We start from the raw sequence: 550,849 nt of genomic DNA, 5'->3' as shown, positions 1-550,849 counted from the left end.
ATAGCACCTTTGTAATGTAACTAGTTTCGTTGCTCCCGTTTTATTAAGATTCAAAAATCGAGTTTGTAAAACATTACAAGAGTCATTCATATTATATACAAGTTCTGTCACACATTTTCTTTTTCTTGAAGAAAAAGTTATAAATATATTTCATTCATAATTTAAGTTGAAGATATAAGTTTTAAAGAACGAAATAAATGTCGTCATTTTTGGTGCCAAAACCTCGCCCTAACACTTCCTTTTTTAAGCAGTATTTCAATCATATTTTATGAAAACTTTACTCCAGTTTCTGAAGCACCGATGAATTTATTATCTGACTAAATGCTTAAGGCTCATTGGTTGTCTATTGCATCATCAGCTGCAATCTCATCAAATCATCAAAACGTCCAATCACAAACCAGATTAAAGTAAAATAATTAATTATACTTTGAACAACATTTTTAGAGTTTTGGTTAGTAATTCCATTCGATAGAGATCTATATTGTATAAAATGCTCGAGTTAACGTTTCCGTTTGTTATTCACACTTTTTAATATAAAAGTAATTTTCATTACCGGAAAAAGATAGGTGCATTTTTGTGTATATTTTTTAAAGAGCTACAAATCTTTCACATAAAGTTTTGCTGCATCCTTTTTGTTCGCCAGGATTAATCTGAAAAGCGGCCAGTTTGACGATTTGCCTTCGTTGAAATGATAAGACTCATTCACATCAGAAACTATCTCATATATAAAAATTACACAAACAACATAATCTATGTTCGTTCTGAAACTATTAATTATCAATCATAGTCAGATTAGAATTTTTTACGTGCATATGAAAAAAAACAGCAATTAATTATATATTTACAGCTTTGTTTTAATATAGAAGAAATAGTATGGTACGATCGTTTATGTATAAATTGTATTTGTCTTCAAAACATTTAAAACAAATAATATTCTATAACTCGTATGGGTGTTAGTACGCTCAGACTACAATCACCTAAGTGAAAAGTAAACTAGCAACCAGAGGAAAAATGTCTATAGATTCGTATGTTGGAGACAAAGCAATGGACAAAAACAGCGCTTTATCCAACAAACTACACTGCTTTTGTATAAAGTTTCACATACAGTGTAAATTTTTGCTTCAATCGTTAAATAATAATTAAAATATTTATAAGCATCCTCATTTTTTCCAATCCTCAGTTAAGGATCATATCGTTAACAGAAGCGTTATTCTCATTTAATGCTCACGAAAACACAAACAAACCGATACATTTCGATTCATAATAAAATAACACGTATTAAAAATATTGGAATAAGCCTTACTTAATCATAGTAACGCAATTATTCCTGGTACATTTCACAACGCTATCGGTCCACGTTTCGGTTAATTAAAACACGTCTGAATTCAGAGCTGTAAATTTAACGTTCGCGAGTTTTTTACGAAACTTTTCGACAGAGCAACCAGTTTTCTGTTTATTTACGAGCTTTTGGTAGCGGCGGACGGACGGTCCGCTTAACCGACAATATTTTCACATTAATGTTTGCTTTTTTTGCAATAACGCTTTTGAGGCATAGAATAAATATGTAAATACACGTCCTTTGCTTATCTTATTTTAAATTGTATTTATGTAAAATGAGCGTTTTAACACTTCACGATAAACAGATTCAGAATTTAAATTTTACGCCTTGCTTAATGAAAAAATATATCAACTGTGAATATAAAATAAATAAAAGATTGCTCTAAAAGTATCAACGCTATTATATATTGAAACATATTAATAAATAGAATAAACGACGACCTATAAGAAAACAATACTTCTAGACATAGAGGCAGTAACGAGAAAATAATCAATCCCCAAGTCCACTTGGAAGCAATCAACGGTCTGTTATTGCGTCCGTTCAATCCGATAAAAGAACCGATTTATCAAAGACGTCCGCGGTTCAATTACTACCAATGTGCTATCTCTTAGACACAGTAATCGAAAATGAACATATCGTGTGCGGGCCCACGACACAGCGGATGATGTTCATGTCAACAACATTCCGGGCGACAACGGAATGTGATCGAGACTTGACTATACGTTATCGAGACAAGTTAAAACTACATGCTTTTTTCAATCAAAAACATATTATAATTCTTTATTCAAGCAGGCTGTTATAAATACTCTTCAATTGTCATGATACATTCTGTATATTTATGTATATTAAATTACCGCTTTATTTATTTATTTCATGTCCTTCACCCAAAGGTTGTCTGGAAGAGATCGCTCTTTTAGCGACAACACCGCCTTTTGTACAAAATAGTTTTCGTTTTTTTTTTGTGTTTGTGTTTAAAATGGTTCTGTAACTCTTTTTGTGTACAATAAAACATATTTTATTCTATTCTATTTTATTCTATTCTATATTAAGTAATACTGACTGACATAATATCAACGCACAGCCTGAACTACTGAGAAGAGTGAAAACTACGGTTGTTCCTTTAACACGGATATTTGGAAATTTAACTCCTTAGATAATAACCCTTTATCATTCCTTAAACAAAATACACTTTACAAAAGTAATTTATAAAAAATATTATATTGTGTTATAGTGTGTTAAATGTACTTAATTTAATCAAAACGCTCTATCTAATTAGTTTTTTTTTCTAAATTTGTCTTTTTTTGACTTAAAGTTATTAACTGTTGTTAGTTATTTTAAGTAAGCGAATAATAATAAAGTTTAATTAAACAAGTAAATTTCAAGTTTATCTATTCAATAAAATGTCATGAAATAAAACCATTCCATGTTAAGCACATGGAGTTTGGAGTAACATTGAAAAAATCTAAGAGGCCCAACACCCCGTCTTATTGTCACCCGGGGCTGGTACACTTATCGCCAACATAATCAAAATTGTAATTCAACAGGAAAATGCTGCTAATATTTTGCTGTCATTCCACGCTTTCATAATTATTTTAATTTTGATCTTAAAATTGACTCGATAATTAGGTTACGCTATTCTGTTCCGACTTTATTTTGGGAAACTTTATGCATAAAAAAAAATATATGGAACGAATGAAATAAAAAAAAAAAAAAACACAATTTACTTGTATTTATATTTTTTATTTTATGTAGATTAATATGTAGTTTGTATTAGAGTTAAATATTTTGTAAGTTTACCAATTATTATTGGGGGAGCTTTTATAATCATCTGGCACATGCACTACTGAGTATTTTTTTCGATTCTACTCACTATCTACTAATGGAAAAGGTAATAGCTTAACTATTCCAAGTTTAGTGGTTACCACTACCTTTAAACATTTATGCTGTAAAAAATAAAAATTAACTCTTATATGGCGAATGCCTCGGCAACCTTTCGAACTAAGATGTTATCCCGTAGTAGCATTGGCTCACTCACCCTTCAAATTGGAACACCACAATACTACACAAGTATTATAATATGGCGTTAGAATATGTGACAAGACGATAGAACTGGCGCGATTACAAAAAGCCCTACCACCAAGTGAATTTCAATGAAGATTATTTTCATATAAGAGTTAGAAGTATAAGAATGAATCTCACAGGTCGCTTTCCTTGTTTCAGTTTGTTAGCCACAAGCTTTCTTACGAATCCATGCAACATGCAAATTGATGCGTGGAAGATTTTCTCTTATCTTGATGAAATTCCCTTGAACATTTTCACTTACCGTAATTCATATAAGACGGGTAAACGTTACACCTACACACGTACATGATAACCGCTTTCAATGCCGAGAAAATTGGAAAGTTAATAAGATTTATTCAAAAATTAAACGTCGTAAGTACCTATTTTCTCCCATTCACGAGTAACCTTTTAATACGGTTCACGCTTTAATAAATCGTTTTAGTACGTAACGGACGACATGAATAGGTTTTACCTAATTCACGTGTATTGCAAGAAATTAGGTAATTCGTTTCACACGATTTTTATGGAGTCTTTGTGTAAGAATATTAATTGAACATTGGAGATAATTTATTATCTTAATGTAGGATGGATCGGTACGATTCTCATCTCACATTGTGTTACTAATTCATCTCATCCAGCATCCATCCTTATCAAATTGGTACTTTTACGTATCTAATATGTATTATTTTATTGTGATATTATTGTAACCAGAATTATTTTTATTACTGGTGGTAGTGCTTTGTGCAAGCTCGTCTGGGTAGGTACCACCCACTCATCAGATATTCTACCACAAAACAGCAGTACTTGATATTGTTGTGTTCCGGTTTGAAGGGTGAGTGAGCCAGTGTAATTACAGGCACAAGGGACATAAAACCTTAGTTCCCAAGGTTGGTGGCGCATTGGATATGTAAGCGATGGTTGACATCCAACATGCCAATGTCTAAGGGCGTTTGATGACCACTTACCATCAGGTGGCCCATATGCTCGTCCGCCTTCCTATTCTATATAAAAAAAAAATTTAACGCACTAATATCAGGAATTGTCCTGTTTGAAACAATATTTTAATATAAGATTATTGATAGATGTTACAGTTGCTAAATACGTTAATCTTGTCGAAGATTCAACCCCAGATATACGCTACTGACTCATCGTGCCTTAGCTTGTTTTTAAAATTTAGCTTTTGCTCTGATGTCGATAGAAAACATCGTGAGGAAACCTACATTTGTATCAACCAATCTGCATTGGAGCAGCGTGCTGGAGCGTTCATACGCAGGACTAACGTAACCTTATGTGCTTTCTGAGGCACGGGAATGTACACACTTCCAACTTCCAAACCCCGAGCTACTGCGGTCGATTAACCAATACAAAAATCCAATAACTTTTTATCTACTATGAATAAATAAATTTTTGGCCCGACTCGAAGTTTGAACCAAGGATCTAGGGATCTCCGACTTTATAAGCTGGCAACTAAACCATCGAGGCAGTCAGATAATTAAGTATATACTCGTATTATGTATAATGCCTGCTAATGAGATACGGATTTAACGTCTGTTATTCGATTTGAATTATCGTATTAATTCGTCTTATGTAAATTATAATACCACATATATCATGTAATACATAAACCATTACAGCATAATAGTCTAGTACATATTGTGGTATTTTGAGGAGCGTCTGAATTCTTACAAACATTGGTGTTATTCACGTACCTTTACTTTGGAATATATACTTCCATAGTTTTTATATTACGTATGTATTTTACTTATAAAATAAGTTTGAGCCATATATAAAAAAAAAAACTTAAAAGTTTTTATATATACTGAATAGTTCTAAATCGGAATATATTCTGTTTAAGTTCTTCAAGAGTCCAAAATTAGTGGAACTTATAAATATCAATTTTTAAAACATATATATAAATTTAATTCATTAAATGTATGTATTAATTATAGAGCCAGTTTTTTGATCCGTAGTCAAACACCGTACCCATAGTCAACTGGGCGACTAATAGTTAAAGTACTATTACGTTTTCCAATGTATATTTTAACTAATATTCATTCTAAATAATTACAAAGAATATATAAGAAAAACGACATTGACAACAAGAAAACTGTCGTCAGCTGTCGTGGCTGTGAGTTAACCATCTGCCATAATGTTAACTCTCCAAAATGGGCTTTAATGACAGTAAAATTAAAAATAACCACCAATACAAAGTTTAACGACTTTATATAAGTAAGTAACATAACTAATAATAATCGAATATACATTCTAAAAATAATATAATATAATCAAAAATATCGAAGTAACAATTATTCAAGCGTTTAAATTTACGAAAATGATCCAGCAAGTTGGTAACAACTCCGTAGTTAGAGCAATACCATTCAGTGTAACGAAATTCAACCGTTCTCAAGGCGAATGCACCAATTCATCGGATTTGAACTAATGTGAGAAACACAGCGGTTCTAGTTCCGTCCCAAACGAGCACCACGACTGTTTGCCTAAATCTGACAGCTGTACCTAATTCGAAACGATCTAAATACTCGGTTCAATCCTACGGATAGGCATTAACGCTCGGCATACCTAATGCAACTAAATCTAGTACTTGAGTTCCTACGGATAAGTAGTTTCGTTTGGAATAATACAATTCGAATAGTTTCAAATTAACGGTAATTTGAAGCTGTTCGAACTATAAATTTTCCCAAGTAAATTTTATTTTGAAAATGGAATTCGTTTTTTTTTTGGGAATAAATATTTTATTTATATTATTATAATAGAAGTTTTTGAAAGAATATTCTATAATATTTCAAATGTTAAGTCTCTAAATCTATTAAAAAAAATAAGATTATTCTAATGATCTATAAGTTTAGAGCACGGTAGGGGTTTAAATTAAAATATTTTAAGCTAAAACAAAAATGTAATATAACAATATTAAGCTATTGGAGTATTAAAGCTTTTCAATATAACCTTTCAATCAAGTAACATGGACAAAGTAAAAGCAATACTAAAACACAATCGGCGTCTGCCATGTCGGAACGTGACAAAAAGCCAAACTGAGCGCATCCATCGCTGCGCCCTAAGTCTGCGCTGACAATATTTTATACAGCTGCGAAAATTGCAACCGCATTTCTAACTTTACCAATTTACGCCGTCTCGCCGAACCGTCGCCTACTTTTGCAGCCATTATTCACACAATCTCCCATCGGATGAACCTTTACATAACATTTCTTGAAAGAGTTTTTGTCTATTTAGAAATTTACATATTATCTATTATATAGTAATAATTACAGCAATATATTTACAAGTTTTTTATATTAGTTTTAATCGACTCCAAGAAAGTGAGAAAGTTCTCAATTCGCCTTTATATTGTACTGTTAAGGGATTTCTTTATCACTAAAAAAGAGTTGTAAAAAAACCGCGCACTAATTTCAAACCGCCATTATTTTGGTGGACAGAAAGGTAGTCTTTAATATATTATTGGCACGACTTGTGATTAGTTCAATTTGTTCAAATGTGTTATTACAATTTTTAAAAGTAAATGAGTGATTAATTTACATCAATATGTATGATTTGCTGTATAGAATCAATTTTAAATAAAGACCAATTCGATATTTTTAGACAAAAAAATCACTAGTTAAAGTTTGTGTAATTTTTTTAACAAAATGAATTCATGACAACATTTCATTTTCTTGATGTTTATATATATTATATATTTATAAATATACGAAATTTATTTAACGCACTGACAACTTTAATCGTCAGCTTTTTCAGACAGATATATGCCTCGAAACAAAGTCAAATAAATTTTTATTTGTCGTCCATTCACATACAAACAGGGGGCCATTTTTCTGTTAAACCACTAATCCGCCGGCGTCACAACCACACGTATCTACGTTATTAGCATGCGAGGAACAAATCCAATCTGCCAAACATGCTATGGTAACAAGACACGAGAACTTTACGGGAGTTGTCACGTACATACATTTATACGAAATTCGAAAGTGTAGGATATTAAATGACAAAGGATATAATACAACCTCGTGATCCTTATTCCTCATTAATAGATGTCATTATTGCTTATTTTTTTCGTAAAACAGCTAGTTTCACACGAGACGGTACGTCACTTAACTATTTCTATTCTGTGCAAACATGAATCACTTACGCAAAGCAATACAACGTCGATGCAGTTGTTGCCTAATCAATTTATTTGTTCGTGCTTCAAATATCACTGAGCATTGTTTGTGAAGCGCTTTAAGTTCGATTAGTTTGTACCAAGATTAATTTAATTACGTACTAGTGTTATCTACGTGATTTTGGTTATTTATATATACTATATACATAAATATTATGCACTCTTGTGGGTTATTGCATATGTGGCTAGCTTATAAGGCTACACGCATTAACTGCCTCGTTGGTCCAGTGGCTAAATGAAAGGCTGCAAATTCGGAGGTCCTGGGCTCAATTCACAGGTCGGGCCAATAAAAAGTTATTGGGATTTTCTATCAGAAAATTCTCAGTAGCAGCCCGGAGTCTGGAAGTGTGTACACTTCTGTGCCTCGGAAAGCACGTAAAGCCGTTGGCCCTCCCCTGAACTCTTTCCGATCGTGTCGAATTGCCGTCTCATCGGATTATGAGAGCTAGGGAATAGAGAGGGCACCTGTTTGCGCACACACTTGCGTACTATAATATCTCCTGCGCAGTTAGCTAATCTCTCTAGACATTGGCTGCCGTGGCCGAAATCGGTCTGGAGGACATTATTTTTATCATTATTATAAGGCTACAAATTCAAAGGTCCTAGAATAGCATTTGCCTATAGACATTAACTTTGTAAGAAATATTAACCAACCCTGAAATTGCCAACACGCTACCACTCTTTGAACTAAGATATTAAATCCCTTGTGCTTGTAGTATCACTGGCTCACTCACCCTTCAAACCGGAACAGAACAATACTCAGTACAGGTATAATAAATGGGTACCCAGATGGGCTTGAATAAGGCGTACCAACAAGTAAAATTTAAATTAATTATGTATTTATAGGATAGTCTAATACCAACAAAGATTATTCGATAACTTTCACGAAGTAATCTTAATTGATGATTAATGCGTTAGTATTCGTTAACTTTAATGCGGAATAAATAATAATTTAATTGAATTTAACCAAAAAAAATATATTATTTAATTGGTAGAAGGGAGCTGACAAAAAACCTACTGAATTTCTGAGGTTTTTCTTTTTGCGAATTGCGATTCAAAATGTTTCTAAGATCCTTCTTGAATAATATTTTGATTTATTAACGTAAATGTACAACATACAAAAAAACTATGGAATCTAATTTAGCTGAATGAGTTAATTCATAAAATACTAACATTATTTTACAGGAAAATGTTCAAAAATTATATTAAAAAAATACTGCCATCTTTGTAAAAATAATATTACCCTGTACATCAGTCGACATAAGTTCCAACATGTAGTCACAGGAAACTTCATACCCTCAGCGCCATCTAGTGAATATTTTCCGTACTTTAATGTGTCGAGCTTTCCAAGCTTATTATTTTCCTTCTTCGTATTGTCTGCTTAGGTTTACATAACCGTTTTAGTGTATTCAGTAAGATGGCGCTTTTTTTTTTCAGGTCAATTTTACACTTTGAATACAATCGTTTTTTAAATACAACAAACTTATAAAATATTGCGTCTTGTTTTAGATACCACTAAAAGTGTTCTGTTGATTAAGGTTGCTTTAGAATATCTAGAGAAATTTTAATTCAGGTAATTTTAAGTCAGGAAAAAAATGAAACCATAATTATTAATTAAATCATTTGTAAATTACAAATATTTGTGTGGTTTGTGCACGATGAGGTTATTTCAATATAGTAAAATCAACTACGACATTTAAATTGTAACGTTTCTGATGCAAAAAGAAATTAATTGCTGTTGCTTGTTGCACACTCATATGTTATTTAAGGATCTTTGAAGTGAAACTTTTTAGGCGACGATTCGATAATTGAAAGGTGGACGTGATTCGAGAGTAAAGTTTTAAGGATATATTAAGACACGTTCGTTTCGTGGGGGAAAAGAAAGATATGACGTAGAAAGAAAAAAGGTATATAAATAGTATATATATATATAATAGTATATAAGTTTCATATCTGTCACGTGTACGGGGCTGCATGTGCATTATTTTTTATTTTATAAAGGCAAATGAGCCTTCTTAATGGGAAATGATCACCCCTTGTATAGCCTATTCCAATCGAAAAACGAGTACAGATAAACAATCCTTAGATTCCATGCGATTTGCTTAAAGCTTTGCTTTATTATTACACTACGAACATTACTTTATTAACACATCTTTATTTATACTACAAAACTATTCCACTTATTTTAAGATAGCAACATTTACGACATTCAAATAATTAAACAAAAAAAAAAAAACAATTCTTACATATAACCCAACGTATTACAGACTAAAAAAAGTTTTTATTATTTTAACATTCCGTTACACGCGCCTGTAATTTTCACAGCGATACTCGAGCGAGGTATGAGCGTCGCTTGAGGTATTTGAAGATTTTTTCTGTTGTTATCTTATAAACTTATAAATATATTTAATTTGTAATTGTTATTTATTGTAAAGCCTACAACAGAAAAAAATAGTATTTCTTTAATGAAATTTAAAAAATAACTCATGTCATAATTTATCATTATATTTGAGATTTTAGTCTTTATAAGGCAGCTGGTATTCGAGATCTTTGACCATTGAATTCTTAAATATATTTATTATATTATTTATATTTAAAGTCATAACAGATGCTAATGATATTTGGTCGACCGACCTTTTTATTATTTCACAGTTATGGCATTTAACCCTCATTGAATTATCTTTCTTTGTCTTTTTAGGTGTCATATATCACGCTTTGTCCCTTCTAGGTCTATACGTCATAAATAGATCAAAACAAAATGTTGAAGTTTTACAAGCTATTGCTTATTTTTTTTATTTTGGAACATGAATTAAAAGTCTAAAAAAAACCTAAATCATATGGACTTAATCTTTTATTTGCCTTTTTGAATATTAGATGTAGTTATTATTTTAAGTAAAGATGCCCGTCTGAACCCCCCGAGGGTATGACGAGGCAAAACGACAGTTTGTTTATAAAGACGAAGAATTTGGGTGCTCTAAATTTTTCGTTTCTGGGATATATAAAATTATATATATTAAGATTACAATTTTTAAATATTAATTTAACATAAGATATATCAGTACATATATATATATATGCAAATTAGATAGATAAAAACATATTTTCCGTTTTTTGGAGTTGCACCGACTGTGTATTTTATGATATTGTCTGACACTAGCTTTACATGGAAATGCTATTTCTAGTAATTTGGTTTCCCACCTCTAGAAGGGCTGCGAAAGCGCAAAGAACTTTTAACCAGGACTAGGGCATTATGTGGGTCAGTATAGCCATGACGGGGTCGCTCATCGGCTATTCCGCAAAACATCAATAAATTGGAAAAATCCTAAGGATGTCGGCGTATTTACGGTCAAATGGTTTATATCTCTTGCAACCAATACCTTACCTTACCTTGTGTAAAACCAACAACCTACGGTCAGAAGGTTCATTAGCAAGATTGTTTCTAAAAAAATAAATAAATAGAAAACGAGTGCAATGATAAAGTAAATTATATATTGCTTTAAAGCAGTATTTTTAATTTAATAACGCGATTCAGGAATGCAAATATTTCATATTTCTCAATTGAAATTAATTTTAAAAACAGACTTTCTTTATAAAGAATGAGATATTGTAAAAAAGCAGCACGGTATGCCGGACGAATCTCAATAATATAAATTCACGCTGAGACACAGTACTATAATGCAATGAAACTCACAAATTTAATAATGCAATCATGAGCCGGATTTATAGCGGCGACTCGAATACGCTATCCAAATGTGTTTTGCTTGTTTAATATTTAATTTGTAAAACAAATTGTATGTTTTATTTTTTCGTTTTTTTTTTTTAAATCAAATTAGTAGTTTTTATGTTTTATGTGAATCTGGAAAAACGACTTTACTAAATTACAGTATTTCCTTCTGACTGATTTTGGACACTTCGGCCATTCTTTAAGAAGGCTAGTTAAATCCGTAGATGACATTACTATAGTGGATGATTGTGTGCACAAACACAGGCGCAATTTAAATTCTCTAAATCTTATAATCGGATATGTGACCAAAAGGAAGGTCCGGTCAGAACCATACATTTCATTTTCACAGAAGTGTAACCAATACCATCTTCCAAATCCCGGTTTGCTAATGAAAAATTCGTCATCGAAAAACCCAACGTTTACAGGCCCGATCGACGATTCGAGTCTAGGACTTGCGTGTTTGTTGACTTATAAGCTAGACTAGACAAACGAAAAAATACTTTGAATATATATACTTGGTAAAATACATGGAATTTAAGTTGACTGGAGAAGCGAACCATTATACGTCAATGTCTGTTTAAAAAGTTCCTTTTTATCTAAAAAGCACAAATGAAGCTATATTATTTTCACATAGAAGTGACAGCACAAGTTTTCAAAATGATACATGCCAATTGCAAAATATATTATATTTGAATTTAGAATTAATCGTAAAATAACAGACGCCAACACCTACAATGCATCACCAACCACGTAAATGAATGTATTATATCCCATTTTCCTGTAATTACTCAATTATTTGAAACCAGAATTATGCAAAACATGTTATTGATGTTAGACGCAAGAATTGATAATTATAACTGATGAGTGTGTGATCCATCTAGGTAGACCTGAATATAGCCCGACCACTTGTATGCATATTATGGATACTTTGTCAATAATAAATAATAATATCTTGGGGCCACTTCACACACGGCCATCTGATCCCAAATTAAGCAGAACTTGTGCTATGAAAACCAGACAACTGATATACTACATATACTAGTTTTGACCAATACGTATTCCGTGACGGCAAACGGCATCATTATCCCGTTTTATTCCGTCATGCGCCACCCCCTCCCCGCCGCTACTCTCTACTCCTTTAGACAAGGGAGTAGGGAGCAACGTGGTGCATTTACTGTATTCTTCGTTACTTTATCGTATGAGTGGATATACTATGCACTGCACACGACAAAAAATGTATTTCATTAACTCTTATGTTGTTTTCAATTTCCTCTACGTTTATGTTTTTTAAGCTACAGGTAGGCGGACGAGCAAATGAGTCACCTGATGGTAAGTGGTCACCACCACCTATAAACATTATCGAAGTAAGAAATAACAACCATTCCTTACATCGCCAATGCATCACCAACCTTGGGAACTGAGATGTTATATAATTTCGGTCAACATAAAATAAATACATATAGTATGACACATTTTACTATTAATAATACAGGTGATAAAAAAAAAACAATATTGTTGTGTTGTAATTTTTTGTTTTTCAACAATGTTTTGTTTTTCATTTAAAAATTTATCTCACTATTTCTATATTTCGAAGGTCAAAGGCAAGACGTAATTCACGTACCACTTTAGCTACACACGACTTCTCGTGCCTTTTAAAACCTACACTTTTTTCTAAGAGCATTTGACAAGTCGAATACAAAATATGGTCTGAGAGGTAAACCTTTGATGTGTACCACTTTGTCTGCCTTTTAAAACTCTGACGTTTGGATCATTATGTATTACTATTTTCATATAAAAGACGAAATTATCGAATAATCGATTTTTAGAGCGTCAATTGCGTAACGGCTTACATAATAGGCTAGTGATGTAAAAGTAGCCGATTCGATCCTGACGCCTTGGTCTATTATCATATTCACTCGTAGCACCAGCTTGATGATTAATCGGAGGTATAAATGGGGAGTAATGTATGTAATTCCTCAATACGTGTTCCTTTTTATTTCCCTCTAGCTTTAATTGATTAATATATTAAAGTTATTTAAGTTAAATTAAATTAGGTGTACCTACTCTTATATAATATATAAAAATGCTGTACTTTCCTTTAAAACGATATATAAATAATATAATAAAATAGCTTGCATGTAAAGTTAAGAGCAGGTATAAAGCAATAAATATCCTGACTTCATTTCGCGGGGTAAATCTAGATCTTAGTAAAAATGAATTATTGTATACTAATACATACAATAATTCATTTTTAACTAAGAACTAGATTAATAATTTCAAGCGTTGACTTTGATCAAACACATTAACGGCCTTAGTGATAAGCGTTGCTTAGCAGCTTCAGTTAAACACTATTTTGCTCTTTCTGTCATTATTGATTTGACATTCGAAAGAAGACAAGATATTGTTTAAACTAATCATCCGCTACACAATATTTATGCGCACACACTACCACATACAAATATTTCATTTAAATACAATTTTTTCTTGAATCACAATTCAGTTAATAAAACTTGCATTTCATACAAAACTTTAATCATTTTCAACATTTAATATCGTAAACCATGCTAATATTGATAATTGAAACTGTCCACAACGTTTAGAACAAATAAATGGAGCCGATATATCAAATGTTGTCGTATGTTGTAATAAATAACGCTAACAATTTGTACATGAATGACCATACCTATTTTAAATCAAAGGCTTTATGTCGGCTTTTAAATACAATTTGATATCTTTGTATTCGTGTATATACAATTTCTAACACACAGCTGATACTTATAAACACATCTCTTGTAATAAGATAAAGCATTGCCTTTCGAAGCAACTGAAGTAGTTCGACAATGATGTAAGTGTAGTTAATATGAAAGATTATATTATGGAACCGAAAAAATATACGCAAATTTCATTTAGTGTTCCAACCGCTCAATGATACTACAGTTCCAGTCGTGATCTTCTGTTAAGAGTCACGTGATCTCCATAAATTCTAGGCTTGTTTTTAAGCTTGTAAATGAAAATTACATATTCTAGTATCCACTTAGTAAGGATTCGTTGATGGATGAAACTGAGTCGTATACTCTTATATCATTTTTTAATCTAATTTGTTCTTCGAAAGTATTTATGAAGTATGTATATAAGAATCAAGTCCCATTTCGTGCTCATTCGTCTCGTAATTCTGTTTGCGAGTAAAATTGCGCTTTGTTACACATATTAAGTTTACCAAAGAAATACTCGTTGGATATGGAATATTTAAACATGATACGGTTAGTAATTCGTATACACGTACTGAATATTAAGTAGATCTCACGTAGAAGTTGGTAATTAGCTGATAGAAATGTTTCAACGACAACAGATCGATTAAATAGTAAATTAGGTACAAAAAAATACTATACTAATATTCACACTGTTGAATTTTTATGCTCCCAAAAATGTGTAACATTTTTATTTCAACTATTATAGATATTAGTTTTTTAGGTAGAAAACCACGTCGCGGTTTTGCACATGAATCATTCGGTTCAATAAATATCAAATCAATATGAACTAAAGCTCCAACCAGCGAATATTAGGACAGCGACGAGTATGTCTCGACAAGACAGATAAATATTATGTGACAAATAAACATGACCGTAATCGGTCAATACAATAATAAATAACAATAAAGATATTTTATATATGACTATTATTTTACCTTATTCATATACTTTATTTAGCACGTGATTAGGTGAACAATGCTGCTGCTGTCTTCTTCTTTCGAATGTCAAATCAATAATGACAGAAAAAGATAAATCAATGTCTATCTAAATAACCGCTAAGCAACGTTTATAAATAAGGCCGTTATTAAAGATGACATTTTAAAATTCGTATTTATTATTACCATGAAATAAAAATAAAACTGGGTTCATGTGAAATGACTTTATGACGCTTTCTACTCCCTAGGGTGTATGAGACACGTACATACACTATTAACTTCGTTGCTATATATTATTCTAATAATAAGAAAAATATATTTTAATTTTATTAACAATATGATGTTTTTATTTATTTTATTATATATTTATTTTTATTGGTTTTATTTAATTATAAATTATTTCAATAACAATAAAATTACAAAATACCACATCTATACACCACACCATGCTTTCGTGGTAAATATATCTTTGTATCATTTTACAAATATATGATTCTTTATGAATAATCTTACGGCGAGATAATTTATTGGTCAATTAGCACCGCAGAATTCGTGCTTAGGATTCTGTTTTTGTGTAAAGTCACTCCACAGAGTGAACATAGATTGTATCTAAGTTTTGAGAGATGTGAACAAGTTCAAGGAGGACCTCGTTTTTGTTCTGAGCCTCGCACTAGTTACATTATTAGTTTTCAACTTCACAAGTTAGGATTTCAGCTGAGTTTGGCGCGTTCAAATTAGATGTTTGGACCGATTTTGTTACCATTTTTATAAAACTTTTGTTGTTAAGCAATACAAGATAATATTAGAGTAAAAACTTAAGCGTCTATTAGATATTATGCTACACACAGACATTTTTATTTTTTGGACTATGTGAATCATTTCGATTAGTATGACCTCAGCTGCCCGCAAAAGCTTTGGCCCTGTGTATCACCATGGTTCTCTTAATGTCCGTTATGACTCATAACGGAAAGGAAGTCACAGCATCAATTTCTGCTACTTTCGAACCAAACGGTAAGAATGATGGAAAAAGGATAGTGCAACAATCGTGCCATGGTTGATTGGACGTGTCCTTGTACAAGTTACGTAGACACACTACGTACCTCACATCCAGAGTACGTCTCGTAAAGCCAGTGCGGCCGCTAAAGCTGTTCAAATACTCAAACGCCGCAACTACTGAGTTTTATCCACCGTGTATAGATTAGCGGGGCTGGCTTTTCGAAATATTAGGTTCGTGGTTATCATATACTAGTGGTAGGGCTTTGTGCAAGCTCGTCTGGGTAGGTACCACCCACTCATCAGATATTCTGCCGCAAAACAACAGTACTTGATATTGTTGTGTTCCGGTTTGAAGGGTGAGTGAGCCAGTGTAATTACAGGCACAAGGGACATAAAATCTTAGTTCCCAAGGTTGTTGGCGCATTGGATATGTAAGCGATGGTTGGCATTTCTTACAATGCCAATGTCTAAGGGCGTTGGTGACCACTTACTATCAGGTGGCCCATATGCTCGTCCGCTTTCCTATTCTATATAAAAAAATACTAAAACACTAACAAAAGATCTTTCAAAAAAGGTATTCCACACTTCTGGTAACCCAAGAGCTGGGTACTTATCTCAGAGCTTGAGTCTAGCGGTTCAGAGACGAAATAGTGCCGGCATCCTTGGTATGATTCCACAGGACAATCTTTTGGGCGGTGTGTTTTTTCTATTATAATGTATTATAATGTTTTCATTGTTTGTTTTAATTTTTTTTTATTGTCTTTAAATAATTCTTATGTAAATATACTTATAGCTAAATTCTATATAGATATAACCTTAAGAATTAAAACCTTAGTATGAATGAATTATGATGATTTGGTAATTGCATTTTATGGTACTTTACGAATAAAATGCTAAGTGTATCCGAAAATAAATAAAGAGACTTAATTTTATAGACATACCAATACATCTTTAGGATAGATCGGTTCCGGAAAGGAACAGTAAATGTAGTCTATCGAAAACTGTAGTGGAAAGCTGCTGGTTCATACAAGGAGGTGCTCCGACGCAATTAACTTGATTTATACCAGGCATTTACTTATTCAGTTCTACGGTTACTACGCCGCGAACACGCAATGCCTTTTCTGTTTAAAAATATCCACTCAAGTTTACAATACAATTAAGCAATTTTAAACTTTAAATTGTTCAATATAAAGCTCATTATAACAAATGTGAAAACTGTTTTTTACATCATATTTGTAAGAATTTCGATAGATAACCCACAGTGCATCTTTACATTTAGGAACATTTTGCTAAATTTACTTCCATCGTAACAAAGCTCTATTGCTTTATAGACTGACTTCAAAATTACACAACAAGTATGAATATGCTAATATCTTGTATTGGACCTACCTGCTATCGAGATTGCTTCGGAGTCAGAACTAGTATCTATAGCTCGAGTAATAAAGCAATTAAGTTTCATAACATATTTCCCATCTAGTATGTTCATCTTTCTTTATTTAACAAAAGCTTTCAAAATGCTTTGGCGGCACCACAAAGGAAATAAATCATACGTGGATGAAGCCTGATACATATATTTTACACTAGGGATTTTGTTTATTGCCACGATATTTTTGCGCTACTAAAAATGTATTGTTACTATCAGAATCAACTGAGCTCCCAAGCAATTTAAATTCAATTCAGCTAGATGAAGTATATAATGGGAAATGAAATGCGAATATGAAGCAGTAAAATTAACGGTTATTTTATTCTGTCTAGAAACAGTCTGCTATAAAGTTGACTAGTGAGCGATGACTATTATAACGTAATTCAGAAAAGGAAAAGCCAAGTGAGTGGTACTTATAGAGCCATTAAAACCGTATGAACGCTTGCACTTGTAGCCCCTGGCGAATTTGTCAGACGTTCTGAAATTAACACGGGGCGAATGTAAGTTAGAGATGAACCCGTGGGACTATTTTATCGGTGACGCAGATACTGAAATTGAACTGTATTTGGCATATAAATATATGTCAAACCATAATAAATAAAGGTTATTAGTCAATATAAGAACATATTGATGATAAAAAAGCGTAGATTTGTGTGGAAGATAAATAATAATTTCAATTGTATTTAATTAACATACATGTTATGTAAATTGGTTAAAAAGAGTAATTAATGAATTTTTGCCTGATTTTCTCGATAGGATTTATTCCTAACCGTTAATAGCTTTACATTTAATTCAATACGTTATGTTATAACAAATCAAAAATGCTTTTATGAGCCGCCTTGAATAAACATGATTTAGATGTATAATGAAGAATTTAAAAAACGCAATAATTATATTTTCAATTTATTTTAATACAATTAATCCTTAAATAAATACAAATAAAAATTAAAAATAGTTACTGTACCGCGTAAATCGTAACCGCGTGGAATGGTGGCAAGAATACTAGCAGATAATTGTATTAATGAAAATCATATAATTATCTTTTTGTAATTAAGAAACCTCTTCACTTAAGTTATTCGTAGTCATAATTACTGTTTACAACCAAACAAAATATAAACTAACATTTCAAAAACAATTCTTTTTCGTTAATAAAATAAACATAGGGCAAAACCAAAATACTTATTCATTGAACGCTGAATATTTTCATGTGTAAAACGGCAGCTTAAATAAAATAGTTGATATGAATAAAACATTTAAGATGTCGCATAGTAAGCATTTGTGATGTAGCAATATTATCAGCAACGTCGCGTTGTCTGCGGTGTTATTAAGTTGAACAGGCGTTACAGCTATGCAACTTACTTCGTTATCTGTGGAACTTCAAGAAATTCAATAGTAAAAGGAATAAACTGATATTTAAATTTTCTTGCTGCATCCTGTATTTTCATTTTTTTTAAATAATTCTATAGATTGACTAAAGAGGTTGAATCTATGAATGGACTTTTTTTTATTCAAAAATACATTCTTAAAAAACACAAGTTTATAGTTTATATAAAACGGATCTACTTTTAATAATACTAGAACACTCGCTATGTATTTGAAATTTTATTTATTTAAATGAATTATAAACTTTAATTTCGATTTTTTGTGAATGTATTGATAATATATGAATTCTAGATAAAATCATCAATTTAGAATAATATTGTTTTTTTATTTGATAAGTTTACCTATTTCAATAAAAAAATCTAAGAATGGAATCGCTTGCACTATTTATATCACTTCGCATATTCGCTGACTGCGAACCGAGTTTTATGATTTTATTTTCATAAATAGATTAAACTAAAGAGTAAGTAGATTAAACTTAGAGTAATTTGATGTAAATAAAAAGAAAATAAATCCACCATTAAGTGTGGAATAATACTAGGCTACTGATTATAAATGAAATTATATTATTTTAGGAGTCTATGCATAATGAAATAAACTTATTAAACATGGATAGTTGAAACAAAAGTAGAACAAAACTATAAACCGACTATACAAATTTCTTTACGAAAGCTTAGTTAACTTATAATCTTAAAAATTAAATTTATTTTATTCGAATACTATTCATCTAAACTCGATATAAATTAAAGCAAGGTAAATCTTATGTGCTTAGATTTGAGCACTGACACCAAAAGTAATCCATTAAGTAAATGTAAACAAAATTTGCCATGAAAATGAATCCCTCCAAAATAACAAACAGCTTAAAGCCATTATTTAGCAACTACTTTGCAAATAGTTGCTAAAATTTTTAATTGAATGTAATTTCTGAAGGAGACAATCGTACCAATTTAACTTTTTTTTATTTTGATATTGACCTTGGAGATTAAAGGCTTAAGTATAAATATTGTATCATCATCATCATCATCATCATATCAGCCGAAAGACGTCCACTGCTGGAAAAAGGCCTCCCCCAAGGAAAATATATTCATATGAAAAAAAATATTGTATTGGGGTTGATTATTTAAACGATGCTTTGTCTTCTACTTTCGCATATCAAATCATTTATAACAAAAAGGGAGAAGGCTATTAGTACAACACAACAGTTAAGTCTTTTACAAAATTCACAGATTAACAACATGTTTTATTGCCTCTACTGCTGACAGGAAAGCTGGGTCATTTTTCGCCCAGGGAATCGGAATTGCGATCCAACCGGGAAATGCTGCAAGCATTCATGCCTTCATTTCACACGGTCATGATTTGTACAGTTTATTTTTTATTATATTATATTTACAAATAAGCTAGTACCTACCCAGTACTACTACATTGTGGCTAATGTAAAATATAGTCAATATTTCTTGCAGCGCCAATGCATTATAGGGTGGTGCCCACTAAATAAAAAAGGGATGACATTATCTATACATATATTGGTAAAGACCAGGCAGATGCTGCGCTGCGCATCTTTTCATAAAAACAATCCACATGCGCTTGTTAACGGCAGAATATCAGAATAGTGTATTTTAATATCCTTGGGTATAAAAAAACTGTATTTAGTCATTATAGTTTTAGAATGTGGTAAGGGAATAGTTTATAACAGATATAGCAGATCGAAACAGTGTGTCATAATTAGTCAGTTACTTTATAATTATTCTTATAAGATATCTATTAGAGATATAATATAAATCTAATTAATTATCAAGGCTAAAAATTTACCTATTGCAGGCCCTTCGAATTCGAATTAAATTATTATTTTTCAAATTATACAGTCTTTATGTTTACACACAAAAGTTATAAAAGCTATACAAAATTCTATATACCATAAACTTCAATAAAATTAGCTCTATGAAACCACGGGACAAAGCTAGCTAATATATGTATACACTAATTGGTGCTAATTTTAATTATTTATCATTAAAATAATTTTAATCAAACTAAATAAACATTTGACTATGAACTTGTCGCTTTTAACATCGCCCCAAAACTAATTTTCAATTAAGCAAACAGCTAATCCAAAAAATTAAATTATCATTCGAATCTAGCAATAGGAATGCATTAATATTTTAATTCATGCAAGATAATTAGTGCAAATCAAACTCAACAACATTAATTATCGCAAAACGGCAAACAATTGTTTAATTACCTACCGGCATGGAAACCACCAAATTAAGCGGGAACAATCTCGTGGCTGTTGAATTTACACATTTTCGAGGTTTTGGTTTAATTTATTTGTTTTTTTTTTTGTTTCTCTCATAAAAAAAAAGTATTATGTAGTATAATATAAACCTTTAATAAAAACTACAAAATAATCGATAAACGCTTGCAACATAATACACGTGTGAGAAATTAAACATATTTTTGCATCAGAAACTTTAAAGTAAAACTTTACAAATACAAACGTTGTACTTTTTCATCTTGAAATGTCACTTTGCGTCCAAAGAATTTTAACTATAAAAAAGGTACATAAATAAAATGCAGTAGGCAATTGTTTCAATAACCACATGAAACTTGAGCGTTTATGTAAATAGTTTAAATGAATCCACGATGCTCAAATGTCTGGAGTCAAGGTAAACTTTTATCGTTATTACCCAAATTCCCCTGCACGTTCACAAAATTATTCTACTCGTTTGAACTAGCAACAACTTTCACTATATTATAGAAGTGAATATGCATACTTTCATTATATCCTAATGAATCGCCCGAAACGCTTTTCCACGAAAATAATTGTTTAAGTAGCATGCTTGCAAATAAAACGTTCAAACTTGCTGTAGAGCATATCTTTCTACATCTATGCGTTACATATTTTGCTAGATAGCACAGACAATAGACGAGGAAAAAATTAAGTAGCATGCTTTTTAATAAGAATCTCTTTTCTGGAATACGATTGTTATAAAATTGATTGTATATGAAATAGTCTATGGTAATTTTTTATAGATATATTAGTTTAATTTTATAAAGTTAATACATATATTTTTTTTATCACATATAGGCCAGAGATTGACCGTTGACTTGCCTGATGTAAAGCATCACAGTCTAGGATGTAGCACGCTTGCCTAGCAGAAACCTGTTTACTCTGGAAGACACCAACGTTGTATCTATCAGGAAATACAGAATCAGGCAAAGTATTCCACAGTTTTGCAGCGCGAATAATATATATATATATATATATATATATTTGGTGAGTAAAAAAGATCAACTACTGAGTCTCAATGCTGGTTTCACACTGTAGAAGCTCAATAGAAACGTCTGTCGCCCACAGATGGTCACCTAATGGTAAATGGTCACCAACGCCCATAGACATTGGCATTGTAAGAAATGTTAACCATCGCTTACATCACCAATGCGCCACCAACCTTGGGAACTAAGATGATATGTCTCTTGTGCCTGTAATTATACTGGCTCACTCACTCTTCAAACCGGAACACAACAACACCAAGTACTGCTGTTTTGCGGTAGATCTGATGAGTGGGTGGTACCTACCCAAACGAACTTGCACAAAGCTCTACCACCAGTGTATTAAAAATTAATTAGTTTGCGTATTTTAAACCAAAATACGCAAACTAATTAATTTTAATGAAATTATAGTATAAATATAATTACATCTCTCTTCATTTTCGTCTATTTTCATTTCGAGTTACTTGCTTGTCATGTTTTAGTAATTTTTGTAAGATTAAATAATATATATTTTCTTTATTATACAGAATTTAAAACAACAAAACAGAAAGAAATGGTACAAACGAGGTCTTATTACCACATATTACTAAAACAGCTTCTCTTCCAAGTAGGACTTATATAGGTCCTTAAGTGGTAGTGATTTAAAAGTTAATAAAACAAAAGATAAAATCCACTTTTTATTATAAGTACATATAAATAAATTTCATTTTAGTAATTTGGGCTTCATTAATTAAATGTATTTAATATTTGATTGATAATAATCAATTAACTATATAAAATAATAACAACTTAAAATTGTTAGAGTTAACGATAGAGAAAATAATTAAATAATTGAGTTTAAGTATTATAATCCTTTGAAAGTTGCCTTCTATCTTTGCTTTATATTTATTGTGCAATCAATTTCTTCGGACTCCGCTAAAATCACGAGCGAGTTAACGTCGCCAGTGCCTTCGAATCCCGCAAGAGTTGACTTAATCATAAGAACGGGACGCGAAAATCGCTTCGAGTAAAACGAGCCCCTTGGGAGGAGTCGCGATCGGCCTCCTTTTGCTTTCTTTACATCCAACTCGATCTACTGTTGCCAACTTATCCGGATTACAGTGGACTTACGATCTTATAGCCGTAAGAAAAACTTTACCCGTTAAAGTGCTCTTGTGTTTTTTTATGTTATTTAAAACGTTAGTGTAAAGAGGCGATCTACTTTAAAAGAATCTCTTATCCGCCCTGTAGTCGAGAATTTAATAGACCATCATTTCAAAGGTGTCGTATAATTTTATATTCTCAGTATCATCTATGACGAAACGTTTTAGTGTTAACATGATCTTACGTTAGATAATTCATGAACGTCAACTGCCATTAGGACCTTGTTAAATACGACACTAAACAAATAGGTGAACATTTAATAATAATCATTAAAAATTTGTGTAATGTCTAACACGCCTAGCTGTTTTTATTTAACTGTGATTCTTCTTACTGATGAAAATAAGGTTTCAAATGCATTGAACAAAAATACAAAATTTGATACGGTAAAATAGGTGTCTTGAGGGCGTAAGGGTATTACGCTAGCTTATGGCACTGTATTAATTTTGAACCGTAGTAACTTTGGCGGTGACAGAACTAAGACACCGACACATAATTCACTTTGTAACGCAAATGAAACTAGCGCTTAATTTACTGTTATAATTTAGTGAATTCCTTTACAACACTCACCGTGTACCTACACCGTTGCTACTGTGGCTACGGGCTGCGGGTTTTTGGGTAGGATTTATTGGTGCTTTGTTATGTACGCAATACATAACTTATGACTGAAACAATATATTAGGCGATATATAAAAAATACATGTGACCTCAAAAAGTTATATATGTATATATAAAAAAAAGTTTCAACAATATTAGATTTTTATCGAAATCAATTTAAAGTTCAACAAAAATATTTGTTGTATAAAAACCATTTATTCTGAGTTCCAAGTACTTCCAAATTACCATACTAGATATGAGCAACCGCACGTGAAATTGGCAAAAAAAGGAAAGTGGAAATCACACGGTGTAGTAACGCGGGCCGACCCGGTTCTCGAACTACATTACACTTTACATAAAAACATTGTGTTGAACGACAACGGGGCATCAACTTTCCCAGCCAAGACATAAGCGAAATTGAATTACACATATTGAAAAAGAAATGTGTAGCTCCTTGGTAGGCGTGGTTTTGTTCAAGACTCCTCCTACCCAGTCATCCGCGCATGAATCGCGGCTGCATCGCTTGAGAATCGCTCGCGTGCCGCGTGTCACAGACGATGGCCAGTGCGAGCTGAGATACGCACGAGGTCTGTGTCGCATCTGCACGATACTTCAGAACTCTACTCGTGATACATTTTACGCGAAGTAACTTTAAGTGTTTACATTTAAAAATTATATTGAATTAAATTGATAATTTATACTTAATGTGTCAATTGCATTGGATGATTAAAATTTAATAAAAGTTTTATTGTGAAACTATGAGTGCAGTGCCAAGAACATGTGTTGTATCATTAAAAAAGTAATGATTATAAACTGATTTTAAAATGATAGTCAACAATTATACTATAATTGGGTAGGTATCTTATATATAAAATTATTACATTAAAAGTATATAAAGCATAGCAGTTGTAGTATAAATTATTATATTTTAAAACAAAATTTACTTTTGTATTTATGTGCAGTCGCTTTTGTTATTTATAAAATAATTAACTTTAATTAATCTATATAATAATATTCACATTAATTTCAAACTAAAAGAAAGTTTAATTTAAATTTTGTTAAGGATAATTAATTTGATTTGTCGAAATGTTTGTTTAGCTTGGTACAAGATAAATGCTTAAGTCGTAAGATTACTTTAAATGGAAATTACGTTAGTCTGGGATAAAATTAATTGAACGCGTAGTCAAAGGCGTTGAGAAACTAGAAAACATTTAATTTAATTTTTAATTATCGGAATAAGTTTTAATTAAACAAGAGTCGATTTTAAGGTATAAATTTTATATCTGAAAGATAAATAGTACGAGATTAATTTTAATATTTTAATTTAGATAAAGACTGTGACTGATGGAAAATTGTCGCTGTTAATTACTCATACTTATCGCTGATCTCAAAGTTGGTGATTCCGAGACCAGAAATGTCCCTTTGACTATATTTAAACATAAAGCTCCAAGTCCCTGCGAATGATATATCAAGCACTGCTTGTAAATAAAAAATATATATTTAAAAAGAAATGTAACATTTCTTTAAGCATTTTTTAAAAAAAATTATAAATATAAGTTTTTTCAAATGTATTTTTTTAGTTTACACTACACATCTATCAAACTATGTATGTACATAATATATTTAATTTCACCGGAAACAGCCGGTAAATACTTCCATTATTACTATTTTATCTATTATATATAAAATTAATTAATATAATATGCCTAGTTTCCTTAATATAATCTTAGATAAAAACAGTATGTTTTATCCATTAATTTACTGGTGATAGGGCTTTGTGCAAGCTCGTCTGGGTAGGTTACCACCATCCACTCATCAGATATTCTACCGCAAAACAGCATTACTTGGTAATGTTATATTTCGGTTTGAAGGGTGTGCGAGCCAGTGTAATTACAGGTACAAGAGACATGACATCTTAGTTCCTAAGGATTTAGGCGTATTGGCGATGTAAGTGGTGGTTAACATTTCTTACAATTCCAATATCTATGGGCGTCGATGACCACTCACCATTAGGTGACCCATATATGCTCGCCTGTCGTCATTCCATAAAATATAAAAAAAAAGTTTTTATAAGCCCCACTGCAATGCTCATTAATATCATAAATGCGAAAGTGACTTTATTTGTTACGCTTTAACTCAACTACTTAACCGATCGTCATGAAAACAAAGGGTACAAGAAAAGACAGGAACCTTAAATAAGCCAGCGGAAACTGGTATCTTATAATTTTAACGCCACGTAAAAGAAACATTTTATACGTTGCAAATTCATTAGTAAACTACAATAAAACTTCGTTAGATAATTATTCTAAGCAAAGAAGTATTAAGGACTTCGTTCAACATTGAACTTTCGCTCGGTTTCAAATAGTAAAACTTTAAATTTACGTACTCTGTAAATTATACTGGTTAAAATATTAAATCTTCGTAAGGCTACAGACGCACTGCAGAATCACTACGGGCGATTTTTTCTCGCGGTTTCAATCCGCACCGCATCGCGTCAAAGGAGTTGGTTGAAAATTTATACAGTTTTCAACAACTAGTATTAGTTAATTATTTAATTTAATTAGCATTATTTATGTTCAATTACTGTCCTATCTGAGTAAGGGATAATACATGTGCATACATGTGGTTTTGCACTATGTTTATATTTGTTTTGCACTATTTTTTTATATTTGTAAACTATAAAATCTCCTGTACAGTTAACTAATCTCTCTCTAAAATCGTTCACGGGACTAATTCACATTTTCATTACGTTATAATATTTTTATCATTATAAATTTATCGATTCTCAAATTGTGCAAACTAATCATAGTCCAAAATAACATCACAAGTCAATGGTGTTTAATAAGTAACAATATGTAAAATTTTAATATACTTATGAAACCTGTAACTCAAGCCGAGTAATACTTGAATCAAGTCCTAGTCGACAGAGAATTATATATTATCTTTAAATGCTTTTTTAATAAATGTTTTGTTATTTAACACGATATTTTGCTAAAAACTCAGTTACTTAAATAAATCAGATTAGTGATACACCTCCATGCCTCGTAGAGTACGCTGCCTAGAGGCAGGCATATGCACGTAGATATTTATTAATAGAAAACTTAAAAGAAAATTGTTTGACAAGCCAAGTTAACCAAGTAATTGTTTGAGAAAAGTATGATTTATTAAAGTTAATAATTCATTTGATTAACTATTAATGACTACAGTTAATTCCAATTATTTCGCTCCTAGCGTCAAAATGTGAATAAAATTTTATATAATAAAATAGAAATAGCTTCTGTTACATTACGCTAAACCTTTTACGAATATTCTCTTGTCACCACAAAGAGCAACCTACTTTGCCACGCGAATTTCAAATCGTGAGCGTGTACACACACACTTTGACAAGTGTTACAGGAATACAAAAATAAAACCACGCGGTTTTTCGTCAAAGTGCGAGATAGCCCTAACATTTATTTTTGTATTTAGATTCACACGTAATATAAGGGCTTAATAATAATAATTATCACCGTCGTGTATAAAAATGTTATATATAATTTTGTATCAAAATAAACATTTCAAAATTACCAAATGTTGATATTTTAAACGGAAGTTTTCGAGCTGACAATTATACCTGCTGTCATATGCTAATCGACACCTTCCATTAGAGTTTCCTTGCAAATTTTAAAAATATAGCAGGGAATTGTCATTGAATTGTCATGATGATGATGATGAACAAGTGTTTTATTATTTTCCTTTATTTATTATTTCTTTATTTTATTTTTAGTAATACTGAATTCGTATTTACATTTTACAATTCCATTCCAAAAAAAATTTTGTTCATTTTTAACACCGGAAAATAGATTATTATTTTTTTAAAACATTCCGAATAAAAAGCTCCTTTCAAATAAATGCATTCTGCTTTGACAATCTACTAACTTATACAGCGAATAATTTTTAAACATTGAAACTTGTCAAATTTAAAATGTCCTTCCATCGTTGCGATAAAAACATCGTCTAAAAATATTTCATTAGTTTTTAATACCTGGTACCATCGATAAGGTTAATGTCATGTGCAAAGTAAACTAGGGTTTTTACTTTAAATCTAAAAGTAATTTTAGATACTTAAATTTTTCAGAATATTTTCCTTTGTGTTATACTAATGTAATTGTAGCTCAAGGATAGACTTTTGGTGTATATAAATATATTATCATGGTCATATATGTCGGACACACATTCTTTAACACCCGACAGTGACAAAAAAGAAATTATGCGTTATTTCCACACACTAGGAATAAAATATATTAATATAAATATTCTTAACAATCTTCGACCGAATGTATTAGTTGCTTGTGACGGAATATATTTAAAAAAAAGAAAAGTGCGTCATCGCTCGTCATGGACGAAGAATATCACTTTTGGTGCGAAGTTTGGGTGCTTCGAGCATACAATTACTTGAATTGTCATTTTTAGTCGGTTTTGTTAGAATTTAAAGTAATTAATGATTAATTTTGTTGTTATTTATGTATTTCTTATTCTAAAGTCAAATACTTATTTATGTATTCTTTTTTAAGAAGTAATTTTCACTTCTGGTTTGTAAAAATATAATTATAAAATCATGCTTAATTATACTATGGTTTATATTACACAAATTAGGAATTTTATATAATAATATTTATAAATCCAGAAATGATTATGTATTAATAATAAACAAGGCTATAGGAAGTATATATTGTCTGTATGCTGTATGGTAGCATTATTGATAACATTGTTATTTTTATATAATAATTTGACTTGATGACAGTTTTTTAAATCTACTGAAATAAAGACTGTCGTTTTAATATTTCAGGTTTAAATTAACAACAGGAAATAAGAAATGCTCGTTGCTTCAACTTGATTACAAAATAAATTTTAAAAGAAAATTTACACGACAACCTACTTCTTACTATAAATACTCATTAAATAATCCTTCATAAAATAATCTTAAGTAAAAAAAAATATTTATATATTTTATACTTAGATTAAAAATAAATCTCAAGCAATTTTAATAACCGAAGAAATTTTGAAAAAATATAATTTTTTTTATTACTTTAACTGTATTACATTTATATAAATGTATATATTATTCTTAAAGACATCTTAAGTTAATTTGCATAAAACATCTGTGTATATCATAGTCAATAGATTTTTTACTTATTCATTAACTTAAAAGCATCTTGAAAGCCCAACAAGAAGCTTCGTCAGTTTTATACAAAATGAGGATCAACATAATTTAATATTCCATTCATTTTCCGTATGAATATCTGTGTACGAAAAAATTTAAGAGCTTTTGAAAAACTGAGGTCATTGCGTCTTGCGTTAATCCGATCATCTCAACTCCACACAAATTAATACTTGTTTTTATTACATATGGTTAAATATGCACACCAAATTTTTTTTTTACTTTAGATCGAATTTTTAACGATTTATTGTGCAAATTTCTGACGCAGTAAGTTTCAAATAATACCGGTTACATTCCTCCGCTTTTACAAAAAAATGTATTTTATGATATGACATATTATAAGTTCATTATATACAAATATTTATACCAAACAGTTAAGACTTATTTTTCTAATTAGTGATATCTGTATGATTTTCATTTTATTATAAACATTATTTTTAAATAAAGCAAAAAATAAAATTTACACTGAATGGTAAAAAATGTATTTGTTAATTTTAATTATCGCAATGAAACGCTAAATTTTTGGTCGCTAGTTTTTCGTCAGAGATATAAAATATAAGCATCTCAGTACACAAAGTTCATTTAAATTATTTTACTTGTAACGTAAGATTATTTTTTCATGCTCTTCGATTATAAGTTTATTTTAATGAAACAAAATACCCCCAAGATTTCATAACACTTGAAAGTCAGAAAAAACCTGATAATTGAATTATAAGATTCTATTAAATAGACGTCAAGTTGATAAAAGCGTGTTAAGTACACGTCGTAGACAAAAACCCAAAGACACGAAGTTACTTCGCAATATTAAAAAACAGTTTCGCCCATGCAATTTCGACCATGTTTAGGGGGGGGGGGGGGGTAGTCTTAGGTTTTTCGGTACCACAAACAATGTGTATGCAAAATCACACGAATCAATATCAAAATAATTGGTATTAATGCGTCGCTTTATTAATTCGTGTAACAAATATTTGTTACCGTTATTTAGAATATAATTAATAATTAATGTTTCATAAAGCAGTAGTACGTTTAATTGATTATTATTTTATCGGAGAACATCCGTCGCATTGATGTTTTCCAACGAGGGTAAGCGAGATAGTTTAATGTGGTCATTAATTTAATCCGATACCAAATACGATATATTTATCTACTCGTACATATTTCAAAAAGGAACATTTTTTTACGTTAAATGTAAAACTACGTTAGACCAATTTTTAACCGATAAGGGTGCAGATCCCGAAGTTAGGATTCAAATCCCAACATGTTGCTCAACATTGTATAAAGATTTTTAGGTTTTTCTATCAGCAATTTCTCAGTATGAGCTCTGAGTTTGGAGGAAACAGTGCATGCCGAGATGATCCAGCCGAGATGGTCCAGTGGTAAGAACGCGTGAATCTTAACCGAGGATCGTGGGTTCAAACCCGGGCAAACACCACTGAATTTTCATGTGCTTAATTTGTGATTATAGTTCATCTCGTCCTTTACGGTGAAGGAAAACATCATGAGGAAACCTGCATGTATCCAATTTCACTGAAACTCTGCCACATGTGTATTCTACCAACCCGCACTGGAGCAGCGTGGTGGAATAAGCTCCAAACCTTCTCTTCAAAAAAGGGAGAAGCCTTTAGCCCAGCAGTGGGACATTCACAGGCTGTTACGATTACGGTTAGTAGGGCTGGTCTTTAAAAATGGGCCAAATGACCGAAACTCGCTCAAATTTCGATTAGATTTATAATTGAAATATTTTACCAAAATCTCGAATGGTTTTATTTAAATTCCACATTAAATTAAAAGTTTCATGAATAACCTTTTATGTGCTTGCTAATATTAGTAATTTTGTAAAAATGTACGATTTATATCTAGTATTTTCCTAATAAGATTTGTCCTTATCCAGGGCTAAGACTAGATCAATGTCTCTAAGTTCACTAACTTAAGGGTTAAATTTTCAAAAATCCTACATAAATAAAGGGGATGAAAGTTTATACGGGAATCCTTCACTTTGAAGAATGACCTGGAAATTAATATAATAGCAAATATGAATTGTGAGGCGAGCGAAGCCTAGTAAGATATAAAATAGTTTTTAATTTTAAATTTGGACCATACAATGTAAATAATTTCCATATATTTTTTTATTTATGAAATATATCAAGATAATGAATTTGGACACGCTATTTATAACAAAATAAATCTTTGACCTAAACAGGATGTAATAAATATCTATTACGTCTTACGCGATAGAGGTTTTAAGTCCCTTATCTTAATAGTGTGTGAAATACAGCTTAGTGGATTTGCAGTCACGAGTAACGCTACATTTCCTGAACGGTGAGTAATTTAAAGACGGCAACCACTGATATCTAAAGGCACAGACATCCATTACCCCAACAATAGGGTAGAGGTGTGTTATAAATTATAAAAAGCTATACTTATTCGTTTATATGGACCTACCAAATGTCTGTTTTGTCGGCGATTAAATAAAACTGTTTTTAAGAATCATTTTCTAGTTACTAATTAAAAAAATAAAATTATTTACTAGCTGCTCCACGCGGTTTCATCTGCATTAATCGTTCGTGTTCCGTTCTTGTTACTGCACGTAGCGTGATGTTTGAAAGGCTATTTGCCTTTAACCTTCCTCGACAATTGGGCTTTTTTTACGCTGGAAAAACGCATTACACGTGGGGGAACCACGGAAACAGTGGGGGATATGTGGGGCTCGCCGATGTCCGAGGTGCCGAGTACCAGCGGTACCCTTTCCGTCTTAACGAGGAGCGCCACGGGGTCGCTTGCGCATGCTACCGCGACGCTCTGACGGACGGCCTGCCTATGCAGACCTCCATTCTCCAGGGGGATTACTAGGGTACTGGGAACCACCCTAGTCACGGCGACGCCTATTGCGGCGGAGGGAGAAAGTGCGCATAGCGCCTCTTTCTTCTCCCCGGTCTTCTTCGGCGAAGCAGGTCTGCAGCGGCGTTCTCTTCCCGCTTCCTCTCCGCGGCCTCCTTCTGCGACATCACACTTTCACAGAACAAGACCATTTCCGACTAGCACTCCTCGCTTCCGAGCATAGTGTTGAGATGATGCTCGGCATGGAGAGGTCTCCGCCGACAACTGCCGCCAAGGGATTCCTCTGGGGGACCCACGCGGCACACTCCGTCGTGTCGATAGGCGCACGATACTCGTGGCAGGAAGGTGACACTTCCCGCCGCGCCATCTTGTACCTTTTTTTTAACGCTAAAAAAACGCGAAACGCGTTTCCCACAAGAGAACAATGGGGCTCGCCGGTTTCCAAGGCGCCGAGTGCGCTCCGAACAACGGAATACCCACTAAAAAACCAGCGGTATCCTTTCCGTCTTAACAAGGAGGGCCACGGGATCGCTTTCGCATGCTACCGTGAGTCCGGTAAGTACCTGCGTCAATCTGAACAAGAGCGTGCCTCCTTTTCTTTTGACCCAGCGACTCAAGTGGGGACGTACTGCCTCTACTGTCGCCAGGCCCGCTGTGGGGGACCCTAGGTCCTCCTCCCATTGGGCTATCAGGACTTGCTGGGCTAGAAGCCCTGATCTACCCGACTTCTGCCGATCTTGGACGGTCGCCTTGGTCTCTCGCCTCGACCCGGAAGCGGTACACCTCTGCGAGCACCTCCACCTGGAGTTCCCAGGGCGGGTCGCCCGTGAGGAGCGTCGCCGCTGCCCAAGACACTAAACGATACCCTCTTATCGCTCTCACCACTATGACCCTCTGCGGCTTCCGTAAAAGGGCCCAGTTGTGAGAAATTAGCGCGTCGACCCATATCGGGGCACCGTACAGTGCCATCGACCTCACTACGCCAGCATAGAGGCGCCGACATAGTGATCCCGGTCCTCCTACGTGGCTCCCAAGGTGGCAGCAGCGTTGCCGAGGTTTGGGCCGAGTTGCAAGACGTGCTGCCTGAAGCTCCATCGTCCGTCCAGGTCAGGCCCAGATACTTCATCTGGCCTGCCTGTAAATTGATCACCGTCCCGTGGACGGTGATACTCGCCCCTAGAGGGGGGCCTCTCCGTGGACCAAGGAAGAGGAGAGCCTCCATTTTGGATATGGATACCCTCAGGCCCAGCATTTCCATTCGGTCCACGGTCAAAGTTGTTCCAACTTCGTCCAGGCGGGACGCCTCTCGAAAGTCCCGCCCTGTCGCGGTAATGAGGTACGGTAATGACGGGTGCCCTCAAGAACCAATCAAAGCCGACGTTCCACAGAATTGAGCCGAGAACCGACGCCTGTGGAACGCCGCAGCCTACCCGACGCCGGACCTCTCGGTCCTGGAGGTACGCCTCCAAGAGTCTTCTCAGATAGATCGGCACCCCTTGGTATCGGAGTGCCTCCCTGATCATCTCGAATGGGAGACTGTTAAAGGCGTTTGCAATGTCTAATGACACCGCCAGGACCACTTACCCCTAGGCCACCGCTTCCGTGGTCCGAGTCTTCAGGACGTTCAGGGCGTCGACCGTTGGACGACCCGCCCTGAACCCGAACTGAGCCTCCGAGAGACCCGGACCGACCTCATCGAGGTGTTAAACCAGGCGGGCTGCGAGAATCTTCTCAAACAATTTGCCCATCTCGTTCAGCAGCACTATCCTGATGCCGAGGAGGAGCCTGGTGGCCGCCCCACCTTCGGCAAGAGCATCAAATTCCCTTGCTTCCAAGGCTTAGGAAACTGCCCGCTGCGCAGACATTCGTTGAACAGCTCCCGAAACTTGGAATACCTAGGTATAAGGATACCTAGGTATTCCAGGGCATCGCACAGCCCACGCCTTGGAGTCGACAATTGGACTAATAAATGCAACAAAAAGCTAAATCCATCTAGTATTCTAGATAATCCGCGTTCCGCCAAAAAAACTTTCAGCTATAAGCTATTCAATATAAGCATAAATATAAATTTACCATAAATGTATAAAAAACTAGCGGTTCAGCCGCGGCTTCGCCCACGTCATAATAAAAAATCCAGTTAAACGGGATGAAAAGGACAAAATATATTAATTATGTCAAGTTCTTTAGCCTGTGAATTCCCCATCAGTGGGCTTCAAAGGCTATAACAGTATGTTCCATATAAAGTGAACTTTTATATTTTGACCAATATCAGATTTCATTCAATTAAGTATTATTATGTAGTAAATCATGTATTTACTTTAATTTAATACGACAAATTTAGAAAGGAACTTTAGAAAATCTATTTATATCATACATAATCTTCACAAATTAGATAAACCCACTCGAAATGTATTCTATCTAAGAGGTTAATATTTTTCTTGGAGTAGTGCCAATTTCAACACACTCACACAAAGTAAACTTAAATATAATTAACTTTCATAACACTTTGTACAATTACCTTGGACTATGGAAGTTGTGTGAGATTGTTAATAGTTCTTTCGAGCAGGTTATTTTTAATTATTTTGCTGCCTTCCCAGCGGTCGTGTCATACGAGCTAAAATATAAAAGTTAATTATACAGTACGACTTCAAAATAAAAAAAAAACAAACGACATTTTTTATTTAAAGTCCAACTCGAGCTTCATCATTTGTGTAAAATTTATTTTTCATCAAGTTTCTCAAACTAACCGTGTATCATTTTCTAGAATACATGTTAATATCCCATTGCTGGGCTAAGGCTTCCTATCTTTTTGAAAAGAAGGTTTAGGGCTTATTCCAACACACTTGTCCAATGCGGGTTGGTGGATACAAATGTCACAGAATTTCAGTGAAATTAGACACATGAAGCTTAAGAATATTAGGCACATGAAAATTCAGCGGTGCTCGCTTGGGTTTCAACCCGCGATCATCTTCTACGATTCATGTGTTCTACCCATTTGTCATTGAGCCATCTCGGTATATTAAGAAGTATTATAATTTAATTGAATGATAAAACAATCAATCCATAAAAGCAATAAAATAACTCTCGTCAAAAATGAAATGGTAGACAACTAAAATAAATTCGCAGCGTCAGACAACGTCCGGCGAAAATCAATAGCCGACCAATATGTGCCTATCATTTTGACATCTAGCGTTTCGTACGCGGTTTATAGCGGAGCTGTAAAGCTAACCGTTGATATTCGTGCGTGTTGTATGACGGGCCACTTTTTGTCCGACACGTTACACCGCCCATTCATTAGGCCTCGCCGGCTATGATATTAATTAAGGGATGCCTTTGGCAAAAGCCTCGTGTGAAACTGTAAGTAAACATATAGAAATACTTATTGTTAGAGTTGTTTGAACAGACAAATAATTAAATTGATAGCGATTATTTCAAAGATTGTCATTTTCCATGCATTAATTTATATAGATTATATTATCGGTAACTTTTAAGAAATTTTAATTCACATGTGTTTATGTTATTATACATAATATATTAACTCGATATTTATATAAAACTTTAATTAATAGTATGAATAGACCAAAAGTAACAGCCTACAATTGACTTACTGCTAAGCTAAGGCTTTTTTTCCTTGAAGCTTATTTTACCGCATTTCTCCAAATCGGGTTGAGCAAGCAATTTTGCGTCACCGCGTGTATGGGATGAATTATGAAAACAAAGACAATTAAAATTCAACGGGCCTTTTTTTATAGATTAGGAAAGCGGACGAATATATGGACCACCTGATGGTAAGTAGTCAACCATCACCATTGTAAGAAATGTCAACCATCGCTTACATAGCCAATGCGCGACCAACCTTGGGAACTAAGATTTTATGTCCCTTGTGCCTGTAATTACACTGGCTCACTCACCCTTCAAACCGGAACACAACAATATCAAGTATTGCTGTTTTGCGGTAGAATATCTGATGATTGGGTGGTACCTACCCAGACGAGCTTGAACAAAGCCCTACCACCAGCTTACCAGATTTGAAGCCGTTGTCTTGAATTTAATTAGGTACTTGTAGAATAAACTCACCAGCAATCTCAAAGATTTAGGCAGTCTACCCATTATATTCTGCCAATTTTCTTTCATCCAGTGATCAAAATATGATAAAAAAGACACATAACAATTCTTTGAAAATAAAAATAGTAACCTCCGATAATAGTTACTGAAAACATTATAATTTACGCATAATATTTACTTTTGTAATACTATAAAATTGCATTGATTGATAAACTTGAAGACAACCTTAGAGATTCATATTTAGAGCGCTATCCCTACCGGCACTGGACCGCATGTTCGTGTTATGTGCATAGAGACCGCAAACTCGCCGCGTCGACGCTGCTATCATATTGTATAGATTAGTGCCTAAACAGCTGTTCAAATAGACATTGCATGTTATTTGTTTTATAATCTCTAGGAGTAGAACATAAAAAAGAATGCTACGTAAATGGAAGGATGAGGGAGTTGAGTCGGGTAATGCGAAAAGGGGGGCCTAAGGATGACATTACGACGAAGGACGGTAGACACAATATTAATGAGCTTAGTTTTAAATTGATTCAGCAGATTTAATAAGTTATTGAGTTCGTAGAATTTCTCTCCAAATTTATTTGAAGATATATGAAAAACTATTTATGATAACTTACTTCTTCAATGAGAACATAACATAACAACCTGTCTGATGTGAAAATACTTAATAGGATTATATTTTATTTGGCTTATAATATGTTAAGCATTGACATTTTTACTATATACATTTATGCTATAGATGTAATATGATATAGAATCGACAGTGCTAGAAATATTTTTAACAATATTTGATTTCACGTCCCGGTTTCGGTATAAAAAAAACAATAGTGGATAAGACTGTGACATTTTTTAACAGTACATTTAACAAACATAAGAAGAAAAAAACCACATTTAACAGCTTCACCTACAGTGATACAGAATACACCAGAATTACATGACCCCAGAAAACAGAATAAAGTCATCTTTTGTCGTCTTGTTATCTTGTCTTTTATAGGAAATGTATTATTAATACATGAACACCTGATTTTTATGAAAAAAAAAATATTGATTATAATTTTTGTACAAACAATGCTTTATCTAAATGCATAAGAAGCAACTGATACTGGTCTGAACTCTAGGGAACTAATTCCTTTATAGAGTTCAAACGAACGAGCTGTGATAATATATTAATGTGTACAGACCAACTTTAAAGCTACAGAATACAATAATGAGCTTAAACCACATTACAATCTAAACGAAATTGAACTCTATGCCAATTATTTTAAGTTAGTAATTGATCTATAATTCTCAATATTTAAATTCTTATTAAGCTTTGTTACCAGTACAGGGGGTAGGTTTTTTATTGGAGAAATATGCTACGTGCACCACATAATTTTTATTGTAATCGAAAGTTTAATTATGACTGATCAACATAGTGCTGGCTTTGAAAAATTTTACAACTTGCAAACAATCACATTCGAACCATATTTGCAATTATTCAATTAATAATAATTATAATAATAATAAAAAATAACTGGTCGGCTTCGTAATGGTTTTCACCACCTCAGTGATTTAAGATTAAACTTAAAATTATTGTTATATAATAGTATAATTATTAATCGATGGAATTTACACTTTTAAAAATGTTAAAGATAATAACCAGCTATACATTACATAGTTACAAATGAAGTACAATTGTCAACAAAACAAATGTCTTGTATCTTTACAAACCAAAGATTTAAAAAATAAGTGAATATCTAAAGATCGCGAGCTCTAATCAAACTAGCACTAAGTTTTTATAAATCATCTCTTACTCGTTAAATATATTCAGACTTGCTTTTAAGCACACTTTCTTTCACCCGTCACACACATTGTACTAGCTATGAAAAAATAGCGTGCGATTAAATAATGTACTTTTTAACAAGCATACTCTTTTTTAAATCTGCTATTTGCATGCTACTAAGTAACATCACTTTGTATGACTTTGTTCTATTTTATAGCATGTGTATTCCTTACTTAAGGGAAAAGGTTAAATAAAAGCATCGATATTAAACAAATAGTAATTTTGTTGACATTCAATATTTAGACATACGAGAACTATTTTCCATATTCATACTAATCACTTTATTGCGCCAAAGCATCAGGGATCACGACCACATGCCCGGCCTGATTACACTGGTTTATAATTGCTCTTACAAATGAGTTGAAATTGCCAACGCCGATACTGTAATGTTTTCAGTTGATCGTTCATTAATTTGTGTATATTGTGTCAATTTTAACATTTGTCTGATCAATGCGGTAGGCTTTGTGACTGATTTTGTATTGTTATTTAGAATATTACTTTTCGATGCGTATTTTAGAGGCAAATGGGGCTGATAAAGCTTTTGATGTAGGATGATTTAATGTATTTTCAATGATTTTGTTTTAACACTTGGTAATGTTTCAACAATGTTATAAGCCGATTCATTATGCTAATTGAAATATGATATAAAATGGAGATTGAAAAAACTAAAAAAACGCGATTTATTCAATGTACAGTAAGCAAAAACTTAAGATTTATTAGTAGCCGTTTAAAAGTTATATCATTTAACCTCCTGGTTTCATTATCAAATCGGGATATAATACAAAATACATATATTATATACTTGCAAAGTCACATACATACTATTTTATTATGTATAAGTGAAGCAGAATAATATAAATCACTTGACAAAACAACGTGACATTTCGGTCGCAATCGATAAAGATTAATAATAAACTATTACAAGTAACTTAATAATGTTTTTAAAATGTTAGGTAGCTTGAAAGACGACCCAAGTTGAGATAAGATTTGAAATCTTAATCATCTTTATGCGCCAACAAAAACGAGTCATGCGAAACAACCCCTAAAAACTTTATTACTTTGAAACTATTCCTCGCAAATTGAAATAATTCACCCAGTCCGAGCGCATAACTTTAAAGTAACTTATGAACGAGCATGAAGAGGCTTTACACAATACGATAATGTCGTGCGATGCACGCAGCCCGGAAGGGAAACGCGTTATGGCACTCTCGTTAATTACGACTTCCTATGGTTATAGTCTACGGCGGGAACACATTGATTTAATATCTATTATTGGCTTAGATAGTATCTAGAATTACTAACATAATTTATGTAATAAAATAAAAATAGTCTTATAATTAAAAAATGCGTTCTCAGTTTTTCCCAATTTTGTCGATGCGTGTTTTTTTTTTAAATATGCGCGATTTTTATGATTCTTCTACGGAGTAATCATGCATATTTTTAAAGCAGTCTAGTTATAGTTATATACAGATTTACAGATTTTTTTCGACTTAAAAAAATACTTAACAGCATCATAACATTATATTATTAATTACAACTATTGTTATTGTTAAATTAATTTAGGGTTATTCTTATTTGAACAGTTTATAAATGTCCCACCTAAGGCTTTCATTTAAGGAAATGATTTGTAGCTTATTCCACCACGCTGCTCTTATGACGGTTGATAGGTACACGTGTGACAAAACGAAAAAAGCAAGTTTCCTCATCTACACCGATTCGAACTCGCTATACGTGGTAAAAATTTACACGTTCTAACCACTGGTTATCACAATATTATCGTTTGCGACATTGTATGTTATTCATAAATACGGTTTTTATTTGTAGTAGTGCAGTCAGCAGAAAAATAAAAAATTATATATATGTACATTTAAGCACGTGGTATGTAGTGCAAACAGGTTTATTTCGGTTTTTTCATCACATCACTGTGTATATCACAGCAAAACACAAAAACGTCTGCAAGCTGATTTATCTGTACATCTTACTTTCATTTAATTTAAGAAAAGTTTTTTCAAAGTTGCCATTCCTTGTTTCTTCAAGACTTTTGCCTTTAATTCGTAAATATTTTTGTTCGAAGAAAAAGTTTATCGACGTTGAACCTTTGTGTTTGTTATAATCAAGTTCATAACTCGGAAAATTTAATATAATTAACGTTGAATATTAAAACAATACCTTAATTATAATGTTTTCATAAATTTATTAAAACTTTTCTAGAGACTGAGTTATAGGGATGCCAACCTAAGATCACAGATTTGAATCCCGGATTGTTTCCATAACAATTATATTTAGTTATTCTGGTAAGGAATTCTCAGAAGCAGAACTGAACTAAGAAGTTGGTAGTGTTACACATCCCTACTGGTGGTAGGACTGTGTGCAAGCTCGTCTTGGTAGGTACCACCCACTCATCAGATATTCAAGCGCAAAACAGCAGTACTTGGTATTAACATTTCTCACAATGCCAATGTCTAGCATCAGGTGGCTTTGTTCGCCTACTTATTTTATAAAAAATACCTATTTAATAAAAAAAAAACGTCTCGGAAAGCATGTAAAGCCATTGGGCTTACGCATGATATCTCAACGTTCCTGTAATTTTTCTATCCCATTTACTAAAATACTCTACTAATTCTTATCTGTTATGCAACAGCTCGCCATTCTGAATTCACCATCAACTACACAACTTTGTTTGTTTATCCACACTTTGAGGTAATTACAGAAACTTCTGTCGCGAGCTGACAATACAAAAGTGAACAATTTTAGTTTCTTGGAGAAACTTTATATGATAGAATAACGAATGTTGTAAATACTGTAAATACATTTAAAAAAAACATATGTACATGTGTATGTATGTTCTACAGGCACAAGGATCATAACATCTCAGCTACCTAGGTTGGTGGTGAATTGGCGATGTAAGCAAATCGATCGCCACAAATCGAAAAATCAAATCTTATATATATAAATCAATTGTGGAAATACTGCTAAATTTCAAGTCTCGTTGTAAAAATACAGTCGAGCAATACCAGTGGCTTTAAAAGCTTACACGTTGAAGTTGTTGGTAGTAAGTATTTTATTGAAAACTATCTCAAGTTTTGTTTTCTTTAAAAATACTTTTATTTATTTTCTTAAGAAATGGAATTTATTATATTTAATTGAACTTTGAGTAACTATGAAACAATTTATTTTGATAGCGTCTAGCTCACTTGTATTCCGGCGTGAAAGCTGTAAGCCATTGCAATAACAACCAACAAAGGACATCTTAAGTCCCATGATTAGCAGCATATTGACAATAGAGTTAACGCGTATCAATACCACATGGGCGACTTCGTTGGTCTAGTTGCTAGTTGATACATTTGTATAGGCCAATATAAACTTTTAAAGTTTTTCTGTAGAGAAATTCTTTAGCCCGAAGGAAGTCGGTAGTGTTACACTCGTGTGTTTCGGATAACCGTTGGTACTGCGCCTGATATCTGTCCGATCATGTCGGATATCGAATAAGTCAAAAGTGCACCTGTATTCATATACACACTTGTACACTATACAATCTCCTGCACAGTTGGCTAGTTCTTAATCGTAGTGATTTGTGATCGAAGTTCGATTTTCAAATATTTTGATATAAAGTCACGTAATTTTCTCTCGTACCTCATGATGTCAATAAGATAACAGGCTTAAGACATGACAAACTTTATATTTTAATAAAAAAATATTAAGTGAATTTTAATAAACGTAACTTCAGGCGAAACATGATTTAATTTTATCTCTCTACGTTACGAGGCCGCGAGCGAATCTTTGATATCAAATTCCTTTAGAACAGACCGCACGTACTCGCAGCTCCCATGCCGCATTTACTCATATATTAGATAACGTTCGACTGTTTTCTCGCAGTCCGTATATGAATAAAAATAAATTACCATAACTATATCGTAAGAATATTTTAGTTAGAATTCATGACGTTACTACACAATATACACACATACGACGCGCCGCATTTATTCAAATTATGCTAAGTAATATTATTATTTAATTAAGATGTGCTGTTCATGTTGATAACATGGCTCGTTTATAAGTGTGCAAAGTAATATGCGTCAAATGTTCCACTACTGGGTAAAGGCCCTGATTATTTATGAACGCATGTTTTCTTACAATTTTTTTTCTTCAACGCCTATCACGAGGTCGATTCTAAATACAACTTGCTCCAGGTTGCGTCCTACCCAGTAAACTATTGCGGTTATTGCAAATAACGATATAATAAACATAAATCACATGATTGGTAGAACTTAAAGGAAATGTAAAAAATGTTGGAATTCGTTTATATATTAAGTTAAGAACATTTTAATAGAAAATGTTTAGGAACGCTAAAAATTTAAAACAATAATCATATATTGAATTTCATTTTTGCAGGAGAACATGAATCATGGACTTAAATAGAAGCTATAGTGTATGCAGTACAATGGAAAGTTTAAGGTGCCAAGAACTGATGGTCGGTGGTAGATGGCAGCGAAGGACGGTAGCCCGCTGAAGCAACATGGCAGCGGGCGCACGTGCGCGAGGCGGAGGACCTCTTGCGCGTCTACTTGTGCTGGCAGTACTACAAGTCAATTTTATAGGTAAAATATTTATTGTCTAATTAATTCACTAAATTTAAAACACTTGTATTACTTCAAAAGTTTTTTCCTCACAAACACACGAAGGAGAGTCGAAAACGATAAATTTAGGCATTTAGAATTTGCTTATGAATTGACTGGCTTTAAAATTTTGGTATTCTACCAGTGAGCGTTCCCGTATTCGTATAAATTCATTCACCGTGGCCATCTGTCTGTCCATCTGCCAAGACAAATGGCCAAATGCCAACTTCTAGTGAAATACAAATATTTTATAAGATTGGAACAAATTCCAATTCCAATCAATTTAGCCAACTAGAACGGTTTTAACTACAATTTTAATAAAACAAAACATCTTTAATAGAGAACAATAAAAAATGAGTTTTTAAATTAATTCGACACTCTTTGAGCAATTACAAAAATTTAGCATATATATTTGTTTGTTACGAGTGAAGTGTTTATATCATCCAATACGTTGTATATCACCGCTAGATGGCGTTGTATCGAATTATATACCGATTCGTATTATTATACGAATAAGTATATAATAAATAAATTTAAAACATTTAACGCTTCATAAAGCGACATACCACGTTTTTGTGATAGCACTTTGCCCGCACTAAATGTAAATGCAACAGCGAGATTGCCAAATAATACAGTACCGTACATTTACGACATTTGTGTAGTCCATCCAGAGTTTTGCAGTTTTCATCTAACAAAGTGCAAGCTTTCGCAGCGTTTGCGTGAATTTCTACTTTATGACAATACACGGCCCGTTTGCGCGGTTATAAAAACATTAACACAAAAGATTATGGCGGCAGCAGTTTATATGATATGAGGCGGCAAACCGTCAGTTGTCAAGTTAAATTAAAAATATTTACTTTAATGGAAGCGTAGTTGTTTTGTTACTAAGAGTCGTGTAAATATATAACTCATTCACTTACACATTCATTTATATTTTGAATTCAATGTATTTTTTAGCTGATTCAAAAAAAAATTAATGTAACTGATTAGTTTTTATTAGTGTTCCAAATACGACCCTAAACTTTATTCAACATATTAAATCGTTTTTCATCTTTTGAACATCTATTTTTCTACTCTTATTACCAATTCTTTTATTCATAATACAAAAGCTTAGCAATAGCTACTAAACGAAAAAAAAAGAGTTTGACAAACAGAAAATAAATGTACTGAACTGTTTTGTCTTTGCCTGTTTATATTATATTTAACATTTAAATTTAAAAAAGGAATACGAATATTTACCAATAACACCCCCCCCCCCCCCTGTTTTAAAACTGACCAATATGATATTTATTAACTGAGTAAATACTGCACGCTCATTAGTCAGCTTTTGCGTTATCGGCTTCTATCGACCAATAGCCATGATTAATGTAGCATTGGTCAGCGTTTCAGAAACTAGAGGTGAGAGTGAAATAAGTCCGCAAAAATGTTTATTCGTCGCTATTGTTGCCACATTTATTTTATTTTAAAACTAACTATAACATTAAATCAAAACGAAATGCCTTTCAAAATTTTCCTGTACGCACAAATATATAGAAAAATTTAATAAACTAACTGAATCTTTAATTATTAAATTAGTATATTTAATTACGTTGCAAAGATACTTTAACAATATGTAATATTGTTTTTATTAAAATATTTAAATTACCTGAATGTTTGCTAAAGCAAGTCAAGGAAAATTAATTAACAAAAGTACCTAATTAGGTCCGCGTAGCCAGAGAGAAAAACGTTACTTTTCGAGCTTGAAACATTAATAACAGATATATGTCGCTTTATTATAAGATTTGAAATTTCATATATTTTATTAAGGTACGCTTGCATTATACATTATCCTTATAAGTAAACAAATAATAATCGTATTTTTTCACAGTATTTGACTTGAATTAAGTTGCTTACCAACAATTACATAATTTCAACTTCTTTTCAAATAGATTCTGACAAAATAAACTTTTACGGACAGATAGAGAGGCACGGGAGTGATGTCATAAACGAACCAGTGTTTTTTTGTCGGATTTACGAAATCTAAAACAAAATATTAATATTCCAAGCAAACCAACTTCAGTTAAATAACCTTAGGCAGGGATTGGAGGAGAAGAGCTGACGATCGAGCTCAGTGGCGTGCCATTGGAGAGGCCTACATCCTGCAGTGGACTGACCAGGACAGTTGACGACGATGGATCGTGTTAATTGAATAATAATAATATACTACGTTAAAAACATATAAAAAAAACTGAGACCAGTGGCTAGAACATATAAATCTTCATCGAATATTGCGGTTCACCTCCGGATAAGCAATACTGAGTATTGTTGCAATGTACATAACTTATGTTTATGATTGATCTCGTGCTTGGTGCTTAAGGAAAAAATCGGAAAACTCAATGGTGAAAAAATCCTTTACATCTCTTTTGCCCAGCTGTGACACATAGATTTCTTTCGTTACCTCAATTTTATAATAATCAACTGTTGAATGGGCTATATGGGCTATATGGGCTGAGGCCTCCTCTCCCTTTTCGAGGAGAAGGTTTGGAGCAACTTCCACCACGCTGCCCCAATGCGAGTTGATGGAATACACATGAGGCAGAATTTCAGTGAAAACATGCAGGTATCCTCACGATGTTTTCATTCACCGTCGAGCACGAGATGAATTATAATAACAAATTAAGCACATGAAAATTCAGTGGTACTTGTCCGGGTTTGAATCCACGATCATCGGTTAAGATTCACGCGTTCTTACCACTGGGCCATCTCGGCTACTTACTACTACTATAATTACTAAATTACAACATTTTTCCAAAAAGATTAAAAAAATAGGCTATTACAGACAGATAGGCAGACAATACCATCTAGTCGACCCCAAACGCCAACCTCGCCTGCCCGTGGTGCCCCCTGCTAGATAACTGACGAGGCTCTGGCGACCGAGCTGTGGCGGTATAACCACTAAGACCTGGCTGGGTAACCTGACAGAAGAGGCTTCAACAGCCTGGGGATACAAATAATCTCCAAAAGGTTTGGTGCAGAAGGCAAGGGGAAACCACTGCAACTATCCTTCCCAAGAAAGTCAACATGAAACTACGAACAGAGAGAATACGATTGCCATGCGACCCGCGTAGGAACCAGCGCCGTTCTGCGTCCGGGGCAGGCAGTGTGAAATATGTTACCGGCCACGGGGTAGCTGGGAACCAGGCTCCCCATGGAAATTCAGCAACTGGAACATATTACAAGCTACGCCAAATCCAAACAATAGGGACATGGAATGTGCGCGGACTACTCAGCCCTGGGAAATTTACTATCTTGGAAAAGGAGATAATCAGATGCGGTCTTAACATCTGTGGACTCAGTGAAACCCACTGGAAAGGCAACGGCTATTTCGTCACTGATTCCCACGCCGTATACTTTTCTGGAAATTACACCAGCCAGCCAGAATGGAGTAGCTCTATTAGTACCTGTCCACAAGAGGAGCTGGAGTGTGATTGGCTTTGAAGCAGTGAATGACAGAATATTAAGTGTCAAACTTAAAGCATCACCAGTGAATCTGAACATCATGCAGATATATGCCCTTACTAGCACTGCAAGTGAAGTGAAGTGAAGAGGACATTGAGAGATTCTATTCTGAAATAGAAACTTCCTTCGCTAAAGTACCTAATAGAGAAACTCTAATAATACTGGGCGACTTCAATGCCAAAATTGGAGAAAATTTTCACCAGCCTGGACATTGTGTGGGCAAATTTGGACTTGGAACACGCAACGAAAGAGGAGAACGTCTCATACAGTTTGCAAATGAAAATGACCTGGTGATAGCCAATAGCCATTTCCAGCACCATCCTCACAGGCTATACACATGGACATCGCCAGATGGTAAATATCACAATCAAATAGATTATATCCTAATTAGATCGCGATGGAAAACATCAATTAGAAATGCCCATACATTACCCGGGGCAGATTGTGGATCTGACCACCAACTTCTAATTTCAAAGTTTAAATTAAAGTTAAAAGCGGCTCGAAGTCACCAAAAACAGAGAAGAATTGAAGTTCAGGACAACTCAAAGTTTTACGCTGCTGCAAAACAGAAGTGGGTAGAATGGGCGAATGCAGACTTTACAGAGGAGACGCCTGAGAGGTTGTGGGACCGAACCAAAAAACTAATAATAGAGTCTGCTTCGGTCTCGGGATCATCAGCTGCAACATGCAAGCGACAACACTGGATGTCAGATAATACCTTAGAACTAGTTGAACGGAGACGCACGCTAAAGTCAACAGGTGCAGGCATTGGCGACTTAAACAAACTGTCAGCACAAATTCAGGCAGGTTGCACTGGCAGCACAGGCAGGATGCTCATGCAAATAGACATGAGTCCAGAGATCTCTATCATAAAATTCGATCCATCACAAAGAAACTTCCTTCCAAGACCTGGGTCATTGAAGATAGTGATGGTAGAGTGGTCAATGAGCTAAACCATATAACTGACGTTTGGAAGCGATACTGCCAGTCCTTGTTCCAGGACAACCAGTCGAAAAACTTCCTGATACAGAGCCCGGAAATGAAAACCAGACATTCTTCGATCAAAAGTAAAAGCCGCCATTATGCTTCTAAAGAAGGGGAAAGCCACAGGAAGAGATGCTATACCGATCGAAACTACAAGAGCCTTAGGCGACATAGGTGTCAATATCTTCCACAACATATGCAACAAGATATGGCATTCAGGAACATGGCCTACAGAATGGTCTCACACGGTTTTCATTCCTTTGCACAAGAAGGGTTCAACTAAGAAGTGTAGCAACTACCACCTTATAGCCCTCATACCTCATGCTAGTAAAATTTTACTACACATACTTAATGAACGACTGAAGAACTTTCTGTCCAAGGAAATTGCACCAGAACAAGCCAGTTTTGTAAAAGGAAGGGGTACACGTGAACAGATCCTCATTGTTCGATAATAGAGAAGGCACGAGAGTTTAACAAGCCTACTTATATTTGCTTTGTTGACTTCTCAAAGGCATTTGACTCAGTAAAATGGCCCAGACTATGGAGGGTGTTACTGGATATGGATACACCGAAACACTTAGTTCATCTTCTTAGACGTCTTTACGAAGATGGGACTGCATCCGTGCGGACGGATGATGTTTTATCTAAAGACTTTCATCCCAGCGCCGGAGTTCGCCAAGGATGCATAATATCACCGTTCTTGTTCAATGCTTACACAGAACTGGTAATGCGCATTGCGCTTGAGGACTGGAGTGACTGTGTTGCAGTTGGTGGGCGCAAGATTACGATTTTGCGCTATGCCGACGACACGATCCTGTTTGCGTCTGACGCGGTTCTTATGGAAGAATTGCTTCTTAAAATGGAGTGCGTATGCCAAGAATTCGGATTAAAGCTTAACCGCAGTAAAACGAAGATGATTATTGTAGACCGGGCGAAAAACAACTCGCCCGAGATCACTCACTCACTCACACAGATTGTAAACTGTGAGGTCGTCCAATCCTGTATATATCTGGGAGCTTTAATATCGAATAATGGCGGATGCGTAGATGAGGTCAAGCGACGTATGGCAATTACAAGAACTGCAATGGAGAGGCTGAAGAAAATATGGAGGAACAGAAACATTACCAAAGCAAATAAGATCCGGCTCGTACAAACGCTTGTTTTCCCCATATTTCTATACGCTGCGGAGACGTGGACTTTGCGGCAGGTCGAAAAAAAGGAAGATCTATGCTCTGGAGATGTGGTGCTGGAGACGAATGTTAAGAGTTTCGTGGACCGAATTTCGCACCAATATCTCCATTCTTCAAGAACTCGGCATTAAACAGCGTCTTTCGGCGCTGGTTCGAAAGCGCATACTAACATTTATTGGGCACGTCTCCCGGCAAGGAAATGACTCCATTGAGCACCTTGTTATTCAAGGCAAGGTGGATGGCATCAAACCACGTGGAAGGACGCCCATGCGATGGACCGACCAAATAAAAACAACTGTTGGCGGTCCTTTGCATGAACGCACGAGGCTTACCACTGACAGGGACATATGGCGCAGGCTCGTGAGGCGAATAACATCTGCGCCGAATAATTTATAATACTTCAAGGCGATCACGACCACTCTGACAAGAGTGTCACGACGAAGAAGAAGATGAAGGCAGACATGAAAGTGATCCTATATACGATCTAGTATTTCTACGGATTAACGAAATCTAAAAATATAAATATATTTTAAATAAACATTAGTCAAATAACATGAAAGAAATCTTGTCTATACAATATTAAGTATTTAATTTAATTATTTATTACACAAACGATATTGGTTATAGTTATATTCAACGCAACAATAACCTTATTCGGTTTTACATGAGCGCTGTTATATAATAATCAGAAAAGAACATAAAAAATTTAAGTGTCAGGATATTTATTGTGTTAAATATATTTAGAGTAAATAATTTAAATTAAGAACTAAAAACAACTTTTGAAAACATTCAACATTTTTGTAGAAAGATTTTATGAAAAACGTTTGTATTGTTTACTTTAAGTAAAAAATAAAAATATCTGAATAGATACAATACGTTGAACGAGACATTTGCAAATGAATATTTAGCCATTTTTAAAGCGATTCATTCGACGTTGATAAAAATATAAAAGCGGCAGAGTAACATGGATGAACCCTTTCAGAACTCAAAGCGCTGGCTGCTTGAAGTTCTCATTGAAAAACAGTCCACGGTCAAAACATCAGATCGCTTAAAACACGCATGTTAGCTTCGTCCTTACAAAAATCGTTTTTTATTCTAACCCCGAAAAGTTATTTATGGTAATAAGATGGATGGATATGATATGGATTTTTTTAACTAATTTGAATTTTTGATTTACCATTTTTTTACATTGATTTCACAGGATTTAGGGAATATATTCATTGAAAAAGTTGCCTAGCTCTGCAGAGTGTACAACGCGCCTGGCGGAATTAAATTAATCTCGCTGTAAAATTTTCACTTGCCACCTTATCTCGCGTCGTATTGTCGTTTTATTGTGCCTACCCCTGAAACCATTAGCGAAAATGTCACAGCGCTGGCATTGTAATCGCGCGCCCGCGGCTGGTCCGCACAATGATGCGGCCATTCGACCCCGCCCGTGTACGGCCGCCCTTACCTTTACGCTATGATACAAATTTGACTCTCTATAATAAGCCTCGTATAATTTCGAGAATTCATACATCACCCTCACTCAATTTGAATTACGAGCGAAGTAACATCATAAACAAAGGTATACGACAAATGCTTTTAGAACGTACGCATGTATACTTGCGAATTCGTTTAATATGGCTCCGAAGGTATTCCTCGTATGCGAGTCAAGAAATCTCGCGCCGACTCGTGAAGATTCCGCTCACGTTGTAAGCAAGTGGCCGACAAAGGAAAAAGGGCTTGCATACCTTATTACCACCTTTTTACAAAATCCCTACTTACGCCTATGTGAAACACGACACACTCGGGTAATTTAAATAAATAACCAAGCAAGTATCTACGTGATACCACTGATAATACATTCCATGATACATTGTACAGATTCCTTATGCAAATGTTGTAATTAACTTGCTTTTGTCGAATTTTTATATAACTGCGTAACAAAAATTCAAAATATTTTCTTTATTCTTTGACGAAACCAATTAGAAAACTCCTGCATATTTTTCTTCGTCAGAATGTCACTGCGGCTTTACTCGCAATTAATCAGAAAGTCAATGAGCCGTTTTGTTTGGACATATCTGATGAACCATCCTTCCCTAGCGGATAACGCAGGAACATTGCGTCGAATTAAAGTTATACTTGCTATAAAATATTTCAGAATTTTTAACATAAAACGCTGTATTGTGAAAATAGTGAGTTCGATGAACTCATGAAACGATTCAAAAGGAAACTGAAAGAAGGAAAATGTAGAAACAATGCGAATATTTATCGTTGTTATCTTATTTGCATGCAATTCAAAATATTGCTCCAACATACATATACCATGAGTCGTATTGCCTCCCGACTTGTTTATAGAATATTTACTCATAAACATGCAGATTGCTGGTGGGACGCGTTTTTATGTAAAAGAGGAAAAGGGGAGCTATTTTATTTATTGCCCTCTTGACATGGTGCGGCGACAGAATGAGAGATTTCTACGAATGCATTTCAGAATTAAATCTCTTTAAGCCATCTCGGTCTAGTGGCAAAAGTGTAAATCCATACTTTTATCAAAAAGGGGCTTAATTGTTATTATTATTATTATTATTATTAAACAACTTTATTGCACACTCACAAGGAAAAAAGATAAGACAAACACAAGTTAAAACAAAAGAAAAAGAAAAACAAAAGTTCAAGAGAAGCCATGCTATATAAAAAAATTGTTAAATTTTTTATAAAATTTAACAATTAAAATTGGTTTTATTACAATACCATGGCGCATGTTTTTTATGTTTGTAAAAATTCTATATTTAATATTTATTTAACATCTTAGTATTAATAAATACGTGTTCGTAATAATATTGTTATTACCAAAATCATAATTTTTTTTGTTCAAACCCGGGCAATTTAATATTTAATTTCAATCAATAATCATTATCATTACCAAGAATTATTAAATAAATTAATACATTAAATAAAACAGTTGATTACGAAACTATATATATATAGACATTGGAATTATGGACATTGGATGTAATATTGCTTATCAACACTGAATATATGTATTTTGCGATACGTTAAAAACCGTTCCACGTATTAGCATATAAAAAGTCGAAAGCGTAAAGAGTACCTATCCACATTAAATAGAGAATCCTTCACAAAATAGATGATTCATGCATTCAATATTTATACGTCAAATGTTTGAATATGAAAATACTTTCATCATTGATATCTGATTTATATAAAGTAAAATTACTAGTTTACACACTGATATGGATATAATAGATAAAACTCGTGATATTTGAAAAATAAAACCTTGACGGCGTTATCTAGTGGTCTAAGCAATAATGCTGCAGATTCCAGGGTTCAAACCCCGAGCCTAACAAAAGTTATTGGTTTTTATGTTAATAAATCTATTTCCGTTCGTATCTTAATTTGAGAGTGAGTGAATAAACCTGTGCGCACATACTTGTGCATTATAATAATATGTCTTATTCAGTCTCGCTTGGGATTGATCAGTACTTTTTTATATAAATATATATAATTGAATAATATATAAAAAAATATCTAATGCCTGTCCAAGTCACGGCGTATCGCTAGTCTAATATAATTAGGTACTTTTCATAAACATAACATTTTAAAATGCTTTCTCATTTCTAGTCGAAGGATCGTACAAGTTTGATTATCGTGAACGTAAATAAATAAAATAAGAATCGTTTTCCAGTTCGTGATTCATTTCAAAAACAAAGGATATAAGTCTCCTTCTGAAATTGTAAATAATATTTTTATACTCGGAGACATAAATGTTTTTGAAAATATTTGTAAAGCGCATTTCGTGATTTGATGGTTTAATAAGGAATGAGAAGGTAAATTTAATATATTTAAAATGTTTTACTGTATTTTGCAGTTTTGCTTTGATGTTTTTGTATTTGTTTAATTTAATGAAGATGTCATAAGCCATTTTAATTTTTCTTATTAATATATTAACTCAGTTACTGCTCATAATATAATATAATGAGGGATGGAGTTAAGTGTTATATTATTTTATGTATTGAAAATTTGTATTCAAACATCATGATGAGTATTTAAGACGTGAAAACGTTACAAGCAAACTCACTTTCGTATTTATAATATTAGTTAAGTTTACTAACATAGCGACTATTCGCTCTCCGGATTAGCTCTATCATTTTTTCAAAATATATTCTTATAAAGTTTTTCACTTATATTTTTGTACGAGAACAAAAAAAAGTTTACATATTAAAGTCTTTATTATGCTAAAAATTATTTATATACTTTTTAAGAATCGATTGAAGTGTAAACATCTTAGCGATCAGTTCACTGTATCTTGTTGATGAACAAAGATGGCATTTTTATTAATGTCTCTACTATTGTCTTGCATCTCCACTTTATGTGTTAATTGATTTATTGCATAAGCAATAACTTGAAAGTTTTTATAAAAATGTTCACCTTAATCTTAGATTATATATTGCATTTTTCTGTAGCAAAGTATTTAAGATGTAACTACTGTATCTGAGTGGAATGAGCGACTTTTAAAATTTCAAGCTGCGATTATTTTTCTTCACAACTTCGAGGAAAGCCTCGGAGTTACACAAATAATCCGGAAAATAGTTTTGCGCCTCGGCGCTTCATAACAACATATTTTGCGTTAGTCTGTTGCTTTTAATGCCTTATTCCCGCTTAAAGTCTGCCTCTAAAGTGAGAGGTCGATTTAAAGCTTTCCCCTCGAGCTATAAGCTATTATAAGAAGGATAGTGGTTAATAAAACAATATGATTCATGTTAGTGAGAGCAATTTGTTTCATAAAGACAATATGGTTACTTTTTTTAAATTCTTCTTAAATAATCTGGAATGTTAATTTTATAATAAAAATATGAAAATATTTTATTATAAAGTTGGCAATTTTTATTACATTGTTGCAACATAACAAAATTAATTTTGAGCTTTATTTAAAAAAAAATAGGACTTCCGATAAAAGTTAAACCTTGAAAATGTTAAATATATTTGTCCAATTTCCACATCTACTGGCACTCCAAGTAGTAGGTACAAAATATTGTAATAATACACTTTAATTTAAATAAGTAATAGTTAAAATACACTTAAATTATTTGTACTTTCAACGATTTCATTATATTAATATTAATGTCCTCCAGACCGATTTCTGACACGGCGGCCAATATCAAGAGAAATTAGCCTACTACGCAGGAGATATTATAGTGCACAAGCGTGTGCGCAAACAAGTTTTCACTTCAAAAATATTAATTAAAAAAAAATATTTTTCCAAATGTCATTCAATAATTTTGAAACTTGATGTTTTCAGGTCGGAATCGAACTCGGTCCAATCGAATAATCGTAGTATTTCAGACCTTTAGGCCGATTAATCGTTACACGAACCAATGAATGAATTCAATCTTTCATTATGTTTACATTAGCATGTCGGTGACGCGAAGCCATGAGTTTATCCCCTACGATAAGCCTGCGCAACGCGCCTAAAGAAATTTTCACTTCAAAAAGGCTTATCTTTATATAACTCTAACGATCAAACAACTACAGTTAATTTCGTAGATGGTCCCGAGAGGTTGCTGAATTCTCTTTCCATTCAGCGAGTCGATAATCACCTCTCTAATGTCGCTTGGCGGTGTTGATGCAAATAAATTAACAATGCCGTAGTAATTTATAAAATTAATTTCGAATTGGTAAAACTTCAGTCTTTTATTAAGGTCAATACACAAAATCATTTGCACGATATATATTATTTATGTACACTAATATGATAACTGCAAAAGTAAGATAGTTGCTTACGCTTCACGGCTTAACCACTCAATCGATTTTAATGAGAATTGGTATGAAGCAAGCTTGAACCCTAAGGGCGAACGTAAGCTACTTTTTTACACATTCCCTAAGACGAGGGTAGAATCTTCGGGAGAAGACTAGTACTTTATGTAATTACATCATTTATAAATAAACATAATTTAACAGATCAATAGTTCTAATTATAACAGTAATTGGATATAAACAAAATTTCGTTTTTTGAGTAATAATTAATGTCGTTGAAAATATAAATTCAATATTCAGTTGTAATTATAATATTATACACGAAATTGTTGACGAGACGGTAACTCTTAATTAAGAAAATTATAATTAATATGTTAATTATTTTAATAAAACAGAAAGATACATTTTTAAGGTAATAATACTTTTTCGTGTCACGTGCTTTTGAACGAAATTAAGTACATTCGTGATTTGTTATTATAATACATTTTAAATCCTCCCATACTAATCTGATTATAACACATTGTTATCATAATATCTGATTTAGTTTGACACAATACTTAGTTCATTTTTAAAGTACAAGTATGTCCACGATAATATTTCTTTCATAATTGACTGGCTGGAGTCGCTGTTTCGTGGGTTTCATGATGATGTTACATCACCACTTCCTTTAAACATTGACACTGTAAGTTTATACTACCAAATTTATATATTATACCAAAGTTATCTTTGGGAACAAAGATGTTATTGTCCCTTGTGTACAACACAGCAACAATACATACTGTTGTTGGCGGTAGAATATCTGATGAGTTGATCGTACCTATCCAGATGGGCTTGCACAAAGTAGTAACACCTAAATTTATCTCCGCTAATAGGAATAATAATAGTTTTATTTACAAGATATATTTCGGAGAGTGTGCTCAGGAACTATTTAATTTGGTTCAACCGTCACCTTTTCACCACAGAACTGCTAGGCATCGATAAGATCTGCACCCGTACGTAATTGACGTATTTAAGACACGTACGACACGATACAATATGGATACCTTCAAGTCTAGAGTCTCGTAAGGACTACCCAAGTATTTGTTTTAATTCTTCATCTTCAGCTTTTAAAGAGTTATTATGATATAAAGCAGTAAGCTAAATATCATTGCTGAGCAAGCTTATCGATCCATGTCCACTATTATTATAATTTAGTGTTGCGGTTTCAGTAGCGTTTGCTATCGAGTCGATGACGTGATTTCGACGCTTCCATTCCACGATAATAGCAACTTCTAGTTTTGTCTATGCTTAAACATAGCGAGGATACTCGATAAATAAAATAAGTTAAGCCGGAACTTACGGCTTACTCAGTAGAAAAATAGCATATTACTATAAATTATTATTTATATAATAATCCTTTCGAAATTCTAAACGAAGCGAAAAAGTTTGTTTTGAAACGAGTGGTGTGCAAAGAAGATAAAACCCTACGGTTGTCCACGACAAGTGACGACGGTCACGTTTTTAATTACCTCCGTTCTATCCGTAACGTGTCACTAGACTATTTTGTCTGTACGTGGATAAAACTTAGACAGATTTAGCTTAGTTCCAACATATGTATATAAATTATATATATATATAAAAGATATTTTGTTTTGCTTTTCATTGCTTTCGTAATATATTTTAATTGGAAATGAAAAGATCATTTTTGTGAATTTTTGTAGCGCTAATTACTTCATAGAACAGAGGCTATTCGTTCATATAGCGAATTTATTATATTGTTTATTATAATATTAACGTCCGATTTCGGCCACGGCGGTCAATCTCAAGAGAGATTTGCCTACTACGCAGGAGATATTATAGTGCTCAGGCGTGTGCACAAAGATAGGTGCACTTTCTCTTCCCTCACTCTCATAATCCGATGGCAACCTAGGAATTGAACTCAGGACCTCCTTATATTCCTTATTAGCTGCTCCGCGTAGTTGCTCTGCTTCTGCTAGGCTTCAGCGGGCTATCTAACACTGAGATCTGAGATTAGCGAGCTAAAAACAAAACAAACACTATTCCGCTTAACAATACCAGTATATATAAGAACATCGTATTATGTATTGTAATACATAAGTTAAATACCTCCTTTCAAAAGGAGGATTTTTTTTTCTGTAAATAAAACGATGATATTGTAATAATTGTATATTTACCATGAATATGTAACTTTATGTATATATATGTGTACAGATAATATAAAACCATGAAAAAAAATCTGCCTTGTCATGTTTTTTGTATTATCTGCTCACTTATGTTTATAGCGTTAATAAACTGCGAATTGTGAAAACCTGGTTTTATGTGATGTAAACCCGTTGTAGAATTGACAAACGTAAGCAAAATTAAAAAAAAATACAAACATACGATTGATAGAAAAAAATTGGTAAATTTAAATCATATCGAAATATACATCAAATAAACTAACAAAAAAATAAACGTAAAGCAACAAACGATTTGGAATCTACTAAGAAACCCAGCAAGAAACTTAGTAATTACTTGTTTTTGAAGAATAAATTACAAATATCTAACAATATATACGATAACGATTTCTATTTTACTATCGCTACTCCTGTTGTATTTTTTTAGCGACAGTTCATAAGTTATGAAAAAAATTAGAAAATATTTTTCACTTCTAATTTGAAATGTATATATATCCCCACTAATATTTTCGATTGGCAACATACAAATGTTTGTTATAAACACTATTGCTGAAATCCATCCAATATTGCTGAAATGACGAGCCGGTTGGCGTGGTTGGTAGATACCTGCCTTTCACGCCGAAGGTCGTGGGTTCGATTCCCACCCAGGACAGACATTTTTGTGCATGAACATGTCTGTTTGTCCTGAGCCTGGGTGTAATTATCTACATAAGTATGTATTTACATAAGAAAAGTAGTATATGTTGTATATCAGTCTAGTCTCCATAGCACAAGCTTTGTATAAGCTTAATTTGGGATCAGATGGCCGTGTGTGAAAAAAAAAATCCTTTGTAAACTTCATTCTATTTCGAGGTTTAATATTTTACTGTTCACTACATATCAAACGAAGTCCCCCGCTGCGTCTGTCGATTTGAACGCGATAAACTCAAAAAGTACCGAACGGATTTTCATACGGTTTTTATCAATGGACGGATTGATTCATGAGCTTTAGATGTATAATCATGCTGATTGGAAGTTATTTAGAGTTATATTTATACGATATAAAGGTTTTATGTTGGACCTTTATTCTACGCGTACGAAGCCGAGACTAGGTAGCTAGCTAGTATATTTATTTTTTCACAAAGTTTTTTTTTTTATTTTTTATTTTACAATATTTATTTATTAGTTTATTTAATTATAAATTCTATCAATAACTATCAATTTTAATGAAGATTACAGACACCCGGTAAATGTACCAGTACCGGGTGTCTCTTGACGGATAAGTTTTTCAATTTATCATATATTTTCTTTTATAAAAATTATGGAATAAAAAATGCAAGAATTGAAATTAACTAAAAGCGAAGAGGAGCTCATAAATGTTTATTTAAGCTTTGTCTAAGTTGCCACCGCTATTTCACGCACCGAACTTTTCGTTGACGAAATTTATTCATGAAGTGATCCCTTGTAAATACATTTGGGAGTTTATTGTCGTAATGAATGCGATGGATGAATGATATGGCTTATGAAAACAGGCTTATCTTTACATGTAAATTATATTTTTATATATTATTTTCTATTCACAAAACATACGCTATATAGCATCAGTACTATATTCTTCGGTAATAGAATTGCCTTTTAGGCATAATTCAGAAGATAACATTAGGTTGCTTTACGAATCAGAAGACTACTAAGGATAGTAGAGAAAATGAATCATAATGACGCATACTAGTGTACTAGTTCATATTTTCAATAATAATGATGAATGATTGATGAAGCATGACCGAAAAATATGAAAAAACGCATTTATTGTGAATGAAGATATATCATACTTTATTCAAGTAAAATCTTACTTTTAAATCATTGTACAAGATTAAATAAATATCAAATACGATATTATCACATAGTCTTGTAAATTTTTTGTATTATGTGTACTGAATATCTCATTCGTGTGAAAGAGATTTAACTATTAAGCTTGACCTTTACACAAAATATCTGTTCCAAATTGAATTCTTACCCATTTCGTGGCTTGTTCCCAAATGCAGATCTCAGCCTTTCCTTCGGTGTGGTCGCATACCGTGATCAAATTGAAAATTCCACAGGACTCTCCTTAAAGACATAACTGTACACTCGATACGAAGTCAATATATTAAAATTCAAGAATTTTTCCCTCGACTGAGCTTTAAAAAGGATTTCTCTATAACATTTTAAATTTAGAAATGTGTAGAAAATCAAACTAAATTACTCACATTTAAGCAAATTATAATTGATTATTTTCGAAATCTTGTATCAATCACTTACGAAAATTACACATGAAAATTACAATGTAATGTAATATGCATGTTTAAAACACAATACTTTGTATTGTTGTGTTCTGGTTTGAACACTGGCCGTGTTACATATATAAGTGACAGCATTGTTGGTACATTGGCGATGTAAAGGATGGTTGGTTTCCATTTGTAACTCAACTTTTATTTTTCACGCAGTGGAAACCTTCAGAAAGGTACCCAACTCCCATGGGAGGGGGGACCGGGTTATGTGGGATTGTTACCCACTAAAACCACTGCGATGGCCGATGGCCGTACTCAGCACGGATCGGAGAGGCTGCGGGATCTCCCGTGCTTACTAACTTAAATATTATAATAAAAACAATCGCCGCGCATTTGAAACCACGGCTTATTACCGTTTCGTTTAATAAACTACGATAAACGATTAATCACCGTTTTCGTTAACAAGCCCCCTGAGTAGTTCGTACAACACTCGAATACGTGCGTACGATTAGTCGTAAAACCAGTAATCGAATCATAATAAATTTTATTCAAGTTTTCTCTAACAAGCACTTATATTCCCTACAGTTACCATTACTTCGGAATGCATATAGTGACATCAGTAGTTACTTTTTCTACAAATTAAAAACATCATCGTCATCGTAATCGTATATTATTATGTGTTTTTAATTTGTAGAAAAAGTAAATTTAAGTAAAAATTAAATTTATAAATCCCAAATAATCGGATAATCTCTCTATATATTTTAACATATGTATAATCTCCTTTTGAGTTTTATTAATTAAAAGAGCTTTATTAATGCTTATTTCATATTACATTGATAATTATTTATTGGAAATATAATAATGATATAAAATTATACAATATAAATAAATTGACATAAATTTGTGTTTGATTTTTAAGGACAATGATAAAAAAGAAAAAAAAAATGTTATGTTGGTAACAATTAAATCATTAAAAACTAGCTGCCCTGTTCTAGGCTTGGACCCGTGTTACTGTCTCATCCACCAAGATCTTAAATATTATTACAAATCACACACGAATTTTCAATGATTTGGAATAAGATTTATGATTTTATATACCAACTTTTTTAATTAAATTAATAAAAAAAAGAAATTTTTATTACAATTTATGTCAAGCGATGTTTTTCATTGTAACAAAAATTTTCAAATTACCTATTAATACATCAAATTGACTTACAAATATAAATCAATCAGTCTTAGCATTTGATATGGAATGTACTTTAACGAGTAGTGCCTACTTACAGTTATTAAGGTTCTCCCTTAACTCGTATTAAACAAAACCGTTTAAAACTTTTAATATGTTAAAAGAGATTTATTCACGGAGAACATGTCCTATCAAAATATCTCGGGCCACACGTTATGTCGGCACATTCTTCTCCTAAATTGAAATTCTCGAACGCTCTGCCTTCGTAAACGGGACGGGGTCATGAGCCAAAAGACAAATAGAATGTTCGATTAATACGATCGAGTATTATATTTTATTCAAAATTAAGAAAAAAAATTTGACTGGCCCGGTTTGCGCAGTTGGCAGTGCAGCCTTCCGCTCCGTAAGTCGATTTCCGTCCCAAGTAGATGTATTACGTATTTATACATTTACTTGAAAACATATACGTAAATATGTATATCCGGCAGCTGTTACCTATGACAAAGACAATAAATTGCCTACCTTAGGAATATATAACAGTGCGATAGTTGTAAGAATTCAATAAATATATATATTATATATAATAATAATAAATCAGCGCAAGCGAATATCTTAGAAATTCTTGTCGGTACGCTACGGTACGGTAAATTTAGAATGTCGATTCAATTGTGATTTTAGGATAAAGAATACAATTCTGACGGAATGAAACAATTTAATTTAAATAATTAATTAAATACGTTGTTTTATAATTGAAATTATAAATTAATTATAATACAAAACTAACATATATAATACAGCGGTATTTTAGCAAGTTACAAATGTATCATGACGTATGACAGCAACGCTTGCCCTGTACTTTTTTATAAGTTTGTAATTGCTATTAGCGTTTACTACGTCACTAGGTGAAGAGCACTAAAATTTGTCCCGAAATTTGTGCTATCGTGGGATCAAAATAACGCCCGCCTTGAGGGTGTCTTATATTAACTGGTGGTAGGGCACAAAGCAAGCTCGTCTGGGTAGGTACCACCCACTCCTCAGATATTCTATCACAAAACAGCAGTACTTGATATTGTTGTGTTCCGGTTTGAAGGGTGAGCCAGTGTAATTACAGGCACAAGGGACAAAAAATCTTAGTTCCCAAGGTTGGTGGCGCATTGGCTATGTAAGCGACGGTTGAGATTTCTTACAATGCCAATGTCTAAGGGCGTTGGTGACCACTTACCATCAGGTGGCCATATGCTCGTCCACCTATTCTATAATATATATATATATATATATATATATATATTATATATATATACATATATATATATAAATATGGCTAAAAACGTGGACGTTAGGAGTACGCATATATATTCACAGCGCCCACGCTTTTCGTCATGCCCGCTGTAACGTCGTCGTGGCGAAAAATTGTATGCGTTTGTAGTGTGAAATGTTATCAGGGGCTTTCAATAATATACACGATTTTTATATGTATGGTTTGTAGAACTTTTAACTAGGATTATAAATTGCTAATATTACTCCACATATGGGTAAATCCAGTTCAAAGGTAAAAATAAAACATTTTATGTAAACTGCATTAGTGTTTGATTAAAAACAAACAGCATAAAATTTTCTCAATAGAAAAAAAAATCACGAGAAAGTCCTCGAACTTACCACCTTCAGCACTTAACCAGCAATATGAACCAGCCAAAACACCAACGAGGCTGTGAGCTCGTATTATGCATATTACAATTATGTTTTTAATTTAATCAAACGTAGCCTTTGCGGTTATTTTACACCTGTTGTGGTGCCGTAACGCTGCATTACGTTGCTGTTTACATTACTCTTACGTAATACATGAAACTTTTCATGACAGCTATTGCATTATTCCATAATTTTTAATAATTGAACGTAAATAGCGCAATGGTAAACGGGTTTACAAGCGATGTTAAAGTCATAAGTTCTATCTTAAACACTTAGCTTATTGTCGTCTACATACCTAAACCAATTTGTACTGAAGAACTGGAAAAAGGTACACTTATAAAAAAATATTGAAAAATATTTGCCATATTTTTTATTGTAACAAATTTTAGAAGTATTATTAAAATAAGTTATTAATTATATGTGGATGTTATTTAAATAGATGCCTTTTAAAGGACACGTTTCAAGATATCCAGAGCATTGAACTTTGATTTTATTTGCATGTCGTTATATGTTTTTTTTTCTGTTCGTGTAAATAATAAATCATTGACTAGTGTTGGACCAAAAGCGAAATGAGAACAATTCTTGGCTTTGAAAATTCATTTGGATTTGGAAAAGATTAATCCCATCAAAAACATAAATGTAAAATGAGAGTCAAAAGCCAAAGCTCAATATTATGATATATGCCTTGGTTGTTGACTTCAACGACAAAAGAAGTGAGATGGGTACCAATTTCCATGGTCAGTCCTGAAATTTCTTTATAACAAAATAAAATATTTTATAACAACTTAAAATATCATTTCTTCTCATAACTTAGGATGATATATTAAAGCCTAAGGCCTGACTTGGCTAGTTCTCTTATACGAATGATATTATAGCCTTCGCAAGTACTAAAGCTGTTAGTTCTTAGCCTGGCAATAAATATATAATATATTTACTAATGTAAATATCATTATTATTATTTTTTTAAATATGTATCATTTTTTGTCATTTTTTTTTATTTAGTACAGTAACAGCCTGTTAATGTCCCACTGCTGGGCAAAGGCCTCCTCTCCCTTTTTGGGGAAAAGGTTTAGAGCTTATTCCACCACGCTGGTCCAATGCGGGTTGGTAGAATACACATGTGACATAATTTCAATAAAATTAGACGCATGCAGGTTTCCTCATGATGTTTTCCTTCACCGTCAAGCACGAGATGAATTATAATTACTTAGATGAATTATTATTAAGCACATGAAAATTCAGTGGTGCTTGCCCGGGTTTGAACCCGGTTAAGCACCGGATAAGCTAAGATTCACGCGTTCTAATTACTAGGCCATCTCGGCTTTTTTTTTATTTAGACTGATACTGATATTTGATTTGTAACTAAGGGGTAACTCATGGTCAATGCTTAACGATAATCTCGTACTCCTTTATAATACTTTAAACCTTACATACATTAAAATGAAATAGATAACATAATAATAGATCACAATCTTGTCACAAACGAACAATAATTCGTTCTATACAAAGGAAAACGCTTACACAGCTCGCAAATATCTCGCCTTCATATTCATATTTATATTATATATATTTATTTCTTGTACGGATTTGTTTTAAATACATTTATGCGGTTGTAAAGATTTGAGAAGAGAATGACCAAACATAGCGCAATTTTTATTAGACAACGTAATCATCAAAAATTGTTATTGTACGAACCAAATATCAAATACCGTCCTCTAGATCGATTGTAGATACGGCGGCCAATTTGAAGAAAAATTAGCCAACTGCACAGGACATATTATAGTGCACAAGTGTGTGCGCAAACACAGATGAACTCATTATTTCCTAACTCTCATAACCCGATGGGACGTATATACACGTGCTTTCCGAGGCACGGGAGCTGCGGCCTTACATGTACAACTAGACCAACGAAGCAGTCATTAAAAGAAATATATACTATTTCATACACAAAGCGCCTCCAAACTTGGAAACTAAGATCTTATTCCTAAGATACTAAGTCCATTGTGGGTGGAATCTGCCCGGGCTAACCTTAAGGCGCAAGTCATGTTGGTAATCCTAAATAAATAAATATTTCCTCAATATACTAGCCATAACAATAAATGAGACAGTCTCAACAAAATTCCAATACGACGCATTGATATCAAGATACTTGAATTTCTTAACAAAATTACATGACCAACAAAAGATATAAAGGAATATATAATAGTAAAGTCTATTCAGAATATTTGAAATCGATAGCACTATCAAAATGCGCCTGCACTAGTCAAAGGCCGGCCGCCCGACCGCTTCAAAAGCCTTCGTACGAAACAACCCTTACGTTCTCAGATTAATGCTGGACGTGGGAGTCCCAACTCTTATTTTAAATTTATCTTATATTTGTACTGTGACAGAACCTCAAAGGCGAATAATAGCTGTGGATGTTTCGTTTGAAGATATTTGTTTAAAGAAAACAGACAATATAAAACGTGCTCATCGTTTCGTATTATATTGATTACATGATACTCAACTTTAAATCCAAGAGTATAATTATTGCCACTAACAATTATGTTAACTATTTTTAAATTAATATATAATACGCGGTAATTTTGATGATCGGTAATGAACTTTTTTTTTAAATTAAAACTAAAAAAATGGCGGAATGGACGTCAACTCATAATAAATGTGATGTTGAAAATTTCGTTTTTTTTTTATGAAACAGGTAGGTCGATGATATCCATCGACCATCACTTACCATCATACCATTGCCATCATACGATGGTAAGTGATCACCACCGACTATAGTCATTAGCGGTGTACAAATATTTACCATTACATCGTCAATGCCAGACAAACCTTGGGAAAGATGTTATGTCCTTTGTGCCTTTAGTTACACTGACTCACTGACCCTTCAAACCGAAACACACCAATACTAAATTCGACGGTAGAATGTGTGACGAGTGGATTATTATATTCAAAAATAGTATAGTCAAAAAATATTTGTATTCTGTGTGTAAATCTGTACAGTAACAAGTCATATCACGGTAGCTTATTTGACGAGACGGTTGGCGTGGTTGGTAGAACACTTGCCTTTCACGCCGAAGGTTGTGGGTTCGATTCCCACCCAGGACAGACATTTGTGTACATGAACATGTCTGTTTATCCTGAGTCTGGTTGTAATTATCTATATAAGAACTAAATTTAACAGTTACTAAATTTTTTTCAAGAAGCACTCATTGTTAAGAACGTAAGGTATTGTGTTTCGTTAATCTTCATAAACAAAATCAAAATCACCTTTTATAAGTTTCTTACTCAGAATTAATTTACACAGCAACTTTCCGCATTCTTTTTTTTTTCTTTTGATACATAGTCATATTTTAATTTTAAAATGAAAAAGTAACAATCTCGCTGGAATTTACATTAAAATAATCAAAGTGAAATGTTCAATACAAGAACTTCATGTAGTACAAATAAGTTAAAATGCAAAATGAATTTTCAAGTACTAAGACATATTTTTTATCAGTAAAGAAATATAAAGTAATTCGATAGGTTTTTAACAGAAAATCTTTATTGACCAATGAAGCAATTACTTAGCTTAGTCATGCATTATATTTCCGCTCATTAGATGTATATTTATTTAATTTACAACGGCTGGATGCCGACGATAAGCTGAGGGGCGTGCGCGCCTTAGACTCCGTCGACTGAATAACAATGCATACGGGTAGCTAAAATGTTACCCTTATTTAAGAAAATTATTCATACAACTCTACAGGGACTTTGTACATTTCTCTTTCGTCGCAACATTTTATATACTTTAAGTAAATCGACTCGCAATACTTTGACGCTTGACGCGTAACAAAATTAAGTTAAAAGAATTCACTTACAATAAAAGTCGCTTCTATTTTACAGGGAATAAAATACAGGAGATAAGATAAGCTTAAGCCGCCGAGCTGTAAATGTAATTTGCTTCCTAATTGAGAGTACATCTTTATTACCTATAATTCTAAAGCAATATTATATATTTAATTTAAACTTAACTTGTTAGAGATAGTCTTATGATGCAAAAATATGAAATGACTTTAACAATTTAATTTTATTGTAATCCCTGAACTCGTTCACTGATTCAGTGATTACTTAATGAAAAATCGGAGAATCTATTCCGGACATGCACCCAAAATTTTATGTATTTATTTGCTTTTATAATTCATCACATGTTCGGAGATGGACAAATACATCTCCAGGAAATAACATAAGGTTTTTTTTTTATTATTTGAAAAGATCATATAGCTACAATTTGATAATTAACATGAAGGCACATTTTGGTAATATATATTTGGCTATATATGATACCAACTTTATATTACTGATATATATATATATATATCAAAAACACTTATGTTTTTTACAATTTGCATAGCGGTCACCACCGCCACCACTACCGCAAGTAAGCGCGATGTAAGAAATATTAACCATTCCTTACAGCGGCAATTCGCAACCAAACCTGGAAACTATGATGTTATGTCCTTATGATTTATAATTATACTGACTCATATACCCATTATTCAAACCAGGACGCAAATACTAAGTATTTCTAACCACGAGGTGAATAATAAACACAAATTAAGCTTGTGCATACAAGCCAAGTGCTTGAACGAGTTTTCACAATTACAACCCGCAATCTTCTGCTATAATTTACTTATTCTAACAACTTAGTCATCTCCTTATCATTATTTAAAACTTTAATATAAATCGGATTATGTAAGCCCAGTAAAAATAACAAACGAACTATATATTACGTGAAAAGAAAACATTGCAACCCTTTTAAGAATATTGCGCGCATGAAGATGTGTGAGATTGGTATAGTTAAAGATTTTATAGAGAAGGGGCGCAGAAAAAAAATTATGTAAAAATGTTTGTTACAAATACATTATATTAAATAAGACATTAAGAAAAACATTCATAATTTACGTTCGTAGTGCCAAAACACATTTCAAACTTAAAAACCAAAAACGTGTTTTTTTATATTTCCCTGTGTTTTTTATTCTAATAAATAGAAGGTTTCGTCCAGCTAAGTGTTTTCTTAAATGATTTATTATATAGAAAAGTATTTAAAATATCATAAAATTTCCATTATATATATTATCATAATTTAAGCTATTATTGAATGAATTTATATGAATTTCATCATTGGACCACCACCTCTAAAAATAACTAGCTGACATATTCATTTTTGCTGTAATTTATGTACCTAAGAATTTATCACCAGTTCCTAAGCTACCAGGTACCTACCTACTTATTTAAACATTTGACTTAAGTCTAGATGAGGTAATAATCAGACATATGGTACTTTAACATTTATAATTTTAGTGTGATCTTATAACGCCACATTTAAAGCACAAAAAGTGTGATCTATAGGTATACAAAAGAACAACAAATATATATTTAAGCCCAAAAAGCCTAGGCCTTAATAAACACGATATATAACAATACTAATCGGCTTATGTATATTTATTCTTTTTATAATATGATATTTTCTCTGAAAGTGATTTCAGGTTAACCTTTTGGGAATATAAATGTTTTAAGCCGTTAATAGATAAAATAAAAAAATGAACAGCCAATAAAATACAATACCTAAGTCAAAGTATATTTACGGGAACCTTTACACGCGTATAACATGGTGTAAGTTGACCCCCGTCAGAGGCGCAAAGTGCTTCGATAACCGGCGAAACCGCGGCCTATCGCTTTTTGATAGCATCACTTTCGAAACTTGCCATCTGGTGGCCATTAGGTCCGGGATCGGGATATTGAAAAAGTGATACGCCAGACATGCTTAGGCCGCCCACACATGTAGGTAATTGTACGGATTCATTTTTTTACACCTCAACTGTTCTCTGATTATTATTTATTATATATATATTAATGTTCTAAATGGTAAAACCTGAACTCTGCCCTCTTCCACATCTCCATTCCACATCTCGATTGGAACACTAAACTAAAATAATACATCTTTTGAATATTATAAAAATAACTGTATATAGTTTCCATAGTATACATTTTTTTTTTCATTCAATATACATTGATTTATTAATTCATAGATAATCATAATCGTAATTACTAACTAAAAATTATTTAATATTACATTGAAACATAAATATTATATCCAAGTTAAAATAGTTTACACGTTAATACAGAAATATAACAATGTCAATTTTTTTTTTATAATTACTTGAGTCAAATTTTAAATAGTTCCTACCGATACCCACCCGACGCAAAGCTACCAATAATGCAGGCCGCATTTCCGCGCTGTACGATAATTAATAAATCTATTGAATTAGTACTAATATTGTAAATATGAATTAACTCTATCTATTACGCTTTCAAGGCTAATCCATTGACCCCAAAGACAGATATAGACTACTTATTTTACCTAATCTGAGCATCTCCACATCACAAGCAGGCAAATTCTAGTAGCATACAAATAACAGATGAAAAAACTACCTACTCCGTATATGTTGCAGATATCCATCGTAAACGGTGACTACCATAAATTAGAATACATGTTCCTTTGTCAAGCTTTTATTTAAAAAAATACAATATAAATGAACTAAACGTAGGTAGTCAAAGTTTACTTATAAATGATTCATTACGAATTTCACTCGCTATTTCTCTTCGGTATATCAATAGAAGAAAATAAAGAAAACGGGAGTCGAACTAAATTATTTTACCTTTTAATTGGTATTCGGTTTATCCGTAGCGTAGTTCTTTTATTTATCTTACACGAGTAATTCGTTTTCCCGTGAGAATAGTTTCAACACGTGCCTTGTCTAGACCAATTGACTATAATGGACACTCACGGCTTTTTCGATTTATTTACTAAGGAAAGTCAGTTTTACTATAATTGTTTATATTTCATTATAACTCGATGTTGTGTTCTACAAACAAGAAGCAACAACCAATCAGATTTATAAACCCTTCTACTTATTATAGTAAAAACATACTGATTACAATACAGAGATAAGTTTCTTTTGATATTTTTTTCAATTTCACGCAACAACTGCTAATCCGATTAATGTGGAACTTTTATAATACTTTATAGTTTTAAGACTAGGCATAAATATAAGTAGGAATAAAATCCATATGTAACCCTAACACGAGACAGGCAGCTATTTTTAAATAAAATTAAATCAAATATCTTTGAAGCACTTGTTTATGTTCGCAATATATTGAATAACATGCCTGGTCTATCAGTGATCAACTTAGATCCTATATTTATATCTTATTTATTTATTTAAGGTACACACTTCTGCAGTGCCGTTCTGTAAAAAGTCACTTCATTTCTCACCCGTAAATGTTGACAACCGACTTATGGTGATATAATATTTTGACGCGTGTATTCTTGAAATATTATAATTATTATGATCAATGTCGCATATCACTTTCTGATATTTCACGACCTATTTTTGCGGTGAATCTCGAGTTTATTTTTACAGAATAGCCCAAATTAATTAAACATAATATATATATATATGATTACATTATATTTTATAGGGTTTTGTTTGATTAAAAATATAAAAGAATTAAAATGTTATACTTTATCGATAAAAAAATCTCGAATTGTCTTTACCTTTTTCACTTTTTTTATGTATTCTCGTAATGCTATAGGTGATTGAAACAAAAACTGGATAATTAATTATATAAACAAATAATCTAGGGCTGACCTTAAGTGTATTTGTCTAAAACGCTTTCGTTTTATTACTATAACTATAAAAATCATTTTGCTTGCTACATTTTCTTTCCGTGAAAACCACACCGTCGTAAGTTACCCATACTTCAAATATATATTTGTTTGTTAAATTAGCCGCTGCGGCGCTGTTGAAACGAAACTTCGTAAAAAATGTTGAAAACGCTTTGTATTGTCATATTATAGTTGAAATAATCATTAGTAAAGTATATACAACAAGAAAATAAATTTAAATAAAATACTACCGGCCGTTGTAGATAGAAAAATCATAGAAATGGGATCTCGTACCAAGAAGAGCGAGTAAGGGACGCGCGGGTGTAATCTGAAATTTTACTGGCTTTAGGCGCACAGTTAACTAAAGGGCGAAATATAATATTAATAAAGCTAACAGTAACTTTTTTGAAAATATTGCTAGCAAACTTTACCTTTAAATGGAAAAAGTAATAATAATATTATTATATTTTAAAGTTGAAAAGGTATTAAATAATAATATAAAACATATAACTTATCATAGAAATATGCATTGATTCATCATTAATATTGTAGATTAAATCTCTTCTAGCGTTGAAATTCAAAAGCGAAATAAGTAATTGATCAACTGTTCAATCGAATCAGTCCACATTTCAAAACCGAGTAGACTAAGGCCTTAGCAATTAAGTCGCTCGAAATATTTAATGAACAGTGCTAGTTCCGCGGCGGAAATGACACTTAATCGGCTTAACTTTGCCTCAAAACTTACCCCAAGCGACCCCTTCCCCGCACCCCCCGCGCCCTGCGCTCCCTCGGACAATATGCTGCATCAAAGAAGTTGGAGAATGTGCAATTATGAGATTGTTTTAATTTAGAAACAATGTTGTTGAAGAATTTCCCTACTTCGAGTGCGCTCTGCAAACCAGAACCAAAATTCTTGGTTTTGTATAACATTGTTTTAGGTTTATTGCCTGCCTTCTGATCTTACAATTTATTTTTGCGCAGCGCTCCCCCGCGGGAGTCTTTAACACGATCATGTTTGTAAACTCGAATGTGGTTTGCTTTTTTCAGTAAATAACGTAACTTGGATGCTTCGTTGTTTACGATTTCAGCGAACAAATTTAAGATTTGTTTATGTAATAATATTTATAATATATAAAGTTCTTATCTGAATTTGCTAAATTAAAATTACCTATTCTCAATAATTTGTAGTGAAAATCAACTGTACTTATAATTCTAAATTTTTATTGTTTTTTGTTTGTTATTACGACATTTAAAAAAAAAAGAAAACAGTTGTTTGTACCTAGTATATAATAATTTATTCACAAACTTATATTATACGAACGGTACTGTACCAGAATTTGCAAAAAACGCTGGAGACGTACTAGAATATATATTTTTATAAACAATATATAATATACTCTAAATGTTCATATAATTTCATTACGAACGTAAACAATTTGCCATCTTTTAAAAAATCTGGATGAAATCATGTTGACGATAAGATGATAATAAATGAACTGGTTTTTTGGGAATGGCCCCCGCATAAATATGATCGATGAAAATGACTAAACGTGAAAGTGCAAATACTAGTCCTTAGCTACAAATATATTTGTAATCTTGTAGTAATAGCGCATAAAATCAAAAATATATAATAACCCGTATATTTATTTGCACTGAAGACAAGGGTTCTAGTTAATTTTCAAAAAATCGGAACACTGATTAAATGGAGGAAGACTTTCTTAGGAACATTCAAAGCGATTTTGTACTTTAGATATTTTTAATTCTAATTCTTACAGATGTTCCAGTATTGCAATTTTTTGTTGCATGTCTAATTCTTTTCTTATACTGGGGCGCGTCTATTTGTTTTAAATTTATGATAAATTAATTAGACTATATGAGGACTCCGTGGATGCTGCTACGCCTGGCTCAGGCGTAGCAGCATCCACGGAGAGGACACTTCGCTCACCTGTCTTGCAGGTGGAAAACAACTCGGAGAGTGGCAGTCACCGGTTATAAGTCAGCACGAATAGGCGTAAGTGCGGACGCCAGGGGCCACTCTTGACAGTAGGAGGATCCATCGTAGATCCATTGATCAGTTACCGCCTGCTTTAAGTCGGGCAGCCCCCGATCAATAAGGTACTGATCCGCCTCAGCGTTAACTTGTTCCGCCTGGGTGAACGGAACACAAGCCTTACAGCTGGACGTTGACGCTGTGACATTAACCACCTGCTCAAAGAAACAAAAATCTCAAAACCCACAACAACGCTGCTTACATGCGCTTTGCGACATGGAATGTCCGAACGATGAGGACAGGCTTCCCGAACACCTACGGAAGCTCCGATTGCGCCCAAAAACTGCGCAAAACTTACAGTATCGACGTGGAGCTTAAAAGGCTCAATATCGATATCGTAGCCTTACAAGAGACCAGAACTGAAGACGAAGGGTCTTTGCGCGAAGCTAACTACACTTTTTACTGGAAGAGCAAGAGTTCCTTGGAAACACGAGAGCATGGTGTAGGTTTCGCGGTTCGAAACCATCTCATCAACGCCATAGAGACACCTGTAGGCGTTTCCGAGCGGATTATGGTCTTGCGTCTAAATACAAAAAGCGGCTTTGTCACGCTAATTTCCGCTTACGCACCGACGCTTAGTTCAAAACCTGAGACCAAGGATCAATTCTACGGCCAGCTCGATGAGACAGTGCGCAGGGTGAATCCAACTGACAGACTGCATATTTTGGGTGACTTTAATGCCCGCGTCGGTCAGGGTACATCAGCCTGGCCTGAATGCCTCGGTGCACACGGCATAGGCAAGCTTAACGACAACGGACAACGACTGTTGGAGTTTTGCTCAAGGCACCAGCTGTGTGTTACCAACACCTTTTTTAAAGGCAAAATGATGCGGAAAGTCTCGTGGATGCACCCTCGATCTAAACACTGGCACCAATTAGACCTTGCTCTAACAAGAAGGAGGGATCTACGGGAGACGCTCCACACGCGGGCGTTTCACAGTGCCGATTGCGACACCGATCACAGCCTCGTCGCTACTAAAGTCCGACTTGTCCCTAGAAGAGTCCATTCTTCCAAGCCACTCGGTCGAAAAAAGATAAATCTTTTCAAGACTCGTGACATGGAAGTAGTGGAGTCATTTGGGGAACTCGTCCGAGAAGAAGTTGCAACTTGGGATAGTACGGCATCAGCGCGAGTCGAATGGGAAAAAGTCAAGTCTCTTCTCACTGACACTGCAGGCAAGATTTTTGGCTATCAAAAGGCAAAATCTTACGACTGGTTTCAAGAAAACGAGAAGCACTTACTTCCCTTGATTGACTCGAAACGCCAAGCCGCTTTAAATTTTCGCCTTAACCCTTGCGATGCGACGCGTAAAGATCTCACGAAGGCAAAAGCCTCACTCCAGCGTAGCACGCGCTTCTTTGTAAATGCGTATTGGACAGAGCTTTGCCAAAGCATCCAAGCGTGCGCAAACGCGGGGGATATTGGCGGGGTGTACGCGGGCATCAAAAGAGCTCTTGGACCTACTCCAAAAAAGACGGCACCTCTCAAGGAAACCGACGGTTCTGTTATAACAGACAGCACCCGTCAGATGGCAAGATGGGTAGAATACTACAAGGGGCTCTACTCGTGCCCAGTGGATATTCAGCCAGAAGCAATGGAGCTTGTCCCGAATCTGGCAACTTGGCACGAGCTAGACGTTGCACCCACAGTAGAGGAACTTTATCTGGCCGTCAAGAAGCTCAAATGTGGAAAGAGCCCCGGAAAAGACGATGTTGTCACCGAAGTCGTCAAGCTTGAGTGCCTCTTGCCCATCCTTCATAACCACCTGGCTAAGTGCTGGGAAGAAAACTACGTCCCTCAGGATATGCGAGATGCTAACATCGTCACTCTTTATAAAGGCAAAGGCGATCGTGGCGACTGCAACTGTTACCGCGGAATATCTCTTCTTAGCATCGTCGGTAAAGCCTTTGCCAGGGCCATTTTAGGCAAACTACAAAGGCTCGCCGACCGCGTATACCCTGAGGCACAATGTGGTTTTAGGTCCCAACGGTCAACTGTCGACATGATATTTTCACTCAGACAGCTACAAGAAAAGTGTAGGGAGCAACATACTCCCCTAGTCATTGCATTTGTAGACCTAAATAAGGCTTTTGACTCCGTGAGCAGAGAGGGGTTGTACTCGGTTCTTGTCAGAATTGGATGCCCCCCAAAACTCCTAAGGATAGTGCAATCGTTCCACGAAGGTATGGAAGTTACCGTCCTGCACAATGGCAACGCATCCACGCCATTCGACGTACGCCGTGGTGTTCGTCAAGGTTGTGCACTGGCCCCCACCTTGTTCGGAATATTCTTCTCAGTGCTTCTGAAGGTTGCTTTTGGAGATGAACAGCAAGGCGTCCACTTACACACGCGAACCGATGGTAGGCTGTACAACATCTCAATGCTCAAGTCCAAACGCTACAGGGAGGACCTATTTGTAGATAGTCTCCTCTTCGCTGACGACGCTGCCTTCGTTGCTCATGACCAAGCTCAACTCCAGAGTCTAATGGACAAATTTGCCAGAGCGTGCGACCTCTTTTCAATGTCCATAAACTGCAAGAAGACCGTTATTTTAGCGCAAGGATGTTTAGAGCAACCAGTCATCTTGCTTAACGGCGCACCTTTACAGGTGGTTAACAAATTTTGCTACCTCGGGTCGCATTTGTCGAGCAATCTCTCGCTTGATGCAGAGATCGACTTCCGCATCGGCAAAGCAGCCTCTACGTTCGGGAGGCTCTGTTCAAGGGCTTGGGATAACAGACACCTTACGGTAAAAACGAAAATGCTTGTTTACCAATCATGTGTCCTAAGCACACTCTTGTATGGAGCAGAAACGTGGACAACGTACGCAAAACAAGAACGCCGACTAAACACATTTCACTTGCGCTGTCTTCGGAGCATTCTGGGCATCACATGGCAGGATCGCGTGACAAACGAGTCTGTTCTAGGCGAGGCACAGCTGCCTAGCATCATGGCCATTCTCAAAAAAAAACGGTTACGGTGGCTGGGACACGTGCATCGAATGGAGCAGACCCGTCTTCCAAGGCAAATACTACTGGGAGAGGTTGTGGATGCAAAGAGGTCTGTTGGGCGGCCTATGCTCCGTTACAAAGATTGCGCTAAGCGTGATATGGTTGCGTTTAACATCCCTAGCAATCGATGGGAGGAACTGGTAGAGGACCGTGCCAAGTGGCGACGCCTTATTCACGAAGGTCAATCAAAGCATGACAATGACTGGTTTAAACTACTAAAAGAAAAACGCACTAGGCGTCATGAGCGGGCTTCAAACCCCCGCCCATCTGGGGGCGCATACACTTGTCGGAAGTGCGGCCGGAGGATCCTCTCTCGCATTGGTCTATTCAGTCATGAACGCAAGTGCCTTCGCGATGCCGCTTAAATCATCTGTCAAAGATGCAGAGGCCTATATATATATGAGGACGCAGTTATATCTTTACACGAACTATTTTTCAATCTCTAGAATCTATCGTGTAAATAATTCGAATGTAAATAAGTGATTCTATTTCTATCACGAGATATGGGTAGAAGGACATAACAAAAGACGATAAATAAACTTCTCCCTGTAGCCTCTCAAAATGGACTTCACAACAATAACTAGACTACGACATCTCTTATACTTCGGTATCCTAAATAAAGTTTCACCGAACATTTAACTAGTTGTGGCAAACAAATCCAAGTGTGACTCTAGTGGCACAAACTGCAGCCTTGCTCTCCTTCAAATAGCGTAACGACTTCAAAAAGTTTTTATAAATTCATGTCGTTTGAAAGTTACCCTTTGTATAATCCTAAAAAGTCAACTTTCAGCTAAGTTAAATACTTACTCATATTTTTTTACTTTTGTTACACGATACACGCGTATAAATGTTAAAAATTTAAGAGCGCACGCCTTAACAAAAGATAAAATGATCTGAACAACTGCTTAGTGTAAACCTCGTTGACGTCATTATATTACCTCGTTGGCCAATTACATAGTTTATAAGGCTGCGAGTCATGAGCTATCATGAATCGGGTCGGGCGAATGTCGAATCTAGTCGGGCTGTAACAGTTATTAGATTTTTTTTGTTGAGAACTTCTTAAGATGCAACCATAAGCTAGGCAAAGTTTAAGATGTTACATATACATATAATTTAAATTAATTACAATGTAAATATAATTTGAGGGTTCTCTAAATTCTTCAATAGAAACGAACCTTGTCCAAAGAAAAATGTATTCGTATTGCCTTTGCACAAATTATCCGATAGGCTTTGCCACTTAATATACAACTGCGTGTCATTAGAACGGTTCAACTCAATTCAACAAATTAACTGTATAAGATTTCACTTCAAACGGATGAACAATACGACAAAAAGGGCACTACTTTTTATACATAATGCTTATGTCTAAGACACGTAATCATTTTTCTTTAAAATTCTAAAAAAACCCTCTCCGTATTAGTCCCGTAGCTCAATGCGCTTACGTCATTAAGCGAGGTCTGAGCCAAGTGTAGTGTCGATTCGTAAAAGGTATTGACGATGCTAATTAAACAAAATTTCTTCTGTAACACATAATACTATTAACAGAAATAATCGAACAGTATTTTGTTATTTATTATAGTACGAGAATTGAATATAAATTCGTAGCAAACTTTTCACAATAACGTTGCTTAATTTCCGTTATATGATTTATAGCCTGGAATCGACATATAAGTGTCGAAAACTATTGAACCTCATTTTTTCGTACTATTCTAATATGTAAATGCATATTGCCACGGGAATAATTAGTATCGTATCGCATTGACACTCATATTGTTTGAGTAATTGAATGTTACTTTTAAAGTCATTCGTTTTAATTCTTCTTTCCAAAAACTCCCTTAAATTTTATAAAACAATGTATACTACAAGGATTTATATTTTTTAATAATATTTATTAGTTAACTTGGTGATAAGGCTTTGTGCAAGTCCGCCTGGGTAATATAGTACCCAGTAAAAAACAATAATGTAGTTTCGGTTTGAAGGGATAGATGTAACTACAAGTACAAGCGACATATCATTTTATATCCCGAGATTGGTGACGTATTGACGACGTAAAGGTTAATATTCATTACAGTTCAAATGTCTGTGGGTGATGTTCATCACGTGCCACCAAAAGCCCATTTGATAGTATAGTATATCAACATATTTCAAATAAAAAAAAAAGTTTATTTATTATTTTAAATCACATACATCTTGGATTACGATATAAGTGCTCAAGATTTTAAACTTAAATTCTAAAACGTGAAATATAACTTAAATTAAAAGTCTAACAAAATATTTTCTCTAGTCGTAAAACGCTTTCCTAGTCGTAACTTCATGATGTACAGTAGGCCATCGTTTACTGGTAACAACAATAGGGCATAATTCACTACGCTCCCGTCGAGAGACTGAACGGATTCACTGAACCAAATTGCAAATGAAACAGTATTCATCCCCGTATCGGATCTTCAAGTCTGCATGTATTTTACTTCATTACTTCAAAGTACATTATTATTTTTTTATTTTTTATTATTTTATATTTATTATTTTTTTAAAAAGAAATATTTATTTAAAAAAGAACCTTTATTTTTTATTAAATACGTTTTATATTTTCTAACGCGATTATATTAATATTCCTTTAAAAATTGGTGTTTTGTCATATTTTCGTTACATACACATTAAAAAAGAAAAATAAATCAAACAATTTATAGGTTGAACTTTTCAATCAAACCTCCACTTACAAACCTAAACATAAAACCTACACATTACACTTCCACGTCGAAACCTAACACCCTGATCCGGTATTTACAAAGACCGTCGGCAAGGCTCGGACACTTACTATTCACCCTGGACTCCGGAATCATTTCGTTCGATAGAAATGTGTTCAGGGAACGTAAAGCAACACTTGCAATAACGATCCAACTCAAACAGACTTATTTTTATCTTCTATTTTCAGTAGTATGTTCGACTTAACTGTGCTCCACATAACCCTGATAAGCTTTAAGTAACACTATTCTACATTAAGTATATTTATTCTAGGTATTTAAAGTTGATAAAAAGTAGTTATCACATAAGGAGAAGAGGCCTTTGCTCAATATATCCCACTATTGTTATATAGGCTAAATTTGGAACATAGAATGAAAAAAAATATTAACCACTGTCTATATCATTATTTATGTTAAAAATATTTTATACATATTTTGTTTGTGTTCAGTATTCAAAATAACCGGATTTACTTTCATTACAATTTTTTTTTTCATATACAATATGTTTACAAAATTACGTGTACAAACAGAAAACCAATAATAAAAATTACCTTTCCCTTTGTGGAAACAAAAATAATTTCACGTACAATAAAGGCCCGTACCCATTTAACGTACGTATATAACAGTTTTATGTATTAACACCATCGCATTTCAATTATCAAAACAATATAAGGTAATTAAAGAATAAACTGTAGAAAAAAATATTTTAAAATATTTTAAGTAAATTATTTGTCTTAAATGTATTCAAAAATAAATAAGTTCAAAAATGGAACGTTTAAACTTATTTTTTATTTATTATTTGCCCTCCCGGCGAATATACAAAAAAAAAAAAAATTATTCAAGTAAAAAAAATTATTAATTATATGAGGAGTACATAAGTAAATAAGAGTTATAAATATTTCGTTAGTATAATTTTTAATAATTATCGCAACGTTCTACGAAAACTCATTAAAGATAACAATATTCATAAGGCCCAAATGAGAATTTGTCCGATCCCAATATAGAACATGGCTTACGCACTCGTAGGTATGTGCTGGCATTTGAACGTGGCAACATTTGCACCGAAGCCTCAATTGACCCATTTGGGCTCACCACGTGCTTCCAACGGCAATATATCGAGTTGCTTTTAAGTTTCTTTTGTATAAAAAACACAGTATTAAATAAAAACAACTATTTTAACTTTGTCGGTTAAAATTTTTAAATCTTTATTAAAAAGCGTTTGTAAATACGGCATATCACTTAATACGTTATTGCTTAGTTGATAAAAAAGCATAGAGTTTGTATTTGTTGATTTTTAGGCTGTATATGTGAATTCAATTGTTTTGTTTTAATATACCTATGTTATTTAATTCGTGAAAAAGTCTAACTACTAATACTTAAGTTTCTTGCCGGTTTTGTTTGGTAGAATCTACATTCATAACCGGTGGTTGCTTTAAATTTAAATAATCGTAATCAACGTTGTAAAAGATGAGAGTTTACCATTAGTTTAATAAAATATATTTTATTTTTGTTTTTATTTTATTTAATAATAATTCATAAACGCAGAATGCGTATAAAAGAGTAACTAATGATTTTTTTCTTTGATTGAATCTACATGCCGAAACAGCGGTAGCTTATACATAATTCAGTAACAGTAACAGCCTTGTAATGTCCCACTGCTGGGCTAAGACCTCCTCTCCCTTTTGAGGATAAGGTTTTGGAGCATATTCCACCACGCTGAGCCAATGCGGGTTGGTAGAATATACATGTGACAAAATTTAGACAGATGCAGGTTTCCTCACGATGTTTTCCTTCAATGTCAAGCACGAGATGAATTATAAATACAAATTAAGCTCATGAAAATTCAGTGGTGCTTGCGCGAGCTTGAACCCACAATCATCGGTTAAGATTCACGCGTTCTTACCACTAGGCCATTTCGGCAAACCTATATATAATTAACCTTGTACAATTACCAATCCAACAGTGCTTCCACGATAATTCTTCTTGAATAAAGTATTCTTATTTATATTTTTGCTTACGTCCCAACAATGTGGAAAAAAATAGGAATTTATTAATATTATCTATGGATTTCAACGAATGTTGGAATAGTGGTAATTTATACCATATATTAACGGACATAAGGTTTTGTCTTTTTTCTGACTGAGCTTACTCATCCTCTGTACTTCTTTGACCAACTGTACTTCTTTATGACTGCGTGACTGACTCTGTATGACTGTACTACTTTTACCAAAGGTTGTCTGTAAGATATAACTGTAAACAATAATTGTAAACAATATTTTTGTTACTTTATTGTCACCTATTCGTTGTATTTATGCAATAAAGTATAAATAATAAAAAAATAACGATCAAAATATTTTTTATCTATTTTTATCCTTTATCAAATTCAAGAAAATACGAGTAAATCTCGTGAAATTAAAAATTAGTAACTTTATATTTGTATGATGTTTACAATTTTATAAATATAAGTAGATCGCGATATTGTCATATTAAGTAACAATTATAATTAAAATAAAATGATTTGGACGATTTCCAAATTAAATTAAAATTAACGATCTAAACTAATATTATAAATGCGAAAGTAACCGTGTGTGTATGTTATGCCTTCATAGCTATACCACCTAACTGGTTTTAACACCACACCACACACCAATAAACCACCACCATTACACCACAACACCAATAAAGGACAGCTAATTTTTTAAATATATTTTTTTATTAATTTTTGCCCAAAAAAAGATGACTTACATAATTTGTTAGAATTTACAAAAATAATAAGTTATTTTAAAGTTAAATCAATTTTATCGACAACAAAGAGCAATGCAAGTCAGAGCAGCATCCAACTCAATGAATGTAGAGCCAATCTTCCGCTGGATGTGTCTACAAATAATTCAACCATCGCTATTCTGTGAGCAAATAGATAGTCCTCACTTCCGACACATGTTTCCTCGGACAGGACACGAGGCACTGGTCACGTAGAATATTGACGCCTCGAGCTATCCATTTGCCGGGCAAAATACGGTATCTCAGCCAAGATATATTATTTTTAGGTTTTAAAAAGAGAAGTGTTTGTATTCCAAACACAAAAATCGTGGAAATATATATAGTCAAAAAAATAACGATTGATATTTAGACCTGGGATATAATAAACATATTTTATTTAAAAATACAATATATAATAATAAACATATTTTATTTAAAAATAAAATATGTTTATTATATCCCGGCTTCGCACGGGTCTAGTAAGGATATGTTTTATTTATATCGTAATAATTAATAAAAATATTGATTTCCGGGGTGCACGCCGGTAAAACTCCCAGTCGTCAAGATTTTTTCCAACATCTTCAACAATCATCGTCATATTTCAGTCATTTTGAATTATACATCTAAACTCTCCTAATTAATCACTGGGTCCATTGGTGCAAAACCATATGATATTTTCATATGGTCCTCCGCTCCGTAGTTTTAGCGTTTATCGCGTTCAGATATACAGACTGACTGACAAACAGACGCGGCGAGAGGACTTTGTTTCATAATATGTAATGACATACAACATGATAGATTACCCGATAGTTTGTTTATATTTTGAATCTATTATGTTTGCATTTACAAATTATTCTTCAAATTCAAATTATAACTTTTTTTTAGAGCGGTACTAAAACAATATTTTATTCGAGAAGATTATCCTCTAGATGGTTAGTTAGAAGTTTAAAAATATTGTGTTTCTATTCACAAATTATTCCTTAAATATAGATACATACAAATGCTCTTTGATCTATTTGCACTGCCCTTGTATGACATGATTTATAATACGTCAGTCGTTAATCATTCACGCATGTTAGTGCTAAGACCATACAGGCTATCAGCATCAATGTTTCAACAATGCTTTAAGGACTCACTTCGTATCTCACTTGTGAAATGTAGACAACCGACACACGGTGTCACGCTATTTTTATGATTGTATCCTTTAAATGTTACGTATATTTTTTATTGTCGATTTCGTATATCTTTGACATTTCACGAGCGTGGTCTATGGTCTGTTGGGCTATTCCGTAATAAGCGCGAGACTCACCGCACAAAAAGGGTCGTGAAGTCTATAGTCAAATGTCAGAATGTGATATGCGATATTGATCATAATAATTATAACAATTTAAGAATATACGCATCAAAATAGTATATCAACATATGTCGGTTATCAACATTTCAGAGGTGAGTAATGAATTTAGTTCTTACAGACAAGAACTGCAGTTTCACTGATACCAGTTTATCATTTTCAATAAAATATTTCAATAAATTACATACAAGAGTAAAACGTAATTTATTGCAATAACAAAATATATTCATGTCGCTGGGTTATTATGAAAAATCATGATATATATATCACAGTTTTATTAGTAAGTTTATTTTATTCATTATCTGGTATGTTCATGAAGTTTCGTGAGCATTGCTTTCGGGCCTCCAGTGTGGGCACCAACTCCATACCAGCTCCATAAATATCCTCCAAGTTGACATAACAGGCTAGATTGTCTGTTTATATCACACTGTTGAGGTAAATAATGAATACTCCTTAGAACTTATGCTTAATGTAGCATTAAAAAGTATCTAGTTTAAGTCTTTTATCATTTAAAAACATAACAACGAAAATTTATATAAAATTTATATCACTATTTGTTATACTTAAATCATTAAAATTATTATATTATAATTGCATAATGTCAACCGTTTTATCTTTCACGTGCCAATTTATGTTAATAATAAATTTCTTAATCAACTAGATGATTAACTATAACAATTTTGTGAGTTTTCTTTTTAATTTTAAGCGTTTCATTCTCAATATTTCGTCACTTACTACCTATATACGATGATACGGTATCTTTAACACATATAAAACTACATTAATTACGAATAATCGTCTTTGTGCGGGATTGAACAAAGCGGTTTTAATATTATAGTCTCGAAACCGATTTGCATTGTTCAAAATATCTGCTTGTATCGCTTACTGAGTCCTATTATAGATTTGGGATATTCAATCGTTAAGTTATATAGTAACAGCATGTGTATTATGTGTTACAACCCGATAGCGATAGATGGCGCTTATTCAATATGTCAATTTTCTGAATCGCGCTGTCTAAATATTCGCTATTAGTTATATATAGTATGGAACAATAATTGTAAAATGATCAGATCAAAAAATTATAGTGTGAACAGTGGAAAGCTTTTCCTTAGGTTTATTTACCGTTTAATCCCCGAAATTAGTTCGGCGTAAACAGCCTGTGAATACCCTACTGCTGGGTTAAGGCCTCCTTTAGTTACTAGAGGTTTGGTTCACACTGCTTCAATGCTTCAGCACAAAGCTGGAGATGAATTATAGACACATGAAGCTTATGAAATCTCAGTGGTGCTTATGACTTGGATTCAAGTCTGTATAAGCAGCAGCGCAAGCGATGCCGTGACATCCCGAAGAGATGAAGAAGGTACCGCTGGTTGTTAGTGGTGCTATTTCGGAGCATAGTCAACGCCAGCGAATCCCATTCCCCCCCCCCCACTTCACTTCACTTGGGAGAAACGAGAAAATGCATTTTTCCAGCGAGAATAAAGAAAAGACGAACTTGAACCCACAATTTTCGGTCGAGATTCACGTGTTTTAACCACTGGTCAATATAAGCTGTTTTACATTTATGTAATTTATTACTCTTACTTAACACAACTCACGCGAATGTAAACAAATTACGCTTAGAAGAATTATGAATAGTTTTCATAATATCGGACTATGGTTTTAAAAATGTGAATCGAATTTCACAAATATATAAATAAAAACAACATTATTTACACATATCCATATGATAATCCCTTTTTTATTTCATAGAGAGGCTGATTTTAAAGATATAAAGCAATAACAATAAATTAACAGATGGACAGTGCGATACGGAAGCGATTGCGTTCATTTCGATTTACTTTAATGCGGAGATACACCTATTTAAAAACAGACACGTACAGATTACGTCGATTAAAAACATTGTTTTTCATTTGCGTTTCACTGCAAAGATGTGAACGTAGCTTAATGATAATGCAATTTCAAATAATCGATTAGTAATATATATTTCTACTGGTGGTAGGGTTTTGTGCAAGCTCGTCTGGGTAGGTACCACCCACTCATCAGATATTCTACCGCAAAACAGCAATACTTGATATTGTTGTGTTCCGGTTTGAAGGGTGAGTGAGCCAGTGTAATAACAGGCACAAGGGACATAAAATCTTAGTTCCCAAGGTTGGTGGCGCATTGGCTATAAGCGATGGTTGACATTTCTTAGAATGCCAATGTCTAAGGGCGTTTGGTGACCACTTACCATCAGGTGGCCCATATGCTCGTCCACCTTCCTATTCTATAAAAAAAAAATTATCAATAATACGTTATAACATTTCGATTATAAGTCTAAAGATATTTTTTTTATTATATTTTCTTCCAATAACAAACAATAATATTATGTGTTTTCAGCTCTAGGTCTGGAACCGGATTTCCTGTACCCCCTGGAGAACGTGACGATAGCGCAGGGGAGGGACGCAACCTTCACCTGCGTGGTCAATAACCTGGGTGGTTATAGGGTGAGTGGCGACTCCGCCACCGCCAGGGTGTGTATCAAACCTACTCAATACAGCTAGATCGAATAGACGAGCACCCTCACTCAGCACTTGATATTGAGGTCTATAGTTGTACGCCTGGAAGTCTCTTAACATGATTTATTCAGAAGCCAAATTGATTTTCAGCGAGGTCTCGATTGCATAGAATGAACTGAATAGTAATGAAGGTTTAAGGGTTATAACAAGACGGTAAATCAAAGGTTTTGCCAGTAGTGAAATTATTAAAGTTTTGTAAAAATCCTCTTTGTAAAAATATAAAAAAAGCTTTATTGTACACCCAAACTGTTTACAATATACGGAAAAAAATTTATTAAATTAGTTCTTTATACGACGTTCAAGATGTAAATAAAAATAAAATAATTCATACAATTATAGGACATGACAGGCAAAAATATATTGCTTGAACTATTTTAAATTAGATTTTATTAAAAGAAAGTATGAAATCAAATGTAAAACTAACACCATTTCAGGATGTTCGATCTCATTAAAATATATTTTATTTTTATTGTATTAATTATACTGAATATGAAGGATATTAACATAGTCTACTCAATCGCGTTTTTACCATACATATAATTTGATATACTATGTATATATTTTTATTTACTCTACTCAATCCATAAGAATTATTTGAAGAATAAAATGAATATAAGAGAATAAAACCAAATTAAAAACAAACCCTACAGACATGATTGATGAGTCCAAAAGATTGTACTGTGGCATTGTAACCAGGACGCTGACACTATTCTCTTTCGTAAACGCAAGCTATATATACTTAATATGATTTATTTATCAATGCCTATTTAACATGAGGTTTTATATAAATTGGCAAAATTAAAAATGTTCGACATTCGCGGAAAATCAATTAAGGCTTTAATTATAGACCTCAACAGAATAGTCTTCTGCACTTACTTCCACACTTCTTAGCACACAATCTTCAGTGCACCTCTATAACTCACCTAATAGAAACTGTCTCTATCTAGCATAGAGTAACACTTGAAATGGATTGCACAGTTATTTCACTGTAGCATAGCTAGTAATACAAAGCACATTTTGCACAGACACCTACACCTGCACATAGAATAAAAACTCAAGAATATTAAAGGACTCGAATGACATATACGTATTCTTGGGTTCCATAATTATGCACAAACTTTGCTAAGTCGATAACATGCGAGTTTTGAAGCATGCATATTCAAATTCGATAGCACTGTCCCCTTCCTCGTAAAAAATTTCATTTAAATATGCCCTATACATCCAATTAATTATTATCATTTAAATATTTGGATAATATTTATATAAAAATCAAAGTAATAAATAATTTATAATAAAATAAAAAAGCAAAACATCGAGCGAACTATAAATGAATAAACGCTAAATGTAATACGCTTCGAAAGCCATCAAACAAGCGGAAATGTAGTATGCATTCAGGTATCAATTAATTTGCAAAGCGAAACCGCTAATCCACTACGAGGCTATTCCATTTAGGCAAGGAGACCTTGCAAAACAGTCACTTTACGAAATTAAAATAAAGCCAGGACAAACCCCCTTAGTCCCCGTTCAATCATTTCGAGAGGCAGTGCTCTCAACTGTCCCCACAGTTAATCTACAGTTGTTATCTTATTGTTGAATTACTCGAATTAATATTTATCTATTTTAACGAGACCTTTACAAAGGTAAAAAGTTTAATGAAATGATTGTTTTCAATTACGCAAATTACTTCCACGACAAACTATAATCTAAACTGCATCATCGTGGCCAGTAAGCGTATCTAAGCCTAATTAAAAAAAAAAGTAACTGTAACTCGAAAATGTGCTTTTTTTATAAATTAATTATTAATTTTACAAATAAAACACATCAAGTCAGTGTTAATCTTTTGAATGAATATGCGAACAAGGTCTCATTTAGATCGACTCCCAAGTGACTTCTTGAGACCGAGTAAGTACGAGTATCTAAGGAACAGGTCAGATATCCGAAGTCTTATAGACATCGATACATTCGTTTGCTCAGCGATACTGTAATTACAATCACAGGTAATACGAGGGATTCCCCAAAGACAAAAACTGTACTGATAATCAAACATTAATATCGATGTTGGATAAGAAAGTAAGTGATCTTCTTCAGAATTAAGAAATATATTATCTATATTATTAATATTAAAAAAAAATTATTAGAAATATGGACATAATCTTTATATAACTATTTAAATAATCAAAGCTATAGGAAAGGGTTAAATAAACAGGAACATACATATATTACAGTTCGTAAATGGTTTATTTCCATACAAAAACACACATTTCAAAATAAAAAAAACAAACGACATGACTTCGATATGCACCGCTGGTATGGATGAGTTTGGAAGCCGGTAAATACTAAAAAATATATTCAATGTTTTTTTTTTTTAATATTTTATTTATTTTGTTAAATGGTTGATGCAATTTTCCAAAACAAATATTATCATATTGATTTTATAACTTAATCCATTACGACATAAAATGTGAAAAAATATTACGTTAGGTTATATATAGATTTTTTTTTTTTTATTCATGTTTAACGCGATTCTTTCTTTATATTTGTCTTAAAATATAACTGTCGGCGAAATAATTTAATTTTACTTTAAATGTTTTCAAAAATTGCATCAAAATATTCTCGTCTTTCCAACCTTTTGAAGTTAAATTAAGTCAGTTATATAATTTAATAATTCTTATAAAAGGGTTGAAAGACTTCCCATTAATTTTTATTTAGTTCAGCATAAAATGTATTTTTAAGTTACCTTTTTCTTTTAGCACTATTGATAAGTTAAGAAGTAGCCACAACCTTAGTGAAGTGCACAGATTAGTGATTGATGAAATGCACTCAGTGTTTTAAGATTGTGTAGTCAACTTTCTATATAGCACCTATTGTAGAGCACTCTTCCTTGCACTTTAATATATAAAATATCATAGAATATCAAATAAACACGACTCCCATTACAGTTAAACCAGTCCTTTCAAAGAGTTTCTATATCAAACAAAATAGTTCTATGACGAACATTTCTTAAATAATATAAAATTGAGCTCCACGTCCAACAAAATGTATCTGTAACGCCATATTTTCGTGGACATTTATTTCTTTTTTGTTACGCGCTATGCAGGAAATTAGCTTCTATTGCGATGTCGACGCTTTCGGTAAAGCGGGCGAAACGAGGGCGTTTTCACAGTACGCCCGCAGTACGCCTCATAGCGGCGACCAGACGAAAATGTAATTAAAAATTCCGAGAGCATTTTGCGAGGCGCTCGCAACAAGATAGTGTTGCCGGCGCTCGAGGATCGTTGTCATGACTGCCTCTTGGGAAGTATTCGCTTGTAATTAGACTTGTTCGCTATAAAAGTCTTCATCGCTTACGTTTTTTACAACCGCTAACGTTCTTCATCAGAGATAATCGGGACGGGTTATATTTTTTTTTCTCTATCCCTGAAACGATGGTTAGATAAAATGACTGCGGAAGTATTTCATTCATATCTGAAGAGTAGCTTTGTAACTCCTCGAGACAGGTTGCATGGATCAAAGCGGATACAAAGGCGATTTTGGCAATACACGAACATGTGATCACGAACAATGCACGTCTGAGTGTAACACACAACGACTACAATACGTGGACTTTGATCATTCGCGGTGTGAAGAGAGAGGACAGAGGGCAGTACATGTGTCAAGTAAACACAGACCCAATGAAAATGCAGGTAACAATATATCAGTTATTATATATTCAATAACTTTCATTATCAATAAATTCATAAACTATATGAAAAAAATATCGTGTACGTATTTATAACACTATATAAATCTGTGTTTTTATTTATACAAGTTTTATAAATATTAGAATTTATGGTAATTACAAAAATAATATACTGTTAATTATTCGTTGACACTATATATTTTTCTTGTTGCAACACGAAAACAAAAGCATATCTTGCTTTTGTTTTTTTGTAGTGTTAATCGTTCTCTTTTGTCAAAATTAACGTAATTAATTAATAAAATATTTTTTTTTATTAATACAAAGATTTGATTAATAAAAAGTTAAGTTTTGAATAGATGCTATTTTCGATGTGGAAATAAAACACATTATCTATCAATTTTTTAGCTATTATTTAAATTAAAAAAAAATATTTATTATATTAAAAACAAAAATCCTGACAATCATCGTCAACTGCACGGACCCCTGTCCGAAATACAACTATCCAAACTTCCCCAATCTCGCAACCCTTAGCTCAGAAACCAATTACAGTAACCGCTGCGCCATAAATCAATAAAAAAATCATCTCTAAGTCACTAATTTTATATCTTTGGATTAATGCAATTTTTGCTATATATTATCCATGTAATTTATATTATATAACATTATTATAAATGTAAAAATAACTGTCAGTATGTTTGTTACACCATCACTCATCGATTAAACCGGAATCTGGATGAGGACAGAAGCTTATATACTTATGTCCAAATCCACCATATTTCGCTATTTAAAAAAAAATCATGAGTGAGTGTCACGAAGACAAACTAGTGACAAATAAATTAATTAAACGTTAATAATAAAATAATAATTGAAGAACTCATCTTACTAAAGCAATCAAAACTTTCAAGATTATATTTATACTAATATATATTATATTGAATGTGTTACCTAATTCCCTAGCTAATACACAAAATGCTTTGAGGACACGCTTGTCGGCATCCGGTGACGAGTATCGTACATAGTTTTGACCGCACTATTAGTCTGAGAAGACTTGAAGTCATAGACGATGAATGATATTATGGTTTATTTACCGATAATTATTTTACAGACAGCATTTTTAGAAGTGGTGATTCCACCAGACATAATATACGAAGAGACGTCTGGAGATATGATGGTACCAGAAGGGGGCTCAGCTAAACTTGTGTGCAAAGCACGAGGATATCCACCCCCTAAAATTGTTTGGAGGCGAGAAGATGGCGGGGATTTAATATCAAGAGGCGGTCCACAAGGCAAAACCAAAGGTAGCGTATAATTTACAAGTACATTGCTTTGAACTTTACATGTAGAGTGCTTGTCAGTATATAGTACACGTTGTTAAGTTTTTACAGAATATCTCAATATATCCAACCAAATAGGAAGTTGTTGATAGTATTTTTTTATAGAATACGTAGGCGGACGAGCAAATTGGCTACCTGGTGGTAATTGGTTACCACCGCCCATAGACATTGGCATTGAAAGAAACATTAACCATCATTGCCAACCTTGGGAACAAAGATGTTATGCCCCTTGTACCTGTAATTACACTGGCTCATTCGCCCTTCAAAACGGAACACAACAATACCAAGTACTGCTATTTTGCGGTAGAATATGATGAGTGGGTGCAAGCTCGTTTGGGTAGGCCAAACGAGCTTGCACAAAGCCCTACCACCAGTGAAAAGAAATCAATTCCACCCATTTGAAGCGTTTTGATTCCCCATTTCACACGCAAAGGTAAGATGTGGAACAATCACTTTTTCCACATCCCATAGCGTAAAAATGCGGATAGCTGTTAAAATCTGCCTGATGTACAAAAAGATAACACACTACCATTAATAAACTACACTTAAATGGGATAGGGCAATGACGATGATGACTAAATTATTTTAATCACCTTTTATTACATATAATCGTTACTCAATAAATTTCCAATAGAAAAATATAATGAAAACAGGAAATAAACTCGGTCTATTTAAAATAAATCATAAAATAACATAAAATTTATAGGTCTTGAATATCATGCAAATTTTATGACTAAACGTTTGCGTGTTTCGCCATTATTAATAAGGTACCCAAAGGAAATATATATTTATAAAGATCGTTATCAATAGTTTAGTGGTTGTATTTGTTTATGTTTTAATGTTTTATGTGTATATAAAAAAATCATGTACCTCTCTTTTTAAGCTTCTGCTATTAATAGACTAACTAACTACTAAAATTAACTTTCAAGGGCAAGGTTGAGATCAAACCGGACACTGTCACTTAATATGTTGTAGAATATAATAAATGTTATACAGAAATCGATATCATATCTTTAAATCTATTTTTATATACTTTACTGTACAGACAACTATTTCTATTTATTCTTACTTACCCGAGTAGCAAACTTAAAAAAAATATGTCATTTTATTTACTTATATAAATTATATTCTTAACAAACTAAATAAATTTGAATGTAGTCAATTTAATCGCTTACGACCTTCTTATAACGTTGCTTAAGGTTGTTTAAAGCTACACTGATTTATCTCTATCTGTCATTATTGATTTGACATTCGAACGAAGAAAACACGTTACTGTTTAACTCGCTAAATAATGTTTATAAGTAAGGTTGTTCCGTTCAAAAAGCAATTGGTTATACATATGTGGATATGTTGATCTTCAGACACTTTTGTAGTACATAATATAAAACCTATTTGTTGTCTTTTAGTCCTTTTTATGATATTATTGAAAACTGAGTCATTTTTTTTATGTTTAACGTAACAATGGTTACTGTAACTTTATCTATAAAATATAAAAATATACGACAAGAAGAACAATTCCATAGTCATTTCAAAAAGCTACAAATTTCAATACAAAGTTTGCATATATTCGTTCCTGTCATAGTTTTGGCAACGTTCGCTTGGAACGACGGAATTGAGCGATAATTCTCTCTTCGCTGACTTAATAAACTATTACTCAAAAAATATGCCACAAATAAACATACTACTCTTAAGGCCTTGCTGAAATTATAAGCCCTTACAATATGATAGTTCTATTTAAATCAAAGAAATACCTTTTTCGTGAAGCCGGAAGAAAAAAACATAACTTATCTCCTAAAAACATCAGTAGAGTAATAATTTAATATTAACAGCTGATCAAAGGCCCTTTTCTCTATAAAGGAAATGTTTGGAGCTTATATTGAGGTTCTTAAGAAATAAATAAATATGAATAAAAAATGTCATATTGATCGACGATCCATAAGTATTGCTTAATTAAAACATGAAAATGCGTGGATTATAGTCTAGAGTCTACTATCCTACAACTAACATGAGAGAGCTTGACCCTCAACACACGAGTCTCTATGCATATATTAAGTTGGTTAATCCGGATAAGGAATTCTGTTTTATTATTTCAGACTCCCTTTGTTATAATATCAAGCTTATTATGTTTAAGTTTCTAGAGTATCCAGAAGAGATAAAAAAGCTGCACACGGATTTAGTAACAAGGACATACTAAGAAGACATATTTAATTGATACTTACTTGTGACAATTCAAGTTGAACTAAGAACCATTCATGTTTACACTTATAACTCTAACATCCGGCTTCGTAAAGTCATTACAGGATTGCTTCAGGATGGAGGAAGTAGAGTATATATTGAAGTTTACCAAATAACTTAATTTCTTGACGGTTTTCATGGTAGAATATTATCCGAATCAGTGATAGCTTTAAATTTATTTAATGACCTTTAAGAGTATGTGCCTGTAAGAACCTACTTGGGTAGAGTTAATTCTAATTATTCTATATTTATGATAATATTTAGAACTCAATCATACATTCTCTTGCACCTTTACTTAGCATTTGTTATCATACATTGTTATAGAAAACCAAATATAAAAACTACTGACGTATATAAAACGGAGAACTTATTATTAAACAGTGAAGAAGTTTAAGAAATGAGCCTCGAATAAATCAACTCATAAAATATTCACTATTGAATCTTAGCAGTAAATCAGACCACAGCACCTCGGGGAGCTCCTATTACCATTCACACCGCCCTTTCTAATGCCGTTGGATTACAATCTCTTACCGCCTGGGAATAATTACTCACCTACTCATCTCTGCACTTGGCCAAATAAGGATCTGCCGAAACAAATAGTAATTTATATACCGTTTTAATTTGATTACTTAAAAATGTATTTATATTTGATATGACTTTTGTAGATATTAAAATGGCAATGTTCTGATTGGTGGAAATAATATCCAAGGTCTAACAAAATAGGGATGGACTAGAATGATTCAAAGTCCTTGGTCAGATCCAGATCAGTACAGAAGAGCTACATTCTTGTTTTATAGACTAGGTAGGCGGACGAGCAAATTGGCTACCTGATGTTAAAGGGTCACCAACGCACATAGACATTGGCATTGTAAGAAATGTTAACCATCGCTTACATCGCCAATATGCCACCAGCCTTGGGAACTAAGATGTTATGTCCCATGTGCCTGTAATGACACTTGCTCACTCACCCTTCAAACCGGAACATAACAATACCAAGTACTGCTGTTTTGTTGTAGAATATCTGATGAGTGGGTGGTACCTACCCAGGCGAGCTTGCACAAAGCTCTACAACCTGTAAAATAAAATTCGTCTAAACAAATTTACAAGAATTGGAAATAGTTGTTTAGAAATTGATGTTGTAGAAAAACAATTTACGTTAAAATAATGGAACATGTAAGAAATGATAAAATGCACAAAGAATCAATTTTATGTAACATAGTCTAACTTGAGGTATTAATAGTAACTTAACTTACCTTTATCCAATACTGCTTAGTAAAGAACTTAATGGATCTAAAATGTAGGACGTTTTCAACCAACCGTTAAAATAAATTCCTGTACATTTTTAAAAATATACATACATTTTACTTAATAAACAAAAATAAAGATTACATTAATGTACATGTCGCAATAAGTACTATTTTTATTATATTAAATCAAGCTGATTCTATTACGAAAATAACTTACAAGTATTATTTTATACATTACAAACACCAGTCTTTATCAACTTCGTTCCCAGATTACAAAATTTATCGAATAAATCACATGGAAATCAATATTATCTATACAAGAAGTTTCTTAATTATACCATACTACTGAGGGGAATTCGTGACGAGTGGCAATTGGAAACTGTACCGACAGGGTGATTAATCGCCAGCTCCTACTTAACCCCACCACTGTTCAGACCTCCTTCTGCCATCAGTCAATTCATTAAGCTAACAAAGTACCACCGGTAATGACTTCTACAGAGCAATGAGCACGGCTATACAACTGCTTAGGTTAGAGAATTCTAATTCGTTCCTATAAGAAATGTTTCTACATCAAAACGTTGTATTATGATGTAATTTCAATGTTAATATATCTTTAATATAGTCGCTTTCAAACAAATTATAATTTGTGTATCTCGAAGATACTTCATAATGGCGGATCAGTGCAAACTTTCTCGAACGGTTTTAAATTAACTAACGTCAGCAACAATCATCAATTTGAGTGAAGAAGTCTAATTAAAGAAGCCGTTACAAGTTACCTCCATAAATCTGAGCAGAAAACAATACTGGCTATCCATTACGTGGGCCAACGTTATTTTACAGAATATTCCAATGAGGAAACTTCGAGGGGTGTCCGACACGACAAATATAGTTTTTCAACGATGCCGAGCGGCACTTTCGAATTTGTTATGCTATAAAGTTACGGAGAAAGTATGGCTGTATAAATCACTTATAACTTGTTATAGATTTAAAATACATTATTTGTACTTCGGAGTTATGATACAAAGCCAACTGGCTTGACATATTTAAGGTCCTTATTTATTACGATGTACCTCTCTATTTAAATTTACAAACATTAGGCGGTAGGTAATAATTGTAATGACAATGACTTTGTCTGCCAACAATGGAATATAATTCAAAATTTGTCCCTTATTGTTTCACATAAAACATGTTCTGGTGACAACGGCGTGTCGCGTGCCTATTCGTTTCATGTTCTACAACAAATTATGCAGATAAGCGAATGAATGGTGGAAACTTAGTCTGAGACTGATTCAAATGAACTTCTTCATCTTTGCATTTAACGCTTTCATCTACGTCTAAAAGTTATGAACGAATGATATGTGACTAATTATATATTCAATCTTGATATTAAGAACACGTAACACATGAAATAGCCATACAATAGGTTAAGTCGAATATTAGGTCCTTACATATGAAATTGGTGTTTTGTACGGGAGGAATATGAAGTCATTTTTTTTTTTTGTACAATATATTTAATTAATCAAAGTATGCACCTTTGTTATCTATGCACTTTTGCCATCTCACATGTAGTTCATTGGTCCCTTTACTAAAAAAAACATGGGGGCGAGAATCAATAAACTCTTTGAAGGCGGTTTGGACTGCCGCATCGGAGTTGAATTTTTTTGTAAGAAGTTGTCCAAATTCCGGAAAAAATGGTAATCTGTTGGAGCAAGGTTTGGGGAGTACGGTGGATGTCACAGACATTCCAATTGTAGCTCATCTAACTTAGTGGTTGTTTGTTGTGCAGTGTGTGGTCTTGCGTTGTCGTGAAGCATCAGTGGCCTAGAGCGATTGACCAATCTCGGTTGTTTAACAGCTAGTTCTTCCTTCATGGTTTGCAGTTGCTGACAATAGATATGTGCCGTAATCGTTTGGCCAGATTTTATAAAGCTGTAGTGAATGACACCGGCGCTAGTCCACAAAACACTCACAAGTAACTTTTTCTGAGTCAATTTTCGTTTAGGGCAGGAATTGCCTGCGTCTCCAGGGTTCAGCCATTGCGACTATCGAGTGCTTCCGATTATCGTACAGTATCCACTTTTCATCACAAGTAATGATTCGATTTAAAATCCCTTCATTATTGTGTCGGTTGTGCAAAGTAACACAGCAGTCGACGCGTCTTTGCAAGTTCGATTCACTCAATTCATGAGATAACCATCGTTCGAGTTTTTTTACTTTCCCGATTTGCTTCAAGTGGATTAGTACAGTTTTGTCACTTATCCCGAAACCTGTAGCTATCTCTAAAGTGCTTTGTGATGGATCCGCTTCCACAATAGCCTTTAATTCTTCATTTTCCACTTTAGTCTCCGGCCGTCCACGGGGTTGGTTCTGAAGGTCGAAATTTCCAGAACGAAAACTTTGAAACCAAAAACGTACCGTGCTTTCTTTTGCGACACAGCGCCGTATACATCATTAATCCTTCAAGCTGTTTCTGCAGCACTGGTGCCACGGTAGAACTCGTACTCGTAAATAAACCGATATTTCATGTTTTCCATTTTGCGGTAATAAGCGACGCCAAAGAAAAATATTATGAGGAAAAAATGAATGATTGTTTTCAAAACTCAAATGTACCAGCTAAATGAATTTATAAATTTGAATTTGGAATTCTTAACCAAAGAGGAGATATTTCAGATCAAAGTGGTCAGTACGACATAACGCTAATTTCATATGTAAGGACCTAATATTACATTTAACATTTAGTAATAATATATAATGTTGTAATAAATTGAACGGAACGTTACTGAACCAAAACTTGTTAAGATTATATAATGTGATCGTGAACGATTTCTGGGCAAGCCAACTGCGTAGGAAATATGTGTACAAGTACGTTACGCAAATGCAAGTACTGTCTATGCCATCGCTCATGCGACGCTAATTCTACACTAAACCAACAGCTTTAGGCAGACACTGCCAACTTGTTGATTCCTGAAGTTGTTTGAAGTTATTGACATTAAAACCCCATCCTTCTTCTTTGTCAGTTCCGGATTTTCATTACTTCGAGATCCTGACTATAAGATAGCATTATAAGAAACTAGTTTCCACCCGCGTGTGAAGGAGAGGGGAAGTGCTGGGTATCCTTTGTCCTTTTCTGTTACCCTGACAACGTGTATGCAATTTCATGATCGGTTGTGTAGTTAAGACGTGAATGAGTAACAAACAAACTCACTTTTACATTTATTATATTAATAACCATTGTAAAATAATTAAATTTACTTAATCAAGAAGGCTTGTAAGCCATTTTAAATAGCCATGTTACAGTACATGTACAGTTACATAGAGCTATTTTGTAAGAACAAACTCGAAACTCACCGCATAAAAATGTCGTGAAATGTCAGGAACAGACATTCGACATTGACCATTATAACATTTCAAAATTCTTGCATCGACATATTATATGGACCATAATCAGGTCGGTTCGAGTTCTTACAAAATACCACTTCAGTTTGTAAAGTAAGAAAATAAATGAATATTAGGATTTATATATACGTATAGATATCATTCTTTATATCATGCGTAGTGTACAAACTTATTTTTTTAATTTGCTTGCAATTCTACGTAATAATAAATATATAATAATAAATATATCCACTTGTAGGTATGACTTAACTTATTGTAATTTGCATCATTTACTTGACTTTTTTCAAATATAAAAGTAAAAGAAGTAAATATTTCATTGTTGGGCAAAAGGCTCTGTTCATAGCTTCAAATGCGTATTGATGGAAACACATATGGCAAAATTTCATTAAAACATGCAAGTTTCCTCGCGATGTTTTCTTTCAAAGCCGAGCAAGAATTGAATTTTAAACAAATCAATTTGAACCCGCTATCTTCGGTTAAGATTAATGTTTTCTAACCACTAAGCCATCTCAGCTCATATATACTACTTACGTTTTTATATCTTAACAATAATTAAATGCAACATAATATATGTAATTTCAAATTAAACTTCCAAGGTTGGATGAATCGGTGAATGTTGCTTTTCCATTTTCCTTGTAGATTTAAATTATTTATTCCATCGGCGTATAATTAATAATTAAGTAATAGGAAAGTTTAATGTAAGAAAAATTCCTAACATTAAAGATCAAATTTATAATTTGTAAACATAATGTTATGGCTGTAAATATCGTTTAATATTAAGTGAAAAGTTTCATTCAAGTTGATAAGAATGTCGTAAGAATCGTGTTGTCTAAAGAAACACTCCGCACTTCGTGTCCGAAGGGTTTGAGCGTCACTTGACTTGTGACACATCGACAGGCCAAGTTTATTTAACGACCCGTCTCGAAGACAGAACAAGAATTTCATGGAGCAGCAAACTTTTTATATTTTTTATCCCAGACTGATTCCAAAAAATAATTATTATATCAGTGGTCAAATTTGTCAAATAATAATTACAAATGTGTCATGTTACATCAAAAGAATAACCTCGAAGTATATTACTTAAATTCAAAGTTGTCATGCGGGGCTTCGTAACAAATAATAGTTTTCAAAACTAAAGTCTGATTACATGCTAAGTACACAGACGAAAACGAGAATATTGTAAATATATATGTTTATATATAGAAATGAATAACTGACTGATATAACAACAAACTACTGGGGCTAGCTATATTATAATTTTCACACGAATTTCTTTCACATAGAAGGTTAGCAGTAATGAAAGATTTTTTGAAATTTTATGAAGAAAAATCAATGAAAATGAGTATTTAGCAATTCCGAAATATGACGCCAGCGAAGCCTATATAGCGCTAGTGATGATATTTGAATGACATTTTTAATAATAAATCACACAAATAAAAAAAAAACTTGAATCATTAACGACTCCATGTGAGCATTGGACTACTATTGTTTGCTAACGAAGCATGGCACGCCGGTCGACCGAGAGCTCTACACTTTAAACCATCACTCCCTTCAGCTCCTTCGAAAAATATTGCCCCTCTTTTTATCCTCTTGTTTGAATAATGCCTGTAAACGTACTTCGTTGCCATTTGAGCAAGGTGTCAGGAAAACAGCTTGAGTACAAACCACTAACCGCACTTGTTTATCAAAGCCTGTCTACTTTGGCGTTTGGAAGTGTTTTCAGGGACTTTTTGGTGAAATGTAAAGTAAGCACTACACGACGATGTACAAATATTTGTTTTGTATTTTGGAATTAATATGCATATTATTCCAGCTAGTGATTATTTACATAATGTTTTCGATTTTTTTTGTTTTTTTTTTTACCGAATTCATCCAAAACTAACTAGCTATTTAGTATATTTACATATTGCATAGTGTTTAAGTTGTGGCCTATTATATCAAGGCATTCGAAGAGAAAATTGTCGAACTAGAAGATGAATATTTTAAATTTTAACAATAATGTAATTCTTAATCTTTAAACACTGATTTCTCTCTTTCTGTGTTTATTGCACAGCATTGCTTAACTAATCACTCGCTAAGCAACGTTTATAAGTCGATATATGTATGTAAATAGATTAAATTTTACATTCGCACTTTCCCATTGAAACTTTTTACACCTCGTGATTAGGACGAAAACTATTTGACATATTTTAATAACCGCATGAGTAAAAATACGGCGAGGGGAGAAGTAGTGTTCGAGCTCAGTACAAGCGGAAATATCGTTTGGCTCGATAATTATTGTATTATAATATTTATTTATATATAACAATTTAAAAAAAAAAACAATAAAAGCTTTTAAAAAATACCCGAACGAAGTCAAAACAATTCAAATTAGTTTGATTAAGAATAAAGCTTCTTGCCAGTTTCTCAAGATAGAATCTAAATTCCGAATCGGTAACCATTTAATTTTAATTTACATTAAAAATGAAATCTTGAAAAATAACGCTTTAAAAGAGACTGTAAGAAAAATTGAATAAAGTATATTGGTTTATTGATATACACAAATTACTATAATTTAGTACCAATATATATTTTTATACAATAATTCGGTGTGGTTCTTTTGTGTATGTCTACACGCTGGTCCAATGCGGGACGGTGGGTACATGTGTGCCAGAATTGCAGTGAAATTAAACAAATCCAGGCTTCCATACGATGTTTTCATTTATCACTGCGTATGAGATGAATTATAAACACATAATTATAAACACATTAAGCGTATGCATAGCATAGCACATATAAATCAAGTGGTGCGCCTGGGCTTGAACCCGTTATCACGACAAACAATGCAATAGTTATTGCCAAAGAATATGAAAATAAAAACAATATATATATAATATACAATTATAGTAACATTCCTTCTAAATTTTTCCCATATTCCAATAATTTTTCCAATTTTTATATCATCATCATTATTTTAATTGAAAAGAAATAGTCATTTGTCGAGCAGGAATAGGTTGGTCTTTGAATAATAGGAATTATTTTTTTTAGTCCAGTAAGCGTTACTTTGTTGTGTTTAATATTGTATTGCTACCATCACAGAAAATATGTACAACATTTTAGTCCAATTAGTTAAATGGAACTGGTTTAGAATTCGGGTACAAGATTTGACCCACACATACAAACGTACCAATACATTGCTTGTAAAGTGGAAATTATAATACAAACACTGCTAAAACTATTCTACTAAAAATGATAGCATGAAATAATATCTTAAATTTTCTTTTCTGAAAAGTTCTTTCTTAAATCAGAATTGCAAAATTAAATTTATATAACATATATAAATTTAATTTTCGTTATGTTTAATTTAGCTCTAAATGAGTAGGTGGTAAGTGGTCACCCTGCCCATAGACATTGGTAGTGCATGAAATATTAACCGTCCCTTACATCTGCAATACAACAATACTAAGTACTGCTACTGTGAGGCAGATTATCTGATGAGTGGATGGTACCTACCCAAACGTACAAAGGCCTACCCTACCACTAAGTAATATTTTAACTTAAATCTGATAAACCTTTTTAATTCTTTTTTCTTTCAACAGTGATGTCACTAGAGGGTGAGATAGTTAATCTAACTAAAGTGACAAGGTCAGAAATGGGAGCTTATTTGTGCATCGCAGCCAACGGCGTTCCGCCTTCAGTTAGCAAGAGAATCATGCTACACGTGCATTGTAAGTATCATAATATATAAAAATTATTAGCGTATAAATGACCCACTGTTGGGCTAAGACCAGTTTTTCTTTTCGAGGAGAAGGTTTGGAGCTTACTCCACCATAATGCGGGCTTGTGATTACACGTGGCAGATTTTCATCAGCTACATATATGCAGGTTCCCTCACAATGTTTTACTTAACTGAGGAACAGCAGATTAATTATAAATTGAGCACATGAAATATCAACGATAATCGCCCGGGTTGGAACTCGGAAACATCGGTTTAGATTCTCGTATTCTAACCAATTCTCGTATTCATTATAAAATAAGGCGCCTAGTAAGTGAGAAGAATTATAGGATGCTTTGAATAAAACTCATCTTTAGTTTATTATAGAAATATGTTATACGAGCAAACAGACGTGCGATGATGACTACTTACCATCATGTTGGTCATTTATCAATCACTTCTTATATCGTGGCTTTTTAAGCAGTCTAATTTAAATTAAAAAAAAAATAGTTGCACCGTTAATATAATTATGCTTATACCACAGCCAGAGTCACACCTACTATTGAAGCCGAAACACATTTATTCAAAAATTTACATTACTTTAAACCAACTTTGACAAATATAAACGATTATTTCTTTTATTTTTTGTTACTAACAATATATTCAAAAGCTGTCGTCCTCATAAACTCAACGCTACTTCTAATATAATATTTGTAAGAAAAAACGAATCAGAAGACATTAAGAATTCCGAACATGAATCAATTCATCCAACGATAAAATCCACTCACCTGCCTCTAGTACCAATGAGCAAAAAGCTACGTCGCGAACTCACTTATCAGACTACCTCGAAGGCTAATTTATAACAGAGTTATTCAATGCTCGGTTGGTCGGGATGTCGGGAACTGCTGGGCCCGGCGTCTCAAACACGTAAGCAATTGGGTGATTTTCGTGTTATCACGTAACATCTTCGATGCGTGCCTCGCATCTGAAACGGATCAGGCTCGTTCCTAGCCGACGTGTTTAGTACTGCTATTGAATATCACTTTGTTGAATATTCTTTATGACGAGAGATAACGCAGGATTGAATACAGTTTACATAAATTGTAATAAAATTTATATTGACGTTTATTATATTATATTGTGGGTAGAATCAGCTGCCTCAGACGAATGGTTTATATAACAACCAAAGGTTACTTTTATATTGTTCTGATAGATCCTGAAATAAGCGCATTCAAACAAACAAATTTGTATCTATTAAAATAGATCTTTATAATTAATATTTGAACATTGAAAACTATATATTATTTTAGTATTTTTTTAAAAAATGAGTTGAATGTAATTAATGACAAACTATGTCACTAGATCTTCAAATATCTAGACATATCTCTAAAAGAATGAGCGAATGTCGACTGAAAATCTATTTGGAGACAGTCATAGCCATCGTATAGATGGCACTTTCGCCAAACTAAAATAGACGCATATTTTATTGTTTTAAATCAAACAACCTAAAATTTTCGTTAAAGCTAAAGTTAAAATATCAGTTCTGTGTGAGATTGTTTTTAACTCAAGACTGAGCTGTTATATTATGTGAGTTATATTTAAAACTGATAAAGTGCATGAATAATTTGTGGTTGATTTACATGAACGGTTGAAAGTGTTTTTATATTATGAATAATTAAAATATTTATTCGAAATTTAAGTGAAATTTAATAGAGTAATTATTATACAAAAACAACAAAACCTTATTTAACGTATTATATAATTAAGGTTACTATGCTAGCTTATTTCTGATAATGTTAGTATTAATTTAAAAAAATCGATGTCCTTTACGTTTAAAAATCAGTCGCAAATATACCATCAAATCATCAACATCTATTCTCGTTTTACTGAGCCATATAAGTAAAATATACTAAGTACCTCAAAACCGTCGTACATAAAATTAACAAATCTGCCTATTCAGGAAGAATAAATAATAACAAAAGTCTCACTCAAATATTTTAAAAGATATGTATAAAATAGCAGCATTTATACTGGTTGGTGGTAGGTAGTATTCTTTTGTTTCGGTTTGAAGGGCGTGAGCCAGCATAACAGGCACAAGGGACTTATATTAGTTTCCAAAGTCGATGGCGCATTGGCGATGCTATTTTTACGAATCCATAAATAACTACAAGTTATCTATATATTACATATCGATCTCGACCAATTAAAAGTAATGTCAATTCAAGGTCAAAGTTGTTTACGTATATTTACTCCTTCGCTTAAAATCGTCTACAAAATCAAAATACTTTATTTTAATATTAACTACTTACTTATAAAGCCGAGATGGCCCAGTGGTAAGAACGCGTGAATCTTAACCGATGATCGTGGGTTCAAACCCGGGCAAGCACCACTGAATTTTTACGTTCTTAATTTGTGATAATAATTCATCTCGTGCTTGACGGTGAAGGAAAACATCGTGAGGAAACCTGCTTGTGTCTAATTTCACTGAAATTCTGCCACATGTGTATTCCACCAACCCGCATTGGAGTAGCGTGGTGGAATAAGCTCCAAACCTTCTCCTCAAAAAGGGAGAGGAGGCCTTAGCCCAGCAGTGGGACATTCACAGGCTGTTACTGTTTTACTGTACTGTACTTACTTATTGATAGTCAAACTAGAGACTACCACCGGTTCAGAAAAGATACATAATTTACCTATTATTTTCACTTGTGTCGGCCGTTATTTAAATAAATATTATGTAGCGCAATGAAATAATTTAATGTATAAGAAATTTAAAACGATAAGTATTGAGAAATTACCTAGTCATAAAAGTCATTCAAATCATACTTGTTTTAAATCGAATAAACACATTAACAATGATTTCAACGACAATTGAAATAATTATTTTAAGCCTCTCATAAAGTAACAAAAATTTCAGTCGTATGAAAACAAATGATAAATGCATTCTCTTCGGGTAGTTGAGCACTAAAATAAATTAATATTTCGTCCCTACATAACTTTTCATTCATTGAACCACTGTGAAAATGAAATAATATACAATTGCACGCTTTTAATTTGCAGTTAAAAAGTTAATCAAATGCACATTTCGCAATGAGAAACTTCGTTAATTTCAACGGATAACAACTCAACTCGACTTCACACGGGTATCATTGAGGTTTAATCTCTATTTCCAAAGTATTCACATAAAACACACACACGCACTCAAAAATACATACATAAACGTACACATACGCGCGCGCAGTACACTGAATGTCCATTGAATATATTTGGTTAAATTGTATCTTGTATCTAAATTTTTGTATTGTTCTCATCTCACTCATTTTGGTAAATAGTGAGATGAGAACAATACAAAAAATAGGACAAATATGACCTTACCCTATTTTTCTATTAGTAATTCAATATAAAAATACAATTGCCCGCTACTAATTATCTCGGACGTCCTACGCTTTTGTTATTTCAAATACAACTATTTCAGAGCACGCTTACTATTTCTTTATTATTTATTTTGAAGTATTTTTATTTAACTAATACTGTATTTTCAGTCTTTGACAAGAAGTTTCCCGAATCAATGATGTTTTTGAGTGCGTAATTTTTTTTTTATTTTGATACTTTTCCAAAATATTTTTTTATAATATACCAAAGCAACTATTAAACATTATTTAAGTTAGATGCTACATAAAAAAATAATTAACGGCTTTTACAATTTTAACAATATATGTTTTGATTGTTTGAAAAAAAACTACCAATTTTCGTGTACATCTAGTTCATCATACTTTGATTCATCTCATTTTATAATAAACACTAAAAAATGGCGTGTAAGTATAACAATTCGGTGGTGGCATAACAATTCGGTGGTGTTCAAAGCAGCAGCAGGAATGACTAAGCAGATTTTCTAGGCAATCGCACTTAATCCTAGACTGCATAAGTACTCACCGTCAAAATATTATAAATGCAAAAATGAGTCTGTTTATTAGTTTGCTTGTAACACTTTTATGATATTTTACATACAAGTTATTAAGGGTATCAAAAAATACATAATGTACCTCACTTCGCCCCTCTCTTACGCAAGCAAAGCAGCGGACAAAAGCTAGTATGTCATAATATTTATTTCTAGCTTAAAATAATTTTTCATAAAACTAATCTTAAGCTACTCAAATATTTCATAATGAATGCGTCCAGTAGATTTTAATATTCTCGCTGAGAGTTAAGAAAATAGACTGTTTAGTATTTTTAATTCTAAGCGTTTTATAAAAATTATTTTGCTTAAGCAAACATGAGAACGATTCTTTATTGTAAATGCAGATATTAAAAAGAATAATATTAAAATATATATTTTTATTAATTAAATCGTACGACAGAAGGGTAACTTCTTCGCACAGAGGATTGGATTTGCGATTCAAAGGGGAAATACTGCTAGCATTGATGCCAGAGTTCGTATATTATAAAAAATATATAATTCAATCAAAGGATATCCCTTAAAAATATTATCAGAAGCGTCCAGTACAGCGATCCATCATTGTTTATGAAATTCATGAATTTCTTATATTAATTTCAACAAAGCGTTCGATCATACATGCATTGAAGTCTCACGAGTGCGTCAACAGCGAGACAATTTGAATTATTAAGATACCCAATAAGTTTTGGGACAGAAATATAACGCGAAACGACAATATATATTGCTTGAAATGGAACCATGCCGGCTTAATTATAAACGTATTTTGTATTCTAAATCAAACACATTTTGTTATCAATTGTTTTACATTGTTCGTTTTACAAAATAAACAAAGGTATGTAACAGCTTTTTTTATTCCATTTTCAAAACCGTTATATAAAATTCAAACACATGCTGAACTTGTAATTGAAACCAAAAATCTAAACTTTGGTCATTCATTTAATTCAATTAACCGCTGGCATACTTTTCACCGTTAATTAACTGTTCTAAATTCATGAATTGGTTCTGTCCACTTTCGGTTTTAGTTCAATATGTGTAAAAGTTTTTCGAGGCTTTAGCTACTGCGGACGAGCGTTGTCCGGTAGGTATTTGCATTCAGTTATTGGCAGTACCGATGTAAACACTCGACTGATTGGACTGCCGTGTGTACATACTTGTTTATTAGCATACATATGTTAAAAATATATCGTATTCATTTATTGAATATAAAAATGAATACACTATGTTAGCTGCAATCATTTTCAATTATTTTTATAATTCATGATTTAACTAAACAATGATCCATGTACGACTTTAAAATCTTGTCACTCAATATATGATTACATCTTTGTTGCAAATTTTTTTCAAAAATCGTCAATCATAGTTAAAAGAATACAAGTTTCTAAGTTAAATATTTTTTACTTAATATGTAGAAATTGGCTATACTATTTCATTAATAAATAAAACGCAAATTATGTCCAAAATTATTAGAAGTAATATTTATTTTTAATAAAACAATTCTCACTTTCATTTTCCAAACTACAAAACATTTTAACCGATTACAAAAGCATCATTAAAACATAATTAGTAAATTAAATCTTAAAATAGTACGAACAAAACTCGCACAAAGACAATGCAAGTATCATTAACAAAACAACGTTTAGTGGTATGGCACTTTAAACTCGTATCTATAAAACAAATAAAAGCGTGCTTCTCTTAGTGACAACTAAGAGAAATTCACTTCATAGGAAACGCAATTTCAGCCGAACAAACAAACTACAGCCAGGAACCCTTTCACTCAGTTTAATTACTTCGCAAAGAATGCGTCGTGTTCGCTCGATGAGGAGACAAAATTAACGCTCTCAAATATTTAATTTAAATTTCCTTCCCCGAAAACGAATGATAACGGCCTATCGCGGACCTGCGGCCGCCCTACGGGAACATAAAAAACACTTTTTGGACCGGTAGGAGTGAAGCAATTCATTTGTAACAGTAAGTGCCTCGTAACGCGGTGAGTTTCTTTTAGTTGATTCACTGGAGCCTTCAAGACGGCAGGTAAATGAGTTTAGAGAAAAGAAACGCTCCAGCGAAGTGAACAAATTGTAATCAATTACCACGAGTCTCTTGGTTTAATCTAAAACAAACGTTTTCTTGAAGATTATAAGCTCTGCAGTATTCTCCGTTATTTATGTGGATTTATAACGATGTTTACAGACGACGATATTATCCTCAAGATTTTTTATACTAATATATCAAAACGATTGTTTGTTTTACAATTGCAAAAGCGTAGATGTTTTATGTTTTCGATAAAATAAGAACAATGCGCTTTGTAACTGTAAATTTCAGTAAGGAAATGCGCTCAAACCAACAAATACGTTTTCGTTAACCTAGCAAGAAATCTCGATAAAATCTCAACCTAGTGCTGACTACAAAACACCGAGATCCGAAAATGGCTTAGCGTGTGCGCCGCTCTGTTAATCAAACTGTCACTTCAAGAATTCCGCGCGGAATCCTTCTCGAGAAAACTCCCGTAACTTTTGATTGCTGCGGAGAATCCTAAGCTACTTATACGTTCGAAAATTTCTTAATCAACTCTGTTAAAACTTGTTTTGAATTTTTATATAAAACCTATATCGAAAATTCGAATCTATAACCATCGCGTTGAAATTACATTTCTCAATTCAATATTTCGATTTATTTAACAAGCAAAAGGCATCCTTATCGGCCCTTCGAGTTATTAATTAGAACAAAAATAATCGTTCAGATTTTGTTCGCTAAATTGGCCACTTGAAGTCGTAAAAACCGTCCAAAGGATCATAACGACGGTCAAAGAGAATAACCGCAAATAAGCTGCAATGTAAAGCGGATAGGGAAAATTCTTTCCTTAATTCACTCTTAAGAGATTTAAAGAAATATCGAAAGGTTTATAAACATTTTTATTATTATATTATTCAAATAAGGTAACTATTACGTGAGTATTATATTTAATTAACATAAGTTTTATTATGTCAATTGGTGGAGTAAACCTTCTTACCGATTCTTCTTGAATTAAAAAACTACATCTTTATTCCGAACTATCAATTCAAAATAACTTTATGAGCCTAATAGTTTTAAATAGAGAATATTTTGATTTTGACACAACAATATTTATTTATTTATTATTTATAAAATAACTATATCTTTGAGTATAGAAAAGTAAACGTGACAAAAAAATCGTGGCGATAATTATCCTAATATAAACACGCCGAAACAGTCCAGTAGATATAACACGTGCTCTATCACTATGTGCTCAATTTATGGTAATAATTAATCTCGTGCTAAGTACTAAAGAAAAACATCGTAAGGAAACCTGCAATTATCAGAGGAAACTGCTATATTTACATGTATCAAACCTGGTACACGAACTCCAAGCCTTTCCAGTCTTATACTATTCCTGTTGATAAAAACAAAATCCCTATTATCCTTAATAATATTATAAATGCCAGTGTTTTTGTTTGTTTGTTAGGCTTTCACGTCTTAACATATCCACCGATCATCATCAATTTTTGCATACATGTTGTCTGGAATACAGAGGACATTTGGTACCTAAAACCCCCCAAGCCGCAAAGAACGGAAAAAGCTGTGGGCGGAAAATAGTTGAACATCACATTATTTTGCTAAAAGTATTACTATAATATAATTGTTTTTAAGATATGAATATAAATTTTGATTTTGATTGTAACGTGAGCTCGTTACCAAGTAAAGTTGAAAACTTATGTTTCAAAATAACTTCCAAGTTTTGAGAAAATATCTTATTCTATTTTTGACTCGTAAATTATATGAAAACAATTTTCTCATTACCTTACTAATTCACATTATTATATTCGAAGTAATTTATAAGATGTAAAAACAACGAGAACACCAGTTTAATTTGCGAACAAACGGTTAGTCCGACGAAAACACAATCCAGGAAGCCGGTCCTGGGCTAATACTATGAGCAAACACCTGACAAACGCAATGAAAATTTACCGCGAAGTGGCGAAGCGACGACGGAAAACAGACCGAGTAACATTTGAAAACTATATTACTCTAATTAAAATGTCCATTGTCATATTTGACACTGACTCTGCTTCACAGCTTTTCCCGCGTTTTTGTTTTATACGTGGAATAATAAGAAATCCTGAGAACAGTTTTAGTTATTATATTAATCTATTTATAATATGCTTAACTAACAAAACCCGTCAGACTGTTTATATACAAAATAATTTCCGAACGCTTTTAGTCACTCTTTGTCCTTTCAGTACCTCTGACAACGTGTATGCAATATTTCATAATGAGCGTAACAAACTAACTTACTTTTGCATTTCTTATATTTAGATCTCTTTCTGTCATTATTGATTTGACATTCAAAAAATTAAGAAACATAATTGTTTGACTAAGCACTCGTTAAGTTTATAAGTAAGGCCGTAATGTAATGTAATGTAAATTTTACGTACAAACTTCTGATTAACTATATTAGTAAGTCATAAAATATCCATTGAATATTTTTTTATACATTATAAGTTTATGAAAATCGAAGGTTTAAGCAAGAAATGGCAATGTTAGGATCAAATGCATCGGATTTCAGTTGAATAATATACTTAAAGCGTTTAAATTATTTTTAGTATAAAGTTTTTTAAATAAAAGGGAATACCGATACTAGGTAAGGTTCTGGAATAAACACCTGACAACTGCAGAATTTTGCCCCGAAGTGGCGAAGCGAGGCGTACTGAGCAAATATGCTGGGGGCAGGAATGCACTATTGCATTGTCGTCTTTTAATAAATGAAAAAAACTCTTTTTTATATATATTTTTCAAATTGTTTAAATGTTAGATTCTAAATACAAAAATATGCCGTTTAATTTATAATCATTATTAGTACAATATAATAGTTCACGAAAGAAGTTTAAGAAACATATAGAAGATTCTTTATTTATTGTCTTGGCTCCTAGTCTTATCTGAGTGAGGCACTGCATATGCAAATCTGTGTCCATAGTATACAAGTATTACTAATAACAAAGTAATTTATTTAAATTAATATAAATATATATTCATAACTATTTTAGCATACTATGAGTTATATTTTCAATACTATAAAATAAACACTTTTTTTTCATACCCCAAATAACTATAAATTCTTGTATTAAAAATGTAATATGCGAAATTAAATAAATACTAAGTCTATAAACACAGATTATTTCAACTGTGAAATGCAAAAAGCTGTATCTAGCCAGCAACACAAACACTGATGCAAATAAATGAAAAGTTGTGTAAACATAAATGTAGGTTAAACTGCAATATACGTATGTGTATTTACAACACTGCACTACGCATGCAATCTGTCAATTCCCTTCATTGCATAACAAACCTTAATATACACCATTTAAATATGAAAATTGTACGCGCGAAAACGTTGAATGTGTGTTGCGGTAAGTATACATCATCGCAAACCGCTAGTCGGCTACTGTAAAATAGCTATTTCATATACTCAAAATTGAAATAGCAGAAAGCGTTTGTGGTATGAAAGTTTTTTAATTTATATTCTTTATTGTATTTTACTAAAGTGTTAAGCTGTGTCTCTTTTGTAAATTAAAAATGATTTGCGAAAAAAATTTATACAACATGAATTGACAGCAACTAACAATAATTTTCTCGCCTTTGTATTAACATGATATTTTAGTTACATGATTTTCCTTATGAATTGTCATGAAACATCATCATCTAATAATGTACTAAAGTAACAGCTGGTTTTTGCAACGCTAATCAACAAGCCGATCACATCTTATCGTTTTACTAATTGGTCTAGTGGCTAGCTTACAATGCCTTGTCTGGCTAACAAATTATTGGCTGTCAATAAATTTTCAGTAGCATCATGGAGTTTAAGTTGGGATGATTAATTCTTACAACGTCAACATTGCTGATCATTTACCATCAAGTGGCCCGTTTGCCAGCCCACCTATTTATTATAAATATTAAATAAAAATAAAGAAAGATAAATTATATTCGACGCGTTTGAAATAGTCAACGACGTGTCAGGTTTGTCTTGTATGCTTCACGTTACGTTCATACACTAATTTTTGTAATATCCACCGTAACAGCCTGTGAATATCCCACTGCTGGGCTAAAGGCCTCCTCTCCCCTTTTTGAGGAGAAGGTTGGGAGCTTATTCCACCACGCTGCTCCAATGCGGGTTGGTAGAATTCACATGTGGCAGAACTTCAGTGAAATTAGACACATGCAGGTTTCCTCACGATGTTTTCCTTCACCGTAAAGCACGAGATGAATTATAATCATTATAATCTTTGTAATATCAAAAAGTTATAATATAAATTACATAGAAGATATATATTTATACTAGCAAATCTGTTGCTTCGCTATCGTAATTAGCGCCTTGGAATTCGCCTTATAATAATTCATTTATTATTATTTTGTATTAGTAATATTTAGACGTTTTGTAGATTACTCCGAACGACCAGACAAAAATAAAAAAAATGATTGTTTCGGTTTTTGTAACTCGCAAATAGCCATATTAAGTTAAACACAGAGGCAGTTATTTTGAAATCGCAGAAGACACTTCAATTTAATTTATTTATATATTTCGATCAATTATATAAATATTTATAATATCTTTTTTTTTGTATTCATCTGGCATGAACATTGGGCACAAGATATTAGATAAGCTAACTAACCTAACGCAGATTGAACATGGTTACTTACTATATTAAAAAAATATAATTAGAATTATTATTTGCAGTCCACCCTCTAGTGCAAGTGCCGAACCAGCTGGTAGGCGCACCAACCGGCACCGATGTCACTTTACAGTGCCACGTGGAGGCTTCACCCAAAGCCATCAATTACTGGACGAGAGAAAATGGTAAGTAAAACACTATCTAAATATGCCATAGATTTTATTAAAACTTTCTCCATTAAAAAATAAATATCACATATATTTATTTTATTATATTTTATATTATATTTATTATTCCAACTTTTACAATGATTTATGACAATGAGACGAAGTCAGAGAACATACCCATAATATCCATTTTTATATGTAAGATTGTATAATGTTATATATAATCCAAACGAAGAAGGAGTAAATACAAAAGGACCTAAGGTTTACGTATTCCATGCGATTTGCTAATAAATGCACTATTACGCATTACCAACAGCTCTCGATTAATATATCTTTTTTTATAATACAACACTATTTAAATACTATACATTTTAATTTTACTTCCAAAGTTTCGACATTCAAGACGACAATTTTTCACGAATCCATAATGAAAATCATAGATAATTCAAGAATCTTGACCAATTATATCACGTCAATTAAATATGAAAGTTGTCTTTTTTGACTTTACACTTGTGTTAGAATAGGGTTTGCACACATAGATATAAAAAAATATATATTTTACACAATTATTTTTTAAGATTAAATGTAAAATTATTACCACTTTGAAATGCAGATATACAAACTATATTTTACTTAAATATTTATTTAATGTCAGCAATTAACAGTATGGCTATACGTTCATACAGAGCAACAGTACTTTTAACCATTTATATTTAGGATAGTATATTGTGGAGTTAAATAAATTAGGTGGATAATTATCATTTCTCATCATAATTCTCAATAATCAATATCATCTCATCAGGATTCATCTTGCTGATTTACAGAATGATAGATCGCTATAATAATTTAAAGCCGAGATGGCAAAGTGGTAAGAACGCGTGAATCTTAACCGATGATCGTGAGTTCAAGCCCGGGCAAGCACCGCTGAATTTTTATGAGCTTAATTTGTGATTAGTGATTATAATTCATCTCGTGCTTTACGGTGAATGAAAAAATGACAATGTCTCGTGCTTTACGGTGAATGAAAAAACGGGCCTTAGCCCAGCAGTGGGACATTCACAGGCAGGTATTACAGTACAGGTATTACGAGTAAATTAAAGTCGTAAAAACCTAATATCAACTTTGAACAAAATGTTTGCCAATTATACTATTCAACAAAAAAAACCCAGAAAATACACTAAAATTAAAAATAAGCTATTGAAATATAAAAACTAAAATTACCCTCCATTAAACGATTAAAATTTAATACGTCATCGTCCTTAACAAACACTTCATTGCTAGGAAATGAAAAGCTTAATTTATTTTCTCGACGGACATCACAGGAACGCGAGTACATACGGACACGCAGAAAAAAACAGAACAAAACATTTAATATACTTTGATAACGGTAAATATAAAGACAAGTCCGATATTTAACGAGCTACCTCGTAATTCATAAAGCTTATTAAGTCTCAGGCACGAAACTCAAGAACGGAATAAGCAACTAATTTCATTATTCATAAAGAACATTGAAAGCGTTAAAGTAGTCATTAAAGAGATCGTTATTCATATTTCTACTATCTCCCCTGACAGGCCTCGTGGGCTAGTAGCTTGCTTACTAGATAGTACATTTTTATAAAAAAAAAACTGTTAAGTCTCGTAAATGTTCAAAAGCAAGATTGTTATTTTTATAAGAGAATGATTCAGAGCTTTAGGTTTTAGATATCCAAACGATATTTTTACATTGCAAACACTGACATGTGTGTGTATAGTAGTTTTCGTTCGCATATTAGGGCGAGGACAAGTGTTCAATATAAAAAGTATGTATAAGTAAGTATAACCTATGTCGTTCCTTAGGATTCAAGCTTCTTTCATACCAAATTTTATATAAAGTTTAGTGGTTAAGAAGGGAACGCATCACAGATGAACAGACAAAGAGAGTTGTTTTTGCTTTTATTATATTAATATAGATTAATTTAAAAAAAAACAGTAAATTTTTATTAGATTTGACTAAACGACCTCTGTTCATTTTGTTAATTGTTTTTATTTTAATAACCAACAGCCTTACAAACGTTAAAGTAAAACAATGCTGTCTTCTTCTTTCTAATGTGAAATCAATATTGACAGAACGAGCAAAATCATTTTAAATAGTCACTAAGCAACTTTTATAAGTAACATCGATGTTTATTGCTTTCCCAGTGAATTATATAGACTCAAAATAAACTAAGTGAGCCGAAACTTTAGACGTTTCGACGAAGACTTTGTATTGTAGTTGTAGGTATTATACACATCATGGGTTATCATTCAATCAATTCAATGCTACCAAATTGCAAAGTTTTTAGACTTTAACACAATTAGAAGTCTTGAAGCGACAAAACCACAACGGTTAAGGAGTAACTGGCTATGAAAAAGTCGCAGGTTCATTCTTGGAGCTTGGGCGAGTATGTCCTAGCATAAGCTCTCAGCTTAAAAACAAGAATATATAAAAATCATAATAATTCTTAAAAAACAATGCTTTTTTTTGAAAAAATAAGTATATTAAAATCACTTTCTTTAATATAATGTATATATATTTGTTTATATAATAACTTTACTAGTAACTGAAGATATTATTTAGCGCGTATAAAAAAATGTAACAAGCTTTTATGCCGGTTTTTCATTTCGTAACGATTTATTTTGACTTTGATTACATAGCGTCAATGTTACAACTTATTAACGGCCCCGTAATTATACGAAGGGATGACAACGTAAAATATTGCTGAAGCGGGAAAAATTAATAACCAGAAAGAAATTCTAATATTAAATAAACTTTATTACATTTTTTAGAAGCATTTTGTATATATACTTTTTCATGTGTAATTTTTTTTTATCATTATACAATTACAGATAAAAAAGTCTATGATAATTATCGTCTAAAAACGCTAAAATCTTTTTTAGCTATAAATTAAGGTTAAGCTCAAAAATAATATACGGAGTACTTTCTTTGTAATTAACAAAACGAATGGAAGTAAGGAAATTATATAAAAACACGTTCTAACTAATATAAATAAGTCTCTTAGCCTAAGAAAACGTAGAGGGTCGGCAACTTCATTACTTCTCATTATTACGACACCCTGAGAATGAAAGTTGCTTATTTAGTACCCAGGTGACAGATGGTCAAAAATGCTACTGGGTGAAATGATTATATAAAAGTATTTAAATGAGAGGTTTATTTTAGGAGATAAAAACAAACGAAGTGTCGAAAACTAACTTTATTAAAGTAAAAAATTGCATATAGCGTTTTTAGTTTATTGTTTATAGTTCTATAAAAGACAAAACGAATGAATTGATAGAAGATGAACATATTACAAAATTTTTTTTCTATATTTCTACTTTAAATAAACCTTTACATGTAATTGAATAAAGCTGTTTATGGTAAATGACAAATATATGAGTAAAAAATAAAGATTATATTACATACTTTTTACTGCGCCTGTATAAGCTATTAACAAAATGCACAGCTCTACGTAAATAGGACAAAGAGATGCATTCCAAATTCGAAAGTGAAACAATTTTCGAATACGGCTAATGCAAACAGAGAAACATTCCAGAGGCGCCAATATCCCCGGATAGTGCGTTTTGCAGCACGCGACAACGACCGGCCACTAAAGTCGAGTTAGGAATGGATTTACGTTGCTCGCTAGTGCACCCACGGCATGTGTGGCCGAAAAGCAGCTGCCCCTAACCGACAAAACGTACAAAAGTTGTTCGCAATGCGGTCCTTAAATTGTTTTTAAACCGATGACTTTCGGGCCGTTTGCATAAGTGCTATCCCAAGATTTGTTTAATTTTATTACCCTCAATGTTTTTCAGCTCTTAATGGTCTATTTTAACGTAAATTTTATTTGTTTATTTCTTTAACGAAAAATTTATTTAAAACATCGCTATTTGCTTTTTTCGAACTCGAGGCTGAACCCACATATTTATAGCCGTTTTTTTTGTTCATATGCTCTATAGACAACGAATAAAACACATCATAATCGTATTTCGCGACTAGACTTGTAGTGGGGGCAGATTTAGATGCAGTTACAAAGGCAACCGAGCCCGCCATTACGCGGCCGGAGCGACTGACCGCGCAAAAAGCGAACCAAATTCTATTACCGCCCGATATGCAACAAAGACCGCTGGCCGCCCGCTTCAAATTGCTTTAGGCTACAGTCGCGATATTTACTCACACATATCACAATATCCACACAAATAAAATTCAATTTTATATTCACTTTTCAATATCTGAAAACATTGTTAAAATATGTTGCATTTTGTTGTACATTTATTTAAGTACGCTGATTTGTTTATGGCCTGTTTACAATAGTCACAAATATAGGTGATGGACGGTCAGACGGCTCTGTAGGCCATAAATTGCGAGGAGTACAAATTAAATTAGGTAATACACAGGCGTGACGAGCAGGGACAAGCGGCAGGGCGGCCACAGCTGACATGGAATGGGTGTGTCCGATGTCGCAAGCGAGCGAAACAGCCTCTGCAGTTTTTGCCATAATTTTGTTGACAAACCTAATTAAAATTCCAGACTTATCGATTTTCGCTCAAACACCGAATATTAATATGATAATTTATGTCATCAACCTTCTTTACTTTTACAAAAACATTAGAAACTAAAATAATGATCTCGTAGTACAGGTACAATAAAGTATTTAAATAAAACGAGAATATTATTTATTCAACCGGTATATATACAAGTATTGTTGGGTTATGTAAAACTACAATGAAATCATTAGTTTGGCTATTGACACTTATCGTTAATTAATAAACTTGTTGGGTAATAAACAAAAGAGGGCGTGTCCTTCGCAGACCAACGTCAAGCAAGGTGTCAGTTGCAACGGGCGGGCCGCAGATTTGTGGTCAATTCATACGGACTCAAGCCCACAGCCGGCTGTCCAGTCAACGTTCTTGCCTTATAAATAACCTTTCTAATATAAATATATCCTACCATTAACTACGAATAATAAAAACAGAAAAAAATAAACAAAAACTTTCTAGCGAGTATATTTTTTTCAAATATTAATTGCTAAGAACGTAAAATTCACGCTTGTCACATCAATAGGCTAAATTTAACCAACCAATTAAAGAAACGACTACATATATAATAATTATTAAATACTAAAACCTTCTTTGAAACGCGCTACATTTTGATTGATTTATGTTTATTGTTTTTTTTTGACTGTTAGGTGTTATAAAAAAAACGTCTCCCCATTTTTAAGATAATCAACCGTTATACTATTTCAATATAAACGAGACAATAAAATTGCTGTATTATTACAGTACATAAAATACATCGTATTTTTTAATTGATTTACAACTGCTGCTGTCGTTTCATATTATAATATTAATATAAAAGATAATAAAAGTTACAAAGATGCCTCCGTTGGAATGCAAAAACTCCGCAATAAAACGATTTAAATACATTAATAAAACCAAAACGTTGAAATTGAAATGAAGGAAATAAAAAAACACGGGAAAAATAAACAATATACGAAGAATTCAAGCAATTTTTAATATAGGACAAGTAGAAAGCAACCTGACCCTCGACCGCAGTAATAATGTAGCTAACAACGAAAATCCAGCGAAATCGGTGGACCGACTCGCTCTTTACACATTTTAAACGTTCTCAGCGGATAAAGTAACGAGGTACTTACAATATCTCGGATAAAGATGATCTACTGAAGCTTTCCAGTTATGATATTTATGAGGATAAAAATATCGAGTAATCTGTTTTATAAGCTCGTATTAAAAATATGAATTATTATATAATGCAATCTATTGCGCTTTAAACAGGAATACTTCAAATTGCAATGTTTAAGAGGTGATCTTTATTTACTCTCTTTTAGCCCATTGGATATTATAATACGTGAGTTTTAACCGAAGATGGTGAGTTCATCACATTTAAATATTCACCTTATGCGAACCGTAAACAACACGATTGGCGATCGGTCTTTTTTATGGGTCTCTATAGAGAAAAACCTTTGTGACAGTCAGTTAGAAATTAACGCGATTTTAATTTATTTCTATGCTCAACATGCCATAACTCTTCTTAAAACGTATTGTAATCTACATATTTTCTACCAAATATGTCCGTCGCCGTTCAAATGATTTAATTATTTTATAAAATTGCTAAACTAAGTTTTTTTTTATAATAAATTTTTAAATGATTGATAGTTAACCAAATACATAAATAAATAAACATTAATATAAATACCCTAGAGCTTACATAATATAAAATATGTAAATGATTATCGCATTAAGTAATATTTTTAATTTTTTAAGTTGGTTTACCCAACCAACCAACAAAACAATTGTATATACATAAATATTGAAAGCAATTTAACTTGACTCTCATTCAAATATTAGCAACAAAAATCGATTTAATAAAAGTTTTCCACCTTTCGAATTTTATTGTTTCAATTCGAATTCAAATATTTTATAACTTTTTATTTCAAATACAACAGTTTTTACTTCAGCTTGCTTATACTCGAATCCTAAATTTTTTTTTAAAACATTGTTATCTATAGTTTTATTCTAATGTTATAAAGAGAAAAGATTTGTTTTTTTGCATGTTTGTTTGTAATAGATAAACTCAAAATCTATAACTCAAACTCAAAGTCTATAGAAAGCAACATTATCAGCGAGTAACATAACACAAAAATAGGTATGTATATAATATAAGAAAGTTCCCTTATAAGGGGAGTAAATATAAACCGTGGGAATAAATGAAAGTTTTTTTTCGTTTCATAGTCTATGAAGTCTCGAGTTACAAGTTGTTATACATACAATGTGTGGTCACATGTAATATTACTCGCATAACATGTCGAAACAACATATTTCACGTCGGTATCGGGCGGACAATGGTCGGAAGTGGCAGAATATAAATGATCGGAAACGCTCGTGCCTATCGAATAAAGGGAAAGCCAATAATAGCGTCAATGAAATTTATATAATACGCAGAATACATTAGATATAAGTTTTGAACGAACTATTTAATAGGAAAGATTTTTTTTGATTTCTAAACATCTTAGCGCTCGGTACATGCACCTACACGGTAGGGACTAACAGAGTTCAAGCATCAGATGACGTCAGCGTAACATTTGATATTGTAATTGCGTTAATGTGTGCGTGAGATCGGTAAATGAGCTCACATGTTTACACATCGATTCTCGTGAGTACCTTGGGATTCACACCATTTTTTTGTATTGATAGACCTGTTACTGAATTACTTCTGGTCATTGGTATTGTAAGCTATATTATTTAAACCATTACGTTTATTGTCAAAACAATCCCCGTAGCGTTTATTTGGAAAGAGACGGATGATAATTACTTTTCAAACTATATCAGCTGTTTAGGAGGTTATATAAAGCAAAATTTCTGATTATTTATTTGATTTTGGTTGTGTAAATCCAGTACTAAGTTAAAAATAAAATATTGGATATATAACTATTGTATTTTCAAGGGTTGTGTGACTATTAGTATAGGTATGTCACATAATTGTAATTAAATCAATAAAATTTCTCAGTATAATTATAGTAATTTAATTAGTGACATTATAATACAAATATAATAATGTAAGGAATGTCAATCGTTTCAGTCTCATAGAATATCACGAGCTAATTTTAGTGATTGTCTGTTAATTATCGTGTATCGGACGTGAAGCCATGTATCGGATTCTATCATAACTAATGAGCCGTCTCCTTGTGAGTATAAATATATTCCGGTTCCGAAGTTCACGATACAGTACAGTACAGTAACAGTAACAGCCTGTTAATGTCCCACTGCTGGGCTAAGGCCTCCTCTCCCTTTTTGAGGAGAAGATTTGGAGCTTATTCCACCACGCTGCTGTAATGCGGGTTAGTAGAATACACATGTGGCAGAATTTCAATGAAATTAGACACATGCAGGTTTCCTCGCGATGTTTCCTTCACCGTTAAGCACGAGATGAATTTAAATAAAAATAAGCACATGAAAATTAAGTGGTGCTTACCCGGGCTTGAAACCACGATCATCGGCTAAGATTCATGCGTTCTAACCACTACGCCATCTCGGCTATCTATCATTGAATAAAGGGTAATTTTTTTTATGAAATCTTTAAAACAGGTGAAATGATAATATCAAACGACAAGTACCACATGAGCGAGATCAACAGTTCAGCGTACAGCGTGCAAATGCGACTTGTGATCAGGAACATACAGGGCACAGATCTCGGTGGTTACAAGTGCATCTCGAAGAACTCTATTGGGGATGCTGAGGGCAATATTAGATTGTATGGTAAGTTATCTTAGGTTAAGATCAATCAATACCAATCGCTTAACAGTATTGACGGCTAGTGTTAACAAACGCTTCGATCCTGATTCTTCGATCTATTGTCGTCACCAATATTATCACCTATTTCGAAAATATTAGCCTTTTAATAATTATTGCTATTCTAATTATTATTATCAAAAAAACTTATCGTCATCATCATCAGTGTCAGTTCACTGCTGGACATAGGCCTCTTAATAGCCTCTGAACTCGATCTTCAGAACTCCTCCAATCCTTGCCAGCTCTCTTACGAATATCATGGCCTAGCTACAATTGGCCTAAAGCTACGTTTGCCGACCCACTATAAGAAAAACCTCAATTATTTGGTCAAAATAAACCAATCAACTGCCAATCTTAGTCCACTGAACATAGGCCTCTCCCACGGTGCGCCAAAGCTCCCGGTCCAACCAACCAAATTAGCTAATAATCGAGAAGTAAATGCAACTTATAAATAACAATTCAGGAGCTCTAACATTCACCTCCCCTCTCCAGTATCCTGTCGACGGTACTATACTATTGTACTTTCATACGTGCGACATATTATACTTGCAAAGTTTCAAATCCATACGCCAAGATGAAAAGCGACTTCCTAGATTTGCACACTGACTTATAAAGTTATAAATAAAGCTCTTAAATAAACATACAAAAAGTTATATATAAAATATAATATTAAGTAAACAGACTAAATATTGAGCTAACTAATGAATCAGAAATATGTTTCTATAAATTAAACGCCGCAAAGTAATAAATGTTGTTAATCCGATTATCAAATTACTTTGGAAATTTGAGTTTACAGGCTATACAATATTATAAATTAGATTACCGTAATGACAAAACAAAATATATAACTAGGTATATATTCCATATTTCGTAACTTTTATAAGTATAAATAAAAGAATTACAATAATAAATACACAGTAAAATTACTAAATACGTTTAATGATATTTTAATATGTAACGGTACATTTAAACTATTTATTCTTTAGTGGCTTTGTGCAAGTTTGTCTGAGTAGGTACCATCAAACTGCGATACTTGGTATTACTGTGTTAATTTGAATTGTATTCTGTATTCTGGTTTGAATGATGAGTGAACCAGACAGGACTTATTGACTAACTTTATTGATGTAAATAAATTAAATTATTCAAATAACGTCGTTAACTTATATGTAATTGTGACCAAAATTTTAATTCGAAACTCATTCGCAACAGAAATGGAATTGCCCTATCGCAAGAACCGACCAGATGATGATCGCGATTCAGATCTTGAAGAGACCAACGACGTCCGATCCAGTCTTCAAGGATCACTCCGAGAGGGCGGGCGAGCGGAGGACGCAGGCTTCCTTGGTGGAGGAGGGCCGCCCTCCGCTGCCGCGACCCGGACCACGCCGTACGCAATCTTTTTAATATCAGCCTTAGTCTACGCTATGGGCTAAACTTTCTCCTTAGTAGGATATCCACGAGAAACGGATTACGTACAAGGTACAGGTAGCGACGAATTAGAATTATTGTAAAAAAATACAGGTTATATAATACAGCAATCCTAGATAAAAGTTTACGAAGTAACAAGTTTAAACCACGAATTTCAATGGCAGTGTCCGGAAAAAAAACAGAAAACATGGCTAGACTACCAAAGTCACATGCAAGAGTACCTCGCGGTATATCATGAATCTATTGTTCTTCCAAGTTTTAAACATGATTTTATCGTTACCGCGTCTTCCTACTCTATACGATTAAATATGAAATCGCCATTGTAAATTGTTTCTTATATCTGAGGAATTTCATTTTTAATGAGTCAGTGGCAACTTGTTAGGATTTAATTGTATAACATATTGAAAATAAGGACCAGATAGATCGAGATTACCTCACAGATGTACGTCAGTGTTGCTATGTTTTATATAAACTTATAGTGACAATTAAAATGTGGATATGTGAATGTGACTGTGTATAGAGATCCCAGCTAAATAATAATCGTTGTGTATGCTTAGATATGTCACCGGATAAATATAAATATCGTTAGTTTGTATTAAATATAGCGAGAGTGTAAACCGCCAAAAAAAAAATGCTCACGTAACGTTCAATTTCGGATAAAGGCAATTTCGATGCTTTAAAAGTGTTTATATATTTTTTCTGTTTTAACTTAATCTATATACAGTTGTTTGTTACATATATAAGCACTGTATATTATTCAAAGCTTGCTGATATTAATACAGATATTTAATGATATATAAGGTTTATCTTTCTGATATCAATGTGATGAAATTATCAACAGATTTATGTTCATAATTTTTTGACAGCTTATATTTTCGCTAGATTTATTGTAAAATTATCTGTGCTTACAATTATCCGGAAACAGATGCATGTGATATTGTCAAGCGATAATAACATGAGCTGCATGTAAAATATATAAAAAATATATCACTTAGCTCCTCCATATACTTACTACTTTGTTTTTATGTAACGACTTTATACTACTTCATATATCATATTATAATAATACGCAATTTGATAATTTATCTTATTTTAGCTGTTCTAATAGATTCTTTTGACTTAAAATAAATACCACGAATATACATGTATATACGTTATGTTATAGTTATAAATGAGTAGCTTTCTATGGAATTATATATAGCTTTTTTTGTAAAATGTATATGTATAAAATATTTATAGTCCTCAAATTATCATAGCTATAGTATTAATGTATATTGAAAAGCTATAAAATATAGGATATACAATAATAATTGTTAAACATAATATTGTTGAATTTATAAACCATCATTTGTAAGCTATTGTAAATTAAAGTAAAAAATAGCCATTAGTTAAGCTTAGAAAATTGGTTAAATTCAGAAGAATGAATATTGATTTGTTAATGAATAAATTATTGTACCGTTTAGTTACGTAACCACATGTACTTTTGCTGCCAGTGTCTACGTACAGTCTTATAATGAATGTATAATGTTGCCTACAAACCATTATAAACATACATACCTACAAAACGTTGTTTTATTTATATATATTTAAGTAACTTATAAAAAGAAAATGTTTTTTGAGACATGACGTAATAAGACAGATAATTAAAAAATTATTTTACAATTAATAGAATATCAATCAATCAATCAATCAACAGCCAATCATTGTCCACTGCTGAACATAGGCCTCTCCCAAGGTGCGCCAAAGCTCCTTGTTCTCCACATTCCGCATCCAGTTGGTGCCCGCCACCTTTTTAAGGTCATCGGTCCACCTGGCTGGAGGGCGCCCTACGCTGCGCTTGCCGATTCGCGGTCTCCACTCTAGGACTCGTCTGCTCCAACGGCCATCGGTCTTACGACATACGTGACCAGCCCAAGTCCCACCCAGTCCGGTTCTTTTCCGGATAATCTCATTTCTGATCTTATCCTTCAAAGATACTCCGAGCATAGCTCGCCCCATAGCACGCTGAGCGACTTTGAATTTGTGGACTAGTCCCGCAGTTAGTGTCCACGTTTCGGCACCGTATGCATGGCAGGTAAGACGCATTGGTTGTAAAATGTATATGTATAAAACGATTGATGACTTTCGTCTTCAAACATTGCGGTATAGTCGACTTGAGGACTTGACGAAGGTTGCCAAATTAATAGAATAAGTGACAAAATTTTACTTTTTAATGTTTTTTTTTTTATATGCGCCGGGTTGGCAAATGACTCTACTCCACCTGATGGTAAGTGGTAGTAGAGTACAAACGCGACGACGGCCAGTACAGTCGGGAAGAATGTTCTGCACTAGCCGTCCCCGCCTTGCCGGCCCGCAAGATGCCTCTTCACGCCTCGTTTGAAGGAACCCGGGTTGTAAGAGGAGGGGAACACGTGAGCTGGTAAGGAATTCCATTTTTAGGTAGTGCGACAAAGAAAGAAGTTGCCAAATTTCTTTGTGCGCGATGGAATTGATGTCACAGTTAGGCGGTGACATCGAGAACCAGCTCGCGTGGACTTAAGAAGGAAGGGGGAAGCAGGAATTAGAGAGAATAATTCCTCAGAGCACTCGCCGTGATACAGTCGATAGAAAGCGCTCAGTGCTGCTATCTCGCGATGCAATTGTAAAGGTTCAAGGGTGTTTGTGACCTTTACGTCACCAATAATGCGTACTGCACGTCGCTGCAACCGGTCCAAGGCCTCCAGTAGGTACTTAGCGGAGCCATCCCAAAGGTGCGAGCAATATTCAACGCAAGACCGTACTTGTGTTTTGTATAACAAGCACAGTTGTTGTGGCGTGAAAAAATGCCGCACCTTGTTCAGAACTCCGAGTTTCCGTGAAGCTGTTTTTATAATAGCCTCGATGTAATCCCTTGGACTAAGGTCGCAGCGAACGTCTATCCCCAGCATGGCGATTTTGCTTTGTATCATCAGCGGTGTGCCACAGAGGGAGGGATGAGGGTAAAATGGTGACTTTTTCGCTGTGAGAGCGCATACCTGTGTTTTCTTGGCATTAAGCTCAACAAGATTATCAGAACCCCATTTGGCGATGAGCTCTAACGTCCTATCGAGTTCAATGACAAGATTCTCCCGCCTCTCCTCAGTTTCCGCCCGCCCAGCCACTGCGCGTCCGTGGTATCCACCATGCACTGTACTATCATCTGCATAGCAATGTATGTTCCCAAGAGAGAGCATATCATTGATATGCAAAAGAAAGAGTGTGGGAGATAGCACAGATCCCTGGGGGACCCCAGCATTCACTACATAGAATTGTGAAGCGCAACCATCTACTAAAACACGAAGGCTACGCTTGTGTAGGAAGCTGGCAATCCAGGTACATAGCTGAGCACGCAGACCATAGGTCAGTCAAGCTACTGAGCTTGGAGAGAACTTCTGTGCCAGACCCTGTCGAAAGCCTTGGAGATATCGAGGCTGACAGCCAACGATTCTCCATGCTTGTCGATAGCTTCACCCCAGAGGTGTGTTACGTACGCTAAAAGATCACCTGTGGACCGTTTTGGTCGACACCCGTACTGACGATCATTAATAGGCAGACATAGACATTAGTAGACAGATATAGATCATTAATAGATAGACAGTGATCTTCTAGGTTGGTGGCGCTTGGGCGTTGGAGATCAAGGATCGGTTAATATATCTTATAGTGCCAGTCCTATGGGCGGTGGTGACCATTCGTCATCAGGTGGCCTATTTGCCAGTCTGTCTAACTTTAGAAAAATAAATTTTCAATATAATCATGTAACACAAAAATTATCTCCCTAGTATGTCATTGCCCACACACCTTCCAGAGCGGAAATCGGCAATGAAAATTGACGTTTGACAGCAAAATTATTGTATTAAGGTATAGACGGTATTCACTGTGATGGGTCTATACAAATCTCCAGCTAATGATTCATAAGTTTTTGGGCTAGCTCAAGCTCGTAATTAACTTTTACAGATTTAGGAATGGACACAAGTTGTATTTTTGAAAATAAGTTAATACAGAAATGTTAAGTAGTTTATCCTCAAACACGAAGTTAAGATAAATCTATGATAAATAGAAATAATAAAGCCGAGATGGCCCAGTGGTAAGAACGCGTGAATCTTAACCGATGATTGTGGGTTCAAAACCCGGACAAGCACCACGGAATTTTCATGTGCTTAATTTGTTTGACGTTGAAGGAAAACATCGTAAGGAAACCTGCATGTGTCTAATTTCACTGAAATTCTGCCACATATGTATTCCATCAACCCGAAAAAAAAAGGGAGAGGAGGCTGCAATTTTTTATTTCTATTTACAGTACAGTAACAGCCTGTAAATGTCCCACAGCTGGGCTAAGGCCTCCTCTCACTTTTTGAGGAAAAGGTTGTGGAGCTTATACCACCACGCTGCTCCAATGCAGATTGGTGGAATAGAAATAAAACTAACTACATAACACTATTTATTCAGTAACAATTTTATCAACTTTATTATGGTTGTCGAGCCCAGTGGTTAGAACTTCAAAGTTACGATAACAACTTACAAACATCATCGAATTTTCATGTGCAGCACAACGGTGAAGGAAAACATCGAAAGAAAACCGTGCCGGATGAAAATCTTCTGCATGGATACACATCCATTACACCCACATTGGGGTACAGAATCGCAGTGTGGTTAACTAAACTCCTAAACTTCTCAAAAAAGGAGGAGACCTTAGTCCAGCAATGGTACATCGATAGTTACTTTACTATCATTAAAGTAAATTTAAACTTTAAAAAAAAAACAAGCTTTTTATGTAACCATTTACTAAAATGAAGAAAAGTTTCCAATTAAGACGAAGTTATGTTAAGTCGTAAAAGTATCTGTAGTCAGTTTTCAGATTCGACTTATAACATATGTCGGTTACACCCATTTACAATAATATATTAATTAGTATTTTATAATATAAATATACAACATATATACCAAAATATATGAAAATATGTAAATTCATCTTAATAACTGAATGAGAGTGCCCCTTAACAGGAAGGTATATATTATGTAATTCGATTACAAGACCTTTAGTAAATTCGTTATAGAATATCGAATAGGCAGTACCTTATGTAAATTAATAATAATACAATCAATAACACTGTGCCACCAACTAATGAGATGTAATAAGGCTTATATACATAATTATTTATTTTTAACCTTGCTTATTTAATTAATCTCACGTTAAACAAAAAAAAACGCCATTACATTAATACCATATATAAAATAAAAAACAAGAAGTTACTCGTAGTATTTGTTGATTTTCAAGCAGAATAAAATATAATATAAATGTAATTAGCGAAAAATTTGAATTGAAGAGATTCGTACCGGTTCTTCTCTGTAGAATCAACATTCCGATCTGGTGGTAGATTTAACTTAATAATAAACTTTGAAACAAGCGAGCTATTGATATGCATACATACAAAAAAACACACACACACGCACTGTATCAATAAAATACATAAGAGATGTAAAAAAAATTGCAAATATAGATCACAATCATATATTAACAATTTACAATATCGATAAAAATTTAATCGATACTATTTAAATCGATTTGATGTGATTACCTTACGTACAACACTTACGTCAACGGTTTCATTATACATATCACTAAGCGCCCCTCTTAATTGGTACCTTCGAGTAGAAAGGTGTATGTAAGTGTGATCTAGATAGGGCGAAACCGCTTGCATTAGCGAAATTACTCGAGGCTTTATTATTTTCATTGCGACATCCCTAGCTAAGAGTTTTGGGTAATAAAGGGGTTCCTAACTAAATATTTCTAGCTATACCATTTACATTTACGTGTTTTATTATTTGTTGTATATAGTTGTTAAATTTAAGCAATTACGTATATTCAATAAGAAATAAATAGTATCATTTTATTTTTGTTCTTTCTTTCGTTTGTTTTTTCTTCGTTTTGTTGTTATTTCTTTTGTTTTATAATGGACTATTATAAAATTAATTTACGTCGATTTATTTTGCATTTAAATATAAATAAGGAAGTTTTTTATATTACAACTAAACTAATCTTTATTATTAATATAAATTAACGCAATCATATTAAATGATCTTTTCATTTGACTTATTAATATTTAAAACTGGATGATTCGGGCTACTCCTTCTGCGTCTATGATTTTCTTCCTTTATTTTTATGCTCCTCGTTATCCAGGTCACGCCACTATTTTAAATTTCATAATCTATTCAATTGTCTAATCGTAATGAAGTAACAAACAGACATACAGAGGTTGTTTCTCATTTATAATATGGATATAGTATAGAGGATTTTTTTAAACAAATGAAAAGCATTTGATTATACGTAATAATTCTGTAAACAAACAGCAGAAATCCTAGATCTAAACGTATTATGTACGCGTGGATTCAACCGTTTTTAATATCACTACTTCACTCTATCTAAAAAAATGAGCTAATTTTTTTTCAGATCGGACTTATAGATCTGGAGTTTAACTCGTTCAAACAAACAAATCACCTTTCAGCTATCATATTAGTATATATAAATATCATAACAACTTACCTAAAGATTATTATTAGATTATTATCTTTAATACACTTACCTAAAGTGTCAACAAAGCGATACAATGAGAAACAACTAAGGAAGACATACAATTATCGTCATCACTGGGACCTGAGTCACGATAACCCAATATAGGCGTACACTTCCGAGTGTCCCCGGAGTACGGCTTGCCAGCCGCAGTTTGCATCCGACTCACCGGTTCACTTTACTATACAAATACTCAAAGGATCGCCGAGCGGAGAATTAGACGGAAGGTAATTTTCTCAAAGCGTATTGATAGCCGAATAGACGGAAATTCCAGTTATAGTTGGAGTGTTTAGTTCTTAGGAATATATATTGTATTTACTTGGATTGTAATTTTATTTCATTGAATATTATATTTACTATAATATTTATTTTAACTTTATTTAGAATATGATTTGAATATATATTATTAAAAAAAACGTAACCTTATATAAAAAAAATCTATTACTACCTGTTTAAGAGAATCTTTTAATCTTTAACAAATGCAGAACATCATTTTTAAAAATAATTTTTTACTCAATTCACGAACTAATTTCATTAAAAACCATATACTACAAATTGCACTTGCAATATTCGACTATTAAATTCTCACAAAATTTAAATAAAATCTTATTAACAATCGAGGCAAGATTGCTCAGTACCCTTGTACTTAACACGCATTGGTGTTCTTATCAAGAATAGCAAGTCCTTCGCAGCAGTGAAAAGGATTCCAATATTAGATACTATATATTTAATTCAGTTCACCGCCTATCCAATGCATTGTCAATTGCATTTCCTATTACAATATTCACAGGACATAGTGATAGCCATTGACGTGTATTTGTTTACAAGCGCGTCGTCCCGGGAATAACCTTACCGGGACGTCCGGCTGCAATCTGCATAACAATATAACCTATCGTTACCCGCCCTCCAGATGTATAGCAATGTTCTGTTCGTAATTCATATATTAATGAAGTCGGAAATGTAAATAGGCATGTTGTTTTATTGATATTGCCCTATCGATTAATATATTTGCGGTCATTTGAAAGTTATAAACTAAATACTGTATTTTAATTAACAATATTATGCAACAAATACAAATTGATTGTGGAACAAGACGTGTGCCTGTGATAGGTAAACTAACTCACTATGAAGCAGTTTTTATGGGAAAAAGCATTTAATTTTCGAATTGTAAGTCATTTGAATGGAATATCTTCAATGTAGCGTTTAACTATTTAAAATTTCATTTCATTTCATTTCATTTCATCGACACTTTGTAAGTGTAAGTACTATGAACAATGTGTCGTTTCTTTCACTAAGCTTTACATATTTAATTTAACAATCAAATATTTGATCGTTCCTAATATATATTTATAAATATCTCCATTTATATATTATGAATTCTCAGCCTTATATTTTATTACGCCACGTACAGGACCTCTCGTATATCATAGTGTGAGTTATAGTTATACATACCCTTTCAGGCGTAACTACAAACGTATATTTCGGCATTTATATTATTAGTAAGGTACTCGTAGCTAGAGCTAGGTCAACATATTCGAGATAATCGTCGGTCCGGGCGCTCTCTAGCGAACAATAACCTATAATAGACATACCGAAACTTTATTGGCTTAATATTATTTAATATAAAAACCATTGTACTAAAAAGAAATATTCTAGTGTAAAAATCGATTTATTTGTATTACTTAGTAGTTTTGATATATAATGACGAAATAAATAAAGCCTTTTTAACAGGTCCTATTTGGGAATCATTTTCTAAGGTATTAAAGGTTTAAGATCGCCTTTCCTCTTGAGGAGTTAGAACCTATTCCAGTACACTGTTTCAATGTGGGTTTATAGACACACAAATTATAGCGTAATTCCATACAATAAATAAAAAGTTCCTCGAGATGTTCGAATTACATACAATAAATACACATATCCAATGTTCTTCACGATGTTTTTTCACCAACAAACATGAGATGTTTTTTTTTTTTTTTTATAGAAAAGGAAGGCGGACGAGCATATGGGCCACCTGATGGTAAGTGGTCACCAACGCTCTTAGACATTGGCATTGTAAGAAATGTCAACCATCGCTTACATATCCAATGCGCCACCAACCTTGGGAACTAAGATTTTATGTCCCTTGTGCCTGTAATTACACTGGCTCACTCACCCTTCAAACCGGAACACAACAATATCAAGTATTGCTGTTTTGCGGTAGAATATCTGATGAGTGGGTGGTACCTACCCAGACGAGCTTGCACAAAGCCCTACCACCAGTAAAATGTACAAATTAATCAATGGACCACATCTATATACTGGGTCATCGGCTGTTTCCATGTATTTCAGTAAAATAACAGTTTCAAGTAATTGCAAAATAACTATTACTCCGTTACGAATTGAGATCATCGCTTATATATAATAAAATATAAAATGCATCATCATTACCTTCAATCATTAACTCCTTATTATACCGATGTGTGTTTTAAAAATAATTTTCTAAACAAAATAAACCGATAAATAAAATATTTATTTTTCGTCTCATTGAAGGTTAATTCCATTGTCTATTATTTTTTAGCTGAATATATACTTTTCATTGGAAAAGTGGTTTATTGTGTTCTTAAACAAAGTTATTCAGTTCACTTTGTGGGAGCATTGAATAGCGCTATTGTGAGCGACTCGGGCCCAGGTGCGGCCCTTACCCATTCACCTAAAATAACCCTATGAATGTCAAAAATACTCACCTTTTTTTTACTTCTTTTATCGCTTTGAAGCCAACGTGTAAATAAAATATTGAAAAAACAATTACCATTGCGTTTCAGTTGAAAATAATGTGTAGTGGATGGAAGACTATGTCACTTATTTCGACACTAACGCTAGTGAAGATTGACACTGTTAGACATATTTATTACCTATTCCAAAAACGCGTTCATGCGATTCAATAACTCATCGAAAACGATAAGAACCGTCTGAACATATTGTGACTTAATTTAAACCAATGAACGCTACGAAACGAAAACGTAAAAAGTACGTAATACTTTCAATAGTTGATAGCTTTTTTAATTACATCATGTAATTCCATTCACAAGAAGTATCATTCATATTATTTATAAAGATATTATGATATATATTAAGCTGTTATTTTAGGTATGACGATTATAGTTTAGAATAGTTTTCGTCATTTCAAACCGAATTCAAACCAGTCGACGATAATTACACGCCCTAGTAGTCTAGTGGAACGGCAGTCCGACACGACCAGATAGAGCCCAGACCATGGAGTGTTGCTCCATGGTCTGGTTGCGCTGAACATCACGAGAGCGCAACATCGCCAAATTCCTAGTTTTCACCCTGAATTTTTTGACAAAAAAAAAATAAACTTATCATAGATAATAATATAACCCTAGATTCAAAACTGAGACATCATCTGCCTCCAAATAGACTAGACCATAAAGGCAACAAACTATAGACAATATAAGATTAGTAATGCATTACTTGATTTTTTTTTAAATGCTCATAGAATACTACGTCCGACATTACACATAAATACAGACTTTCAGTTCAATATTCTATTGTGAATAGAATTGTCAGTTACAATTATTTATCACGCTACGGTTACGTCAAGCGAGTTCTGGTAATTATAGTTTTTCAATAAAGGCTAAACTGTTATCCTCATATTACAAGTTGTCATTTTTAATCTAGCCTTTTATATAGATTGGCTATAGGCGGCAGTCTGATTTAATTGAGTAGCACTCTCGTGCACGTATAAACCCTCGCATTTTAATGACTGATCAATTAGGTATCTGATGAAACTTTAAAAGCATAGTTACTGACGTCACAACCGATTGACCGCAGCCTACATTATACGTAATTAACTAGATATAATTAACTTGTTATAGTGTAAATATATTTATAATAATATTATGATAAAAGCGTACTTCGGTACATCGTACGTGGTAGATAACTAATCAGATATTCAACCGCAAAACAGCAATATTTAGTATTGTTCTGTTCCAGTTTGAAGGATGAGTGAATGAATGAGGCAGTGTAACTACAAGCACGGATATAACAATTTAGTTTCCTAGATTGGTGGCGCATTAACGATGTAAAGAATGGTTAATATTTCTTACGATGCCAATGACAATATTAGGCGGTATTTACATAGCCAATATGCCACCGACCCTGGTAACTACCATGTTATGTACCTTGTGCCTGTAATAATACTGACTCACTCACCCTTCAAACCGAAAAAAAACTAAGAATTGCTGCTTGGCGGTAGAATATACGAGTGGTTATACCTTCCTAGACGGGCTTACACAAAGCCCAATAAACAAGTGTAAGTACAAACACTACATAGACCAAAAGAAATTTTATTTTATAATATATATTTTTTTTATCTATAAATTAAAATAAACTTTATTCAAGTAGCTCTAACGAGCTCACTTGAATCTTTCATTCCACGGAAATATATTAAATGTAAAGACAGCATCAGTTCGGAATCTAGTTTCTATCGAGAATAAGCCGCAAGAAATTCAGACGTAACACATTTTAAGAAATTAAATTATATCATTAACTTTATCGAAACTATTTGTTTGAATGTTGATATTTTGTTCATTTTGTATTTTTTTTTTCTATGTAAGGATTAACAAATCAACAAACTTTATCTAATAATGCATAAGGGTCTAAACTTAATAAAACAGTATTTGTTTTATTTAATTTATTTAATAGGACGCCAACATTGCATATAATATTAACTTAGTTGAATAGGTAACCTATATGTAAAACAAATAACAACATATTGTGTGCTCCACTTAAAGGCTTACTCAGCATGTACAATCTTATAGATATTATTTGTTACACATATTCTAATTATATTATACCCACAAAAATACAACTATTGAATACTAAAAACATTAATTTAGAAAAAAACGTTGATGGCCGGAACTGGAATTTTAAGATTTAAACATTACAAGATTGATCATTTTAAGCAGAACATTACAAGTAAGTAAATTATGATATCTAAACAAGCATTAAAAAATATTCATTTAATTTAATATCGTAAATAAATAAAAAACTCAAATTGAAATTTTAAATAGTTGTTATTACAAGCATCTACACCTGGACTTGAAGATCGTTCACGGAAGTCACGACGCTTTACACTCATAGCATCACTTGAAAAAAATCCATGCACTTAGCACTGAAATAAGCGCGCCTTTCGACCGCATTCACTTTTAGCGATGTAGTTTTTCTCCTTTTACACCCTCCACACCCATTCTCCCATCAGTATTCACCATCTCTCTCCGACAACGCATCTCTACCGCTCTACTTTGTTCGCTTTAACGTTTCGTGACACAAAGCAATATGTGAGTTAAGTTCACTGTAACGGTTCTTGTTTGAGTTGCGATTTAATGCCTCCTTAAACTGAGATGGTTTACGGGTTAACCCGGCTGAAAAGGTTGAAAGTATCAGCAGTTATTTACTTTTTGGATCCGTTCAATATAAACTTTAAATCCTTTGAAGAAACTCGCGCCATTAGACATCAAGATGAATAAACTTTTTCTGTAGGCATTTCAACATTAAGAGATCGTTTTATCTAAAACGTTATTTTAGATAAAAATCTGTGGCAGGCTATTACCTATATCACCCGGTTGAAATGAAGTTTCTTTCGCTTTACATAATATATTATTTAAGAGCCACAATTAAATAAATTATCAAAATTTCAAAGTAACTAAATTAAATAAATGAAAGAATGAAACATATAAATAAACAAATATCTATAATAGTAAAACTGTCGTGACAATTGACGGCTTACACTTAATTCGTTATGGCTCAAATATCTGAAGTGTAACATGCAAAACTGACTATGAAAATTATTTGTTTCTTACATTGTAAAATATTAGATCAAAATATTAACTACATAAAAATAATCAAAAACAGATAACTATTCAGTTAAAATAAAGCGAATCCACTGAAACCAACGAATCCCCGTCTGATTAAAACTTCCTCGCTCATCTGAAAACAATTTGGTTGGGAAAAGTGCTGAGATTAAGAGCTAATCTATATTTACCAATGGAACAACCATCGGGGAGACCACAACTTGTCCAATTTACATGACGAAGGTGGCGATATCGCAAAAGAAAGTTTCCGACAACTTTTATCAGATCCGCCCACTGCGGTTGATGAGTACAGAACTTTATTAACCGGCCTTAAACGGTGATCAAAACTCATGGAGAGAGAACTCCTATATTGATTGTTAAATAATATTGAAAATAGAGAAATTAAATATTGTAATACAATAAATTTCATTTTCATTAGAAATGAAATAGCACAATTCGCTCGAGTTTTAATTAAATAACCCCTTAAGTTAAATTTTATCGGAGTTCTTCCTGAGAGGTTTTAAATTTCCATACCTTGTTATGAAGCCAGACAAACATAGCGTATTTATAATCGTAGAAGAATCTATAAATTATTAATGTTTTTTATAGCTAGAATTAATTACTTTTTTAAACTAGTAATCAATCAGTTAGCTTTACATTCAACTGAATCCTTCATCATCAATATCATCATTATCTTAATTTGAGGATACAAAAGTTCAGAAAGAACCTACTCGAATAAATATAATTAATCTAAGATAAGTACTAACATTATAAGTTACCTACAATTTTTAATATCTTTATAAAACTTTAATTTTTTTTTAAATATTCTTCATAAAATGTACACACTAAGGTTTTTCTTATTATACTGCCTGAAATATTATAGTAACCATCAATGCGATTTCTATTTATCAATAACACAACAAACAAAATAAATCGTCAACAACATTTCGATGAAAATTGAAAAACAATTTATTTACATTGAATAAAACCCGTCTCCATATTATGTTCACTGTAGCTTACAAACTCTCGAACTGACTCCGAGGGACTAGGATTAGGCAATTCCTCCAGCCGACTACGTATTACACGAAGAGATTTAAACTGAATTAACCGTTCGATCGGAAAATTGGAATGCCACACAGATAATTACCTGACACTCACAGAAAAGGAAGCCTTTTAAAGGAGATTCAAATAAGCGTGGTCGAAGGACCAACTGAGGCGACTAGCTCGCGCGGCCTTTCTTCTAATTCTAGGCGACTATAAAGATATGGATTCAGATATAATCATTAATAATGTATACACTGTTACATAAAAGAAATAAACTCTAAAAGCAATCAACGATCAAAATTTATAAATAGATTTTTTTAACGAGTTATTTTTATGATAAAATTGAACATACCATGCCGTAAAAAGTAAATTCAATGTTATATATTGTGCCATGTTAATATTTACATTTGTGTTTTTTTATCTAATATATATGCATGAAACAAGTGGTGAGAGGCAAAAGTTAATCCCTATCACTTTTGTATAGTTTCATATATTTTTTAAAATATTAATTTTATCTATTGCCCGCGATCTATAAATTGTCTTTTTCGAATAATTTATTAAAATATTTCAACAGCACAAAAATTTCGAATGGATTATATGTGGGCGCACTCCTACAAAACCTTCTATAGATTGCATGACTTGGCCACCAATTGGCAAGAAGCCCGACAAATGTGCGAAGCGGAAGGCACAACATTACTCATCCCCGATACACTGGACGAAATGGAAAACTTAAAACTACTGATGAGTAACATGAAAGCACACTATACAGCCATATTCGTCGGAATTCACGATAAATTTTCTTTTGGCAATTACGTCACTGTTAGGGGTAATATATAACATCATCAAATATCTATGTCTTACTCAGGTCGTTTTCCACTTTAAATCTTATGTATTTATAATTTAAAGGAGAACCAATAGCTGGCACGATCTTGGAGTTACTTTGGGCTGAAGGACGACCAGATAATGTCAACGGTACAGAGCATTGCGTTGTTATGACAAGGGAAGGTTTATTTGATGATCGTCCATGTTCCGACATATATCCTTTTGTTTGCAAAATATTAGGAAATGAGACAAAATATAATGACGTATGCGATAATTTTGATACAGGTAGATCTTAGAAATATTACTTATTTATAATTACTAATACCCGGTGTATACTGCATTCCTTTTTTTGTTATTATATATATTTGTTCGGAATCGTTTATGACGTGCACAGAACAACACAAGTGGGTTTCACCACTATCGGATAGAGGATACGAATATGGGTTAGACCAAGAAAAAATATTTTACACATAAAAATGACTTTCATGCTCCTATTTTACATTGTTTTGTGATTCATTTTAATAAACAGGAGAGCTTTTCTATAAGGTCCACCACTTGAAAACCGATTTACGATGATATGCTATTTTGATGCGTCTATTCTTTAAATACTATAATGGTTATAACGAATGTACTATGACATTCTGACAATCCTACGATTAGATTTGAATTTGTTCTTAAAGTATAGCTCTACAACTAATTTTCTGAAGTTTTATTAGCTCACCTGTGAGGTGCTAAACTACTAAAGCTGAACTTTCTTTTGTATTAATTACGGTCTTACTTACAAACGTTACTTCGTGAGTCTTTTGTTAAACACTAACTTCGCTCTTTCTATCATCGCTGATTCGTTATTCAAAAGAAGAAAACATCATTAATTAACTAAAACTTAACTTTAAGTAAATAAAAACGCATATAGGTTAAATATTTAATGTTTACAACACTATTTTTACAGGATACGCTCCTCATCAAGCGATAAATGGTAAATGTTACAAGTTTCACTACGAACCATTGTCTTGGCATGACGCCTATTTGGCCTGTAAATTGGAAGAAGGACGTCTAGCTATAATCAACTCACCTAAAGAAGCGAATATAATCGTCGGCTTTCTAGGCGAACATTTAAACAGTAACATTCCAGATCCAAACATTTTGTACATTGGTTTCAGTGATCTAATGTTCCCATATCAATATAGAACTATTGCAGGTAATAATAAACTTTTATTTATCTATTCTATTTATTTATAAAAAAAGGTCGGATACGAGTTTTTTTTTATTAAAACAGATATTAAATCAAAATAAAATAAAACAATAAATAGATTATTCTAAATAAATGCGTTAAATGAAATTGGCATAGATTCGATTTACGTTTTTATTCGCATCAGGCGATTTGAAAGAAATCCACAAAAAATCCTTATTTTTTTCGCATGAGTTCTAGCAATTCCCTTACCGAGAAACGCAAAGTTTGTGTCAGAAGTGGAGACGACATAGCCCGAGTCAATTACCAAACGTACAAGTTTCACACTGTCAAGCATTCTGTATACGATTAAGCTATAATGCGTTAAATATTAATCACAATATTTGTTATTCTCTCATTTAAAAAAAAAAACACAATTAGTATATTTTTGTATAATAAGTTTCTTAAATCTTTATCATTAAATTTTGAAGGCTATAGGCGCCAATAATAAATCCAAATTCATGTAACTTTTATAAACACATATCGTCAAGGAAATATCTTAAACCCGTGCTTGATAGATACATGATCATTTTTGTTCTTTTCTCATACTATGTGTCTCATTTCCGTTATGTTATATTGTAGGTCAAACCCTTGACGACGCTGGCTACGCATCATGGAGTCCTATGAAAGAGGACTACAAGAAAACAAAACTAAAACGTTGTGGAGCAATTTCTAGAACTGGTTTCCTTAAAATTACATATTGTGATAGCCCGGCAATGTTCCTTTGTGAAAAAATTCTTAACACAACTGCGAATTTGTTATAAAATCAAAGTCCATCAGGCATTAAAGTGAAGTATGTCAATAAAGACAAGACAAGTACGTAAATTTAAAAAAAGGGGAAAAAAATGGTAAGCCCGTCAAGATAGGTATCAACTACTTGCCCCTATTCTACCACTTTGGAGCACTACATAGTACAGTTGTGTTCTGTTTTAAACTGTGAGTGAGCCAGTGTGCCTAATTAAAGGCACAAGGGACATACTTCTTAGTTCCACGATGACAATATAAGGATTGGTTAATATATCTCTTAAAGCACATCCGAATCCCACATAACCCTGTTCCTCCCCCCCATGGGAGCTAGGTACCTTTCGGAAGGTTTCCACTGCGTGAAAAAAAAATGGTTAATATATCTCTTAAAGCACTAATCTCTGTCAGTGGTGGTGACCACTTATCACCAGGGGGCCCATTTTCCAGACCACCTGTATATTATATTTTTTTATAAAAATAATGTTAAGTATACTTAAGGTAAAATTAAAAAATAGCATTTAATTTATAAAAAAGCAACCAAGGAGCATTAATCGAGTGAGCATCCGTTAATTGAGATTAAAATGTGTTTGTGTGCGTACGTATTTGTGTGTTGTGTAATAAGTACAAATCTATTTATGTAATAATGACATATAATATAAATTGATATGGACGCTGTGACATAAGAGCCTACATTAGTGGTACTTAATGTCACTCGTCATGACCTCTCATTGAATGCAGTGTACACGACAGGCATCTGACGTTTGACGATAATATGCCTGCACTATACATTTAAAAGCAGTGGTGCGCGCGACTCGATGAATTGCGACTTTGTGGATTACAACCACTGTTTGAAAGGAGTTAATAAGCGTGAAATTCTCGTATTGTTTGATTTTACGTTTTAATTTAAAAAACCAATTATTAATATTTGTTGATTTTATTGATGTGAAACATCTATTGGCGCGCCTGGACGTAAAACACATGACGCCAAACGGTATGACGAATTTGTCTTCCATCATGACTTCACTCCGTGGTCGTTTTCTACACAATTGTGTGTACTATATAACTCGGTACAATATATTAATATTATAATAAAAAATATATACATTTTAGTAACGAAGTTTTTTATTTTCATTTATCTTACTCCATATGTATTTATTGTTTTTTTTAATTATAAAATATTCCCTCGGAACGGTCATTTTTCTTTTTACCTTCTTATTTACTTATCTTCTTTAACCTAAAATAATTCATTTAAAAAGGCATTTAGTAGTCAATTTGTATCGATACTTGTGTTTTTCAAAATACATAAAAGAAAAATAACATTTTATTTCGATAACCCAACAAAGGAAATGAATGACAAACAATATACCTAAAGGCTTTACCTCATAATTCGACCAATCTATTTCCTACGCCCTCATCGCATTCTCTCATCTCAAATTCAACAATTGATATTCGTTACTCAAATTATAATATCAAAGCAAAAACAATTACCCACTCGCACATAACTTAAATGTTCGGAGCCGAAAAGTTTACATATGAACTTGATCAATTAAGCTAGTTTGAACGAGGTAGTTCATGATTAGAAGGATGTCCGTTATCCTTGCTTGCGGCGACTGTCGAAGTCGGATACATACATAAAGGAATTTCGAACATTGTTTCAAACAAATCTGTTTTGAGTTATTAATATATATTATTATCAACGTTTATATGCAGATAAACTTCGAACCCACTTGTTTAAAATAGGAGAATGATTGCCTCGTTGGCCCAGGGAGCGAGAGCCTAGGTTCTCATCCCGGATCGATGTGATTTGTCAAGAAATTGTCAGCACCAGCCAAGAGTGGCTAGAGCATGAGTCGTCGGAGTGCCGTCCAACCAGACTATGGGTGTAAAGAGAAAAGAAAGTGCACCTATGTGTACCTATGTGTACCACTTGTGCACCATGATATCTCCGGTGCAGTTGGCTAATCTCAACTTAGAGAAGCCGTTACACAAGATGATAAATTAATTGTGAAATTATATATACAGACTGTTAAAAAAATAGTATACAAAAAAGAACATATGCTAATACCATGTATACTTAAGTAACTACCCAGTTAATGTATCATGTCTAACGGGAAACAAATTTATCTATGTGAATTAAAAATCAATCCAGACAAACGAGATCCGAAAATTGAAATTAGAATCCACTTGTTTTATGCAACAATAATAAAGCTAATACTATTTGTAAAACAACTAGTAATACTTCTACCGTTTATTAAATTATATACTTATGTACCAGACATAAGTATATAAGGAAAATTAAATGTCAATTGCAAACATAAAATAATGGCACATTGTTACCGATGTTGCTTACTAACGAAATTACTCGTTACTCACAAGAGCCATTAGGCCTCGATCCCACCGGATGAATAAACTACTGTCGTATTGGCTTACGGAAATATTAATAATTAGCAAATGCATCGAGCGACGATGATTTCATTTCAAAAGATACACGAGTATATGAGTAACAAAATCGTAACAGGACCTTCTTATGAATGATGATATATTTTTACAAAATTATGTACGAGCTGTGGATTCTAAAAGGCTCAATACATCATTTCGGATGATACGTTAATTTTTACCGTCGACAGAAGGAAGTTATTGTTTTGTATGCGCTGACGATATTATATGCCCATGTATAGTATACAGAATTATTTTTGTCCCGGAAATTGAAAGAGGCTCCCACGGGATAGTCGTGTAATAAGTATCCGAATCCGAACGATGACAAAACAAATTTTTACATTATAGTAAGAATATATTAAATTTTTTTTGTAAAATATTTTACATATATTTATACAACATTTACAAATATATAGTAAAAAATAAATTAACAGCCTTAAATGTCCCACCGCTGTTCAAAGATCTCTCTTATAAGATGATAAGAGCTTAACCCATCACTCTTTTTTTTTAGATTTTGTTTAGATTTCCATTCGACAACCAAATGAAATTAGCAACATTCAGCTTAGATTCACAAGTTCTAGCCACTAAACCTGATTCATATAAAAGTAGACTTGTTTAAACATGTAGGTTATAAATATATGTTACTATTTTGTTTTAATTAATGGTCTTCATTATTATATAATCGTATCAGAGTACGTACTGATATGCATCAATATTGATATTAATATCTATATTAAAAATGGATGGAACCACCTGCATTAAACAGCTTTTGCGAGCGCTTGACGGTTGGTTTTGACTTAAATTTTATTTGATTGCGAGCCCGTCACTACAACAGGCTGATTGATGTATTGCCGTCGCGCAACCCGTTGTCAAAGATGGCGGCAGTTCATGTACAGAAATGGATACATGAATATTTTATTATGTATAATAAAATTTTCATGTTCATTTAATATTGGAGGTCTCAAATCATATTAAATAACACAATCAATCTTCGACAAAATTTAATATCAATGATAATGAATTGCTTTAAATCTATTGGTTATAAATCGACTCACGATTTAAAATTAATAACAAAATGAACTTAATATATTACTAAAGATGCTCTTAATAACATTTTTGAAAGTTCATTTTAAATTTTCTATGGTTCGGAATGTAGATTATACTCCTTGCGAATGTCTTCAAGGGCCGAAAAAAACCTTATAAATTACTGAAATAATTTGACTATAAATATTGAAACAATACTATTACAACGTTAACTTATATAAAAAATCTTTACTATCCCAATGATATATTTCTAATGAGGTTAACGTATAAAACTACACAGATGTACTAATTCATAGACGACACATGAAAAGTCGCGATGTCGATAAAACATCCCTTTTCATACGACATTAACTGCATTAGTAACGGCACATTTCGTAACAATCTGTAAGGTGACTCAGTGACGTGTGAATCCGAAGATACAGCGATTCATTTCCTCAAACCGAGTTACTAGTTTAATATTAAGCGTCTAATAAACTTAGCCTACGATTATTTCAACGTTCAAGCGAAACAGCACATACAAATTGAACGATTTAATTTTATTTACCATACAAGGTATAGCTTCTATATCTCATTGCGGGACTATCCAGCATAACATAACATATCTCATATTTTTTGAGGAATATAGTTGCTTCCGCCACGCCGATCCAACGTGGGTTGGTGAATACCCATGTGGCAGATTTTCAACCGATAACTCAAGTTGCTCCACAATATTTTACTTCAACACAAATAAATCACATGGAAATTGGTGCTTTCCCGATTTGTACCCGCAATCGTTGATTAAGATTCATGTGTTCCAACCGCTGGGTTATATATATATATATATCCGTAACAGCCTGTGAATGTCCCACTACTGGGCTAAAGGCCTCCTCTCCTCTTTTTGAGGAGAAGGTTTGGAGCTTATTCCACCACGCTGCTCCAATGCGGGTTGGTAGAATTCACATGTGGCAGAACTTCAGTGAAATTAGACACATGCAGGTTTCCTCACGATGTTTTCCTTCACCGTTAAGCACGAGATGAATTATAATCACAAATTAAGCACATAAAAATTCAGTGGTGCTTGCCCGGGTTTGAACCCACGATCATCGGTTAAGATTCACGCGTTCTTACCACAGGGCCATCTCGGCTCAATATATAATATATATATATATATATTATAATATATATATATATATATATATTATATATACATTAAATACACTTTTTGTATTGCCTTGTTGTTTAAATGCTTCAATTGAATGTTTTCATAGAAATGTATGCCACATGCAATCAAATCATATTTTCGTTTCATCAAACAATAACGTATCGATCGTGTTGTGTAAACATTATGTCACTGTTGCCATAAATAATCCATTTTTATTTTATCTTAATTTGATTGGAAACATTTTAGAGATTTTTATAAAATACCATTCAATTTACTCTGTCAGGCAGTAGTGGCAGGGTGTTGGCAGCTGGTGCTTACCGGCTGTTTCGGTAAGTACCTGCACGAGATAGCGCGGCGTGAGGTGTCACCCTCCTGCCATGAGTGTGGTGCGTCATTCGACACGGTGCATCGCTCCCTGACGGAGTGTGTGCGTGGGGGTCACAGAGGCATTCCCTGGCGGCGGTTGTTGGAGGAGACCTCTCCTTGCCGAGCATCATCGACGCTATGCTCGGAAGCGAGGGGTGCTGGTCAGATGGTCTCCTTCTGCGATAGTGTGATGTCACAGAAGGAGGCTGCGGAGCGGGCGCGGGAAGAAGATGGCGCTGCAGACCCGCTCCGCCGGAAAAGACCGGGGAAAAGAAAAAAGCGCTATGCGCACCTTCTCTCCCCGCCACAATAGGCGCCGGGGACTAGGGGGGGTTCACAGTACCCTGGGAACCCTCCATAGAGAATGGAGGCCCGCATAGGCGGACCGGCCCTCAGAGCGCCACGGTAGCAGGCGAAAGTAATCCCGTGGCGTTCCTCGTTAAGACGGAAAGGGTACCGCTGGTTTTTAGTGGGTATTCCGATGTTCGGGGCGCACTCGGCGCCTTGGACACCGGCGAGCCCCACATACCCCCCCCCCCACTTCCTGTGGGGGAAACGCGTAATGCGTTTTTCCAGAGTTAAAAAAGGGCTACTGTTGGCATCTGGGAGGGGACTACCCGGTCTTTTACTATTCTACCGCCAGACTTCAATACTTTTATTGCTTCATTCCAATATCAAGGTTGAGTGAGAAAGTGTAATCACAAAACATAAGGATCCTAATATTAACTAGCCATTAACGTCTACTTTGGACTTCCTGCAGTGTGGGCGATAACGACTGATTGTATCAGGGAGCTCATTTGCTTGTTTGAAAATATTATGTAAATATAAGTATATGAATATGCAGCACTCTCATAGTCATCTGCCTCGTTGGTCTAGTGGCTTGATGTAAGGCCGCAAACCCGGATCCTGGGTTCAATTTCCAAGTCGGGCCAATAAAAGTTATTGGGTTTTTTCGCAGAAAATTCTCAGTAGCAGCCCAGAGTCTGGAAGTGTGTACATTCCCGTGCCTCGAAAAGCACGTAAAGCCGTTGGTCCTGCGCCTGAACTCTGCCCGGTCGTGTCAGATTGCTGTCCCATCGGATTATGAGCGTTAGGGAATACAGGGTGCACTTGTGTTTGCGCTCACACTTGTGCACTATAATATCTCCGGCGTAGTTGGCTAATCTCTCTTGAGTTTGGCCGCCGTAGCCGAAATCGATGTGGAGGACATTATAGTCATCTTATATTTGAAAATTAAAATATTTCGATTAATTCAATTTTTATATTTAGACTTCAAAAGTTTCTCCACGAGTCCGTGAACTTTTAGGCATTAACAAAAATCTGTGTGTAATTAATGGTACCCAAATTTGATTACAGTTTCATTTTTTATAATGTAATTGTGTTGTGTTACTAATTTTAATTATAATAATTTTAATATTTATATTAAAAGTATTTATTTTTCCTGTACAATATACAATCCAGCCACGATTCAGTGGTATAAGAACCTTCATAAATTTTCATTTTTTAGGTTTTGTGTTTTGAACATTTATTATATTATAATTTATAAGCGAGTACATTAATTACGCAAACCTGCTTCAGGAAGATAGCTGACGTAGATTTCCCCCGAACCAAACAATAATGTGCATTTATCGGGAATGCGAAATTGCAATTTAGAAATAAGTCTATTTATTATAAGTTGCTCACCATTATTATATTATAAAGCTTACATCGAGTAGGTTGTACATTAAGTTTAAATGTAAAATTAATTTTAATTAATTAAATTAGGTTTAAAATAGTTTTTGGTTTTTTTTCGGCCTTCCGACTGTAGCTAACGTAACTCATTACAAAACAACTTAACTAAAACAATATTCACGATTGCCAAGAAAAACCAAGTAAATCATCGATATTAACCTCCACTTAAATCTAAATGTTATAGAAATATTATAGCTCAAATCATAGTCGCAAGTTGACGAAAATAATTAAACGATAATGACCACAATCGTTATGTTATTTCAAGAAACGCGCATCAAAATAGCGTCTCGCATAGTCTATGCTAAACAAGGCATTATTCATAGCGTTCGTTATGTCCAGCCTTTTCAAGTCTTTCATTCACAAGAAATACTCAAGTTATCTTTCAGTACACAAACGCGTTGCATTGCATACTATTCTACGATTGGTCAATTTGCATTGCTAAGTTCGTTATTTGTTTAACAGATGTATATATATTAAGTAAATATGAACTAATTCCTATAGTGAATGTGTATGATTCTGAAAAGGGTTTAATTCTTGTAAATTTGCTTAATTAATACATATAATAAATGCATTAGCAATATAATTATGAAACTCCTCTTCGCTGCTATAATCTATCTCGTTATTAAAAAAAACTAGCGGCTCGTTTACACTTCGTAGGGGTGACATAAGAATTTTACTTATATAAAAAATATTCTAAATATCGCTCCGCACCTACATGGTCCGATATAAATCATCCACCCACTTAAAGATACAGAAAACATTCATCAAAATCGGTCCAGCCCCTTATGGGAATTCATTAACATAAACATGTATAGAATAAATATATATAAAGATAATCACTTCGATGACATTACTGACACTATGCGTTTCATAAATCAACCATCAAGTTCGTAGCCCCCCTTTAATTAATAGATAGCATAACCCATCACTCAATATGTTTATGAATTGAAATTGCGTATGCCGTGCATTACAGCGCGCCGTGAGTCCCCTAGTATTGTATGTATTGTATTGTGAATTATATTTTTTTAATATATAAAAGCTAGTCTATTCATTAAGGTTACATTATAAAACCAACTCTAGTATAGAGAACGATATTTTGTAAAGTAAGTTAAAGATACATGGAACGGAGTACGTTGAAAATTTAAGAAAAGCAATAAAATTTCATAACTTTACCGAAGCGGAATGACAATAAACTGCATCTCGATTCTGATCACACTCGTTTCGATATTCAAATGCGGGCCAACACCTGAGACATCGCACTTCAGTTTGAAAAATGCTTATTATATTGCTTGCTCGTAAATGAAACACAATTTTATTCATATATAAACAAAACGTAACGACTCTATCAATTTATAACAAAAATAATGGTCCACGATGTATGGGAAAATTAAAAATGATTCATTCTTTATTCAAAAAATATTTAAATTGGTGTTTGTATTTTTGATAATTATGTTATCAATATTTATAATCTATGGTTTTTCGATTCTAAACTTCAATAATTTTTTATTATACCTAAACTACGACGAACAATCACTAACACAGAACCGTAGATCAGTATTGTGATAAGATGATCAGAACTATTAATAAATAATTTGAATAATTGTCAATAGAATTACAGATACTAACTGAACAACCAATCAACATTGTATGTTTTTTTACTGACAATCCATTTTTGAATTTAAATATTCAAAAAGTACAGAATTGGAAATCGAACGTGATCGATTTGCAACAGTATATTTAATAGTAAATGAATAAATAAGAATTGAAATCTTTACGTATATAGTAAATAAAAACATTTTAAGTGCGCACAAAATCTGATGTTGTCCTTACTAAATCTTTCAATAGTGGTTGCCTCGACGAGATGCGATAAGGCTGCCTTTGCATGCTTTATAGTTTCTCTTGCAGCATATACAAAAAATACATTATTTGTAAAAATACTAAACAAATAAATAAAGAATATCATTATGTGAACGAGGATTCGAAGATTCAACAAAACATATAAGCTTACTCGTAAATCTATTTATAAAAATACGAAGTCAGACAAAATAGTTGCTTTATCTTCGAACGTGGATGATATAAATAGTTTTACTTTAAAGGCTAAAAAGGACAAAGGTGTGGTGAGATCGAAATACGAAACATGCACTCAAAGTAATGGCTTCTAGAACGGGATCGGTTACTTTGCACCAATTTTCGGCAGATAGATTAAAAATTCATGTGATCAAATGTCCAGGACTTCCGTGTGCCGTTCGACGTGTAGCCTGGTGTGATGTTATTCTTGAACTTGCTATATTCGATTTAAATTTAATCCTAACATTGCTGAAAGTATCGGTTTGATTTGTTACAATTTACTTGCTATGATTTTATTTATTGAATCGTGGGTTATTGTCCAAATGACAGATGTCTGTCAGAATAAAAAAAACATATATGTAGTTTAGTCATATAGAATTTAACAAGTACTTTTGAAATCAACGGATTTGGAATGTAAATTTCGAGAAGACTGAAGACAAAAAGTAAAAACGGTCAAAAATTGGCAAATGTTAACACATTTTGTTTTGATCTTGATAAACTTTATTAAGAACCTTTAAATGTTCCACTGCTATGCAAAGGCCTCTACCCCTTGAGAAGGTTTGGAGCTCATTCACACATTACCACACATGTAGCAGAATTTTATTAAATTACCAGTTAAGCAATATCTTTCAATTGTGATATTTACCATAGATATTTAAAAAAGGCATCCATCAATCAAAAGCTGCCAGAGCAAGCTATCTAGCTTTGACAATTTTTTGTAGTTTTTAATCTTCTTATTATGCATTCCATACACGCCTACTCCTTGTAAGGCTTCGGCATCCCTTCCACTCCACCCGACTCGCGTAAGCTGAAAGCAAAGCAAAACTTTCCACGCAAAAGAAAGTTTTAGATTTTTATTGCTTTTAGAGAACGTGAGATGCAATAATATTAATATTTTACTGAGTATGTGCATGAATATTACAACGGAGATCTAAAGTAATAAGGAGAATACAAGTTCTTGCTTTTATTTAAATTAAAATTCATTAAAATATTTCAGGCCAATGTCTTTAATAGCTACAAACATATAGTCTAAAGTATAAGATAAGGATACTTCTGGAAGAAACATTAATGTGGACGGGAACTAAGAAAATATTTTAAGATCAGTTTTAAGGGAAACGTTCCGTCCCGTATACTTTAACTTTATCCAATCAACCCGTTTAAAGTGTCCTTGGTTTTTATCACATTAAGAGAAATCAATATACTTAAGATTTTGAGTGTGTCACAGAATCATATTTTTATTTAATTTCCATTAGATCCAATTAATTAATCAAACATATTCCTTTCTTCATAAATGTTTTTTTTTCAATTCGTCTGTAAACAGTATTTATTAAACTGATATAAACCCTTTGTTCGTTATAATAATAAATAATCGATGGATATTACATCAATATGTTCGAGTTAAAGAATCTCTCTCGCACTCAAAACAAATCGTTTCACTTGAAAAAATGTAAAGCAATGTCGTCGATGTTCGCAGCATCATTCGTCTCGAGCACAATCTGTCTGCTGGCGACGTGCGTCTTGGTACTTACGCTAAAAATGCAAATTTCTCGAACTGCTACCACGCCCTCGACGATTCGACGCTACGCCAACAGTTGACAGAAGACTGGGAAGAAAGGATAATTTTTCACCGAAGCAAATGAACAAGCGACGCCCCCAAAAGTCATGTCATTAACATTATTTTAGTTTTTGAAACGAATTTTCTTATCACATGTTAGGCAGAGACGGCGACTCAGTCAGCCGAAATAAGTGCAAGTTTTCGATGGTCACGACACTTTTGGTATGGTATATTTTTTACTTTTACAATAATTAGTATGAAATGATTTATTTATTAAAAAAATATACAAACAATTCTAAACAACTCCTTCATTAATCTTTTTTTTTCCATTTAATTACTTCTCTAACAAATATACAGATAAATGAACCTTCGATTCAACTGGGTATCCCAGTCGTACTATACCTACATCGCGTTTTTTTTTATTTAATTTAAATTAATATAATTTTATAAACAATTCGAAAAGATACATATCATCCAATAATTCAAATTAATATATCATTTACAAAAGCAATTACTCCGAACGTTTTCTAACTTATTTCGTTGATTAATGTTCCTAAGAATTAATTTTATAATTCGAGAGTTAATTATCAAGGCTATTAACACATTAGGAGTGTAGAATGGACGGTATCGTAAATCAGGAGTGCAAACAGTGTATTAATTACAAATGCAAACAGCGAGTGTGGTCGGCCGCAGCCGTCTCTATCCAGCTAATGATTTGCAGTGCAGCTATACAAACCAGCGGACAGAAATATCCTAAACTAAACTAATATATGCGTTGTATAAGTCAATTATACAATTACATAAAACGTCTAAAATTTATGAAACATTCTCTTTTTATTATCAAGCACGACTTCAAACAAATTATTCTTATAATATGACTCTAAAATAAGACTTAATATTTCCAAAGTTTCAATAACGCGATATAACATTTTACAAACTTAATTAAAATTAAAGTTACTGTATACATTTCTTAAAGACAAATGTTAAAAAATGATGTTGTTTAATATATGAATGAAGTCACCCCGTTCGAAAAAAAAACTATGTAATACCACTAAAATATAAAATAATTTTTAGTACTGTTTTACTTGTAAGTCATCGCGATGAAGGAAACAATACCCCTGACTAAAAGCCCGTTTTAATTTCATTTCCATTACTCGAGCGTATAAAGATACGGTTTTGCATAGAAGCCGGGATAAAAAGGAATACGTACAGCAACGTCGAAACAATAATGTGCGATTGTAGTTGCTTCCACAATAGGAGTCGGCGCCGAGACATGCGGGCGGGGGGACCAGAAACGTGAAGTAGAATCGGTTCTTTGAAAACATTTAACTATACTTCCATAATCAACTTGTCTACGTCATAACGTCAATTTTGATCACTAAAACTATTATATAAGAAAAAAAAATAACATTCGACATTTCAATCCAGTATAAAAAGTTGAAAACCGACATATTGATGCGCTATTGTAGTCAGTATCGCATATCACTTTCTGACATATCACGGACGAGCTCTGCATCGAATTTCTTCTAAAAGAATAAATCTACAGCAAACCGAATGTAACTAATTCGAACATATAAAACACAATCAATAAAAATCCATAACAATTAACAAACAAATAAAAAAATACGATATAAAACTTAATCTCAACAAACTCAAATAAGGCATCTGCGTCTAAGCTAGACAAATAAGATTTCAGTTATCAGAGTACAGACATTTAATTTAGAAGGTTTTTCTTAAACTAAACATTAAGGAAATTATGTTATATAAACAAACAATTAATTAATAAATAGTACTATCCAATTCCCTATTAAAGAAACAAGTCAGTGTGGTCTAAATAAATGTAGGTATAGAATAAGTAAAGAATATTCGATTCAATTCTAATTCGACCTTACCTTGCTTTAAGTGCGAGAGAACTATTTTTGTTATCGTTCACACGGGGCACACTGGTCGCCCGATAATGTTGGCTGTATTGAAACAAATTGACAAAGCGAAAGTCAAAATTCCACACTGAAGATTATAAACAATATTAAGTTTCTATGCAGATGATAGTACAGTGCATGGTGGATACCAGGGACGCGCAGTGGCTGGGCGGGCGGAAACTGAGGAGAAGCGGGAGAATCTTGTTATTGAACTCGATAGGACGTTAGAGCTCATCGCCAAATGGGGTTCTGATAATTTTGTTGAGTTTAATGCCAAGAAAACACAGGTATGCGCTCTCACAGCGAAAAAGTCACCATTTTACCCTCATCCCTCCCTCTGTGGCACACCGCTGATGATACAAAGCAAAATCGCCATGCTAGGGATGGACGTTCGCTGCGACTTTAGTCCAAGAGATTACATCGAGGCTATTATAAAAACAGCTTCACGGAAGCTCGGAGTTCTGAACAAGGTGCGGCGTTTTTTCACGCCACAACAACTGTGCCTGTTATACAAAACACAGGTACGGTCTTACGTTGAATATTGCTCGCACCTTTGGGATGGCTCCGCTAAGTACCTACTGGAGGCCTTGGACCGGTTGCAGCGACGTGCAGTACGCACTATTGGCGACGTAAAGGTCACAAACACCCTTGAACCTTTAAAATTGCATCGCGAGATAGCAGCACTGAGCGCTTTCTATCGACTGTATCACGGAGAGTGCTCTGAGGAATTATTCTCTCTAATTCCTGCTTCCCCCTTCCTTCTTAAGTCCACGCGAGCTGGTTCTCGATGTCACCGCCTAACTGTGACATCAATTCCATCGCGCACAAAGAAACTCCTTTCTTTGGCAACTCCTTTCTTTGTCGCACTACCAAAAAATGGAATTCCTTACCAGCTCACGTGTTCCCCTCCTCTTACAACCCGGGTTCCTTCAAACGAGGCGTGAAGAGGCATCTTGCGGGCCGGCAAGGCGGGGACGGCTAGTACAGAACATTCTTCCCGACTGTACTGGCCGTCGTCGCGTTTGGACTCTACTACCACTTACCATCAGGTGGAGTAGTCATTTGCCATCCCGGCGCATATAAAAAAAATATAAGTATGAATTAGTTTATTTACACATTTTTATCTAACTTTAATTAAGAATATAATATATATATGAAAAAAATTTTGAAGAGCAGTTATTGAAAAAAAAAAACAAATATCTTTACTTATATTATAAATGCAGTAAGTAACTCTGTCGGTCCATCTGTCTGTTACGCTTTCATAACCTAAACCAGATTACTGATTTGCACAGAGCTCCAAGGTCCATCAAGAGGGTGTGGGGTAGCCTAGGAAGGCTAGGCTTGCCATAGGCTACTTTTATCTAACACCTGACCCCTTCTTACACGCGTAAAGAATCTAATTTTACTTTTTTATAAATTTAATCTTTATGTTAACAATTAATGTAGAAAAAGATATATCTTTAAATGCTTAGAATACAATTATATAGATTATGGAAAAGCGAGGAGCATAGGCATATTTTGGTTTTCAATAGGACATATAAATGTTATTGTGATGAGTGCGAACTCACTCCCTTAATCTGATGGGACGGCAATCAAACACGACCGGAAAAAGTTCAGGGGTAGTGATCAACGGTTTCCGAGGCACTGGAATGTACACAGTTCCATCTTTCAGAGTCCGGGCTGCTACTGAGAATCTTTGACAGAAAAACCCAATATAACTTTCGGTCCGACCTGGGGTTTGAACCCCCCGACCTTTCGCTGCCGAGCGTGATAAATGCCATGCTTGGTAGCGAAAGGTGCTGGATGGAGATGGTCTCCTTCTGCGAAAATGTCATGTCGCAGAAGGATTCCGCGGAGCGGGAGCGCGAGGAGAGTGCCTCCGCTGACCCGCTTCGCCGTAGAAGACCGGGGAGAGACGCCGGCGCTATGCGCATCTTCTCCTCCCGCCGTGAGTGTCGCCGGGGCCAGGGGGTCTCTGTACCCCGAGTACCCACTAGGGTTTGGAAGCCCGCAGAAGCAGGCCAACCGTCGGGACGGCACGGTAGTATGCGCAAGCGATCCCGTGACGTCCCCCGACAAGACGGAATGGGTACCGCTGGTTGTTTAGTGGGTATTCCGGCGCCTTCAGCGCCGGCGAGTCCCACATACCCCCCCACCTCATGTGGGGGAAAAACATAAATGTTTTTCCAGCGAGGAAAAAAAAATGGGGTTTGAACCCAGCACCTCGGGGTCTGCTGCTTTTTATCTACTAGACCAACGAGGCAGTCAAATATAAGTCAAATTGTCTATTTTGAATATGATGAAAAAGAGTGCCCAGCTACTAAATTTCTTATTATTCTGGGTAGAATCTACGATTACATAACACATCGATGCTAACTTTACACTGAATATAATCTTGTAAAAAGACGTTTCAATTTTTTTTTAAAAACATTTGCATAAAGTATATTTAGATTTAACTAAAATATTTTGTAAGCCAAAACACGCACTCATGCACAGATTGATTGCATTTCCACAAACGTCATGGTATAGAAAATATTGCGAATGCGTAATTGGATACGCTATGCGTCCCTCGCACTCGACGGCCGGCGGCGCCTGCCGATGACGGGCCGTTGACAAATAATATGACGGATGATGAATACTTACACCTATTGGCTTGACTGCAATTTCATTTCAAGTACGTTTATATTTTGTCAGATAATATTTACGAAAACCAAATCCGTAAACAAGTTAATATCGACCAGATTTATTTTAATGAAAATGTAATAACGTAAAATAAAATAAATATTAATCATTTTCAGCATTATTGCTATAAAGTAGCAGGGCAACAAAGAAAGTATTAGCTTTATAATACTCAAGTTCTTGAACAGATCATTAGCACCTTTGAGGTAGCTGCCTTCAGGGCTTTTGATGGCGTTGCACATCCGTTCAATTTTAAATGATAATAGACACCGCACAATAAGCAACCTGCTGGAAACTGAAAACTGAAGCAAACTGAAGCAATATTAAAGCTATTGTGAAACAGTACATCATAATAGCCTTCACTATAAAGGCATTTAACTTACCAATTTGTTGAACCGAAGAAGTTATTTAACTTTAGACAAAACTTTGCTAAGGTAAAATTAAAAATATATTTCTTTCCAAAAAAATTACAAAAGCCATTTATTAATTCTGCCTGAATGTATGCTACAAATAAAAACTTTTACAACGTACAATACCAATAAAATCGAGATGTGACGTCTTTGGAGATATACTGAATCAAACGGAAATAGAATCCCCATTTAATCGACTTATAAATAAATATTTATTTACAGACGTATTGAGAAAATCATCCCTATTTGAAGTTGGTTAAAAAGGGATATTGTTTTAAATAGAAAAAGCCCCGTGTCGTATTTTCCTGTTCCACACTACAACCTACTTAACCCATTTATCACCATAGCCATCCTCTTAAGTCGGAACAACGTAGGTTCTTATGAATCGCACCATTTCAAGTAAGCACCTATTTACTGTGCCTTGGACATAAAGGCTCCCCAACTAGCGATAAAAAGTATGAGGCTTCACGTTAGAAGGCGCGACATTTATTGGCATATATGCTTGTTCGTTTACATTATGTACGCCCACCAAATAATATGTTCAATATTTGTAAATTATCATTTATGTATTGTATTTATGTAACAAAATTAAGCCGTCATTAAAAAAACGTGTACATGTACGGACGAATCTTCGGAACACGCTAACAGATTATGATAAAAGTTCTAAGACAGATAGGATTATGCGAAAAGTCATAGGTTACTTTTCGGTAAAAGTTTTTGAAAGTAAAAAAAACTACCGCTACTATGTTAAAATTAATAGTGTACTTGTAATGATATAGTACTTAATAGTACTTTTTTTTTTTTTTTATAGAATAGGAAGGTGGACGAGCATATGGGCCACCTGATGGTAAGTGGTTACCAAACGCCCTTAGACATTGGCATTGTAAGAAATGTCAACCATCGCTTATAGCCAATGCGCCACCAACCTTGGGAACTAAGATTTTATGTCCCTTGTGCCTGTAATTACACTGGCTCACTCACCCTTCAAGCCGGAACACAACAATATCAAGTATTGCTGTTTTGCGGTAGAATATCTGATGAGTGGGTGGTACCTACCCAGACGAGCTTGCACAAAGCCCTACCACCAGTAAACACTACATGATAGAATACTTGAATTTATATATATAACGGGCAATAGTTATTATACAATAATAAACATAACAGTGATACTAATTTTCTGTTTTAAATATCCTTTATTTTGAAGACACATTCGGCTACTGCTTACCACGATTGCGGGAAATGGATTGCTTCCTTGGTGTGACACTGATAATAAAATACATACATGTTATGTCATAAGTAAAAAAAATACGAATTCAAACACTTTTATTCTTTATTAGCCTTACACTTAAAATTTTTATTTCTTGGGTTAATATTTTAGTGAAAATATATGTCCAGGTAACAAATAGAAAAATAAGTGATTGTGCAAAGTGCACAATACAGAGCCGTTATGCGGAGTTCATGAATGGCCGGTAATCTTGACGTCGCAATGAATTTTATTTTATAACGAAATTAATTAATTATAAAAAACATTAATTGTTTTTTATAATGCACATGAATTCAGTAGTGCTTGCCGGGTTTGAATTTTGAATCATCGGGTAAGAATCACATTTTCTAGAACCATCTCGGCTCTTATTTTGTTACGATTTAATAAATAGGCGAAGGTATTCACAATTAAACATAAACTATTTGCAATTGTTTACACTTATAATACAATAAAAATAATATAAAGAATCATTCTTACTTGTTGCCAAGACTAATGCTATTATTTCCTTGGAAACTATCCAAAATAAGCTAAACAACAAAAATCAATATTTATGTTATGACTGTATTTCATCACGGTTATAAATCTATACATTAACGTCCATTGTCACAGCCTAGGACTTGGCAAAATCCTTTTTTTTTGTAATATTATTAATAAAATATATAAGTAATGTAGTAAATATTAATATTGTTATAAAAAAAAAACATTGTAGTAATAATATTTTTCATACACGGTCGTTATAAAGAAATGTATAAATAAACAATGTACATATATATAAAACTAGACTCGGGGCGGAAATCGCTGCCATATACCCCAACGGTCTATTCAACTTTTCTTTCGAGATCCTTGGTTCAAACCCTGGGTAAATTAATTGTATTTTTCTAGCAGAAAATACTTGGTAGCAGCCCGAAGCTTAAAAGTTGACATTTTGGATTGCACGTAAAGCCTGATCCTTTGTCCGAACGCATTCCCTTCGTGTCGGATTTGCTATCCCATCGGAATAGAAAATAGAAAGTGGTTTTTTCTGCAAAATCGTGCACTATTAGAAAGGCCGCCGTGAACATCGGTCTGGAGGACATATCGTTATATTTTTTAAGAAAAACAACATACATATATCGGCTTTTGTTAACCCTTGTACGTCATACATACATATGCATTCAATAGATGTTAGTTCGTATTGTTTCTGTCTCGTCGAGTTGCACGCAACTAATGAAATCGTAAATCAACAGCGCAAAACACATATCGACAGATTTTCAACGGGGAAATATTTCGCTTTCGAACAATTCTCTCAGCTTATCGGAACTATTTATTAATAAAAATGTTTGATTATTCAATTCATTTATTTTCATATTTTGAAAAAAGAATACGGATATCATTTGTTTACAACAAAACTACTAATAAATAATCCACTCAAAGCTTCGCCCGCATGTGTGGTGGCGCAGGCAACATGTTAATCGAAATTTGACGTGAATTTGGCGTAACAAGCAAACACACTTACTACGATGTATTCATTAAAAAAATAATATAGTAAACTGAACTACTTTAATAAAGGAAAATGTTCATATAAAAGTAACTTTGCTAAAAATTAATCACATATTGTTTGTGAGAGACAATACGATTACAGCGACTAGAATATTAACTTGAACAGCATAATTATTATCTTCTTAGTATTCTTTAATACAAAAGATTGTATTATATAACTAATACCAGTTTCATTATAAAGTATGTTTTGCAGTTTATGAATACATTTATAGTTTATTTAATGCATGTAAAACTATAATATATTTACTTGACGCTACCGGATACAAGAATCGGAAAGCCATCACTTGTTCGATTACCAAGTAATACTTTACACTACTATAACTAAAAACAGATATAAGAAGCAGCATCTTAGTACTCTGCTTTTTTAATAGAATAGGTAGGCGGACGAGCCAACTGGCTACCTTTGGGAAGGGGTCACCACTGCCCAAAGACATTGGCATTGAAAGAAATGTTAACCATCGCTTACATCACCAATGTGCCACCACCCTTGGGAACTAAGATGTTATGTCCCTTGTGCCTGTAATTACATTGGCTCACTCACCCTTAAAGCCGAAACACAAGAGTAACTGTTGCTTTGCGCTAGATTATCTGATATAGTTAAAAAGTACTGCTGCTTTACCGTAGATTATCTGATGAGTGAGCGGTACCTACCCAGACGAGCTAGCACATAGCCCTACCACCAGTAAAAATGGTGGTAAAAATGGCGCGATGAATATTAACCATTACTATAGTCGCAATTATAGTACTGGTTAATATTTCTGACGGTGTCTACGTGCTTGGGAGATGGTGACAGCACTTTCGGATCACCCAGCCTATCTGCCTCATTTATTTTCATTTTTTAACGAAAAATAATAAAACCTTTTATTTAATTTTATATAAAAGCAGTTATGAAAATTCTCTTATCAATAGTTAATTATATGCAATTATTAAAAAAAGTAAACGTGTTAATAAAATATTTAGTATGTATAGATTCGGTTTCAATTCGCTTTACTGTCGGCGCTCGTTACTACATCAAAAACGGTGCACTCCAGCTAATTGCGTTTAGTATAGATGCCGACCTATAGATGACTGCAATGAAAGCCGGATCCGACGAATGCCTACATACATTAGTAAATTATTAGCGTAATAAGAGTTTTAGCCTGAAGCACTACATAGTTCCTGATATAAATATTACGTACAATCTCGATCGAACATGCTAATGTCAGTTCGTCTCATTGGATCTTTTTTAAAAACATCACGTTCAAATTGCTGAACGAATTCTGTTCAAAGTTTGACGTAAAAATATATATCGTTTATTGGAACACGCCATACGATACATTATTAATTAAACATAAAAAAAACTGTGAGTCGAGTTGCTCCAGTGATTAGAATACTTCGATCTTAACCGGAGATCGCGGGTTTAATCTGGATAAGACCACTGAGTCACGTGCTTAATTTGTTTACATAATTCGTCAAATGTGGTTTTAAAAACCACATGGTAAAACACACCATGAAAAAACCTTTAATGTATCGGATTATAGTATTCTATAACATGTGTCTACTTACCCGCGTGTAAATAAGAGTTCATCTTAAGAGGAATCCTAGCAGTGGCAAATTTACTCCAAGAACAATTGGGGAAAAATTAAGCGTTTTTTTTTCATATAATTAGGCGGACGGGTAAAAGAGCCACCTGGTGATTTAAATAATTTTTAACTCTTACAATTATAAATAGACCTTTAAAACAGTATAATAAAAATCAAATATCTTTTTTATTTATAATCACCATATGAATATTAACATTTTGTAACAAATTCATTATATTATGAGATAATTAGTAACATGTGTTTAAATAACAATGGTTGCATATTTATGCAATAATCTAAACGCACAACACAAGAACAACAAAAAAAATTCATATTTCATGAACCGTTTTGGCAATTATCAACATAATGTACAAATGTGTAAAAATAAATTCTCTCTCTATTCCCTCACTCTCACAATCCTATGAAACGCCAGTCCGACGAGAGTTCAGGCACACGACCGTAAAGCATATTTACGTGCTTTTATGGCACAGATGTGCAAACTCTCTCTAGTTCCAAACTCCAGGCTTGTACTAGGAATTTCTAAGCCTGACCCGCAATTTGATCTCAAGAGTATTTAGTCTTATAAACAAGCCACTAAACCAACGATCTATTTAGAAATAAAGCGTGTTCAAAGTTATATACCATTTATACCTGCCCTCGAATTACTCAGTTAACACTTTGTTGTTCAACGACCTATAAAAACAAAGACGGCCGCGACACAAGGGTCAGATATGCTATTTTATATTAATGTAATGTTAGCAATGCCATTCTCCCGCTAGTTTTGGCAAAGATGCAATTTCATTTGAATATTGTGCAAGTCGACTGTTATCCCGCGTTATCGCCCTAACTGAAGCACTTTAAATACAAAGTGCTCATAAAAGTACTATCTTCAGCGGCATTAGCGTGTGAATAGCGTTAATTGATATTGGAAATAACGATACAAATAGAGACTGTATTAGAGTGTACGGCAGTGTCGTATATTCGAGGGAACAATTAAAAGGAAATTTAGCAGAGACGGCTCACATTGAGAGCAGATATCTCTCATTCTGTGTGTAAGCGCCTCCTCCCGTCACCGTGTCTCCAGGATTTATATCCGAGTATTACACGTCATTCGACACGTTACCGTGTTCCTTACAAAGATGTGCGAAATATGCGAATAATTAATCATTTAAAGTTTATTAGAAAAGTTAGAGAGAAAAAGAATGTTGCTGTTTAAAATATATCATTAGTGAACTTGACATTTGACGGGCGTGTTTTGTTATTAATCTAAGATTCAATCAATCAATCAACAGCCAATCGTTGTCCACTGCTGAACATAGGCCTCTCCCAAGGTGCGCCAAAGCTCCCTGTCCTCCGCCGTCCGCATCCAGTTGATGCCCGCCACCTTCTTAAGGTCGTCGGTCCACCTGGCTGGAGGGCGCCCTACGCTGCGCTTGCCGATTCGCGGTCTCCACTCTAGGACTCGTCTGCTCCAACGGCCATCGGTCCTACGACATACGTGACCAGCCCACTGCCACTTCAGCCTGCTAATTTTGCAAGCTTTGTCGGTGACTCCGGTTCTTTTCCGGATAATCTCATTTCTGATCTTATCCTTCAAAGATACTCCGAGATAATCTAAGCTTGTAGTACTCATAATATTTATTGAACGAGCCGTCTAGCAAAGTGAAAGTCTCAGGTTCAGGTTTAAACAAGAATTTTTAGTATTCTTTATAAACAAACAAATTAAAATAAATTCTTGCAAATTGTATAGTTACTAAATTAACGTGGTCGATGAACTGGCAAAAGTACTTTTTAAACTTACAGGATTATGGAATATTATGTATATATATAAATAAGACTAGCAATTAGTTTTGTTGCAGTTGATTATTAAAAAAAATAATACATTTTTTTCGTTGTACAGGTAGGCGGAGCATATGGGCCACCTGTTGGTAAGTGGTCACCAACGCCCATATACATAGGCACATGGCATTGTAAGAAATGTTAACCATCGCTTACAGTACACTTGATCGCATGGCGTGGTTATTTAATTTGCAAATAATCTTCATTTATTATATACCACATCTACTCGTAAACTTTATTCCGACATTCAAATAAAACTGTATGAGTATTCCCGTGTCTAATTGTTTCTTGCAACGCGGGGTATATTAAATAGCGAGACACTCCGAGTTTACGACTTCTCGAATGAGTCCTTAAGTTGTCGAATCGATTCTTCTTGAGCCCCGAAATAACTCGAATGGAATTGTGTCAGGGGGAATAACAGCGAACAAGTGTTCCGTCATTGTGAAAATATACTAGTTTAATGTAATAAAATATGTTTCTTAATAAGAGAATAAATTTATTTAGGAAGTTAAGAGCAACTTTAATTAAAAATCGACAATTTTAAGTCAACTGGCATAGTTTTAAGACACATATTTTTTAAACATTTCACAACGCAAATTTTAAACTTTATCGGCTTAATAACGCGTACTTTAATTCATCTCGTGCTAGACGGAAGAAAACATCAAACATCGTGAAGAAACCTGCAAGTGTCTAATTTCACTGAAATTCTGCCCCATGTGTAAACCACCAACCCGCATTGACACAGCGTCGGGGAATAAGCTTTAAAACCTTCTCTTCATGAAAAGTAGAGTTACTGTTACTGTACAATAAACAGACATGACTCCAACACAGGTTTGTAATATGAATTATAATGAAAAGAACCGACAAGAATCTAGCAGTTACTTGTCCCTTTTTGTTAAACAATTCTTGAATTTGTTTTTCTTGAAAAGTAATTGCACTTTTTAATGATAGAAATAGATGCAGTATCCGAAAATAAAATGCCTTAGTCCAAAAAAAATAAACCAAAATAAATAGAAGCCACAACTTTCATACGTCACATGAATAGACTGGACGCTGTGTTTTTGAAATACAGAAAAAACTAATCAGAGCTTGACAATCCGTATATAGATTCAAATAAAAACGGGTAGAGTTTTTCAATCAACCAAATTTAGGTTCAGTTTTTTTTAAAACACGAAAATTCCGATTAAATTTGGATAACGGATTAGACTTTTATTACAAACAGCGGTTTTACTTGCGTTATTTATATATTTCATACATATCGCCGTATCGTTAGAATCTACTTCACTCCTTCCGCAATAAAGTGACAATCATTGATAACCAAGACAAGTTTTTTTCATATAACCAGTACTATCACAGATGAACGCGATACAGACATTTTATAATTGAAACTAACTTACGGCGGTTTCACCGGTGTGTGTGTTTGTGTGTGTGTGTGTGAGCTGTAGTATATATAGTTGTATATAATGGTAAATAATCTATAACCTTTCTTATATAATACCATGCGTTTTTTAATCGAATTGATAGATAAAAATAAACAAACAAATTTCAGTTTAATACTCGTATACTAAATAATTTTTTTTCGTTCCACGTAACAATTATATTTCAAAAATAATAATAAATCCGCTTATACATGTATATGTAATTTCTTTGGTAGCAAGCACATATTCGTCTTCGAAGTCGTTTGAAACGTGTAAACATTGTTCCCCGCTTTTATTTCTGGGGAAAAGGAATTAATAAAAAACAAGGCGGGGAAGTTCATAAAGAAAAATGTCACTGCAATGTAAAGTAATGCTTTCTTGTTCCGGAAACAGGTCGCCGGCACCGCAAGTTTTTATGAACTAATATAATACTAAAAACAGTCTGAAATAAGGACTTCATTACTTGCTCTTTCCGAAATTTCAATTTTCATTACACGAATGTTTTAGCAATTTAATTATTATCTTGATAGGGTTAAGATAATTTATATTTGTTTGTTTGTACCAGTTTATATAATAATATCAGTTAATCAGATAAATGTAGTTATTCATTCAGAAGTAAATATTATAAAACCGAATTCAAAATGATCCTTAGTGTTTTAAAAGTTAATAGGCTGAGAGTCGTAGGTTTAGGAGCAAAAATTCCAGGTTGGTCTACTGAGCAGTTATTGAGTTTTAGGTCACGAAACTGCTATGGTAGTCTGAAGTTGGCAGTGACAGTGCTTTGCCTCGAAGAACACGTAAAGCCGTTGTTTCAGCTCCCAGCATCTGATGTTGGATTGCCGTCCTATCATACTATGAAAGTGGTAGACAATGCATTAACATATCTCCTGCATAGTTAATCGTAGACAACTCGCTCATTATAAAAAAAACTCATACCAATTTATATAAGGTAATTTTTAAAAGTTGTTTTCCTTTTTATGGTATTGACTGACAAGCGGGACACCTGATGGTAGTGGTCACCACCGCCAATGCGCCACCTATCTTGGGAACTAAGATTCCATTGTGCCTAGAGTTACACTGGCTCACACTGGAACACAACAATACTAAGTATTGTTGCTTAGCGGTAAAATATATGATGAGTGGGTGGCACCTACCTGGACGGACTTGCACAAGACCCTACTACCGTGTAAATAAGTATTAAAACTTTACTTCTTATCCCATACTCCTTGAAAAAATGTTTGATAAGAAAATAGCGCATAACGTTTTTCATAACGTAACTGTAACCGTACTTGACGCAAAGAATATTTAATGAGTATTAATTATGAGTGGTAGAATTACATTAGAATAATCGAATAAAATGACAATTCAAAAGTCTACTTTAAAAAGGCATATTTTGACGGCTTTTGATAGTTTTTTTACTTGCATCAAATGTACTGATCGCAATTTAATTCAACAACCACCAATAAAACAGTAGCATTCCAAGAATTGAAATTAAATTTAATGAATACGCAAACTTAAACAGCGAGAAGTGGAACGCATAGTTTTTTTCATAAATAAATTAAAACGAACAATACGTGCCTAGCGTTAAATGTCAGTTTTCTGTTAATATATGAATGCATAATAATGAGTTCAAGGAAACAGTTTCGCGCTAAATTAAAATCTCTCACAGGCGAATTAAAACCGAGAAGTTTTAAAGCGTACTTTAGGCGCAGCCGCTTAATGATATTAAACTGTTGATTTATGTACAGAAAGGTTCCGAGGAGTGAAATTCGTTAGTTCTCAATGCAGTTCGTTTGAATTATAAACCAAGATATTGTAGTAACGTATCTTTTGTTAAGATTGAAATAATAAAAAATATATACCAAGTTGTTTGATCTTTTTTTTTCGCTGGAGAAACGCGTTTACGCGTTTCCTCCACTTGAAGTGGTAGGGGGGTATGTGGCACTCGCCGGCGCCGAGTATGCGCCGGAATACCCACTAAAAAACCAGCGGTACCCACACCGCCTTTTCGAGGGGCGTCACGGGATCGCTTGCGCATACTACCGTGACGCCCCGACGGTTGGCCCGCATCTGCAGGCCTCCAAATTCTAGGGGGTTCTCCCCGGTCTTCTTCGGCGAAGCGAGTCAGCGGAGGTCCTCTCCTCACGCTCCCGCTCCGGTGCCTCCTTCTGCGACATGACATTTTCGCAGAAGGAGACCATCTCCAACCAGCACCTCTCGCTACCAAGCATGGCGTTTATCACACTCGGCAGCGAGAGGTTTTCACCGACTAAGGCCGCCAGAAACAGGCGCCGAGGTCCCCAAGCGGCACACTCCATCAGACTGTGGCACGCTGTGTCCGAAGGCGCACCACACTCATGGCAGGAGTGTGTCACCTCCCGCCTCGCTATCCGGTGCAGGTACTTAACGAAACAACCGTGACCGGTCAGCCTGAATGTGAGTGTGCCGTGACTCCGTTCCACCCAGCGACTCAAGTGGGGGCGGACCGCCTCCACTGTCACTAGGCCTGCTGAGGGGGACCTCAGGTCCTCCTCCCACCTACGAATCAAGGCTCGCTGGGCTAGGGCCCTGACTCGCACAACCTCCGTCGATCCTGGACGGACGCCGCTTGACCTCGTTTCCACCCGGAACCGGTGCACTTCCGCAAGCACCTCTGCCTGGAGTTCCCAGGGCGGATCGCTCGCGAGAAGTGTCGCTGCCGTCCATGACACCGTACGGTACCCACGTATCGCTCTCACCGCTATGACTCTTTGCGGCCTCCGCAGAAAAGCTCTGTTACGAGCGGTGAGAGCATCCACCCAAATGGGTGCACCGTACAACGCCATGGAGCGTACCACGCCAGCGTATAAGCGCCGAAATGGTGTTTCCGGCCCTCCTACATTGGGTAGGAGGCGGCCCAGGGCAGCAGCAGGGCTTATGAGCTTCGGGCCGAGTTGGACAAAATGCTGCTTGAAGCTCCATCTTCCGTCCAGGATTAGGCCCAGATACCTCATCTGGACTTGCACCTTAATCACCGTCCCCTGGATGGTGATAGTCGCCCCTCGAGGGGGACCCCGACGTGGACCGTGGAATAGGAGGGCCTCTGTTTTTGTGACAGAGACCCTCAAGCCCAGCATCCCAATCCGGTCCATCGTGAGCGATACTCCGACCTCGGCCAGGCGGGCCGCCTCCTGAAAGGTCCGCCCCGTCGCCTTGATGAGGGTGTCATCGCTGTGGGCGGTGGCGCTGTGGTTCTGGCCCTCAATCAATCGAGGGCCATCTCCATCTCTCGCTCCAAAACGTGTGGTGGAGCCGCACTGTCATCTGTTACAGAGCGAGGGGGTGACTTACTTGGTATGGTATGGTGGTATACTTGGTGGGACGTGTTCGCCTGGTTGGGGAAATAATTCACCAACCAGTCGCAGGAGGAGATCCGGCGGCAACGTTTCCGTCGCAGGGGCGCCGTGTGTGCGGAACTTTCCACGCACACCACGGTACGGGCGTCCCCACTGTTCAGGCCCACCAGAAACTCCTCCCTTGCACTCTCCTTAACTTGACTTATCACCTGCTGCAGCTCCTTTTTCAGCTGGCGATAAGTGGCCCACAGCCGTCCCTCCAAATTCGCGTCGAAGCCGTGGTGCCTGCGACAGCGGACGTATGCCCTCCGCGCCCGGTTACATGTCGCCCGAAGCTCCGCTATTTCGGGCGACCACCAGTATACCTGGCGGCGCGGTAGCCTGCGCCGAGTCCTCGGCATGGCCGCATCGCACACCTCCTTTAGAGCGCTGCGCATGCCGTCCACCAGCTCGTCGACACTGGCACCCTCCCTCCTTTCCGCGGAACCCCACCGCTGCACGATAGCAGCTTCCCTGACCAGCTCACGATCCAGCTGGCCAAGGGACCACCTGGGGAGCATGGTTGGCATCCTCAGAGGTTCCGCTGGCCTGTAAGAGGTGGAGATCTCAAATCGGATGTATCTATGATCCGACAGAGTCTCCACCTCCTCCTCCACTCTCCAATTTCTCACTCTTCGCGCCGTGACAGGTGTAGCGAACGATAAGTCCACCACGGACCCTCCCTGCTGCCTCACGCAGGTGTGCACCTGCCCCTTGTTAAGTAGGGACAGGCTGGAGAGTAGGGCCCACACCTGGACAGCCCTCCCTCGCGGGTTTGTTGTAGGATTTCCCCAGGCACGTGATTTCGCGTTGAAGTCAACGAGAACCACTATCCGTTTCGGCGACTGCCTGGACACCGCAGCTCTGACAGAACCGAGGTAGCTCTCGAACTCCGCCAAGCCGCGGTTGGGGGAGAAGTACGTTCCTACTACTACGTACTCCCCCATCCCGCTACTACGTAGCCCGAGCCCCTCTCAAGGAGTGAGAGGGAAGGACCCGTACCGCTCCGAGTGAGGACTGCCACGGTGCCGTCCAAGTCCCCTATCCAGTGAGATAAGGGAGGGACGAAATAGGGCTCGCAAGCCACAGCCAGGTCGATTTGCCACTCCGCCATAGACTGCAGTAGCAGGTCCTGAGCCCCGGCGCAGTGGTTGAAGTTGTTTGATCTATATTATACATCTATTTTATGAAGCCACTTATAAAAAGGTGTTATAAGTATAAAGTGTATATCTGTGTGTTTGTCTGTAACTCCTAACCGAATTTACCGGATTTATTTTTTTTTTGTTTAAGAGGTGACTTGATCGAGACTACTCTCAGCTTTGATTTAAGTCTGTTTAGCTGTTTGAAGATCACCAGCTATGATGTCAGTAACTTTAAACATCAGATATGTTGAAGCGTAATAAAGAAATCATATTTATTTTTTTTTTGTTTAAAAATTGTAATTTTTAGTTTTAAGTTTGGGTGCAATAAAGTGTCAATAAATAAAATAAATAAATAAAATATGGTAAACTAGACATCACCACGAATGAACTTTAATGATGAACTTTACATGGCAATCCTGACCTGATGACCTCAAAGTTTTAAATTAAGCTATATAGTTTTTAGACAAATTAATTATTTAATATAATTATTTTATAAATACGAATAAATAGATAGGATGGGATATTTATCGCAACGTCAATTTACATTATGAACGATACATTATTTTTGAGTTTCAATTAAGGAAACTGTCAAGTGGTTCCTTAATTGAAATTAAAATAAGTTCAGTCACATACGAACTAAACTTACAAAATGTTTTTTATTGATACGCTTTTGAATAATACTTCTTACACTTCTACCATCCGTACGCAAAATGAATCGTTTGTTGAATATATTAATCAGATATAATTTACACTTCAGTTCACTATAAGTTACTTTACACAATAAGTTTTTTTGGTTACGTTGATTTGTAATGATCACTTCTATGATGACATAGTATGTCTATATATATGTATGCATATATGTATGAACACACATGAACTTTTATAATGTCATAATTGTCATAGTTGTGATAATACAGTATTTATTTTATTTTATTGAATTTTCTCAGTATTTATAGTTTTAACAAATAATAACATAAAATTGCTCTCTATTATAAAGGCGAAATAAAATCTTATTGTAAATAAAAAACATAAACAGACATATAACATAAAAAAAAGAAAATGCACTAAAATATATGACAAGTGTTTTTAATTAAAAGGTTTAATATTATAGATATCTGTTTATATTGTAAATATAATTTATATTTATAAAGAATTTATATTATAATATTTTCAAGAAACAAACAATTAACAAACCGCTATCTTAAATATTAATTAAAAAAATTTACTTTAAAATACATTAAAAAAACACGAGAAAGAATCGATTCATGTAATTTCTAAAATGTATGCAGTACAGTAACAGCCTGTTAATGTCCCACTGCTGGACCAAGGCCTCCCCCTTTTTGAGGAGAAGATTTTAGAGCTTATTCCACCACGCTCCTCCAACGCGGACTGGTAGAAAACACATATAGCAGAATTTTAATGAAATTAGACACATGCAGGTTTCCTCATGATGTTTTCCTTTACCGTCCGTTTAAATTAAACACATGAAAATTCAGTGGTGCTTGTCTGAGTTTGAACCCAAGATCATCGGTTAAGATTCACGCGTTCTAACCACTAGGCCATCTCGGCTTCTCAAAAAATAAACATTCAGGAAAATGTATGCAATCGTATGCAAATAATAAGTCAAACATCGCATTTAAAATATTTCTGGTTGTCTAGTTTCGCTGGCGCTAGTTTATAAGAACGAAAGCGGCTGGCGTGTTCTATCTGTCATCTCTGGGGCGTCAAAGCAAACACGCCGTAACCGCGACGCGTTTTATTAGGGGTCCACTCTAACCACTAACACGATATGCTAATAAAATGGAATCAGGGTTCTCTCTAAGGGCTTACGTGTATTAGTAAGTTCTGTGAACTTCATATTATAGTTTGGTAACATTTAAATACGAATAATATGGAATTTATTAAAAGTTTAATTAAATTTTAAGAATAACTTGCTAACTTGTGTTTGTTATTGAGCCTTCTACGTCGCTTAATGATTTTTATATGAATCAAAAATATTTTCCTGTGAGTAGGCTCTATATTAGCATTTTTGACATAACACCCTATTCATTACTGGCCCGACCCGGACCTCGGGTACGATCTCAGGATCTTGGGATCGACGACCTTATAAACTAGCCACTAGACCAACACGCTAATTATTATAATATAAAAACGACGAATATATACGAAACGTGCACACAATATTTTTTTTAATAAAAATATCTCAATAATGATAAATATTGGCATTGCAATAATATTTGCATTTATTTTTAAGTCAAACATTGGAAGTCACTCTAACGGTCACTCTAACTCTATTTATCAGAACTATTAAAAATATACATTTCACTTTTAAAAAAAGGTTTTTAATATAGTGTATTTAGTTATTTAATTCATGAAAACAAAATATTTGTTTTGATACATGGGCGGATTGCATAATCACAAACACTATAAATGTGTGCAAAATTTCAGTTCAATACGTTTATTGGAATTGGTTTAAAATACAGTTCGAAGACTCGACTCGACCTACACATACTAACAGGTAAGGTTGAATAAAAGTTTGATATAATATGAACAAATTGAAAAGTCGTTTTGTCAAAACTGTCATTGTTAATTCCCTTGTTTGTGTGTGTTTTAAACTTATCGCGGTATGCTTTATAATTGTGACGTATATTTCCCCCGAGTTAATACATTTTCTATTATCTTAATTTTATGGTTGAACATTTATAAATGTAGTTATTGAAATAGATAATTAATTATTAATAATTTAAACATTTGTTTTATCTATAAATGTCGTTTAGAGATAAAGAAATGCTCTGATGCGGGTTGGTGGATACACGTAGCAGATTTTCACCCGCGACATGTAGGTTTCTTTACGATGTTTTCCTTCACCGCCGAGCACGAGCAGATTTTCACCCGCGACATGTAGGTTTCTTTACGATGTTTTCCTTCACCGCCGAGCACGAGGTAAATTATAAAAACAAATTAAGCAAATGAAAAAGCACTGGTGCTTGCCTGGACTTGAACTCGGAATCACCGGTTAAGAATTTAAGATTCGCGTCTTGTAAATGGGACCTCACGGCTCCTAACACCCGTTAACAAACGTTGATAAGGTCGTTAAGTACCATTGTTATTTAAAATTACGGAGAGCGTTCGATCATATCTCCCATTTAAAATGTATTAAATTAAGATGTACCAAAATTGAAACCAAGTAATAGAAATTCACTATCATCCGCAGAATCGATTTACCCATCTCGGTAAAGCGATAACCGGCAGGTGTATCGCAAGATCAGCAATTATCCAGCGGTTCAACCCTACCGCGATTACGATCAAAAACGACTTCGTGGAAATGAGAACGAGCCGAGGAGTACTGTGAAGATAAAACTTTCGCTTTTTCCGCCAACTCTCCGCGGCGTCATTTGCCTCAGCAATAAGGTCAGATATTTTTTATTGTGTTATTATTTACCTAATTATGCATCTGAAACTTTAAATTAAATGTTTTCGTAAAAATCAAATTCAAAGTACTTCAACATATTAGGATTACACTTACTTAGTGATAGTCAAATTAGAAACTACCAACGGGTCAGAAAAGTATATATTAAATATATAATAAACATTGTACAAAAATTACACAAAGCTTTGTCTTCTTCCTTCGAATGTAAAATTACTCATGAAAGAATGAGATAGATTGTTTTGTTATTCCAAGCCATCCAACTCCAATAAAATCGTATCAAAATAAACTTTACTTTAGTAGGCATTAAGTTTTGAATTATCATTTTTCAAGGTTAAATTTAACGTAAGACTATGTACACTTATAATTAATATACATATCAGAAATTGTTTATATATGTATGTGTGTGTATAATTGTGTTATATGCATATTGTTAGTGTGCTAACTAAATACATAAATAAACAAAACGTTAAAAATTGTTTAGTCAGTAGCAACATGCAACTTGACAATAACAATATTTCGTAGCGAACTCTTAAATTGATAAGCGGAATGAGTTTCAGCGTTTTACTGAACCGCACGGTGGCAGCTTTATTTACGATCCGGTCCAATATCTGAAGAAAGCAGCTTCGGGTATACTAATATCAGTCGTGTGGGCGCAGCCGATAGCCGTTCGATAGAATAATATGACGGGAGCGCGACCGGGCCGGCACGTAGGCAATAAGCCGCCGGCAGCGAGCCAGCGAGCCGCCCTGAAAAATAAGATTGCACTAGAACCCGCGCGTGCTCTCACATACCCACTGGACTGCTCAGAGTTTATATACTATATTAGCATTAGTAATTATGTATTATTTACTTAAGGACATTTTTAGTTTCCTTTCCACAATATTAATAAACAGCTTTATTTAGCTTTATGAGAATTTAATTTCATAAACGCTAGCAAGGATTACTTTTAAATTGTTTTTATCAAACCGCTTTACTGCAGTAAAATCCTTGTAATATTCAATGTATATTTTATTTTTTTATTACGTACATAATTAAATATATATGTAATTATTATGTTCTGAAGTAAATTATTACCCAACGCGTAATAATTATGCAAAATAACAAAAAACTTGCACCTACCATCTAAAAATCAAACGTTCAATTCAATTTGGTTGTATTTCTTCAACCAAAACACAAAAGACAATAATGTAAACGAATACATTGTCCTAAAACAAATACCGCAACCAAATATTAAAGTAAAATATTTATATTTTAAGTGTACTTGGTTAACTTACTCTGTAACGTATTCAAGAGAACGTCCCGTGGAGGCACGCCTTGTTTCATTTTACGATCTTATCGAAATAATCCGATCTTTCTTGTTATTTACTGCCACCTTCCCTCAATTCCGACTCTTACTAGCCAACAAAGCGACCCCTACAACAAATTATATACCCTATCGATATTCCACTTAAGGTTCAAAATTGTATAAGTTATCTAACAGTTGTAGCTTCTTACATCCTAAAAGTCACGTTCAAAGCGCACAACTGAAGTAGCTTCGAGAAACCACGAGACATGAAATGTATGAAGATGAGTATATGATTCAATTTTGTACAATGGAAGTAAACAATTATGACGTTTTAACGTGTGTAATTGACTAAACGTAATTCGGAAGATTGAGAAGAAAAATCTAGGTGTTTTATTTCATATGAGAAGGCGGTTGCGATGTTAAATGAAGCTTGCTATGACAATAAACGCCTATGACGCTATCTTATATTTATAAACCAGTGAAAAAAACGCACAAGAATTTAAATAGACAACTGGGAATGATAATATACATATATTATACTTTTTTAAATAAATAACTTTAATATATAGACTACCGCGCTGCTCACACCGGCCTGCCCGTAAATATTTTAAATTAAGACGGATTTCTTATTAATATTGTGTCCATTTTGTGGCCTTCATAAGTTTTTTTAGACACCTTGGCGTGATATAAGCATAGATTTTTTCATGTTATTATAAAACCAGCGTCACCTTATACCACCTTATATCACCTTATGGTGGTGACGGCCCCTAGACATTGGTGAGGTAAGAAATAATAACCATTCCTTACATCGCCAATGCGCCACCAACCTTGGAAACTGAGATGTTTTGTCCCTTGTGCGTGTAATTACACTGGCTCACTCGCCCTAATTAGATAGATTTTAAGTTAAGTTAAGTAGTTCGGTTAAGTAGTTTTTACTGAAAACTGAACTCGAAATAACGGAGATTGTATAGACAAATAAAAGTACACATTCGTTATCAGTAATATTATTCCATATAATTACAAATATCCCAACAGTGTAAATTGTTTTATCTTAAGATGACTGCTTGTAATTGGACTGCATACATTCAGTACGTTTTACGACAGAATCATAGAAAAAGTGCTCATTGCCTCTGTTGTGAAATTAGCAAAATAGATGCTGCTGCAGGAGGGTTACTAACTTTGCTAGAGATGTGATGAGACTGGACCAGTTATGGGACTGAACTGAACGGCAATCCGACACGATCGGGTCTCAGTATTTCAGTGTAAACTGTAATTAAAATTTCTGTTATTACTATACTAAGATGTTATAAGGTATTTGAACAAATGAATACGAACAGGATAAGAAAACACGTGGGGAATGTTTGAAGGTGGTTTGGCACAGCACGGGTTGGTCCCTTGGTTCGAAGCTGGTTTTATTATATTTTTTAGTCAGGTCGAGTAATAATAAAATTATATTGCATAATCACTAAGTTCAAGGATCATGTTCGCTTTACACCCAAAATTCACCTTGTCAGTCATTATTGATATTAAATCTGAAATCGCCTCGAACATATTTTTTATCGTGAGGAAAAATCATCATGGATACCACCTTCGATGGTGGTGATAGGTGTTATCTCGGATTCTTATTTACTAAAACCACCTCGGTCAGTCTTCATTCCTTACTGGTGGTAGGGCTTTGTGCAAGCTCGTCTGGGTAGGTACCACCCACTCATCAGATATTCTACCGCAAAACAGCAGTACTTGGTATTGTTGTGTTCCGGTTTGAAGGGTGAGTGAGCCAGTGTAATTACAGGCACAAGGGACATAAAATCTTAGTTCCCAAGGTTGGTGGCACATTATATATGTAAGCGATGGTTGACATTTCTTACAATGCCAATGTCTAAGGGCGTTGGTGACCACTTACCATCAGGTGGTCCATATGCTCGTCCGCCTTCCTATTCTATAAAAAAAATCCACAGGTAGTGAAGTTACGGAAACACATACGTCTTCATCCACGACTCCGCCAGTGGCTGTTCATTAAAAAACAAAGACAATAACTGACAAACCATTAACAACAGTGTTATTGTTAAATATATTAAAGTTATAAGCTAATAAACAAAATGTCCAAAGAAAAACCCGCTGAGTTTCTTTTGCTGGCAGAATGACGTAAGTGATTCGAATTAATGGCTTCAAAATTGAATAAATGAATATGAATTTAGAATCACCTGTATGGAAGACACAACTCACATTATTATATACGCCAAGTGATAAAAATTCTAGGTTGACATTGTAAGCGTTTGACATAAAAATTTTACTCACGGCGGCAGTCCTTAACAATTAACCCGTTTAATTCTCTGCCATAAAAGAGGATTGAATTTTAAGATTTATTAAAACCATTTGAAGACTCGTTAACACATTACCAAGATAAACATTTTAAATAAAAAATATTTCCACATTGTCAATGTTTTTAAAAATCCATTAGTTTTTCGTCAAATAATCTAAGTTTTATAAAGATAGATCTAGGAGCTTGAAAATCACTACGGACAATTTTTGTAAATATTAGGTTATATGTGGATTTTTTTATTAAATTTATCAAAATATAGACATCATTTTTTAAATATTCTCCTCATCATTATCCATCATTGTTTAATCCTTTTAAGTGTGTTTCTTATACTGCATATAGTATATATTCATGTATCACTCGTTCGTTTGCCCTTATTCCATTATTTTGGGGTGATTTGCAGTCATAGGACACTTCCTTGACGTCAACCTTACTTGAAAACGTATCTCAAGGTAGGAAGTTTGACTGCTACCATCATGTATGGTTGAGACACTTATATAATTAATTCAAGGATGCCTAAAAATATACCTTAATCGTCTCGTCAGCCACGTGTTGTGTTTATTTATGTTGCCGAAACCAGACGACAACATACAATAATTTTCTAATGAAATTTCATACTTTTATACTATATAAGTTAACTTAGAAATTTTCACTTTTATAAAATACAAGATTTTTCAGGTGGTTTCACCTGCAACAAACGTTACTGTTGTTCGGACATAAAATCGAATCAAATCGGTTAATATTAGTACAGATAAATAGCATCTACAAAAACTTTCAAAATCGTATCTGATGGATGACATATTTGTGTTTCTAATTATCATCTTTATACAAAATCACCCAAAAAATAAAATAACTTTAAAAAAAATCAAAGTCATTGCTATTCAACACGGGCTCAATTTTAATAAGTAATATGTGACGCATAAGACTAACATAATTAGAACTTTTTTGTTTTCAATGTTTGCGGCATGATTACCAATAGCGATGAGAAAGAACTGAACTCCGATTGGTATGTAAGTTACGGGACGTAACAGCGAACTTAGCTCATTACCACCGCTACGCTCCCCGAATGACAATGGAAGAAATTTTTACTTCATTCGCGTCTACACTTATTAGCTGGTGTCGGACGTGTAGAAGCAAGAATTGAAAGCGGTTTGTTATTTTCGTATTGAATTTTCCGACTTCACAAGATGCCAGCTCTTTGTTCTTTAACGATTTTCAGCTTTCAATAATAATAGAGTGAACAATTCCATTATAAAATATGAGATTATTTAATTTTAGCAAACGTTGTTTTAATGAAGTTACTATTTGTTCAATTTTATACATTAAAAAGATGTACATGTTATACTCTACATTTATCTTTAAGATTAAGAGCTGGGATAGCCCAGTGGCATGATATGGAATCTTAACCAAAGATTGCGGCTTCAAATCCGAAAATCCACCACTTAGTTATCATATGATTATCCTTTCCTGTCCGGCGATGAAGGAAACCTGCATGTGTCTGATGAAATTCAGCCACAGTCCATAGACAATAGCGCTGTAACAAATATTAACAATTCTTTCATAGCCAATTTGCCACCAATCTTGGAAACTACGAAATTATGTCCCTTGTTCTTATTATTACACTGGTTCACTCACCCTTCAAACAGCACAACAATGGTATGTAATGCTGTTTAGCGGTAGTATAAGTGATGAGTAGGTGGTACCTAACCAGCCGAGCTTGCTCAAAGCCCTACTACCAAGTAACCAATATGGAGCACCACCACCACCACCCCCCACATTGGAGCATTGTGACGCAAGTTCCAAGTTCCTGAAGAGACCAGGTTTTTGCCCAATAGTGGGACGTTTATAGGCTGTTATTTTAATTCTAACACTACATCAAATTTAATTGGCGTAACTTTAAATATGTTAATAATTATGAACTGTACAGTAACTTTATAATTTGGAAGAAATCTATATAACTAGTAATTTTATTTTAAAATTTAAGTTTAAAGCTAAATTAAATCGCCTAATTTTGCTAGTTGTATTTGGGTGTAACAACTATGTATTATATGATCCTTCAAACAGGATCGCATACTTGATGTTTACAAGACTACTACTAATTATATGTGTTCATTATTATGTTTTACAATAAACTAATATAAGCGATGTGTACTAAGACAAACATGCACGAAGTCTGTTAAAAAACTATTGCTTAAAAAAGAGTAAGCTCTTTGAAATTATTTGTAAATGTTTCAACGAAATAGAACGTATTAGGAGTGCGAGCTGTAGAATGGGTTTGTGTGGATAAACATTTTTGATGATCTCATGGGAGCCTTTTATTTCTTGGAACAATATACAATATGTCATTCCTGGTTATAAATTGTCAACACGCTTTTTAAAACATACATGTAAATATATATATGTATATAGATAAAAACATATTTTAAGCACCAGTTGTTCCAAATATAAATACATAGATTTTTTTCGTCAGTTCTTCTCAAGTCTGAGGTGTTTTTCTATTTAATCCGGTTATAGATTTTTGACTATCTATAAATAAGTGTAAAGCTTCTACAGTGAATAAAAATTTGGTCTTTGACTTTTGGTTTTGATGTATAAATATTTTATTTATTTTAATTAAATGATCAAATTAAATATATTACTGTTTGTGTCTTACAGTTATCGTATATTATAACTAACTTTAATTTAATATTGTTTTTTATGTATCTTCTAAGTATTATATATTTATTCGGTTTACAATAATCCAGTTGATCATGTTGTAACGGTTGCAAATGAATGTTTTTTTTTTAAATATTAATGTATCATTTTAAAGTTTTAAAATAAAATAGTAGTAAGTAGTAACAGCCTGTTAATGTCCCACTGCTGGGCTAAGGCCTCCTCTCCCTTTTGAGGAGAAGGTTTGGAGCTTATTCTACCACGCTGCTCCAATGCGGGTTGGTAGAATAAAATAATGATAAATAATTATTATTGAATATGGATTTATAATTTATGTTTACCGACTAAAATGTGGTCAATTAAAAGGTAAAAATAGTTTTTCAGTAATATTTTATTGATAACAAAAATGCAGATGAGTTGATCGTGATCACATCTGCCCGTCAATATAAGAGTTACCATTAAAATATGGCAATCTACAGGGAACCGTAAAATCAAAACTGTTGTTTTATTGCCAATGCGCTACCTGGGATTGTCACTAATAATTGATGTCCCATTTGCCTTGACACATTTGAGTTCTCCTTGTATCTGTAAATAACATAGACTCATTCTATTTTTAAGCCTCAACACATACATTGTTGGTGGAAGTAGCACTTATGTGTGAGTTGTACATATCGCGACAGGTCTGAACTGAACCAAGTTTGAAAACTCTCAATAAGCTGAATGATTTAAAAGGTGACAACTTTCTGCAACAAGCGAAAGTCATCTAGGCCAATGAAAGAGGCGGAGCTCTACCTACATAATTTATTGACATATTGTTATCTCACTGAATACGATGGCCATTGATATTTGTATTAAGCGATTTGTGGTTTTACTCGTGGAATATTCTTGAAATTTGTTTACCTCAAAAATGTATACGACCATTTTTGCTATTACTCTTTATTTATTGCATTAATGCTAAAAAACTGCACATTTAACAACTTTAGATGAAGTTAAAAATGAAATGTATCGCTCCCATGAAATCAAAATTTTACAGAAATCTTACTAGGTAATCTTACACGAAACGAGCCTTCATAAAATTTCAATTATAGTTTTTAAAATATGATTGAACAGAGTTTTAACTCTGCCTCAATGGTCAGTTAGTCAGGATTTTTTTATTTATTTAGATCATCCAAATAAAATTAATTATAAAAGCATATTTAAAAAGAAGAAATTGGGAGAATTAGCACAAATCATAGAGTAACGAGCAGCGAAGTCACCAGTTTCTTTTGACGTCGCCTAGCCGAGTTCGTAAATGGAATTTGCAAGTAATTTTGCCGCCTCCGACCTTCCCTCCCTCGCCTTGCTCTCTTGTCTCCGCGTGTCGCTTCCATTACAAATTGTGTTGGAATAAAAATATGCTCTGAACTGCATGGAGTTGCTAATGCAGATTTATTATATCCGCGCTTCTTTATGTAACTTTTAAATTTTAAATAGACTTCCAACAAAGAAAAAGTAGAACGAAGCTTTTTATAATGCTATAGAAAGTTTTTAATCCTTGGGTAGCAAATATCGTAAACTTAGACATTAAATGCTTAGAAATTAATAACATGGGTGATTAACTGTCCTCCATGACTACACAATAGCGAAGATAATAATACTGTACATATCTGAGTGCAAGCTCTGAGTTCGCAACCCTTGATGGATTCGTATCGTATCGGCAATCCGATACCACTAGATACAGAGCAGACGTCTCGTCTCGGACAATAACGCGTGGAACTGTTACTACCAACTCCCTCTTGCTCCGGCTTGCTACTGAAATATTATCAGTAGAGAAATCTAATAATTTTAAGCAGAACCTAGTACTCGATTTTTCAATAGACAGATATAGTGTCAAAACCAGGTACAATTTACTAGTATATATATGCATAAATTAATAATAAATAGATACGTAATAAATTCTGATTGTCTTTATATACAAGCCATATGTTAAATATATCTAATAAATGACGTACTAAAACAACGTTATAACCACTCCGTGTTTATCCATCGGTTCAGGAGAAGAAGTGGGCGTGTAATAGGAAATGTTCCGCATATTGACTCCAGCGACGTTCCCCAGATCTCTAAACAATGACACACAGACACGAGCTCCCTGCACCAAATTTAGATTTCCCTGCATAGCATGTTGACATTGCAAATAACAGTTCTAAGTAGATTTTTTAACTAACATGATATTATTAATTGTAATTACGAGCAATATTTGTAATTTATATCAAACGATGATGTCGAAATGTTTGGTATTTAATTTTTCTAATTTATCTTAAGTGTTAGAAAATTAAAAAAATATAGCTAAACGAGAACGTTTTAGTATAATATAATGAATTGCTATTTCGTAGGAGCTCACTTCGAATCCCACTCACACTAAAAACTAACTTATGGTGATACTAATTTAGATAAGTCTTTTTTTTTTTTTTATAGAAAAGGAAGGCGGACGAGCATATGGGCCACCTGATGGTAAGTGGTCACCAACGCTCTTAGACATTGGCATTGTAAGAAATGTCAACCATCGCTTACATATCCAATGCGCCACCAACCTTGGGAACTAAGATTTTATGTCCCTTGTGCCTGTAATTACACTGGCTCACTCACCCTTCAAACCGGAACACAACAATATCAAGTATTGCTGTTTTGCGGTAGAATATCTGATGAGTGGGTGGTACCTACCCAGACGAGCTTGCACAAAGCCCTACCACCAGTAAATCCTTTATACGTACAAACACTTATTAAAATCAATTCGTGCAGTAGCAATTTTTTTTAATTTATATATATTTAAGACTAGTGTAAATAATAATAAGAATACACATATTATAACTTTGCATTTCTGCCGAAAATGTTATTTAACCAACAAAACAGTTATTTACACACGCGAATCAATTTTTATATTATCAAGATAAGATAAAAATAACCCAAAAATTAAAATGAACCATTTAACTTATATAAGCCTTTCTCAAATCTTTGAATAGAACATCTGATCGACTTACGCGAAATTCAAAAGGCCTTTGAAAGATCAACAAAATTTACGAAACCATCAAAGCAAAAACTGCTCTAAAATTGCCACCGTCGCCTAGAAAAGTTAAAATTGGACTATAGATTGACGTTCTAAGACATACCTCGAGGCCAGCTTTACCTTTTGCCTTTGAAAAGTGAAAAGATCTCGTAGGTTGCCGGCTCTGTTATTGTTTCCCCTTGTATCCATCAGTAACTGAGCGTAACTAACTCAGACGATCTTAAAAAATCGTAAAGGTTGTGATGATAACCATATTAAAAATATCAAATAACTATTTGAAGCTGCAAATTAAAAAATATTTTTTCACTTACATATATATCTTATATTTTATATCTACTTGGTGAAAGGGCTTTGTGCAACCCTGTCTGGGTAGGAACCACACACTTACCACATATTCTACCGCCAAACAGCAATACTTAGTTTTGTTGTATTCCGGTTTGATCCAGTGTAACAACAGGCACACGGTACATAACATATTTTTTTCCTAAGGTTTGTGGAGCATTTGCGATATAAGTTGTTACTTACCATCAGATTGCCTGTTTACCAGTCTACTTGCCTATTTTTAATGAAAAGTATATAACTTGATTTAATATATGTAAAATGGCTCAAAAATTAGATGAATGTTAAATTAAACGTATGGAATGGAATTTCCATGTGTCTACTCCATAATAGTGGGAACAGTAGTCTTCTTGAAACATGTCGCTCACTTTCCAATAAACAACGCTAGTGACGTTTAATAACTCTGCAAAATTTTCATAATAATCGGTTGACTAGTTAAGGTGTGAAGGCGTAACAAAGAAATAAACTCACTTTCGCCTTTATAAAAAATAAAGATTTAAGCCTTATTTTATCTCTATTCTATCTGAATATAAAATGTACTAAACATAATTTTCATCATAATTCTTTGAAATAAAAGACACTAGTCTGGCAATGTACATGTATGCAAAATTTTATGATGATCGTTGAGTAGTTGAGACGTGAAAGCGTAACAAACAAATAAAAAAACAAACTCACTTTCACATTTATAATATTAGTTAGGATCTATCTCAGCCTGTCATATACAGAGCTGTTAAAAAGTTTTTTTGTTAAATGTTATAATTGAGTTATACTTGTAATTTTTAAATTCTATTAACATTCTTTGGTAATGTTTTGTGAAATAATTGTGTTTGCCTGCAGGCAAAAGTGTTTATATAAATTTAATATTAAATAACAAAATCAATATATTCATTTTATATAAATTAAAAAAGTCAATTTCAATTCAATGATCAATTATTATTAAGTAACAGCCTATGAATGTCCCACTTCTGGGCTAAAGCATCCTCTCCTTATTTCGGGAAGGCTTGGAACTTATTCCACCACACTGCTCCAATGCGGGTTAGTGGAATACACATGTGGCAGAATTTCCTTCACCAGCAAGCACGAAATAAATCTTAAACACAAATTAAACACATGAAAATTCAGTGGTGTTTGCCCGTATTTGAACTGATTATCATCTGGCATCATGAGGCCATCTCAGCTTTTGTTTATTACTAACACACGTCTTATTACTAGTATTTTTATGTATAATAAAATTTCTAATATAAAAATACCAACGAACAAGTAGTTGTTACGTTTAATATTATAACTGAATTTGCGTCGTTTGCATTGAGTTTTTTTTCTTTTGTTTGTTACAATTTTTACTTCTTAACTAATTTAATGATAATCGTGAATTTTAGCATACACAGAAAAGGACATAGGCTAACCTGACACCTGTCGTCCACGCCAGCAAACCCACGGGTTTGTCAGAAATAAATTAAACTACGATCCGAATGTTTCTTAAACAATATAATGAAATATTAATTCAGAAAACATAATCATACTTTAGTTAATTTAATCTGAAGCGGTCTTTATAATAAAATCAGATTTACTATACTGTATCTTGTGCTTCGGAACTCCTTTCAAAAAGGACTTTTAGGATAAAAGTTTAAACAAGTTTAGGGTAAAGTTTCCGATCCCCTTTACGATTGCTAAAGGGCTAAGAAACAAATGTTTATTCAAAAGGTTCATAGATTTTATAGCGACTCTGTATTGAGAAAAAGTAAGCATGACGTTATTATTTCAAAAGAGCAATAAATAATATGTAATCAATTAAAAAAAATGCAGCAAGTTGCCTTTTCTTTTAATTTCAATTTTTTATTTGAAATAAATATATATATATAATAACAAATGTAATAAATTAAATCAAAATCACTCTGTAACATTTACCTATCTACTTAACTACAAATCCTCTCTTCGTTGTTTTAGTACATATTTATCCTTAATAAATACGTGATTTATACATTTTTGTCTGGCCGGAAATATGATAATGATAAATACGACTCATTTAAAGATAAATGTAATCTATGTAAATATACCGAAAAACACAATAACATCATCACATCAACCTTATTAGGCTATTTTTTACAAAAAAACTTTATTTTTATTTTATTTTATTTATTTATTATTATTAGTGATAGCACACAGTTTATAAAATAAAAAATAGAAGTGGTACCTCAATTACAGGTGATAACTGCATGAATAATAAGGGAACATATATATATTTTTTATAGAATAAGAAGGCGGACGAGCATTTGGGCCACCTAATGGTAAGTGATCACCAACGCCCATAGACATTGGCATTGTAAGAAATGTTAACCATCGCTTACATCACCAATGCACCACCGACCTTGGAAACTATAATGTTAATTCCATTGTGCATGTAATTACACTGGCTCACACACCCTTCAAACCGAAACACAACAATACCAAGTACTGCTGTTTTGCGGTAGAATATCTGATGAGTGGGTGGCACCTACACAGACGAGCTTGCAAAAAACTCTACCACCAGTATATTATAGCACAAAAAAATAATGCAACCAACATAACATCAATATTTTTTTTTGGAATGTTTTGAAAGAAAAATATTTTTTTCTGGTTTGAATCTGCGATCTCATATCGCTAGACGGCCGAGATACCATTGAGCTTTTAGAACAGAACGCATATATTCATAAAATTTATTGCCTACTTTGCATTCATTACGGTTCTTAGCTGAATAATAATACCAAAATCCACGGGTTACAATGTATAATATCATTGCAAATTTTCGAACCATTTAAAATACTCGAGAATATTTATGCCATTTACATACATTTTACGAGTGATAGAACTCAATTTAATATCGTGATCCATATCCGAAGTTTCTTAAAACTAATTACGTCGTAGTAATTTAATCCTCACCAACTCCAGTAATTTTATTTTTCCTTTGAATTAATTTAAAAAATTCCTGCTGAGATCCGGGCAGTTATCGAACTCGGAACGTCGAAAACTTTTAGTGCCGTAGTAATATTAGCGAAGACATTTCAAGAAATTCTGACACTACGTAGATGTTAATTCAATAGAAAAATTGATTTTTATTTCTATATTATTTTTATTCAATTTAAGCTACGAACGTTTTATATGTGTAGAAAGCTTAATTCGGAGTCCCGTGCTTCGTACGTATCAATGTCGTAAACGCTTCGTGTACTTGAGAATCAAAGCTATAAAGTGTAGATCGGTAGCAAATCGACGAACGTGTAGCGAAGCGGGAGACTGCAAGAAGGCTTTAGGACAAGCGACGTGCGACAAAGTTTTTATTTCCCAAGGGATACACCGATCGTAGTGCCGCCCAGGTGCTCCCCGCACGATGGATACCTACATTATTTGTTTGAACGAAACTTTCTGGTCTCGCGTGAGATAAGTAAATTATGTTTTGTGACCCGAACGCCATCTTCAATTCAATATAACCTACTTTTACTAGAACGTGACGCAATTTATAATATTTTCAATTTATGCCATATTATTTAAAAAATAATGAATTTTAAATGTAACTATCATTTCTATTTCAAACATCATTTATTTTTCGTAATAAAACAGCCACATGTAAAGAAATGCGTACTTATAGAATAATGATGTAACATCCGGTTGACTGGTTCGGGCCAATGTCGACATTCTCAAACGAGACAAAGGCATCTGCGTAGGACATTTGAAACGGAATTATTTCAAGCGCAGGACCAATAGTTTGGCAGGACCCTGCCAACTTCCAGACATCAGACTGCTACTCAGATTTTTGAATAGAAAACCCCAATTTTTTATTATTATCTTGCCCCATTGATTTATTCCAGGACCTCGAGTGCTGCGGTCTTTTAAGCTAGCCATTAAACAAACACGCGAACAAAACTTTTAACTTCAATGAATTATATTATTTTCCAATAACATACAAAAAAGTTAAGCAACATGTTCACGTAATACAAAGCGAAGATTGAAAAAATATTCCAACATAAGAACGAGAACTTTTATGATTACAAATTTCTCATAACATCGCCGAGCGGATTACGCGGTTATGGTATAATTTTCAAATCAATTACACTTTCTTCTTACTATTAATCACCTAACTAATTCGTTTATATTAACAGTAAGTACGAGTTTTATTATAATTTAAATCGTTAAATAAACATTTATAAAAAGTTAGGCCTTATTCCACAATACAAGAATATACATAGGTGATGTTGATTTCGATACAGGACATTATAAATTTAATTGATACTATTTAATTTAAGAAATAATGTAGCGAATAAATTTCTTCTCAGAAGAGTTTATCAGAAAACCAGTAGTGTCTTTACATTATTTTAATTCTGGATATTGACGATTCATGAGACTTTAAGAATGATGATGAATGAGATTTTAATTTTAAATCTTAGTTTGAATCTTAAAACTAAATTTTTAATTAGTTTCTTTTTCATAATACATGTAAGCGGACAGGCTAATGGACCATCTAATGGTAAGTGGTCACTGCCGCGCATAAACTTTCTGACACAACAACGTAATACAAACTAGTATAATAAATTGTATTCGCTTTAATATAAATATTAGACACAGTTTTTAATAGGAAAGCTTTTTAGCGATAACTTATTGCTATATTTAAACGTAGATGTAAAATATTTAACGTAAGAGCTACGTAGACGTTGGTACCGTATTGTTCACGTACTCGTTATAGATTCGAATCGAATTAGAATGCGAATGTTTCGAACAAATGTGCCAGCGAGGCTGATGAATCTAATTTTTGCGCCGGAAAGCAGCAGCGCGCTCTTATGAAAATTATACCCCATTGGATCGTGTTGTCGAAGTTGAGGAGTTGAAATAAACTGGCTTGCCGTGACTAGCACACTGATCAGAGAACGAAGGCTGAATGTGGTTTACATGCGTAAATGTACATTTTACGAAGTTTGTTTGATAACATTTTTAAATTACAATTTTATATTCTAACGCTATTTACACACGTACAAATATTTAAAGTGTGTGTCACGAACTATTATATATAAAAAAGTTATAAATATGCTAATCGAATTCTGCTTGTAATATTCGGACACATAATTACAATAATGAATTGTTTGATTTTTTTTATTAATATGGACGATCTAGCTTTTATATAAATACAATATAATACGATTTACGATTCGTCTTATAACGATAATATTATTTATTTATTTATTTTTATTCCCGACCGATTTTTAAGACCTAATATATATATATATATATATATATATATATATTATAAGAGAATTAAAAAAAAGCATAGGTTATGACTTTTTAAATAGTTACATCAAAAGGCCTATTGCTTGCTTTACAAATTCCAAACTTATTGAATCGACCGCAAAGCTAACGTGGGAAGAGCACATTTATTATGTCGAGTCACGGTACTCATTTGGGTATTAGAGATAAAATTAAAATTTACGCTATGCCCAAAGCAATTTGTAACCGCCCGTTCTACTTCACGCGGAAAATAGGCTTTGGTTTATCCACGCTTTACACTCATTTTCATAAGTGGCTTACATTCAACATTGTCACAGGCACTGCCGGGACATGATCAAGCAAACTTTCGGCATATAATTTAACACGATTGCACATTTCTGTAATAAAATATTATAATGTAAATAGTAGCTATAAATGTCCCTCAGCTGGGCCTTTTCTCTTGTCGAAGAGAAAGCTTGAAGTTTCCATAAGACTAACAGTTAATACGTTACGTGAGGCAAAATATTAGCCGGAAGCACCAGATTAATTTAAAACAAAATTAAGCACGTGAAATTTTCGCTTTAGGTCTACGTTTTACTTCCCCTGGGACATACTAACTAAATATATTACCATGTAAAAATGTTCCCTATTTAAAGTAATTGATATTCCATTAAGAAAACCATATAAAAATTGCAACTCTATTTGAAGAATAATCAAGGTACCACCAATGAAAGGGAAATCGTATATAGAGCATTTTTAACAAATCATTAAGATTCTATAGCTTCTAGTGAAGCGCGGTAGATATACTATGTAAATACTTTTACTTAGCGTTCGGTGTCTATTGTATGCCTGAGTAATTTTGTTCGGAACACCTTTTGAAAATCATTTGAAAAAAAAACACAGTTGCAGGAATACTTTGTTCGCATTATAACAGAAATATTTGACAAAACAACAATAGCGTGATAGCATGCCAGATGGCACCCATTGTGAACTTTAAAAGACATGGTTTTACACGCCTAAAACTGGGTAACATCGTTTCTATGTTTCTAATAAAGTCAGTGTGTATAGAATCTTGAAAGCCGATTTGAGCCTACTTCTAACTGTCGTAGTGATTTAATACTTTGCAAGAATATATATTTTTTGAATGACAATACTATAATTTAATTTCAGAAATGGAACTCTATAATGGTTATAGAGTTCCATTTCTAAAATAAGATTGATCTTACTAATTCCCTTCCTTTGGGCCCTTCATTTGGGCTCTTATTATTTATTCTGACCAAGCGTTACAAAGAGCACCTTTTAGTTTCTGTATACGAAACAGCCGGTGCGCCTTGGGGACCATCTCGTGACAACAAGTGGTGTCGGCAAACGGCGTGACGCTCTCTGCTACGATTCTGTACTCCCTTAAAAGAAGGTGGCGCGTTTACTATGTAAGTATTGCTATATTATATAATAAGAAAAATAACAAAAGTATGTATTTAAATTACTACATATATATGACGTATTAGGGTTAGGCCGTCTCCGAATCAGTTGGCACGTTATCCATAATGCAGCGCAGAAATGAAAACGCAGATAGGTTTCTTAATATTAAATTTGAATGGAAGCGATAATAAAATTATGATAATTTGCAATAACCGGCGCAATTAAAACGGATTGAAATGCGATGAACTTGATACGTGCAAATGGCACCGTGTTCTATCCAAAACTGCCGTTGCAGACTTAACATTCGCAACTTACATTAGCCTCTCGGTGTTGCCATTTTTAGCATCGATTCCACCTAAGTATCGACTTGAAATTTCAATCCATTTCGTAAACTAGCAACACTAATGAAACGAATTTCTCCTCTCGCTAATAGATATCGTTGCTAACTCTGCGAGATATATTTATTTCCTTTAATTGTAAATTTATTCTATAAACAACAATGTCAATGTTTCACGACCGGGCTACGCATGACCGACACATTTTTTTTAAATTTAATTTTATAATATGTTTTGTTATATTGGTAAGACAAATGATGCGTGTATGGTTATTGACTTGCTCTTGACGCTTGACATGCTCTTGTTTAATTCATGATAGTAATTGCGATCGTCGTCATTTTGTAAACCCATTTCTTTTAAGTATAAACGCTAGAACCATTACAGTTGTTATAACTATTTAGAAATACATTTAAGCTTAAAAAAATCCACTTACATAAGTTTAATTTATTTTCTTTTATCGTTTGATGTTCGTCTAATCATATTAATATTACTCTAATAAATCATCATAAATGATTAATGTAATTTGATATGTAACTTATAGTAAAAGACTGAGAACTTCCTTCCATTGGGTTAAAGCCACCTCTTGAGGTACTCCACAAAAAGAGGCTAGCTTACTCCACCAAGCTATTCCAAAATGAAGCACATAAAATATAATAATTAATAAAATAAATAAAATTCAGTGGTGCTTGCCTAGGTTTGATCTCGCAACCACCGGTTAAGATTCACGCGTTCTAACCTTTTCGCCATCTGGATTCAATATTATTATATTTATAATTTAAAATAAGAATATTTAATATAATATAATTAGTCAAAAGATGGCGAATGAGAAATGTAGAGATAATTTGTCAATGAGGATTCATTGTTGTTTGGTTTAGTGTAACCCGCTAGTGAGTCTGATAAATGTCCTTTCAGAGTGCGCCGTCAGTCAAATCGCGGTTGCCTGCCCACAAGATATATAGTGGACCCCAGACTCGTCCTTGAGAAACCCCTCGTCCGAATTACTTTAAAATTAACCGCTTAATGCCCATCGTGGCTACGTTTCATTTGTTAAACATTCATTTCAAATTAATTATAATAATTAATTTTAATTATTAATTTGCTTTACTAAGAAAAACTACTGTTAAAATTTTCATAGTTAAACTGAAAAAATTAAGAATTGAAACGTAAAATATAATAATATAATGTACAATATATTTGGTTTATGTTTTGAGCATTTGTTTTTTTTTTTTTTTGTTTGTTTAAATAATACTAAGACTAATACTAAGCTTAGTCAGTAGTGCTAGTATGATTAAAGGCGCAACAGGACAGCCTGTTGCATCTTTACACGTCCGTGAGCGTAGACGCTACAAATAGAGAAACTCATAAGTATAAGCTAAAATAGAAACAAAGTTTGAGTTGAATAAGTAAAATACAATTACTAAGATGAACCAATTGGAATAGAAATTTAATGTTATGTTAAGCTTGTTTCATTATATTCAGCCCACATTAATCCACTGCTGGACATAGGCCTCCTCACAGGCGCGCCAGTTCTCCCGGTCCTGTGCTAGTCGCATCCATTGAGCACCCGCCATCTTCCTAAAATCGTCTGACCATCGGGCGGGTGGTCTGCCCACAAACTAGTTTCATGACTATAAAATTAACGGCTTTATGCGCATCGTTCTTAACACTAGAGATTAAATATTCCTACACCTAGTGCATGGGTGACTGAGTTTCGCTCCACTAACAGCCCGTGAACGTCCCACTGCTGGGCTAAAGGCCTCCTCTCCCTATTTTTGAGAAGATGGTTTGGAGCTTATTCCGCCACGCTGCTCCAGTGCGGGTTGGAGAAATACACATGTGGCAGAATTTCAGTGAAATTAGACACATGCAGGTTTCCTCACGATGTTTTCCTTCACCGCAAAGCACGAGATAAATTATAATCACAAATTAAGCGCATAAAAATACAGTAGTGCTTGCCCGGGTTTGAACCCACGAGCATCGGTTAAGATTTACGCGTTCTTACCACTGGGCCATCTGGGTTTCGCTCGGTTGTAATAATTATTTACATTTTTTTGCTAAATTGCATTTTTTCAGAAAAGAATAAGATATAGATAAACTTAAATTCCAAATCGTTAGAGCCGTTTCCGAGATACAGGTAAAATATTTATTGCTCATGCAATATTATAAGATTTAAAAATAATAAAAGCTATATTATAATAAAAAAAGATTAAAAAAAATATAAAATGCTTATATGATAATACTCAAAAAAATATATATGTAAACGATATAAAGTTTTTTTTAATTTATACATATATATATTCAAATAACACATAATTATAACTATAACTTTGTGTTTAATTAGTGTTATAATGATTTTGAAAATATCATCATGTTGTTTCGTTTAAGCGCATTGATAAGATAATTAAATTCGAGTGAAATAGCTTAACGTCCTTTAACGGATTTCGTACACGTTCAAGCTCAAGAACTAGTCAACTAGACATATAGTGCGAAAGTGTGCGAAACTCTCTATTCCCGCAGTATGATAATCCGATACGACCGGACAGAGACTACTTACAAGCCATGGGAGTGTAACACTGCATACTCCCATCACGGTATGCTATAGATATAAATTTCTTGACACAATTTTTATGACTGGACTGGACAATCTACATCCACAGCCTTATAAGCTAGCCACTGTTTCAGAATAATACATTAAAACAATCGAAGTCGGAACGTAATATTAATTCGTATCCAACAACATAGCGAATATTTCATTTAACCTCTTCAATACTGGTTTAATTATTTCGTTTTCAGTATAAAACTATGCGCTGAGTTTGACGTGGGTTACATTTAATGGAATACTAACAGTTTTGGAAGCGTTTTCGACTTGGAGTGACCACAGCAAGCATCACGGTGAACAAGAACAAACAAAGTAATTAAACACATCAAACGGGCGAAATTGAAGCAGCGATTCAAAGTCTAAACCGTTTGAAGTCTGTACGACACGACTCGGACCACTCTCCTTAAGCAAATAATTCATACTCATAAAATTATTTTTAGAATATATGTAAATAAATAATTTCTTTATTTTAATTTATCATATTGGAATAAATAGCAATGTTATGTTATGAGCATTAAATAGAATAAAAAATTAGCTACAGCATGTATTTATAGATACGCAGTCCAAGCAAAAATTCGGTTGAACCTACTAAAAAATTCATGAAGGCAATCGTGATAAAATATCAAACCTTTGCTGTGAAGTGAGTTAGGGGTCGCAAACACTCAATTTCATTTTATTTGCTTCCGCTATAAAATATCTCCAACGATCTCCATGCCGTCATATCAAAGATAAGGACAGCCATTTCAAAAAAGGTTGGTTATGAGTTACGGTCAAGTGGAATAACTTAAAAAGAAGCAAATTTATCATGCCTTTTTTATTCGATACAAATTCATTTAATTGCATTTATCATTTATATTCATGTGAAACATCTATCGGTGTGCCTCAGGGAGAAGAACGACTCATATGCCACGACGTTGATTGACTCGTTTGTCTATTAGCTAGATGAAAGGCCGCAGCGAACGAGGTTCTGGGTTCAGACCCAAAGTCGGGCTGATAAAAAAGTTTTTTTTCTGTCCCATCGGATTATGAGAGTGAAGGAATAGAGAAAGCACCTATGTTTGCACACACGATTGTGCACTATAATATGCAGTTGGCTAGTCGCCCTTGAGATCAGCTACCGTAGCCGAAATTGGTCAGGAGGACATTATCATTACGTGACGATAAACGACAAGACGCTCTCTTATGACCATTCTTCGTCGCCGCTATCCAATAAAAAATATTTTATATTATACTCATACCATCTTATCTTATCCTGGATCATCTTATCTTATCCGGGTCTTATTCTGGATGGAAGATGGAGCTTCGAGCAGCATTTTGTCTAACTCAGCCCGAAGCTCATCAACGCCGCTGCCTCCTTGGATCGCCTCCTTGAAACACCTTACCGGCGTTTATACACTATTGTAGTGCGTTCCATAGCTCTGTACGGTGCAACCATTTGGGTAAACGCTTTCATCGCTCCTAACAAGGCTCTTCTGCGGAAACCGCAGAGAGTCATAGCGGGAGATCGACACGTGGTTACCGTACGATGACGTGGACGGCGGTGACACTTCTCGCGAGCGATCCACCCTGGGAACTCCAGGCGAAGGTGCGGTAGTCTACCGGTTCCGGGTGGAAGCGAGGTCCAGCGGCGACCATCCAGGATTGGTGGAGGTGGAGCTAGTCAGGGCTCTAATCCAGCGAGCCTTGATTCGCAGGTGGAAAGAGGACCTAGGGTCCCCCCTCGGCATGTCTGGCAACAGTAGAGGAAGTCCGTCCCCACTTGAGTCGCTGGGTGAAACGGAGTCACGGCACACTCACATTCAAGCTGACGCAGGTACTTACAAGGCACGGTTGCTTCGGTAGGTATCTGCATCGGATAGCGAGGCGGGAGGTGGTACCCTCCTGCCGCGAGCGCGGCGAGTCTTCGGACACAGCGCGTCACACTCTGATTGATTGTGCCGCATGGGGGTCTCAGCGCCGTTCCCATTGTAGGCGGAAACTTATCGCTGTCGAGGGTGATAAGCGCCATGATCGGTAGCGAGAGGTGTTCGAAGGAGATGGTCTCATACTCACTAACCTCATGTGGGGGAAACGCGTAAATGCATTTTTCCAGCGGAAAAAAAAGTTTACATTCTACGATCGGTCAATAAGTCAAAATATAGGTCGTTTCGTTATTGTCTAAGAATATATATTAATGTTTTATTCATCGCATTGTCTTTTCGGTCACAAGAATATAAAAGAATTACGCCGGTCTTGTCCTACGATTCCTCTTTGTTGAATGAATACTTTTGTTCCTTTTTAATATCTACACTGTTCAGGGCGGATGTTTGAAAAGCTGAGTTCCGACACGCTAAGCGATGTTGATCGTAGCAAGTTATTCAAAGTTCATCTAATAACAAAGTTCGGAAATTCAACTTTTGAAGAATTATATTAAAACTATTTTTTTATTATAAATAATATATAACATATTTAACACTAGAAATTATGTAATCAAAAATACTGCAATAGATTAATTTTATTATAAAAAAAACACATTCGAGCCATCTTATTGAGAGAAAGAGATTAGAGATTTTTTTATAGAGTAGGCTTAAAGGATACTACACCTGACCAAAAGAACGAAATTCGGCCGCATTTATTGTAACCAAGGCCAAATCAGCGTGGTGAAATAAGCTATAAGCCATCTCCTCAATATTTGAGGACGTTTTTTTCCAGCAATAATATATTAATGGGCTTTAATTAATCAATATAGTGTTGGTACATGCAGGTTTCTTTGAGATGTTTATACGTTTGTATCAATTTTTAACATAAGAAGCAACGCATAAATCAATCATCTATATCGTAGACAAATTTATTTTTTATATTTAAAAAAAGAATTCGAAAATGTCGACACATTGTCTCTGTACATTTTAACTTTTATTGTGCCATCCGAAGCGGATCTCTAAAAACGAGAAGTAATTACAAATAACGAGCAGCGCGGGAGGCAATAGGTGCGTATATTTTATCGGATTACATGAACGTTATCAACGCTAGCCGTACACGTTCGGACCCGAGCTTGTCGATGGTTAATTAACTAGTAACATAAAGCTAGCGAAATAATTTTATCATAATCATAAGTCTATTTATTGTATTATATAAAAAAAGCCTTAAATAATGTTTTCCTTGGTTATTTATAGGATATTTTATTTAGTATTCCCCAAAAACTATTAATTATCTACTAATTAAAAATATAAGACTGACTGATATACAACGCACAACCTGAGATCAGACTAGCATACAACTTTATACAGGAGTTAACTTTCGTGACCTTTAAGAAAATGTTTAGGAACATTCCCTAAAAGAGTAAGATGGAAGATAAACCTCAAAAATACAACACCAACAGAACAGGATAGCTTTTGAAGAATATTTACCACCATTGACTATATCCACACGGTAAAGCGACAATATGGAGAAGGCATGCAGCCTTACTCTGCCAAACATAGACGCTTACACTGGAGATTATGCATAAAATGACAATTGCTTAGAGAAGCGTGAAGCGAACCACGCTCGGCATTAAGCTTCTAAACCTAACGTTGAGACCTGATTTCAGACAAAAGTTAAGGACTTTGGGAACTGTATAACGGGAAGAAAATGGAGGTAAGTAGATGACATCCTACATAAGAATACAGAGAAGTCAGTCATCCAGCATGGAGATGTGCAAATGACATAGTAAAACGAAAAAAAGAGATGATATCGCGAGCGAAACTAGGCTAACGCAGGTACGTAAAGAGAACCAGATGGAGCACATTAGGTAAAGCCTGATCCTGATGATATTTCTCCAAAGTAGTATTGTCTACGAAGCGTAATGCAAGTTTCCCAACAAAAAACCGTAAGTTTAGAAGTCGCATGTATGTGACGTATACAAACAATTGTAAACCGTTACTTGTAACTCAAAAACGATCGGTAACTGACGTTCTATAACGATTCGTTAAACAAAGAAACTGAACATACATAAAAATGTTTTATACAAGAGGACATAAGGCCCAAAATTTAGAAAATCGTGTGGGGACTTTTATTGAACACCATTACCACTTAATTTTTAAAGTGAAAACTTCTTTAGGCGCGTTGAGTTGGTTTATCGTAGAGGATAGAATCGTATGGGTTCGCGTCACCGACATGATAATGTTAATATATAGAAATCGTTGAAAGTACAAATAATTTAAGTATTGTGGAAATTAATGAGGAAAATAATTACTAAAGTTTGTATAAATACTAAGAGTATATACAAATAATATAAGTTTTTTTTAACTATTGTTTATTTAAATTAAGCTGTATTATTATTTTGAATCAAGTTTGCGACACACTGTGTATTTTGATGAATAAAAACTTATATAATAAAAAGGGACAGAAATAATAATTGGGGTGCCAATAGATGTAGAAATTGGACAAATATATTTTTTACTTCTATCGGCAATCCCTATGACTGCCTGTTTTTTTATAGATACCTTACTTTTAATAAAAACGCATTTTTTTCTCAATGCACAACTTCGGATGTTATGAAAGTGCCTGCAGCAACGCTTTATAGAAACAGTATATCCTATAAGCAAGTTAAATTAACGTCAAACATTATTACAAGCGCTTGAGTTGTGTTTGATAATATTTTATAAAGAATTACTTTTTCACTATAAAATATTATCATCGCGGTTGCATTATCGATATTTTGAGTATAAAATTTAAACACCCTAAGCGGTCCGAGCCGCTGACACAGCCCGCTCTGACTAATGCCTCACATTAATATCCCTCGTAATTAATTGTTTGCATGTCCGCGAAAGATCTGCCGTCGGAAATATCCCACTTTAAAATAAATTAACGAACCAACAACATTCCATGCATTTGGCCAGGAATGTTTTAATAGCTTCAATTTGGTTTTAAGGAATTCTTTTGTCTTTACACATTTAAATTCAGAAAACTAGAGATAGTTTTTAATATATAACTCGACAAAAAATCGCTTTAGCGCTTTAAGCTACATAAAATTAATCTACCGTTTTCACGGAGATGTTTAGTCTTAAAGCCAATTTTTCTCGTTTAATTTAACGTAAATCATATCTAACCTTAATAGTATTGACATAACTATGTCAATTTAATATATCTTTTACTTCAGACGTTAACCTTAAAATATGGTATAACCTTAACTTCATAAAGAGAATTATGGAGCGGCTTAAAACAAAAATAATCCAGTTTGTAAAACACGAGCAAGGTAATTTTGTCCACTCGATGTTGATGCTCGCCCTCTGGAAGTGCCCTCGAGCGGGATGGATCGTAAAATATACGACACTCCAATATATATGGGTGAAAGCACCCCGTTTATGCCCACTTAGAAAAAATGTTGGCTTAATTCAGCACGTCGTTACCCTCCTATCCTCATAAATATAAGCGAGCGATTCATGCGGTTTTTCTCGCAGGATATTCAGCAAAATAAAGATTACGGTGCTTATGTTGTAATTAGCTATTTTATCTTAGTATTTAATATTTTAAATTTTAAAGGATGAATTTTTCTGACTTTATCTCTAATTGAATTGACGAAGTGGTTTTGATTCAAGGATATAAAATGTATTCTATTCATCCGAATACGATGAAATCGAAATTCTGTGGGTTGTTGGAGCACCAGTTTCCTGAATCAATACCACCATTTCCAAAATATGTATCGAGCGAATTAAAAGTCCCGCGAAAGAAGTTACGGGCGACAGCGTAGCTTTTATATACATTTTGTTTATTGTTTAAGAACAAATAAATGCTGAGGGTATAAATCTTAAATTTTGTCTGCAATTGTAAATTCAATACACGTCATCGATTTTCTACCACAAACAATCTGAACAATGAAAGAAGAAAAAACTGGATTGAGACTACACAAAGTTATCATGAATAGACGTGAATCACAACTGACTTGATCATACAATTTGATATGTAAGTAATAACTATATCGAAGATAATAGCTCTATTTTATCGAAAACAAAACAAAAAATAAAAGGTATAAATAGATTGATATATATATACATATACAGCAAGTGACTTCTTGCTTGCAATATATTTTAAAATAACATCGGAACAATTAGACTTTACTTCGGTCAATTAAACAACAATAAATAGTCTATTTAAGTTTATACATAATATCATAAATTTTCAACGTAAGATAAATACTGTATAGAGAATTAAAACCAATATTAACTAACGAACAACAAAATAAAATTAATTAAAATTAAATAAGTATTGGGCCGAACAACGAATCCGCAAAACTCGACCTCATACAAGTACTTATGAATTAATTTTAGCGGAAATTCTAAACAACGGTATCCCGAGTTCCCATTGGCATTTCAACAAAGCCTGAAGTTGTAGAGGTATTCGAAATTGTTTACAAAATTCAATCCTAAAGCTACGAGCCAGATTAAATCTAATTTCAACTTGAAGGTAAGTCTGAAATAAGTCTTCATAAAACCGGAACCCTTTGATTTAACTCCCCCAAAAGTTAAGCATGCTGATTGCCAGAAAGTTAGTCGCACTTGTTTTTCGTGCTGTCTTTTTCCGTCCCAAAAAAAAACAAATCGAAAACAAGCGAGAAAGTAATGGCTTAAAAGTGATTTCAGGGATCAGGCGAGATCCCGAGAAGTTGTCGCGAAGCGAACTACTAAGGACGCATTCGATTAGGAATAAAGTTTTCTCATTTCGCTTTATTCACTTTAATGTACTTCTTAACAGGTATGAGCTTAAAACAATAATTGCTTCTAGAAAGTCATGATATTATCCGACATTAAAAATTAATATCAAGTTTATATGAATTTAAAAGGGTTATCCTTAACAATATTATTTAATAGGCTTAAAAATCATTTTTATGAAGCCAATAGTGATATAAAAAGGAATTTATAATCTAAATTTAACGGTGAAACCACGCGCTTGCATATATAATAAAGCTGAAGAGCTTATGGTTAAATGCGCTGATCTCAGGAACTAGCAGTTCGATTTGAAAAATTCTTTTAGCGATAAATAGCTTGTTCATTGAGGAACATTATGGTTATATACATACGTCAAGGTAAAACTTTTAGCAAAAAAAATATCATAAATATAAACCAATTTGACAAACCGTACGGAAGTATTTATGATGTGGCTAAAGCGAGTGAAAAGGATGAAATAGCAATTTAATAAATAAACAAAGATGTATTTTTTTTAAAAATCGCAATATATAAGAAGTAGTCACTCGATAATTTAACGAACGAAACTAGCTATTATACAGTAGGGCAGTTCTAAATAGGAGTCAGGGAGCGTTCATTTTTGTAACGCTTCATTTGCAACAGAACTTTTAACTTGTTCAAGCAACGCTCCAACTTGGAATTTCCTCAAAACGAATACTTAGTAAGCAGACCCTGTTCAAAGTTTCAAAAATACTGGCGGATTGTTTTTGAAACTCTATTTCTTATTAGGTATCATTTATTTCTAAAGCTTTTTTATAATATTTTATTATTTCTTTTGCAGATTTAAATAATACTTTAAAAAAATAAAATATAAAAATATCTCAGTACATTTGTTTGTACAAAATATGAGCCGGTCATTGTTATTTTAACTTCTTTTATAAGGATTATATTTCTTTTTGTAAAATATCCTGTTTTATTATTAAATTATATCTCGAACGAAATTTTAGTCAATATTTGCTTAATACTTACAGGTAAAGATTACAGTTTAAGCTTAATATGTAACTTAAAAACTATAAAATACAATACAGTGAAAATCATACGTCGATAACAATTAATTACAACTTTAATCTAAAACGATTTTCTAAGCGTAATCTAACACGAGAGAAATAAAAAAATATATGATATTGCGTATTGCATTATTTTAGATGTTAAAGTGAAAAATAACTCAATTGAGTTCTTGAGATACTGAGGCATATAATATTGAGAGACGGATCTAGGTATGAGGCTAGCCAATACTCAAAGACCGCAGGAATAATATATATTCATTTACGACACGTCACAATTGTTTGAGTACCCTGTACTGACTGATTGATTAATGTATTATAATAATCTAATAATAAATTGCTATGATTTCGTCATGCCAAATATGGAGTACAACTAAAAAGGCGATGTGCTGACGGCACAGAGTTTTGCATTAAATGTTTATATACGAACGTACCACAAGGCTGTCTGAAGTCGGTGGTTAAATTTTATTTTCTTGGCACGTGTAGCATAGCCGTACACTCTTTGTACAGTAAATTACAGTGATTATGTATAATCACTTGAATTAGTATTTGTATTAGTTGACCTTAAATATAAAAAAAATAAATCAAACTAAACTATATAAAACATTAAAAAATCAAATCTTAAAAGCGAAATTTAAACAAAGCAAATTGAAAAACAAAAATAATAATGTAATTAAAAAACAAATTAAATATTTTACTTACACGCTTTTTATGACATCGATTCAATATGATAAAAAGTTTACCAACATTTTTTTTTGTATTATATATTTAAATGTCGATATTGCCGTGAGATGACAAGTCATCAATATTTATATGTATAATATTTTAATTTAATATGTTAATAATGAGTAATAATTTCTATCAAATTGACGTCCTGTATGTTAACGTTAGTAAGCATTACTTTAATATATTATAATTTAAATATTACTGAACGGATTTCAATAAAAAATTATTCACGCAGTTAAAATTCTTGCTAATGTTTGATTTTTTTTATAATTTAACCTGATTTTTAAAAATTTAAATTAATTGAGTAACTTGTACTATAAATAAATAAATAGAACTAAAATAGTTACAATAGTTGCAAGTATTTTTATATAACAGACATAGGTTACTAGGTACACATAATTTCACTAACAGTCACATGCAAAATTAATAAAATGCATGCAATAACTTAATAATTATAGTAATATAAAATAATTTTGAATATAAACCTATTATAATTATGTAGATATAAGTAAATACAATAACAATAAATACTATATTTCTTCCATCAAATCTTTAAGCATTTCTAAAACTTTATCTTTTAATTTTTTTATTATGATAATTTTAATTGATCTATATTATATTTATAATGTCGCGTTATAAAATTTTGTGTATACAATTTTATTTCTGACATACATTTTTTATAGAAATTTTGACAAGATAAGTAGAAAGAAAGAATATATAGTAAATTGTAAACGGAAACGGAAAGAACTCTGCAATATATGCGGATGTATGACGACGATCGTCTAACGCCTGCTGTTTTAAGAACGGAAAACATTAAAACTGCTACCTATCGAGAATAAAATGATATGAATAGATTTCCCCTCGCTATGCAGCAAGCGGGTTTAAATAAATATTTAATAACATTCTGATTTGGTTGGTTATATCAACAAATGTCATTTTCACTTATCAGTTATAATTAATTATTTACAAAAGCCTTAAACAAATACAAAAAAATAAAAATTAATTATTAATATTAATATGCTCAATATGTTTACAGCAATAGCAACATTAAGAATCGGCTACCGAAATTGATTGTAAGTTGTCTATTGTAGACAATTTAAAAAACATACCATCGTTTATGTTCAGCGTCGCATTAGATCATCGTTGTAAAATTAGCTTCACCAATAGGCTCACCAGTAAACCTTTGGCTAGCAATGGTATATTAACAGGCTGTTTCCCCTTACAATATTAAACTCGACTTTTATGTATTAAACTATAACTTACCTAAGACATTACAATGCTTAGCTTCTTATCTTTACTATTTCACTAAGTTTCGCCCAAGTTTGCAAAATCCATTCGAGCTAGAGCTCTACATTCCACCTAGTTTAATATTCAATATATAATGCAGACTCCATTCAAGTTTACAATATTATTACTACTGATAATACATTGAATGTTAAGCCAATATTTGGGAAGACACGAGTCTTTGCCCGATTTTTTTTGTTTTTTTCAATCTTAATTTATTTTGGATAATCATATGTTATTATGTCCTTCTGACCATAGCGGTAGTTCTCAACGGAGAATAGCCAATTACACAGGGGATTTAGTATACAAGTGTTTGCACAAACATAGATACAGTCTGTTCTCACTTTCTTGTAATCTGATGGAATAGCAAATCGACATGACCAGAAAGATTTTAGGTGCAAGACCTAAAGATTATCTTGTTTATTTAGACATGGGAATGTGAACACTACCAAATTCCGAACTCCAGGCTGAAAAGCCAATTAGTTTATATTGACCTGAAGCCACTGTGCTATCGCGATAGCATTATAGTTTACTAATGCAGTTTATTAATTAATAAGAATTATTGACTGTTCATGCATAAACGGCTTGACAGTTTTGGTATAAATTAAAGTTACATTTGAGTAATAAAGAAAATTTTATTACTATATCCAGAGTAAAGGCTCATTCTATACAAGAAAAGGTTTTGTAATTAATTCAGCCATTTAATCCGTAACAGCCTGTGAATGTCCCACTGCTGGCTCTCCTCTTTTTGAGGAGAAGGTTTGGAGCTTATTCCACCATGCTGCTCCAATGCGGGTTGGTAGAATTCACATATGGCAGAATTTCAGTGAAATTAGACACATGCAGGTTTCCTCACGATGTTTTCCTTCACCGTAAAGCACGAGATGAATCATAATCACAAATTAAGCACATGAAAATTCAGTGGTGCTTGCCCGGGTTTGAACCCACGATCATCGGTTAAGATTCACGCGTTCTTACCACAGGGCCATCTCGGCTTAATAGCCATTTAATAAACAGATTAAACAAATGTGAATGTTTTCTCATGATGAGTAATGATACTGCCGAACAAGAGATTGATGAAAAATATTACGTTGTGAAATAAAATGAACAGTACTGCTCGCCTATGGTATGTATGTATGAGTATGGCTCGCCTGGTCATAGCATATGACCTTCACTTTTTGGTTAAGTCCACGTCCTATAAAAAACCCATCCAGCTCTTAATAAATTATATTATTTAGAATAATTTTATAATTTAGAATAATCTAATATTTATTTAAGTTAAGTTGATTATAAATTTTGGTTTCAATGTTATTTAATTTGGTGATATGATTTTTACAACTACCAACATTAAAATGATTTGACTTTTGTATAAATAGCGATAGCCTGTGTAACAAATATTGTTTTTAACAACACAACACTTCTTTCGCTATACTGACCCACCTTTGGTTTCAATTAAAACCATTAAATTAAATTCGATTCAAATAAAGATAAACGCATATTCATCATACTATATTTTTAAGTTAATATAAGTAACATAAATGTACAAGGCGTTAAAAAACAATCAATCCGAGTACCAACAATACATCTATATGCACGCGGGGGCTATAAAATTACCCATTGTCGTTGCACTCACACGTAAAGCAGACATTAAACTGAAAGCGATTTTCAAAAGCCCAAGCGACGTAAGAGGTATCGCAATAGAAACCTACCCCTCGTTCAGATTTATGCTCGCATTCATGCCCGCCTATAAATGCTTGTGTTTAAAACCACCGTCTGGCATTGAAATGAGAAGATCTGTTTTTACAAAGTACTTCGAACTGTTATCCCGATATAACGACAGCACTAAGCAGTGGAATTTGTGAATTGTAGCGAAAGAGGTCGAGGTTCTATGTCTTTATAGATGAAAAAATTTGAATATAAGTAACAAATAGGGAATGTTATCAGCAGTATTTTTTAAATGACTATGATAGAGTATTTGCAGTATTAGCATTTCTGAAGAACAATATTTATTTTAGATTTATAAAATACATTTAATATAATTTTAAACTATATACATACTACTAAACAAATATTTACTATAACACAAAATACTAATAACTATTCTGTAGTATTCTGATAGTTATAATAGTATACATGTAAACAAATGTTTATTTAAATTGAAACATCAATAAGCAGTTAAATTTATAATATATAGCAAACCATAGTGAGATGTTAAATCTTATGATGTTAACAAAATTTAAATAAATATCGCTACTTTACAGTCTTAGCTGATCTCAAAAACAACATGAAAATACAACGAGTACGTTTATTAAAAAATACTTATTAGAATGATAAAAACATTAAATTTTCTTTTCAAATGAACAGTTTCAAGATATTTAAATTATTATGTATTTTTAAACTGAATTAATAAAAGATAAATTAAATTCTAATTACAAAATTGTTCAAAGCAAAGTTGAATTGTTTTTGTCTAGAACCTTTAAATTAAATAATACGTAAAACAATGTAGCTATAATTAATTAATTTAGCTTAAGAGAAACTTATTTAAAATATTCTTTATACAAGCATAACTTCAATAATAATAATATTTGTAATAATATAGTACTGACAAAAATAATATAAAAAAAAATTAGAATTGAATACGGTGAAGCCTTTGCCCCACAGCTGGGGTTAGGCCTCCTCTAAGTTTAGAGGTTTGGAGTGTGGTGCTTAGGTTCTAACAACTGGGCAATTTAAGTTCTTAAAACACAATATATAGTTTTTATTATTTATCCTTAAAAATAATATATTCTAGATATTTCATTCAGTTTACAACATCCTAAATATATATAATTAAGTAACAATTCGTAGATCAACATATATTACATTTAATGCGATCGTTAATTTTAAATAATGTATACAATAAAAAGAACAAAGTATAACTACGTTTATTTCATATTACAGAATTCAATTTACAAAAAAATATAAAATTCCACACTTAATCGTCAACGTTTTACTAACTTTCTCATATTTCTCATCTTTCTCATGTTTGTTGATTTGAATTAACTTGATATATGTAAAATATTTTAATTACAATTTAATGGACACATATGTATGTTCAGTTAAATAGTAAAAAAAGAGAATAGGTTTTTTTAATAAAGAGACATCAACCCACCTTTACAAGATAATCCATAGCGATTATAGCGTGTTATTTTATACGCAATCCCTCGACCCTGCAGATAGATGGAGCAATCATTCGGACCCTGTCGGGACCCATGCTGACGTAGATTTTGCAGAGTCCCTTCGAAGACAATTTATATATCACACGTTGTAAATCCACTCGCTCTGTTTACGAAATACGTCTTGATAATTCATGATATTAGTTCAACTGATTTATTTTATTAAATAATCTTTGCGATTTAAAAACAAAAAACATTGCCAGTATCAATAAGGCAAGGTTAAAATAGGAAGGAGTCTAAATGAAAGGAGGATTAACGTTGAACGTGAAGGGGATGACGATTGCCTCACCTGTCTCCGTGAAGCTAATTTAAAGCCACGCTGATAATAAAATAAGCTGCCTAATAAGAGACCCAGAGTAAACGTAGAGATGTTTCGCGTTCGATAATAAATAACATTAACAAGATAATAAATTTTAGAAAAGTAACGACAATTATTTTAATTGCAAAATACTTATATTTTATAATTTGTCTACAGGTTTAAACCGTGATTATAAGTTTTTATTACTATTATACCTAATTTATCAAAATAAAAAGAAATGGTTAGAATTCATAGTAAAGTAGGTCGTAAGTTAAAATGTAACAAATTATGATTTATTGTAAAAAAATAAATCTCGTATAACTTTTTAAGATTGTGGTCCATTACAAAATGTAAAAAACTTACAATAAAAATGCAATCAATAAAATGAACGAATAAAGTTCAATCAGTAAAATAACGTCGACATAATCCGTTAATTCACTTCACTATTCCCGTACCCGAGATCAAGCGTGTCGACAGTTTTCACCCCGTTTGGGGTGCGTTTTTACGGGATCCACTCATTCTACCGACCCTTCAACGACAACAAACATTAGGTTGGCTAAAACATGCTCGCTGGCGTGTTGTGTTCACTGCGATTTCGGTCTTGTTTAAACATCCGTCATATCTATCTATCTGGGGATAGTGTGTCCGGAAACGACGTACTTTTTTAGATTTTCTGAGCCGTTATAATTTTTTAAATTATAATATAGTAAAATTAAATTTTAGCATTCAGTAGACGATTTGTCCAGTGAATTGTCATGTAAAAGTAATGCCAAATAATAAAGCTATGTATATTTATATTATACTATAATATTGAATTTGCTTGTACCCAAATACATTTTTTTATCGTATTGATTAGTTTGCCGAGATGGCCTAGTGATAAGAATCTTAACCGATGATCTTGAGTTCAAACCTGGGCAGGCACCATTGAATTTTCATATACTTAATTTGTGATTATAATTCATCTCGTGCTTGACGGTGAAGGAAAACATCATGAGGAAACTTCACTATCTAATTTCACTGAAATTCTGCCACATGTGTATTCCACTAACCCGCATTGCAGCAGCGTGGTGAAATAAACTCCAAATCTACTCCTCAAAAAGGGAGAGGAGGCCTTAGCCCAGCAGTGGGGCATTCACTGGCTGTTAAGTAACTAACTGATCAGTTTTTTTTATATGCGCCGGGATGGCAAATGACTCTATTCCACCTAATGGTAAGTGGTAGTAGAGTCCAAACGCGACGACGGCCAGTACAGTCGGGAAGAATGTTCTGTACTAGCCGTGCCCGCCTTGCCGGCCCGCAAGATGCCTCTTCACGCCTCGTTTGAAGGAACCCGGGTTTAACGACATATAACCTTAGATTTACATATTTGTTAATAACTCTTCTATATAATACACTCAAACAGTTCTTGATTATTATATCTTTAATTATAATACGACAGTGTTCTACTTATATATTATATCCACTTTAATTTTACTCCCAAAATTCCGACAAGAGCTACTCCATATCCATAATGAATACCATTGAACCGAGATGTCGACCAATGATATCATTGCAAATAATGGCAAGCTGTTTATTACTCCTCCTATGATCAGGCTTAGAAGGTTTAGGCTACAGAAGTTGATTTGCTGCAACGACATCTAGCAAGAGTTTTTCGAGTTACAACGAAGTAGGTAATATATATAAATGTGGATGGATCTATGAAAAAGTACATATGTATGACAATTTGTATAATAATCGGTCACCGAAATCAATTAATCTTAAACTGATTTAACATTAATTTTAATATATACGCTTACACCATTATTATAAATGCAAAATAAACACTAAGTACGATTCGTAAACACAAAAATGTTCTTTAAATTATATTGTAATTTGTATCTGAATCAGCAAATGGAAACGAAAGAATATCGTGAAATATCGTCGCTCCGGTAAATGCCGTCGTTGCTACGTTATTTATACGGCGCTTTTGAAACGGCGCCGCTTTTAACGGCACTTTTAAGTGCTACCCGTGGCCGGCCAGGATTGTTGATCGTAACACACGTTTTCATTTATGAGCTGATAGCGGTTTTTTCTAATAACTATTTTCCATCTGTAAATTCGACTAGATTAACTATACTACGCTTCTGATTGATTGTAACTTTGACGGAAATGTGAAACTAAAATTAATTATTTCCCGTATCAAAATGAGCCTTAACCGATATTCGTGATTTCAAAAATAGTTTTTTCGTTTATCGCGTTCAGATAGACAGAAAGAAGCGGCGCTGGCCCTTTTTTCCATAACACGTAGTGAATGAAAAAAAATAATGCATGTCTATTTTCGTATCCTATGTTTTCCCAATTCATCCGATTGAGTTAAAACTTTTTACAGTTGTTATTGAAACGTGCTCAAAGGTCTCTGGCATTGCGTCTGTAACGGCAATCCATCGGATTATTGTTTACAAAAATCTTAAAGAGACATTGCAACATGTGTCGTGTAATAACGTGTTGTGTAATTTGCTTGTACACACTAATCTCAAAACGAAGTTACTGCGTTATAATTATATAATACATACAGAAATAAATTAAATAATACATTGTTGATAAAGATTATACTATAATAAATTTCTAACAGAGACGTTTAACGCAAATGGAGCAGCTAATACGTAATTTTGCTTACATTATTTTGTACTTTATTTTAAAAATTCAAACTAATATTATACTTTTAATATTAATTAAAAAAATAAAATTCGGCCAAAAAAGGCACCCTTATTTTTGGAAATACTTGAATGCATGTTTTTTGGGTCAAAATATAAATTATATAATTGCGAAAGAGCATATATATAAGTACAGTTACCTAGTTACTTAAAAATTTATAAAATTAAAGATAATATTTACTAAAATATGTTAAGTTACACCAACTTTAAATTTACTAAAGCGGCATAGGGCGCACTTCGGGGGTAACTACGGGAGTAACGGGGGCCTAGTCGTATGCCTTGACGGCAAACGATCTGAACTGCTCCACACGTCGGTCTATTGGCAACTTTTAAAGCTACAAATAACACCGTTCTTTGTTTACAGCCTTGGTCGGCTCAATAAAAGATTTTTCCTTTTTTGTCAAAAAAACAGGAAGATAAAAACCTGAGCTTCAAAAAACATTCCAACCCGTTGGGCTGCGCCTGATCTCTCACCAATCGTTGCGGAATACCGTCACGTCGGACGGTGAGAGGGAGATGATAATGATAGTGCACATGTATCTCCTCACGCACTCTTTGACTACTAAGTGTAGTGCGAAGTTGGCTCCTTGACTTTAACCACAGTGGCCAAAATTCGGTCAAGAAGACTTGAGAATATAGTTAGGAGCTTATATTACCAAGCTACTTCAACACGTGTTCCGAATTTCATCTGAAATATGCACGAGATGAATTTAAACAAAAATTAAGAACACGAAAACTCAGTCGGCAATTGAGCCCGCACTGTTTAATCAAGATTCACTTGTTTTTGCTACTGCGTCATACCGGTCATCACACTGCTTATAAACCATTATTAATTTTATGACTCAATTATCAATAAACAATTAAATAGAAACACAAATAAAGAACAAACAAATTAACTTAAAACGAAAATATAAACGAAAAACAAAGGAAACATTGAAGACTAATAAAGTTAACGGAGAGGTCTCATATTTCTACAAGATCTTATACGAATGTGTGTAACATATGTGCAGCAAAAGACGACGACGTCGGACGTCGGCACTTCGGGCCTCACTTCTGCCCGTGTCCAACAAACTCGTTAAAAGTTGGCGAAACAACAGAAGCACCGTTACTCGGAGACACTTGCGACTCCAGACGTTAAGTAGAAAAGTATAACATGACAATAATATGGAACACTTTGTTGCCAGACAAAAACTAACTTCTTGATATTTAAGCTGGGTTCGTACATACGACTCGGAAACTTCAAATTTTCAATATTCTTCGTTGAATATGTATTGAATATGTCATTATAGTGAAAGGGATAGGACAGGTCTTCAGGTACGAGTAACCTCGAATTGGCTTAGATTGTTGTTCTTTTATTGTTTTTAATTTGTAATTCTTTGATTAGTATATAATATGTTAAATATCAAACCGGGATACAGCAATTGAACTTGCCATCAAATAAAAATTATTTGGTATGAATGTAAATAGTTTAAAGTATGTACATTAGTTTTATTACATAGCTTATTTTATTAAATAAAAAAAGAAAAGAGTATTTTAGAGAACAATAGCGGTCTAGTGGAGGAGGCGAAAAAATTATAAATATCCGGGGGCTCGCTAACTGCCCCAGTATTTCGTTAAGAGGATTCCCGAAGCGGTAAATTGCGTGCGCGAAATATTTACGAGACAAGCTTTCGCAGCATTACAACGACTATGTGCATATATTTAATTGTTCTGTGCGATTGTTGAAAAAATTCAAACCGACGTTGAACTCTTGCATACACTGACAACAATGCAATTAATTACCAACTATTAAAAAAACACATGCATATTCTTGAAACACATTTAACTGTTTGCATTACTATCCTATAAATTACGATAACAATAACAATTATTATTAATTTAAGGAAAAAAGTATTTATATTTTATTTTCTCATTATAATACAAATATGATATATTTCATTATGAGTTAACATCCAATATATGTGTATTTTTAGTTGGTGGTAGGGCTTTATGAAAGCTGGTCTTAGGTACCATCGGATATTTTAACACCATATTCCGGTTGTGTTCTGGTTTGGAGAGTGAGTGAGCATATAGCATATTCAAACAACACAAGAGGAATAAACCAAAATAAACAACTTTGACATCAATATCATTGGTCACCGATATCAATTGACGCGATATCATTGGTCGAGATCTTGAATAATCTATGATATTAACTATGGATTCGCGAAAAAGGGCGTTTTCAATGTCCGCGAATTTTGAATCGAAACTTCGGAAGTTAAATTAATGTGGTTATAACTAGTTAAGTGGAATAGTATTATATTATAAATAAAGGTAAATTAATCAAAAACTGTTTATAGTGCGTAATACAGCAGAAAAATTAGAAAATGATTTGGAATTTTTAAATTTTCGGTTTGTTTACCTTTATTCATACTCCGATAGGCATAACATCATAGTTCCGAAGGTTAGTGGCGCATTGCCGATGTTAGGATATTAATATTTCTTACAGCGTCAATGTTTATGTGGGATGTTGAACACTTACCTTCTGGTGGTCCATATATACTTATTTATTTATTTTTTATAAACTAAAAAAAATATAATTTTGTTACTATTTAGTTATTTTCTAAATTTGATACTACCCTATTTCTTTTATTCTTATACTTTCTTATTTACTCACAAAGGTTGCCTGGAAGAGAGCGCTATAGCGATAAAGCCGCCTTTGCCCGCTTTTAACCTTTTGTGTAACTAGCTGTGTATGTGTTGTTTGTATGCAGTAAATATTACTAAAAAAAAGTTTTTTTATTATATTATATGGGACTAGAGAAAATATTCCTAATAAACCGAAATAGGTTTATGTAGCAGTTCTAGAGTTTTGCTTTCGACCTTCCTAGCTATATAGTCAGATCAACTGGATAGTTTTTAAATTATTGTACTATCCGAACTACAAATACCAGCAAATTAAAGTCAGTATGACTACATGATTTAGGTTTTTCACATTCTGACTTAAATACAAGTGCAAATAATTTAATTATAAAGCGTTTAAAATTCTGCACTATTTACTATATCCATTTAATTTACAATAAATTTTAAAGCCGAGAAAAAAGCCGAGATGGCCTAGTGGATAGAACGTTCCCTGAGGAGAGCTCCGCCGAGCCACGAGAGGAGCACGGGAGAGGCTGCGGATGCGTTATATCAACACGATCCCGCAGCCTCTCCGATCCGTGCCGAGGACGGCCATCGCATTGGTTTTAGTGGGTAAGAATCCCACATAACCCAATTCCCCCCCATGGGAGCTGGGTACTTTCCTGAAGGTTTCCACAGGGTGAAAAAAAAAAGTTAGAACGCGTGAATCTTAACCGATGGGTTCAAACCCGGGCAAGCACCACTGAATTTTCATGTGGTTAATTTGTGATTATACTTCATCTCGTGCTTGACGGTGACGGAAAACATCGTGAGGAAACCTGCTTGTGTCTAATTTCACTGAAATTCTGCCACCACCAACCCGCACTGGAACAGCGTGGTGGAATAAGCTCCAAACCTTCTCCAAAAAAGGGTCAAAAAAGGGAGAGGAAGCCTTTAGCCCAGCAGTGGGATATTCACAGACTGTTACAGTTAACTTTAAAATCGCCTACGCTTATCATCACAATATATACATGCTATAATTATATGTATATCCAAAGTAATATTGATTATTTTAATAGAAACAATGTCAAACATTGTATAAAAATATATATAGAAAAGATAAAGAAGTAAAGTAAAACTTGTAGCGCCAAGTTTCCGTCTCCGCAAAATCAATTCATACTTCCTTGAGCAAGGTGTTCCCTTATATTATATAATGTCGCATAAACATTTAGTTTTGCGAATTAATAAATTAAAATCACATCTTTAAAATAAAAATAAAACATTATTTAATAAGTGTTACTTCTTAAAAGATTATCCAGATGATATAAAAGGGTGGAGTTCGTTATTGTTCGTTATAGATATCCTGTACAGTTTAATTGGTAGAAACGATTGCTGAATTTATTTTCAATCGAATTATTCCAGACTTTGGTAGCTTAAAATTTGTTTTAATTTTGCAAAATTACGATTCAAAAGTGCTTGAGCTTATATAACTCATACATTTTTAAATAAAATATATTTGATTGATTCTCATGTTACATTTGGGTATTTTTATATTGGGTCAAAATTCAATTGATATAAAATAATTTACATACAATATCAATGTCTAAGGGAGAACAATTTTTCTTCATTTGTTTTTTTTTGTGATTACAAAACAAAACTGTGGGCTAACCGCCAAGCGTGAATAAATTGTTCGAATTTGTGGTGTGGGAAAACCATGGAAAACGCAGCCACTGTCCAACGCAAGCGTAGCACCAACATTTTAAAAAGTTACAAGCAACTACTCTTTTATCAAGCGATTTTAATCCTCATTCATTCGTCTAATATTTCGTTATGTATTCAAGATTATCTCCTCTAAAAATAAAATAATAAAAGTATTTTATCTACTGTTCTATAGCTTATAGGTATATGTTACAATCCCGGGTATCTTGTAATGTTGACACTATCCACTATCCTCTGCTGGTAATCCTTCTGAGATCTGTTTATATTTCTTATGACGTCACTATGTCCAACAGAGGATAGCTTAAATAACACTTCTTCTATCGACACAAATATATTAATTACTAATACTTAATATTTTGGGAAAAATGTAGCCCTTAATAATTTTAAGGGTGCCATTAATGGTGCAATAAGTCTCCATCAAACTTGTTTCAACTCGATTTAAGTTTTTTGGAACCTTCATTCAAATCAAAAATGTATTTTTTTTATTTGACGAATAAGATAAATTGATTGATATTCCTGAGTCTTGAAGGTTTATGGATATACTCCATGAAGTCTATTATTATTATTAAAAAAAATACATATTAGTATCGATGCTTTCACTTTGTTATTGTAATTATTTTGACGAGAAAACACGAGAAAACATGAGAAAAAAATATCCAATCCGATTGAATTATATTTGTACCTCATGCAATTCAGACAGCAGACAAAGAAGTGAATAATGAGTAATATCGAGAAATCGTTTGAACTACCTATCTGATTTCCATAAACGGATAAAAACCAGACGTCTACTCCGAGCTTTAAAGTTTAGCGCAGTGAAACTTTAATGAGACCTGTCAATTTAGTGTTTTAAGATGTGATTTACGACAGAATTTACCTAACTACTTAGCTTGTCTTGGCAGTGATGGAACGAAAGACATGCTTGACTTACGATTTGTGTTTAATATTTACCTAGTAAAATTATTTAACACACATTTTATATCGGCGTTTCTTGTACGTAACTAAGAAAGTTTATAAGTAGCCAAAAATTCAAAAGAAATTGTGTGTATAATGAATTTTACGACTATATATAACACTGAAAAGTAAATGTAGCAAACTGTTAATGTCCCACTACTTGGCGAAGGATTCCTCTCCGTTCGAGAAGGTTTGGATTATTCCACCACGCTGCTATAATGCGAGTTGATGGATACTCATGTGGCAGTGCCGTCTGCGTGTAGTCTATTTTATCCCATTAAGAAAATGAATTTGAAGGACTCCTTGTAAATGCTTACATGGGCGGCGTTTTCGCCACCATATAGTTCGTTAAGGTATGAAGTCCAAATAGTATACTAGTAGCTACACACCCGTGGGTTGCGATGAGCTATATACGACCATATATCTAACTCTCCATATTTTGGCATTGTCTACAATAATTTGTTTTACTAAGTTTCGGTACCATTATATAAAAATCTTAACCTACACCTACAGATGAGACTTTGGTTAACATTCGTGGTATGTACATATGTATGATATGTCAAGAATTGTAGTCAATATCGTTTTGAAAGTATTATAAATTGGCAACTTGCGAGTATACACTAGAGAAAAAGTTGAAATTTATGATTTACAATAATATAACATGAACTGGTATATTTTACAACCCATATTATTATTTATTATCTACCCTACCGTAAGGAGGATAAAAAATGTACTATCAAATTGAAGTACAATATAAATTGATTTCATTCTTTTATTTCATTAACGAGTCTGCAAATAAAATTTAAGTTCTCAAACCCCCAAGGCTTCCTACCTCATTGCTATCACTTTTTTTTTTACTTTGATTGCGATAACTGAGCTCAACCTTTTTCCGAAAATACTTAGTAAAAAATTCTTAGGTACCGTAGACTAATCTGAATAATTAACGAAATCTATTTCAATGCAGATAATATACCTCTCTCTTCATCTTCTACTATGGCCTGAATCATTACAATATGTTTAAGCAGTACTTCGAAGTGTTGTGTTCCAGTTTGAAAGGGGAGTGAGCCAGTGTAGATAGAGGAACAACATTACAATCTTAGTTAACAAGGTTGGTGTGATGGATAGTTAATATTTTTAACAATGCCAATGTCTATACGCGCCGTGACCACTTACCATCAGGTGGCCTATTTGACAGACAGACTTGAACTTTACATATTTTCTTATATTAATATAAATAACCATCATATAAAATCAACATATTCGGAGAGATAATGGTCTGCAGAGTGTCCATGTGAAAAGTTAGCGTCGATTACACGATTACATTTTAAAAAAAGAAGCATGTTGAGCTAATGTTTCATTTTTCGCTACTATAGCACTGACTTGTATCTTATTTAATTCACTTTACTAACGCTTACTACTCTAGAGCTTAGCTTAGGTACTAATCCAGACCGAGACCGTCAGGCATAAATAGAAACCAGGACCGTAGCTGGATAGACGCACGGCTAATCACAAAAAACATTGTGTTATAAGGATATACTGCAGATTAACATTTCATTATTTCCGCCAATCGAATTGATTCAGCTGTAATGTTAGTAATTAAAAATCTATCAGAACGCTAATAAACTATAACTAATACTTGTCTACTTGAAATGTCAATAGACAAGACCGAAAATAAGTCATAACTTTGTGTGTATGGACATTTAAATTTAACTTGAAATAATTATAAGTATAAATATATATAATAACGTTTAATAAAGCCGAGGATAATATGAGAATATAAAATTATTGTCATTTAATTATTTAATATGTATAAGCAGTTCTTAATAGGTTGCTCGTATAATAGCGCCGTATGTATAAAGCGCCGTATCACAAGCGATTAATTCCCTGGTTCCGGCCTATGGGTTTGTTTTTTTTCGGTTGTATTACTGTTGGCCTTACTGGCCTCTACAGCGTCACCGGGCGGGATGGGCGAGTTGAACTCAGCCGGATGTTGGGAGCCACACAGGGCTCAAGAGAGACGGACGTCCTAAGGGTGCCTCCTGTGAGGCCGGACCTCGGCTTAGGACTCCGTTGAAATCGGGAGTACTTTTTTTTTTTTATTTACATGAAAGCAACAACAATCAAAATAATATTAAAAGAAATATTAAAGAACACACAAAAAATAATCTCGAAATTCCTTGATTGTGCGATGATATATTATATATAGGTTATATGTATTTTTAGCTTATATCTAATTTATTCCAAAAATGCAATAGGTATAAAACCTGTCAATCTATATATATATATATATATATATATATATATATATATATATATATATATATATATATATATATATATAGACTTATCAATGCCCATCTTTTTACACAGTAGGTTAGCACTAAGAAATAATTTTTGAAGAAATACGAATTACGACGCGAGCGAATCCGCGAGTAAAGCACTACTAAATAATAAAATAAACATGCCACTGTTTGTACTTGTGATGTATAACAAAAAATATATACTAGTACTCCAATCTCTGATTTGTTGGATGGGTATGAACAAATCAAATTAATTGGTTATGCATCCTGTGGGAATGTATTCATTTATCGAGATAAAAAATATTCATGCTCCATACGTTATTAATAACTGGTGACACTATGACTTTAACGAAAACAGTTACAATATTTGAAGCGTCCAAATGAATCAAATAAATAAACAATTTTATTTGTAATATCGTTTTGAGTGGTTACGAAATGCTTTTATCCGATTTTATACATTAATATCAATAAGCCGTTAACCCACTTTCATCTCCAAAGTATTCATTTATAAAAACAAATATAATTGTTACGTACAATACGGAGTCTAAGCACCTACCTTCAACAGCACCAACCAGCTTACGTAGACTGGGCCCAGTACACGTCTTCGGTCCTCCTATTTATACGTCTTCAATAGGTTCTCAAGTTGTTTGTGTTTATAGTTTGTTTAAGGAACTAGGGCATGTCATCCACACATATATAAGATGATAGAACTCACAGAGAACACAGATCACAGTTTTTTAAGAGAGCGCGTAAAATATCGACTGGTCAATTCGGATATCGATTAGAACAGAATAATTCAACGATCAATGCATTCATGCAAGCATGTGGCGCTGTAGTCGCGCGTACAACCAATAGGAACGTTTCTATTCGGTTTCCTTTATTACGAATGAAGAAAGTACTCAAACTCATTCCCAAAAAAAACTAGATAAATTTTCGTTAAAACTATTATGTGAACTCGACAATCTTGAAAATTATAACCTCAATATAAACAGACTAATAATTAAATAAGTATACTTAATTAAGCCGTAATTTGTAATTGATGTTAAAGAGAAATACTTAGGGCATTTAGTAGGCGCCCAGTGTACGTTTTTTTTTTTAATTTTTCTTTGTTATTTTTTTTAATTTAAATCGAAGTAGCATGCAACTGAAAAAGCATTCCATTTTCAATTTCAACCTAACCTAGCAAAAACTCGCATAACTTAACATCACAACGCCAACATCGCACTTACAAGCGCCGTGTAGATCAATGAACGCGCGTCAGGCTTTTTTTCAGTTGATCAAAATATTTATTAAGGACAGAACCCACTAGTGATTGAATATTCATACAGAATGTTCTTAACTATCTTAGTAAGGTTAACCTGAAATTAGTTTCTATTTACGCCATTAAACTTCATATTTAATCATATTATTAAAGATCACGACAGCGAATTATCAAAGTTCAGGACAAACATTTATCAAACTTTAAGCTGTAAATGTCCCACAGCTGGACAAAAGCATCCACTTTTATTCAAGCGGTTTCGAACATTCTACAACGGTGTTCCGATGCGATTTGTGGAATATACATTAGTTGTGGACGTTATGGCATTTATGGACATACACATCGCAGAATTTCATGTAGATTTCCTCAAAATGTTTTCTCCCGAACATGAGATAAATTATAAAGAAAAATTAAGCACATGAAAATTCAGTAATTCTTGGATTCGAATCCGCGATCTACGGTTAAGATGAACGTGCTCTATCCATTAGGTCGTATTGGTTTTGAAAATAGTCACCTACTAATCTTTGATGCGGTCTGCGTTATCTTATAATATTTCATTATTTATATTATGAAACTAAAATGCTTTAGAAATAGAACTTGCGACTTACTAACAAATTGTACGGATATTTTTTTCTTTTTAAGCCCCGAGGTAAATGATTGTTATAAGTATGACGCGTGTATCTGTGGCATCGTAGTTCCCAAATGAATGGGCCAATTTTAATGCGTTTTTTTCTGTTTGAAATCTGATACGATCAAGATGGCTCTTCGCTATAAATTATGAAGATCTATTAAGGCGTTTGAAGATCATCAGCTCAATTCCTACTCGATAAAAGGGTCTTACTAACTTTCATCGGTCCGAATGACCGGACCCTCGACGCAACGACGCTTGTTTAATTTGTTAACTTATACCATTTATACTTATAATAAAATTAAAGGGCAACAAAAACCTTTACTTAATGGAGGATTTCTTTTCTATCGGGGATTTTGTATTTTTTATTTTTATTAGGGTAACTGGATATTTATTCTATTACATACAAAAAAAAAAGAAGTGAAAATATTTAATGTAGGTATTTAGCAAAATCAACATGTTACTGCAATTTTTTTTAATGTAATCATGATCAGGCTTCAGCGACAAGCAAAGGTTTATTCTTAAGCATATGATAAGTACGTAATGAATTATGTTAGCAAATTAGCTAATATGTATATTATAATAGGTCCTTACATATGAGATTGGCGTTTTGTACGGGAGGAATATAGTCATTTTTTTTTGTTAAATATATTTAATTAATCAAAGTATGCGCCGTTGTTATCTAAGCACTTTTGCAATTTCATAGGTAGTTCATTGATCCCTTTACTAAAAAAACCATGGGGGCGAGAATCAATAAACTCTTTGAAGGCGGTTTGGACTGCCTCATCGGAGTTGAATTTGTTTCCTTATAAGAAGTTGTCCAAATTCCGGGAAAAATGGTTATCTGTTGGAGCAAGGTCCGGGGAGTACGGTGGATCTCGCAGACATTCCAATTGTAGCTCATCTAACTTAGTGGTTGTTTGTTGTGCAGTGTTTGGTATTGTGTTATGGTGAAGCAGCAGTAGCCTAGAGCGATTGACCAATCTCGGTTGGTTAGCAGCTAGTTCTTCCTTCATGGTTTGCAATTGCTGACAATAGATATCTGCCGGAATCGTCTGGCAAGATTTTAGAAAGCTATATTGAACGACACCGGCGCTAGTCCACCAAATACTCACAAGTAACTTTTTCTGAGTCAATTTTCATTTAGGGCAGGATTTGGCTGGGTCTCCAGGGTTCAGCCATTGCGACGAGCGCTTCCGATTATCGTACAGTATCCAATTTTCATCACAAATAATGATTCGATTTAAAATCCCTTAATTATTGTGTCGGTTGAGCAAAGTAACAAAGCAGTCGACGCGTGTTTGCAAGTTTGATTCACGCAATTCATGAGGCACCCATCGTTCAAGTTTTTTACTTTCCCGATTTGCTTGAAGTGGATTAATACAGTTTTATCACTTACCCCCGAAGTCTGCAGCTATCTCTGAAGTACTTTGTGATGGATAAGCTTCCACAATAGCCTTTAATTCTTTATTTTCCACTTTGGTCTCCGGCAGTCCACGGGGTTGGTTCTGAAGGTCGAAAACGTTGAAACCAAAAACGTACCGTGCGTTCTTTTGCGACACCAGCGCCGTACACATCATTAATCCTTCGAGCTGTTTCTGCAATACTGGTGCACGGTAGAACTCGTACTCGTAAAGATACCGATATTTCATGTTTTCCATTATGCGGGAATAAGTGACGCCAAAGAAAAAAATAATGAGGAAAAAACAAATGAATGACTGTTTTCAAAACTCAAATGTACCAGCTAAATGAATTTATAAATTTGAATTTGGAATTCTTAACCAAAGTCAGACTGTCGTACTGACCACTTTGATCTGAAACATCTCCTACATTTCAAATCAAAGTGGTCAGTACGACAAAACGCTAATTTCATATGTAAGGACCTAATATATATTATAGTTTCTGTTTGTTAGATGATATGGATAGAAACAACATTTTGAAATCAATGAATATTCGGTAACTTTATAACAAAACGATTACTTTTGCTTACGGATGATAGAACCGTTAATGATTTTTTTTTCTGACTTGCTGTTCGCCCTAGCGGCTTCTACAGCATCATCGGGCGGGACGGGCGAGTTGAACTCAAGCCGGATGTTGGGAGCCACACAAGGGACTCAAGAGAATAGGACCTCGGCTTAGGACGCCGTTGAAGTCGGGGGGAAGTGAATCGTCAATGAGGCTTTATAAAAAAAGCGCCCCAATGAAAGTTTTATACGTGACTTAAAAACATATAGTAATGATTTTAACTACCCGTTATTCGTATGAATATAGAAATCTAGGTTTACGTTATCATTTTAATTTAAAATATTTGTTTCGTTATTTAGTTACCTACCTTCTTCATATTTACTGGTAGTAAGCAAAGTCTAAATCATTTATGAAGTAGCACATCTTAAGAAATTTGTTAAAAAAGTAATGCAAAGATGATAACGAATTCTTTTGAATACGAATTTAATCGAGGAAGCAGACATTCAACGCTCTGATATTTCTAAGGCAGACCATTTCTGAAAAACAAACTCACTCGTGCAATGCATCAAGCATTAATTATTTATTTAGGTAAATGAATAATCATTAAAAAAACATTGAATGAAATCCATTTATTATTACAAACATTTTATTTTCAACAAGTTACAGGATAATAAATCTAATCACAGGTTCATCAAATTACATTATTAAAAATATCTATCTAAACAATTAAAACTTGGCTTACATTATTCAGAGTCAAATATTGTCAATGTTTTGGTCCATTGTCACTAAATAATATTTATAGAATATTTTTATTCTAAGCTGTTCCAAATATTCAAGCAATGAACTTTAAATATACAGCATTGAAATAAATTTGAACTTTGAATAAAACTTATTCATGTTTCAGTGTTAAACTGAGATTTATAAAACCTCGTCCGAAATTCGCAATACAACAAATATAATACAAATAAATTAATCTAAAATATATTATATATTGGGCTCACATATGCTCACTGCACAATTATATATAATAAATATAGATCATTGATGTCGATAAAGAAAACAGGTATATTACTTTAAAATTATATAGGTATATAAAGTGCATTTTTTCTACAACTTTTTGCGAGCCTACCAAAATGCCTGTTAATTTTTAAACTTTAAATAAACATGTCTCAAATGTGATATTTTTATAATGCATATATAAATAAAAATTGTCAATAACTTTCAAAGAAATCTCACAGTCGTAAAACTACATCTAAAAGTTTAAAATTAATCCTAATCAAACAAACAGGTACCTATAAGAAACCTTACATCAAAAACTCAGTCCATGGTTACTGATTATAAATAACTAATACCACATTAAAGACACACAACTAACAATGTCCAAAAATGTGCCATTAACATGAAGTGATTTTTGTTAACTCGTATATCGCGTCTCCTTTCAACTGAGGCAGGCTGGACACTTTCGCGACGGTCGTATCTGAATACATGTTGTACACTGCTTTATGTTTCGAATTTTCAACATTTATTACAATTTTAGCTATCTTCACCATAATCGGAACAATGTGCTCTAAACTATAACCAGAATAATACGATAATGTCGGTGTCCAGACATCTGATAGTTTTTTACTAGAAAGCAGGTACAGTGAGAGACAAATCGCGGAAGCAGCTAGTTCTGACGGCCTGTAATGAGCCATGGAATACTCGACGAGACTGAGATCAACGAAGTATTTTGCTAAATGGTGGTTTTTAGACGTTCCATGTGCAGCTTTGACGAATCTGAAATTACACCAAAATATTAGACATTGAACATTCTATATCTACAAGCAAAGTTAACACCAAAAAAAATCTTAAAACTACACAAATATGATTGTATTATATACAAATTTACTTGACGAAAGAAATCGAATTTATGACCGTTAGCACCAAATGCGAGATTCTATTATAATTGATCTTAAATAAGCAATGAAAACATAATATATTGCATTATAATTTTCCTTGAACAATACAGATGGAAACCAGACAACTGATATACTACACATACTACTTTTCTTTTGTAAATACATACTTATATAGATAATTACACCCAGACTCTAAGACAAACAGACATGTTCATGCACACAAATGTCTGTCCTGGGTGGGAATCGAACCCACAACCTTCGGCGTGAAAGGTAAGTGTCTACCAACTACGCCAACCGGCTCGTCAAAAGTCAAATGTAAATACAATTTTACTAACCTTCTTAAAAAGCTTAAAGGTATAGGTCTTGCAAGACAGAAGCCAAGCTTCGACATAATTTCCCTCTCACACTGGAATACATCAGATTTTGAATATGCATTGTCCGTCACATAGACAAAATCACTTACATCCGGTACGTGGATCTCTTCATATTTACTAGCAATAAACATTGCTGTTACACCAACAAGTTGCAACTGATTCCTTTGTACATTGGGAACCACCTTTATTAAAAAAAAAAAACACTATTATTTATATGATTTATTAACACCCAATTATTATGAATCATATGTTTGTTCATAATAATTGGAGCTTGAGATATTTAATTTTAATCCAAAAATTCAAATAGCGCCATCTATTAACATTTAAGGAAACTAAATGTGTTCTGTATTTAGTTCAGTTACTTGAAATAAATGTTAAATCATCTATTCATCTGAATATGTTATATTACTAGTATAATATATATATAAAGCCACATTAATTTGTACATATTTATTAGCTTTTATATAAAACATAATATAACACTATTTAATAGATTATTCTGCATTACATACACTAAAAAGGAAAAAAATAAATGGTATTAAATCTATAAATAAAATATTATGATCATTTGTTACCTGTAAATAACGATCAATAATTCCAACAGTCAAATGGAATGTTTCTAGAACAAACGAGAATTGTCTCTGAACCTCAGCCAGCCAGTCTATCAAAGTAGCCCTCATTTTACCGGTGATCACAGTCTAAAAGGAAAATAAAATTATTGCAACTCATGTGCGTTTGGTTTCATCACTCTAACAACCCAACTCAACAGCAATATCTATCACAGTGAGAAATTAAGTTGACCAAGCAATACCTAAGCTCGGAGGCTTGGATAGAGCAAAAGTGCCAGCTAACTAAAATTTTCTAGTATATAAAATACTATAGTTTTAATTAACACAACCCAGAATTTAAACTAGGACTTTCAAATCTATAGCCTTTTAAAGCTAACTTAGATCACATTTTAACATTACGTGATATATAAAAGCCTAATAGCAATACAGTATTTCACTAACCTCGACATATTTATAAAGGTAATTAATTTTAATATAAATTATACAAACCTGCTTTTTTAGGTGATCTTCTTCAATTGGATATTTTTCTTCAAGCTGTGTTAAGTACTTATAAATATCTTTTATGTAAATTGACATAAGTAAGGGGCTGTTTTTGTCGCTGGCATCAATGTCTTCAATGTCCTCAGGTAATTTTGGTGGAGAAAGAATTTTAGCAGCAATATTTTCTTGCTTTCCTACTGATAAATTGTCATCATTTTCAACTAATTTAAGCTTGCCCAATGACTCTGTTGGCTCCTTGGGTATTGATTTTAGCAAGCCTTTATTTTCTTTATTATTAGCATTATCTTTAAGAGAAATCAACTTAGACGGCTTCTTGACATCTTGAGTGACTTTCTTAGCTTGTAGAGTGTTTGTTTCTTTAACATAATGAGGCTTATTTTGAACATCTTTCAGAGCTGCCTGTAACCAATACCAAGGAAATCTTACATTCACGAACCCCAATATATCTAACTACTAAACTCAATCAAAATAATAGAAAGATACACCAATAGCACTGACTAAATATCTGAGGGAATTTAGTAAACTAAAAAAAAATGGTACATAAGTTGAAATAAAATACAGTAATGTAGCTAGCCCTTGATGGGCCCTGCATCAAAATTTGATGGGGGTTTTGAAGGGCATCTTAACTGTGGCGATGACTTTTTTTTCAAGTGAATTTAGCAGCTTGATCATCAACTAAACTTAAAAAGTTAAACTAATGTGTATATTTTCATTTTATAGCATACAGCCTCAGACTACTAACAGTACCTAGGGGGCCACATATCTTTGATAAGGCTGTTACGGCTGTAGCTACGCCACTGATGAAATAGTTTGTGAACTGATCACCAAAATTTAAATAGCTGTGCCATCTTCTCTATGTTGTACACAATCTTTTTATTGTTATTCATACCCATTTTTGACCAAAGTATAAAAAAATTGTAAATGACAAACTTGTATTCCAAATTAAATTTATTTCATTACTTTAAAATGAATTTAATATGAAAAAGAAATTAATAATAAATATTATGTTTTTTTCATGTAAAATTATAAAATCCTTACCCTGGTTCTTACAACAGCACGGGCTGCCAATGCTGCAGTACTTTCTTCACGTCTCAATGGTGGTCTTGAAGAGGGCTGAATAACAGTTTTAACAGCCAAACCAGTGTTCACTTTTGATTGCACGTGACTGTAGTTACTGCAAAGTATATTTAAAATAACATGCAACACGAGAAAATAGATACTTATACATAGATTTTAAAAAGGGAAATTAAAGAATTCAAAAATATTCACTACTAATTGAAGTAGTTGCACGACATTATTCATTAACTTGAATATAGTGTTATTCCGTAAGTTTAAAAGGAATCGTAAACAAGTTGTGGGTAGATGTTTAATAATCAATATTATTTACCTTCGGACAATACCACGATTAACAGTAGCTTTCTTCTCAAATTCGGCGGCAGCAACAGCTACTTTGCCAACATTTACATCACGTTGAACTTGTACATTTGTATTCAGTTCTCCTAGAGCACCCCGAACAGACAAACCTTGCCGTTTCGTTGGCATAACAACATTAATTTTTTTGGAATACACATTTTCTTGATCCTGAATCTGCGCCTATTTAATAAACATAATTAAGCAAACTACTTGCATTATTTATTAATTATTTAAGACTAAAGTAATTTAAACTTACCATTCGTTGCCGTCTGACCTGAATCTCCATTTCACAATTTATTCTATATGGCTGAAAAGCCACAGTCAATTACTGATTTACGATAAGTCTGTATCAAACAATATTAAAAAAAGCAATAGTAACTGTTTAACTAGCTGCCTTTAATAAAATTCGTCGAAACTTGCTAAGAGTTACACAATTGATGGTTGCTGAATGATCAGTTATTTCTTGCATGCTCAGATTGAAAATAACGGACGAATTTTAACTATGTCAAAGGAAGTTTATCCTGTAATGCCTGTGATTGGTTCTTACAATATAACCGGAATCAGTATACAAATTGTTAAATTATAAAAAAAAAAGTAAAATAGATTATGGAAATATATTTACAAAATAAATATTTTATAATTGTTATTTACTATTTTTATATGCAATTTACTAAATAAAAATAAACAACAAGTAATATGAATAAATAGTACTATCACTGACTTTTCCGTTAAACAGCTGGAAATATACCATAGATATTTGTGTATTAAAAATATTTTCAATTTATTATTATAAAAAAATAAATAAGTGTAAAATATGTTTTATAATAAGTTGCAATTAAATATAAAAATAGTGAAGTTAAAACTCAGCAATAGATGATACAATTTATTTATATAATATTTTTTTTATTATTATATAATTAAATTTATTTGTTATATAAAAAAATTTCATCGAATGCTGAGTGGTATTGAGGAAGACATTTTTTGAGTTTTATTTATTAGTTACTTAATTTTAAATTTTCATCACTTAGGTGTTTCCCATATTTCGAATTATTTTTACTAGATTATTTTTTCTTAATAATATGTACTTAATACTAACCAAGAACTGGCATTAATGAATACATATTGATCTTGAATATTGTGATCACTGATAGCATTAATTTTAAAACAATATAAAAACAAAGTATTTAATGTTATTGATACAAGAAATTTACAAAAATTAAAACAAAATGATAATGCATAATTAATTTTTTTTTATTGTCTCACTTTTAAATACATGATTTTACGACGATTTGTGACGAATTCCACATTCGTTTTCGTTTTCGTTTATTTTTTTGATATCCGTGTGTAATTTTATTTCAAAAAATAAAAAGTCTATAACTTTGGTTGATGATAATTCAGATAGATTATCTAGGTGAAGTGAAAACTCACTGTGAAAATGAGATATAGATTTAAAATCTTTTGTCTATGGTCAAATGAAAAATAAAAAAAATCCGCAGTGCCGAGTGCGCGAAGTTTTGCGTGTAACATAAAAGTGTAAATGTTATAAGCATTACTGTAACAAATAACCGATATAATATACATTATAGTAATACAAATACTTAAAAAAAAGGGTTGCCACGATTTTAACCACGTACTTCTTAAAATGTAACAATATTTTTCTCATAATAAATAATGTTAACCTGTAGTCGGCACGCATTAAAGAAATTTAATTATAATTTCAGTATTTAACATAATGGTGCAAAAAGGCATTCGTCCTTTAGTTTTTTGCGGCCCGTCGGGATCAGGAAAAAGCACATTGCTAAAACGCCTTCTCAAAGAATTTCCCGACAAGTTTGGATTTAGCGTGTCGCATACAACGAGAAAACCTCGACCTGGTGAAAAAGACGGTGTTCATTATCATTTCACAGCCAAAGATGAGATGATTGCTGCCGTTGAGAGAGGTGAATTTATAGAAACTACTACATTCAGCGGAAATATGTATGGAACAAGGTGAGTAAATCAATTGTTTTTAATTCACAACTATAAGCCATGTGCTTGTTTTGTAAAATGTAAAATTTAGGCAAAGGGCCAACAATGTCATTGTCCAAAATCAAGACAAGTCATTGTTTATAGGAATTTTGTTTACATGATTTATTCATATACCATGCCTTATTTCAATTTATACCAAAATAATTTCCTTTTAGAAGTTGTAGTTTAAATTAATAGTTATTAATAAAAGCATACATATTTAGTTTAATTACAATCAATTGGCAGTATAAACTTACAGTTGTAGTGCATAATTGAAATCTATTTATAATTTGTTTGTTGTTTATTTAGAATTAAAATTATTGATGTTTACAAACTTAAGGTTCTTCTATATTAAAAATTAGGTGACCATATAAAAATGCCTAGGGATCTAGTAAGCATTTTGGTATATGACTTGCTCAAGTTTCATATAAATAACAATTAAAGTTAAAATCAATTAAAACTAAATTGATGTCTGCCTCTAAGTGTTTGGGAAGTCAAGATGGATCTAATGGAGGCAACTAGAGAACCATGAGCAAATGACTGAGTAGAGCTTATTTTTATTAATTTTCAAAACTACTTTCCTTCGTAATTTAAAGCTCATAATGTCTGCCTCATTGATTTTCATTGTTTATAAGTAATGTGAACATCCCTTCTACAGGCGGGCCGACATATGCACATTATATAGAATTTATTTTTTTTTGTCAATTTCGACATGTATTTTAAATTATTTTATAAACTTGAAAATCATCACATTTTATAATGTTTCAAATTCTAGTAAACGAGCAATAGAAGATGTTCATCGCACTGGAAAAACTTGCATACTTGATATTGATATTGAAGGCGTAAAACAAATAAAAGCCACTGACTTGGAACCTTTGCTGGTTTTTGTGATGCCACCATCTATTGAAGAACTGGAACGGCGTTTACGAGCCCGTAACACGGAGCAAGAGGATGCTTTGAAAAAGAGATTGGAAGTTGCCCGTAAAGAAATTGAATTTGGTGCGTTATAAATTTGTTTTATATAATTTATTATTTAGTTCAATTTTCTGTTGGTTCGGTTCGTTATCTAGCTTCTATGACTGCAGAACATGAAGTCCTGACAAGACAAATAAAAGTTTTTGGGATATTCTTCTCATCAAATTGAAGTAACAGTGTCAGCAGGAGTGTGGGACTGTTAATTTGTTAACACAGTTATCATGAATCTGAATTAGCTAGTTGGCAGTCCTACCTTTCTGCATCTCAACAACCATCGGATAGTAAGGGTGAGACAATAGAATACAATAATTATAATAAAAGTAAGTTCTAGATGATTTTTTAGTTATATAAAAACGAATTATTAATATAATGTCAGATTTTACCATTTTTAAGTAGGTCAAAGATTGAAAGTAATATGAACTGTTATCTAAAGACTATAAAATAATTATTTTTTGTATATGTAAGATATAATTTGTATATATATAATATGTTTTGTATATATAAAACATTTAAGTTTAACTACATGTTCAATGCTTAATGTGAAGCATTTTTTTTTAAATATTTTGTGACAATCCAATTTTGATTTGATAAAAAATAGTACAAAAAGTACATGTAGCCATTGTAAATAAATGTTTGAAGAATGTGTTAAGGTAATTCCACCATGTTCTAATGTAACTCACATGTGGATACACTGGATATGTATCAGTAACATCCATGTGGATGTGGCAGTATTTCATCCGACTGGGTTTCTTCAAAAATTTTGCCTTGTATGTTTTGCTAGTATTTGATAAATTACATTTATATGTTTAAGTGTCTTTAGTTTAATTAACTATTAAAGGGATTAATGAAAGGTATTTTAAATAAAGTAATTCTTTTATTATCTACCCTTATAAGCAATAACTATGAATTTATACATGTTTATTTACTTACTAATATTACATATTAATGTGAAAGTGAGTTTGTTTATTTGATTGTTATGCTTACATTTTGAACTATGAATCATCATACTATCCCCCTACATGTGCAAAGCCTCATGCGAAAACTATTTGTATAATGCAAACTAAAACTATAAACTCCACTAAAGTCATAAAAAAATATTACTAGACAAAATTAAATAAGAGTCTTAATCAAGCATTAGATGTTATTGAATCATATAGAAAAGTTTACTTGTTAATATATTTCTTTTGAATGGGTTTTAGTTGTGTCTGATATAGAATACAAATCAGTGCTACCAACGAAATAGCAAAAATCATATTTTAAAACAAAAAAATAGTGTAGACAATTTATTTTATCTGTTGAAATTATATTATATAAAGCTAAGAATGCATATTTACATATATACATAATATATATTTATTATTTGAGTCGATACTATTTAATTTTATGATTCAATATAATAAAATCATTTTATATTTAAGGGAACTTTAGAAGGAAGAATGCCATAGATTAGGATATTTTAAAACATCTTATATTTAAATAAAACCATAATTTATTGTCAATTTCAGGACAAGACCCGAGAAACTGTCACATTATTATTGTCAATGATAATCTGATTAAGGCTTATGCAGAGCTGCGGGAATTCGTCGTGAAGAATGTGAAGGATAACAAACCAGGTATGTAAGGAGTTTGTAAAGTTTTGTTTTAAATTTGCTATCCCAATGTTTGTTAAAATAATTCTAAAATAGTTTTAATTAATGTTGTAACTAATATATATACACAAGTCGAACATGAAATAAGAAATAAGTTGAAGTGATGTTGACACAAAAAGGACATTTTTAAAAGTAAAGAATTCAGATAAAAATTCTTTGGCGGTAATTCTTTATTGAAACATTTTCATTGTTTTTATATAAATGTTTGTTTGTTAATTATATATTAAATAATATTTAGATAGATGCTCTTTTTAAAAACAAGCTTTTATTTGATACTAGATTTCATTATCACCAGCATAAAATATGTATGTGAAATATCGGCTTGATCAGTTAGATGGTGTTTTTTTTCATACAAATAATAAGCAGATATTCTACTAGACTGCCTCGTTGGTCTAATAGGCAGATATAAGGCCACTGACCCGAAGGTCCTGGGTTCAATTCCCAGGTCGGGTCAATAAAAAAGTTATCGGGGTTTTTCTCAGTAAATCAAAATTCTCAGTAGCAGCCCGGGGCCCGGCAGCCCTTTCAATTTCCAGACCCCGGGCTGCCGGGGTCTGGAAATTGAAAGTGTATACATTCCCGTGCCTCAGAAAGCACGTAAAGCCGTTGGTCCTGCGCCTGTTTTCTTTCCGATCGTATCGACTTGCCGTCACATCGGATTATGAGAGCTAGAGAATAGAGAGTGCATCAGTGTTTGTGCACACACTCATGCACTATAATATGTCCTGCGCAAATGGCTAATCTATCTTGAAATTGGCCGCCGTGGCCGAAATTGGTCTGGAGGACTTTATTCTAACAGACATAGATCTACAGAAACAGCCTTACTAATAAACGTTGTTTAGCGGCTATTTAGTTAAACACTGATTGCGCTCTTTCTGTCATTATTGATTTGACTTTAGAAAGAAGATGACCACCGCATTTAGACAACAAACACATTGTTACAATATCACGAGATGGCCTAGTATTTAGAACGGGTGAATCTTAACCGATAATCGTGGGTTCAAACCCAGGCAAGTACCACTGAATTTTCATGTGCCTAATTTGTGTTTATTATAATTCATCTCGTGCTTGACGGTGAAGGAAAACATCGTGAGGAAACCTGCATATGTCTGATCTCATTGAAATTCTGCCACATGTATATTCTACCAACCCGCATTGGGGCAGTGTGTTGGAATAAGCTCCAAACCTTCTCCTAAAAGGGAGAGCAGGCCTTAGCCCAGCTGTGGGACATTAACAGGCTGTTACTGTACTGTACAATATCATACAAAAAGGGACGGTTTTAGATATAATAGGTAAAGTTGTGGAAAAAGCAGTTTCTCAATCTCAAAAAGCAGTCTCATCATTTGTTCATTCAATCATACAAACTTGCTGGTGGGGCGGGAGCAATTATCTTAAAATTTATTCGAAAGGTTAGATCCACTCATATTAAGATGTGAAATTAAATAAAAGCTTGTACAAATTAAAAAAGAGAGATGTTTGCTTTTTTGCGGTTTGTCTTTTGTGATTAATATAATCTAACCCTTCTATTTCAGAAACAAATCCATCACAGGAGTGAGCAAGCATGCTTGAAAATTACAAAAAAAATAACAAATATTATATTTGTTACCTTGCCATTACTAAGAGTTTAATCGATGTTGACATATGTGTGGTTTGAATATTTTTTGTTAACATAGAAAATGATATAAATTCTATTTATCCAACTTATGAACACACTGCCTCATTAATATAACAAAGCAATAATGGGTCTTATATATACATTTATCAAAAGCTAAAAATTGTATCATGCATATAGTGCATCTGTAATTTATTTATATATATTATATAATATATATTGTGTGTCCATACTCGAAGAAGAGATTTATGAGTGGCGAAAAATAATTATTAGTATGATCAAATAAAAGCAAACATTTTTTTCTAATTAAGTTATTTTGAATGAATAAATTATATGACCCGAATTTATTATTTAATTTTTACGTTGTTAATATACCTTAAGTAAGCCAAATCACTTGGATAGGGCACGAGATCGGACGCCATTTATAAATCTTTTCTATATTGACAAGCTATGTACTAAATCTAGATCTGATAATACTTATAATATAGGACCCATTGAATTGTATTTATGAAAACAAAGTTTCACATTTACGGCTTTGACTATGCACATTAAATGTGTAAGTATTAATTAAAACAGTGAATGATAATGGAAATTGTTTTCCGAAATATTTTAGCATAATAATTATAATACTTCTAAGAAGTTTATAGCAATTTTTTTCTTTTTTAATGACTTTAAATTTTGACAGTTGTTAAGTAAAGTTTACTGAAACAGATAATTAATAAATGACATGTGTATATAAAAGCTGACTATAGAATATTGAAAATATATTTGAATTTGCATAATTAAAAGCCCTGATTTTTTATATTGTAAAAAAGTATTACATAGTACAAATGAGTGACATAAACTGAATGCCTTAAACTGTGAAATAATGACTTTAAGTCATACACAATATTTTTTATTTTTTCAAGAATTCTTTATTTTTTTGATGTGCATTTAATTTTATTTTTATTTTAAGGAATTATAATTTAGTAAAAGAAATAATTTAAAATTCAGTTATCACAACTAATTCCAATTGCAATTTGAGTAGTGTTGTGTGAGAATATCTCTGTTATAAAAAGGGTTTTGTGAAATTTAAGAATTATTCATGAAAGATATACTTATGGTTTTTAAAAACTTTAAACTAGTACTAGTAGCCACGTAGTTAGAAAATTTGTTTTATTATTGTGTTGTTTTATTACAAACTATTGGTTTGAATTACTGGTTGTAATAACCATACTTTTCAAAGATACTATTTGAAAGTATAATTCGAAAAAAGCGTCGCAGCATAAAAACCTATTAATAATTAAGAGTAGTACGACACGTAGACCTCTCAACTAACTAACATTTTACGATAGTGACGATAAAACGATTGTTAATAACTCTTAGACAATAGCCAATGACAAGGAGAGGGAGTGGGAGCTGGTGAGGGCCCTTATTAGCTTCGACGTTTAGGTATAATATGACAGAGTAATACGTAGAGCGGAACAAGTTCTAAGACGATGACGATCTTTAAAATAAAATTACATGGCCAAAAGATAACTGAAAATGTGTCTTGTGTCTAAATAAAGGACGCATAATAAATGATGAAGAATCTAGGTCTGTAAACCCAACAACATAGAAAATCCGAAATACCTTATACATATATATACTTATTAGCCGTGAATAGGCTTAATAAACATTTCCTATGGACTTGATTTCATGGACTTCATTTCCATGGACATAATTTTGATTGATTGCATCCACATTAAAAATCAAAATTTCACAAAACCCTTTTTTTATTATACCTCTCAAAATCTAGGTATCCTACAAAATGTAAAGCATTTCTCTTATAATTTTAAGTCTTGACTACCTTATTATTCTATAAATTAATATGATTAAAGATTTTTTTAATTAACGTATGTGCGAAAATATATTGTTAATTGCGAGCAGACAGACATTATACTTCAGCATGAACTACTTGCAACTAAAAATACCTTAAGAACTACAGGGAAAATATAATATTCTAACAAAATATTTTTAAATAAAATTGGTTATTAAAAGATTTCTGAGAGCATTTCTCTTAGTTAGCCTTTAATAAATATGTAACTTTATTAAAACACTAAGTTCAAATACAGCATAATTATTGGACACTTTTCTTTGTCTCCATTTAAGAAAATAAAGATTTATGAAAATTAGTAATATATAGTGATGTCCTATTTTTTTAATAATAAATAAAAAAGCTTTTGAATGTTCATTAGAAGATTTAACATTGTCTTGAATATATTTAGAGTGCAATATCGCGCATAATAAATATATTTATTATGAAATATAAGTTACCATTTCATGTTGTTCTCGCTAGACATGTTTTTTTTTAATAATTCACTATAAAATAATGTTGTATAATATATTATAAAATAATGTTGTGATCGGAATAAACACAACCGTTTATTCCGATCACAACTCAATACTGCCTCTTGATGTCACACACAGTTATGCTTTTACAGATTGACTTTACACAGACATGCTTTGAAATTACAACATTTTTAATACATAAGAATTTGATTCTAATCGCTATTATATACTTGATTATGATTATGTAGTGATCATATATTGTTCAAGTAGATTTAGCAAGCGTAGATTTGTGTCAGATAAAATTAATTCATAAAATGAATCGCTACAGTAAATGTTGTATGTGATTGTGTATGTTAGTAAATAGTATTTAGATTCACCATTATATGTTTATGATGGCTTAAAACTATTCAAATTTTAGATTGCTTGTAAATATATTATTATATATCTTTCAAAGGCATTTTTAACTTCTAAATGTTATGCATTTTTTATAATTAATAAAATTTACTTAGTACCTTTTAATTATTGTAATGTTGTCTCAATAGTATGTCTTAATACTAGTTGTTTATATAATCTTATATTTATGACATGCCCATGTAATGATTATTTTAACATAAAACTATATACTTATTCATTAATTAAAATAAACAAATGCTATAACATTCCTTACAAAACTATTTTCATTTGTATAATCAGTGCCAAATTATATTATATTAGATATTAAGGTAAAAAACTGAAACAATTTATATTACACTATTAATATTTATTATAAAAATACTATAAATAAAATTTTATTTTATGTTAGGTGTTACAATACTATAAAAAAAAAAAGTTTTTAAATTTTGAAATAATGTATTTTTTCTATACTTAAATAGTTGCGGCACGTCACTTTGCCTAGCGTGCTCGCGTTTGTGGCGTTGCTTAACCACATTTGACGTTGATCAAATTTTACATCACAATTTCACAAAATGGCATAAGCTACAAATAACTCAATCATGTCAAAATATGTACTTATTTAAAATTTACAATGAATTCAAAAGCTATTGAATAGATCAGATGTAATTTCCCCCACCGGCCACGTGAGATCTCATAGCATAGCAGGCACTGGGGTTGTTCGTTCTAACACGATATGGCACGATATTCAAGTTTCAAGGAAGTGCGTAGTACATGTCATAGGTTAGTAGGGTTAATTGCATTTACACAATCGAAAAAAAGGACCGCGTGTGATCATTGCAAATATTTCTCTTCTTTGACTCTCTTTGTAGCTAAAAACACAAAATCAAATGAATTGTCATATTCGGAAAATTAATGTTAATACGCGAACACGCTATGCTAAGTAAAAATTGCTCATAAAACATTAATACATATGTGTTTTTTTTATGTGAAGATAACGTAGGTAGACTAGTGACTAATAGTTCATTTTTATGTATGTAACATAAATTTATTATACTATAAATATTATTATATTTATAAAATTATTTGATCCATTTTTTAGATCGGAGGTGTTTGTACTACTGCTCTGGTGAAAATAGAAAAGAAAGTTTGTTGGTTCCTAAATATAATTGACTTTTTGGCTATAACATTTCACCAATGAAAGAATATTTTATTTCATAATAGTACTGTTAATTTATCTCATTATCAGTCTTGGCTTATAATTTTTGTGATTTTACAATATTCAATTTCCTTATTATTATTATTATTTTCTTTGTTGATTCTAAACCATTCCATCAATTATTGCAAAATTGTGATTATTTGCTTTATTTGTTATTACTGGTAAATAGAATTGAAAGTACCTATAATTATTGATTGTATTTGTTTACTTAATCTGTGTGCAATAAATGTTGTAGAAAAGTGGACTTTTATTTATATATTTTAATGGCAATAATTCTTAAAATAAATTTGTATTATATGAGTATCACAAACGGAAATAGTTTTTTCTTGACATTTTTTGTACAAACTTAATTCTAAATCGTTACGCCTTCACATTCTCAACGCTATCTAGAATAGCAACACAATATTTTTAAGTCCGTAAAAGATTTTTATTTTTGTTTCCTTCAAAGGTTTTTAAATTCATTTAAATATCCTAACAGTAATGATTGTATTTTGTTTAATTTAATGCCAACATTTGATAACTTTTTTTTTAGTTCGTAATTTGTTGGTTAGATGTTTGAATCGTTTGAAAAACATTTTAGTAGGATATAGCTTTTTCTATAGCCAAGTCTATATTCATTTAACAAACATTTCAGTAATAACATCAAGATATAACAGGAATACTCACTGGTGGTAGCTCGTCTGGGTAGGTACCACCCACTCATCAGATATTCTACCGCAAAACAGCAATACTTGATATTGTTGTGTTCCGGTTTGAAGGGTGAGTGAGCCAGTGTAATTACAGGCACAAGGGACATAAAATCTTAGTTCCCAAGGTTGGTGGCGCATTGGCTATAAGCGCTGGTTGACATTTTTTACAATGCCAATGTCTAAGGGCGTTTGGTGACCACTTACCATCAGGTGGCCCATATGCTCGTCCACCTTCCTATTCTATAAAAAAAAAAAAAAGGAAATTAATTCTATAGTAATTATTCACTAAGATTTTTAATTGCTGAAAAAATAGTTAATGGTAAAATGAAAAAAATAAGTATTGGCGGAAATATTTATTATCAATACAATTATAACTACAACAATGTTTAATGTCACGATTTTGATATTACTCACCACTTAGAATTTACCTAACATATCACACAATTTCAAATGATCATGAATCATATGGATGATAATTAACATTAAAACAATTTAATATAGAAACATAAAATGCTGGTATAAATATCTAACAAATATGCAACTGTTAGATGAACTATTAAATATTATAATATGATAAAGCATATTAGAAACTTACAGAACAATACTATTATCTTTATCCCATCTATCACGATGCGAGTGAGGAGGTGTGTTTTCACAACCACCACTAATAGCTGTTGTCTTTGAAATAGTTTTCAATGAAAGGCTACTATCTGAACCAATGTAAGAAGACTGCTTTGTCAAAGATTTAAGTCGTGGAATGTGTGAAATTCTTTTCTGTGACTTAGTTACTTTTTTGTTTATAGAGTCATAAAGTGTATTAGTTGATTTAGATCTAGCATGTGTCGAGTCAGCTTTGTTTTTCATGCAAGATAAAGGTGTTCTAGATCCACCGTTGCTAGCTGACTTAGATTTTTTTGGTGTCTTATCAAGTGTGTTGGATTCATCTTCATATATTAAAATTCCATCTTGATCCTCCTTTTGATGAGGCTCTGATTTTGTGGTCGCCAATACTTTTAGGAGAGAGTCATCTGACATTTCTTCAACATTTTCTTCACTTACATCCTCTTCAATTTTAGAGACTACTATTGGAGTTCGTTCAATACCAATACTCGGGGATCTAGGATCTTCTTGGAGAATCTTAAAGAGTGGAACATTTTTGATGTCAAAATCTTTGTTTTCAATTTCAATATGTTCTTCACTGTCTTCAAATGTTTCAGTTCCAGTATCTATGTATTCAAAGTTTGTTTCTAATAGTTGTGCTGGCTCAGGACATTCCTTAGATATATTATTCTGAATGACTTCATTGGAAGCAGTAGAGGATCCTAATGGCTCTTCAGTTTCATTTAGTGTTCCATTTAATGTCATGTCATAAAAACCATCACATAAGTTTTTGGGTAATACTACACCCGATTTGACGTCATTAATGTCAAAGGAGGAGTCAAAATTACTATTATCCATGGTATCATTATTGAGGCAAGGACTCCCAAAGTTATTATTTTCTTTAAAGAGTTTTTGATCATCGTCAATTTTAGATGAAATAACTATTGGTGTTCTTTCAAAATCTTGAGTTGGAGAACGTGGGTCATAAGATTGTAAGTGATTTTTTATAACGGCTGATAAAATGGGATTGTTGTGTATAAGTTTTTCTTCTGTTTTACCATTTTCAAAAGTCTTCCGCAAATCAACATTCTTTGTTATATTATGCTTAGCTCCATTCTTATTCTGTAAAAAGATTTTAAATTATATTTCCAACAGATAAAATTAACTAAAGGTATTTTTAAAATATATAGTTTTTATTTAAAATTAAATATTAGTATATATAAAACAATTACAAGTATAGGCACCTGTGTTTAAAATAATGAGCGGCGAAAACGCTAAAAATAGTGACATTTTGAAAAGGTGCGTGCATGCCTTAGAATTCGGTTATTAGACTAGAAATTTTATCAATGTAATTTAATTACTTGAATATGATTCATTATGTATAAATCGACGTCAAAATAATCCATTAAATAAAACAACAACATTAAAACGGTTTCTTGGTAGTTATTTTAGCGCTTCCTGTATGCATACGTATAATTTCAAACCTGTAAAGGAGTCCGAGTTATTTCAGGCGTTGGAGATCGAGGATCGGAGTTATTACTGGTGTCCTTGTCCAAGTCGTTTTTTTGCGTGAGTGCAGCCGTCTCCGTACTTGATTTACTTATGTTCCCTCCCATTTTGTATTAAACAATAAATACAGTGGTTTTGTAACAATTCAATAGAATTAAAGTTCCATATTCTACCTCAATATTAACTACAAAACACTTTGTTTTAATATATTCAAATATATTGATGCACCAAACTCAAAACATTTAACGGCTACAACTGTCACATTCAGTTTCTAAATTTAAACTCAAACGTGTTGCAATCATGAATTATTATTTTCGAGTGCCACTTTCCGTAGTTAATATTGAAATCTGTGTTGCCAACCTTGGCAAAACTAAAAGCAGCAAATCCAACTTAAAAAACAGCAGAAAACAGTAAAATGGTAACTACTTAAAAATATTTCAAAGAATAATCGAATTATTTAGTAAAAGCAATTATCTACCGTTTTGATTAACTTGAATTATTTATAGCTAAATAATTACGACATTATTAGAAAAAACAAAAACTAGAATTATTTTTTATTATTTCAAATAATATACAAAAAATCAGTCACTTAAACACTTTTCATTCTTTGCGTTCACTGAATGTTCAATAAAAAAATATTTTATTATTTTTGAAATGAGAATAATAAATGTGGTTACAAAAGCAGAAAAAAGCCGTATTTTAGGTAGGTATGTTTTATTTATTGAAAAACATTAATAAAATACTGTAGATAACACTTACTTAAATTAATAAATTTTTTAATTTCATCTAAGGAATATAAAAAATAGGAATAAGAAACTTCTCTAAGTATAAGGATTTATTTTGACTTTTCTTTTTTAGGTGTGCACTTTAATATATTTGTCCAAGTTCCCCGTCGACAGACAGAAACAGCTTTGTCGTGCCATCGCCAGCCAGATGGACAGCGTATTCGACATCGGGATCCCTCCACAAGGCCTGAATTTAGCCCTGCTGTGTCACCTCTACAACTAATTTGTCCACGATCTGGTGGCGGCAGAGGCTTACACCAGTTACGAGCTAAAATTTGACATAATAAAAATTATAATAGCGGTTTTTTTTTAATTTGGTGACGCCCTTTAGGACCGATTTCGCTCATGGCGTTCATTCTCAACGGGACAAAGCGTACGTGATATTATAATGTATAAGTACTTTAGCATTGTCAACTGACAAACTCGTTACTTTCGAAAAGTGTCAATAACTGCAACCTCGGAGCATAGCGGTATTTTAAGCTATGGCACGCCGGTAGCAAAAAAAATCCGATCCTTAAATTTAAGGAAAAAATATATTATAATTATAAAACTAAACATGAGTTTTAAAGTACTTGTGTAATTTCGATTATGTGGGTTTTATAAGTCATAGTCAAATCAAGAATCAAAGTCAAGTCAAAAAGTACAAAAAATGGATAATGATTCTGAACGGCGCCTATGTTGCCGCTCTAAAAATGGATGTTGCGCAATTAAACCGTCCAGTTCAAAGTGTCATTTTTCTAAGATATAGTAACAAATAAATATAGAGATTAGAGATATACGTTTTTGGGATAAGACGAACATCTCGCTAATTAGTAGCTAGTGTCTAATCTATTTCTTATGCCTTAGTCCTATAGTATTATTTAGTTTACCTCTACATTGCGGAAGAAAGCCTTCCCATTTCATATCTTCACCGCAAAATAATGCAGACTCTCCTAGTAATTCCAACGTTTTGTCGCGACATGTAAAATTGCATGGTTTGTATTCGCCTTCGCAATGTGATATCAAATATTTAGGTGTTGGACAAGTCTGAACGATAACGTGCACCTGCATCTTGCAAACTTGGAGACTCTGAAATAAAAATAATTATATTATATCACTGTTAGTGTACCTACTGTACTGTACTTAATATTTATTGAAAAATTTATGTACGTACATTTTTATTAATTAATGAAAGCTTTTAATATTTAATTTAATCCTAAACAAACATTATCAACGTTATTCTAATAAACAACCAAAGTAGTAGTGCGAAGATCTAGCCCAATTAGTCAAATATTCGCACAAATATATGTGTGTAAAGGTATATACGTGTGTCAGGTAATTTAAATAGAAGCTTGTATCTCACTTGATTCTTGTACATAAGTCTGCCGAGTACCACATGGGAACCCTGTTCAAGTAATGTTCCAAATTTAGCTCCGTACATGTGAACAAATCGAACATTTGTTGGTGCTTTTCGTCCTGAACATGTTTTCAGTGAAGGACTTTGAAGGAAAACTCGATCGGCTCCTACTTTTGCTATTAATGTTCTATCGTGAGGACACTGTATGCATTTTTTTTGTGCTGAAATGTCACAAATACCTAATTATGATAGTTATTTAAATTATTATCGTTCGATATTCAAATAAACCTACAATTAACAATTGATATGCACTATTTTTACTATAAAAATAGAATATTTAATTACAAAAGTTTAGACGTCGGTTAGCAATACCTATACATATTAATTCATGATTTGAAAAAAAAAAATTACTCAGTAAGATAAAAAAATTTTAATTATAGAAATATGTAACTAGTTTTAATCAAAATTTAGGTAACAAAATAAAAGTAACAATGAATGAATCTCGGAAATATTCGTATATACGTAATAATATAAATAAAATTATCATTACACGTGTATTATTATGGCCGATTTGTTACAACAAGGTAATAGAAAAACGACGACACCTGAAACATGAAGATTACCGAAAGCCATCAATAGAATAGTAGCAGTAACCATATAGATATTGTTTAGTACCAAAGTAGGTATAAGTATATAAGTTAGGCTACAGCTATATTTTGTTACATACTTGGAACATGAGAACGATTCTCATCATAGCTTCGTAGCATATGTTTCGGCACGCGATATTTCTCGTCAGCTCGAATGTATTGCCTCCCAGGGTAAATCGATGCTACTTCTTGATTAATATTACGGCCATCAATTTCTTTAAGATATATATCAGATTGATAGAAAAGTTTTGGATCTTCCCTTGGTTCGTGAACCTTCAGCGGGATTTTTTCATCATATTCGGTGATCTTCGGTGTATATACAAATTGCAAAGGTGCTTGTAGTTTGGCGAACCTGCTGCTATTATCATTGTAATCATTTGTTCGGTAAATTTGATTCGTTTCCAGAGATAGGCTGTTATGCGAAAAATATGGGTGACTTACACGTGACGACGTGTGTTGAATACTGTAAAAAAATAACAATTGTTATTTTTATGGCTATAACATTTAACACCTTAAGAATTTGTAGCCAGACTTTTAAACGGGTAATAAAATACATTATAATGATAAATAATAAACTTTGCTTATAAACTATAACAACGATTATATCGATTATGTTGATAGTAAAAAACATTGTATAAATACAAGAAGTAAAGAAAAACAAACACGAAGTTTCAATCTTCGCAGAGTCAATTAATCCTTTCTAAGATTGTTCGCTTCTATAATGGAACACGAATACTTACTATTACTTTTATTTTACCATTAATAAACTTAAAACTCATACTAATACAACAAATAATTAATAAATGAGACATATTACTCAATAAAATATCATATACATGATAAAAGTACGTAGAGTTAGTTTATAAAATGATTTTCATGCAAGATAACAAGTAATTAATAATAATGGAATTGTATTTAAATGCACTGAAATTCTGCCACATGTGTCCATCCCGCATTGGAGCAGCGTGGTGGAATAAGCTTCATAAACTTCTCCTCAAAAAAAAAAGGGAGGCCTTAGCCCAGCAGTGAGACATTCATAGGCTGTTACTAACTGAATTTATAATGAAATGAAAAAAATAATTAGTGTCTTTCTCGCCGTTCTGCTCGGTAGAATTTACATCCCGTCCGGTAATTTTAAAATTATTATAATATTGTAAAGTTTTGTATATGTACTTACATATATATTTAAAATATAAATTAATCAAAACTTTAATTAACGTAGAAGCAACCTGTTAATGGCCCACTTCTGGACGATGGCCTCGCCGCCCGCTTATGAGAAGCTATTTAAGGTCAATATTATGGATTTTATACGATACTTGCAGTTTCTCTCGTGATATTTTCGTTCACCACCGAACGAGAGATGAATTACGAGTATAAATACAAATTAATCTCATGAAACTCAGTTACACTTGTCCGGATTAATATCTGCACATAATATTCGGCATGACTTATAAATGTTGACTAACGAGTGATTGGTTACACAGTGTCGTGTATTCTTCTTTCGAATGTCAAATCAATAATGACAGAAAGGGAGAAATTGGTGTTCAACTAATCAGTCGGTAAGGAACGTTTATAATTAAGGCCATTAATAAATAATATCCAACTATGTACTGTTAATTGTAAAAATTTGAATTATTGAGTATCATCGCTGGTTTTCTGGTGTCCATTTCGAACCAATATCCTAATATATTTATTAATTAAATAAATATTATCATATTAATTTTCTTTTTCAAGTTAAAACTATAAATCACAGAGATATTCAAGCTTTAGGAGATAATCGGTTCGTAATTTAGAGGCGCTCAACTTTCCACTTAATTCAATTGTCACGTCTTTTCAGGAAATTAAGACAAACTAAGGACGATTGGGATTGGACAAACGTCATGAAGCGTAAAGCGCAGAAAAATTTTTTAACTTCCGCGTATGAGATCGAGGCGGTCTGCTAGTCTTTTATAATGTTGAATCAAAATCCCTTATAACGCGAATAAATAATTCATATTGAAAAAAAAGGTACATCACGCTTTCCTTACTGTATATTTTCGGAAAGTCCAATATTTGTAAACCGTTGATAATATTGTGATTTCATACACGTTGTATAAAGTGCTTTGTGAAATGCAATGACGCAGATACTGCTATTTTCGAGGGTATTTGTGATAGTATTTATAAATGCCTATTCTGGTGCATACCAATAAAACGACTGTATCGTAACTACAAAAACATGCGGAAATTATGATAGAGCATAAATGAATTTCTAGAATAAAGTATTTAGTCCGTTAGACACGTCTGTTATTACAGTAATATAATGTAAAATGGGTTTTATTGGATTAAAATAATGTTAACGTCGCTATTCCAGTTTCTAAATGGTGTTAATAATTTTTATAAAATGTATAAACATAACATGTCGTGCGTCATCGCTAACCTGCCGATGTCTATGCCCGCTTGGCTCGGCGCACCGATGCTTCCTAAAACAATTTTTAAATCATTATACAATTTTTATATCATTTTATATCAGTGCACGTTATGGTAATATAATAAATCGTATTAATATGATTCTTAATTTAGATTTCTTCTTCTTTTCCTTTTTTGATTCAACAATTATAAGCCTTCACCCATTCTGTAAGAACTGTTTCGAAGCTTACCGCGTTCCAAGATCATGAAATATCTGAAAGTGACATGTGAAATTTCACATTTTCATCCAATGAAATACCACTGTTCCTATTGTCGCAAGTCTTTGCTTAAGTATGTATGCAAGAGAAAGAGCAATAAAAGAGAAACTAAGTACAGTATCGTTTATCCTTTCATATACTATTTGAGACTGGCGGGTGATAAATTGGAATGTCTTTCTTTTTAAAATATTTTCATTTTAAAAATTGTAACAATCACAACTATAAAACAGCTAAAAAAACACCGTAAGTGCCCATTCTCTTGTGTAAAAAAGTGTAAAACTTCTGCATTGAAATTTAAGTTTGACAATAGAGTATATAAGTAGAAGTAAGCCGAAATTCGACAAATCAAAGGAAAAATTTGTTCTTTTTGTTCCGTTCCTTTCTCATTCATTCACAAATTCAAGAATTCGAATTAATCAGTATTTACCTATGAATTATTTCAGTACATACCTATTTCAGTCTTTAACTCGAAGAAAATATATTTGACCTCACTATTTAGTTATTACCGCTGCTATTAAATTTTAAATAATGAATGACCTCGGTAGCTCGAATAAACAATAATAAAACAATCGAATCTAAGAATATAATATACACAGTTTACTTTCAGAGAAGTGAATATTACAAATATGCAATAAATAAGAGCAATTCAAGGATAGGATGAGCGATTTTATAGATTTTTTATTTATTTGTAACTAGAAATTAGGTAAGATTGCATCTAAATCAATATTTAAAAATCTTTCTCAGTCAAAACCTATATAACTCGAGTTTTATCCCGTTTCCCTTTAAGTTCAACATACCAAGGTTATATTTTTTTTTATCCAAAACGCATACTCACCTGTATAAGCTATATACATACTACGGTTACAAAGAAATAAGGTAACAAATATTCACAAATATTTTGACATTAATAATAAGGTATGGTAAACAACGTTTCATACCAGCCAGCAATTTATAACTGTCGAGAAACAGATAGTCACAAAACGCCTGACACAAATAAAATGGCACACTTTCAAACAATGAAACTTACTCAAATTGGTACCCAATGACTATCTCAATCTGAGTTCTGATAGCTTCCACGACATTATCTGCTATTGAGTAACGTAGCTATCATGGGGCAAGGCGCTGCGGCGCACCAGGCTTCCCTAAGGTGAGGCGGCCACTAGTGCAACATAATATGAATAAGTTTATATGTCTACTAGCAATATCAATTTTATATATTTTTGCGAACCAATTTTCTCTCTTCTATTCCAACTTCATTATAATTATATTTTATATTACAAGTTGATCGAACATTTCAATACTTTGGAGCTTGGTGACATCTGTACTAATCAATGCAAAGCTTCACTGGGGTTATCCGCCTACGCCTACGCTACTGCTACTGATTGATGTTTTTTGAGCATCTGTAGGTATAATCAGTTATATTCAAAAATACACACAAAAATCGCTCATAACCGCTACTGCCCGAATACATAACAAAGTACCCTTTTTTCACGCTGGAAAAACGCAGTACGCGTTTCCCCCACGGGAACAGTGGGGAGGTATGTGGGGTTCACCGATGTCCGAGGCACCGACTGCACCCCGAACATCGGAATACCCACTAAATAACCAGCGGTACCTTTTCCGTTTTAACGAGGAGCGCCACGGGACCACTTACGCATACTACTGCGACGACATGACAAAGTCCCTGGTTCACAAATAACGGTTGACAATCGCACGAATTCTGCGTTTTGAAACGAGTGTATAATATTTATTATCGATGATTTAATTATACAATTACGAACACACTTGTAATGATACTGCAGTTTGTAGCGAGCAGATTATTAAGAAATACTCTTAGTTACTTACATTTGCAAATAATGTCGATAAAATGTGAATAATCTTAATGCATAACTTGTTTTAGTGATGCGCAATTATGATATCATCGTGTTTGAAATAACATTGATATTTAATTTAATTAAAAAAACTTGCTTAAGGACTTTGTGAAGTATGTATGAGTCATGTCTATTTACTTCGTGTAAAACTGTTATTTTAAGCAAAGATAGTTTGCCATTCGATCAGGGTCGAATCAAGCCATTAAGAGAGAGCTCCAAGTGGTATAAGTGGTCCGCCCGCTGCTTTTAGGTAGGTAGATAGGAAGGAAACCTTTAAGCCGTATACCAATAACGAATTTGAATATCTCAGCTCTAATTAAGAAATAAATAATTGTTCAAAATATTTGTTTCCTGAATATGTCTCTCCTTTTAAAAAATAAATTTAACATTTAAAACAAAAAAGCACCAACTATCGTACTTTATTTTTCTTATAGGGCGCGTGGCACCAGGCCGTTGCATATAAGCAGTTGGGTTTATTGTCTTTAGGTTTATCTATAGACTATTATATTATGTATATGCCATAAGTAGACAATTTAATACATATAGAGATGTTAGAGGATAATCTAGGTATGTGACCTCGCCATTATGCCAACAAGACTTAATAATAAACATTAAAATGAATTCTTAAATAACCAATATTATGTAAAATTAACTGTGATATTGTTGTTACTATAGTATTTATTTATATACATTTATTTTTGAGTAAAATATTAAAAGTAAATAAACGTGTGGTCGCGTGGTACTTAGTTGTTATTAACCCGAACAAAGCGTGTTCGTGGTTTTTTTTTAAATAGAATAGTTAGGCGGACGAGCATATGGGCCTGATGGTAACTGGTCACCAACGCCCATAGTCATTGGCATTGTAAGAAATGTTAACCATCGCTTATACCGCCAATGCGCCACCAATCTTGAGAAAGTGTTATGTCCCTTGCGCCTCTAGTTACACTGGCTCACTCAGCCGGAAACAACAATACTTAGTATTTTTTTATCTATGATTTGCTGAAATAATGAAAATAATGTGCCGTCAAAAGTTGATTACAATCAATTTGATAATTAAGGTCATGAAAACACCTGCAAATTGGTATTAAGATTATAACTGATTTTGTCTAACTTTACCTTGTTTTATCTGTATAAATTATTTTTTATTTCTTTGGCGAGCTTGACGAAATCTCCGAGCGGATGAGCGTGCTTTTTAAACTTACTTATCTTTTTTTTCATTTTAATTTATAATAAATTGTTAAATAAATAATCGTAATATAGTATTGTATATTATATTTATACGCAATAAATAAATGCTTCTATAGTATAGAAGAGTATGTTATGCGATATATTTAGGATTTGAATTAGTTGGTTTTGATAAAGTACAACATTTTGCTCGCAAAAACTACACAAGTGGGTGGACTGTCTCGTGTCTCAGACCTAAACACTATTTTAATTAGATATCAATACCACGGAACTAATAACAATAAGCAACATTACTTACAATGATAACAACCTACAGACAAACAGTAATTTATCTAGACGAAGGTTCTTATTTGACGAATAATATAATTGATAGTGATTAATGAGCTTTCACTACTTTAAATTTTATCTGTTTATCATAAGTATAAGCTGAGTCTAAATGTACATTTTGATTTAGTCATAATAAACACAAAAAAAAAAAAACTTAAGTCTTACCACAAAAACAAAATGATAGAAATAAAAAACAACAAAGCATTATGCTTCACCAGACATTCGCGATTCGATTCAAAAACGATTACTGCTTGATCGGTAATGTTTATTTTAATACACAATACGCGTAACTGATTGCACAAATACGAACGCAGCCAAAACGGATAAAGCCAACTGATCTCAAAAAGCGCTCTTAAACAACTGCTCACCGCTGGGGGAACAGTATGTAGGCGGAAAGTGCTGCCAGAATAGCAATAACATTACTTACAACACAATACCCCCCCGACTTCGCACGAGGGATTTAAAATCATATTTTCTTTTCGAAAAAGAAAATTATCTTTTTTTTTAATATTGTTCCATAAGGTCAAGGCGTTGTCAGTGGATAGATGTGCATTAATCAAAGATCACGGGTTCATATATCATTTAGTTCTCTTAAGTCTAAAGGTAAAGGGAACAAACGCAAGGAATCGTGCATGTGTCAGATGAATTTGATGTGGCAACAACCACCAACCCTTACTGAAGAAGCGTGGTTGAATAAAATGGAAGAAAACCTTTGTCCAGCCGATTGATGTCGATGGGTCGCTATCGTAACTAATGTTTTAAGCAACCCACTAGTTTAAATACCATTTTATAATTAATTCCTTATGCAATAGACTACCTGCAAAAGCATAATGTTAATATTGTGTGTTCTAAAAAATTCAACTAGCTACCTAAAATTTTTATATAATCTCAAAAATAATATCACATCACGGATCACAATATAGCCAGCCATAGCCAACCATGATATACGCCAATCATTTATAGTCATGTCAGGGTTCCCCAAAAATGTACCAGAAACGACGAGATGTTCTCACCGACTAAATACGGTAATTTAATAAATTAACAAAATAAATGGTACGTATATATCTCGAAGCTATATGCTACGATTATGTGACTTTCGATCCGATTTATTGTTTCGATTTTATTTATGTGATTTCATTTTCATATAATAAATAATATTAATAAGTGTTCTGCTTGCCTATTTTTAATTAAAAAAGTAAATATAAAAAGGATTGTCCGATCCATGATGATGGTAACCGTAGCCTTGCAGAAGATGTAGAGCATTTGTCGATAAAGAACTAAAATAACGTAAGTAGTGAACATTAAATAAAATTTATAATAATGTTTGAAGAAGTTAACGGGATCCGATTTGATGCGGAAATGCTCAAAAAAGCTCACAAGGTTCCGTTCGTTTACGCTAACTCATTTAGTTTGTTACATAATAATTCTTGCATTGTACTAAATCTAAAGAATTTAATTCGTTCCGCATTTCAAATTATTGAAACAACGGACTGAAAATAATTGTTCAATTTATTTTTAAAACAATTAGGAGGTTCCAATTCTTTTTTTGGCCATCTATATTGGGTCCTTATTGATAGGAAATGTAATGTACTGATTTCGTTTATATACAGCGTATTAAACCCAGCGCAATATTAGACTACCGAATTTGAAGGTCAATATTTCTTCACTCCATCGGTTCCAGGAAAGATAAGACCAAGCAGTTAATACGAACGATCAAGAATAAATCCCAATGATTATTATTTGATACTTTTACACTTGGAATATGTTACAACGTATGTATAGGCTTATTTTCATGCCGAAAGAAACCATTTTTGCTTATTACAAAATGTTAAACAGTAAATATTATTGTAATTGTATTTAAGACATGGCAATTCGTGTGACCCATTTAATAAATATTTTATTATGAATAGGACCTTGTCACATCAAGGCATTAATCAAACAAAAAATATCTTAAATCAATTGGCGACATTTATTACAACACTGTTTACAAATCACATTGAAACATGAAACTTATAAGGACGATATTTATAGTAAATAAATAAGCGGTTAATATCTTAGCATTTAGATTGCATTCCATTTTTAAACAAGCTTATTGACAGTAGACACACAGCAAGGGTGATATGGTGGATTAGGGCAGGTGAAAGCTTGGCAAGGTGGCACCACCGGACAACACTCGCCTGGATACCAGACTGTCCTCGCGTATCTGCCGCTCGGTCTGGTGACTGCTCCATGATTAAAACAATGCGCCTTGCATGGATAATCGTAGCAACAGGGCCTGTATACAAAATTTGAAATAAATATAGCAAGTTTAGCAAGTAAGGGCAAATTCTAGGCCTCATTTCTAAATAGGATGTAGGAGGGTAATTTTTTTAAAATTTAAAATGTAATCTGACTATTGTCATTCAGAATATATTTATACTTATGAGGTATAGAGTAACATTGAACATACTTGGTCAAGCGACTAGTTTATAAGGCTGCAGATCTCGAGGATCTGATTCCATATTTCAGGTCTAATCATTAAAAAATTATTATTGTCATGAATTTTTCAGTAGCAGCCCGAAGTTAGGAAGTTGGCAGTGTTATGACTCGTGACCACAAGAAATCGTTAGATTACCTAAACTCTCTCCGTGTTTTTGCCGAATTGCCGTCCTATCGGAATAAGAAACACTAGAGGCATGTGTATTTACGATACACTTGTGCACTATGTTTTACGTAGTTGAGTTACCGTTGAAATTGACCACCGTGGCAAAAATAGTTCGAAAGATATTATATATATGAGGCAATATTTAAAATCATTATGTATTTTTATTTACCTGTCTCTAGGTACATTACTAGGCCCTCCACAGTACGGCGCCGTTTCTCTTTGAAACGGTTGCGGCCTAGGTTGGCCGTAACGTGGTCTCTTGTAGTAGATGCTATATTCTCCTTTTACATATCCGTATCTTGGTGCTGGTCGCTGGCATTCATAACCACGAGGTAATACAGACATCGTTAGCCTGAAAAATAAAATAGGAGATAGAAAATTAGTTTTACTTAAGAGTTATTTTAATTTGTTTTTTACGATGGAAATCAAAATGGACGAATCGTATTTTGTTCCCTTTTGAATTATGTACGTCATAAAAATATATCTATAATATTTAATACAAATTATTTACCCTTAATCTTTTTCTAATGTATTTTGCAATTTTTATTTATATCTTTATTTATTTTATACTTTTTTACAACTCATCGTACGTTTTTTTAACAAAAAATTTTGATTAATGTATATATTTTTTTCTTTTAATTATTTTAATTTTTAGACAGCCATTTAAAACTGGCCAATGTTTCCACAAAGCTTTATATCTGCAAGTTTTTTTTTGAGTCAACTATAATTACCAAGGTGATAGTGATAAATATATTTTTGGGTATAAAATTTCGTTTAAAATACAACTAACAATTATTATTTTTTAACAATGGTAGAATATTTTGCGTATAAATAGCGCACTGGCTATTATTAAAAATATATTAATGCCATCTTGGTTGAACCTTTATATAAAGCACCTATTTATGAAGACGCAAAATATCTGTTAGACTGTATATTAAAATAAAAAACTGAAACATTTCTTTGTTTGTTCGTTTGATTGAACGCGGTAATTTTAGGAACAGTTCAATTTGAAAAAAATGCGTTTAGTTGAGAAACGTTATATATTTGTATATAAATTATATAAAATTACGTAAATGGAATGGTTCATATTTCTTATATTGCCAATGTTTATGTGCAGTGGTGACCACTTAACATCAGATGGCCCATTTGTCCGTCCACCTACCTATAAAATAAATAATAATAATATACGTCTAATGTTAACCTGTCTATAATCTTATAGTTAGGCTTTAGTATATTAATATCTAATCCTATTAAATATAAATATACGTAAATATTACCAAGCAAATAATATTAAAATCAAATCGCTGAATTAACTTCGAAAAATTAATTTAAATGCCAAAAGCAAATAATCAAACGGAAATTGGGTATTTATAAGCTTATTATATTAATCTAAATTAATGTATTATGTATTTTTTATACTATTTACAAATCAGATTAATTCAGTTATCACTGTTATCTATATAGCATTTATTTTTAGACAATAGACAATATTATTACTATTACAGGCTATTAAAGTCGTATTTCGTTGGTAGAATGGCCAAAATTATCTGCCTTTTGGCTCTTTGTCTTACTCTTGGCGGAGCAATAAATTATTAAGCAAATACATTAAGCAATTAAAATATTGACATGCTTGAAAATATATTTCAAACTTATAATTAATTACCGATTGTAAGAGCTAAGTTAGAGCGTGTAGATTATTTAATAATAAATTTGATTACGTCACTTTTTCAGGTTCGTCGATTGAATCAAGGATAGTTGGCGGTTTAACGGCAGATATTACCCGTTATCAGTTTTTAATCGAGGTTTTTTAAGCCGAGATCGTTTGACTTCTTATCAAAGTGGGGGAACAATAATTAACAATAGATCAGTTCTTAAGGCTGCCCATTGCCATATACATCAGTACTATTAAATTGGTCTTAAGAATGATTGATCCATATTCGAATAATCCAACGTTCAGCACAAGCGATTCTCGCTAGCCTTTCAGCCCTGGGCATTAATATGTAAACGTTTTTACTAAAATAATCAAATGTTGTTAGGAAAAATTGTATAATAATTTATTAATTTGTAAAAACAAAAAAAACCCAGTAAATATGTACTTATTAATTAACAGTAATGCAATTTTTTTTTTTTTTTTAAAAAGCCGAGATGGCCCAGTGGTAAAAACGCGTGAATCTTAACCGATGATCGTGGGTTCAAACCCGGGCAAGCACCACTGAATTTTCATGTGCTTAATTTGTGTTTATAATTCATCTCGTGCTTAACGGTGAAGGAAAACATCGTGAGGAAACCTGCATGTGTCTAATTTCATTGAAATTGTGCCACATGTGTATTCTACCAACCCGCATTGGAGCAGCGTGGTGGAATAAGCTCCAAACCTTCTCCTCAAAAGGGAGAGGAGGCCTTAGCCCAGCAGTGGGACATTAACAGGCTGTTACTGTACTGTGTACTGTAATGCAATCTAATTAAGAACATCAATAGGCTTACAAACTTTCACAAAATTATTAGGATAAAACAATCAGCCAGTTCTATATTTTTCGTAAGCGGTCCTCGTCCCTTGCACTTGAAATATATAGATTTCAAAGCCGAAAATAAAATCTGCATTCCTATATATAATATTCCTCATATATAATTCAACGAGTTTGTCGAATTGTCGGAAAGTTTCAAATTGTATTTTAGAATAATTGATTGCGTGATAGCAAGTACTATGATATATATATTTGCCGGTTTTATCAACAGATTTCATATGCTGATAAAATCGGCAATTTGTTAATATTCTGTACAAATGGCTAAACTATGACGTGGCTATGCTATTACAAAAAACTGTTTTAGTATTTAAGCCACATGGCCAATGGCGTAGCTAGATGGACAAGGGCAACGGTGCATAAGGCAAGAATCAGGCCCTTATCCCCCTCTTTCCGCGTAGCTTGAATTTATATTGGCCTTCAAAATTATAGATAGGAACAAGAATAGGAAACAGTGAGTTCAAGCTATCCCTAGTAGGCTAAATCCATACGTCGTCTCTATGAGGGGTAGAATCTCTAAGTGTGTAATAAAAGAAAATGGGATTAAATAAACAACGACGCACATGACAATAAAGGATATTTATTATACAGATTTTTCTTCTTTTATGCTCCTCTCTTTTCAAAGCTGAGGTTAGAGGGCCCCCTGAGCTCCGGGGCCCTGGTGCACTGAACCACCTGGCCCTACGATAGCTACGCCACTGCACATGGCTAACGTTGGCTAAACCTTAGGAGTAGGGATTTTGTCCTCGGAAGTCTCGAAGCTTGTCCAGATTTAAAAGTCTCGTGACATGAGATCTTGTATAAATAATCTCTTGTATAAATAATATCTTGTATAAATAATCGTTTTTTACAAAATATCCTATTTTTTTATTTTATATGAGTATTTTATTCCTGCTACTGAGGCGGAAAGCTTAAGATCTAAACTTTTTAATTGCTGAGGCGAAAGCAATATTTGAGTTTTTTTTGCTTCGAGTGTGAATAAAACTGTACCCCTTGTTATTGCGAACTCTTATAAATGATACTGTAACAAAAAAAAACCAATGCTCACTGCGCTTAAACGTTTACGTAGATTTACTCATCTAATGTTCTACTAGTGAACTTGCATGTAATTAAAGAACGCGCCAATGTGATGCTTAAGCCCGGCCAAAATTTCGGTTCAAATTTTAAATATTTACATATAAAAGAGATTGTTACTTATATATGCAATATCTGTATTATGGTAAAAGTCAGTAATATTATCTGTATATTTTAAAGCATGTTTATTTTTTCTCGTCATAAACTAATTATTTAGAAGCATAACGCCTTTTTTTGATATGTCAACAATTTGGTTACTGTATATTGTTTTGCTATATTTTTCTAACAGGATTAGCATTGGTTGGATTTCGAATACACACATACGCAACGGCGAAGAAACACGACGGAAACACACAGATAGAGGTCCAAGTTAACAGATTTTTTTTTTATTCTATAAGATAATTATAAAATAGTAAACATAACGCATTAGCCGAAAGTTCGTGCAATTCGTACAACGTCGTGTGATAGGTAGAAATAAACTCATTATAAATGTTTTATTTTAATGTTATTAATGATGATTTAACACAATGTCCCAAAAGCTTTGCAATTACTTAATATTAAAAACCTAAGGCGTTAATGATGATGTTTAGGTTAAGTTATTTTTAAATAGTATTAGGTCAGATGTATTGTTTGCAATATATTGTAATGCCGTGTATTGTTATAATGCGGATAGGATGAAGGGATTCCACAATAAAAGTAAATAATATTTTACATAGTTGCATATACTTTTGCAACGCTTTTCGCAAGAAGAGCTTGCATTGTAGGTCGCAACGAAGACACAACATGTCTTAGCATTATAATCTTAGCATATTATAGTTACATCTTGTTGCAATTGTTTTAATATGTTCATACGTGATATATACATTGTGTTGTGATCTAGGAGCACTGTTCGTTCAATTGTACACTCAGCGACCTTAAATTTATGAACTTGTGTCGCAATTAGTGTCAATGTTTTGGAGAACGCTTAATGCAGAGACGCATTCGTGTCAAACTTTTGTCTTCAAAAATTTTTTTTTGGCGACGTCCTTACCTATTTGGCAGAATGCTGACCATCCTAAACAAAGCTTTCTTCCCCATGTCTCACGTCACTGCACAGTAGATTCGCCTTCGTCTTATGATCGACAATTTTAGCTCCATATTCCTTGAGTTCTTTGAAAATAAATAAATACAAACCCCATCGGTTAATATTTGTTACGGTAATACCTATTTTAATGAGTGATAAATATTATAATCATTGAGTCAGTGTCACATGACTTTCTTTTATTTTTCGAATGGTGTGTTTCGTATATTATAGTCTTGTTAGCCAAAATAGCTCAATAGGTGTTAGTATGTATTTTGTTTTTTAAAATACTTTTTAACTTGATTTAATTTTTGTGTGGCTCCAGCTGTGTGGTAATTAGGTATTTGTTGTTGTGTATCCGATAACAGTGATCGCTATCTGTGACATTGTGTTCTTTGATTTAAAACGGTCAGAATGACCGAATTTTAAGTTGTTTTTTTATTGAGCTCTTTTACGATTGTCCACAGATGATGAGATAAACTATTTACCCAAGGACGTGTGAAGATGCTGGACGTCCGTAACGGCGCGTGACATTATTAAATAATAAAAATCAGTTAATTTTGAGTTTGTTGACAATTTATTATGTTATTTTTTTAATATTTAGTTTACTTTATTAGAGCGGATAACTCCGAATGGAGTTGCGTCTGTCACTGCGGGCGAACGTCATGTCAATCATGGACTGGTTGACAGCGGCTGTACGCGGTTTTTTTTATAGCATAGGAAGGTGGACGAGTATATGGGCCACCTAATGGTAAGTGATCACCAAACGCCCTTAGACATTGGCATTGTAAGAAATGTCAACCATCGCTTATAGCCAATGCGCCACCAACCTTGGGAACTAAGATTTTATGTCCCTTGTGCCTGTAATTACACTGGCTCACTCACCCTTCAAACCGGAACACAACAATATCAAGTACTGCTGTTTTGCGGTAGAATATCTGATGAGTGGGTGGTACCTACCCAGACGAGCTTGCACAAAGCCCTACCACCAGTAAACCATCATCGGTGATCATTTGCAAACCCATTGGCTCTAAATCGCTGATTATTAGTGTAATCTCTAATTGTATTAGTAATTTAAGTGTCAGTATAATTAAATAGTAACAAAAGTCAACGTTGCAGTCCACTTATTTTAACGTTTCCTGAAGTATAAAGCCCACCATGGATTCCCGTGCTAACGAGTTCACGAATCAGCAATTAGATGCGACAGCCCGGCTTTACGATGTTCCCGTTACCTATAAAAGTCAATTTGATTATTATTGATAATTCAACAAAACCAAAATTAATCTCAAAATTACACAATAATATATTAATTCAAAGTACCACCGACTCTATCTGAGAAATACATAACAATACCTACATTAAAAGGGAAAACCCAGAAAAACATAATCAGATCATGTGTAATTTAAATATTTATGATATCTATCCATCCATCTACAATGATTGATTTCAAATTAACTTTATTCAATTACAATTTGCACCAACAATGTACTCGTTATTAGGTAGATAAACCTTTTAAAAATAATTTGTTTTTAATTTCTTGAAAGGCAATTGCTGGTATACTCATCTGTCAATTGTTGAGCTGTACGAATGTACTTTAATTTAATACATTTTTCTCCTTATGCACGCTGGAAAAATTAAATTGTATGTTGTATTTGTTTTGATCTCTTAAAACTGGTTGGGTTATTTGAAATGTTTATACAACCATTATTATCTTCACTTCTTTTGATGGCCTACTTGGTCTAGTGTATATTAGGCCGATGAGGTCCTGGGTTCAATTCCCAGGTCGGCCTATAAAACGTTTTATCATAACCTTACAAAGTTTAACCCGATTTAAAATTGTGTTTTTAATCACATATTTTAAATCGGTTATACCTTTGAAATATTTGAGCACTCTTTTAAGACATTGCAACTATTTTCTATTATTTTTACTCCTGTACCTACTAAAAACATTATAATATAAATGAAATAGCCTATAACGTTTCGACTAGGCGATGTATATTTTGCTTCGGAGTTTTAAACTCCGAAATTCAGTTTTCTCTGTAAAGATGTATTAATAGGTTTACATGCGTACATGTTTAATTTTGTTAGAAAAGTTATTTTGTTTGATTGTAAACTTTGACCCAAAGATTATACATAGCCACTTTTACACTGAAAAAAAAAAAATTAATATCATTAATTTATATTTTAATTCTAAGATTTTGGTATTAGTGTCCACGTTTCATTTTATAACAAATAATTCAACTCATCTTAATAACATTGTGCCACTGAAGAAGAGTTCATGATTAAAAATAGAGAAACTAATACAAGAGAATAACACTTTTAGCGATCCTATTGTTTATTTCGCTCGTTATTTTTTATGATTGGTTTTTCGTCGATCGCTTTTTATTTTATTTTAATTCTAGAGAACTATTATAACATTTATTCTCATTTGTTCTATTCTCTATGGAAATAGTACGAAACCTTCTACATTTAGTCAAACTCGAACATGACCGGCTTTTAATAGAATGATTACGTCATTTTTTTTGTAAAGCACCGGAACGAGATATATTGATTTTAATCACTTATCAATGAAATATTTATCAGCGATTTTAAATAAATATTTATCAAATAATTGATTTTTTGGTAGTATAAAAAGACATGACAAATTCAAAACATCGTATTCCTCTTTTAGAATGGCTAAATTTATTTACCTTTTTGCACTTTGTATCACTGCCGTTGTGGGTAAGTTGTTCAACACCATTATAAATTTACTATGTATTTTTAATTTAATGTCTTAGTAGTAACAAGCTTAGTTTTATTAACTACATGAACCAGAAAATTGAAACTATATAATAGATTCAGGATATTGATCCGCAGTGCTACTCTGTAAAAATTCAGATCATTACTCACTTGTGAAATGTTGACAACCAACTTATGGTCAATATACTATTTTGTTGCGCCTATTCTTGAAATGTTATAATTATTATTGTCAATGTCACATGTCACTTTCTAACATTCCACGACCGATGATTCTGCGGTGAGTTTCGAGTTTGCACTTACAGAATTTACAGCCCTACTTACTTAATGTTGTAACACAAGTTTTATACCTTTGTAAAAAAATGCAATTAAGAAAATCAAGATAATTAAATTAGTGGTTTCAGATATTTCACTATTTTCATGGTAATATTTTCAGTCATTAACTATAAAAAAATCGCATTTCTTGAAATAAAAATATCTTCCTCCTATAGCGTGTTCGACTCGTAATATTTCGGCTTGAAGAATAATTAAAACTGATCGGTTTGATATGTGAAATTGACTACTATATAGGGTTATACCAAGGCTACAACATCTTCACTTGATTTCCCGGTAAACAATGATAAATAAAACCTTTGTGCAGTAAAAATGAATATTAGGTTGTTGTTTCACCGTCTAGGATGAATCACTCGATGGTGACATAAAAGTGACATAATAAAAAAAAAGTAGAATAGAACTTTAATAAAGCGGCTTACCATTCCAGGTCTGCCGCACTCACAAAGAATAGTTGGCGGCTCAACGGTCAATATTAGTCGTTACCCGTTTCTAGTTGCGCTTTTAGTTGCACGAGATGGTGTGAATTATCGTCAAACTTGTGGAGCGTCAATCATTAGCAGAAGAGCAGTTGTAACAGCTGCCCATTGTATGACGTAAGTTATAAATACTTTTAAAAGATCATCTATCTCTCTTCTAAAAGAAACGTCTATTGGACCGCCTCTCGAAAATAAGACTCGTATGCTGTGACGGCAAACGGCATGACGCTCTGTACTCCCTTCTCTGATCGTTTCACACATGTTTTTTGAACTTCGTTTATTGTATTATATATTTGTATTATAATTAAAAATTAACTTATATCATACATAAATGACGTACCAGTCGGTTTTACCACCGATGTGCAGAGATAGATGTTTAATGATTAAATAAATAATATTTCCACGAACTGGGAAATATAAATATATTCGTTAATAATAATAACACTTGCGCATAACCGTGGCTTCACTCGCGTCATAATTCAGTAATTGCTAAATACCAATTTCCATAGCTCTTTCTAAAAAAAGAAGGATTTTCATATAAATTTTAATCCCCTTTACACCTTAGGGGTTACACCCACTGTGCAAATTTTCATGGTGCTAGCCGCAGTATTTGGGCTATGCGTTGCTATGTCAGTCAGTCAGTTATTCTTTTATATATATTGATGGAATTGTCGAGGAAATGCGATCTATATTTTAATATACTTAATTTAATTTGTTAGAGGTGCAGCCAGGCAGTTTCGTATTAGGGCTGGGTCGAGTACTGCAAGCAGCGGTGGTACAGTTTACAACGTGAATAACCTTATTATTCATCCCAATTACAACCAACTCACTATAAATAATGACATCGGAGTTGTGAGACTGTCAACATCATTGTCTCTTGGAGGCAACGTGAGAGTCGGACGCTTTGCTCATGCGAATTACAATGCTGGCGATAACCAAGCTGTTTGGGCTGCAGGGTGGGGTTTCACATCAGTAAGTGGCTATTCTAATTCAAGTTTTCTTATTTTTTTAAATTCATTCACTGTACTGGATCTGTATTCTTATTTTATTTATTTTGCACACTTCTTAAATATATTAGTATTATTAAATAATCATGATAAGATTATTTAAGTAACGCGCATCATAATATTATTCTATGTATAAGCAACTTTTAACTTTTGCTTGCGGGCTCTGTGCAAGTCCGCCTGGAGTAGCACCCCATCCCATACTCTAGTAGTAGTAACAGCCTGTGAATGTCCCACTGCTGGGCTAAGACCTCCTCTCCTTTTTTGAAGGTTTGGAGCTTATTCCACCACGCTGCTCCACTGTGGCTTGATGGAATACACATCTGGCAGAATTTCAGTGAAATTAGACACATGCAGGTTTTCCTTTACCTTCAAGCACGAGATCAATTATAAACATAAATTAAGCACGTGACAATTCAGTGGTGCTTGCCCAGATTTGAACCCAAGAACATTAGTTAAGATTCACGTGTTCTAACCACTAGGCCATCTCGGCTCACATACTCTATCGCCAAGCAGCAATACCAGTGTTGTTGTGTTTCAGTTTGAAGCTTGACTGGACCAGTGTAACTACAGGCACAAGGGAAATAACATATTAGTTTCCAAGATTGGGGGTGAATCATATGACATCTTACATTACTAGGCAGCAATACAATAATGATTTTAGGATGTTATTTATATATTATTTAACCGCATCTTTTTTTTAAATTTCAGTTCAATGGGCGACCATCTGAAAATCTTCGCCACGTTCAGCTTTGGACAGTGAACCAGAATACTTGTCGAAATGCTTACGGTTCAATTCTTACACAAAATATGTTATGTGCTGCACCGAGAGCTGCAGGTAATGGTGTTTGCACACAGGACTCTGGTGGGCCACTTCTTCACAATAATTTCATCATAGGGGTCGTCTCGTTTAGCGGCAATTGTGGACTGCCACAATCCCCTGGAGTATTCGCGCGAGTTTCAAGATATAGTAATTGGATTCAGTCGAATTCTTAATATGCTTTAAAAGAAGAAGAAACTATTATGATTATATATTAACAAAGAAGTTGCAATTAAAATATATTCAAAAAACCATGTTGTGTGACTTTACTACCTTTTACGTAATATACGGGCCGTTGGCGTGGTTGGTAGATACTTGCCTTTTACGCCGTATATATAAGTATGTATTTACAAAAGAAAAGTAATATATGTAGTATATCATTTGTCTGGCTTCCATCGTACAAGCTCTGCTTAGTTTGGGATCAGATGGCCATGTGTGAATAATGTCCCAGGAGTGGAGTACCGGCTTAGAATAGTACTCCCCCAATCTCATCCCGTGGGTATCGTAAGAGGTGACAAAGGGACGAGGAAAAGGGGGGATGGGCAGCGGCGTCCCCCCCCATAAACATCTCACCCCCCTACTGCGCTCGCCAATACGCCTGCCCAGCGCGGCGAGTATGGGCAAACCCTACTAAATGGCAGATGCGCCCAAAAAAAGGCCCCCAGTTACCGGCAAGCCCGCTAGACCCGACCAAGGTAGCGGTCGCGGCATCGGCAGGGCAGGGGGTGCTAAGAATCACCGGTTCACGGCAGGCTACCATATAAGACGACTTCACATGACAACGTACAATGGACGCTCGATGAGGCTGGACCATCACCTCGCCGAATTAGAAGTAGAGTTAAGTCATATAAACTGGCATATACTGGGGTTATCTGAAGTCCGAAGACAGGGGGCGGACACGATAACTCTAGAGTCCGGTAACTTACTCTACTTCCGCGAAGGTAACCTCTCCCAGGGTAGTGTCGGTTTTCTAGTCAAAAAGGATCTCATTAGCAGCATTCTGGAAATCAGTAGTGTGTCGAACCGGGTAGCGTACCTTGTCCTAAAACTTTCCGACAGGTACTCCTTGAAGGTCGTACAGGTATATGCGCCAACTTCGACATACTCTGATGATGTTGTCGAAGCGATGTACGAGGACATCGCAATATGCGCCATTTCTCCGAGGAGCCCCCGATCGTTGACCAAGGCGAGATTAGGGCGGCTCTAGAACAGCTTAAAAACAACAAAGCCCCGGGAGATGACGGAATCACAACAGAGTTGCTTAAGGCAGGCGGGACTCCGGTCCTGAAAGAGCTAGCAAGCCTCTTTAATTCCGTCATCCAACATGGCAAGACCCCGGAAACGTGGAACGGGAGTGAGATGGTACTGTTTTTCAAGAAAGGCGATAAAACCCTCTTGAAAAACTACAGACCAATCTCCCTCCTATGTCACGTGTATAAGCTGTTCTCAAGAGTCGTCACGAACCGTCTCGCCAGACGACTTCACGAGTTCCAGCCCCCAGAGCAAGCCGGCTTTCGATCAGGCTACAGCACCGTGGACCACATCCATACTGTTCGGCAGATTGTGCAGAAGACAGAAGAGTACAATCAGCCGCTGTGTATAGCATTTGTAGACTACGAGAAAGCCTTCGACTCCATCGAAACCTGGGCAGTGCTCGACTCATTGCAGAGATGTCATATCGACTGGAGATATATCGAGGTACTGAGATGTCTGTACAACGCCGCTACAATGACTGTCCACATCCAGGACTGTAAGACGAAGGCGATCCAACTGCGCAGAGGGGTGAGACAGGGGGATGTAATATTCCCGAAACTGTTCACCAACGCGTTGGAAGACGTTTTCAAGACGCTGGATTGGACTGAGTATGGAGTCAATGTAAACGGCGAGTATATCTCACAATTTAGATTTGCCGACAATATCGTCATCATAGCAGAGTCGCTGGAACAACTCACCGAAATGCCTCGTGCCTAGGCGAGTTTTCCCGGTGTGTCGGTCTCGGTATAAACTTGGACAAGACCAAGGTCATGTTCAATAGGCATGTCGTGCCGGGACCGATATACGTCAAGGGGAAACCTCTCGAAGTTGTTAGTGAATATACCTACCTAGGACAGATAATACAAGTTGGTACAACAAAACAACTTCGAGAAGAATTCGCTTGGGATGGGGAGCATTTGGCAACCTTCGTCAAGTCCTCCAGTCGTCTATACCGCAATGTTTGAAGACGAAAGTCTTCAACCAATGCGTCTTACCTGCCATGACATACGGTGCCGAAACGTGGACACTAACTGCGGGACTAGTCCACAAATTCAAAGTCGCTCAGCGTTCAATGGAGCGAGCTATGCTCGGAGTATCTTTGAAGGATAAGATCAGAAATAAGATTATCCGGAAAAGAACCGGAGTCACCGACATAGCTTGCAAAATTAGCAGGCTGAAGTGGCAGTGGGCTGGTCACGTATGTCGTAGGACCGATGGCCGTTAGAGCAGACGAGTCCTAGAGTGGAGACCGCGAATCGGCAAGCACAGCGTAGGGCGCCCTCCAGCCAGGTGGACCGATGACCTTAAAAAGGTGGCGGGCACCAACTGGATGCAGAAGGCGGAGGACAGGGAGCTTTTGCGCACCTTGGGAGAGGCCTATGTTCAGCAGTGGACAACGATTGGCTGTTGATTGATTGATTGATATTATATATATATATATATATATATTTCGAGTAACTCGCAAACGGCTTTAATAATTTGGTTAAATTTTTTTATTTAGATTTTGATTTTAAGTGTGCATGACTTTCTTGAAAAAACACAATTTATAACAAAAAAAGTACGTATAATTAATTATTACTATATCGCCCACGTACTATATATTATTGAAGGATAACAAACAAAACTTTACAATTTAGTAGCGGAAGCAAAACTGTTGATAATTAGATATGGACGCTAAACACATTTAAGTACACACGTGATCGTTATGCGCATGCGCAGTAAATATTCAAACAGTGTTCGATTAGTTTTACATATCATAGTATATACATATAAAGAATAGTTTTATGTGTTGTAAATATGGAGGGATATAATCAATAGCTGCCGAGCTGGATATATTTTTTTTATTTATAAACAGTATCGACCACGCGCCGACCGCATCTACCATAATAATAGGTAGGCGGACGTGCAGTCGGACGTGCAGGTGCCCCACCTCATGGATATTGGTACTGTAAAAAATATTAACCATTCCTTGCATCACCAATGCGCTACCAACCTTGGAAAGTAAGACATTATATCCCTTGTGCCTGTAGTTACGCTGGCTCACTAACCCTTCCAACTACACAACAATACTACGAATTGTTGTTTGGCGATGGAATATGTTATAAGTAGGTCGTACCAACATAGACGGGCTTGCACTTAGCCCTACTAACAAGTAAAAATTCTGTAAATGTTATGGAGAAATTAGTCAAGATATTAAGAAAAACGTGAAAATATTATCTAAAAATTTATTCACTTACACTTTTATAAAATATTAAATTATAAACAGCCTTTTTAAAATATATCTACTTCAGTTTTTAAAGTTGATTAATTTGTAAAAAAAATTGTAAATAAATGGTTTAGGTAACAATAAAAGTGTCTACGTTTTGTTTGATAAATATAAAAAAATCTAATAATAATTACCCAATTTTTTCTTCTACTGAATTTAGATAGCAAGCAATATTCACTATCCATGTATTTTATTTAATAATAATAATTATTTTACAATTCAATTTGTTATAAGTACCAGTAATTTCTTAAAATGGTTTTATAATGTACAGAATATCAGAATTTTTGTACACAAGTAGCACCGTGATGGCCGACTGCAATTGTTGCTTTGTCGAATGCCGCTATCGGTTGCGGAGGCTGGCCTACAGCGAGTATTGCATCTGTATAGACAAAATAACATATTATAACATGAGTTATAGAAATATGCCTAATTATTTAATAAAAGTAGTAGAATAATCTATGGGATTATGTAGGGTTTATGTTTATGGGTATCACTGCGCGGCAAAGCCCATTCCTCAACGCTGATTAGTAAAAATTGGGTTGATGAATTCGGCACAATTTCATCAACCTCTATAATCATAAGATGACATGTCATTTTTATGTAAATAAAATAAAATGCATTAACCACAAAAAAAGCTTGCTCCGATTCGAACCCGCGTTCGGTTCGATTGAATTCTATCCAACTCGTTATCTCTGAAACTTAAGGTTTGGCTTACTATGTACTTTTGGATAACTATTATATGCCCCATACAAACGTGTATGAATCTATTGTCACTGGATATGTGCTACTTGACTGTAAACTGTGACTAATGATCCGCTTCCGTTGCAGCACGAGGGTGCACATTTGGGGGCACAGCAAGGGGCAGAATAGCCACTGCAATTACATCTGAAAATAATAAAACTATGAATATAGATTCAAATATATTTTTATAATTAAAACCTACCTAAGGAAAACTGGCAACATGCCACCGATCGATTTTAACTATCAGAAATATCAACCATCCCTTTCATTGCTGAGGCGCCACCAAACATTGATACTAAGATGTTATGTCCCTTGTGCCGGTACTCACTGGCTCACTCACGCATCGAACCGGCACACAACAATACTTAGTATAGCTGTTTGGCGGTAGAATATCTGGTGATTTAGTGGTATATATCCAGACAGGCTCACATAAAGTCGGTTATAACGATAGACATCCACCAATATACCAAAATGAATGAAAAAACGCATGACACGACCATAGATAAAACTGAAGCAAAGCTATAATATGTGATTATTGAGTGAGCTGTTAACTCTATAATATTAATACCTCTGGTTTACTGATGTAAATAACTTTTATTAGATTTATAACTAGATAATGTTTACAAATATTTCATTTATAACTAGATAATGAAATTCATTTTATATTTAATACCTCACAGACACATACGTGTCAGTGGCATTCGTCATTCGCCTTGCCACTCGAGATCGAGTCGAGAGCAGTTTTTTGGACAAGAGTCAAAGGGAAATGATTAAGACGAACTATTACGAATGTGTAATAGTCACTCGTGTCAGCAAGAAACCCTTAAATGTTTCGCCGAATGGCTAGGAGAATCACGAGAATGAATGTGTATTATACGAAAAACATAACTTACTGAATTGTTGACATAATAGATTGTAATTGATTGATTATACCCATACGGTCACACATTATGAAATTTATTTGAACTTGGTTTTTGTATTAAAATTACTTGCCACAATTTTGATTACGATGCTTGGTTTAAATGTCGTTATGACATATGTTTCATATTTCAAATTTCTTTATTTGAAAATAATTTTGACGTATTATAATTTTGTCGCTTGTTAAATACTCTTTGGTATTTTTGCGATGAATATCACCAGTAACAAATATTTTGGGACCGAGTTTAGCATTAAAAGAGCGTATATAAAAGTAACATCAACAATAACTTTTGTTCTTTTTATAGCCATGACAATTATAGCAATCGCTTCGTTTCATAATATTATAGCAATACTAGAAATTATTCTCATTATCAAAAATGTAATTATGCTCTAAATATTTTTTCAAAGCTCCGAAGATTACTTAAAGTTAAGCATACAAGGTATTTTACAAGCTAAACTTTTTTGCGAACTTTGAACTAGTGTCCTTTGCGTACATAAAATTTTATGAAACCTTAAGCACATAGGTATCATAGAATATCAAAACAAGCTTAAAACTTGATTGTCTTTCTTTAAATAAAGCATTTTATTGGTCGGTGATTATTAATTTTTACATTTATAATGTTTTTTGTAAATTTATCTTTAAATATGAGTTACGGCGTACATTATATTAGGCAGTCATGGTGAGTATATTATAAGTAGTGTGCTGATCAAATAAGAAATAAGAAAATAATTAACGGCCTCACTTATAAAAGACATTTAAACGCTGTATAGCTAAGCACTGATTTCGCTATTTTCTGCCATATTGATTTGACATTTGAAAGAAGAAGACAGAGCATTGTTTAACTACTAACCCGCAAAACGAGTTTTGGATTTTTTGTGAATTTAAATGAAGCCTTAATGATGCGTGCATCATGACTGTACAAAGTGACAGATCGAGCTTATAATACTACCAATATTTAGTACCTATTTGGTAGCTAAACATATATTAGATCACTAACTCAAAAATCAAAGATTATATTAGCCAAATCAAAAAAATATAGAGGTGCTTACAGACCGCTCTTACGCACTCCTTAATAGGGCACTTCCAAGGCCTTTTTAATAATCATGAGTCATAAAATCCCTGTAAAATGATGAATGACTAAAGGAAAATAAGACGTTATATTATATATTCTATAATTAATTATTTATATGATATTAATTTCATAAAAAGAACTTCCTTATGAACCCCTTATGCACTTTATGGAAACCTATTAAAATTTATTTTTTAAGTATTTAGTTAAAGTAGTGTAGTGTTTTGAGATATATTTCTATTAAAATAAATATCTTTTAAATTGACTTTTTTCTATTAAATACGTAGATACATATAAGTCTTAATATCACTATTTTGAAGAACAAGTATTTCCTTATGACTATACAATTTGTGTTAGCAGTAGAAAGAATAACGATAAAATATATTATTATACGATAAAAATATTTTATTTACTTAACTGATTACAGATATTATACAGATATATAATATTAAATTTATGTTATCCATTAAAAGAATTATTCAATTAGCCGACGGCGCACATGACGGATAGTGAGGTCGAACCTGTTGACAAAACACAAAGAATTATGAAATAAAAGTGGAGATAGAGATCAGACCAACTCGGGACAGGCCCGGACTTCGAGATTTATTTTATTTAATATTTTTCAAACAATTAATACATAACACAAACAATATATACGATAGTAACTACAGTAGTGTTAAACTGTGTCTAGCTCTAGATCCAAGGCGTATAGGAAGGATAGGATCCTAGGCGTTTTGACAGTAAATACTTCCCATTCCAATGCACTCAAAGACTCGATACATTTACATTTTCCGAATTATTTTGTACTAACCGGACGTTCATAATTAATTAGTTGGTATCGGACTTTTTTATCTTGATTGTTGAGCACCATCCCGGGCCAACTTGTAGGTCGATAGTCGAAAGTACTGTCTCCAACAATCAGCGGCCTTCTTAGAGTCACAGAGTCCATTCCGCAAGGGAGACATGGAGGACCCTTAAATAATAAGGAAATATATATTTTATATACAAATAAGCGTTTGTAAGTATCTTTGCTTTATTCAATCTAAAAATTCTTATATATAGTATTTTAATACATATTTAGTTGGTTGAAGGTCTCATTGAATCTAGTTCCTAGTTACATTCAAATGCTGGGTCGGATCAATATGTTATTAAGTTTTATTGTCAAACAAATTTCGCCCGGAATATCGAAGCGTTTCTCTCCTCAGAGAAAAAAATGCACGGAAGGTTGTATAGTACAAACGAATCATCCCATTATGAGAGTGAAGGAATAGCGAATGCACATGTGTTGCGCACACACTAGTGTACTATATACGACAGTAGTCCCATCCTATTAAGGATTTGTATGTATGTGTGTGTCTGAGATAAACATTCATTCACGTGTAAGGTAATAAAAAAATTACGTGTATGGGATAACATGGAATAAATTCTGGTGGTTCCTTGTTACTCGGCAGATGAAGTACAGGACTACACATTTTTAATTATTTAGTATAAACTAAACACTAAACTATATTTACATTTAATAAACTTGTTAATTTTGTATGAATGTAATTTTTAGACAGGCCTAAACTTTTAATTTAAACGATGACATTCAAAATCATCATCATTAATAAGAAAAGTTTTAAGCGTGTTTCTAGCCAGAATTATTATTCTGTTAAATAAGTATCATTAGAAATAATATACAAATAAATATAACAGAAACAGTAACAGCCTGTTAATGTACCTCTGCTGGGCTAAGGCCTTCTCTCCCTTTTGAGGAGAAGGTTTGGAGCTCATTCCACCACGCTGCTCCAATGCGGGTTGGTAGAATACACACGTGGCATAATTTCAATGAAATTAGACACATGCAGCTTTCTTCACGATGTTTTCCTTCACCGTCAAGTACGAGATGAATTATAAACACAAATTAAGCACATGAAAATTGAGTGGTGCTTGCCCGGGTTTGAACCCACGATCATCGTTTAAGATTCACGCGTTCTAACCACTAGGCCATCTCGGCCATATAAATAAATATAAAATATTGAATATAAACAACTAGTTTTGGAGTGGTAGGCATAAAAAGTACATCCATACAGAATTTCATCAAAATCGCTTCAGTCTTTGAGACTCACGTCTCAAACGCGTAAAAATACAGACGGTTACTTTCGCATTTATAATATTAATATTTATTAGTATAGATAATATAATTCTCGGGAATATGTCTAACTTTTAAAAAAATCATTGTTTATGGTATCATCATATTGTCTTCGATTAGTTGATTTGATTGATTGAAGATGACTGCTGTGATAATACAATAATTTCTATGAATAATAATTTATTTATTCTTTATCGCAAACAGTATATAAAAATGTCAGTAGTCAGGGTTACAAAGAGAAAAAGCAGATTAAACATAACACATAACAAAATGTAAATAACACATATATACAAATACTGATGAACTCATAGATGACATTTTTAAGGGCTAATCGGTCAACTTTCAATTTTTTTTGTACTATTACTACATTACAAGCTATTTAACTATCACTAGATAGTTCTGGATTTATCTTTACTAAATAGCTTGGACTGTGATCGAATTTTGAAAATCATTTTCTATCCAAAACACATTTTTTTGTGTACATTTATGGCATACGAGTAGTATCGTTCAAATGATATAAATTCTCTTTTCTCTTTTTATAGTTAAATATAACTAACCTACCGATATTTACGTATATTGTAATAAAGTCATTTTCTTTAGAAGCTCAGTCTGGAACTTTGACTTGTTTGTTGTTTTTCGAAATTATGACCGTGCCTCAGAAAGCACGTAAAGCCGTTGGTCCTGAGCTTAAACTCGCTTCGGTCGTCGATTGTGGGAGCCTTCAAATTATACTAAAATAATAAACATAGCCTAATAGAATCAATTTATTTAAATTGTTAATAAGTAGGTTATGCATAAGTCAAAATCGAGTAGGCCTACGCTTACTTATAAATAGGCTTGACCAACGTTTTGTCTTCCATTTGTTAAATACCATTTCATATCAAAATTTCATACAAAAGTGAAAATAAAATACTGCAATATGTCTGGATGTGTACCTAATTCCATTTGCCCTCAACCAATTTGTACACCTGTTCCCAGCGCTTGCAACCCCGGTTATAGTAAGTGTCAAAACAATATACCAGCGACACCGCGATGCTATCCAGTGAATCCTTGCATCAATATTTACAGCTGTTACACTCAAATAATGTAAGGCAATAAAAAAATTGAACATGAAGAAGCAATATTAGTAAAACTGGAAAATAAAACAATATAGTATCGTGATAACCTGATGGATACAATTAACGACAACAAAACAACTATGTTTCAACTCCTGCAAAGAAACGCCAGAAATGGAAAAGTATTACATGGGACGCGGTAAGATCCAGAACCGATAGCAACTGACTTTGTGTACCTTAAATCAAAAACGCAGTCTCGACCTCTCTGTTAAGATCGTTCGACTAAGAACATGATTATATATGAAAAACAAACCAGTGATTTATACATTATACTTTACATTCTGAAAATGTGACGATGATATAATCACAGAATAAATAAAAACTTTAATTATTGTATGTTTCCCATTCATTAAATAAAGGTGTTTTGGAAGAGATTATTTACTTGTTGTGTTATTTTTAGTCCTAATTACAGCTTAGAAAATATAAGAACACGAAATTCATAGTTTTCACATCAATAGTATTGAAAACTACAATATTGGCGGGGTACTTGAAATATGGCGGGATTCCAGGCCAAGAGTAAGTACTTAAGAATTAAAAGAACTCGTAGTTAAACTGAGAAGCGCAGATTCTTATATAATAATATTATGTACTGAACCTTTTTTCGAAATGCAGCATCTTCCGTTATAGAAGTTTTTTCAGTTAGGTATTACAAAAAACGTCTCATCATTTATTAACAAAGATATTGTATATTATGTCCGTAAATTATAAGGATGTTTATTATTTCACAACCTTATTTGTTTGTTGGCTAGCTTCTAGTACTCAAATCCACTTATGGAGTTTGAGTTTCTATTTCGATTGGAGCAATAAATATGGTTTCCATCAAAAAAAATTCAGTAGCAGTTTCTGAGGTTAAAGAAGATGTAGGAGGATTATTTTTATTATTATTGTGAAAACGGAGGAACTCCGGTTTTTAATTTATAGTTAACAGCAAATTATAAATTATAATAGATTTAAAAATATAATTGGTTCGATGGAAACATATTTTCCATAACGATGTTTTCCTTTTCCCTTGCAACCCGCTACGAAATATCTGTAGTTGACAAATTAATGATTAAAAATTACATCTAATATATGGAAAGTATAATTATGTTATAATATTAAGTATGTATAAAAATAAAAGGTATTTGTTTATTTATTTATCTGCTGATGGTGCTAAAACGCAAAAACATCTCCATGCTGTCTTGTTTTTAATTCAGATAGATTAAGAATTAGATTTAAGTATAGAGCATGCGCTAAACTGTTTTTTGGCACAGGGTAACATTGCCTGGTATTTATAATTTTGTTCGTTTAGTTTTACTTAATTGTATAAAATGCAGTAGTAAAAACAAAGTATACTAAAACATATAAAAACGCATTTATTCCACTTTACTACTACTTTTGTATTTCACGAACAAAATAACAAAACTAAACATTAACTAATAAACTGTTAATGAAGAGGCACATCGACATGATAGCAGCAGCCAGATTGAGGACCCTGAAAGTAAAAACAATTATGCTTTTGTAATTATAATGCAGGCAAAAAATATACATTGATACTTTAAACTATAAATAAATTATCGTTTTTTTGTTTACAGTATTTAGTAGACGAACCGAGTAATAGGAGCAAAGTATTAGAAGTCTTAGTCTGTCGGTATTCTGAGAGCCAACTATGTTTATTGTTAATAAGCACACATCAATCAATACCGACGAGCATTTAAGTGCTGCAAGCCTTGTATGATGATGGGCAACCCCAGCAAAAACTTTCTCAAGAAGACTTGGAGTCAAGAATACGGCCAGTCGATAGTTTGCTTTATCCATGTACATGTAAAATTATAGCACACTGTGCCGACCCCGAAATCAGGACAAGGAAATCATAATTAATATATTTAGAAATAGTTAAGATACTGACCTGCCTCACGTAATTACAAGCAAAGTATCGTACGTTGGGATTTCGTCTTGTAAATGATTCCGCGGGAAATCCTGAAGGTCTATTTGCAAATACACTATCATGTACTATCAAAGGTCGTCTTCGGGTTACAGGATCCAGTTCGCAATACGGGCAGCAACTACGAGAAATTGGAAGACAAGGGTCGGAACACGGCGGTGCTCTTGGACAAATCGGACGTTGTTTTGGAAGAGTGGGCGGTGGACATTGAGGGTTGTAACACGGAAGGACTGGTTGGTAGCAAGGAGATGGTTCTGGACACGGACACACCTGCAACAGAGATTGGTCACGTTTTTATCATGCTCCAATTTTATACAAATAATAATTTACTCAATAATTACGTACTGGCGGTGGATCACAAGGCTCTGGAGGTGGACAGCAAGGTAATACCGGTGGGCAGCATACTGGTTGTGGTGGCGGTGGAGGACAAGGTTCGCATGGTGGTTGCCTGCGAGGTTTACAAGGAGGTAACAAAGGAACTATAGGTGGTACAATATCTGGTATGACTGGTGCTGGGCACGGTCTAAACACTGGTGTACAGTTGCAATGGGGACATGGAGTACAAGGAACTGGCGGAGGACAACACGGTTGACAACAAGGTGGTGGAGGCAAACAGGAACATGAACATGGTCCAGTTCCACATGGAATAATTGCTGGACATGTTGGCCAAAAGTCCATAGAACACATAACAATTTAAATTGTCGATGCTTGTAATGTCAATATTTTTAAGATTTTTTAATTTATATTACGTTATTACTTAAAATTTTATTTTTGTATATTTGCCGACTTTTTTTTTATTATATTCTTATTTATATAAATTGTCAATGTCTCAGTTACATTTTTTATATTATAATTAGGAGATTCTGCCATCCATATATGATTAAAGGAGATCGTAATGGACAGGGAAAAAAATACTGAAAAGTATCTCAAATTTAATATAATGCTTGAATGTAGTCCAAAAAACACGAGTAAATGTAGTCTAAAAATATTTTTTTCGATTTATGTGATTCATCTCTACGCGAACACGTTCCTACTACACATATAACTTCCTTTCTTAACAATTAATCGCATTTTTAACGGTAAAACGGTTCACTTGTTGTAGAGCTCTGTGCAAGCCATGCTACCGCCAACCAGTAATGTTTAGTTATTTGTTGTGTTCTAAAGAGAGGCATAGAGGACATACCATCTTAGTTGTGAAAATTTTATGGCTTATTGGCGAAGTAAGGGTGAACACATTCCATTAAAATAAAAATTTTTTATTGAAAGAATTAGAAATAATTATAAATGTAATAAAGTAGTAAATATTTATATATATATATATGGACATGGAGGTAAACAGGGTAGGACAGGTGGGGGCAAGCATGGCGCAGGACATGGGCGAACTGGTGCTGGGCAAGGAGAACATCCACCACCAGGGCATACAGAGCACGGCCGTATGTCGTTACATGACGCCGCACAAGGTTTAGTCGAGTAAGGGTAGCACGCTCCACATGGCATGCCAGTACACACACAAGGGTCGTAACTGTAAAATGGAGCACTCATGATGCTTTTATTTTAATTTATATTTTTTTTATTTTAAGATTTTACTATAATTTTATTGACAAAAACGAATATATGGTATATAATATATATATATATGGTATATATATAATATATAAATATATAATATATATATATAATATATAAATATATATATATATATATATATATATATATATGGTATATATATATATATATATATACCATACTTTGATGTTATGCGTTCAGCACGAATCATTTTAACATGATGTGTTGTATTATTGTTATGAAAAAGATAGGTTAGTGGAGTAATATGTTTGCGTATACTTTTTCAGATGCAGCGAGAGCATATACACTGTCAAGTGGCAAGTCCATAAACTTGGGAGACTGGGTTTGAAGAAACAATAAATAAAGTATGTTAGTTGCTGATAAGTGTGTCATTTTAGTTTCGGAATGATAAAGCTCTTAATGCATTGAAAAAACAGCATTAAAGCATTTTTAATGAACAAGCGGTGCTTGGTGGCTTACAATCCCAATCTAATAAGTAATCTAAGGGATAAACAGTGAATTAATAACTTATCTATGGAATTTATGACGTGTTCAAGAAATATTCCACTGGAAACGTGTAAAAGTTTATAGGAGTAATGCATCATCGTTGTAGATCCATAGTTGCAGAGATAGATAAATTTCAAGTATAAAGATTCTATTCGTACAGCATAATTGTTACCTTTGTAAATAATCCAATATTGAGTTATATAAGAACATGAACATTAAAACATAATACGTGACATGCGTAAATGTAATATACATAGTATTTTTAATATAATAGTTTTAATAGCACAACTCTTATTTAATAATATTATATACTGTTCAAGCATTCTCTGAATAAACTATAAACTAAGTTTACTTTTTCGGTTAGGCATAATGACTAACTGAAAAAGTTAGACGTTATCGTCTTTTCATTTATTTGTATAGATATTGTCATTAAAGCGTTGAAGAAACAATTTATAATTTTGATATTTTAAAATATGATATTTTAATGTGAATTGAAACAAACTGTAGTAAACTTTAGATTTTTATATTAGTGTTCTCTTTATTTGTATTTATTCACTGAAAACATTTTATTCCGACATAGACAAAATAAATTATTTTTCTGTTTCACATCATTCTTCATCACCAAACAGGCATGCATGGTCCGCAGCAGCCTCCACAGACGGGAACTCCCGGATAACTACACCGTTTAGGTGAACACACTGCTGGTTCTGTGCAGCAATAACAGGGACAAGGCTTACAACGGTTCGGTCTACAGCAAGGAATGGCAACCGAATCGCAGAGTCTTGTAGGTAGTAGGACAGGATTGGCAGGCTGCAATATAAGTCATTTTATATAAAAAAAAATATGTTATTCAAGAAAAATTAAAACCTTTGAAAATTTGGCTGTATGCGTGCTTTAAAGTAAAACTTAATAATGTCCAATACCAAGGATATTAAGATGGCTAAGTTATCTCATACCTTTATTGAAGAACGCAAAGCAATAATAATTATTAAATTTTCTCGAGATTCAAACAAACTTTAGCTTTGTAATAAGTATAGTACAGATGATCGCTGGTTTTTTGTTACTATATATTAAGTAAAAATTTTACTTTTTATGTATATAAAAATATCGGAATCTATTCGTGCTCGTGCAAAGTTGGGGCATGTAACTTAATAAAATAAAAGTAATGATTAACAGACCTTATCACACGGGGGACATGGAGGTAAACAGGGTAGGACAGGTGGGGGCAAGCATGGCGCAGGACATGGGCGAACTGGTGCTGGGCAAGGAGAACATCCACCACCAGGGCATACAGAGCACGGCCGTATGTCGTTACATGACGCCGCACAAGGTTTAGTCGAGTAAGGGTAGCACGCTCCACATGGCATGCCAGTACACACACAAGGGTCGTAACTGTAAAATGGAGCACTCATGATGCTTTTATTTTAATTTATATTTTTTTTATTTTAAGATTTTACTATAATTTTATTGACAAAAACGAAAAAATATTTTTGACTTTTTTATGATAGACAATAACACTGACACAAACTTAAAGAACAATTTTGAATTTTTACTAAGATCTTAATATAATATTTAATATGCTAGAAGAAAAATTTAATAAAAGAGTATATATTTGAAAAATAATAGGAAAACGGCAAGCGTAATGTCTCTGTAGTTTTTTTTTTTTTAATTTAAAATATGATGTTTTTACTTTGAGTTTGAAGTATGCCCAACGTATTCAAATACCTGTAAGAAAAGATAAGAATGCACTTAAGTATTTACTGTTACGCCCATACGCAATCACACGTACACACATATACAAGTACTGTTGTTTTTTTCGTATTTGTTATCCTACAAGTTATAGATTAATAGCTCTTCATTATCACTTGATAATAATTTAACCGGCTTAAGGCCACAAATATAAAACCACTCTAGTAGGAAAATTGTATCTTACAATAGTATCCTTTATTGTTATTTATATAAATACCATTTTATCGACTAATTATTAAAATATATATTTCATTCTGTAATCGCTTAACGTATCTTGATATACTTGATATATAAAAAAATATACCTAATGTTAATATGTATTATGAATAGTAACGGTTTATTAAGCAGTCAAATTCGAATACTAACTAATATTATAAATGCGAAAGTAAGTTTGCTCGTTGTTATACTTTCACGTCTAAATCTGACAACCGATTATTATATAATAATTTTGCATTGATGAACCCTGGGGGTACAGAAATGGACATAGGGTCAAACCTAACACTTCGGTGGAAATTAGTAGTATAATAAAATAACATATATAAAAAATAATAACAATTTTTTTATTTAGCTTATTCAACTAACGTCAATTTTAATCAATTGATTTAAGCATTGTTATTGATCCAGTTGATGTATACTGGTATACGGGAATAAACGGCCGGGTATCCACGGTAGCCACATCCACTGCCCCATGAGGAAATACCCACAATAATACCATTGTGAATTAGGGGACCACCGAAGTCACCAATGCAAGGGTCACGACCCCCGTTATCCAAAATGCCGGCACACATCATGGAATTAGTGACAGTCATAGCGATAACATTGTAGTTACTTCTACATGTGTTTTGATTCACTGTTCGGACTTGAACATGTCTCAGCTGGCTTGACTTGGGACCATTGATCTGAAAACAAGAGGATTTATATGAAATATTTATAAATTATTGAATCTAACTGTAATCTATATATATTCGACTGGCTGTTGGCGTGGTTGGTAAATTTCATGTCAAAGGTTGTGGGTTCGATTTCCACCCAAGGACGAATAGGACACTTTGACTGGGTGTAATATATATATATATATAAGTTACAAAAGAAAATTAGTATGTAGTACTGATATACTATCAGTTATCTCTGGTTAGTTTGGGATCAAATAACCGTGTGTGAATAATGTCCCAGGATATTATTATTATTACATTATTTGCTTGGTCGTATGGCTTTGTGTAAGCCCGTCTAGCTAGGTAAAATAACATATTCAACCCCCAAACAGCAATACTTACTAGTATTTTTATTTTTTTGGCCCGGTTTAAAGAGCGAGCTCGTGTAACTACAGACACAAGGGACATTGCATCTTAGTTCCAAAGTTAGTGGTGCATTGACGATGTGAGGAATGGTTAATATTTCTTATAGCGCCCATACCTCTGGGCAACGGTGACCATTTACCATCAGGTGGCCCATCTGCTCGTCTACCTTTCTATCTTATAAATATACCTAGTATCAGTAATTATATTTTGATTCACGTAGCATTAAGACCATGCTTTCGTTTCCTATGTAGTCTATAAAACCAAGAGTTTTATTTTAATGCCCTTAGATAATGTATGATGACAAATATGACATTATCTAAGGGCATTAAAATAATAAATTACAAATACGCTTACGGAAGTTGCTCCCCATCCAATAGTCCATACAGCTTGATTGTCAGCTATATTATAGTTGGAACTTGCGAATCTTCCACGCTGTACGTTTCCTCCTATGTTGAAACTTGATGATACTCTGAATATGCCAACATCATTTTGTTTCATAGCGTGGTAGTAGTTGGGGTGGGCGATCAGCCTACCAACATTGTGAGTCGACCCTCCGCTGTTTGCATATGAAGATCCAACTCTTATGCGCCAAACGTTAGATGAAGTGCCGCTGTAAAATAAAAATTGTTATATCATTTTAATATAAGCTTAATTTAGTAATTTATTAAATTTAATTAATTATTATATACGCAACTGACTGTATTCATATTATTTTTATGAGCATGCCGAAGTACACATGTTTAGGAGTATAATCTTTTTTAAAATTGTATAAATTCGAATTTTAATGTGTGTGTGATTATATTCTGTTTGTTTACCTAAAATAATTAATAAAATAGGCGTGCGGTTGAATATTTTTAGCATCAGAAATATCTATGCTAACGAACGAACAGAAAAAGCTGGCAGAGCTGCGAGATGGATCATAATTGGGGGTTCGCAGTTCCCAACCACACGCGAAAATGTGTATCTCTGATTGTGTATTTATTCGTTACGTTTAGCTAAGCCACTGAACTGATTTTTAATAAAATTTAGTAAGTTTGAACCCCAAGGAAGAACATATGTTACTTTATACCTCGTTAGGTATAGGTATAGGTACTTCCTTAACACGCGAGCGAAAAATAGTTTAAATATGCAAATTGCAGATTCTTTAAAATGATGACTATTATCGCACAAAATTATTACATTGCAAAATTAAGATATCACTAAAAATCTCTTGTACAAATTAATTATAATATATGTTATTGATTAATGATTTTAAATTAAAATTACCTTATATGAACAAGTAAAATAGGATAGTATATTTTAATCATATTTTACATTAATCGTAAGTTGAATGTTTAATGTTTAAAAACAATACTATGGAATTGCTATTTGCTGGTTCGCTTAGACGGAGAAATTAATTTTATTTATTACTGCATGTTTTTTTTTACTAGCGAATGAAATAGGAAATCTGAAGGCCAATTCTACTAACAAATTGTCAAATTATCGCAATCGAATAGAAGCGTGATCGTTGCTGTTTATCCGATTTCTTATTTTTTAATTTAATTATCGACTATTGGCATGAACTTTGACAATTAAGTTTGTTTTTGACATAACGGAATACGTGAAAATCATATCGGTTCTTTTCCGATTAGAATAAATATAGAATAGCCAAAGTTGGATCGGAATTGAATCGGGAAAGTATCATAATCGTTAAGCGTGTTAGTGGTCATTATATGTTATTACACTGGCTCATTCATCCTTGAAACCGAAAAACGCTTATGTTTTGAAGGGTACGGTAGAATTATGATTGGTTTGTTACTAACCCACTCATCATTCTACCTAGGAAAACGTTATCTAATGGAAATTGGAATACAGATTCATTTGATTTACTTACAAAAAGCAATGAGCAGCTGAAAGGACGGATCTATGGTTCAGAATCACGCCACCGCAGGTTTGTACATAGCCTTGGTTAGTGTTCCTTAGCACCACTGCGGCGAAGGGGTAATTTTGTATGGTGGTCTGTGAGCCACCAATGATTCTTTGCTGAGAGTTTACACCTGAAAATTAATTAAAATTATTTATGAATTAAACTCTAAATTCTATGAATAGTGGATTAAATTTTATTATATGAATTCGTTAGTTTTTTTAATGTAAGACTGTTCAAGGGTTCGAGTAAACAAAGGTTTGTATTTTAAAGTTTTGTATTGTAAAGACTGTAAGACTGTTAAGCAATTCTTAGTAGCAGTCTGGGGTTTGGAAGAGCTTTCCCTATCAAAGAATGCGAGATTGTCGGCTCTGCGCCTGAACTTATTATCATTTTTACTTTGAGTAAAAATGTTACTATTCAATGAGTGCTTATTTATTGTTTGTAAAAGACCGAGTAGGCTCTATAAACATACAGGGTTTACGATATTTATGATACGATTTTTAGGTTTCGGCAAGCGGTATTGTATTTTTAGATATTTATTAAATTATTTATTATTAATTTTGTGCTAACCAAAGCAACTTGTATATTTCAGAATAACATAACATATAATAATACCGAATCTTTTTCATTAAAAAGAGGGGAGGTCGTTGTTACTTTACGTTTGTTGACAATTTCATTATTAGGTAGAAATGTCTATTATGTGAACACTGTATATATTTAATTTCTAAATTATTTTTAGATTTATAATGAAAAATGAAAATATTATTTAAAAATGCTCACCCACAACAGCCGTTAAGCACAAGGCGAAAAGAAAAAATAAAGAACGCATTGTTATAACTGCGTTACTAAAACTTTGCACTAAAGGCAATTATAAGTTGTCCGTATATATACTCAATCAATATCAATTAAACACTACATAATCAGATATACGTTAACACACTGACTCATATCTGTAATTAATAACCCTAATAAAAGTATTATGGAAGTAATATTGACTTGGCAACTAATTTTGTTACATTCACCGCGTCATATTTGTCTCTTCTCCCGTTAATTTTTTTGACAAGACATCCATAAGATTAGACTTTTTCGGAAAGCGCTGTGAAAATTGTTTTTTTTTTTAAGATATATTCCTAAAAAGAAAATACAGTCACTTACATGAGAAATGTTTACAATAAAATTTTAAAGAAAACGTTATGCAGGTAGTTCGTCGTTCTTGTAATATTAATAATCTTGTGAAAGTTATATAATGTAATTATAAAACAAGTAAAGTAAACTGGTATTCAATGACGATAATAAAATTAGAAGACAGAAGTGGCTGTGGGTGAAGGTAGGTAGAAAAATATATTTATCATAATCAACGGGTGAGTGTTCCTAACGAATAAGGGTGCAATCAAACATTATGGTACCGTGGTGTTAAATAAGCCGAGATGGACCAGTGGTAAGAACGCGTGAATCTTAACCGATGATCGTAGGTTCAAACCCGGGCAAGCACCACTTAATATTCATGTGCTTAATTTGTGTTTATAATTCATCTCGTGCTTGACGGTGAAGGAAAACATCGTGAGGAAACCTGCATGTGTCTAATTTCATTGAAATTCTGCCACATGTGTATTCTACCAAACCGCATTGGAGCAGCGTGGTGGAATAAGCTCCAAACCTTCTCCTCAAAATGGAGAGGAGGCCTTAGCCCAGCAGTGAGACATTAACAGGCTGTTACTGTTACTGTACTGTTCCGTCTAAATGGCAAATATATATTTTAGTTTACATCAATACTCCTGTTCATTTAATTTAAAAAAAATAGTTCGACTAGTAAATGCGGGTTATATGAAAGTTAAGTTCATCATTATATCATTTTTCTCGTAAACTTGAAGTTTTTTATACGGGCTTACTTATAAACGTAGTTAAACAATGCTGTCTTTTTCTTTCGCATGTTAAATCAATAATGATAGAAAGAGATAAATCAGCGTTTAGCTAAACTGAAATTCGCTTACTCTCCATATACTAAATATTTTATTTAATATATAACTAAAATAAAAACAAAATCCGCATTATAAATTTATAGAAAAAAACACGCCGACTAAGAGATTGTCCTGTGGCATTGTACCCAAGACACCGGCAATATTGACTCTGACTGACTGACGCAAGGAGGAGTTTAAGAGTGTTTTTAATTTTTTTAAGATTTTGTTATAGAATATATGAATAAAAATTATTTTAAAATGGTAAAATAATGAAATTTAAAATTTAATCTATCGTTTACGATAGATTAATAAAATAGTTAATATAATAGTTAATACGATAGATTAGTTTTTAAAATAATTAATATTAAATTAACTAATAAGACTTATACGTATATAATTTATTTTATGTTATATTCCAGTAATCTTGGATGGATTAAAATTTCATTTTGTCATATTTATCATTATCACGTTGTTTAGATAACTACTCTTGTGGGTTATTATATATACACATATACAACATAAGACTCACAAATTTCAAACCGATTAATCTCTTACGTATCTTCTCTATCTGAACCCCGAAAAGACTCATTATATTTTTGGTCGGATTAATTTTTGATCTTTAAAGAGCGCTAATAACCGTTATATATATATTTAATTATATATAATTATGTTTATATTCCACCAACCCGCACTGAAGCATTCCACCAACCCGCACTGGAGCAGCGTGGTGGAATAAGCTCCAAGCCTTCTCCTCAAAAAAGGGAGAGGAGGCCTTAGCCCAGCAGTGGGACATTTACAGGCTGTTCCTGTTACTGTTATGTTTATATTTACGGGTTATTCTTTTAAATCCAGCAGCAGGAGTAATATGGAAATGGAAAACTAATCTCCGAGAATTGTGTAAGAAAAGCGGATGCCGATGCTAAAAAGCTATTCTGTTAAGTATTTCCGGTGACATAAGATAAAAAAAAATATTAAATTGTAATTAAAATAAATATCACAATGTCAATACGAAATCAATGTTTCAATAACAAGAAGCTAAGGAAAGTTGATAAATACGATACTATATGACATAGAAATCTACAAGAAAAGAATCTACTCATTACTTAAAGTCCGGTAACGCACCTGCAAGCTTTTCGGAGTTGCAGGTGCATTTGAGTTGAGTTTGAGTGTCCATGGGCGGTGGTAGTAACTTTCCATCAGGTGATACTCCTGCCCGTTTGTCATCTCTTACATAAAAAAATAAGTATACGCTGAAACTAACTGACTGTAATTACTGATTCAAAATACTTATAACCTTTTGAAGGTTTTTTTATTTTACGGAGGCAATATTTTATTAAACAAATCAATTATCTCTGACATACATAAAAAAACAGGGTTTAAAAAAATAAAAAATATTGTAATTAGTTCTCGAATTTTACATAATGAAGTTGATAACCAAATATTCGATAAGATAATGGAGTTGAAATATAATATAATACCTCGTAATAAATTAAGGTATTATATTTGCGATTGCATGTTCATTTGTGTTATATATATAAATTATATTATATTTATAATTAGGATTCCAAAAATTCGGTTATCAGTTATTTTTGTTTTTTTTTTTTAACTGTTTGATAAAGCTGAATTTAAAGTTGGTGCAATACCAATCGTTTCTATTTCCAGCCATCGTATTGGTGGTCGAGACGAGAGAGACATTAATTATATCATGTTATTGATAAAATATAAAATAATTTGTATTAAATATAATACAGTTTACTGGTGGTAGGGCTTTGTGCAAGCTCGTCTGGGTAGGTACCACCCACTCATCAGATATTCTACCGCAAAACAGCAATACTTGATATTGTTGTGTTCCGGTTTGAAGGATGAGTGAGCCAGTGTAATTACAGGCACAAGGGACATAAAATCTTAGTTTCCAAGGTTGGTGGCGCATTGGCTATGTAAGCGATGGTTGACATTTCTTACAATGCCAATGTCTAAGGGCGTTTGGTGACCACTTACCATCAGGTGGCCTATATGCTCGTCCACCTTCCTATTCTATAAAAAAAAAAAAGTTACATATGTACGTAATAGAAATGTTTACACTTTTCGTCTTTCTGTACACTATTCATATTAGAAATATTTACATATTATGTATATGACTAGCGAACCTATCATGGCACATGTCACGTATATTGAAGGCACAAGGGACATATTCGCAACATCGTAGTTCTCTTCGTTGGTGGTGCATTGTCGATGTGTTCTAAAATTTTTACATTGGCGATGTCTATGAGAATTTACCTATTACTCAGTAACAGCCTGTGAACGTCCCACTGCTGAGCTAAGGCCTCCTCTCCCTTTTTGAGGAGAAGGTTTTGGCGCTTATTCCACCACACTCCAATGTGGGTTGGTGGAATACACATGTGGCAGAATTTCAGTGAAATTAGACACATGCAGGTTTCCTCACGATGTTTTCCTTCACCGCCAAGCTCAATGAATAATCACAAACTAAGCACATGAAGATTCAGCACTGCTTGCCTGGGTTTAAACCGACGATCATCGGTTAAGATTCACGCGTTCTTATCATTGGGCCATCGGCTTCATTGCCTATTACTCGTTACAATTAAAATAATATAAAACATTTAATTTGTCATGGATACTTTGTTTCTTATATATCATACATTTTATCTTTTCGGTATTAAATTAATCATCTGATATGTTTTCAAAATAAAAACATGTCTATATACTGCCGGTTCTACATTTGATAACAATTAATAACCATTATAGTCTTGTATTAAAAGGGTTAAACATAATAAAGAAGTTGATATGTATATAGAAATACGTCATAATAATATATATCTTTTTTCTTTTTTTTTTGTCAAAGGACAAAATCAACAGTCTAACCCTATCCTCATGCATCGAGGAGTGAGACAAGGGGATGTCATTTCCCCGAAATTGTTCACTAATGCATTAGTGGATATGTTCAAGGCGCTGTACTGGGAAGGGCGGGGCATAAACATAAACGGCGAGTACCTTTCACAATTGAGATTTGTAGATGATATCTTCATCATGGCAGAAACCGTGCAAGACATGCAGTGCAGTATGCTGAGCAGCCTGGCTGATTCTTCTGCTCGAATTGGTCTCCGAATTAACTTGGACAAATCCAAGACAATGTTCTATGAACACGTCGATCCGGAACCGATAACTCTTAACGGAGTTCCCCTCGAAGTTGTTCAGGAGTATGTATACCTTGGGCAAACTTTGTAGTTGGGTCGAAACAACTTTGAGAAGGAAGCCCGTAGAAGAATACAGCTGGGCTGGGCAGCGTATAGGAAACTTAGTCGAGTCTTTTCGTCACGAATACCGCAATGCTCGAAAACTAGTCTTCAACGAGTGCGTCTTACCGGTTGTGACCTACGGAGCCGAGACGTGGACACTGACAGTGCGTTTAGTCCACTATTTTAATGTCGCTCAGCGAGCTACAGAGAGGGCTATGCTCGGAGTTTCTTTGAAGGACCGAATCCCAATTGTGGTGATCCGAAAGAGAACCAAAGTTATCGACACAGCCCAAAGGATTAGTTAACTGAAGTGGCAGCAGGCTGAATACATATGTCGCAGAACCGACAACCGTTGGACTAGACGTGTTCTGGAGCGGACCCCACGCCTTGGCAAACGTAGCGTAGGACGCCCTCCGGCTAGAAGGAGTGACGATATTCGCAAAGTGGCTGGCAACGGATGGATATTGAGAGCTGAGGATCGAGGCTCAGAGGCGTGCCATTGGAGAGGCCTATGTCCAGCAGTGGACGACGAAGGGTTGATGATGAAGATGATGATGAATATATGAGCATGTTAATAAACTATTGATATACTATATATTATATAAAAGGCTTAATGAATGAGTAATTAATATCATATAATATTTTTATTGCAGATAAAAAGCAATGTTCATAAAATGCTGTTCCCGGTTTTTGTCAAATTTCCACTTAATCTGTCTTTACGGTAGCAGCAGCTTAATGTTTAATTGGTATGTTAGAATTATGAAAGGACGATATAAAAGTGCTTGTCAGCATCCATTCGAATGAAGTGTTTTCATTAAACGAGTTTTCAGGCTAAAACAAAACAGAAACTCAAGTATACAGTCACGTTATATAATGTTACGTAATAAGCTGGGGCTTCTGCTTCTGCTTTTAGTACCTGGTGTGTTCCTCATCGCGTACCAGTAGATCGTTTTTCGTTAATGTTTTATGGTACAGTTACTCCATTTCTCGTTATTCATATGACCATGTTCTTATTTAGGTATGACGATACGTTTATGTGAAAATTAAATGTATCGATTACATCAGATCAGCTATTTTTTTTTTTATAGAATAGGAAGGTGGACGAGCATATGGGCCACCTGATGGTAAGTGGTCACCAAACGCCCTTAGACATTGGCATTGTAAGAAATGTCAACCATCGCTTATAGCCAATGCGCCACCAACCCTGGGAACCAAAATTTTATGTTCCTTTTTTGATTTTATTTTGTCGTGATGAGGTAATTAATAGACATAGTTAGTTTCGCATTTGTATTAGTCTGATAGTATTATATGCGTCTGCTATTTACAAATGATATTATGATAAATTTAGATTCATGACCCTTTTGTTTTGTTGCAAAAGAAGGCACACCAATCTAATCTAATAAGCTTACGTTTAGTTTTAAAATATTACCGTTAAATGGAATTACATAAAATTTTGATAATACATAGTGCAGAGCTTGATTTAATTTGATAATTTCTAAAAATGATAATTGTTTCGATAATTTATAGTAATAATAAACCACATTTTACTATTATCATACTGATATTCTAAAGAGGTAATTTAAGTTTTTTTCGAATGGACGTAACGACTATTAAAAAAATCGATACGGAACTTTCAAACTGTAATAAGTTTTAGTTATAAGTCGAACAGGTAATATGATATTTTGTCAAGTTTTTCAGCGAACGGTGCCTAGATTATAATAGATATAAGAAAAATGTATGAAAGATTTGTAGATCTCTTAATTACAATTACTTTACTTACCGTCTTCTGGTTGGTACAATCTATGTTTAAATTAATTATGTAATTCCATTTCGCTTTTAGTTACATGTCATATAATACTTAATATGATAATGTTATATGTTAACTGATGGATTACATAAATGTATATATAACACGACTATAGAGAACCAAAGTTAAAGATTTATAATGATTATAGTGAACGTGAACTAACAGATATAAAAAGCATTGTAAATTAGCTGGCGGAGATAACAAAATGTGAAATTGATACTGATTGTATTAAAAAATTAGTTTAAGACTTTAAAAAAATCCATAGGTATAAATAATAATCTTATCCTTGTAAAGTTAGAATGGGTAAAATAGGTAGTTGACTCCAAAAATATAATAGAGATTTTAGTGGAAGATTAATACCTACAAATTTTCGATAGTAACTTTTGTATTATAAAAGTTACCTCAAAATAATTTTGAGAAAAAATAACAAGATGATAAGCTGATTCTATTGTCGCTATTTGTATGTAACAATATTTGTGCTGTAATTTCATTTTATATTGCGCATAAGCCCAATACAATATCATAGCATAGGATAAACAGCAGGTTAAAAGCGTGCAAAGGCCTTTTAGGGATTACTTCTAGGTAACATTTTTAAAGAAATGCCTACTGGTATCACTAGTAATGGTAGACCCAGTGAGACGATAACAAAAAAAAGTAACAATATTTCATATTTGTAAAATAAAACACACTCAACATAACTTATGTATTGAAGCGTAACTCTACAAATTACTTATTTTATTTTACTTTGTTTTACTCACTACTACTATAATTACGTGTTTATTATATAATATTTTGTATTCTGTTTATATACAAGTAAGTGAAGTCGAGATGGCCCAGTGGTAAGAACGCGTGAATACCGAATACTTAAACCGATAAAATACTTAACCAATGAACGTGGGTTCAAACCCGGGCAAGCACCTCTGAATTTACATCTGCTTAATTTCTGTTTATAATTCATCTCGTGCTTTTCGGTGAAGGAAAACATCGTGAGGAAACCTGCATGTGTCTAATTTCATCGAAATTCTGCCACATGTGTATTCCACCAACCCGCACTGGAGCAGCGTGGTGGAATAAGCTCCAAACCTTCTCCTCATAAAGGGAGAGGAGGCCTTAGCCCAGCAGTGGGACATTTAGAGGCTGTTTAAAAAAATACTAGTAATAGTTGTCATAACTGTATTATATTGTCATTCACAGAACACAGGCTTATGCTTTACATTGAATAACAAAGTGGCACTTTTTGCATTTAATATTTCAAAAGGCCTCTTGAAGAACACGCTAATGCGGTAATTCAAAAACAACCTATATTTTTTAAAACTTTACTCAGCATTCAACAAAAATAAAACATAGTAAGGCCAGCCGTACACGGACTGCTTCAAGCAGTTATGACCGACTGCTTGAAGCAGCGACCGCGCGGTGAACTATAACCATTCATTCGCTGCCGTACACACGACTGCTCGAGCAGTCGCGTCCGCTTCAAGCCGTCAACTACATGATGAAATTCCATCGTGCTGTCGACAGCTCGCGAGCAGTCGCGAGGCATACACTGACTGCTCGAGCCGTCGGTGGCTCTACGACCTCCCCCTCCCTTCTCTTCTGGCCTCGCGGCATCTAGTGTCTCTCTGTCTTGTCTCATTTGTCGACTGATCTTTGAAAATGGAGGATGTGTGCAATAGTGATGCGCTTATAAGTGCAATTAAAACACATGAAATTATTTGGAACTATAAGCTTAAGGAGCACAGCGACAAAATAAAGAAGAACAATGCATGGGCAATTATTTGCGCCCAAGTTATTGAGAACTTTGATGAAAAAACAAATCAAGAAAAAAATAAAATCGGTAAGTAAAAAAGTCAGTCATTTTATTACACACACATTTATTAAGTTTATGTCATATTATAAAGTCACACACATATTTATTGATTTATATCATATTCCATTGCCAATCTAGTTTGCCTTCTTCGCTCACAAAGTAATTAGCAAATTCTTCACGGATTGTTTTTAACATAGGCCCACCTGGACAAACTTGCTGGGTTGAATGTATAGAGTGAGGAAGACCCTCAAACGTATCCTCAAATTTATTTCCAACTCGTTGTTTTACGTAGTTGTGGAGAACACATGATGCTTTTACTATATCCACGAAAATCGATGCGAAATCAACACTGACGTTAAGTGGTCTATGGAAGATCCGCCATTTATTAGCTAATATGCCAAACGTGCATTCAATATATCGCCTAGCACGTGATAACCGATAGTTAAATTTTTTTTTTCTCTGGTAAATTCTTGCCACCATATGGACGCATTAAATTTTCCTGCAAGCTGAATGCTTCATCTCCAATAAACACATTCGGTAATAAAGATCCATTATGCGATATTGCAGAAGTATATTTAACTTTCTTTCTTGTAACAATTTATATAGACAACTCTCTTCGAAAATAGTCGAGTCAGCGTGCCTACCATACGAGCCTATATCCACGAAAGTGAACATATAATTACTATCACATACTGCTAGAAGTATTATCGAAAAATAATTTTTATAGTTATAATATGACGATCCACTTTGCGCGGGTTGTATTATTCTAATATGTTTGCCGTCAACGGCGCCAAGGCAGTTCGGAAATTTAGAAGTTTTTGAAATCATTTATTATGTCTTTCCATTTATCTTCAGTTAGTTGTTCCATACACATATCCTTCATATGTATCCATATATTTCTGCAAACATCCCTCACTATCTTACCAATTGTTGTTGATGCTATTCTAAAACTATATTGCAAATCCATAAATGTACATCCAGTTGCCAAATACCTGTAAAAACATATTTTTTAATCAATAAATTGTACCAATAAATTTTTTTTTTGCTGTTACAGCCATGTTAATACAGAAAAAATGAAAGACATTAAGAGATGAGTTCACCAGATATGCTAAAAAAATAAAACCAAAGAGTGGTTCAGCAGCCCTAAACATTCGGCCAGATGCATATTATCAGCAGATGTCTTTTTTAAAGGTAATAATAGAAGATAGACCCGATAAAACAAACAGTTTAGAAGAAAGTGAGCACGCTGAAATTACGTCTGAAGAAAGTGAAAATCGTCAAAATAAAATAAACAAAGAAAGAAACAAAAGAAAATTAAATACTACAATCGCAGATGAGAACGTCTTAATTGAAAAATTAGCTAAACGCTTCTATGAAAAATCACAGAATTCGAGCATTGTTAATGAAGATGAAGATAAATTGTTCTTTCTGTCATTAGTTGGCGAGTTTAAAAAAATTAATGAGCAGTATAAATTAGATGCTAAGACAGAAATACTTAACGTAATTAAACACTTTAAAGCGATCACAAATCACACATATCCTGCGAGTTACGGTGACATATATTAGATATATAGATATTCATCACAGTATTCACCTTTTAATGATTACCGTGGACAATATGGTTATAATACTGGCCCCTCTACCTCTGCATCAGCGACTGGCCCCTCTAAATCAGCGACTGGCCCCTCTACATCAGCGGCTGATGACCAAAACTCTCAATTTGAAGACCTTTCATCATCTTCAGTAATGTCTGATGATTTAATTTCCAATTTTTTTAATGAATAAAAATTTAAATAATTGTTATTTATTTTTCGAACCTCAATGTTACTGCTAGTCTTTCTTCTGCTTGGATACTTCTCCTCATGATTGTGTCTTCACGTTTAATTTTAGACCTTAGTATATTATTCATTTCATCAAACGAAGACACTGACACCCTAAAATAGTTGAAAAATTTTTCTTCATCACTTCTAAGTTCCATAAACAAATAATGGAATTGTCCATGTTGTTCTCTTAATTCCAAAATTGGATGAACCCAAAATTTTCTCTTTTGACGTCGCCGCCGTCGTCTCCGCTTGAGCAGAAGCAGCAAATGCAGTGCTACCTCGTCAGAATCCATGACTAGACTGCGGTAGAAATTCAACTGCTTGAGCGGTTAGTAGCGACAGCTCGAGCAGTCAACAACCGATTGCTCAAGCAGTCAACGCCGACCGCTCGAGCGGTCCGTGTACGTCGCTCAGTCGTTAACTGCTCGAGCAGTCCGTGTACACCCGGTCTTCTTTGTCGACAGCACGATGGAATTTCATCATGTAGTTCGACGGCTTGAAGCGGACGCGACTGCTCGAGCAGTCGTGTGTACGGCAGCGAATGAATGGTTATAGTTCACCGCGCGGTCGCTGCTTCAAGCAGTCGGTCATAACTGCTTGAAGCAGTCCGTGTACGGCTGGCCTTAATCGTGTGCAATAAACACATAAAAGTCAAGTCAGACATCAACATATAAATAGTCAACCATTTTTTTAACACGTGACAACTAAGCAACATCAAAACATTGCGGTGTACCGTACACGGCGCCGTGTCGTTATACAGTGGCCAGAGCCACACCGTAGACATGGGTCCATTCCCTAAATGCTGGTAATATTTTAAAGCCGATCTGTCACGTATAGTGAGTCCTGGTGAACGCCTGCATCGACGTAACGGCGCGTCAACAGCACGCGTCGGCATACAATTTTATGAACGTGTGAAAATGAATCGGTAAATGGCTACAGTGTTGATTCTTGCGTTTTTGGTAGCGCAAGTGGTGGTAAAGTTATTAGTAAGTGAGAGCCAAATAGCTCTATGTTAATGGTTGTGCCACCGGCAGGTAATTCGGTTGCCAGTAATTGGTTGCACAACCAAGCTGATACCAGGTGAGGTAGACTCCATACATACTGTAAACATTAATTGGCGCGAGCTTAGGCACCACCATGGTATTCCTAATGAGATGTGGCCCTATGCATAGTTAGAATACCCCAGAAGTCTTAATTTTTGTTTATCATATTGGGTGAGAGAACGCGTATTGTCGCAAATGGAAAATTTGTGATGCTGTGAAGTTTGTATGAAGGACGAGGAGAGCTGAGGAAAAGATGCTTTTTCTTTTAAAAACTTTATTTTCACATAATGCACGAAACAGGTATGCTTAACACCCTATACAGTTGCCGCAGACTTGGGACGAAAAATTAACAGATCTTCGTACAACACGTGTAAATAGTGATGCAAGGACAGCATGGGCCACAGCCTCCGCAGCAACCTCCTCCACAGGGTCCACACCTGAAAAAGATTTAATAACAGATGTTAGTAATATTCAAAAAATATTTCATTATAAAGACTTATTGTTGAGTATGATCTTACATTTTGTTTAGGGTATTATTGACACTGGATTACGAAGAAGAAAGAAATAGATGATGATTGCTGGATAATATAATTATATTAACTGAATAGTATAAGGAGTATATTTTCTAAATTTTTTTGAGCTTTTTATATATGTATATACAACTCGAATGATTTTATTTAACTGACCTCCTAATGCATTTTACTTCTACAAATCGCCTCTGTTTCTTCACAAATCATTTTGAACGAAGAATTTTTTAGGAAATGATCATTTATATTTTTTATTACCTTTTTTTCGGCCAGTAAATATTTTGTTTGACAGAATGATTACTGGCCGTATTACTAAAATAAGGACGGTGCTATACAAAGCAACTAAAGTCACTAGCTTTTGACGTAGCAATAATTGAATGATTATAGCTATAATAAAAAAATACTCTTAATTTAAAATAGTAAATGTACCATTGTACTCTTTTTATATATATTTTTTATACAGTAAATGTTTATATTCCAACATCATATATTTTAAAATAAAAGTATATTTCAGGCCGTATGTAATATTATTGGCGGCCTTATTAGGTTAATTTCTTGTTTTTAATCTATCTTTGAAGGATATTCAAACCAATTACATATTAATACAGGCATAATAATGCGTATTTTTGTCAAATAATAGCTTATTCTTTAAAAAAAATATATTAAAGCGTAACCCTCTTGAATTAAATCATTTTTATCACAATGAACTGTATGAAATGAAAGTAAATTATTTGTGTAAAATAATATAATAAAATTATTAGTAAACAATTTAATCATTTCATGACATAATCAGTTTTTTATATATTCGTAAATTATTATTATTACTTTAAACATGGGTCGTAGCAAGCCTTGTGCTCCTTTGAAGAATTGCCAAAGTCGTGAGTTACGTGGTGGTATACTTTACACAGACTGTAATTGTCTCCGTCGAAATGGGTTGCAGTATGATTGTCGTAGAAGCGGCTGTCAAACCTCGCCGCTATGCCAAGTATTACCAAAGCCATTGTGTGGTCCAGCAACTATGGCATGCATCAAGCACTGCGGTAATCCCCATGCTGAAGCATTATATAGCATTTGTAAAATAAAAAATAAATATTAAAGATAATTATAAAGATTTAGGTGATAAGAATACTGGCGAGAAATAATATAAAACTGAAATTTCAAACGTTTTGAAAATACTGGTACGTTTTTTGATAAATAATGTGCATGGAATATTTTTAAATTTTTGTACCGTTTCAAAATGAGAACAGATAAGCAGAATAGATATTGATATCGTCATGAGTAGACATAAATAGCACACGAAAAATTATCAAGTAAATTAAATAAATTTAAAAAAATTCTAGTGTTGATATATTCAGAAAATAATTATTTAAAATAGTGTAAATAAATTAAAAATCAGTAAAAATATATAAAAACCGCATCGTTTCGATTTAACTGCGGTATAAAAGGATTTTAATATGTAAGTATATTTTTATATTAAGTATATCATTTATTTAATTTTTCCATTGGCTAAAATTTATAATAATCTTATTGTTCTAGGTGTTCCCCGTGTGGTCCTATGGTTTGTTACAAGTATGAAGACTGCGGACCGCCGGTAAGTTTAAATTAGATCATTTAAATATTTACGTTAAAAAAAAAATAACGTCTTTAACAGTCGTTATAATATTAGTTGCAGTGTTTGCCGCGGTCTGCATTTAAGCGTAATGGACTGCAGGATTGTCAGTTCTTTCAGCAGGGGTCAATCCGATATTTATGTCGGGCGGGCCCTTGCTGTTCAAAGCCGTGTCCACCGCCCTGTCCGCCGTGTGTACGCTGCCCACCTCCTGGCAAGACCTACGTGACACGCTTCAGTGATTTCGACCTTATTTCGCAATGGTAGCAACTGCATCGTTTGATTGGCCAAAAACTTTTGGGTAATACAAAACTTTTTTCACGGCGGACATTGATGAATATTTTGAAGCTAATGTACTTTTAATTTGCAGAAAGGTAGAGCAGCCGAAAGGGGTGCTCCCACCGCGGAAGAAAACGATGCAGAAAAAACAGGATCTAAAGAAAACCAGCTAAAGAGAACAAAAAGCCGTGAGCTCCGTGGCGGAATTATGTATTATAGCTGTCATTGTATAAAAAGAAATGGTCTTCAACATGATTGTCGGCGCACTGGTTGTGGCGGAGAGCCGGCATGTTTAGTTTTACCCGACCCTTTATGTGCGCCAAGTCAACTAGCACGTGCGCGAGGACTTGCAGATCCGGCACCGCTTGCAGCTCATCTCCGGGCTCAAGCGGGCACTTCAGGAAATTTAGCAGAATCAAATTTTGGATCTAGTGGTGGTAAACGGTTCATAGTTTGTGAACTTAAAGGCGTGATACCCGACGGTTCAACTGCTAAAAAGGAACAGTGTTGTAAGTTGCCTACATCTCTTTCTACTCAAGTAAATAAAGATTACTCTAAAGACAAGAGCCAGGATCAGCCATCTGAAAGTATTTTTGTTCTAGACGAACAAAAAATGAAAGCAATTATCAACAATATACAAAATAAACAATTATTAACCACAGAGTCTAAAAAACCGAATCCTCGGTCTCAACGAATAGAAACAGTTAAAGAAGTGTGTACTAGACCTGGCTGTGTACACTGGAAACCGCCGTCACCTTGTTTATGGGATTTACCTTGTAAAGCAGATTGTTTCGAGGCACCTCCTAATATTCAATCTGGTCGTAATCCATTAAGTGGTAGCGGCGGTTCCAGAATACCAAGCTTGCCACATCGAGAAGCAAAATCCGGTCAACGCATGATAATACTTAATCCTATAGAATGAATTTTACACAGGTTGCTGTTCAAAGAGTGGTGGTGCGGATACTGCTATGACTGCTGGAACATCTGCGGCAGGATTGCCAGTTTTAGTGATGAAACTTTGCTAAAACTGGTACAAATTATGATAAAAATTGCAATATATTAAATGTTTTGATGTAGCTACATTTTCTTTTCTTTTTATTCCACGAATCGCTTAAAAGTAAATTTTAATTTCACAAGTTATAGAACTGAAGCATTATAGCATAGCAAAGTAAAAAGTCCATGTATATGTGGCGGTTTCTATACAATTTTATAAAAAATAAGACAGTAACTCAAATATCTAAGTAGAAATATTCCAATTGAATTTTAACTACTTCCACACAGCCGATGGAACTGAATTTTCGCGCAGTGATTACAATTATTTTATGTGAATTGCGGTTTTACTGCCCGAGGTGATATTTTCTGGGCGTTGTGACATCCCTTTTGTCCTTGCATTCCTTTCACTTATATATTATTTCTCACCACCATATATATAAACCTCCGTAGTTAATGCGCTAAGGTACGTACTCGATTTATAGACTATAATCCGCGTAAATAGTACCAGTAGTAAAAAGTGGAGTAACGGCTTTATTGTATACAGTCTGTTTTTATAAAAACAAATATTCAGCTCGGCAGCCATTTAATATCCCCTATATCCCTATATTTACCTACAACTCTTTGCCGAGTAATCTTTATAAAAATATTAAAAAGACAATTACTACTTACGTAATATTACGTCATACTTATTAATAAATTATAACAAAATGAAATATGGGAAAACAAAATAACATAAATTAAATATACTATTAATAAGAATTTTATCAATCTCCTTAATCACTATATTGTAGGTAGTTTAGATAGGTTTGTTACCTTTAAAATTAATGTTAGTGTATTGTATTTTGATTATTAGACTTCGACACTGGACCGACCATGAAAGTTAGCACAAATGTAGATATAATATGTAATATTCATGAAAGAGAGAGAGCTGGTTCTTCCTGATTAGCCCTAAAGCCAGTCTGAGTACGGGGCTCGGGGTTGCTCCCTTTACCCGGGCTGTTCCTCTCCGAAAAGTTATCTTGTCGTGTCTTTAATTTTTGGCACGAAGGGCCAGAGGCTCAATGACCTAGTGGCTGTTGTCATAATCGGTGTAAAAATGTGGAACGGTTCACGATTTTGCGTGTCATCCTTGCGCAGGGGCCATGCTAATCTTCTCTGTATCGTGTATTCATGAAAGATATTGTTATGCTATATCTTTTGTTGTAAATCGTTGCTTTTTACTGAGTATTTTACCCGAATTGGTGGTAATTTACAACGTAGATTAAAAAGCCTTTGTGCCTTGAATAATTATAGTATAAAATTTGATTTCATATAATATTTAACAGTGCCATCTTTGATCATTTTGATAAACTAATTCAATTAATCCAGTGTTATACATATTCTAACATTGAAATGGGACATCTATTGACTTAAATTGAAACTATCTTCTGGCTATAGTAACTTATAAAAAAGTGTTCGGTAATTCGGAATTTATATCTTACAATAAAATTGTACAAAATAATTATTATTTACCCAAAAAAAATTTATGACTTTAACGTCAATTATGTTAAGTGTCCTTTAGCAACAACACTATATTGTACAAACAAACAGTATAAATTTTCTCTCACTTTAGTATATTGTAGTAGTTTTTTTTGTTATTAATTGTGTTTTTTCAGAAAACGAACCTACATGGATACATTTGAAAAGTAAAACCATGTCTAAATACAAAATTTGAGCCAAATCGCTAGAGCCCTTTACGGGATACACAAAACATACATAGAATTGCTTATTTAATCTTATCAGTATACAAAATAGTTTAGGTGTAGTTAAGTATATGTGATTATTTTTATTATTAACTTTATCAGGCAAGGCGAGTTAAGGTAAGGTATCTTACCTAAGAACGGTACGCGCAAACGCGTCGTTGGAGCGATCCTGCCAGCCTTCGAAGCCTGGATGAGACGAAAGCGACGAGTCACCTTCCGACTTACGCAGGTAATGACCGGTCACGGTTGTTTTGGAGAACACCTGTGTAAGATCGGACGCGAATCGTCGGCGATGTGCCACCACCGGGACACCGCTCACCAAACGCTGGAAGCGTGCCCCGCGTGGAATGCGGAGAGGGAGACCCTGGTCCGCGAAGTCGGACAAGACCTGTCTCTCAAGGCCTCTGTGAGACCGTCATGGTCCAGACGGACCGTCCCCTTGAAGTTTCGTCGACCGTGAAGGAGCGAGAACGGGAAAGGGCCGATCCTGCTCGGCGGAGACGACGTCGGCGTCGTCTCGGTAAGTGTAAGGTTTTTCGTGTAAGGTTTTTCTATCAAAGAATCTCAGTATCTCAGTATCTCAGAAGCTTATGATCATATAACATAAATATCTATATATATATATTAATATGTTATTAAGATAAAGCTATGTAATTAATAAAAAATAACAGAACATATTATGCCGTATATAAACTATATACATATCTATAGAATAAAATCTTATCTTAAACATATATAAAAAATGTGTATGAAAAAATGCTTAATGAAGTAACGATAAGTTAAAAAATGTCAAACCCTAACAGGGTTTTATATTTTTTAATAATATTTTTTAATAATACACGTGTGTTCGTTGGTTCGAAAAATAAATATTAACATCGATTGTAAGTATTGGCTATTAGGAGCAATGAAGATTAGGATCAAAACACAAAACTGCGAATCGGCACGATGCGAATTCGCAGCATAGATAGACGTGACGCGAATTACTGTGATGCATTTCGTGCGGCAAGGTGGCACTACCGTGGTATGTTTCGGGTAAACATATTTACATCACCGGCGAACTAATTCGCAACTTCTTACGATGTGTCGTGTGACTTCGCACATTTCTGCATTTCGACATTTTTGTTTCCAAAATTAAAAGGTTTTTCCTATATGTAATAAAGACTATTACTAATATTATTAATATTACATTACATTGTAATATTATTAATATTACAACAAAAACATATGATACATTTTTGTAAATGTTCTTTTTTACCAACTTTTAATATATCTTTAATATCTCTGGTCAATAAGTACAGTCAATTGGTTTTGCACCTGATCTTTAGTTGAGTTGGATGACCGTTTCATCAGACTATGAGATGAGAGTGCCTAGTACTCGTTAATTGATATGCTCCGTTGGAAAATGCCCTCGTCTCTGATATCAGAATTATATCTTGGGTAAGCCCCGGTTTGTGTTTATCCATCTATGCTAATCAATAAATAATAATTTTGTTTATTTATTAATCATTACAGCGCAGCACAAATTTTCGCTACTAATAATAAAAATAATGAGGGCTATATAATCTCAGAACTATGTCGATAATATTATCGAATACATTTTTTAATCTTCTTATCGCACAATAAAAATTAATTAATAAAAAATGTATAAGTATATTTATACTAATATTATTAAAGAAAAGTTTTATTGTATGTTTGTTAGTAATGAATAAGGTCAAAACAACTTAAGAGATTAAAAAAAACTTTTGTCATAGGAAGCTACATTATACATACATACTACATATTATCGAGTAACATAAGCTATATTTTATTGAAAAAAAATTATCCCTACAAAAATTGCAATAATAAGTATATCCCAGTGTATATATTTATTATCTATGAAGATTTTGGCGTGCGTTGCGAAAACTTATGATGTGGACTAAGATATTAATACTATTACAATCCAAATTAATATCTTAGGAGTTATCGCAAAATTAAAAGTCAGGCAACAAAAATAATAACGATGGTAGTCAACGGTGTCGGTCAAAGTCGGTGGTGGTAGTGTTTTAAGCAAGCCCACCTGGGTAGATACTACCCGCTCATTACATATTCTATCGCCAAACGTAGTAATGTTGTGTTCCGGTCTGAAGGGTCAGGTCACCCATTTGGCAGTTTGCCTTCCTATTATAATAAAAAAAAAACGAATCAAGGAACTAACTGATTTAAGAGGTCTATCTCACTCTCGCATTCCGAACCGGTGCAGCAGTTCTATACTTTAAGAAAATTACTCAACCGTGAAATGTTGACATTCTACTTTTTTTCATATAATAATTTGACGCGTGTATTCTTGAAATGTTGTAATTATTATGGTCTATGTCGCATATCACTTTCTTAAATTTCACAACTATTTTCTGCGGTGAGTTTTGAGTATATTTTTATAGAATAGATATACGTTAAAATTAACCTCGTAAAATGATAAAATTATATACCTAACAGGTACTTAACAGGTATATAATGTTATACTGTGTTCTAAGATTGATCGTTCACTACGGATCTCTAAAAAGCACATGTGCTATTTATTAAGATATTAGGGTTTTATCTTATTAGAATGTGTAGATAAATTAATTATGTTTTCAATCAATCAGATTACGACATTAATATAAATAGACGCTTGACTTTTTAATACATTTGTTGGTCTCTGCGTAGGCACTTGACGATAATGATAAAAACTGTCTGCCTGTTGGCTTTATGCCTCACTGCTGTTTTGGGTAAGTTACAAAATTGCTTTTCTTATATAAGAATATATATACAAAGTCTTGGAGATGATGATTTTTGATGCAGAGGGCAGAACAGTTTTTATTTGATTTAGAGGATGGAAGACAGGCCATTGGAACACTTGACGGTAAATGGTCACCACTATCCATAGACATAGACAATGTAAGAAATATTAAAATAATACATATGCGCGTCATGTATGATAAAGATACTATAATATTTTATTTTAAGATAAAATATCGCTCTCCATACAATCCAATGGAACAATACTCACGGTAAAGAAAATATATGTATTTCACAAAAATATATAGAGATACCTAGTATTTATTTAAAAAATAGTTATTTTTTAAACGATATTAATCCTGCTTGATACATTATTGTATCATGCAGGATAATAGAATAGAATAATAGCTTGAAAAGCTATTATTTGTCCATTTACAAGTAAGGTATGTATGTATGTATGAAATAGTATGTGGTTTATAATTTATCTATATATAATTTTATACTCTATAATTATATATAATATGTATATGCTATATAATAATTATATATATATTTGTATGTATGTATATGTGTATGTATGTATGTATTATTGTATGTGGTTAGTGGGATGTAGATATGTGTAGCTTATTAAATATTTAGTATTTATATGTAAATGCACTTACCTGTTCTCTTACAAAATTCTTTCACCAAAGGTTGTCTGTTAGAGATCGCTATAAGCGATAAGACCGCCTTTGCGCACCATTTTTTTTTATTTTCTTTTTCTTTTTCTTTGATTGTTTCCTAATTCTCTCATTTTATGTATATGTTGTGCAAAAAGTGTTAAATAAATAAATAAATAAATGGTCCATTGCAGCTTTGATTCAAACAATCAATGTGGTGTATTTTGTTAGTACGCAATGTAAGCACACAACGCCATTGATATTGTCATATAAACGCGCGGTACAGAGGATTTTACCATTGCTGCTTCAATCTGTGCTGTGTGATTTACTGTGCACTATTTGATTATCTTAAATCTAAGAGAAATTGATGTTGGAACAGAAATTATTTAATAAAGGAATGATATGATCAATAAATAATTTTTAAATGTAAATAACGTTATTGGTGAAGGGTAGGACCCTTATACATTCATATTGCTGAGTATTCGTCTACTAGGGTATATGTGACTACTTTTTTGTTTTTTTTGTAGCGGTACCCTCACAACAAAGGATAGTGGGTGGCTCATTGACTACTATCAATCAATACCCATTTGCAGCTGCGGTTTTAAAGTTATTCGGTGCAAATTTCCGCCAAGTATGTGGAGGTACAATCATCAACAACAGATCTGTACTCTCCGCTGCTCACTGCTTTTTGTAAGTAAACATGTATGCTCTAAAATATTCTAGTGACTACAAACAACACACATTAAAAATATATTGTACCGCTAAACAGCAATATTTAGTATTGTTGCGTTCCGTCTTGAAGGATGAATGAGCCATTGGAACTACAGTCACAAGGGACATAACATCTTCGCATTGGCTATGTAAGGAATCGTTAATATTTCATACATTGCCAATGTCTAATGGGCGGTGGTGGTCCATTTTTCCCTCCTCCGACCTGTTACATAATATGTGTATATACATATATATGTGTACAATATCTTAATGGCTCATTTGCTTAGTTTCTAGTTTAAACGGTCCTGGGGCAGGGAGAATAAATTGATAAAACTTAAATGCAAGGCATTGATTAGTCTTTGAGACTGGACATCAAAGCCCAATTTTGTTCATTTATTTCCAAATTACATTTTGCCGTATCATATTATTCTTTAACAATTGACAGAGTCAATTATTGTTAACAATTTATAATTATATCACATATGTAGATCGGTCTTACTTATACACTTTGCTTAGCAGCTGTAAAATTAAACACTGATTTCGCTCTTTCCTAATTTATATTTATAAAAATATATTTATTTAACCTATATTTATTGTTAATATCACACCATCAAAAAACTGAAATAAAGCAGCTTTCAGCTCATCACCGGTATGTGTATAATTAAGGTTAATAATGTACGTTTTGTTTTTATTTCAGCCGTGAACCAACTAATGCATTCCGAGTACGAGTCGGCTCCTCCTTTGCCAGTAGCGGCGGTTCTATTCATTCTGTATCTCGAATCATCAATCATCCCAATTATAATGATCTAACTAAAAACAATGATATTAGCCTTTTGAGAGTTTCCCAAGCCTTCCCTATTGGAAACATTGTAAAAGTCGGGCGGATACCTAGTAGCAATTCTGGAGTAGCCGATGGCCAAGCCGTATGGGCTATAGGATGGGGGATGACATCTGTAAGTATATAAGTGCCCTACTATTTAATTACTGACCATTTTTATAAAATGTTTTTACAATTTAAAACTGTAAAAAACAATTAACGCCTTAGTCAATGCATACATTGACTAAATAAAAGTATAAATTTTTTAAGAATTTAAATTATTTAAAACTGCAAGAAAATCCGTAGTAGTTTTGGAGATTACGTACATACAGACAGAAAAAATATTCTCGTGTTCTATTCCTGTTTTGCATCGTCCACATTCGTTATTGGATAAATTTATTCAATGTACAGACACAAGATTTTTATTTTCTATTTTAAAATATTTCTTTTTTTTAAGTTTGGTGGTTCACCTTCTGAGCAACTTCGCCATGTCCAAATCTGGACAGTCAATCAAAATACTTGCAGAAGTGCATACGGTTCTATGGTCAACGATAATATGTTGTGTGCTGGATATCTGAACGTGGGAGGGCGGGACACTTGCACTCAAGACTCAGGTGGCCCTCTTCTCCATAACGGTGTAGTGGTCGGTGTTGTCTCCTTCGGCAATGGTTGTGGAAACGGTCGTTTCCCTGGTGTTTACGCTAGAGTTTCAAGATACACAAGCTGGATACAATCTAATGCGTAAATGTAAATAAAGTCTGAAAGCTCTCTATCTGTATCTATATACTCTTTAATTTTTAATAAATATTTATTTAATAGTTTGCAGCTTTTCCCTTTCCTTATCCCTTGATTAATCCTTTTTTTTTAAACATATAACATGTCAATTACATATTTTTATTGTTGTAAGTTGCTCTCTACATATACACAAACACGTATCCTCCTTTTTGAAAAAAAATTTTTTTTCAACTTATCGCCATCCACTGATGGACTAAAGCCTTCCCTATAGAACACCAACCATCCCATCTTGGGCAGCCCGCATCTATCCCGTACATGCCACATTTTTCAAATCGTCGGTCCACCTTGCCGCAGGGCATCCTACACTACGTTTGCCTAAGCGTGATTTCCACTCTAACACGTGTCGGCTCCATCGGCCATCGATGCGCCTGGAGACATGTCCAGCCCACTTCCATTTCAGCATAATAAACCTACGCGCGATGTCGGTGACTTTAGTCTTCTGATGAATATCCTCATTTCGGATTTCATCTGCCAGAGAAACCCCAAGAATCGCGCGTTCCATAGCTCACTGAGTGACCTTAAATTTGTGGACCAGTCCTACAGTGAGTGTCCACGTTTCGGCACCGTAAGTCATTAGGCACAGGTAGGTCACAATAATTAAAGACCCTTAAGCTACTGTGGGATCGACGATTGTTGATTGATCGTGATGCAACCTACTGAATGCCGCCCAATCCAAATGTATTCTTCTTTTGGCCTCCTTCTCAAAGTTGTGCCGGCCAAGTTGTATAGTTTGAACCAAGTAGATGTTCTCCTGCATTTCAAGTGGAGAGCCGTTTACGACCACCGACCTCCAAATTCTGCAGAGTTTCCGTCATGATGACAATGTCGTGGGCAAATCGCAGATGTATTGGCCATTCATATTACTGCCGCGTCCGTTCCGTTGAAGACGTCATCCCATGCGTTTGTAAAAGTTTCGGGGAGTTAATATCTCCCTGTCTTACCTGACGATGCAATTGGATTGGTCTTATGCTCTGATCTTGTACTTGGACGTTCAAAGTTGCGGCTTTGTAGAAACATTTTAAAACCTGGACCATTTAGGGAGGTCTTAGTAACCGTGTTTGTCAGGCGGGTTGGTGACCGCAGTAGCTGGAAATCTTTCGCTGATGGTGCTGCTGTGGTTATACCGTTACGATTTCGGTCGCCAGAGCGTCGTTCGTTGTTCTGCAGGATGCACCACGGGCAGGTGAGGTTGACCATAGGGAGCCTAAGGTCGTTAACGGCTCCCCTTATATCCCTATCCTTCTATAACCCCAAAGTATTCGACTCTATGTTTCTTAAAAGGTAGAGATAAAAACAATATAATTAAAGACTATATTATATTATTATACTTTTTGGTTGTAAGGCTTTGTGCTAGCCAATGTGGGTAGTCTTAGTTCCCAAGATTGGTGGAACTCCTCTTGTCCTATCTTTGTCATCTTTTTTCTTTTTTGCTCTTAAAAGGGCCGTAGACATCTAAAGGTAGTAAATTATGGGAGCAATGAGGAGGAGACAATAACATAATAACATTGTTTTCTTTGGATTTGTGTTTCCTGGACTTTTTTTATATACTCTCATTCTAAAAGAAAAGAAAACAAAATAACATCTTAACAACTGGTGTCGTCAAAACTAGTGGGCAAGTTGTAGCATGTTACAACAAGCCCGAAGATTTTGTTCAACTAACCCCTATAACCTATAACATTGATCATTATAACTGTTACAAAATATCAGAGGTAGATAAATTCAAATATAAATAGAAAGTAAAGCCAACCAAATCTTTACGAAAGTATAATATTACCTTACCTGGTAAAAAAGAAACGCGTACACACATCCGCTCCCTTTACTGTCCACCAGGACACATTGAGTAAGAGAAATAGGTTAATAAAGTTAAACTCCCTGTTGAAATCAGGCTGTTAGTACTTACCCTCGTTACAACAAGCCCCTCGCTCCCTTATATTCAATTCAAATTCAATTTACTTTGATTTTATAAAAGAAAATATCTTAACCCGAGAAGGAAAAAGACAAAATTTGAACATTTCAAGAACACTCGCATCAAAATAGTAGACAATACTTTTATTAACATCATCGATTTAGTATTTACATTAGATCATATAACTATAACACACTTTTTTATAATATTCTATATTTGTCACTTTTTTTTTAATATTTTTTATTATCTTTCATTGTTACTTATTAGTCAACCACATTAATGTTTTTATGAAACTGTAATCGGCGCAAGAACACTATGTATGTAATTTTTTTTTTACAAATTGGGTATACAAAATTTTTTTCTAGTTTTATTGTATGATATATTAAGATATTGTGTAGGTAACAACCGCTAACTCTTAATAAATAAATAAACTCTAAAGTTTTCGACTTTACAAAGTTAATATATCCGTCCTGGTAGAGTATTCGTTTCTATAACAAAGTTGAGACCATTTTACATATCTCAATAAACAAAATTTTGTTTATTGGTATATAAAACAAAGTTGTAATTAAAACCCATATAAAAAGTATAAAGATTAATTGGATGATTTTAATGGTGGTAGGTAGGGCTTTGTGCAAGCTCGTTTAGTTACCATCCACTCATCAGATATTCTACCACAAAACAGTAGTACTTTTTATTTTTGTATTCCGGTTTGAAGAGTGAGTGAGCCAGTGTATTTACAGGCACAAGGAACATAACATCTTGGTTCCCAAGGTTGTTGGATGAAAGCGATGGTTAACATTTCTTACAATGCCAATGTCTGTGGGCGTATACGATATAAGAGCCTTGGGTTAGTGTTCGTTTTGTTTCAGGATATAAGCATTATATTGTTTTAAAATATTACACGTATATTTTTAATTGATGAAAAAGACTAACTACTGAGTTTCTTGTCAGTTCTTCGTGGATAATTCTACATTCCGAACCGACGGTAGGTTTTTATTAATTATTAAATCACTTGTTTAACTTATTGACTTTTGGTATTTGTATTATTTAATTTACCAATTAAAAATTTAGAACTGTTCAAGAAGTCATTTCGAAAATATAAATTATCGTAATTTTTTAGTTATTAATAAATGTAAAGCAAATGTTTGTAAATGTCCCAGAAATGAAAGAAAATGTAAATGAAGAAATGTTTCAGAATAAGATTATTAATAACCTTTATCGTTAGTAAAAACATAATTTTGCTCATGTCAATTGTAATAAAATAATATCGCTATATTTGTGTCTATTAAAAAAGAATTTGTTGAATGCACATATATCACCAAAGCATTGATACTTATTTATTTAGAAATAAAGAATAGTACATTATAATCAGTTTTTTGTTTTGCTTTTTCTTTCATTTACGCATTGGCTTGTATCCAGCTTGAGTATGTTGAAACTCTAGCGTAAACACCAGGGAAGCGACCGTCTCCACAACCAATACCAAAGGAGACAACACCGACCGCTATACCGTTATGGAGAAGAGGGCCGCCTGAATCTTGAGCGCAACTGTCCCGCCCTCCCACGTTAAGATATCCAGCACACAACATATTATCGGTGATACCACCCCCGTAATTATTTCTGCATATGTCTTGATTGATCGTCCAGATCTGGACATGACGTAGTTGCTCGGAAGGCGTACTAGCCAACTTAAAAAAGTAAACATTTTTGGTTAGAAAACAAAATAATTCGGTTTCAGTTTTAGTTGTAAAAGCATTAAAAAGTTTCGATCAATAAAAATTGTACATATACACTTACAGATGTTTGGCCCCAACCTATAGCCCATACGACTTGGTTATCAGCTAGTCCATAATTGCTACCAGGGATACGCCCGGCTTGTATAGTATTTCCAAAAGCAAAGGCTTGGGTAACTCTCAGTACGCTGATATCATTATTTAGAGTGTCCTCATTATATTCGGGGTGATTGATAATTTGTGATACAAGATGGACGTAACCGCCGCTGCTGGCAAAAGAGGAGCCGACTCGTATTTGAAATAGATTGGGTGGTCCACTGCTGGAATTGAAATAGCACCATTATTAACATTGATCGTATTTATAAACTTTTCTCGGCCTTTCTCTCGGTCTCTCCGACCTCTCTTTCTGGAACACGACGGTTTCATAAAGAAGGCTACGGCCCTACACGCGATATGCTAGCAACTAAATTAGGAAACCATTAAAATATTGTGAACAGTTTATTTAATGGTGCTGTTACATACAGCAAAATGATTTAATATTACATTTTTACTTACAAGAAGCAGTGAGCAGCGGATAGAATCGATCTGTTGTTTATAATAGTACCTCCACATACTTGGCGGAAATTTGAATCGAATAACATCAAAACCACAGCCCCAAATGGATACTGGTCGATAGTAGTCAATGAACCACCCACTATTCTCTGCCGTGGGGGTAAAGCTACAAGAAAACAAAAACAAAATAATATTCATCTTAAATACCTAAACAGCCCAGCGATGTGAATGTCTGCTCATGCTGGTTGCAAAGTAGGTGTTATCGTAGTATTTATTATATACATCTGAAAAACATACATATTTTCTTCAACGAGTTTTGAATTGTATAGTGTATTATAATTTTTTCATATTATATAATATGGCTGGTATCTTTATCATCTGTGCAGTTCTTCTGAATATTTTTTGCAGTGTCATATCTACAGGCGGTAGTAACCATTCACTAACAAAATATTAATTTATACAGACATATAAAACATTTTTTGTCATCTATATCATCTTTATCATCTGTGTATATTTTATAAGCATAAATAGCTATGTAACTTACCCACAACAGCTGTGAGGCACAACGCCAAGAGACAGACAATTTTTAGCATTATTGTCAAATGCTAAAGCCAAAATACTGAGTTTGAAAAATGAGACGTCTATTCTATCTTAATCATGTTATTGATAGAAAAAATATAATTTAATTATCTATACAGTTTAATAAGATAACGCTTTTATCTTAATGTTTAATCAGTACATGTGATTTTTAGAGATCCGTTGTCAATTATTAAGAAATTAAAATATTAGATCAATCCATGGTTGTAAGGTATGTTATTATCACAACCTAACGGTAATCGGTTTTTTACGACAAACTCAGTGGCAATATTGTGATAACTTTAACAGTCAATCACAATACTGCGACTGCTATCTTTCTGTCAGTCTTAATACTATGCTATTTATATATATAATATGCAGTAATATTATTTACTTACCTTATTATTTATTGCATTTGATATAATTGCTTTAAATCTAAGTCAAAGAACTCAACATGCTTTTATAAATGGGATGAATTCTTCTAAGTTTGTAAAAATGGACGTTTCTTAGGGATAAATACTCTAGGTTATTTCCTGTTTCTGCTAGACATAAATGTTGAAATGACATTCTATATTAATGGTATGTATGATATTGCATTGTTTGCTGACGATACGTCTCATTACTCCTTAACGTTGACAGAAAAATTAACTATGATTTATTGTTAATAATAATATCATTAAAAATAGAAATCTTTTCTACTTTTGTTTTCGAAAGCTCATGACAGTAAGAATCACTGTGTAATATTATTTATATGACAATTAAAATCAAAGAACTGTTCAAAAAGTCAATTCGATAATAATCTTAAATTTCCAGTTATATATAACGATCTTATTTTTATTATAATTTTGCTTAAATATATTTATTCTAATAAAATAAGGTCGCCATATTTGATGTCTGTTGTGTCTATCTAAAAGAAAGTTTCGGGTGATTGCAAAAATATCACCAAAGCATTGTTTAGTATTTATTTAAAAATTAAGAAGACTGTTTTTTTACATTTAGGTATTGGATTATATCCAGCTTGAGTATCTCGAAATTCTAGCGTAAACAACTGGTAAGCGACCGTTTCCGCAACTATTGCCGAAGGGGAAAACACTGACCACCATACCTTTATGGATGAGGGCCGCCCGAGTCTTGAGAGCAAGCGTCCCGCCCTCGTATCCGTTAGGTTCAGATATCTAGCACGATTAAAAGTTTAGATAAGTTTATATAGACTTACATATGTCATTGGGGGATGTCCTATAACCCATACTATATATGGCTTGGTTATCAGCTAGTCCATAATTGCTACCAGGTATACGCCCGATTCGTACAGACTCACACTCCGAGTACACTCGTATTTGGAATGCATTGGTTGGTTCACGGCTGAAATTAAAATAACACCATTATTAAAATTGTTTTTATAACCTTACTTTTATAAACGAAATTTGTTGAGTTTACTGAAACAAATAATAATGTAATGAGTTACTTGTTCTACTGCTACACAGCACTATTTAGTTTGGTTGTGTTACAGTTTGAAGGGTGAGTGTGCCAGTTACGAGTTTGGGAACGCTCGAAGTCGGGAAGTCCCTGGACACGAGACAGCTTTGAATCTCTTATATTTATTCAAAGTTTCGACGAACAAAATTGACATACCTTAACTAAAAGCCATTCTTATTCACGTATTGTTTTTACACTTATTATCCCATTTAGAGTAACCATTAGTGGTCGAAATAACCTCTAGTGCTTTTGTGAAGTTATTATATATAGTAATGCCTATAAGCTGTGGAAACACGATTACTAAAAATATTATCTAGAAAAAAATATCACAAGCTTATTTCAAAATGATAAAAGACACCTTTATTTTATGAATGAAAAATTTTATGTATGTATACGGGGCGGGTATTACATAAAAAAAATTAGCTTAAAAAATTTAGTCCATCCTTGGTGTTCAAGCTTACGTCATACCAAATTCGGTTTATCAAAATCGGTTAGGTGGCTTGGCCGTGAAAGCATAACAGACAGGACAGGAGTTTATTTCGCATTTATACATTTGTACAGATTAGTATATTATATTTGATTTACATTTTTAATAAAATATTTTAATTAATTTTTAGTTATTAAATTCGAGGCCATATAAGCCAGCAACTAGAAAGGAATATGATAGATGATATAAAAAATATTATATTGAATTTTATAGTAACCGATATCTATAGTTATAATGTTATGGTATCTTCACCTTGTGTTCAGGATCTATGGGCGATGCGACTACCAAGCACCGTGTTGTCGTTTTAAATGAAATATCTCTATGATATATATATTTCAAATATAAATAGGAACTATGTAACTTACCTACAGCGGCAGAGAGGCACAAGGCAAACAGTTTTAAGCATTCTTGTCAAATGTGAGGCTAACAAAGTGTTCTGTGTGATTGATAGAAAATATTTAATAAATGTATTTATCCAATTAAATAAGATAATGCCTCTGTCTTATTATTATTAATATTTATAGTATAGATAGACGGACGAGCATGTAGGCCACTTGATGGTAAGTAGTCATCAGCCTATGGACATAATCATTGTAAGAAATGTTAACCATCGCTTTCATCGCCAATGCGTCACCGACCTTGGAAACCAAGATGTTATGTCCCTTGTGCTTGTAATTACACTTGCTCACTCACCCTACAAACCGGAACACAACAATACCAAGTATTGCTGTTTTGCGGTAAAAGCACCACCAGTAGAGCATAGGTACTTTTTAGTTCCGTTGTAAACAATGAATACCATAGTTAAGTCCAAAATTTAAGAAAAATAAACGTTTAAAAAAGTTATAACATATTCAATATATCATTAGTGCTGTAGAGCTATTCTGTCAGAACTCACTTCATTATTCACCTGTAAAATGTTGACAACCGACTTATAGTGATATACTAAAGAAAGTCTCAAATATATAACCAGGTCTAAAACCAACATCAGCTTCGTACATGGTCGAGCATGCTCCAAGTATACAACGCTAACAAAAAAAAAACTACAACGTGAGTAAGAATATTTTTTTATTTACATCCGTCAAATCCCGAATTATTATCAAACGTTTCAATTATTCATATTAGAATACTCGACGACGAAGTGTAAAGTAGTAAGTTCTCTGTCTATGCCTTATCCTGTTCGAAGATTATAATTGGCATTAAAAAAGAAATACTCATGTCATAAGACAAAAAGCTGTGTCATAAACTATCAAAAATGAAAATGTTTTCTACGTTTATTTTTATTAAAAGTTTATCTTGAAAATATACAAAAAATGTTAAAAAGCCGATCTTGTTTGTCGGTTTTTTCTGATTATTGTCGTATCGCAAAATATTTTAATCGATTCGAAAGTGAAATTTGCGATAATGATCTAAATAAAGATCGTTCCGCGACTAAATCCAAAAATAGTGAAGATACAACATGCAAAACATGTCCTTCGAACCCTCGCGAATGTAACCCATCAGCTCCTTCGATGTATGATGTAAGACATATATATCTAACAAGTTAATACAATTCATACATTCATAAGAAGGTATGGTTGAAAGTGATTATCTTAATTATTACCAGACCAGTGTCAGAATTGCCTGGGATAGCTCTTGTAGGAATTTGGGCAGTATCAGTGTCTTATTTCTGTGCTTTGGATAGCACGTAAAGCCTACAGGCTTATCACAAGGAGAACCGTTAAATTAAATGAATTGAATTACTTAAATAAAAGCTATCTCGTTATCCAATAGAATACATTTCCTTTACACAGTTGACGTATTTGTTATTGACTATGTATTATATGCTTTCTAAAAAATGGTTGTACTTCTATAATAAAATATAATATATAATAACAAATTGAACTATTGTTTACGAATATCTTGTGATTTGACGCTCATATATCATTCAAGAAAATTTTGTAGTTTATAATAAATTAAGGAGAATTAAATTTAATGTTAGACCAATTTATAATTTATAATCAAACAGCAATACTTAGTATTGTTGTGTTGCGGTTTCAAAGGCGATTCAGCCAGTGTAACTACAGGGACAAGGGACATAGTATCTTAGTTTCCAAGGGTGGTGGCGCATTAACGTTGTAAGTAATGTTTAATAATTCATACAATGTCAATGTCTATGGGCAGAGGTACCAACTTATCATCAGGTGGCGCATTTACCCGTCCCTATAAGTCCCTACATTAATAAAGAATAATTTTTTACTCGTTAAATACTTACCTTGCCATAGATATGCACAAAAAGTAATAGAATTACGACCACATGCGATACTAGTATATAAAATTCCGACACAAGTATGATTTGTGTGTTTTTCTTTAGAACAGAAAATATGGTCACAATTTACCGTGTGATAATGTAACACCACAATTCGAAACTCTACCACGGCTGCCGACGGGTATATTCCGCTCCACTACCGGAGAGGTACATATGTTTTTCTTCTTTGAAATGGCCCTTAAATTTTTTTGTATGTAATGTTTTGTATTTTCAGTATTCAATATAATATGCTTACAAAATATAAGTGAAACTTGAAAATTACTCAAGTAAATCACAGAAACCGTTCTATCTGAACGGTTGTCATTTTTTATTAATATTATAGAAAATAAGATCATTTAAAATATTAACAAAAAAAGGACTTGAAATTGGTCCCTGCGGAGCACCCACTCTAACAGTAGATCCGTATAATATATTTGTTATTGTTTTTTTTTTAATTGGCATATTATGGGCTAAGGTCTACGATTAATACATTTACTTACAACTTAGCCAAAATATTTATTTTTGTTATATTTATTAAATTATAATAATATGCTGTTATACTCAGGAAGGATCAATAATGGAAGAAAGATTAAAGAACAAGCCGACATTATAAATCGGATAATTTTATATTTTAGTATTTAAAGAGCTATTTTTGGTTTTTGGTATGCAATAATTTTTTTTTTGTTCAACTTTTATAGATCCTTGGTCGCGGAGCAGAAAAAGGTTCTTTTTACCAAAACCCTGAGTACTTTTCATATCATCATATGACCTTTTATGATATGCATATGCTTTTAAGAAGCTATCGCAACCCGAGTCCTGCGTCTGGAAGGAAATTGTGAAATTTTAACCAAAATGTATGACGGATAGCTTTTCTTTTGTTTTTTTTTTTAAATAAAGATACAATTATTATATTTTTATATGTATAATATAGTTTTTTTTACAGTTTGTCTATGTGCGCTATAAGATTATTTAGCCCACGAAATTTATATTTATAACTTATTTAAAAAATATCATTTTAATATTTTCTAATTTTTTAAAGTATTTCTTAATTATTTTGCTACATTTCTAATAAAATTCATATAGATCACACGTTACTACTCAGAGGTCGCTTATTTTTAGACAATATTTAGGAAGTTAGAAAGGTCGGATAAAGTGAAATATCCATGTGATCTTTGCCAACGGCTAAAATTATTCGGTAGTGCTCATACAAATATATATATATTATATATATGTGTGTGATTCCTTTAATTTCTGCGCAGATTTAATGTCATTTACCTAATTAATAATTTTACTTTGTTCATACATATTTCTGGATGGTTTAGATTGGATCCGGGAAGTAACGTGGCGGTCGGTTTACAGGATATTTGTTTTTTACTTTACAAAAAATAAAAATAAAAATTTCAGCCGAGACGGGCAGCTAGTTTATTATATAACAGATAATATTATCTATCTTGGTAGATGAAGTTAACAATAATACTAAATATCTACATACAGTACAGTACAGTAACAGCCTGTTAATGTCCCACTGCTGGGCTAAGGCCTCCTCTCCCTTTTGAGGAGAAGGTTGTGGAGCTTATTCCACCACGCTGCTTCAATGCGGGTTGGTAGAATACACATGTGGCAGAATTTAAATGAAATTAGACACATGCAGGTTTCCTCGCGATGTTTTCCTTCACCGTTAAGCACGAGATGAATTATAATCACAAATTAAGCACATGAAAATACAGTGGTGCTTGCCCGGTTTGAACCCACGATCATCGGATAAGATTCACGCGTTCTAACCACTGGGCCATCTCGGCTTCAAATATCTACATGCGTTCATTAATTAGATAGCACTTATTATATATATGTAAAATGACTGTTTGCATTGAAGCAAAAAGTGACCAATCGAATTGAAATAAAAAACATTCTCGTCATACAAGAAAACGGTTCTAAGATAATTATTAAATATACCTTTTATATATTGGTGATTGTTGAGAAGTTGATTTTAAAAGTCACAAACACACATGGCATTATTTTTTTATGTATATTGTATAGATGATAAAAAAATGTATTTAGTATTGATGGATTTTTAAAGAGGATATGGCAACTTATATGTATATGGCAACTTTTGATGAAATTGATAAATTGACGTCTTCTTGATTGCCACTCAACAGAGATTAGCCAACTACGCAGGACATATTATAGTGAACGAGTGTGTACGCAAGCACAGATTCACTGTCTATTCCCTCTCTTTTGTAATCCGATACGATCCGGACGGTAAATCCGACACGAATGGCAAATCACACACTTTTTACTTTCTGACTCCAGGCTGTTACTGAGAATTGACACCAGAAAAACCTAATAACTTTTATACAAAATATGGAATACTATGAAGGAATATACATAAATACTAATTTATCCTTTTATAATTATTGATACGAACGGTATTTTAAATGATTTTTATAATTGCACTCTTTAATATTAATGACAATCCACGAGAGTGCACAAAAACAAGTGCACTGTTTTTTCCTTTACACATATAATCCGACGGGATAACACAACAGGCACAGCCGTTACATTTCAGGACTGTTTTAAATAAATAATGTAAGGAACACAGAGCCATCTAGTTACATAGCTGCAAGTTAATTTATTGTTTGCTCTGTGGTACGTTGTTTTTTTTTTGTAATTACTTAATTACTTATTAAAACACTTTAATTTAACTATTGTGGGTTCATTTATTTACTATAAGGAAATTAATTATTACCTGCTTCGGCTTTACGTGCATTTTGATCCGGGATGCTATTGTGGGTTTCGAAGATTTCCCAGGATTGGTGGCGCATTGTCGATATAAGGGATGATATTTCTTAGTGTCAGTGTCTATAGGCACTTACCATCAGATTAGATATTTGCCAGTCCAGTCCAGTTTATAAATATTCAAAATTATTACTACATAAATACAAATGTAACTTAATTTTAAGCTAGTCAAAGGAAAGCAAATTCATGTCTTATATTTGTAAGTAATTTTCCTTGTTTTACCATTGGTGATTGCATGAACAGCGCCTGATTACGTTAGCTATAAAGTTACTTAAACTGAATTAGTTATAATTATTAAGCAGGCGTTGAACATGTCTAGTTAATAATATGGAAGTTTCATTGTACATGTTTCATTACACATTTCGTTTTTAATTGTAAACCAATATGGTACTTTTGATATTAAATTATTTACTTCGTCATAGTTTTTAGTATACCTAATATGTACATATAAACCTTAAAAATTAAATCTACGAATATTACAGAAGATCGTTTAAATATTAATTTAAGAAAAGGACTCAAAATCAAGCCCTGCGGCACGCTCACTCTAATAATAGATACGGAAAACATCACACCATAAATACAAACTTTTTGATTTCTATCACTAACATAAGACCTATAATCATTCTAATAATATGCATATAACTTAATTTATTATGCAGAATATCATATTCAATACAATTGAAGACCGAAAATTGACGTCATAAGTAATAAAAAATAATCTGTATTTAACAGGCATCCGCATCGAGTTAGTATTCATACGTCGTACATACATAACATCTGTACCTAGATTCCTAAGATTTACAGCAGTGAAAGTAACATAAGAATTCTCTTTACTCTTTCCCTATAAAACTATGCGTGATAAGAATACAGTTAGATCAACAAAGATAAAAACAAAATCCTAACTTATCCTAAGACATGACCCGACTGCTATTAGTTGCTAACATTGAACATAAGAAAGCCGGCGATAAGTGTGTTCAGAAACAGATATTTAGTTAAAACTTTTATTATTTCATTATAAGACAATTTTGAATTTCTCTGCCATAATTTACATTTTCTATGTAGAGCAACTAAGTACAGCTATTAAAGTGAAATTTTCTTATGGCTGTTCCGATCGGGATAGACGTGCATGACAAATAATAGTGATTCATTTCTGATTTAAATCAAAACGAAATATATGGCTTTAAAACCAGCAATTTTACGATAGTCAATGTCATTAAATTATACATACGTTAAATTTAAAAACACTGTGATTATGAAAAAATGTTTTAGTAAGCTAAGCTTTATATTGGATTAAATGACTTGAGCTCAAAATTAATTAAATTCAAGATGTTTAAATCATCCCATGACTATTAATTTGTGAAGGAAACAACATTCTGCGCAATAGAGAAATGAGAACTTCGAATGTTAAGCACCTTCGTGCTCTATTGACTCTGAAAGAAAACATTCAACACGCGAAACCATCGCACCCGTCATTATACATTCAATTATATCTACGATCACTCTTGATTAACGACTTTTAACACTAATTTAACTTGGTTGCTTCTGCTCCATCTGCGTTAACGTTATTGATAATGTTAGTATCGTACTACTTCGTTATTATAGCCTAACTCGAATGTATGAACGTAGCCGTAATCGTTTATATTTAATCCGTCAATTATTATATACCAGTTTCCTTGCCTGCGGTTTCAGCGCGAGGAAAGTGGGGAGATATTAGGTACTCTATGTCCTTTTACGACTGTGACCTCTGACAACGAGTAAGCAAAATTTGTTATTATTTTGGCAGTAATGTCCATAACAGTAACAGCCTGTGAATGTCCCACTGCTGGGCTAATGCTTCGTCTCCCTTTTGGGGAGAAGGTTGTGTCTATAACGTTTGTCCATAACGTTTATAATTATTTCAGGTGTTAATATAATTTTTTGAGGCGGTATGGGAAAAGGCGGAAAACAAACGGCAGTTTATCTGTTCAGTTGCAATCTCACAATCGTTTCTCCGTTTCGTGACGTCATTGTCTATAATTTTCTGTCATATCAATATTTCTAAATTCAAACGTCTTCTATTAATTTAACTTAAATTCATTACTGCGTTCCTTGTCGTTCTAACTATATAGGTCGGTCGTCGAAACCACAACAAAGTAGTCTGAAGCGCTCTTTATATTTGAGTCTCGTCTTTAAACGATATCGCTTTGTCAGCCCTTAAAAGGTAGTGAATCTATAATTTAACGACAAGTTCGTGAGCTTTCATATTTACAAGCAGATGTATTAAATCATGTACAAATTGAGATGAAGGGTCATGATTCTGTCTAACCAATTTTATACATGTACATGGGCGATACTTAAAAAAATACATGATATTATTTCGGAGAATAAACAACGCTAGATACATAACACAGAAACTCGAAAACGATATTTTAAATAACAGTGTACATGTAGCTATAAAGCTACATGTAGCTATAAAGCTACATGTAGCTATAAAGCTACATGTACGCGAAATAATTCGCTTCACTTCCTCTCACTAAGCTTCACTACCGAGAGTTTTATTTTTATTTTCAAAATTTAATGTCGGATTTATTACAAAATAAGTTTTGCAGTGTTCAGTAATAAAGTCAATTGATCGATTTTGCCCACAGCGGATAATCTAAAAGGATACTAACCAACTGTGCTGGACGTTTTTAATGCATAAGCGTGTGCGCAAACACAGATCCACTCTCCTTACCCTCACTCTCATAATCTGATGGGACGGCAATCTGACACGACCGGAGAGAGTTCAAGCACAAGAGCAACGGCTTAACGTGCTAATGAAAACATGTTGAATGTGTAGTTAGTAATCTAAATTAATATTTTATATGTAAGTAAAATTGGCAAAGTTTTTATTGACAAAAGTGTTCGAATTGTTATTGGTGTCTTTTTGTATAAAAGCACAGAAATTCGTTAATATTTCAATGGAAACACACCGTAGCGTGTTGAAATTGTAATTAAACCTTTATTGTACTTGCACCTAGACAGAGTTGTGTCCGCAAGAAATTTACTTTTACTTCACTTTAAGCAACTAACTTAGGGCTTGCTCGTATTGCGCAAAAAAACGTGATTCTATTTTCGCATTTCTGTAAACCTTGCAATCAAAGTAAGTACGCACATAAAACGCCATTAAAATTTTCTTGTGAATATATCTCTTGTTTAATTAAATTTTAACGTGCAGATTGAAGCCACAAAAATTAAAATCGTGAGCTGGGAATTCACAGTGTGACCTTCGCCTTAGCCTTGTTCCTATATTTAGTAAATCCACTTCAACTTCGTTAATTAAACACCGGCTGTTTAAGGTTCCGCGACACGCAATCGATTATATTAATCTATTTTAAATCTACCTTGTTGGTCTAATGCTTAACTTGTTTGGCTAAGGATTTCGAAGTATTGTGTTCAAATCTCAGGTCGGCCTAATAAAATTACTTTCATCATTTTAGTTAACTGTGCTTAAACTTTTGTGCCCGGAAAGCACGTAAAGTACTGCGTGTGATCTCTTTTCGGTCTTCGGTTGGATTTGCCATCCCAAGAGATTATGGGACTGAGAATAGAGAGTACACTTGGATCCGCGTATACATTTGAGCACTATGATATATGCGCAGTTAGTCTAGCATTAGAATGTCTGCTGTAATTGTAATTAAGATCAGCAATTTTGACTGATCATACTATTATTATATTTACCTATATCCTAGGATAATAATACATGATTTAAATATCAAGTATAGATAGTGATATCTTATTACGTTGAGCCGAAATGGCCTAGTGATTAGAACGCGTGAATTTTAACCGATGATCGTGGGTTCAAACCCACGCAAGCACCATTGAATTTTCATGTGCTTAATTTGTGTTTATAATTTATCTCGTGCTTGACGATGAAGGAAAACATCGTGAGGAAACCTGCATGTGTCTAATTTCATTGAAATTCTGCCACATGTGTATTCTAACTACCCGCATTTGAGCAGCGTGGTGGAATAAGCTCTAAACCTTCTCCTCAAAAGGGAGAGGAGGCCTTAGCCCAGCAGTGGGACATTACCAGGCTGTTACTATTATATATATATATTACTCCAAGTTAAATAACAAAATATAAATTTAGAAAAAAAGTATCATTAAAAACTAAACGTGTTTAAATTGAAATTAAATAAATGAATAGATAAAAAAATTCACACCCATTCTAGAAATCTGAAATTAAAACCTGTTCATTTTATTAATTACTTTCACTCATTAATTATACGTTGGTAGGTATTATAGGTTATATATTATAGTTCAGTCTTCTTTTTTTAACTATTGTAATTAGATCTAAAAGCATTGAGCTTATAATATGTAATATTTTATAGGAAATAATGTAGGACGTGCTTGCTTAAACATTTGTAAAAATTGTTCTCACGGCGATGTAAAATCTAAAGGTCACCTTAAGCCGTGGTGCATCGTAGTAATAAGCACTGACTCATTAGTGACGTATATCTCTCGCCATTTAACCGAGACGACCAGGAAGATAGCGTACGTGGATCCTAACCGAATGTCGCGGCTTCGAATCTTGATAAATTACTGAATTTTTATGTGCTTAATTCTTGGTTATAATTTATTGGGTGAAAGAATATAATGTCAGAAAATTTGACAAACATTGTCAAGTGAAATTTTGTCTTTTATAACCACCAAACCGCTTCGGCAGCGCTGTGGAATAAGCTCTAAACATAGCAGTTGTATATTAACAGATTGTTACTAAACATCATATTATTCCATCGCAAATTAAATTATGAATAAAAAAACGATAGTAGCCATATTTTCACTTATTTGTCCAATGCTTAACAAAGGTGACGGTCTAAGGTCATGTTCGGTGTCGCTCGTAAAGATCAAGGTGACTGGCCATTACGTTGCTAGCGAGTTGAAGCATACAGTCTAGGTTAAATAGACAAAATAAATACTACGATAAGACAAAAATATAATATATATATATAATTATTTTTTTAATCTTTATTTTGTTGAGACTTGTCCATTTGGACAAATTATACCTTAACATACCCTAACATATACAATACATAGATCATTAATTTAACTATAAAGAGTCACTAACGAGCAGAAGATACCAAATCGTATATACAACCTTTGGGCACTACGTATATTCATACAATTAACACGAAAATATAATAAAACACGCTGTTGTCAGTATTAGAAAAAGGGTTTACTACTTAACCTTTGAAAATATCTCTAAACCTCAGTCACAATATAAGCTCGATACTTTCAACTTATAACATTGTCATGTAAATTTGAATGCATATATGAATTTGCAAAATTGTGCAAAATCGATTTCATTGGCTTACTCTCTTCGTTAGTCACATACAAGTGAAGCTCTTAAAGGAATTTTAAGCTTCAAGTTTTTATTCAAACACACAATAGGGTTCACCATTGTCGCTTTATAGCAATTGATCCGGAACGTAATCGTATATCCGTTTTTCTATTATTTAATTTTATTATACAATACTGTCATAAAACATTACTTATAACGTTTACCGAATGTTTAGTTAAACACTGATTTCTGTCATTATTGATTTGACATTTGCAACAAAACATAGTATTGTTTACTTATCACCCGCTAAACTACCTTTATAAGTAAGTATTTTGACATAACCGTATATGGTAACATCGTATCGGTGTGGTTCCGATCCGAATAGAAATAGAATAGTCAAAGTTGGATCGGAATTCAATCGGGAACGTATTGTAACGGTTATAATTTAAAAGAACTGGAGAACTGAACTGAACTGAAGAAGAACCTCCTCGTTGAATTTTTTTCTTGTATTATTTTAAATCTAATCTATAAAATTATATTTAGATTTTTTATATTTTTTTTTCGGCTTATCGCAATCCACTGCTGGACGAAAGCCTTCGAAAGAAAAAAAAACCTATAAAATTACATTTAGATGAATACTTGAAAAATTACAAACATTTATTACCTTAGCTCTCACAATTTTATTAGTTGTTTTGCTTACAAATTGTAGACTTTGAATGCTTAACTTTCTAGTCGTATTTGAAAAGAGGGGATTATAGCAAATTCATAGATTTGTTAACAAAGACAAAATTTTGTACGTCCTAACTACAGCTATTTCAATTTGTATGAGTATGTTTTTCAATTTCGTGAGATATATAAACGATTAGCACGAAATTTGCTTAATCATTTTATTTGAAATCCATGAAATAAAAAAATAATATAATCAATTAAACGTAGCATCGATTTGAAACGACAAATTATGTTAGTCGTATATATGACACCTTTCAATTCAAATTCGACGTTTGATTCGTGCTTAATAAATAAAAAAATAGCTCTATATAAATACGCCACTTCATTGCGGTTTAGTGATACTTATAGCCTGCAAAATTGCGTGTACAGTCGATTCCAACCGCAGGATGAGTGGTAAATAAACAACATTGACATTGAGCGACATTGCGCGAGATCTTTTTTATTCTGCGGTATTGTTCATTATTGATTCGCAAAAAAATGTTTTGAATGTCGGAATGTTGGTATCGGAATTAAAATTGTAAGTAATATTGAAATGGATAATATTCGTAAGTATAATTCTCAGGCGTCTTCTATTTAGGTCCGTAGGTGTTCTAAATACGTCCTCAACGCCCAACGTTAAAATTAAATCTACCAACGCTAACTTGTTACGTTACAGAGTAAGCACACACCGAACCCGTCGGCGAGTCAAGGGAACGGGGGGTTCATTACCTGTCCGCGCTTAAGCGTATGACGGGGTACAATGCTTACTTTGTTCTTCCTTCCAACATCGGTAGCTTCCTAAGTTGAGATTTGGCATCCCTTTGAGTTGGTTCGTAACATCCGGCTGACCAATTTAAGACAGCCCCCGCCAGGTTTATCATTCTCCCAGACTCCTTCTTCTATTGAAATAAGGTAAGGTTATAAACACAAATCGTAAATATATGAAGGCACATTAAAATTGCTTGCCCGTATTTGAACCTGTGACATTTCAGTTAAGGTACACGAATTCTATCCACGATCTCGACTTGATATATATTAAAATAACTATAAGCCTTGAGATTTTGATTAAATTACAAATTGTTATAAATAGTGATGTAATATCTAATAATAAGTATCTAAGTCATAGTAATTACATATATAGTATATAAAATAAAATAATGCGAAATTCTTTTTAGATAAATTATTAGATAAATATTTATGATATTTGTTATAATTATTCAAAGACCAAACAGTTCAGTGCCTTTGTTTGTGAACCGCTTTTCTTTTTTTTGTGATGAAGTTTAGTATTACCAATAAAAAAATATGTTTATTTTAGTAACGGCTGACAATTTTAAACCGTTTTATTCGCGACACAATCAAGTCTTTATTATAATATAAAGTTCCCTTCAACCACTTAAGGAGTGGGCAACGAATGAGTCACACTGTTTGCATTTTTTATGCATGACACAGAAAATGTGGTTTTGGTTTTGTCTACTTTTACTTTACTATCCACAAAAGATCACAAGATTTGATATTTTTAGTTTTTTTATGGATATTTTATAAAATATATAATATATTAATGTCATAAAAACCTGGCGTATCACAAATTAATATCATCTTTTCCGATTTATAGCCGAGATGTCCTAGTTACACGTAAATCTTTATCAAAGATTGTGGGTTCAAATCCAATGAGTTTTTATATGCTTAATTTGTGGTGATTCATGTTATGCTTGCATGTGTTGAATGATATTCCATCACATATGTATCCATCAACCTGTATTAAAGAGGCGATGGTATAAGCTTTTCTTCAAGAGGACAATAGGCTTTTGCCAAGCAGTGGGACATTAACAGCTTGTAATTTATGGTATTAGCAATTATAATCGACTACTATTAAAAACTATTATTACAATGATGTCAATACAAAATTACAACAACAAAATAACAATACATGCAAATAATTATAAATATTCTAATATGTCACTTATCATACATACGGTTACAGTACGGTTGAATTAAAAAAAATGCTTACACTACAAAAATATACATTACTTTTAAAATGTGGAATTGTGCGCGCTCTGTGTATATAACCAATTGAATTAAAGTATTTAGGCTCAAAATTAAAGCAGTAATTAGTTGGTTAAGAGAAATTTAAATATAAATATTTTTTAAATATATATACTATGCATATTAATTATATTTTATATATATATATATATATATGTATATTTTATAAAGTAAAAGTAATATATATATATATATATATATATATATATATATATATATTCTTTACATTGCCAATGCGTCACGAAACTTTCGAACTGGGATATTTTGTCTCTTGTGCCTGTTGTACTAGTTTTATTTCTAATAATAGAAAAATATATTGCATATACTATTGTATAAATATCCCTCAAATTGGATAGGAAAGGCCTTTTGTTACCCTTGAGGAGAGCTTCGCCGAGCCACAAGCGGAGCACAGCTCAGGAGGGCTCGCGGATGCGTTATATCATTACGATCCCACAGTTTCTCCGATCTGTGCCGAGGACGGGCATCGCAGTGGTTGTAATGGTTACGAATCCCACATAACCCGGTCCCACCCCCTCAAGAGAGTCGGGTACCTTTTTTGAAGGTTTCCACTGCGTGAAAAAATTCCGATCCACTCCGATATTTATTCTTTCTTAAAACTTACTTATCTCGGTAAATTTTTAATGTAATGCGTCTAACATGAACTACGTTATTATTCTACAATATAAATAACTACCAAAATAATATCTTATGAAATCCACTCACGGTTGATAAAATGATAAAATGTTCGTACATGGCTTAGGTACTATGAAATATGAGATACGTAATCGATATGTATAAAAATTTTCTTCTCTCGTAATATTATTTATGATTTCAAAACAAAGTCACGATTGTGTTTCAACGTTGAGTAAGTTATAATTACCACTTACAGTCTACCTACATGAATATTTTATGTCTATTCTTTTTCTAAAGCGGCTATTTCCCACGAATTGCATATTGGTGTTTTGTATTACAGGTTTATCCGTAAATAAAATAGAATTATCTTATCTGCTATGCGGCAGGCCGGCTGGTGTGGAGGGGCAGGGGGGTGTGACGTTCCGTTAGCCGCAGCCACAGCTGATTTCACATGTCTGTGATCGTTTCGTCGCGCGCTCGCTCTGTGCTCTGAGCGAAAATGCGGAGTTCGTAAATTTATTATTTGCTTGTAAATAGTGAATGGTGTTTTTATTTATTGTGATAATAAGTAATTTAACCGTTGGAAGCCGAAAAACTTTATATTTTGGTATCGGTAAGTGTTCGTTTTATATACTTAATACAGTTTAGGTATTATTTTAATGTATTTTCTCACGTCATCGTTAAATAAGGATAATTGTTTTAATATTTATTGTTTTTGTTTAACAGTTAATTATTATTATTTATATTAATAATAAAATAGTTTCTTCACAGTCATTTGAATAATTTTTAATTACAGCAACTTCGGTTTTTGTATTTAATAACTTTTCTATACGAAGGTATAATCAATTATTTATATTATTTACTAATAATATTAGTCGGTATAATAAAAATACCATAATAGAATAAATATCTGGTTTTATATTTGCATATTATAATATGCTTTTAGAAATAAAATGAGAAAGTAAGTAATTTTTTAATTATTTTTGTTCCGTTTAAAAGTAAATAAAATCATAAATCACCCGCTCCCGCAAAAATATTAATAATAATAATACAGATATAATTATTGACCTAAAATTCCTGAAATCCTTGTGGACTTACTTCTACCTCAAAGTTTAATCAAAATCAGTCCAATGAAAAAGATAGCCATATAAAAATACTCCTAAAAATTAGACACAATCGCTGATATTCTAAAGAAGTAGATAATAAGATAAATAAATCGAATTTCTGATAGTGAGTGTCTGTCCCTTGTTTTGTATATACTGAGATAATGTACCCTATAATACTAAAGCAATTTAAGGACCCTTCGGTGTCGACAAAATTAAGTTATACTTGGAAAAATAAACAATTTTATATAAGATACCTATCTTATACCTTCTCATATTGAGATGTTTTCGTCCTCAGGTCATGGCTTCTCACATGGTCTTGCGCCTTTGTAATTGGTCATCCTCGTAATACTATTGAGTTATCAACTAAGTAATCAAAGTTGTTTAATCGCTTGACACGCTTTAAATTATATTTACTTAAAATTACACCGAGACTGGTCCAGTCCATCCAGTGTTTAGAACATGTGAAACTTAAAAGAAGATTGTGAGTTCAAATCCTGACAAGTAACACTTTATCATATGCTTTAATTTATTTTTATTTTTTTAAAAGAATACGAGCAATGCTCATTTTTAAAGAATTATTAATACTCCTATTTATCCATCAAATGAAGGTTATAGCTTGTGCTTGGAGTGGGAACGACAATAGCTAAAGGATCAGGTTTGAACCTGCGACTTTTACATCACTAGGCTGGCCGTAAACTATTGCAATTGGAAACCAGGGTATCAATTGGGTAAAATACTAACAAACTGTCACTTTATCGCAATCGAATCGAAACATAATCGTCGCTGTTTAACCGTTTCTATTAATTCTTCTACAAAATACTAACTTATTTATTCTACTAACACAACGATCCAGTTTTGCGGTCGAAGTTGGATCGTGAACGTAGCGTAACCGTTCTGAACTGACTGTATGTGTCGGGTAATATCTGCTACATAAGTATCCATATCTGCTCCAATAGCAGCGTGATGGAATGAGCTTCAAAACCTTCTCCTCGAGAAATGTCTGATAGCTGATCAGATATTTACGAGCATCTACTAATTTCACTTCTTAGTCTATACTAATATTATAAATGCGAAAGTAACTCTGTCTGTCTGTTACGCTTTATGGATTAGAACACTGAACCGATTTTGATTAAATTTATTATGAAGGCTGCTTTTTTATAACAAACCCTTCCCCAACATCTCCCTTACCTAAAACGCGAAGCCGCAGGCGAGCACTACTAAAATAATAACTATTAAAACCAGGCCTGCACTGAGATCTACCGTAAAAAAACAGTCATTAAAAACGAAGTTATTTGGTATAATATAATGTTCACCTTAGTAGAAATAATAACTCTTTAACTCTTAAATAATAAGTCTCCACGTTCGTTTCGTGGCACGTATTGCGTTAAGATATACATATTTTCCGTTATAGTTATAAGCGCCGCGTCGAAGTGCATTGCCACTTAATATTTAATTATTAATGAGTATACTGATGCGTATTTTATAATTGATACGTTGATAACTTAGTTTCTATCTGTAAATCATTTAATAAATATTTATAATTAAATATGACAATAGATTTAAATATACTGTCATAATAAAACATTAAAAAAAATTTTTACTCTGAACATGGTCGTTTGATTTATTATGTATTATTTCACTATATATTACAAGATAACGTCCCGCGCCGCGTATGTCCTGTATGTCTGTCTGAACGGGATACTTACTGGTGGTAGAGCTTTGTGCAAGCTCGTCTGGGTAGGTACCACCCACTCATCAGATATTCTACCGCAAAACAGCAGTACTTGGTATTGTTGTGTTCCGTTTTAAAGGATGAGTGAGCCAGTGTAATTATAGGCACAAGGGACGTAACATCTTAGTACCCAAGGTTGGTGGCGCATTGGTGATGTAAGCGGTGGTTAACATTTCTTACGATGCCAATGTCTATGGGCTTTGGTGATCACTTAGCATCAGGTGGCCTATACGCTCGTCCGCCTTCCTATTCTATATAAAAAGAAATATCCTCAAAAGCTACCACACATATTTCCACCAATAGACGGAGTTATTCACGGGGAAGATTTAGGTGTATAATTTACGGTTCTGTGAAAATTGACTGATATGTGACGATAAATGTTGAAGATGTCGGAAAAGATCATTTCGACTACCTTAGAGTTATATGAATTACGATATATAAGTGTGATTTTAATATTTGTTGATTTTTAAACAGAACAAATAAATGTTATTATTTGTAAATAATCTCATAATATTAAATGAACAATTCTTGTTTATATATTTTGTGTATCTTGACTTAGCGATTTGGCTCATATTTTGTGATCCGATAAGGTTTTGTTTTTGTATATCTATAATAAACTTAAAAAATGAAACCTTCTCTTAGTTGTCTTTATTAAAAAAAAAACACAATCATTCAGTAATAAAACATCCATTTAAGATCTACGTCTTCTATCCACTAGTCATCTAAGCTCGTAAAATTTATAAACAAGTATGTAATGAAACAAGAATCAAAGTCAAAATGCCATTATAAAAGATCATTAAGAACTCCTTTAAAAGTAAGTTTCTTCCGACTATCCCGTTTCGATTAATTAAAAACTCCAACTGTAAAATAGCTTTGAAATATATAGAATGCAATCGGTAACACACTAGTCAATAATCATAGACCATACGTTGATACCGGCGCACGCGCACGCGGCTGTGGTCACGTGTGCGATTAGTCTCGAATGAGCCGTTACGTTTCAATGATCATTCCGTTTTTTCATAGATCTTGTTCTCATTAACCTAACATTTGAATTGAACAAACCGAGTATTGTATCGAATTTTTCACATAATAATTTTCTAACAAATTCACACCATTGTTCATTGAATAAATTAAAAAAAAATGTTCCATAAAAGGTCATATTAAAATAGCTAATATACCAATAATATCAAACAAAAAATATACAGTGTGAGGTGTAACAGGTTATTGTAAATATAAAACAGGCAAGAAGAGGGGCAAATGGGCCACTTGATGGTAAATGATCACCATTGCCCATAGATATTGGAACTGTGAATATTAACCGTTCCTTACATCGGCAATACGCCACAGCACTGGGAACTTAGATGTTATGTCGCTTGTACCTGTAGTTACAATGGCTCACTCGCCTTTCGAACCGAAACACAACAATACCTACAAAGTATTGCTTCTTAGCGATAGCATATTTGATGAGAGGGTGGTACTCGCCCTGGTGGGCTTGCACAAATCCTAACAAGTACAATAAAAAAAGGTTTTAATATCAATAATCACTTTTTTTTTTTTTTTATAGAATAGGAAGGTGGACGAGCGTATGGGCAACCTGATGGTAAGTGGTCACCAAACGCCCTTAGACATTGGCATTCTAAGAAATGTCAACCATCGCTTATAGCCAATGCGCCACCAACCTTGGGAACTAAGATTTTATGTCCCTTGTGCCTGTAATTACACTGGCTCACTCACCCTTCAAACCGGAACACAACAATATCAAGTATTGCTGTTTTGCGGTAGAATATCTGATGAGTGGGTGGTACCTACCCAGACGAGCTTGCACAAAGCCCTACCACCAGTGATAGGCTTACATATATAGGCAGGATAGGACTTACGGCTATGCTTACTACTTCTAATGTTTTTTGTTACAGTACATCATTTTTGGAATAGAATATATATAAGTGTAAACGAATAAAATATATTAAAAATATATTGCAAATAATATTTGGTAGTTTTTTCGTAAAACCGGAAATAAGCAAGCAATCATCGAGCAACAAAACATCGCCCGGTCCGACAATATTCTCCTCAATTACGGCGGTAATTAAGCTATATGTTAAAACGTATAGTGATAGTTTTAACGTGAATGTGAAAAAAACGACCAAACAAAAGATGCATCTTTATATATTAGTATGATTTTGTAAACAAACAACATTCAACATTGCGGAAAAGTCGGATTCGGTTAGCGGCTCGCAAGAGTGTTCCGGATCTAATTGTCAAAGTGCGACGTCACAGAAACGCGTTCTATGATCATACTGCGTGACTAAACGTCAAAAGGCCATGACGATTGTAATACCGCAACGAAATGCGAAAAAACGCCGATTAATTATCTAGGATGGTTTTTAATTACGTTTTTATTACATATATATTCGCAAACATTAAAAATGCATACATTTATTGTGAGAATTAATAATTTTTTTTGTATTTTATTATAGATACGTAAATGATCGAATGAGCCGTTAGATGGTAATTTGTCACCTTCACCCCCAGACTGGCACCGGTAGAAGTATAATCCATTACTTACAAAGTTTCGCCAACCATGAAACTAAGATATATCATCGTCCCTGTCTGTAATCTGGCTCACTCACCATTCAAACCGTAACAAATAATTATAAATTATTGACATTTAACGGTAGCATAGATGATGAATACCCATTCATTCAGTAGTAATTACTCTTCCAGAGGAACCTGTACAAAGTTCTAACCATCGATTAAAATTATTTCCATAAATTTATAACGTTACTAGACTTCTCCGTCCACCTGAGTCCATCAATTTTTTTTTTTAATGTATTTTCCCGTTAATACTTAATATGACTAGTCGGTAGCATGCAAACCATTTAAATAAGTTAATATTAAATTTCTGTGACGTCAAAATAAAATGCCGTAATGGATATACATATGTTCTTCTCCAAGTCTGTATCACTTTTCTTTAATATGATTTAGTCTTGATAAGGTATATTTCGCGCTTATAATATTTTATCACTTAACTTCACATGTCTCAGTTCCTCGGCCGTATGTCGCAGCCCTTACAGATACTTCGTTCGATATTCCTTCAGGGTTTGTCTTAATTCCAACATCCGATGCGGTCACGTTGAGTGGCCCATCAATACGTCGATACGTCACGGCAGTTGTCAATCAGAGCGAGAGACCGATATTGATGCGCCTATACAATTGCACGATACCGACCTCGATTCTGATGAGATTTCTCTTAGCCGAGACAATCGTTCAGCTTTGCATAATCCTCTTTTTGAAATTTAATCCAAATTATGAAATTACATGAGAAAATGTCTAGTTTTTAAATTATTCTGTCTGTAGTGCGGATAGGATTCGATCACAGATGACTGTAAAGTATTAGGAATATTTATTTTATGTATTAAATGTATAATTATGTAAAATTTTATTATTGTAATACGAATCACGATGATAAAAAAACTTTTGTGGTTGCGACATTTTAATTTTCTTTTTTTTATTAATTACAATACGTAAAGATAGTTTTTTTTTAAATAAACTTCTTTTTTTATTTATATTGACCGCTACTTCTAATTTTAAATAAGAGAAATAGTCTCTATGTATAAGACCGTAATTTAATAACGTAACAAACACAAAGTAAATAATGTACTTTAATATTTTAATTAACTATGTGTAATCATTTTCACTCATTTACTCGTAATGATATATGCCTCCTTTCTTACATTTCAATTCATGATGTAAAACGTCTAAATATTTACGTTTTGCGAAAAACTTCCAAACATGGACTTTACCATTTTCGTGTAGAAAATAATTTATCACGAACCATATGTTTGTTTTTATATTTTACTTTCAACAATAAAGTATTTTTCGATATTTTATGCAGATTAAACATTAACTATCCGTGACAATAGTTTTTACTTTATTTATGACGTCGTAACATAATCGCACTGTGATCGCACTAATCACCATATAATAGACAGATGGTAGTTAACAAACAGCTCGTAAATGTTCCACTGAATATATTCGTAGCGAGATGAGGATTTGTGGTTAAGATATTAGAATATTCTTTATATCAATCGAAATAACGGACTAAGCGAATTTCTGAAGGTCATTCACCAATCGACCACATAAGCGCTTAAAAAAAACATAATGGGTTACCAGTAAGGGGTCAAATTCAGGCAAAACATTTGAATGCGGCTTACACATTGCGCGGACTACAAATAAATAAGATAAGATAATATGATCACATTGAGAAAGATAAGGAAATTTGGAAATTAATTTCCATTAATATTTTTGGATAGGATCATTAGTTAATTATTTTATATAACGTCTAATAATTTAAAAAATCTTTCGATTTTAGAACCCGATCTTTCTGAATTTTCGTCTGTACCTACCAATTAATTTATTTTTAATTTTTATATAGGTTAGTTTGTTGTATATTATTTTTTGTTTTTTACGGTAAATGATGTCTACACCTTTAAAGACGTATTCTTCGTAGGATTATCTGTTTAAATTGTTAAATTTTTGAAGTGTTTAATGATAAGTTGATGGAACTATTTTAATATATAAATAAATACTAACATCAAACATATAATATGTAATAAATATTTGGGTTTATTTTACTATACAAATCAAAGGGATTCCTGATTTTCAGATTTCTGAGGGATATTATTTTATATTAATTACATTTTGTATATTTTGTGAGATGTAATGTTAGTATATAAAATGTTATTAAAAATGTGCGTAAATTCCTCATACTACGTGACATTATCGAAATAACTTCCTACCATTTAACATAAATAAAAGTCATGCTTGCAAAAAATTTTTAGTCAAAGCGCATTTTTGAAAAGAGAATTATAGAGAAATAAAGAATATACCGTATATGCCGTACTACATCTGTACAAAATCTCAAACATTTTATATATAAGTTCAGTTATTAATTTTTTTTTTATTTATATAAACAGACGAGTAAAAAGGCGCGATGGAAAGTGTCCATTCGTAGACATTTTCGCTGTAATAAATATAAAGCGTCCTTACATCACCAAAACGCCACCGACCTTGGGAACTAAGATTAACAATTAAAAACTCCTTTTAAAAACAGTCCTTTTTGGGGTCCATTTTGAATTTATTACAATATTCATTAATCTAATCTAGACTCGTATTGTAACCTAGATTAGTATTGTAACCATCATGAAATAGGGTTTGCGAAATCTTAACATAATTAACGTAAAATTTGTTCCACACGTACTACAATTTCGATATATGCTAAGCAGGTCGAGTAAAATTACAATATGACGAGTCGATTCTGTGTGACCATTGATACTTATTAACGTAAATGATATTGTAATTTGTAAACATTTAACTAAGCGTTAACTTGCTGATCGATTACAATAAGTGGAGATAGTAAATAAAATGTTTTCCAATAATAACATTCATTTCTTTATTCATTTTTTTTATTCTGTCATTTGTTTTATAAGTTGCTCTCACCTTAATTACAACATAGTAAGTTTTTGATTTTACAAATGTCTTTTAAATTTGTTAATATTATTTATTTGACAAATAAAATATTTTACTTGCTTAAAAACACTAATTTGACAACACATTATTTGAATATAAATATAAATAAAATTCGTTGGTTCATGTTGAATGAAATTGGTTTAGTTGGTTTTGTTTAAGGAAATATGATTCGTATAATCCGAAATTTATGTTACCCTTTTACCTGTACGAATTCGTAATGTGTCTCTAGTTGTATAATAATGGGTAAAAAAAATCTTGCGTATAAAAATAGTCGTATAATACTTTTACTAACAGTCATGTTTAGCATTAGTTATTTTGCAATTCGCTAGCATTAAAATGCAATTATTTTTATTAATTCATATGCGAAAGTATTTTTTTTACTCAACAAAAAAATTGCGTAATTTTTATTACATAAATCTTTGAATCTACAATTTTAGTCTCTTTTCAATTTATGTATCTTTACAATATGATTCAACAAAGCCACACACTCAATATTTTTAAAGATCAATTAAATAATAAATTATCAATTTTTAAATCTTTGTAAACGTAAATGTCGATATCGAAGCTAAATAGATAAATGTAAGAAAATACCTAAATGAAAATAGAAAGAACCTAGCGGGTAAAACCTCGTGTACCTTAAAAACAGAGAGCTTAAATCCGGTCCAAGACTAATGAATGCGCGTGAGGTGCAATTAGCAATTCAGTTAAAATATTCCTTATCATGATTATGCGTGTTAATTAGTTCGTGTTTTATATGTAGTAATTAATTTTTTGACAGCTGTCAAATCTATTTAATAAATATGTGGAGTGAAAATCGGTAGCGACAATGTTCATTATAGTATTAGTATATTTTAAATTAATTAAAATATTCATTTAAAAACAGATACTATAACACGATTCAGCATTCAAAATGGTATGAAATTGCATAATGTATAAAATAAATATATATATATTGATTGTTGATTTAAAATATTGTGTACCTATAAATGTAATTATAATTATAATTTGCATTAAATAGTTATAACCTAAGCTGTAAATCTTAAAAGCAGACTGTTAAAAAAATATAGGTTCGATTATTAGTTATCGTTCCAAAAGTATAGTAAGGTTATAAAAAAGGAACAGATTTTATGTAGTGTTTAATAATTATAAATTAAGAAATATACAACTCATGCTATGATATTTAAAACTCATTAACTTTACGTTACAGTTCTTATACATGAGTACGCTTGTACAAAAAATGCGTCATGAAAATGTAACTGTCAAAAAGTATTTCGTGAATATGTTACACGATAAACAGATTCTTTATTTATTTCGGTATAAGAACTAACGGACTACACTGACTTACAAAGCCGTGCGTATGATTACGAAAAAGTATTTCGTTGATATTAAGGCTAATGTTCGTTCCCGCTTGAGAAATATGATGAGCTATTTTTTATAGCGTCTTTCATCTAAAACTGAAGTGAAATATGAAGCTTAGTATGTTGCTCGAGAGGGGATAATTTAGTGAGGTGTCTGAAAAGCTACTTAGCTATAGCTTTCGGCAACAAGACACAAGCCTTGAGATACATAATACCTTTAGTCAAACAGTTTGTTATTAAATAAGTATCTAAGTAACTACTTAAATATGTTTACATCGAACCTTGGTAAAATATTTAAATTAATGTAACACGCCAAACAAGCATGTAGTCAAATATTAATTTTATAATTGACACGTTGTAAGCATTTTAGCCAAATATTTAGTTTAGTTAAATCATAGTTACTTAAGATAATTAAAATCAATTTAAATTTTCAACGTAAGTTACGTAATAAAAACTCAAATTCGATTTTTAAATTATTGACTAACGAATTTTTATTGGAGCAATAATCTACTATCATCTATCATTATAAATGGTGTATGGCGCAAACATCTTAGACACGTCATCGTTTCTAATTCACGGAAACAACCTATAACCTCTTTGGTCGAAACTAGCGCAGGCATTCGAACGAGCACTAATGACGCGTCTTTAAATTGATGTCTATGTTTGGGTTAGTTTTACCATTATTGATATTATATTTAATTCAATTAAAGCACACATTAACAGCCTTACTTATCAACGTTGTTTAGCTGTTAAGTTAAAGACTGATTTCACTCTTCCAGTTATTATTGATCTGACATTCGAAAGAAGAAGCATTGTTCACAAATCACCCGCTAAATAACTTTTATAAGTAAGGCCGCCATTGTTTTAATATTATTAAATTGAAATTAAAAAAAAGTTTAAGTTTTGTTTTATTTTCTACTAAAATTATAAATGAATGTTGTCTGTAATACTTCATCACAATTAAAACTCTAAGGCCTCTGCCTCGAATTTTGCGGGCAGCGGGGCGGCGGCGGCGGCGGCGCGGCAGCGGAGCGGGCAACGCATACCTGTTCTCCAAACTAGCGGGCAGATCGCGCGGCACTATAGCGGTGTAGTGTTGTGTTCGTGGTTGTGTTGTCGAGATATTTGTTTTTATTCGCGAACGAAATGTCTGAAAAACGGCGACATCTTTTTGATTCAAATTTATTCCTAACGCTCGATTTATTGTGGGCAAAAGAAGAAGTGGATCCCTACTATAGGGCAAGGAAAATAAATGGCGAGTTTTATCGAAATTATGAAGAACAGAGACAAAATCCCGACAAATTCTACGACTAATAATTGGTTAATTATTCTTCTATTTTTATGGTTCACATCTTTGCTGTTCCATATGGGTGTCCTCTCAAAGATTGCCGAAATAATTAGCTCTTGCACGTCCGAAGACATTTTGATACGTCACAAAAAAAATGTACAACACTATACCTACAATGCAGACGCGCAACGCGGGCGGTCACCGCTTGACTGGAGTGCACCGCTCGTTGCCCGCCCCCGCGCCGCTCCTGCACCGCTGTATTCGAGGGTCGGTCCATTTGATTATACGCGTAAGATCCTGCCGCTCCCGCGCCGCCGCCGCCGCCGCCCCGCTGCCCGCGAGATTCGAGGCAGAGGCCTTAAACAATCGAAATTGAATTTGACAAAGAAGCAGTGGGATCTATAAAGACATAAGTGAAGGATGAATACTTTGGGAATATGTAGCCTTTATTGTGTAAGCCTTGGTGCGTCTGTTAGCGGTCGTGTAACTTGTACTCTTAAGCGATTGAGGTCATATGAACACAATAGCAAGTCGATTGTCGAGACGATGGTTTGGAACTATACTAGTACCGATATAGACTACTTCGTTGGTCTAGATATAAGGCCGCAGATCCCGAGTCGGGCCAATAAAAAGTTATTGTGTTTTCTTTGGAAAAATTTTCAGTAGCAGCCCGGAGTCTAGAAATTGTAAGCGAACACTCCTGTGCTTCGGAAAGCACGTAAAGCCGTTGGTCCGTTGAAGAACGGGAGTATACACTTTCAAATTTCGAATAGATCAACGAGGCACTCAAAAAGTAAATTTTAATAATAATATGTATTTTTTAAGTTTTATTATTATTTTCGTTATTTTAAATTTTTATTATTTATATAAAGTTTATATTTTGTTTGTAATATGTACTTAAACTCATATTGGCACAACATAGTTTAATAACCATTGTTTACTTTTTTGTAGTTCCTATGTCAATTTATTGAGTACCACTATACAACATTTCTTTTTAATTCTGTTTAGTCATTATTTTATGTGCCTGATGTGGTGTCCCATAATTGAAGGAGCACACATATTTTAAAATATTATTCCACGATGTAATGTACTCGTAATTGTGTATTCTTTGTTTGAGATCCTTCATAAATAAAATTTATTTATTTAAATTAAAATTAAATTAAATCTTAATACATAATAATGAACGTTTCTTTGTATGTTTGTCCTTTATAAGTTCCCATACTATTCATTCGATTGTGATGCAACTTAAGTCAGTTGTTCTGCGAACGCCCACGAACGTATTCGGATCAAAAAGAATTTTTCTATCTATGTTTATTCATCAATATAAACGTTTTACATAGCTCCTAATTCTACCAAGTAAGCTCGTAAATAATACTTAAATATTTATAAGGTGTATCATCGTACTTGGTCGAAGTGAAATCACCTTCGTGGGTTCAAACCCGGGCAAGCACCACTGAATTTTCATGTGCTTAATTTGTGATTATAATTCATCTCGTGCTTTACGGTGAAGGAAAACATCGTGAGGAAACCTGTATGTGTCTAATTTCACTGAAATTCTGCCACATGTGTATTCCACCAACCCGCATTGGAGCAGCGTGGTGGAATAAGCTCCAAACCTTCTCAAAAAGAGGAGAGGAGGCCTTTAGCCCAGCAGTGGGACATTCACAGGCTGTTACGGTTAAGGTGACGGTATCATCGTAGCGGATAAACAATATAGACATACAAGCGGACATATAATTTTTACGAGACATTAAATTTTTTTATATATATTTTAAATTAATAAATTATTATTATTATATTAACCTTATTAATTGAAATTAACAAATGATTAAAATATTAATATCATTTTTGAATGATATTAATTATCATTTTTGACTAAAAATCCTTTATTTTAATGTTTAGAAAGTATTTGTTTAGCCTACATCTTTTTAAATGTTTTAATTTTATTATAATATTCAGCTTATTTTGTAACTTCTTAAATTCAAGTCCAGGCTTAGCTAATTTATTAAGTAATATAATATTAAAATTACATACATAATATCACGACTATATTATTGTATAATAGTTCAGGTTTTTAAGATATTTTTTTATATTTCGGTTACTATAATGTTTTCTATTTTACCTTAAAATTATTATATAAAAATATTTTAAAAATATTCGTTTGAATATTGTTGTAAATTCATTATATTAAGATACAGATATAAAAATTTAATTAAGAAATCGAAATTACTCTGAATTCAAGTCGACTCTTTTGAAACTTTAAACGAACATTTATAAAGTTAGTCTTCTAGTTACTAGTTCATTATCTGTTTAAGGTAATTACGTAATCATATTTTAGCTTTAGTTAAAATAAATAAGTTAGAAAATAATAAGGTAAAATGTAAACAATCGGTTCGGAGTGTATATTCTACAGATAATAACCGGCCATATTTGTAAATAATGTACAATATTTATTTATCTCGTATTAAAATCAACGATTACTAACTCCAACTTCGTTTAACACCTATATAATAAGTATACATTTATGGGATAATTATTCATACATACATATATATTTTTTTCAAAATTTGCATACACAGATCCGTGATAAAGCAAAGTGCTGATATAATTGTATATGGGTTTTGAAACACTGTATGGTTGAGTGGTATACATGCACTGAATACCATGTACCGAACAATATCTAAGTATATTAAGAGTACATACACACAAACGAATAATGCGAATTGTCATTGACGCGTTTTCCCCGCGTTTGTGTGAAGTGGAACCAACAATGGAGACGTTTTTCATTGTTAAGTGATTTAGCTAATGACTTGCAACACTGCAGTTAATTCTTAGTTCGAACTTCTATTCGAAACACTAATATTATGTTAGATAAAATACAATTCAAAATCGCAGCGATATTTTAACATAATTAACTAATGTAGACGAATTATGGAAACGATATGTATACATAATTCATGATCAAATAAATGAAATGATATATTTCAAGTATGGAGAACTGTTTCGATTTTTGAAAAAATGTATGCAGCGTCTGTATGAGATTAGATAAAAAATTGTAATTTTGTCGTCCGCCAGTTACAATCACGGCAGTTAGTGTCACGTACCCAACTACGCTTGGTTATATGTGCGTGTTTCAATTTGAATAACATTTTTTAGTTTTTAATTATTATTCACATGAAACTTCTTTGAATGCAATGTGTATAAAATTTCAGTAGATAAAGGGTATATAACGTGTCAATAAAAAAAATATGAATTGTTATTAAATACTATATAATCAGTATTACTTACTTTCAAGAGAAGTGATTGTTTCTGTTGTTGTATTTTGATTGGATTAAGCAAGCAAGCGTATAAAAAAGCTTAATAATATTTTAGTACACATGTGTAGTGGCGTACCTATTTGGAGTGTATGGAATATTATTTCTAACAAGATCAATAATGTCTATGACGGTGTTGACTACTTACATTCAGTTGGCATATGTGCATGCCAACCTTCCTATCATTATTTAAAAAAAAAACAATTATTAGTATAAATTAAACATTTTATAAAGCAAATCTTACGAACAGATAATTTATATTATGTTACAATAAAAAATGCTGGCACGTTATAGACTAAAAAATTCTCATCGTTTAAATTAGGTCTTGGGAACGAAATAGTTTCAAACAGCATTGAAATTGAACAGATTATATATTTAAAAAAAAAACAATATGTATTTATGACATCAAGGTTAACGTATCAAGTTGTAATGCTGTCCCAACTTGCGGCATATAGGTTATATTTCCTCAAGAAACCTTGTAACTGTCAACTTGTGTTTTAAATATGATTTGTGGTAACATTGTTAAGTAATTGAGACTACTTTTAGTATTGTTTGCGAAGGACAAAAAGGTTAATAATATATTAAAGTCTTAAGAAGAAAATAATGACGTATGACGTAGATCAACAAAGTTATAAAGAACTATCATTGTTCCATTTAGAGTATTAGAAAACTATTATTATTAAACGTCAACTATTTTTAAATAAATAAAATAAATAGACATTGGCAGAATAGGCATACATCATCGTTCTATTGTCCATAAGTGGTCCATATTATAATAACAATAGTCGAATTTTTAATAATAATAAAAATATGTTACAGTTAACATAATGGATTATTTAATGTGTACAGTTTTTGTTTTCAAAATAAAACATCTTCATATCAAGTATAGCTCGTAACATTAAATACTAACGTCATGATATAAGAGAAAGCAGAACTTAAGCCCTAAAGGATAAGTTAGTGAAAGTTGTTTGTTGCGAATTGATGTTATTTGTTGTAAGTATCAATGTTATTAATAAAGACTGGCTGTAAAATATTTTAGACGCTTTAAGGTTTTGAATTTCGAATACATATTTTTTAATGTCACAGTCACACATTACGTGACATTCGCGTGATTTAATTGCCACGAATGCTTGTGATGGTGTTTGACTTTAAAGATTACATATGTTTGAGTTTGAATAAAACGGTTTTTGATACAAAAGTTCAATAACTTCAGTAACAGAGCTTAGTAACAGAGTTACAAGCGTTTTTTTTTTTGTGAAATTCTTGTTTCGGTGGATTCAAATTATCCTATAAAATCACACGCATACCGTACAAATAAAATAAGGTTGCTGTTTTTGTGATGTCACGTACAGATAAAATATGTTTAAATAACCAGACTAAAATGTTTCGTGTTTTAAAAAAAGTATATTTTCTGAACAGCCAGGATATCAATTGTATTATATTATTTTCAAAATATAATCGATTTTGTAATCGATCGATCAATCTCCTTCGTGCCTTTACTATCCAACGTGAAATTGGCGAATAAAACTCCACCCGGCTGGCACAACTAAAGCCATTATACTAAGAATAGAATTGAAGTTATAACGTATATAATTTATTATTGTATATTTCTATAGCAAACAAATATACAAAATTATTGCTATGAAAAGCGAATGAGCTAAGAAAGCCCAGTGAGGCATCTTTCATTATCATCTCATGTACCTAATTTGCTTTTGTAATTCTGACGAAGATTGCATGCATCGGATTAAATTATTCTGCCATACATATCTACCAACCAGAGTCTACCTATCAGTGGAGCAGCGTGGCGGGATATTTTTTTCCATAAGGGGAGAGAAAACCTTTTTTTTTTATAAAATAGAAAGACGGACGAGCATATGGGCCACCTGATGGTAAGTGGTCACCAAACGCCCTTAGACATTGGCATTGTAAGAAATGTCAACCATCGCTTACATAGCCAATGCGCCACCAACCTTGGGAACTAAGATTTTATGTCCCTTGTGCCTGTAATTACACTGGCTCACTCACCCTTCAAACCGGAACACAACAATAATAAGTACTGCTGTTTTGCGGTAGAATATCTGATGAGTGGGTGGTACCTACCCAGACGAGCTTACACAAAGCTCTACCACCAGTATATTTAACCTTTTCATTATTGACATTGTTTGACTCTTACTCTTTTATTTGTCGCTGTTATTCTTACTCTTTCTCCGACGAAACTAAACTTTCTTCGTTGTAATAATAAAATAAACAGTAATTTTTTTAAGGTTAATATTCTTAATTCAAATGTATTTTACTATCTATGTAAATTGATTGTCAAAAAAGAGTAACCACTCAATTTCATGCCGGTTATGTTGTTCTTACTCGCAAAAGCCTACTTGAATAAAGTATATTTTGATTTGATTTTGATTTAAAGCACATGGATGACTTAAGAGTACATGAATGGAGTCAATAATACAGGTCACATAATTAAAGAACACATCAGTTCCATATTTATTAAATTGAAACGTAAATATTTCCCAATCGATCTATTCCCCTTACTAATGTACCGCACAACACGCTCTCATATATTTTAAGTAGTTATGATGTTATCTTATAAATATAAGCAGACAAAACAGGTAACTAAGTTTTTCTCCTTTATTTGTCAACCGATATATATTTTTTATTTGATAGCTATTATTTATTTGATTTAGATTAAAGATTGTTATTTAACATCTGTTGAAATAAAAAATAAAAAAATATATTTGTGTAACCGGAACGTGATAAATTTTTATCGTATATTTTATTTCAACAACACATTATTAACAAATAATCTTAAAATCTGTGTCAAAATTGAAATTATTATTATTATTACTGGATGGCGATGCTAGAATTACCTATAAATACACTGGCTGATTCAACCTATACATTGAACGATGAAATTTCGTATGAAGCTCCTTGAACCCCATGAAGTCCTTCCGGCCTTACCAAATTACTGACCCCTCCCCTTAACACGCGGGTGACGCAGCGGGCGCGAACTAGTAAATTATATACCTTAACCTTTTTTTAAATATAAATAAAAAACAAAAATGAAAATCTCCACGGTAGCTTCTGTGAATATCTCCAAAATATATACAGATTGACGATTAGTGATGACTAATCATTTTAATCATCGAAGTCATTCAGAATTATGGGGAAGTGAAAGATTATAAGCAGACGCAGCTATCAGTGCCAACTGTTGAATAATTAATGAGCGCTCACAGTTTATCGTTCACCTAATTTGTTTTTTATTCAAATCGATTATTCTAATTATTGAATTTTATGCACGTAACGCTGTATTAGCAGCGTAATACGGAAACGAAAACATAAACGGTAACCTGACAAATGTACTCAATTTTACATATTAAAAATAATTGTTCAAAAAGCAAACAATTATCTTGTATATTATTTGTAAATGTATAAAAAGAAACATAAATCAACCACTTAAGTTTCCACTAATTAGTAATAAAATTAAACACGCATAAAAAATAATAATAATTTCATTATTTGTTACATAAAGAAATGATCAAAACTAGTTTAAAATGAATCTAAAAAGTATATTTTAAGATATATTCAAATGTGAAGAAGATTATCAATTTAGCTATTTTTATTTAGTTTGTTCTTGTACTTAATATATTCATAAATTGTGTGCGTGTGTGTGAGTACCTATGAGTGTATGTATATTGTGTGTATATTTATCATGAAGTGTGCCGAAAGAACCGAGATGACTCATGATAGGAGACATGGAAAATCTTCGAAACAAATACTGCTGCTTCAAATCCGGTCAATCGCTTTGTTTTTTATGTGCATAAAAAACTGCACGTCTAACATGAATTTCTGACGCATGTATACACGTATAACACGCAATGTGTGCAACACGAAGCTTCGAATATAAACATTAGATATCCTAAGCATAGAGAAGGTCTGTAGATTTACGTAAGGTTAATATTATTTCCAAACCAATGTCGAAACGTGACAAAAGTTTAGAAATATGATCCAAGACTCGTTTAGCGAAACATAATCTTATAATATAACAATAGAACAGTCAAGGTTTCCTGATCGAGTCACATGTTTTCAAGGTAACGGTCAGGGATTAAGCCAGATGCAGGCGACACGGCTTAAGCCAACCGTGGACACGTGAATCCTTTTAAAGTACGCAGTTAAGAAACCGTTTTAGTGCCCCGACACATGAGCGCTAAAAATAGCCTTATCGCCTTAAACTATTAGGTTTTCATTGCGAATCGATAGCGACTTTGTCGTGAATAACGCTCACGCAATGTCAAGTTATATCGCATTATGGCACGGTGTCAGTGAGTACACTTCGTTACATTATAATAATATAATGTCCTCCAGACCGATTTCGGCCACGGCGGCCAATCTCAAGAGAGATTAGCCAACTACGCAGGAGATATTATAGTGCACAAGTGTGTGCACAAACACAGGTGCACTCTCTATTCCTTAACTCTCATAATCCGATGGGACGGCAATCCGACACGACCGGAAAGAGTTCAGGCGCAGGACCAACGGCTTTACGTGCTTTCCGAGGCACGGGAGTGTTCACACTTCCAACTTCCAGACTCCGGGCTGCTACTGAGAATTTTTCTAACAGAAAAACCTAATAACTTTTTAATGTCCCGACCTGGGAATTGAACCCAGGACCTCCGGGTCTGCGGCCTTATATCAAGCCACCAGACCAACGAGGCACTCATATATATAATAATATATTATAGAAAGATAGATGAAAATATATACTATGTTAAAAATTATATACTAACGTGCGTGCGTGTATGTATGTATGTCCACGCTAATCGCGGCAACTACTGAACAGATAGATTGATTCAAAGCTTAATTAATATATTGAGAAAATTAATATTAGGAAGAACATCAGTTACACTTATATATAATACCTTTAGTAAGAAATATAATAATAAATGAATATATATATCATTGATAATGCATATAAAACCGTAAGTGACTCATAGTCGAATATTAAAGTAAAATATATAATTTTAAACCATATACTTAGCTCGCAATCAAATGACTCAATATGGTGTTGAACGTAATATTATTAATTAAATTATCACAACAAGAACCATTATGAATCACAAAAAAAAAAACTCCCACACTTTTTTACCGGGCAGGTTTTTTAGTGGGTAACACTACGAAAACTTGGATGTCTGGATTATTTTTAAGGCGCTGTAACGCAAAAACGCAGTGATATTTGATTGTAATTAACTAAATCAAATAGATTTGAATTAATACTAAGTTTGATCCCTATCATTAAAATTCAAAATTATATGGCGAGTGTGTAATTACATAAGAGTGTCGAATTATGTAATCAGTTGGATAAATAAATATATACCTATAATCAATAATATTATAAATATGTAAATATCCTTTTTTTTATAAATTTTACTTGCCTATCTATAAAATGTGTTATGTATTTATGTAAATAATACAGAATTTGCATTAATTAGAAATTTATACCTTATTATTTCATAAGGAGCTTAAATTTATTATTTTAAATGTTTATCAATTGTGAATAAATTACATACTATGATTTCAACTGAAAAGGCTTTCACGTTATTCTTTTAAGGTGCTATACATTAAATAATAAACAATTCTAGAACAGAATTATTAACGGAGGAGCGCTTTTTTTTATAGTCTAACGGTTTTGAAGCTCACCCTCGTACAGAGAGACAAACCACTTTTGGGAACTTGCAAATATCCATTTAAAAACAAAACCCACAATCAATTTTATTAATTTGTATACTGTTTTAATCTCTATTTAAAAAAATATTTGAGTAGACTCGATTTACTTTCAAGTGTCACCATGTATATACATTTCAACTGGACAAATACACCTATGGCGGTCTATAGACGGTAAAAATATTGTCGCACCCATTAATACCCATTCATTACGCAATCGGGATTTTGTATAGCCATAAATTGCTACTCATTGTGTGCAAAGGAAGTATGGCCGAATGGATGTTTTTGTCCCATTGTTTATGATATAATAAATTGTGATGGATCATTAAACTTTATAAAATTTTATCATTCTAATCTATTAAGCAATAAAAACCCACCTCTAAATACATATCATTGTTTGCAGTAGCGTAATTTACTATTATCGACAATTTTAATAATAATTAATAACATTATTAGCAACAATATTAAAACACTGACAGTGTATTTAATACGGTTTTGAAGTTTAATTTCTATGACTTTATATTATTTTGATCTCAGAAAGTGATATGCTACATTGACCATTATAATCATCATTTTATTCATTTTAAACACGCATCAAATAGTATATCAACACAAGTCAATTGTCAACATTTCACACGTGAGTAATGAAGTAAGTTCTTGCAGAATAGCACTGCTGTCCTATTCATTACATTTGATTAAAAAAATACTCTGATTATATTTAATATTTACAATTAAAAAAAAATGAAAACGATTGAACGAATTAAAAATGGAGTCAGGGAGCGTGAAGCCAAATATGAAATAAGAATTTTAAGCAATTGTCTTCTATTGTATTTGGGTTATTAAGGTCTTTTTTTTAATCTTTTCTATTAAATACCAATTCCATAGTTCATTGCCGATGTCGTAACAAACACAGATATCAAACACTGATCACCAAACAGCCTAAGTTTGCATTCGCTTTGGTGGAACGAAAGTAAGGCCATTCGATACCCGCGTTATCCAACCTTGGAGTCATCAGAAAGACCATTATTTGTCTAAAAACAATCGTTCGTATCGTAAAAAATATATATATTATTACTAAGTTAATAGCTATTACATGAACACACGCTGTTTTATAAGATTTCTAATTACATAAGAATGCCGATTTAAAAAAAATATACACTTGACGGTCACAGGCCCGGTATATCTAAAAAATCGAAATTAATGATTATTGAAATAATATATTTAAGAAACCCAATAAATAGTTATGAAGGAAAATAAGTACAGAGCGGTGATGGAGGAGACGATGTCAAAATAAAACGTCATGCCGTTAGGCGTCACGGCATACGAGTCGGTCTTACTCTCAAAGCGCGCCAGTAGATGTTTCACATTAAAAACCAATGAGCGAATCGTCCAGGCACATTTTAATGCGATTTTCGATAACAGGAAGTGATAAGGCTAATGCTACGTCGCGTGCATCTATCTTCATTATTATATTATTAAATCAAATACAGTATATAACGTGCTGTAACTTATACTTAGGTGTGTGGTAGTAATTTGCTTGATTTTATATAAAAAAATCTCGTTTGTAACGTTATAAATATTTTAGGTAGATGGACGGGCAAATGGACCACCTGATGGTCACTAGCGCCCATACATATTGGAAATATTAACTATGCCTTACATCAAGCCACCAATGAGCTAACCAACCTTGGAAACTAAGGTGCTATGACTATAATGGTTATATATACTACTTATTTTATACTTAGTATTGCTATTTAACAGTAGTATGATGAGTGGGTGGTGTCTAATCAGGCGGGGTTTTTCAGGACTGGCCTGTCTATAATAGACAAAAATGTAAATAAAAAAAGTTTTGTTATGATACATATATCTAAGTTAATTTTCGATTAAAGATACTTTGTTCAAGTTATTCATGAATGTTGTTATTTATTTTTACGACTGTAAGCATTAAGTTGCAACGTAGTTTGCTAATGTCATTAAAATTTCTTAGTGCGTAATTATGAGAAATCAATCAAAATGAATCTGAAATTTATTGAAGTTACTGTCCTCTGGATACTTTCTAATTCATTGTTGTATAACAATATTTATAGTATATATATTAAAATGATATCCCCAAATACAAGCGACAGATATAGCTATTATATTGCTTAAATGATAATTAAATGGTGCTCACAACCTATTAGGCATAATGTTTTTACATATCAAGTTTTTAATTAATACTTCTTGATTTTTTATGACTTCGTGAATAGTATTAAAAGTTTGGCATCTAGGCTAAGCTAGGCTGGTTTTCTTAATACAGAGACAATATTATATAATTTTCCATTTGATTCGCAATTTAAATTATTTACACATAATTACGATTCAACTAGGGAATGCTGCTAGCAATGTTGCCACCATTCAGTGCCACACCGATTTTAATTTTAATTTTTATATATTTAAGGTTTTTGGTGATGTAAGCGATGATTAAAATTTCTTACAATGCCATTGTCTATGGGCGTTGGTGACCGCTTACCATCAGGTGCCCCATATGCTCGTCCGCCATCCTATTTTATAAAAAAAAAAAAAACATTATATTGATATGCTAGACAAAAAGAATTACACAAGAAGTGTGTGTATGTCATTATGTATTTCATTTATAACGTAATATACCTACTTATTTTATTCCGAAAAAAATACATGTACGTATAATTTAGCAGATGCAATTAGTCTTCACGAATTAACTTTCTTAATTTTTTTTAAATAAATTGAAATTAAATTTAAAAAAATCTTGACTCTCATTACGTTCTAAGAACTCGAAATTCATGTCAGAAAGTGATATGCGACATTGACTTTAATAATTATAGCATTTAAATGACATACACATCAAAATAGCGTATCACCTTTGTAATATTTCTCGAGTGAGATACGAAGTGAGCTGAACGCACTGCAGATAAGTTCAATTTTCTTAAGAGAAAAAAATCGTTACGTGACTATAAAAGATCATACCTAACGAAAGACGAATCGATTTTTTCTGCTCTAACACCATAGTTATTCATAATTGAAAACTATTATTTACCCTATATAGTAAAAAAGAAAGTGTTGCTTTCTCGACTTGACGGTATCGATATTTCAAACAATGTTGCCATTTTGAAATCATTTTATAATCCGTCAATAGCATCTGTTTTGTAATCGATTTGAATTATCAACCATTCATAATCGAATTTTCATGATTGAAGTCTGATTTAATGTAAAAGCGGAATATTTATTAATACGCCATCGAAAACATTAAAAATAAATAAAATTTTCAAAGAAAACAAAATATGTGTTAGCAATTCTTTGTATGATGTGCGTTTTCGTATCGCTATATACTTTATAATATATACATTATAATATATGTAAGTTGAATTTATGTTCAGGCAGCTTTCAACACATGTCTATTATCATAGTAATGTTATAAAATTGTAGTTTATTTATTTGTATTTTATATATATTCTGATTCACGCCAAGTATAAATATTTTACAAGATAGGTTATATTTTTAATATATATTTTTGTTGTGATAAATTTGAAGTTTTTTTTTATGTCAACATTGTCAAAGAGAGAGAAGTAAACATTGCCAAAACTATAACAGACCTAAAAAAACTCTGTAGGCAAGGTTTGTAGATGTCCGAAATTTAAACAATATTTCATACATAAGTCCAGTCAACATTATGCTTAAAAATGTATACTAAGTCCATGCTCAATACGAATTAATTGTTTTTATAACTCATCTCGTGCTCGACGGTAAAGAAAACGTAACGAAACTTGCTCGTTTTGGATGAAAATCTGCCACATGTTTATTTATACCAATGTATTGGAGCTGTGTGATGGAATCAGCTCCAAACATTGTCTTCAAAATGAGAGGAGGTGTAATGTTCACCCTTTAACCGTGCTTTAACTCAAGTCGTAATATCGGTGTAAAGTACAGTAACAGTAACAGCCTGTTAATGTCCCACTGCTGAGCTAAGGCCTCCTCTCCCTTTTGAGGAGAAGGTTTGGAGCTTATTCCACCACGCTGCTCCAATGCGGGTTGGTAGAATACACATGTGGCAGAATTTCAATGAAATTAGACACATGCAGGTTTCCTCACGATGTTTTCCTTCACCGTTAATCACGAGATGAATTATAAACACAAATTAAGCACATGAAAATTCAGTGGTGTTTGCCCGGGTTTGAACCCACGATCATCGGTTAAGATTCACGCGTTCTTACCACTAGGCCATCTCGGCTTTTTTTAATATCGGTATTACAAATAAAATAATACATATTATATTTTATTTATCAGCTATGCACACCGTCTTCACTTCGCGCCAATACCAATATGTATATTCTATTTTCCCGCGCTCCGCGATGTGTGTCATCCGAGATGATAGATGGATAGATACACAGATAATATACATTCATATTATAAAATACTAATTAATACATTATTGTAGATGTGTGTACACTACGGGAGGCATTAGCTTTGCTTTTAAAATCTTGTCTAGTAAAATTTATTACATATATAGATGCCACAATATATACCTTAACATCCTTAGTATATATTTAATTTTCGTATGATTTTATAATTATTGATATTCCGTTAAACACAAGTATTAAGGTGATGAATGAATTCAAGAAATAAATCTAATGGTCATATAAATATTACGTCTACTGGAAGAAAGATTTTTATAATATTCTAACAATGCTGTCTTCTTCATTCGAATGTTATTTTAATATCAATAATGTTAGAAAGAGTGAAATCAGTGTTTAACTAAACAGCCGCTAAGCAATGTTTTTAAGAAAGCCCGTAAATGTTTTTGTAAGCAATTATTTCATACCACTCAAGCGTCAGTTATTGTATTTTGATGGTACTATGTCAGAACCTTCACACACATGACAACAACAACTGTACAAAGTGTCAATTTAATCGGATGAATATATAGGAACGCTTACGAGACAAATAAAAAATATTCCATTTTTAAAACATTGATTCATCAAAAAATATATGGTTTTATTCATTTCTTTTGTCTTAAAAAATATTCTAATATTTTATTTCAATTATTTTAAATATTAAGATTATTTCTTTTTTAAATGTTCATTAGTATCCGACCAAACAGTACGAATAACAACTTTCAAGGCTACGGCTTCAATTGCAATTTGCATGCGAACACGTCTGCAGTAAATTCTTGAAAGGACCGAAACAGGTTCGAATGACCGATGTTCTTTTTTATTTGTTTCATTTTAACGTTCTTTTGTCCTTTGTTTTTAATAAATTCAAAGGTGGAATTAAGTGTGGATAGAACAATGGTTAAATTGTTTGTACAGAATTACGTTCCAAAATCAAAGGAACGATACAGAAAATTTTATTTGTAAATTTAACACATTCAAGTTATTACGTTTATTACCATACCGAATGTATTGCTTACATACTTATAAAATATAAGGAAATATCCACTGAGCATATGTGATTCTAATAGATAATATTTATATACAACCTTTTGCACTAACTCTTATGATATCTCGTGCTAAGCTGCGATTATCCATGTGCTCGATTTAGTTGTGCTATATGTAATAAATAAAAAAAAAACTCTCCACAACCTCTCTTTTGACGGGAAGTTTTTGCCCGGTGGGATGGGTAATATAGTTTCAACTACAACATCATTGAGAGTCAAACATTTCCATATCCATCATAATTCGTTAAATAATAGTAATTAAATATCAAAGATCCCATTGTTAATAACTGTTGATAATTTTGTAGGTAAATTCGGGGAGTTAGGTAATTATCACTCACGCTATTCTGTCGTCAATCCGCAATGCTTTCTTTGTTCTGATTTGTAGGGCTGTGTTGGTCGAGCAGCTTTACTGTAAATACAATTCACAAGGGTCGTTTAATATTTTATACGCACACATACACACAATTGCATACAAATACGTGCACACACAAATAAATACAATTTTGACAGAACTGAAAACATCGCTACCTCTTTCTCATATGAGTGGTTAGTAGAGATAGCAAGTATTCTTGACCTGTATAATTAGTTCATATATTTTTAACAACTTATCGTTTATTGTAAATCAATTACATTAGTCTCTAAGCCTATTTATAACAATTTTAATAATATGGTTAGTTTGTAAACTATACAATAAATTAGCGCATTGAAAGTAAATAACAAATAACTAAACTACCAAAAATAAAATATTAATAAAAAACGATACCCCAACTGGGTTTTGTGTTTGTTTTGAAGTTTTTTTATAAAATAAACAAAAACTTCAGAGACTCCGGCCCTCGGGCTAGGACAAGTTGATACATAAACGGTACATCGACCCTAATCGGTTGTTCCGGCTGCGTTCAGTCCGAAGGAGTTCTTAGACCTTAAATCTAGCCTTTATTTAAATGTTACAAGTTTTTATATATATTTATGCACGCTATTAATAAAATATTTAAAGCTGCCACCGGTTCGGGTTGTAGATTCTAACGACACGCACTGACATGAGAAGCAATAATTACTCTTTTTTTTATCAATCATTTATATATCATACAGAGTAGGCAATTTCAATATAAGTATATACTTGGTTAATTTAAATTGTTTATGTATATCTGATAAAATTATTTTGTTATTAATAAATAATATGAAAAGTCAATTAAAATTAGTCCACAATTTAAATTTTTTTTTTAAAAAAATGTACGTTTATATTTTTGCGCACCTGCAGCTTATAAATAAATATGAAAGAAAGTTAAAACAAATTACATATTTTTTACTCGTTTATCAGAAAATTACTGTAGCCGTGGAATTTACTTAGATACTATAATTTTTTTAACTATAATAAAAATTATAGCTTACATCAATGAAAGTACCAGCGACAGCCATTTTCTGTAACTATAACAGTTGTTTACAAAACTCTATTACATATAATCACACTGAAGTATTAAATTATATGTTAACGCTTGGTGCATATTGGCACCAACAACGTCCAATTTTATGTCGACCAATAGCAGCAAAGTATTTAAAACAAGAACAGTCGAATGAAGATCTTTAGTTACTAATGCATTAATATTCTTTAGTAGTTCGACGCAATGCTATTATCAACTAAAATAGTACACAAATGAAATTCTTATAAAAATTAAACTTTTAAGGTTGAAAAGTACTACCGATTCTATAATAGAGTCATAGCTTATACATTTTTTATGATGTTAATACAAATTTATTTCAATAAAAATATTTTCAACACAAAGAAAAACGTAACCGTTCCTATTATTTACATTGTCTATGGTTACTTGCTTTCTTTTAAAACATACACAATTTACAGACAATTGAAATGTATTTAACTTAATGTTTTATTTGTTAGAACTTTTCAAACGTCTAAAAGTTTGTTTGTGTATAATTTTTTGTTACGAAATATAAACAATTATTCGGTCTGGTTAGTAATTGCCGAGCGAGTGCCTGTCAAATGCAAAGACTGTGGACGATTAAACATTTGCATTTCAAACAAAGACAACTAATATTGAATGAAATTCACTTACTGAGTAAATATTTGAAATTATCGTCTATATCTTAAGAATTCCAAGCATAATTATCTTAGGCATAAATTATATAATATATATTATACTCGTGTAATATTAAAATTGATTTTGGTACAGGTTTGAGGTTAATAGAGTTTTCTATTGCGTGCGGTTTGATCGATCACCATGAAAACTAGCACATATGATATATTTTTTTCAAAGGCTTTCAAGGGTTTTATACTTTATACTAGTAATGTCTTAGACAAATTGATCAGGTGGAAGTTATTTATTCAATATTATGTTTATAAATAATTAATAGTATCTTGCGTAATTGTTAGTTATCTATATATAAAATGGCAATACAGTTCAGAAAAAAAATCTCTGTTTGTTTATGTGATAGCCACATATTGAAATATTTAATGACGAGGAAAGAATTTCATCAAGATCACTTCAGGGCTATTTTGTAAGAAAAAACTCGAAACTCATTGTAGAAAACGATCGTGAAATGTCACAAAGTGATATGCGACAATTTTTTTATAGTATATAGTATAGGTAGGCGGACGAGCATATGGGCCACCTGATGGTAAGTGGTCACCAACGCCCATAGACATTGGCATTGTAAGAAATGTTAACCATCGCTTATATCGCCAACGCCCCACCAATCTTGGGAACTAAGATGTTATGTCCTGTAATTACACTGGCTCACTCACCTTTCAAACCGGAACACAACAATACCAAGTATTGCTGTTTTGCGGTAGAATATCTGATGAGTGGGTGGTACCTACCCAGACGAGCTTGCACAAAGCCCTACCATCAGTAAACAAGGCGCCGAGTGCGCCCTGATCACCCGGAATACCCGCTAAAAAACCAGCGGTACCCTTTCCGTCTTAACGAGGAGCGCCACTGGATCGCTTGCGCATGCTACCGTGTTCACAAATATACCTTATTCAAGTAGTTATCAAGCATCATTCAATCCTCATTATATGTATTTCTTGAAATTTCAATATAAAGTTATCACTAATATGGAATGTGAATTGAACGTCTCGTTTAAATTAATTTCTTTTTATGTATTTATTCATGTATATAAAACGAATCGAGATGGCGTAGTGAATAGAATACTAAATCTAAACCGAACATCGCAGATTCAATATCAGGAAACGAAACACTGAGCCTGTAAATGTTCAACTGGCCTAAGGTCTACATTAATTTTTTGAGGATAATTTTTGGAGTTTTATCCACAACACTGCTTCAATGCGGCTTGGTGAATAACACGTGGCAAAATTTTTACCCAACATGTGTAGGCTTACTCACGAATTATAAAGAAAAATTAAGATCGGGTTTGAACCCGCACTTCGATTCATATGCGCGTGTTCTAACCACTAAGCCATTTCGACTCTAGTAACAGTAAACACGAATAATCTCTTAATTGAAACGTTATTCAATTTCATGGAAACTTCTATAGAAAATCATTTTATAATTATACCAAATAAGTACACAATACGAACCAATCGTGGGAGTCTTATATCATTAACATAAAATGAGGTGCTTGTGAAATACATTGACCCCTTAAGCTATGATATATATCTACAAAGCCATTCTGAATTCCTTCATATAAATAACATGTACTCGTCGATCTAGATGAGATTGAGAATATTGTGTTATTATGTGAGAACAATAGAGTTATGTCGTCGGTTAAATCGTAGTTGCGGAGGTAATGAGACACCGTGTATAGTATTATATCGCTAATTTCATATTATTGAATCGAGTACGCGTTTATATGTATGTTATTAATATCTAGGAAACGAATTCAATGATATTGCCGCTCGAGTAAGCTTAGCGAGTTCCTGAAATCGTTGGAGGTTGAATTTGTTGTGTGACCGACTTGATTAGTTAAATCGTTTAGCATTTTACTTTTGTATGTTTTTTTAATTTATCACTTATTCAAGGAATCAAGACGTATATACTTATACGTCTTGATTCCTTGTGCACTACTGTGCAGGCGGACCAAGTTGACTAATTAGATTGCTTTAAGTTAAAAAAAATATTTAGAAAATGTTAAGTACATGTTTATCAATTAAACAATGATTTGACACAATTTTAATGTTAGTTTAGTATTCCTAATAATGTACGGATTTCTAGTATCGCGGAAAAACTACAAGCACGTATCGATCTCTCCCCTTGGCTTTCTACATAAAAAAATGTTTTTTTTTTCTCGTATAAAAATTATTTATGTGCGCGTCAGACATTATAAATAACATTATGAACTCAGGTTCTATAATGAAAGAATTAATAATTGATTTAGTTTTATAGTTAACTTGACAAATCATTCAATAGTTCATCGTTCATGTTAATAAATTAATTTTTATTCGTTCATCAATCATCACAATCTAACACATCGATTTTACAGCACCTGTGTAGTTTAATTTAAAAAATATAAAGTTGTGATATAAAATTTCAATCTATTTGTATTATATTAAAGCATAAATTTGAATAAACAATTATGACAAATAATGAAGGTACATATGTATGACCTTCTTATTCAAAGATGAGTCAAAAATTATTTAAAGAATTTTAATATTTTGTACGATTCGCATCAAACGCGCCGCAATGAATCGCGTCACAGCATACTTCAACATAGTAAAGGAAATAAAAGGGTCTGTACAATATTTAAGGTACATATTTCTATAGAGCGCGCATACCAAGGAACGCTCGCATGCAGCATACGGCTGTAGCCGAATGTGTTTCTATACCCAAATATGGACTAATTTCCTTTACCGCATGTGAGTTGCAACATGTAATATTGAATTAAATTATTTAAATATTGATTGAATCGTCTTTAAATTTGCAGGTCATAATATTTTTTTTAATTCGATATGAATCGAGTCCTTATCGAGTCGCAAATACGTAAAGTTCATTTTATAATGAATTTTCTTAAGTCTTTCTCGTGAAATATGATAAATAAAACCACAATCAACAGTTATATATATTAGTAAATAACAAATAAAAATTTACTTAATTACAATAGAAATATATTATTAGTAATTACTGAAACAAATGTTTTATTATACTGTTAGTTATAAGTTTAATATATTAAATTAAGGAATAAAAAAGTGACAGCCGGAATCGCTTCGTCAGATGCCTAGCAATACAATAACTTTAGCGGGGCGGGAGGGTTTAGCGGTGAGGATTGTTATTATTTTCATGGAGGTCCTTTCTTGTAATCCAAATTCGAATTTATTTTCTGTTTTGAAAAAAATACGTCACTCTATTTCCCAGACGGCCTAAATACCAAACGCTCAATGCTTGAACTTTAAACGTTCAAAATCGCTTAGCTAAGTTATTCACAAAATTGACATTTAATATTGAACATTGATAGACAAAGGTCATTTAAAGTGTATAGGTCAGGTTTTTTTCAATAATAGACTCACGCTATCGCGGAGAATTATGATTGTACGTAAAAATTAAATAGGTACGTTTCATGAACATGAGCTGTCCTAACGAAGTGGTCGTTGAACTTTAAGATATATATTTTGTTTTTGCTTATACCCCCGTATCTTTGCATGAAATATTTTGTCGCCAGAGAACTTGTGCGACGTGCGTCGTGTTAATCTGTTGAGTTATTTAAGAATGATGATGGTGGATTTGCTCTTCTGAAACAGTCGTTACTTGAAGTATGCGAAATTTTAAATGTACATCGACTAAGTCGCGAGTGCGTTATCAAGATGCAGACCTTAATTAAATTATATGTATTGTTTGTGTTTATATTTTTAAGGTTTTTTTAAGACTCGCGTATTTTAACTCTTATCTTTTCATTACATCTTCGTGTCGTTACCACGATAATTAACAAAAGCTTTTATATTCTTCCCTATTGTTATATTATTTTGCCTCTACTCTTGAGACATTAATTTCATTGTAGCTTATTACACCACTCTGCCCCAATGCGGGTTGGTGGATACACATCTCACAAAGTGACACATGCGATCTTTCCCGTCACCACCGAGACACGAATCACAAACACAAATAACACATACAAATTTAGTAGTGCTTATCCGGTTTGAACCGGTAATCTTTAGTTAAAATTCACCTATTCTAACCGCGAGGCGACCTCGGCTTAAAATATAAACCATTTTACCAAAACATTAAACACTCATCTCTAAATGTTCTAGCAAGTTCTCGGGGTATGTCATGTTAAAAGGCAATTCGACTAATTTGTCAGCGTTGTTGCTGTTTCGTGTTAAAGACATTAGTGAAAGTGTCGCCTTCGTCCATCCATCCGTCCGTCGGCGAGTGTCGCATGAAAATATTTTAATGCCGTCATTACGTTGTATTATTCGCTAATTGCAGCTAGTGTCGTGTTTTGATATTATACGTAACCTTACGTTATTATATATAACTCAACTTTTATACAGCAATATTTATATCCTTCTTCTTAATAAATAAAAAATTACTTAACATATGTAGCATAATGTTTTTCCAATAGTAATGCTTTTTTGGGAGTTGTTCTGCGTAAAAATACAAAGGCTGGCCCAAAATTGGTGTTTTTTTTGGTATGATTGTCCTAAACATTCTATGTAGTCCCTTATTCTACTTTTTAGAAGTTTGTGGGACGGGTAGCTAGCTTAAAATAAATAAGAAATTTCATATTTACTAAATTAATAAAATTAAAGTAAGTAACAGTCTATAAGTAACCCACCGCTGGGCTATGACATCCTTTTGAGGAGGTTCGTTGCTTATTACACCACGCTGCCCCAATGCGGAATGGCGGATGCACATGTGGCCGATATTCAGACGATACATTTAGGTTTCCTTACGAAGATTTTTTTCAACGCTATGCAAAAGATGACTTATTTAAACCGATTTTAAGCATGTAAATTTGGCATTGGTGACTTAGCATTAGCATTTATAATCTAATGTAGAACAGATTGCTAATTTTTTGTAAATTTATCTTCAATTAAATCGAAACGGCTGCTTATTAAATATTAATCAATAGAAATTATTCAAGCAACTGTCGAAGTATACTAATGGTCGTTTTTTAAGTATACTAATGAGTTTTTTTATACACATACAGTTGAGCACATACTTAACATATTGCAAATATGGATACAGAAAACATTTTATGAAATTATATTTTTTCGGAGTAAAATTACAAGATGCACCGTTTCAATATGTAACGTTTTTAAAATAAAACGATACTAAAGTAAAAGTAGCCTTGTTTAAAATAATATCATTATAAAAATAAAAACAAAGTATAAATTATGCTGTGGTTTACTAAAGTGTCCTATTTTTAAATTAAAATTCTTTACCTATCTCACTAATAGCCACAATAAATTATAAATAAAACGGTTATATTTAAAACCAATTAGGTACTATTAAATTGTACTTTATATTAACTAAATAAAGCTTATATTTCCTTAACTTTCTAATTACCTTATAATAATATTAAAAAATCATTTTTATGACTTAAATCACATTAGACAAATACGATCACGTAATTGAATACATATTGTTACATGTATGTTACTGTTTACAAAAGTCCAAATACGCCGATTCATGTTCCTATTACGCCATACAAATGGTTCCAACTAAGTTGACACCAATTTGACACCTGTGCCGTTTATTCTGTAACAACAAACTCGATCGTGATATGGCAGAAAGTGTTATGCGATAATGTCAATCATTTTTATATTTATGACGTTGTCTGTTTAATATTAACTTTTCATACAACTTTAATATAAAGCATTATACAAACATAATAGAAGACATATATAAAGCATTCATATATATCTCTTACCGTTAAGGCAGCACCTGTAAGAAACGCATTCGCTTGACCGTCTTTTCATCGAATTACAATGCAAAATTGATCTCAATAAAAAACTCTTTATTTTAACGAAATAATATATACCCAGCCCCGGATATATGACTAGGCCTACAAAGTATCAGCCCAGGGCCCCACCAGCTGAGGAGCCTAACTCAAAAAAAAAAAAAAAATTACAACAACTGCCTCGGAATGGGGGCTCAAATGTCAATAGTGCCTTAGAGTTAAATCAGAGACATATATATAGCATGTCTCAATTCTATAGGTTTATTTTAAATATAGGTGAAACAATTTTGGAAATCGGTCGAATAACTTGTGAGATTATCTCCTACATCCAAACTCACAAATGTTAGTTCTTTATTATATAGAGTTTTTGTTTCCTCAAGCGGTATGATTGTGTGAGATGGAGGTATCCAATGTCCTTTTCTGTACACCTAACATTGTGTATGCAAAATTTCATGATGATATATTGAGTAGGTAAAACGTGAAAGCGTAGCAAACAAACAAACTCACTTCCGCGTTAAAAATAAGTAAGGATTTACACTTCAAAATAGATCATCATAAGTCAGTATCCAATGTTTTTACGATCGCGTCGTGCATTGGATTGTTTCTTACGGAACAGCTTTTGTTGTATAAAAATTATCAATAAGAGCCGTCGGTTACGTCACCAGTGTAACCATACTATTTACCAATAGGTATATAATATTCTCGTTCGAGTTATACGTTCACTTGTTCTCGATTTCAGTATGTGTAATGTGTGTCATATGACGGAAAAAAATGTCTATACTGTTTTATGACTATTTGGCTATAATATTTTATTTCATTTATAATTGAATATTTTTGTATTAAATATTTGTTCGTAAAATGTTGGATGTGAATATTATGTGAGCGTGATTAGAGTTAATTTTCAAGGCCGAATTTGAATTTAACTTTTTTTTTTTTAATATCGAATGCAAAGATTCGAAATAAAATCGTTTGTGACCAATTTAAAAAATAATAATTTGCTTAATATTGATACTACCCGTGTTTTTATAGAATAATTTGAACAAAAAACAGCTTTTGTGATTTAACTTTTTTTTTGGTAATAATGAGTACTATAAACATATAATACATTATTTTAAGTATATTCAATAGTTTATGCAGCGCACGCCAAATAATGAAAAAAAATTATACCTTGGGTTGCATTATTCCAATTTTTTAAGGAATCCCTAATCAATTTGAAAATAAAATATAGTCTATGTTACTCACTGATAAGGTAGCTTTCTGTACGTAATTTTTTTTTTAAATCAGATTAGTATGTTATTCATTCCCAACAAACATATAAAAAATCAAAATGTACCTCTTTATAATATTAGTATAGATGTGTTTTTATATCTTACAATAACAGTCTGTGAATGTCCCACTGCTAGGTTAAGGCCTCCTCTCCCTTTTTGAGGAGAAGGTATGGAGCTTATTCCACGCTGCTCCAATGCGGGTTAGTGGAATACAGTGAAATTAGGCACATGGAGGTTTCTTCACGATGTTTTCCTTCACAGTAGAGCACGAGATGTATTATAATCACAAATTAAGCACATGAAAATTCAGTGGTTCAATTCAATCACGTGTTCTTATCACTGGGCCATCTCGGTTTTTGTATGTTAAATATTTATTTTCTATATTTATTTATATTCATATATGCGTTATGTTGATATTAAATTGTAGTCATATGGTATTTTGTTCGCTTTAAACAAATAATTAAGTAATAATAAGAATAAGTACACTAATATATTTATAAATACAAAAATAATTGTTAATTTAATATAACCGTAACGTGCATATATTATATACAAAAGACCGTTTGAAGATTTTTATTTAAAATTAAACGAGTCATAACGATTTAAATTATATTAACATATTTTCGCCAAAATAATTTATTTAAAATAGAATTCATTTTTAAATAAAGTATTAAAATTTATAACTCGACCAAATAAAAAATATATACATTTGCATATGATTAATCTGTTGATAGCTATCTATGTCATTTGCTGAGATTAAAATGGACTTATATACATCCAGAAGCTATATAATACTCGTTAGAATTATAATTGTATTCATATAATATATGTATATTCTTTTCATCGAAATATGTTTTTGAGGTTTTACCGCTTAGGCTTTTTCCTCATATTCACTATCGCAACTTATTTTACATATATTATATATATATATATATATATATATACGCTTATTATATTATATATATTATATATATATATAATATATGTAAAATAAGTTGCGATAGTGAATATGAGGAAAAAGCCTAAGCGGTAAAACCTCAAAAACATATTTCGATGAAAAGAAAAAAAGTTATATGAATACAATTATAATTCTAACGAGTATTATATAGCTTCTGGATGTATATAAGTCCATTTTAATCTCAGCAATATAATAAGCGTATTTAACATTCCAATATCCACTTGTGTGAGTCGCAGGTTCGATCTTGTTATCTAGGGATATTGTGTTAATATAATACAAGATTTACACTTACAGTACAATACAGTAACAGCCTGTTAATCTCCCGCTGCTGGGCTAAGGCCTCCTCTCCCTTTTGAGGAGAAGGTTTGGAGCTTATTCTACCACGCTGCTCCAATGCCGGTTGGTAGAATACACATTTGGCAGAATTTCAACGAAATTAGACACATGCAGTTTCCTCACGATGTTTTCCTTCACTGTCAAGCACGAGATGATTATAAACACAAATTAAGCACATGAAAATTTAGTGGTGCTTGCCCGGGTTTGAACGATCATCGGTTAAGATTCACGCGTTCTAATATCTCATCATCTCGGCTTTTTTATATACACTTAAATGGAGGTAACATTACTGATTCTCGGAAATACGACGTTGTAAATATTCTTAATAATTATAATTTAATATCTACTTCAAGTTCCTTATTTGTTTTATATTAATAGGAAGTAAACTGATCGGACAATTAGCTTCCTAATTTGATAGTAATGGACAAATTATACGTTAATCTATTTATTAAGCGCTCATCGACAGCTAATGACAAGATCTACATTTTAATGATTCTTCAATATAGACTCAATAACACTATTTACCGCTACATAAATTGATGATGCGAAAACAAACAGCAGTCTGCTGCCCGTCAATGAATGTTTATTGGTGCTTGACCGACATTGTAAAACGTTGAAAAAGTTTCATATTTAATAGTTTCATATAGCATAGTTGGTGTTAGAAAGCAAATGGACTTGATGGTAAGTGGTCACCACCGCCCCTAGACATTGGTCCTGTAAGACATAACGATTCCTTACATCGCGAATGCGCCATGGAAACTAAGATTTTATCTCGCTTGTGCCTGTAGGTGCACTGGCCCCTTTAAAACCGGAACACAACAATACTAAGTACTGCTGTTTTATGTATATTGTAGAATATGAGAGTAGGTGGTACCTACCCGGATGGGCTTGCACAAAGCCCTACCACCAAGTAAAGATCGCTATTTTTTTATAAATTTGTTAAAGAATTCAATCATTATGTATTTACTAATTTATTTTATGTACATACTCCTAGATTGATAGATTGATTGGAAATTAATAATGTTTATTTTAATAAGGATTTAGTATTATCTTCATGAACTATTTTATGTATACTTACTAGTCAGTCAGTAACCAGGTTTTCAATTATTTTATTATAAATCATGATATTATAACTAAAATATATCTGTTAGAGCGATAACGTTATAATGCTTGTTTGTCATCCACTTAACCGACTTTTTTTGCCACTTCAATTCCAGATAATTCAGCTTATAACTTTGTTGTGACTTGCGAATGTCAGTTGCAGTCTGGCAATATTATCATAAATAAAATAAAATTATTTTAGTCTCAGATAAAATTAAATATACCTTCATTAAATATGTAGATTTGTAATGAGCTTTCCTGTTAAACTTCAAGTAACCGATCGACCGAGCTTCGTTCGAGCCTAATAGTTTTTTTCAAGATAGATTTAGATAAACTTAAAAACAAAACCTTTTCTAAATACGAAATTTAAATAAAATCATTAAAGCCGTTTCCGCATTATGTATATGTATATATATGAGATCATAACGATTTGCCGATGCCACGTAACATACGCGAAGGCCTAAGCAGTACGATGATATTTTAGCTAGACAAGAACCCCGTACGGTTTTTTAAATGTAATGTCAAATTAACATTTTACCATTTAACTGTGTAATAAAACATTGAAACATAAATACATAAAATCTTTTCCTGCGTAAGCTGTAAAAAAAAATTAAAAGTAAATTTTATTTAAATATTGTCGAGGATGACAACTTCGACGAAATTTAGGTAAAAATCTAATTTGTGGGTAGGATACCATTATCATTAATCCTATTAATTTTGAACAATACGATTTTATCTGTGAAACGACTTTGTGCAATCATCTGTGTACCGCTGAACATCTTTTTTGTGTTGCTGTGTTCTGATTTATAGTGAGTGAGACAGTGTAATTATAGACAAAAAGGACATACGATGTCAAATTCCAAGATTGGCAGCGAATAGACCTTGTTAGGAGTCGTTTTTATTCTTTGCAATTCCATTGTACATGTACAATAGCCAATAGCGAACATTTAACATCAGATAATCTATAAAAAACACTGTTTTACGTTTACTTTACCAAACTATAAAACCTCTCCTCATCTGTAAATAAATTAATTTTTATAAAAAAACATACAATACATAACACTGGCAATGTTCAAATCTCTAGAGGAACAAAACTGTGTAAGTTTAAAAAAAATATAAAGCTAAATAAACTTTTTTATTTAATTGTAAATTACATAGAATCTGCTGCTACTGAGAATAGTGTCACTAAAACAAAATAACTTTTTAATTTGAAAATAACACTGTTTGACCCAGAACACCGACATATTTTTTTTATTATTTATATTTTTATAGTGTAAGTAGTCACCAAAGCCCATAGACATTGGCATTGTAAGAAATGTTAACCATCGCTTACATCGCCTATGCGCTACTAAACTTGGGAACTAAGATGTTATGTCCCTTGTACCTATAATTACACTGGCTCACTCGCCAGACTACCCATTATACTAACGAACTAATCTACTAATATAAATAATGATATTTATTATTGAACTATAGCAAGAACACAGTTCTACCATATTTGATAAGACCATTAATTACTTTCATTTATTACAATACAAATTTTACGTATGCAGAGTAAATAAATGGATGTGGCAATCAACCTGACTTTTATGTCTTCGTTTAAAGCAAGGCACGTAAAGCCAACACGCCACGGACTCGGAAAGGGCTTCATATTCCACAATGTAATTTATCTCTTATTTTTCAAGTCACGATATGACACTTGAATACTTTTTTAAAATAGGAAGTATGCGTATACATATATATGTTTCAATGTTTGCTCTTTTAAAGTTTTCTTTAAATTAAATGATTAACTTCCAGTAATACCGGTGGGTATACGTTTTGTTTTTTTGTAAAAATAATACTAGCATTAAAAAAAATTAAGGGATTACTAATATTCCTATTTACGCCTCCAATTCAGCGATAATATAACGACATATATAAAATTCAATGTCTTAACTGGCTAACTATAAGACATAGAGAATTGAAATTTAGAACTACAAACTAAAAATATTTGTATTTAAGGGGCATTTCAATCTATTTCAATCTTCAATTTCATAAATCGACCCAATGAAATTAACGTATACTATACCAAGATACAAAACAAATGTCTATGTACATATTTGAGATTATACAAATGATTCATATATTTACTAATTGCCTAACGTAATTTTACGCGATCGTTCGAAGTTTAGTTAATTATAAAGACAAAATTTAATCTGAATAGAAGCTTAATTAACGAACGATGTAATAGAATATTATATTTTATGGCTATATTTGAAATATTTGTGATTATTTAATTCGCATTTAGTATGTTTTATTCATAGTATAGAATACAAACTAAATAGATACCATATACCTCTTTCGCTTAATGAATTCGTATAAAAGTACCGGACGTTGAACGGACATGCTAATTAGCTACTTATCTTAATATGCATTTATTAAATAGGAACAAGTTATGACTTATTTATAGTTGTTTTATCGTCAACACTTAATAAAGAATTGAATTTCTATTTCTTGACCAAAGCGGTACAACAAAACGAAAACAGTTAGTCGTTTTATTTATATAGTTTTTTTTTTGGTTTAAGTACCTCATTCGTCTAGTAGCTCGTTTATATGGCTGTATATAGTAAAATATTACTCTGTTAAAGTCCTGTGCCTCCAAAAGCACGTAAAGCCGTTGGTCCTGATTTTGATTAAAATCATTGGCGGATTAGTTTTGTTAAAACAAAGTTCAGGAATATATTATTAAGTAACTATGATATGACTTTCTGGTGCTTGCTCAGGATCGAAACCGCATCTTCGGCTAAGATTTTTTCGTTAAACATATTTTCCTCTACTTTATTAAAATATCTATGTTTTTTTTATATATGCTTCATTTATATATAACAAATTTTATTAAGTACAAAAAATATATATATAACGCAATATGGAAATTAAAATATTTTGTCAACTAAAAATAAATTCCTAATTCTCTATTATTGTATTGAAAATTTTAATATAATATTACAGGTGCAGCAATCAATGTGAACCATGCGCAGCGACATGGCATATCGGGGGCTCTCGCAGCACGTGGAACTGGACCGTGCCGCGGACCCTCAGGACAGATTTACTCTACAGGAGCTCATAGGGGAAGGAACCTATGGCGAAGTGTTCTGTGCAAAGGACAAGAAAACTGGAAAACGAGTTGCTGTGAAGGTTTATTCTATTTCAAATTTATATAAGGCTGACGAGCAAATAGATGGTGAGAGGCCACCTGTACCCTTAGAGGCTGTTTCTATAAGTGATTCTAGTGGAAACATTTATCAATGGTTTTATATTGTTCAATATATCATATTCAACAGAGTTCAATTGTATCCGAGTCGAGCAATCTAGGCGTTGCAGGTTAAATCCTGTCGTTTTAGGCTTTAAAAAAAACATTTATACATGCAATGATTGAAAAAAAACATCTTCAAAAGCTATTAATAAGCTTAATATTTCACTTATATGTTTTTCTCTCCGCTTTTGACAATTTTCTGTTATCCATTTATTTTAAAATTATTATAGCTTTTATATTTATTACCAGTATATGTGGATGTTTTCAAACAGATTGCTTCTTATATACAATTAAATATTATTGTATAAAATGTAGTGGCAATTGTATTTTCAAATATTCTAAGCATAATAACAGCTATGACCATTGACATAAAAGGCTGCGTTCATCATGATCCAAATGGTAAAGCGCCCTTGACATCATTAAACACTTCTGAGATAATATCTACGCAATCCATTACAAACAACTCACTAACAATACGTTCCAAAAACATAATTGTCTGCACTAAAACTAATGTCAATTGTTTGCATTGTTTTTTATGCAGTGTATTTTTCTAGTGGTTTCGAGAATTTAATTATCCTTTATGCACTTAGATCTTCATTTTAAATTGAGAGTCTATATTCATTAGTGTCCTGTAAACGTGTATTACTCTATATTATTTTAAACTTTGAAACTAATGTATAATAACGGGTAATATTAAGGTATACCTACGTTTCATGGCGTTGTCAAAATTATAGTATATGTTAAACAAAAACAAATTTATTTTCATTTTATGTTCAAACATATTAATTAATATAATTGAGTTATATTCCAATTGTGTGTATTCCATACTAAAAATTATAATAATATATGATAAAAATGTTTTTTTTTTATTTCTTTGCAGATTTTAGAAAATATTGCTGAGAATATAGAAGAGATAGAGGAAGAATTCCTCGTATTCCGTGATCTTTCAAGTCATCCAAATATTCCAGAATTTTTCGGATTATTTTTGAAGCGAGGTATATCTTCTGAAGATGACCAAATTTGGTTTGTTATGGAGGTAAATATAATCTTATTCTATTGAGTCAAGGAATAGTTGGCGATGTCTGTGTTTGTAATGATTGTGAAAGTCACTAACTATATTGAAAACGCATAAGTTGTCATTTTTGCTTATATGGAAAAGCAGCTTATTCGAAGCAAATTTTAAGATTATTCGAATCCTTATATTAAATAAAAATATTATATCAGTGTTTGGTTTTTTCAGCTTTGTACAGGAGGTTCAGTGACAGATCTAGGCGCAGGTATGCGAGCTCGAGGAAACAATTTGACAGAGCCACAACTAGCGTATGTCATTCGTGGAACAGTCCGCGCCTTAACTTACCTTCATTCACATCGATGTATGCATCGAGATGTGAAGGGCCATAATATTTTATTGACTGAAGATGCTGAAGTAAAACTTGTGGACTTCGGAGTATCATCACATTTAGCTGCAACTGTTGCAAGGCGAAACACATCTGTCGGCACACCCTATTGGATGGCACCAGAGGTATATTATAATAAATAAAATTAACAAAATATATAGTGTCTACGGTTTTTTTGACATTTAACATGTAACCTTCGAATTCTTAGAAACTAGAATCCTGAAACAGAACGCGAAAATGAATAGCTAACTAATATAACATTGATGAATGATAATGGTGAATTACTTTAAATAAAAAATTAAATATTTTTATTTGCTTGCAGGTGATAGCATGTGAACAGCAATTAGACCAATCATACGATAGTAGGTGTGACGTGTGGTCTGTTGGTATCACAGCTATTGAATTAGCAGAAGGAGAACCACCGTTATCTGGTTTACATCCAATGCGAGCGTTGTTTCAAATACCTCGAAATCCGCCACCAACTTTATCACATCCAGAGCTGTTCACGCCACAACTTGCAGATTTTATATCCGAATGTTTAGTCAAAGACATGAATCAAAGACCTTTTGCAAGAGAACTTCTAGAACACCCATTATTGTTGGCTGTTAATAGCTTTGAAGATAAAGTAAGTTATTTAAAATTTAATTATTTTCTACTAATATTTGAAACCATTAACTGACATTATAATTCATCTCTTAGATTCGAAGAGAACTACGGGCAGAAATTAAAAGACAAAGAGCTGAAGGACGAAGTAGCCGTGCACCGGAAGCTACCACCAAACGAGGAAAATTAAAATCTCATAGAAAGGCAAGACCAGAGAAAATGTACACAGATGATTTAGCTACCTTAGAAACTTTGACAGAAGATGCCATTGTCGAACAATTGCAAAAGAGATACACACAAAATCAAATTTATACCTACATCGGGGACATTCTAGTCGCAGTAAATCCTTTTGCTGATATAGGCATGTATACCTCAAAGGTAAATTTAATTTAATATTTTATTAAAACAAAATAAAATGACATAGCCAATAATTTAAATTAAATAAACCCTTTGATATTGTTATGTAAAATTTTAATATAACATATATAACTGGCAGTAATTTAGAGATCATCTAAAATATAAAATTTCATGTTAAAAGTACCACAAAACAATATTTTACTGGTGGTAGAGCTTTGTGCAAGCTCGTCTGGGTAGGTACCACCCACTCATCAGATATTCTACCGCAAAACAGCAGTACTTGGTATTGTTGTGTTCCGGTTTGAAGGGTGAGTGAGCCAGTGTAATTACAGGCACAAGGGACATAACATCTTAGTTCCCAAGGTTGGTGGCGCATTGGTGATGTAAGCGATGGTTAACATTTCTTACAATGCCAATGTCTATGGGCGTTGGTGACCACTTACCATCAGATGGCCCATATGCTCGTCCGCCTTCCTATTCTATAAAAAAAAAAAAAAATTACTTATCATAAAGTATTGAATTAAATAGAAACTATTATTATTTCACAGACTCAACACTTGTACCAAGGTCGATGTCGTTCCGACAATCCTCCTCATATCTATGCAGTAGCAGACGCTGCTCACCAAGCGTTAATGCACCAAAAACAAAATCAAGCTATCGTTATATCGGGTGAAAGTGGAGCTGGAAAAACGGAATCAGCTAATCTTCTTTTAAAACAACTTGTATATTTATCTAAAGTACGTACAATTTAAATTATTTCTTATTTTTATATATTATAAAACCAATGCTTATACCTACATATTTCATTTATTTCTTTCCTTAGACACAATATAGTAATTTAGAAGATAAAATTCTACAAGTAAATCCAATCATGGAAGCTTTTGGAAATGCGCGTACTGGAATAAATGCTAATAGCTCGCGATTTGGAAAATATCTGGATCTATCTATAATGAGAGTGGGAAGAATATCAGGAGCTCGAATATCTGTATATCTATTAGAACAATCGAGGGTAGTTCATCAAGCATTGTAAGTTTAAGATATTTTTGCAAATTATTAATAAAATTATAGATATAATTATTCTAAGCCGATCCTGTTTTTATTTATAGAGGAGAAAGCAACTTCCATGTCTTTTATTATCTCTACGATGGTCTAGAGAGCGAAGGGCGGTGGAGAAAATATTACCTCGATGAACAGTTAAAATCTAGGCATCGCTATTTACAACCGCTTTCTGTGAGTCATCGTGAACATAACGTGCATCGGTGGCGTCAGCTTAACCAAGCTTTTAAGGTATTATTGTAGGTAGCAATTAGAAATAGACTATAATAAATAGAAATACAGTTGATGATTGTATAATAATTTACGATCTTAGGTGGTAGGTTTCCACGAAGAGGAGGTACAAATTATTTATAAAATGTTAGCTGCCATCTTACATCTGGGCGATATAGAATTTGCAGAAACTGCTGGTGATCACAATACTGATAATAGAGCTACCATAATTGACACGGCACCGCTGCATCGAGGTAATTTTTGCTAAATCTATTGTATAGATATTAAAAAAATTCTTACTGTGGAAAAGATTGTATGAAACATTATATTTCCTGTGTTTTATAACATAACAGCCTGTTAATGTCCCACTGCTGGGCTAAGGCCTCCTCTCCCTTTTGAGGAGAAGGTTGTGGAGCTTATTCCACCACGCTGCTCCAATGCGGGTTGGTAGAATACACATGTGGCAGAATTTCAATGAAATTAGACACATGCAGGTTTCCTCACGATGTTTTCCTTCACCGTTAAGCACGAGATGAATTATAATCACAAATTAAGCACATGAAAATACAGTGGTGCTTGCCCGGGCTTGAACCCACGATCATCGGATAAGATTCACGCGTTCTAACCACTGGGCCATCTCGGCATTTTATAATATACATATTTGCAAGTTTTTAAAATTTCACATCATTATCTTTTTACAGCTTCTTGTCTTTTGGGCGTGGAGACAAGTGATCTCCGAGAATGTCTAACAAGTAGCAGTGTTGTTACAAAAGGTGAAACAATTGCAAGGTACAGTTCACCAACAGAGGCTGCCGTAGCGAGAGATGCGACCGCTAGAGGAATATATGCAAGAGCTTTTGATAGAATCGTTGAAAGAATTAATGCTCTTCTATCCCTCAATAGACCGCAAAGGTAGTTCTATATCTAAATTACAAACGATTATTAAGCCTCATAAAAATAAAACTATGAATAAATTTTTATACTTAGTCGCCACAAATGATTTTTTTTCTTTCCGTAGTGACCAGCTATCCATAGGAATTCTGGATATTTTTGGATTTGAAAACTTTACTAGAAACTCATTCGAACAGCTTTGCATAAACATCGCCAATGAACAGATTCAGTACTATTTTAATCAACATATATTTACTTGGGAACAGCAGGAATACATGGCTGAGGGTGTGCCAGTTGACCTAGTAGAATTTTCAGATAATAGACCAGTCTTAGACATGCTCTTATCAAGACCGATGGGATTGTTAGCATTACTTGACGAGGAAAGCCGCTTTCCACGTTCAACGGATAAAACCCTTATAGGTAATTAATAAAGAAAAGACTAAAATTCATAATATAAAAATAAAATTGTCTCTTAAGGAATAGAAAAAGCACTTGTATTTTATTTTTTTCTAGAAAAATTTCATCGAAATATTAAAAGCAAATATTATGTGCGACCTAAATCTGACGCGGTCTGTTTTGCGATTCACCACTTTGCTGGACGCGTTGTTTACCAAGCTGATGGTTTCTTAGAGAAAAATCGCAACTTTTTACCTCCTGAAGTAGTTCAATTAATGAGGCAAAGTCAATATGATGTAATAAGATTTCTCTTCCAATGCCCAATGACTAAAACTGGCAACTTATTCTCTGCTGCACATGGAGAAATGGACGTCAGCAGTTTGGAAGGCCCAATATCGGGCGATGTTCGGGTAACTCTCTTACTTTAAGAGTGAAATTTACATAATTATTTAATTAAGTTTTATGCGATAAAATTAAATATTATTCTAATTTAACAGGATCGCTACAACAGTCGAGGACTCGCCTCTCAATCACGAGCGCAACAAACTGTATCGACATATTTCCGATATTCTCTAATGGAACTTCTCCAAAAGATGGTTAGTGGCACTCCTCAGTTTGTGAGATGTCTTAAACCAAATGATTCACGATCACCTAATAATTTCGATTCAACAAAAATATTAAAGCAACTGAGATACACTGGAGTTCTAGAAACTATAAGAATAAGACAGAACGGATTTTCCCATCGTCTTACCTTTGACGAATTTTTGAAAAGGTACTCAAATGGATAATTTGTAACTAAAAATACAAAGACACTTTTCATATTTTTAATTTATTTTATTACGATTGTAGGTATGGTTTCTTAGCATACAGTTACGATGAAGAAATTAAGCCAAATCGTGACTCCTGCCGTCTTCTATTGCTGCGGTTGAAAATGGACGGATGGGCACTTGGCAAATCCAAAGTATTTTTGAAATATTATCACGTCGAAGTTCTCTCACGAATATACGAAGAACAGGTAACATATATATCTAAATTTTTTAATCCGAAATAAATATAGGAAAGCGCCAATAAGCAGCATTTATTAGGTATTTTTTCTCTAGACAAGAAAAATTGTCCTGGTACAATCTTGTGTACGCGCCTGGTTGGCTAGACGCAACTACATCAGACTTAAGGCCCAAATGGCGATTTCTGTTCTCACATTGCAAAGACATGTGCGGGGTTGGTTAACAAGAAAGCGACTTCAAGAGAGACAAAAACAATTAGCCAGAGAATTTAAAAAAGGACAAATTGAACAAGAAAATCAAAGGAAACAACAAAGAGCAGGTAATGTTAATATTATATATCTAAGTATAATCAAAGGGGATGCTCCTAGCATTATTGCCACCATTCCATGCGGTTACAATTTGTACAGTAGTATTTTTTTTTATATTAAGGCTTTAATGTAAATAATTCTGTATTAAACAAAACATAATAATCATATGTAAGGAGTTAATTTTAAATAATGTGCAATTGTTTATAGGTGTTCCAGTTAAGAATAATGTTATAATGCCCAAAGTATTAAGACGAATGAGCACAGACGACAGTGACAGCAATGATACGAATTCAAGCAATAAAGAAAATGTCAATTCTACCAAAGCCGCTGTAGTATTACAGAGTCGTAAGTAACTTTTTTTCTAATAACAGTTAGGATGCTTAGAGATAAATGAGCCACCTTATGATAAATAGTTACAATTCTGACGTTAGCATTGTTATAAAAAAATATGAGCTAATTTGTCATTATGAACCAAGAATTTCTAGTTTGCACAGCAATACAAATTATAGATGTTTGTTCGTTTAGTACCCACGACTTGCTATAATCATACCTTTTTTTAATATGTTTTCTTTGCATTTAATATATACGAAATACCATCTTCTAGTTAAATTTGATAAAAAAACAGCTCATTTAGATTATATTACAGATTTCCGGGGTTACACAGCGAGGCGGAAACTAATGAAGAACCGGGCTCCAGCGCCGCCACCGCCACAGCACCCTGCGCCGGCCCCTCCCACGCATCAACAAATAATGCAAAAATATTCAGTGCAGGAACGAGCTGCACAATTGCAAACATTTGCTGATCAAGTAAGATAAAAAATAGGTTTTTTTTTGTAATTTAATAAATCCACTAACTAGGATAATAATATCGTAGGAAATGTGACAGTTTATCGACAAGCAAATAAATAATCATATATCCACAGATTATAAGTCATATTATTTAGGTATAATGGAAGGATCTTGTCATTGAACTCGATAGGACATTAGAACTCATCGCCAAATGGGGCTCTGATAATCTTGTTGAGTTTAATGCCAAGAAAACACAGGTATGCGCTCTCACTGCGAAAAAGTCAACATTTTTCCTTCTTCTCTCCCTCTGTGGTACTCCGCTAGTGATACAAAGCAAGATCGCCATGCTGGGGATTGACGTTCGCTTCAACCTTAGTCCAAGGGAATTGAGGCTGTTATAAAAACAGCTTCACGGAAACTCGGAGTTCTGAACAAGGTGCGGCGTTTTTTCACGCCACAAAAACTGTGACTGTTATATAAAACACAGGTACGGTCATGCGTGGAATATTGCTCGCACCTTTGGGATGGCTCCGCTAAGTACCTACTGGAGGCCATGGATCGGTTGCAGCGACTTAAAGATTGGCGACGTAAAGGTCACAAACACCCTTGAACCTTTACAATTGCGTCGAGAGATAGCAGCGCTGAGCGCTTTCTATCGACTGTATCACGGCGAGTGCTCTAAGGAATTATTCTCACTAATTCCTGCTTCCCCCTTCCTTCATAAATCTACGCGAGCTGGCTCTCGATGTCACCGCTTAACTGTGACATCAATTCCATCGCGCACAAAGAAATTTGGCAACTCCTTTCTTTGTCGCACTTCCAAAAAATGGAATTTCTTACCAGCTCACGTGTTCCCCTCCTTCTACAACCCGGGTTCCTTCAAACGAGGCGTGAAGAGGCATCTTGCGGGCCGGCAAGGCGAAGGCGGCTAGTGCAGAACATTCTTCCCGTCTGTACTGGCCGTCGTCGCGTTTGGACTCTACTACCACTTACCATCAGGTGGAGTATAGTCATTTGCCCTCTCGGCGAATATAAAAAAAAGTCAGTCTTCTTGTATTATATTGTATTTTAATTTTGAGGATAAAATAGTTTAATTTCAGGATGTAGTTGTGTTACGAAAACATAGGATAATGTAGCAACACAATGTTTAAATATTTTCAGGTACATAACAAGAATCAAGACGTCCATAAGAATATCCGCCGAAATAAGCCAGGAATCCGCCTAAAGGATGTAAAGAAACCACCTGACGAATACCAGCTGCCGCCAGGATTTCGTGTCGTACCAGCCATAACAAGGAACCAACCATCACAAGCCGAACAAGAAGCCAGTAGACTTTCAAGGTAATTGAGCCCTTAACAAAAGATAGATAATTTAGCAGTTTTTATTAAGCAATAAGCTGTTGTTTATAAGAGACTAATTTACTTATTATTTCTTTATATTTTTGCTTATCTTTGGAAACTTCAAGTCCATCGCCTGAGTTTTATGAAAGCGATACAATGCCATGGGATCAAATATTTCAAATAAAGGATATTTCTATAAGAAATATGAGGTTTGTATACAATGAGAGTAATAGGAACGGAAAAAAGAATGAGAAAACTAAAGTATTGCAAATAGCCACGTTGCCATCATTTTTTTTATTGTATAGGTTCATCATCATATTATCATCATATATTGGTTCATCATAGGCGGGCCATCTGATGTTATGCGGTCACCACTGCCCATAGACATTGGCGATGTAAGAAATATTTCTTACATCGCCAATGCGCCAACCTTAGGAATGAAGATGTTATGTTTCTTGTGATATATTCTGTCTTTGTGTTTATATCGTGTCTCGTGTTCGGCAGTGAAGGAAAAAATAATGAAAAATAAAATACGGTGAAAAAATAATGCATGGGTCGGATAAAATTCTGCCACATGTCTGAATAATATTCAAAGCTTCAACAACAGAGCTTTAGCCCAGCTGTGGGACATTTACTATTTACTTTATTTTATTAAAAAGTATTTTTATATGAATGACTACAGGACTCAAGCTAATATAACAATGTTGTTTCAAATTGTTTAAGAAAGTTATTCGTTAATTTTGGAACGTTCATAATAGCAACGATATGAAATGACCATAAAAAACAGCGAAACCGCGGGGAACAATTCGGTGCGAGGAGCTGACTAATGATTGCGACTTTAATTCATCTTCCTTTACGCAAGCATCATTTTTTGCATATTAATACGCAAACGTATTAAAAATTTAAAGTAAATTAATTTAAAGATATTAGATACATCACGAATGCAAATGACTGCAGCGAAAAAAAATAGTAAAATAAGTTCATGATAATGAAAATGATACTTTTTCAGACATCAACAACGCGGTAACGATAAAACCTACAATGAAGAAAAATCTTTATACTCAAGTCAAAACCGTCAGAATTTACCTTGCAGTCGGCAGTGCGGTGGACTAGTCAGGTATGATATTGAAAATAACCTAATGACATATTGGCCCTAAGAATAATTTATATTTTAAACAATGTCGCATGCTGTACGAAGTGGACAACAATCAAAGGGGTAAAGAAATTATTTTACATTTGCAAATATTTAGTCATGTTGATCATCACGTTTGCTTTTATAAAAATATACAGCCGACTTCAAATATAACGAGAAAGTGTAAAATAACTTAATTACGTTTTTTATTTTTAAAAGAAGTTTTTGAATGTACAAGAAAAAAGTCAGGTGTGGGTACAAATCCAAGAAAAAACAACTATGTTTCCCTTAACAATACAACGAACTTTAACGGGTTAACCTGACATGTCCTTAAATAAAGAACTACGTCAACAGAATAAAAAATTAAATCATCCTTATCATATACAAAAATACATCGACATATAACCTCATCGTTATTTTGAAGTCGGTTAAAAGACGATTAGATGCTATTACGCATACTTGACTTAAGCTTATATCGTTTTAAGATTAGATAACTTTAGACTTACTTATTTATACATTAAACAATTCTCATTTTTCTTTCACTTTTAACCTTTACTTTCTATTGAATCACATTTTACGTAATATATCTTTCATTATGCTATTTTCTATATGCTATACTCTACTTATTGACACATTGCTAAATCGATGTCAAATAATGATTCATAATCATGACAACTAAATGTACTAAACTAAACATACGAATAGCAGTTTCATTTTTTAATATTTTTTTTAATTTATTACAGTAACAAAATAATAGAACTAGTAAAACAAACACAAAAAGCTGATCCGCCGCCGCGACCTGTTTATAGTACAGCCTACGATCCAGAATCAGATCTTCGCAAGATACTGCGAAATTCCCCACAAATCCTCGCGACGCCTGTCTTCAGTTCGGATGACGATTACAACGATGGACCATTTAGATTTAAACAATTATTAAGACCAACGTTAGGACCAACTGAAAGTCTTCGAAAACGGAAAGTACGGAATTCTTCCGGACAAAGTCCTTGGCTGTCGGATAGCTCCCAAGACAGTAATAGCTCTAAGGAAGCCTTATATAATAAGCGACGTCCACAGATTAGTATGGGGGTGTATTATAATTAAATGTGATCGAGAAAATACAGCTGTTTATATACTCGCATGATAATTATCACATTATATACATTAAAAATGTAATTGTTGTTTCCTTAAAAAATGTTAACGATATATTTAATTTATGCACGTATTCTGTTTTGCGTTGTATGATATGAAATTTATACTTACTGTATCATCACTAAAATAGTAAAGTGTATTTTAATTTAATTTACACGTAATTATACCACCTAATGTAAACGTACATAAATTTATTTTAGATATTATAATATTTTACGTTATAAAACCAATTACCAAAGTTCTTTATATACATTATTATAGTTTAAGTTTCCGCACGGGTTCCAAATTCAAAAACCAATTGCATTTCGGCCTTTGAAAATTTACTACTCATAAATTAGAAAAGGAGAAGATTAAAATTGTATAATATCTCATTATTTTTGCTATTACAACAGTACTGTTCAGTAAAAACTCACTTCATTACTCACCCGTGAAATGTTGACAAACGACTTGTGGAGATATACTATTTTGATGCTTTTATTCTTGAAATGTTATGATTATTATGGTCAATGTCGCATATCGCTTTCACGACCGAATTCTGCTGTGAGTTTCGAGTTTGTTAGAACAAAGTCGGGCTATTCACTACTGGACTGAATTAAAATAATAATATTAAATATTCTTAAAAAAAGTCATGCCGTATATTAATTTCATGTTATTATGTTCATTAATAAATGCGTTATATATAAACTATTATTTTTTAACACGTAAGTATAAATCATTGACAAATTGTGTGATAATGTGCCAATGATTATTAGTAAGTGAAACTTTGTTTTGTTAATATTTAAGTGAATAAAACATTCCGTGAATTCTTGTTTTATTTATAACTTAGTTTTAAATAAATTTAATTTAGTTAAATTTTTTTATTAATCGCTGAAGCACCGTAAAATATAACTTAAATAGTTCCTGGGTCATCCGTTTATAATTGGATTTGAAATCAAAACAAAATGAAATACGTAAAGCAGTAGTTTTATATTCCCGCAAGAGTACGTGTAAATATACAATCTCACGTTTACGGCGTACGAGCGGTGGCGCGGCGAGCGGCGCCACGTGACGAGGGCGGCCAATGGAGCGCACGCGCCCGCGCAGTCGCGCCCGCGCTAGCCATGGCGGCCGCCGGCCTGCCCGATGGCGATGTCCACAATTATCAAATTAAAACGCGCTCCATAGAAAAAACTCTACTCCCACTCATCAAGCAGGTATGCTACGCATGAATTTCTACATCCACCAAAACGTAATCAAACGCGAAGTCATTGTAATGCACCGCGCTCGTGACGCTTTACGATAATACCGATGTACTGGAGTAACCCTCTGACGTAGCACCAATATTCTGACGATATTCTCTGTTTTTACGTATTGTCTAAAGCTGTAAATCTATTTTCGGACCGCACAATCGTCAGCTCGCGACGTTGCCGAGAGCGCTTTACGTCAGATTTTCCCGCCTAGACGACATCTGTTGCATATAATTTTGCGCCGTCGCAGTACTCATATGTATAAAAGCGGCTGATTTAAACAAACGGGTCGTATTATCAATGACATAAGAGCAGTGCTTCTACGTCATACATCTGAATGCAAGCGTAACCTTTGTCTAGCTAAAAGGAAAAGTTAGAATTAAAAAGGGAAAACGTTATGTTACGTCCAATTAAAATAAAATGTAAGGGCGGGCGGCCACGTGGACTCGTAGAGGGAGGGTGCGTGCGGGGTGACTGAGGCCGCGGATCGATGCTCCCGGTCCGTCAGTGCCGCGACAGACTCGGGCAGAGCGGCTCGGTGCCGCAAAGACAAGCCAGCGCCACGGAGCACGTGCGCGCGCCCGCGTTAGCGCGCCGCCGAGGGCGCGCTCTACCTCTACACACACATCGACGACATGGACGCTCTCTCCGATGACGACGAATATTTGTGCCGAGAGCCCCAGGTATGTAAGTTGTGACGGGGCATAACGCGCGTAATATTATTTATTTTAAAATGTTATGTGCTCGATCATTTAATAAAGTCACTAAATTACAAAGCAACAAGTAGTTTCGAATAATAAGGTTGCGTAAATACGACCTTGAACGAAACTCCCAAAAAAATGTTCTTCCCCATACTTGGCTTAAAAAGACGCGACGTTCTATGCGTCTTAAGTTTCTTATGTCTTAACTCTAATTATAATATATATAGTAGCTATTACTATTAAAAGGTTTACTAAATAATATTTTTATTGTACTAAATATACAATTATAACGGGTGTGGCAAACATACGTTATGTTAATCTTATCAACACAATAATATAATTTTACAAACCTTATAAAAATAAAATCCTTACAAAGTTAATATAATAATTTACACACGGGAACTAATTAGACCCGCAAGAACAGCGAGATTCTTTATTTGAAATAAAGAGTTTTTTTATTGGTCGCTTTGTTTGGGTGAGGTTACTATTATATTCATTGTATGTTCGCTGAACCAGTTTTATTTTAACATGATGGCTAGGAAAATCAAATAAAATATAAACAGTTATAAAACTTTTGAAAACAACATTTTCATGAAAACGTTTAGTTAGTGATTATAAATAAATGAAACGTAAATTTTACATGTAAGAAAAAAAATTGAATTTCGAACTCAAATTTAACATCTTCTATAATGATCAAAACACTTTCTCCAAAAATATTATAATGCATAATATAAATAAAAAGTGACTTAAAATATATATTTAAATAAATTATATATGTAACCATTTGGCATCGACGAGGATGGATGCTATTAAATTCCTCCAAGTATCTGCAGAAATGTTGTTCCAAGCCACTTGGAACTTGTCGTAGAACTGGTGTATTGTTCCGGAATGTTGAGTTGCAACATTCTTCTTTACTTCAAACCACATGTGCTCTATGGGGTTTAAATCTGGGCTATTTGCTGGCCAGTCAAGAACCGTCACAGACTTCTTTATAAGGAATGCTCTGACGGACTATGCTGTATGTTTGGGGTCCCGTAACAGGAAGACTCTCTTCAGCATAAGGCAGCATAGTTTCTTCTACTATTTTTCGGTATTGGTGTTGATCTAGAGTGCCTTAAATTTTTACTATTCCCACTCCGAGCCCCAAAAAGCCTAACCTACATGCCTTACCTGTTTTTTTTGTGTATTTAGAGTTCATCGCTGCTTTTCACGGACGCCGTACGTGCTGCTTACCATCCAAAGAAATTATTAGTATCTTTGTCTCGTCAGAAAATACCACCAATTTATATTGGTCATAGGTCCAATGTCCAAATTTCTTAGCAAACGTTAACCGCACCGCTCTGTGTTCATTTGTTAGCAAATCTTTTCGAGCAATCCTTGAAAAGAGGAGACGTCGACGTATAGTTCTAGCTGAAATGCTATTACCTGGATCTGTCCCAAAAACTTCGCTTTTTATCAGAACGGAACCCTTAAACGGTTATTTCTTGGTCTTTAAGACTTACGATCTTCTTAAGGTGTTTTTTTTCTTAGCCTTTTCTTTCTAGGAAAACTTTGAGCCGTATTATGCGTATTAATTGCATTATAAGTCATAGTCTTTGAACAATAAAGATGTTATAATTATTATTAAAGAAATTAATAATAATTTTTCGCATAGTAGCATCGCAGCTTTTGTCTACCTATTTTGAGTCAAGAAATAATTGAATACTATTAGTTTCAAGACACCAAAATTCAAAAATGGCGCCAAAAGCATCACGAGAAGAAAATGTTTTTTTTTTAATTTTGAATTTATAATGCAAATGTTATAATGTCCTTAATTAGATGGCCAGGGAATAAAACGCTTAAATAGGATAACTAGAAATTATTTTGTAAAAAGTTTCTATTACTAGAAGGGAACTTAATAATAACCATTAAAATGGAGTAAGCATGTTCAAAGCTCTACTACGGATATACTTGAAATATAAACTTAAAGAAAATATTTACTCATATAGAACTATTGTCCCTAATTAGTTGGCCATAACTGTATATATATATATGTATATAGATGAGCTATGAAACAGATTTTAATTTTTTTTATTTAGGAAAAGTACTACTATTCCTGAATAATAAAATATAAATTTTATTATTGCACACTATTACGATATTCTCTCACCAACAACTCACCGCAGACACAATTGTGAAATGTCAGTAAGTGATATGCAATATTGACTATAATAAATATAACATTTAAAGGATTTACGAATCAAAATAGCGTATCATCGTAAATCGGTTTTCTATATTTAACGAGTGTGATACGCAGTAAGTTCTTACAAAATAACAAGCTGAACGGTTGAAATGCCAGCTAAAATGTTAAGCGCCATATATTGATTATATGTATTTGTCAATTAATAAATTAAGAAGAATCGACAAAAAATAAGGCATTTTATTTAATACAAGATTAAACAGAAGATAAAAATCTTTGACTTGTAGTTAATAATAGTTGCTTAATTTACATCGCTATATTTTATTATAAATAAAAATGTTTTCTTATACCAATCATCCGATTGTGATGCGTTTGATTGTCTTACGCAGAAAAACTTACCAAAGTTTCATTTCGAAGTTTTCAATCGATTTTTGTGTATTATTTATATATGACTTAGTTAAGATTGAATAACTACGAAGTTTCTTTTTCGTCAATGATTATCTGTAGAATCTACAGGCATTACTTATAAACGGTGCTTAGCAGCTATTTAGTTAAATACTGATTTCTCTCATTCTGTCATTATTGATATAATATTCGAAAGAATAAGGTACAGCATTGTTTAAAACAATAAGGAAAGGCGTATTTTTCCCGTAGAATCTGTCAGAAAACAAAGCTGTCTCGATTGTCAAATCAATAATGACGAAACAGCGACATCAGTATTCAATGAAACAAATAAAGATTTTGACATTGACTTAGTTATTCAAAAGTTTTTGTAAAACTTCCTACTATATAAAAGTATATTTTAATTTTGTATTAATTAAATGAACATGTTAAACATTTTAATTTATAAATTAAAATTATAATAATTAAATGACAGGTATTTATCGATAAAAAGCTAAAATAACTCATGTGATAGATCTAAAGAAACTTTTTATTCGCGAAATAAATACACTTAGATATAATATACCCAATACATTATCTTACATAATTCTTTGTAATATATTCGAGTATTTATTCAAAAAATATCTGAACTAAATAAACAAACTCTGGGTCCATTCGCTGAAATACATATTTTAAAACATCTACTCATTACTACGCCTACGGCGGTAAAATGCTCCGAAAAGGCAGCATTTTTAGTACACGAAAATTCTTTTTTAAAGCAGAATTACATGGTTGAATGACACGAGGGAATTAGAGTTATAGAGCATGAAGGACCTTCGGTTAAATTGCAAGAGTTTAAGAACCACAATAGTCCAGTGGCTTTAAAACATGATCTTAACTTAAGCAAGCGCCACTGCATTTTCATGTGCTTAATTTGTGTTAATAAGAATGTGTAATAAGCTATAAACCTACTCCGTTTAATGCTACGTATTTTAACGAAACGAAGTCCCCGCCGCGTCTGTCTGTCTGTTTTTCAACTCAAAAAGTTCCGATTTTTTTATGGCGTTCAATAATTAACTGGCCGATTCACGAGAAAGGTTTAAGTGTATAATCATTTAAGTTTTGTGTAAATTGGCTGAAATATGACGATTATTGAAGACATCGAACAAAATCATGCCAACTGGAAGCTTTACTGGCGTGCGCTGCTTAGACTATTAGAGTTGTATGTATTACAATATAAGCGTATTATAAAGACCCGTATTCTACCCGTGGAAAGCTGGGAGGGGTAACTAGTAAATAATAAAAACGAGGAAATAGCATTAACCCTTTAATTGCTATCATACCAATTGTAATAGATTTCTCTAGTAATTATTATCTTTAATCTGTGCATTCAGTACATTAATATATTTATATTAAGGCTGATCATAAAATTAAGATTTAAGATGTTAAAAGAACAATCGTGGCAAAAAACTGTAAACCTAAGAAAAAACATAGCACTTTCTCGTTGAATGAAAAAGAACCACCTTGAACTACTCGGTTGATAAGGTTGAAGGTGCAGCGCGACCCTTAAAACTAAAACATCGCAAATGTCGGAAAAAAAACGTAGATGTCTTAAATTTTCCTAATCTCTATACATAGCTGTACTTTTTCAATCAGAGTAATTGTTTTATATACGAAGATAGATAAAATTAAAAAATGTAGCTAGATCTTAAGCTAGACCTCTTTCGTTAAATAGACACATTCTCTTAACATTATGTTAATTTGGATCAGGATTTTACATGATAAAATATATAAAGGATTCACAATTAATGGAACAAATTTTGACATCCTGAATCGGGGTTATAAATAGACACACAGAATAAACACCGAAACCACTCTGATCAGAAACGTCGTTTCTGTGACCTTTACAAATAAAGGTCACGAACGGAACCCGAACCTGCGATCGTTAGCATTAAAGCGAATAACCGCTGGAGTATATAATCTTCAATCGTCGACAATATTAATATTGTTTGAATTAATACAAATGAAAATGCGAAGTGTTTTTGGTAAATGTTACATAAAAACTTGCGAAGAGATCGAAAAAAATATTTCTTAACATATACCGTTTGTATCGTAATAGATATAGCTCTATTGGTTTACGTAGCGCACACCAGTAAAAATCCCAGTCGATATGTTTTTTACCGCTATCTTCAACGTTCATCGTCATATTTCAACAAAGAAAAATACTTTAATTAAACACCTAAGCCTCCTCGTTAATCACTCTGTTTATTGGTGATAACCGTATGAAAATCCGTTCGGAAGTATTGAGTTTATAGACGCGGCGGGAGGGGGCTTCGTTTTATATAAATGTAGTGATAAACGATATGTAATATCTCGCTTTTGTCGTTGTAATTGAAATCCATTGAATCATTTTCCCCATTCATCCTTCATTCTCTCAATCCAGCTCGATTGTACCAAATTGTATTCGAGTCCAAATACTTGCAACGTTTCAAATTGATGCAGTTGGAAGTAGGTTAAAGTCGATTTCCTACTATTTAAATTTGTTTACGTACTGAATTTTATATTACATATAAACAAGCCATCGCAAATTAATTATTTGCTACTTTAGTTGAATTCACAACAACAATTTAATATATTCTTTTCTAAGAGATCATCAAGCCGATATGGCCCAGTGGTAAGAGCGCGTGAATCTTAATCGATGATCGTGGGTTCAAACTTGGGCAAGCACCACTGAATATTCATTTGATTAGTTTGTTATTATAATTCATCTCGTGCTTGACGGTCAAGGAAAACATCGTGAGAAAAGCTGCATGTGTCCAATTTCATTGAAATTCTGCCAACCGCAGCGTGGTGGAATAAGCTCCAAAAACCTTTTCTTAAAAAGGGAGAGGAGGCCTTAGCCCAGCAGTGGGACATTCACAGCCTGTTACTGTAATGAGATCATAACTTTTAGGCTTTTTTAACTATTTTTTTTAGCAAAAAAAAAAATGTTTTCGTCGTAATTCGACTAGAATCACTTACATAACAAATACATTTGTACAATCATCAAATGAAAAAAACATACTCGTAAAAACAAGTCGTTACGTAGTTGTCTGGATTAATGAACAGAACTAATGTTTGAACATAAAAAATAAAAACTCCATACAAAAAATACTAATTGATTATGAAATAAACTGTTATATTTGTTTAGACTCTGTTAAATAGCCCATTTAGATTAGCTAACTATTAAGAGTTCTTGAAAGATTTCGGAAAGACTACGGTCTTCATAATGTATTACGAAATACGTTGGCGATGTGTGTTCATTTGATTGTAAAATATATTATTTATTTATTTGGTAAAAAAGTAATTGCAGTTTGTTAAATTATTATTATACAAAAATAAAGAGAGACTTATATATTTAACAATGCGTGTGCACGCATTGTTAAAGCAAAATGCAAGGTAAGTTATACAGTATTAGAGAGTTGGTTAAGCACAATTAAGCTAAATTAAACTATATTCGTAATTATTTAGTAAAAAAATAATTATAATCGTTACATTCGGAAAATATGACAGAACCTAAATGTAATATTTTTTGTATCCTTATTATTATTAGTCAATCAAAAACAACGAAAATTGTTGTAGTATTATGATTATCATTAAATATTTGATAGGACAATATGATAATATAATAATATTAAATAGTATTGAAGCTCTGTAATTGTATGATATATATTTTTAGCAAATATCTGTGGACAATGGCACTGGCAGCATACTACTTTTGTTTATTATTACTCTTTTAGGCGGGTAATTGTTATCTGTCAGTGCAAGGTATCGATATAATCTGTAAATGATTTTTATCGCATAATTAGCTTAATTTAATTGTTCCTTTTGCGTATTGATAAAATTTTATTAAATTCGTAATTTTGTGATTGACTACTTCTTTTTAATTGATATTTCACTTCTGTCCTAAAAATATCCGTAAAATCCGTAACAGCCTGTGAACGTCCCACTTCTGGGCTAAAGGCCTCCTCTCCTCTTTTTGAGGAGAAGGTTTGGAGCTTATTCTACCACGCTGCTCCAATGCGGGTTGGTAGAATTCACATGTGGCAGAACTTCAGTGAAATTAGACACATGCAGGTTTCCTCACGATGTTTTCCTTCACCGTAAAGCACGAGATGAATTATAATCACAAATTAAGCACATGAAAATTCAGTGGTGCTTGCCCGGGTTTGAACCCACGATCATCGGTAAAGATTCACGCGTTCTTACCACAGGGTCATCTCGGCTCAAAATATATCATATATATATTTTGTAAAAAACGAGGACAATTGTATATGAATAAATGCTATCCGTACTTTTTCACTCGAAATATACTTTTATTAGTGTCAACAAAATAAAACCAGGCAGAGATTAGATATGATATAATGAAATACTATCATAAAAATTATCATTTTTGGGTAGATTAGCAGCCTGGTGGCGACTCGGGGCGAAGCGGCGGCGGGCGGCGCGGCGGTGCAGCGTGTAGGCGCCGCCGTGTGCTGTGCCGTGGAGCGCTTCGTGGCCGTCGGAGAGACCATCGCGGATGACAATCCAGATGTACGACACAGCATGGTGCTAGCGTGCAAGGAAGCTCGGGCTGCAGGTAATCCATTCATTTTAAAGACAACAATCAATAAGTTCATCGCTGTCTAAATCAGAATCCATTTATTTATTATATTACTATCATTCTTAAGTCGATACCAATTTTCAATAAAATAATAAAAAAGTCGTGGCGATTATTTTCAGAGGAAACTATCTAAATGTGTCGGGCATATTGGGCAAGTGTGTGTGCTCTTTCATGTGCTTTTCAATACCAATTTCCATCACTACTAATTTATTGATCCGACCCGGATTTTAATCCAGGATTTCGGGATCTACAACTATATAAATACACTATTTATATGGGTGCAGATATACTTTACAGAGGTATTTAGATTATCTATTAGTTTAATTATATAATTACGTTTTAAGTATCAAATGTCACATACAATAGTAATATACCTACCGTTTAGCTTACTACCGCTCGCATTGGAATAATCCAGCACTTAACAAAGCGGACCGCAAATACCATGTTATGAATCTCGGAATAAGCGTTGCAAGCGTTTCTTACGCCATATTAAATCACACAATTCTTACAAACGAACCGTACTTACGAGTAAAGGTAATTTCACATTAGTATACGATTAACAGCCTGTGAATGTCCCACTGCTGGGCTAAGGCCTCCTCTCCCTTTTTGAGGAGAAGGTATGGAGCTTATTCCACCATGCTGCTCCAGTGCGGGTTGGTGGAATACACATGTGGCAGAATTTCAGTGAAATTAGACACATGCAGGTTTCCTCACGATGTTTACCTTCACCGTAAAGCACGAGATAAATTATAATTACAAATTAAGCACATGAAAATTCAGTGGCGCTTGCCCAGGTTTGAACCCACGATCATCGGTTAAGATTCACGCGTTCTTACCACTGGGCCATTACTAGTAATATATATTCCATATCTGCAGTCTACTGCAAGACAAAACAGAATATTTTTCTTTATAGAAAAGGTAACCGGACGGGTAACTTGGCTAATTAATGTATGAAATATTAACCTTCCCTTACAACGCCAATGCGCAACCTTGGGGACTAAGATGTTAAGTCCCTTGTGCCTGTAGTTACACTAACTTACTTATCCTTCAAACCTGCATACAACAATACCAAATGGTACCTACCCAGACGAGCTTGCACAAATCCCTACCAAGTAAAAGTTTGTTGAATAGTTTTAACTTGTTTTAAATCCAACAATTTGTAGGCTTATCTTTTGTAAATGTGTTTGTTGTTTTTTACCAATTGCTTTCATTTTAATTTACATCCGTAGGATTTTTAACTGGGTATCGTTGCCACAAACATACCGGACGCCAGTATGTATACAAACATACTCGTAATATAATGTTCTATCCAAAGGTTATCTGGATGAGATTGGTGTTTTAACAAAAATACCGCCTGGTGTGACATTATTTATTTATTCTGTTTTCCTAATTTTTTCATCCCTTGTTGGTATATGATAAACTATATTTGTATTGTGTTGATTACTCTTCAATGTTTTACTTCAAATTTATATAAATATTATCAACTAGTGCGCCCGCGGTTTTACTCGCGTGTAACTTAAAGAAATCACTATGAGCAGACTTATAATATTTCGGTATACACAACATTTTAGTTTTATTTTCGTGGGATATTAGTATTTATTGATTTTCGCCGCATCCGGATCTGGGTTGGGCAACATACAATAAATACGTATGTATGTATATGTATTTTCAAACAACTTACTCAACTACCCGTTATAATAATATGTCAAAACTGTAAAAAGTACTAAAAACTGCCAATATGCAAATATATATATATACGTCGATATCTCGACATCTTTCATAAGAATCAATATTTTATAAAAACAACCTTGCAAATAATGCATTATTTTAGAATAAATTTGATTATCATACAAAAGTTTATAGTCAACCTTAAAAGATAGACATGATATCTACGCATGCGCGAGTTAACCGACTTATACAAGCATAAGCTGAACCCCAAGTCAGATCTATATGATTGATCATATAGATCTGAGTTCAACATAAATTGAAAGCATCTAAATCTATGAAAGTGACCTTTTTTAACTTTATTTTGTTCGTGTAAACTTTCTATCATCATCATTTTACAGACTGTTATTTATAAGTAGCTAAAGTTTCAGCCAATTCAATTGAACAGTTTTTTATAGCAATTTTATCGAATAAATGTTCGACGTGATTCATTAAATTGACATAACTTTATTATTTATGAACCGATTGAAATAAAACAAACACTAAATTTTAAGTGAAGTTAGCCACAATATATTAGGAAAAATCTCACTCAAATCTGTCAAGCCGTTTCTAAGATTAGCGTGCACAAACGCACAGACAAACAGACAAAAATTCTAACAATCATTGTTTTGGGTTCTATTGCGTTCATAAAGGCCCCCGGTAATAGTTTTACTCATATATATTCCATATACAGACAGCGATCAGTTACAGATTTATTATATGTATAGATAAATTACAAATATTTTACTGAGAACGGTGATGAAACTATTAAATAGGCCTTTTATGAAAATTGAAACATGAGTTCAATGTGCTTTGCTTGGAAAATTAAAAAAGCTTTTCAACTCTTGTTTACTCTGAACTTTAATTCCTGTTTTTAATAATAATAATTTAAGCCGAGAATTTACATAAATTTGCATGGAAATCGTCAGAGTTATGGGGTAGTTCGTAATTTTGTCGCTTTCGAAGTTTGTTACATTTGATTAAGCATTAACAACTTTTACATATATGTTTTATATATTACATCAATATTAAGTTATTTTTTATGATGATTTTGATTGAAACAAACATTGTATAAGATTGTTGCATGTATGTTTGTATATAGGATTGACAAAAACAAGTAACTATTAAGTTTATAGAGAGAGAGATAACATATTTAAAGAAAGTATTAAATAAGTGCAATTTTCTTAAATAAATTTATATATTAAATAATATTTGCATTCAAAAATATATGTCTATTTTTTAATCGATAGAAGCTATAATTATTTACTGATTCAATTAAAGTACCACAGTCATTGGACGATGAATATCAGTATTTTTAATCTGTAGTCACTAAATGTCTTACTTAACAAATTATTAGTAAATAATAAGACTGCGGTAGAATTCGCAAGCAGGTTATGTTTCATTCAAACATTCTGGAAGTAGGCTAAGTTGATGCAAGCGGAGCCGCGCAAGTACGATACTGTAGGTAGGTTATATTTAATTACTATGCTTAGTTCTTAGTCCGTTTGAGACGAAGATAAATTCCGGTGCTCTATATAGAAGGACCGTAGTTTAGTAAATACACGTCAAATTCGAAGCGTCTTTTCCGCTTCAGTCGTTCTTAACGTTGAAATGCATTCTAAATCAGAGAGAATTTAAAATGGAATGCTTTTTAATATATAATTATGTAATAGCATGCACGAAATGAAAAAAAAAATATAAGAATTTTTATTTGACTGCGGAAATATAAAGTCGTATATATTATTTTACAGTCAAATCTCAATCGCGGTCGAAACTACTTTTGACTAAGGCAAGTTACTCGTAGCTCAGGTATATTTGTATGTCATCTAAATCTTTTTAATATAATACCATCTTAACTTCTAATGTTTTGAATAATTTAATTATGTTAATGTACATTTGCTTTAAATTCTTATTAACCGACTTTTTTTTCGAGATAAGTAGTATCCGTAGTCACTCACTGACCTATAAACCGTGAAATCCGCTCCATTGCTACTTGGAAGAAGGTGAGACAACAAACATTCTTTAAAATTTATAATATAAGTAGGGATAGCAAAACAGAGAATAATTATATGCTAAAATTAAGGTGTATTCAGGTACCGTTAGATGCATTTCATAAATAAGTTTAAACTTATTTGTTTGTTAAAAACTCGGTTTTTAAAATATTTTTTAATGAAACAGGACATTTACAATATTCAATTTTAATGTAATTGAAATACTAGTATATTTTTAAACACAAATATATATATATATAACGAGGCTGGTGGTTAAATATTTTCTCGAGAAAATACTCACAAACATATTTCAATCGTCATTTTTAATAAAACGAAGGTTTTAACCCTCATGACCTTTTTTTTTATATTCGCCGGGAGGGCAAATGACTCTACTCCACCTGTTGGTAAGTGGTAGTAGAGTCCAAACGCGACGACGGCCAGTACAGACGGGAAAAACGTTCTGCACTAGCCGCCTTCGCCTTGCCGGCCCGCAAGATGCCTCTTCACGCCTCGTTTGAAGGAACCCGGGTTGTACGAGGAGGGGAACACGTGAGCTGGTAAGGAATTCCATTTTTTGGAAGTGCGACAAAGAAAGGAGTTGCCAAATTTCTTTGTTCGCGATGGAATTGATGTCACAGTTAGGCGGTGACATCGAGAACCAGCTCGCGTGGACTTAAGAAGGAAGGGGGAAGCAGGAATTAGACAGAATAATTCCTCAGAGCACTCGCCGTGATACAGTCGATAGAAAGCGCTCAGTGCTGCTATCTCACGACGCAATTGTAAAGGTTCAAGGGTGTTTGTGACCTTTACGTCGCCAATAATGCGTACGGCACGTCACTGCAACCGGTCCAAGGCCTCAAGTAGGTACTTAGCGGAGCCATCCCAAAGGTGCGAGCAATATTCCACGCAACCTTCCTGAACCGAGATGGCCCAGTGGTAAGAACGCGTGAATCTTAACCGATGATCGTAGGTTCAAACCCGGGTAAGCACCGCTGAATTTTCATGTGCTTAATTTGTGATTATAATTCATCTCGTGCTTTACGGTGAAGGAAAACATCGTGAGAAAACCTGTATGTGTCTAATTTCAATGAAATTCTGCCACATGTGTATTCTACCAACCCGCATTGGAGCAGCTTGGTAGAATAAGCTCCAAACCTTCTCCTCAAAAAGAGGAGAGGAGGCCTTTAGCCCAGCAGTGGGACATTCACAGGCTGTTACGGAATTACAGACCTTCTTGACTCTGACTACTAAGAATTTCAGAAAAAAATGACTCCTTATTTCATTCAAACCTTTAATTTCGTGTCTCGAGAGATATATGAGGCAGCTTAACTTAACTTTTTGTGACGCAGTGGAAATATTTGATAGTCAAAGCTCCCAAGGGAACTTAATCCTATGTGGGATTTTTAATTTTTCTGCCACTAAGACCATTGTGGTGGCCGCTGACGACACGAAATGAAGGAGCTTCGGGATCATTATAGCTTAAAAAAGTAGGTTCCTACCCTTTTATACGTATAATAAATTGATTAAATATTATTCTAAGGCAATTCGTCTACTTTCATAATTTTATATCAAGAAAGCTATTAGAGTTATTTAGTTAGTTATCTAGCAATTTATTCTAAATAACAGGAAAATCTTAGTAGAAGGTTTATTAAGTGGAACGTGTGCCAAAAAAGAGGGTCTGTATTGAAACGATGTACAAAGTTTCACATGAAAATAATTTAAAATTGAGACCGGGATCGTACAAATAAAAAAGATGGTGGATATACCTTTTATAGATACGTTGTATTTTATTGGCATTTCTAACTATTTAATCTATTGATTATTAAGTACAGTGCTAGTATAAGTAGATAACGCTATTGAAACAAAAGATTTAAGAACATTTTAGTCGCAGCCGCTTATAAATCTAATGCAAGTATGATAAACAGTTTAAAATTGCTTACTTGTACGGATAGAAAAATATGACATAAATATATATTAAAGTCATGTCTCTATATCCTTACAAGTTTTAATTATGTATTGTAAAATATCGTATAGTCGTAAGTCGTTGACTAACTTTCGACTAACTTTTAAGGGGTAAATAAAAAGCCTTAAATTGTTTCACCGCTGTTCAAAGATCGAAGTCGTTTAATAACGTCACGGAATCTAGACATGAATGTATATTTACTTAGTACATATGATAACGAGGAGTAGGAGGATGTTTATACTTTAAATAATTAATCAAAACCGAATAGAAAATACATCGTACATTCATAGAAGTAAGGTAAAGATTTGTATACACAAACTTTTTTCTTTTAATTTATTTTCGCAAATCAGAGTACAAGGCCTAATGATGAAGATCTCTGCCTATAGACATTGACTCTGTGAAAAGTATTAAACTATTTATTCCGTCAATACTTCGCCAAATAATTAAAAAAAAAAAGTTGTTACAATCAATGCGCCCTCACCCTGAACACATCAATACAGAATATAAATGTATGGCGGTGTGTGGGTGGGCGGTACCCACCCGCGCTTGCTCAAAGCTACCACTTATAAAGATTACGTTTTTGATACATTGTCTCATCTCGGCTTCGCTATGAAAACAGTATTTAACTCGACACTTAGAAAGCAGGAAATTAAACGTTCTAAAACCTTCTTCACGATTATAATAAATCCACCTGACCTGGTTTAGAAAGGTGAAAAAGGGAAATGGAGAGATTTCAAAAGACGCCCTTGAAGCACTCGAAGAAAACTGCTATATTTGTATACAGCGGCCGCTCCCTCTCGAGAGCCTCTGACTGCCCGAGTAGACTACTCAGCTATTTAACAAATGTAAACTTCATTTCAACTAAAATACCATTAAACTGAAAACATTATTTATAATTTTTATCTTCCATTAAAGCAAGTCCGTAAAAGCCGAGATGGCCCAGTGGTAAGAACGCTTGAATCTTAGCCGATGATCGTGGGTTCAAGCCCAGGCAAGCACCACCGAATTTTTATGTGCTTAATTTGTTATTATAATTCATCTCGTGCTTTACGGTGAAGGAAAATATCGCGAGGAAACCTGCATGTGTCGAATTTCACTGAAATTCTGCTACATGTGTATTCCACCAAACCGCATTGGAGTAGCGTGGTGGAATAAGCTCCAAACCTTCTCTTCAAAAAGGGAGAGGAGGCCTTAGTCCAGCAGTGGGACATTCATAGGCTGTTACTATAAAAGCAAATAGTTAACAAGCCATAAAACCTTAGAAATATTATTATTTATAAAGTAGCATAATCGGCTTGTCCTTGCTGTGTAGTGTATATGTTGCAATGCAACTCTTATCCAGTAAAAATTTTGATTGATTAAGATTTTTGACTGTAATATATGTAAGTATAGTAACTGTTGTGGCAATCGGTTGAACGCTCATGTTTTGCAGCGCAATCTTGCGCAATGCAACAAAGGTATATAATCCTTCCCCATTCAAAATAAGTACATGTTAACATAGTAATCGGTCACGATGTCGTCTATTAATCTCAAAAAACAAAACATACAATATTATATAAAGTAGCAGATTTTAAATTAAAAAAATAAAGATAAGTTATATAAATGGATATGGACTTGTTTTTGAATTGTATGAAATCTATTGTTAATACTTCTTAAACTTTATACCTGTATGGGACTTCTATATAATATAAATAAATATCATTCACTCCATATCAAATTATATATATTAGTCAATTTTTTTATACACGCGGGACTAAGACGTAAAACGAAATCTCATTTGACGTAAGATGATAAGTAGCTTTGAAGCTACATAGGTGAACATAATTATATACATACACACTGCTCTGCTCACAACTCTCATTTTTACTTTGCCTTCGAGCAACATAATACTTATTTATTTACCTACGTGCATATATAATTACATATTATCTTCATCAATCAAATCAAAATATGCCTAATGAAGTAAGCTCTTACAAGTAATGAATCCTCATAATATGGATTGAAGAACTGGATTGAATTTGATTGAAAGTTACCATTTATATCAATGTAAACGTGTTTCTCACGTGATGATTTTTCTGTGTAGTGATGTTTTTTTATTTGTATTAGGTAGACAGAATGCAAGTTGGATTGTAATGGTATGTGGTCACCAAGAAATAATGTGCCACCAACGTTGGAAACTAAGATGTTATGTCATTTGTGCCTGTAGTTACACTGGCTTAGTCACCATTCAAACCGGAACACAAAGTACACCAATGTTACAAAGGCTTTTACAGGGAAATCCTCAGTAGCCTAACACTGTTTGGTTGGGTTCCTTTCACGGAGGAGGCAAGTTCGATACAAACACCAAGGGCTATTATAGTACCCTTATCTAACAGAAACTTACTCAAAATCAAAAATATAATCCATATCAAGCATCTTTAAGTTGTTATTTTAAATTTAATAAATCCAAGGTAGCTTTAAATTTAAAGAACTCGCAAGAAATTCATTACTTACTTTTTATCATCAATCAAAAAATATACATTTAAAATTAATGAATTGATACTCTAAGCGTTTTTATCATATATAACCTTGTAGAGAATGATATGCTTTATTTATTAATATTTATCTGGAATTATCAAAAAATCGATAAATCGATCTCTATGATCCAGAAAGAATGCCAACACACTCTTGCTATGTGAAATAGAAAACTTGATACAATTTTAGTATTGCAACTGCCTCTTTTGTCTCGTGGAGGCAGATCCCTAGCTTCTGTGTTAAGCATCCAGCTGTAGTAAATAAGAGTTATTGGGTTTTTCTGCCGTTAAATTTTCAGTAGCAGTCCGATATTAGGAAGTTGAGAGTGTTGACATTTTTCTGCCTAAAGCACATAGCCGTTTGTCCTGACTGATCTCTCTCCGGTCGTGTCGGAATACCTTTTAATCAGTGCAATGTATCTTTTACATATTTGGCGAGTCAGTGCCGGCGTGACCTAAATTCAGTTTGTCTTCCATTGTTTTATTTATATATCATATAATTCTATTTTTCTAATTGAAAATATTTTTTTCTTGAAAATAAATATAAAAATATCATATTTAAGAATAATTATAAAACCTTTTTTAATATCAAATATCATATTTATCTGATGAAAATACAAAATGTATGTATATATTATTATGAATACCTTCAAGTAAGGGATTTAGAGCGGAAGTCCTAAACAGGTACAAAGTTTAAGAAGTATTAACAATAGAATTCATATAAAAACAAGTCCATATCCATTTATAAGTAACATATCTTTTTTCTTAAGATTTAAAATCTACTACTTTATATATATATACATATATAGTTTCCTCTTATAGTATATACATATATGTATATACTATATTGGATCTGAACAAAATCTGAATTTGTCTCAATGAAAAGCTACCTATACATTCATTACTCTTACGATCATAAGGATATTAATTAACAAGATAATTTTAAATTTCACTACGAAGCAAGACATGAAAAATAATTATCCACTAGCTACAAACAAGAATATATAACATATTCTAAAGTAAAATTTCTACAGTAACAGCCTGTTAATGTCCCACTACTGGGCTAAGGCCTCCTCTCCCTTTTCGAGAAGAAGGTTTTAAAGCTTATTCCACAACGCTGCTCCAATGCGGGTTGGTAGAATACACATGTGACGTAAATTCAATGAAATTAGACACATGCAGGTTTCCTCACGATGTTTTCCTTCACCGTCAAGCACGAGATGAATTATAATCACAAATGAAGCATATGAAAATTCAGTGGTGCTTGCCCGGGTTTGAACCCACGATCATCCGTTAAGATTCACGCGTTCTAACCACTAGGCCATCTCGGCTAAAATTTCTAACTATTAAGTAATTAACATGTGGCCTGGTTATGCAAAATAGAGTTACTCTAACGCAATAAACGGTAGAGCTATTATGTAAGAACAAACTCACTGCAAAACACGATCCTGAAATGTCAGAAAATGATATGCAACTTTGACTATAATAATTCAACATTTAAAGGACACATATATCAAAATGGTGTTTCAGACGTACTCGATATTCCAAATTATTCATAATCAATATACGAATTGAGTAATCGAATATTGTAAGTGCCGCCAAAAGGAAATTTTATGCTTATCTGTCAATCGAGCTTTCCAAAGAAAGGTTTTTTTTTTTTTGAACGCTTGATCAGTATAAAATATACTTAAATTAAATATAAAAATTACTAAATCAAATACCTCGTAACATTATGACTTGCCACTAACTTAATAACACAAATAACATAATTAAAACATCCGTCCGTTGATGTTTCCAAACGAATAAATAATATTTCTTGACATAAAGCTAAAGTTTAGTCAGCCACCGATTGTAAACGTGCTTTTACATGACTATTAAACTTTTCGTTCACACCAAACCAATAAATCGCTATAGCGGCTGCTGTACGCAGTCACTCACTCGGTGGCATATTGTAATACTACGCAGCTACGCGCCGCGGACACTAATGCTACTTAGCTAAACCTCTCCGTTCAGTGAACGAAAAATATAATTTCTCTACGTTCACACTAGGGCTGAAAGTGAACCAGCTTACAGTCGGTAAGCTGACTACGCTAGGTGTGAACGCTTGCACTATCTTAAATAGTTTAAACTGACCTTTAAAGACAATCATTTCTCAAATACTTTAAGCGTAGAAATATATATTTAACAAACGCATTCATTATATATTTTACAAATGACAATATAAAAATTTAGAGCTATACATTACTCTAACTACTAACTAAATATAAAATAAATGTGCAAAACTTAAGAGGCCATTTTATCGTATCGGTGTTTATCGTCAGGCTAGCGGCCAGCCAAATCCTTAGCAATTAACGCAGTGTGCCGACCTCAAATAAATAAGATAAAAGCAAGCACATTTTGTTTTAAATCATATCATAAATACAAATTAAAATAATTTTTACTGGTGGTAGGGCTTTGTGCAAGCTCGTCTGGGTAGGTACCACCCACTCATCAGATATTCTACCGCAAAACAGCAATACTTGATATTGTTGTGTTCCGGTTTGAAGGGTGATTGAGCCAGTCTAATTACAGGCACAAGGGACATAAAATCTTAGTTCTCAAGGTTGGTGGCGCATTGGCTATAAGCGATGGTTGACATTTCTTACAATGCCAATGTCTAAGGGCGTTTGGTGACCACTTACCATCAGGTGGCCCATATGTTCGTCCACCTTCATATTCTATAAAAAAAAAAATATAGTTTATTTTTTACGCAAGATACAATATTTCGATTAATTATCCTCTTGCATTCTGTTTAAAATTAAATGAAAAATTTATGTTCGTATGTTTGTCCTCTTCCTAAAATTTTCATCCGATTGTGATAAAACTTTGGTGAGTTGGTTTGCGTACGCCCATACGCGTATATGTAGACGCTTAATCTTTCCCCGTGAAATCGGGGCGGGTAGCTAGTCTTTAATAAATCACTTCATTAATTAAAATAATATTCTAAGCTTAGTTCATGTTATAAACTATTATTCGTAATTTATTTTAATCATTCTTTGATCCAGATTTGCTGAAGACAAAAACAGAAAATATTTTCAAATAATACATGTAATGTTCCTGCATATTTCTCCTATATATTTTAAAATATATAGGAGCAAAAGATTTTAATCTTTGCATTAATGCAATTATATTGCCGTTTGAGCTCCTTTAAAAAAAAAAATGTCTAGTATTTTTTAAATCTTACAAAATAGTGTATAATCCGTTTCGCAACAGAACCTTAACTATGAAAAGAAAAAATCGAAAGACTCTTGCGGCTATAACTGTAGGTCTATAAAAAACAACTTCAATATTTTATACAGAATTGTGAAATAAAAAACACAAAACACTTGAAACGTCACTTCATTATAACGCCACAAAGCTAGTATTAAATACGAAACATAATATTAAAAACGCAAATCAAATTAAATTATTTCTAACATCGGTTAAAATTTAAAACATTAAATTTAAGGAAACTCACGCGAAACTATGATATAAATATATTTTTTTATATATTTTATACACTAATTAGGCTATTAAAAAATATGAATAATTATTTTTTTCTTCATCAGCTCTACTTCACCAAACGATACTTTCTGAATGCAAATATTTTTTGATAAAATTACCAAAGTCGCCATATGTATGCCTATAATATTTTAGGAGTTCCTTTAATTCCTCTTGGATCCCGTTATCAGAACTGGATTTATAACAATAGGACCAATCCGGAAGAATATCCTTTCGAATAAAAATAATTCCAAAACGATTTTTAAATGACGGAGTTCTAAACAATCGAATTGAGAACAACTCCTTTTTTTTAATTAAAAATAAAAATATCTATTTCCTTATCCACCAACCCGCATTGGAGCAGCGTAGTGGACTAAGTATTAAACATTTTACTCAAAAAGGAGAGCAAGCCAGCAGTGGGACATTTACATGTTTTTTATTTCCTTATCGTATTTAGAATTGTAAACAATTACAAGACTAGAAAAATAATCCGCTGAGTTTCGTTCACCAGTTATTCTCGGGTAATTGTTAGCTATCAATAAGTACGTGTACTGCTTCTGTATTCAATAAAAAATAGCTCCTAATCTTCTTGTGAATAGAGGAGACATTGGTTCAAATTTAAGGGCTGTAATCATTATTTTATGATAGAATTTATGTGTAATAAATTACTTATATGACTAAGTGGTTTGCGAGTGTTTGTCTACGAAGTGTTTGTGCGACTTGTAAGAGATTAGATCGTAAAACTACGAACATAAAACTTAGACTATGTTTCAAATATCTTACATAACTATTTGCTCGTTCCGGATTTATGAGTTTTTATCTAATTTAATAAAACGTATTTTAAATGAAAATTTTCATATAAAATTGTATGAACTGCTTTTTTAATTAAAAAGTAGTCATGTAGTGGAAACACTTGTGACAAAATTTAATCCGTCTGGCTTCCTTGCCTGAGATAAATTGTCTGGTCGAGTGGTCTGGTGCTAAAAGGGCCGATATCAATAACCTTATTTTGGTAATCGATTGGTGACTTTATCCGTGCAGTGACGGAGAAAGAATACATTTCACTGCCCCTCTCTTTCCCATGGGTGTCGTAAGAGGCGACTAAGGGATATCTGAGCGACCATCTGCTCATCTGGTGGTAGGATGCTAACATCCGCCTGGCTTGTTACCACCGTACGCATGGTGAAAAACTCGTGAAGTGGCTTGCAGCCGCGTTTCGAGGTCAGCCAGCGTACAGCCAGTGCCCGAGCGAGTATTGCCACGATGGGTGTTGGTCCAGTGGAGACGGCTGTTGAACCAATGCCGGGGGAAACTGTATTGACCTGCCGGACAGGGAGACCTGAAGAAACGGCTGTTCCGCTGGCCGCCCGTGGCATAGTACAGGGGCCCGAGTGTGCCTAACCAGCTCGCGAGGCTGCCCCACCAGGCCACGCATAATCTCGGGGTGGACCGTCGTGCCGGTTGGTGACCGGAAGGTGGGGTCCCGGCGGCCACTTTCGGGGGGGTTCGGGGGCCCTTCCGTCCGGCGGATCAGTATATTTTCCCTTTTGGCAACCATTTGGGAAACACGCCTCCATACTTTGCCCATCCCTATCGTGGCAATACGTCGCTCGCTTCACGTCTCTTTTCCTTATTTTTCCAAATGGTAGCGCAAGTAAGAAATAACGGTCGTTCAGCGGTGCACACCCCCACCATACCCACGCTGTTTGAGGTCGAGTTCTCTAACATCCGAGGACTCCACGCTAACCTCAACGCTGTCCACCACTATCTCGAGACAGCATGGCCAGCAATGTTGTTTCTCACGGAGACGCAAATACTCCGCCCTGCCGACACCAGCTACCTTAACTATCCCGGCTACATGCTTGAAGAATCTTTTAAAGCGAAAGCCGGAGTATGCTTGTTCGTCAGGGCGGATGTTTGTTGTCACCGATTGCGCTGCTTGGAGGACCCCTCCTTTTCCATGTTGGTGGTACGTGTGGACCTGGTTCGTCAGAGTCGAGTCTACGTGTGCCTCTACAGATCCCACAATGGTGACTTGGAGAGAAGCCGATTATTTGACCATCTTAGTCGGGTGGCAGATGCTGCGCAAGAGCAGTTTCCTAACGCGGAATTGGTGTTTTTGGGGGATTTTAATGCTCACCATGAATCATGGTTGAAATCCCTCAAAACTGACCATGCTGGAAGAACTGTTCATGCTTTTGCTCTCACACACGACTTGACCCAACTGGTTGATCAGCCCACCAGGATCCCAGACATTGATGGGCAAGCGCCTTCTCTACTGGATCTTCTGCTGACTTCTCACCCGGTGGAATATCAGGTTGTGCTTCAAGCTCCACTTGGTTCTTCGGATCACGGCCTTATATCTACCAAAGTGCCACAGGCCAAGCTGCCACCATCAGCGGTATGCAAACGTCGCGTTTGGCACTATAAGTCGGCAGATTGGGACGGTATGCGCGATTTCTATGCGTCAGTCCCTTGGAAGGAACGTTGCTTCAGTGGGAATGACCCGACAGCTAGTGCCGCTGCTGTTGCTGATGAGATCATGTTAGGAATAGAATACTACATTCCTAGCTCAGATCTCATCAATAGGGGTACGCGTAACCGTTGGTTCACTCGTGAATGTGCCGACGCTGTATCATCTAAGCAGGCGGCATATCAGCTATGCACCTGGTTTGCCAGCTCCTCACAAGCGTAGCCTTCGTGTTTTAGTAGATGGTTGCGCTTCACAATTCTATGTAGTGAATGCTTGGGTCCCCCAGGGATCTGTGCTATCTCCCACACTCTTTCTTTTGCATATCAATGATATGCTCTCCCTTGGGAACATACATTGCTATGCAGATGATAGTACAGTGCATGATGGATACCACGGACGCGCAGTGGCTGGGCGGGCGGAAACTGAGGAGAGGCGGGAGAATCTTGTCATTGAACTCGATAGGACGTTAGAGCTCATTGCCAAATGGGGTTCTGATAATCTTGTTGAGTTTAATGCCAAGAAAACACAGGTATGCGCTCTCACAGCGAAAAAGTCACCATTTTTCCCTCTGTGGCATACCGCTGATGATACAAAGCAAAATCGCCATGCTGGGGATGGACGTTCGCTGCGACCTTAGTCCAAAGGATTACATCGAGGCTATTATAAAAACAGCTTCACGGAAACTCGGAGTTCTGAACAAGGTGCGGCGTTTTTTTACGCCACAACAACTGTGCCTGTTATACAAAACACAGGTACGGTCTTGCGTTGAATATTGCTCGCACCTTTGGGATGGCTCCGCTAAGTACCTACTAGAGGCCTTGGACCGATTGCAGCGACGTGCAGTACGCATTATTGGCGACGTAAGGGTCACAAACACCCTTGAACCTTTACAATTGCGTCGCGAAATAGCAGCACTGAGCGCTTTCTATCGACTCTATCACGGCGAGTGCTCTGAGGAATTATTCTCTCAAATTCCTGCTTCCCCCTTCCTTCTTAAGTCCACGCGAGCTGGTTCTCGATGTCACCGCCTAACTGTGACATCAATTCCATCGCGCACAAAGAAATTTGGCAACTCCTTTCTTTGTCGCACTACAAAAAAATGGAATTCCTTACCAGCTCACGTGTTCCCCTCCTCGTACAACCCTTTAAACGAGGCGTGAAGAGGCATCTTGCGGGCCGGCAAGGCGGTGACGGCTAGTACAGAACATTCTTCCCGACTGTACTGGCCGTCGTCGCGTTTGGACTCTACTACCACTTACCATCAGGTGGAGTAGAGTCATTTGCCATCCCGGACATATAAAAAAAAAAAAAAATACAACATGTGACTTTTTGCGGCAAAATGTAGTTTGCATTTTACTCAAACCTGTACCTTGACCCTTTTAGCACCAGGAGAAAGAATTATAAACAAAAGTAAACGATAACTCTGTAGTACTTTGCCAGATTCCGTGTTCCTCTCTCCAACTGAGCCATCATAACATGACTTTTACGCGATGCGAAATGGTATTAAATAAAAATGTTATTACTCGTTACTAAAAATCTGTATACCGCTGCATAAAAGTTATGATGACGTAATACGGCACGCTCGGGATCCGAAGTCATCTCATTTTGTAAATCCCCGCACGCATTGAAGCTTTATGTAATAACCGGAAATACGTCCGGGAAAAAATATTACATTCATTAGTTTGATAAAATGCTTAACAACACTTCTTTAACAAATTTTCATTTTCTTTTTCAAGTAATTAGTTGCATTACAAGAACTTATTGTTTTAATTCGGATTAAGTATTTAATAATTATCATAGCTCACATGGTTGAAGGAACAATGACGGTGGATGAAAAGTTTGTATTTCTAAGTGAATTTTTATGACAAAAAAAAATTAATAAAGATTGTATATTATTATACAATATATGAACAAAAATGAACGCTATATCATTTATAAAAACCCTTTTGTATAGTTTTAGGTTAATTATTTATTTTAATAACAAAATCACACTAAGTAAAGATTTCTGAATTATACATATGCTACATACAAACATTATTAATCATTAAATATGCTTTCCACAAATTTGGTTGAATATTATTATTGTAAAAAAACTTTACTATATATATCAACGATTGACTTCGTATTTTTTTACATTAATTAAAAACCTGTTGCTTAATTTTTTTCGAAAAGCTTGCCAAATCCGCGTCATTTGTTTCACAGATTAAAAACGCCAATTTCGGTTATAAGTCGATTAACAAAATGAACATTCGATTTCAGGAGATATAAATTATTTTTGTTCGAAATAAATAGTAATTATTAATTATCATTTGTAAAATATAACATCTACATATTATAATAAATCCCTTGCAGACAAAAAAAAATTATTCCCAAATTCAAACATAAGATTTTGCTTCCAACGGACGATACGGCGATATTCTCGGAGTCTCCATCATAGGTTTTTAAAGTCTGAGATTTTTCTTTTCTTTACACGATGAAACATTAGCGTGCATTAGCCAAATAATGCGTAAGAATATGTTTTTCTATTTTAAAAAAAGACTGACGTCTCGCTCTTGTCATTAAATGTTTTTTTTTCTTTTCTGCCGTATATCTACGCTCTTTATTCTGCCAATCTCATGTGTAAAACAGACGACAAATATGATATGAGATTATTCGGTTTCAAATTTTGAATCGTTTAATGATGATGAGTAAAAACCATGTTATTCTTCAATAGATATCGAGAACAATATTATAATTAAATGAAATAAAAATGCTTTTTTGATCGTTTATTTTATACCTGTTAATTGATTTTAACAGTTTTGAAGTACGATTTAGTTGAACGAAACTTGTAATAAGTGTTAAATACAAAATCATGATCTATTATGTAATCGGAAATATATTATTTAAGAAAAATTAAAATATTAGTTGGAATAAATAGTAAATTCATCTCCGTTGAATATTAATGACTGAGTTTTTCAAGTATTTTGTACCGTTCTGCGAAATTACATCGACATTTTTAAAGTGTCATCCAGTTAATGGCGTTAAAATGTAGATGTAATGACTTTAAAAGGTCTCGAAAACGTTATAGATTTAAGGAACTTAATATGAAATCGAAATTAATATGTTTTAATGTAAAGCAACATACAGTTCGCAATGTAGATTGGTAGACAACCCAAGAAATTAGTTACTATTTTTCTCAAATTAAATATTATATGTTGACAAGTATATATAATTAATTTATCAATTACTAGAATGTACTGGCATGGAAATAAACAATTATGAACTCTACGCTTTTTTAAAATCAATATATAGTGATGTGTTTTAAGCTCATAATATCCTCTAAGCCACTATCCATCTGGTGAACCTCCTGCCTCCTAATGCATATAAAAAATATTATTTATATAAAATAATATTTCGTTTGTTACAAGGCAAAAACTAAACATTACATCTACAGAATCTTACTATAGAAACGAATATCTTGCCACGAAGGATGTATTGACATTGCGAAGTTGAATAAATATTAATGGTTATATTAAAACGTAAATGAAACGTTCGTGCATTGTTCATCTGATTGAATTGAACTTTGGTCTTGTTGTTGACATTTGCGTTAAGGTTTCTGATATTATTATAAGACGTTATTGAGTTCTTAATTTCAACAATACATTTTATAACAAAATGTCTTTATCTTGAAAACCAATGATTTTTATTCAGTACCATTACTGTGCAATAAATCGCGCGAGTCACAACCCGACGTAACTCGACGAGCCGAGATAATTATTAACCGAAAAAATTTAAGTTTTTTTAATACTTTCCGGATACCGGATATAAGGTAATTAATTAATGTCACTTCATACAAATGAGCTGAGATGGCTCAGTGGCTAGTACACGTGAAACTTAACCGATGATGGTGGGTTCAGACTCGAGAAAGCGCCACTGAATTATCATGTGTTTAATTATTATTTTTTTTATAATTCATCTCGTGTTCGGCAAATGAAAATTTTCAACATGTATATCCACATGCATTGAAGAATGTAGTAGAATAAATTCCAAACCTATTCCATAAAGGGAAAGCCTTCGCCCTTCAATAGGACATTTACATTTTATTACTTTATCAATAATTTTATTATATTCCTTTTTTAAATTACAATTTTCATTATTCTTTATATATAACACATATTATAATGAATAATATGATAACAAAGAAATATCTTAAATAACATTTTTTACGTCATAAAATGTACTCTAGGTGTGTTTAGTCGGGCGCGAGTAAAGAGATTATCCGCCTTCGAAGCAAATCTAATAAATGACAGGTGTCAATGTCGAACTTCGCGGCCGCCACTCCTGTGTCGGCTAATGGTTCAATTCCATTCCACCTTCCTATTCTTTAAATGATTTCATTTGAAATACAAACAAATTGAATTACGTACTAAACGCTCGTCGCTTTTTTTTATTCGATAAGTTGTCTTTCACATTTGGCCCAGTAAGTCACACAGTTATTATTATTATTATTATTATTATTATTATTAATTACAGGGCTTACTCCCACTTTAACCCGGAAACCAATAAGATAAATTACGTCTGCATTTAACTAAATGTGCTTGCATACAGTAATAAATTGTAGTATTAATTGATAAATATTAAAGTTTAAACCTAGCAATGTTTTAAAGGTAGCCACCTAATTGTAAGTTGTCACCACCACCCATACACATTTATGACATTGACGATGTAAGAAACATAAACGATCCCTTCGCGAATACCCCACCAACCTTAGGAACTAAGATGATACGTCCATTGTGCCTGTAATAACACGGATCACTCAATATATAATGAGTAGGTCGTACCTATCTCTGGGTTATACAAAGCCCTACTACCAAGTAATTAATTAATATTGTTCATCACAAACACCCAAATAAATAGTACATAAAAATGTAAGCGAAATCATTTGCAATATTTAAGGTATTCTAATGTAAACACAATCGGGCCGTAAATACCGACTGCCATAAAAACACCTCTGAGGTAACACGCCGCAGTTCAACTTTTACCGTCCCCGTATCCACACAAGTCTCGTAAAAACATCTCCAAAATTTCACTGGGTATTCATGAATATGACAGCTATTTAATATTCAATATCCTAAGGTACCGCAGAGCTCAAATAATATGAAACTTTAATCATTATTCATTATTTAAATATGCCTCATCAGCTGACATGCTTCACTGGCTTTGTAAAGGCTCGCCTGGGTACCACCCACTTATTTACTTTGCAGTAATACTCTGTGCTGATCGACGGGTGAGTATACAACGACGGGCAGGGTACAGGGCTAATAAAAACTTCTGTAAGATAAACTTAAGTAATGGGATGTAATTTTGTATCCAAAAGAAGATTTTTTAAGTCATTTAAAAAAAATATTAGCAACGTCGCGTTGTATACAAGAAAAAAACGAAATCCTTTTATGTTTTAAAGATGGAAATTGAAATTTAATTTAAAAGTAGTCCTCACTAGTTTTATTCGAAAGTTTAGTATGTTATACAAAAATATAGCACATTCAACTAGTAATACAAATAATCGCTTTGCTTAAAATAATATGAATGGAAAATTATGTTAGTCTGAGCAGTATCTTACACTTGGGATATTAAACTGTCACCCAATTACTAATCTTAAAACTTTAATCTGACAATGAGACAATATTAATATTTGTTTCGACTAATTTTACTATCTACTATGAATTTAATTGCATATAGTATATATTTATCCAATAGATTAGCCCGATACTAATAAAAGTATGGAAGTTAGCAGCATTTACAATTCCGTGCCTCGTATAGCAAGTACAACCGTTGGTCCTTCGCCTGAACTCATGTCGAGCGTGACAGATTAGCCTTCCGACTATTAGTGAACGAAAAGAGACTGCACTTGTGCTTGCGTACACACTAGCGTCACACAGTAAGACTAGCTAACTACGATGACATGTTTCGGTGAAACAAACTCGCCTACCACTTACTCGCCACCTTAAGTCCTTTTTTAAGATTTCAATTTACCAATTTTCCAATTCCGATCTATTTCTATCAACGGCATTTCTTAACCATTTCCATACAAAGATCGATGAGAACTTTATATTTTATTGAAAATTATCTGAACTTCACAGCTTAAAAAGTCCAGAAACCAACTAATGCCAAACAACATTTAACTTTTAATCCACAGAGTAATCCACAATGAAGGCATATACCCCGGTATCCACGGATACCGGGGTATATGCCTTCGAGCGTCGAACTGATCTTATGTCCGAGCGCTGCGCATTCGTTAAATCGTCTTGCAGTTACCGAATGAGTTACATACATTAAAAACGTTAATAGACTATTTTGATGCGTGAATTCTTGAAATGTTGTAATTATTATGGTCAATGTCGCATATCACTATCTGATATTTTTCGACCGTTTTCTGCGATGAATTTCGAGTTTATTCTTACAGAATAGCCTAATGATAATCTTAGCTAAAAAAGATACAAACATTTAAAAAGCAGCGTAAGTAATTAGTTAAATAAATGCTTGAATTGTATGAAAAATGCAGAGTTATAGTCACAAGTAAATTTATTACGGAAAACCTAGAAAATGTGTTTGTTGTATTGTTACGAACGTGCATGTCCTGGTTTAAACTACGCGCAACAAACATTTCTTATGAGAACAAGTAAACAGTATGTCTGTTGTTATATTATTTTGTATCTGTGACCTTATTTAAGCTACATTTTTGCTTATTCACTAGCTGACTTAGTTTTTCTGGGTATCGTTCGTATAACGTGATGCAACTTTTCGAATAGATAAATAATTAATATTTATCGATTCATACCAGTATTTGCCTCGTTATGGTATTGCTCTACAGTTGTTGCTATACCGTAATAATATATTAATATTTAAATTCATGTTTTTATATGATATTCGCTAGACTAGCCAACTGTGCGACATATTATAGTGCACAAGTGGATGCGAAAACACAGGTACACTCTAAATAAATTATTGAAATATTTTATATAAAAACCGAATTACATCATCGAGATGCATATCTTGTTATATTTATAACATGAAAGGTTATTAAACACAAGTATATTTAATATTACTCGACACGGCGCGAGATCCACGGCTTTCAATAAAAGGTTCAAAGTATATACATATATACATATATTATAAAATATGTAGGCGGTTTGTGGTCATTATTATACAATATACATTACAATAACATAACTTCAGGAAACCAGTGCCATGTGTTTAATACACTAATATACTGAGAAGCCATAACGAAAGGTGTTTCAAGTTACACAGCATAGTTTTAAGTACAAAAATGTTTATTTTCATTGTTCTGTGAAATACGAAGAACCTTAAATGAGCTGTTTTCTATAAGATATTATCCATCGAATTTGAGTTGAAAAATCCTTGCACAATCTTTCAACACTTGAAATTAAAAAAAAAACAATAAATATTAAAAAAAACACGCTACAAAAAAATTGTTCAATAAAAAAGCTGTTCTAAATGATGTAATACGATCACAATAGATTCAATATATTTTTTTATCTAAATACATAGTTGTTTGTTTCGTCCTCAATCTGTCCACTTTCACGAATCAATTAAAATACCGAATGGATTTCGATAAACACTCGTGTAGTGATAATCGAATAACACAGGGAAATTGGAGGACTCTATAAAAATGAATGAATAAAAATTTATCTTATTTGCACGCCCGATCTAAATGAGTCGCGAGTACGATTGACTATTTAAAATAGAAGCAATGTCACAAAGAAATCAAATAATAGTAAAAAAAAAAAAAAATTATTAGCCTGTACGTATCCCACAGCTGGGGTAAGGCCTCTTCTAATTTTGCGAGATTTGGACCTGGCGTGGTGGAAGCTGCTCAAATCGAATTGGCGACATATGATAGACTTTCATTCGACACGTGCTTTCCACTGCGATGATAAAACACAAATAAAGCTCATGAAAGTTCGGTTGTGCTAGCTCGGGTTGAAACTGCAATCTTCAGTCAAGATTTCACATGTTCTCACCACTGAACCATCTCGCAAGTAATAGTAGATACATTAATGTTCACCGTCCTTGTTCTTATTCCATATATTCGAGGTCAGCGCAGTGTGTTTTATGACACTGCAAGAAGGATTTGGCCGACAGCTGGCCGCCTGGCTGACGTCACCCGTCCTTGAAAATGCTTGGAAATTAAGTCTATATATTGATAATATTGATCGAACTTAATATAAAAAAAAACATAATAAGCTTTTAAAACACCCATGGAATGGCATTTTACTCTGACCAAATAAATTATTGACATTCTGATACATTATTTTAAATACATATTTATTATGTTACGCAGCATTCTTTATTTGAATACAAATAACAGTCAATGAATGTGCAAATATAGATTTTTACAATCCATACAGATAATAATAATAAAAAAAATCATTTATTTCGACCAAACAGGGATCATAAATACAAGACCATAAATAATAAAAAGAAAAAAATTACAATAATAATATAAAAATATTTTAAATATTATAAATTAGATTAAATTAATTCGAATTAAATTATACCAAGTTAAATTTTTATGAATTTGAATTAAAACAAATCAATTCAAATTCAAGCAAATCAATCACATTAAATTATATTAAAATAGATTAAATAAAATAAAATTAGATTAATTTAAATCATATTAAATTAAATTAAATCCCATCCCATGAACTGATATTAATTACAACCACACTCTAGTGACAAGTTAACGTCTAAAATTAATACATATTTTTATTTCTTATCTCCCTTTATATTTACTTGAATAATTGAAAGTGACTCTTTCGCATTTAAAATATTAGTAAGAATTATTGAAATATGAGCTCTATTCGCGCAAGATCGATTTTTTATTGTCGGGACACTAATGCTACTGCGATAAGCCAGAGGCTATTCATACGACGTCACGTTGCATACATCATTCAGAATAGAAAATGATTAATGCCCACGCCGGTCGCAAGCTTAAACGCCTAGCATAAAAGAAAATTGACGTGAAAATGCTAATATACTTCTTACTTGACACAAATGAAGTTAATTGGACGATCAAATAGTTATTTTGATCATAGAGATTAACAGACAAAAGATAATTTTACTGACCTGAGGGAAGCTGCTTGAGCCGAGATGGCCTAGTGGTTAGAACGCGAGAATCTTAACCGATGATCGTGGGTTCAAACCCAGGCAAGCACCACTAATTTTCATGAGCTTAATTTGTATTTATAATTCATCTCGTGCTCGACAGTGAAGGAAAACATCGTGAGTAAACCTGCATGTGTCTAATTTCATTGAAATTCTGCCACATGTGTATTCTACCAACCCGCATTAGAGCAGCGTGGTGGAATAAGCTCCAAATCTTCTCCTCAAAAGGAAGAGGAGGCCTTAGCCCAGCAGTGGGACATTAACAGGCTGTTACTGAGGGAAGCTGCTTAGTACCCTTATATATTATCTCTGGTCTTCGTAGCTCAAGCGAGCGTTAATGGCTTTAAAACGAATTGAGACTGTGATTAGTAACCGTTGGTACGATGAGACTTCCTTTTTGTAGTTCGTAATATTTTGCGGCTTTACCTGTTACGTTGTTTAGGGGGTAACTAATTAAAGAATGCTGTCTTCTTCTCACGAATGTCAAATCAATGAAGACAAAATGAGAGAAATCAGTGTTTAACTGAACCGCTGTGCGAGTTATAAGTAAGGCCGGTAATGTTTATCGGCCTTACTTAAAATAGCGGGTGATTAGTAAAGCAATGTCGTGTCTTTTTCTTACATGAATGACGAAACAATAATGACAGAAAGAGCGAAATCAGTGTTACAATCATATATATAAACTATCAGCCCATAAGCAATGTTTATTTGCAAGGCCATGTGAATTTAAGCGTCATTTTAATGTTTTGTAAATATCGTTTACTTTTTTATTTTCTCTGGTTTTATGTCTTATTTGCTACATGCTATCCAGTTAGCTCGGACTTAATCAAATTTTAGTAATGGTTTTTTATGAGCATTTAAAAACGTACCCCATTAATTTCCTTATACACGACAATCGACTTTCAAGCTAAAAATTTAATAAAGTCCGTCCAGCCATCCGATCGTTATTTCGCGATAGCGATGTAAACGTAAAAAATAAATGACAATATAAATTATTATAACAAAACGAAAGACTATATTGTGAAAAAAAAACTGAAAATACGCGAACAAGCTTTAGGTCATTGATTATGTTATAATTTTACTTACTGTCGCCTTATTAGTTTCCAAGACACTTAAAAAAATAATATGCGAATACTATATTTAAAAAATTACATATATTGTTTCAATCAAAAATTATATACAGTTCTATTACCTGTGACTAAAAAATATAATAACCATTATAATCGTTTATATAACATAACATGACATATACAAATACATACACTTAATAAACATACCCATTTTGGGGCAGCCGGGTAAAGTATGTGTAATATCAAATATACCGTACAATTTCAACGTTTGCTTTGGCTGACGGTCAATTGGGTGCTTGTCTGTTCGCTATATACTCTATATACGAGACACTGTAATATTCGTTACGTCGTTGAGATAATAGACGGGCTTGTTAATAAATTAATTATAATATATTTAATTTTTATAATTTTAATATACCTTTATTATATTATTATGGAATAATAGACGAAACGACGCGGGAAGTGCCAATAGACTTTGACGCTGAAATACATTTCTTTTTTGTTTTACTTGTATCTCCAGAGACATGTTATCCGTGCCTTTTGTATAACTTATCTTAAATTTATATATATATATATTTTAATGTGCCTGCATATTTATTACCATTAGCTTTTGATGTCGTATAGTCCAGCAGTGCTATTTTGTAAAATCTCACTTCATTACTCACCCATAAAATGTTGACAACCAATATTTAGCGTTATACTATTTTGATAAGTGTATTCTTGAAATGTTATGATTATTATGTTCAATGTAGCATATCACTTTTTCATATTTCACATACTTTATATACTCGGAATGTTAGCCAGTTGGCACTGAAATATTAACCATACGTTAGACTATCGATGCGACGCCATGGGAACTACAGAATCTTCAGCAGGTGGAATAAAAGATTAACGTTACGAGCGTTGTTTGTTAAATAACCGAAGCATAAATGATCATTATAATTTTATATTATTATTAACAAAACCAGAGGGACGTGAATCGGTGTATCTTTTAGTCGTATTTTATCAATTTGTGTATTTACTGTAACATAAAGTACGTCTTTCAAAGCTCTACAAATTTTCTATAGTAAGCGGGAGAAACGGATACTCCATTTTTACGTCGCAAAATTGGTTTCAACGAAAAATTATTTTATTTTACCGAGATAACATATAGACTCTATCCATCATGAAGGTGCATTCTAAATATTGATTTTTAGTATCGGATGAATAGTTTCTGAGATTACTTTACATTGAAACTTTCAAACTTTACCTCTTTATTATATAAGTAAATTATACTTCTTACTCCATATCTTTAATTATAATGGCTTACTTCCCTACCCTTCAAACCGGAACACAGCAATACAATATACTGCTATTTGGCGGTAGAATAAATAATGACTATTCGGGGCCTACGTCGAACTTTCACAGAGCTCTAACACCAATTGAATTTAAACTTATGTGATTTATAAAACGAGATCCTAAAGCAAAATTTACTATTACATAAACTCTTCAGTAATGACGTAAATTTTAAATGTTCACCAACGTTTTATTACTTTTGCGTCCATTAAGTTTTATGAGAATATTTTAGGGTCGCCTGGCTGTGGATATAATTCGGGAGCGAGAGAAGCTTAAACGTTGGGTACTATTCACAACGTTTCCATTGTGCTCGGGAAATGTGCTGATCTGTGATCGGCATTTAAAATACACTGATCGTATTCTTCTTCATTCATTCATTTCTTTTAAATCCATTTTTGTCTGGTAAATTCATTAAAAGTTAAAAAAAAACAAACTGTAGAAGCCCCGGCTACAGCCTCCTCTCCTATTTAAGAGAAGGCGTGAAGCTTATTCCACCACACTAGCCGAATGCAAGTTGATGGGTAACACATGTGAAAAATATTTTTCTTCACTGTCGAGCACGAGATAAATTTTAAACAAAAAATTAACACCTGATATTTCAGTAACGCTTGCCCAGGTCTGAATCCACCATCATCGGTTAAGATTCACGTGTACTAGCCACTGGGCCATATCTCATTTGTATAAAGTGGCATTAATCAATTAGCTAATACCCGATACCTGGTACATACATATCAAGTACATTAAAACTTCGAGTTGCTAGATACACATGTGACACACTGCAGATGATTCACGATGTTTTCACCGCCGAGTTATATTGTTAATATTTCATCATCATCATCATCACCCTTTTCGCGTCCACTGCTGGACATAGGTCTCTCCAATAGCACGCCACTGAGCTCAATTTTCAGCTCTTAATCTCCAACCGCTGCCAGCCACCTTGCGTATATCGTCACTCCACCTAGCTGGAGGGCGTCCTACGCTACGTTTAAATGATATTAATGGTATTGTTAATATTTGTAAATTAATATTTAAATTATATTTATATATATTTAACTAGCAATGCATCAAGTAACTTGAAAGAATTATTCGTATCGAAGAATTATTGTTATATTTTTTCTACAAATTCTTTTCTACAAATATAATTTTTTCTATAATTATAAATTTGTAATGGTGATGTGAAAACTTATTTTTTTATAAACAATATGCTTCTCATTTAGTAATGTTTTAACCTATTTCGACTACAAACATATTTCTATATTATGTTAACAAACTTAGCACTAACCAGTAATTATAAATTTTTTATTCAATTTTTAACATTATTAAGTAAACATTAACTTATTTCTCTCTTTCTTTCATATGGGCCACCTGATGGTAAGTGGTCACCAATCGCCCTTAGACATTGGCATTGTAAGAAATGTCAACCATCGCTTATAGCCAATGCGCCACCAACCTTGGGAACTAAGATTTTATGTCCCTTGTGCCTGTAATTACACTGGCTCACTCACCCTTCAAACCGGAACACAACAATATCAAGTATTGCTGTTTTGCGGCAGAATATCTGATGAGTGGGTGGTACCTACCCAGACGAGCTTGCACAAAGCCCTACCACCAGTAACGATCTTGATAATAAGAAAAAATAATAATTGACTGTCTTTTTTTTTTACTCACAGGATTTAACAGCACACAGATAAAATAATAAGACATCATATATTATAATTAGATTTTTTTTTATCTGTATTTTATTTGCAACAATGTCAGTAACAAAGCGTAAATATTACACGTGTATAATATCCGTCAGTATTTTTAGCTTATGATGGTTACAGCTGTGATCTTCGACACGCATCAACATAATATCATGATAATGTGCTTCTTGAGTGCGGGCTCGAGTCGAGCTCTGTGGATTATGGCCGAAGGCTCTACTCGCAAATAAGGCCTTTATCCCGACCCTCCTCTAAATATATTGGGATCCTTTTCGTAACAAAATATTACCTTCTTAACGAGTTCGTGATATTATATGGAATAATTTTAACAGCGTGGTTAGATAATGCTTTTATTTTGCATGAATATAAGATATTTACCTAATTTGGATAACAATTTAAATCATCTGTTGCATAATAAAATTATATAATTTTACAGTATATAAAATATGTTTAGAAATAAAATTTTAACATTAAAAATATTTAAATAATATTGATACAATACGTTACCTATATATACGTTATATTGATACGTACGTAAAGACGTTACGACTTTTATTTTTTTTTATTCTTATTTAACCATTTATTAAAGATTTAGTTGAAAAAAACGTAAAGTTAATTCATGTGCTATACTTTGATCCAAGAACTAAAGTATCAGACTATAGCAACATTGAGATCCAAGAAATATTTTTTTATTTAATAAAACAATTACCTGAAAACTTATTTCAACACTATTCAAATAATGATATACAGTGAAAAAGCTATCTCATGTTCTGACCTCATTCTAAAAAAAATTCCACGAAAATGAGCGCTTAATAATTTATTATCACATTTGGCTCTGCATTTCTTAACTATCCCCGTAATATTTTCATTTCAATGCCAACGGATAACTTTAGTCAGGCCGCCAAGGATATCCGTTGCTTATGACGAATATTAGTAACATAAAATTAACCGCAAGCCAACTTCAACACGAACGGTTATTTATCAAGTTCACCCTACTTAGTAGGGGCCGCTAAATTGTCGGAAGCACGAATTTCGGCTAACGTTAAAGCCGTACAAACCTTGACAGGTTACACAAAGCGTTATAATTCGTCGTTATTTCTTTTAATATTTTACCTTACAACTCGAATTGTCTATTATTCTAAAATTACTCTTGTTACCGGAGGTGTATTTAAAAATAGAAAGTTTTTTTTTCTTTTATATAAATTAGCTTTCCAATATACAAGAAAAAAGTTTATGGTATATTCTTTGAGATTAATAGACTTCAACTCCTGTTGACTAATTATTATAAAGTTGACCATTTGGCATTAATACATTTGTCTATGGATATGGGTCCCCCAACAGAATGAGTTAAAAAGCTTTTCCTCAAAAGAAAGAGGCCGTAGCCTAGCCGTGCGATATGAACAGGCTGTTACACTACGTCTTTTATATAGTTTGCTTATAAAGTTATAACACCTAAAGCAATTAGATGCACCGCGGTGGAGCAAAGTCATTAGAGCTGTTGCACTCTCAGGATATGATAAATCGTTAATGTTGGAAAAGTTAGAGTAAAATATCCGGTTCTATCGGCTGCCTTTGATTAAAAATATTGATTTTGTTACTACAAGACTTAGGGAATAGTTGTAAATTAAGTAAGATTTCGAAATTACTGATAACATTTAATCGCTCAAAGTTATTGCTTACGAGAAACACTGATAAGCTCAGCAGTGACTCTTTTCAATCAATTAAGCTGCATAGATATGATAATAAGTCTTATATTTTGTACATTTAATTACATAATTAAATCAAGGAACACTCCAAGATTTTTTATGTATAATATAGAACTGAAATGCCATTGATTACCAGGTTGGCGTGGTTGGTGGTTGCTTGCCTTTCACGCCGAAGGTTGTGGGTTCGATTCCCACCCAGAACAGATATTTGTGTGCATGAACATGTCTATTTGTCTTGAGTCTGGGTGTAATTATCTATATAAGTATGTATTTATAAAAGAAAAATAGTATATGTAGTATATCAGTTGTTGCTTAATACCAGAAAACCAGTTATTATTATAGTATAGATGTGAGGCAAAAAGCCAATGCGAAATGAATGTATAAATGAAAAATACTCATTATTTATTAGTAATTTTTAACGTAAAATATAAATTTATTAGTTGGCAAAGATAAAGTATATATAGATATAAATGTTCATGGGATTATAGAAGTGAACACCTTGCGCAAGGACGGATGTGTATTGACTTGGCGGATACGGAAATTTGTTACAAGTTTATCTTTACTTCGTTTATATAATGCGTGTCACTGACTATATCAAAATTAACAATATTAGTGCGGGTATACATTATATTGTTGTAAATATACCACGATAATGCAGTAAGTGTCGAACCGGAACACAACAATTATATTAGATATTGCTGTTTGACCGTAAACGGTAGAGTAGAAGACCCAGACGAGCTTTAACAAGCTTTAACACCAAGTGAATATATGTATTTTTATATATATTTACTGATTTTAAAGGGGATTGTTATTGCCAAAATCAATTTAGAATAAAATAGCATTTTACATTGGGTACGGCAAAATTAACACTTTTAATACATTTTTAAATAGTGTAACTGAAAATGTACTGTTTACATCTTCAAAAAGATAACGTTATGAATAAGATTAGCCAAAAACTGATCATTCAACTAGGCAATGTCAGGTTAACAAACAACGCACAAACGGCTCCATTGTTTCTCTGTAAGAGCTCACTTCGTATCTCACACGTGAAATGTTGAGAAGCGTCTTACGATGCTATTTCTAATCCTGTGTAGAATGTTTTGTATAAATATATTATTCAATGTTGCTTACTAATCATCGACATTTCACAAACGTGTTCTGCGGTGAGCTTCGAGTTTGTTCTTACTAAATAGCTCTATTTAAATCAAAGTGTTATTAAGCATGGGCATGCGATGTTTCGGTATATTAAATTACTATTAATTTTATTTTATCCCCGAGATCTGAAATAGACATGGACACGGTACATATGACGTTGCTTAAAACCAAATTCGATAGTTTTCTAGTCGAAAGTTTGGCAAAATTATGAAACTACACGAAAACTTCGTAATAGGGAATGGTAGATCTCAAAGTCGGTGAAAGTTTGTCCCGCTGCTAGGCAAAGGCTACTGTCTTTCCATTAGTCCCTATTTTTGCGATAAAAACCACCAACACCACCAATAGCAGAAACTACTGCCAAATAGGACCAATAGCATCGCGGCAGGTCTGCCGAGATGCTATTGGTCCTATTTGGCAGTAGTTTCTTCAGCCCAAAGATCCGTCTCATCTGTCATTCAACAGATATGTGAAATAAATTAATAAAAATAAAACAACAGAGAATATTACCTTAAATATTATATTTTTTATAAACTATAATTAATATAAATAACATAAACGTTCCTTTCCTTATTGCAACGTCAAGTGTATAATCCACAGCGGAAATAAGTATTCTTATCTCTATAGAGATCAAATTTTGCAGCGTTGAAACCTTTCTGTATTTTATTACAGGAATTAAAAAGTAAGTACGGTACTTGAGACTTAGCTTAGCTCTCCATAAAAATACGTAACTGTTTTAGTGTAATTTGTGGAAACCAGTATGTTTTATAAAAATTAAATTAAAAATTTATAAAATCCCTGACCAACAATTCATCCCCTTCCCCATAAGTACCACACCCGCGACTAAGAATACTGTCAAAGAAAAGTAACTAAATGAAAATCGGTTCATCCGTTCGAGAACTACGGTCACATGTAAACAGACAAACAGAGATACAGACACACATAGACAGATACAGACACACGTCAAACTTATAACACCCCTCGTTTTGCGTCGTTAAAAATATTGACACTCTTTATATGTATGTTCTTTTATATTTCTTTTTATAAGTTCTGAAATAAAGTAATCTTAAATACGATATATCTATACTAATGTTAAAGATGTGAAAGTAGCTCTGTCTGTTACGCTTTCACGGCTAAACCACTGAAGCAATTTTGATAAAATTTGTTATGAAGCAAGCTTGAACCCCAAGAAAGGATATAGGGTACCAAATACCATATTTATTTAACCTTACATCTGCCCTCTTACCCTAAAAGGAAGACGAAGCCACCGGCGAAAACTAATTATTTATAATGTTAAAAATATGTAATAATATTATGTCTATAAAATTGTATTAACGACACGACAAAAATACAACTTTGACATTTCATGCTGATTAGAAATCCGATAAAGCGCAATTTTGTTCATTAGTAACTTTTTATAAATATAATATTTAAATATACCTATTTTATTAGGCTCTTTGCAGAGCCGTCTGGGGGAAACCCCACTTCAACTATTTTACCGCCAAACATCAATACTACTCGATTCTAAAGGTACTTAACCGGTGTAATTACAAGCATTGTAAAGAGTGGATTGAATGTAACCATTGACCATAAGGAAACCTATATACAGGTACACTACAAAAAAAATGCAAATAAAGCTATTACACAGTTTTATTTAACTCGATACATTAAAGCTTATTGCAATAGTAAACTAAATGTAAAACCGATTTGTTGTGTTGTTTGTCGTGGTCTAAATATTACATTTGTTTACTTCATGACCCGTGACACGTTATTTTCTAGTTGCCGTTGCGTCTGATCCGTTAATTATTTTAAAAACTTCTTTTTTTATATTGTTATGACAGACAAGCACTAGGCAAACAGCGAAGTAACAAAATCGACAATAGTGTGATAATTTCAATATATAATTTGATTTTTGAATAACTCCACTCGTAGTTACGTAAATAATATCGTATACATGATAAAATTGCAATTTATAAACTACGGATTAAATGTAACGAGCAATAAATAGATCGCGGTGTAACAATGAAAGAAAAGCAGGACACAGCAAACCTAAGCCTGGGATTATGCCGCTCAGGGGCTTCTTGTTATTGAGAGAGTAACATTCTCATGTGTAATTTGAATATATATGAAACCACCTACGGTTTCCGTCCGATTCATATAAAAAGTTGTATTATATATCAATTCCTTTTATCTTTGGCACTACGCAAGCTCAATCGCCTCATTGGATTGGATTCGTAGATTTTAAGATCGAGAGTTCAATTCCAAGATCCAAGTGCTAGACTATTGACTCGACATTAGCGTGTTACTTAATTAGTGTTTAAATTTCATCTCGTCTTCAGCACTTAGACATTGGGAGAAAACTTTCAACTGTTGGTCAAAATTACGACAACAGATTCAAAAATTCATCTCGCGATTATTTCAATCATATGTAACGATATTTTGTTAACACTTAAATTGTTTTTTATACATTTTGTAAAGTTGTTACATAATTCTTACTTGATTATACCTTGTCTGTTTACTGTACCAACTTGTTTTAATGTCATATTTATTAAATAAATAATAGCGGAGTAACGGAATGTAAGCTTCAAATGGTGTCCCCAACAGGAGATAATTGCTTAATTTTGGAAAATGTATAGATTGATACATAAATTTGACACTCAATTCAAACTATATTATAGTTATAACGTTTAAACCGGCGCGTAGATAAGCCGCTCGTTAATATGATTATCTCAAGTTAAGTAGAATCTCAAAGGTCTCGGTAGTGCGCCTCAAAGAGCATGTTCGCTCGACAATCGGTAACTTAAAGTAAGGAAATTATTTCCTACCTAACCAATTTAATTTAAAATTTCGCATAGAACTTCGTACAGAAACAACCGTTTTAGGTAAGTTAGTTTAGCTTAAGAGTGGAGTAATTTATAAAAGGTACTTAATTGTTCTACATAAAAATAAATTAAAAAAAAAAATGTATGTAAATTATATTAGAATTAATAATCGATAAGTTAATTTAAAGTTCAAACTTTTCTACTGAAAATAGATAGTGTTATGGAGTTTTCTCGTTTCGACTGAACGATTCTAACCGCTAAAACAAAAGAAACATCTATTTTCCGTTTACTTGAATTCTGCTACATTTGAAATTCTCTTAATATTTTTGTAAAGATTTGAAATCTTAGAATTCAATTGACATATATATAAACACTAACTAAAAATATTTTTAAGTGAATTTTAATTAAACATATTTCATCAAATTTCAAGACTATTTAATATTATTTCTCTAAAAAAAACTTCTAGCCTTTAAACTTCAAAAGTATAAAAAATATATATATTCTATTGCACTCGTCTATCGCAAGAGCTCGCTTTCGGCTCACAATTAAATTAGTACCAGCTATTCTACGGGAGCGTACTAATGAATCACACTACGAAAACTACGAGTACGTAACGAACTACGGCAACGTAATTTATTGTGTAAGCTGCTTATATATCGGTTTAGATTATCGAATTTTTTCTTTAACTTTTTATTTTCGATTTTGTTAATTTTCATATTTCATTGTTCATTTTTTTAGAAGAATGAATACAAACCCGTAGCAAAATGAAGATTAACATAGAAATGTCTAAAAATATTTTTTTTTTTCGGTATTAATATAACAATACTGTATAGTTTGAAAAGTACAAACATGGGCCAATTAAAAATGCTGAATAACATTTAAAAAAAAATGACGAATAGAAAAAATAGGGAACTCATTAAGTCTTCGTTACTATTACGATAGTTGTTTGGAGTTGATATCATTATTCGCTTAAGATATGCGAGTTATTTTTTTATATTTATTATGTACTACTGTTTCCTTTAATCTGACTTAGGGTTGTCTCGAAGATATCGCTGTCACAGCGATAACGTCGCCTCTTATAAATTTTCCTTGACTTTATTCTACAAATACCCTTAATTTGTTAATAATAAAACTAGTATTTGCAATTGTTTTATATTGTATTCACATACGTACATACACATGTGAGTATAGACACACATAATCACACTTAAGGAACCTCATATAAATTTGTCAAAGTTTGAATACAAAAAAATTATATCGTTACCAAAACTTAAAAATGTCGTAAAATTCTAAAATATAAAAATACAGTCAAAAGTAGAATAAAATTAATATAATATATAATTATATTATGTAAAATTATATAATAGAAGCATAAAAATATTCTAAGTGGAGTTCCAGTAAAAGATTTTAAATGCTAGAATCTTAACTAATGAACTGATATATTTTATTATATAATTTTAATGAAATACATAATATATTGGTTAAGCCCTAGATTTATGCCTAGGCCTACAAAGCATCGGCCTAGGAGCCGGCCAGCTGAGGGGCCTACCCAGCGAAAAATATTATTATAATTTTATTCTAACCGCTTCATAGGGGGGCCACAAATGTCAAAGTGCCTAAGATCTCTAAGCCCGGGTTTGTATAGGTACGTAAATTGAGTTAAAAAGGCTCACCCTTTTTAACATTGTGTATATATAAAATGTCTTCTGTTTTCAAAATATTTTTGTATATATAGTAAAAATTCTGTGCGTTAGAAAATACTAATCTTGACTATCACTTTATGAATGCTAATTATCATTTATTACTTTTTCATATGAATAAATCAATATTAAAAATCTCCTTAAATTAAAAACCAAGCAAACCAAAAAAGAAAACGGTTACAAGTTGGATTTAGTGACATTATTTATGTCCAGTCACGCTCCCGCTGAAAGGTAATAAGACAGTTTTATCATATTATTATGTTTGAACATGTTTTAAAATATTTTTATATAAACGGTTGTGATAGAACACGGTGAGACTTTGTTGTTAAAAAACTGTTCACATTTCAATATTATTGGTTAATGGTTACAGACTAATCGTTCGTGCCCATGAATTTATTGCTACAATAAATCTTTTGTTTGCGTACTCACTATTATTTAATATAAAAGAAAAACTATTAAAATACATTGCAAGATTTAACTATCAATATAATAATAATATGGGCCTTACTTATAAAAAAAAACGTTGCTTAGCGGGTGTTTAGTTAAACACTTATTTCGCCATTTCTTTCTTCGCCATGTTATTATTGATTTGACATTCGACAGAAAAAATATAATCGTTTAACTAATCACTCGCTAAGCAACGTTCATAAGAAAGGCAGTAATTATTGGTGGATACAGAACTGTTACTCGGGTAGCTTCACTGTTCAAATTCGCTCCAGCGCCAGTGGCAACCAGTGGCAGGTATATATATTCATTATCTCAATTTTTATTATTTATGTTAATCAAAACAATTGATGGTATAGTTTTATGCAAACTCATCTAGATAGGTATTACCCACTCATTAGTTATTCACCAGTCAAACACAAACGTTTTATATTGCTGCGATTTAGATTGAAGGACGAGTTACCCAGTGTTCTTACACTGCTTAACTCATTTGCTTGCCTGCGTTCGTTTTATTAAATAAAAAAAGATTAAATTTAAGTAATAATAATGGCAACATTTGATACATAGACAATAACTTTTAAGTGTGCGTGTTTCAATATATTTTTTCCTAATACTGAATTACACATAAATACTACAACATACTATAATTAATTATTATCACATGTCCATAAATTATATCAATATTGAAATTAATAATAAAATATTACATTTCTAATACTATAAAATAAATTTTATAGTAAAATAATTTAAAATGAATACTACCAAACTCAGTCTTTTCCACCATCATACGGGTAATTTAAATGATCTCTTATGGGTAGCAACGCCAATGCTTCATCATCTACCGGAAATTGAGAGTCGGTCACAGGAAATTCATCGGAAGCGCTCACAATTTGTTGGGCCATTTGGAAATTTTCAGGAAACTATAGTTGAAGTCGTAATTGAAGTTTTAACTTGTCAATGACTGATTGAGTTTCATCCAAAAGTAACGGGAATATTTCCAATATTTCGAAATTTAAAGTCTCAAAAATTTAGTAATAACAACATTTTTTTAAATTGCTTTATTTTCACCAATTATAACATTGTAGTAAACTGATTTGTATGAAATTTTAGGCAACTGCCTCACTGGTCTAGTAGTAGTTTAGTAGCTTCATCCGGAGAACCTACGCAAAAATTATGTATTTTTTCTATCGAGAGCTTCTTAAATGTGGAAATTGGTAGTGTTACAATCCCGTACCTCCGAAAACACGCCATCTAGTCGATCTATGTGATTAAGATAACAGAGAGTACACATATTTATTATCTTTAACCACTGTTACTCAAGAAATTCAAATGCATATATATGAGTTAATTTGATATCCAAAAAATATGAACGATATTTTTTTAAACTAAAAGACTCGGCCAATTACAGTTTCATTATATTTAATATAGATTGTATAAGTTCATATTATCCTAATAATATCTTCTGAAATCTTGAAATTTCATCAACAAAATTTACCTACCTAATTAGCGTCATAGGATTAACGTTAGCGATCAAACATTGTTTATAAAGTTTTCATTAAATTAATTTAAAAATAAATACATTTCAATCGTTTTGTCAACATATTTCAATATAATATTATGTATCGATAAAGTTTTTATAACTACGGGTATTATAAATACGTTATTTTTCTCCAAATAGTGTATACCATCACGCGACAGTTCCTTCATTGTCATGTTAGATAATTGCCATAAAACGATCCAACGCACACCATAATATTAATCAGCGTCCTTAACAAAGCAAACGGCACAATAGAATCGTACAGTGGTTATCAGTTGAAATTGATGTGGTGTCGCGACTTCGTGTCGTGGTTCGGGCGCTCCGGTCGTTTGTAAGCGAAAACATTTTCGAACCACATCCATTTATTTGATATATTGTTGAGGTTGCTAATTGCCAAGCTGTTATGATTTATTAATTAAACACCATAACTTTTCAGCACATCTAACGAAATTTAAAAATTATAAACGATTCGTTCTTGTCATATGAGAATCTATTATAGGTGCAAATTAATAAATATTATCAGATAACATTTTTACAGATAAAACATAACTCAATCAATCAACAGCCAATCATTGTCCACTGCTGAACATAGGTCTCTCCCAAGGTGCGCCAAAGCTCCCTGTCCTCCGCCTTCCGCATCCAGTTGGTGCCCGCCACCTTTTTAAGGTCATCGGTCCACCTGGCTGGAGGGCACCCTACGCTGCGCTTGCCGATTCGCGGTCTTCACTCTAGGACTCGTCTGCTCTAACGGCCATCGGTCCTACGACATACGTGACCAGCCCACTGCCACTTCAGCCTGCTAATTTTGCAAGCTATGTCGGTGACTCCGGTTCTTTTCCGGATAATCTCATTTCTGATCTTATACTTCAAAGATACTCCGAGCATAGCTCACTCCATAGCACGCTGAGCGACTTTGAATTTGTGGACCGATACCGCGACCGCTACCTTGGTCGGGCCTAGCGGGCTTGCCGGTAACTGGGGGTCTTTTTTTTTGGGCGCATCTGCCATTAAGGAGGGTTTGCCCATACTCGCCGCGCTGGAGAGGCGTGTTGGCGAGCTCAGTAGAGGGGTAAGATGTTTATGGGGGGGAGACGCTGCTGCCCATCCCCCCTATTCCCCGACCCTCAGTCGCCTCTTACGACACCCACGGGATGAGATTGGGGGAGTACTATTCTAAGCCGGTACTCCACGGCACAAACTTTACTTTTTGGACTTTTGACCAAGTCAAACATAACTACAAGGAAATAATTAAAAAATAAAAACTCAAACGAAAACTATATTAAAGCATCAGAACTTTTTTTCAATTTATAATTAAAATTTGTTTTTAAGCAACACTATTTATATACGTGATAGTGTTGCCATTAAAAAAAAGACAATTTTAATTAGTCTGCGCAGATTTTTTCATTTTACTTTCATCAAGTTTATTCCCAGGAGAATATTTCGCAATACGCCATTAGTATATTTACATCAAAGTCGTTTTACATCTTCTGCTAATAGATAATGTAAATATAAAAACTATACGTTTTAACTAAAAACATATTATATATTGAGAAAAAATTGAAAATTTTACTAAATATCCAATCGAGACGTGATGGCTCAGTGGTTAGAAAACGTGAATCTTAAATTCTTAACCGACGATTTCGATTTCAAACACGGGCAAGCACCATTGAATTTTTATTTGCTTAATTAGTGTTTATAATTCATCTCGTCCTCGACGATTAGGAGGCGGAAAGCAGGCCTTAGCCCAGCAGTGGGATATTTACAGGCTGTTACTTAAATGATGGAAGTATATAGCAGGCCACTCCGGAAAAACCATTATTATCTTTATCTACCGCTAAACATTAATTATTTATATACCGCATACATAATTAAAAATATAATATTAGCAAGATGGAATTTCGATAAACAAATCTTAGGTTTATATGTTCTTTTATTTAGAATATTATAGATATGTATATAATATAATAATATACACAAAAGTGAACTAAAAAAACACGGATTTAGAATTTTTTTATGTATTTGTGCAAAATAAAACCTTACCTTTAAAAAACTAAAATAATCTTTTTAATCTACATTTCTTGATCAATTTTCCTCTCAATATTCCAGAAGCTTGTAAAGGATTACTTATATGAGATAATTCTCCCTTCAAAATTAAATTGTGCAACAATTGAATTTATTCGTTAAGGTAATCGTTTTGTTTTATTATTCGACATGACAATAAGAGACACAATATAATGTGACCATTTCACATCATGGATCGAGTACATATGTTCTCGCCTTTCTAAAATAAATAGGAATAAAATAATAATTATACATTTGAGAGAGAAAACAAAATTTTATATACATTTAATATAAAAATAATTTTATTCTAAAACAATAACAATACTGTATGTGATATAAAACGCAACGATTTTCAAATTATCTTTTTGTATAGTGCAATAAACATATGTCAGGTAAATTTCAAGCACGAAAGATCGATCTGATTTCCAGCAGTATCGTAATTTATTGGAATAGAAACGTAAATAATTTCCCGGGAGACGTCGAATCCAAAGCTACGCAGCCATACTGCGGGACAAAGCACGTACATCCATTATTGGTCTAGCTTCTTTTTTGCAGTCTTAAACGAAATAGAATAGATCGAAAAAATTATACTTTTTAAATAAAGAATGTTATTGACGTTGTGTGCGTTTGTTGGAGATTTAAGCCGTTGATAGGGCGATTAATTCTCGCAGACATCTTGAATCGACACCCGAACTGGGTTGATTAATAGTTAATGCGAAGACTTGATAATCTGTTAATATGAACGATGACGGAACGTATATGCATATGACGTGGTATAAATTAATTACTCATCAATATTTTCAGCTGTAAATCCATGAGCAAAACTGAAACCTTGAATCTTATATTGCTTTGGTGGCTTAGGTATTGTTTTAGTTGTGGTACGGCTTTGTCAAAGTCCGTCTGGGTAGGTACCACGCACTCATCACATATCCAACCACCAAACAGCAAAACTCAGTATCGTTGTATTCCGGTTTAAAGGGTGAGTAAGCCAGTGTACCTTCAAGTACATGGGACATCTTAGTTCCCAAGATTGGTGGCCCATTGACTTTGTAACTAATCATTAATATTTCTTTCAGTGTCAATGTCTCTGGACCATATAACACCATATACCTTCCTGTTTTATATAAAATAAATAGTTAATTATATTTCTTGTTTACGAGAACTAACTACAATATATGTTAGAATAAAATCCATTCCAATGGTCATACGAACCGCAGTAGAAACTAAGAGACCTATTACTTTACTAGATGTCAGAACATTAGACGATATTAAGGCGAGTATTTGGGCCACGAACAAGAAGTTCGCGATAAGCAACACAAACGGCGTTGTGTTTACTAACTTTTAGTAACTAAAACTGCTTGGCACTCGTATATATTATTAGGGAAAGTGAAGTAGACATTTTGAACGTTGGTCCCATTTAGTATATTACAAACAGTAACCGACGAATGACGTCGTAACTTTAAATGTCAACACACACCCAAAGTGCCGACCGTCGTTTGTTTGTTTCGGAAAGGTAAAAGTTTACAAGACAAAGGAAACATTGGAATATCGAGTGAACTTAAACTGGATAAGTTTTCTACTTTACGGATCCTATTACTAAATGTCGTCCTATTTCGGTTGAAAAAGTAACAAAAAAATTAAAATACAGTCGAGTGCAATCCATACTGGAAACGCCGAAGTTTTCGTCAAAATTAAAATTCTCAGAACAAAAACTAATAAAGAAAATAGACTCTATTTTGCAATTTTAGATAATGAAAAAATAATAAAAATAGGGAATTAAAAATCATTCATTTTAATTTCTTAAGCTAGGAATATTTTCTTTTTAATTAAAAATATTGAGTCAACGCGAAGTGCTTTATTGAGTTGAAGGAGTAATAAAATAAAATAATAAAAAACGTATACCATCTACATTGAATTAAAAAATAAAATTTTATTTTTAACCAGCTGCTCTCGTAGACTTAACAATTTCGTATTTGAACATTTTTGTAATGAGTCCCATTTGCGGGATCTTAAATTTTGTAATATTTCATTTCAATTTACCTCGATGGCCCAGTGCATAGAAAATGTTGATCAAATTAATAAATCACAAATTTAAATCGGGACACAGGAACACTAATTGTCTGGACTATATTTATGCTTATGATTTATCTCGTGAATAAAGGCACAGTGGAGCAGCGAAGTGAAATGAGCTGTTAATACTTCTCCGTTTTTTATTTATTTAGTTAGTTTTATAGTGGCATATTTGCGATCATTTTACTCTTGAATTTTAACTTTTCATAGTCACGCCTTCTCTATTCAAACTACACGACATCTTTCAAAATTCAGACTAGATTATTAGCAACGCGTATTTTATTCAAGGCATAAGAATTTTGGTAGATCCTAGCTGTAAATTACAATAATTATATTGTATACAATTAATTATTCAACTTAACAAGATGCAAACATAGCAAAAGAATCGACTCCACGACATATACTTTTAGTCTTATATACCATTGATCCTTAATAGATGTTATGGTATGTTTCAACTAATAGTTGGCAATTTAATATTCAAATTATTCAGAAAGTCACAAACAATTGTACAATATTTTATCAATTTTGTTGGCATATTCAGTTACTTGTTCATATATAAAAAAATGGAAATGTGTTACTTTATTTTTTATTTAGTAAATTTTTAAGTCAGTTGATATTTATTATGGTTATAAAATAAGATTTAAAAAATCAAACTATACCTCATTTAAGTAAGCTTGTAAAAGTGCTTTTTAATCGTCATTTTTAAAGATTAAATAAAACATTAAACTACAGTCGGTTAGAAATATAAATTATACTAAAAATATTTAGCACAAAACTCATTACTTATTTTCTCTACTAAATAGTAATTAAAGGTAATTTCGGTGTTTTATTTTTTTAGCTAATGACTTTTTATTATGTTCTTACAAAGTAAATCTCAGCATGGTCTGCACATGGAAATGAGCTGGTCAAACAAAAACGCTAATAATATATAACTAACAAAATCCTTACTAATATTATAAATGCAAAAGTGAGTTTGCTACGCTTTCACTTCTTAACTACTCAACCGAACATTTTTACTGGTAATAGAGCTATGTGCAAGCTCGTCTGGGTAGGTACCACCCACTCATCAGATATTCTACCGCAAAACAGAAGAACTTGGTATTGCTGTGTTCCGGTTTGAAGGGTGAGTGAACCAGTGTAATTACAGGCACAAGGGACATAACATCTTAGTTCCCAAGGTTGGTGCCGCATTGGTAATGTAAGCGATGGTTAACATTCCTTACAATGCCAATGTCTATGGGCGTTGGTGACCAATTATCATTACGTGGCCCATATGCTCGTCCACCTATTCTATAAAAAAAAAACATCATGAAATTTTGCATAAACGTTGTCAGGGGTATAGAAAAGATATTTTGTGTTTCTATGTAGTAGTCGAGATGGCCCAGTGGTAAGAACGCGTGAATCTTAACCGATGAACGTGGGTTCAAACCCGGGCAAGCACCTCTGAATTTACATGTGCTTAATTTCTGTTTATAATTCATCTCGTGCTTTTCGGTGAAGGAAAACATCGTGAGGAAACCTGCATGTGTCTAATTTCGTCGAAATTCTGCCACATGTGTATTCTACCAACCCGCACTGGAGCAGCGTGGTGGAATAAGCTCCAAACCTTCTCCTCAAAAAAGGGAGAGGAGGCCTTAGCCCAGCAGTGGGACATTTAGAGGCTGTTACTATGTAGTAGTGCGAGTTAGTATAATTACAGACCAAAACATATTTAATAAAGTGTGTGTGTGTGGTCTTTGGTGACTTATCATCAGATTGTCTATTCGAAATCAATATATTATTTATTCGTTACGATTACAATATTTAAAGGTAAAGCCACCTCGGAGTAAGCTATTTTGGAATCTCCGGTTCTTTTAGAATGTCTCCGGCAACATAATTAGTACTTATTCTTTTTTATCAATCTACATAATAGTATATAAATTAATTTTGTCCTTTATTGTTCTTATTATGAATGAAAAGAACTAAAAACATGGGATTATTTTTGTTTTGACGAGATATACACAAGAAATATAATATAACATAACGGTATCTTGTTCATGTACATATTAACTTGATAAAATTTAATTATTGTCGACTGCATATTCATGTAAAGCCATAAATTATAAATAATATTAAGCTATTTTCCAACTGTCCTTTCGTGACAAATATGTTTGTGGTAATATAAAACTCTAACTAGATATACGTACCGCGGCGTGACATATTTTCAAATTTGCGGTTTGCCGTTCTAACAACTGATTCAATTTTCAACCTATTATCGGTATTTAGTTAAAGTCATTTTAGGAAGGTTTAATGGCAAAAATAGTCCGTTCATCGGTTAGTCCACTTGCAAATATCACTGAATCCTAGTTCGAACGGTGATTGAGCCAGTTTTATTATAGACATATGGGACATACGCCACACACCCAATGGCTAACGTAATTTCCGGTAATGTATTCCTTACATCTCAACATTATAAAGATAATGCCTTACCAACATGTGCCATATTTGTCCGTCTGCCTCCAATTTTAAAAATTATAATTCCAATAATAAATGGGATAATAAAGTTATAAAACTATTCCTTTATATACCAATCACAAATCACTTGCTTGTTATATTACTAACTTGTCAACAATTACAAATTAAGAAATCGTCGATCCGGTTGGCTTGGTTGGTAGATACTTGCCTATCACGCCGAAGGTTGTGAGTACGATTCCCACCCAGGACAGACATTTGTGTGCATGAACATTTCGGTTTGTCCTGAGTCTAGGTGTAATTATCTATATAAGTATGTATTTACAAAAGAAAAGTAGTATATGTAGTATATCAGTTGTCTGGTTTCTATAGTTCAAGCTTTGCTTAGCTTGAAATCAGATGGCCGTGTGTGAATAATCTCCCAGGATATTAAATAAAATATAATTATACTTAAAAGTATTACATGAGCATATTATATTATAAGGGTTGTATTTCGAATAATGTGTGAACAGGTTCCTGGTGATCTTTATATCGAAGTCTACGAAATGTGGGTAAGATGGCTTTGGCGTTGTGCCACGACATTACGGCGGCACCGTTACAAACAATGCCTTGAAATAGCTCAACTTAGACTTTAAATTTCTATACTAGTAACTTTTATATTTCAATATGTAGTGATTTAACAATAAAGAAAAAATATTTCATTTCAACAAAACCTACATTTGACATTTACTATCAATACATTCATTATTTTCATTTACATAATTAGTTATATAAAATTAATTAATATCTATGTACACTTCATGATAATCAAAGAAACGAATCCACGCTTTTTCATTATTTATTAATGTTTATTTTTACTTCAAAATAAATATTTTCACAATGTATATTAGTTCGAAAATGTTTCTTTTTCCTCTGTTAACTTCATTATATAAGAACACAATATAAGGCTTAATGCATTTCCCACAATAAATGTTGCTTGCATTTTGTTCTTAACAATACCGGACTAATACGTAACATGTCAAGCTTTTCAACAAAAAAAGTAAATTAATATTAAAAAAATAAGGAGTTTGTTAACGGACTATGTTTTTATAGTGATATAGCTCATGTTAAATAAAAGATAAAATTTTCTAAGCCGCAATGTTTCTACGAATTAAGTAGTATAAAAAAATCAAGTTATCACTAAAGTATCTGTTAATTCTGCTGTATCTAATAATGAGGTTTATAGTATGCAGGTTTTATAACGTATATTTTACAATTTAAATGAGATCGAAAATTTATCTTAATATAAGTCAGGAAATACCTAATTCGGATTCAGAAAGAAAATAAAAGCTGAATATTACGCGAGGTGCTATTTCTTTATTCAAATTGACTTTTCTTTTTAATTTCCACGAATGATAGCTTAAAAGAGAAACTTATTACGTTGAATACAGAATAAAAAGTGCAATTAACGTGCTAATGGGTTCTGTAGAGGAATAGCGTAAAGGTAATTTTTAAATGTGAAAGTATGCTTTGAAAATGAGACTTCTAATCAAGAACAGAATAAATAGTTTTATGGCAATTCAGCTGTATTTTTTTATACGAGTAATTAGATAATGATTGAATTTACTCCTGACTGATTTCGATTTGATTGCATAGGAGATAAAGATCAAGTGTGTGCACGAAGGATAGATTTCAGGCACAGGAATATATCCATTACATACTTTCCGATGCACAGTTAACACATCCAACGTCCGAATTTAGGACTAATACTGAAAAATTTTTGAAAGAAAAACCCAGTAACTTTTTTTTTTAATATTGATGTGTGACCCAGGACCTGAAACTGCAGCCTTTTAAGCTAGGTATACTAATAAGCCAGAAATCACACTTCAAACCGGAATACAAAATATTGCTGCTTGACGGTAAAATGTGACGGGTAGGTGGTACCTACACACACGGGCTTGCAAAAAGTCCTACCAAGTAAAAGCTAGTCCAGTCCAGTCCAGTAAAAGCTATAAATATAAATGAAATATTGTAACTTGTACAAAAAGTTCGAAAAATAAAATATAATGTAAAAGTATACATTTTAATCTGATCAAGAAAGTAACACTTCTCATAATTATAAAGTATGCAAGTGTACTTTATCGGATATATTGTTAGCGACACAAAGACTTCTTACGTTCATATTACAATGTCACAGCACACGGTGAAAAATATCCCTTATGACCTGATCTCAACTCTATATACTTTAAATGTATGCTATCTTATTGGAAGATAATGCAAATGTATATTTGACAGATTGATTTATAATTAATAAAAGTGATAACTTTATATTCAACTAGTTTTAACGTTTTAGGGGGGAGCGGTATGTTAGATAAAAAAAGCTTACTTCATACCAAATTTGACATTTGACAAAGTGACTTTTGCATTTATAATATTAATATATATTGGTATATATTTATGTAGGTAACATGTTAATTCATAAGTGCTTGTAGGAGTATACTTAAAGAAATAGTCTTTTGACCTGATCCTAAAAATCTTAACGTGAAGCTCTATATAGCTTGGAAGTTTCCACAATAAATAGCCCATTTTAAGCTATTGAAATTCATAACTTAAATTATGAATTTCAATAGTTTTTCATACGAATTGCCAAAAATAAACTCCATAAAACTTTAATCATCTCCATAAAAATAAGCTTACACGTATTTTTAAAAGATAAAAGTGTTGCCACTTTAGTAGAACGGTGATATTTTATAATAATGTCTTTAGTTTGAAACGCGAACTTTGGGGATATCGATCTTTCTCTTTTATAGCTGTTCTAAATTAACTTTCTAGATAAATTTATTTTGAGATTAACTTATTTATGAGCCTAACTTGTAACGGTCAAAACAATATACATATTACAGAAACTAATATTCAAAACCCCAATTCATAAAGATAAATAATTGTCATTGACAATTAATTTTAACGCAGCTACGAACACACACACACACACACACAAATACACCCGTACCTACACAAACACACATAAGAATCATCATAAATCTTGAGTGAGATTGTATAAATTACACCTACTTTGTTTGATAGTTTATTTAATTATCTAGTTCGTTATAAGTTATATTAATTTGCGAATAGCAGTAACTCAGATGATACAAGTTGTAACCTAGTTTCAAAGTTAGACCTATGTCATCATTATTTCTTAATTTATTTTGAAACGTAATTAACACAAGCAGTACTTACATATATAAATATACATACATACAATTAACTTAATATATATACTACAGCTTAAACTGACTGCCTCGTTGGTCTAGTGGCTTGATATCAGGCTGCAGATCTCGAGATCCTGGATTCAAAGCCCAGGATGGGCCAATAAAGTCATAGGGTTTTTCTACCAAAGAATCTCAGCAGCCCGAAGTCTAGAAGCTGGAAAAGTGTATACTCCCGTACCTCAGAAAGCACGTAAAGCCTGGTCCAGAACCATAATTTCAAATAATAAATAGATATAACGATATAATATAAGAATCAGTCGCACACCATCACAATAATTATCGATATATTTATGACTTAAAGTATATTCCAATACAGCCTGTTATTCAAGTATGTCAGATGCACTCGGAAGCGAAGTCGACAATATTATACTGACAATATTTAAATGCTCTATGCAGGTGAGCATAGTTTCATAACGCTATTCGCAATTTAAAAAATAAATATCTGAAAGGTTACTTCAGTGCAATGGAAAATGTAAGTGTATCGCCGAGGGGTCTCATTATACGAGAATGTGAACTCGTTTGTGAATGTGTTACTTGAAATAGCGACCGATTTGTACAAGTGAATATTATAACATTACTTTCAAGAATCCTTAAAAGGCTAATCTTTATATGTTCGCTTAAAGGTGACATCCAACATAAAATATTATCGTAACGTTATGTTTGCATCGAGCGTAATACGTTACGGCGTCTACTAAATGTGCATAACGTGTTCGTGGTGAATAAAGTGCTGTCGTGCTTCACTTTTATTTGCAGGGAAATTTGCAGACGTTATTTAATTAAACAAAGTAAACTGACAAATAAAACAATTTACAATGAAAATATTTTCAACAAATATAAGTAATACTCAAATAAAATTAACTCAGGATCGTTGCTTCTCGATATCTCGATTCGGCCGCTACCGAAAAAAGGCCCTGTGATAGCAGTAAGCCCGGTACATTAACCCGGTAGCCCGGTACATTATAGAAATTTACTCGGTTACTCGATACACTCGATCGTGAACTATGACTTAAAGTAGTTGAGTTGTGTTATAATTCGTTACATCCAAACTTCATCGAAAAACAACCATCGGAGCGAGTGGATCGGTTCGCTGTACTGTCTACACGAATGCTCACATTGTAACGTTACGGTAAAATAATAGTATAATATACTTTATATCGCTGGAACTAAGTGTGACGTCACGGTGCCTCATTACCCATGCTAGATGTCGTTCATTAACGCGGACGCCTGGCAAAAGGTCTTACCATACAAACTTAAGGAAATAAGAATATCAAATTTAAAAAAAAGATGTGCTTTGATTATTGACGTATTAATATTTCGAACTAAAATCTTATTTTGTTAACCTTATTGCAAAACTTAATAATTGTTATGAGAAAAAAAAACAATGAGTTTTTTTTTTTAATTTTTCTTAGGTCTGTGCTATTTCTTAACGATCCTGTGGTCGTTTTATTTTTACTATAAATAAATGTTACACTTCATATTAAATAAAAAAAATATTAATTTAACTTTACTTAATAAATTTAACAGTATAAATTGAACGTTTTAAATGGATGAAATTTATTGTATTGATAGTTAAAAATTTGTTTTTAAAAAGTTACTACAAAATTAAATCCATTTTGAATATCCAATAAAGATATCAGCACAATTTTCGATATCTCGAAAATTGTGGTACCGAAATTCAATTCAATAACCACGCTGATATTAAATTTATGACGCGAACCATTTACATAAATATTGGATATTGCTTGATTACGTAACCATTCGAGTAAATAAGCCATAAATTAGCAGTTACGGTTTCACCGTGTGTCTAAATGTGGTATGAAAATTTCACAGGTAGCTTTATATGTTAAATCGTGAAATGAAACATTAGCATAATTTAAGATTCTCGCGATATATTTTTATTTAAAATATTTAAAACAAATGGTCCATATAAGGTTATATTGTAAGAGAATAGAGAGAGTACTGGACCGAGATGGCCCAGTGGTATAATTTATCTCGCGCTTTACGGTGAAGGAAAACATCGTGAGGAAACCTGCATGTGTCTAATTTAACAGAAATTCTGCCACATGTGTATTCCACCAACCCGCATTGGACCAGCGTGGTGGAATAAGCTCCAAACCTTCTCCTCAAAAGAGGGAGAAGAGGCCTTTAGCCCAGCAGTGGGACATTTACGGGCTCTTACGGTAAAGAGAGAACACATTTGCACACATATGTATACTATAATATTTGATACGTAATTGACTACTCTCCGCTATTAACCGCTCTGAGATTAACCGTTGTAGCCAAAAGGTCATATAATTATATTTTGTTACTTAATAATTTACAGCCTTGCTTAGAAACGTTTTTTAGCGAGTGATTAGGTAAACAATACTGTGTCTTCTTCTTTCGAATGTCAAATCAATACTGACAGAAAGAGCGAAATCGCTTTAACTAAACAGTCGCTATGAAGTGAGACCGTTAATGCCTCAGATATAAAAAAATGGATAAACGACATAATACTGCGCAATAATGTACGTTTGTGTGGTCAATAAGCGTTGGTGACAAAATTTACAGTAATTACCTGCAGTTATCTACAAAAAAATTGCAAAGAACATGTGAAACAAATTTATGATTATAAAAAAATATATAATTGAAGAAACCAATAACATGTGGAATAAAATAAATTAAAATAAAGAGCTTCGTTGCTAAAATAAATTCTTTGTCACATTACAATATATATTCGCACCACGCACACATATGTATGTTGAGAGCGGAGAGAAGGCATAACAGCATATGAGAGCGTCAGACTACTAATTATTCTAATAAAATATAAAAAATTGTAATCGTTAAACATACTTATGATAGCAAACTCATTAACGAGTGTGCTGGCTTGAAATGCGTCATAAATTAAACAAAAATAAAAAGATATTCGCCTCGAGTGTATTTCTAAACTATTTTCATTTCATTTACTAAGACCGTTCGCAAGTTGAAGAGTCTCCGTTACATTGTTCAGCACAACACCCACAAGCATCTACGTACTCGTAATTTCATACGTAGTAGCGTCACTCGCTGTGCTCTCGACCGAACAATGAAACAAAGGAATGAATAAGTACAGGTGCTCGGTACGCGTCTCTTGCTTTAGATACCCTTCATCGAAAACCAAGTCCTCGAAAATTCCATCGTTCAATGCAATTTTTATTTTCGCCTCCCCGATGTCGCATTGCGACGTAAGTGTTACGACAAAGTTTAAAGACGAATTGTCTTCAACAAACATGTCTCAACTGAATAACATTGTAATAAAATGAAATCGCTTACAAATTTCTAGTCAACTGCTGTGAGAATATAACCAAAACCTTAGTCTCGGCTTTATTTTTTAGTCTTAATAATACATTCTACAAAACATCAAATAAATAGTTAAACAACGATTTCTCTCTTTCTGTCTTCATTAATTTAACATTCGAAAGAAAAAGACAAAGCACCGTGTAATTGTTCAAGTGTTAAGCGACATTTATTATTTACGTGGTTAGTGTATAACTTAAGCTCTTGTCGATTTTACTAATACAACAATAATAATGGATATAACTCACGCAAAAGTTGATTTTATTTGCAATAAGCATTTTGTATGGACTTTTCGAAAATAGAATAAAATCTGACGACATCATTCCAGACTTACAGCAAAAGTGAAATTGTATTCACTATGAGTGGGATATTTAAAGATAGAGTGCAAAATTAAAACTGTCACACTGCAGAATAAAGGCTGCATAATTAAAAAAGGGCTCAGCGTCACATTAATCTTGACGGAGAACAAAATAGGGGTGTCATTAGCTGAACGTGGCCGCTTAGCCATCTATCACTTTCAATAACCTAGCACTTGTATGAAAGGAAAAATTCTATAATTTTATGTTTTTATCATTGAGAAATCATTCATTCAACAGCTTTAGTTTCATTCGTTCAAACGTGTTTTTATGTAATGTAATTAATTTATTTATTTCATATAGTACTGAATGTAACATAAATTATTTCCATGTTGTTTTTATTTATTTATTTTTTTTATTTAATTTTTATAGAATAGGAAGGTGGACGAGTATATGGGCCACATAATGGTAAGTGATCACCAAACGCCCTTAGACATTGGCATTGTAAGAAATGTCATCCATCACTTATAGCCAATGCGCCACCAACCTTGGGAACTAAGATTTTATGTCCCTTGTGCCTGTAATTACACTGGCTCACTCACCCTTCAAACCGGAACACAACAATATCAAGTATTGCTGTTTTGCGGTAGAATATCTGATGAGTGGGTGGTACCTACCCAGACGAGCTTGCACAAAGCCCTACCACCAGTAAAAACCACCATTATGTATACATTAAATTATTTTATCATGATATTTTTATATACTACATATCAATATAAGTTAGAACTCATATTTCTTTACATACAGTTTTATATTATAAGCTTATCTCATTTCCGATTAAAATAATTTGCAACTATTTACAAAGTATTTTAATCGGAAATTCTATAAGAGTACTAATAATAAATAATAATATATATATATAATTCTTCTGTACGTGTGTTTGTCACTTAACTCCTCCTAAACGGCTGGACTGATTTAAATAAAATATTGTTCAATGGGTTCCTGAATGGTTTAAAAACACAATTAGACACAGTAGGAGGTGCAGACATCTTTCATTTGGTAACGTGACAGAACGACATTTGCGGAGCCCGCTAGTATACGATAAATTCAAGAACGATGACTTTTTTACAAAACTTCATTATGTAAATCTAATTAAATGAAAATAAACTTTATTCGAGCCAGTTCGAGCAAGAACTTTTGAATAACCATTTTACAAGATTAATTAAACGTACCACGGGTTCCGAATATAAATTGTACCGTGAAGAACCGGCAAGAAACTCGACTGCTATTTTTTTATATTATAAAAATAAAAATCAAAAATAAAGCCACGGACTTTCTATTAACTTTAATTTATTTCCGTGAGTGAAAATCAAAACGAGGGTGCGTAAGCCGACAGTGTGCGAATTCGTAAAGATACGAACGAGGAGTATTATACTCCACCGGGGATTTAGGCGGCCTTGTCCTTTTGGCGGTCATCTATTTTTAGCCTGACCTGCCCCGCACTGATCAACGATGCTATTTAAAGTGAAATTGCCTATAATTATTCCACCGCTGTCCGACCTTATCGAGATAAAAATGCTTTATTGGAAAAATATTTCATAGTATTTTTAAAGCGTTTGAGGTTATACACAAAAAAATAAAAGCTACTAAAATAGGTATATAATACTTGTTCATACCCTATCCAATTAAGTACGGGTAGCGACACCTCGAGTCGAGAAACTTAACCAAACACAGCGTCATACATTTTATCGGCCGCGATTGGTTAAATTTAAATATTGTACCCGCACCCCTTCTCCTTGATCTCTGTACATTCGCTTAAGACATTACATGCAATTTTGATTGAGAGTGTATTACTATATATCATTTTCACATAAAATTGGTACTTACGTAATAACAATAATATAATTTTTTAGTCAAATATTTATGAGAGAAAAGATGGCTTCAAAAGAAAGGTGAAGCCATTTTGTACGCTGTTGCTACACAATAAAGTTGAATATTTTTGTGTATTGCCTTGAGCACCATTGAAACTTTATGAAAAGGCAAAAAGACGTTTCAAAATTAAAGGAAATTTACAAGCCCAACATCGCAGCGCACGTCGTTTGAAACTTTTAAACGAAATCAATCACCACCATAAGACAAATTGCCTTTTAAATTATTTAAATGTATTATATGTACCTAATAGAAATTATTTATGCAGTCAACCCCTGTAATTGAGGTACCACTTTTTGTCTTTATTTTGTAAACTGTACTAAAATAAAAATGAAATGAAAATAAAAATCATAAAATGACTTATTAAATTGCAGAATATTCCTCGAAGATTGTGGGGTCAAACCCGGTGTAGCATTTGTATTTACAATTCGTATCGAGTTTGGCGGTGAAATAAAACGTCGCGAGAAAACCTGCGTGTTTCGAATTCTGCCACGCCGGAGCAGTGTGGTGAAATAACCTCCAAGTCTTTTTCGCAGTCTTAGAAGCGAAACATTTACTTCATAAAATTAAATGTTTCATAATTAAACATAAGGTAAAGTTTAAAGGTGAATATTAATTAAATATTTATTATTTAGGTAATATACATAAATATTACCTTTTATTATATATTTCACGAGTATTTTGTGTTTAACAGCATTATACAACACTTATATGAATGGATAAGTAAATAACGATTAAAAAATAAAATTGGTTTTTATTTATTTAATTAATAAAATAAATATTGCATAAATTGATTTCCTGTGATCAATTTTATTTTGAAGCAAATATTACAATTTCTGGACGCCCCTCAGTATTCATTTTTCATTAACAATTGTTACTGGAAAAAATTAAAAGAACACTCAATGTTTAATTAAAAGCGAATAAGAATAAAGAAAAAATAACAGATACAAAATCGAAAATTGAATAACATTTTACCCGAGACCATTGATCCGTCCATAACTTTACGCAAATTATTTTTCCTCCTCGCTAGAGCCAACCTTCTGGCGCCAGTGAGTCTAAAAATTCTGTATAAACGTTTCCGATCTCTCAAGGACTATCCCATATATTACAAGTTTATTTTCAACTAAAATAATTTTTCGCAAAAGTATAATTTATTTTAGAGATTTAAATATTTCGTTCGTGGGATTGTAGAAATAACATTGATTTACTTTTAAATAAATAGTATGTCTATTATGTAAGAACAAACTCGAACCTCACCGCAGAAAACGGTCGTGATATATCAGAAAGTGATATACAACATGGATCATAATAATTATAACATTTCAAGAAATACATCATCGCATCAGAATTGTTTATCACCATAAGTCCGTTGTCAACATTTAACGGGTGAGTTTTTACAAAATAGCATTGCTTTTATAATTTTTATTATATGATAAATGTTCATCACTATAAATGACCGTCGAAATCCTAGACGCAGATGCCCCAATTGCTTCTGAGGACAAATAAATCTTGGACATAAAATTGGATATATACATAAACAAAATTCTGTTTTTAAAAAGAGATTCGCTTTGAAAATCTGTTAAAAGCTTTTACTTTACCCTCTGTCCTTTGAACTCGAAAATTCTCATTAAAAAAAAAACATTTTAATTTGCCAGCAACGCTCTTTTTCCTTATTTGATTGAGATGTACTTCAGTTTTAACACCTTTTAAAACCAGAAGCAAATATGTTCCTAATAATTAAAAATAGTAATTAATAATAAGCTTATTTCGAAACTACCCGTCTTTGAGTAAAATATTTAAAAATATTATTCTCGATCTATATTCTTGTCCATTGCGGTATATGTGGCGGTATATGCGATACGTGAGAAACCTATTGGTGTATAACTTGGTACCTATGGTAGGGCTTTGGGCAAGCCAATCTGGATAGTACCAGCTACTCATCAGATATTGTACCGCTAAACAGTAATAATTATCGTTAGTATTGTTGTGTTTCGGTTTGTAGGGTGAATCAGCCAGTGTAACTACGAGCACAAGGGACATCTTACTTCCCAAGTTCCCAAATCGTAAATATTTTGACAGCGCCAATGTCTTTGGGCGGTGGTGACCACTTATCATCAGGTGGCCTATTTGCTTGTTCGCCGACCCGTATTATAATTATGTATAAGATTATGTCTTATACGAAACATTTTATATTAGCTTAAACATTATGGAGTTAAGAGAAAATCGCTGATCTCATTATTGCATAATTGAGTCAAAGAACTGTAAAATTTAATGCAACAAAATTATCACTGGTACAAAGTTGGGTAACAACGAAAGATTTCATTTTGACTGTAATGAAACAAAATGTATACTGTTAACTGTATCTATAATAATAAAAAACAACAATGTTCTACAGTTATTGTTGAACCATTCAAAATCTTAGTACAATTCATAAAATAGTTTTCTTAAAAATTACTTTAAATTCTAAGCTCCAGCGAAATTCTTATTTGTTATCCCGTACTGGTTCAATCAGCTTCATAGTATATACGGTTGCGGCTTAACTTTGCAATTGCAAAGAAAATGAAAAAGTTAAAACTAAGTTGATTCAATTATTTTAATATAAAATATATATATATATAATTAAAAAACGGATAAAAATTTGTAGACCAAAAAAGTTTCAACGCTTGAGGACGAGAAAAAATTCGAATATAGTCTAATCCACTCTTCATCGGATTACATATTATTGCGATACAAAACAAAACTTTCATCATATAACAAGCCATAGTAGTCCATAGCCCCTAAAATTTTGATGACATAATCAACATTTACGACGTGTTATATGCGATGTTAAAAGTAATCTACTGCGATGATATGAATTAACCTTAAAAATAGCAATAAAATCGAGATAACGTAATTCAACATTTCGACGAGAAAAATTGCTTCTAAGAAGAGTAATGAGCATGGAAGCAATGTGGATCTACACGCGATTCCAATAAAAATCAGGTTCACTCAATCCGCCATTTAAAAGCTCTTCGTGTTTAACCTAGCCCGCAATGGAAATGTAGTTTAAATTTACCCTTAATTGAAACTTTAGACATTTAATCTGAAGTTTGATGTTAAATAGTTAGCACCTGTTGCTTTAGACCTTTGTGAAATTGAAACAAAAAACGTATTTTCATATATCTAATGATTTCAAATGACATCTTTGTTAGCGATTCCAATCCTGCAGACGTAATCATCTGTGCTAAATATATTGTACAAAGTGTGTACTTGTAAACCGATAGGGTGGCAATACGATACAATCAGTATGAGATCAAGGGCTGGACCACAGCTTTACATGTTTCAAAGGCAGAAGAATGTAAAAAGTTAAGTTTCTAGCTCCGATCGGTTTCTATTCATTAACAGAAAACCTCAATGACTTTACTAGTCCGACCGACTTCGAATCTAGAACCTCGGTATCTATATCCTATTATAATCATAAGATTAACGAGGCATTTAAAACCTTATCTATGTTTTTTTTTATAAGCGCCGGGATGGCAAATCACTCTACTCCACCTGATGGTAAATGGTAGTAGAGTCCAAACGCGACGACGGCCAGTACAGTCGGGAAGAATGTTCTGTACTAGCCGTCCCAGCCTTGCCGGCCCGCAAGATGCCTCTTCGCGCCTCGTTTGAAGGAACCCGGGTTGTAAGAAGAGGGGAACACGTGATCTGGTAACAAATTCCATTTTTTGGAAGTGCGACAAAGAAAGGAGTTGCCAAATTTCTTTGTGCGCGATGGAGTTGATGTCACAATTAGGCGGTGACATCGAAAACCAGCTCGCCTGGACTTAAGAAGGAAGGGGGAAGAAAGTATAAAACAGAGAACAGACGAGATCGATTTGACTTTCTTTATTTTTAAAATATACTTTTGAATCACTTTCCGAGTATTCAATGATAATAAAAAGAATGAAACAAGATTTTCTTAAAGGTCTCTACCTACATGAGACTAACGGCCTTCATTTCTACACAAATGTATATACGGTGAGGATTTACGCCAGGGTGCCCGGGCCACAGGTGCGACGAGAAGCCGGTTTATAGTACATTAAGTAAATGCTTAATGACTACGAAAATATTTGCCGTTTATTTAAGATCTTTAATTTAAAAATGTCCTACGAAAATAAAAAATATTTCGTTACAGATAAACTTGTTAGGAATCCACTGATTTTTCATGTGCTTAATCCGTGTTCATAATTAATCTCGTTACTCCTACACGTGCAACTACTAACCCACACTTAAATAGCCAGGTGGAATTAGATGTAAATCTTCTCCCTAAGAGAACAGGCCTTCTCTTTGTCCAAAGGTAATGAAATAGCAATCTGTTGCTTAACTATCAAATTAATATTACAAAGAGTTATATATGTTTCGATTCTGTGGTTTATTTCTTGGATTCACGGAACAGCCTTAAGTGGCTACTACTCCTATTTACATATTATATAATTAAATTTATAGTAAAATTTAAAGTAATTAAAGTAAAAAAAAATCAGGTATGAACACTGGCTCGACTACGATTATATAGCAAATACATATTATATACCTACATACGCTTAGTATATATGAAGATCGTTTAAGTAAAACTACATGTTTCAACAACGGTATGTACAGCGGAGTATTCGTCGGAGATAGAAATCAACTATGATAAGATTTTTTTATATATACTTTGTAAAACGAATTCATATCCGTGCAAATCTTAAAGCCATTTGAACATTTCCTATACTATGAATTAAGAAGGTGCTTAAGTAGACATAATTTATAAATAAAGTGCTCTAGGGAAACGATTAAATGAGTTCTTATAATTGGTCGTATATCACTTCTTCGCAGAATTTTTCCCTATTACCACTTAACTAGTACAATGAGGCAGAATAGAATAGTTTGTTGCATAGTTTGATTTCCGTCTAAAAAATTTAGTTTTATTGGTTATCGTCAAAATTGGCCTTTAGACTTGTAGTTTCGAAATTGACTTTTCACGCCCACTCGAAAAATTCAATATACAATAACTCGCATAGACAAGTCGTATATTTTATTTCACAAGACATAACCTCGGAGCCAATTTTTATAACTACGAAAGAATTCTTATTATTTAAATTTTCTTAAAAAAAAAACTTTTAGGCCAGTATCTTTTCACTCATATTATTTTAGACGACGTAAAAACATTATATTAATATGTCACTTTACGTCTAACACGGTGACGATATATTAACGTTATGAGATATTAATGACGTATGAATAAATTTACGATTATGACTTTTCCTCCAGACTATAAACAACCGGCTAGTGAATACTATTTTTATTTCTGTAGAACTACTACTACTAAAATCACCTGGCGTTTAGCTTTGCCGTTTAATAAAGTCAAATGTCATTTAAAAATAAATATTTATATATAAAAGACGAATTACTCGATGAAAAATTATATAGATGAGCTTTGAGTTATCATTCCTTAATTTTCATATAATATAAATAATTATTGAATTGTATTTAATTAACATATCTAGGTAATTTTATCGGAAAACAGTAATTACTGAGTTACTTCGCGGTTTTTTATCGATATAATATTTTCTGAACCGGTAATAAATTGAAATTAACCTTGTAAAATTACTATTTAAAATTGTTTATAAGAGCGATTGTAAAGCAAATGATTTGTAATCGCTTTTAAACACTTACATACTGCATGTGGTTCAAATTACATGTCTTGGTGGTGGTGTTCAGAAAAAGTTTCTATGAAATTAGATATTTAGTGATTCAGCTTATATTTTATAGTTTGGCAATGGATTGCCTTGGTCCTTATTGTATGAAATAACAAAGCAATTTTACCGCACAATGTCTCATACTTATATCTAATGATCAACTTTTATTAGAGATATCATTGAGAAAACTATAACCGTCGTGGATCTTTTTATACTTTACGGCTATTGAATTTTATTAACAATTTAAAGGACCATATATAATTTATCTAATGAAGTCACATGCCGTAAATATCACATCGCTAAGATATCGCTCTGGCATTTTAGAGTCAGCTAACAATAAGAACACACAAAACAACTACAGCTATATTGAAATGTTTGATTTTATTTAAACACATCTATTTAATATTGTTATTCAAAATTTCTACAATAAGTACACAATATAAGCACTTAGTAGAAATATATAGTTGATTTCAATTCCCATAACATTTAAATACCTGCAAACCAGCCAGGTAGGTTTACGAATATAATGTCCGGCTCATTTCCCTTACCACTTAAATATTCATTTCGAAGAATCATCCAATGTTATCAATGTAGATTGCCTTTCATTGTACAAAGTGTAATAATATTATTCACACACAGCTATCTGATTCCAAACTAAGCACAGCTTGTACTATGGAAACCAGACAACTGATATACCACATATACTATTTTTCCTTTATAAATACATACTTATATAGATGATTACGCCCAGACTCATGACAAACAGACATGTTCATGCACACAAATGGCGTGAAAGGCAAGTATCTATAAACCACGCCAACCGGCCCTTCGAAGTGTACATTAAAGAACGTTGCAACAAATTGATCCTCAACTAACTATCGATGAAAGAGTCGTGTCCGAGCCGATGATTCCTCCAGAGATCAAGGCGTAATGAAAATCTAAGCAAACTGTCCATTATTTTCAGCCCATTCACTATTCACTAGAAAGTTATAAAATTTTTTGAACCAACATGATTTTACTTTACGTAATTAACTTCATGTGTTCATTAAACGTAACGCAGCGTTTACCTAGCTTCGGACTGTTTTACAAGATAATATAAAAAATTTGATACGTATTTCTTAGTAAAAAAAGAAATGAGCCAATATTTTTTTATATATCGCGCATATTTCAGAAGGTATCATACAGAAATGGCTATAATAAAAGTATATATTCTGTACCGTGTTATATTCAGATACGTGCTCAACTTAAGGTAAGCTGACTTGTATGCGTGACGTGTCTATGTATACACGAGCTTTAATTTAATAGAAGACGTTGCTTAGATTTCTAGTCACGAACTTATAATGTTACAATGAACATAAGTTTGCCATCCAAACATTTAAATTGCCTTATTTACGAGTGTCTGAAATAATCTCGATTAGACTTTAATTTTATACTCAAGGTCATAAAATTGAGAAACGAAATAGCCCAATTGATAGAACGTATGAATAATAATAATTGAATGACGCGGTTATTTTTTTAAATAAATCTTGAAATATATTCAGAATTTACACAACGATAATCATTGAAAGTTTATTTCTTACTGTACATTATAGTATAAACGTATAATATAGTATAAACGGTATCCTATTTTGTAATGGCTATCTGCAGCGCATTGCAGCTGTAAGTGGTGACGTAGACTGCGGCACAATAGAACACCTTGGTTAAATACAAAGCAATTGAGCGTGAACCCACGCCGTGTATAGTTTACGCAAACAATCAATCAATGATATTTGGTGCTTAAATTGAAAATCTCATTAATGAATACATTTCACAATCAGGGTTCAGCTTCGGTCCATTTAACCTCGATTTGTTTGTTGGTTTATATGGCATGTATTCAAACGATTATTTTAAATTGATTGATCAAAATAACCGTAGCGTGCAAATAAATGGGAATAATAGTTTTAACAATAGATTTTTTATAAGGTATTTTCTTTTTCTGAGATAATATTATACATTAAAACTATTGTCATATTACTCTGTTTTGATCTATATATACCTACATATGTTTTTTTAGCTTTTACTAAAAATAGATTATTATATATATATATTAAATGTAAGTTTAAGCAATTATTCAATGAATAATCATTTTATGGTACTCGTTTAATTATAAGAATGATTATTTCATAATTTTTTTCTCGTGTCTCATCAATTGCTTGTCTTGAAGTGACACAAGATTCCTTGAATTTGATATTGTTTTATATATTATGATTTTTTGTTCATTTATCGTTATTGTTAGTGAAATTAAATTAATTATTTTTCTCTGTCATCATTACTTAATTAAATATTTCATTTTATTTATAAACAAATCTTGTCAAAGATTTTACTTGATGTTCATTTCAGTCTAACGATTATCTTTACTAATAATAAAAAAGCGAACGTGAGTTTCTATGTTTGTTTTTTGGTTACGTTTTCAGGTCTTATAAGCTCAACCAATCATCATGAAATTTTAGATACACGTTGTAGAGGAGTAAAGAGAAGGACATAGAATACCTAACACCCCTTGGGGAAGGGCATCACACACAGTATTAAAAATATACGAATAATTATATTTTATTGTACTAATAAAAATTAAACATAGACAAAAATACTTAATGATATTTTAAATTATTCTAATCCACAAAAAGACGGCCTTATCCCAAAGAACAATGAGTTTATATTTTTATCACGTTCACTTTGCATGCCTGAAAAGGTAAAAACATTTATTCTGAATATCATCCAACATGTTCTAAGATATATATATTATTTATTTTAAACACAATATAAACTATTTTTTTAAGAGAAAACCTTTTACGTATTTGGTCTTCGAGTTTATAATTACGATGATATACCTATAAACATTACGTCACTTTTTTTTATTTTATGTATTTGGAGTCGCTAAATTTTTTTTTATTATTTGTTTACTTTTTTTCGTTTCATTGGTAGATACAATATATTACACTAACTGTTAAATCAATTATGTGAAAACGAATGCAATAATATCGTGTGATAACGTTTAAATCGCCTGATAAAAGAACACGCTAGCTATCGTTTAGCACGTTTTTTTTTTCAATGATATACTACTTTGATACGACATTTTAAAGTTATATTTTAAAAAACGATTTTATTTTTACCTACTCAGAATTCCATGGAAATTTGTCTGGGTGGGTACCATCCACTCATCAATGGAATTACTGATTTGTCTATGACAATTTCTTTCGATAATCTTTGACCACGAATAATTATTACGTCATTGCTATACATTTTAATGGAAATGGCTAGAACGGGTAAGTTTTGACCGAAGATTGCGGGTACAAACTTCGGCAAGCACAATTCAATTTTTATGTACTTAATTTGTGTATATACTTCATCTCGTGCTCATTTTAGACCACATTGAAGCAGTGTGGTGGAATGAGCTAAAAATCTTATCCTCAAATGGAGGCCTGAGGCCCGGACAGTGATACCTTTAGAGGTTACTTTATAGATTTTAGAGTTTTCTTAACAATAATTTGTCAATTGTTATATAACTTGTATAAGCACACTTGCTCTAACGTCTAAGTGCAATAACTTGTGCTATGTGATTCGTTTTGATGAGCGTGTGAACTAGACAGTGTACTTGCAGTACGAAGGACATATCATCTTATCAACAGTTAGATTAATTTGTTAATTAATATTTCTTACAGTGTCAATTTCTATGGGCAACGGTGAACATTTTTCATCAGATGCTATATTTACCGGTCTAGTTTTTTTATTGAAAAAAATATTTAACAAAATATTGGTTATTAATAAATTTAATAATTAAAAATTAATTGAATCACCAAATAGTTTTTACAATACTCTCACTCAGTAACACGAAGTCCACAAGCATCCGTGATAAAGTTTTTATTATTAAAACCTATCCAGTACTTGTATTTTGATTAAACCTTTTATTTTCTTATATTTGACCTTGGCATCATACAACGTAGTTTTTGTAAAGGTATTAGTCCCTTTAATCTAAAGACAGCAATTATAGAAAGAATTGGTGTATTTCGTGCGACAGAGATAACGCTCTATGAAGCTGTAATTAGTTGATTGTCTCTTTTCAATGATCGATGTGTAATATTTATTGACGAGTATTATACTATATTTTGACATTTATTATAGACAAGCTGATTTCTTTTAACTTTCATTTAAATCAATTATCCGATCTCACCTAATTATTTACTTTGATGGTACAATGCCAGAAATAATAAGGCAAGTTCCAAACAACTGTTCCAAGTTTCAACACAATTCGGATAAGCGATGCGTGAACTCATAATACGAACAAAAACAAACATAATTTTTTATGCATAAGCTTTAGACACTGTTCATGTCATTAATTATCACATTCTAAATTCAAATTTAAAATAATTTATTCAATGTATAATTTTATTATTGATTGATAATTCAAGTTAAAACTATATAAACCTATTAAAATATTCCAGCTATCATATTAGTTAGAATGTTTTTACAATACGAAATAGTTCGATTTAAAAACTCGAAAAACCGCTGTGATAAGATCTGTTCAACGCTTATCTCGACTAAAATGAAGTCGAGTGTCGTTAACAATTCAAAAGTTCATGAACTTAGCAAAACTCAAAGAGTCCCGCGTCTTAGAATTTCAACAAAGGTCGAAGAAACGGCATATCATAAAATATTTTTGGTATATCTCAGGCGTATGTATATTTATTATTTATCTATATAAATTTGTACAATATATTGCAATGTACGTTTAAAAATAACAGTACGTATTTTCCTACCGATGGGCGAAGGCCTACTCTGCTCTTAGAGAAAAAGGTTTATTTCAAGATGTTTTTCCAATACGAGTTTGTGGAAACATGTTGTAGACATACACAAGATGAATTCAAACAAATTGTATAGTAAGTAAAAAGTAATAAAAATAAAAATATTAGTAGTATTAGGAAATCAAAATTATTTCTGTAAGCTTTGAAAATAAATATTATGCTACTTTTACTTCGAATCTGATTGTCATATGGCACAAATTAAAAAAGTAGTTATTTTGTAATAACAAAACAAAATTGAATTTAATGAATTCTTAAGTGTTTTTATACTTTTACACGACATAAAGAATTTATTAAGTCGATATAATCATTAGTAACAGTGCGACGTAAAAGAAACGCACGAACCCATACAAAAAATTTACAACAAAACATGAATTTCACCTCTAAATATCATTATATTTATAGCATTATTTTATATATTTATAAACTGTACGCTATTTTATAATATTATAGAGTATACGATAAGTGTAGTCTCGTCGAAAGATACAAGCGATTAAAGTGTTAAGTTTAAACTCGAGTCGATCTCACTAAATAGAGGTTAAACGAAACACTGATAGTTTTTCGTTGTAGTAAAAACACCAAATTGAAACCAAACCATGACGGGTCGCTTTCAAAGCTAACAATCCTTACGGGCTTACGGTTTTACTAAAAAACTTATGTTGGGTAAATAGAGACACAATGATTTCTCTCTTTTTGTCATCAGGAATTTTATATTCAAAGTAAAAAGAGAACGGATTGTGTAACTATACAACTGATAAACAACGTTTATTAGTAAGGAGGTTAATGTCAAGTCCTTCTATTTGTTATCTTACTTTGACATTACGGTTTGTTATTACAGTAGCAAACTTTAAGTATACAAATTAATTGGACATAAGTCCAAATTTTCACAGTCTCCACTTTATGAACTATGTTTTTTATATAAATGTTCCACTTACATAACATTTTTTGCAACGAGGAATTAAGTAAGTATATTATATTCAAATTAAAAAAATAAATGAAATTGCTATTTGACAAATCATGACCACTTGAAATTGTGATAAGAATGTTAACAGCATTACCCTGTTGAATAACAGTTTCTATTGTCTGGGCCAAAAATAAAACAATCCTGTCACCAGTGGAGGCAAGATTATTAAAAGATCGAAGCGTTTCCATTACAAATGGAATAAAGATATAATCTGGAATTAAAGACGATTATTTACAGGTTATGTTGAATTCAGCTTTTTTTCGGCACCATGAACTTGAAATGGGGACTATGTGTCAACGCATAATAGGGCTTGTCTCCGTTCCCAGGGAACCACTCTAACTCAACTGGGTCCTTTACTTCACAAATAATTTCAATGAGCTCAATAAGGGCAGGACCGTCAATAGTGGTAAAAGCTTTTCATAATATTATAAAGAAAATCATGGCGGAAACACCTACTTGAACTCTTTGCACAAGAAAGAGCAGATGCAACCAGTGACCTGACTCTTTAATTGATGCAACTAAAATGTACGGCTGTATCAACTTTGTTTCGCATTAACTTATTGACCGGCTAAAGAAACTTAGCAAAATAATATTCCTTTTTTTACTAATCGAATAATAATGTGTTGTTCAACGCGTTTTTTGCCTTATTCTGAAAACATACATGAACGTTTTCAAAAGAATAAAAATAAGGATTTAATTGAACCAAATTGTAGATTCGTGTACTTTTATATGTTTTCGTTATCAGAGTTCACCTTCGCCTAATGACAAAAACGCATGTGACCATAATATTTATTTGCCTTGGCGAGCTCAAATGAAATCAAAATTCGACTAGATGGAGTTTATGATTTTTGTTTTATATATGTGCTTTTTAAGATTACACGTTTGTTTCACAACCAAAACATATTTCTAGACATTAATTACACTAGGAACGACTTAAACATGAAACAAGATGTTCATGCATTTTTTTTTTTTATTGAATAGTTGGAGCATACGGGCCTGTTGGTAAGTGGTCACCGATACCCATAGACATTGACAATGTAAGAAATGTTAACCGTCGCTTACATCGCCAATGCGCCACCAACGTTGGGAACCTAGATGATATGTCCCTTGTGCTTGTAATCACACTGGCTCACTCACTCTACAAACCGGATCACAACAATACCAAGTACTGCTGTTTTCGATAGAATATCTGATGAGTGGGTGGTACCTACCCAGACGAGCTTGCTCTAAGCTCTACCACCAGTAAATTTAAGATTTTTGCATTATTATTTTTATTATAAAGAAGGTTGCCTGTAAATTTGCTATTTGCTACATTTTTCCCTCTCTTTGAATTCATTCAACGAATAGTCGAAGCTAAATTGGATTTAGCGCGGATCAAAACGGCAAGTGTCGACATCCTCATTTTACAGGGGTACCGACGTAAATCTTATGAAACCACATTTCGAGCTCCTTTATTAATCTCGTTTAAGCACGATTGCTGCTCAAATCAACTGGAAACGATTTCACCGGTTCTGCGACAAGCAAACGATTTTTACTCCACTGATTTTTAAAGTCTCTAAACCTGTATCAATAATGAGATATCAGTTCCAAAGAAAACTACCAGTACATATTTATATAATATTATACACAGGTAAGTTGTAAGTAGCTAAACTTTTACAAATATATATTTGTCAAATATTTTTTTATCTTTCAATACAGTAACAGCCTGTTAATGTCCCACGGCTGGGCTAAGGCCTCCTTTCCCTTTTTGATAAGAAGGTTTGGAGCTTATTCCACCGCGGTTCCTCAATGTGGGTTGAAGCAGCATGGTAGTATAAGTAATATATAAAATAAATAAGCAATCTTTCAATACACTTATCATTAATAATATATCAGAACCCATCGACGTCTTTTAGATCCTTATCAATGCCAATAGCCTCCTACGTTAGTCATACAATATCGCTGAGAGGGGCGTAATGACCCCCTCAAAAATACCCCTCGTGATCACAAAACGGTTGAACTAATACATATATGGATTTCATTAGGTAATATCCAACTATACAAACAAACACATCCTTTCAACTGATACGTGCCCGATGTTCATACGAATACAGCTAACAAATTCATTGTTTATATTGACATTAAAATATCTCAATAACTGTAATTTAAAGAAAACTTGAGAAAATCTAGACTGATAAAAACTAATCGTTTATTATAAAGTTAGTTTATTTCCATAACTTTAGGTAACTGGCTAAATTCCCGGAAAGTACGGAGTACAAACTTGAACGAACTTTATTCAATTTCTTTATTCCATTTTGAATGAACAAGAAAAATTGGATAAGTTTCCCATTGTTAATGTTAAGATTTATTGTGACTTTTTAACGAACTGTCGTAGCAGAGCCATTGTAGACTCAATTCAAGAATTAAAAAGGCAACCCTAATTTACAAACACACGTGCTTGCTGAAGGAATTTAATAACGAAAATGTATATCACCGTCTTTGTTGCCAAGACATTGCAATAAATTACAAGGGTATTATTTCATTAATTAAATTGGCGAACCTATCCTCCGGGCAAATGTATATTAATTAAGCTTCAAAATTAATTTATCTCCGTTGAACAGACAACTTCTATTTAAATATTCTGAAACATCCTTAAAGCGATTTCTTACGTTGGTTGCTAAATATTCATGTTTTTTTTTTTCTTAATTTTTATTTTAACTTCTGAATATTTTTTTATGTGTATCCTTTTTATATATTACTATTTTCGTGTGACATTTCATAACTAATATAAAGTTAGTTTTGGTCAAACTATTTCTTCATGAAAATTGTATTTTAATATCAAACAACAAAATTGTCGTATTTATTTATGGCAAATATTATTTTTCATCATAAAAAAGCATCATCGTCATTATTCGTTTGCTCCAATCCTATGTAGTGTGGCGTAGTGCCCTTTGGAACTTCATTGTTTTGTTGGGTTGTTTTCGTTATAGATAGATAGATAGATAGATGATCTATAGAAATAGACAAAATCCTTCGGCTCCTATGACACATAGGCTTTGAGATGGTGATCTAAAAAAGCGCTCTCTCGCTTAATGCTTCCATAGGTTTTCTTTTCATAAATTGACATAATGTTTCTCCCACAGGTCGTGCAATAGAGCGTGTGTGCGCAGGTGCTGATGGCGCAGGCATGGTGTCGGCGGCGCGCGCTTTGCTCGCTTCCGTCACAAGAGTGCTTTTACTAGCCGACATGGTCGTCGTACGGCAACTTCTCCTCGCTAAGGATAAGGTAAAACAAATGAACGTACCGAAAAATCATAATTGTACGTTATACTAAGCGAAAAAGCTCACCTCTCAATTCAAAATTGGATCCACCTGTAGGATATTTCAGATTAAAACAAATAAGCTGAGAGGGTCCGAGTAATGAAGCCAAACCTTTCATGTGAACATTAATGACTAGCTAACTGCAATGAAATACCTGGATCAAATGGCAAGCCTTCGTGCACTAATCCCGAACGGCGTAGGCCTTCCGAGAAGTCTCAAACGACAGTGCCAATAAGAATTGTATATGTATTGTGTTACAGCGATACATATATTGCGTAATCGCAAAAAAATACCATATATATGTATATGTGCACATGTCGTATTGGTTATGAGATGCAACGTAGAAAAAAGAAAAACGGCTTTACGTTTCGTACCAAATACTGAAAAACTATTGCATTTCAATTTATTTATTTATTTATAAGAATGGGAGACCTTCCTTAGTCAATAAAATCATATAGGTATGAATTATTTTATATAGAGGAAGGTTATATACATACAAATAGTTTCTTTATAGCCGAGATGGCCTAATGTTTAGAACGCGTGAATCTTAACCGATGATCGTGAATTCAAACCCGGTCAAGCAGCACTGAATTTTCTTCTGAATTATGCTTAATTTGCGTTTATAATTCATCTCGTGCTTGACGATGAAGGAAAACATCGTGAGGAAACCTGCATGTGTCTAATTTCATTGAAATTATGCCACATGTGTATTCTACCAACCCGAATTGGAGCAGCATGGTGAAATAAGCTCCAAACCTTCTCTTCAAAAGGGACTTAAAGAAGGAAGGCCTTAGCCCAGCAGTGAGATATTAACAGGCTGTTACTGTTACTGCTAGTTTTTGAGATTAGCGCAACCATACAAACTCCAGCGTACATATGTATAATTTATTGCTTGTACGAACTCTTGTCTTAATAAGTGTTTTGCACAATATGTAAAGTTTTTATTTTTATTGTGAAATGCTATTCTAGCCCAAATAAATGAATAATGTAATCGAATTACTTCAAGTGTTTAGAATTCTACTAATGCAACAAGCGTGAAGTTATAACTATATGCATAGACAGAGATTTAAGAGCGTAGCGGAATGAAGCAGTGACCATAAACTTCAACCAACATGGCAAACTATATGAAATAGGCATGAAAATCCGAATTAAACGCGGATGAAGCCTTGCGGTTTCGGCACAGCCAACATGTTTTATACAGATATACATATATAGTTATAATTAGCATATATGGCCGTAACTGCTTTAAAGTTAGAAAATGTTAAAAAAAACAGTACACAACTTAAGCTACATTAACTTGTAACGAAATACGTATTTTTTTATTTTATAGGTAGGCAGACGGGCAAATGGCTACTACCTGATATTAAGCTGTGACGCCCATAGACATTGGCGATGTAAAAAATGGTTAATACCATAACTTGCATCACCAATACGCCACCAACATAGGGAACGAAGATATTATATCCCCTGTACCTGTAGTCAATTTGCTGACTTACCCTTCATCTAATCACAAAATTAAATCGTTATAAATTTTATGACTTTTACTTGGTAGTAGAGGAGAAGGTAGTTTGTGCAAAATTGTGTTGTTAGTTCCCACGGTTGATGGCTCTTTGGCGTTATAAGTAATGTTTCTTATTTATCAATATTTCTTACAGAGCCAATGTCTATTGGCGATACCATCAGGTGGCCCATTTGCACGTCCGCCTACCTATAAATAGCAACATAGGTATAGCATTAAGTTGTATAATAATTACATCCTATACTAATATTGTAAAGCTGAAGAGTTTGTCTGATTGAACCCGTTAATCTCAGTATCTACCAGGCTAATATGAATATAACATTTTGTGTGAGATAGCCCATTTATTGAGAAAAATCATACTTAATAAGTTGACGCTATGAACTATGGGGGCGAAGTAATAACGGTTAATACGGGTGGAACCAGGCGAAATATCAAGTATATGTATACAATTTTATCATTATATATATTACAGCTATAAAAAACACATTCCATTTCAAAGTAATGGGAAGGCAATTTCATCTAACGAACTATCGAAGTTTGCTTTTAACTTATTAAATTGTATTTTATGCGGCAGGTGGCGCGATCGTTAGATCGTTTAGAATCCGTATCTAACTTTGCGGAGTTCGTGCGCGCTTTTACGGAATTCGGTGGTGGGATGGTGGAACTGGCTAGACTAACAGCAGAAAGGAGAGCAGACCTTCGAGATGAAAGAAGAAAAGCACAAGTGGCCGCTGCGAGAAATGTCCTTGAACGGTCAACTCTCATGCTTCTCACCTCGTCTAAGGTATTGGTGGTAAATAAAAATATACATATATATCTTAAACCGTATATACAGTGTGTATTAAAAATATTTCAAATTTCATAGCAGTTTTTTATAGAGAATCATCACCAAGCATTTTGAATTAAGAATAAGAATGAATAAATCTTTATTTTTAAAACTCAGTATTACATAATTCATTGAAATCCTGATGCATTAACTAGGAAAGCTCGTAGCATTACAACCAGTGCCTTACTAAAACATTGAATCATTCTATTAAATATATTAGGTATTGCAATTTTACAAAAGATCTTTTTACATAATGCATTTTCTACTGTTATGGAAATTTTAATTTATAACTTAAACAAAACAACACAAACAAACAAAACAAAAGAGATCTCCAATCAATACTGCATGTGTTTTAATATTAATTATTTTATGAAAAGCTCTTTGATACTCGTTTAAAGTACGATTCGCTGACGACGCGTTATATTACGACGCTCAATCAATATCGGGCGACCGTTATTTACACGAATGGCTTAACATAAATTTTGTATCAGTGTGAGAGTAAATTAGGCCCGTCTTAGGTTAGCCTTGCCCATCTATTATGCAGGTTTTGCGCCAATTCCGCACGGCACTTTGTTTGTGACACGGTTTATAGACCGCTATTACTCATTCGGTTTTATAGTCAAAACTGGATTACATAGCAGTGGATGTCTGTATATTTTAATTTAAAATATAAAACAATATTCGAAATTGCACATGCTTGTTCTATTTTTTAAATTGTAAAGCCTGACAACAGTAATTTGTGAACGATTTTTGGGAGGCAGTATTATACTATCGCGTTAGCGAATATTAACTTATTTATATCAACAATAAAATGTTTATATGTTATTCATCTATACTAATATTATAAACGCGAAAGTAACTCTGTCTGTCTGTCTGTTCCACTTTCACAGCTGAACAACTGGACCGATTTTGGTAAAATTTGGTATGAAATAAGCTTGAACCTCTTGAATTCAAGGACATAGGTTATTTTTTTAAACCTACTGCCCACCCCTCAACACGCGGGCGAAGCCGCAAGCGAAAACTCTTGTTATAATTATATAATTTCGATTTCTGTTAAGTTCATTCTGTAAACATAAACAAGAATTTGAATTATACTTTTTTTTAATTAAAGATTACCATGAACATATTTTAATCAGCAATAGAATCGCGTTTATTTTTATAATATTTGATTAAACATATTCTCAAACGGTAAGTAGATGGATGATGGACGACCTTTCTTCGGATCTTTTACTATAACTACTTACAAATTTTATTAAAATAGATCATTGCTTAAAACTTCTAATACTGTCATTAAGGGATGCCAATCAACCATTAACTGTCTCCGAGAGGAATCTTATTGAAATCTATACTGTGTGCCTTGAGTAGCCGTTAAACGTCTCTAGAGTCTGGCTATATCCGAATTTATAAATAAACTAGCTTTCATCCGCGGCTTCGTTCACTGCGGTTGTAGCCTGTGTTGAATCAGGATATGAGCTCTCACTATTCCAAATTTCATCCAAATCGGTTCAGCCGTTGTCGTGTGATTGAATAACAAGCATTTATACGTACGAACCTTTATAAAATATTAGTATTATTGATAACAAGACTGTAACTTACGAGTCCTAAGTAATTATAAACAAAAAAAACAGTCTTTTTGAATGTGAGTAAGCGATTTTATAATATTAAAAATCAGGTCACATTGTAATCTCATTAATGGATTCGTATATTTAAGGGTTATAAATCCTACACTTTCCTTATATTTATTCAAAACACGAAGACCGCTTATTTCGTTATGAGCTTTATTTCTGGACGTTTTAACTCAAACTTTATATAAAATAGGATTTTATACATAATACTGATTAAAATAAATATTTAGTACAATAACTATACAAATAATTTGACTTCAGAATAACGGGAACTTTAAATATTGTTTTAAATAAAAAAGTTTATAGTAAATATATTTTACTATTTTACAAATAAACTATCACAATATGTCCGTTTTTCCAACATTCTCCTTCTCTTTTCTTCTTATGTCAAGTCGATTTTTTTTTTAATTTATCATTTTATAAATACTTCAAAAATCACTTCAAATCAAAAAGTACTTATACATTATTTAAATATATATATATAGTTATATTTAATATATAATCTGTTAAATTTAAATAATGTTTAGCTTACAATAAGAAAATGGCGGTAAATATATTTGAGTATATATAGAAGAGAATACTATATAGAATATCAAATTTGAGTTTGTAATTATGAAATCTAGGATAGGTCACATCAAACTGACCACCGCCACCAAGACCTACTTACTGTGCTTAACCACTATACCCTTCTTGCCTCTAAGTTCTTACATAAACTAGTGTCACGCTATTTCGCATCCTTATCTGTCAAGTTCATGTGCATTCGTGTATATATACGTAACAAATTTATTGTAACCACAAATATCTTTGACACAGCCCCGGCTTACGTAATACGTATTTTCCAATTGCAAACCGATAAAGCTATTCCCGTAGCGTGGGGATTTTCTACGACTCCCGCATATTTAGTCGTTTTTTATTGTTCAATGTTATTTCAAACTTTCAAAGGAACGTTACCTTTTTACCTTTTTTAAATATAGAAACTGCATCATGTTGTTTTCATAATACGACATTTAATCATAAGAAGACTAATAATTATATTTTTAAGCAGCATGTGTGCCGTTGAAGCTTTCAATTTTAAATCGTATTATTATATTTAAATCGTATTATAATTATTGTGTAATTTTAAATCGTATGTTAACATATTTTGTACAAAAAAATATCTATATAATATTAACACTAGTAGAGCATGTTTATGTAATTAATCATCATAATACATAAAAATAAACTGCATTAAAATAGAACATTGTTGGTTCAGACTTGCTTGCGGCATCCGGGCAGTGCATCCGCGCGGGAAAACCGCGACACTGTCTTCTGTCAGATGAGGCGAGCGATGGACCTCATTCATTACGTAGTGCGAGACGGGCTGCCGGGTCACGAGGAACCTTCCCATGAGGTCCGACTTCACATTATTTTTACCTAACAATACATATATATTTATTTATATTTTTACGTATCATAATTAAGATGAAATGACAATTTTATTTTATTTATGTAATCTATCACTACGTCTTGAGTTGCAGTTTTTTGTTTTACTGGAAATGATTTTGTGTAGCAATAACTTAAATAAACTAACGTATAATTTCTCTCTCTGAACATAAATTACACGACGTGTTCTGGTAATACGTAATTTTAAATATCGGCTTTAAATTTGGCATTGGCGTCAAGCCAAAGTAATAAATTTATATTTATTTCCATAATTTATGGGATATATCTCGGATTATAGTACTCATAGGTGGATTTAAGATATCGGCGAACCGCAGCCTTACTAAAACAATTCTAACATTCACGACAAATGCAAATGGGACGTATTGAGATACAAAGGACTGGCATTTGAAGCTTGAATTTATGCGGTCAGAGACAATAGATATTTCTTTATTCAAAGAGAATTTAATGTTTATAATATCTTTAATGTATATATAATAAAACTCTTTATAAATAATGAGTAGAGAATGCTTTTGTTTTTCATAATATTTTTTTAAATAGAATGGTTATTTGTTTACGATACCAATACAAACTATTACTATAATTTCGTTTTGTTTAAGTATTTAAAAATGGCTAGCGAATAGGCATGCATTGAAATGCCTCTTTTAATGTTTTTTTTTTATTTATTATCCGGTACAAGTATTGTATAACAACGGTAGTTACTAAATCAGGTAACTACACACACATTCCAACAACAAAGTTTCAAACTAAATCGGATGAACGATACGTAAACGTATATAATACGACCGATGTATTGTAATGTAGTATCGTATGTATTAAAATATACCTTATGTTTGTACGTAAAATAGTTTTTAAAACATATTATGGCGTTATTGGTCGTATTAATGATTATTAAAGACAACAGCTGTAAGTTCTATGAGTTCTCATACATTAATGATTGGTGTATATAATATTTTTTATTTAATAATAATAATAATAATATCCTCGGACATTTTTCACACACGGCCATCTGATCCCAAATTAAGCTTGTACAAAGCTTGTGCTATGGAAACCAGACAACTGATATACTACATATACTACTTTTTTTTTTGTAAATACATACTTATATAGATAATTACACCCAGACTCAGGACAAACAGACCTGTTCATGCACACAAATGTCTGTCCTGGGTGGGAATCGAACCCACAACCTTCGGCGTGAAAGGCAGGTGTTCTACCAACCACGCCAACCGGCTTGTCATTTATAATATAATATTTATTATAATATTTATTATTTGCGGTTATAAATCATCTCGTGCTTGACGGTGAAGGAAAACATCGTGAGGAAACCTACACGTCTCTAATTTCATTGAAATTCTGCCACAATGAATAAACTTATATTTATTAAGCATTACTTACTTTTACGTTGAGTCTTTTCCCAAGAACGTCTGACGTCACCAGTTATTCTACAGTCAAACAGTATTAGACTTAGTATTGCTATGTTGCGGTTTAAGTGGTAATTATAGCCAATCCGTAAATAGCTAGATGTAGGAATGCTTTTATACCTTTTTACTTTACTGGTGGTAAGGCTTTGTGCAAGCTCGTCTGGGTAGGTACCACCCACTCATCAGATATTCTACCGCAAAACAGCTGTACTTGTAATTGTTGTCTGGTTTAAAAGGTGGGCCGATGTGTAACAGATGTCTAACAGATTTTATCCGACTCATACAAACTATTCACAATGTTTTCCTTTACCGCCGAGCACGATTTTAATTCTAAACATAATTTAAGCACACGAAAACTCAGAGGTGATTAAGAGGTTAAGACTTTACATTGAAGTGTTCTCACGAATGTCGGCTCTTTTATTTTATACATGAAATTAACGCTTGTCACGTCAATAGTCTGAATCGATTGAAATAAAGCGGTTAAAAGTAAAGCGCGGCTAATGTATATTATGTTAAAACATCTTCGAAAGGCGCTGCTTCTTTTGAAAGATGATATATACAGATTTAGTAATTTTTTAGTTAGGCATTACAAAAAAAAAAAACGTTTCATTAATTAATAAAGAAAAGTAGCTATACTGGTAACTTATTGAGTTACTAATATACATTCTTCTAGTACAATTTTAGTTTCAGTATAATAAAATTAAAGCATAAACATATGATCTTACTTTTTTTATATAGAATAGGAAGGCTTACCATCAGGTGGCCCATATGCTCGTCCACCTTCCTATTCTATAAAAAAAAAAGACCTGATGGGAAGTGGTCACCAAACGCCCTTAGACATTGGCATTGTAAGAAATGTCAGATTTTATGTCCCTTGTGCCTGTAATTACACTGGCTCACTCACCCTTCAAACCGGAACACAACAATAACAAGTACTGCTGTTTTGCGGTAGAATATCTGATGAGTGGGTAGTACCTACCCAGACGAGCTTGCACAAAGCTCTATCACCAGTAAAACTGTAGTAGATATTATATTTTTTTATTAATATAAAAGTTATACTACATTACGTTGCTACACCGATGAACTTCCGTGACTCTCGACGGAAACGCAGATATGGTGTAAACGTAGGAAGCTCGCGGTAGCCACTTGGGATTCCATTAATATTTAATAATGCTGGTTTTCTTATAAAATATAAGCTAAACATAAATGATACAGTGATATTTTAGGGAGATGTCTCTATCTCGTGTTTAGGGTTAAATATTGACCGCGGTGTGAAATCACCATGTTTACGCGGTTTGTACGTCAAATTAACACGAAACTGCAGATTGAATAGCACACGGATCATTAGCTATTGCGGGAAACTCATGTGGTCTAAACCTGCGTGCCTAAGGGCCGGCCCGCAATGCGAACAAAAATACCGCACGATTTTCATTTCTGTAATACTAGTAATCACATGTACTGGTATGTACATTTACAGAATTTGTAATTTGTTTCGCATTCGCGATTAAAATATCTGTGGCTTGATAAAGTGGGCTAACCCGTGCTTTTTAAATAACTTACCTTGTGCGGTATGGGCTTAAAAAACGAGAATCATTTATAAATAAAATTTGATATGTGCTCGTTGATTTAATACTGTCAAATTAGTAAAAAATATATGTGTACACAATATCAGAACCGATTTATGCTTCTATCAAATTAATGTAACCTTTATTACAGAAAATTTTATAAGTATAATTTATATGTATATATGTAAATATAATTATACTTTTCCTTCACTTAAGTAATATTACTTAAAATTATATCGCATATTTTTTATGAGAATAAATTTTATTTTAATTATGCATATTTGCACTTATTTAAAGTATGACATGGTGTAATTCAATATTTATTAATTTTAATTATAATTAATTTAGTAAATTTTTACGAAGTACTCTTCTATCTCTGAGTGCTCTTGTAATGCAATGATATAAACAACTAACTACGTTAGCTTAAACGAATTTTATATATCAAATTATAAAACAATTACGTTGATTAAATTTCCTGCTTCTGAGATATGATTAAAATCTTTCTACTATCGCGATGGGCAGCTCCTAAGCCTACTGCGATCTTAGAACGATGCTTATCATAATTAATTTAATCTGTGGTAGAGCGTTACACTAACTGTTCTTATAATTTAAAATGTTATACAACTTTTTAATTTATTGAACTCTTCTGATAAAAAAAATATTATACCTTTGTATAAATTTTCAATTTCTTTTATAAACGACTCTACAAACAATGTATAAGGAAAGAAGGGATTTTTTTAACGTAAGTATGCCAATAAAAGATTTCTCAATTCTTGTAACATCCACTCCTTTAATCCTAGAGTTTGTTTCTCTCTCATCCCTTCTCAATTTAAACTTTCTGAACTTAAACACGATTTTTATTTCTCTTGTAGTTGCAACCTTTCTCGGATAGTCACGAGCAGGTACATAACTTAAATGTAGGTAGACGAGTGCCTTTTCCTTTTAAAGCATATACTTACATATACGTACATAAAACGCATTTAATAGCTCTTGAGTAACGCTTCTTTAAAAATAACTTCTTATGCATTATAGTTTTAATTTTAATATTCTTTCTCATCCTCCAAGCGAAGATTTTCTAAATTTTATTAAATAAATATGTTAAATAGAATCAGCAATCAGTATGAGAAAGGATAACTACAATAATTCGAGCACTTATTAATTATAAAGCTTACAAAAATTAACATTACATAATTTCAACGAATTTAATAAAAACAATTTCTACATAATGCAACAATTATGCTATAATAACACGCTAAACTCGCCTAGGATGAAGTAGATATGCTTAAAACTAGTTTTTGCGTTAAAAATCAACTTATGTCGAATAACGACAAAGCATCTAACAAGCTTATTCAGCAGCTGTTTAACACGTTATTTATCTTCAGCATTAATAAACGCCAAATTTTTATATTTAAACATTTATACATCACTATTTATAATTATATCAATCACTCACAAATCAATGAATAAATCTATAAATCGTTTCCTGTAGGCCTGGTAATTAATGAGGGTTTGTATTATCATTCAGTGTAACACATGTATTTTATTAAATTAAAGCTTAATCCTGTATTTATATTTATTTAAGTCCATATAATTTGTAAGGAGGATAATTATAATGCTTGCATTAGAAATGTTTCAACCGATCGCCAGGCTGCGCAATGGGAGGCGGGTACGGCGTTAGGTGCGCTACGCGGCTTGTCAACGCAAGTACGAACGGCAAGAGCCCGGGGCGGCGCAGACGCAGGAAGGAGGAGAGCGCTCGCAGCTACACTTAGAGCTCTCGTCGAACGGACGCACGACTTCACTGACTCTGCGTATACCTCACACGAGCACAGGCAAAGGATACTCGCTCTCGCCGAAAGAATAGCCTATGAGCTCGAAAGACTTGTTGCTGTTGCTGTGTCATTAGTGAGGATATTTTGTTTTTTAGCCTAATATAAGATGGGTATAGTTATGTCCTCCTAACCGATTTCAGCTACAAATGTCTGCGCAATCACATGCGCTTATTCATGAAAGTAACCAAAGCCACATCCAGACTCCAGGGTTTCTACAAAAAAATCTCCATTTCCCGACTCAGGGTTGAACACAGGAATTTGTGGCATGTAGTCTTATAAACTAGGCATTAGACCAATGAGTCGTCTATATATAATTACTTATTATGTTTGCTTTATCATTTTGCTACTTATAATGACTATCCGATACGATAATACATTTAACCTGCTGAAAAGAATTCTAAAAATATTAGGAAGAACAAGGTGGTAGTGGAGCTGCCCTAGAGAGCGCGTGTACGGGAGCTACGAGTGCAGCTTCCGAACTCGAGCGTGCCCTGGTGTCTGCTGCAAGAGAACAGGCCCGAGACTTGTCATCGTTGGCGGACGACGCGAGGAAACTTGCTTCCGACCTTGCACATATAGGTGACCCTTGAAGCCACCACATTTACCAATAAATTTATATTAATTTTATGTTATGAGATTATGAAATAATGGAATATAAAAAGTTATTATTTATACGTAAATAAAAAACTTGTGTTTGTTTATGAATTTCAGCTAGTTCCTGTGGTGAGAGAGAATCAGAGAGACTGCACAATATAGCGAGCCAGTTGCACGAGCAATTAGATCACATAATTGAGGCAGGTAACCTTTTATTAGGAGTTCATCGAATATATAATTGTATTAAAAACGAAATTATCAACAGGTTTGCAAATTACTCAGACATATAGCAATGTCGGAAACCTTACAAGTGAGCGCAAAGTTTGCCGAAATAAATTTGCGGATATATGGGCCACAAGTAGTGACGGCGGCGCGGACGTTGGCGGCGCACCCGAGCAGTGCGGCGGCGCGCGAGAACCTTGATGTGTTTGTAGACATGTGGGCGTGGCTGCTCGCTGACGCAGCGCGCCTCGCGAAGGAGCTACTCGACTTGACAGACGAAAGGCCTGATAAACAACAATATAGTAGCCTGCCGAGGCCTGGCGTAAGTATCGATTTATATCTGGCGCTTTAAAACAAAATTCAAAAATATTCTTTATGTGTGGTTTCGAAAAAATAGCATTAAAAACCGATGAGTATTTTTTTAATATATTTACACAGAAACATGGAACTACCAGTAAACCTTTAAAAGCCGTGCGATTAGATTCCGACGAACAAGCGAAGATTGCCAAATCAGGCTTAGAAATGAAAATGATGTCATCTGAGATGGACGCCGAGACGGAAAAATGGCAAGGTGCTGACGAAAACAACGATATTGTGAAGAGGTTTAATAAATGCTTTCTATTTACTAATTTTTAATCAATAAATAATTATAATTCTCGTAATAAGCTATATTAAGATTCTGGTAACGGCATCCACTTGTACATGACTATACCTTTTATATGTATATCGTTATTGTTCTATCGAAGTTATTGTTTTTATTTAGGGCAAAGAATATGTCTTCCATGGCCTTCGCTATGTACCAGTTCACTAAAGGTGAAGGTCGCCTCAACACTACACAAGACCTCTTCACACAAGCTGAATACTTTGCGGAAGAAGCTAATAGATTGTACAAAATCATTCGTCAATTTTCCTATCAGGTAATCTTATTCGTCGAATTATAAAAATAGCTATACTTCTAATTCTTATATGATTTTTGTTATGAAGGTACCCGCTGGGACGATAAAAAAAGAGCTGCTAGAACATTTAGATAAAGTCCCAACATACGTACAGCAACTTCAATTTACGGTGAAAGAGCCAACGGTAGGCAGAGCTGCTACGTTTAGCAAAGTCGACAATGTGATCCAAGAGACCAAGCACCTTATGAACGTTATAAGCAAAGTCGTCACTACGTGCTTCGACTGTGCGAATAAGGTGATCTATAATACCCTTTATTCTTGTGTGAATAATATTACAAACTTTTCGAGCAACACATGGCACATAATATACATAAGTATAGACAATTTTATAGGAAATTTAAAGATTTTAGTGCATCGGAACGTAATGTTCCTTAGGTACCTTTGCCGTGGGAGAAGAGTGTGGGAGTGATTAAAAGGCACCAGAGTGTTGCACCCGTTAAGTACTTTAAAGATTATATTTCGTTCATGACTGTTAGACTTGCGGGGGTCAAAAGTGTATTAACCGACCACAGATTTATTCTTGTCGTTAATAAATATATAATTTATATTTGAATGTTTCTTATTAATTAAATATAATATAATTAAATTATAAACAAGAATAAATCTTCTTAGCAATTAGTTTAATTAGATTGGTATAGTAATAGAACTCTTGGAATTTATCAACGTCCCATTTTATTTAATTGTATGTTATATTGATTTTTTGTTTCTGTTTTCCTATCGCCTTACTCTGGGTGGTTTCCAACACTCAGGGTCTTATACCGTTGGACAAAGCGATAAACAAAACCTCAACAAATACAGGGGGCGATTCGGTCTGTCTCAGTCTTGCACTAACAAAAACACCAATATTCATGTAACTCTGTGTGTACCTGTGTATGTAGTCACTTAAGCATGCATTGTGTAATTATTCTTGAGAATTTTGTATAGTAAAAGATATTGTTTTTAGAAAATGTTTCTTTGTAATTTTTCTGGTTATAATCATGAACAAAAGTATGCTAGAAAGCTAGTTAAATAATCGGAATTAATTTGAATCTCATAAGGATGGAATAATATCCAAAGAAATTGTATATTTACCACGATGACGAGACATATTTCACCGACTGCTACAACATTATTAAGCTTTGCTTTTTGTTTCTGGTCCCTTTTATGTTTATTTTTATTTTGGTAATTTCAGTACTCCCTCTGTATGCCCGAGAGAGTTCCTATGCATTGGAAGCCAAATTTGCGAAAAGCATCCACATTTATGAGTGAAAATAGTGTTTTAAATGGATAATGTATGTATTTGTGTGGATTGAAGTTGTTGGCTTTGGCGTTTAACAACGTTTTTAATCAACTCACTTTAACATGAATAGGTATATTAAAGTCGTGGTATTTATTGGAGTTTAGTGTAGCAATGTTTGATGGTGTATATGATAGTTGATACTGGATGTTGTTTATGTGATGTTGCAAATAATAACTTACTATTTTAGTTTAGAATCTGTGTGTCTAATCATTATACTTAAAGTCTATAAAGTGCCGATAAGACATTTTATAACTTTAAGTCATACGCTATATATTTTATGAAGTTAACTGCTAGTAATACCAGCCTATTAAACTGGCGCTGCCATTGAAAATTATGTTTCAGACTTATTGGTTACAAATATAGTTGTTAATAAAAAGAAATATACGCGTGCATGGTGTTTATTGTCATTTCAATGGGTGCCGTAGCGGTGTCGTAGGCATCGGTTTCGGCTCCGGTATCTTTAATAAAACGCAAACAATACATAAAGGGAATTTTAAAATCTTAAAACTTTATTATTAATTAAAATACTCTCTACTAATCTCCTATTAACCTACAAGACTATAAAATAAACATACATGCATCTCATGGCACAATTTATATTGCGTCCACAAGAGGTGAAGATTTTACAAAACTCTTTTTCATGGGCATTCCAGCGTTTTATTATCGAGCCGTAAAGCCTCTAACTTAAACGCATAACGACGACGTGCTCAAATATACATTTGTATGCAGTACAAACTGGACTTCACGGGCCTCTCGGCCGCCGGCGCCGGCCGAGGAAGTTCCCGAGACGAGGAGGCGGCGGGCGGCGGCAGCGGCGACGCCAAGCCGGGGGGGAGCTCGTCCGACACGGCCATGTGACAGTACGGCATGGGCCGGCGCGGCAAGGGCGATGCGCGCCGGACCAGGGTCAGCTTCCTCTTGTTTTAAGAACAACGTCTTAAAACAAACTCGTCGCCTCTGTCGGCTGGACAAGCAGTGGAGTGATAGATGCTTTCCTATATTACCTTTATATTATTTTGATTTTATGTTTAATTTATATATTATAAAAAGTAATCAAACGAATTTTACTGAATTTCAAAGACGTTTGAAATACTTTAATAAGCAAAGCCGCGATTAAATGTAAAATATTTACTATATATGAAAATCTACGCAGTAATTAAACGAAGATAAAATTAATTTTGCGATTATCGATTGTTAAAATAATCTTTATTATTTACAAATCTATGCAAACAAAGACATGTATCTGCCACTTCCAGTGTTTGTCCTCGGCGCCACGTATATCGAGTTAACAACTATTGTTTCACAAAATAAGTAATAATATATAAGCTGAAAATATATTGAAATCCATGTCTCTACGTTGATATGGAAAACAAAACACCCCGTGTGTTATTTTTGATGTATTTCTTTTCGAGTGGCGCCGAAACCGACTTTAAGTTGTTAATGTGTTAAATGACCCGCAAAACTTGCGATTATTTAATGTATTACAACTATTTTAAATTTAAGATGAACAGTACGATATAGTAATAGGTTTAGTAGACCACCTGCGACACACAAAAAGCGAAATATTAATTGTAAGATTATATATGTAACAATGAACGCAATCGTGCGAACACGACGCATTTGGCTGTGGGTCTAACGTAATATATTGCCATGTAATAGTTTAATAAGAAAATAATTTGTTACACGAATCATAATTTTTCACTATTTTAGATAATTAAGAATAAATACAATCGCTAATAATTTACAATTGATACACACGTTCTATTTATGCTCGTTATAACATATTGTAATAATATAATAATAATGTAAAGAAAGAGTGAAATCGTACAATAATAAATACGAAAAGTTGTTAACACATTAATAATGTTACACCATTTACATGAAATACGTAAACATCACACAGTGGAGCCTATTTTTATGTTATCCCTTTTCTAGCTTATAAATTATTTCCAATGTTAAAATGTACATATATATATATATACATATTATGTACATATGTTATATCCAGTTTATGATAATTTATCTATAAGATCTATTACGCACTCTGCACTTTCCGTGTTCCTGTCGCACTTTATTTTTGCTAAAACATGCACGTGGCTTCCTTGTTTCTGTTTGGCATTTATGTGTTTAGATATACGATACATGTGACGTCAATAACTTTATACTTTCATACACATTATATACATTATACCTGCGCATTTGATGTTATTGCATACTAATCAATGTTGTAACGATTTGTACATATATTTTAGACAAAATATCAAAATGCTCGAATTGCCAGTGACGCGATGGTCAGTCATTGCATGATTGTGAAAAAAAAAATGTGTAGATGTGTGTTGCATGTGTGTACGTTATAATCGTATTTGATGTCGTACTTCATCTATCCGACGGGAGGATGTTTAGTATTAAGATGGGGGAATTTGACTCTGGTGGCTGACTGTGCTCCCAATTTGCCCATGAAACGCTCAGTGTTATATAGACCCGATGGAATCAAAGCACAAACGATGACACTAAACGGAAAATATTGCGAAATGTCGAATGTCAAATGGAATTATTATTCAATATGGACGCAATGCGAGTAATATGCCTTCATGAGGTAGAATTTAACAACGTTTCAACATAAGACGCTTTGACCCAAAAAGAAAAAGGAAGAGTGACTGATTTTTGAAGCGAAACTTTTTGAGCGCGTTGGAAGTCAAATTTCAAGGTCAAATTGGAGTACAGCGTTTCTATGTGTAACGTTTCAGACCTAAAAATATTTCACTTCCGTTACATGTCTCTATAAAACTATTGAGTTTGCAAACACTTCAATTCTTAATCTCTGTTTTAATATAAGTTCTTCTCTATCTAAATTATAAAAGTGAATCTAAATGGATTTGACATTAGACATTTGCAAAAAAGAATGAAGGTATGTGACATGTGTATATGGAAACGACATTGCACTCATATTTGCATGCTACTGTGTGTCTGCGGCTGCAACGCTCTGCTACGAAAACATCGCTAGGCATGACAGCCATTTATAACAGCAATATAAAGCAAATGATAAGTCGTCACGGCAATAAAAAAACATATCAAACGTTGTAGATAATATCATTTCTGTTTGTCAGAAATGACGAATCGTTATTTAGTATTTAAGAATAAATTACTCGAAAATAAATATAAATATTATACAAATACCGACGAACGTGCCTATTATAATGAATTGCACCAGTTTAAGTACATAATTTAGCTATACAAAAAACGGGATTATATTTTTAGACATTCATGATTATTTTTTAAATAATAAGAACAATGTCAAATGTCAATATATATAGAGTAATAGAGAGTTTAGGGTTATTTTAATGTAATCGATTCGATTATCGATTCTATAATTAATAATGTTACATACTGCGTTATAACGTTTCTTTTATTATATTAAATTGATTAATCAATCAACAAAGTATCTACAAGTAAAAAGTATCTACGTTAGCCCCTATATCTTAATCGGATAATGAGTTAGAGTAAATCGCTAGCATCAGTTCACGTTTAATTAGATTTTGCTATTATTGACGTGTATATATGTATTTGTAGTTTGTGCTCGATATCCGCTGTCTATGGTCTATATAACACTTTCTGTTTCCATAAATTTTATTAGCTTAAATAACTTTGTAGTCACTATTATGGTCTAAATGTCATTGTTATATAATGTTAATAACGATCTAATTTTATATTATTAATAAGATAATCTAATTTTTATTATTGTGTTATTAATAATAATTCGGTTTCGATTTGATATAAAATATAAATATATAAGGCTTACCGTAGTTACAATTTAATAATATTTCGATTTTTTAAAAGAGCTTGATAAAGCTTTATATAAGAGTTGTGAATCGAACTAGTGGCCACGTAACGTTAGACTCGAAATAATAAATATATATACATAATAAACCGCTCACGGACATAAATACGTATTTATTATAAAATTATGTATATTTCATTTTCACCAGCGGCTTTCAAAACGATTTTTTTTTTTTATAATTATTATTAACAATTAACAAAGTTGAAATGTTTAATTATGTGATTCTATTATAATTTTATTGATTATGTTTCAACAGATGTAACGATTTTTTTTAATTATTTAGTTGATCATTAATCTAGATTTATAATGAAATGTGCTATTTAATATTAGAAGCTATTATTAAATCATGTTCATTATAAATTAATAATTATATTTATAAGAAATAGATGTACATTTGTGTGACAAGTTTGATGCTAATAATCTGTTAGCATACATAAAAGCATATAAACCTAACATAAATATTGTTTATCTGTTAAAAAAATAATATGCTAGACCTTATTAACGCTGTTTAGCGGGTGATTAGTGAAACGATTCCGTGTGTCTCCTTCTTTCATATGTCAAATCGGTAATGACAGAAAGAGCAAAATCAGTGTCTAACTAAACAGCCGCTAAGCAACGTTTATAAGTTAGGCCGACTTACGTTTTGAATTAAAGTATTTTAGGCGGATTAAGTCACATATTACTCTGAAATAGTTTTGTTCAAAGTAATCGTGAAAATGTTATGACTCATAACTAACATTGGTTATTAAAAGAGGTTTCAAATTAAAGATTTTTTAGGACTCAAAGAAAGTGACACCAAGTTATTAAAATATAAAGATCAGTATACATTAGGCTTAGAGTACTTACCGCGTTGTTACAACAACATAATTCGGCGAGCTTTATAAGATTGTTCAATTTAATAAGAGTCGAATAGCATCGAATAGAATTAGTAGATTTGTGTTTCTTTTTATATAATATTATCGAACTATTATAACGAAACCCGCTATAATGATAACTTTTTCAAATATGCAGTAGCAGCCGTCGTGCCTCTTTTATAAAGTAGTTAAAATAAATCGATATTCGCAAATCGATAAATCCCAAAGGCAATAATCGCACACACACGTTCACCGTTTTAAAGTTAAGAATATTTTTTAAAATTTCTCGTAGCTCGTTTAATAACGTTAAACGTCATTCCTATTGAGAAAATTACTATACTCATATTATTATAAGGCTTTTAATATTACTAATCTACTTACGTAAAACCACTTAATCAGACATATAAAACATTACAAACGCATTCAACATCTATCGCATTTACGATAATATTATTTTACTGATTAGTATAGAAACTAGTTATACAGAGATTTGTGATATTAAAAAATACTTTTGAGAATTAGTACAATGTCCTCAATAATTTCAAAGTTTTGAACGTAGAGATTTATTAATTATTAGGGCAAAAAGAACACCAATAATAGTTATTAATAATTAATAAATAGTTTTATATTTATGAACGATACGTAGTTCGGGAGGTTGGAGACGGAGATGGATGCCTGCAGAATCTGCAAACTGTCATTATTTATTGATTTCATACATGTATAAATAATTTTTTAAATGTAAAGAATTTATTTTGTTTTACAATAATTCTAAGAAAATATTTTTTGACCCTAAAAATTTTATTTAAAAAAAAAAAAACTTTGATCACTGGATTATTTCGATGGAATAAAAACGTACCAATACAAAAAATAGCCTTAACAATCACTTAAACATATAAAATATTAGTTATGTAAAATAATTTTTTATTCTTCTCTTTCTACGTATAATTATTATAAGCATGAAGGAGTAAACCCCCGAAGAGTAATGTTGTAAATATTCATATTTTTAATGAAATCAAATAAGTGATCTTAATTTACGCGTATGTCATAATAAAATCGAATCAACCTAATGTTACTACAATAAGGGCGAATATATAAGATAGTACCGTCAAAAACTGTTGTGATTGTTATAATAATTATATTCAAAGTTGCATTTTCATTAAATTAAATTAGAGGTATATTTTCCATAGAGCTGCCAAAGATTTATAAATAGATGTAGTCATGTTGTTTACGTAAAAAAATATTTTGAGGTTGTAAATGGATTGTGGAATATACCGATGTGTCAGGAGAATGTAGAAATTATATTTTATTTCTAGACGTGTTGTTACAGAACGAACCACTAGACTGGCGTCATCATAATATTTATATATATTTCATTTTATTTGTAACAGATTTAAAAAAAAAAAACAGATTTTTTTAAATTAATTTTAACAACTAACAACAATGTACAAAGGATATAATTTTGTTTTACGATTGTGTATAACGTGTCTAGAAATGAAAAGTTAATACAATATAAATAAATTTTATGCGTTGTCGAATCTATTTGTGGATGTACCTCTAAAAATGCATTGGATGAAATTAAAATTATATTGTGAGTGTACACAAATGATGTTGTAGTATGTGGCGTGGTCATGGTCGAATACCAAATAAAAAGTGTATGAAACGATTTCATTGGTTTTATTTCATATCTCCTACTTGAAACAATATAATCAAAATCACAAATGAAGTATCTGCTGTAAAATGTAGACATCATCTGTTGGTAAATAATAATATTAAAATACTAGCTTTGCCCACGGTTTCACCCGCATATAACTTAAAGAAATCACTAAGAGCAGACTTATAATATTTCAGTATATACAACATTTTTAGTTTTATTTCCATGGGATATTCGTATTTATTGGTTTTCGCCCTACCCGGATCTAGATACAATTGGCCATGAGAGAAACAGCATTCCGTTAAATCTATTTAGCCTTTTCTAAGATTAGCGCGTAAAACGTAGAGAGAAACAGACAAAAAATCTAACAATCAATGTTTTGGGTTCTATTGCTTTGATAAACGCCCCTGTTAACAGTTTTACTCATATATCTTCTACGTACAGACAGAAATCAGTTACATTTTTATTTTATGTATAGATTGTCTATGAATAATAAGTAGGTACTGAAGACATCTAAGCCAATAAGCCGAGATGGCCCAGTGGTAAGAACGCGTGAATCTTAACCGATGATCGTGGGTTCAAACCCGGGCAAGCACCACTGAATTCTCATGTGCTTAATTTGTGATTATAATCCATCTCGTGCTTTACGGTAAAGGAAAACATCGTGAGGAAACTTGCATGTGTCTAATTTCTAGTTGTGGAATAAGCTCCAAACTTCTACTCAAAAAGGGAGAGGCCTTTAGCCCAGCAGTGGGACATTCACAGGCTGTTACGGTTACGGAAGACATCTTCTCTTCTCTAAGCGGGTTTGTAGCTTATTTCTCGTCATAATGTATGCAAAATCTAATAAGGCCTTATAACTTAGAAATCTCTTTCCAGGCAACCTCTATTAAAAATTAAGGCAAGAACAATAATCTATATAATTTTGAACAAAAAAGTTTTTTTTTTCTTAAATTTCGCATATTGACAAATTAAAACCCATTACAATACAATAATAGTATTTAAATTTTATAACAGATTATAAATCCAATTAAAGTTACAAGGTAATTTGATATCTTACATAAATTATTGAAAGGGAATTAATAGTAAAAAAAAAACACAATATTTCCTATATATTACGTATTTATTTATATTTATTCAAAGGTACAATATATTACATCGTTTCAACCTTGCCCTCCGACATCGTCCCTCGTGGGCAGACAAATGATCGCTCGGTAATGTCGGTCGCGACTCGCAGTTCGACACAAAATACAAAATTAAGCATACACTTAACACTAAATACCTAATCAACACGGAAATCAATACTGTGGCGTAAGGAAATAATACAAATTTAACGATGGCATCTTGATTAAAATTAAGATTATGCATTTAACGTGTGTAACGAACTTTCGATTAGTACAGTAACTTGATCGAATATATTTATATAGGATAATGACCTTAAACGAAATTATTTACAGGTAATATATATGTATGTGTTGAATATATATTTCAAGTGATTAATATGCAGTAACGTAATCGAGTCATAACAGGATAGGAGTCCGATTAAATTATTTTACATACAAACTACGTATAATCAATTAATAGAAAAAAAAGGGCAGCGTGTCTGCTAGCGGTGTCCAACCTTCGATCCCTTAGATATAAGACATAAGACTAACGCCTAGCTAACGCTAACTCACACGATCTATGAGCATATGAATATCACTAAGCGCCATATACCGCGGTATACTCGGAGCGCCGTGCCTCCCCTCCGAACGCACCAAACAAGCTGAACGTTGTAACGTTATAAAGAATGTAAAAAATATCTAATAATCATTAAAATGTATTGGTGTTTCTAGTATCTCGTTAAACTACAATGCGTAACATCTATTATTAAAAAAATTTTAAAACGGAATATTGTTCGCTAGCATTATTAAAGTATGCTACGGTTAGCGATAATGAGAATAGTGCCTATACTTAATTCACAAAGATTTTGAGCGTTAATAGTCAATTCGTACAAAATTACGTTTATAATTATCGATTTTAAACGACGAAACATTAAAGAGATTTTACGTTTAAAGCAGATTGTTATTACAAGCTACTTTGGCAACTTCGTGGACGAACGAGACGCGTCTCAAGCCGAATCGATTGTGCTGTTATAACGAACTTCGCAAACGTTTTATGTCAATCAAAATATGTCAAAAATTTTCGAAATAAGAACACACAAAAATTAGGCCCCACTTATAAAAAATAAATGCTTTGTCATGGATATATTCTCATGTAAATAGTAAATACAGATAAAACAAAATAATGTATAAATTCGGTATCGAATGTTTGATATAATATTATTAGTCTTTTATTATCGTTGTTTCAGAGTTTACAAACCATTGGTCTATATTATATAGTTTTACAATGTTAATAAATAATTAGTTCTTCATACTTTACGTATACATTCCTGATGTGACATTCTTAAATGACCAATCTGAAATTTACAACAAACATTCACCACGTGTTTTTAACGCTTAATAAATTAAACAAAAAAAAAACATTGCATGGATAAATAAACGTTCGAAAAGATTATTATAAAAAATAATAATAACAGAAATGATGAATCAAAATATGTCAAATTCTTAGCAATTTTATAAATCAGCTGACATTTTTAATATAGAGAAAAAGATTGATTGAAGCATATTTAATACCATCAAACCGAATGACAATCGCCGCAAATATAATATAATAAATATATATTATTATATAATATTTGAGTTTTACATTGATTTATTTACAACATAAATTTAGAACGATTTACTTTTTGTAAAACAGCAATTTCAAATATACAATTACACAAACCAAAGCCCATGTTAACATCATTCGAAAGTAATATTAAATAGATAACAATAAGAAGGTTATGAGAAAGACAGACAAATAATAATCATACAGAAATGGCACTAATTAAAAACGAAATAAATTATAAAATAGAATCTCGTGAAATCTCAACCGTATGGCCATTGTCCATCAGAATGTTTACAATGTACGTTTCTTGAAAACATTACGATATGTAGAGTAAATACCTTGAAAGTATAAATATAATTCCATTAAAATCCGTACGGTATACAGATATATATTAACCAAATATTGCCATAGCCATTTTAATGTGGAAGCATTATACATGCCCCGCTTCAGTCGTCACACTGGTACAGGTTTGAGACAATGGAATGATAACAATGACGGCTAATAGTTAGTCGGAGAACTCTCTCGAATGTTCGCTGAGAGAAGCATGTACTGTTCTATAGGCAAGACGGTCGAACTCGATGTTAGTCACGCAACATTTACGGTGGGTGCGAAGCCGACGCGAATAAACGCGAGTTTAAAACAAACCTTTCTTTTTCTTATCCTTCTTATCCTTGCCGTCGACCGTCCTGGAAACGAAATGTTTCTAATTAGAACTTGTTTAATATAAGTGGAAAAAGTGAAGTACTACAATAGCACTATGCAATACCTTAAGTTGAAGCCAAGCCCGAAAATGTTCTACTATGTTTCCTTCAGCAATGCATTAAATCTACCTAATCTACTAAATCTACTGTATATAATAATTATAGCATATAATGACAGTCAAGTCTACCACATATTTTAAATTTAATCGATTTTGTCTCGAGAGAGAGCCGAGATGGCCCAGTGGTAAGAACGGGTGAATCTTAACCGATGAACGTAGGTTCAAACCCGGGCTGACCTCACCTCTGAATTTTCATGTGCTTAATTTCTGTTTATAATTCATTTCGTGCTTTTCGGTGAAGGAAAACATCGTAAGGAAACCTACATGTGTATAATTTCATCGAAATTCTGCCACATGTGTATTCCACCAACCCGCACTGGAGCAGCGTTGTGGAATAAGCTCCAAACCTTCTCCTCAAAAAGGGAGGGCCTTAGCCCAGCAGTGGAAACTTTACAGGCTGTTACTGTTGTCTTGTAAAGTAACGTTATGTAACGATAATTTATAGGAATATGTCGAGACACCGATTAACCACTGGATTATGATTACATGTCATATATCGTAAAAATACAGATGTATTTTTACTCCATGGTGTTGGCCTCGAGCAAGCGAAAGGTGCTGGTCGACGGGAGGCCAGCCGGTGTCACACACTGTATTTGGGAGAGAGGTACTGAGAGGTGTGTGTGAGTGCGAGCGCGCGGTACTGACTCCTTGCTGTTGGCCTCGAGCGAGCGGCGGCGCAGGTCGTCGAGCGAGAGGCCGGTGTCGCGCTCCCAGGCGGCCTGGTCGGCGAGCAGCGCCCGCTGGCGCTCCTCCAGCTCGCGCGCCTGCGCCTCGAGCGCGCGCCGCGTGGACTCGTGCCGCCGCGCCAGCTCCGTCTCCGACTCCTTCAGCTTGGCGCGCTTCTCGCGCACCTTCAGCTCGAACACCTGCGGGTGACAACATATATATATATATATACATATATACGCCCAAACACAAAGTAGGTGCGGTATCCTTTATTCTAATTCCGTACTAGATCAATTTTTATTTGATACTATAAAATGAAAATAATAGAACTAATATTATTTAAAAAAAAAGGTTGTGCTATATTGATGAGCATTTTAACAAAGTTCATCGCAATTTAATCACAAAATATCCTAATATATAATGCTATATATTTCATTATATATTAGTTGGCTTGTACATATTTGGATCAATAAATTATCAAATCACGAAACGAAAATATACATATAAATACATTTCCTCACAATGTGGAATACCGCAATAATGACTATACATGCAATAATAATTCAGCACTGTCTACAGATCTTGTATTACAGATTTATCCATTAGATGGGACTGATTGAAAACTCATTTGCTAGATTTGACCCAAACATACTAACAAGTGATGTTTAATATAAAATTGTAATAAAAAATAACGCACCTGCTCCATGTCACTCTCCATCTTCTTCATTTTAAGATCATGTTCTCTCTTCTCCTCTTCCATCTGAGCCAATGGATTCCTGGGAACAATTTCAATATTTAATTAAAATATATTTTTGTTTAACCACAGACTAAACAAAAATAGGTGCTATTTACATTTCAAATATATCTCTTTACAATAACGAACAACATTCAAAACGCAAGTTTTTTTTTTAAATAAAAATTAAGATACATGCAATCGATAGGCAGAAACAAAATCAATACTTTACAAAAGTAGCTTTACATTTTAAATAAATTTACTTAGTACAATAGTAATAAGGGAATTATTGGTTATATTAATGTATTATTTAAAAATATTTTATGTCTTTTTGTGCTATTAATTTTATAGAAGGATCGTTTCTCTCAAAATTATATTACAAATAGGAAATAAATTATATTAAATGTGTAAAAAATTAACACAGACTATATAACTAATATTAAGTACGTCGTGGAAGCAATATAGCAAGAGAATCATTCAAGCTGTGCCAAATGAATACACCTCAATGAACCACAATCACTCGCTACACTACACCATTATTTAAAAAAAAAAACACAATTGGGTTTTTGAAAAAATACTATCACTAACCGATAGATCATGCAGTTTTAAGTATTAACTATTTTTTATATTTCAAAGGTCGAATTATATTTTTCATATAAATATAGAAATAGCAACATGAAAATCGTGTGAATTTGTTTATAACTTAATTGCCGCTCTTCTCTCCACAAGCACGTTAACAATATGACGTCATAAGAATTCGTGTCAGTTTTTGAACGTGATATTTTATATAATTTTATAAGTTTCAATGAATGTATAACAAATTAAAATAATTGATACAATTTTACTATGAAATGCTGAGACAATAAAATACAATCCGAAAAAAAAAACATTCAAAAACCCAATTATAATAGATTTGTAAAAGAACGTGCTACTTCGAAACAGTTATGAAAACCCACGTGCCGTAATGAAATGATACACACAACGACGCGTATGTGTGCGGTCGAACTTACCACACGGTCATGAAACTGTTCATCAGTCCTTGCGGGCAGAAACTGAACACCAACACAACGCTCGTTATAACGTACACGCGGCTGTGCTCACGCGCTACAGTGGCATTATCAACGGACACGGCTCTAACACACACATCGTGAGCTGCGCAAGCGACTGTAGATTGTGTGTGCAGGGAATTGAGTTCATTTTACAAAGTGACAAACTCGCGATGGCTATGAGTGCGACACTGTTCGAATCAATTGTTCTGACCGAACAATAATATCAGTGCATGATTGTGAAACACGAATTAGCATCTTCGCAACACAATAATGTTAATAATGATCGATAAATTGTTATTAATGCCACTGAAGAAGCGCATGAATCGCATAATTATTATGACAAATGATATACAGTCATGGATATTCTAAAAATTCATTTACGACGCCAATAAATTTAGCATAACATAAATAATGTTATTTATATGTTAATATATTTAAAATAATCCATGTTGAAGATATAAGTACTTCATTTCTGCATGCCCAAGCACAAAACATTCAAACAAATTGAGAATGTAGTATGCAACTATTGCGCTAAAAGTGTGAAAAAAATAAATTAAATATCGTTAGCTTAAAACTGCGAATATTTAAAGATTAAAAAAAAACACACCGACTTCAAGATGACCAGACATGCAGCAATGAATGTGAACTGTTTAATTTTATTAAAACTTTAATATGTATATTTTGAATGTTAGTATTATTAGCAAGATAAAATATTCAATATATAAATAAGAAGTCTGGTCACCTTTAAACGGCGACGTCAGTCTTATAAATACATCAAAGTTATTACTGAATCATACCAACCCTGTCTACTCAGGTTGTTAGTCCATGCCTTCGAATGATAAAATCAATCATCTATTCTGTTAATGAACTGGCGGAAATCATTAAAAATATAAAGTGATTTTTAAATCATCACGAACAATCAAAAGGATAGATGTATCTAACGATACATTGACGTTGGGTACTTGACGTATGGCACCAATTAGAGTAATATATAATCAAGCATATTCCAATTGAAAGAGGAGTAAAGATAAACAACCCTGACCGTACTCGCTTATGATTAATATATATTTAATTATAATACAACGCTAATGCATTTATTTACTTATATCCACTTTAATTTTACTCTCAAAGAATCGATAACAACTTCACCGCCATTAAAAATCCATTTTTCCACGAATCCATGAACATTAGAGATTATTCAAGATCTCATCTAATGTTATCGCGTCATTTCAAATTCAAATGTTCTTATTTATCTTAACTCATCTTGTGAGTTGAATGGGCTGTAGGAATATTACCAACATAGCAACAAATGACGTCACAGCCAATACAAACTCGCCCATCACCGTCAAGTACCCTCGGAGAGAAGGAAGAGATGTTTGTAGCGGAGGCGTTACGGAGGTCGACATACTTGTTGGAGTTAATCCGGTGAGGTTTCCCGTCGTGCGAGAGGCCGGCCAGCTTGCGGCAGCGGTAGTTCTCGTAGTGCACGGAGCTGGTCACGTCCTTCAGGTCCTGAAGGTGCGTCCTGATCACCATGTTGCGGAGTGCCAAAAAGTCGCAGTGCTCCAAATTTTCAACTGGAATAACATATTTTGTATGACATTAATTATTTTTATATTCCATTGAATATTAAAAAAATCCTAATTTTTTTTAAAGAATTTTCGCTCGATTTAAACGTTCGTATATTTTCTTGCATCTTTAATTTTAATAACAAACATGTTATAGCAGTTAGGCATTGAACAGTAAACAAATGGTAATTTATTAATGAATGTGTACGCGACACAAATGAATACGACAACAAATCGGTTGATTACAATGCGACCGGCATGAGTAATCGTCTACCGATTTCTACCCTTGATGTATATAAAGATGACAGTATCATATATTTTTTTTAACATACATTTATTGATTACTAAATAAATATTATTGTATTTTCCTGTTAATTTTTCACATCATAAATAAAATAATGACAAACAAATGATACATCGTTCAAGATACATCTTGTAACTTTTTAATCTCTACTTACATGATTAAAATCGAAATCATTATTTACTAGTTTATTGGCTATTCGGTACAAACACAAATTATGAACTGTCTCACATTATGGTCTATAACTATCACCGTGTTGAATTTTATTTAGAACCATCAGAAAATATAAATTGGAGTTTAACACGACTATGGCAGTTCACAGCATTAAATTAAATCATTAAAAAAAGCCTACAAATGGATTCGAAAATAGAACAAAAGAGACTTAAGTATAACCAGCGGCGTACCTTCGGCCACGCCCCAGGGGTACTTGCGGCCGCGCACGCGCCGCCCGTCCAGCTCGATGACGGAGTTGGCGCCGACCACCGCGAACGGCACGCGCGCCCGCAGCGCGCGCGGCGCCGCCTCGCCCTCGTCGCCCGCGCCCTCCGGGAACTCGTAGATCTTGATCTTGTGCTGCGCGATCTCCTTCAGGATCTGAAACGGCGACTCTTGCTTACTACTCGGGGCGGAATTTAATAGTTAATATTTAACCAAAAATCCCGATTTTTTTTTTTCATTTAGTTACCCGTCAGCAATTTAGCTCTCCCATTGATATCTATTATTGTACGAACGTATAAATGTACCGACGAACTTTCTAAGTTTTCTTACTTACTAATTTTCTTAAATAAATCACAATAAATAATGACAACAAACAGCATACTTTTAACTCGCGCTTAATATTTATTTACTGACATTTGTATTCAAGAAATACAAACAAAAATAAAAGTTATATTTTAGTGTAAAATATGCCCACTGAATAACGGATAGATGTTATTATCCAAAGTTTACTCCAAGTAAAGTTCACTGATGGTAGAGCTTTGTGCAAGCTCGTCTGGGTAGGTACCACCCACTCATCAGATATTCTACCGCAAAACAGCAGTACTTGTTATTGTTGTGTTCCGGTTTGAAGGGTGAGTGAGCCAGTGTAATTACAGGCACAAGGGACATAAAATCTTAGTTCCCAAGGTTGGTGGCGCATTGGCTATATAAGCGATGGTTGACATTTCTTACAATGCCAATGTCTAAGGGCGTTTGGTGACCACTTACCATCAGGTGGCCCATATGCTCGTCCACCTTCCTATTCTATGAAAAAAAAGTAGATCAAAATAAATAAATAACAGTAAATTAAGATATTTCTTTGTGGCGGCTATTGTGTATTTTTTAAAAAAAAACTCGCAATGTATCCGACAAAAACAATTTCTATTACGCCCCGTTGAACAACGTCATTACCATTACTTTCGTTTCATTAATTACGTAATTCGAGCCCTCACGCGCCGCCATACTTGTAACAAATGATTTGGAATTTTCTGCTACTATCTCTCGGTCTTCATCGATGGTACTCGACAGATGAATGCTTACATGAGCAACATTGCAATTAGCTCTTGCTATTAAGAAATATCAATAAGCGAATATTAAAAGCATTAATTACTTGTTCCTTGAAATCCTTGCATTCTTCGGGCGTCATCGTATCGGCCTTGGCGATAACGGGTATAATGTTGACTTTATCGCCAAGTCGCTGCATGAACTCTACATCGAGCGGTTTGAGTCCATGACCGCTTGGTGCTATGAAGTACAGGCAGCAATGGACTCGCGTATCAGGCGGAGCGGCTTTACGAGTCACCCGTGACTCTGCGTTCAAGAATTCCTCATATTTCGATTCAACGAAATCGATTATCGGTTGCCAGCTATAAAAATAACATTATTTTTTTAAGAATTTTTCATTCGAAATTTATGGTTATAAAAATAATCATAACAAATGACCTTGAGTAATAGATAAAATAAAACAAATTAGTATATTTAAAAAAACCACTTCGGTTATTATGAAAAGCCAAATTAATCGAGGCAATGGCTTAAAAAACCAGCAACGTGAAACTAGTTTCGTACTTCTGACCACAAATTGGGACGTTTATCTAGCGAACTGGTTTTTAATCATTAAACACAAAAAATTGGGTTACTATGTTGAATTTACTATTAATGGTAGTGAAATAAACTAGATTCGAAGAACTTTATAATATTTTAGTTTTTTTTTAAGAATATAAAACGTCAATTTCGAATCACGATACAAAAACGAAGTGCCCAATAATTTTTAATATAATCTGTAATCACTCATATAAAGTGTTTACATAGTCAGTTTAAAAGTATCGCTAGCAAATGAAACACAAGGCATACCAATTACTATTGTCGACTGCGTCTCCGAAGCCAGGCGTGTCGACAATTGTGAGAGTGAGGTTGACGCCATTCTCTTTTAGAATGACCACGCTTGTCTCAACGCCCACTGTCTTTTTAACACGTAGCGATGGTCCTGGATGTTTATCTTTATCATAAACATCCGTTAGGAACAAGGAGTTTATTAACGTCGATTTGCCCAAACCCGTCTCACCTGGAATTATAAAAATAACAAATGATATTTCTACACATCAAACATTATATGCTTCAAGAAAAATATTGACAATTTTTAACATTAAAATTCATTGTCGAGTCATTATGAATAAACTTTACGTTGTGAATACGCAGTAAAATAATAACTTGCATACCATTGTTCCAAGGGGACAATTATCATCATTCATAAGCTACGCGAACTGCCGGTAGTTTAAAACGTGAAAATGTACGAGTATAAAATAATATCTTACCGACAACCATTAACGTAAATTCGAACCCTTTTTTGACCGCTTTCCTGTACACTTGGTTTGGTAGATTCGCGAATCCAACATATCCGTCTAATTCTTTGGTTTTTGGTTTCTCTATCTTAGGTAGATCTGGTTTTGGTGCAACTGGTGGGTGGTCAGATTTCTGCAACAATTTATCAAACTTTTATTATTAATGAACATTAAAAATTTATAATTTACATTGGTTTTCAAACTTACCTTCATTATATTCTCTGTACTCCTGAGCGGAGCATTGACGGGTGGCGGTGCAGTTGTGGGTACTGGAGGCGCGGGCATTTGTGGAGGCATAGACGATGTCTTCCCAACGTCCACAGATACGCTGTTGCTGAGCTTCACTGCAGCGGTGCCGTTGGGCTCGTGGTGACTACTTTCTGTTGGATCAGGGAGTGTGGCAGAGCGCTTAGCTAGGGCGTCTTTGAGGGCCGAAGGTGCCATCGGCGGCACAGGCGGCGCAGCATTTGGCAGACCCGTGGCGCTCACCCCGCCGCCGCTCACAGTATCCGATTTGAAGAACAGCTCGCGCTTACTCTGCAACTATAATTAAAAACATATAATTAATTATTATAAAAATGTTACAAATTCAGTTTCAAATTAATTACGATTATTTGATAAAAGCATCCGGTCTGAATAATATTAATAATTAAATCCCTGACATTGTTATAATGTTAAACAAATTCCTTACGCGATGACCTTAAAAACATTTAAATAATCAAAAATATTTGTAAGTGACAAAACGAATATAATAAAATTTTCGAGTTCAAGCAAAGATAACACTTACGGTGTGACTTTCATATTAACATACCAGTTGAATTATACGTTCAAATAAACACAGCTGTCATTATTTATTCTTAATATTATATAGAATCGTAAAAAAAATTATTTACATATAAATGACGAATAAAATTTTAGTCAGTCTATAAACGGGCGTATTCATTGCAAAAATACGAGGGTCTAGTTATAAAGTACCTATATATATATATGTGCTTTGTTAAGTACACAGCCGGCTCCAAGCTCGGCGTCTGATGACTCACCGAACCCAAGGCAAGTATGTAACAATACCTACTTACAATTATCACTGCTATTTAATGTTGAAAACGAACTTGTTAAGCTTATTAAATATGTATATAAACAACCGTTTGTACAAACATATTCACTTATAAATATATGAGTATAAATAAATAATACACAACACTGTTAATATTACTAAAACGAGACAATTTAATAAGAAGTGAAATATTCTAGTTAAGAAAAAAAATATATATATACAGTATAATATGAGTCTATGAATGACTCATACTCAAAAAAAAAAAAAAAAACTTGTCTTTGCGCAAGACATTATAAATATAACGAATAGCGATGATTCACGTGATACGACGAAAGCAAAGGCTATACCCGTAACTGTACTGTGATTCACAGTTGAGCGTTTTTACGAAAGCTGTATAAATTGAACGGTCAGTGTTTAAATACCTTAATGCACCAGTGCTAGCGATCGATCGACGGCACCACCGCAAGGTACCGTTTGCACCGAATACAGTAAATTATTAAAGCATGTGTATTTTTTGACAATTTTTTCTGTTGAAATGATAAGATATTAATGAACCATGAACGACTGGACTACATTTGCATAATTCTAAGTATAACTTTAAAAATACGTGATAACTAATTATATTGTATTACATAAGAAAACACGAGGGATTTTCAGTGAGATGCGCGTTATTTACTTGTAACTAAATTAATATATTTTTAAGCCGTTTAATGTTTACGGTCTTTTAGAGAAAAGGGAGCATAATACTTGCCATAAAATAAGCTAAACTAATAAATTTACTTGTTACAATTTTCTATGCTAATGATACTTCGATTATATTAATCGTAAAACAGCTTTTTTACTTCGCAAAATTACTCGCTTCTATGTCTAAAATAAAAATGACAAAGTAAAAACCGACTTTAAACATTTTTGTTTGTACATACACTAAAAAAACTTTCAACAAGAAACTATTTAAGTGATTTTTGTCTTTTGAGATGAATGTTAGTGTCTATTATCTTTAGTCTGTATATTGTATATATGTACATGTATTATTATATATATATTTGAAAGAATGTACAACAATGTTTTGTATACTTATCGTGTCTAAGGGAATATTTTAATAGTAATAAAATAATAATAATAATAAAATCAAGTACTTGAGAATGTTTTAGAATACCCCATACTTTTTTAAAACTCATTCGAAAATCATCATATCCGACGGCAATCCGACGCGACCGAACAGAACTCAGGCGCAAGTAACAAAAGGCTTTACATATTTTACGGTTTCTTGAGAATTTTTTTCAGAAAAACGAGAGATATACCAGAATTGTGAAGAACGTGTTAGGTGTCATGTCAACTTCAATTCAAATTAAAAAAATCTTTTCATAACCACAATGGTATACTTAATTGTAGGCTCAGCTGTGTCTTCGATTTCATATTATTTTACACATATTATATTTAAATATTTTGATTTTCAATAATATATTTCAAACCAAAACGACATGCGTTTGGGGCTAACTGAACCTAACTATTAAATTACTAAAACTTACTTACATATTTTACTTATACATACAACAATATCTTGTCAAATAGTTATTGCAATAATTGCGAAAAGCGCAGCGTGTGCGGGCATCACTTGATCGTTATTCTAAAAATATTCGTCATATCTCCAACGAAGACGCAATGTTCATTATTCAATCATTGTTTTAATTCCATTGTTTATCGTTATATATACGTCACAAAATAATACATGGTACATCTATATCGGCTTCATTGTTACAACAAGTGAACTGGAAGTTTATATATTAAAAAAATATGTTAATTATAGCTTTTTATGGTAAAGTAAGCAAAGAAAAAAAATTAAATTTTTTGAACACATAGTATTATTTTTTGTAGAACACCATGCTCTTTTTTTAATTACTAATATTTAGATGATAGCTACAGTTCGTGTTAACAAGTACTTGAATCAATAAAAAGAGTAATAAATAAAATAAAAATTAAATTTGAAAGAAAGGTTGTTTACTGTAAAGTATAATTTTAACGAAGGTTAAAATTAAAAGGAACATATATATTCGGCTGTATATATAACAAACTGTGCATGTATATAATCAATCTTGCTTTATAAATCAACAAATCATAACAATCCATTTTTAATTTTAATTTACATCTATTAAAAAATAACGACAAAAATACCACAATGACAAGAATTTATCTAAAGCTTTTAAAAATATCAATCGTTCATTCATTTTAAATACACAATTAATAAGTTTAAATTTAGAACAATGTAATTAAATTACCATTTCGTTTTCGAACCAAGTAGGACAGGCAAAGGAAGTATCGTTCACCCCACGATCATAATCTCCAAGCGTATGCAATACGAATACACGCCTCATTACACAGATCACACATTTTAAATTATTATTATTTTTAAACATTCGCGTATGATTCATCGATATCACAACTACAATGTCGCTGTACAAGTCTTTTTCTAAAATCACAAGACCGGGGTCTATTTGATGAATGATCGTTATTGCCTCTCTTAACGTCATCCGGTGTTTACCAGAGCAAGAACATTGGACTGCAAAACGTAAATAAATTCAATGGCATTCAACATCGGAAAGGCATTTGTTTGTTTTCATGGTATGCGTGTATAAACAGCCTACTTTCTTACACTACAATGACTCAAAACAGATGGTTAAGTGGAAACAACGAAGAGAACTCTATGTAACAACGAATAAAGGTTATTTTTAATTTGGCAATGAACTTACATTACTACGATCAGAATGACTCCGACTGACTTCTTTATCCTTGGTACGAAACAATTTTTTAATACTCTTAAACATTTCACATAGGTTAATTAAATCATGTTGAAATAATCTAATTTGACTCGGTAAAACGTCAACCGTTGAGGAAAAATAAATCACTAATGTAATATGTTTGATATAGACCTAAAGAGGAAACTAGGTATAGCCATTGTTAGATTGGCCTTGACTTATGATGCTTGATAATTAACGCAGTGTGCCTTCATTAACTCATTATTATTCGTGTTTACAAAATTTAAATAGAAGCGAAATTATTATAAGCAAAACTCGTTAACTAATTAAGTTATATCGTTAAGTCCAATATTGTAATAAATAAAGCTCCGTATTCGGTCATATGAAATTAGACTTGACGATTTAAATGAATGGCAAATGGCTATTCCAATTTCGAACCACTTTTATTATTTAAATAAAATGAAATTTTGTAAGGTAGTTTAAAATTACTTTTTTTTTTTATTTAGATTATCAAGTCTGTTAATTAAGTTGGTTTTTATACAAAAAAAAAATTGTAACAATATTGAGTAGTTAAGAACTGTTGTTTGAAACATATCAGATTTTTTTTAAATAAATAATCGTTAGTCCATTTGTTTTGTTTATCCTTGTTATAACAAATTTGTCCCAGTTTGTTACACTGGTTTTAAGTTTGTATATTCGCTCATTATTGTTATTTAGTATTCTATTTTATTATATTTGTAAAATTTATTCTCTATTTAAATTAGGGTTAACTGGAAGAGAATTTAATACTTACCATTATCATTATCGAGTCTACCTTTGCGTCATTGATTCATTTGCAGAGGCAAATAAAAAAATTAAAAATATCGTAGGTAGAAGTATATTCGTATACAGCAGGATGAGCATCGCCAGTAACAAAATGTGTTGGAGCATGGAAGTGTACGACGCGCAACATTAGTTTGCTTCACGCAAGAATTAACAACATTGCAGGGGACACGGTTTCGTTGTTGAATTATTACAATCGCTTTGTTATTAAATACTGTCTATACTTCGGTATTCTTTAACTTTCTGGTTATAAGCTTAAAACAAAGGCTTGATAATGTAATATTAAATTATTTACGAAATGATACGGAATCAATACGCATATAGTTTGATTACACATGATATATATACATACTGATTACACTTATTAAATAAATAAAACATTTTAGACATATTTAACATTCATGACACCAAGGTTCATTGTGTCAATGCACCTGTCGATTAGCGGTTCAAAACATATTGCGTAACTATGAATCACTCATTGTATAATAAATAGCCCCGAGAACTCTCAAGTACTATATGTGAGGCAGTAATCGAATTTAAAACTAAAAATCTTGTATACATAAAAGATGTTAAGTAACAATAAATGTCTCAATGCAGCTGGGCAGAGGGTAAACGCTACGCTGCTCCAATGGGGGTTGGTGGATATACTGGTGGCAGAATTACGTCCGATACATGCAGGTCCTTTCCTTCGCCGCCGACTACGTAATTAATTAAAAACACAAACACTTAAACACCCAGTAATGTTTGCTCGGATTTGAACCTGCAATCTTTATTAATCACTGGGCCATCTCTGCTCTTTGTATACATATGGCTTCCATAAACGTTATAACGAATAAAGAATCATTTCACGAACTTCCGGTTGGTTGTCAATCCTCTTCGAATCCAATAGGAGAAGCTACGGCTTGAATATCAAAGTAATATTAGAAATAATGTTTGCAATAATATTATTGGTTTCGATTGCCTTATGTAGGACTAACGTAGAATTGTGGTTTGTTCACTGAGCCTACTTATAGGGTTAATATTTGCGTATATGTCCGTGCAATCATAATTATGACGTAAAAATGTAACGTTTTAATGTAAAAGTAAGTTGCTTGTTACACAACAAGATTTAGTTTCTCAGAGTCATTAAACAATTATCTATTTGATCAGAGCGTTTTGCTAAATCTTAAAAAGGTAACGTCAAGTCCTATCAAAGTAGAAATGCTAGTTGGCTACATTTTATCGCCTTCTGCGTGGTCTTACAAAAAAATAGGATTAATGGCACTGGCGGAAACATGACTTACCGAGTAAGACGCGACCGGCTACCTTCTGATTCATCGTCACTTTTCATTCTGACACATCCTGTGGGTCTTACTTGTTTTACATCGGAAACCCTATCCTTATAGCGGTACACGATAATATTATCATCTATCGTGATTTCATTGAACGGATATCCGCTAAATGTGTACCTAATAACGACAATTGTTTCGAAAATAAGACGGTCGATGGGTAGTAAACTTAATAGGCAAAGGCACGTGCATTAATGTTGTACACTCTCGTGTTATAGGCTAATTGTATAAATAAAATTTAAGTTTAACGTCCTTTTAAGCATAACCTCTTTGGATGACCTGCCGCTGAAACTCGTTTTATGTGTTTTATTTATGTATATAATTTATGTTCTACTTGGCGGTGGAAGATATGACGAAACCTGTATTTTTCTTGCACGATTAGTCTGTCAAATTAGTATCCATAGTCAGCATCGAAGTGGGATAAGTATACGTATTAGGATAAGCTACAAATCCTTGCGAGAAAAGCCTTTTGCCTAGTCTAGGACAATCACGCGCTGTAACAGCGGCACACCATCAATTAAAAATAATAATATATCCTTCTTATCAGCAATGTATAATAGTTAATCTTTGAAAAAGCATCAGGCTATAATTTTAGATACTTATCTAATGGTATCATGGTGTAATGACCTGACGTCATCAGAAACTATTAAAGTATAAAACATTGATTTGTTAATGAGTGTTTGAGTACATGATACAGCCGATTGCGTGCTCGTGTCGAAGAGAAATTGTCCACCCGGGAGCTATCATGGCACATACATTAAACTTAATTCATTCGTAACTAATCTTTAACTTATCACAATAGTATTATGAATAAAAAAAATGTCGTTAAAGCAATATATCTCCAATAGAAAGAATGACTTCAACGATATTGAAAGATTTTTAAAAGAATAATTTAGAAATTGTACGTATGACGGATGGTATGATGGTAGCGACGGTTATTTATTTATAAACAAATGATAACAGACGAGTAATCACTAGGAAGGTGATATATTTGCTGTGAACAGTTTTATTTATTTACATACGTAAAATGAATCAGTTTTTTTATTTAAAACTACCTCATTTTAACTCAATTTATCATATATAACAAAAGTGTCATTAAGAAAATACTGCCTCGTCCAGAAAGATTCAAAACAAGCGATTAGTTGCAACAAAGATATATAGACGACTTCGTAATAATATTATCTGAGTAAATAACAAACAATAAGACATTTTGTTTGAAGAGATAAGGTAAGAATAGATGACTGTTCCCTTTCTCGAATTTTCTAGAAAACATGACATGTTAATTTTTCAATAGTTAATATATAGCAATAATATATATTGAAGAACTAATATTATAAATAATGGAAAAGTTTGATTGTTTAGCTGTTTCTCAATCGCGCGCCGTCATTAATTCAAATAAAGTTTCATGTAAAAGTATATTTTGTCGTGGTAAACATAATAAAATATATTTTTCTATTTGAATTTTAAGCTGTTTTTTTTTTATTTACGCCTAGTGGTTCTGGCTATGGGTTAAACTTGTAAAAAAACAACTGCAGCAAATCAAACAATCGAGGTCAAAAAAAAAAAAAACATTTGTTCAATAAACGCAACGTAAGTTGGCCGACATAAAGTTAGTTTGTCTTCGGGCAATTGTAAAACAGAAAAAAATAACGATATTCGGTTATTTACGTAACTGTAACCATAATATACGTGTTCGCATATTCACATCACGTTCAAGTGATCGACCGCGCTCACCACTTTTGCTCCTAAAAACTCACTTCTGACCGGCTAATTTAGAATGCGCGTATTATAATCAAATATGATTGCTTACAATTCAAAATGTGATGAAAACACCCAATTGTATGCTCTTTACTTGGGTTATTTTAACAAGCGAAGACAGCTGCGGCAGGCTCTAAATTTTATATCTATTAATAGACAACCTCACTATGACCTCTACCTACACATAGGCACTATATGTAATATAAGCTACTCCTTACACAGTCAATACGACAAACATTGTGTCTAAGATGGTACACCTTGATCTCTTACCCCGGAAATTAGCAATACAAAGCGAAGGATTATCAGATCGGGCGAGCTCGCGGAAAGACATCACAAATAGCAACAAAAGAACTGTTCTACGAAGTTCCTTAAACAGATATGATTACCTAATAATGTTGAAATCGTTTTACTACATTAGCTTCAGTGTTCGTATAAAGACGATAACTGTTATTTGGTTCGATGCCGGTTCATTTAACATTACTTTCTCCGCACGATTGTTCGTAACTGTTCTCTCACACACTCATTTTCTTACATTTTGTTATTGTTTTCGGTAAGTAATAACGAAACATTGATATACTTAGTTTGATTTATTAATAAGTGATATTATATACGTATGTCGTCGAGAATTTTGTTAGAGTTATTGTAAACTAACGGCCCTTTTGAATATCTGGTAACATACATCGTTACATAAAATAAATTATAATTGTAGTGTGTTACTTTGTTTATTTGTTTGTTACGCTTTCACGTGTTGACCACTCAACCGATTGTCATGATATTTTGCATACAGGTTCTCAGGAGTACAGAAAAGAATATAGCAAAGCAGTGGCAAAGCTGCAGCCGGAAACTATTATTATATATAATCTAAACATTCTCTATTCAAGTACAACTGACTGGTGGTAGGGCTTTGTGCAAGCTCGTCTGGGTAGGTACCACCCACTCATCAGATATTCTACCGCAAAACAGCAATACTTGATATTGATGTGTTCCGGTTTGAAGGGTGAGTGAGCCAGTGTAGTTACAGGCACAAGGGACATAAAATCTTAGTTCCCAAGGTTGGTGGCGCATTGGCTATAAGCGATGGTTGACATTTCTTACAATGCCAATGTCTAAGGGCGTTTGGTGACCACTTACCATCAGGTGGCCCATATGCTCGTCCACCTTCCTATTCTATAAAAAAAAAAAAACAAATATACTTTACTTTTCTATTCTTATAATACATTATTAAATTAAATTTAAATCAGCACTTCCACCGGTTCGAAATGCAAGATTCTTAAGAGAAGAACTGGCAACGAAGTCAATAGTCACTACTTTGTTACTCCACTAATTATATAGTATATTAATTAAATACAATTAAATTATTATTATGCATGAAAATCAACAAATATTAACTCCATTTTTTTATCATTAAATTAAATGTATATTTAATTGCTTTTCTTACAGTTATGACAAATTGATAGAAGTTAAAATAGTAGAGCATCTTCCGTTTGAATTGATTGCACTTATTGTGTGGGTGAAAGATGTTACAGCGTAGGTAGACCGGAGTTTTAGTGAATAAAACGGGTTGATTAAAGTCACAGAAGATGAGCACAAAGACGCCCAAACACTACAACAGTTTTAATCTTCGTCAAAGAATATTATTTTAGTGTAATCTGTGGTCGGTCGCTTTTTTCGGAATTCGATTTTTTTTAATTATACTATATCTATGCATGTTAATTTTTTTTTATTATTTATGTCATAAGTAGGCGAACGGGCATATGAAAAAAAACTGTCTTACGAATGATATACGTATCTTCCTTTTACAATTAATACTAAAAAAAACCTGAAATTTTCAAAGTTCGCGTATTCACATATAGATCTTAATTTTAGGAAATATAAAAATAATCAACAATAAATATATCATGACAATAATTGATACCACAGATAGCATATTAATCTAAGATTACGTATAAATTATTCCGAAACCATAATATACATTTATTATGTTATAAACAAAAAAATATTAACTAACATATTTTATAATCGAATTTAAAGGGCAAAATTATGTTAAACTTTTCAGCAACTAAAACCTCTTTGGTCGGTAGACAATTGCATTTGAAACTAAAGCTACGATTTCTTAACGTTAGGTTTAAATTTCATGTCGTTCAATCAGATAGCTCTCCAATGCAACATGGTACATGCACAACTGCTATTGCATTATTCATTCGATCGGGTGATGTGTGAAACGATCACAGAGTAACAATAGACGGGAGACTTAACAAATACCTGTAACAGATAAACATATATCTTCTAGAATACTTTCGATAATGTTTTTCTTATCAATATAACTTCAGTGATTTTCATTCTGGAAAATTGTAACATCTTTTTATAAAAAGTTGTGTGTACATACAAACATTACAATCGCACCGTATTATTTTATATGGTAATGTTCTCCAGAGCGATTTCAGCCACGGCGGCCAATGTCAAGAGAGATTAGCCAACTACGCAGGAGATATTATAATGCACAAGTGTGTGCAGAAACACAGGTGCACTCTCTATTCCCTAACTCTCATAATCCGATGGAACGGCAATCTGACACGACCGAGAAGAGTTCAGGCGCAGGACCAACGGCTTTCCGTTCCTTCCGAGGCACGGGAGTGTACACACTTCCAACTTCCAGACTCCGGGCTGCTACTGAGAATTTTCTGACAGAAAAACTCAATAACTATTTATTGGCCCAACCTGGGAAATGAAGCCAGAATCTCCGGGTTTGAGGCCTTACATCAAGAATGGTTAAACCATACCTAATATATAAATCGGTCGTGTTTTAATCGGTAGTAACTCAACATAACATACGTTTAAAAAAATATTGTTTACTACGAATTCAACGTAATTAATTGATGTATACACCGTGAACTGTTTAATTGGGGTTAAATTAATTATGACACATCAGTAAGGCCAACTTGCAACATGGACATTGTGACCAGTACGTAAGGTAATTGCAAAAACATAATAATAAAATATCGTACACTAGTTTTAAAAGATAATTCGATTGTCCTTAAACTTGAGTCGGTCGACTGCTGGATGCCATCCATCCTTGGTAATGCTTTGATGTTGAGTTGATTTCTCGACATCCGTTCGAGATATTGATATAAAAAGCACTTAATAATAAAACCCCTTAGCTAATACTACGTTTACTAGTTATGAGATAGTGTTCCATTGCAGTAACCATACGTTTAGTACAATTTTTTTTTCGATATTTTACATAATAAGAAACGACATCAAATGGTTACATAAAAATATAGCGGACCAAATGAACGTTGAAAATATCATAGACAATTCGACGCCAGATTATATTTGTAGATGGAACTATTTAAGTCTTCCTCACTCCGTAAAAGTAAATTTGAGATCGTCTACCGCATTCCTCATTAAATATAGGTTTGGAATATGCAAGATATTTATCAGTATAATTTTCACATATAATTACTGTGTATGCAAAACCTAGATAGAAAAGAAAAGTGAGTAATTTAATACCGCTGTGTCTATGGTAATTAATAAATGCCGTAAATACTATATCACATTTTTATTAATAAAAAATACAGAAATGTAGTATTTCTTCAAAATTAAAATTGGAACCTAATATGACATGCAACTTTTTTGTTTTTTACTAACAATAACGATATAAAACTTCCTGTGAAAGCGTAAAAAGAAACGCAATAATAATCAAACTATTGTTCATTATTTACTCGTAAGTAAGATTCTATAAAACGACATCGTGAGATACATTTGCTTGTAGATAAAGCCGCAAACTGAGACACGAAATGCGTTTGTGACTTATTACAAGAACAAGTCAACGACCCAGTCACTGAGGATAGAAAATGGATACGCATTGATTTATTAAACTAAAGGACGTAAGCGAAATAAATTACGCACAGAAATAACACAGTTACGAGAACATATTTCAATAGTTATATAGCTTTTGAACTTATATCGTCAACATTGTAACTCAAATATATTATTCTCAATTTTTTTGTTATTAAGAAATAATGTTGTGTGTCATTTTAATCACACAAGCGAGCGAGCATACAGTATAGTATTTATTGCCTTTTAAGGATTGATTTAAAGTTACACAGAATCTAGGCGCCGATGGAGTCGGACTGACGCTAACGTGTCGCGCCCTGTTGATATCTTAATGTCGAACAATATGTTTCACAAGACGACCATTTAAGCATTATTTGATTTTCAATCGTATCAAAAATATTTATTCATATTTACCTCGGCTTTTCTACGTAACGATAAATTTCTCCATATTTCTCTAGGACTTGTCCATCCAACTTTCGTTCTATCAATTCCACTGTCACCGACACTACTAGCGCATCTGTTTAGTTTTGTTTGGTGTGTTGTATTTTTTGTAACTGCTTGATTTGCCATTCTAAGCACATACAAGCTGTGACGAAACAGACGACGCTAAGAGCTAAACTTTAAACGTAAACCTTTACGAATTGCACTGACATCACTTGCACGTTATTTTATTACACATATTTTTTAGAGTATTTTAAACATTATCTACTGTTCATGATGTTTTCTTCTTTAAATTAGATTAATCTAAGGAATTATATATATTTAAGTACTTGATATATTATCATGAACAAATTTAGCACTTGATTGGTTAGTTTACTTTGATTACATTTCGAATAAAATGCTCTTTTAGCGATAAAACGTACGGTGTTTCAAACAAATAGACTGTATTAATGTGAAGCACACTCACGTCTGTATCAGTTTGAGGTTAAGTTACCGGCACTACCGGCTGTTGGCTAGCTGGGCACACAAGCGCCCCACCGAGGTCCCGATACACGGGGCGAAAAAAAAAAGCCAACAGATGTTAAAGCAAGTTTACTTTAAAGCCAAGAGGGAATAATACAATAACTAACCCATATACGTTATATAAACAACAGCACTTATTAATATTTTTCATTCGCATCGTTCATTTAATTCTTTTCTTCATTTGTTTACGTTCCCAATTGTGATTAGAATTATTGTTTAAAATGAATTATTATGAAAACTTCACTGAGACGGCTAGGCACTATAATACCTATTATATTTTTTAGCTTTACGCTTAGGGTTATAGCCTTTTCATATTTTAGAAATCGACACGTGTGTTCGAACTGGTGTTAAGTCAGGTACAAGTTAATTATGTCTATAACTACGTATAGATGTAAAAGGATCCCGAGCCCGTCACACTTATACCCACCAGGCAACACAAAAGCAAGGACAGATTGATGAAAAGAAGATAACATACATATCATGTTATAAGCAATTTGAATCTTAATATAAAAGCATGAAAGTTGATAATTGATCGTCAACGTTTTTATTTTTAAGACTTTTAAATTTATTAAGCAAGAGGAGAACGTGCCCTAACCGCTTTTGCTGGTTAGTGAAAAAATTAAAACTTAAGCCAATTCAGTTGCGCAAAGTTTATTGGAAACGGATTTCGCGTATAAAACGCATTTCCGAAAACGTTTCATCTGCGAAATTAATATTTATAGAATTAATGTACGATTTGAATACAGAGACAACTCTCGCTTCATGTGTTATCTTCCAGACATTCTCAAAATGACAAGTGATAAAATGAAACAGATAACATAAATTCCTAGAAAACTATAACAAGAATCCTTCAGACAACTTAGTCATATATTATATTTACAAATCGTTTATACATTTGTATACAAACATCTTATTAACGACGTATCTAAAAATGTCAACAATTGAATATTGACATTTAATAATATATATAATATTAATATTATTATATTCGTTCAACATTGCTATTTCTGTCGCACGTGAAATATTGAGAACCTACTTATGGTGGGTACGCTACTTTATTAAGGCGGTATCCTTTTTATGTTGTAAATATTAAGATCAATATCACTATATCATTGCATGATTGTGTTCTGCAGCGAGTTTCGAGTTTATTCTTACAGGATAACTCAACAATACCGAGAAGTTAATTTGAGACGCACTTTTTATTAGGATACCCCGAATTTTCAGGTCAGGGTTCGACCATGAAACAGTTAATGCCTGTTTAGTGAATTCGACACATGCGAACAGAATGGCCGCCGTTTCATGGTTATTTTTAACCCTGTAGACATGGGGTCAGTCACCCGCTTACTCCTCCAGCGGCACGGACCAGTCGTATCACATGAGGAACTTGCGTGGGAATACACAAGTCACATCCTTGGGGAAATAAAGGAAAACAGATGTTCCTTACGAGGTATACGATGACGCAAATACATTACCGAAGTAAGATCAATTGAAGTATATAATCCTTATACAATATACTAAAGTATTATTCCATATAACGAGTACTTTCTTAATTAAAAAAAAAATAAAGTACTAGAACATTTCAAAAGTATAAAGGGTTCTCACTATTCAAATACCACTTCTCCGTCCAATAAGCGTGTAACTTAAATTAATAATGTTTTCATGTGATCTTAAAACGTTTTATAAACAATTGTATTCAGATTTAAGGACATACTTTTCATATTACAATGTAACAAGTAATTTATTTATTACAAGAAATTACCATTCGAAATTACCATTTAGAAAACTAAACACCATTTTTTTTTAAAGAAACCGCGTTGTTTAACATGCAAGTCTTCTGCATGTATTTTTAATGGGCTTATGTTTCTATGTGTGAATCGATCGTTTATTTCTAATACGGACGTAAATAAAAGAAAATAGTATTACATATAATGGTCCTAATTAATCAATTTCGTTTGAAAAATATATCAAGGGCTTCAAATTTCTAGTAAAATTTTATTCATTAAATATATTACTTACACTAATAGTATCGTAATCATAAAAACAAAATTAACAGGGCGAGACAATTGTTGCTTTCTGGACATCGATAGTACTATAAAAACGATAAAGCCCGCGATGTACACTACACGAGGGTAAGTTGAACTAAAATAATGCACCTCCCTTTTAGGGGTGCGTTAATTTCGATTAGGGGAACTGTCGGAGGGTGATCGAGATGTGCAGCAAAGGGACTTACCGTTGCTGTGTCGGTAAGGGTGACGGTAGCTGAGGTGGGACCAGAGGTATTGTTAGCCGTCAAACTCGCCACCTGATTGTTTGCATTTTGTTCAATAATACGCTGTCGAAGAGCCAGTCTCTCGAGACTAGCCAGTCTATGGGATCCACCTGCTCCTTCCCTGTCCCGCTCTCGGAGTCCTGTTGCACTGAGACTGCTCCCCGCACTAAATGATCCACTGTATTTCGGGAGAGTCGGGGGCGGCACTGGTCTAGCGGAACCTCCACGACCAAGTAACGAACCGCTGGACGTATATGCATAACTGTTAGGTGTTCCAAGAGTCGCGGTACGTGGTGCAGCTCCGATTCCATTAAGTGCTCCATTGCCACCATTGACGGCGCCACCATTCACCGTCGTCGTGCTGCCGTTCATCTCCTTAAATTGATGTCCGTCATGCGAGTATAACAAATCACACACTGTCACTAGCCGTGAACAATCAAACGATCGCGATATGGTGCGATATGTAGGAGCGTTCGAGTCGGGTGCCCGTCGGAGGCGGTTTGACAGCTCGCGCGTTGCAGACGAGGCGCGCGGGCGGACGCTCACAGCGGCGCCCCGCACTCGACGCCGTCGCCATTCGCCACTGCCGCCGACCCCAACGAAGCCCAGGATTATTGCCACACGACTGCCCGACTAGAGGGTTGAAAATGCATTGCTGCATCTCTGCCAAGGTCAACTCATGAATTCTTCGCGAATCCTACATATTGCTTGACTGTATTTAGATCGAGTTCGAGGACTTCGCGAAGCATTCAATTAGTATATTTCAGGAATATACTTTGCAAATAATGATTCTTATAACAAATTAATGAAATCAATAAATATTGCCATAATAGATTATACTTATTACTTTACTAAATCGATAACTATATTCAGTGAAAAAAAAATACTATCTATATCACAGTTTGAGAGTTTTGAGTTGAACGCGCTAATCTCATAATAAACTGATTATTCAAATAATGTTTACGTTAAATCGTCCGTTTATTTAGGAAGCGTATAAGGCTATATAACTTCACGCTACGACTCTAAACAGTAGAATAAGTAAACCAATATGGCAAACTGTATTAAACAGACATCATCCAAAAACGAGATTGAAACCTCGGACACTACTAATACCTTCGTATTGACAACTACAAAAATATTTTCACAAAGAATGCAGTTTTTTATTTTTAAATGTGATTAATTTTCATTGATTAAAAAAAAATACACATAAATAAGATTTCAAGTATCATAGGTATATATGAATAGTTTGAGCTAAATATTTGTAAATTCGTTTCACAAATGGTTTCCAATTGGTGAAAGAAGGAAATGACGTTGTTTGGTTCAATGGCCCGATTGAGTCAAGACTCAAGACGTCTACGGTATTATTGATACTGAAAGTCGCAATTAGGCCATCTATTACAATTAAATGAACAGTTTTCGCATTCCATAAAAATCAATTATATAATAACAATCATTTGTTCAATTATATAAAAAAAAACATATACAACAATCGCTGTCCCAATATTCATTAAATAAAATATCAGTAGAAATCACCTAATAAGTTATTTATGATAATTTGATATTAATCTAAGCTTTCTTACTTACGTGAGCAATTAAATACTTCAACTTTTTAATATTAACTAAAATAAAAACAAATTTATTTTTAAATCTCAATAACCTGTTTCACTCCATAGCTAAACTAGTTCTACCCTCTCGCGTCACTTGGCGTTTTTTAATATATATACATTATACATACATGCACATATTAATATAAAAATGACATCATTGATTTATATTTATACCAAAATTCATTTATTTAATAATCAATTATTATAGATGAAAGTAATATAATGAAATCTAAAAGTCTAGACTGTGGAATTTATATGCAATTCATGAGCCACGTGGTCTTCGCGTGGTGTGGTCACGGTCGCCCTGATCGACCGAGTAGCCCATAGCGCATGCGCGTCATCAGAGTTCAGACCCCTCAGGCCTATATTTCATCCGCACAACCCTACTGCACCTCGTTCTGTACCGATCGAATTTATAGTACGTTTATTGGTACCTTACCTGGTTTAGATTTATTATTTTTCAATGTCTCAGGAAAAACAAACAATTATTAATTATGACTAAATTAATACTCAACGTGTATACATTTTTAATAATAATTAATTTAATTTAGCTTTATTACTATATTGAGACATTTTAACAATCAATAAACTTAATTATTAAGTGTATTTTATTAGTTACGTGTGATTCGACACAAGGTGTGACTTATCTGCCTTGAGCTGCTGAGAACATTAACTGTTTCCCAAATGGCAGAAAAACTATAATTGCTTCGAATAAAATAATAAATTAATAAAATCTTATGTTATGTATAACTAAAAGTAATTTGTACATTTTTGGCGCGAAAAAGGTTTTTTTTTGGTGTGGTAAAATTTTAAATTTGATAAGCCGATATGGTCTTGTGGATAGAACACGACAATCCTAACCAAAGATCACAGATTCAAAACCGGATAACTGTATAACACTCGGTGGGCGTTCATGTGATTATAATTCATCTTGTGTTTAGAAAATGTTTTAAAATAATAGTTTAATTAAAAACGGCCTGACATATTTTATAGATTTGCAAAATCATATTTTTATTAATTTAACTAATCCGTAAGACAATACAAATGTATCTGTGCAATAAAAGCGACTATCGTTTGATGATTTTATTTACTTATAAATTATATTGTTTGTTTAGAAACATACAGCCTGTTCGAATGGCAGAAGGAATATAAATAAACAAACAAATTACATTTTCGATACGATTCGCTAATAACTCTTCATAAAGTTCTCGGTTAAGATGTATATCCATTAATTTTACTTCCAAACCTCCGATATCATCTTCGCCGAACTTCAAAACGGCATTTTTTCACGAATTAATAATAATCACCATTAGTTATTAATAGGTCATGATGAGATGATGTCATGTACATTCCAGGTTTAAGTTGTTTATTTGCATTTACTCCTCCTGCCACTGGAATAGGCTACAAACATTTTTATATCAAAACTACATATAAAAAACAAAAGCTTGCATAAGTGCACTTAGTTATATTACCCTTGTAATTTCAACAATTTGAAGGACTTACTAATTTGAATCAAGTACTGTGTCTTAATTGGCATTACACGGCCAATTTATGTTCGACATTGCATTTTTGGGTATATTACATTTATTATATACGAGTACATAACCTCTTCCAAAAATTGTAATGAGCAATTTTTATGGTAAAAAGGTAAGGGTAAATAAGGTGGATAAAGTAGCAATAGTCGGTCAGCTGCCGTAAATGTCGAAATGATTCAGTATCGATCGAAATCAAGTCGAGGGTTTCGGTTAAAAAGACAAAACCCCATCTTATACGACACTCACTGATATATATTAATATATAATATACCTATTATGTTAATGTCAGTTTGGTTTTAATACATAAGTTTTCAATGAACTTATTTTAGTATAATAATTCAATTTCTGTGATGTATTACTTTAAGTGTCAAAGAGAGACAAAATGATAGATTTTGCAAATTAAAACTTATAATAAAAAAATACGTTTGAAAAACGAATGCTGTTTGACCTTTACACAAGAATAACAAGATTTATTAGGTTAGGAAGTCACATTCGGACGAATAGACGCAGAACTTGACCATAAGAGTTATAGACCTACATACAAGCTATTATACGTTAAAAAAAACAACAGTTACGTCAGAGTCTAGCGCCATCTAGCTCTAATGAATGCTATTCGCTGCAAACAGTACAAACGTCATTTTGATTCGACTATCGTACGATAGATGGCGTTATTTGACTTATTATTTTTTAACATAATTATAATAGTCTTGATTAATTATTAATTTGAGAATATAAAAAGGTAAAAATGCATACTATAACAATTAAGTCTATTATAATAAATGAAGAGACGTCTTATGTAATACCTAACTGTAAAAAATGACAAACCAGTATACATAAAACTTATACCAGAAAACAGCGCGTTTCGGAAAAGGCTTTACGCTTTGCAGTTTTACCCGCTTTAATTTTAGACTATTGACTTGAATCTCATGTTCTTGTGCCATAGTGAGACCGAAATCTACGTTAAGATCTGATAGCGACCTCTAGCTCCAATAAGTCTAAGTAATCAAAGAATCGAATCCATTAAATAAATTATAAAATCAATTAGTGTTGTGCACGGTAAACATTTTCATAGCATGTACCTATTAACTATTAACTAGTAAATCACTGTTATTACAATTGATTTTTCCTGCTTGACTCTATGCCTGTTTATATATCACATTGTAAACGTACAAACGACCCACACATCAGTAAGGAACCTATTCTTACGCCAAAACGCAAAACTATAAACTTATTGCTGTTCTGACGGTTTGGAGTGGGTGAGTAAGAATGAGTCAACCAGTATAATTTCGTCACGAGAGACATAACGTCTTCGTTCCTATGGTTCCCGTCGCATTGACGGTGTAAGGAATAATTAATAGTGTCTTACAGTGCCAAAGTCCGTCGATCTATCTATCTTCTATTTATATCAATCAAAATCAAAATGATCTATTCAACATTGAAGCATTACACTTGCTTATTGATAGTCAAACCAGAAACTACCACCGGTTCGTAACTTATTAAATAACGTAATTATTCGAAACGACAATAAAAAAGAATATTTGTCTCAGAACATATGTGTTCTTTCGTAAGCCATTCATCCGATTGTGATGAAACATCGGCGAGCGTGTACCTGCGACGGTTCCGAGCCGCTTTTTTTTCTGTTCTATTTTTTTTTCTATGGACGTTTATAGTGAAGGACAATTTTTGTAGACCCTTAATCCTTCCGTGCGAAGCCGCTAGTTAACTATTTATACATTTTAAAAAAACAATTTATTTAAAATATACAATAAAACGTAGAATATTTAAAGTAATATAAACTAAAATGTACATTAAAATAAACCACGAATGTGATATAGTTTCATCTCAAAGAAGAAAATAGTATGTATGTATTCAAATGCCTACCAGAAACGTCTGTTATATGAGACTGTAATGTTATACCTTATTGACGAACCTATCAATTTACATCAGACGAAAGCGAAATCACTGTATGTGACATACTTCATTGGACTTAAGATGAAACTGCGCCATAACATAAACACGACTCACGTCGAAATATGTTTTGAATTTTCTTGTTACTAGAATTCAACTCAAGAATTTAAGCCTTAAAAAATAATAGCGAATCGTTTTTACAGACTCAATCATGAAAGCGTTGAGTATGGTTTAGAAAAGTCTTATAACTTTTACCTTTTTCATTAACTTTAAATGCCCTCAATCATTAAGAATCCTTGCTCAGTACTTTTTTTTGTACAGTAAAGTCCTTAAAAAGGTATGTCATTTTAAGATAACTCATTAAGAAACATGTTCCACAAAATATGGAAAAAGATGATTCATAATTACTTTCATTTATTTAAAAAAACTTCCGAAACAACCAACTAGTAAAACTGACATGTTCGAAAATTCGGAAACACGACCACTTTCAAAAACACGACGAATTAATTATATTTAGTAACATCGCAATTAATGATGGAATTAACTCATTTGAAATTTCAACCAAAATCTGCCGCGTCTCATTATAGTCCTACTAAAATTATTAACGCAAAAGTTTATGAGGATATATGGATAGATTTTTGTTACTCTTTCACAAAAAAACTACTAAGAGGATTTGTATGAAACCGATATTTGTATAACACGCAGTCTAAGTCACCGGTGAAAACTAGTATGATATTAATTGCAAAAACACACATTGCAATATAAAGTTAAAAGCATCCAGTAACTGCATAAACTAACTGCAATTTAATACAACCTTTTTGTTACACCACAACTTTCTAAACGTACAATTGAAAAAGAATCATGAGAAAATATTGTCCCTAATAAGACTCTTTGTTCTATTGATCAGCTACAATAACCACCGTTGCAGTTTACTTAACTTATATTAAACTTTAATAACACTAATATTAATCTACAATTGCTTGAAATTTCAAATCATAAACTACAGACATTTAAATACCATTTTGACTGATCCAATCTACCGCTTTTGTTATACGTCTGGATACTACACAGCTCCCTGTGGGGGGGACAGGTTGGGGGATGGGGAAGAAATTCTAAGAACACGCTGTTTCAATCTACTGAGATTCGTGACACAGTTTCAAGATTCTCCCCCTTGAAAGTCACTATCCGTATCTACTAGACATATAGGTATGTACGTGCAAAAAATTTGTTACGAAGTAACATTAAGTGGATCATTCGGTAATGTTACAGTTTTAAAATTGTAACATCAATTCTTTAATCACCTTTGAGTTTGTTGAACTGTAAACATGTTGAAAGATTGTATAAAGATGTGAACCTGCACGCGCCTAGTAATGGTTCGTTACGGAACGTTTACTCAAACAGAGCTACGTTATATCCCAGCTGAAGATTTAAATAGCATACTTTATGGGGCAAAATATGGCTTAGCTTAAACAGAATTTTAAGTTTAATTTAAGTTATCGTTTATTGTTTAAACTAGTTTCCCGTGTGAGGTGTTAGGTACCCAATGTCCTTTTCCGTACCTCTACCATTGTGTATGAAAAACTTCATGATGATAGATTGAGTAATTAAGACGTGAAAGCGTAACAAACAAACGAACACAGTTTCGCATTTATAATGTTAGTAAGAAAAAGCTTTTGTCACTACATAGGTATACACAATCATTAATCCCAATAAAGTTAGTTAGTAAAATGCTTATTCATTAATACAATTCTCCTTCGTTTTTCCATCGGAATTGTTCTACGATAATGGTTTAAGCAAGCTCGAAGTGCATACTTAAAATTTAAACACGCCAGCACCGTTATGTTCGGAATTCTTGCATTTCAACATGTTAGGGATTTTTTCGCCACCAAAACAAAGTGGATTGTTGGTATTATTGTTTGTGATGAATAGATATTTTTTACGCGTCCTACATTTTAACTTTTAGTTAGTCTGTAGTTAGAAGTAGGGCGTTAAGTACACTTGTATGAATTAATTAGTGTTTTACTGAAATAGCTGGCAAGCTCTTCGTAAAACAGTCATTTTTTATACATTTTTTTCTTTTTAGTCGTTTTGTATTAAAGTATAGTTGAACAACTGCACAGAGTAATAACGTCGTCTATATACCATTCGACCATCGAATATACCATAGATGTTTGCCGCCTTAACCGGAAACACGGATTCAACATTTATTTATACATTGTAGCATTATGTAATATAATTAATGAATGTTACAAATACGTATTGATGACACAAAAGTTGTTATTTTTCCTTTTGTTTGAAAATACCTATATAAGCTTGATATTTTTGTAGGCATATATATATATTTACCGGCTTTGCACGGACAGAATAATGGTCTTTTTTTTTAACTGTCTAGTTACTGTTGGCCCTAATGACCTCTACAGCGTTGCCGAGCGGGTTGGGCGAGACGAACTCAGCCGGATGTTGGGAGCCACACGGGAGGCTCAAGAGAAACGGACATCCTAAGGACGCCTCCTGTGAGGCCGGACCTCGGCATAGGACGCCGTTGAAGTCGGAAGGGAATAATGGTTTACATTAAACGTTTATATTGTAACTCATATAACTCGAATGATTTACGCAGCACACCTCAACAGTCAAGATGATTTTTTCCGACATCTGCAACATTTTTCGTTATATTTCAGCCACATATTTTCACATCATTTTAATGAATTATACACCGAAATCTTCCTCGTGAACACTCCGTCCACTGAAGAAAGCCGTATAAAAATCCTTTCGGTAGTTTTTTTAGTTTATCGCGTTCAGACAGACAGACGCGGCTGGAGACTTTGTTTTATAATAAGTAGTGCTGTTTATTTTTTTTTATTCAAAGTACATTTTTGGTTATATATTATGAAATCATTTCAAATTAAGGCAAAAATGCCTGTTATACATACATTGAATTGGTTTTACCGATGACACTGAACTGAAGAGGAAAATGAAAAATCGACGTGCAAAGCGACGTGTCCAATCAATAAACACACAAGGACTTACTAAACTCAGATTTGTCTCTTTCTATCATATACTGATTTGTCATTTGAAAGAAAAAGACAAAGCTTTGAGGAAAGCGTGATCAAATTTATTTATTATAATTAATAGGTAAGTATCATATTTTCATTATACCAAAAATAATTAAGAGAGTTTATAATGATATCTCATCTTATATGTACCTACATATCATCTTAAGAAATCCGCTAAATAATAATTTAATATTGACATCCTATTTATTATTTAATTTACCATAAACAACTGTACCCTTACTTACTCCCGTATCTTATAGTAAATGTAAGGAAAAAAAAAAACAAAAAATGTATATATTATGTAAAAAAGAGCCACCCCAACGCAATCAGTGAGTATCGTAATAGGCGACCAATGGAATAAATTAAAACTCACCAATAGAACACGTACGTGTGCCCCATCCACCCTTATGATGGCCGGGAATCAACCCACCATCACAAACTTTGAAACAAACTTAATATCGGATGCCGAGCACTAATGTGTATGTATATACCAATTTTCATAGCATGGAAAAAATGGTATTTGTACAAATTTTTATGGTGCATATCAAACAAATATGCCTACTCATAAATTTTAGAAGGCATTTTTTTAATTACAATTAAATACATATATTTAGTTTTAGTTTAATAAAGTACACTATGCATTCCACGAAATTTTAAGGCTTAGTTCGTGATATATCAATTGTAAACCACGAAATCCCCGTTCATACATCAGACGTTGTTTAGGTAAAAGGCACGTGCCATCAAACTAACAGACTTCGATACCAAAACAAAACAACGTTGGAAATGAACAAACTCTTGATAGTTTACGGAACGTAATTGCAACACGAAATTATTTATAAAATACTATTCCACAAATTGTGGAATAGTATAGTTCTTATGTATCCACCAAAAAGCACCAATGAACGTCTAATATTGAATTGCGAAATAAAATGAGCCGATTAGAAAAGTTTTAACATCGTTTATACCTTTCAATCAACTACTCCTACGCCAAAAATATGTTCATTCTTGTTGTGTTGTGTGTTGTTGTATGGGATAATTTAAACATCATTAATTATATTAAACGTCAACGTTTTGTATAACTTCGTAGTGGGTGTATACACGTCATAAATTCATATCTATCTATTTAAAACAAGCTTTTATCAGCCTGTTAATTTATCACCAACTGGATGCGGAAGGCGGAGGACAGGGAGCTTTGGCGCACCTTGGGAGAGCCCTGTGTTCAGCAGTGGACAACGATTGGCTGTTGATTGATTGATTGATAATTTATCACGTGCAGTAAAGGGATTAGCCCTAATGACATAGAACTCTGAAATTCAGTTGCAGTTAGCTTTTGTTATTAATGCCAATGACTGTAATCCAGTATAAGTATTTAGTTTGTATATATTTATTACGACTCATTATTATTATTATATTATTATATATTACTATTAATTTTGGTTCATTGGTCTATTGGTTAAATTATACGACCATAGATTCCGAGGTCCCGGATTCAATCTACGGATCTGGGCACTAAAAATTTATTGGGTTTCCTGTCAAGAAGTCGAATGGCAGTGTTTATATCCCCATTATTTAGAAAGCACATACAGGCGATGGTACTGCGGCCACGTCCGATTTTCCGTCACATCGGATTTAGAGAGTGCACTTGTGTTAGAGCGCATATGTCCTGCGCAGTTGGAAGGCCTCTTTTGAGAAAGGCTGTCGTGGTTAAAATCGGCCTCGAGGACATTGACATCATCATTATCATTAACGATTATTAAATTAACAAGCTTTTATGTAACTTCACCTGTGAATATGTGTGGGATTTATTTTCGACTAAATTATAAACGACTTCCACCCAACTGATTCAACTGAAATTTCGCTTTTGATGGCAATATAATAAGATTTATTTTAACACAGAAATACAACCTGCTTAAAAATATACGTGATTATCTAAAATCCATATTACTGAAGACCATCGGGCACACCTCATAAGCTATTAATAACAAATATATTACATACACTGTACCCCGTTATTAGTTTAGCGATAAGATAAAGTCATTTACAGAAACAGTTCGGTCATGTTTATTGAATAATATTTTTTAGTCAGTTATAGTTGTATAAATAACAAACGCTTACCTGATCAGAACTATCATTGACTGGCTTGTATCGAGACAACACTGGCCTATTTCTTGATCTATTTAACGGTGATTCCGAAACTGATGCCATCGTGATCACTATCACTTGAATATTTAAACCTCTCGAGTTTATTCAATAGAATACACGCGAATAAAAATTTACATAACCCATCCGCTAACTACATACGAAGGAAACAAACTGTTACGACCACAGCACTGCGCTACTAACAAATATGATAGCACATTTTTCCGTCGACAAATCACATCCGGAGGAGAGACGAATGAAGTCGGGTGAATCAACGCCAAGTACCACTCGGCTTAAAGCAAGCACTGATAACAATTTAATGGTGTTTTTAACACAAACAACTATCTGACTCACTAATTGCATAGAACCGTGCTAAGTATGCACATATGTATCGCAATGCACGTTCTAATTATGTGCCTTAAATAGGTATTCGATACGAATATAACATTCTGAACGCTTTACCGTTTACTGCCCCTTTTCAGGCTAAAATGGTATCGCTGTTTCACTTAACTTATGTGAACAATAGAATCACCGAACTTCGAAAATATAATAAATGTCAAATATAACAATAATAATCACGGATTTTACAAACTAAAATATAATTATTAATAGTAATTTTACAAAACAGCGTCCACTCAGCGATTACGTTTTCGCGTACTGGAACAATAGACGTTGATATCGACACATTCGTCACTATCGGTTTTGTATATACATGCATCGTTGAAACTTAAACCAATGGATGACCATGGGGAATGATATTTGTGTCACGGTGCCTGATGCGCCCGACGTCTGACGAACATATTCGGCCGAATAGCGGTCGCGAATTCCTACTCGTAATTCAAACGACGCGTGCGATACGTGTGGAATGGACAAACGGCCTCGTCGACCTAATAATTCCTTTTCGATATCATTTTATTACATATTCAAATTAATACTTTATAATTTGCCTGCACCGCCTAACTATTCCGTTACCATAGCCTATTTTTTTAATTTTTGCTGCTTGAATGATTACTGTTATTAAAAAAAATACTTACCGCTATTCGTCGTGTTGATTAGACAGCACATGAAACAAAAACGAAAAAACTATAAGACATCTTACAAATATATAATCGTTGGCACTTGATATGAGATTGTATTGAAACCTACCTATACAGGGAAGACAACAGATACCTACGTCTTCGAGACTCTCTGTACTCAAATATCTTACTTCCATTAACAACGATTGATTACTAACACAGTATACTCCTACATTATAAATTATGGAATGGCAACATAATACCAACGAACACTTGATACAAAAACTCCAGGCAAGGTTCTGTGAGTCAATGAAACGTCTATGCAACCATTGTTTTTAAATTCAGATTCTTTCATTGTTGATTATATTGTAAATATTTGGTACCAAAACAAAACAAATGACGAGCGAACAGTAAAGATATTTTTAATTTTGGAATGTTGCCCTAACTTTTGTTTAAGAGTTAACCTGCGTAGTTATTATAAATAAAAAATATTTTATATTTTTTTTAATTAAGAGTAACTATTGAATTGCTTGTCAATCAAAACTCTCAGATTCTTCTTTGCCTAACCGACATTTCGAACCTTTGATATATCATAACACATTTAAAATTACTAGTAAAAGTTGAATCAGAAATATTTTTGTTTGTTTTAACACAATCACATTTTAAAAACATAAATTTAGCAAAAGTCACATTTTAATACACATATTTTAAATGGTAAATAAAATTTAAAGAAGTTCTTACGAGAGCTCAGATGGTTATCCAATGTTTCCATAATTGCAGTTATTTTCCAGTATTATTCAAGCTTTGATAACAAAACATTTGATCATATTACAATACACTTACACGACCACAAATGTCACTAAAAACTCATTCGTCGTTTCTGATTAGTAAGCAAATTATCTGTCGTCCTCAATACTACCGTCAGTTGTTTACTATAGCCGAGTGTTAGAATATTAGGATGAGCCGCGCTAAACTGTCACTAATATGTTTACGTGTGCAAGACAAGTACACGGTGTACGTCGGAGAGACGTATGCGCACACGTCCACGGTAACTTAGCAATGAGTGACGCCCGCGCCGGTCGCACATGCATTTGCACTCAAAGTTATTTCAATACGCGTAGAGAATTTGCAACTTGAAAGATTTCGTAACGTCACAGTAGCCATGACAGGAGAGCAAACCGACCACCCAAATTCAAATTTAAACAAATTACACTCAATGTAAAATCTTACGACAAAGAAAAAATAGATTACTTTTAATATATTTTAAATATCCTTGAATTATCCATTTTAAAAATAAGTACAAAGGAGGATTAGATTTTAATTCCTTGTTTTTTTTTAGTTATTTGTGTCGTATATCAAACCTTTTTTGCAAAACAATGCAATAAAAGTTAATTGTTATAAAGTACCTCAAATGCATGATAACATGATCGTAAACTGATGTATTAATTTAATGCGGACTTCGAACCCATACTGCTACTTGTAAACAAGGCCTATATTAATATAGTTCACGTTGATATTCTCTCGAATCACTGCAAATAAATTTAGTATCAAAACTTTTTTAAATCAAATATTTTTTTTCATTCAATAAGATGGGCTCGTGAAGGGTCATCCCCCATATTTTGGGGTGACGACACCCTCTCCATTGTTATGCTGCTGCTAAGCGTCGAGTTAAGCAATATTGAGTATTATTTCAAGTTAGACATATTCACATAAAAATATAAAGAAAATGCTATGCTTACAATTAAATAATTAGATAATAGAATGCAACAACAATAACAAATGCATCTCATCCCAAAGATTATATAAAAAATAATATTAAAAAAAAAAACAGCAAAACTGCACACCTCTATAACTCATGTTATATTAAAAAAACGAGTAACAGATAGGGCATTGCCATATACAGAAATGACCATACTTATGTCAAATTAGAAGAATTTAGATAGTAAATTTTAATAGGGTTTTGCTTACTTACAAATCCAAAGATAATAATATGCCAATATGTCGTGTGTGAAACTTAAGGTGTTTTCAATCTTATATAATATTGTGGATTAATCTCAATATAATATATAAAAAAATATATTTCTATACCTTTATAATGGTATACATTTTTAACAACTTCATAAAAAGAGTTTAAGCAACATTACGATTAATGATAAACACCACAAATTCCGAAACATATTTTTCTTACTTATTTAACGGAGATAAACATCGAAAGGTAAGGTGGTGCTCTTCCATCGTTGCTCTCCACAAAATTAAAAATTACTTTAAATCCCTTCAAAGCCATCGCTTCATGTAACATGAAGTATAACTGTAAGGATGGGTGTTGATTACAGTGACAGGACGTTTGTGGCGTGTTATGACGGTCAGGTTCCGCAAGAGAGACCCGCTTTAGTTATATAGTAAGACACTATACGCTCTATGATCACCAAACAATGATACCATAGTACCAAAGTTAGACGAGTAATAAATAAGTAAATATTTACAAAGAACATTTTTGAAACCTAATTTTTTATTAAAAAACATCAACAATTGGTATTACGGTTCTCGACAAAACAATTGCAGTTTTGTTGAGAATTAATTGAAATCACAAAAAGTATTTCTTAATTGCAATCACAGACAATTGGAAACAATTTGTATTGTCGTAAATCTAGTTTTTTAATTTTTTTTCCATTTATTTATTTTAATTTTACAATCGTAAGATACGATTACATTTAATCGTCTGGATTATCTTTAATCTTTTAATTTAAAAAAATTAATATCGTCTGGATTAATGGAATAATTATCAGGATACGGAATTGATCAGTTCGACATCACATCAATTATATTAACGACAATACAAATTGTTTCCAATTGTCTGTGATTGCAATTAAGAAATACTTTTTGTGATTTCAATTAATTCTCAACAAAACTGCAATTGTTTTGTCGAGAACCGTAATACCAATTGTTGATGTTTTTTAATAAAAAAAAATTTTATAGATAGTAAGACATATATAATACTTACTATAGTAATAGTGGATACATAAATATACCATAAATGGTCTACCTCATTTAAATACATGCAAATGGACTACAAAGGTTGTAAAGTCATTAGATGTTTGAATCAAAACAAATTTAAGTAAGATATACATTGGTTAAGTTTGTTTGTATATTGTATAGAAACAAAGTTACAACTCAGACACACACACATACACAAAAGTATAAACCTTTTCTTACAATGTCTATGTGCACAAGACACTTGTCAGTCAATCAGTATCACACTCATGATAAATAAGTATAAATTATACAACATTGTTTTTCTAAATCTCTTAAGAGAATTATTATATATATCTATTTGCCGGAACCTGATTGAGGGTATGCAAGGTCCTAGATACCGACATTGTCTTGAGTGATAGAGCATGGTACATACTTGTTATTGTTTTGACAAATGAATATGCTTTACACCTATAATAACTCCAGCTCAAAATCTATTAGTAAAATAGGAGCACTTCAATACAAGTCATGGTTGGTAATAGAATAACCCCTGTACTACATAGTAATATATAATATTAAGTAATTTGAAATAGATAGTTATTTCTTTTCCTCATGAAGTGCTAATAATGGGCTAAAAGTTATGAAAATAATTGTTTCTAATTTTTGAGAAACATTTAAAAGATTCAAAAATATATCTAATACATACAGTAACAGCCTGTTAATGTCCCACTGCTGGGCTAAGGCCTCTCCCTTTTGAGGAGAAGGTATTGGAGCTTATTCTACCACGCTGCTCCAATGCAGGTTGGTAGAATACACATGTGGCATAATTTCAATGAAATTAGACACATGCAGGTTTCCTCACGATGTTTTCCTTCACCGTTAAGCATGAGATGAAACGAAACACAAATTAAGCACATGAAAATTCAGTGGTGCTTGCCCGGGTTAGTGGGATCATCGGTTAACATTCACCCTCTCTAACCACAGGGCCATCTCAGCTTATTATCTAATACAAATATGCACTATATTAGATGTAGATTGATTCAGAATGAACATTAATTTTATTGATTTCCACCAACATTTAAAATTAAAAAACAAAAATATTATTGTTTTATAATAATGAAATAGTATAAATAGTGAACTTAATGGTATTCTTTAATTGATGAAAGAATGAACTGCCAACCGCTCTTTTAGGCACTGAAAATATTTGTATTAAACTGTTTTATAACTTATAAAAATATTACATGAGCGCTTTTGCATTTTGAACTCTATTTTAAAAAAAAGGTCTATTGTATACATATGTTTAATATGGGCATTAAATAAATTAATTTTCAGGACGCAATTCTTTAAAATAATTGAAACAAATTAGAGATAGAAGGGTAAATACACAGACCGTGTGTGCTATTTGCAGTAATAATTGAGGCATACATTTTTTTTAAATAAAAGTGTCCATGACTTTAGTCAGTAGTTTATATGAATATTAGGTGTCAAAATAGACGACTTTCAATAGATTGGACATAGAATATATATTTTGCATGTAATAAAATATGCTGTAAACATATACAAGTTTTATAAAACAATCTTTAGGAAGTTTTATTAAATTTAATAAATGTTATCATAGGATGACTAATGAAAATCTTAACGAATGAAATATCATACATTTCATCATTCAAATAATTATATTATTAATACCTATCATGAGTCCAAATATGAACTAATCTCTCCAATATTTCAAAATTATAGCTATATAATAATGACTTATTAAAAATTGCAAGCTGTATACAAAATCTTATTCAGCTAAATATGACCTAGGATTTTAAATATAAATATATGGCTTAGCTGTTTTTATTGTATTTTATAAATTGAAAATACAAAAACGTTGAAATAAAATAATCAAAAGTAAAACTGTAATAAGCATTATTATTATATTTAATCATATATGTTATCATTAATAGATTTATTAATATTATTATATAATCATGCATATGCTCAATCGACACTACTAGCATAAGATAAAGAGACTCTTTTAATAAAGGAATTAAAAAAATTAAATTTTTAATTATATATCACCCAAGTCCTATTTTTGTTTTCTTCATAGAAGCCCCATTTAAGGAACTTTATTTCATATGATAACTCTCTTGCTTATAAAGTATGTACATCTTTGATTTTGTAATAACAAATTAACGCTTCTCGGTAAAATAATATTCCGCATTATGATAATAAAAACACAACTATAACGAAATTATACATTTAAACTTAAAATGCATAAAAGTAATTGGCGCGAATCATTAAGGAGATATATAGATTTCAGAAATATATTTTTTATGTACAAATTTGTAATTACCTGATCTCTGCATAATGATAACAATACTGAAGATGTTATTTAGATTAATAACATGTCTTACACCAATTTCAACTGCACCTCACTTTACTGAACTGTCAACAGTAACACCCGCCCTTGGACCGGGTAAAAATTGATTTTTTTAAATTATTGCCATTATGAAAAATAATAAAACATCAGATCCTAGCAATACTAATATTATGTATTTTTTATATACGAATACTTTATAAAATATTGATGAATGATGATTTAATTATATAAGATATATAATTAAATACATATATTTTCAATACATTTATTTATAATAAAAAATAGTGACTCTATACTTAACGCTAAGATATAAAGAAATATAATGAAATCAGTATAAAAATAAGTAATCCCGTAAATAAGTAATGTTTTTAACACATGTTTTTACCACAATTGCTTATAATTCATTTCTTATTTATAAAATACACACATAATAAATATTTTTAGAATAATCGTTTATAGTATTTTTTAAATAAGTAATTTATAAAATTAATAATAAGTATTTATAAATTATAGCTATTGTAATATTATGGTGATAACAGTTTTAGATTATTTTTCTTAATAAACGATGGGGTCTACAATTTTCTGTCAACATCGGTGACCACTGCGCTTATATAATTATTTTCTAATATGCGCAACAAGCACACTATAAAGACAATGTATGTTAGAAATTTCCTAATTTTCATAATTATGAAAGCTTAATATAAATCGAAATGATGATCTGTAGGACACAGACCGATTTCGATCACGGCGGCTTCACTCTCATAATCCGATGGTACGGCAATTCGACACGAACGGAAAGAATTCAGGCGCAGGATCAACGGCTTTAAGTGCTTTCCGAGGCATGGGAATGTACACAGTATAAACATCGACAGAAAAACCTAATAACCTAGGACCTCAGGATCTGCAGGCTTATATTTAGCCAGTAGACTTTTGTACTTCTAATATTATTCCGTTACCATAATTCAGTTAATAAACTATTCATATTAATTATGTCACTTCAAGATTTGAATGTGTTTTTGAATATTGAACAGTATTTAATTGAATCTATTGTACATTTTCCAGTCAAAATATAAAACAATTATTCCTTTCAAGAGGTCAAAATTAAAAAATATATTTGATTATCAAATAAAACTGTATGTCTACTACATTAGATACTGATTAGTAACGAATAATATGGAGACCAAATCAAAACAAAAAATCATAAAATAATGCAATAAATATAATTTTGAAGCTTAAAGCTTCTTCTTCTTTGTTGGTAGCACTGACACAAAATTGACAGATTATGAGACTACAGTGACTATAGTTCAAAAATTAACTACCTATGAAGTTTAGAAAAACAGATGTTTCGGTATCTGCTTAGCCTTGCCGTTTAAACTTCAAAGTTCAAATAAAAATAAACAAAACCATTAATATATGATAGAGGCTTAAACATTAAAAACTTCCGATTCAAGAAACAAAACCTATTTTCTATGGATCAATTTTAAAATATCTTTGTATTGTAAATCTGTAATTTATTTGTCTATTTTAAGTTAATTTTCAGAAATTAAATTGTTTTTTTGATGAACATTTTGATGTAAATGAATGTCAACAGTGTAAATAAAACTTGAAATTATGATGAAAATTTACAAAAAGATTTTTCAACCCAAGACCTACCTTTTTAGGGAGTTTCAAAATAAAGTATTCAAATTATCGCAGGTGATTAATACAAATAATTATATACAAAAGTAATAAAAAGAAAATATTAATTATTTTAGAACCAATCATCTCTTCCTCTACTAATTAATTTAAAATACTTTTTTTTATACATCCCCTAATTTTTTAATATAATTTCAGATGAAATTATTTAATAAGACAGTTAAAGTAACCCAAATATTCTCTGGCTTCTGGTTCTTATGGCCTACAAGTGTAAGCAAGAACAATTTAAATGCTATTAAAGAAGTAACCTTAATTCCGTCCGTGACAGAAATAGCTGACAAAATGTTTGAAACGGGGAAATATGAAGAAAGTTACAATATGCTTATAAAATATAAGGTGAAATGTTCAACTTATTCCTTTTAAAATAAACTAAATGAATAATGACAACAATAAACTAATTCTATTAGTTCCCTTTGCTATTATTCCACAATAAAAAAAGAGTATGTACATATTATGTGCTAAGAATTTTATTGTATGTATAATATGAAGATCTATATTCATGTTATTATCTGCTACAGATTCAAAATGATGTAGAAATCAAATGGCGTATTTGTCGTGCCTTATACAATATGGCCAAGAATTCTAAATATAACAAAAAAATAAAAAATGAATTAATTTTACAAGCCTATAATCTATTAGTTGAAGAATTAGAAACAAATCCTGATAATTTTGCTGTTCAAAAATGGTATGCTCTTATATTAGATGCCAAAAGCTCGAATGAAGGTATCCAGGAAAAAATAGAACAACTTGAAAATGTGAAGAAACACATGGATGTGAGTCGATACATATTTATAAGTCATTAATTTTATAAAGAAGATGACATATACTTAGTAACTATTCAGTGCCCATGTAATTATGTATATACGTGGAAACCGCACTACTTAGTTTTTATGTGCTTAATTAGTGTCTATAATCTAAAATGTCTATTCTATCTAGAGCTAATTTTGCACACAAAACTATGTTTTAATTGGATTATACATTGTTTTTGCTATAATTATATGGTGTGCTGGTATTTTTTAATATTTTAAGCTCTGTGAAGTTATGGAGTCCTGTTGAATATTTGCTACATGGCTTTAAAACTGTCATCCATTTTGTTATGTTGTTATAATAACAGTAGATAAATGGCTCTAATTATTTTTTCAGCTTGCTGTCACTCTAAATCCAAATGATGCTAGTCTCTTGCATATGCTAGGTGAATGGTGTTTTCAAATAAGTGAATTACCATGGTATCAAAGAAAAACGGCAGATGCAGTTTTTGCACCATTGCCTTATTCTACATATGAAGATGCTCTTGAGTATTATTTAAGAGCTGAGGCAGCCCAGCCAAGATTCTACAGTGTTAATCTTCTAAGACTTGGCTGTTGTTATTTAAAACTCAAAAAAGAAGACCAAGCAAAGTATTATCTCAAATTAGCTGCAAGTTACCCTGCAAAATCTGATGATGATCACCGCGCTAATAAGGAAGCTGCAGAGTTATTAAAGAAATTAAAATAACATTTGTTTTAATATGTCTAACTGATTTTTACCGGTTTTTTCATAATTCATAATTACTGAACATTGGCAACCTTTACAAATAGCCCGAATAAAGCAACAAGCACATAAAAAGAGGGATCGTGGGTTTGCTGATCAGCGTATTTTTTTATTTAATAATCTGCACCTGGATTTCGAACGCTTTCTACACAAAAAAATACAACTTTTAAATATAAACAAACTAGTGTTGATCTGTTTTTGCCCAATGTGTTAATACGTTATCAGAAATATAATAGTAGTAAAAAAATGGGTCAGTAATTTTAATTTATTAAGCGAACCTATGGATGTATTCTTAATATTGTTGTTATCATCAAAAATAAAACTTATATTTTATATAATGTTAAAATTTCTTTATTTAATTTTATAAATCGTGATAATATTTATCACATTTAAACTGTATTTGGAACTTTTGATATAATAGTTATAACCATTTTAAAAACTAGATAAAAAATATTATAGAAGCTGTATGGTGTAATACGTTTGTCTTTTCTGAAAAGAAAAAAAATCCTTGACATTACAAGAACTTCAAATTTGAATTATGAAAATAAAGTCCGTTGTACATTATACAAAATATATGGAACAATTTTAAATGTCGTTATTAGTATTTTAATGCAACAGTATTATTAACACGATGGCTATGTGCTCAGTAGATGAAAATCTTAGTGATGATGAAGTATTTTTTGGAAAATTATCTTTAAAAGAAGTGAAGAAACATATTTTATTTAATAATTTTCGTCAAACTTTTTCGTAAGTATTTATCCTTACCACGATATTATTTGTTGTTTTAAATGTTTGGCTCTGAATCAATTGGCTCAAAACCGTTTAATTCTAATTATTACTTTATTAAAGGTGTGCTGAAAGCGATCAATTTGTAAACGACGATAGCATTAGTGTAATCGAGACGCATTCTGAGCCCGACATATATTCTGTAAGAAATGCTGATGCAGTTCTCGATTGTTATTCAAATGCAAACTCTACTCCAATGGCTCCTACAGACTGGGATGTTAAATCTACAGATGATAGTTTTTTAAAACTAGAAGAAATGGTAACTGAAATGTGTACATCGCCAAAGCCTAATGTCAATAATGTATTAGATAATACTTTAGAAGTCGTAGAATATATTTTAAATAATGCACATTTGAACGATAATGAAAATAACAAAGCCGAAAAAAATATTATCGGAACAGAAAAGGAACAAAATCTTAACATTCCAGAAATAATTACAAGTTCAATAAAAGAAAATGATGATGTTGAAATAAAAAATGAAAATGTAAGTGAAAAAAATGAAAGGGAAATCATGAGTACAGAACCAGAAAATAAAAGTATTGAATCTAAAACAAAAACCGATTTAGAAGTTGAAAGGTTATATAAAACACCTTTAAAAAATTCCTGTAACTTACAGAAATATGTTCAAGGTGTAAAGACTGAAAGTATTTCAACACCATTTGTTGAAACAAAATGTTCTAAAGAAATATTTAAAACTCCAAAGAATCCCTTATCATCTAAAAAGTATCAACTGTCCTCTACAAAGAAAACACCTGGCAAAATAAACCCTTATCAACATATCACTAGTCCTGTAGCGTCTTATATCAAGAATGGTCCACAAGTTCCACTATTGAGGGATGTGCATCCAAAAAGACCCTTACCTGGTTGCTCTTCTATTCCTAAATTAGTAAAAAACACAAGTGATAGTAAATTAGGCAATAAAGAAAATGTCTTGCTACCCTCACTTGCCTATAGAAGTGCTAAAAAAACTAAAATGGTAAAATAATTTATTCAATAGTATTTAGTTTGTGATTTAATGAAACAAATTATTTTAGTCTAAGGTTCTAAAAACACAAATTTCTATTTACCTGACACTTGGTACTATAGAAGAACATCTTGAGGAAACCTGTTTATATCAGTAGGAATTCATTTACATCAATCAATAAACAGCCCTAAGTAATTTGCCTACCAGACTACAATTACTACTCTTTGTTATGCTAAGTGTTTTGTTCATAAAACAAATAATCGGCTTGTTTTTAAAATTTTACAATAGGTTTCTGAAGTCACTATTGGTATAGCCTACATAGGACCTAAATTAATCCTTAGCATGATTGGTAAATTGCATCAATGAGGTTTTATATTATAATTCATTTTGTGTATGAAAAATATAAAATCACATGTATTTAAAAATGAAGGAATCTATTCAGAATAAAGAAAAATCTGCATAATCAAACTTATGAAACCAAGATCAACTATTTTTATAACGATTAAAATCCTGTAATGTTCTGTATTGCTTTTTTTATAAACTTATAATAAATATATGTTTCAGATAACAATTCCTGACAAAGAGAAGCTGCCAGAGAGCCCATGGGCTAAAAGAGTAGCTTCTTCCTTACCAAAACCAGTTGTAATTAAACATGACCACAGAGAAATGAATGCTATGAAAAAGTCTCTGTTATCTCATCAAGAAGACAGCTTTGCTGACCTAACACTTCACCAAGCTGATTTATCTGTTTGTACTCAGAAATCTGCAGTAAATAAGCCTTTATGAGTTTGACTTTCTTTAATCGATTTTTAACCAATAAAAAGTTGCACTTTTAATTAAGTAGTTTCAATATCACCTAAAGTATAACATATATTGGATTCAGCAAATAGGTGTTATATAAAGAATACTTACAGTATTTACTTCAAGTTAAAAATATTTATACTTTTTTGTACAACAACCGATTTATTGTATATTTAATATTTATTGTAGTATCTTTTGCAATGCCTGTCTCATTTTTTTTGTTAGTTAATTAAGTCCTATGCTCGGCGCGAAGCTTATATATAATTAACATTGATTATGATATGAAAATAAAAATGTTTTCTATGTATAATATAAACATTTAATTTAGTAGACGTATATTTATTACAGTAAGATGTTACATTGACATTTATAAACATTTATAATTAATATTGAAGAACATAAGTGTGTGCATAAAAATAATCGACATCTCAATTTTTTTTCTTAAAATAAACTCGTCGAAAGGAACAGATTATCTTGCTCTGTCTATTTTATTACAAATAATATTGTTATTAGTTCGTCTAAGATTGACAATCCTATTTCTATATATCTTGACAAATAAGCATCACTTATTAAAAGAAGATACATTATTTTATATTACTAGTATCATATTAATAAATAAAATTACTTAAATCTGGTATCTTTTGTGTCGTTAATATGTATTAACATATAAGTTTCTTTAGTAACTCTCAAGTTGCAAACACATTTATATTTATTTCATTTAAAATAAATAATATTAGTAATAAGTTAAAAAAAAAATTAAATATTTTTTCAATAAGCATCATAATTATAAAACTAGCATTTGGATAATTAAAAAATTAAAGGCCTATACAAACATTTTACAGAGTATATAATATTAGTATCAAAACAAAGTGCAAACGAATATGTTTAATAAGAGTAATAATATAAAAATGTCATAACAACTAATACAATAGATACTACATAGAAAAATGAACTTCAATTTCAGCACAATACTGAAAAACTTAACAAAATAACTTAATATATCACAAAATATTAGAAAAAAAAAACATTAAAAAATTACAACATGTAGCTTTACATGTTACAACCATATTGTTGCTTTTTGTAAGTAAATATTATAACAATACAATTTAAAAACAGATTTATCATAGATCATTTGTGCTTACATAAGAAAAATAATAATATAATCATATTATAAATTGGACATTATAGTTATATTAGTTTTATGTTATTGACAAATCATAAGCATAATATTTTGCACTCAATATATAAATGTTAACACCTTCTGGGACAGTAAACGCAAATACATCATAGAAATTACATAGCTATTGCATATACTGTCCCCTTATATATATATCATGACTAGTGTATGAATAACCAATAAAAAAAACAGTAAAAAATATTAATTAGATCATTTTTAGTTTAGCAGATCACTATCTAGGAACCTTTTTAGAAATAAATGCTTAAACAATTATAAGCCATATGAGTCAGTCTACTAAGTCATAAATTGTAAAAACTTTTATTAAAATATATTTTTATATAATCATATTTATATATTCGATAGCATTAAACACTTAATATACGATAGATAATGAATTGGCCATGATTTTTCTTAAACACTAACATATCTACCAATAATTATTGTTTAGGCGATTATTACTTTAGCGTTGACGTGTTTTCTCCTATCGAATGAGAAATCAATTTTTTTATCTAAACATTCGCTAAAGAACTTTTATTAGTAAGGCCGTATATAATTTGGTATCCATTTAAATGTTTATAACATCAAATTTTAAGTCTTAATTAATTTTTGAGTATAATACTATAACTTACAGCTACAGATAAGATTGTTTTTTTTTTTTTAATGTAGAGCCTTTATGTGAAAGCGTCAGAATGGCATTGGATCTTTGCCAAAGAACTTTGAAAATGACAGTTCTTGTACGAAGGAGCGTCAGCAAAGAAGTTCTGAACAATAATTGTCTGACGACGGTAAAGGTAAACGAGTAATATGATTTTAGAAAATGACGATGAGATGATTAAGTTTAATAGACTGACACCGTCACCACGAAAGTTGGCACATACATGTTTTTTTTTTTTAAGATTTTTTACTTATACATTCTACATTGTTGCAACTCCTTTAAAGGGCGCTGCAGCAGGCGCTACAGATCGCCACGCCATTGGTGTATATATACAGTCAGGATATAAGCGAAATCCCAGACTGACTTGAATTAAAATTTAGCATAGTTACTCTTTTCGCGACTTTACGCAAATAATATCCTAAATAAAATTTTCATCATCTGAATTTTGAAAGATAAGTTTAATAAAAATATTACTGATAATTTACTGTATTTACTAAAGAGTAAAAAAGTAAATTATTTTTATATATATTTTTTTTTTAAGTTACACACATGCAGTACAAGCTTACATCTAATAAAATGCAAAATAAATTTATTAAGCCAAAAGCACGATTAGTGCTATGTAATATATTCTTCAAAAACTCCGTGTTTACAATAAACAAACCACGTCTGTGTGTATAAAGGGATATATATCTAAAGCTTCCAATATCAGTACACATATAGATCTAGCGTAATTTAAAACTACAGTAATTCGCTTAGAGATTCATTAACATTCATTATTTAAAACATTTAGAAGTAAGCAGTGAGTATGTATGCTTACTTAAATTTTGCCATAATATTTTTACGCTTACAGCATTAAAGGACGAACCCGCTCATGATTTCCAACTTTTTCGAAGTACATATAATCCTGTAAAATGAAATAGAAGTTATTATCGCCAGTCCGGTGTGTACCACTCTTGGGCTCTTTCTCTTTCTAATCTCCTTTTTTTCGACAAGAGAACAATTCTTCTGAAAAGAGCGACTTATCTCACCATACTGGTGGTAGAGCTTTGTGCAAGCTCGTCTGGGTAGGTACCACCCACTCATCAGATATTCTACCGCAAAACAGCAGTACTTGTTATTGTTGTGTTCCGGTTTGAAGGGTGAGTGAGCCAGTGTAATTACAGGCACAAGGGACATAAAATCTTAGTTCCCAAGGTTGGTGGCGCATTGGCGGTATAAGCGATGGTTGACATTTCTTACAATGCCAATGTCTAAGGGCGTTTGGTGACCACTTCTCATCAGGTGGCCCATATGCTCGTCCGCCTTCCTATTCTATAAAAAAAAAAAACCATCTCCGCCGAATATAAACAAGAATATATTATTCTTTTAAGTTACTTAAGATATGTCCGTGTAAGTGTGTTCACGTTGGCTGTGGTACCGTTGGTAAAATCATTGAGATAGTAAAATTTTCTTTCTTTCGAAAAACAAAAATCTAGTTTAGAATTTGTTCGTTTTGAATGTATATCGACATTGTTATTCATTTATTGTTTGCCATTATAATTAATTTGCTGATTGGCGTTTGCAAACCTGCCGTCTCTGGCTTATGAGTTAAAAAATGTTTAAAACATAATTTACAACATAGACACATACGATGTGAGACAAAGTTAAATAATATATTTTTCGTATTAGTTTATACATATATAAGGCAGGCGAACGATAAATGGTCACGAATTCAAATTGTTATTGGTACTACAAGACTTGATTGATACCGAAATTCTTAACAGAGAAACCCTGTAATATTTTAATGACCCGAACTAGAGTTCGGACTCAGAACTTAGTAAACACGGATAGAGTTATAAAAAAACTCATAACTTTGGTATCAAGTGTGTTATCCCTGCCAATCATAAGAACAAGACACACCTGTTCTACCTGAGTTAGTAAGTTAAATCCAACGAATACACTTACAATCAAGAAACACGCTCCAAGCAGAACAGCTTTCATCTTGATATCCAAATCCATCGGGAAGGTTATGCCGAAATAATCGCTGTCGGTGAAAGCTTCGCGCGCTAGCCCGGACCAGCTCTTCCTTATTTTACCGATCTTCCTATCAGCATGTTTATTGTATACCTAAAAAACAATAAAAACCAGTTTAGTTAAATGTCACATGAATACGGACACAGCATACAATACAACATGACCTTATAAAATGTTAAGCAAATATTCTATTGTAAAAAAAAAAACGTTTACGACCCGTTGAATCGTCTTGTCAATTTCAAACGAATATATAATTTTATTAAATCTATTTCAAGTCATTGTACAATAGCGTATGTTACAACTCGGTAGTGATAGATGGCGCTGATTGAATATGTCACTTTCCTGAATCGCGCCGTTTAGATATTCTCTACTTAATCAAAAATTATTAAAGTTGCATGTGGTTACAAAGACAGGCTTGCACAAAGCCAACCACCAAGTGCTACCTACCTCCCTACAATAACTCCGTAAAGATTTCAATATTTATTTTTTAATAAAGTAACCTGCAAGACTAAACATTTCAGAAACAAACAAGAAATGAAAACATTGATTTAAAAAAATATTATAATTTCGATATATTAATTTAATTCAATTTCATTGGATTTTTCTTTTGATATGATTAGTAATATCGTATAAAACTTACATTTACTACGGTTATCTCTTGTACGTCATCCGACCTTAGTTAGTTATATGGTCACATATGTGTACAGTAAAGAGTCATTGACCTACTAATAACATTAATCAACAATTCAAGATAACAATAAACATAGTTATTTTTTTAATACTTTCCTCTTGCAAAAGTCAAGGGTGTTAATCCACACAGCCTGCAAATATTTATTTTTATTTAACCGTGTTACCAATTGCAAATTAACGAACATTTTTAATGATTTAATTTAAACTTTTTTTTATCAGTAATTGCGAAAGTTTGTTTGTCCTTTTTACACAGAAATGGATTTATCGTCTGGAGAATAACACATATAATTTTTAGTTCATAAAAATCACGAAATGTCGCTTTGGCCTGTGTGTAATGATTCCTACTTAGGAATATATTTTTATTTTTCATAATTACTCAAATGATTTTGAATAAAGAATCATCGTATATACAAATAAATATTTTTTTATTATTGCGAGATTCTTAGCGAAATTTCACTTAGTTTAGATCAGGTTATTGATTTTTCGAAAATGGACGTATTTCGATCGCAAGCGATATTACCGCTATTAAAACTGTATACTTTGAAACGATTCTATAATTATATTACAAAGCTGGAGAGTTTGTTGGTTGAACAAGCGACAACAACGACGCCATACATCTGATACATAAGTCCAATTCTAATAATTCTTTTTGCGTTGGATACACAATACAATACAACAATAACAGCCTCTTAATGTCCCACTGCTGGGCTAAGGCCTCCTCTCCCGTTTTGAGGAGAAGGTTTGGAGATTATTCCACCACGCTGCTCCAATGCGGGTTGGTAAAATACACATATGGCAGAATTTTAATAAAAGTAGACACATGCAGGTTTCCTCACGATGTTTTTCTTCACAGTCAAGCACGAGATGAATTATAAACACAAATTAAGCACATGAAAATTCAGTGGTGCTTGCCTGGGTTTGAGCTCACGGTCATCGGTTAAGATTCACGCGTCCTAACCACGGCTATCTCGGCATTTTTTTATATATTATTATTTGTAGTTAATGAAACAACAAAAAATAAGAAATAATTGTATGAAACGGTGTATGATTCAATCTAATTAATTAGTAACAGGCCGTTTCCCTCTGCTGGGCCAAGCCAAAGTTTGAGGAAGATTGGTGTTTGTTCAACTACACTGCTCCTACTCGGTTTTTGGATAAAGGTGTCACAATGTCATCTTTAATCCCCGAGCACGAGATAAATTGCTTAATGAAATATAAACTAAGTACATGGAAACAAAATGCCGCCATCACGAGATTTGAAACCGAGACCTTCAACACTGGACCGTCACGGCTCTGATTACTTAATAAATAAATAATACGATAGATCGGTACGTACATGGAATTCCACATCACCACATATGGAGAACGTGCAATATGGCCCCTTTATCCTCATCACTATTTCCCCTAATTCGTTCCTGATGGTGAATGAGGGTTTTAGCAACGACCACACCTGTTCCACGGAGCCGATATGAGTGCCCGGGGGCGAAGACACTTGCAAGTTCTGCATAAACAGCGGACACAAGCACGTGTCGCACGCTAGCGGCCGGTGTAAGTGGATCACCTGTAAAAAACACCGCTTAGTAAAAAGTGACAAAGCCAGTATAAGTACCGTAACAGCCTGTGAATGTCCCACTGCTGGGCTAAAGGCCTCCTCTCCTCTTTTTGAGGAGAAGGTTTGGAGCTTATTCCACCACGCTGCTCGAATGTGGGTTGGTGGAATACACATGCGGCAGAATTTCAGCGAAATTAGACACACGCAGGTTTCCTCACGATGTTTTCCTTCACCGTAAACCACGAGATGAATTATAACCACAAATTGAGCACATGAAAATTCAGTGGTGCTTGCCCGGGTTTGAACCCACGATCATCGGTTAAGATTCACGCGTTCTTACCACTAAGCAATCTCGGCTCTTCTATACTTGACACATAAGTTTGGACAGAGGACACAATATAAAGCTAAAGAGGCCGTACTCTCTTGACCTTGATCTTGAGGTGTGGTTATATTATAAGAGAAACACAGATTTAACATTTGCATTACAATAAGAAAAATTCAAATAATATTGTCAAAATATAATCGTATTTCTAATTTTTACTAGAGTAATATTCAATTCTAATATACTTCTTTTCAGAATATAAAAAAGTAAGTTCTTCATTAAAGTTCAATCTTACTTCATACAAAATTTCATTAAAATTGTTTCAGTGAAAGTACGACCAACAGACAGATTTACAATCGCATTTATAATATTAGTATAGACCTGCGCTAATGTCCTCGACTAACTTGTACGAAATTATTAGAAATATCAAGAATGTTTGCCCGTCGTTGAGAAGCAAGCATTTTGTTTTATATATATATCATAGGAAGGCGGACGAGCATATGGGCCCCCTGATGGTAAGTGGCACAAAGCCCTACTTTACTAGGATACAATTATTCAATTTACAAGATTATTAGTTTAAATAAGATAAATAAAATACCTCATTACTCATATTATCCATAATCTTTAAATGAAACGGTCGCAATGGTCCGCAACAATTCCTTGTACAACAATCATTGTCTTCAACAGCATGGTACACTTTCTGGCCGAGGTTGTTTTTAATCGTGTACTTGTTGTTTGTCTCGAAGCCGACAAAAGCTTCGAGTAGCTCGACCTTTTGATGGACGAGGAGCTGATCAATCATACCAAGTTGTTCCAAGCCCGGCGGACAGTCGACAAGCCCTCGCGGAGTAGTCATCCATCCACCTGAAAGATAATTTGTTTCAACACGTTACATTAAAGGTAAATTTTCAATTTACCAGAACTACAATGTATAAAATCTTTAAAATCGTTTCAAATACTTTTGACTTAATAAGATTAAATTAAACTTAAACCTACCACCGGCACGAAATGTAGATTATAAATCGCATCGATAAGAAACTTAATTGCTCTCTTTTACGGGGTATTTAAGATTTGATTATGTACACTTATATTATATATAATATTATTATTATATATATATCTTGTATGAAAATCAAATATCTCGGTTATTGTTGACATGTGTTGCAAGGCTTCTTATATTTATTTTATAAACAATTATCTGATAACATTTCCGCGCTTCCTATTTCGACCTCACACGTAACGACAACATGTCAAGACCAAAGATCTTAGAAAATGTCCGGTCATCGAGATACGTACACGCACACACATACACATGCGCGTCCGCTCGCGCACATTCACAACACGAGTGTGTTAATAAAGAACGATAAACAAACGTATAGAACATTAACTAACATAGCCATTCATTTTTTATATACGAATTCGTGATTAATTATTATATCCTATGATATAAGCTATCAATACAATAGTTTCTTAAAATTAACGCGACAGATGATATTCTAAAAGTTTTTGCGTGATGGACTTGATATTATTTAAAAAAATTTTTAAAAACAAAAGGGATCCGTTTCGTATTCAATATTTATTATGAATTATTTCTAACGCGACCAAGTTTCACTTTTGTCGTTGAGTTGTACGCATTTTATTTATTTTTTAAATATATTTATGTAGTCGGACAGTATCTGTGGCATTGTTTCAAGGGTATCATAGTGTTAAGTTACACTTTTGTGATATTACATTTCATAGATTAAACATTACAACCTTGCCTATAAACGTTGCATGGCGGCTGTTTAGTTAAACACTGCTTTCGCTCTTTCAGTCATTATCTATTTGACATTCGAAAGAAGACACACTGTTTAACAAATTTTATAATTGAGGCCGCCAATTTTGCTACTGAAAAATATTAATTAGTAGGTAATTTCACAAATGGAAGTACATAACAACTATGTTAGTGATTAAACAACTTAACCTAGATACGTGTTAATGTAAACATTACCAATACAAAACAATTATTAGATTCCCTCCACCACACTTATATAATCGAAAACATTGTTTAACCTCCTTTCTTCGTCCGTCATTAATTTTTCATATCGTTTGGAACGATTTTTAAAAAGTTTTCTATATAATCTATGGACTGTCCTTTTAGCACTAGCTACCGTTAACGTTTCGATATAAACACTCTTATTTTTAAATTTAAAAAAATTCGAACACTTCTTTTTTAAATATTTAGAAATTTTATTTGACTTTTCCGAAGTTAATTTTGTTTCATTTGATGATATCTCATCGTTTAATATATCAAAATTATTATTGACATAAGTGTTAATTGTTTGCATTATTTTAATTAAAAAATATATTTTTATTGTATATTTTTTAAAGATTAATAAAACTATTATTAAGGAGAGAATATACACGATTAACTAACAAGACAACAGTAATGCAATTGCATTACCTATCAACGATACTCGTCTTAAAATGTTTCCAAAGTAAACATCTTTATCTTGTTGTCATTTCAATTAAATGATTTTAAATACAATAATAATAACACAAATGCAAGAAAACAGGTTATAAAATAAACGTAACTTAATATGTTACGTTTACTTATTTCATTTTTAAGATACTTCATTACGAAATGTCATGTTTATTATTATCCTCGTAGTTGTTACTTACTATTCTAGAAATATAACGCTTATTATTTAGACCCTGTTATCATTTTGTTAATGTCCCACTACTGGGCTAAGGCTTCCTCTCCCTTTTGAGGAGAAGGTTTGGAGCTTATTCCACCACGCTGCTCCAATGCGGGTTGGAAGAATACACATGTGGCATAATTTCAATAAAATTTGACACATGCAGGTTTCCTCACCATGTTTTCCTTCACCGTCTACCACGAGATGAATTATAAACACAAATTAAGCACATGAAAATTCAGTGGTGCTTGCCCGGGTTTGAACTCACGATTATCGGTTAAGATTCACGCTTTCTAACAACTAGGCCATCTCGGCTTATATTATACATTTTCCTTATAACATGTGTAATATGAATAATTATTTTTCTTGCATATATGTGTATACATATACAAGTCTTTATATACTATTATTTAAACGGAAAGAGCTTGTGTCTAACCTATGATATTTCTTTATTATATTTAAAATAGTAAACAATAGTCAGATTTTTTAAAAGTATTTGATAAATCTAAATAGAAATAGATGTTTACAGTCATTCGTTTTACTAGTGTCTGTGAATGTAAATGGTTTATACCACTTCTTAATTTAATAATATTTTAACTTAATATAAAATGTAATCATTTTATTACCTGGAGCTTGTGGAGCAGGCTGTTGCATCACTGGTGGTTTATAGCCCTCACCAGGATAGCTGGACGGGTGAGAAAAGCCAGATGCATATCCAGGCTGAAACTGAGGCTGAAATCCAGGCTGAAACTGAGGCTGAAATCCTGGCTGAAACCCAGGGTGGAATCCTGTTTGCATTCCAGGTAGGGGCTGAGCACCTGGTGGAAGTATTGGAGGGCCCGGATAACCGCCTTGTGTTGGAGGGCCCGGATAACCGCCTTGTATTGGAGGGCCCGGATAACCGCCTTGTGTTGGAGGGTCCAGATATCCGCCTTGCATTGGATAAGTTTCATTGCCATCCGCAACTTCCGACGGAGATTTATATCCTTGATTCTGGGACGAGTTTGGGCTTTGCAGGGTTTGCTTGTGCGACATGATTCCTGAAAAAGTAATATAAAAATATTTGATATTATAGTACTCCAAGGCAATCTAGGCAGTATTTAACTTTAAAACATAAATACAAGTTACAACCTTATCAATTATTATTATTATCAGTAAGACAGTTAGTAACGAACAAATAAACTTAGATACTTATAGATTTGGCCTAGATACAAATATTAGAAGTCATACAGATTACAAATAAAGTCTCGTATAAGATATATTATATTTGTCAAACAATTGAAAATAATCATAAATCACAGTCCTTGGTACATATAAGAAATATATAAGAAATATATGTAATTTCTTGCATTACAGATATGTAAAAATTTTACTGTGCAGTGCAGATATAAATAAAAATTATCTATAAAAAGAATTTGGTATATTGAAACATTATAAATTTGCTTTTCCAGTTATAGTAAGAAGTGCAGTTTTTGTATATGGAGCTTATTTGAAAAAGTAGTGCAACAATTTATGCACTTTATAGTGATGTTGAAAATCACTGACTTGATTACGACCCCTTGGACTACTGTCATATGTCAACCTTTTCCACTACAATCCTTATACATCATTTTAGTGGTTGATATAAATATCACAAATTTCTTGAAAAAATAAAGTGTTGTGTGATTTTTTTTTTATAATATAAAGGTTTAAACGTTTCAAATGCACCTGACTTAATAAATCAATTTACGGAAAAAAATAATACAAATTATGTAATGTTGGCCAAGTGCAATAAATGAACCAAATCTTTTAATATTTTGATAAAATACAACCCCTCCATAAATATTTAATAGAAATAGATATTTTTATATGTTCTATAAATGTATGTATTAAAAAATAATCTTATTAATAGATTTTGACTTTTTTTTTAAGTACTAAAAATGTTTGCTTTTATTATCTGTATTTAATATACACAAATAATTTGCTTGCCCTTTTTTCAGGCTTCTTATCTTATTTATGTGGGATTAGTGCAGTGTGTAAACATCATGAAAAGGATATAGCAGATTTAAATGGCTGAACATTTGGATTAAAATTAACCCTTTTTGATAATGCTCTAACTAAGTAAAAATGTCACAGTGTGAGAAAACCACGAATATTGGGATTAAGTTGTACTATACTTAGTCTTTTATTTACCTACACCATTAATTATTTGTAAACTAGAAACAGTTGAACAGCATGTTTTTAATTTTAAAATTTGTTTATTATTTAAAACTTTAAAATGCTATCTAAAAAATTGAGCAGCCATGGTGCCCTTTGAACTTTCAACATTTAACTATATACCTAATTTAAATGAATATCTTAGAAGTTATGGCAAAATTAAAAATCTCACACAGGAAGAAATATTGCACTGGTTAATTTAATGTTTAATGTTTTTATAGTGCTAAAGTCTATAGGTGGTCGGGACCAGTTACTTATCCTTTTCAAGAGGTCTCTCATAATGTTGAGATGGCCCAGCAGTTAGAATGTGAGAATCTTAGCCGATGATTGTGGGTTCAAACCCACACTAAATTTTCATGTACTTAATTTGTATATATAATTCCTTTCATGGTTGACAGTGAAGGAAAACATCATGTGCATTTTGAAAGTTCTAGGAAACAAATTATTTTGTTTTATAAATATTTATTGTTGTTTTATAATAATTCATTAACATTTTACAAAATAATTTACATTAAAATGAAGCCAATAATCATTCCGGTTCCCTGAATTTCTCCTTTTAAAGCGAGTAAGTTTCCTTTTAACTGTAACGCCAGAATCAAATAGACTCCTGTTCACTGGACTATATCTATTAGACAAAATATTTGTATTCTAGAACTTTAAAATCATGCACACTTAAATATATAATGTTCCGTTTACCATCCTATGCTTTATGCATGTATCTCTTTATATACCCTTATCCACAGTACAGTACTGTAATGTGGGCGAATAGATCAATAATGTTTATACCTTATTGATTAAAAAATGCACAGGATGAAATCCAATAGGGATTTTAGCGGAACAAATCAAGACGGCAGCTAGTTTAAAATATTTCATTTGATTTGCAGCTCAGTTTCGAGTACAGTATAATATACTGAAAATTCGAAGACTCAAACAGTCAAAGAAAAATATGAGTACAAAACAAATCTAGTTAATAGTTATTTAAAATATTATTAAAAAAAATAGTAACATTAGAAAAAACTTCTTTGTTTTCTTAAAAATATATTTCAATAATTATAATTGTACGCAAATTAACCACATTAAGTAGAGAATCTGGGCCTTAGGGGATGTTTGAGAAGCAAATGACATTACGATGTTTATTAACTTTTTAAAAAGTAAATAGTAATACTTACAGATTAAATACAGCGGTGGTGCAAAGAAACCGATTTCAAACAGTAAAGGTCGAGAACACTTTCGCTTATATAATATTAATTAATTAAAATACAGACAAACACTGACTTCAATATAAGCTTTTTTTCTAATTTTAATCGAAAATTATTGGCCGGCAAAACCGACGATTTATGACCTAACAATATGTACCTATTGAATATTGATTGAGTTGTTTGCAGTTTGACGTCAATATAAATAGAAGTAAAACCAACCTAAAAATAATATACTATAGCCGAACCAAAGACAATACTGCAATTTCTGCCTTTAAATTTAAATTTCAAAGTAAGATTTTTTATTTTTATTTTAGTTCTAGAATACTTTAATAAAAATTATCATTTATTAAAAAAAACATAAAAAAAATTTCAAAGGAATGTTTTAATATTATTTGTCTTGTGTTTTTTAATTTGTATTTAAATATTGACAATTAAGATTAAAGCGTATACAATCACTTCGTTTTAATTAGGATTTGTATTCTGACTACACTGAATAGGACAAATTTACGAATTGTTTAACTCGAAATTTTACAAGTTTTTATTATCTGCTTCAAAATGTATTGTTTTTATTAAGCAATAAATTAGGCTGTAAATATTCTTCTTTAATTTAAATATTTCCATAAAACATTTTAATAACAGTTTCATTACTGTTAAAATAAATTACTTATTTCTAAACGAAATTCAGTTTAGACAACATGATATACGAGCTTCCTGTAAAGTGTTGCAAGAACATTTACTTTTCCTTTCCAGACATTGGAAGAAAACATATTTGTAACAATGAGTATAATTTCAGACCGTAATAGAAAATAATATCCGAACTATAGAATTAAAAAAAAGGCAAAAGCAACTTTGTTAAAATAATATTTTTTTTATGATGGTTACTTTAAACGTTTTTTTTTTTTTAATAAATTGCATAATTGACTTAAATATAATATTAAATCTTTTATGTTTATATTTATATTTATTTAATTAATATCTTTAATAATTTATGTCTAATGTTTGGGCGATGGCCATTGTTAGTTTTTTCCTTACAATTATGAATGCTTCATAACAATTGCAACACTGGCATCCGGTTGACAATATTCCCATTCACCAATCAAACCGTTTCATTGCAATAGAGTGCATTGACCAACCTGCTGCTGGTGCCAATTCTAGCAAAGAGCGAGTCAGTTGGATAGATGTTGCTTCCGTGTTTGTACTATCGAGTGTAGTGAATAGAAGAGTACCGCGATGCAATCAAAGTTGTTTTGCCACTCATCTAACTAAAATGGCGTCCCTGTTTATCATTTAGTTAACATTCTTTATGTGTTCGTTTCTTAGTGATCGCATCCGAGTGAGTCATTAACCAACATAGCAATGACATTTTTATAGCACAAAGTGAGAATACGTTTCTGAAACGTTTGTAGAAGACTGGCAAGTGTGATTTATACAACACAATAATGCGCGAATTCAAAGTCGTCGTGCTAGGCTCGGGTGGGGTCGGGAAGAGTGCTTTGACCGTACAGTTTGTGTCTGGATGTTTCATGGAAAAATACGACCCCACCATAGAAGATTTCTATAGGAAAGAAATTGAAGTAGATAACTCACCATGTGTTTTAGAAATATTGGATACCGCCGGCACAGAACAATTCGCGTCTATGCGAGATTTGTATATAAAGAATGGCCAAGGATTTGTAGTTGTATATTCATTAACAAATCATCAGACTTTCCAAGATATCAAGCCAATGAAGGAATTGATAACCCGCGTCAAGGGATCGGACCGTGTTCCTATATTGCTAGTGGGTAACAAGGCCGATTTGGAACACCAACGCGAAGTATCGCAGGCTGAGGGCTCGGCACTCGCGCAAATGTGGAGCTGCCCATTCGTGGAAGCATCGGCTAAAAGCCGTACCAACGTCAACGAAATGTTCGCCGAAATAGTGCGTGAAATGAACGTTAGTCCTGAAAAGGAAAAGAAAACTTATTGTTGTTGTACAGTGCTTTAATATTTAGTGTGTAATGTGGCATTTATTTCTCGTAAGACTGCAAGGGCGAGGAGGGAGTGAGCCCACCTCGGCTGACGGCCGCAAATCTCCAGCGGGGCCTGGGCGGCGGCGCGCCGGCCCTGATCGCTGGACTCTCGGCGGTCGTGATGCGCGTCATATCACGTTGTTAATATCTTTGATACATACCATTGTCCAATCGAGGTGCTTTATCTTATATTTTCATACTTTAGTACTGGTAGATACTCCCGCAGTAACCATTATCATACAAAATAAACAAAATGTTAATTTCTGTGTTCTGATTAGAACATTGTATTTTAGCTTCAAATGAAAGATGATGGTTAATTTTATGTCGGTCTTCAATATCAAACGTGGAATCAAAAGCTGTATTGGATTTCTAAGCAGCTGTAACAATTGTAATGTAAAGTAATGTTAGTCAACTTTGTATATATTTTCATGAGATTAATGATGTGGAAGGACAAGGACGGTTTTAGAGAATAAAAAAGCCATCCAAATATGCAATAATCTTATATGATTGTGTAGAGTGAAGTGCGCTGAGTAAGATTATACACTAAGTCAGTCATATTGCAGATTGTGTATTGTGTAAATTATGTTTATATGAGAAATCAGTAATCAAGAAAATGCAGACAATGATTTGTCAGTTGCGTGATTGTGTTTTAAAGTCTACCAGGATTTGTGATAATACATATAACAAAGTATCTATAATAAAAGTTTTAAGTGGGAGATTGAGTAATGAAGTTTTATTCTTCAGACTTAAGGTAACCAATTTGTTTAATTTCAACCTATAATTGTAAAATATTTACAATATGTGGCCTCATAATGCTTAATTTTGAAATTGCATCATGTTTTTTATTTCTTTGTTTATATTACAAAACTTATAAATTAGTTGAAGTCTGATTTAAAGCTTACATTCTTTTGAGCCTCATATAATTAAGTTTTGATTTAATCAGGGTATATTTACAAGTAACATCAACACTTCAGGATAGTCTATAATATAAATATTTGATGTTTCCAAAACATTTTTGGTCACAACAATGTATACAAATTTCATAATAGGAAGACAGTTTATCATAAATTTGGTATTGCTCAAGACTAATATAATTTGAACTGATTTAACAAATACAGTTCAGAAATTTATTTCAAAACTATTTACTTTTTTTAAATAATAATCTACTGAGCTAGTAATGGTCTTGTATATTTATTAAAATCACAGATATTTAAAAAAATCTTAAAGTATTATTATTATTAAATTAGTTTTGCTTGCGTTACATATTTGTAAATAGTTATTTTTATTACTTTTCTATAACAGTTTTTGCTAAATGTAGATGATATATCACATTAAATCTTCTATTGGATAGGATAGACTGATAAAATATATGTGATTACATTTCTGCAATATATTTTATATTTCTTATCTAAAGCAAATGATAACTGAGCGATTTCAAGGTTTTAAATATGATCTGACCATCTATTTATCACTATATTTACATACATAGGATTCACTTGTATGGAGTATTAATAATTATTATTATAAAATAAATAATTACTAACAAAGACATATCACAGCCAGATAGAATATTAACAGAACTTCTGAAAAAAAAACAACTTAATAATTTTAATTACTTTGAAAGGAAATTATTGTAATATAGTATTGATTTTGCAATATTCATTTGATACAATTACAATTATACTATTATTTTAATATATGCTCTTTTTTCCCATTTATGTATAATTACTAAATACAAGTTATATAAGACATTTCCTCCTCAAATGACTCATGTGCATTTTGTTGTTGTTGGATGAGCAATGATGGAACATTCTACTTTTTAAAAAACCCACAACAAAGTTTGCATTTAAAGTTTCTAAATATATTGTAATGTAGTTAATCTTCGTCAAATACAAACTTGACAGGATTGGTACGCCTCATTCGTAAATAACCTACCACCTTTCGATACAAGAAACATAACATCTTAATTTCCTGAATGATATTCTTACAAAACAAAAGCGTGGTTTGACCACATACTACGAGGTGGTTTTTAGGTGTTTTTCTATAACAAATAAAAAAAATTGAAATACGATTTTTCGATTTAGTTGGAATTAATATGTACTGACGATTTCACGGAAATAACGGGATTCGCTGTGTAAAGTGATCGCGGGCTGGTACGAATGATGGAAACGCATACTCGTAAACGGTAGCGTGAAGCGTCTGTTGGACCGTGACGATGTACGCAACCATCTTCGCCCATACAATACTTAACTGTTTCGTTATTGCTTTAAATTAACAGACTACATTATAAAAGTTTTAATAGATTTTCCCTTTAATATAAGACATGAAACAAACTGTTCGTGTAATGTTTCTTTTTAAAAATAACATTTATTCTGTTATTAGATTTTATTAATATACGGCATTTATATAAATAGTAAAGCCCCGTAGTAGAGAGTTTTAAAATATATCTTTTGTTTGTTGTCTTATATTGTTCGATATATTTTAATACATATTGCAAAAATCATATAGATATGTGAAAACGCAATACACTTAACACACTTATTAACTGGTCTATGTTAAGCTTTAGAATCACTTGTTAAAGAGCACATAAAGTGAAGGTCATGGTTTAGTTACTCAGTCATTTTGAGCGTTACTACTGTTTAGGTTCCGTTACCGGCCCAGATAAAGCCAATTTACAAGCGCTCACAGCAAATACCGCGTTGTATATTTATTTCAAACCTTTGATTTTTTCAATTATTTTATATACACGGAGGAAAATGTGTTATCGGATAAAGAGAAAATATACTTCGATTATGAAGTTTCAAGGTCTTTTTACAAAGCGGAGCTAACGATATTTGATTTGCTAAAATCGCTTGAAGCTATTACGTTAATTTTGTCTTCAATGAAATTAGGTTATTATGTCGATTTAACCAGTTCTTAAGTAATGGATACAGATATTGTGGTAGGTATATTTCAAAGCAACGTGAATAAAAGTTTTTTATTGTATGCTATAAATAAAAGAAAATCTTGTAATATGAATACGTGTTGCGTATTCTTCATTTGAAAACAATATTTTATCTTGACAGTTGAAACAGTAAAGAACGAAAATCTTAAAAAGATTAGATAAGTAGGTATTTATAATCATTGCCGTGTCCTGTTCGTTAAGTGATTCAGCTTACATTATTCTACTTCAATTTTCTTTTCATATGAATAACACATCAAAACACGAATTGTTTCTTATAGCAAGAATATACAGTGGACGTTCTTATATGCATAATAATACCAATGCACTTGAGTTCGTAACTTGTTATTCATTCAGATGTAATCGACTTTCATTGTACCTTTACATTAGTATTCAGCTGTTAGTCCTTTCCACCCTTTCAGCGGTTTAAAGCCGATAAGTGGCAGTTTTTATTATTTTAATTATATGTTCGTACCAAACCATATTATTAGTATAAAGTAATATTAACACTGGTAACACTCAAATGTGAAAGCGTAACGTCGGTATATGAATAGATGTATTTTTAGTAGCTTATTTTTTTATAAAATTTTACATTTTTACATCGAAAGTACTTGGGCTTATCAAAGTTTCGCTTTTAGTAAGAAAATAATAATAATAACAAGAATAGCCACATTATTAAAAAAAGTAGATAACAGAAAATATTCTAATTTTAATTTTTAGATGTATGTAAGTGTAAATGTAATCATCACGTCAAGTAGAATCTTTTGAGTGTTTTAAAGTTTAGAAGCGGTTATGTATGTTTGTATGTATGTTTTTAAATACTCATTATACTTGCAACTGTAAGCAGTTACAGTTATATCTCATAGGCTAGCCATATTAGAAACATCTAAATTTTATTTTATTTTATATGGTAAGTGGTTACTACTGCCCCGACTTTAGTACTGGAAGAAGTAACTTGAACTATCTTTACGCGCCAACATTCACGGGATTTAAGTTGTTATATCCATTTTGCATGTAGTTACACTGGCTCAACGGAACTGTTATTTGGCAGTAGAACAATTGATAACAGAGTGGTACCTATTCAGAGATTGCACGAAGCCTTATCAACAGTTACAAGTGGCTTACTGCCAGCTTGATTTAATATAAAATTTATAACAATCATGTATTAAAAACAAGAATCATCGGTACTCCAACGACGTATGAAGCCGCAGACTGAGAAAATTAGGTACACCAATGAGTTGCAAATACATCACGACCGGAAGGTAAAATATAAAGGTAATGAAAACTCAATGTTTATGCTTGCTCAACTGTGGTCATCATTTTTTATCTGTGCAAATATTTTTATTAAACTTTTCACCTACTTCACGTTGCATTGCACGCGTGGAAGTGATGTTAATACAACAAATTCATAAGAAATATTCAACAACATTTTTTTAAATTAAGTTTTATTTGAATACAATAACAGACGTGCTATTTATTAAATTGTAACAGTGAATTAGTTTATTAAATTGCGTTTCCTTAAATGCCGCTATATGATATGATTGTATGTACCTAATACCTATTTATTAAGTACCTATCTATACAAGGAAGAAAATAAAAATTATCTATAAAGGTCATATGTTTCCGCAAGCGATCATTTATTGTTAATTAATTTACAAATTACGAAACGGAAAATTACTTTATTAATACAATTTATAATAATTAGTTCGCCATATTGCTAAATGCAGATATTCATCGATTATAGATTCTAGATGTCGAAGGTACTGCAACGATAATAAATCGCTTGCCAAAAACCGGTCATTTGAAATTTCAATGAGTTCATTTTGATACTTTTCATTGGGAATAAATATCCATTAAATTTGAATTGTTTATGTAATTATTTTTCTCATTATTGCATTGCATTGCATTGCATTTGTATAAAAAGAAGTTTTTATATATATTCATGATTATTCGTTGTTTCTATTTTAATTATATCTACAACTGCCTCGATATTCTATTGTCTTCTAAGACAGGTCTCGAGGTACTAATTTAAAATCCCAAAGGGTTGGTATAAAAAAATGTTATTAGAGAATTACTCAGTGCCAAATAAGTTGAGCGAGGAAAAACTGCGTATCAAGTCCATGTGCATTGTAATACCTCCTGCGTAGATTGCGAGTTCTTAAGCCACCGTAGGTGAAATTCGGTCACAATGACAATATATCCAGAAAAAAAGAACTTATGACAAAAACAAATAATATTGTGTGCTCAACACCTTATACACTGTACTTTAAGTTAGAAATTAAACACAACGTTTAGATTTTTATTTTAATATACTAATGTCATTGAGAACGATAGAAATGAATCAGCGGATATTTATTTTTATTTAAATTTCGGAGAAACCGCTGTAGCTAAAATGTATTACGCTCTAGGCTGATGACGTCATTATTTCTTAATGGCAATTTATTGATTACGAATTTAAATATTTACGTGTTTTACACAGAAGTTTTTAGCGTCTTTATATTCACGTGCTTTACTTGTGTTTCTCACTGATTTTGAAATCATATATTGGATAATTACATGTATGAAAACAGTGTGTCTCTGTCTATAGCCTATTCCAATCGAAGGAGTAGAGATAAACAAATCTTAGATTTACATGCTAAATCTAAGATCATCTGTTGGTTAATATGTATAGTTATTTATAATACAATATTATTCCAATTAACTACTTACATCCACTTAAATTTAACTTCTAGTTTCGATGATAACTTCGCCGACATTCATTATGAAAACCATAGTTTATTCAAGATATCGACCAATTATATCATGTCAATTCAATCTCAGTTGTGTATTTGTTTTCACTCTTGATATTGGAATATCTAACGACGCCTATTAGAGCGATACCTTCCAATCTTTGCCTCTACACAAAAATACCCTTCAAAGCGTCTAGCAGATGAACACATTTACGCTCATTGTTACTTTTGCTTGAATAATAACTCTCAACCAATATATAATAACAATAATAATAATATTCTGGGACATTTTTCACACACGGCCATCTGATCCCAAATTAAGCTTGTACAAAGCTTGTGCTATGGAAACCAGACAACTGATATACTACATATACTACTTTTCTTTTGTAAATACGTACTTATATAGAAAATTACACCCAGACTCAGGACAAACAGACATGTTCATACACACAAATGTCTGTCCTGGGTGGGAATCGAACCCACAACCTTCGGCGTGAAAAGGCAAGTATCTACCAACCACGCCAACCGGCTCGTCTTTTTTTTTTTTTTTTAATAATAATATATTTATTATACTAATTATTATTTATTTGAAATAGTTTAAAGTTCGTCTAATTTAATATTTTACACACTAACCTACCTGTTATATAGATGACCTTATGGTTGTCTAAAGAATATCCCAATAAAAATACGGTTGAAACAGAGCACATTATTTTTTATAGTCGGTTAAAAAGTAAGTATGGCTATATTGAAGTAATAGAGTAGTTTATTAATTCGGAGTGAGTAATGAGTTGGTAGTATAATTACATGTTGTACAGCTGGGCAAGGATAGCAGCGAACAGCAGCATCTCCCGCGCTACTCGCGCGCTCTGCTGCGTGTGGGGCGTAGACGGCTATTAATAAATATAACGTACGCTCTGCATTCGTTTCATACATCACCTATCTGTTAGGTAATATTATTCTAAATGCTTTCATAACAATAAAATACTCTTTCTTTGGCGTTGTAATAAAAATGGTTGTAAGAATATTCAGCAACAACGAAACAAACTATTTTGAGGCAATATTAATTCAATAAGTATAAATCTACTCGTGTTTTTTTTTTTTTAATATTTCTACAAAGCGAGCAATAATAATTAAACTCGTTGGTCAATATTATATTTGTGTGAGTAATTATATTTGTTATTTATTCAGCTAGAATGAACATGAATGCATTTGATAGCCCTCCGTTCTCATGATACGAATGTTCTCAGGGAACAATGAATGCGGGTGCTGTAGTCTTGTTTCTATTAAATACTTCCAGAGCCACGCTTGCATTAAGTTTATATTTAGTTTACGGGAAGTCGTTAAAATAGTGTGACAAGAGGTCAAAATTTGCCTTTGAAATTTTTTTCTAAGTATTTTTAGACAGTTTTAAATGTAATACAATTTAAATTTTATATTTTTTTATATATTAATCGATTCACACTTAAATGCGTAGAATTTAACCACTCACTTGAATATTCTTGATGTTTTTACCAGCAAAATATACTATTTTAGTATAATATATCAAAGCTATACCAAGAATACAAATTGCAATTCAACGTATTATGTGTAACTACCAAATGAAATCAAAATTAGTATATTATTATACATAATACTTCAAGTAAACCTAAGTGAAAAGACATAAATATATATAAGCATATATATATTTATATAAGTCGATAAGTCGAGATGGCCCAGTGGTAAGAACGCGTGAATCTTAACCGATGAACGTGGGTTCAAACCCGGGCAAGCACCTCTGAATTTTCATGTGCTTAATTTCTGTTTATAATTCATCTCGTGCTTTTCGGTCAAGGAAAACATCGTGAGGAAACCTGCATGTGTATAATTTCATCGAAATTCTGCCACATGTGTATTCCACCAACCCGCATTGGAGCAGCGTGGTGGAATAAGCTCCAAACCTTCTCCTCAAAAAGGGAGAGGAGGCCTTAGCTCAGCAGTGGGACATTTACAGGCATACATATCTAATTACCTACATAGTTAATTAATAGACACCTAGTCGTAGTAGTTATTAGGTTTATATTTTATTGAAATCCTTTGAATTATTATTATATATGTACCTATATTTATAATTCAAATTGTTAATTATCAGTTATAGTCTATTCGAAACCGAAATAAAAAGAAACAAAAATAAGTGTCATTTAATGGCTAACCTGATTTGCAATTAGTTTTGCGTACAAAGTCATTATTATTGACGTGAAAACAATATTTCTGTTCGTTAATCCAGACTTCTGCCATGAACTATGAAAACAACTACCTACCGACCGTTTTTTTTTTGTTTTTCCTTTGTTGGTTGTACAAGTTTTGTTTTTAAATTGATCTATTTGTACAGAAGTTATATAATTGGTGCTCTAGTAGCTTAAATACGTTACATAATTGAAATGTAAATATTACCATCCATTTTGTAATTTTTCTGGTGGGATACAAAGATATTCTATTTTTTTATAGAATAGGTAGGCGAACGAGCAAATGGGCCACCTAATATATAAGTGGTCACCAATGCTCATAGACATTGGATTTGTATATATTTGCCAATGCGCCACCAACCTTGCGAACTAAGATGTTATATCCCTTAAGTCTGTAATTACACTGGCCCACTCACCCTTCAAACCGGAACATAACAATATCAAGTGCTGTTGTTTTGCGGTAGAATATCTGATGAGTGGGTGGTAGCTACTCAGACAGGCTTGCATAAAGCCCTTCTATCAGTAAATATTCATATCATAGCTAGTTTGATTTTATTTTATCTTAATTTATCTTCAGCCATTATATTGGGATTTTACCTGGTCATCAGCTGACAGGGAGCATCGCGGGCCCACCGTCGTCGAGTTTTCTTCGTCGATCTTCATTACACTTGAATTGACCATATTTCTGATTTAATGCTGTGAACGCATCACGGACATTATAATTAATTCTATATATATTCAATTGTAAGAATATACAACTTTGAAATTAAATAAAGGACATTACAAATAACATATACCTAATTGTGCAAGTATTTGATTTTATGACTTATCAGAAAATGAGATCAGATGTTTATTCATAACTTTTATAAACAAGCAATCTTAAAACGGTCTTACATAGAACTAGTTTCCGATTACGTAAGATTACACCTAACCGGGTGCTATATATCCTAAGTCCTTTTCTGTACCCTTCTTTATTTTTTTACAACATCAAAACATCGGTATACCCACTAAAAGAACCTTTATAGTACACTTTCCGTCTTAACGAGAAGCGCCACGGGGTCGCTTGCGAATGCTACCGGGATGCAGCTTTTGTTTACCCTTGACAAGGTATAGATATAAAAATGTTATGATTATCGGTTAAATGTAAAAATACAAAAGTATGATTTCTTCAGTTGTTTTTAAGTGGACAATAATGTCATTATAACTATAAGCGCTGTTTCCATTTTAAGGAACAAATGAACATGCTTTTGTGAAAATAACAAATTAATAAGCTGATAATAACTACTGAATAAGATAAAGTAAATCAGAGCAAAACTTTAATAACATTGTTCTTGCATTTGCGAATATTTGTCGGCACAATTCTAAGGACCGAACCTATTTGTCAGTTGTAGGTTGCGGGCACACTCCTGCCACGAGTCCTTGGCGAGTTGCGCAAACGCCTACCTTGACTTGCATTACTTGCACCCAACATGGCAAGCTCATTTTAAACATAATTATACCAGTACTAGGTATACGTATATATACTTAAAATGATGGCATGTTTTGCTTACTTTGTGTTTTGATTGGGTATTCGATTTTCGTACCTATTTGCTTAATAATAAAATATGTTTTCTATTTTGGGTGTCATTTAACAGTACCATACATACCGCATTGGTCTAGCTAGCATGCTAGTCTTTGAAATTGAACGATAGAAGGACAATAGGATGACGGATAATGCAGCAAATGGGCCATGTGATATTAAGTGGTCACTTTTACCCATAGACAACGGTAGTACAAGAAGTTTTAAACAGTTTCTAAGATGGAATCTAAAATATTATATTCGTTCAGCCTGTACCTGCTTACATTGGCTCGCTGACCCTTCATACCGTAACTCAGCAATACAAAGTATTTAATATTTGGCGGTATAATTGATGAGTTGGTTGTCCTGACCCCATTAATTGGGCTAATATATATAAAGTTGATTTCTTAGTACACAAACATACTTTGACCGTTATTTTAAACTTTATTGTATTTTTTTATATTAATTTAGTTTTATTATTCTCTTATAATAAATATATATAATAACATAAAATAGTTAAATATTCCTTCCTGTAAATCGTATTTATAGTCGAAGTAACTGGATATGGTAAATAATATAAATAATAATTCCTGGTATTATCCTCAAATAAAGATGTCAGTAAAACATTCCTTAAAGTAAGACATTGTCGAACAAGTTTTTTTTTTAATTTCCATAATCTGACAATACGTATCAATGTTGCCATCATAATGTGTCTACGTACATCATGTTAAGACATACTATTGATCAGTGGCTTTTTGGGGTCGGGTGAGATGAGCAACTGAACACGTGCGCCTTCTGAGCAGCGACACAATAACAAAATGAAAGACGTGCATTGTGTGTGATGGCTCTCCGCATAAAATGCAGCCACGTGTTGAACAGGTTTCGATTTAGGATAATTTTACATTAGTATACTTTCGCGTTTATAACATTAGTAGGATGTACCTAAGTACATTTGTGAAGACCGATGGACCTTTGTTACTCATTTACTCAAAAAGTCCTTAACTGATTTGAATGTTAATAGATAAAGAGATGCCTTATACCCTGGCTTATTTCATAGGCTACCACACACACGGTAGCTAGTAATTTATTAATGTCTTGTTCTGTATATAAATAGTATATTATATAATTAGGTAAATAAGAAATAAGGATACATAAATAAATAAGCTAATGCGATGAAATAAAAAACAGAAACGTATTATATTGCAAAAATATTTACCTATACACATAATAAATAAATAAATATTTACCTATATACAAGATACCTAGTATGTGTTTTATCACTTAAAATTTTGTCATTATTATTTATTCGCAGTTGAGTACATTTAATACATATGATATTCAAAAATACGCGTGTAGTTTACAATTTATATTGAAGACTTATTCCAAAAAGTTTTTGTGAACTTTACGGTCACAGACGCATCGAGTCAACTTCCGTTCGCATTGCTCTTTGACCGCGCCCGTTTAATTCCTTTTAATTTAATTATTATTCAATGAGTTTGTTAATAAAGAGGAATTGGTAAATTTTTTAACATAATATATTATAGAATCATAAACGAACATTTTATCATTTACCTATTGTATGAATTTAATTATGTACGTTAGAAATTCTAAATAAGTACGTTCATATTTAAGTTCAACGATCCATGACACATCTGTGTAACTATCTAGAACAGTATTACTGATCATTAGAAGTGAAACTATATCGAATAGTCGATCACGAAACTTTTGTTAACATTTAGTGATTATAAGTTGTACGTGCGTGTGTTTTGTAGTGTTTGTAACATGCAATGTCGAATCGGAGTACGGTTGGTATTTGGTAATAATAACTGAGTACGTAGCAGTCGTGCCAGAAAGTGAAATTAAGAATGTACTCGATACGATTTTCACTAATTCACTCACTGACGTTTATTGTGTTTTGCGTCTTAATAATTTGCGCAATTATTTAATGAGACATTATTTTACGATCGTTAAACTATGACGTTGGCTTTATTGGCTAGATACTTGTTATATTATATATGTATATACGAGTGCAATTATATATCTCTGCTAGTAAATACAACAAAACGATATCTCTTTACAGTTTAGGGAGTACTGTGATAAGAATACGGGAATCTTAACTGGAGATTCTGGACCCAAGGTCGGGTTAGCACCACAAAATTTTATGTACTTATCTCATTCCGAAAATAACGATAAAACCGGTAAATATCGGATGAAAATCTGCCGCATTAGTATTCATTTAACCACATAGGAGCAGCGTGGTGGAATAATCTCATAACCTCCAAGATTCTCCTCAACAGGACATGAGTCCTTAAGCCTAGCAGTAGATTTGATTAATTTACTTTTATATAGCTTACTAAAACTAATTTTGCCCATTATCATACCTGGACATAGCCTTAGTGAACTAAGACTTGGTGTAAAGTGACTCTATCCAGGAAACACTGATATCACGTTCTTCATCGTCATTTACAATAATAGCACTCCGTTATATTTATTAGAGGTCACATGATTTGAATAAAAATACGATGTTTTGTTTGTGACTCACAGCATTGTAACATTTTATTCTGAGAATGAAAAAAATGTTTTATTTAAACTCACTCGCTCACATAACTCACGTTATGAAGAAATAGTGTGAAATTATGTACCGTAACTTATATTATTTTATATCGGATTCATCGAGAAATCGAAATAGCTCAGTTGGATAGAACGTGTAAACTTTAACTGAAAGTCGCGAGTTCATACCTGTGGTAAATATTTCTTCATTTTCACATGTTAATTTTTGGCCATTTATTAAGGGAATATATCGTGAGGAAGCCTGCACGTGTCAGATGAAATTCCACCACGTGGATATCCGCTCACCCGCACTAGAAAAACGTATGTAACTAACCTATATAACTTTAATTATAATATTTGGTCAAGTATGTAAATGGTTACGAGCGCATAACCGACACTTCGTCACGTCAAATTGTAATATTACAAGATAATAAATCTATTGTTCTTTCAATACAATCGGGTTGAGTCATATTCACATTAGATAAGCCATCGCTGATTAACATTTGACTTAACTTTACCAATGGTCTCACATTACATTTGAGAAATGAAACTATTTCATTGATGCAAGCTTAAAAGAATTTAGTCACAATTTTTTTATATTTTTCTAGTCGAGACGAGATGGCATAGTGGCCAGAACACGTAATAATAACAAAAGATTAGGGCTTCAAACGCGGATAAATACCACTGAATTTACACGTGCTTTATTTGTGATTATAATTCATCTCGTGCAAGGCCGTGAAGGGAACATTGTGATAAAACCTGCGTTTCAATCCACAAACTCGCCTTGGAGCAGCGTGGTGGACTAAGCTCCAAACCTTCTCTTCGAGAGGAGACTCATTGCCCAGCAGTGGGACATTTTTAGGCTGTTACTTTGCTACATAGTGAATTTACCGTAGAAACTAAAATATTCAATAGCGCGATGACATTCTTTGAGTGATACGTAATAGTGAATGGTTGTAATATAATAGGTATTGCAAAACGATTTATTTAAATACACAATACTAATAAATTAAAAAGATATAAACATTTTTATGACACCATATATAAAGAACCTACGTTCTTTAAAGCGGGATAACTTGGAAACAATCTTTATAATTGCTAATAAAGTTTCGAACAAAAAATTTACAGTTTTGAAAAATTCTTCTTGAATTTTTAACTACGTAACGTACATGCGTTTATTATGTAGGTCATAGGTATTGCCATAACGCAAGAGTTATGAAAACGGCTAGCAATCCTTTCGCGTCTGATGTGGGGAGAAATTTTGATCTCACTGACGAAGCGTTGATTTGACACGACGACCACGACGACCCGATGATTTGATTTATCTGAAGATGACATATTGATGATGATATCTTCCTGACTAATTTCATGGCGGCCATACTCAACAGACTCGAGCCAACTTCGCGGGATATTATAGTGCGCAGGTGTGTGTGTAAACACAAGTTTCTCTATCCCCTTACTCATATAATCCGATGGGATGGCGAATTTGACACGATCGGAATGAGTCTATACATGGTTGACGAGGCACGGAAGTAAACTTCCAAATTTAAAATTTCTGGGCAGCTACTGATAATTCCTCGACAAAAATGACTTAGATTGCAGCACTTCGGGATCGGTTGTCAAGCTAGCCACGAGACCAACAAAACAACCAAATCCCTTAATATACTTATTACAGGAGTCAGGACGGTGGTTGGCGATAAGTTGTATAACTGAGATTAAAATTTTAATCATTCATTTATCAGAAAGCAAAACGCACAACCCAATATTTATTATCATAGTAATTTAAATAGCATCTATCACATGTGTTCGAAATTAGATTTTTTTTGTTAAATTCCGCCAAGGTTTTTTGTGCTCATTTGCATTATATAAGGTTAATTTCAATATTTTTATAATAAAAACTAAGATATTGTATGACATGCTTCAATGTTCACGTGCTAATATACAGCTAGATAAAATTTGATCAATATTTGAATCAGTGGCTGTTAATAAATATATTTCTAAAGCATAATCTAATTTGAAACGGATATTGCGGTGATATTAGTGCTTTATGTGTCTAAATATGAACTTTGTTTACTGTTTATTGAGGTTCAGTGGTTGGTGCGGTGCCAAACGTATGTCATCTCTACCCCTTAATGTTTAGCCTAAAGTTCAATGCCGACGTAAATATGTTTTGTAAAGTTTACTGGAGGGATAGCATACGTTTTGCGTAAATAAATGAAAAAATATTAATATTATTGTAGATTGTCTTATTGTTGGTTTAATTTATTACAATGTGCTTCTACTAACAGCTTACACCTAAAATAATATTTTTAAATGTTATAACATTGAAAAATAATTAATGTATAGGATTAACATGATCTTGGAGAAGAACTTCAAAATTACTTCTTAGCCTGTCTTCTCCTAAAAGTTTTTATCACTGGCAATATTTTGTAACGTCATTCGTTTCCGAGTAACGAATACGGAATAATCGGGAGTCTAATGTTATGGTTTGTTCCTGTTTTATTGCTATACGGACCTAAAGCGTAAAAAAAATTTTTTTTTGGTCAAAATAATTAATTATAACAAATCAGTACTTAAAATTTGACCAGTATATAATACCCATGTAATATTTAACAAGGCAATAAACCTATATTGCCCTATTTTCAAATTCCTTTTAGTTTTCCTAGCAAAAACATTTGCAATCGCCCTAACATACATAGATACTGACAAACACAATAAAACTATGTTGATTTGATAAGAATCAATAGAATCGTAAGAGCCTAAGTTGTAGAAACGAATGCTTCCTAGGAGCGTTGTAACAAATGTCATTGGGAAGTAGAGCAACTTTTTTCTTGTCTTTATCCGGCGTTGAATCAAGCGAAAGGTATCATCGTACAGAGTTTCCCGGTGAAATCGCGTGTTCACAGGCGGCTAACAAAAACTAGCGATATTCTGCTACAAGTTGCTAATTGTATTGAAATATGCGCTGCGAGGCAGTTGAAATCGAACAAGAATCAGACGTGCTTATAGGCCTGACTCACGTTCATCGTGATGGTGGCAAATAGCCAATGTAGCCAGCGCTTGTAAATGACTAATTGTTGAAAAGAATATACATACAATTACAGGAAATAAATCAGGTCAGAGAGGAAGTATCGTGTTGTTTGTAATTCGTATACTCAGTCTAAGGAGTTACATATTCGTAAATAAGAGGTATTTTGTTTTCATTATTTGAAAATGAATGAAATAGTATAAACGTGATAATAATAATGTACATGATTTTCATATACAATTATATTTTTATTATTACTTATAATATTTTATTAATCTATAATATATCAAGATAAAAAAGAAATAGGTACTCGCATAAATGCGTATTCTTTTTATGATTGATAAATTAACATACCTACTTACGAAAGATAAATGAAATGTCGTTACGTTTTTTGGAGCATTGGATATCTAATCTTGAATTTCTTCCAGCTTATATTATCGTCCCATTTATAACAAGGCAAGTAACTATTTCCATACACGTTTCTGGATTTAGAATAACGTCTTGTGTTAAAAATGTACTAATAATTTAATATTTTTTTCCTTTCCCAGGCGAAATTGCAAAAGATAGTGCCAGTTTGCTAGTAAAAATCAAGCAAAGTGTTTTATATTACAGGTTGATTACGTGCGATCTCCAAGATCGCCTATAGAAAGCGAACGTGGGAGCCTGTAGAGGCTTTGCTGTCTTGACGTCATTTAACCGGACATCTTTCGTTGCTATATTTTAAGGTTTTTATATAAAACGGCTATATTAAACGTATTTTGTTCTTTTTTTATAATTTTAAAATAAACATTTAAGTTCGTGAAAACACGAAGCTGGATCTTATATATAAAATGATTAATCGTTTTTATTTCGTATTCGCTGCGTTAATGTATCACGATTGACTCTAACGCTTTATACAGGTGTTATTGTCACTTGCGTGAAGTGTTCTGCCATAGTACCATCAACGAACAATAGGAAGCCCCTAAGTCGAAATAGTTTTTACATAATTAGGGAGAGACATTGCCTTGCAAAACTATGTCGTCGATTACATAAACTTTAATAAAATTGGTCTTGATATATTTTGTACGCCCAACTATCATTTGCAATAAGGTCACCTAAGTACATCATTTAGACTTTTTAGACAATTAGACAATTGATTCTAAATGTGAATGATTTCTAAATACTGCTGATTATAATTTAATTAACTTATTAGTAGGATGTAGTTGATATCATAATTACATCTCAATTTACAAGTACAGGCGATTCGTTTGTATTTATAAACGAAAATAATCATTTTTAAGGCAGACAACCGAGTTATGTTTGCATATGAGCGAATAAAATTAATTTTGGTAAAGAGAAAATATTTTAAATATATAATAGATTTGTTTTTTTACGACATATTCGTAATGTAGGTCAAGTGCGAGGTCGGGGAAGCATAATATAAACATTTATATAATGTTATGTTTTATATAAAAGTGCTAGAACGTATAGGTAAATTATTGTATATTTTATGTAAATAATGAATCGTCTGCAGTGATCACGAAAGTTTTGACTTGACCGATTCATATTAATACAATATGTTTGTTTAGTCGAGAATGTTCAAAGCTATGTCAAATTCAGATAGGTTGAGGTGTATCAATTTTATACAAACTTTATATTTATCGTCCAAAATGACTCATTCCTAATATAAGTTGGTTTAATGCCAAAAGAAGAAAATCTGGACCCGATAATTGGCGATGTAATTGAGTTATTTTATTAAATTCGCTACGGATAAACGCGTGGCAGAATTTCACCCAAATACATTTAAGTGTCGCGATATTTCCTTCAACACCCACCACGAGATGAATTATAAACCCAATTATAGCATTTAATATATCGGTGATGCTTGAGCCGCAATCATTGTTTTAGATTTACGTGTTCTAGCTACTAGGCGATTTCGGGATAATCATTAAGAAAAATCTAGTCAAAAGAAACCATCTACCACAGCTATATACTATGTATATGTAATTGTTAAATATATTTTTAATCATTTATATTAAATATCACATCATTGTTAATGTGATACATAATTAAGTTTAATTAATTATTTTTAATTAATGTTATTTACAATATTCTAGTGCTCTTTGTGTTCTCCAGTAATTGGTGGTGCATTTATATGTACTTCTGTAGTTCCTTATTATTAAATAAATAAATATAATATGTATAAGTCAAATTAATAATTAATACTCACATATGAAAAGAGTAGTAATATATGTGGTACAAACTTTTTTTATGAAATTCTTCGGCTTGAAATTTAAAATATGATTATTTTATAAATGCGAAAGTCGATGTTTTGGATGGTTTCTCATCAAAATCGCCTGGAAAAATTTGGCATAAAAGTCAATTATTCTTGAATATTAAAATAGCTTGCGAAGCAGCAAGGTGCTCTATAATCAATATTTAAAAACGTTTTTAATTATATTTAAAAACATACTATTAATTTAGGTATGTTGGTAGTTAGGTATGTAGACGGTTAGTATTAGTATTTTATAAATGCTCATAAACGCAATCTATATTCTATACTACCAAGTTTATACACTTGTAAAAATGATGGTAATTCATAAATTGCACAGCTGGTATGTGCAGTGAGGGATTTACGTAAGATAAGTCGGCTTATCAGGGCAGGGACGTGACGCCAACGTAGAAAGCGATTCAAAGAACGATTTGCGCAATATCACTTCGAGGAGTAACTTGCATATGATTAACAAAATTAAATACACGCGCTTGCAATTCTTTTATAATTTAAATTTATGTTTCAAAATAATTAGTATCGTTCTTAAAGTATTAAAGGTAATTCGTAAATTGATTCTTGTTTAAGAAAAAAAACGAAACGAATTGTACTTAATTAATTAGTATTGCGTAAATTAAATTCGATAATATTAATTCATATTGTAAATAAACTATTATTAAGACTTCTTCCATTGAACATTATTACAACCTAATTATGCACTTGTTCATTATTATTTCAATTATACGCGAATTATATTAAACATAAATTAATTATGCTACTTCAACGTAATGAGAAAATTGTTTTGTAATAATTTTGTAACAACAATACAATGTTACAGAAATACATTATGTCGTATACGAATTCGTAAATTTCTGTATTCAATGTTACAGTTTTAACAAAAGCAAGTTTCGTATTTTGTATTTGGTTTTAAGTTAAATATAATAATAGTTGCAACGCATCATAATATTAACGCATATCTAATGAAACGAGATATTATAACGATGACGTAGCCCACATCGGTTTACTCCGTATCGCGCTGTTGATCTCATCCTGTCGCCACTTTTATGTGTATTCGGTCTGAAGTGCGAATGAGAGATCAGAGCACATCCACTACGGATAAACATCCACATTCAAGAATAGGGGCTCAATTATAGGACGATAGCGCGTGCGTGGTCCTTTGCTGTGACTCACCGAGTGCTGATTGGTTCATCCGGTTCTCTTGAAGACAGACATCTTTAACTCTTTGACTAGCCCTATTAGAGTTTTTTAAAATTACTTCACACACACACAGTTCCACATTTTTTGTAAAGACGACTTGTTATTGACAATTTTTTTTCATATATTATTTATTTTTTAATAAATTTTATATAAATAATGCATCTTTTAGAATGAAATCTTTAAACTATGCGTCAATAAGGTTTATTGTAGTATGTATTTAAGAATGAATCGGAACGGTTTTTTTATAATAAAAATATTGTTAGTCTTGCGCCGGCACATCGTGAATTCTCGGGTTACGGTCAGACTTTTTTTTTGCCGCTCGCATCCCTGCTAAGTGCAAATGCAAATGGTTTTCGTCTCGTTTACAGAGCTGTTTTATACACTCAACTGGTTGTTTATTTCAGTATCTGCTATTGATCCGCATTTCAAAAGAATTAATGATTGCAATCAGAAATGAAGTAATTAGAACTACATTTTTTTCATTTTACCATAGAAGTAAATAAAGCTTCGTACTCAAATTTTAACGTTTAAAAACCTTTTTGAGATAAAAACTATATAAGTATTAAAATATAAAAAAGGCTTAGTAACAGACGGTTATAACATTATATACTACATTTAAGCCTCAAAGCTTTAAAAACTCGACTGTATCAAAAGGAAGTAATGCGCACTTACATTATAGCGAGTTTTTATCTTTTCTATAAAATCAGTGGAAGAGTTAAACCACAGAGTTAAACGTTGCATCATATTCTCGCTCCACACGTTAATTAAGACAACCTTTGCAGGCATGTTAATTTTTTTTCATTTGTTTCAACGTATGTATCGTGTATTGCTGGTCGCGAAAAAGGTACAGCTTGTTGTTCTTCATGATTCAATAACTTTGACGATATATTTTAGGTAAGTACATATTTCTAATTATGTATTATCATTTATCGTTCGTGTTTTGTCGTATAGGAATTATATAAAAGCGAAATTTACCCTGTTGGTAGGGTGTGTGCCGGCCCGTCTGGTTGATATTCTGCCGCTAGCAGCAGTACTTAGTATTGTTGCGTTCCAGTTTGAAGAGTGACCCAGTGTAACTACAGGCACAAGGGTCATAACATCTCAGTTCCTAAGGTTGGTGGCGCATTGGCGAGGTAAGGTATGGTTATTATTTCTTACCACCCCAGTGTCTATGGGCGGTGGTGACCAATTACCATCAGGTGGCTCATTTGGTTGTCGCCATTTGGTAGTAACTCTGTCTGTTCATGACTTCGTTATGACTAAGCCACTGAATTGATTGTAATGAAAAATATAGAAGCAGCCTGAGTACTGAGTAAGGACAAAGGAATAGAAATTGCAAGACATATAAAAAAAATGAAATGCGAACGAAGGCCGGGAATGGTTAATATTTCAATAACTTAAAATAAAAACTAGGTTTTAATAACAGCATGAGCTGTTCGTGAGAGTGGTCCGTGGGCAGTATTATTGCCACATGCGAGAACCGTGAGGCATAGTCATAATTTCAGGTAGCGAGCGTGTTGTTGATAAAAATCGAGGAGTTAAACATGTAGGCGTTGAATTTTCACGGATCAGCGGGTGTTTGGCACAGTAATGCGAGGTGACCTGCAATGGCTGTCGTCAAACCTGTTCTGTGAGGCGACAAGGACGAAAAATGTTTACAATAGAACAGAACTGTTTATTTTCAACGTAAGATTTTTTTTTACCTATTAGTATGACTTTTTAATATTTGTCACAAATGAATATTTTCAATGAAAATATAAAAAAGCATTATAAAAATTTACCAGCATGTACACTTAAACTGAAAATTTGAAAATAGTACATAAATATTTACCATACCAATCTAATCAGTTACCTTTGTCGTAATTGTTCCTATCCGAAATAGCCTTTACCTTGTTTTGTTTGTGTTCAAGATCAAAAAACATTATGCCAAATGTCATTTTAATTTATCTTTTCATCAATAGGTGGCGTTAGATATATTTTACATCGTGCTATAACAATGTTTTTTTACAAGTACTTAACAAGTTTTTGTTAAATTGTTAAGAGAGAGACCAAATACTCTATCTGGTGGTTTCAATTTAAAGTCTCATAGTACCAATACTACCGGGTAACCCCAAACAGTTTGCTAGCATCGACATACAGATTACAGGGCGAATTATGAAAGCCAGTTTTTAATGTATTTAATTTTATCTTTTAGTGATAAATGAGTGCTTGTATAATAGCTTCTATATTAATTATGGTTACGGAAGTTTAAACACGGGACTCAAATGAGACGGCGTTGTTTATGAAAACATAGCTTTTCACCTTTAGTGTTTGATTTTTATTTAATTTATATGGAATTCCCCTTAAATAATTTTCTATTCGTTAAAAATTATTTCTATTATCTATTAAAAATCGACGAAGATATCGAATAATATACAGAGAATAAGTGAAAAAAAAAATAGTTTTGTTTCTTTATTCCATTTTTAGGATTCAAAATGGAATGTCTAAATCGGTTCACAATTATTGGCGATACCAAAGAGGTTCATCAGCACAAAAAATACGGCCGTATTGAAAACCTTCTTGTTTTTCTAATAGTATAATTATGTACCTTTTCTGCGTAAAGAAAAAAGGCCCCCAACTTATCGCAGATTTATCGTTAGCAATGACTTTCAAGAAATTTTTAGAGATAAAGTTTAGGCACACAAAATACTACTTATCGGCAAGCATTACTTTAATGATTTCATTGTTATTTATAAACAGTAATATTATGTACGTCCCACTGTTAGACGAATGTCTTCTCTCCTTCTAGAGAGATGGTTTGGAGCCTATTCTACCACGTCGCTCCAGTGGAATTACACCACATTGTAGCAGCGGCGATGTTAATCACAAATGAATCATAGGAAAATTAGCGGTGATTGCCCGGAATTGATTCTGCGAACTTTAATAAGGATTCACGTGTTCTAGCCACTGCACTATCTCGGCCTCTATTTATGTATTAATAGTAATTAAAATATTTTAGCTAGTTTGTCTTATTATGTTATTAATTTTAAAAATATTGTTATTGTAAGTTCTTTATTAAAAAGTTTTTTTACAGTTATTATAAGCGCGGCCTTTACAGTGTTATTAAACAATTAAGAAAATAGCCAGTATGACTAGTTAAGGCATACCTTATGAGTACATAGTTTTGCTATGTATAAGTGTGGTTAATTAAAGATAATATCATTGTCCCGTTAGTGTCATATCTGGATAGCGCTTAGAAATTCTCCCGTAGCTCGGTCGCTTGCGCTCGCGCACGCAGCCGTATGATGCACGACACGAATAATAAACCAAACCACTTCCTGCCGAGCGATAAGCGCTTCACACAACGTACATCACATCACACAAATCATGTATTACACAACCACACATACACATTGTCCTGCTGGACAAAAATATATGATAAATATACAAGGATAGAGTTTAATTTCCTAAACGTGTTACATACATGTGCAAATATACATATTTATTGATTCTGCTTAGTCCATCTCTATTTAAATATTAAACGCTGTCATCGTTTAAAAGTACAATAGGAGTTACCAAGCGAGTAATTTGGATTATTTAAGCTAATTGAAGTAGAATTTAGTCCTTAAGCGTATTGAACTAGGCGATAAATAGGTAATGATCGCCTCGATAGTCGAGTATCTAATTTATAAGGGTTATCACGAGGTCTGGGTTCAATAGCTAATAAAAAGTGAAAAACTCTTAGTAGAACCTCGGAGCTTAGATTTTTGCAATGCTTACAGTCCAGTGCCTCGGAAAGCACGTAAAGCCGTTGGTCCTTGGCATGTGCGCAGCACGCTTGCACGTTTCGGGAGTTGTCGGATTTACAGTCCCATCGTATTATGAATTTTTTTTTGTATTTACGCTTAAGCTTCTAACATGTCCTGCACAGTCGGTTACTCTCCCTCGAGAATGGCCTCCGTGGCTGAGATCAGCCAGGACATCATGTCATACACAGACCGTAATAAAACAATAGCAAATTGTGTAGTAATTAATCGATATGAGTATATATTTTCTTAGAAAAATAATTATATTTCTGTTTAGAAATAATGATTTCAAACGAGCAAAAACTAAATTAAAATTTAATGTAAGTTTTATGAATATTTCTGTTTATTTACTGTATTCTGAATCAAAGCACGGAAGAGTAGAAATTAAACATAAAGTAGAAATAATTTGATTGACGAGCCGGTTGGCGTGGTTGGTAGATACTTGCCTTTCACGCCGAAGGTTGTGGGTTCGATTCCCAACCAGGACAGACATTTGTGTGCATGAACATGTCTGTTTGTCCTGAGTCTGGGTGTAATTATCTATATAAGTATGTATTTACAAGAGAAAAATAGTATATGTAGTATATCAGTTGTCTGGTTTCCATAGCACAAGCTTTGTACAAGTTTAATTTGGGATCAGATGGCTGTGTTTGAAAAATGTCCCAGGATATTATTATTATTATTATTATTATAATTTGATACATAATAATGTAATATATTTATACTGTTATAAAACAGTAACCAAGAAAAAGTCGGTAGTTATTTATTAATGTTGATTCTTCTGATAGGCGTTCCAGTGATGACAGTATGTATGTTTATCTATCTTGAGAGTACATTACGTTTTACGTATCTAGCGTCATTCATGTTGAATCATCGACAAGTTTGACATTACGCACTGCATTTAACAGACATATTTCTTGGTAATGTAAGAAGCATTAAGCTTGGTAAAGTAAATTATTTAAAATAAACAGTTCAGAAAGAAATTGTTTAAACAATAATTAATTAATGATCTTTGTATTGTATTATATTTACATAGTATGCTTTGTTTTGTCTTCTTCTGTCGAATGTCAGGTTATTGATGATAGAAAGAGATAAATCGATGTGATTCACTGGTTATAACGTTTATAAGTAAGGTCGTTAATACTATGACCTCGTTGTTTAATGAGTAAGCAATAATGACGGCAATTATCGTCTTCCAGGAGTTCTTGTGAGTTTGAAAATTAACACTAAATTACGCTAAGAAAAGTAAAGTAACCGCCTATAAACGTCCCATGGCTGGACTAAAGACTCTTAACTCTTTTAAGAGGTCTTCACTCTTCAATACACGACATAATAGTTATCCTTCACCGCCAAGCGTAAGACGATTTATAAACAAAAACGAAGCATATGAAAATTTAGTGATATTTGCTGTTCTGAAACGGCAATTTTCGGTAAAGATTCACGTGTTTCATCCACTAGACCATCACACTAAAACGTAAGTAATTGCTGACTAGCATCAATCGTAACTACGTGAGTTGTACGAACTTTTGTACGGGTGGATTGTTTAATAAATATGACTAATTGAATGTTTGATAACGCTTATATTCATAATACAAACGTTATCTGAAATACTCTAATATTGTTCATACACTCGTATCTAAAACAATGGATTTTTTGATAGAAATATAAATACATTATATTTCTAATGAATTTCTTGCTGTTACTTGGCGGTAGAACGTTCCGAACGTGTACTTTTACATTTATATAATCTGTGAAAATGCCAATACATTTTTTTAATTTCTATCTATTTGTTATTAATCTGTAACCATCGCGTATTTTTTTTTATATTTGCCGGGAGGGCAAATGACAACTCCACCGATGGTAAGTGGTAGTAGAGTCCAAACGCGACGTCGGCCAGTACAGTCGGGAAGAATGGTAGCCGCCCCCGCCTTGCCTGCCCGCAAATTGCCTCTTCATGCCTCGTTTGAACACTTGAGCTGTTAAGGAAATCCATTTTTTGGAAGTGCGACAAAGAAATATATATGTATACAACGCCTATAGACATGTAAGAAATATTAAACAATCTCTACATCGTCAATGCGCCACTAAACTTGGGAACTGAAATGTTATTTTATGCCTAAAGTTACACTGGCTCAATCATCCCTCAAACCAGAACACAAAAATACTAAATATTGCTGTTTGGCAGTAGAATGGTACCTATCCAGACGGGCTTGCCCAAAAACCTATCACTAAGAAGTTAGCTAGCTAGAGTCGATTTTAATAAAATGTATTTCGATTATTGATTACGTAGGTATTATAATAAAGAATAATATCACCCAAAATTATCACTATATGCGCTGGTCATTCATTGATAAGAGTAGGAAAACATTCTGTTGACGGAGATTAACGGATGCGACTGATAGATATGGAAATAAAAACTTATCGTTTTATATTTCACGATAACGACTTGATATGCATTTTTCTAGAACAAATAACTGATGTGAAATATATAAAAATAAATGTTGTTTGAATTGATGATAAGATTTCATAGTTATAAGATTACAATGCATTTAAAATTGCTTATTTCTTAATTGCTAAAGTTCTCGTCAATGTTTACGATTTCAAAATACGGTTTGAATCAAATAAATACAAGGCAATGAAAACACACGTTATTTTCGTTATAAATACTTTCATTAAAAGTTACAATTTAAAAAATATCAAATGAAATGAAAAAACAATACCACAAGCATGAGGCCCCAAAGGCCTCAAAGACCCCGTTCGGAAGTAAAAAGGAAAAAGATGTTTATTTTAGCTATTTATTTAACTTTCTACGCCTGGTTTTTGCTGCACTGATTGTTTATAATATGATTAAATTAAATTAACAATTGATAAATTAAAAAAATATGATAAATAATAATGAGCAAGAAGTCTCTACACAGCACTGGTACATCTATTTCATTCCAATCACAGGAATAGTAAAGATAAATAAACAACTTTGACATTGAATTGACATACATAAAATGGTAGAATTTTGGAAGTAAAATTAAAGTAGATATAAGTAGTTAAGAGAGCTGTTTGTAGTGCGTAATATAGCTGAGCTATTAGCAAATCGTATGGAATATGTAATTCTAAGGTTTGTCGTCTGTCTGCGATTGGAATAGGCTGTACTGGTTGTTATTATACTTTTAACACAAAAATAAAATGCAATTTATCGATCTATATATATATTTACAGGTTTTTATAAAACATTGGAAAATTTAATAGCTGTATATATAATAGTACTATATATAATATATTATATATATTACCCACCCACTCATCAGATATTCTACCGCAAAACAGCAATACTTGATATTGTTGTGTTCCGGTTTGAAGGGTGAGTGAGCCAGTGTTATTACAGGCACAAGGGACATAAAATCTTAGTTCCCAAGGTTGGTGGCGCATTGGCTATAAGCGATGGTTGACATTTCTTACAATGCCAATGTCTAAGAGCGTTTGGTGACCACTTACCATCAGGTGACCCATATGCTCGTCCACCTTCCTATTCTATAAAAAAAAAAAAATTATGAATAAAAAATAAATAAATATATAATAGTATAATTTATTCCATTACACAAAATCTTGATTACACGAATTAAAAAAAATGTACGAATAAGCGTTCTTAGTTTTTAGTTATAATATTGGGTAACGGTGGACTAATTCACACGCCCAACTTTCGTGATAATAAATAACGCTATGGCCAGCTATTTTGTTGGCAATGGCTACATCTGCTTTCTGTTCAGCCATTCTTTAATAAGACGTATGAGAAATACATCTGTCGTGAAACGTGTTAGTTATAATTATCAGAATATGTTTAGAATGATCTAGGAATATTTTATGAAGGCCGACATTCTTAAACCATTGAATATTGATAATATTCAATTGATCCATGATGGCCCAGTGGTAACAGCACGTTAACCACATATTGCGTAGTAGTAGTAATAATGTGTTTACAGTTCAACTCATGCTTGGCGGTGAAAGAAAACATCGTGAGGAAACCTACATATGTCGGATGAAAAACTGTCACATGTGTATCAACTAACTTGTCCCAGCGGTGGGAAATTTATAAACTGATACTTTACTAAGTGCGCTGTTTGGCTCAAGCTTATTTTGTTGGATATATTGATGTTAATGTTCCGACATTGGTGACTATTGAATATGACGTATTGTTCGTGAGTTTTAATGAAATGAGGTTTTATTCTGTGAATTTGACCTAAGTTGAAAAGGGTATACGTGAATAACAAGTTTTTGTAGGGGCAACATATTGGCAGTTGTATTGAGGACACGATGACACATGTCTAACGGTAATTCGATTTTTACACTGAATGTTCGCGTGAACAGGTGATGGTTCAGAGAAAAACCTCAGATGACGTAGTATTATTTTTATTTGTACAGCTGTAGTTTGTTTTGATAAATTGAACTATAATTTGTTAAAACAGCTGTTATATGTGGAAAGTTTTTACAGCTGCTTAATCTTGTTGGTCTCGTGGCTATCTTATAAAGTCGCAGATCCTGGGTTCAAGCCCCTGGGCCGCCCAATAAAAAAAAATTTGATTTTTCTGTCGAAAAATTATCAGTCTAGTCATAACCTGCAGTAAGTCGCAGATCCTGGGTTCAAACCCCTGGGCCGCCCAATAAAAAAAAATTTGATTTTTCTGTCGAAAAATTATCAGTCTAGTCATAACCTGGAGTCTAGAAGTTGGAAGTTGTGGGTTCACTCCATACGTAGGAAAACAGATAAAGCCGTTGGTCTGGTCCAGCGACTGAACTCTCTCCGATCGTTTGTTATTGTTCCATCGGATTATGAGAATGAGGGAATAGAGAGTGCATCTGTGTTTGTGAACAGACTTGTTTATATTTCTTGTGCAGTTGTCTAGTCTCCTTAGAGATTGACAGCCGTGGAAGTGAAGCCGTCGGGAAAGCACTATGTTTCTAAATGATAACTAAGATGTTAGATATATTTTATATTAATAAAATATTGATGCAAGGAAAAGTACGACAAACATTTTGCTACATAACTATGCAATAAAATACTGAGTAAATTTTTATAGGTCACGCGGTTAACTTTGCTGAATTAACAATAATTTCTTATTAAATTGACTATAATATAATATGTATATAATGATATTCTGTTCTTGCATTTAACATTATAGTAAGAAGGTGTTGTAAGCGAGGCGATGCATTGATCTGTACAATAATATTAAACATATGCTCCGACGAATGCTTACGATTGATATATTTTCGTAACCGGTCTTGGTTTTCATAACATGATGATAGGCTGTATTACGAGTACCAAGTGTTTCGTCTAGAGTGTAAGCCCGTTTACAATACTAATGAGGAATGGTTAGGAAAGGAATCGTGTTTGTGCTTGGTACTAACGAATGATCTTAACGTTGTCTATTTGTGTGTTACGATTATTAGTGCAATAATGATATATCGTATATACTACTGATTGCTTAAATGAATATGAACAAAAATGGTAATACTAAACTTTAATGTCCATCAAATTAAAACACCTAGAATGCCTCCTTATCATTAAATAACTTTCTCTTCCAGAAATCAAGGAAGATCCAGAAATCAAGGGGCAAAGGAATTGTTCTAGTAACGATATAATTGTGTAACATTTAGAAAAGGATAGCTACCTACGTACATACAAATACCAGATTTTACCAGAAGGGCTTTGTGATTTATTCAACCGTTAAAAATTTTGTA

General features: G+C 33.0%; 20 protein-coding genes, 2 long non-coding RNA genes, 1 other non-coding gene and 1 pseudogene across 47 annotated transcripts; 11 read left to right on the top strand and 13 right to left on the bottom strand.

Annotated features, from left to right (window-relative positions):
• Window positions 1-42,167: 42,167 nt before the first annotated feature.
• LOC126771961 (lachesin-like) lies at window positions 42,168-120,013 on the top strand. Of its 2 annotated transcripts, none has more exons than XM_050492167.1 (8): window positions 42,168-42,327; window positions 83,073-83,179; window positions 86,749-86,934; window positions 88,036-88,228; window positions 98,721-98,849; window positions 109,537-109,656; window positions 117,760-117,930; window positions 119,173-120,013. In XM_050492167.1, exons 1-8 carry the CDS (start codon window positions 42,246-42,248, stop codon window positions 119,394-119,396), a joined length of 1,212 nt encoding a protein of 403 aa, XP_050348124.1. In that variant the 5' UTR covers window positions 42,168-42,245; the 3' UTR covers window positions 119,397-120,013. The 2 variants fall into 2 exon arrangements, with proteins under 2 accessions (XP_050348124.1, XP_050348115.1); XM_050492158.1 differs by having other exon boundaries at window positions 83,073-83,206.
• Window positions 120,014-133,208: 13,195 nt separating this feature from the next.
• Window positions 133,209-136,780, top strand: LOC126772099 (secretory phospholipase A2 receptor-like). 2 transcript variants are annotated; one of them, XM_050492274.1, is made up of 5 exons: window positions 133,209-133,319; window positions 133,448-133,699; window positions 133,780-133,980; window positions 134,645-134,893; window positions 135,506-136,780. In XM_050492274.1, exons 1-5 carry the CDS (start codon window positions 133,265-133,267, stop codon window positions 135,685-135,687), a joined length of 939 nt encoding a protein of 312 aa, XP_050348231.1. In that variant the 5' UTR covers window positions 133,209-133,264; the 3' UTR covers window positions 135,688-136,780. The 2 variants fall into 2 exon arrangements, with proteins under 2 accessions (XP_050348231.1, XP_050348232.1); XM_050492275.1 differs by having other exon boundaries at window positions 133,209-133,332.
• A 77,053-nt stretch (window positions 136,781-213,833) lies between these two features.
• On the bottom strand, window positions 213,834-218,373 carry LOC126771896 (G2/mitotic-specific cyclin-B). Its single transcript, XM_050492063.1, has 7 exons — window positions 218,156-218,373; window positions 217,874-218,079; window positions 217,525-217,660; window positions 216,475-216,885; window positions 215,992-216,114; window positions 215,378-215,598; window positions 213,834-214,920 (listed from the first exon to the last, which is right to left on the bottom strand). The coding sequence occupies exons 1-7, from the start codon at window positions 218,183-218,185 to the stop codon at window positions 214,539-214,541; spliced, it is 1,509 nt and encodes a 502-aa protein (XP_050348020.1). The 5' UTR covers window positions 218,186-218,373; the 3' UTR covers window positions 213,834-214,538.
• A 1,022-nt stretch (window positions 218,374-219,395) lies between these two features.
• On the top strand, window positions 219,396-228,270 carry LOC126772206 (guanylate kinase). 3 transcript variants are annotated; one of them, XM_050492467.1, is made up of 5 exons: window positions 219,396-219,543; window positions 219,621-219,888; window positions 220,682-220,905; window positions 222,387-222,494; window positions 227,945-228,269. In XM_050492467.1, exons 2-5 carry the CDS (start codon window positions 219,632-219,634, stop codon window positions 228,013-228,015), a joined length of 660 nt encoding a protein of 219 aa, XP_050348424.1. In that variant the 5' UTR covers window positions 219,396-219,543; window positions 219,621-219,631; the 3' UTR covers window positions 228,016-228,269. The 3 variants fall into 3 exon arrangements, with proteins under 3 accessions (XP_050348424.1, XP_050348433.1, XP_050348441.1); XM_050492476.1 differs by lacking the exon at window positions 227,945-228,269 and adding an exon at window positions 224,063-227,137; XM_050492484.1 differs by lacking the exon at window positions 219,396-219,543 and having other exon boundaries at window positions 219,627-219,888; window positions 227,945-228,270.
• An 837-nt stretch (window positions 228,271-229,107) lies between these two features.
• Window positions 229,108-231,184, bottom strand: LOC126771948 (uncharacterized). Its single transcript, XM_050492133.1, has 2 exons — window positions 230,835-231,184; window positions 229,108-230,472 (listed from the first exon to the last, which is right to left on the bottom strand). The coding sequence occupies exons 1-2, from the start codon at window positions 230,964-230,966 to the stop codon at window positions 229,342-229,344; spliced, it is 1,263 nt and encodes a 420-aa protein (XP_050348090.1). The 5' UTR covers window positions 230,967-231,184; the 3' UTR covers window positions 229,108-229,341.
• A 381-nt stretch (window positions 231,185-231,565) lies between these two features.
• Window positions 231,566-240,027, bottom strand: LOC126772062 (uncharacterized). Of its 4 annotated transcripts, none has more exons than XM_050492238.1 (6): window positions 239,839-240,027; window positions 236,023-236,086; window positions 233,708-234,090; window positions 232,987-233,201; window positions 232,514-232,712; window positions 231,566-231,912 (listed from the first exon to the last, which is right to left on the bottom strand). In XM_050492238.1, exons 1-6 carry the CDS (start codon window positions 239,876-239,878, stop codon window positions 231,695-231,697), a joined length of 1,119 nt encoding a protein of 372 aa, XP_050348195.1. In that variant the 5' UTR covers window positions 239,879-240,027; the 3' UTR covers window positions 231,566-231,694. The 4 variants fall into 4 exon arrangements, with proteins under 4 accessions (XP_050348195.1, XP_050348205.1, XP_050348200.1 ...); XM_050492248.1 differs by lacking the exon at window positions 239,839-240,027 and adding an exon at window positions 237,945-238,084; XM_050492243.1 differs by having other exon boundaries at window positions 231,567-231,912; window positions 236,044-236,086.
• Window positions 240,028-241,635: 1,608 nt separating this feature from the next.
• Window positions 241,636-242,972, bottom strand: LOC126772273 (uncharacterized). The gene is made up of 3 exons (XM_050492568.1): window positions 242,829-242,972; window positions 242,487-242,669; window positions 241,636-241,948 (listed from the first exon to the last, which is right to left on the bottom strand). Exons 2-3 carry the CDS (start codon window positions 242,660-242,662, stop codon window positions 241,753-241,755), a joined length of 372 nt encoding a protein of 123 aa, XP_050348525.1. The 5' UTR covers window positions 242,663-242,669; window positions 242,829-242,972; the 3' UTR covers window positions 241,636-241,752.
• Window positions 242,973-250,018: 7,046 nt separating this feature from the next.
• On the top strand, window positions 250,019-252,531 carry LOC126772233 (trypsin, alkaline B-like). The gene is made up of 4 exons (XM_050492510.1): window positions 250,019-250,132; window positions 250,470-250,635; window positions 251,238-251,490; window positions 252,234-252,531. The coding sequence occupies exons 2-4, from the start codon at window positions 250,631-250,633 to the stop codon at window positions 252,516-252,518; spliced, it is 543 nt and encodes a 180-aa protein (XP_050348467.1). The 5' UTR covers window positions 250,019-250,132; window positions 250,470-250,630; the 3' UTR covers window positions 252,519-252,531.
• A 3,376-nt stretch (window positions 252,532-255,907) lies between these two features.
• Window positions 255,908-257,641, bottom strand: LOC126772296 (uncharacterized). The gene is made up of 3 exons (XR_007669643.1): window positions 257,497-257,641; window positions 256,617-256,747; window positions 255,908-256,241 (listed from the first exon to the last, which is right to left on the bottom strand). It is a non-coding gene; the product is annotated as an uncharacterized LOC126772296 (long non-coding RNA).
• Window positions 257,642-259,015: 1,374 nt separating this feature from the next.
• Window positions 259,016-261,430, bottom strand: LOC126772308 (uncharacterized). Its single transcript, XR_007669645.1, has 3 exons — window positions 261,284-261,430; window positions 259,403-259,564; window positions 259,016-259,112 (listed from the first exon to the last, which is right to left on the bottom strand). It is a non-coding gene; the product is annotated as an uncharacterized LOC126772308 (long non-coding RNA).
• A 1,745-nt stretch (window positions 261,431-263,175) lies between these two features.
• On the bottom strand, window positions 263,176-264,563 carry LOC126772190 (uncharacterized). The gene is made up of 3 exons (XM_050492442.1): window positions 264,107-264,563; window positions 263,726-264,031; window positions 263,176-263,311 (listed from the first exon to the last, which is right to left on the bottom strand). The coding sequence occupies exons 1-3, from the start codon at window positions 264,446-264,448 to the stop codon at window positions 263,264-263,266; spliced, it is 696 nt and encodes a 231-aa protein (XP_050348399.1). The 5' UTR covers window positions 264,449-264,563; the 3' UTR covers window positions 263,176-263,263.
• A 3,622-nt stretch (window positions 264,564-268,185) lies between these two features.
• On the bottom strand, window positions 268,186-271,665 carry LOC126781281 (trypsin, alkaline B-like). Its single transcript, XM_050506178.1, has 4 exons — window positions 271,565-271,665; window positions 270,752-270,914; window positions 269,233-269,488; window positions 268,186-268,482 (listed from the first exon to the last, which is right to left on the bottom strand). Exons 1-4 carry the CDS (start codon window positions 271,611-271,613, stop codon window positions 268,186-268,188), a joined length of 765 nt encoding a protein of 254 aa, XP_050362135.1. The 5' UTR covers window positions 271,614-271,665.
• Window positions 271,666-280,099: 8,434 nt separating this feature from the next.
• Window positions 280,100-281,726, bottom strand: LOC126781263 (uncharacterized; annotated as a pseudogene).
• Window positions 281,727-284,094: 2,368 nt separating this feature from the next.
• LOC126772126 (uncharacterized) lies at window positions 284,095-285,964 on the top strand. 3 transcript variants are annotated; one of them, XR_007669625.1, is made up of 4 exons: window positions 284,095-284,459; window positions 284,540-284,594; window positions 284,670-284,913; window positions 284,983-285,131. XR_007669625.1 is itself a non-coding variant. In XM_050492299.1 (3 exons), coding segments are annotated over exons 1-3 (888 nt in total). In that variant the 5' UTR covers window positions 284,095-284,457; the 3' UTR covers window positions 285,814-285,964. The 3 variants fall into 3 exon arrangements, 1 of the variants encoding a protein (XP_050348256.1); XR_007669626.1 differs by having other exon boundaries at window positions 284,142-284,181; XM_050492299.1 differs by lacking the exon at window positions 284,670-284,913 and having other exon boundaries at window positions 284,983-285,964.
• A 1,012-nt stretch (window positions 285,965-286,976) lies between these two features.
• On the bottom strand, window positions 286,977-287,079 carry LOC126772747 (U6 spliceosomal RNA). Its single transcript, XR_007669682.1, has one exon. It is a non-coding gene; the product is annotated as a U6 spliceosomal RNA (small nuclear RNA).
• Window positions 287,080-290,304: 3,225 nt separating this feature from the next.
• LOC126772163 (trypsin CFT-1-like) lies at window positions 290,305-293,324 on the top strand. Its single transcript, XM_050492373.1, has 4 exons — window positions 290,305-290,370; window positions 291,567-291,729; window positions 292,448-292,703; window positions 293,025-293,324. The coding sequence occupies exons 1-4, from the start codon at window positions 290,322-290,324 to the stop codon at window positions 293,310-293,312; spliced, it is 756 nt and encodes a 251-aa protein (XP_050348330.1). The 5' UTR covers window positions 290,305-290,321; the 3' UTR covers window positions 293,313-293,324.
• A 3,329-nt stretch (window positions 293,325-296,653) lies between these two features.
• LOC126772170 (trypsin CFT-1-like) lies at window positions 296,654-299,428 on the bottom strand. Its single transcript, XM_050492386.1, has 4 exons — window positions 299,343-299,428; window positions 297,554-297,716; window positions 297,063-297,318; window positions 296,654-296,953 (listed from the first exon to the last, which is right to left on the bottom strand). Exons 1-4 carry the CDS (start codon window positions 299,371-299,373, stop codon window positions 296,666-296,668), a joined length of 738 nt encoding a protein of 245 aa, XP_050348343.1. The 5' UTR covers window positions 299,374-299,428; the 3' UTR covers window positions 296,654-296,665.
• Window positions 299,429-314,323: 14,895 nt separating this feature from the next.
• On the top strand, window positions 314,324-365,602 carry LOC126771652 (myosin-IIIb-like). Of its 8 annotated transcripts, none has more exons than XM_050491692.1 (23): window positions 314,324-314,468; window positions 353,873-354,058; window positions 355,057-355,212; window positions 355,417-355,698; window positions 355,896-356,198; window positions 356,273-356,554; window positions 357,082-357,270; window positions 357,357-357,559; window positions 357,640-357,820; window positions 357,903-358,053; window positions 358,501-358,711; window positions 358,818-359,110; window positions 359,204-359,496; window positions 359,584-359,858; window positions 359,936-360,101; window positions 360,187-360,409; window positions 360,606-360,743; window positions 361,063-361,205; window positions 362,349-362,527; window positions 362,653-362,736; window positions 363,537-363,644; window positions 363,726-363,743; window positions 364,403-365,602. In XM_050491692.1, exons 2-23 carry the CDS (start codon window positions 353,894-353,896, stop codon window positions 364,758-364,760), a joined length of 4,401 nt encoding a protein of 1,466 aa, XP_050347649.1. In that variant the 5' UTR covers window positions 314,324-314,468; window positions 353,873-353,893; the 3' UTR covers window positions 364,761-365,602. The 8 variants fall into 8 exon arrangements, with proteins under 8 accessions (XP_050347649.1, XP_050347625.1, XP_050347617.1 ...); XM_050491668.1 differs by having other exon boundaries at window positions 361,045-361,205; XM_050491660.1 differs by having other exon boundaries at window positions 361,033-361,205.
• Window positions 365,603-365,904: 302 nt separating this feature from the next.
• On the top strand, window positions 365,905-458,273 carry LOC126771729 (alpha-catulin). The gene is made up of 16 exons (XM_050491784.1): window positions 365,905-366,001; window positions 373,736-373,916; window positions 440,728-440,870; window positions 442,999-443,208; window positions 446,128-446,265; window positions 450,177-450,221; window positions 450,952-451,209; window positions 451,547-451,715; window positions 451,848-451,930; window positions 451,996-452,274; window positions 452,391-452,554; window positions 452,716-452,869; window positions 452,937-453,143; window positions 453,284-453,343; window positions 453,658-453,717; window positions 454,917-458,273. Exons 1-16 carry the CDS (start codon window positions 365,909-365,911, stop codon window positions 455,043-455,045), a joined length of 2,373 nt encoding a protein of 790 aa, XP_050347741.1. The 5' UTR covers window positions 365,905-365,908; the 3' UTR covers window positions 455,046-458,273.
• Window positions 458,274-461,634: 3,361 nt separating this feature from the next.
• Window positions 461,635-502,646, bottom strand: LOC126771776 (septin-7). 5 transcript variants are annotated; one of them, XM_050491908.1, is made up of 11 exons: window positions 502,546-502,646; window positions 471,400-471,735; window positions 471,166-471,325; window positions 470,705-470,915; window positions 469,965-470,220; window positions 468,781-468,970; window positions 467,916-468,084; window positions 465,423-465,501; window positions 464,705-464,925; window positions 463,885-463,925; window positions 461,635-462,988 (listed from the first exon to the last, which is right to left on the bottom strand). In XM_050491908.1, exons 2-11 carry the CDS (start codon window positions 471,634-471,636, stop codon window positions 462,948-462,950), a joined length of 1,605 nt encoding a protein of 534 aa, XP_050347865.1. In that variant the 5' UTR covers window positions 471,637-471,735; window positions 502,546-502,646; the 3' UTR covers window positions 461,635-462,947. The 5 variants fall into 5 exon arrangements, with proteins under 5 accessions (XP_050347865.1, XP_050347849.1, XP_050347832.1 ...); XM_050491892.1 differs by lacking the exon at window positions 502,546-502,646 and adding an exon at window positions 496,195-496,864; XM_050491875.1 differs by lacking the exon at window positions 502,546-502,646 and adding an exon at window positions 485,938-486,486.
• Window positions 502,647-504,080: 1,434 nt separating this feature from the next.
• On the top strand, window positions 504,081-505,858 carry LOC126772121 (regulator of microtubule dynamics protein 1-like). The gene is made up of 4 exons (XM_050492286.1): window positions 504,081-504,267; window positions 504,406-504,603; window positions 504,786-505,040; window positions 505,411-505,858. The coding sequence occupies exons 1-4, from the start codon at window positions 504,184-504,186 to the stop codon at window positions 505,759-505,761; spliced, it is 888 nt and encodes a 295-aa protein (XP_050348243.1). The 5' UTR covers window positions 504,081-504,183; the 3' UTR covers window positions 505,762-505,858.
• A 493-nt stretch (window positions 505,859-506,351) lies between these two features.
• LOC126771953 (uncharacterized) lies at window positions 506,352-508,383 on the top strand. Its single transcript, XM_050492146.1, has 3 exons — window positions 506,352-506,544; window positions 506,647-507,559; window positions 508,112-508,383. The coding sequence occupies exons 1-3, from the start codon at window positions 506,429-506,431 to the stop codon at window positions 508,331-508,333; spliced, it is 1,251 nt and encodes a 416-aa protein (XP_050348103.1). The 5' UTR covers window positions 506,352-506,428; the 3' UTR covers window positions 508,334-508,383.
• A 1,812-nt stretch (window positions 508,384-510,195) lies between these two features.
• On the bottom strand, window positions 510,196-521,003 carry LOC126772026 (phospholipid scramblase 1). 5 transcript variants are annotated; one of them, XM_050492207.1, is made up of 6 exons: window positions 520,801-521,003; window positions 518,062-518,475; window positions 515,356-515,621; window positions 514,220-514,444; window positions 512,125-512,286; window positions 510,196-511,084 (listed from the first exon to the last, which is right to left on the bottom strand). In XM_050492207.1, the coding sequence occupies exons 2-6, from the start codon at window positions 518,468-518,470 to the stop codon at window positions 511,025-511,027; spliced, it is 1,122 nt and encodes a 373-aa protein (XP_050348164.1). In that variant the 5' UTR covers window positions 518,471-518,475; window positions 520,801-521,003; the 3' UTR covers window positions 510,196-511,024. The 5 variants fall into 5 exon arrangements, with proteins under 5 accessions (XP_050348164.1, XP_050348178.1, XP_050348171.1 ...); XM_050492221.1 differs by lacking the exons at window positions 518,062-518,475; window positions 520,801-521,003 and adding exons at window positions 516,513-516,644; window positions 516,748-517,183; XM_050492214.1 differs by lacking the exons at window positions 518,062-518,475; window positions 520,801-521,003 and adding an exon at window positions 516,748-517,183.
• A 930-nt stretch (window positions 521,004-521,933) lies between these two features.
• LOC126772224 (ras-related protein Rap-2c) lies at window positions 521,934-523,562 on the top strand. Its single transcript, XM_050492497.1, has one exon. The coding sequence runs from the start codon at window positions 522,270-522,272 to the stop codon at window positions 522,813-522,815; it is 546 nt and encodes a 181-aa protein (XP_050348454.1). The 5' UTR covers window positions 521,934-522,269; the 3' UTR covers window positions 522,816-523,562.
• Window positions 523,563-550,849: the final 27,287 nt, after the last annotated feature.

Source organism: Nymphalis io, chromosome 1 (assembly GCF_905147045.1).
Source record: "Nymphalis io chromosome 1, ilAglIoxx1.1, whole genome shotgun sequence".
NCBI lineage: Eukaryota > Metazoa > Arthropoda > Insecta > Lepidoptera > Nymphalidae > Nymphalis > Nymphalis io.
Note: the sequence above shows the minus strand (reverse complement) of the source record. Positions and strands in the feature narration are given on the sequence as shown.

What these genes read in the sequence shown, in the direction of transcription:
- LOC126772273 (XM_050492568.1), bottom strand. Translation starts at nt 242,662, where the DNA reads ATGTCTGTATTACCTCGTGGTTATGAATGCCAGCGACCAGCACCAAGA. An exon ending in AGTAATGTACCTAGAGACAG is followed by an intron (nt 241,949 to 242,486) that starts GTAAATAAAAAT and finishes TTTTGTATACAG; the next exon opens with GCCCTGTTGCTACGATTATC.
- LOC126771961 (XM_050492158.1), top strand. Translation starts at nt 42,246, where the DNA reads ATGGCAGCGGGCGCACGTGCGCGAGGCGGAGGACCTCTTGCGCGTCTA. An exon ending in ACTACAAGTCAATTTTATAG is followed by an intron (nt 42,328 to 83,072) that starts GTAAAATATTTA and finishes ATGTGTTTTCAG; the next exon opens with CTCTAGGTCTGGAACCGGAT. An exon ending in CAGACCCAATGAAAATGCAG is followed by an intron (nt 86,935 to 88,035) that starts GTAACAATATAT and finishes ATTATTTTACAG; the next exon opens with ACAGCATTTTTAGAAGTGGT.
- LOC126771652 (XM_050491660.1), top strand. Translation starts at nt 353,894, where the DNA reads ATGCGCAGCGACATGGCATATCGGGGGCTCTCGCAGCACGTGGAACTG. An exon ending in AAATTTGGTTTGTTATGGAG is followed by an intron (nt 355,213 to 355,416) that starts GTAAATATAATC and finishes TGGTTTTTTCAG; the next exon opens with CTTTGTACAGGAGGTTCAGT. An exon ending in TGCAAACATTTGCTGATCAA is followed by an intron (nt 361,206 to 362,348) that starts GTAAGATAAAAA and finishes AAATATTTTCAG; the next exon opens with GTACATAACAAGAATCAAGA.
- LOC126771729 (XM_050491784.1), top strand. Translation starts at nt 365,909, where the DNA reads ATGGCGGCCGCCGGCCTGCCCGATGGCGATGTCCACAATTATCAAATT. An exon ending in TACTCCCACTCATCAAGCAG is followed by an intron (nt 366,002 to 373,735) that starts GTATGCTACGCA and finishes ATTTTTGGGTAG; the next exon opens with ATTAGCAGCCTGGTGGCGAC. An exon ending in AATTAGATCACATAATTGAG is followed by an intron (nt 451,931 to 451,995) that starts GCAGGTAACCTT and finishes AATTATCAACAG; the next exon opens with GTTTGCAAATTACTCAGACA.
- LOC126772163 (XM_050492373.1), top strand. Translation starts at nt 290,322, where the DNA reads ATGATAAAAACTGTCTGCCTGTTGGCTTTATGCCTCACTGCTGTTTTG. An exon ending in TCCGCTGCTCACTGCTTTTT is followed by an intron (nt 291,730 to 292,447) that starts GTAAGTAAACAT and finishes TTTTTATTTCAG; the next exon opens with CCGTGAACCAACTAATGCAT. An exon ending in TAGGATGGGGGATGACATCT is followed by an intron (nt 292,704 to 293,024) that starts GTAAGTATATAA and finishes CTTTTTTTTAAG; the next exon opens with TTTGGTGGTTCACCTTCTGA.
- LOC126771948 (XM_050492133.1), bottom strand. Translation starts at nt 230,966, where the DNA reads ATGGGAGGGAACATAAGTAAATCAAGTACGGAGACGGCTGCACTCACG. An exon ending in TAACTCGGACTCCTTTACAG is followed by an intron (nt 230,473 to 230,834) that starts GTTTGAAATTAT and finishes ATCTTTTTACAG; the next exon opens with AATAAGAATGGAGCTAAGCA.
- LOC126772233 (XM_050492510.1), top strand. An exon ending in CAGGGTGGGGTTTCACATCA is followed by an intron (nt 251,491 to 252,233) that starts GTAAGTGGCTAT and finishes TTTAAATTTCAG; the next exon opens with TTCAATGGGCGACCATCTGA.
- LOC126772170 (XM_050492386.1), bottom strand. Translation starts at nt 299,373, where the DNA reads ATGGGTTATAGGACATCCCCCAATGACATAT. An exon ending in GACATCCCCCAATGACATAT is followed by an intron (nt 297,717 to 299,342) that starts GTAAGTCTATAT and finishes GTTTTCTTGTAG; the next exon opens with CTTTACCCCCACGGCAGAGA. An exon ending in TAGGTTGGGGCCAAACATCT is followed by an intron (nt 296,954 to 297,062) that starts GTAAGTGTATAT and finishes TACTTTTTTAAG; the next exon opens with TTGGCTAGTACGCCTTCCGA.
- LOC126772026 (XM_050492207.1), bottom strand. Translation starts at nt 518,470, where the DNA reads ATGTCGCACAAGCAAACCCTGCAAAGCCCAAACTCGTCCCAGAATCAA. An exon ending in TGGATAATATGAGTAATGAG is followed by an intron (nt 514,445 to 515,355) that starts GTATTTTATTTA and finishes TGTTTTTTACAG; the next exon opens with GTGATCCACTTACACCGGCC. An exon ending in TTGGAGCGTGTTTCTTGATT is followed by an intron (nt 511,085 to 512,124) that starts GTAAGTGTATTC and finishes TTCATTTTACAG; the next exon opens with GATTATATGTACTTCGAAAA.
- LOC126771953 (XM_050492146.1), top strand. Translation starts at nt 506,429, where the DNA reads ATGGCTATGTGCTCAGTAGATGAAAATCTTAGTGATGATGAAGTATTT. An exon ending in AATTTTCGTCAAACTTTTTC is followed by an intron (nt 506,545 to 506,646) that starts GTAAGTATTTAT and finishes ACTTTATTAAAG; the next exon opens with GTGTGCTGAAAGCGATCAAT. An exon ending in GTGCTAAAAAAACTAAAATG is followed by an intron (nt 507,560 to 508,111) that starts GTAAAATAATTT and finishes TATATGTTTCAG; the next exon opens with ATAACAATTCCTGACAAAGA.
- LOC126772062 (XM_050492238.1), bottom strand. Translation starts at nt 239,878, where the DNA reads ATGCTTTGTTGTTTTTTATTTCTATCATTTTGTTTTTGTG. An exon ending in TTAGCGATGACGCACGACAT is followed by an intron (nt 234,091 to 236,022) that starts GTTATGTTTATA and finishes ATTTTTTTACAG; the next exon opens with TATTCAACACACGTCGTCAC. An exon ending in GACTTATGTACAAGAATCAA is followed by an intron (nt 232,713 to 232,986) that starts GTGAGATACAAG and finishes TTTTTATTTCAG; the next exon opens with AGTCTCCAAGTTTGCAAGAT.
- LOC126772121 (XM_050492286.1), top strand. Translation starts at nt 504,184, where the DNA reads ATGATGAAAATTTACAAAAAGATTTTTCAACCCAAGACCTACCTTTTT. An exon ending in ATATGCTTATAAAATATAAG is followed by an intron (nt 504,604 to 504,785) that starts GTGAAATGTTCA and finishes TATCTGCTACAG; the next exon opens with ATTCAAAATGATGTAGAAAT. An exon ending in ATGTGAAGAAACACATGGAT is followed by an intron (nt 505,041 to 505,410) that starts GTGAGTCGATAC and finishes TTATTTTTTCAG; the next exon opens with CTTGCTGTCACTCTAAATCC.
- LOC126772099 (XM_050492274.1), top strand. Translation starts at nt 133,265, where the DNA reads ATGTTAATATTTACATTTGTGTTTTTTTATCTAATATATATGCATGAA. An exon ending in ATGCGATAATTTTGATACAG is followed by an intron (nt 133,981 to 134,644) that starts GTAGATCTTAGA and finishes CTATTTTTACAG; the next exon opens with GATACGCTCCTCATCAAGCG. An exon ending in TCAATATAGAACTATTGCAG is followed by an intron (nt 134,894 to 135,505) that starts GTAATAATAAAC and finishes GTTATATTGTAG; the next exon opens with GTCAAACCCTTGACGACGCT.
- LOC126772190 (XM_050492442.1), bottom strand. Translation starts at nt 264,448, where the DNA reads ATGTGTTCTATGGACTTTTGGCCAACATGTCCAGCAATTATTCCATGT. An exon ending in AGCCTTGTGATCCACCGCCA is followed by an intron (nt 264,032 to 264,106) that starts GTACGTAATTAT and finishes TCTCTGTTGCAG; the next exon opens with GTGTGTCCGTGTCCAGAACC. An exon ending in CTTGTAATTACGTGAGGCAG is followed by an intron (nt 263,312 to 263,725) that starts GTCAGTATCTTA and finishes TTTTACTTTCAG; the next exon opens with GGTCCTCAATCTGGCTGCTG.
- LOC126772206 (XM_050492484.1), top strand. Translation starts at nt 219,632, where the DNA reads ATGGTGCAAAAAGGCATTCGTCCTTTAGTTTTTTGCGGCCCGTCGGGA. An exon ending in GGAAATATGTATGGAACAAG is followed by an intron (nt 219,889 to 220,681) that starts GTGAGTAAATCA and finishes TTCAAATTCTAG; the next exon opens with TAAACGAGCAATAGAAGATG. An exon ending in TGTGAAGGATAACAAACCAG is followed by an intron (nt 222,495 to 227,944) that starts GTATGTAAGGAG and finishes TCCATTTTTTAG; the next exon opens with ATCGGAGGTGTTTGTACTAC.
- LOC126772126 (XM_050492299.1), top strand. An exon ending in ATGAAGACTGCGGACCGCCG is followed by an intron (nt 284,595 to 284,982) that starts GTAAGTTTAAAT and finishes TTTAATTTGCAG; the next exon opens with AAAGGTAGAGCAGCCGAAAG.
- LOC126781281 (XM_050506178.1), bottom strand. Translation starts at nt 271,613, where the DNA reads ATGCGTTCTTTATTTTTTCTTTTCGCCTTGTGCTTAACGGCTGTTGTG. An exon ending in GTGCTTAACGGCTGTTGTGG is followed by an intron (nt 270,915 to 271,564) that starts GTGAGCATTTTT and finishes ATTAATTTTCAG; the next exon opens with GTGTAAACTCTCAGCAAAGA. An exon ending in TCAGCTGCTCATTGCTTTTT is followed by an intron (nt 269,489 to 270,751) that starts GTAAGTAAATCA and finishes TTTATTTTACAG; the next exon opens with CGGCACTTCATCTAACGTTT.
- LOC126771896 (XM_050492063.1), bottom strand. Translation starts at nt 218,185, where the DNA reads ATGGAGATTCAGGTCAGACGGCAACGAATG. An exon ending in AGGTCAGACGGCAACGAATG is followed by an intron (nt 218,080 to 218,155) that starts GTAAGTTTAAAT and finishes TTTATTAAATAG; the next exon opens with GCGCAGATTCAGGATCAAGA. An exon ending in TTATTGATCGTTATTTACAG is followed by an intron (nt 215,599 to 215,991) that starts GTAACAAATGAT and finishes TTTTTAATAAAG; the next exon opens with GTGGTTCCCAATGTACAAAG.
- LOC126772224 (XM_050492497.1), top strand. Translation starts at nt 522,270, where the DNA reads ATGCGCGAATTCAAAGTCGTCGTGCTAGGCTCGGGTGGGGTCGGGAAG.
- LOC126771776 (XM_050491875.1), bottom strand. Translation starts at nt 486,348, where the DNA reads ATGAACGGCAGCACGACGACGGTGAATGGTGGCGCCGTCAATGGTGGC. An exon ending in CCCTTACCGACACAGCAACG is followed by an intron (nt 471,736 to 485,937) that starts GTAAGTCCCTTT and finishes TTTTAATTATAG; the next exon opens with TTGCAGAGTAAGCGCGAGCT. An exon ending in CCCCTGGGGCGTGGCCGAAG is followed by an intron (nt 468,085 to 468,780) that starts GTACGCCGCTGG and finishes ATGTTATTCCAG; the next exon opens with TTGAAAATTTGGAGCACTGC.